Genomic DNA, 481,500 nt, shown 5'->3' with positions numbered 1-481,500 from the left:
CAATTAGACCTTTCAAAAAAATAATAATAAAACGTTTCTGGCATGAAAATTAAGCGATTTACAAAAAAATGTCGGTACCTGCTTTTCTCTACGAAAAAATCAGTGAAAACAACCCCCTAACTACCTTCCTAATTCAAAATTGGTCTTCACCTTTCTGTAGTTCCTTTTATATTTATAATGTCAATACACTCAAGGAGCTTAACCTATTTATAATCACTAATTTTGGAAAAATTAAAGTTTAAAGAAAAATTGATTTTTTGCAATTTGGTATTTTTCACCTTTTACTTCAAAATATCTCCGAAAATACTGAAGATATGAAAAAAATTATAAACTACTAAATTGTAGCTTTTTTAATGACTAAAGGTACCCTGTGTATAGATTTTCATTACAGTAAATAGTTAGCCAGATATAGCTGTTTAAAACCTCTAATTACCAACAAACACCTTATTCGATCCCTTTAAACCCGTCCCAATTACTGAGAGGGTAGTATAAAGGGAACTACAGAAAGGTGAAGACCAATTTTGAATTAGGAAGGTAGTTAGGGGGTTGTTTTCACTGATTTTTTCGTAAAGAAAAGCAGGTCCCGACATTTTTTTTATTATAAGTCGCTGAATTTTCATGCTAGAAACTTTTTGTTATTTTTTTTTTGAAAGATCTAATTGTATACTTGAAAAAAAATATTTTAAGTTTTCCTCGAAAATGCAAATTTTTCCCATTATTTGGCTTTGAATATTTCAAATTATGCATTGGACGAAAAAAGCTAACCTTTAACATGCCGTATCTAGGTTTGTATTGGTCTTAAAGATATTATAGGAAAAGAATTTGGTTTGTGTTACTAAAAGATACAATTTTGATATCTACAGTTTTTTTGATTAAATGCATATTTTTCGAGATATTCTCAAAAAAACCTCTAAAAAAGTCGATTTTTTCTTCGAAAAACTGTTATTTTCAAGCGCAAATAACTCGAAAAATATTAGTTTTACGAAGAAAATGTAAAAGCATTTTTTTCTTAGAATCATGTTTTATATCTAATTACATGGTTAAAATGTAATAAAAAATTCCACCCCCGAAATGGGGTCCAAGGTTTTAGCGTATGATAGCGGCATGATATAGAAAATGATCATTGGACTATTTCCTACCTTCTGTGAAAATTTCAAGTAAATCCATGCTGGACGAAAAAATTGCGAGCCAAAATGCTTCATTTCCTCCATCGACTATTGGGGCCGACCGACGGCTCTATCCCGTCATACAGCTGACCGACTATATTAACTTTTATTTATATTTAATTTAGAATGTGTTGTCCGATTTTCAGCCTTAGTAAATGGAAATAATTACCTTCGTAGGAAAGCAACTTTGATACCCTCTCAGTAACCCCTGTTCTACGTTTCGCTTGACCGACCGCAGTATGTTTCTCTACACACTCACAGTAATCAACTGTGAAAAATCTAGCTTTAGTAAATTCAAATAGATTTTTCAGCGCTGCCTCTTGGTCTATAATATGTTTCATTATTTTACAGAAATATTATAGAACGCAGTTCAGCGCTGGACCGTTTTGTTGATGAATACAACGTAGAGCCTCCAAGATATTCCGAGTTAAGTAGAAGAAGACGAAGCAGTGATCTTTATTTAGAACCTACCAGTTCTGGATTGTCCAATCGACAGACTCTGTTGGAAACAGATTTTGATGAAGATATACAGACCAAAGTAAAGGTGTTAGATGAAGGTGTGGATGAAGTGGATAGTTGTAAGTATGGTATAGAGTTCATATTAACTTTAAATTGCATATATGAAAAAAATCGACAATAATTAACTAATACTATGGTTTTAACTATTTATGGTAATTGATTATTTTAAAACTAACTATTTGATGGTAGTTGATCCCAATTATCATCTTCTTCTTAATTTAGATAAGTTCTGTTCATTTTTATAACTCAGTCTTGGGGCTAAGATGTGCATCGCTAGTACCATTGTTTTAACGGTCTCCCAGGTGGCCTCGGTGTATTGGGTTTTTCACAGACCTTGCATTTTTTATCTAACCCATCTTAGGATATCCAGGACGCCGAATTGTTCTTTTATAAACTCATTCCTTTTTCGGCCCTCATAATATAACTAGCAGTGGACCTCAGCTTTCTTATTTTGCTTGTACTTAGAAGCTTCTTGGTTGTAGCTGTTTCCACTATGGAATCCACAATATAGATCATCACAATAACAGTCAGATCAGTACCGTTGATTCTGTAAAATTTCTTGGTATTTTTTTAGACAGCAACCTCAAATGGTCCCTTCATATCGATTCGTTAAGTAAGAAACTCGCCTCAGCTTGCTATGCAATACGATCTGTCTCAAAGGAACTCAATTTAGCATCTTCTAAAATAACATATTTTTCGTTGTTCGAGTCTCATCTTCGATATGGTCTTCCTTTTTGGGGTTCTAGTACAGCTGCTCAATTTGATGTCATTTTTAGATTGCAAAAAAGAGCAATAAGATATTTGTTTGGCCTCAGAAGATCTACACATTGCAGAAGTTACTTCAGAGATCACGAAATTTTAACACTTCCATCTTTATATATTCTAGAAACGGTTTGTTTAATTCGTAAACACCTTCATGTCTTTCCATCAAGGCCCAATCATCTTTACTCCACCAGAAATTCAATCTTTTATATTTATTTACCGATTCCATCCACTGAGTTAGTAAAGAAATCTATATTATATTCCGCAAAGAAACTGTACAATCATCTTCCGTTACAACTTAAATCTGCAACATCTTTCCCTAAATTCCGTAAAATGACAAAAGCCTATCTATCCAAAAGACCATATTATTCAATAGAAGAATTTATTAATGAATAACTAAGAAAATTGGGTTCCATGCGCAGTAGCATAAACTTGTCAGTTCCTTATGATGTACCTATTTTATTTTATTTGTTGTATGTTCAATTTGCAATTTATATATATATTGCAATAAATTGTTTTTGTCTTGGCTTTTATATCTTATACTGTACATTATTGACGATTTATCTAATTTTAGTAAATTGTAGTTGTTATTTGTTATTTATATTATGTTTTTCTTTTGACTGTATGTAAGCTTTGTCCATAAAATTGTAAAAATTTTCAGTGACAATAAAGCATATTTCTATTCTATTCTATTCTATCACTGCAAAAAATGAAAAAAATTGAATTCTATTAGTGAGGGAGGCTACCTTTTAATTTATTTATCCCGTCCATAAGTGGAAACTTTGATGCGCACCGTCGACGCATGTGCGTCACTAAAACGTGACGGCATAGTGTTCATACGTTTTATTTTAGGTTCTACTATTTAAGTTTAGGCTTTTATCGTGTCTAAAATGACTAGCAAATTTCACCTACACCGGCTGTTAGTGTAATAGCGCGCGAATTCAGTCTCATTCGGCTACGCCAGCCGCTACGTTGACTATTTTTTACTCGGAATGCAAAATACTCTTTGTTTATAACACTTCTGTTTAAACAATTTGTAATATTTTTTCTAGCTAAAAATTTTGTTGAAAACTTTGACTTTTCTTATAAAAGATTGGTTAATTTCAGCTCTTAATGTTGTTAATTAATGTAACAGTGATTTTTTTAAAAGGGGCCATCTCAGCCCCCCAGGGTGGTAGGGTTTTTAATTTTTTTTAAGTTGTGTATTTTAATCAGCTTTCCGTATTTTTTATTGCCATTTAATTTGATCTAATTTCCACGGAATTATTGTAATTGTTTATAAGCTTAAAAAGTGCTATTTATTAACAAATAATTTTGAGTACATAAATGTAACTTTTTTTTTAATTTTTTTCATAGGCTATTAGTATACATCTTATCGAAGGAAATAAGCTCCAGATCATTGAAATTCATTCAGCCAAATTAACTGGACCAGCCTTCAGAAATTAGCTCGTTTTTCAAAAAATTTTATAAATAAATTCAATTTTGCAAAAACTATTTATAGCCCAGTAAATGAACGGGAAATTCGGCGATACCGTGTAATTTTCAGGGGCAACTCCGAATTGCATGAAAATTTGGATTTAGGTTCTACTTACCCTCCACTTCAAAGTTGAAATTGTGCCATTGGTTGCTTTTACTTGGAGGGTGACAGACACCCCTTCTCGGGGGTGAAAAAACATACGTGCAAGATAAGACTGGAAATGGAAAAATTGACTGATTTTAAGCAACTTTTGTTCTATAGAGTTTTTTACGTAAGTCAATACTTTTCGTGTTATTTGCCATTGAAAATGTTGATTTTTCGACAAAAAATCTACGTTTTCAGACGGTTTTTCGCAAATAACTCAAAAAGTAAATATTTTATCAAAAGAAATAATTTTAGCAAAAGTGTAGCTTATAAAAAACCCAAAAAAATGGTGTATCAGCAAAGCCTATCAATCAAATAAAAACAAAGTTGTAGCTCATGAAAAATACGTTCTTATTCGTCTAATTCCAAATCGAATAGTTCAAGGTGAAATCACCGAAAAATTAAGCACTTTTCGGGAAACCCCCATTTAAACTTTTTTAAAGTATTTATAAAAAGCTTTGTTTTAAGTATTAACAAAAGTTTTAGCATTAAAAATAAGCGAGTTACGCTCAAAATAAAGTTGGCCCTCTTTTTTTTTGGTAAAAAATCATGAAAATCTCGCCGTGTTTAGCTCCCCAAATGAAATTAATCGCTACCGCTTTACAAACAATTTACTTACCTATTTATTTTTTATATGATCTGTCAGTCTCACCGGTTTAAAGTGTTTATTTTTGAAAGGGTTATAATTAAGAAAGCTTGAATGGGTCACTAATCACGAGTGTATGCAAATTTTGAACAGCCATATCTTAACCAATTTTTTTCTTACAGAGAAACAAAATAAAACTATCATATTTATAATAGCAAAACCTACATTTTTTTACCCTTTAAGATTTTTCATATCACTCACACTTTTTAAGTTATTTTGAAAAAATGAAATTTTTCAAAAATTTTTAGTTTTTTGTTTACTATAAAACCAAATGTTTAAGAATAAGCACTTCAAACCAATCAAACTTACAGATCATATAAACAATACACATACAGTTAAAATAGATGGTAAAGCCAAACGATTAATTTCATTTAGGGTGCTAAATAGAGGGAGGTTTCACGATTTTTTTTTACCAAAAAAAGGGGCCAACTTTTTTTTCAGTGTAACTTGTTTATTTTTGATGCTGTAAACTTTTGTAAAAAACAAATAATAAGCTTTTCTTCGATACTTTAAAAATGTTAATAAGGTTCTCCCGAAAAACGCTTCTTTCTTCGGTGATTTGGCGTTGAATTATTCGATTTGGAATTACACAAATAAGAACGTATTTTTCATGAGCTACAACTTTGCTTCTACTCAATTTGTAGACTTTACTGGTACACCATTTTTTTCGTTTTTTTATAGGCTACGCTTTTGCTAAATATGTTTTTTTCGATAAAATATTTACTTTTCGAATTATTTGGGAAAAACGGTCTGAAAACGTAGTTGTTTTGTCGAAAAATCAACATTTTAAATCGTGAATAACTCGAAAAGTATTGACTTACGTAAAAAACTTTATGGAACAAAAGTTGCTTAAAATAAGTCAATTTATTCATTTCCGGCCTTATTTTAAACACGCGTTTTTCACCCCCGAGAAGGGGTAAATGTCACCCCCCAAGTAAAAGCAACCAACGGCACAAATTCAACTTTGAAGTATAGGGTAAGCAGAACCTAAATCCAAATTTTCATGTAATTCGGAGTTGCCCCTGGAAATTACACTCCAAAACGGTCATTTATTGGGCTATTAATAGATCTGTACCATTTTTTGCACACCATTCAAACACCGTAATACCTTCAAGTTTAGATACACTTTAAAAAATTTTAATTAGTGATAAAATTGTTATTAACAATATCCAAATACAGCGATTTTGTCGTCCGTTTTGCAATAACTTTTTTGTTTATTAACCGATTTTCATTCAGCGTATCTCATTTGATGTATCTTTTTTGTCTGAAAAAGTTACCTGTGAACGTCAAATCTCTAAATAAAAAAGTTTTCAAGTTATGAGCAAAAAATTAAGTTTGACGTTTTGTTGTTAATTTAAAAATTGTTTCACTAAAAAATGTATGAATCCCAAGATGGTAGTCTTTTTGTATTATCTCATTCTACACATTTCAACTGTCAAACCCTGTCCTTTCAGATATGTCGAAAAAAGGCTAATTTTTTACTAACTTTATTGACCTATATGAGCAGGTGCGTTGGTTTTGTAGTAATTTCCAGTCACTTCTGACAACTGAACTTCCCAAAAAAGAAATTACTAACGTCAGTTTGAGTGGTTGTCAAATAGCGAATAGTTTTCAGTTTTTACTTTTTGCTAAAAAAAAACCTTATAAAACCTAATTTAATTTGAAAACAGTTGTTACTTTTTGTTAATTTTTTATTTATCGCTGATAAGAAGTCGAGGTCCGGTGGGTTAAACAGCCTCGGCTTCTTTTCGCAGCGAATATCTCTTGTGACTTTTTTGTTTGACGTTTGATTTTTTGGAAGAAAATTTGAAATAGACAAATCTGTGACTATCGTTCGCGGTGATAAGAGTTTTTGCCGCAAGTTTCTCCAAAATTAACAGAACTTTCCTCTGCACGTGCCTCTGGTAAGTTAAGCGTTGTTTCCAACTATTGTTTTTGCTTTTGATCGATTTTGTATTTGCTTTTGATTGATTCAGATTTTGACTTTAGTTTAATTTTATTGGATTTTTGCTACTGTTGGACTTGTAGTTTCTTATTATGGGTGACACCGGGGGGACCTCTCCCCCCCCCCCCCCCCCCCGACATTCCACCTAATAAAGGCGGTACAACGACAAATGATAATATGACAAAAACACCAACAATTAAATACTCGCAGTATGATAATGGTCCATTTCTTGTTGACTTGGAGTCCACTGATAAAGTGGGATTCAACATTGGTAAAGTCAACAACATAAAAATAGCTAGGGACCTCTTTAACTTGAGCTCAACAGATCTAAAAGGGATTAAAAATAAAGGTCTAAACAGGGTATGTATTGAATTCATAAATACCACATCTGCTAACCAATTTGTAGATAATAAGACACTTATAGAAAAGGGCTATAAAATTTTCATACCATACAACTTTGTTACGTGTAAAGGCATTGTACGACAGATAGATTAGATGTACGACATTAAAGAAGATGAGCTACTGAAATGCTGCAAAGCATATCAGGGTGTAGAAATACTAAATGCTAGACGTCTCACCAGAAAGGCTATTCAGAAAGACAATGTATCATATGAACCGACAGCTACAGTGCTCCTTACCTTTAGAGGGGTCAGACTACCACTATCCATATAATTTTATGGACTAGAAAGACTAGTTAATGTATATGTGCCCCCAGTAACACAATGTTACAAGTGCCTTCGCTATGGCCATACGAGAAATAATTGCAAAAGTGAAGAAAAATGCTTTAACTGTGGAGAGGAAAAGCACTCGGAAGAAACACAAAATTTTACATGCGTTACAAAGTGCTTTTACTGTAAACAAGAACATAGGTCTATATGGCATATGGCATTTGAAAACATAGCATATTATGATGCAAACGAAATAGGGAAAAAGCAATATAAAGTAAAAGGAGAGTACTATATTAATAAAGCTGAATTTCCACTTGTACGGAGAAACAAAACACTGGCAGATAATCCAGAGGTATATACTGAACCCTCAGAAAGAAGAACCCAACATTTTACAGTCAATACAACTAAAAGAACTTACCAACAAGCCTTGACTAACAACCCAAATAAAAAAAGAATAATCCAAAAGGGTTATGACAGAAAAGCTCATGAAGAATGTCTAAACTTCCCCAATGGATAGCCAACAAGCCAGAAATCTTCACAGCCTATAACTTTCAGTCCACATTATGAATCTAACACACATCAGCCTATTAGTGCACTTAAAAGTTCTAACAAAATTTCATTAACTCAAGAGGAGGAAATGAAACAAATTATCAATTATCTTTCAAACACATCTGAAAATAATAGAAATACAATAAGAAATTTCCTTGGGCAAAACATCAGCCCAGGACCATCTTCAATGGGCCTGGCTGACTTATCTGACAACTAAAAACACAATAATGCACAAATTTAAAATAATACAATGGAATCTACGAAGCATCAATTCTAATAGAACAAATTTAATGAACTTAGCACAGGAAAATCCAGATGTACTTTTACTAAATGAGACCTGGTTCAAAAAAACACTAAACAATTTACACTTAAATCTTATAAAATTATTCGAGCTGATCGGGACGACGGCTATAGAGGAGTGGCAATGGCCATTAGAAATAATATTTTACATGATAGTGTCAAAATTGTTAGTACACAAAATATCCAATACATAATTGTTAAAATAGGTGAAATATATATAACAACAGTTTGCAGTGTACAGCAATTCTGATATTCATGTAAATCATGAACTGCTGTCTGACATATATAATAACTCACCATCAAATAAAACCATTATAATGGGAGATAATGCACACCATCCTATTTGGGACAAATGCCCAACCAACAGAGGTGGGAAAATGATTTCTGAATTCATAATGGACAATGACATGGTGATCATGAACGACGGATCCCCAACTCTCCTTCAAAATCCCAATAATCACTTGAGTGCAGTAGACTTAACAATAATAAATAGTGATCTAGCCTTAAAAACAACATGGTACACCCTTTCAGACTGCGGTAATAGCAATCACTTTCCTACAGTCCTAGAAGTGAACATGAAAAACAACAGCTTTCCAAACATCCATCTCGGCACTTACAAAACAAGAAATTTTAATAAAGTAAACTGGGAACTATTTTACAACAACGTAGCGAATCAACTTGAGGCGCAGGACGTAGTCACCTACAATGTTTGGAGTAATATTATCAACAAGGCAGCTGAAAATGCTATACCATATAAAAACTGTGGGACAACTCAGAATGGAAAAACTGTGGGACGAGGAATGTGCAGAATGGATAAGAGAAAGAAAAGACTCTATAGAAAAATTCAATAATGCCCCAACCCTAGAAAACTACATTAATGTAAAAAGAATAACAGCACAAACAAGGAAGAGGCTTAACAACAAGAAAAAAGAAAAATTCAAAACTTTTTGTGCATCACTAAATAGAGTAACCAACAGCAACAGTAGTTACGTCTGGCAAAAAATTAAAAAATTCTCAAATACAAATAATAAAACAAAATGTCAAAATTATACAGACCATTTCAAGCAAGACATTTTAAATAAAATGTCTTCAGTGGACATTGACCCAAACTTCGAAATATTGGAAATAAATGAAGATAACACCAGTCCCCCTTTCAACATTCATAAATTTAATTGGGCCATAAACAATAAAAAATCATCAGCCCCAGGTATGGATGACATATCCTATCTAATGATTAAAAACCTTCCTTTTAGAATGAAGCATTTACTAATAAACATATTAAAAGGTGGGCAGCTGCCACAGGATTGGAAAAACTTCAACATCATACCAATCTTAAAGCCACATAAACAACCCACGTCACCTGAGAGTTTTAGACCAATTATACTCTCCTCGTGCGTAGCTAAAACTATGGAAATCATCATCAAAAATCGTTTGGACCACACTCTTGAAAACAAAAACCTTTTCAACAAAAGCCAAACAGGTTTTCGTAAAGGGAAAGGAATAAATGACAACATTGCATACTTGTTAACTTATGTATATAATGCCTTTACACTATCAGAATCAGTAATACCAGTTTTCCTGGATATAAAATCAGCATACGATAATGTCAATATTTACAAATTATATCAGAATATGAACAACATTCAAATTCCTATAGACCTGAACAATGTAATTCACAAATTAATTCAAAATAGACTGATATATACCAGAGGCAATGATGGATCTTTCATTGGACCAATAACTGCAACCAAGGGCCTTCCACAAGGTTCACCCTTAAGCACAATTCTATTTAACATATATATAGCTGATTTGTTTAATACTCCCTTGGGGAGATGTAAAATAATGGGATATGCAGATGACCTAGTTATATTCATAAAAGGCGTAAATGTAAATTCCTAATAGGTCATGGATTATCCCTTTCACTGGAAAAGTGTGAGGCAATATGATTCACAAAGGGATACAGGAGAAACACCCCACCTGTTATCCAAATTAATGGACATCAAATTAATTATAAACCACAAGTGAAATGGGGTGTTGGGGTGTTTTATAGAGGTAGTACCTTTTATGAGAACGGCCACATCGAGCGTAATATACGGGAGATGGTTCGAAGTAACTGGTCCTCATAAGACATCCAACTGTCACTTATGGCTCCACGTGCCACACCCTGGGCAACTGCATTGGTCTGTAGGCTAAACTAAGTGAGGGTAACCACCGAGTGATTGCCGGTATAAGCAATCTCCACTTACTAACCAACAGCTTCGGGTGGATGAGCTAGTAAGTGTTAGGGCACTCTTTTGTCCTGAGACTGAGAAATCGGTCTCGAAGGCGGATGAACCCTACAGAATGGTCAACGGCATAAGGATGCAGAAGGCAACGGGGAACCACTGCATTAAGGACTCATAGAGTACCCCTAGTAGTAATCATCATGGTGGACATGCAAAGGAGAAGTACTGATCATGGACATCGGATACCAAGATCCGGCAGAGGAAGACAAATAGATAAGTACAAGGCTTCCTCGGTCGTAAACCTGCGAAACCCTTGTAATAAGAAAAAGACAACCATAAAAATTGCTACGTGGAATGTGAGGAGCTTATTCTCTTCGGGAAAATTAGATAACGCCGTGTTGGAAATGGATCGTTTGGGTATAGACATATTAGGCATAAGCGATACACAATGGCCAGGAAATGGCAAATGCCCCACAACTAATCATGGTATGTTTTATTATGCCGGAAGTGACACCACAACCCATCGATACGGAGTTGGAGTCATCATCTCAAAAAAATGGAAAGATGCTGTAGCAAATTTGACTCCATTCTCAGAGCACGTGATGTTAATACAACTGAAAGATAAGCAGAACATAATAAACATCATACAAGTGTACGCTCCTACAGCAGACAAAGACGAAGAGGAAATAGAACAATTCTATAATAACTTAGAAGAGGTGATGAGAACAACAAAGAGACAACACATTAACATAGTAATGGGCGATCTGAACGCCAAGGTAGGTCAGGGTAAAGTTAGAGAAAATGTCGGTGAATACGGCTTAGGTAATAGAAATGAAAGGGGTGATCGTTTAGTTCAGTTTTGTCAAAGCGAAGATTTAATAATAACTAATACATTCTTTAAATTACCCCCAAGGAGACTGTATACGTGGACGTCACCTCAACACACACAAGAAAAAGTAATCAGAAACCAAATAGATTACATAATGGTGACAAAAAGATACCGTAATGCCGTGAAATCTACTAAAACTTACCCTGGAACTGATATCGGTTCGGATCATAATCCAGTAGTATCTGTGTTAGAAGCTAGACCAAAGAAAATGAGAAAAACCATCATCCCAACGTTAGACTTAAGTCAGCTTAAAAGTGAACACCGACGACAAACAGTGCGCGAAGAAATCAACACCGACCTCAGTGTAGCAGAAAACCAAATCCGCAGAACAGACAACATAGATGAAAAACTGAAGTATATAAACACTATAATAAGAACTACGGGAAAGAAACACCTAACCAAATCTCCAAAGAAACATAAGGTGTGGATGACACCAGACATACTAGAACTAATGGATGAAAGACGCAAATTGAAGAATAATTCAGAAAAATACAGAGAGGTTGATAAGAACATAAAGCAAATAATAAAGAAGGCCAAAGAATCATGGATTAAAGAACAATGTGTAGAAATGGAAGACTATGAAAGAAAGTACGACACATTCAATATACACAAAAAAGTAAAAGAACTTACAGGAACCCAAAGAAGACGTCAAATAAGTTTGCTTAAGGACAAAGACGGAAATATTATTGTAGACTTAACAGAAAAAATTAATAGATGGAGTGAATACATAAGAGAATTGTTTGAGGACAACAGAAATAACATTGACAAGGTAAATGGTGAAACGGGACCTGAAATCCTAAAATATGAAGTAGAAATGTCACTTAGAAATTCCAAAACTGGAAAGGCAAATGGACCCGATGAGGTTCCTACTGAATTACTAAAGCTCTTGAATGATAAATCAATAGGTATAATATTGCACTTATTTAACACAGTATACAATACTGGTATTATACCTCAAGAGTGGCTGCTGTCTACATTCGTTACACTGCCAAAGAAATCCAATGCAAAAGAATGTTCAGAACATCGAACAATATCTTTAATGAGCCATCTACTAAAGATATTTCTAAAAATCATCCACAACCGAGTTTATCAAAAGTTGGAGTCAGATATTAGTAATACACAGATGGGGTCCAGAAAAGGACTAGGTACTCGAGAAGCTCTCTTCGGTTTGAATGTTCTTACACAAAGATGCCTAGACGTTAATCAAGAAGTACATGCATGTTTTATCGATTTTGAAAAAGCGTTTGACAGAGTACGCCACGATAGGCTAAGAGACATTCTTGAAAGAAAAGACATAGATAATAAAGATCTGCGAATAATTCTCAACTTATATTGGAATCAGAAAGCTAACATCAAAATAGAAAACGAGATATCAAAAGCAATAGAAATACGTAGAGGAGTAAGACAGGGATGCATTTTGTCACGACTGCTATTTAATGTATATAGTGAAAGCATCTGTCGGGAAGCACTTTTGCAAGCAAATGAAGGAATCGTAATCAATGGAGAGGTTGTAAATAATATTCGATACGCAGACGACACTGTACTAGTTGCAAGAACAGTAGAAGAATTACAACGATTACTTACAAACATAAATATTGCTTGCAACAATTATGGCATAAACATTAATATCAAAAAAACCAAGTATATGATCTTCAGTAAAATCATGACACAACCAGCACATATTAGTATAAACGGCATTCAAATTGAAAAAGTATCAAGTTATAAATACTTGGACTATAACGAAACTATGTTATAACTATGTTATATAACTATGTTATGTAACTATAACTATGTTATACTATAAACGAAACTGGAGACCAAAACAATGAAATAAAAAGACGTATCGAAATTGCCAGGGCCACCTTCATAAAGATGAGAAAATTCTTCTGCAACAGAGATATAAGCATCCCTCTACGATTAAGAATGCTAAGTGGCTACGTATTTAACACGCTATTATACGGTGTAGAGGCCTGGACTCTCAAACAGAACAACATAAAAAATATTGAAAGTTTCGAGATGTGGTGCTACCGTCGAATGCTGAAGATAAGTTGGGTTGATAGAATCACAAATCTTGAAGTAATACGAAGGATAGGAAGAGACCCAGAAATTTTATTAACGATAAAACGAAGAAAACTCGAGTATTTGGGTCACCTGATGAGAGGTCATAAATACGCATTACTTCAAAATATAATGCAAGGAAAAATAGAAGGAAAACGGAATCCAGGCCGTAGAAGAATGTCGTGGATGCGGAATTTGAGAGAGTGGTTTGGCTGCACCACTAATGAACTTTTTAGGTCAACTGTAAACAAAGTCAGGGTAGCCTTGATGATTTCCAATCTCCGATAGGAGTGGCACAAGAAGAAGAAGAAGACAAGTGAAATACCTTGGGATAACATTCCAGCAACACCTCAAATGGGATACACACATAACAAATAATATCATAAAAGCAAAAAAATCTCTCAATGTACTAAGAGCCATAAGCAGAGTATGGTGGGGAGCTGACCCGTGCATCCTTTTGATGGCATTTCAGGGACTTGTGAGATCCCACTTAGACTTCGGTGGACTCTTTATAAAACCAGCCAATAAATCAATCCTAAATAAACTGGATTCAATCTTTTTTGAAGGTGTTAGAATAGCTCTTGGAACTCCACATGCAGCACTATTAGCAGAGGCAAACTTACTAGAACCAGAACAAAGAAGGAAACTATTAACCATAGGGTTCTTGAAGAAAATAATATGTATTAGAAACTACCCTCTAACCAAATTAATCTCAAATACCAAAAGAATATTAATAAATAGACCAGCCTTTTGGAGAGACGACAATACGCCCTATTTGATAGCAGGTTTGGCTGAATTCATGCCATATCTCAAGGACATTTATAAGTCAAACAACTTCCCTTGTTATGAAGTCCCTTATAACACACTGTGTAGTATAGTGAAGACAGTCCCATTAAATCTAAAACAAATGATCCCATTATCAAAGAACAATTTTTTATAAACACAGAAAAATATAAAGCAACCCATACCTTTATATTCACTGATGCATCGAAGAAAGATCTTACAACAGGGTTTGGAGTCAGTATACCAAATATCAACATCAAATACAGCTCAAAGTTACCAAATCACCTCTCCATATGTAAGGCGGAGATTATAGGAATCTTTGAGGCAATTAAATTAGCACTTAGAAAAAACTTATTCAGAATAATGATTTTTTCGGATTCCAGCAGTGCAATTGAAAAAATCAGCAGTTGTTCAGTCAAAAATATATCAGTGTTTTGGCCTATTGAAACAAAAAGACTTATAGTTCATGCAACTGAAAATGGCTTTGACATCAGATTAGCATGGATACCAGGACATTCAAATATCCCGGGTAACGAAGAAGCTGACACCCTAGCTAATATAGGAAGAAATTTGAACATACCAATAGTCATGCCCCTCGATGTCCAAGACATATATACTGACATTAAATCTAAATTGTATGATGATTTCAGAAATAAATGGAACAACCTAATCAGAATCAAAGACTATCAATACCGAAAAGTACAACCTACGCTTCCTAAAAATAAATGGTTTGCTATTCTTCCATTCATAGATCGAAGACACATCACTACAGTTATTAGGTTACGTATAGGGCACTGGGGCACTGTCTAACAAAACAAAACTTGCATAGGATGAACCTGACTATTGCGAATGTGGGAAAATAGAAAATCTTAATCACATATTTTTTGAATGCCCTATTAACTCCATTCCAAACTGGGATATCTACAATTTTTTCGCCAATAAAGGACTTCCCACCCCGATAACAATATATTCAATTTTACATAACGTAGATGAAGAATCAATCAGAGCAATTATGAGGTTTCTTAGCATAAACAGAATAAAATTATAATGCTCAACTAGCTCCAACTTATTTATAATTCATGCTTATTACTAATAGATTATGTTTGTTATTGTACCTTGTACAAAAAGTAAATATTTAGTCAACATTATCACCATAGCCAATGTACTTCAAAAAATCAAGAAGTAGACATATTCGGTGGGCCCGACATGGTCATGAGCCAGTCAACGTCGTGACCGCCAACCTGATCGAGCTGGCCAAATTGCATAAAGCAAGGCCAATAACCAAGCAAGCAAGCAATTACTAACGGCAGTGTCAAAGTGAATCTCGATAGAGCGAATTCAGTATATTATAATTATTCTCACTTTACTTCCTATGCTCTTGTGCTTGTTGGTTACTTTACATTCTATGCTCTTGTCACGTAGGTATCCAAATATCATTGCTTATCTGTTAGGCTGTGCTTTGACCTCCGTCCTTGAGGTTTCTGCTACTGGTAATGTTGACTCCTAGCTATTTGAAGTTCATAACTTGCTCAACATTTTGATTGTTTGCCGCTAGTTTACACCTCTTAGATTCTATGTTAATCGTGAGTGACCGTGTCTTCCCAATAGCTATACTATAACCATATTAAATTGTTCTCCAATTTTTCGGAAACTTTAGTAGGCAATCGTTTTAGGTTATCTTCACACTTCGATATAAATACTATGTTATCATAAAAGCAGCTTATTTTCATTTCTTTGTTTAACACCTGTATTCGCTTCTTGCTGTTTTAACACCAATGTTCAATCACAAATTAGTCCCTTAATTTGTAATCTCACATTAATCCTAACTTCCTATTTTTTATAGTTTCACTGTGTATAATTGTGAAAGACATAGAATAATAGTTTAATTATGAGTTTATTCAAGTTCCTGTAGAATTGAATAAATTGCCAAATTCTGTTGCAATAACGTTCTCGTTTAAATTATATTTGTGCAAACATCAAGGTTCAAAGGTGTTTGTTACCATGCAAAGATAATATTACCTTTTGATGAGTTATAAATTATTTTTGAGTATTATAAATTATGGTTCCAGACTCTTTAGAGCCGCAGTCTATTTTGAAATTTTACCTAACCAACAACTGCAGTGCGTAAGTCATTACGTGTAATAGTTATCTGTAGCTGTCAATAAAACCATTTTTACTCCTCGACTTAAAATAATTATTCCCAATCGTCGATCGAGAAGAAACATACATAGGGTAATTGAATCAATTCGAAATTTATATTTTAGTATTGTTCATTTGGTCCTTCGACAAAACATCAAAAGGGAGTTGCTTTAGGGTTTCCAGTACTGTTTCAAACTCTACTGAATCAAAAGCCTTAACTTAACCAGTCTAAACTTATTAGTTCCTAATAGCTTAGTCAATGAACGTGAAATACGGCGAAACCGTGTAATTTTCAGGGTCAACTCCGAATTGCATGAAAATTTGGCTTTAGTTTCTACTTACCTTCTACTTCAAAGTTGAACTTTTGTCGTTGGTTGCTTTTACTTAGGGGGGGACTTCTCTGGGGTGAAAAAACGCGCGATTAAAAGTCCGGAAATGGATAAACTGACTAATTTTAAGCAACTTTCGTTCTATACAGATTTTTAAAGTAAATCAATACTTTTTGAGTTATTTGCGATTGAAAATGTTTATTTTTCTACAAAAAAACCACGTTGTTAGGCGGTTTTTCGCAAATAACTCAAAACCAATGTTCAATCACAAACCGAATCACGTACCGAAAAAAACATTCTTAGCAAAAATGTATCATAGAAAAAAACTAAAAAAGTTGTTTATTTGTGATGTCTATTAGACCCAACAAAAGCAAATTTGTAGCTCATGAAAAATGCGTTTTTATTATCGTCAAATTCCAAATCGAATATTTCAATGTCAAATAACCAAAAAACGAAACACTTTTCGGGAAAACCCCATTAAAGCTTTCTAAAGTGGGTAAAAAAAGCTTTATTTTAATTTTTATAAAAGTTTCTAGCATTAAAACTAAGCGAATTACGCTCAAAATAAAGTTGGTCCCCTTTTTTTGGTAAAAAAATTCGTGCTCTCCTCCTACCGCTTTACAAAACAAATTACTTTACTTATGTATTTTTTATATGATCTGTAAGTTTCACCGGTTTAAAGTGCTTGTTTTTGAAAAGGGCTTGAAAATTAAAATCTTTGATCTTTAATAACTCAAAAAGAATTTATTTATTTTAATAACTTTATCAATGTAAGTAATTCATTTTAAGGGGATGAGCACAAAAATTGAAAGTATATCAATTCGAAAGCTCATAAATAGCTCGTAATTCTGCCGCAAAGATCGATTCAATATACCTATTTTTAAGCAGTGGGGAGGGGGGGGGGCTCAGCCACTAAAATTTTAAATTCCTGCCCTGTGTAACAAGCTTAAAATTTTTATTTGCGGAATATGGAAGCTCATAAATCAGCGCTATTTGTTTTTTAATTTATTATTTATTTTAATTTTTATAAAAGTTTCTAGCATTAAAACTAAGCGAATTACGCTCAAAATAAAGTTGGTCCCCTTTTATTAATAGTAACACATAAAACAATATTGAAATATTATTCTATATCCCATCAGATTGAAAACAGTGGGAACCTTCTCTGGTAACAACCTCCGAGGCTTCTAAAAAATTCAAGCTATACGGATGCCAAGACTATATGAAGATAAGGGAATTTTACAATATATAATTCACATCTCATCTGCTCAGCGTGGTAAAAGCTCCAACGAGAAGGTTTCCTACGTACTCCAAATAGAGTAAATAAAATTTCGACGAGGGGCAAAAAACTCCCGAAACCGATATAGACGCTTGCTGCACTCTCTGATTGAACTAGAATATAATACAGCTGCGTTTTCGGGTTGCAACTAAATTTTACAGCTTTTATCACGCTGAGCAGATGAGATGTGAATTATATATTGTAAAATTCCCTCATCTTCCTATAGTCTTCCCATCCGTATGGCTTGTATTTCTTAGAAGCCTCGGAGGTTGTTACCAAAGAAGGTTCCCACTGTTTTCAATCTGATGGGATGTAAAATAGTATTTTAATATTGTTTAATGTGTTATTAGATTGAAAAGTTAGTACTTTTCTTAGCGGATGACGCTAGGGCATCCCAGCCATTTTGTACAAGAATTCATCTGTACTCATTAGATATCTTTTAAAAACACCCTTTAATTATCTACGCTAATTTCTTTCGGTTATTTAAATGTCATCATAAACAATTCCAACCTTCTTTCGTTACATAAACATTGTTGACCTAGATCGTGAGATGTAATTATACATACAGCCACTATAAACACTTTTCAGGGTCGACGCTGACTTTGCACTTTTAAATATATTTATACAACCAAAACATAATAAGGGAATCCTCATTACACATTCCACATTCGTCATTCTATTTTATTAGATGTAAGATTATTCACATTAAAAGATAGTGTCATCTACACTCCGCGAGACGACGTTACGTAGGTTGCTACCATCTTGTACTCATGCGAGTATAATAAAACAGTTTCAACAGTGAAACGACTATTAATCATTCCACCCCTCGGATAAGGGTTAACCACCCTTACCGGGAGAAGATAGCCCTAGTAATCCTGGACTATTATATGGCGATCCAAGACCAGGGAAGAAAGACTGGAAAGACGTCACAGGACTGGTAAACGAGAAATGGAGAAAAACGTCAATGTTCTGGTGCCTCGACCACCCTAGAATACAGTGTGGTATGTAGAAAGGATGGAGACAGCAGGCCTGACATGGAGCTAAATGGACAATGGTATGGAGATGGAACATCGTGGGACAATGGACAATGCCAGGGAACGTGGATCGAGAACTTTTGGTGATACGAACACAAACGTTTAAAGTGGTGAGTCTATATTTTGTTCTTATGGTATTTCCACGATATTTCTTAACAAATGAATGATATAGCAGTAATGTAAGGTATATTTCTAGTATTTTTATCTATTTATTTTTAATTATCTTTATGGGTATTATTGGAATTTTTTTTAACACATATTAAAGTTATTCACATGGCATATTACCATTATTATTTGAGGTATATATTATTTATATTATTTATTACGAGGGTACATTTTTGCAATTTTTTTTATGATTTTAATATTTGCTATCGTAAATATACACTATCAATATAAATATACGATATAAATATATAACAAATATACGCTATATGCATAATACATTTACATTATTATTCTAACTACTTATTTACAAGGGTTAATATAACGTTATTTATTTTTGAACTATTATTTATTATTATTGCAATTTTTTTTTACATATTTTTACCATATATTGACGTATTATTTTATCTCGTTATTTTTTACTATATATCTATATACCACATATCTATATACACCGTAAGACTATCGAATTTATATTTTCGCTAAGAAGTGCAGGAACTGAGGATAGAAAATTATGTATAAATGAGTAGCAACAAAGTTACTTGGGAAGATTTTGTCAAAATAGTTGAGGAACTTGCACAAGAAGTAGGAAGACAGAGCAGAAGGGTCTTAAAGAAAAAAGTACCGAAATCTAAGGACATACAGGAAGAAGTAACGACACAGCTAATTAAATCCTATAACAAGTTCACGCACTTAACTAAGAAAAACTGGGAAGCACTTTCGGACAAACAGAGGGAAGCGTGCAACAAATATTTTGGAAAAATCAGAGACAAAGTTATACGCTCATTTCAAGCAGTAAATGTAAGAACAGTGGTTCCAAATTCAATACATCAACCAATCGACGAGGAAGTTGAAGAGGAACAAAGCGACGAGGAAGTAGAAGAAGGAAAAAGCGACGAGGAAGTAGAAGAAGAAATAATTAACGACGAAATAAAAGAGGAAAAAGGTGACATAAAACAAGATATAACAATATTAAACATGGCTCTGACAATCAATGAATTTTTGAATATCGCAAGCAAGATATTGCCCAACGAGTTCGATGGAAGCGCAGGGAAATTACAACCATTTTTGGACGCATTAGAACTACTTGGAAAATTGGCAGAAGGTCATGAAGACACAGCTGTAACGCTAATAAAAACACGACTTACCAATAAGGCTAGGAACTTAATAACCACGGAAGATACGATTCCACGGATAGCTGAAGCACTGAAGAAAGAACTAAGAGGTGATAATCCGAAGAATTTAATAGCCAAATTAGCCAAGAAAAGGCAAGGGCATAGAGATGCAGCAGTGTACGCATCTGAAGTGGAAGAGTTAGCAGAACAATTAAAAGTAGCATACATAGCGGAAGGAATGCCACTGGAGTTAGCGAAGAAATATACGACGGAAACAGTAGTAACAACAATGAAACGAAACGTTAATGCAGAGAAAGCTAAGCTAATACTGGAAGCAGGTAACTTTACATCACCGCAGGAAGTAGTATCTAAATTTTTATCGATCGATACGACTGAAGAAAATGCACAAGGAAGAGTCTTAAATTATAGGACAAACTACGAGAATAGGAGAGGACAGCAGCAATACAGAAGAGGATACCATAACAAATATGACAGAGGAAGAAGAAATAACTTCGGACAACGGAACTAAGGAGAAGCAACGGACAATCAACGAAATTATTCGAACAGAAGATACAGACAATTTAACAATCAAACATACAGAGGAAACCAGAGAGGAGGACGTAACAGGAACGTAAGGTTACTAGAGATAGAGGACAGTCAAGAAGAACAAGAAAACCAGCAGTTGGGGTTTTGAATGAACAAGAAGTTGGAAGCACACAGGCAGAAATAAAATATAACATTTACAACTTCGACCTGAACCTAACGAACTTTGTACGAATGAAAACAGGAATCCTTGAAAACACAAGCACCTTTATCATAGACACAGGAGCTGATATTTCAATACTAAAATGTTCACAAGATTTTATGAAGAAACAGGTGAAATCAAACACAAAGGCGAAAATAAAAGGAGTCACTAAAGGAGAGTTGCAAACAATGGGAGAAGTTGAGACAACACTAGAAGTAAAAGGAACTCGATTCGAACACATCTTTCAATTGGTAGAACCTAACTTTCCAATTCCAACAGACGGAATCGTTGGGAGAGACTTTATTTCTAACTTTCAATGTATACTGGACTACGCAAACCTTAAAATGCACATTAAAGAGGACAACGATTGTTAGATTAGTACGAAAATTCTGGATAATATAGATAATGACACCATAATAATACCACCCCGATGTGAAATTTACAGAATAGTCAAAATTTTTCAAACGCTAAGGAACGACAGGATAGTGGAGCAACAAGAAATACAACCAGGAATATTCATAGCAAGAGCAATTATTTCAAGTAATAATCCATACATCAAAATTTTGAACACAACATACGAAACAGTAAATGTAGAGGCAAGCACAATCAGGACGTTGGACATTAAACTATTCAATATATATAGACTAGTCAACGACAGCAAGGATAGGAAAAAAGAATTACGAGAATCACTGAAATTAGACATACCAGAATATATACGAGATAACTTAGTATCGTTATGCGAAGAATATGCAGACATATTCGCCCTAAGGCATGATATGTTAACCTGTAACAATTTCTACGAACAGAAACTAAGAGTTAAAGACCAAACTCCGGTATATATCAAGAATTATAGGACACCTCATGCGCAAACAGAGGAATTAAATCGACAAGTACAAAAACTAAGAGACCAAGGAATCATAGAACCATCTACATCCGAGTACAACAGCCCAGTAGTACTGGTACCGAAAAAAGCTATAGATGGAGGAAATGCATGGAGATTATGCATAGATTTTAGACAATTGAACAAGAAGATAGTTACAGACAAATTCCCATTGCCAAGAATAGATTCGATATTAGATCAACTAGGAAGAGCAAAATGGTTTTCAGTTATAGACTTAATGTCAGGTTTTCATCAAATACTATTAGAAAAGTCATCGAGAAAATACACATCGTTTAGCATGGAAAACGGAGCATTTCAATTTACCAGATTACCTTTTGGATTAAATGTAAGCCCGAATAGCTTTTCAAGAATGATGTCAATAGCATTTTCAGGATTAACACCAGACAAAGCATTTCTTTACATGGACGATATCGTAGTAATTGGAATATCCGAAAAACATCACCTAGACAACCTGAAAAAGACATTTGAGACATGTCGAAAATTCAATTTGAAACTTAACCCAGGAAAATGTCAATTTTTTAGAAGGGAAGTAACATATTTAGGACATGATCTTTCTCAAGAGGGAGTATCACCCGACAAAGCGAAGTATGCAGCAATTGAACAATACCCGACACCTAAGACAGCGGAAGAAACAAAGAGATTTGTAGCATTTTGCAACTATTATAGACGTTTTATTAAAAATTTTGCGGAAATATGCAGACCACTCAACAGATTATCGAGGAAAGGAGTAGAATTTTTTTGGTCTGAGGAGTGTGAAAAAGCATTCAAAAAGCTTAAAGCATCTCTGACGAAACCACCAATTTTAAAATATCCTGATTTCAACAAACAGTTTATCCTAACAACAGACGCATCCAATGAGAGTTGTTCAGCAATCCTAAGTCAAGATTACAACGGAATAGACCTACCTATAGCATATGCATCAAGAAGTTTTAGTAAAGGAGAATGTAATAAACCTATAATCGTTAAGGAATTACTAGCGATTCATTGGGGAATTAATTATTTTAAATGGAGCACCAACATTCAAAGTAAAAACAGACCATAAACCTTTGACACACCTATTTGCAATGAAAGAACCAACCTCAAAACTCACGAGGATCAGATTAGACCTAGAAGAATATGACTTCGAAATAGAGTATATAACAGGGAAAAGTAACTACGCAGACAGCCTTTCAAGAATAACATTGCATCAACTAAAGAACCTATACATAGACAACACCCATATACTAGCTATAACAAGAGCTCAAGCAAGAGAAAAGGAGAAGGAAGCAAGACAAACAAAGGCTGAAAGTGAACTCGCACTACAGCCAGAAGCCACCAAACAGACAGTAAGGAAGGTACTAAATAATTTAGAGGCGCATAGACTACCAATTTTGTCCTTTGGAGCAGAACTAATCTCACCAAGACTGAGCATTAGGGCCAAAAACAAAATAAAATGCAGCAAAAGCATAGCCACAGGATTGGATCATTTCGATTTAAACCAAGCGTTGGCACAGCTTGATAAGCTGGCGGTAGAGAATGCAGTACGTAAAGTAAAGATATACGTAAATGATATTATTTTTAAATTGTGCACAATTGATGAATTTATTAAAGAAGGAAATAAAAAATTGAAGAATATAGAAATATACATATGTGAAGTACCAGAAACAATAAAAGATGACAAAGAAAAACACAGATTAATAGAAGAATACCATAATCACCCGATGTTCGGAGGACACGTAGGGAATAATAGACTAATAAAGAAGCTAAAGGCAAGATTCCGATGGAAAAATTTGGAAAAAGACGTAAGAAAATACGTTAAACAATGCCACAAATGTCAAATTAACAAACCGAAAAGAACACATGTCGAAGAGTTCGTGATATCGGACACATCTTCCAAACCATGGGACATAGTATACATAGATACAATAGGTCCATTCACTAGAAGTAATGAAGGTAATAGATACTGTATCACAATGTTGTGTGAACTGACAAAATACGCGGTCAGCATACCAGTGTGCAATAAAGAAGCAGAGACAATAGCAAGAGGAATCTTTGATCATTTCATACCAACATACGGACTCATGAAGCAAATAAGAACAGACCAAGGCACAGAGTATAAGAACGAAGTAATGAAGGAATTAACAAAGCTATTAAAAATAGAGCACAACTTTTCAAGGGCATACCACCCACAGTCCATTGGAAGTTGCGAAAAACTACACAGAACGTTGAACGAGTATGTAAGAGCATTCATAGACGAAGACAGAGAAAATTGGGATGTGTGTTGCAGAATGTTCACATACTGCTACAATACAACCCCTAACGCGTATCATGGATACACACCGTTCGAACTGTTATATGGCAGGAAGGTTAACCTACCGGAAGACCTTACACAGGAGATTCAACCATGTTACAATATAGATGCCTACTACAATGAGTTACGATACAAACTACAAAGCGCACACGAGAGAGCCAGAACCTTCTTATTAAAACACAAAAAAGAGCGGCAAGAAAAGAATAAGCTCAAAGCAACACCTCAAAACTTTAAAATAGGAGACCTAGTCCTGGTAAAAAGGGAAGAGAATGGTAAATTTGATAGTCTTTATGTAGGTCCTTTCGCAATAACAGAAGTAAATAACGTTAATTGTAAAATCAGAATAGAAAACAATAAAATCAAGGAAATACATGAGAATAGATTATATGCTTACAATCCGAAAACACAGTGAGTGACAAGTGTGATGAAACAATGTTGTTAAACGAACATTTTTATTTTTATTTATGTATTTACGTAGTTTTAGGAAGTTTGTATATAAAATAAATTTTTTGTATTGATTACAACACAGTATGGGTTGGTAGCACTACTTGCAAAATTTTCTGCCCGTAGTCAGAAAATTCTTAGGAGGGAAAGGTGTACAAGAATTCATCTGTACTCATTAGATATCTTTTAAAAACACCCTTTAATTATCTACGCTAATTTCTTTCGGTTATTTAAATGTCATCATAAACAATTCCAACCTTCTTTCGTTACATAAACATTGTTGACCTAGATCGTGAGGTGTAATTATACATACAGCCACTATAAACACTTTTCAGGGTCGACGCTGACTTTGCACTTTTAAATATATTTATACAACCAAAACGTAATAAGGGAATCCTCATTACACATTCCACATTCGTCATTCTATTTTATTAGATGTAAGATTATTCACATTAAAAGATAGTGTCATCTACACTCCGCGAGACGACGTTACGTAGGTTGCTACCAGCTTGTACTCATGCGAGTATAATAAAACAACTTCAACAGTGAAACGACTATTAATCATTCCACCCCTCGGATAAGGGTTAACCACCCTTACCGGGAGAAGATAGCCCTAGTAATCCTGGACTATTATAATTTCGTTCGTTGCAATCTGAGACTGCACGCGTCGGAGTATCCCGATTCAGTCAGAGAGAAGAGCATATGTGTCTACTGACGAGGGTCAAAAAAGTCCCGAAATCGGTATAGACGCTTGCTGCACTCTCTGATTAAACTAGAATATAATGCTCCTACGTTTTCGAGTTGCAACGAACTTGAAAATAATGTTTATATATTTTTAATGATTCCTTTTTATTTACAGATGCTTCTCCAACTTATCCTACATTAAGAAAAACCTCATTAGCTGATGGTACGAAGCATCCTCTGTACCGCGGCACCGAGATTTCAGATTACTCTGAACCAGATTTCAACATTTCTAGAATTATAAATGTGAAAGGTTTAGAAGACGACGATTTGGCAGGGAAATTAGTAGCCACTGTCTGGTGGTTCGCATTTTTGTTAGCTCGCATATTAACTATAACAGTTTTTGCTTATTTTTATTTAAAGGAAACCATATATATCCTTACCATCCATGTTATTTTGATTATCACGATTCTGGTGTATGACGTAAAGTCAGACGACGTTAAAAGAGCTAAAGCAGTTTTCTTCCTTTTTATAGGACTTATATTTATTTTCTGCATTATAGAATTCAAAATTAAGTTTAAAAAAGCCACAAAAATCTTTTACGGATTTTTCGCGTTGATTTTCTTTGAGAATATGGGCATGTGTTTGGCGTGGTATGTGGGACAGGTCGAGTCTTTGGAAAATGATTTTTGGTTTAGATATGTATTTTACATTATTATTGCTTGCTCGGTTTTAAGTTTTTCTACAATGGTTTTCTATTTTGCTCTCAACAAACCTCCGAGTGTGGTAGTGGCTACAACAATGAAACCATAGCAATTTTTGTTAAATCTGACCTTCCGTTGAGTGACATCATCATCATTAATAGCGTTACAACTCTTCGTGAGTCTTTGCCGCGTTTACTATTGCCTTCCATGTTTGTCGGTTATGTGCCACTAGTTCCCATTGTCGCACTCTCATTTTCTCCATATCTTCTTTGACTGCATCTTTCCACCTTTTTCTAGTCCGTCCTACAGACCTTGTTCCATCTGGCCTTTCCCAGAACACATTATTTATAAGGTTACGATTGTCGTTACTGCGTATCACATGCCCTGCCCATCCGAGTCCATTGGCCTTTATATATCAGACTAGATTTTCCTTTCCGAATAGAGACTATAACTCGTTGTCTACCTATTGTATCTGCGCCTCCATTCGTTTTTCACGCTCGCGCTGTCTCTGCAAGGGCCATATATCATTCGAAGAATTTTAGGTTCCCACACTAGCAATTTATTTACTTCTCTTTTTGTTAGCATCCATGTTTCGCTTCCATACGCGACTGCTGGTCGTATTATAGTCTTATCCCTAATAGCACACGACGTCCTCTGGACGTCCAAAATAGGTCCATTTTTGGTCCTAACGTCCATGGACTAAAAACGGACGTCCGACGTTGGACGTCCTTCGGTGGACTAAATATGTACGTTCTTCGGACGTCCGTTGTTGGACGTCCTTCGGGTGGAATAAATATGAACGTCCTTTGGACGAAATATGGACGTTTTCTGATCGTCCATATTGGACATATATGAATTACGGGATCAAATAGCAAAATAATTTAATAAAATATTAACTTAATTATGTTAATAAAATGGTTTAAATCGAAAAGATAATCATATTTAATTCAAAATTGTACAGTTTAATATCCAAAACATGTTTTTGTTTTTTTGTAAAGTGTGAAAATCTTATTTGTAAATTATTTGTTACAATGTTTCATTATTCTAGTTACCAAGATAACATAAGTTTGCTAATTATGTAATTCTAATAAGCAAAAATATAATTTTTATCAATGTATCCGTACTACAGATGAATCTTGAGAGCATCTTTTTGAAGTTGAAGATACGTGCCCAAAATAGGTCCAGTTTTAGTCCTAATGTCTATGGACTATAAATGGATGTCCTTCGGTGGACTAAATATGTACGTCCTTCGGGTGGAATAAATATGAACGTCCTTTGGACGTCCGTACTGGAAGAAATATGGACGTTTTCTGGACGTCTGAAAATCGCCCCCACTACCTGGTTTCTTTGTTCAAAAAACTAAAACGATAGGCGATAGATTTTCGATTCACCGATATCAGTTCGAAGTTCGAGAGCTGATCTCTCAGTCGTTGTCGTCGTTAGGGCTCCCGCCTAGTGTTTTCTTCATCAACCACTTATTTTCATAATTTAAGAAATTATATTATATTTATACGAATTGTATAATATTATAAATATACTACATATTATTATGTAAAGAAATGAAGACGCTGTTTCACAGCATAACACAGCGTCCGGTCGCCTCATCGGGCCATTTAGAGCATCAATGCATAGGTCCATCCAATGGATTATAATGTGCCCCTATGACATAGGCGCATAACATTTTAATCAACTACGCTGAGGATTCCTATTCCTGGAGTTTTTCTGAAGTGCCGAAGCAGTCCATGTTCCTGATTCCTCGACCGGATGAGGAGTTTTGGAAGTAATCAACCCCATACAGCTCATGGAGTTTTCCGGGGTAGCCAGTCACTTTCTGGTAACTGAACGCCGAAGCAGAAGCATTCAGCTACCACCGTCTGGACATAGCCTATGGTAAACATTTTAAACAGTAAGATTTTTAATTTTTGTGTTGTGTTGTCGAAACCTTATTTCAATAAACAAAAAATTTCTTTACAATTTTATCATATAGGTATATATTTGCATTTTAGCACATTTTTTGATTATTGGATACTTTTTTATACCTCATGTATATTTTCTATCCAATTTTATATATATTTTTTTGATAATTTACGATCTACGCAGTTTCGTTGAATTTTTAATTTAGTTCGATATTATTATACATCTCACAATATGTTTTTCCTGTTTTCTGTATACAATACCCATCGGTATTAACTGTTATTTATGTAGGTATAGAAATTTGCGAGAGGGTCGTCTTATTTCTGTACTTAACTCGGAGGTATAGTAAATTAGGTACCATTGTTTAAACAATACTATTTTAAACAATGTAAGTACATTATGTCGACAGTGTTGTTTTGAATACGTTTTAATCCAATTATTTTCTTAGTTGGATTATTCAAATTTTTTATATATTTATTATCATTTAAATAAGGACACATTGTCTTTCAAACAATAATTGAAATATGTCAGATTTTTATAGCATTCAAACTACCTACTCTATTGCACAGTTACTCGAAATATTCGAATTTTTACATAGTTTTCAGTAAATCACTGTTCATTTGGTCATTAGATATAAATACAGGGCGGTTACTTCAGATGATTTGTTACAGTAGCAATATCAATAGCTTTAGGTACTATTTGAAGCATTAAATGCAAAACGTTACATTGTTTAAACAAATGTGTACTTTATTGTATTAATTTATTATTTTATTTTTATTTATAATTTTATATAGATAGTAATAGGTAATAATAATTGTATATTATGTAGGTATTTCTTTAATGCTGCATTCATGTATAATTTTGAAAGTTTGTTTGTCCCGTTTGTTATTAATAAATAAATATCAATAAATTAATATATTATAATGTAATTTAATGTAATTTGTAATAAAAGTTCCTTTAACATTTTTTTTTATTTCCCAAAATTAAAAATACATTCTTTATTGAAGTCCACCGAAGGTATTTTTTGGACGTCCGATGAACGTCCAAATAACGTCCTCTCAGGACGTTAGATGGACGTTCGGCAGCACGACATTGGACCAAACTGGGACGTCCTATGAAGGTACACCTATGAAGGGACACCGAACGTCCGAGGGGACGTTCGGTGGACGTCCATTGGACGTTTGGCAACGTGGCATTTGGACTAAACTAGGACGTCCGATTAAGGTCCAATTTACGTCCGATTAAGGTCCAATTTACGTCCCCTCGGACCTTAGATGGACGTCCAACGGACGTTCGGTAGCGCGACATTTGGACCAAAATAGGACGTATAAAGGATGTTCCTCGGACGAAAACGGACGTCCTTAAAGTCCGTGAAGGACGTCCATTGGATGTCCATGTGCTATTAGGGATATATCTGAATTTTTGCACCTCGTGAAAGAAGTTTTGACTTCGTTAGATGTTGTATTGTAAAGATGGATCTATTTCCTGCCATTATTTGCGTTTCAACTTCCCGCTCTATTTTGTTGTCATTTGTGATTGTTGCTCCTAAATACACTCCGGTGAGTGAATGTCCAAGCAGTTTCCAAACTGTTAATCTAAAAATATTTACCAAATGTCCATCTAAAGATTCATTTAAACATAAAAAATCCACGAGGAAAAATGTTTTTAATCCTGTGGTTGGCTGTATACCACATATTACAAAAAAAAACAAGTAAAATCCTTTATAAAAGGTATATTTGTTAAAATTTACTAAAAAGGGTTACATCACAATTTGTTTGTAATGTAACTGTGGTGTTAAATATCACAGTTTGTGATGTAGCCCTTTTTAGGGAATTTTAACAAATAAGTATACCTTTTATAAAGGATTTTACTTGTTTTTTTTTTAATTAAAAACATTTTTACTTTTGCCCCAAAATTCTAAAAACATAAAGATAAAACATAACATGTACAATTTTTATTACTTTTAATATTGTTTTAATAAATAACTTTTACTGTTAAATATGTAGTTTTATTAAAAAAGTAGGTTAACTAATAATAATAATACACTATTAATAATAGTGTTAATGTGGTGGCGAAGCTTAATCATCTTTTGTACATGGATGATTTGAAATTAATGGCTTCCACTCGAAACCAACTAGATCAGATGCTAAAAACTGTAGAATCATTTTCTAATGATATTAGTATGCACTTTGGACTAGACAAGTGCCGTATTTTAAATATAGTTAGAGGACAGGGTGCAGCCCGGAGGATTCGATATGCAAAATGGCCAGAACATCGAGGCCATGGGTGAACACGACATGTACCTACCTATAAATATCTCGGAGTAAAGCAAGCGCGGAAAATTGACCATAAGCAAATGAAAACTGATATAATTACTGAGTTAATACGAAGGGTAAAACAGCTGCTTCGTTCACACCTTAACAGTAAAAATTTGTTTAAGGTAATAAACACTTACGCATGTTCCGCGCTTAGCTATTCATTTGGCATTATTAAGTGGACAAAAGCAGACATAGAGAATCTTCAGCGAAAAGTAAGAACCCACCTCAAAGGCACAAAAACACCATCCTCGAAGTGCAGTAGAAAGAACGACATTACCACGGAATTTAGGAGGAAGTGATGGATATAGGTGAGCAATTAGATAAACAAGTTGCTAATTTAAGAACTTATTTTCAGATGCAGGCGAAACCTGGATTGGTAAACCTCTGCACGGGAGACACCCCAATGAGGTCAGCCAAGACTATGTCGACAATACAACGTCGAACTATTGATTGTCAACGGGGAAGATGTTCCCTGAAACAGAAGGTTCATTACTGGCCATTCAGGATCAGGTTATACCAACCAAATATTACCTGAACTATAGGTATCGTCAAAGATCCTCAGGTCCAAAACGGCAAATGCCGATATGGATGTCTTGCCCAAGAAACCATTTAACATCTTACAGGGGATACATTTGCTGCAACTGAATACAAGGAACGACATGACTCAGCAGGAAAGATCCTTCATCAAGAGATAGCTATCAAACTGGGACTTCTCGAAACGAACCATCTCCCATATTATCAATACGTTCCTCGCTTGAGAATGACAACTACAAACTATACTGGGACCACACTGTGCTCACAGACCAAACAGAGGCGCAAAATAGACCAATCTCGTATTAGTTAATAAATTAAGAGGCCACATCAGCACGTCATCAATATTAATTCAGGGGATAGTATTACACCCTTTTTCCAAAGTTCTGCGAAACTTTGTCAAGAGTGTGTCGGCAGTATTTGACACTATCTAAGATGAAGGCTCAATATTGAGACAATATACTTGTTCCGTTGGTGGTTTACGGACACAAATTAAATGAAATTAAAATAAGTGTAAAACAACGAACAATAATATATTTATTGATTTTTGGTAAAAAAGGCGTGCTTATATCTCGTAAGAGGCGGGTTTGTTATTCTTTGCGGGACGAGGGTTTGTGTCAGACTGCCTGTGGATGAACTAAAACCATTAGTTTTACATTTCTGTGGTTTTTAAAGAAGTTGATTTATTGACATAAAGAGGCTGGCCCTTTATCGCCCCGTAATCTATTATGGAATTTGCGTTTCCCATACATAAACTGAACAGGCCATCAACATCTAGTGCTTTAAAAGCTGAGAAGGCATTTTATCTGAATACCGATATATTTCGTTTCTTAAAATTTAACAGGCCCTTTATGCATATGGTTTGTGAATTTTAAATGGGACGTATTATTTCATTTTGAAAAAGTTATTAAAATTAGCAAAATAGTAATTGAAACTTGTCGCAAAAATTTCAATATACAGGGAGTTGTTTCAAGTTCACAATTACTTAATATTTTTTTGTTAATCCAGACCTGGATTTTTCTTGTCATTAGTAATTGGGTCGGTCCAATGTGGTAAATAAGTATTGATTATTTTTAAAATGAGTATTTATTCATTAACTTTAATAATTTATAACTAAAAGTTAATAATATCTGCTTTTTTAATGTCAGAGTTCTTAAAAAATTAAATATAATTTCAAAATGAAAGTTATAAAATTGTCTGGCTGAAAAATAGAAGCAAACCATTAAACTTACTTTTTTGTGCTCTTTTCAAATATGCAAACAGATTTTCAAAATTTGAATATACAGGGGGTTGTTTTAAGGTCACAATTACTTTATAATTTTTTGTTAATCCGGACCTGGATTTTTCTTATGGTTAGTATGTCAGTCGTTTGGGTTTTGAATGAGACATATGTGTACCAAATATCAAAAAAATATACAGGGTGATTCTAAAGTTATGGCTTAGGAAAGAAATGGGTAAAATCGATAAAACACGTTGTAACTCGGTTATAAAAGTCGGTATCGCAAAAAATGTAGTATATCTAGAACCGGCTCGGTGACCTCTGTTCGCTATTAAAGTATTTCCGTTTCCCAATGAAACACCCTGTATACTCGCATTAGAATTCGAAATATGTTTACGTAAAATATACTTACCTATAAAACTCACAATTAATATTAATCTATTTTTCAAATTATACTTCACTAATTTCACTTAGTTCAATTGCACAAAAATATAAAATTAATTATAAACAAGCACTACTTTCCTATGGACCAACACTAAGGAATTCCAATATCTTAGAAAATAATACACTACTGCACTGAACAGATATCGATACAACTGTGGGAGCACGCCAAATAGAATTATATTTTAGTGACGTCACGTTAACAAGCAACCGTCGATTCTCCCATTGTGAAATTCTATTTTGTGACGTCAGCAAAATAGAATTCTAACATGAAGTAAAAACCACTTCTATGTAATTGGTATATTTATTAAAATTTAAAAATCCCAATGGATTGAATAAAATGTGTCCAATTCAGAACGTTTTCAGACCTATCGGTCCATCATCAGTGAGTTTGAATACTTGCTAAATAGCCCCAGAACCAAACAATGGTTGAATTTATAATTCGATTTACATTATTTCAAAGTAATATTGAACAGGCTAAACGCCGATGTTACAAGTTATAACCTCCGGGAACATAGGAACTTCCCTTTTAGTTCAAAATAGAATTCTATTTTAGTGACGTAACGTTGCCTAGCAACCGTCGATTCTCCCATTATGAAATTCGATTTTGTGACGTCAGCAAAATAGAATTCTATTTGACGTGCTCTTGGCCCTGGGCCCAGATAAAGGAACAGATAAGAAAATCGTGCTATTACACTTAGAAAACCGACGGAGGTTTGTCAAAATGACAGTAACTATTTCTCTATGTTGCCTAATCAATTATTAGTTATAATAAGTTCGATTTCTTGTTATAATCAATTTTAGTAGTTCCAATGTGACACAAACTCTAAGCAAGGGAAAAAAAGTTTATTTGAAAAAAGCGTATTTTTTTGTTCTTCTTAGTGGCGGTACAGGCTCGTTTTTGTAATATTTTATTTAATTATAGAGTGATTTCCACGTACTAACATATTTCTCAAATTGGTCTCTGTACCGCCATTCTTTACTACCTATATTGAGAATATGTGTGCCAAATATCTCGACAAAATATTCAAAATTAAAGCTGCAATCTTAGAACGCGTTTTTCGTTTTGATGACGCGCTGATGTAGCCTCTTAACGAGACAAACAACACTCATTGATGTGGCGATACCTAATAACAATAATCTACGTATTAAATTTACTGAAAAGATCGCCAACTACTGAGATCCAGAGATTCAAATACGAAGACAACGAAGTGTGACACTGTGACCAGATAAAACATGCACAAAAAAGTACGTAATAATAATAATATCGTATGGCATTTTTGCCGGGAAGATCCTTTCGGACAGGTTCCGGCGCCACTATATCTTTAAACCTGTTTAAAGTAGCTAGTGTCAATGCACACTGGTCCAGGGGGACCGGCTGCTCAACGTACCCTCCAAAGCACGGTGAACGGCTCATATAATTTTTAGAAATGAAAATGTTGATAGTGCCGACATTCGAACTCGTGCGCTCTGGCTTATGAAGCCATATCTTGCCGCTGAGTTACGGCCGTTCTCAGAGCTCAAAAAGAAAGCGATGTACCCCTTTAAAAATGATAACACTAGCACTATGCTGATATGGGTACAAATGATTAAACACTAACAGTTACAAAAATACACAAAAAATTAATAACATTTATTAAAGAACTATTTACATAAACTTTGCTACGACGCAGGTTGTAGATCTTTCAAATATACTGAGTGTTTTTCTAAAATATCAGAAACCGGTTCTGGTCTGTTGTATTCGTCATCAAATTCGTGGCCAAGAGCCCAGAGGGATTCCAAATTGTAATGAGCTCTTGCTTTTTCAGAAAAAATGTGAAGTGCTATGTTACCTGTAATATAAATAATAGTATTGGAACAAGCATCATGTCGCATATTATTAGTGAGAATGTCATTTCAGAAAGTTAAAAAGATGAAAACAAAAGTGGACCATGAGAAATACATGGGCAACAATTTATACATGTGATGTAACATTGGCTCCGTGGGAAAATACAGTTTAAGCCAATATTGGGCCACGTGGGAAGAACGCTTAGAGCAGTATTTTTGTGCAAACTATATCGGAAGAGAATAAAAAGGTATCAGTTTTGTTAATGTTAATAGGCGAACAAGCATATAAAAGGGATATTTGTGATCCGATAAAACCAAACTTATCCAGAATATTGTGATATCCTAAGAGATCAGCTCACAAGAAGAATGTATGTGTTTAAAGAGAGGACTGATTTTATGAAATGAGACAGGCAGAAAATTAGGTTATTCGACAGTGGTATACCAGAATAAAAAACCAAGCTAGTAACTGCAAAGTTAATATATTAAATGATGTACTTAAAGACAAATAATACAGTATAACAGGACTAAGAAGGGCCCTATATTAGATAGGCTTTGTGAAGAGGAACGAGGAACATTCAATAAATTTTGAGGCCCTGGTGGAGCTAGCGTTAAAGAAGGAAGCAACGCTAAATCAATCGTATGCAATACAAGTACATAGAGTTGAGGGAGTGAAAAGAAGACCTGAAGGCCAGTTTAAGCAGGTTTCAAAAATCTACGTATCTTATTCGAAAAACCAGAGGTGACAATTGTATAACTTACAACGTAACAGACGACGATGAACATTGTATCTTTAGATGCAATGCGTTTGCATCGGAACAGCACAGAATGCGATCAAAACTAGGAGAGATATTTCCTGACAACTTGATACGTGTTGCTACGGAAAGCAAAGAGAATTTTGAATTCCTCATAGACCAAATAACAAAAATCATGAAGATAAAGTCCATGATAGAGAAAGAAATTGAGACAAGATGAGAGAGATTTGAATCAATTCACCTTTTTTTGCTGATTATACGCTCTGAGTTTCGCTGGTGTCGCTAATTAGTGGACTAATAATAGGCTATTGATTATGTATTTTAGAAAGGAACTACAACGTTAACGGGGTTTTATTGTTTTATATAGTCAATGGACCTCTAAATATGAAAAACCCGCGGAGTGCTACCATTTAAAGGGGTGCGTTTTTGAGAAAGGGGTGAATTAGTCCCTGGGCACAGGGCGAATTAGGGTGAGTTATATGCACTTTTGGTACAAACACGTCTACAGGAAAATTGTTCCAGGTTAAATTAGCTATCGAAACATCATATTTTAAAGTCAAAAATATTTTTTTTACAAAAATATATTCAAAAGAAAAGCAAGAAAAAACACGAAAGATAGCAATTTTATTTTTTGCCACATAACTTTTTTCCACGGGGATATACGTCATAGAAAAAAACTTCCGTCTCTCCTCTTTAAAATGACGTTTAGTAAAAGTTTCCATGCTTTATAGTTTCCAAAATATGATTTTTCAAATTTCACCAATCACAGCGATTTTGACCCATTATCCCTGTTACTTCTCAAACATTATTCTGTAACTTTTTTCTGCGTAGCTTTAGGTATATGCAATGTTACATTTAATAGGAAGAAAAGTGAATTACCTTTAAAATGGTGTATCGTAGAAGGCTTTATAATTATTTTTAAGCAAGATATGGTTGTTCAAAGTTTTATACTTTTAATGATTTTTGATATATTTTACGATTATTTTTAAATTTTTCATTATAACTTTTTTATTGTGTATTTAGGTATATATATTGTACAATAAAAAAGAAAGTTTATTTTATTTACTTTAAAATGGTGTATTGCAAACAAAATTGTAGAACTATTTTTAGACAAGATATGCTTTTTCAAAATGTGACATATACACATGCAATAGGTCCCACTAAGTTGAACCCATATGCAAAACTTTCTTATTATTAATTTTATGAAAAAAAATTATTCTTTATAAAATGCTCGGCATAGTCTTAAACCTAAGATGCAATCATCAGATATAAAATGTTATCAATAGTGTACGAGGTATGTTAAAAAATATGAATTTCGCTCAAGAGTAAAGTACCTTTTCACAATATTGAAAAGTGTTATTGAGAAAAGTTATTTGGAATTAAAAATTATGTTATAATATGCAATTACATTCTTCTAATTAAAAAAATAAATAAAATTCAAATTTTCTCAAATTACAGATACCCTTGGATATCTTGTTTAAAAATAGTCCTAGAATTTTTTGCAATACACCATTTTGAAGTAAAGAAAATAAGATTTTTTTTATTTAACAATGTATATACCTAAATGTACAAGAGAAAAAGTCATAATGAGAAATTTAAAAAATATTCATTAAATATCAGAAATCTTTATAAGTATAAAACCTTGAAAAAGCATAACTTGCTTCAAAAGAGCCATATAACCTTATACATTAGACCATTTTAAAGGTAAATGATTTCTGTTTCTACTAAATGTACCATTGCATATTGCATATACCTAGAAATGCGTAGAAAGAAGTTACAGAACAATGTTTGCGAAATAATGGGGGAAATGGACCTAAAATGCTGTGAGCGGCAAACTTTGAAAAATCCTCTTTCGGAAACTATAAATCATAGAGACTTTCACCAAATTTTATTTTAAAGAGGAAGAATGGAAGTTATTTTTCGCTGAAGTAATGCCTATACCTATATATCTGTAGAAAAAAGTTATGGGGCAAAAAACAAAATTGCTTTCTTTCGTGTTTTTTTCTTGCTTTTTCTTTTGAATATATTTTTGTAAAAAAAATATTTTTCACTTTAAAATGTGATATTTCGATAGTAAATTTAACCTGGAACAATTTTTGTGTAGACGTGTTCGAACCAAAAGTGCATAAACTCACCCTAATTCACCCTTTGCCTATGGACTAATTCGCCCCTTTCTCAAAAACGCACCCATTTAAATGGTAGCACTCCGCGGTTTTTTTTTATTTAGAGGTTCGTTGACCATATGACATAATAAAATCCCGTTAAGGTTGTAGGTCCTTTTAGCTCTCTTATTTTGAACATAATCAATAGCCTATAATGAAACTTTCGCCGGAAATTTTTTAATTTATTTAATTTTTATCGCGTAATATTTACAACGCAAAAAAATAATTAAATTGTAATCGATTTTTTTAAGATTTTGTTAATCATTTTGACGTTCTATTGATAAAATATTAATTTCTTACTTCGGATACTTTCACAACTATCGTGTAGATGGCGCTAAGATTAATAGATTAATTTATAATTACATATTACGGAATATTAAAAAAACTTAGATTCAGTATTTAAAACGTAAGTATATTTAAGGTAAAAATATATACCACAGCTTTGACCAACTAATATTTTTTCTAATTAATGTTTTTAATTTCAATTTTAAATTAATCACTTTGACATTTATGTCAAATTTCCAGGAAAGGTTCCCTGATTTGTCACTACTGGCGCTCACGAACTTTTAAATATCCCCTCTACGTACGAGCTCACAGCGTATAGGTTGATATTACTGACATTAATATTTTCGGAGAATTGATATTGTTATATCACAAAGACGAATAACATTTAAACTCCATTGTTATTTCTCATATATTTCTTTCCCCCGGTTCCTTACCGTTCCTAGGTAAGAACGGCCAATCTAGACTGCACAAGGCACTCCGAAGTTTGGTTCGCTAACTGAAAACGTACGGGGGTGTCTTGACGGGGTCTACCCCAAAATCCCGACAGCCAAAATCCCGACAGCCACAATCCCGACGGCCAAAATCCCGACACGCCAGAATCCCGACAGGCCAGAATCCCGACACGTTTGATAAGTTTCTTTTTAACATATAAAATTACATTTATTCTTGTTTTTTGTTTATGGTCATGTCTTTTTTATTTTCTGTTACTAAACAAAAGTATTTACCATTTAATATGAACTAATTTTCTAAATAAAATTTCTACCATGGGTATATGAATTAACTTAGTTTTTTTTCCCAATATATAGTCCAATAATACATGCATAATCGAATCCTGAATTCAAGTTTACTTTCATATAATAGATATTATCGTAACACTTATAGGTCTGGATCCCGCGTATGAAAAAAAAAGTTGATTAATAGCAAGCTGAAAATTTGTTAATGGCTTAAGGGTGTCTAGTCGGATAAACTTTGATATATGGGAACACTGGAACAGGGGCAGTTTTAATTGTGGAACAGGTTAAAAATTTGGAACGGTCAGACCACGAAAACGGCACATTTATTTTGTCCGACAGAACAGACTTAAACTCTCCGATCAGAGATTAAACTCTCATGCAAAAATCAGACTGCTATTTATCACCTGTCATAATTCCTGTCATTTGACATATTCTACATGTTCCACTCATTAAAACGCCCATTTGGTGATAAATAGCAGTCAGATTTTTGCATGAGAGTTTAATCTCTGTTCGGAGAGTTTAAGTCTGTTCTGTCGGACAAAATACATGTGCCGTTTTCGTGGTCTGACCGTTCCAAATTTTTAATTTTTAACCTGTTCCACAATTAAAACTTCCCCTGTTCTAGTGTTCCCATATATCAAAGTTTGTCCGACTAGACACCCTTAAGAGGATCGGTACGTTTTTTCGGCTGCAATGCTATTCAAATGGGGATTAATTTTTTTCGAATCCTGAGAAAACTAATAAGTATTTTTAAAAAATTTAAACGCAGAATGAAAGATTACGTTATTAGCGAGGGCCGAAAGTCCCTGAGAACTTCTATAATGTCTATTTTAATAAGTTATAGGGGTGAAAAACTAAGAGAAAATTTAGTGTTATTTTTAATTTCAAATATCTCATTCAAAATAAACTTTTTATTTATTCTAAGGGACTTTCGGCCCTCGGTAATAATTTAGTCTTTAATTCTGCGTTTAGATTTTTCAAAAATATTTATTGGTTTTTTCAGGATTCGAAAAAATGAACACAATGTCCGTGGTAATATTATCCAAATCTATCTTTGTCATACAACGTACTTAGTCGAATAGAATATTGTCAGTCAAACACTGACAATCAGTGACAATTTTAAATAATTATTTGACATGAATCGGGAATATTGTTAGTTGTTGATCAAATAATATTGATATAGGTATAATATAATGTATTTTTGATAAATAATTGATTTAAGAGGTGAACTTTATAAAAAGTTATTTATTGTGTATTATAATATACATTCTGTGATCCAAGTATTTTGTTGTTAAAGATGTTCAAAATTGTAAGCGTTCCATAGTAACAATATATTTTAAAAAAATCACTTTAACACTTTTCCTGTTTTCTCGATTGAGTATTAGTTTTTGTTGTAGCTACATATAAATTATTACAATCACTGAATACATAGCTAGTGAAAAAATTATCACATTTATTAACTGAATTAATAATTTGCAATTATACAAAAAATAACAGTTATACAAGAACATTCAAAAGCCCTCTCTTTAAGCTAGTTATGACATTGTCAAGTAGAATGACATTCTAGTAATATGTACATATCCATACCAGTGTGAATTTTACTACACGTAATTTGCCATGTAAAGACAGAAAAGGTAGGGATAGCCGTAAAATATTTGCGAATTATGTACCCATAGCCTTAAGTTATTAACAAATTTTCAGCTTGCTATTAATCAACTTTTTTTTCATACGCGGGATCCAGACCTATTACAAATTTCCATTTCAGTAAGTATAGCTTTTATATTATAAAATGGAGTGTTTAATAATTTTTTCTTTTAAAATACATAATAATTAGTACCCGTACTTGTTAGTAAGTAGTAATTAATTTTTCAATTTCAATACTCTATAATATGATTTGGTATTGCATTTGAAAAGAAAACAATAAATATTCAAAATGTAGTGGTCGGAATTTTTGCTTATGCGAGGATTGTTGCATGTCGGGATTTTGGCCTGTCGGGATTTTGGCGTGTCGGGATTCTAGCATGTCGGTGTTTTGGCCGTCGGGATTTTGGCCGTCGGGATTTTGGCTGTCGGGATTTTGGCTGTCGGGATTTTGGGCGCCACCGGTCTTGACGAACATGGGTGGTTTTAGTTGGTAGGGAAGGTGACAGGAGGCATCCGTTTGCAACATCTCCCTACCCAGGGCGAAAATGGACTCGGATGCTTTCCTCTACTCTGAATCCAACACACGCCGAGTATGGTACGCCGTTTGGAACATTTCCACCCACATAAAAAAAATATGGCCAAGCAAGCTCAGCCAATAGGTCAAGCTACACGGACTATTGTGAAATAATAAACTAACAAAAGACAATGCAAGAATTTATAAAACAATAATAGTAAGTGTTGAGTTGAACGGCGCCGAACTCTGGAAAATAAACCAAATAGACAAATCAAACATTAAGGCCATGGAAATGAACTATTGGAGACAATGTTGCCGGCTCACTAGACTTGATAGGGTGAGAAACGACGATATTAGGAGAGAAATAGAAATTGATCTAGATATAATAGACACAATCAAAGCCAAAAGACTTAACTGGTATGGACACCTGGTATGGAGAATGTCTGAAAATAGATGGCAAAAAAATAGAAAAATAGACTCCGCCCACTAGAAGAAAACGAGGTAGACCAAGACGATCCTGGAGAGAAGATGTCGAAGATGCAATGATCGCCAAAGATCTAAAAACTGAAGATTGCTTCGACAGAAAACTCTGGAAATTAGGATGCGGTAACCGGAGCCAGCTGTAGAAGACTAGCCTATTATTATTATTAGAGGTCAAAGAACGGATGTTACTAAGAACAGAAATGGACTTCTGGAGAAGAGCAGCAGGCAAATAAAGAAGAGATCGAATACCACATGAGAGAATACGAGAAATAATGGAAGTCACATACAATAAATACACAGGAAGTTCTAAAAACTCTCGAAAAGCTGAAGAACATCAACAAAATTGTAAATCACAATAAAATACCGAAAGAATGGGAACGAGCGAATTAATTCTATTATTCAAAAAAGGAGATAAAAACAACTGGAAAACTACAGAGGTATAAAGCTAAATACTACCCTAAAACTTAGAACTAAAATTTTACAGGAACTACTTAATGAATCAGAGGATAAGTTTAGCAGATGAACAACAAGGCTTTCGTACTTGACGATAGTGTACAAATGGAATATTCGCCATAAAGCAAATTACTGAGAAAGCACTAGAGTATACCTAATAGACCAGGATTTCTGTGTCAGATTGACTTGGAGAAAGCATTTGACAGAGTAAGACTCTAAAACTGGAATATTTCAGTCTCATCGATCACCAATATTTGAAACAAAAACCCAACTTGAGAACAAGAAGAACCAGACCCAATATTCTAATGAGAAGAGGGGTGGAAAAGATAAATTTAGGAAAAATGGCAACAAAAAACTTGAATCAAATAATGAAATAACAGAAGTCAAAACAAGATAAGCAAGCAGTAAGTTGAATGAAAGTAAAAGAATGGAATTAGGAAAATGAACAAAACTTTTCTTCTTTTTTAAGACATTGACTTACCTAAATCCAAAGCCAGCCAATCCCTTGAATCTTCACCTTCAACCTTTGGTAGTAAATCAGATTCTCTTCTTTTTTGCTTAAACACTTTCTTAATAAACTGTGCTATGGCTTGCATATGCCTTACAGATTTACCATTAACTATACAAATATAATCTACATAGTTTATTTCTTTTGGTACACTAACAACGAAAATGTTTTGTGCTTGTTCACGTTTTAAAACTTCTACCAAGTCTTCTATATCATAAACACCAGTTTTACCACCTGTAATAACAAAACATAACTTAATAACTGTTATTTTATATTCCTTATTATAACAAACTTAAGTTCAAAACAAATACATTTATTCAATATACAAACTACAAACTGCACCAAAATGGTAGGTAGGTTGGTAGGCATAACCCTGCGAGACAAAATAAAAACATAAGAGATCAGGAGAACAACCAATGTGACTAACGTCATTGAAAGAATAGCCAGACTAAAATGGAGATGTGTAGGACACATAGCCAGAATGACAGATGGGCGATGGACAAAGAGGTTATTGGAATTGAGACCAGAGAAGCATCGGCCTACCACCTACACGATGGATTAACAATTTAAGAAGGCTAAATGAAAACCGAATGAGAGCAGCCCAAGATCAGAGCCGGTCCGAGGGCCGTGCGAGTCGTGCGCCCTCTCAGGGCGCCAAGGGTTTGGGGCGAATTTCCCCCCTCCCCAAAAAAAAATTAAAATACTATAAATTATTTAAATTATGCCAATTTTTTAAGCCAATTATTCATTCATTTATAATGAATTAGTAATATTTCAGAAAGCCTTATATGTAGTATAGTCCGTTCTTTAACGGTAAAATATTGCAAAACCTCTAAATTTTAAAGAACAGCTTGGATTGACATGAAATTTGGCATACACATAGCTAACAAGTCAAACAAAAAAAGTGATATTGTGCCAATATGTGCTTTTGCCCTGGGGGTGGTTTTCAACCCCCTTTTGGGGGTGAAAAAATGTTCGTCCAAAGAAAGTCAGGAAATGGATAAATTGGCTAATTTTAAGTAACTTTTATTCTATAGAGTTTTTTCACTAAGTCAATACTTTTTGAGTTATTTGGCAGGGAATATGTTCATTTTTTCAACAAAATAATCACGCTTTTAGACGGTTTTTCGCAAATAACTCAAATAGTAAGTATTTTGTCGAAAAAGTATTCGCAGCAAAAATATAGCCTGTAAAAAATTAAAAAAAAATGTTGTATATATCACGTCTCTACACCTAGAAGAAGCAGAGTTATAGCTAATGAAAAATAGGTTCATATTCGTCAAATTCCAAATGGAATACTTTAACGTGAAATAACCAAAAATGAAGCACATTTCGGGTAAAACTCATTACAACTTATTTAAAGCGTTTAAAAAAAGCTTCATTTTTGTTCTATAAAAAAAATTTCTAGCATCAAAATTAAACAAGTTACGCTCAAAATAAAGTTAGTCCCTTTTGGTTTTGGTAAAAAAATCGAGAAAATCACCCCCTAATTAGTATCTGAAATGAACTTAATCGTTACGACTTCACGAGTTTCTTGACTCGTGTATATATTGTTTATATGATCTGTAAGTTTCATCGGTTCAAAGTCCTTATTATTGAAAGGGCTGTAGTTAAAAGGGGTTGAACGAGTCAATGATCACGAATGTATGCAAATTTAGAAACACTAAATCTTAATCAATTTTTGTCTAACAGAAAAACAAAAAATACATGATATTCAGAAAAGCAAATCTGACTTTTTTTGTTTTTCGAGATTTTTGGTATCTCTAACAATTTTTAAGTTATTTTGAAAAAAAGCATATTTTTCAAAATTTAAATTTTTAAAAATTTTACTTTGAAACCAAATTTTTTCAAAAATAAGCACTTTGAATCGATGAAACTTACAGATCATATAAACACAACATAAGTAAAATAATTTGTGGAGCGGTAACGATTAATTTCATTTAAGTTGCTAATTAGGGGGTGGTCTTCCCGATTTTTTTTTTGCAATAACAAAAGGGACCAACTTTATTTTGAGCGTAACTTGCTTAAATTTAATGCTAGAAACTTTTTGTAAAAACAGAAATAAAGCTTTTTTAAACACTTTAAAAAAGTTATAATAGGTTTTCCCCAAAAAGTGCTTAATTTTTTTGCTATTTCACGTCGAATTATTCTATTTGAAATTTGGTGAATATAAATCTATTTTTCATTGGCTATAACTCTGGTTCTGCGAGATCCAGAGACCTAACGCATACACCATTTTTTTTTTACTTTTTTATAGGCTATATTTTTGCTGATAACGTTTTTTTCGACAAAATACTTACTTTTTGAGTTATTTGCGAAAAACCGTCTAAAAATGTGGTTATTTTGTTGAAAAATGAACATATTCACTCGCAAATAATTCAAAAAGTGTTGACTTGGCGAAAAAGCTCTATAGAACAAAAGTTACTTAAAATTAGTCAGTTAACCCATTTCCAGACTTATTTTGGACATATATTTTTTCACCCCCAGGGCAAAAGCACACATCGGCACAATATCACTTTTTTTCTTTGACATGTAAGCTATACGTATGCCACATTTCATGTAAATCCAAGCGGTTGTTTAAAATTTAGAGCAAAAACCGTGAAAGAATGGACTAATAGTCTAGTCGCAACATAGGAGGTCCCGTGGACACTATTAGTTCGCCGCGATTTGATGGTGGTAATATAGGTTTTTTGGGTCGCTGAATCCAATGGAAGTGGTCTGGAAGCCCAAATGTGGTAGGTTTAATTGTTATTAACAAATTATGGTAAAATTAGGTGTTTTTCAGGAATTATTAGAAGCCCTGTAAATAAATTGATAGTGTTGAGGTCTTATCTGGTGTATTTTTGGTCGCTGAATCGAATATGCGACTAGTCGCGATTACTCAAAATATGTTCTTATTTTGTTAATAACAAAATAATAGTATATTCGCCGAAAAGCTCGAAATGCGCTATCTACAGCAAGTTTGTAGTCTTTTTCATAGTATTTGTATACGCTAAATCGATTGTCACTAGTTGTGATAGCTTAAACCACGTTCCGACTTTGTTATTAATAACAAACATTATTGCAAAAATAACGGTTTATAGTACGTTCACTCACGGTTTTTGCTGTAAATTTTAAAAATCCACTTGGATTGACATGAAATTTGACATGCATACTAATATGTCAAACAATTTCACCCCTTTTCGGGGGTGTAAAAAGAAACCTTTAAAATAAGTCCGGAAGTGGATAAACTGATTAATTCTAAGCAACTTTTGTTTTAGACAGTTTTTTCACTAAGTCCATACTTTTCGAGTTATTTGGTTGTTTTGTTGAAAAATGAACATATTCACTCGCAAATAACTCGAAAAGTATTGACTTAGTGACAAAACTATATAGAACAAACGTTGCTTAGAATTAATCAGTTTATCCAATTCCGGACTTATTTTAAAGGTTTCTTCTTTCACCCCCGAAACGGGGTGAAACTCACCCCCATTGTAAAAGCACACTTCGGCACCATAGAGTTATATATTAGCATAGAGAGAGTGTCATTCAGAGCGAAGTGACGACACCATCTTTTTTATTTTGATTAGCGCTGTTTCACTCTTACGCATAGTAAAACTGTGACAGTTGTCCTCCCCTTCCGTACCTATACTCACACTTAATGTCATCTTAGTTTCTCGATACAATGTGTTAGAAAGAGATGCCGCAAACCAGTCCATGAGATCTTGTCGTCAGGAAGCGCGGAAGGTAGGCTCACTCTATGTTAATATATACCTCTATGATCGGCACAGGGTGCGTTCGGACGACGATAGCGGCTGGCGGTCAGCAGAAATCGGCTGAGTGGTTGTATCCAGCCGTGATAGGGAAAGCTTAGTAAATCACTCAGCGGCTGGCTTCCAGCGGTGACGTCTGACAGCTACTGCTGGCTCAGCTGTCCAGCCGCTGTGGTCGTCCGAACGCACCCATCACTCGTTTTGTTTGACATGTTAGCTACGTGCATGCCAAATTTCATGTCATTACAAGTGGTTTTTTTTTAATTTAGAGCAAGAACCGTGAGTAAACGTACTATAAACCGTTATTTTTACAATAATTTATTAATAACAAAGTTGGTACGTGGTTTAAGCTATCACGACTATTGTTTGTTTTTTAACCAAGAGGAGTGATTCAAATTTACCGCGCCGTAATGCTTGTTTATAATTGGTCCAACCGCAGGCAAGTTTACTCCACTGTTATTAAATTTTGACACTAATGACATTTATGAAATTTTTGCACTTCTGTCATTTTATAGGTTAATTAAATATATCGGCGATTTTTTGTGTTTTCTGTATTATTCCTTTGATTTTTAGATTTTTAGTCTACTTTTATATAAAAACAGTTGTTTTTAGAACTCTTTAGCGATGTGTTAGTATAATATAATAAGTATGGATTATCATCGAAAGCTGATGATCAACGAAAAAAGAAGATGAATGTGGTGACTCTTCTAGTAACTTTCTTGGGTGTGAATCTGTCTTTTTAGTTTACTCCTCTTGGTTAAAAAATCAACTATAGTGACAATCGATTTAGAGTATAAAAATACTATGAAAAAGACTACAAACTTGCTGTAGATAACGCATTTCAAGCTTTTCGGCGAATAAACAATGATTTTGTTATTAACAAAATAAGAACACATTTTGAGTAATCTCGATTAGTCGTATTCGATTCAGCGACAAAAAATTACATCAGAGAAGACCTTAACAGTATCAATTAATTTATAGAGCTTCTAATAATTCCTGAAAAACATCTAATTTTACAATAATTTGTTAATAACAATTAAACGCACATTTGGGCTTCCAGACCACTTCCACTGGATTCAGCGACCCAAAAAACCTATAATACCACCATCAAATCGCGGCGAACTAAAAGTGTCCACGGGACCCCCTATGTTGCGACTAGACTATTAGTAAGTTTTAATTTTATTATAGACAAATAATTTCCATGTTCAGAATCATCCAGGAGGTCTATAATTTCTTCGCAGGATCACCACATCGTTGGGATGTTCTGAAACAACACATAACAAACTTGACCCTGAAACCTTTGAGTGAGACTAGATGGGAGAGTCGAATTAATGTGGTTGTGCCACTGAGATATCAGCTTAGGGAAGTCTATGACGCGCTTTTTGAATGTAGGCAAGACCAAAAAAGGCTAGACGCATATGAAAGGAATACAGCTACAAGTTTGGCCAAAAAGTTGAAAGATTTCCGGCAGGGTTGGCAGGTTTAAACCAAGATGCTTAAAACCTTGGTTTAAACCAAAACCTTTAAGAACCTTTAAGAAAAAAACCAGTTAGTATTTGAAGTTTTTACTACAGCTGCCGCAAATGAAGAAAATTAAGATAAATAATTTCTATTTTTTTACTTTTGAACTTAGTTATTTTGAATATTATAACGTTTGATGAGGTTTTTTTTTGTTATATTAATTTTTTTGTGTGTGTAAATAAAAATAAAAGTTATCTTAATCATTATTTTCATTGTTTATTAGTTAATTTTATAAAATAATTTATTCATTTTTAAAGTTTTTAGACTTTATTATACTTTGTATTAAAAAAACCTGGTTTAAACCAAATAAACCTGGTTTAAACCAAAAAACCTGGTTTTTTCGAAAAAAACCTTGGTTTTTGCCAACCCGGATTTCCGGTTCATCTGCTACTTAGTAATGTGGCATATGATTTTATTTAAGATAAACCTCATAAGCAAGAAACTTCAAGAGGTTGACATGGACATAGGAAGCTCTTTTGCTTTGATTTCTTCAACAAAGCAATTTTTTCAAGAAACAAGGAGTTATGCAGGATTCAACAAAATATTAGTTGATTGCAGGGAAGTGGCCGAAATGATTGAAGCTGACCCACCATTCCCTAAAGAAAGTGAACTGCGGCCAAGAAAAAAGAAGAAAATGATTTCTTATGAATCAGGTGATTAAACAGTTCTTGATCCTGAGATCGTGTTCAAAACTAAATTCTTCTACACAGTCTTGGATCAGTGTAGTGTATCTCTTCTCTAGGAGACAGATTTGAGCAGCTTCAAAACTATCACCAACTGTTTGGGTTTCTACATCCAAAGACCACAAGTGATGACAAAACCTTATTAAAATGCTGCAAGGACTTACATATTGCTCTCACTGATGGCCAGCACAGTGACATTGATGGTCTTTAACTATATTCTGAATTGAAACTTGTGAACAGCATGATTCAGAATGTCGAAAAAGAAGACAAAGGCAAAATCAAAGGCCCAGTTGACATGTTGAGCTACTTAGCAGACAACGGATTTGTGGAGAACTTTCCTAACCTGTGTCTAGCATTGCGAATCCTTCTGATGGTGCATTCACAACGAGGCGCCGAGCCTCGCTCCCTAGTATTGCTCATACTGCTCCTACCATATTATTATCGATCGCCAGATGCATTAATTTAAATGTGAGCGTTCACGAAAATGAAGGGTACAACACTTTGCTCTAGGCTAGGATACATGGAGACGGTCTTCGATATGAACGCAGCCTTACTCTCCCAGTGTCTGTCACGAGTGGAGAAAGAAGTTTCTCCAAGTTGAAAATAGTAAAAAATTATCTGAGGTCTTCCATGTCGCAAGACAGATTGGTGTGACTAGCTTTGATGTCAATTGAGTTTGCAATAGTCGAGAATATTGATGTTAATGCAATTGTAAATGAGTTTGCCCAGAGAAAATCTAGGAAAGTTAACTTTGTTCAACTTAGCCTATAACATAAAAACACAATGTCATGTCTCATTGCCTTACAAGACCTACCACTTTATGTCCAAAGCTCAACATTGTTATTTTCAAGTTTAAATTATTTTTAAGTTCAATTCTTATTAATTTAAAACTATTTTTTCATTATTACGTTTAATAAATAACCATAGTCATTAAATTTGTATATCTATTTTCGAAACTGTATTCAGGACTTGTAAATAAAATCTAATTGTATAACTTCTCAACTTAAGTTTAAATAAAACATGTTGTATACTACCTTACTTTTACAACCATGATTTTCCTATAAAGTTGAACTTTTGAAAACCAATTGATTCCTCGGGTGGGGGAGGGGGGGGGGGGCGCCACAATAGTAATTCGCACGGGTGAAATATTACTCACGGGCTGCCTCTGCCCAAGATAGATGGAGTTGGAAACAGGAGGAAGAGGCCTATGTTCAGAAGTCGACTTTTGAGGCTGGATGATGAGACACCTACTAACTTGCCCTATGAAAACTATCGCTATTGCTCTATAGGTGTATTGCACACATTAAAAAGACCCGTGTTCATTTAAAAATAAAATCAAGTATTTTATTGTATTTTAATTGTAAGGACAGTACTTGCCATGTAATTTTAGAAAAGGCTGCATCAAGCAGTATGACAGCTTGTCAAAATGCGCATTATTATGTGTTCGAAGTGATTATGATTCTCTAAGTGATTTTAGCCAAGATTAGAAAGTAATAGTGAGAATGAAACACATTCAGTTATCTATAATCAAGTGAGGTATTCAAATATGTGGCTTATCCCCTATTATTGTTGAGTAACAGTATTGAGGCCTAAATATATTCTTTTAAATGTTCATTAACGTCATGTTAATATAGTTCCTAAAGGTAAGAAGGTTACCTTCTTAAAGAAGGTAACAGGGCCATCTGTTACGCTTCAACTGTCTCGACTAAAATACTAGCCTGGTGCGAGCTAGCCTTTAGGTCTTAAATTGTCTACGTAAATTTACTGGAATGTCACACGGCTACAAACCGTTTCTCAATTGATTCAAATAAATAACATTAATAATATTCCCTTACGTTCTAGATTTAACCCCACATATCTATCTACTTCCTGTTCTTCCTCTTCTAAGAGTTGTGAGTACTTTAATTTTTCTTCATATACATCTAAAATTATTTCAGCGTCTGCATCAGAAAATACATCGTATTTTGAACTCATATTTCCTAAAACAGCTTTTGGTTTTGTTGTGGTTTTTTTATCAGCATTTGAAGCATCTTGATTCGATTTGAATCTTACAGTAGAGACTAATGGGCGGTATATTTTGACAAATTTGGGTTTACTAATTGCTAATATATATCGAAAATTAGAAATCATATTTCATGTTCTAAGTAAAAAAAATTTAAATATTTTTAAAAAATTTAAACATAACCTTATTTTCCGCATTGACAGTTCGTTGATTCCTCTCTTTCCTTGTCTAAGGGTTCGCATCATCATTTATTTTATGTACTTGAGGTACTGAGTTGTTCAGCCACAATTGGGAATCAGTCTAAGGTCAAATTTACACGTATCAAGTAAAAGCTTAAGCACTGACAAATTGACAAATAAGTACATAATTAATTGGTCCTAGCCGACAAGAAATGGAAAACCAATGAGGGACAAATCGAGTAACCCATTCACACGACATCGACATGGCAAGTATACACAAGTGACGATTATTCGCCAAGTACACGAATCGTGTGAGTCCGGCTTATGAAATGAAGCTGACGTCTGGTCTGAAGCTGATGCTATCTTCACATTGATCTCAGATCTGGACTGGATCACTGAATCTGCGTGTGTGTGTTTTCACTGTTTTTTTGTATTTTATTTTATAAATATTGGGTTGGGGTTGTATGTTGTATTTATATTTTCAATTTTCACAATTAAAACACGTGAAAAATGAGTAAATATTGTTGTACAGTTTGCAACGTTTTTTTTTCGTTAAAAAAAAATTTAGCCAGGCATTTTAAAAGTAAACACCCAGAAGATGAAGTCAAAAAATATTACTGTGAAATTTGTGACTATTCGGCAACGCGAAAGGATAATCTATTTTCACATAAAACTCACAAGCACCGTCCTAATTTTGAAGAAGTGAATTTATCCGAAATCAGTAATAAGAAGTCACGTAAATCAATGGATTCATCTGAAATCAGTAGCCTGAAATCTCGTAAATCAGTAATCGCGTGTGCAATGTGTGACCACAGGAGTACGAAGCAAACTTTTATGCTTGAACATTATAAGTTGCAGCATGATATTACTTTGGCTGAAAAAGAGAGCTTAACATTTTCAAGAGAAGATGAGTTTTTGGACTGGAAGTTAAGTGTTGAGAATAGTGATAAAAATAATTTTGTACTTAAGAGAGGGAAAACAAGGGCTGCTGATGGTAAGACAAAATCAACATTTCACTGTTTTCGCGATGGGTATTTTAAAAGTAGAGGTTCTAACGTTCGCCGTGAAAAAATGTCTGGTAGTAATAAAATAAATGGACATTGTCCAGCCAAAATGGAGGTAATTACTCTTCCGACTGGTGAGGTAAAAGTAGAGTTTTTTAAAACGCATGTGGGCCACCAAAATGAAGTCAAACGTATGAGATTATCCAAAGGAGAAAGAGATGAAGTTGCAAAAAATATTGCATCAAAAATTCCTTTTGAAAACATTTTAGATAATCTCAGGGCAACTCTCTCAAATGATGAAGTGCAACGACGAGATCTCATTACGCTAAAAGATATGCATAATATAGCTAGAGATTATAATTTGAAAGCCGAAAGAAAGGTAAAACCCAAGATATCTTCAGAAAACCCAAGAAGAAAACGTCATAAAGTTTTTTTAAAATTAGATGTTAGTGAAGATGAAAGAGAACACAATGATTTATTTACTCATGAACAAGAAGAATGGGTTCCACAAGATATAATTTTGAGTGATATGCAAAATGAGGAAATGGTTCCAGGTATCGACTTTAATAGAAAAAAAGACTTGATCATGAATCACTTTCTTAGTCTCTTACATGAAGCTAATTCTGAAGATGATCTAGAATTGATCAGTAAAATGATAGAGCAAACTCAAGCAACAATGCATGCTCAAAATTCTGTGCAACATAATTCAATGTTTTAGAGCCGCCAACAAAAAGAATAAAGTTTGAACACTAGAGGTGACTTGTCTACAAAAAAAAACAAATCACTTCTATAGTAGTACCAAGTACTCAAAAGAAGAAGAAATTGAAGCGTTTATTTGAAAAACAATACTTGTCCAATAATTAAAATTTTGGCAAATCAAGAAAAACTTCCCAGACATCTGTTGTTTTTCTAGAACTATCCAAATATTCTATTTAGTTTACTCCGGACATTAGAGATTTTTACACAACTGAATGTGTCAGATGGATAAACTACTATTCTATGATAGGAATACATAAAGTCGAATTTGAGAAAAATGGACATGTGTTGTTTTTCAAATAAACGCTTCAATTACACTGCAATTATTATGCAATAATAAAACCCTTGTTTGTGCACTCTGAAAATGTTGAGCCTTCAGCAAACCTTTCATTATTATTATAATATATCTGTATGCCTGAGGTAAAGGGCACTATGCCACAAAGGACACCGCACACATCTTATGGAAAATATAATGACACTTAAATTCAATAAAATTTATACGAATAGATTTGTTTTAAATTAACGGTCAATTCTTATCATTGCGCCAACTCTGTATTTTCAATAATAAGAGCAGAAATTGATATAAATAAATCTTAAATCAAATGGGTACGCACATAAGTTAGAGAGAGAGAAAATATTTTAAAATACTCAAATTATCGGTACTCAAATAGCACCCAGAGCAATAGTGATTATAACTGACACTTTTATTGACTCCAAAAATGTGATTTCGATAAACTTTAATTGCAATTTGCGCCGTAATTAATCATAATTAAGCGTTAGCGCAATGATAAGAATTGACCATTAATTTAAAACAAATCCATTCATATAAATTTGAGTGACATTATATTTTCAATAAGATGTGTGCGGTGTCCTTTGTAATTTTACAGGAGAAGTGTTTTAAGTTTATTTTTGTGTTTCTTTATTCACAGGATGTATGTTAATACACATTATGTCACAATCCCTCGTCTAATTTATTCTTCAGAGTATTAACTTTCAAAATTGTATTATTTAAAACACATATTGTGGTAATAAACTTGATTTATTTATAATAAAAAAAAATTAAAACAATGTAGTGGACATAGTGCTGTTTACCTCTTCAAGATCTTTTGGGTCATGGTACTAGATGTTTACTAAAAATGCATTATGCAACGTTAAACTTTAATTTGTTTCTCTTTCATGACAAACATTACAGGGTAAAGTGTAATACTTTACCCTGCTTGTTTAATACTGGATTTATAAAGCAATATACACAGAGGTATAGGGTTTCATGTCCACATGCTGCCCTCTGCCTCTAAACAAAATGTGACATGATACTTTTTATATAGTGCTTATCTTTAAAAATATAAAAACCTTATCTTGTAAAAGGTATATTTAAAATCCCTGAAAAGAGCTCTATCACAACAAAACGTTTTCGGAATCAATTTTCCATCATCAGTGTTATCACCTCTTTGTTATTTTATAAAGTAGGACATAGTGCTCTATACCTCTGTGTGGAGAATTAAAAGCGCATTATAACTGCAGTATAATCCCAATATTGATAAAAATGGACATAGTGCCCTTTACCTCCGGCATACAGATATATTAACATAAAATAAGTATGTTTCACAGAGTGGAATAGGCCTATAGGGGATACCACTATAAAAAAGCGCGCCAATTATCTACTTCTGTTAAGTGGTGTGGAAATGATAACTTCTTTTTAATAAATCTCTAGGGTGTCATTTTTCCTACTGAATGGAACAGTTCATATATTAAACCACTATTAAAATTTGGTGATCCATCACTTATTTCGAATTATAGATGTATTGCTACTCTAAGTGCTATTCCTAAAATTTTTGAGAGTACATATTGTGTGTGATCATTTGAGCAGGGAGTTATCTGGTGTGATTACTACTAAACAGCATGGTTTTTATTGGGGTAGACTGCAACTAATCTGTTGATTTTTACTGAATATATTTCTTCAGCTTTTGAAAAGGGTTACCAAATCGACACAATCTATACAGATCTCACTAAGGCCTTTGTTCGGGTTGCATCACGGTTTGTTACAGCAAAAGTTATGTTCATTAGGAATCAACGGCAGTCTTCTTAACTTGCTTGTTTCGTGTTTTTCTCATTGCTGTTATAGGGTGAAATTGAGAGGTACTACGTCTGATGAATATCTAGCTCTATCCGGTGTGCCACAGGGTTCCCACCTGGGACTTTTACTCTTCATCTTATTTATAAATAATGTAGTTCAATGTATTAAAGACTGTGAAAGACTAATTTATGCTGATGATATTAAATTGTTTCAAATAATTGAGAAGCTATCTGACTGTGTTCAATTGCAGAATGCATTAACAAATGCACAAATCTTATCACAAATTAAATTTGAATCCCTCTAAATGTAATGTGGTATCTTTTTGCAAAACTTTTCATAAAATTGATTTTTCTTATATGTATGTTACTCAGCACTCATATACAAAAAGTATCTAGTTATAAAGATTTTGGTGTTATATTTCAGTGTGATTTATCTTTTGGTAAGCATGTAGAATATATCTCTGCTAAAGCACTAAAACAGCTTGGACTTGTTAAAAGACACTCATCTGATTTTAATGACTTGCAGACACCAAAGTTGCTGTTTAATTCTCTAGTTAGGTCACATCTAGAGTACTGTTCTGTTTTTTGGTCACCTTACACTTTGGTTCATACAGAAATTCTGGAGAGAGTTCAGCCTAGGTTCCTCATGTATTATTCTTTCAAGGTCTCCATTCCTTATTCTTACACAGGTATGCTTTTGTTAACCGGTTACTGTTCTTTGTCTTTTCGTAGAGAGATATTAGATTTTCTGTTTGTGTTTAAACTTTTTAAAAACTTAATGCATTGTCCTGAACTTCTTCAAGAGTTAACGATTTATGTTTCACCTAGATGTCTTAGAGCTCATTCCAAGCACAGCGAACCAATAGGGAACTTGCATAAAATTTTAAATTCGAAAAAAATGTTATAAATCACAACAGAACATAATTTAAAACATGTATCAAAGATAAAAAAGTTGTTTTTGTGTTCCGTTTGGTCCCAAAGGTGATTCTAACTAAGTTAAAATTATTGCAGCTAGCAAAAATCGCGTCGTGACATCATAAGGTTGTGTGTTTACATTCTGCACCAACAAAGTAAACAAAATTGTATATAATTTTGAATTAGACATGATAAACATCAGTAGAAAATACGTTTGATCGTTTGAACTATTTTAAAAACATAGAAAACTTGTACTTTTACAAAATGGCACTAAACAACAGTGTTTTCTTTTATTTTCCATAGTAAACCTTCTTTCCTTTCCTTCAAAAACTGTATCAAACTCCAATCTCAACAAACTGGTATACAGTAGGAAAAATGAAAGAATACCCATGAACGAACATATAAACACGCTGTATTTTCCTGTCGCCGTGTCACACAAAAAATTGGCCAGCGCAAGTACATGTAATAATGATTATTACATGTACTTGGGCTGGGTAATTTTCTTTGTGACACGGTGACAGAAAAATACAGCGTGTTTCATATGTTCGTTCATGGGTATTATTTCATTTTTTCGACTGTATATTATTACAATAACATACAATAAATGTCATTAGAATATAATTTTTCCCTTATTCCGCAGTGATGAGCTGGCAAATACCCAAGTAGGTAGAGGCCAATAAACTAAAGAAGAATATGCCTAAATATAACCATAAAGTATAACTATCTGACGTCACGGGTCGTTTGAACTATTTTAAATCACAGAAGCTTTAAATTTGTACTTCTAAGTTATTATGAGTTTTTGAAGCGTGAAATTTTGTAAATCTCATTTTTAAACAAAACTGAAAATTATTATGTAATAAAAAATGTATAAGTTCCCTATTATGGATCTGGTATTGTCTTAGTCAGATTGCTTAGGATCACTAGCAGCTTACTAGCAAGGTGTAATGTAGATATTTTTAATTCATCCTTATATCAAGTAAGGATAGCAGTTAGGAGGTTATAATGTCCTTACAGTCGGAAAAATGAAAGAATACCCATGATCGAACATATAAAACACGCTGTATTTTCCTGTCACCGTGTCACAAAGAAAATTGTCCAGTGCAAGTACATATAACAATAACTATTACATGTACTTGCGCTGGCCAATTTTTTGTGTGACACGGTGACAGGAAAATACAGCGTCTTTTATATGTTCGTTCATGGGTATTCTTTCATTTTTCCTACTGTAGGTATGATTGTTTGTGTAATTTGTATTGGTATTATATTTTGTATTGATAATTTGTATTTATTGGTCTCTTTATTGTAATTTGTATTTTAATGTATTGTTTTTTTTTGTAAATGGTTGTAGCTGTAAATAAATAAATCTTTCCCTAGGCGCTTTCCCATCTTGAACTGCTTTTTCGTAGCAGCCTTTGCAATGTTTTCTTGCGGAAACGGCTTTCCTTTCTTTCTTTACCAAGTTATGGCGTACCTAAGTGTTTTATTGAAAATTTCATGGCAAGTATTCCCAATATCACCAATTTTATTCAGTTATCGGATTATCTTGTGGAGACTTATATAAGTGAAGATGCTATATTTCCTTCAAAAGTATGGACTTCCAATTCATCTGCCTTACATCTTACCATTAACCCTTGTGAATCATTTCATTCCCATCTTTCTGGCAGTTTCTACTATCCCCATCCAAATATAAACGTATTTATCTCTACTCTTCTGTTATTCCAAACAAATATTTATATTAAACTACAAAGTATTGACAAGCGGCCGATTACTAAAAAGAAGGCAGTTGGAGCTGCGCAAAAATATATTGAAAATCAGATTACAAAACTTTCTACAAACGACATTACCGAGTATGAATTTGCAAAAAGAGCAGCATTTCGTTACCATCCATTAAAATAATTTTATTTTGTTATATTTAACCCATTTCAAAAGTTTATAATTGTATGATGTAGGTATTAATCATTGTACATTTAGTATTTCTATTGTAATGTATATTATGTAACATTTATTGTAATATAGCTATTTTTTGCAAAAACAATGATTTTTTTATATCTGTATATGTAACTTAACCATCATTTTGAAACATTACAATCAGAAAATAAAGGTGTAATCTTTTAGACTTGAAATAAACACATGAAAAATCTGAAATTTGCTTTTAAATTATCAGTAGTAATTGCACAAGAGCTCTAAAATTATTGAATTTTTCCCGAGTGACACTTTAACAGTTATAATTTCACGAGTCGAAGGCGAGTGAAATTATGTCTAAAGTGTCACGAGGGCAAAAATTCTATATTAATTTTAGAGATCGAGTGCAATTTGTTGCGATTATTTCATGAATCAAACTGTTCAAAACCAAAATTTTATTGTAATTTATTTATGTAAGTACAAATTAGTACAATTAAACAAACAGTTGTTATAAATATTAATTTGACGGTTGAAAGTCATCACTTATAATTTTTAAAACATTAATTGTCATTAATGTCACTGAATGTATTTTTTCGTAGCAACGAAAGGCATCTGACGTAATATACTTGACGACGGGAAATTATCAAAAATTATCAATTTAGATTTTTGTAGCTTTCTATTGGTCAGAAGCTCCTATGAATGAAATAATCAGATGAATTTACCACTTTGACTTTTGTAGACGTCAAATACAGTCACCTAAAAAATAGCTCCTGAAAATTGCTATTCAAATAGTGAAATAATACATTTTGGGCTTGTAAAACTCGATCTATTACATCCTTAATAAATAGTTTTTCATTCTCAGTGACCAAGAAAAACCTAAAAGTTAATTGTATTTGAATCTATTTTACCCCATTTGGGGTTTCCGTTTGGAGACGTCATTTGGAAGTGATAAAGTGTTTAATTATTAAAAACTTTAAAATTTAATATGGACTATGCGGGGAGACCTCCAGATATTAACAGGATGGATGAAGATGATAATATAGAGAAAATTTACATCAATATAAATAACACATATGACGGTAACTCAAAAAATAATGGAGAAACTGTAAGTAATAAATTTTCTGATAATTCTATAGACAATGTAAGAGAACATTTCCTATATCAGAGCAGTGATGTAGGTCCTTTTCATACATGTATATAGAAAATAATACTCCGAACTTTAAAGGTCAGCTTAATGCTATCAAAATTGGTGACATTATACTCTCTAATTTTTCGAATTTAGATAACAAAATTACTAGTATTGACTCAATAGGCAAGAATAGAATTAGAATAAAATTTAAAGATTATCAATCAGCCAATTTGTTAATCAATCAAAAAGCTTGCTCATTATTTACAAACAACAATTTAGATGTTTACATTCCGAAGTTTATACTCCATAGACAGGGTATAATTAGGGACATAGATATAGAATTTTCAGAAGAATATATCAAAAATAAAATTAAACAATACGATATGCACTGTAAGTTCGAAGTAGTTTCGGTTAGGAGAATAAATAGAAAGGCAGAAAAACATATCGAAGATAAAACAATAATAGACAAAGTTCCAACAAAATCATGTATTGTTAATTTTAAAGCACAAACTCTTCCGAAATATATCACAATTAATAAAGTGATTAAAGACGTTGAACCCTTTGTTCAAAAAGTTTTACTATGTTTCTCTTGCCTTCGTTTTGGACATCTTGGGTCTCAATGTAAAGCACGTCCCAGGTGCAATAAATGTCATGATTTCCATAGTACAAAAGATTGCACAGTAAATGAATATACTCCAACTTGTTTCAGCTGTCAAGGTAATCATTTGACTACACACCTAAGTGCATGTCCTGAATTCTCTAGACAGAAACAAATTAAGAATACTGTGTCATCATTAAATCTAAATTTCTTTGATGCATGTAAAAAAATTCCGAAAGTTTCATATGCCAATATTGCTGCCAGAAATAGTAGCTCTTTCTTGCCAATAAATTCTAATCAGAATGAGCAATCCTACCAAGTAATTCCAAATCAATCTGCTTCATCCGCAAAGAAATTCTCCTCACAAATGTTCTTCAGCAGTAATAATCCAGAAAAAAACAAATTTTAAGCGACACCGTCCAAGTTCTCCCAATCCTTTGGAATCAGCTAGAAAAGAAATAATTTCTTAAGAACATATTCCTAGACAAAAAGGTGGTATCTATAATACATCTAAATATACAGAGCATACAAATACAACAAACTTGCAGACACAAGGAGACCATCACAATTAAATAATGTAATTTTAGAATTGGTTCTTAATATAATTAGTTCATTAAAACTTATTCAAAATTTAGACAAAACAAAAACAGAGATTATGCAATAAATTAATAAATATTTAAGTACGGCATCGATCTCGCAAGAAGACTTACTATTTCAAACATCATGTCAGACACAACTAACCCTATAAATTTTTTACAATGGAACTGTCGCTCAGCAGTTTCTAATAAACCAAATTTAGAAGCCTTACTTATTCAAAAAATGTATATGTGGCCATGTTATCAGAAACATGGTTTAAACCAGGAACATTTTATAACTTCTCAGGTTATAATTGCTTTAGATCTGATCGCCCGATGGGTACGGAGGCTCAGCAATTTTAATTAAAAATAAAATAATTACAGAAGAGGTAAAGGCCCTAGCCGGGTAAGATGATGAAAAGTGCCCCCAACTCGATTCGAATTCCATATAGGTCACCGTTTAGCATATATAGTGAAACTAACTTTCTGAAATTTTTAGCCCCCTAGGTGGTCATGTGACCCACCTAGAGCCTAATTAGTCTTTTTAAGTTTTTATTTTTTATCTCAGCCGCATCGAGAACTAGTGAAAAACTTTAAATAAAAAAGTTGTAAGCTTTAAAAAGTTCTGTCCGAAAAAATTTTTTCTTTTAATTTTTGGTGGGAAATTTAAATTTTAGAACGATTTTAAAATTTTAAATGAGTATAAAAAAATAACTAAGACATCCGTTTTCACGAAAAAAATATATAACGTGTATTTTTGCATAATATTTCACCCTGAATTTTTTCAAATTTTTAAAATTGGTGAAACGCACCTTTAAAAATAAAAAACCGCATTTTTTTGGTTTTTTTTTTTTTCGTTTTTTGATACAATTTTATACATTTTTTTCAAAAAAGGTAATACCGTCACTAGAATAGGTAAAAAACTGAAAAATAATTGGGGTTTGCTTAATAAAAATTTTTTGTAATCCCATCCCTTTTCAATATACAGGGCGTTGAAGAAAACAAAATTTTACACATTTTTTACGATTTTGCCGAAACTACTGGCAACATTGTAATAAAATTTGGCGAGTTTTAAGAGGTAGTTGTTGTGCATCTTTTGACATACAATTTAGAATTTTATATTTATCATTGGCGCGTATACGGGTAATAGTCTGAACTTTTTAAAGAAAAAATATAGTACGCCACTGACATATTTCAAATTAACAATCCTTTTTGAATTCCTCGTTTAATTTGTGACAAAAAATTTATCTTCCTATTTTTTCATACGACGCGCCATTTTTATTCAAAAAATAAAACATCTTAACCCTTACAAAGTATTCGAACTTCTATTAGTAGTTTCTACATCTACATACGTAAACTCGTACGTCCATTATAAAAACTAATTCGAATACTTTGGAAGCGTTAAGATATTTTATTTTTTGCAGCAAAACGGCGCCTCGTATGAAAAAATGATAAGATAGTTTTTTTATCGCAAATTGAATGAGGAATTTAAAAATGATTGTTAATTTGAAATATGTCAGTGGCGCACTATCTTTTTTTCTTTAAAAAGTTCAGACCATTACCCCTAAGCGCACCAATGATGAATATCAAATACTTAATTGTATGTCAAAACATGCACAATAACTACCTCTTAAAACCCGCCAAGTTTTATTACAATGTTGCCAGTAGTTTCGGCAAAATCGTAAAAAATGTGTAAAATTTTGTTTTCTTCAACGCCCTGTATCTTGAAAATGGATGGTGTTACAAAAAAATTTTATTAAGCAAACCCCAATTCCTTTTAAATTTTTTACCTGCTCCAGTGACGGTGTTACTTTTTTGAAAAATATGTATAAAATTGTATCAAAAAACGAAAAAAAAAACCGAAAAAATGCGGTTTTTTATTTTTGAAGGTGCGTTTCACCAATTTTAAAAATTTGAAAAAATTCAGGGTGAAATATTATGCAAAAATACACGTTATATATTTTTTTCGTGAAAACGAATGTCTTAGTTATTTTTTATACTCATTTAAAATCGTTCTGAAATTTAAATTTCCCGCCAAAAATTAAAAAAAAAATTTTCGGATAGAACTTTTTAAAGCTTACAACTTTTTTATTTAAAGTTTTTCGCTAGTTCTCGTTGCGGCTGAGATAAAAAATAAAAACATAAAAAGCCTAATTAGGCTCTAGGTGGGTCACATGACCACCTAGGGGGCTAAAAATTTCAGAAAGTTAGTTTCACTATATATGCTAAACGGTGACCTATATGGAATTCGAATCGAGTTGGGGGCACTTTTCATCATCTTACCCGGCTAGGCCCTTTATTAGATTATTTCATTCATAGGAGATTTTGACCAATAGAAAGCTACAGAAATTTGAATTAAATCGATAATTTTTGATAATCTCCCGTCGTTAAATATATTACGTCAGATGCCCTTCGTTGCTACGAAAAAATACATTCAGTGACATTAATGACAATTAATGTTTTAAAAATTATAAAAGTGATGACTTTCAATCGTCAAATATTTATAAAAACTGTGTGTTTAATGGTACTTACATAAATAAATTACAATACAATTTTGGTTTTGAACAGTTTTATTCATGAAATAATCACAACAAATTGCACTCGACCTCTGAAATTAATATAGAATTTTTGCTCTCGTGACACTTTGACATAATTTCACTCACCTTCGGCTCGTGAAATTAAAACTGTCCAAAGTGTCACTCGGGAAAAATTCAATATTTCAGAGCTCTTGTGCAATTACTACTGATAATTTATATTTAATTTATTAGATTTCTTCTTAGATTTATTATCTATAATTTATCTTCTAATAAATTATAAATTTTACTTATTGGGACCGTGCAAGTTCGGCAAAGCGACCCCTATTTCTACGCTCTGTACTATTATTCGGACTTTTAATTATATTGGCCAATTATATTAGTCCTGGTTACTGGATAATTGTCAAGGCCATAGTCCAAAAAAATAATAAGAAGAAAAAATAAGATTCAGGCTATGTTATGACAACATCAACAATTGTATGTAGTAAATAAAATTAGTTATTAAAATGCAGTACTGCAAGCAAAATACAATTAATTAAATTTACCTTTATATAATAATTGCATATCATATCAATATTGTGGAGCAATATATAATTTTTCTGCTTCATTGACAGAAGGTATGAAATATACGTCAATTTGACAATTTCAATTGACAATATGAATTATTTAAGATAGTTGCAATATTTCTCCGCGACTCGCGCAGGGTCGTTTCTCGTTTCCCTTTCCAAGTACTTGCACACCGCGAATACTTGCATGGCTGTTAAACTTTCGTGTAGCAAGAAACCTATACATATAATATCCATATACAAAGAACCAGGTAATAGAGTAACGGTTGAAGAATGGGTCAATTTTTTTCAACACATTCCTTCTCCATTCATCATTCGAGGGGACTTCAATGTTCACAATATGGCATGGGGTTGCGAAACTAATGATACTCACGGTAAATTTTTATTAGACGCGATAGATTCCGTAATCTACTATACTTAAATGATGGTTCTCCAACTCTTGCACTAAGTTCCAGCCCATCAGCAATCGACATAACAATATGTACCCAGGACATTGTATCTAAATTAACTTGTTCTGTTATTCAAGATCCACATGGTTCTGATCATCGCCTTGGAAGACTCAGAACGAGCAATACAACCTGGTGACAATACACACCAAAGATGGAATTTACATAAAGTAGATTGGAATCTGTATTCATCGAACTTTTATTCGGAAAAACAACCACAAACTTATGAAGAATTAGTTACCGACATAAACCGATGCGCAACCATTTCAATTCCAAAATCATACAACAATAACAAATATCCTACAAACAAACTACCAAAACCATGGTGGGATAATAACTGCGAATCAGCTGCAAATAACCGCAAAACAGCATATAGACGTTATAAAACAAATCCTAATCTTCACAATCTAATTGAATACAAAAAAATTGATGCCTTAGCAAAGAAAACTTTTAAAATTAGAAAAAAACAAACTTGAATAAACTACTGTGAAAGCTTAAACTCCAACACTCCAATCAGCGACGTCTGGAAGAAAGTAAATCCCTACAAAAACCGAAAGCAGTCCAATAAACTTCCGATAAACACCGAAGCTGCATGGATAGAAGAGTTCCACTTTAAGATTTCACCTCCTTGGGTTCCAAGTCAAATAAATGAAGCTACAGTTACCGTACCCAGAGAAAACTTCAATCTAGAGAAACCATTTGAATTATGGGAATTAAATAATGGACTTAAACAAAATAATAGTTCATCTCCAGGGATGGACTGTATATCATATTCTATGCTATATTTTGTGCCTACAGAATACACATTATTATTACTACAAATTTTTAACACTAAATGGCAAAACAAAAATTTAATTCCCGAAGCATGGAAGGACTATATTGTATTACCTATAAAAAAGCCAGGAAAGCCAGTTAACAAAGTTTAGTCTTACAGACCTATATCTTTAAGTTCCTGTATACTAAAAACTCTAGAAAGATTAATCAAAAATCGGCTTGAATACTGGCTTGAGTCCGAAGATATCCTCCCCAAATCTCAGTACGGCTTCCGAAAATCCAGGTCTACACAAGATGCTCTCACTTCCCTAGTCTCTTCTTTACAGGTCAATTTTACAAATCAGGCGTCGACAGCTGCAGCATTTATAGATGTAACTTCAGCGTTTGATAACATACATTTAGATATTCTTTATAAAAAATTAGTAGATCTTGGAATTCCAGTTAAAATTTCAAATTTCATTGTATGCTTGTACAATAATAGATGGACTGACTTAAAAATAAACGAGAAACTTTTACCACCAAGGTTAACGAATATAGGTATACCACAGGGTAGTATTTTAAGTCCACTTCTCTTTTCATTGTACAATATAGATTTAGAACAGATAGTACCTCCACACTCTAATATATTACAATTTGCAGATGATGTGTTGTACACCTCCCATTCTTCCCTAGACATTTGTAGGCGTCAACTTGAATTTACATTAGATTGTGTAAAAATGATTACCATTCTCTAGGCTTATCCATATCAACCACAAAGACTGAAATTTGTTTTTTCTCAAACACCAAATTCCTCAAGGCACCTTCAAATTAGGTAAAATAGAATTTCCGATCAAAAATTGTGTTAAAAATATCTTGGGACGTATTTGGATTGTAAATTGTTATGGAAGGATCAAATTCATTATATTAAAGAAATCAGAAAATTCTATGAATCTCCTTAGAACTTTTTGTAGAACCGGTTGGGGAGCTGACCCGAATATTTCATTGCTATTCTATCGCTCAATGATTCGACCAATTTTTGACTATAGTTGTCATTTATATGGGTCTGCGTCAACAGGATATCTTAATAAAGTTGAAATCCAAAGGAATAAATGTTTGAGACTTTGTCTTGGTTACTTAAAATCTACTCCTATTACTATTATTGAAATTGAAGCTAAGGAACCACCACTTACTCTACGCAGACAGTTCTGTACAGATAAATTTGTAGCTAGAGCTATCTCAAAAAACGTCAGCTACTTAAGAACTATTCGTAACTTGAATATATTAGATTTAAGCCACAAATATTGGTGTACTAAAAAAACCCCCATATGTTGAAAGCTACAGGAAATTGACAATGTATGAAGACCAAATGTACAAAAATAAAATACCTCCAATTTACACTAAACCTCCTGAAACTCTCTTTTCCAAGGTAATACAAACATATTACATGGATTCAAACCTTCCAGGCAGTATTATCAACAAAATAATTAAAGACAGGTGGCCTATGTTTCAATATATTTTTACTGACGGCTCCAAAATTCAAAATAAAACCGGATATCCAATATATCACTGGAATTCTGAATACAAAAAATCATGCCGATTGTCTAATGAAGCTTTAATATATACTGCCGAATTATTAGCTTTATTACATGCGTTAAAATATATAGCTTCTATTGGTATGGGGAGTTATATCATTTTCACCGATTGTAGAAGCATTGTGGACAAACTCGCTTATACCCCATCGACAACAAACCTAAACCACATTGAGATAGAAATTAAGAGTCTATAATATTACGATATTACTTCCTCGGGCAGTTCAATTTTTATTTGTAGGGTTAGAGGACATTCTGGAATATTAGGAAATGAAGAAGTCGACAAATTAGATAAATCTGCAGCTTTAACCAAACGAAACATAAACAACATATACCAGTAACCGATATTAATAATATCAGTAAAAACAATTGCAAAAAAAATTGGCAACGTTTGTACAACCTAAGTACAACGGGAATAAATTTTAGAAATTGCCAACCACTAATTTCCAATGAGAGATGGTTTAAAAATGAGTCCAATAGGTTATTTATAAAAACATTAAATAGCATAAGATCAAATCACGCACTAACCCCAGCATACAAACACAGCATAGTTATCAGTGATAAACCATATTGCGCCTGTGGTGGAATTAGAGATCTACAGCACCTCATATTGGAGTGTGGACAGTACAGACAAAATATTAAAATATTGTATGAAGAGTTAGTTGATCTAAATTACTCTTTACCTATTAATTTAAATGAAATTATTTTTTCAAATAATAAGCAGACGTTAAAATGTCTTTACAAATATATAACGTCCTGTAAATTTAAATTTTAAATAGGCTTAGGTAATAAAATTAAAAATAATTGTAAACATATCACACAAAATTGAAAAATGTATCCATGAATATTATAACACACTGTAAATTTAGATTATAAGTAGGCTTAGATGATTAAATTAATTGTTATTGTAATACCATACAAAAAACAAATAGTCTGGCTAATTGGCTAAGCCAAAGCCATTATAAAATAAAAAAAATAATTTATCATTACTAAACATCTAAATATTGAATTTACAATTACTTCATAAAACCAAGCTCTTGTAGAGTTATACTTGATGGAAATAATATTTATAACAAATATTAATCAAACACTATAATATTGTTTCAATTATTTTATTAAGAGATTTCAATTTTTGTTATTTTTTATAGGTACATATTACATATAGTACACAAACCAAGAACCATTCGCTCACAAATTTATTTCTTAAATGTTTTGTTTAAAATTAACGTAAACATTTTTTTTGTCATTTTAATACGTCACTATATAATTTTTCCCATTTTCCGAATTTGTTTTTGTTTTTAACATAAAGTAAAGCAGCTATTTTGTTTAAACCTTTTAAAAAATCTCAAAATTTTGCTAAAAGTTATCTCTCTCGGTCGTCACAGGCTGTTCTTGTTGTAGATATCCTGAATGTTTGAAAAATGGAGGAGATACACATGCCTTTCGTAAGCTGATTTTCCAAACCTGGAAAGAAAATAAATTACCAACCTCCTGGAAGCAGAGTGTTATCATTCGATACACAAAAAGGGTGATAAGATGGATTGCACACACTACAGAGGTATAAGAGAAATGTTGGGAATGCAGCAAGACATTACACCAGCTTTTTATAGATTTTAAGCAGGCATATAATATAGTCTGGGCTGATTATCGGAGACTAGGCCATTTTTGGGAAAAGTTATTTACCAGCAATTTTATTGCTGGAATCGAAACTTATGATTATATATATATTAATAATATAGGTATGCAAAATCTGCAGATAGTGTGCTACTTTTTTTATTAACAAAATGGCGCCCCCAAATCGCGTTTTTTAGATTTTTGCTCCATAACTCCGAACATTTGAACTTTACACCAAAAACACCCTAATAAAAATTCACCAAAACTAAATTCTGCATAAAGACATGTTTTTCCCGATCTGCTCCGACGAAAATTTTCCTCGGAAAATGCGGGTTTTCCCAACAAAAGCTTTAAATTTCAAATAAAGTTTTAGATAAGTAATTATCTACCAATAATTAAATAACTCGGTGACATAAAAGCTTTCTTGGGTTAGATTATAGTTCCAGAAGCCGGTGAAAATTAAACTAATATTTTAGCAACAATTCAATTGTTAATTAATAATTTACGGTCGCAATAATAACCAAAATAATTATGATACACTGATCAAACTTTGAAATCTTATAAAGATGAGATGCCTATTTAATATTTTGTCGACAAAATATAAATTTTTAATTTTTTTGAATAATCTTTAAATGTTTAAAAATAAATAGTTATAAACAAATTAACGTTTCTCAGAAAGTTTTTATTATATTCTAATTTTAAAAAATAGGTAAAATGCGCATTTCAAAGATCTTGAAAATGAATGCTTTAAAACTTTTTTGCAACTATTTGCAAAAAAGTTATGAAACAGCAAAGTAAACATACGATTCCTACGGTTTTTATGTTTTTTAATTCTTTCAAAGCGTAAAAGTGAGTTTAAAGTACAAGCTAATTACTTACTTACTGACTAAAAATATCGATTATTAGATTAATATTTATATTTTAATTAAAGATAATAAGCCGTAATTGTGTGGCTGGTTGAAAACTGGGCTTCAGATCCAGTTTCTATGCAGTTTCATTTGCTGTAGTAATAGCATCATTAAATTTGATATCTGTCCGAAACTCTAGCAATAATTGTTTTATCTGTTGTAAAATATTTACTAAGGCCAGCTGCATATTCATTGCTTTTGATTGAAAAATTTTGCTGACGAAGTTAACTTTCATCAGAACTTTATACCATAGTGGTGTGTAGACTGAACAACTGATCCTACGAATGTAAATGTTGATATTTTATCTCCTAAACATCGAGCTTGATAATTTCAATCACCTTTTTGCTAGTGCCCTATATCACATAAAGCATAATCAATATCTGACAAATTTTTTTATAATGGCTTTAAAGAATCAATTCTGCTGGACCAGCGTGTATTAGATAAATGCTTTAAAACCAGACTTACAAAGTGTTGTTTTATGATATCCTAACGTTTGGTAGAAGTTGAAAAAAATGGGTAAGTGTTATTTTGATCCGCCTAAAAATTTTGTGAAAAGTCTAGTGGCGCCCCTTAATTGCTGGCGCCTGTGTGCGCCACACACATTGCACACGTGGACGGTGCGGTACTGGGCCAATGGCTCATCATAGTCCCTCTAAGCGTTCTACTAGGTGTTCTGTGATTATTAATTCTTATAAGGTGACCTCTATATATTCTTATAAGGTGAGAGTTCTCTGTAATATTGGTATTGGTAACTCGTGGTTGAACCTTATTCTCCATAGACAATTGCCGGAAATGTGCTCCAGTATCCTCCTTGATATCTTTTTTTCAAAAGTATTGATAAGAATAAAATAAGAAGAGAAAATTTCATTTTTATTCAGTTGCAATGCGAAGGCAAAACAATCTTATCTTTCAATTAGAATACGGAGCTCAGTCCAGCCCTCTGAATCGACGATTTTCGACTCTTGTTGAAGCCTCATCGTAGAGAACGTAGGCCTGCTACTCTATACTCCAATTGACCAACACCGAGAGTTTATCCTCCACACCGCAACTGACGTGAGTGGACTAGGTGACGTAAATGGATTAGTATTGATAAGGTTTACTGTCTTTTAAGTCATGATTCATGTTTCTACACCATTTGCTGCTATTGCCCGTATGATGGTTTTGTATATATTTTAAACTTTACTTCCCTGTGGATGTCTTTGCATAGAACATTCGTTGCATAGAAGCTCTTTACTGGAATCAAGCATCTTTACTGGAGTCAAGGTGAATAACGAAACAACGCAAAGCTCAAAAAATTCTCAAAGGTGTAAGACAGGGATGCATGCTCGCCCCACTACTGTTAAATTTATATTCAGAAAGTATCTTCTAGGAAGCTCTTGAAGAATGCCAAAGCGGCATCAAAGTAAATGTTACCTTGGTCAATAATATACGGTATATGGGTGACTTGGTCTTAATAGCGGACAATACAAAAGACCTCCAAAACCTTCTTTAAAATTGGAGAACATAGCAAGAACATGGGACTTAGAATTAACATAAAAAGGACGAAGTTCGTTATAATCAGCCGTCCATTATGTCAACATTAAAATGCAAGAGCAGCATATAACAATTAAGATGTAGAGCGCGTAAGAAAATTTAATTACCTGGGAGGTAATGGAGGATGTGAAAATTTGATGTCGGGTATGGAAATTAAATGTCGGGTGAAAGGGCCAGAAGCGCATTCATAAAATTCAGAAAATGAATTAGCTAGAGGATTTGAGATGTGGATTTATCGATGAATGCTTAAAGTGCCCTGAAGGTACGCATTAAAAATGAAGAAATCCTAAGAAGAATTGGTACAGAACGACAACTGATACATATGCACAATTAAAGAGAGAAAAACGGTGTACATGTGGTACGTAATTAGAAACGAAAGATACCAATATCTGCAAACCTTAATAATTGAAGAAGATAATGAAGGAAGAAGTGGAGTGGGCAGGAAGAAAATATCTTATTTATTTTTTTTTGTAATTTACACGCGCGAAAGTAGACTAATACAGTACCGTAGCTAAAATTTTTACTTAAGACGACGACCATCGCGCGACGTGCACTAGTTAATAAATACAATTATGTATTATAACCCGTCCACGGCTCTGTATCAAGCCTACTTTCGCGCTAAAAGTTACAAAAAAAAAACATTTTTAATCTTGGATTAAAATATAACCATTGAACTAATGTTTGGTATTTCTTGAGAGTAATTAGTTTGTACCATAAACTCACTTTTAAGCTTTGAAACAATTAAAACAAATTTTAAACAACGGAGTAATCATATGTTTATTTTGCTGTTTCATAACTTTTTTGCAAATGGTTGGAAAAAAATTTTAAAGCATTCATTTTCAAGACCTTTGAAATACGCATATTAAGTATTTTTTTAAATTATAATATAATAAACAATTTCTGAGAAATGGTAATTTGTTTATAACTATTTTTTTTAACATTTAAAGATTATGCAAAAAAATGAAAAATTTATATTTTGTCGACAAAATAGTAAATAGGCATCACATCTTTATAATCTTTCTAAGTTTGATCAATGTCTCATGATTATTTTGGTTGTTATTGCGACTGTAAATTGTTAATTAACAATTGAATTGTTGCTAAAATATTCGTTTAATTTTCACAGGCTTCTGCAGTTATAATCTATACCAAGAAAGCTTTTATTTCACCAAGTTATTTAATTATTGATAAATAATTACTTACCCAAAAAATGTATTTGAAAATTCGAGATTTTGTTGGGAAAACCCACATTTTCCGAGGAAAATTTTCGTTGGAGCAAATCGAGAAAACCATGCCTCTATGTAGAATTAAATTGGGGTGAATTTTTATTTGAGTGTTTTTGGTGTAAAGTTAAAATCTTCGGAGTTATAGACCAATAATTGAAAAAAACACGATTTGGGGGCGCCATTTTGTTAATAAAAAAAGTAGCACACTATCTCCGGACTTTGCATACCTATATTATTAATCTATAGGATCATAATATTCGATTCCAGCAATAAAATTGCAGGTAAATAACCTTTCTTTGTACGTTACTAATTAGACCAGCGTATTATAACTATTTTTTTTTTAATTTAAAGATTATGCAAAAAAACGAATAATTTATATTTTGTCGATAAAATATTAAATAACCATCTCATCTTTATAATCATAATAAGTCTGATCAATGTATCATGATTATTTTGGTTATTATTGCGATCGTAATCGTAAATTGTTAATTAACAATTGAATTGATGCTAAAATATTCGTTTAATTTTCACCGGCTTCTGGAATTACAATCTATACCAAGAAAGCTTTGATGTCACTAAGTTATTTAATTATTGATTAATAATTACTTACCTAAAACTTTATTTGAAAATTGGAGATTTTGTTGGGAAAATCCGCATTTTCCGAGGAAAATTTTTGTCGGAGCAAATCGGGAAAAACAAATTTCTATGCAGAATTTAATTGCGGTGAATTTGTAAATTGAATTTGGGTGTTTTTGTTGTAAAGTTAAAATCTTCGGAGTTATAGAGCAATAATTGAAAAAAATACGATTTGTCGGCGCCATTTTGTTTATAAAAAAAGTAGCACACTATCTGCGGACTTTGCATACCTATATTATTAATATATAGGATCTTATAATTCGATTCCAGCAATAAAATTGCTGGTAAATAACTTTTCCATGAATTTTGCTAATTAGCCCAGAGTAAATCGTATAATACGAGTGGAACTGTGGAATTCCATGGTAGAACTAGGAATACCAAAGAAATTAATAAATATCACAAAAGCATATGTAGAGGGAGTTATGAGTGCTGTAAGAATTGAAATAAAACAGTCGACATTCTTTACAATCAAGGGTGGTCTCAAACAGGGAAATACCTTATGGTAGGGGAGCCCAAGCGGGGATTTTTGCAGTTACTCGAGCGCGTCAGATTAGCATATGGGAGAAACCTGGTACCCTGCAGATGAACCTCTACCATATATTGGCTCTTAACACAGGGGAGTTCGTTAAGGGGGGCCCGAAAAAAAAATCTATCCTTAAAAATACTCGAAATTGTCAGATTAAGATAAGGTAAGTTAAGTACATGCAAAAGAGTGTATATTTCAAAAATCTGACGATTTGAGCAGGGGGTAAGGAAATGGGTGAGTCCCAAAGTTTCACAAGAAATAAGCGAATATGTCGCGAAATAAATGACAGATCGGAAAACTAAAAAATATGTGCTCAATATATTTTAAAAATCTATCGAATGATACCAAACACGACTTCCCAAGGAGAGGGGTGGGGGGTAAATTTAATATTTTAAATACGAATCCCGCGATATTTCGCGAAATGAACATCAGATCGAAAAACAGTAAAATACACTTATTCGATACTTTTAAAAAATCTATCGAATGGCACCAAACACGACTCCCCAAGGAGGTGGGGTGGGGGGTTACTTTAAAATCTTAAATGGAAGCCCCCATTTTTTATTGCAGATTTGGATTCCTTACGTAAAAATAAGTAACTTTTATTCGAAACATTTTTTCGAATTATGGATAGATGGCGTTATAATCGGAAAAAACGATTATTGGAAATGGAAAATTAAATTAAAAAATGGCAAGCGCCCACTAAAATGGAAAATTTTACTTAACTTTTTTTGGTTTTAGGACCTACTCTTCACAACCCAATAGGTCCCCATAACGCTCGAGTGACTGCACATTTAGCATACTTTGCTCCCCTACCATTATTATCCTCACTTCCCTTCAGTATCGCTTTAGAGCGTATTGTGAGGAAAACGAGCACAGAAACACTCCTCGCATTATATTACATTATCCTCACATTATATACCTATTACAAAAGTGCTTCGCAATATACTGGCTTTCAGCGATTACATATATAGATATAGTAGGAAATACAACGATAAGTGTCAAGGAAGACTTTCATTAGACTGAGAAATGCCGCAAAACAATTGGGCCTCCGAATAAACGAGGATAAAACAAAATATATAGCTACAATATGAACGGAACAGCGAGACAGAATAGGGCAAAACGTTACAATGGATCAGAACAACTTTGAAAGGAAAGGGTTCATCAGTTTAAACCTTTGGGAGCTACGATCACATCTGACAATAACATTACTCATAAACAGAGATTAACAACAAAATACAAAGTGCCAATCGTTGTTGGTTTACGTTACAAAAAATAATGAAATAAGAATGTATCCAGCTGTACGAAAATAAGAATCTACCATTCTGTAATAAGACCTAAATGATGTATGCCTGTGAAACATGGATAATAACAAAATAAAATGATAACTGCTTAAAAATCGCAGAAAGAAGAATTCTTAGAGGAATATATGGACCAACCAAGAATTGAAAAAATTATATAACCAACCAGATATAGTTAAAATATGTCAAGAGACAAGAGCATCGTGTGGCCACATTCTCAACATTTTACAAAAATGTATTACATTTCCAAGCTGTAATCTACGATAAAATTAAGACAGCCAATTTGTCGGTAAAAAAGTGACCAAAAAACAAAAGAAAATAAAGACATTATAAAAACCCAATTCAGCAATACCGTGACCTCAAAATATCTTGCTATACCTACTACATTTTGTTTTATTTAAAAAGAAAACTAAATTAATATTGTTCTGGAAAATATATAACTTTGCATGTTTCTACAATAATTTACAATGTACATTCTAATTACCTATAATCCCCCTGAAGAGAAGAACGACCACAAGTTAATCGTTTTATTGTTTAGCTCCACAACTGCCACCCCAGGGGGTGTCCCGTTTGTCTATTGGCTCGATAACAGGTGAACAGAATTTTTGATCTGGGCTTTCTGCACGTAAACGTTACGTGCCGAAAGACATTTTTGAGATAGGGATAGCCACCTGAAATTTACCGTTATGATTTTAGAGGAATGGCGTTAACCCAACTACCTAAGGTAGGTATTAGATTTAATTAATGGTTTCGAATTCACTTGTAGAAAGTTTCAAGTTGGTGGGGTTAGGTAGTATAAAAGTTATGGCCGGTGTACATTTGTTTAAAAATGTTTGTCACGGTGATTTAAAAATGGTTGTCATTAAAAGTTGCGAGTTGGCGCGTATTGAAATTATTTGTTTTGGCAAAAAAAAAATCGGGAAAGTCACCCCCTAATTAGCAACTTAAATGAAATTTATCGTTACTGCTATACAAGTTGCTTTACTTTTGTTGTGTTTATATGATCTGTAAGTTTCATCGATTCAAAGTGCTTATTTCTGAAAAAAATTGGTTTTAAAGTAAAATTTCAGAAATTTTTAATTTTGAAAAAAATGCTTTTTTTCAAAATAACTTATTAAAGATACACCATACACGAGTAAAGCAACTTGTGAAGTGATAACTATTAAGTTTATTCGAGATGCTAATTAGGAGGTGATTTTCCCGATTTTTTACAAAAAAAAGACACCAACTTTATTTTTTTTACAAAATCAATGGGAAAATCCCAGTAGCTGGCTGTATACCATAATTAAAAATCATACAGAAGTAAAAACTTCGTTTGCACAATGGTATAAAAAGTTTATTAAAAAACTATTAAAAAGTCATCCGAAAAGATTCGCAAAACGTTTTCGATCTAGATCAGATCATCTTCAGTGTGTTCTGCTTAGTACATGAAACTAGCAACCTTATAAAATTGGTAACATCGAGAAATATGATTTACATAGGTAAAAAACTATCGCCATTTTGTACGACTATTTTTATGCTGTTTTTGAATAAAGTTAAATTTAAGTATTTATAGTCAAATAGTCATTTTAATAATTATAAATAAATGTTATAAAAACAAAAATAATGTTATCGTTTATCGTTAGGCTTAATATAATAAAATAGGATATATTTATATTATGACAGCGTTTTGTGTTAATACAACGCATGCGTAATCCATGAAATCATCTGAACTGGGTTCTGAAATCTTTGAACGGCCAATTCCAGCGTTCAAGTTTAAACTGCCATCGGTTTAACGTGAATTGAGAAAGACGATTTTGACTTTAAACTGACGTTCACTAAAAGTTCAGGTTAAACTCGATATGAGAAATTGGCCCTAAATTTGTTAGGAGTGCTCAAATGGCAACATATGGTTCCCCGCTCGATAAGAACGTGTGGTTCTTGCCAATTCAATGAATGCAAGACTGATTTTTGGGGGTGGAATTTCCTTGAAAGTAAGTACGGATTTGGTGTCTACGTGGAGGTTCTTTAAATAGCGAGAGATTTAAATTAGCACAGATTTTCTTTCTTTGAACACTCTGTTCCTTTCGACCTAGATATAGGAAATAATTTCATCTTTGTGGTATGATAAGATATGGCCAGACGTATCCCATGTCGAAAGTTAAAACAAATATAAATAGTAAAACCGTCTAGTTTCTTTGTTATTAAAGATATCAGATAAACTAAAAAAATAAAATGTTCACAAAAAATGAGACTACAACATAATTTCGATATATATCGCCCTTTGTACCTTTTCCTCTCTTCAGGGTGTCTCAAACTCTTGTTTCAAGTAAAACGCATGTTAAAGTATAAAACAGTATACTTATTCGTTTTTAAAGATATCAGGGACATTCAAAGAACAAAATGTTCACAAAACATAAGACTACGACACGATTTTGATGCATACTCACACTTCTTCTACCTTGTCCTCCCTACAGTGTGTCTCAAACTTAACATAAAAAAACCATTTCTTTTCTTCCACCTGGTATAAGTACAAAAAAGAAGTTTGACTAAACCTTTGCCCAACTGTGTACATACCAAAGAGAAATCTAAAATAATAAAAAAATTAGCGGAATCCGTTAATCTATTCATGAAAAAATCAACTATGAAAATGAGCATAATTTTAGATGATGCATAACGCATAACTTTTGCAACTATGCATATTTTGTGGACTTTCTTTACATTTTCGGATATAACTGCATCGGTGGGTCGTCCAGTACGTGTTTCATTCAATGTAGATATAAGTACAGCTATTACGAAATTCACAGAGCCAAAATTTGACGGAGTCTGAAAGAGCATTAGTCCCATAATATTTATCCACCTTTTCTTTAGTTTCCAAAAGTCAAATTTCAAAAGTGGCGTTAAAAATTCAAAACACATCCTGGAGACACTTTTGATGGTTTGTCTTAACAAAAACTTACTATTCCCACTCCAGAAGTATTAGTAGATGATCCGATAAGTAACCTACTTCGTCGATTAGGGCGCTGCGATCTCCAAAAAACATTATTTCTAGAAAGTCATATTTTTTAGGTATACATGTCAAATTTTAGCGCGATGAAGCCATTATAAAAAAATTGGCTGCATTATAGTACAGTGATGGGCGCGCTAATAACCGCCAATATAACGTAAAATATGGAAAACATAATACATTGTGAACTAAAAAGAGATGAAACTTGTAGAGGTGGAAATTATCGATATAAACGTATAAATTAACATTACATTACATAGTTTCCCACCTTGGCAGGACAGTCTGTGACAGGAGTATTTTATAAAATTCTCCTATCACAGTGACAGTTGCCATACTCCTCCGATATATCTAAAGGTGAGAAACTATGTAATTTATAAGTTTATATCGATAATTTCCACCTCTACTAGTTTCATCTCTTTTTAGTACACAATGTATTATGTTTTCTGAAATGTTTAGTACAAAAACACTTATGAGCCCAAAACAAATCTTTAATAGGGAACTTGCATAAATTTTTAAATATTAAAATTATATTAAAAAACACAAGGTAACATGATCTTAAAACGCTAGCATGTAAAAAAAAACAACTATTTTTAACCCATACGTTTATTACGAGGCTTTCAAAATGCTATGAAATTCAAATTTCTTAGGAGGCGCTTGAACGTGCTTCTATTGGTCTGACGTCACGGACCACGGTCAACCGGGCTATGAGTCGAAAACAACGCGATTAGATTATTACGAGAATTGTATATTACATTTTAATCGCATTTAATTGGAAATTACCAGGTATTATTTGTATTCTTGTATAGTTCTACAATCAATTGTATAGTTTCAAAGTGAAATTTATAAATCTTTAGAAATTGCTACTTTTCTAAAGGGTTTAAAACGCATAAGTACTTATTACTCATGAGGGTTTTTCAAAACAAAGAGATTAGGTTATTCTGAGGATTTAATCGTCTTTAATAACTGAAATGCTAAGGGTAAGTTTAATTTAATTGAACTAACTTGGGGATTAAAAATACAAGATCTTAAATATTTACTAATTAATGGAACAGATTTTGCAAAAATATTCTCAAAGCATTTCTTTCGCTTATGGCGAAATCATCTCCAAGAGACATAAATGTGTGTCCTGTTCTTATTTTTTTTAGAGTTAAAAATAGATGCATTGTTTGTGTTTTATTTCCATTAACTGAAACGTATACAATCTAGGTCTGTATTGAAACTTCATCACTGTACAATTCAGAGACACACTTTTCAATTGTTTTGCTTCCTCTTCTTTCGCATCTTCATCGCAAGATACAGAATCACTTTCATTGTACCAATAGTCATCACTACCACTATATTCACTACTATCTTCAAATACAGAACTTCCTGATTCACTTTTTATATCTTCAAATAATGTTAAGTCATTTATAGATGAAGTTCCTGCATCCTTATTATGTATTTGCAATGGTGACAACTCAACTGTAACACTCCTTTGAAATTTACACTGAATACCTTTATTGAGATACCGTTTTTGAGGTAAAGCTGATTGGTTTATTAAGTTATTGAATTAAGTTTGTGAAATTAGGATCACTTATCATCATTGTCCTCTAGAACAGACTTAGATGTAGAAGCGGTATCTTCAAGAAGTTGTCGTTTAGGTAACCCTTTTAAGGGCTGCTTCCGTCACAGGCTGAGAAAAAGCTCGTTTTCTATCTAGATAAATTTTTTATTACATTTTCCATCTTTTGCGTTATATTGGCGGTTATTAGCGCGTCCATCACTGTACTATAATGCAGCCAATTTTTTTATAATGGCTTCATCGCGCTAAAATTTGACATGTATGCCTAAAAAAGGTTATGACTTTCTAGAAATAATGTTTTTTGGAGATCGCAGCGCCCTAATCGACGAAGTAGGTTACTTATCGGACCACCAGATATCGTCATTTAAGAAACATATTGATGACGTCATATTTTTGACATCGATAAATAAACAAAATTATATCACTATGTGTGTGGCAAACCAGAACAATAAATTGACATGTTCGAGTATTTTCAATAAAACCTAAAGACTACCAAATTATTAGGGTCAGTACATACTTGTTTATTTTACAGTCGCCATTTTAAAACAACGCGAGTAAATTGCACAAAAATCTGGGTACACAATAACATACCGAGTGTCACAAAAACTTTTAATTGAGGGAACACTTGCTATTATGTAAAATTATCACAACTGATTCCAATTCAACCTGTAACATAAAAAATTAGATACAGCGAGGACGTTTAGGTTGGAATAAATTCATTTTCTCGAGAATGGGTGCTTTTTGCAGAGAAATCACGAAACAGATCGATTTTTATTTTTAAATTATGATTTTTGGCATATACATCATACTAGTGACGTCATCCATCTGGGCGTGATGACGTAATCATTGATTATTTTAAACGACAGTAGGGGTCGTGTGATAGCTCATTTGAAAAATTATTTAATTCTCTATTCAGTAGTATAAACGGTAACATAACTATTTATACAGGGTGTCCAAAAATTTTTTTTAATTAAATTAATTGAGACAAAAATAAGAATGTATGTAATTCATTTAATTCAAAATACATTTTAGTGCTGTCAGAAAACAGAAAGAAATGTTTATTTGACAAATAAATACTGTTTTTCGCTTAAATTCAATGTTAAAGCTGCCACCCACCTGTCTCTTAGCAGTTTGTGTAGATACCTGTTATATTACTGAATACAGAAGTGAATACCCTTTCAAATGAGCTACATAATACATGACTCCTATTTTCATTAAAAAAAAATAATCGATTACGTCATCACTCTCAGCTGGATGACGTCACTAGTATGATACATATGCCAAAACATAATTAAAAAATAAAAATCGACCTATTTCGGGATTTATCCTCGAGAAAATGAATTTATTCTAACCTAAACGTCTCACTGTATACAAAAAAAGGTCAGAAATAAAAATTCCAAAAATAATTTCTATTTTTTATTTAATTTATTTATATGACTCCACTACAAGACATACATTGAAAAAAAGAAGAAAATAAAAAAACACTAGATTTTTATTTACACTCTTCACACCGTATTTAAAAAATGAATGCCTACATATTTATATATATACACATTGCGAATTGAACAGCATAAAGTTAAAAATATCGTTTTTCTTTCTAATATTGGCAGCAATGTAACTGCAATTCTAGGAGGATTGTTTCAATATAAAAAGTAGAGAAACTGCTTCAACAAGAGTTCTACTTGAAAGTGTTACTTATTAATAATTATCGTAAACTATACATCAAAAATGTAATATTTCTGTTATTAATACGTATGTTATATACATTGTTTTGACGAATTTGGTATTATTTTAGCGAAAATCGCTAAAAACATCCAAAATCATTAATGACGTATATCAGTCTTAAATTTTGTAAGTGAAAGTAAAAAAAACAATACGGAACTTTACTCAACTGTCTAGTGAGTTAGTAATTATTGTGCAAAAAATAAAACGGCAAAATTTTGTAGTTATTTATAGGCTAGTAATTACAAATGGAAAGTTTTTAAACTACATTAATGAAAATTCATAAGGAAAAATTTCCTGTAGCTGGCTGTATACCATTAATTACAAAAAATTGAAGAAAAATCTGCTGTGTAAAAGGTATATTTATTTTAAAACTCCGATAAAGGGCTACAATTACAAAACAGAACGTTTTCGCTCTAAAGAGAGCATCATCAGTGTTCTTTGCAAGCTCTACATGCTAAGCCACCAAAAATACATGGGTTAAAACCCTTTAAATGTCGCCTAAAAGTCTTACATTGAAATGTTGTATACTAAAACCTGGCGATAGATGAAAAATATAAAGATACCCTAAGGCATTATATGACTATTCCACGAAGCGCGTGGGTGATTGAGTCGATTTCTCTGCCGTCACAAAGAGAAAGGTGAAAGCCTTTAAAATAAATATATACCTTTTACACAGAAGATTTTTCTTCAATTTTTTTATTAATGAAAATCTCGGTCTATTGACTTTCCTCCTCATGGAGTATTGGGCACTATTTAGTTTCTTAGCCGAAAGTGAAAGATGGCTGATGGGCTGGATTAGCACAAATTATTAATTAACAAAATTTAGAATAACGAAAATACACTTCCATTATTCACGGTTATTTATCTTATGTTGTATGTTTTCGACAATGAATGTCAAAATATCCTCGAGCTAATTGAATCGACTATAATATCCTGTCTATCATTACATACGTAACTTTGTTTATAAAAAAAGGTATCTATAAGAAGAATAATGAGAATTCCGATTAAAAATGGACATAAATATCCCAACTTTTCTCTAAAATGTCTAAAAGTGGTTCTAATTTAGTTTAAATTTATTAAAATTTAGCGTACACCGTTTTATTATATACATATATGATTGCATGCTGCTCTTGCATAACTTCGAGGAGGTAAGGTTAATTAATAACTACAATAAAGAAAAACTAAATCAATTAAATTTACAATGTTTTATATTCAAATGAAGCAAACCTTTCAGTATTTTAAAGAGAAAAGTTAAATAAATAAGAAATTTCGGGACATAAAAATACCTTATATTATGTTACTTAACACTTTGGCTCCCATGCGACGCAAATGGGAATCTCGTGGAAGTAGGGACCCTTTTTTAAACATTATGGCAGTCAACGCGTCAAAAGACTGTAGACTGCTTTCCTTAATAGTTATCACCCTAGTACTACAGTTACACTTCTGCAAAATGAGAACGCTTCTTGGGTATTCAGGTATAAAATTACCTAACAAGATTTTCTGACGAAAAGTATACACAGCTAATACTAGATTATTTGTCTACATATTCATCGAAAGAGTCACTAACACATTTTTATCCAGATACATTCATTTAACCTACATAATTTTGATTTCGTCTTAATATATGACGTGTCTACGTTCATAATATGGCAACGTAATAACGCCAAATCGAGAAATATGATTTCCGATAACCTATAATGTAAATACATAAAATGGTTTAGTGACGCATTCTTTAGAAGCGCCCTCAAAACACATTCGAGCCTCAAAAATAATCAGACTTTGAATAAAAAGAAACACCCCAATGACTGAGTTTTTGTGCTTAAAGTATCCTAGTTTAATAACAATTAGCAATTAGCCCATGATATATGTATTTGAAAAAACCGTAAGAAACTTAGATGGATTGGTTGCTTATGTTATGATACGATAGACTAAAACATTTTAAAGAATATGACATGTACTCATATACAGTAATATGCATTAATATTAAGTTGCACCTATTAATTACCAATGGGAACTTCACACAGTAAATCGACTGGTAAGAATATTGATTGTTATGGGTATTAATATTTCTAATCGTAAATGTTAATGTAAAATAAAAGACAGATGGTCAATTTCGAATCGATTCGACCTAAAGGTCGGTGTATATTATCATGCACGTAGCGTTTCCAGCACTTAACATTTAAGGTTGGTGCATATTATCATGCACGTAGCGATTCCAGTACGTAGCGTTTAGTTTCCCAAAAATACGATTTAATGATTTTAAATAGAACAATTCACACTGTCGGGCACGTATCGTATCAGACACCTTAAGTTTCCGTTCAGTATATTCGCAAAAGACAAACGAGTCTGAACCTATTTTTACGGATAATTAATTAATTATTTCTCTAAAGTCCAGTATTCTCCTACCTTTTTCCATTCTTTTAGCTTTGTATGTACTACAAACCGTCTTTTTACTAGAGATCTGCTTTCGTCATCGTCCAGGGTAGTTTGTCGGATATCCGACCGTTCATCGGATAGTTTATGTTGCCTTTTGTATAACAATCGTCATAATCACATATTAATTGTGAGATCATTGTAGCCACTTTGAAAGGAGCCGTGCTAGAAATAAAAATCTTCCCAGATTTGAACATTTTTATACCTCGTTTTTAAACTAGAAGGAATAATTCAAATTTACCGCGCCGTAATGCTAGTTTGTAATTTGTTCAACTGTAGGCAAGTTTACTCCACTGTTATCAAATTTTGACACTAATGACATTTATAAAATTTTGACACTATTGGCATTTCATAGGTTAATAAGTTATATCAGCAATTTTTTGTATTTTCTGCGCTATTCCTTTAATTTCTAGAATTTTAGTCCGTTTTTATATAAAAAACAGTTGTTTTTAGCACTCTTTAGCGACGTATTAGGATAATATAATGAGCCGTGCTAGAAATAAAAATCTTCCCAGATTTGAACATTTTTATACCTCGTTTTTAAACTAGAAGGAATAATTCAAATTTACCGCGCCGTAATGCTAGTTTGTAATTTGTTCAACTATAGGCAAGTTTACTCCACTGTTATCAAATTTTGACACTAATGACATTTATAAAATTTTGACACTATTGGCATTTCATAGGTTAATAAGCTATATCAGCAATTTTTTGTATTTTCTGCGCTATTCCTTTAATTTCTAGAATTTTAGTCTGTTTTTATATAAAAAACAGTTGTTTTTAGCACTCTTTAGCGACGTATTAGTATAATATAATATTTATGGATTACCGTCAAAGGCTGATATTATCAACCAAAAAAATGTATTTGGTGATATTTCTAGTGACTTTCTTGGGTGTGAATCTGTCTTTTTAGTTTACTCCTCTTGGTTTAAAAACAAATACTTAGTACAATATAATTATGGATTACTGTCGAAGGTCTACATGATCAACCAAAATGAACCAGATGAATCTGGTGATTTTTCTAGTGACATTACTGGGTGTGAATCTGTCTTTTGAGTTTACTCCTCCTAGTTTAAAAACAGGGTATAGTAACAATGTTTAATTATTAATTTAATAAAGAACACGTTGGGCTGACGGCAGCATACTTAAACCAAAAAAATAACAGACTATCTAATCATAACATAAATGATACACGCGAACAAAAAACCTTGTTCCCATATAAAAATTACACTACAATGTCTTCATTCCTTAGGTTGAATATTTACCAATTTGTGCATATTCAATGATACAGCCATTGCAGTCTTTTTATTCCAAATATATTGTCGGGACACTAAGAAAAATACGATTTCTATCAATTTTGTACTCACCAAACAAACATGTTTAGTTGTCTTTGGTATTTATTACTAACATATTCTATAAATTCTCAAAAATTTAACCATTATCAGACTTCAATCTTCAATCCCTCATTCAAGCTAGAAATTGCTGCAGGAATATTCCATATTTACACAAGTTTTTAATAGAAGATTGATCAAACTATTTGAAAGTTTATTGTGAATAAGAAACGACAGTTTGACAGATGACTTGCGACGCCTCATACGACAATTTGAAATGGGCGAGGCTAGAAAGGCTATCAATACGAAATTGTTTACTTTTACTTAACGAGGAAGTCAAAAACCAGTGCCTTTCATTTATATACGATTCATTGTAAAACCAGAAATTATTCAAGAAGCTATTGTGATTTAAAAAAGTCTAGAATGTCTCAAGAAAAATGAGGATGACGTGGAGATCTGATTATACTTAGACGCCTCTAAATCACTAAAGCAGATCAAGATTTTGTATCGTATTTATGAATTTTTGAGCAATAGTCATACATTATCACTGGGATTAAATTGACTATCAATTAGATTAACACTTTAAAGCAAATATTTTGATAGAATTACTATGCACGAGATTTCCCTTTCCCCAGATCATATTTTGCTTAGTGCCGCTGTCAGACCGTTCCCTGATTGGGTAGTTCCATAACAATACTTGTCAATCGTTAAGCCTACTAAAATTTTCAGTAATTATTATCTAAATATTGTTAATCATTAAAATGGGAATACATGATTTTTATTTATCTCAAGCGTAATTATGTAACAATCATAAGTTTTTAATGACAAATATACACCACAAAATCACTTTAGAAGTGTTCAAAGAACGTTGTATCACAGTTCACCAAATACCCACAAAACTGTACAACATCTTGACGACTAGGCCCAATAAGCTGTATCCTACAGACGTTTTACTGTACATGTTAAAAAAAATATCACTTAAACTTATTCCGAAGTAAAAATAATATCAGAAATTCCAGAATTAAGAAGAAAACGAAAATATCTGGTATCTCATCCACTTAATGATCATCGGTATATATTAATGCACCTAAATTTAACATATATACTCGCTGCAACAATTAAATTAACTATACATTATGTATAAAGTACCGGATCTTTCCATTTTCTTCAAGTACAACCCTCAAAATTGGGCAACGAAAAGAACTTTCAGACCCACCTGAACACCCAAATAAACATTCTTTCTGTCAGCTTCTGTCGTTAGAATACAGCTTATCTATCGCCATGTCTAATGGTTCAAGCACTAACCAATCCAATCCACGAAAATTATAAAACAAAAATAAATTACGAATTGTTCTCACTCTCCCTTTGCGCGTTTTCGGCCTCCATTTTTTGCCTGGCGGCCGCAGCGGCTGCAGATCGACTAGCACTAGAACGTAGATTCTTCTTCGCGATCACGGATTCATGATCTATCGGTAGTTCCCCCGATTTACGTTTGCCTCGTGTTCGCTTTGCGTTCTTCTTCGGAGGCGTTTCGGACTCCTCTGAGGTTTCAGGTTTGGACTGATCTTCCTTGTGTGAAGTCTCAGCAGGCTCAGGGGGAACCTAAAACAATTAATTTAGCGTTTAAAAGAACAAATACCCTAATCACAAAAAGCATAATTTTTGAAATAGAAAAAAAGTTTTTTAAACTAATTGTTAATTTTTAGCAGAATGTTATAATACTCGTCTATCGTCTTCTTTAGGTGTCTACAAACCCATAACATTTCAAGTTGAAGCGTGTTTTTGCAGAAAAAAAAACAGTAAACAAATCGTTGTTAAAAGAGAATATTTATTTTGGACAGGGCCCCGTAACTGGGCGTGCAACGCGTGCGACGCACGCGGGCGCAACCCCAAAAGGGCGCCTGGCAAATAAAAAATATTTATTTTAAATGAGATAATGATTTTTTATACAATTTTGATTTCAATTTTTTCATGAACATCTAGAGAAATCTCAAAAAGCAAATATTGTGTTATTACTGAAAAAATAATTCAGATTTTATTTTATATTTGGTGTTAATAATTACTACTATTATTTTATTTTTAAAACAATATAATATCCGAATACCTATTTTACAGTATCCGTAAATGTTAGAATTAATGTCTTCTGAAGTAAAAAATAATATTTTGCGTATGGTGCATAGTTCCAAATATTATTCAATAATTATGGTTTGTATCCCAGATTAAGTTCATACAAAGCAAGCAAGCTTAAGTTTGCGTTATGTAGTATTGAACGATAATTCTAAAAACAGTTGAAATACAAGAGAGTTTTTTAGCTTTTCACTTAATCTTCAAGTTTCAAATATCTGTGGCAAAAAGTTTATCTAATGCCATCCCCTCTTTGTGAACACACACACACACACACACACACACCTAATATTTGACACTACAGGGGAAGGACTATTTAATTTTGTAGTTGAACTAAGTATTACAAAATTCAAATTTAAGGGCATAGGCGCAAAATTTCGCGCCAATGTGTTTTAAATGTATTCATTTTTTTTTTCAATTCCTGAGAAAGTTTAAACGCAGAATAAAATATTGCATTATTACCGAAGGCCCAAAGTCCCTGAAAACTTTAATGTTTATTTTAATAAATTACAGGGGTGAAAAAAGAGAAAATTTAGTGTGATTTTTAATTTCAAATATATCATTCAAAAGAAACTTTTTTGTTCCACGCACTGCACACAGCTTAAAAGTAGTTAATTATGCTGCTGAAGTGTCAAATGAAATATGTAGTAAACTTTTTTAATATTGTACAAGAACTTTACGTATTTTTCTCTACCTCCACAAATAGATGGGATATAAAGCTACATGGTCCTGAGTTAAATCTAAAACCCCTAAGTGATACAAAATGGTCAAGTAGAATAGAAGCTATAAAGCCATTCAATTTTCATATAACTAAAATTTCTGAGAATGTTATAGATATAGCAGATAATAATACCTCACAGAAAATAGACAGTATTAGAATAATTGATCAAGTTCTTAGTTCATTCAATAGTAGATCTGATATGATGCCTGGTTATGATAATTTTATGGTTTTTTAGTGATATTTTTACATTAATTGACGATGACATTTTAAAAAACTTTCTTGATCTTCAACAAAAGCTAACTGATCCAGTAAAAACGGAGGCGAATATTGATGCAACTGATTTATTTAGTGAGATAAAAGCTTTAAAATTATTTTCATTACCTGACTCATCAAATCCTCTTAACAATCTTCAATATATATATTTTTGAAAATATCTAACTGCATCTTTACCAAATATCACTATTTCATTAAGAATCCTTCTCACTTTAACTGTGTCTGTTGCTTCTCTTAGAGATCATTTTCAAAATTAAAGTTAATTAAAAATTATTTGAGATCTACTATGGTAGGGGAAGATTATCTGGTTTGGCCATATTAGCTATATAGCAAGAGCTCGTCAATAAAATTGACTTTGAAGATATAAAAGAATTTGCTGCAGTCAAATCTAGGGAAAGATCCATTTAATTCAATTTAGATTTTAACGTATCGTTTTCTACATTTAACTAATATATTAATGTTTTGAAATGAAACATAAGCTGTATTTCATAATATTCTAATGTCTTATTTGATTTTTGCCATCATCAGCATCAGTACAAAATTTGAAAATAAAAAATTATAGATTTATTTCAAATTTTCACGTGGATATAGTAGCATAAAAAGGAATGAATCCCTCTAATTGGCTGTATACCACAATAAAAATTACGTAAGAAGTAAAAATCTTCCTCTGTAGGTGGTATATAATTTTATTAAAAAAATAATTATACTTCTTAAGTAATGGATATAGTAGATTTAAAGGGTGCTAAAATATGTGCCGCACGCGGGCGCCGCTCAGCCTTGCGGGGGCCCTGATTGGACATTTGTGTTCAAGGGTTTGATCTGTGCACTATATCTGCTTGAGCCTTCAATGAGAAGGTGCGTTCTTACAAAAAAATGAGTAATATAACGTCAGAACAAGCAGCCAGAATTGTAAGTTTAATTGGAGATGGACGATCGCAATTTCTTGCTGATGTTGAGGAAATCCACCAATCCTTTGTTTCAAGTACTTAAAAAAGGTATAGAGAAAGTGGAGGGCACACAAAAGACCAGTTCCAGGACTTCCCAGGTGCACGAACACAACAGATGAACGTTATTTACATCTGTAGACTTTGCTTACACACCATATTACAGCTAGACAACTGCGAAATGACCTCTCCACAGCCTGTGGCCTGTAATGTTTGGTTCGTAAAGTACCAATTCGGTTAAAAACAGATTAAGGGAATTTGGAATCAGAGCCAGAAAGCCTGTTACTGCTCCACTGTTAACGAGTGCACACCGTATAGCACATTTAAGTTTTGCACCAGAACATGTAGATTTGGATATTAATGACTGGACTAATATTCTTTTTACTGATGAGCTAAGATTTGCACTTTGTGTATCCGACAGTGCAAAGTGTCTGTCGGATCCATAAAGTTCAAATCTGGACTCATCAATAGGCCGGGCCGCAAAATTAAAAAAAAATTTTTTTTGGTCGATTTTTTTTTAATTTCCCTACAAGGCTAGTTAAAAAAAGTTGAAACTAGTATTTATATATTCGTATACCAAATTTGCGCCAGTTTAAAAAATAAATAACCGGGAAGATTTTTTTTTATTTTTGAGGCTAGTGAAAAATTGTTAGTAAACTACTTTATTATTCTGCAAAATAAATAGTCCATATAATATATGGTAAGTTCGACCGGCCCCTTTATATATATATTATCAAATTCCCTTCTACCTATTGGTGTCGGGATTACAATAATAACTTAGATATTGTGTACAAATTTACGCCACTGTCTTCTATTTTGTGCCAATACTTTTGCTTCTTTCCAGGATTTGCCTCTCTTTTGTAGAACTTTTCCAATAGCTTGGTCCCATGTTTCTCTTGGTCTTCCTATCTTCCTCTTGATATTTACTTTCGCTTCCCAAATCATTTTTACCGGTCTTCTATCGTGTAGTCTTTGTAAATGTCCCCACCAGCTGATTTGTCTTTTTTCTATGAATTCTAAGATTGATTCCACCTCCAGATCCTTCCTTATCTGCTCATTTCTTACCCTGTCAAGTCTTGTAACTCCTCTCGCTCTTCTTAGGTACTTCATTTCCGTCGCTTGTACTCTGCTCTTCTGCCTCTCTGTTAATGTCCACGATTCACAACCGAAGGTGAGTATGGGTCTATATATTGCCTTAAAAACTTTCATTTTTGTACTTTGCGCTATTTCCTTTTTTCCTATAAAAGTTGTGTTCATTGCATAATATGAATTTATTGCTTTCTCTATACGTTTATCGATTTCTAAACCTTGTTGACCTGAATCTTCAATTTTTACACCCAGGTATTCGAAGCATTCAACTTGTTGTATATGTATACCATTGATCTGTATACTCACGTTTTCTTTAGTTTCTGCTACTACCATCACTTTTGTTTTTGTTAGGTTTAGTTTCATGCCACTTTCTTCTAATATTTCACTCCATGTTTGTAGGTTTTCTTGTAGGTCCTTTTCTTTTGTTGCCATTATAACGATGTCATCTGCAAAAGCACACTCTGATATTTCGATCGGTTGTAAGTTTTTGTATCCTACAAATAGGTGTTTTGTTCTCTGACTACATTTTTTAATTATTTCGTCCATAAACAACGTAAACAATGTTGGACTTAGTCCTCCTCCCTATCTTAGACCATCTTTTGTTATAAAATTTTCTGACTTCAGGTTTCTAGTTATAACACAATTCGTCGTATTTTTATATAGACATTCAATATTTTTCCTTAGTTTGGTTGCTATTCCTCTTTGTTCTAGGAGCGACCATACTTTTTGCCGAGGAACAAGATCAAACGCTTTTTGTAAGTCGATAAACGCAAAATATGCTTTTCCTCTTCTGAGTTTCGTTTTCTCAATGATCTGTTTAATAGTGAAGATGTGATCTTGCACACTTCTTCCTTTTCTAAAGCCACTTTGAGTTTCTGCTAATGTTGTATCGATTATCTTTGTCAGCTTTTCTTGTAATATTTGTTCGTACAGTTTCATCGCCGAGCATAAGAGCATTATGCCTCTATAGTTTTTGCATTCTTTTTTATCTCCAGATTTAAATATGGGTAGTATCAACGAGATCTTCCATTCTTCTGGTATTCTTTCAGCTTTCCATATCTTGTTTATTAATTGTAATAATATGTGTTGTCCTTGTACTCCCATATATTTGAGCATCTCAGTTGTTATTTTATCATGCCCTGGTGACTTTCCATTTTTCATTTTTGCCAATCCTTGTGTAAATTCTTCCCATGTTATTGCAGTGTCTTGCGTTTCTTCTATGGTTTCTCCGGTATTTGTCACGTTAATGGTATAATGTGGTGTTTCATTTTCAGTTGATAATAGTTCTTGAAAATACCTTTTCCATCTTTCCATTATTTCTTCTTCCTGTGTCAAAATGTTTCCTGTTTCGTCTCTAATTGTCAATTGAACTGTATTTTTTCCCCTTCTTAATGTTTTCATGGTCTTATAAAACAGCTTTTGTTTACTTTTACTATCTGATTCTAGTTTATCCCCGAATTGTTTCCAACTTTCTTCTTTTGCATCTTTTATCATATTTTTTACTATTTTTCGTTGTTCTTTATATTTTTCATACGTTTCAGTTGTTTTGTTTGATAGGTATATTTTCCATCGTCTTTTCTTTTCCTTTGTTTCTGATTTAATTTGTTCATTCCACCACGATGTCTGTTTCCTGTTGCTAGTTGTTCTACTTACGCCGCATGCCTCCTTGGATGCCTCAATAATAATTTCTTTTATACTATTCCATAACTGATCCACATCTGCATCTCTCATTATTAATAGCCTTTTTTCAATTTCTCGATTTATTATTTCTTCATATTTAGTTCTCACATTTTCTTCTGTCAACTTGTAAGATCTTATTGATTCAAATTCTACTTTTCTTTCTTTATTTATTTTCTGCTCCTCGTTCTTCATAATTTGGTGTTTAATTTTTGTTACCACCAGATAGTGATCACTATTGATTTCTGCACCTCTTCGTACTTTGGTGTCGGTAATGTTTGCCCTATAGTCTTTTTCCACTATTACATAATCGATTATTGATTTTTCTCCTCTGCTTATAACTTCCCGTGTGTATTTGTGGATATTTTTATGTTCGAAGACTGTGTTTGTTATTATTAGATTATGTAGTTGACAGTATTCAATCAATCTCTTGCCGTTATTGTTCCTCGTATCTTCCCCATGTGTACCTATTACTGTGTTATATTTGCTGTGTTAACTCTGCTGTTGAAGTCTCCAGCAATTAATATTCTTCCTTTGCATTCTTCTGTAATTCTCGTCAGTTCATCCCAAAATTTATCTTTTATTGCTGAATTGTCGTCTTCGCTTGGTCCGTATACGGCTAATATTATCCAGTTTTCTCCGTTTATGCCTGTTAGTTCTACTTTTAATATTCTTTCGTTAATTGCCTCCCACGTGTTTACACTATTTATTAGCTTTTCATGTATTATGCATCCTATTCCGGCTGCAGCTCTTTGTTTATTGTCCACTCCGCTATATATCATCAAATGACCTTTATTAAGTTTAATTTCGCCTTTGCCTTTTTTCTTTGTTTCCGATACTGTTAGTATATCTAGTTGTGCTTGTTCAAATTCCTCTATTAAATCCTGTTCTTTTCCGTAAATACTTCGAATATTCCATGTTCCAATTTTCCATGTGCTCGCTCTTCCTTTTATCATATTTCGTTTTCCTTTCCTTATGCTGGTCGTCTCCATGTTTCCATCCTGTATATGTTCCACTAGTTTTTTGAATTATCATGAAGAGTATTCGTACTTTCAATCGTATTTTTCTTTTTATTCCATATAAATTTTTCGCCATTTATAATTAATTTCTGGTACCCAATTACTACCTTTTTGTTCTGGTTTCTTTTATCTTTTGCTATTTCTTGTAGGCTTTTCTGGATTTTGTTCTCTTGTTCTGTTAAATCATGGCGTATAAATATTTTTTGGCCTTTGACGTGTCTTAGTTTGTGTTTATTTTTCATTACATCTGCTTTTTCTCGATTGTTCAGTTTTAGTACGCACATTGTTTCGTTTATTTTTTTCAATTTTTTCGCTTTAATAACAACTTGTAGCTTGTTTTCGACAAATTTTTCTATTTCTTCTTGCGCTTCTTCTTCATTGTCCCGTATTTTAAATCCACTTATAATTATGTTATTTTTCTTCTTGTATTTTTCGATGTTTTCGACTTTTTCTTCCAATTTTTCCAAATTTTCAACTTTCATCTTCAGTTCGTTAATTTCTTTCTTTAATTCTATATTTTCTTCTCTGAAAATTTTCAGTGTTTTTTTATATTCTTGAAAATCATTTTTAATTTCTTTCAGATCTTTGCGCATTTCCGACGTCAAATTTGTTATTAAATTTTTGATTTCGTCCCAGTCGCTCATCCTTATGTGGTTTGTATCACTCTGTATAAATATATCTGTGTGTGTATAACAATGTATTGTTGTTGTAAATAATCGAACGCTGACAGAGCGCAAAGCTACCCAACCCAATTCAACCTTGCGAAGGTCAAGAAGCTTATCCCTGTCAGCTTTTTCTGTTGTTTGTTTATCTTTCTTTATAACACTGTTTCACACAAATACGTATAAAGAATTATCTATTTATTTTATGCTAATTACAATCTAATGTTACCTGTAATTGTCTCAGTGAATGTAGTGTGGATGACTGAACTCGTACCGGCCCAATGTATGAACTTTGATACGGAGCGATCACACACACATGTACACACTATCACGGTTCAACCTAGACCCGTTCGACCGGCCCCTTTATTAAAATTAAATATTCTGTATCACTGGTGCGGACGTCCGTCGCTTCCTCAAACTGGGAAACAAGTTAAAACTAGTTGGAGTGCGCCAATTCTAATCAAGCGAGGCAAACTGTATCTCGTATCAGTTGATAGCCGATCATCAGAGTGTCACCACACGTGTTATACAACACCGTTAAGTGTTATAGGATGTGACGATCACGAGTCTCACCACAGGTGTTATACAACACCGTTAAATGTTATAGGATGTGACGGTACAAATGTAAATACGGGCTGGAAAGGTGGAGTCATTCGGATTATAGAAACGCGAGCAAATAAACCATTACAGTGGAGTGTATGCCTGTTGCACGCAAATGAACTTCCCTTACATTTGTTGCAAAAATTAGATGGTTACACAAAAGGACCCTATTCATATTCTGGGCCTATTGGATCCCTTCTTGCCAATTGCGAAAAAATGTCTGTTGTTAAATTTAAACCCATAGAAGCTGTCCTGCCTGTTGTAAACGAAAATGGTCTAAGTACAGATCAACAGTATTTGTACAAACTATCTAAAGCAATTGGAGATGGAATATGTTCTCAAAGTTTGGCAGAGAGAAGTCCAGCGAAGATGGCACACTCACGTTGGTTAACGACAGCTAACCGCATTCTAGAGTTTATGTAGCTACATCTGATCCTTGTGAAAGCTTAAAGATTTTATCTGAGTTTGTAATAAAAGTATATTCTCGTATGTGGTTTGAGATAAAAACACAGCCAAGATTGGAATATGGAGCCAGGCATATATGGAAATGAATGCTTTTCCGAATAATGTGTCATTGATTATCAATAAGTTATTCAAGACAATGCTTATTTCGTGCACCCGGAAAACGTTCTAATTTCTATGTTAATAGACTCACGTCAACATATTAGAGAGGTTGCTGTCAGCATAATTTTAAAATGTAGGAAAGCTGGCATTAAAAATCGTATTTTCAAAGTACCTCAAATCAATTTCGATGCAGAAGATTACATAGATCTCATAGACTGGATGAATAATACTATAACACAATCTCCTCTAACACAGCATTTGACCGGCAAGGAATTGTGGGATATGGTGAAACAAGTTCCAAATTTTGGCCATTTTCCTTGCCATACTCAAGCGGTGGAGAGATGTGTTAAAATAATTACAAATGCGTCAATAAAAGTGTGTGGTGAAGAATCTAGAGATGGTTACATCCGAGCTAAACTTGATGCCAGAAAGAATTTGCTGATATTTGAAAGTAAATGTCAATAATATGCTTCAAAAAGTGAGTAAGTAAAACATAATATACATTTAATTCTGAGCAAAGGAGGGTGGGTGGGTCGAACTCGCCGTGCAGCTATGTCCTCGTGGTGAGTTCTGGGTTGAATGAATATACGGAATAATGTTAAATATTTGCAAAATATTTCATTGCAAAGAACCTTTCGTGCCGAATATTGATTCAAGCGAAGAGTTACACTATTCACAGCACATAAAAATTGTAAATATGAATTTTTTACCTCGCTTATATTTTTAGTCCTGAGGGCCGGTTAAATTTTTTTAGATCAAGATGAAAATTTTTTTACGAGATAATAGCATCGATATTAATATTTTAGACATTAACCCGCCCCAAAAATAAAGCAAAAAAAAAATTTTTTTAGGCCCCCGGGGGCCCGGTCAAAAATAATTTAATTCGGCCCATATTTGGTACATAGTATTAGGACGACCATATACAACTTTTTTTTACTAGCCCGTTTAAAGTTTCTCAAAAAAATTTGTTTTGCCCTTTTTCGGCCCGGCCTACTCATCAATAAAAAGAGTATTAGCTAGTCGTTAATATCCCAAGTCTAACAGAACTCATTCTAAAAGATCATTATTTCGCAGTTGTCTAGCTGTAACATGATGTGTACGTAAAGTCTGCAGATGTTAATAACGTTCACCTGTGGGGTCCGTGCATGTGGGACGTCCTGGTCTTCTTGTGTATCGTCCACTTGCTCTATACCTGGATTGGTGGATTTCCATAACATCAACAAGATATTAACCCACAATTTGGGCTGCTTGTTCTGATGTTATATTACTCATTTTTTGTAAGAACGCACCTTCTCATTGAAATCTCAAGCAGACATAGTGCACATATCAAATTCTCGAACACAACTGTCCAAAATAAATATTCTCCTTTAGTAAAATTTTGTTTACTTTTTTCGGCAAAACCACGCTTCAACTTGAAATATTATGGGTTTGTACACACCTAAAGGAGATGATAGGCGAGTATTATACCATTCTTCTAAAAATTAAAAATTATTTTTAAAATTTTTTCTATTTCAAAAATTATGCGACACTTTTTGTGATTGGTGTAGATTAAGAAACAATTGTCTTCCTGTTCATAAAGAAATAGGTATAAATTCACTCCATGCAATGATACTAATGAGAACAAACATAATAGTGTGTGGGAAATAAATATAGACAGCGTTTTCACGACAGGTGTCTTATAATGAGACGAGACTAGTATTTCTTACAGTCTCTTTTACACATCATCGGTCGTTCAAAACGGATTTGAACTAAAGGCTACAGCAAGATAAGATGGTAAAATCTGCGTTCGACTGGATTCCTATTTGGGATTGGGCACTCGAAAGTACATACTTAAAAACACCCTTAGCCAAACAAAAATATTCAATTGGGCGGTTAATGTGCTTAAAATATGAAAAAAAAATCAGCGAAAAATGCAGTTTTTTCTAATTTAGATCGTTCTTTATCCACATGCAGTTGAAGTTATGTGCTAAAAACATGGAAAAGTACATATATTAAAAAAGGCGTTTGTCGTATTTTCAGCATTTTTTTATTTGAAAGCGGCGAACTTGATCCCGGTATTAGAAATAACAAAAAATTGTATCAAAAATCCTTATTTATTGACATACAGTTGAGTTTATACGCTACAAACAAGGAAAAAAAACAAAAATATTATCGCCATTCACAAGAACGGAAAAAATAAACGAAAGATAATTACATATTTAGAGGTTTGCCAAAAATTACCTAAATAAAATACCATTTCTTTAAACAATCAAATATTTTCCTAGGCTCATTTTTGATCCAAAAAATCTAAAAAGAATGTGTGGACATCAAAATGTATGTTCATAATTTTCAGATTTTTTAAAGCAAAGAATTGTCCAGGAGTTCTTTTTCCAAAAAAAACACATTTTTTGCGAAAAAAACCTCTTGGGAAGCTAAAAATTTGGCTAAGGCTTTTTAAGGGCATATTTTACCATCTAATCCCGTTATAGCCTTTCGAAAAGTTGAATGAAAATAAATAAACATATGGTTTAAAAAATAAAATGAGATGAAATAAGCTGACATGTTTTCACCTACAATTCACTACATGCAATGATACCAATAAGAACAAACATAATAATATGTGGAAATTAAATAAACATAGACAGCTTATATAAAAAAAAAAGATTCAATCAATACAGGAAGTAGGTCAACGATTTTTCGAAACGGATTTGCACCAATTTCTTTATGACTGGCCACAAAATTACAAAATGTGGTACGAGAAAATATAACAGCGGAAGAATTATACCAGCAACTTAAAAAATACATTCATGATGCTGCAAGTGAAGCTTTGGGGTATAAAGATAAACATGAAACAAAAAATCAAGAATGGTGGTCGGAGAATATGCAAACGTTAGTAAACAAGATATTGAAGATATATATATACAGCATTAAATCGAGATGTAAACAGAGCAGTAGTGAAAAGTAAAAAATGAGATGTGGGACCGAAGATGTGCAGAAGTGGATTGGTATATGGGTGGAACAAGAGTAGGAACAAGAGGGAATGAAAGGAAAAATCTAACAAAGTTAATAGATCTGAAACAGTGGAAACACCAATATGAGGTCTGTCTTACTAACAGAAGATATATGTAAATTCCAAGAGATCGAAATGGAAGAATTATCTGAACATACACAAATAGTTGAGATAATAACCAGAGAGTTAAGCGAGGCCCTCAAAAGATTGAAAAACGGTAAAGCAGCAGGACCTGGAGACATCCCAATTGAGTTGGTAAAGTAAGGACTAACAATATTACATGAGATGTTGGTTCAACTATTTAATAAATTATGCTTAAAAGGACAAAATATCCCTGATGATTGGAATGTTAGATACATCAGCTCAATATACAAGAAAGGGGATAAACGCATATGTTGTAATAATAGGGGAATAACTGTTACCAGCTCAGTGGGGAGGTTGTATTGTATGGTCGAATAAATAAAATTAGAATACGAAGACATGGAAGAACAAAATGGATTTCGTGCAGGAATATCGTGCACTGATAATATATTCGTTCTGCAGCAGGTAATAGAAAAACGGAACGGAAAGGCATACGATACGGTACCTTTGAAATAGCTATTTGTATAACAAGGAAGGAAAGTGCTACTTTTCCTCCCGATAATGAAGTTTACTGCCCGACGCGTAGCGGAGGGCAGTAATCATTCAAGGGAGGAAAAGGCACTTTACTCCCATGACATACATATGGTTTTTCCACCTTCCTCAAATTAATAGCAAGTCATTTTTCCTTAATTTATTTATGTAACTAACCAACAAAATTTATTAAAACTAAAACTAACAAGTAGGTACAATATAACTGTCAACTGTCAAATATAAGTCAAATAATTAATAGGTTTGTTCTAGCATCAGTTTCAAAGGGTTTGAAACCATCAGCGAATAGTGGACCAGCGCGAGTAGAGGGGATAGCACTGGTGACTGTATTATGTTCTCTTACTGACCAACTGTTTGCTGACGGTTTCTGACTAGTTTCACTGTTTGCTAGAACAAACCTATAGTAAACATTGTTAAATCAAAATACCAATTTACTGTTTTTTACCATTCTGCAAAATACAGTGTGTTTTATAAATAAACGTTAAAATGTAATACTTACGTAACAGAAAATAGATATTGTACTATATTGTAATAGGGCGTCAATAAGTTATATTTTATGAATGAAATACCATGACGTCACTTTTACTTTTCCTCCCTAGGGAGGAAAAGTACAACTTTGCTCAATCAGGTCCGGAAAAGTATACACTCGGTAAAGGTAGGTGGAAAAAACTGTTTCAAACATTGACGAAAGTAGGTCTCGGTAGAGAGTATGTGGATGCTATCGGAAATATATACAAAAATGCAAGAACTGTCGTTAAAGAAGGAAACTTTATATCTGAATCATTTCCAATAACAAAGGGGCTTAAACACGGATGTTGTCTGTCTCCGACCTATTTAAAATATATATTCAATCATCACTAGAGCAGTGGAGGAAACAAGTATCCTCCAAGTATATAAACAACTTTGTTTTTCGCAGATGATCAGGTATTCGTAGCGATTGATGAGGAATGCATGGACTACATGTTTAGAAAACTAAAGAAAGAATATGAAAAATGGCGCCTCAATATGAATATGTCAAAGACAGAGTATCTTAAAATAGGGGATGATGAAGAGGACCCAGAGTTGGAAATTAGAACCACAAAACATGTAAAGAATATAAATATCTCGGATCTATAATATCTAAAGAAGGCAGTACCAAGAGACATCGAAAACAGAACGCAGCAGGGCAAAAAAGCGGTAAACATTCTAAGCTTTCTACTATGGTCTAAAGATATAACGCTGGTACCTATGATTAATGTGATTTCTAATACATTTCCAGTGAAAATAATAACTCTTTGATAAGTGTTGGCGATACAATTTTTTTGTATATGCGTGTCCGCGAAGATTATAACTCCCAAACTATTTATAACTAAAAGATTTAGTTCATAATAGATGCCGACGAAAACAATTATTTCCCTTTCTGTTTCTGTTTCTGCCGACGAAAACAATTATTTCTGAGAACTTTTTAGTACAGTAGAGGCAGAGCGTCGATTATTCGAACGTCGATCAACCGAACTCCCGACTCCCGCGCCCCGCACTCCAGTACCCAGCAAGCGTTAGTAATTAACGCTTAAAATATCTTCAATAATTTTCTTCAATACTGTATCCAAAAATATGCAAAGACTGCACTTTTCTGTTTAATTGCTATTTGTCATTATCAAGATATAAATAAATATGTAGGTATATAAATATGGCTTTTATTCACTTGTGGATAAATATGTATGACTATATCAATATAGTTCGATTATCCGAACAAATCGGTTTTCCGAACACCCATGTCCCCCAATTAGTTCGGATAATCGACGCTCTACTGTAATTATAATTTTGGTGGACCCACAAACAGAAATGATGTTTTTTGCTGTTACTCCTCAAAAAATAAATTTTTTCGTTAACACTTTATTAGGGATTATAATTTTCACAATCATCTGATCGAAAATAATATTTTTCGCGGCGTTCATTGAAAGTTCTATTCTTAACGGCATTTTTCGGAGTTATACTTTTCGTAGGCGGCGGCGATAAGACAATAAAACGAAATTGACAATCTATCGAACCTTGGTAGAGCCTATTGTGACTCATTTGGCAGGTCACAAAAAATGATTGAAAAATAATAGACGTAGTAGAAATGGATTACCTAAAGGTACATATCCATACGTTGGTGCTCCGTGTAGCTGCTCAAATGGATACGGCATGCGCTCGCAAACCGGTTGAATCGAAAAGGGTGAGCAGCGAGCACCAACGTATCCACTACGTGGAGCTGCTACACGGAGCACCCAAGTATGGATACGTACCTTTAGGAGAGCGTGTGGTAGATCACATCAGGAATGAAGATATTAGGAGGAGGACAATTACTGTATATTTTCAGTGTAGATAGAATTGAAATGAGACAACTAGTGTGGTATGGTCACGTGAAACGAATGAATGAAGATAGATGGCCAAAGAAAACTTTAAATTACATACCACAAAAAAGAAGAAGGGGAAGGCCTTCTTCTTTGCTGGTTGAGGTTGCCTGGGAAGAAAATGTACGGCACATAATGAGAGATCGAGCCATCAAAGAAGACGAATGGATGGACAGAAAACTATGGGGGTCGAAATGCGAGAAGCGGTAGAGATAGAATGCAAATGAACAAAAGATATGGTTTAAAAATAGAATGAGATGAAATGAGGTGAGATGTTCTTACCTACCTTATGCCCAGTCGGTTCAGGTTCAGGTTCCTGTTGGAGATCCATAGCTCGAGGCTCTGGTGATTTCTCCACATGCTCCGCTTTCTGTGGACTCACCGAAGCTTTCACAACCGTTGAAGGCGTTAGAAGCGCCTCAATGTCCACTCCTTCCTGATCGTTTGGTATCGTCGGAGGAACCGGAACGGGAACAGGAGGTGGAGCTATAGACGTTGGTACTACCATCGTGGGTGTGACACTGGGCGTCGACATGGGGGTAGGCGTTGACGTTGGCGTCGGTGGGGTCGGAAGAGGGGTAGGCGTTCGCGACTTGTCAGTCGCTTCTCTGGCCTTCTTGGCTGGAGGATGCTCTGGCTGTTGCAAAAATGAAACTTAGTATATTGTACACTATTTAAAACGTAAGAACAATAATTCTAAGATTAACATGATAGTATCAAACAATAAATCGTTACAGATGCTCCTGAGAGAAGTTTATAAAGAGTCATAACAGCAGCATACATATTGACGACTCACTTTTGTTTTATTAAAACAAGCACTCTATTATAAGTCAAAGGAAACGGACTATTGCTACTGTACTCCCGCTCATACTTCGGGGTGATAACTACAGTATGGCTCGCCCAGCTTGCCAATTCATGAAGTATAGGTTCACACAATGGTTCCAAATGCTGAAAACGTGGTCATAATGTGAAAACAAAGTCCCCATCTAGGGATTTTCATGTTTACAGTTGTTTTTTCATACTGTCGTAGATTCGTAATACGCAGATATAAGGATCAGGCTGGATGTATTCAGGTTCATAGCTTAGGAACAAGAGTACCATGTCCAAGGTTATTTTGGTCGGCAGAGAAAGTGAAAAAGAACGCGTATATTGAAAACGCTGTAAAACGTTTTGTAGTTTATCAATTTTATCGCTGTAAGCAGATTTTTCTTTTTTAAGTATGTAGTAATGTAATATGTACGTTAAATTAAGATTTAGTAACAATAAATGCCCTAAATTTGTTAATGCATAAATAGTGAAAATATACTTGAAATAATCAACATTTTGTAAAGATACATTCAAAATTCTGCATAATTCTGCGACTCATATTTATTAATCCTTAAATATATAGTAAGAAGATACAGAATCACTTTGGTTTAGCTGCCTATGACTGCCCATGCATTGCTGATAGTTGTTTGAATACAAATGTGGGAAATGGCGCATATTACATGATTCTGGCGATTGTTGAGTATGTATGGATGGTTGTACAATTTTTTTTGTTATGGCATGGACTTTATGTCAATCAGCCAGTCACAACATGACTCCTATATCAAGAAGATTAAATATTTCAAGACCGTAAGTCCATAAAATATCAATAACGAAGAAAAATTAGTTCAATAGCTGTTGAGAGGTAATTTATGTACTGAAATAAAGAGATGGTACTAAGCTAAGGTAAGCTAATTATAGCCTCCTTTTAACATCATAGGTGTGTTCAAAAACGATTTACAAAAAATTAATACCAATAACAATAAGATAAGAATAATAAAATAAGAATAATAATAAATAAACAAGACAAGGTGAGGTCCTCAAAGTTCCATAGCAAGTTTTTTCGTTGTTTTTATCTTCCGCGGCTCCCTACTCAATTCGAAAGCCGCCTTGCTAGGGACTGTCCAAGTTGCTCACCATATTTTCTCTATATGTATACATACATACACATATACTTTTAATACTTGAACTACAAAATTATTGTACTTCATAAAGAAAATGTATCGGTAATCAGCAATTTCAAAAATCCCTTATAATATAAAATTTTAAATAAATAGGCATTTAAAATAAAACTTTTTAATTTCTTTCAGCCATATTGGATCGGCCATTTTGTTTTTCAAAACAAAATTAATGTTATATTTGTAATCAGCGACCTTAAACTACGAAATTTGACAAAAAAATTTGCGTTTTGATTGATATTTTCAATTTCTTTCCGCCATTGTGTTTTTCAGAAAAGATAATGTCAGTTTCGTATTCAGCGATGCCAAAAAGTCTTTCGTACGAAAGTAATTCCGAAATGTATAAACAATATACGCTTTTAAAGGTTCATGACCATGACCACGTTTTCGGCATTTGGAACCACTGTGCGTCAGGCTCCACGTGCAGAATCTCAATGTTAATGTGAATTATATTTAACTCACTGGTGCCTGGGTCAAACAAGGTTAAATACAACTCGCGTGGCGTTCAATGTGTTAAGGGAACAAAACCCTAATAAAATTTTTATAGGGTGCAGAAATTTCACGGTTATTTTTTTTTAAATGTTCCTACCACAAGAATGCCACATGTCCATTTTCAATAAAAAATCTATAATAGTTTTCGATATATTGAAAAAAAAAACGATTTTCATTTTGTAACTTCAAAGGGTTGTAACTTTTTTTGTGTGAACATGTGTAAGGTAAGTTGGTGAAATCGAACTATTTTTGGTCCCAGAATATGTGATGTAAACTATGACCTGCCTTTTTGTTACACCCCGTATACCTTTCTACAAAATTATGTAATACTAACCTCTACTTCTGGTATACTGAGCTTTTCCACCATTTCCGATTCTCTGTGTCTCTTAGTAGAAGCCCCAGATGTAGACGTAAGGAACTTATTCTGCTCTTCACTCATGGCTTTCGCCATCAGCTCGATATTCGTCCGGCTGAAGTGTTCTAATGCCTCCTTCATCTGCTGCTCGTGAGATTTCTTGGTAGTCTGACTCACTTGAGCTTCCAAAAGCTTCGTAAAGTCAGATAAGTTTGGCAACGCAGTCTTTTTCTCTTTTATGGAACTCGAGAAGTCAGTTGGTAACATTCCCCGCAAGTTTTCCAATGCTTTTCGTTTGTCTTCTTTCTTGTCGGTTTTCGTTTGCTTAAGGGTGATATCTAGATTGTTGGCTGCTTTGGAAATGCTTTCCAAGATTTGGGTATCGGGTGGCAAGAGTAGCTGTTGAAGGTGTGCGTCTCTACTTGACGATCTTGGCCTACTTTGAGCGCTTTGGCCTGAAAGGAATTTGTTATAAATATCAGAGATGTAGACGTATCTTGGCTTGGTTTTATTAAAGAAATGCTTTGAAAGAAACACTTACCTGAAGATGTAGTAGTTGTTGCAGATGGTGGTCTTGATGTCGGCATTTTATTCAACTTCGAACTACTGTTGGGCGAAGCTGCGGGGTTCATATTGCCATTCAATAATCCACATTGTTGTGCTATCGTGTCATAGGCAGCGGACATACCCGGTTGTAACGTGAAGGGGTTTAGGCCGCCTAAGCCGAGAGGCGTATACAGTAAGCTTGGATTCGGAAAGAAAAATGGGAATGGATTGGTAGTAGCCGCTAGATTAGAGGTAGATTGAGATTTGTTAGAGTTATGAGCGTCTTGGGGTTTACTAGATTTACTAGAACTGCTGCTTGACTTTGACATGTTCTTTGACGTATCTGGAGCAGCGGCTGCTGCCGCAAGAGCGGATGGATCCATGGCTCCTAAGCCAGGTAGACCCAAGCCTGCTAAGTTTGCGAATAGATTCATATTAGTGAGATTTCCCAAACCCCCCATCGAGCCTAATGCTCCCATATTGGGCAATCCGGCAAATGGCATCAGTAACGGATTGGTTTTGGGATCAAATTGCCCTAGACCAGATAGACCTGTCAATAAATTGGAGTTAAGGCCTGCTAAAGTTGAAGTACCCAACGATGGGAAAGACATGCTAGACGGTAATGATGTTGTCAAGTTGGCAGAACTGACGCTGGATGTGGATCCTGTAGGACTTGATAACAAAGGTGGACGTCCAGGTACGTTGCTTTTAGATTTACTGCCACTACCGCTGCCGCTGCTGTTACTTGGTTGACCTAAAAACAAACGGTGCATTGTAATTTCTACATTTCCCCAAATAATAAAATAATTTATTAGACAGAGACATACCTGGTAACCTTTTTTGTAGATCGTGACTCAAATTACCACGTTCTTTCACCAATTCGGACCATTTTGGATCTATATCATACATAGGATTCTCCATAAGCCATTGCCCTAACCTCTTTAAAGTTGGAGCCTTCGGTCCTGTTAACTTTTTCCCAGTCACTCGATGAATAACTGCCACATTCTCATCCCCTGTCAATTTCTTCCAGTCCAAGAGTGTAGGATCTACTCTTGGCCTTCTTCTTCTAGCAGCTAAATAGTCAGCAGATAAAGGTTGTTCCGCCAAAGCAGCGTTTTGTTCTGCCAACCATTTGTTGACTTTGGCTTCGTGGGAATAAGAATTAACTTTTGAACTGAAGTCCGATACTTTACCTGTTGAGAAAGGAGAATATTATTTTGATAATTCAATTTTAAAAACTCTACTGTTACATACATATATAGAGTGGGCCAAAGAAAACAGTCCACCTCGATTTTTGATCTAAAGGGACACATTTTTACAGTACATATATCTGTCATTTGTCAACCCCCTCCCTTCCAGTTCCCCCATCCCTTATTTTAAAGTAGGGGAATAGGGGTCGTGTGCTAGCTCATTTGAAAGGTTATTCAATTCTCTATTAAGTAATATAAACATTAACATAATTATTTATACAGGGTGTCAAAAAAAATTTAATCAAATTAATTGACACAAAAAGAAGAATGTATGTAATTTATTTAATTCAAAATACATTCTACTGCTGTCACAAAACAAAAAAAAAATATTTTTTGATAAATTAACTTTGCTTTTCGCTTAAATTCAATGTTCAAGATGCCACCCATCTGCCTCTTGGTAGGTTGAATATTGAATTTAAGCGACAAACAATGTTTATTTATCAAATAAACATTCTTTTCTGTTTGCTGTCAGCAGTAGAATGTATTTTGAGTTAAATAAATTACATACATTCTTCTTTTTGTGTCAATTAATTTAATTCAAAATAATTTTTCTTGGACACCCTGTATAAATAATAATTGTCAATGTTAATATTACTGAATAAAGAATTGAATAACCTTTCAAATGAGCTAGCACACGGCCCCTATTCCCTATTTAAAAATAAGGATTGAGAGAAGTGGAAGGGAGGGGGTTGACAAATGTATGTACCGTAAAAATGTGTCCCACTTAGATCAAAAATCGACCTGTTTCGTCATTTTCTTAAAATCTAATAAGTACTGCTAAATATCGAGGTGGACTGTTTTCTTTGGCACGCCCTGTCATATTAACATTGAGCTTGCTAATTTTATGTCGTGCAATAAGACACCAGGTGGCGTTTTAATGTTTGAAGGTACATTATTTCATATTGACAAACGCCCAGTTTCACCAACGTGATTTAGGTGAAAATTTGATCTTAAAAAATAAATTTTACTGAAGTCAGTTAAGTTTCGTCCACCAACTAAAAATATTTACTTAAAAGCACAATTATTTTTGCTTAAACTTAGTCACCTACTTTGACGACTTAGCAAAAACATTGCGTTGCTTTGACATTTTAACTACAACTGCGGTAAACATTATCAACGGTCAAGCAGGAGCGGGCGCACGGTTCTTAGACATTTACTACGGTTGCCTACTCCGACTGTGGTGGGGAGACTTAAATGTTCGACTTACGTCGCAAGAGTACACAAGCCCATTTTTAAATTTGTTGCGGTAATGATCTTCGATATTCGAATGTGTGTGTATATTATTGTGCTATTATAGGTTTGTTCCAATACAATGAAAACCGTCATGTAACGATTATGCTCCTGCGCGCAGTAAACAAAATAATACGTTCCATGGGTTATTTTGCCTACTGCGCAGGAGCGTGATCGTTACATGACGGTTTTTTGTTGTGTTGGAACAAACATTATTTATCTTATATATATCCTAGTTTACTTTATATTTTTGTATCTGAAATTTTGGTGTTATTCCCCGCAAAAACTTATTTTGAATTATCCATGAAAAGTTATTTATTATAGTTGTATATCGTACCTATTGGGAGCTTAAATTATTATTATTAGCCTATTATGTATTAACGTAATAATAATGTTGATTAAATTTTAGAATGCCAGGTACAGGCTGTAGTGTGGCCAAATTTATTACCTATTATTTACATTCTTACAATAAATTATACAAGTAATTCTAATTCACATAATCCTAGCTGACCTCAAAGGACGGTACGTATTCAATAGTTAATCCAGTGTAATCCAGTGAAATTCAGTATAACCGACAAATTTTCAGTGTAGAATGGAGATCGAAGTCCTAGATTTCCGTAAAACTTGCATTAACCGTTGGATAAACGTGTACAACCGGTCTTGATCGCTTTTATGTACCAAACCACAAAAAAAATTAGCAGTTTCCATAATTAAGTATTATAATCCACCAAACATCTTTATTTCATAACTATCTTTACTATTTTCCATACATCAAACACATAAAAATACCGATTAATCATATTACGGTTGGTTAATCATTGGTTAGTCAAAGTAGGCAACCGTAAAAAATGTCTAAGAACCGTGGAGTGGGCGTAGATTTAAGTTGGATTTATAGTTTGACGTAGCGTAGACGTAGACGCAACGGAGACGCACTGGAAAAGATCAACACCGAATTTTGTGTACTCGTGTTTATAGATGAACGCAAGCGCCTGACGGAACGTAAGAGAAACGTAACGTAACATAAGAGATGACCAACTTTCATCTTTTACAGTGCGTTTCTTCCGTCTGGCCAATCATAAGGCAGAATTTTGTTCTGTCACTCAAAGTGGACCCGCCCCGCCCCCTCATTCCTTGTGTTGTGTAAAAAGTTGATTGTCAACATATTCGAATTTTGTTAATTATTTGTTAATACAATGGATGTTAAGTTATTAATTTAATAAAAATATGTCATAGAGTCATTTCAATATTTCAGATAAATATGAGTTGTTTATTAGCCTAATTCGTGGTTATCCACACATATTATACGATAGGTAAATCCAATAAACATTTAAAGACCAGGAAATGAAACAAAATAGTTGGAAATCCCACGGCATGCGGCACCAAAGAGCATACTTTCGTTTATTTCCTAATCCATGTAACACACAAAACAGATAAATATTATAATTAATAATAGTATAAGTATAAATAAATAAACACAAAGTTTGTTTACTGTTCGTATAATTTATAGGCTATGTTGTTGAATTAGAATTAAGTCATTGTTTACTCTTTCTACTCATGCGCAAAAATTCCGCTACGTCGATCTATAAATTGACATAATATTTTCTTCCGTCTCCAGTCCGTTTCTTACGTCTACGTTGCGTCTACGTCTACGCTACGTCAAACTATAAATCCAACTTTAATCTCATGTCATCAGTGATGGATCGTAGCGACAGGTTACATCTATGTCTGTTTTCGCGTCGCCCTTAATAATGCTGCTGCAGTTGTAAAATAATCATCAGGAAAAAACCAAATCCAGACCACCGCCTAAACATCCGAAAAGGTACATTACTTATGAGGGAAATAAAACTGTTTTTAGTTTAAAAATTTTGTCACATAAAATATTTCCTTAGGGGTTCTTAGGCGTCGACTGGCAATTTTATCCCCTTTTTTGCATTTCTGTCATTTTTGCAATAGAGTTTACGTGTTTATTCCTATGTCCTTTATGTTATATCACCACTTTCATGTTTCTTCTCTTTTTCAACTGATTTTGTATTTTCTATATTCTTGGTTTATTTTAAAAAGATCTAAATCATGATGTCCACCTAATGTTTTGTCATATAAAAAGAGAATTGTGCCCTAGAATGCGTTTTTAAAATACTACCTGTTTGAGCGATGTATTTAAAAAAATCTTGTGCAAAATTGGCACTATAGACTGTTTTTAAACCAAGAGGAGTAATGATTAATATAGTAATAATAAAACCGCGTCGTAATGATTGTTTGTAATTGGTCCAACCTCAGGCAAGTTTACTCCACTGTTATCAAATTTTGACACGCATAGCGACGTATTAGTATAATATTTATGGATTACCGTCAAAGGTCGATATGATCGACCAAAAAAGAAGATGTATTTGGTTATATTTCTAGTAACTTTCTTGGATGTGAATCTGTCTTGTTAGTTTACTCCTCTTGGTTTAAAAACAAAGCTTAGATGATGGAATGAACAAGAATTATCATTACATATTTGTAAAAAAAGTTGATTCAAACAGTTTTACTCACATTTTCAAAGTAAAGAAAGGGCTCAATGAAACTATTACCACATTATAAGTAACTAAAATATTATAAAAACGTTGCAAATTATAATAAAATAACCCGTGTTGAGCTGCCCCCCCCCCCATTTGCAAAAATTAAAAAAACAAATAGCCCTGATTTATGAGCTTTCATATTCCGCAAACTAAAAATTTTGAGCTCGTTCCCCTGAGCAGGAATTTGATACTTAAGTGGGGGGGCTGAGTCAGCCCCCCCACTACTTAAAAATATGAATATTGAATCGGTTTTTGCGGCAGAATTACGAGCTATTTATGAGCTCTTGAAATTATATAGTTTCGATTTTTGAGCTCATCCCCTTCACCCCCAAACAACCCTTAGTTGATTTAACTTAAGAGAAAAATGCTGAGAAAACTTAAAATATATCGTATTGAGGATATAATTCCTATAGCTTATATACTCTTTCGATTATTGAGCTACAGCCCCTTCGCAAGAAACCCACCCTATCTTCCCGGCTTAAGAGAAAGTTGTACTTAAAATGCATTAAATTAATTATTTGGCGACTACATATCATTTCATAATTTATAAGTTCCCAAATTACGCGCATTTAGATCAGTAAATTGCAATTTATTTTGTATAGTGCAGTCACTGAAGGTAAAAATTAACGATTACCTTCAATTTCGGTGAACCTTCATCGATTTTCACGAAAATTGGTCAGTGGTTATAGGATACCTCAAGAAACTAAGGTGACATGGTACCACCTTGGGCTTTTACCCTGAGGGTGGATACCGCCCCTTCTCGGGGGTGAAAATTATTTTATAAAAAATAACTGCACAAATATATAAAAGAACAAATTATAAGCAAAATTTATTATATAAAGTTATTAAAATAAGTCAATACTTTTTAAGTTATTAAAGATCAAAGATTTTTTAAAGCGGTTTTTCGTAAATCACTGAAAAACTAAGTTTTTACAAAAAAGTTAATAGTAGTTTAATTCGCATAGCTTATATTCTAAGAATAAACGCTTAAATCACCCGCCTTTCGATTATTGAGCTACAACCCCTTCGCAAGAAAACCATCCCATATTCCCTGCTTAAGAGAGAGTTGTACTTAAAATAATTTAAATTAATTATTTGGCGACTACATATCGTTTAATAATTTATGAGCTCGGAAAATATACGCATCTCAATTATTGAATTGCCATCTTCTTTGTATAGTGCAGTCACTGAAGGTAAAAATCAACTATGACCTTCGATTTCGGTAAATCGCCATTCATTTTCACGAAAATTGGTGAGCTAATAGAGGATACCTCAAGAAACAAAATTAATAATAACAACTTAGCCGGGGGTATAAGTCAACCCTTCTCGGGGGTGAAAATTACTTTATTAAAAATAACCCCACAAATCAAGAGAGGGAAAAATTCTAAGCAAAATTTGTTATATAAAGGTATTAAAATAAATCAATACTTTTTGAGTTATTAAAGATCAAATATTTTAATTTTTGTGAAAGAAAATACATGCTTTAAAGCGATCTTTCATAAATAACTTAACCTTCCGATGACCAACCTTTTTTTGTTACACGGATGACCAAGGGGGGGGGGAATGACCCCAGGTCAAAAATGTCAAAAATGACAATTACCAAAAAAATAAACTTTTTTTTTAATTTTTAATTTTTTTTTGGCATGGACTTTATGTCATTCAGCCAGTCACAACATGAGTATTAGTGTCATGTGTAGTGTGTATGTTGAGTAAGTGTCTTGTTACTTTGCAAAGTAGACGTCATTAGCGTAAAACTACTTGTAATTACACATAATAGACGCTATTTTACTAAACATCAACTTCAGAATATACTTTTTATTCGTAAAATATAGGGAATTTTTTTATTTCAAAATATGAGGATATGTAGAATGATATTAAAGTCAAACAAAAAAATAATGAGTTAAAAATTAAAAATACTTTTGAATTTATTAAAGAAAAACATACGCTGGGGTCACAATTTCCCCCGCTTGGTCATCCGAAGGTTAAAAACTGTAAGTTTTTACAAAAAAGTGTTCATCACTAAAATTGAAGCTAATAAAAAATATAATAAATTGCTGACTTCAAAAACCCTTTAATGTAAATTTAAAGTAAGTTATAGGTAATTAGATGTATAGTTTTTTCTGCAACTATTCAAATCTAAGGATTCATGCTTAAATAACGGGAAAGAGATGCATTTTATAACACTTACTAAATACTTGTCAAAGTACTTAGAAATACCTATCAAATGAGCTCCAGAAAAAGTTGATAGCATCAAAATGTATACTCCAAAAATTTTTACAAAAAATGAATTTTTTTTAATCACTCTGTTAATTTTTATGATATCAGGCACATCCAACTAAGGTAATTTCAAGAGCTCTAAAACTGTATTACATTTAGACCCGATACTTTATGTCTCGATTAACAGCCGGTTAGTTCACCGGGGTTTAATCGTGACCTCTTTAGGGTCTCTTGCGTTTTAATAAATGCAATTATAAGTATTATTATTATCCAGATTTAGCCATACGGCTCACACTCCCTCTAAGGGGAAAATTGACTCATCCCAGATACCTACGGTATCAAAAGGATTGAGCTCTGGTGGGACTCTTTCCGTGTTATCGAGCCCTAGGTGACTTGGTATGCAGGTGTATCTCCCAAAAATTTTCGTACACATCTGGCCGTTGCGAGTAGTACTGCTTTCTGCATGGTCTTATAAAGATGTTCATTAAGACCCAGCTTTTTTATGCTTTCGAGGAGGGTCTTCGGAATGACTCCAGTAGTAGACATAATAATCGGTATCGTCTGCGTACTTTGCATTCTCCATTGTCTCCGTATTTGAATTTCCAGATCTCTGTACTTGGCGATCTTTTCAGTAAATTTAGTACGTAGATTGTTGTTGTTAGGAATCGCCACATCAATGAGGGTTGTTTGTCTGGTTAATTTATTGACTAATACGAGATCTGGTCTATTATGCGCCACTGTTTGGTCTGTGAGCACAGTGCGGTCCCAGTATAGCTTGTAGTTGCCATCCTCAAGCATACTCTCAGGGACGTATTGATAATATGGGAGATGGTCGGTTTGGAGAAGTCCCAGCTTGATAGCTATCTCCTGTTGAAGGATTTTTCCCACTGCGTCATGCCGTTCCTTGTACTCAGTTGCAGCAAATGCCTGGCAGCCCCCTGTAAGATGTTGGATGGTTTCTTGGGCTTGACATCCATATCGGCATCTGTCGTTTTGAACATGAGGGTCTTTGATGATATATTTCAGGTAATTTCTGGTTGGTATAACCTGATCCTGAATGGCCAGTAATGAACCCTCCGTTTCAGGGAACATCTTTCCTGATGTCAACCAGTAGTTCGACGCTATATTGTCGACATAATCTTGGCTGACCTCATTGGGATGTCGCCCGTGCAGAGGTTTACCCATCCAGGCGCGCACTTTTTCGTCCTTAGTAAGGTGGTTTATGCGAAGTTCTGCTTCCCTCAGTTTTATCGGTGTTGTGTCATCTACTGCGCAGATAGCGCGATGTAGAGTAGATGTTTCAGCCTGCATCTGAAAATAAGATCTTAAATTAGCAATTTGTTTGTCTAATTGCTCACCTATATCCATAAGTCCTCTTCCTCCTAAATTCCGTGGTAATGTCGTTCTTTCTACTGCACTTTTTGGATGGTGTTTTTGTGCCTTTGTGAGGTGCGTTCTTACTTTTCGCTGAAGATTTTCTATGTCCGTTTTTGTCCACTTAACAATGCCGAATGAATAGCTAAGCGCAGAACATGCGTAGGTGTTTAGTGCCTTAAACAAATTTCTACTATTAAGGTGTGAGCGAAGCAGCTGTTTTACCCTTCGTATAAACTCAGTAGTTATCTCTGTTTTCATTTGTTTATGGTCAATTCTCCGCGCTTGCTTTACTCCAAGATATTTATACATATCGTTTTCACCCATGGCCTCGATGTTCTGGCCATTTTGCATATCGAATCCTCCGGGCTGTACTTTTCCTCTGACTATATTTAAAATACGGCACTTGTCTAGTCCGAAGTGCATGCTAATATCATTAGAAAAAGTTTCTACAGTTTTTAGCATCTCATCGAGTTGGTTTCGAGTGGAAGCCAATAATTTCAAATCATCCATATACAATAAATGATTAAGCTTCGCCACCACATTGTTGTTATTTTTGATGCTAAAACCTGCGTCTGTGGAGTTCAATAGCTGAGATAATGGGTTCATAGCTAGACAGAACCACAGTGGACTCAACGAATCTCCTTGAAACAGGCCCCGGCTGATTGCGATATTTTCAGTTTCGATGTTATTTTCACGTATTTGTAGGTGAATTCTAGTCTTCCACTCCGTAATTATATGCTCCAAAAAGGTGACTATATTATCATCGACTTTATATATTCTCAATATATCGATAAGCCATTCATGCGGCACTGAATCAAAGGCCTTCTTATAATCAATGAAGGCAGTAAAAAGATTCCTCTTTTTGGAATATGCCTGGTTAGAAATGACTGAGTCGATGATGAGTTGCTCTTTGCAACCCATGGAACCCTTAGCGCATCCTTTCTGTTGAGGCTCTATGATATTGTTCAGAGCACAGTGTTGGTAGATACGTCGGGCTACACAGGATGTGACCAATTTGTACAAAGTTGGAAGACAAGTAATTGGGCGGTACTTGGCTGGATCTTGAGTGTTATTTTGATCTTTCGGAATTAAATAAGTGGTTCCCTGAGTTAGGAATGATGGTATATCCTGCGGATTAGAAATAACATGATTAATTAGTGTTGATAAGCATTCATGAACACTCCAAAACTTCTTGAGCCAAAAGTTTTGAACTCCGTCTGGTCCAGGAGATTTCCAGTTGTGAAGCTCTTTGATGGTATTTGAGACTTCTTCAGTAGTGAAGGGTTCGTAAAGGGTGGTAATGTAGTGTTGGCAGTTTTGTGTCGTTTCTTCTATCCATCCAGCATTGTTGTTAAGAGCAGCTGGCGTGGAAAGTTGATTTCCCCAAAACTCATGAATTTCTTCTTGGCTTGGGTAAGTCTTATCAACACGTTCTACAGTGGAATTGAGTTTTCGATAGAACGCCTTTTCAGAACTTTCAAAAAGAGCATTGTCGCTTTTGCGGTTGTTACTAACTTTGTACCTCCTTAGTCGTCCTGAATAAACGGAGAGCTTTTGTTTTAATGTGTCCAGACACTGATGGGCTGTGTTGTTTTCTGGATCATATCTTGAGTGTCTTGCGGTAGTCAGCATTATATCTTCAGCTCTTCTGATGACTTTTCTACTTGTTACACCTCGTATGTATTCTGTGACTATACCAATATCCTTACGTAATAATTCGATCTTTCCGAGCAGTCTTTTTTCCCAGGGTGCAATTCTGTTACCAGTTCTTTCGTTATTAGTAACCCGTCGTGTTCTGATCTTAACGCCCATTACATTAGCAATTGCTGTTGCTGCACAGTAGATTAGCATATGCAAATATTCCAACGTGTGAGCTTCTACGACATAGTTGGGTAGGACTTCAGTGTTCACAATTTGTAACAGCGCACCTAGTTTCTTACAAGAGTTTATTCGTGGTAGCGGTGGTCTGCTAAGTGGGTTTGTTCCATTAAACTCTTGTACGGCACGAGCCATTTCGTTTGCTAGACTATCGCGCAACTCGTTGTTTTCCTGCTGTGTATTATCAGGTTGAGTTTCTGGCATGGGAATCTCAGGAGTCTGCTCATCGAGGATTTCATTAGGGACTTGATCTAAAACTTGTTCTTGGTTATTAATCTCCCGTTCGACTTCGCTTTTGATCGAATTGCGTCTAGTCTCTGGGATAAGGTTGTTCCTTATGATTACCCGGTATTGATCTGATACTCTTTGCTCCGATACTTGAATATCTGGGTACGTCCTGCAAAATTCGGCATACAGCTGTTGTCGGTAGCCGATTGTTTCTTGACCGAGGTTTGTCACCTTGTAATAGAAGCGCAAAATGTTTTCATTAATGGACACAGTCCATTTCATGCGCTGCCTCGGTCGTCCCGCTTGAGTGAGCGCCGGCTGATGATCCAGCGCAGCACCTTCGGCGGGTGGAGCTCTTGTTGTTGTTTTTATGTTGTTGTTTTTGTTTTTTATCTTGTTGTTTTTGTTATTATTATTATTATTATTATTATTATTTACAATCATAATACTTGTAATTGCATTTATTACAACGCAAGAGACCCTAAAGAGGTCCCGATTAAACTCCGGGTAACTAACCGGCTGTCAACCGAGACATAAAGTACCGGCTTAATCTTTTAAATACTTTATTTTTTAGGATAATAGGTTAACCTTCGGATGACCAAGCGGGGGAAATTGTGACCCCAGCGTATGTTTTTCTTTAATAAATTCAAAAGTATTTTTAATTTTTAACTCAGTTTTTTTTTATTTGACTTTAATATCATTCTAGATATCCTCATATTTTGAAATAAAAAAAATTCCCTATATTTTACGAATAAAAAATAGATTCTGAAGTTGATTTTTAGTAAAATAGCGTCTATTATGTGTAATTACAAGTAGTTTTACCCTAATAACGTCGACTTTGCAAAGTAACAAGACACTTACTCAACATACACACTACACATGACACTAATACTTATGTTGTGACTGGCTGAATGACATAAAGCCCATAACAAAAAAAAATTAAAATTAAAAAAAAAACTTTCCTTTTTGTTAATTGTCATTTTTGACATTTTTGACCTGGGGTCATTTTTCCCCCCTTGGTCATCCGTGTAACAAAAAAAGGTTGGTCATCGGAAGGTTAAAGAGCTCCAGTTACATTGTTCTTGTAGTAAAATTTGGGCTTAAACTTTTCTATCTTCGTTATTTTGATTCACACATAAATCAAAAGACAAGTAAAATCTTTGCTAATAAAAAAAAGCCCAAATTTCGTTATCTATCATTTTTTACGTCAATCGAGTATTGTTGGAGTTATTATTTTAAATGTGATCTAAAAAATAAGGTATTTGAAAGATTAAATGTAATACAGTTTTATAGCTCTATACTTTAAGTATAAATTTTGATGCTATCAACTTTTTCTGGAGCTCATTTTTGATAGGTACCTATTTCTAAGTACTTTGACAAGTATTTAATACCTAAGTGTTATAAGATGCATCTCTTTCCCGTTATTTAAGCTTGAATCCTTAGATTTGAACAGTCGCTGAAAAAAATATACATTTAATTACCAATAACTTACTTTAAAACATTAAAGGGTTTTTCAAGTAAGCAATTTATTATATTATTAGCTTCAATTTTATTGATGAAAACTTTTTTGCAAAAATTTAATTGTAAAAACTTACAGTTTTTTAGTTATTTATGAAAAATCGCTTTAAAGCATGCATTTTCTTTCACAAAAATTAAAATATTTGATCTTTAATAACTCAAAAGTAACAAATTTTGCTTAGAATTTGCCCCTCTCTCGATTTGTGGGGTTATTTTTAATAAAGTAATTTTCACCCCCGAGAAGGGGTGACATATACCCCAGGCTAAAACCGCAAGTTGCTATTGTCAATTCGTGAAAATGAATGGAGATTTACCGAAATCGAAGGTCATAATTGATTTTTACCTTCAGTGCCTGCACTATAGAAAGAAAATGGCAATTCAATAATTGAGATGCTTATATTTTGCGAGCTCATAAATTATTAAACGATATGTAGTCGCCAAATAATTAATTTAAATTATTTTAAGTACAACTCTCTCTTAAGCCGGGAATATGGGATGGTTTTCTTGCGAAGGGGTTGTAGCTCTATAATCGAAAGACGCGTGATTTAAGAGTTTATTCTTAGAATATAAGCTATACGAATTAAACTACTATTAACTTTTTTGTAAAAACTTAGTTTTTCAGTGATTTACGAAAAACCGCTTCAAAACATGCATGTTTTTCACGAATAATTAAAATCTTTGATCTTTAATAACTTAAAAAGTATTGACTTATTTTAATAACTTTATATAATAAATTTTGCTTTTAATTTGTTCTTTTATTGATTTGTGCAGTTATTTTTTATAAAATAATTTTCACCCTCGAGAAGGGGCGGTATCCACCCTCAGGGTAAAGGCGCAAGGTGGTACCATGTCACCTTTGTTTCTTGAGGTATCCTCTAACACTCTAACCACTGACCAATTTTCGTGAAAATCGATGAAGGTTCACCGAAATTGAAGGTAATCGTTGATTTTTACCTTCAGTGACTGCACTATACAAAAAAAAAAAAATTGCAATTTACTGATCTAAATGAGCGTAATTTGGGAGCTTATAAATTATTAAATGATATGTAGTCGCCAAATAATTAATTTAATGCATTTTAAGTACAACTTTCTCTTAAGCCGGGAAGATAGGGTGGTTTTCTTGCCAAGGGGTTGTAGCTCAATAATCGAAATGCACGTGATTTAATAGTTTATTCTTAGAGTATATAAGCTATAGGAATTATATCCGCAATACGATATATTTTAAGTTTTCTCAGCATTTTTCTTTTAAGTTAAATTATGGTAATCAACCAATTAAGGGTTGTTTGGGGGGTGAAGGGGATAAGCTCAAAAATCGAAACTATATAATTTCAAGAGCTCATAAATAGCTCGTAATTCTGCCGCAAAAACCGATTCAATATTCCTATTTTTGAGTAGTGGGGGGGGGGGCTGACTCGGCCCCCCACTAAAGTATTAAATTCCTGCTCAGTGGAACGAGCTCATAAATAGCTCATAAATCAGGGCTATTTGTTTTTTAATTTTTGCAAGTGGGGGGGGGGGGCAGCTCAACACGGGTAATAAAATAATAAAGAAGCTGATACTTTATGATCAAAGATCCAAATATACATTAATAAGCAATCTACAGAAAATCTTTCTACTCATTCACCTACTTGTGTTAATTAGCAAGACAAGATTAAATTACCGATATCGGCTATCATCGCTTCATAACTCTTCCTCTGCTGTTGTTGCTGTTGTTCTTGTTGTTTCTTCAACAACATATTTTGTTCTTCAGCTTGAGCCAAAAACGACGAGAAGGAGTCTTTGCCTGCTGTCGATTTTAAAATGATTTTAAAATGATTATACGTGTAGTGGATGGTAAATTATTATAGAATAATGTCCATATGAAGGTTTTGTCGTATCTTCGAATCAAAGTGTTCGATTCTTGTATCCTTCCCGTTCTCACTTACGGAGCTCAAAACTGAACATTCACAAAAATGAACATGGATAAGTTTAGAAAAAGAGCCATGGAACGACAGATGCTTGGTATCTCACTCATAGATCGGCAAACAAACGAAGCAACCCGGAACAAAACAAAAGTAAGGGACATCGTGGAACAATCAGGTAAATTAAAATGGAAATTGGCTGGACACAACGAACGTCTCAAAAATGGTAGATGAAGCAAAAAAGTTGGAAACTGGCGACCGTACGAAACGAAGTGACCAAGAAAAAGACTTGAAATGCGCTGGAGCGACATCAAAAGAGTCGCAGAATGTGGAAACTCCTCACACCCAACAGGGTTGAATATCAAGAAATGGGAGAGGCCTTTATTCGATAATTCGAATAGAAAAAAGGCTATAAAAAATGTCCATATGAGTACAAAATGTTGCGTAACTCACAGAAATCACGCAGAACATAATTGGATATCTCCCGTCATGTAATATAATCATAAAATCTAGCAAATCATATTTTTTAACAAATTGAAGAGTCTCAGATGCAGAATTCACCATTAAAAATGGTAAATAGTTATTTAAATCTGAGACTTTTCGTGTTGAAAGTTCTTTCTGGTACATCCTTAATCTGCGACTTTAACAATTTATAAGACCGCAGACGACAAATATAGAAAACAAAAAGGATTCCTTGCAATCACATTCTGTTTTCATTCGTCTAGGAAAAGGACAGAAGAGGAACTTTCTAGTACTCAAATCTGAGTAAAGATAGAAAAGTAAAAGATGGTTTTGCTTGTTTTTGATTCAGACGGATGCACAATCGCCGGACAGCTGTTTCCACCGTTTCAGGCTTTTTCAACAGCGCTAGCGTGCACTCCTCTGAATCGAAAAACTGCTCAACCATCAATTTAAGGGAATTTGAAAGATCATTCAAGTTCCCATTGGGACGCGATCCAGCGACATCTCTTAACAAATTGAAAAGTCTCAGATTTAAATAACTATTTACCATTTTTAATGGTGAATTCTGCATCTGAGACTCTTCAATTTGTTAAGAGATGTCGCTGGATCGCGTCCCAATGGGAATTTGAATGATCTTTCAAATTCCCCTTAAATCGATGGTTGAGCAGTTTTTCAATTCAGAGGAGTGCACGCTAGCGCTGTTGAAAAAGCCTGAAACGGTGGAAACAGCTGTCCGGCGATTGTGCATCCCTCTGAATCAAAAACAAGCAAAACCATCTTTTACATATTTTTTAAGTTTGTAATGAAACTGGTGTAAAGGGCCTAGCCGGGTAAGATGGTGAAAAGTGCCCCCAACTCGATTTAAATTCCATATAGGCCACTTCTTAGCCCATATAGAGGAACTCACTTTCTGAAATTTTTAGCCCCCTAGGTGGTCACGTGACCCCCTAGAGCCTAATTAGGCTTTTTATGTTTTTATTTTTTATCTCAACCGCATCAAGAGCTAGCCAAAAAATTTATTTAAAAAAGTTGTAAGTTTCAAAAAGATCTATACGAAATTTTTTTTTATTTTTTTGGCGGGAAATTCGAATTTTTAGAACAATTTTAAACTTTTAAATAACTCTGAAAAAAAAAAACTAAGACACTCGTTTTTACGAAAATCAATTATAATGTGTATTTTTGCACAATATTTCACCCTGAATTTTTTCAGATTTTTAAAATTGGTGAAACGTACCTTTAAAAATAAAAAACCGCATTTTTTCGGTTTTTTTTTTCGTTTTTTGATACAATTTTATACATATTTTTCAAAAAAGGTAACACCGTCACTAAAATAGGTAAAAAACTGAAAAATAATTGGGGTTTGCTGAATAAAAATTTTTCGTAACGCCATCCATTTTCAAGATACAGGGCGTTGAAGAAAACAAAATTTTACACATTTTTTACGATTTTGCTGAAACTACTGGCAACATTGTAATAAAACTTGGCGGGTTTTAAGAGGTAGTTATTTTGCATGTTTTGACATACAATTAAGGATTTGATATTCATCATTGGCGCGCATAGGGGTAATGGTCTGAACTTTTTAAAGAATAAAGATAGTACGCCACTGACATATTTCAAATTAACAATCTTTTTTGAATTCCTCGTTGAATTTGTGACAAAAAATCTATCTTCTTATTTTTTCATACGATGCGCCATTTTTATTCAAAAAATAAAAGATCTTAACCCTTACAAATTATTCGAACTTCTAGTAGTTTCTACATCTACATAAACTCGTACATCCATTATAAAAATTAATTCGAATACTTTGGAAGCGTTAAGATATTTTATTTTTTGCAACAAAACGGCGCGTCGTATGAAAAAATGAGAAAATATATTTTTTATTGCAAATTGAACGAGGAATTCAAAAATCATTGTTAATTTGAAATATGTCAGTGGCGTACTATCTTTCTTTCTTTGAAAAGTTCAGACCATTACCCCTATGCGCGCCAATGATGAATATCAAATCCATAATTGTATGTCAAAACATTCACAATAGCTACCTCTTAAAACCCGTCAAGTTTTATTACAATGTTGTCAGTAGTTTCGGCAAAATCGTAAAAAATGTGTAAAATTTTGTTTTCTTCAACGCCCTGTATCTTGAAAATGGATGGCGTTACAAAAAATTTTTATTAAGCAAACCCCAATTAGTTTTCAGTTTTTTACCTATTCTAGTGACGGTGTTACATTTTTTGAAAAATATGTATAAAATTGTATCAAAAAACGAAAAAATACGATTTTTTATTTTTAAAGGTACGTTTCACCAATTTTAAAAATCTGAAAAAATTCAGGGTGAAACATTGTGCAAAAATACACATTATAATTGATTTTCGTAAAAACGAGTGTCTTAGTTTTTTTTTCAGAATTATTTAAAAGTTTAAAATTGTTCTAAAAATTCGAATTTCCCGCCAAAAAATTAAAATATTTTTTTTTCATATAGGTCTTTTTGAAACTTACAACTTTGTTAAATAAAGTATTTGGCTAGCTCTTGATGCGGCTGAGATAAAAAATAAAAACATAAAAAGTCTAATTAAGCTCTAGGGGGGTCACATGACCACCTAGGGGGCTAAAAATTTCAGAAAGCGAGTTCCTCTATATGTGCTAAAAAGTGGCCTATATGGAATTTAAATTGAGTTGGGGGCACTTTTCACCATCTTACCCGGCTAGGCCCTTTATCGTGGTTGATAATAAGGCAAAAGGGGGACAGAGGGAAAGAGACCAAACAGACAACTTACTGAAATTACACATAAGTATCCTGCGAGAAAGATGAGAGTTCAAAATTTAGCCATTTTTCTATTATAGTTATATGTAGTAATTATAATGTACACCAAAGAACTATAAGTCCAATAATAAATTAAAGTGCATAGAAATCTGCTCAATTTAAACTTTTGATTTGAACTATATTTTTTTTTCGGAAACTACACACACCGGCAAAATTAAAGGAACACCTTAAAAATCGGGCATGTTTGATGTCTCGAATCTCCTAAATAAGTTGTCCGATTTGAGTGATTTTTTTAATATGTTGTAGCCTTATTATTTAAGAATATCGGTGTAATAATATTGTTGCTAGACGGGTAAATGTCATTTTATACCGGGTGTAACAATCATACTGTGGTTTTTCCTTAAAGTTCGAAACACCCTATGGAATATTCTAGCCTATATAAAATATTGAAATTAAAACTCAATTGTAGCTTTAGGCTTTTTTAACATTTTCTTTTTTGATTCATTTGCTTATGTTGAATAATAAAAAAGTTAGGTACTTTAACAAATATCCATGTCCTTCATCAATACAGGCAGTGGTGTCATGGCAAAATTAGCAGTGCCGGAACACACTGCTAATTTTTGTTTACAAAACCTAAATTCTCTATTTATTTTTTTTTTCTTTTCTTAACCAGTGCCGGCACGGCGTTCCCCCACCATGACACCACTGAATACAGGGTGTTTCTAAATAAGTGCGACAAACTTTAAGGGGTAATTCTGTATGAAAAATAATGACGGTTTACTTGATAAACAAATGTCCGCCAATGCTTCGTTTCAGAGATACGAGATCTTGAATTTATTCTTGCAAACTGACGATTTATTTATTGCTCTAAAACCGGTTGAGATATACAAATGAAATTTGGCAGGTTTTAAGAGGCATTTATTGCGCATTTTTTGGCATACAATTAAGAATTTTATATTCACCATTGGCGTGCATATGGGTATAAACATTTTAGATATATCCCGTATGAACGCCAATGGTGAATATAAAATTCTTAATTGTATGTAAAAAATGCGCAATAACTACGTCTTAAAAGCTACCAAATTTCATTTACATAAAAGCTTGTCAGCTTGTAAGAAAAACTTCAACGTCCCGTATCTCGAAAACGAAGCGTTTGCGGACATATGTTTATCAAGAAAACTGTCAGTATTTTCTCATGCAGAATTACCCCTTAAAGTTTGTCGCACTTATTTAGAAACACCATGTATTGATGAAGAACATGGCTAGTTGGTAAAGTACCTAACTTTTTTATTATCCAACATAAGCAAATCAATCAAATAAGAAAATGTTACGAAAGCTTAAGGCTACAATAGTGTTAATTTCAATATTTTATATAGGCTAGAATATTCCACAGGGCGTTCCGAACTTTAAGGAAAAATCACAGTATGATTGTTACACCCGGTATAAAATGACATTTACCTGTCTAGCAACAATATTATTACACTGATATTCTTAAATAATAAGGCTACAACATATCAAAAAAATCACTCAAATCAGACAACTAGTTTAGGAGATTCGAGATATCAAACATGTCCCATTTTTAAGGTGTTCCTTTAATTTTGCCGGTGTGTGTATCACTCGGATCAAAATCAGGGATATATTGTTTGAAAGATTATTTCATTAATAGAGATTTTGACCAATAGAAACCTACTAAAATACAAGTTGCAGTGATATATTTTATTTTGATCATTTTCCGTCGTCAAGTAGCGTGACAGACGTCTTTCGTCGCTACGCAAAAATAAACAGCATCAGTGACATCAATGACAATTCATGTTTTACAACATGTCAAAGAGAACACCATGAGTAGGTTTAGTAAATATTCAGGCGAAGAAATCAATAAAATATTAGTTAAAATGATTTAAAAATACAGTTTTATTCATGAAATAATCTTACCGAATTACACTGAGCTCTTAAAAATTACGGATTCCCTCCCCTTCGTGACGGGAAATTAAAACTGTCAAATTGTCACTCGGAATAAAAATCGGTAATTTTGGTGCTCTTGTGTAATTACAAGTGATAATTTAATATGCTTTAATATGAATATACATAACAATTTATTTCCCCTTCTTATGTGTAACATTGTAAAATTAATGCATCAAGCAAATTAACTTTTTTTTACTGCTACACAAAAAGGGTATTTGACAATTAAAAATTCAACAATGTTTTAATAATGGGTATGACCTCATCATGCATTAATATCTTCTCTCATACGACTAGGCATAGATCTATTTAAGCTCGCTATTGTTTCTTGTGGGTTATCAAGCCACTCTTCTTCCACTGTGACAATAAGCTCTAAAAAAATTCTTTGTTTTAGCTCATCCCATAAATGTTCTATTGGATTGAGGTCTGAACTGCACTCTGTCCATTCCATCACCCGAAAACCGACTTCGGTAATGTAATCTTGCATAATTCTTGAGGTATGCGTCCTTGCATTGTCCTGTATAAAAATAAATTCGTTTCCAATGTAGTCGACGTAAAGTGCTAAAACTCCTCGATGTATCTAGCATCCGTTAAACCTCTTCGGCCGTGAAGACGATTAAGCAGACAGCGCACTGAATCGGCATAGAGATCGGCTCGGCTAAAGGCGGAGATAGATATCCGCGCCACGAACTATCCGCGCCGTGTGAGCGCCGCGCGTTCGTGGCGCGGTTAATGTTTGTTAAAATTTTTCATTTTGACGAACCTTCCGCAATCCAGAGGAAACTTACGAACCTTTAGTAATTGTAGATAATTATGTATTAAATGTGGGTGCCTACATTGGATCCGTTTTTCTCCGATCAGATCAGATCCGATATCGGCCGACGTCGGGAGTAGCTTCTCCTATTCTCATCGAGAAGTGTTTGGTTTCATTCCGATTGGTTGCAAGTTGAGTTGCAAGTTGGTTGCAAGTTTGTTGCAAGTTGGTTGTAAGTTAATTGCAAGTTGGGGGTTGCAAGCTAACATGTTTAAATATATTCAATGTCATCATCTCCTTAACACATCTTCATCGGAACTCATTGTCGGTGGTCGGAAGTTAACGGAACCAATGTAGGCACCCTCGCCGGAAAATCGGTCTATATCGGATCTGATCTGATCGGAGAAATAAGGATCCAATATAGGTGCCGCCTATCGGATCGGATTGGATCTGATCTGATCGGAGAAAAACGGATCCAATGTAGGTGCGGCCTAAGACCAAATGTTTACCTTGTCAAAATCGTAAAAATTCTCGAATTTTAAGGGATTGTTTCAGTCCTGAAAATTTTAGGGACCACCTTTTCGCTTTCCGGTGACACAATTATAATATATCTGCTTGTTCCAACTGCGTTGCTTCACCAGAAACAAAGTTAAATTTTTAATTTATGAATGTTTTTCTTATATTGATAACGATTTCCAAAGTGAAAGTCGAAACGTCAAGTAAGCTTGATTTCAAACTCGAATTGTGGCTTATGCCCAAATAAAATAGTAAATCTAATTTTGTATTTCTCACGCCGATAAGAAGACAACAATGAAATGACCTTTTTTACATTGGTCCGCATGTATATTTTCTATTTCAGCTTCTATTTCCCTTCAGATATCGGCTTTAAGTTGTTTTTTTAAATGGTCCTTTGTTGAGGATCCCACAACACGGTAAACATCAATAAGTTTGATATTTCCTTCCGACCACTCCATTACTAACAAATATTCAACTTAGGCGCCCCAAAACCAACAAACCCGTCCAAATACGTATTGCGAACCATCAAAGCATTTGTTGAAAAGCCGTCAGAAGTTAGATCGTGGTGCGCCGTGTGCGAGCCGTTTGTGTGCCACTTGAAAACACGTACTAATCTAACAAACATGCTGCGCGCGAGAGGCTCTCACACTGAGCGGAGCGCATATGTATACCCGCCTTATGAGCAATCGGCAGATTTTGCGATACATGGGAATAAATGAGCCACCGCGCACCGCCTAAGAACGTTCGACTGTCGAACGTTCTTAGGCGGTCTGCGGTGGCTTATTTATTTCCATGTATAGCAAAATCTGTCGATTACTCTTAGCCGAGCCGATCGCTCTATGCCGATTCAGTGCGCGGCCTGCTTTACCCATACGATTGAAAAGGTCGGTTCGTGCCCCCACAGAAATTGGACACCAGATCATGCAGGAACCACATAAGGACTACGCTCTTCAATGCAGCATTCTGCAAATCTCTCTCCTCGTCTTTGGTACACTTTCCTTCTTTGGTCGCTACCATAGAGACATACTCTGGTCTCAACTGAGAACAGAACAGATCCTCATTGTTCCAACATCCAGTTCAGTTGATCCCGTGCAAAACGCAGGCGTGCTTGACAGTGAGCTACAGTAAGTTTTTGACCAATTGCAGATACTCGAGGAGTCAGATTATTCTCTCTCAGTGTTCGTCTTACTGTCCACTGACTAATAATTACTCTTCTTACTTCATGGAGCTGTTGTTGCGCTTGAACGGCATTTAAGTGTCGATTTTTTTTACAAAAAATTTCTTATTATCGTTATAAACATCGAATAAACACTTTTCTATCGGTTGCTACGCATATAAATACGAAGCAATCCAAGACAAATTTATGCTCATATTAAAGCCTATTAAATTATCAGTAGTGATACTCCGAGGACATTGATAATTGTGCGAAAAAATTTAATAACAGATTTCAAAAGCTTGTTGCTTGGAAACAGAGCGACGCTGTAGGCGGAGGTCTGTTGCCAATATGCAACAAGCTTGAAAAAATTGTTATTACATTTTTGAGGATTTATCAATGTTCAAGGGTTATTCGGAAGAAAATTTTTTGCTTTTTTGGAAATAAATAAAAACACAAAATTATTTATTTAAAGGTACAATTCTGGACGTCGGAGGCAAACTACACTATGTCATTTCGAGCAAGTGTGTTTAGAGTGTGTTTGCAAAGTTTAGAGCACTTAGGATGTTAATCTGGTATTATCCCATTAGTTGAAAGACAATATGAATATGACTATATTTTAATGATAATATATAACCAATTTTTATAATTCAACTAATAAAATAAGTGGATTAAAGAAACTTATTCAAAAAAACACCATATCGACATCATAGTGTAGTTTACCTCCACACGTTTACCTCCGAGGTCCAGAATTAGTAAATGAACAATTCGAAAAAGTAAACGAAGACCTAGAGGTGTTAGTTTCAATAGAAGACCTAGAGGTGTTAGTTTCAATAACTGACGACGATGTATTTTCACGCATGCTGTTAATAATTAGGTTGTGATGTTTTTGGTCAATATTTAAGTAAGGTTTTATGGAGTTAGCATTGTTGTGGCATGCAATCTGTATGATCTGCTGCTTTTTAACCCCATTTTTGCAGATTGAGTGAGATAATTTCGATCTGTTTGAGTGATTTGTAATTTTTCTCTCTTGAGTATTTAAGCCAATTGCTTGTGCAGATGATTTTGTCCAGTTTTGAATTGTATTTTCCCTATAGGCCAGTGATCGTTTTCCGATTACCAGTGACATGACGATGGTAGAATTTTCGTTGCAGCCCTTCAGGAGTTTTTGCATCGCACAAATCGATCATTTTGGTTACTTCTGTCAACCTTAATGCTTGTTGAAATACAACACTTTTAAACGGCTCAATTATAACATTCATTTCCTTAAAATACGTTCCCTGTAAAAGCTTACTTGTTACATTTCACATAGTTTTGACCGTAGCTTCTTTAAACTGCGTACCATCTTTTCTTCTCATATTCACGGCCCAATCTTTTAAAATTGACGCCAATTCTTCTACCGTTCGGCTAATTCATAATTTGTAAAACTGCAAAATTCCATAAAAGCTTTCCAAACAAATTTCTTACTGTACACAGTATTTCTGGGTGTACTTGACTCGATAATTTCGTTTATCTTCTCATCATTATCGCAACCAAATCATGACATGTTGAATTTATATTAATTTATGTGAAACGTCAAAACTGACATTCATGGGTATCTGTAGCAACGAAGTGAAAACAGCCCATGGGATCTGTTATCAGTGTAATGTTTTTTTTTTGTGAATTTGATGGCCTTGGCCGAGCCAATTAGCCAGACATTTTGTTATTTTAAAAACAAACAAATTTGATTTTTCAATCAAATGTAATGTTGTTGTAATTGGTTATTTTTATTCACATGACCTTAAATACACTGATGAGCGTGCTAATAACCGGCAAAATAACGCAAAAGATGGAAAATACATTATATTGCGAAACAAAAAGAGATGAAACTAGTGGAGGTGGAAATTTTCGTTATTAACGTAAAAATTAACATTACATTACATAGTTTCCCACCTTTAGACGTATCAGAAGAGTATGACAACTGTCATTGTGACAGTAGAATTTTATAAAATACTCCTGCCACAGACGTCTAAAGGTGGGAAACTATGTAATGTAATATTAATTTATACGTTTATAACGATAATTTCCACCTCCACTAGTTTCATCTCTTTTTGTTTCGTAATGTATTATGTTTTCCATCTTTAGCGTTATTTTGCCGGTTATTAGCGTGCTCATCACTGTATATAAATTTCATTGGATTAATTTCTAAGTAAGCAAAAAATTTTCTTCCAAATATGTAGTATAATATCCTTTTTTTGATGCAAGTAATTAGTTTCAGAAATAAATATAGTTCAAGTCAAAAGTTTAAAGTATGGCGATTTCTATGCACGCAAGTTTAGTTCATACTATAAATTTTGATAAATGTAAGCAAAAAACACCATAAACTGATAAAATCTTTTGTAGTCCACAGTGCGTGAATTTCAATAAGAATAACATGAAATCCCCTTACCGATATCAGCAATCATCGCCTCGTAACTCTTCCGTTGTTGCTGTTGCTGTTGTTGCTGCTGTTTCTTCAACAGCAAATTCTGTTGCTCGGCTTGTGCCAGGAACGTGGAGAAACTGTCTTTTCCTGCAGTAGATAGAGACGGCAGAATATTCTGCGAGAGAGAGCTGCTGCGACTAGATGGAGCTGTAGAAGGAACAGAAGTTACGGTAATGGTGAAAGGTTTTTGAGAGGGATTATGTGCGGTGCTTACGGGAGCTGAGGTAGGAGTTACGGTAACACTCGGAGCAACCGGTTGCTTTTTGGGTGGTTCGGGAGTGAATAGGGATTGTTCCTTGGCGGCCGAAAGGCCCAGGACGATTTCGTCGAGTTTTTTGCGTTTCTTTTCCTTGCCGATCACTGGTTCTGGTTCAGGCTGGAACAACCAATAGACATTTTATATGCGATTCAAAAACGTATCAGATAGGTTAGTTTACATTTTAAAGAACTAGCCCAGTAAATGACCGTTTTGGAGTGTAATTTTCATGGTCAACTTCGAATTGCATGAAAACTTGGATTTAGGCTCTACTTACCCTCCACTTCAAAGTTGAACTTGTGCCATTGGTTGCTTTTAGTTGGGGGGTGACAGTCACCTCTTCTCGGTGGTGAAAAAACGCATGTTTACAGTAAGTCCCGAAATGTATAGACTGACTATAGTTTATTTTTTAACCAAGAGGAGTAAACTAAAAAGACAGATTCACACCCAAGAAAGTCACTAGAAAAGTCACCAAAATTTTTTGTTGATCGTCTTCTTCTTTTTTGTTGATCATGTCGACCCTCAAGGGTAATCCATCAATATTATATTATATTAATACGTCGCTAAAGAGTTCTAAAAACAATTGCTTTTTATATAAAAGTAGACTAAAAATCTGAAAATTAAAGGAATAATACAGAAAACACAAAAAATCGCCTTAATTAACCTATGAAATGCCAAAGGTGTCAAAATTTGATAAATGTCATTAGTGTCAAAGTTTTATAACAGTGGAGTAAACTTGCCTGCGGTTGGACCAATTACAACAAGTATTACAGCGCGGTAAATTTGAATCACTCCTCTTGATTTAAAAACAAACCATAATTACATATAAGCAACTTTCGATATACATATAGAGTTTTTTAAGTGTCAATACTTTCCGAGTTATTTGCGGTTGAAAATGTTTATTTTTCGTAAAAAAAACACGTTTTCAGGCGGTTTTTCGCAAATAACTCAAAAGTAAATATCGAAAAATATCATTCTTATCAAAAATGTAGCTTATAAAAAAACGAAAAAAAAAATGGTGTATAAATGAAGTCTATTAACCCAGTAAAATCGAAGTTGAAGCTCATGAAAAATATGTTCCTATTGTCAAATTCAAAATCGAAAATTTCAACGTGAAATAACCAAAAAATTAAGCAATTTTCGGAAATTAAGTGTTTAAAAAAGCATTATTTTTATTTTTTTTTTATAAAATGTTCTAGCATTAGAACTAAATAGGAAAAGCCATAAAGCACTAAAATCTGCCTTACCTCCGAAAAAAAACGACCAAACGGATCTTAATAATTCTCTTTGAATTCGATTTGTGAATGCGCCAGGAAACTTTGTGGCCCATAGCCATGAGATAATATTTTGAAAAACTGCATTTGTGCATACAAAAATGGCTTCTTAAAGTGAATCTCAAACAGACAATAAAAAATTCAGAACTAGTCAATTATCAGAGGAAATGAGTTCAATTTTGTTACTCGGGGGTTTTTGGCGTCGCTGAAAACGAATATGACGTCGAAAGTGATCTCCAGAGTACCTGGTGCCCAGGGTACCTTCTGCTTACCTCGTCTTCTCGAATTTTCGGCAAATTCATTAAAAAATTATTACTTGAGAGTTTTTGGGTCGCTGAAAATGTGTTTTTTTTGTCGAAAAATAAACATTTTCAATCGCAAATAACTCGAAAAGTCCCGACTTTTAAAAAACTCTATAGAGCGAAAGTTGCTTACAATTAGTCAATTTCCGGACTTAATTTAAGCGTGCATTTTTTCACTCCCGAGAAGGGGTGACCGTCACCCCAAGTAAAAGCAACCAATGGCATAAGTTGAACTTTGAAGTGGAGGGTAAGTATAACCTAAATCCAAATTTTCATGCAATTCGGAGTTGACCCTGAAAATTACACGGTATCGCCGTATTTCGCGTTCCTTTACTGGGCTAAACATGAATGCCAGTACAGAGTGGGCCAAAGAAAACAGTTCATCTCGATATTTGGCAGTATTTATTAGATTTTAAGGAAATGAAGAAACAGGTCGATTTTTGATCTAAGAAGGACACATCTTTACGGTACATACACCTGCCATTTTTCAACCCCCTCCCTTCTCCCACCCATTATTTTTAAATAGGGAATAGGGGTCGTGTGCTAGCTCATTTGAAAGGTTATTCAATTCTCTATTCAGTAATGTTAATATTGACAATTATTATTTATACACAGGGTGTCCAAGAAAAATTATTTTGAATTAAATTAATTGATACAAAAAGAAGAATGTATGTAATTTATTTAACTCAAAATAGATGCTACTGCTGACAGAAAACATAAAAAATTGTTTATTTGACAAATAAACATTGTTTGTTGCTTAAATTCAATATTCAACCTACCAAGAGACAGATGGGTGGCAGCTTGAAATTAAGCGAAAAAGAATGTTTATTAATCAAGAAATATTTTTTTGTTCTGTGACAGCAGTAGAATGTATTTTGAATTAAATAAATTACATAAATTCTTCTTTTTGTGTCAAATAATTTAATTAAAATATTTTTTTCTTGGACACCCTGTATAAATAATTATGTTAATGTTGATATTACTAAATAGATAGTTGAATAACCTTTCAAATGAGCTAGCACACGACCCCTATTCCCTATTTAAAAATAAGGGGTGGGGAAGTGGAAGAGAGGGCGTTGACAAATGACAGATGTAAGTACCTTAAAAATGTGTCCCCCTTAGATCAAAAATCGGCCTGTTTCGTCATTTCCTTAAAATCTAATCCTCCTCCTCTATCTGTTCTCCTTCGTAAGGATGTAGTGGCGTCATGTAAGTCGTTTGACTATTTCTGTCCAGTTCTCTCCTGTGCGTGTTGTTTTGCTTCGGAGAATGAGTAACCAGTCATATCCTTTATTTGGCCCGACCATCGTAATGGAGATCTTCCTCTGGATCTTCTTCCCTCTACGTTGCCTTCAACTATCATTCGTTCCATGCCTTCTCTTCTTCTAGTTATATGTCCAAAATATCTCAGTATATTTTGGTTGATAGTTGTGCTGCTAAATATCGAGGTGGACTGTTTTCTTTGGCCCACTTTGTATATAGCAGTTGCACTGTCTATAATTTTTTTTACATCTTGTTTAGTTTGTATTATTTTGTATTAATTAGTAAGTATACTATTCAATGAGCATGTAATGATGGCTATTACTCACGATGATGAAGTTTGCGAAACGAGCCGTAGGCGAGTCTCGTAATTCATCAGAGTGAAGCCATTACATGCAAGTAGAATACTATACTTTTTCTACGACCTTTTTTTATTTTAATTAGTAAAGCAACATAATTATCAACTACTCGAGATTAAAATTATAATTTACAAAAATAAATTTTGTTTACCACTAGTACACGGCTGAATAATTGGTTGCTTACTATTAATTAGCAATGCTGTCTTAATTGTGTATTGTAAAAGACACAACAAGAAAGTCAATTCAAATTATTTTCATTTCCGAAAAATTATAAGTATTTTGTACCTACTGTCATTGTAATAAATAGGAAATGGCTATTACCGGTGCGTGGACGTATTTTTAAAAAGTTATAATGCACATTTATTTAACTATATATAATATAATAATAATACTAACTATCTATATTATGTTAAGAATATATAACACAAGATAACTTTATAAAACAGACACAATATAAGTTTTAAATTCCAATAAACACACCAAATACGCTAATGTCACTGTCATTGAAAATGGTAAACGTCAAAATTCATATTAGTAAACAAGGTATAAAAGTAAAAAAATATGTATACTTAGTCCAGAAAGCCACTGCGCATCCGCTAGGAAAAATATTCCGATTCGGATTTTTTGCACAATCTTACTCAAAAAGGACCCCTTATAACAAATTTGCATGTTGCCAGGACCAAAAGTGGGTCAAAAACTTTTTAAACGTTTTTTTTTTGTTTTTTTCCTAAAATTATTTTTTTTTGCATCGAACGAAGTTTTTTAGGTTTTTTGGATCATTCCAAACAGAAAAGGTCTTTAGTGGCATTTCTCTAAAGTTGATAGTTTTTGACATATAAGCGATTAAAAATTGAAAAATTGCGAAATCGGCCATTTTTAACCCTCATAAACTATGTGAAAAACTGAAAATTTTAATGTTGCCAAGGTAGGTAGATATTCTTTAAATATCGGTTGATGAAATCCCGAAGAGATTTTTGCAATACAATATTCAAAACTCCTTTGTTTTTTAATTGCTAATCAAGCGTGCGCGACACTATTTTCCACCGACAGTATGGTGCAAATGAAAGGAATAAATTCGTTATTTCGTAAACCGGCGACTTTAAGGAAAAAACCCGAAACAGATCAATTTCTATTTTTAAGTTATGATATTGTGGCATATGTATATGGTATACTAGTGACGTCATCCATCGGGGCGTGATGACGTAATCGATGATTTTTTTAAATAAGAATAGGGGTCGTGTGCTAGCTCATTTGAAAGGTTCTTCAATTCTTTATTCAGTAATATAAACATTTATATAATTATTTATACAGGGTGTCCTTCTACTTCTTTTTTATCAAATAATTTAATTTAATAAAAAATTTTTGGACACCCTGTATAAATAATTATGTAAATGTTTACATTACTGAATAGAGAATTGAAGAGCCTTTCAAATGAGCTACCACACGACCCCTATTCCCATTTAAACAAATCATCGATTACGTCATCACGCTCTGACGGATGACGTCACTAGTATACCATATATGCCACAACATCATAACTTAAAAATAAAAATTGACCTGTTTCGGGTTTTTTTCCAAAGTCGCCGGTTTACGAAATAACGAATTTATTCCTTTCATTTGCACCATACTGTATACAAATGCAACGGCGGAAAATAGTGTCGCGCACGCGTGATTAGAACTTAAAAAACAAAGAAGTTTTGAATACTGTATTGCAAAAAAACTCTTCGGGATTTCATCAATCGATGTTTAAAGAATATACCTACCTTTGGCAACATTCAAATTTTAAGTTTTTCATATAGTTTTTGAAGGTTAAAAATGGCCGATTTCGCAATTTTTCAATTTTTAATCGCTTATATGTCAAAAACTATCAACTTTAGAGAAAAGTTACTGAAGACCTTTTCTATTTGGAATGATCCAAAAACCCTAAAAAAAACGTTGTTCCATGCAAAAAAAATTTTAGGAAATAAACAAAAAAAAAACGTTTAAAAAATTTTTGATCCACTTTTGGTCCTGGCAACATGCAAATTTGTTAAAAGTAGTCCATTTTGAGTGAGATTGTGCAAAAAATCCGAATCAGAATATTTTTCCTATCGGATGCGCAGTGGGTTTCTGGACTAACTAACAACTAACGTATTGTTACAGTTAAAAATCCTTTAAAAAATTCTTCAAGTTAATTATTGATATACATTACAATAATTATTGTATCTAACAATAAAACACTGAAAACGTTTGTTTTCTATACTTCCACAAAATTTATTATAACTAAGTGACTACAGCTGTTTCGGCAGAGTGCCTTTCTCAAGTGATATAGTTTACAATGTGTTTGCCTTTTTAAGTCTTCAACTGAAGAGGTTGAGGAGTGGGGAGCTGTTTGTCTCGAGTTGATCATTCAGAATTATATCTGTATTTTTCAGTTTATTAATTTCCATAGATTCTAAAAAAGATAGCTTAAGGCCTTTATTTTGAATATGCAGAATTTGAAACTCTTCATTGAAAGAATGATTATGATTATGATCTAGAAGGTGAAGTGCGTATGTAGAAGTGTCTGTTTTTCTATTGTTGAATGCCCTTTTGTGTTCTGCTATCCGTTTGTCAAAAGTTCTGCCAGTTTGACCGATGTACGTTTTCGGACAGTCACCACAAGTTAGTTTGTACACACCACTCTGTAGTTGCTTTCTCTTTCGGCTTTTATTGTTCTTAATATATTTGCTTAAGTTGTTGTTAGTTCTGAAAGCTGCTGTTATTCCTTTCTTTTTTATGTATCTGGCTATTTTTGTTGTTATCTTTCTTGCCAGTATATGTGAGAGAGCAGAAGGTACTGGGTTCTTTCTGTGGTGGTGGATACACTAATTTCAGGGCTTTCTTATGGAGTTTTTGGTTTAAAATTTTGTTAACTGTGTGTTCGTTATAGCCGTTGTTTACTGCTATTTGTTTAATGATGTTTAGTTCTATCTGGAAGTTATTTTTTGTCATGGGAATTTCTGTCAGTCTATGTATCATGCTATGGTAGGCTGCTAATTTGTGTTGTGTAGGATGGGATGATGAATTGTGTATAGTTGTGTCAGTATGGGTAGGTTTATGATATACGGAGAACTCATGTTTGTTGTGTATTCTGGAAATCGTTACATCTAGAAAGTTTATGGAGTTGTTCTGTTCTGTTTCTATTGTAAACTCAATATTATTATGAAGTGAATTAATATATATAGAAATTGGTCAAGCTGTCTGTTAGTTCCTGTAAAGCATACTAGTATATCATCCACGTATCTCCACCAATATAAGAACTGTTTAAATACGGCATGTTTAGAAATTGTTGTTTCAAGTTGGTTCATAAATATATCTGATAGCAATGGGCTTAGAGGATTACCCATAATAAGTCCTGCACTGTTGTTTGTGTATATTTGATTATTGAATTCAAAATAGTCTTGATTTATGCAAATTTCAAGAAGGTGTAAAATTTCAGATGCAATGATCGGATTTGTACTATTATGGTCTAAAAGATTCTTAACTAAAACAAAAGTTTCTGTAGGAGGAACACTAGGAAAAAGATTGTTTACGTCAAATGAAATTAGTCTGGAGTTGTTGGGCAATTGAAAATGTTGTATTTTATTAACTAGTTCTAGTGTATTTTTTACGGTGAATTTAGGTGAAAGTTTAGTGTATTCTGTAATAAGTATCTGACAGTTTTTTTGAAAGTTTATATGACGGAGATGTATAAAAAGAAACTACAGGTCTTATTGGGTGGTCAGGTTTGTGTAGTTTAATAAAAGAGTATAATTTAGGAGGTTGTGGGTTCATAATGTTAAGGTATTTCTGTTCTGTTGGATTTAGTATTGATTTTGAATTTTCAATGGCTAGTTTAATTTGTTTTCGGTATTTTTCTGTGGGGTCTTTGTTTAGTTTTGTACTGTTTTGGTTAGTTAAAAATTCTATTGTTTTGTTATTATAGTCTCGTTTGTCAATAGCAATAGTAGTGTTACCTTTGTCTGCTTTTGTAAATATTATGTCATGTTTTATTGATTTATTTTTAATTGAAACGGCTATTTGGTTTTCTTTGAAACAGCAATTATTAGTTTCACTACATACATCGGTAATAGATTTTGCAATGATGCTTTTTTCTATGTTTTTGGCAGTTTTGTTTAACGCTACTTCACATTCTACACCTAAATATTCTAAATTTTTTTGATTATTATGTTGAGGCAAGTTGTGTTTGAATCCTTTCTCTAAAAGTTCTATTTCACTATTATTGAATTTAGTATCTGTTAAGTTTATAAATCTATTGAAAAAACTATGATTTCAAAAATTTTTTGTATGAGTATTGAGTTTTTTACTATTTCAAATTAGATTATTTAGTTTTTTACATTGTGTATTAAATTTTTTGTCTATTATATTATCTACTTCAGTTCTTACTTTAGAATCTAGGATGTCAAATTCTATATTATCTAATCTATAATGTAATTCTGAATGACATACCTTAAGATACACAGCTATAATATCTCGTTTTCTGTATTGGGTGCTCCTATCCCGTTTCAGCCATCTGCTATGGCAGCGGCACTGCGGTTGTTGGTTTTTAACTTTATGTATTTCGGGAACACGTTGTTTTTCACGCACATGTTTAGAAACCAGATATTTTGTGTTGTTACTCTACGCTTTAAAAGCAATCTTGAAAACAATATGGTCAATACCCTGTATTGGCTTCCTGTAAATAATTGATGGATTCGACCGTTACTTGATGGAAGTTCATTTTATCTAACAATAAAACACTGAAAACATTTGTTTTCTATACTTCCACAAAATTTATTATAACCAAGTGACTACAGCTGTTTCAGCAGAGTGCCTTTCTCAAGTGATATAGTTTACAATGTGTTTGCCTTTTTAAGTCTTCAACTGAAGAGGTTGAGGAGTGGGGAGCTGTTTTTCTCGAGTTGGTCATTCAGAATTATATCAGTATTTTTCAGTTTATTAATTTCCATAGATTTTAAAAAAGATAGCTTAAGGCCTTTATTTTGAATATGCAGAATTTGAAACTCTTCATTGAAAGAATGATTATGATCTAGAAGGTGAAGTGCGTATGTAGAAGTGTCTGTTTTTCTATTGTTGAATGCCCTTTTGTGTTCTGCTATTCATTTGTCAAAAGTTCTGCCAGTTTGACCGATGTACGTTTTCGCACAGTCACCACAAGTTAGTTTGTACACACCACTCTGTAGTTGCTTTCTCTTTCGGCTCTACAAACTAACTTGTGGTGACTGTCCGAAAACGTACATCGGTCAAACTGGCAGAACTTTTGACAAACGGATAGCAGAACACAAAAGGGCATTCAACAATAGAAAAACAGACACTTCTACATACGCACTTAACCTTCTAGATCATAATCATTCTTTCAATGAAGAGTTTCAAATTCTGCATATTCAAAATAAAGGCCTTAAGCTATCTTTTTTAGAATCTATGGAAATTAATAAACTGAAAAATACAGATATAATTCTGAATGACCAACTCGAGACAAACAGCTCCCCACTCCTCAACCTCTTCAGTTGAAGACTTAAAAAGGCAAACACATTTTAAATATATATCACTTGAGAAAGGCACTCTGCCGAAACAGCTGTAGTCACTTAGTTATAATAAATTTTGTGGAAGTATAGAAAACAAACGTTTTCAGTGTTTTATTGTTAGATAAAATGAACTTCCATCAAGTAAGGGTCGAATCCATCAATTATTTACAGGAAGCTAATACAGGGCTATTGACCATATTGTTTTCAAGATTGCTTTTAAAGCGTAGAGTAACAACACAAAATATCTGGTTTCTAAACATGTGCGTGAAAAACAACGTGTTCCCGAAATACATAAAAGTTAAAAACCAACATCCGCAGTGCCGCTGCCATAGCAGGTATCCACCAGGGTCAAACCAGATGGCTGAAACGGGATAGGAGCACCCAATACAGAAAACGAGATATTATAGCTGTGTATCTTAAGGTATGTCATTCAGAATTACATTAGAGATTAGATAATATAGAATTTGACATCCTAGATTCTAAAGTAAGAACTGAAGTAGACAATATAATAGACAAAAAATTTAATACACAATGTAAAAAACTAAATAATCTAATTTGCAATAGTAAAAAACTCAATACTCATACAAAAATTTTTTCAAATCATAGTTTTTTCAATAGATTTATAAACTTAACAGATACTAAATTCAATAATAGTGAAATAGAACTTTTAGAGAAAGGATTCAAACACAACTTGCCTCAACATAATAATCAAAAAAATTTAGAATATTTAGGTGTAGAATGTGAAGTAGCGTTAAACAAAACTGCCAAAAACATAGAAAAAAGCATCATTGCAAAATCTATTACCGATGTATGTAGTGAAACTAATAATTGCTGTTTCAAAGAAAACCAAATAGCCGTTTCAATTAAAAATAAATCAATAAAACACTACTATTGCTATTGACAGACGAGACTATAATAACAAAACAATAGAATTTTTAACTAACCAAAACAGTACAAAACTAAACAAAGACCCCACAGAAAAAAAACCGAAAACAAATTAAACTAGCCATTGAAAATTCAAAATCAATACTAAATCCAACAGAACAGAAATACCTTAACATTATGAACCCACAACCTCCTAAATTATACTCTTTTATTAAACTACACAAACCTGACCACCCAATAAGACCTGTATTTCTTTTTATACAGCTCCGTCATATAAACTTTCAAAAAAACTGTCAGATATTATTACAGAATACACTAAATTTTCACCTAAATTCACCGTAAAAAATACACTAGAACTAGTTAATAAAATACAACATTTTCAATTGCCCAACAACTCCAGACTAATTTCATTTGACGTAAACAATCTTTTTCCTAGTGTTCCTCCTACAGAAACTTTTGTTTTAGTTAAGAATCTTTTAGACCATAATAGTACAAATCCAATCATTGCATCTGAAATTTTACACCTTCTTGAAATTTGCATAAATCAAGACTATTTTGAATTTAATAATCAAATATACACAAACAACAGTGCAGGACTTATTATGGGTAATCCTCTAAGCCCATTGCTATCAGATATATTTATGAACCAACTTGAAACAACAATTTCTAAACATCCCGTATTTAAACAGTTCTTATATTGGTGGAGATACGTGGATGATATACTAATATGCTTTACAGGAACTAACAGACAACTTGACCAATTTCTATCATATATTAATTCACTTCATAATAATATTGAGTTTACAATAGAAACAGAACAGAATAACTCCATAAACTTTCTAGATGTAACGATTTCCAGAATACACAACAAACATGAGTTCTCCGTATATCATAAACCTACCCATACTGACACAACTATACACAATTCATCATCCCATCCTACACAACACAAATTAGCAGCCTACCTTAGCATGATACATAGACTGACAGAAATTCCCATGACAAAAAATAACTTCCAGATAGAACTAAACATCATTAAACAAATAGCAGTAAACAACGGCTATAACGAACAAACAGTTAACAAAATTTTAAACCAAAAACTCCATAAGAAAGCCCTGAAATTAGTGTATCCACCACCACAGAAAGAACCCAGTACCTTCTGCTCTCTCACATATACTGGCAAGAAAGATAACAACAAAAATAGCCAGATACATAAAAAAGAAAGGAATAACACCAGCTTTCAAAACTAACAACAACTTAAGCAAATATATTAAGAACAATAAAAGCCGAAAGAGAAAGCAACTACAGTGTGGTGTGTACAAACTAACTTGTGGTGACTGTCCGAAAACGTACATCGGTCAAACTGGCAGAACTTTTGACAAACGGATAGCAGAACACAAAAGGGCATTCAACAATAGAAAAACAGACACTTCTACATACGCACTTCACCTTCTAGATCATAATCATTCTTTCAATGAAGAGTTTCAAATTCTGCATATTCAAAATAAAGGCCTTAAACTATCTTTTTTAGAATCTATGGAAATTAATAAACTGAAAAATACAGATATAATTCTGAATGACCAACTCTAGACAAACAGCTCCCCACTCCTCAACCTCTTCAGTTGAAGACTTAAAAAGGCAAACACATTGTAAACTATATCACTTGAGAAAGGCACTCTGCCGAAACAGCTGTAGTCACTTAGTTATAATAAATTTTGTGGAAGTATAGAAAACAAACGTTTTCAGTGTTTTATTGTTAGATAAAATGAAGTTCCATCAAGTAACGGTCGAATCCATCAATAACTATTGTGTTAAATAAACAAATTTAAGTAAGTAATTTTATTTGCAGTTTATATACGACTAAAAGTGACATTCGCCAGTTAAACCTAACTTCAGCCTGTGAGTAATGACCCGTGAGTAACTTCAGCCCGTGAGTAATGAACTATTACTCACGAGTAAAGTAATGGGTGTTATTTTCTATTCAAAAATAGCGAATAATGAGCAAATTATTAAACGGTCATAGAAAAACTTGTTTTTCAATATGAACTACTTACACAATTTTTTCTTTTCATCAACTTAGACAATGTATCGTCCAATTTATTTCCAGCTTTCGATTGTGATGCCAACGCCGATGATTTTTTGACGGAGAAATCTTGTACTTCATTTTGCATATCCAGCGAAGGAGACGACTTTTCAACAGGTTTAGGAATGCTGAAAAAAAATTTATAACTTGTGGTATATGTGTATAACATAAGCGTCTTGACAAAAGTATATACATGAAAAGCACAATTTAGTATCGGAGAGGAAATGCAATAGAGCGAGAATTACTAATATGTACAAGTTTCATAATTCGACATGAACATTTATTCCTATGAAAGAACTATAGTTTTTCACAATATTTTTTATTATACAGTAGAACCCCGTAAATCCGAACCCCGCAAATCCGAACTTTCGGCAAATCCGAACCAACGGAAAGTGAAAAAAATTTAAAAATTCAAGACACAAACTTAAAAACATGTTTATTATACAGAGTAAAGCCAGAAAATTGGACAATGTAGGATTACTAGGACTTTAACATTTAAAATTTCTTAAAAATAAATATTATACTTTAATATATAGGTTTATAAAGTGTTTATAAAGGTTAAACACAAACTTACTTTGGTTCGCTCGTAGTCAACTTGAGTCCAAAAATATTGTCCACACTCTTGCGAGAACGTTTGGCTACTCAAAATCACAATGAACGCTTTGAACTACTAGTTAAGGCTAACTTTCGGATAATCCGAACTTTTCGGAATCCGAACAGGCTGTCCCCCCAATTAATTCGGATTTTCGGGGTTCTACTGTATATTTATTGAAGCTCTATCCATAAAATCATGAATTAATGTAAAAAAACAGATCTCGCAGCTAAGAAACAAACATCAAAACCTTTCGAATTACAATGTGGAAAGTAGTTTTGTTATTCGTCTGTTGTTTTATTAATTGTAAATTCGAATATTAAGCATATAAAATTAAAATATAATACTTGCCTTGAACTCAAATCGATGGGCGTAAGAGTACTGCTCGTTCCTGGAATGACAGTGGTCTGTCCGATGGTTTTAGCCACAGGCGGATGGTACTGCAGATCGTACGGCATCTTCAACGTGGTCATACTGACCCTAGGCGCTTGCTGATGAGCTGGAGGTGGTTGTAGGTTAGTTTGCTGCTGTACCGGAGTCGACCTTCTAGATTCTTCCGAGTCCTCGTTATCCCACGTCATTCCATGTTTGGCAGGTAACGGATTCGTCATGTGACTACTGTTCAACAAAGCGTGCAATTTCGCCCTTTCTGTCTCGACGTCAATAGCTATATGTCTTTTACGTTTCTTGTTGGCAGCGAATCTGTCTGTAGCACTAACGGAGATAATTTCTGTGTCTCCGATGGACATTGGTGTAGAAGTTTCTCGTTTGGGAGGTTCGCTAGGCAATTCGTGGATTGGAATATCGAATTCGTTACCGATACCAGTGGCGTATGCCGAAAATGATTTAGTAACGGGCCATTCTTTTGTTTCTATGGCGTAAATAATGTGCTGCAACCTGACCTGAATCGCATATTCTTTAGGCCACTTAACAGCGTTGTTAAACAATTGTGCTACTGTTGTTTCACTAAAGTCTAACGCCCCCACTGCTGGTTTTTCTCTTAGTACAAATGTGTCCACTTGTGACAGCCTCGAAAGTGGTTGAATTACTTCCAGATCAGGAAACATAGCTTTTAGTTCTGCTGCTTGTTTTGAACATAAATCAGCTTCGGCTTCGGCCAATTTTTTAAGTGCCTCTTTATTTTCTTTCTTCTCTTCTTTCGGTTTTGAAAGATCTTCACCTTCAGGTTCATTTTCTGCTTTCTCCTTCTCACTTTCCGTTGACTCATTTACCTCTACTGCTTTTTTCTCTTCAGTGACTGTTTCGGTTTTCTCAAGAACTTCTTTCTGCTCTTCCTCTACCTCTGGTTTCACTTCTTTACTTTCCTCCTCGTTAACTTGTTCTTTCACTGCTTCTTTCTCGCATTTTTCACCCTTAACGATAGTCAAATTCACTTTACTGTCTTCTTCGGGTTTCTTTTCCGCCGGTTCTTTTTTAGGTACGACCTTTTCTATTTTAAGAGTTCCTTCCCCCTTTTCTAGTTTTACGAGTATTTCGTCTTTGTCAAATTTGAGAATGTCTTCGTGACTTTCTAATTTTATGGCTTCCTTATTGTCAGTATTGTCAGATCGGACCTTTTTGCGTAAAACTTCATGAAAAGAGAGATCAGGATCGTTCAGAAGGTAGTAGTCGGTTCTTCCTAAACCATGTCTAGAAAAAAGATTTATTAGAACAAATAGAAGTAAGTTTTTAATATGTTCAATTGATTGATCAATACATTCAATAGGATTTTTCCATAGGGTTGGTAAAAATATTTTGGTAAAAATAAATATAAAATAATCATATTGATAGTTACTCACTTGGCGACCCCCAACAAGAGATCCTTGTCGTGTTTGCCGGCAATCCACCATTCAGGCATATCAGCCGAAGTAATGCACACCCTCAATCTTTCGTCGAGTTTAGGATGGGTTAAAATTTCTTCTCTGATCCTCGACAACAGCTCCAGCCTTTCCAATGTCCTTCGTGCCTTTTCTTCTGAGATATGTTCGATGGTATTGTCATAGTTGCTGTCTTCTATGTTCATGCCTGTCTGCTTCTTGCACATCATAACGAAATGTTTGTAATATTCAGTAAGTTCTTCGTCTGATTTTTTTTCCAATTTCGCTAGTTGCTTGAATTTGATCCAATCGTAAGATTTCTTCTTTCTATATAAAAATAAAGAAATGTTTTATGCACCAAATATGAATCCAAAGTATGAAATATATGATACGCTGATTCTTAGTTGTTCTTATGAAAGATGAAAATAACATGCCTTGGGGGGGGGGGGGGGGGTCGAAATGGTGCATCTCTTTCGCACTCACCATTGTAGGCCGCCTAATATCCGCTTAGTTATAAAATAATGACAAAAATTTCTTCAGAATCTTGTAGGGGAGGGGTCTTAAAACTTTGATTTGGTCACTTTCTGACTTTCATGTTCATAATTTTTAACCGAGTTATTAAGCATTGGAAATGGTCATTTTCACATTTTTTAAATTTTAAATCACGTATAACTCGACAACAATCAATTTTAGAGAAAAACCGCAAGAAACCTTTTTTGCTTATATTGACCAAGTCTAAGGAATCTAAAAAAAATTGTCCAAAGTAAAACAATTGATTTTTTGAATTTGGTACCTCCTAGCTCCTGTGGATTTGTATACAGACCTCTTTTTGAGTAAGTTTGTGCAAAAAAATCGACTCAGAATAATTTACCTAGCGGGGAGACCATACAGCTTGGACTAGAAAAAATGGTAGTATCGTCTACATTTGTCAAAAACACCCATATTGCTAAGTTCTTTTTAGAAGCTGAACCTCTGTATCGACAAAATGTCTTCCAGATCACAAAATGAAAAGATCTATGAGGCTTAACGACCACTTTGAAATACACAGTCGAGCATAAAATTAGGGCCACCCCGTAATGTGCATTTATTTAATTTTTTTAACTAGTTTCGGCTGTAACATAGTTTACTAATGAATTGCTTGACAAAAAAAAATGTTTTTGATGTTTTGATAAGCGCTTGAGATAAAAAAGGGCCCCTTACCTTAAATTCTAAAAACCGTTATCAGTATAGTTTTTGTTTGTGTGGTTATAACGTCAATTGTAAATTGTTTATGTAGTGTTATTATTCACATCACAATTATTAAAAAACGACAAATAAAATTCTTAATAAATAATGCCGCCCTAAAATAATTCAGCCCTATAAAGCTGCTATTATGCCCAAAAATAAAGAAAACTAATAATCATTACAATAGTGGAAAATAGCTGTCAATCCTGACAAAACACAGGCCGTTATGTACCAAAAAAGAAGAGGCAGACCAAATGAGGTACTATCCCTATTTGATACCCAAATTGAATGGTCAAATCAAGCCAAATACCTAGGCGTAATGTTGGACAAAAGGCTGACCTTTACAGAACACGTAAAACAAACGGTCAACAAAGCTAAAGCCCTTAGGAGTCAACTGTCATCGCTAATAGGTCGAAAGAGTAAACTGAGATTTAAGACAAAGATTAGGATGGCAAATTGTATAATTTTGCCAACTCTAACATACGCCTCAGCCGCATGGGGGCACACGTGTAAAACCAATAAGAAAAAAATACAAACCATCCAAAACCACATGATCAGGGAAGCTCTGAATATACCTACATATGTCCCATTAAGATATGTATTTGGACATACGCAACAAAAGAAAGTCCTGAGAATGATAGACGAAAGAGCACATGAAATATTTAACAATATCAGACACCATCCTAGCAGATTATTAAGAGAATTGACTAACTACGACGAAAACCAAAGAACGGTACATAGACGGCCTAGACAGCAGTTAGCTGGATATAGAGGAAACCCTTAAGAATGAAAAATTGAGATAACCACAGAATATCGAAACACAAATGTCGCCCTTCAGGCACTAAGTACCCTTCAGGTAGGTCAAATGGACCATAGCCGCGGAATGTGAGCATCAAGGTCACGTACCGACAGACGTGGGCTTGATGGCCACACCTTTCGGGCGCTCAGCCGTCGAGGAGAACAAAATTTATTTTGCCAATTCGCCGGCTGAGTGACCGAGCACACACGGTCTGGACAGCAAGACACCGATTTAGATTGGTGCCTTGATGTCCGGAACACATTTTTTTAGGACTCAAGTCCAAAGTAAAGTAAAAAATTAACTTAGTCATTAATAGGGAGAAAAGCTCTTCTAGCTACCCCTAAAACCAGGTGGCTTAACCACATGAAGTAATACAAAGGGTGTCCCATTACCCAGGGCATCCAAAGTAACATTAAGATCAACGCCTCCCCATTCGGTATGTCCTTCGATGGGGAGGGGTGGAGGTATAGCTTGGGGGTCAGATAGGTACCACTCCATTACGGGGTGTGACCGGTTTGATCTTCGGACATGTGGGTTCCACTTTTCCATTGGAACACACATGTTCCCCGGGGCTGGGGTTGATACGAGCATGTGTGTGTGTGTGTACAAAACTAATAAAAATTATAAAAATTATAAAGTTACAATTAAGAACACAACAATACCGTTCTAAAATAGTTCAGTCCTTTAAAGATAATAAAGAACAATCAAGTCGATTTTTAAAAATGTTAACAGTTCTTAAGAAGTATTTTTGTGAAAAATAATTGTATTTTTGTTAATTTTGTGAAAAACTTGCTTTCCATCTAAATTTACCTTCTTATATTAACCAACCGTAAGGGTAGTATACATAGACAAAATATACTTATTTCATCAGTCAAATAATCTTGAAAAACCTGCATAATCCTGCATAATATGCACAATATTATATTATAATATTCACGCAACATGCCAAGGTCATCTCGAAAACTTTTATGCTTAATTAAAAGGGTTGTTAATAAGAAAGAATTAAGATCTAAATACTTCATATTAGGGATAAAAGAAAATTGTGAATAAACAAGATCATTCAGAATTTAACAAATTTAATTTTTATTCATATCTATTTTTTTTTTAAATATCTTCTTCCCTTTGTCATGACACAGTGTACATATATGTCTTGAGCCACTAAGTCCTCATTTTAGTAGATACTTTTAGACAATTACATTATTCGACAATTACATTATTATTATTATTATTATATTTGTACAGACTAAGGTACAATTTCTATACATCAATTTTTCAATTATCCTTGTAAAATTAATTTGAACAATTTTCATTCATTTGTAATGTCAGCTGTCATATGTCAACACTGGACAGATGAAACATTTAAAATCCAACATCCAATCAATCACTGTCAGTCAGTCGGCAGCTCGCATCATTTAAAAATGGTTGGGTGATACCTTCACCATGACCAAATTTTATGTTTGTAACGTCTCAGTGATTGTTTTTACTGTTTTACAAGTACTTTCAAACAAATTTTCATCATCCGGAGTTGCACAGATGACCAAATTTTTCAAATTCCTTAATGAGATGCAAACACATACAAACCGAAGTAGCCGGTACTTTTTATACCTTGACGTAAGTTAAAAAAACTTTGTTTGCTTATTAGTTTAACTTTTTATTGTAGCATTAGCTCTGAAGATGACTTTTTAGTCGAAAGCGCTTAGCTAAGGAAATAAATACATTTGCACACTTTAATATACTTCTTTCGCTTCCTTTGTTTAATAATTGTTGAGTTTTTAAGTATATAAGGACAATATTACTATAAATACGTATTTGGGTCCTATATGAAGGCAGTAATGACTTGCGAAGTGTGTTTTCGTAGCTGTAATATATAGGTTAGTTTAACAATTAAAAATGTAGTTTTGTATGTTATAATACTGAAATATTTTTTAGATGAGTAACATTTGTAGCATAGCTATATGTAAAAGCAACTCCAAAATTCCTGAACCAGGTGGAAACAAATTAATGTTTTTTTTTACATTTCCCAAATACCTTAACATTATCAAAAAATGGATAATAAAATGTTGCCATAAAGATAAATGGACCTCTAAACATAAGAAAATATGTAGCAAATACTTCCTCGTGTCTGAATATGTTAATATTATGTTATGTGTTTTTTTAACCAAATAATAAATTATTTATATTATTCGTTCTTTTGTTGTTGCATGCGACTAAAAATGATAAAATTCTATGAAAAACATAATAGTAAGTACCTATATATTAGTATTTTTGCTTTTAAACTTTTTCTTCTATTTTTTTTTTGGATTATTGTGCGAATTAAACTGTTTTCTCCATTTAAAATACACACAAGTGTTAAATCAATTCTCGTTTTTTGTCAGCAGACGATTGATTTTTAAGGGAAAAATTGATATAATTACCAATACAAGAACCACCTTAATATACCTATACCCAAGAAAATCCCAAAATATATTGCAAAACCTAAGTTTTTGAACCTTTTATTAGCATTGAAACTTGTGACAATTTTAAAATTGTCGCACGGATGACGTATTCCCGCCTTTAAAAAGCGAGCATTTGATTGGTCTACAGTTACGAGACAACCTATGCAACAATCTATTAACCTTGGCACGAGTCCGCTAAGTTCTGTAGTAGAGGCAATAATTGTTGCGGCGACCCAATGGCAGGTAGAATTGCTAAACATGTATGAACATATGTACGACCTTTCGATACGTGCGACTACATATGTTTATACAGGTTTAGCAATTCTACCTGTCACCACACCACATCGACGCCATTGTCACGTTAGTGAGCGTCTTGCCTTCAAGGATGGCTACGGTCAGCGCAAAACTGCGAGAAACGTTGATAGTTGATGGAAGTCGCTCAAGTGTGCAACAAGTATGGCGACGGTACGAAGATTCGGTCTGAGTACTCGAAGATCTGTTTCAGGTCGAAGCAGAATTACATCTAATAGAGATAACCGCTTTGTAGTTTTTAGTGTTTTGAGGAACCGAAGAAATCAGTTTCCCTTCGAAATCATCTGCAAGAAGTGAGAAATGTTGACGTAAGTGAATGGACAGTTAGAAAGCGACATTATGCTGCTGGTTTATCTTCTAGAACTAGAGTAACTAATTTAAGAATGTTTGTGTAGTACTATTTGTTTTGAACCAATCGATTCTTCCGCCTTCCTGTTGGGTAAGTTTTCTGACTGAGGTGGGCGTTGTCACCACATGTTGGATTTTTTCATATCTAATTTTTATTATATTGTATTGTATGTTGCAAAGAAGCATCCAAAAGGGGTTTAGAAATAAATCAAAACAAAACAAAATACCTAATATGCTCAAGAAAAAACCCAGTTAATATGATAAACTTAAATATCGGTGAATATGCATTTGAAAAGGTAGAACATTTTAAATATCTTGGAGTCTCAGTTAATGGAACTAATGATAGAAGTATCGAAATTAATGAAAGAATCCAGGCAGGAAACAGAACCTACTGGAAATACAGTACCTTCCTAAAAGATAAGAAGCTTACTCAGAATACAAAACTGAAAATTTACAAAGCAGCAATTAGACCACTAATCACATATGGTGCTGAAGTAATGGGTCTGACACAGAAAGAGGAAGAAAGATTGAGGATCCTAGAAAGGAAAATAATTCGGAGGATAGCAGGACCACTAAACTTAGGTAATAATGAATTTAGAAAACTCATGAACCACGAAGTAAGAGAACTTCTGAAAGGAGAAGACATCGTCAGATTTATCAAGGCACAGAGACTCAGATGGATGGGACATATAGAAAGGAGGAATCCAGAAGCCGTTATCAAGAAAATTGCTAAATGGAGACCTGTATCAGGCAGACCACGAGGAAGGCCCAAAACTAGATGGGAGGACCAGATAGTGGAGGACCTTAAGAAGATGGGAGTCAGAATGGGTAACCAGAAGCAAAAACAGGAACGAATGGAGGAAAATTGTAGAAGATGCCAAGTCACACAACCAATTGTAAAACGAAAATGTTAATGCGGATTGATCACCGCGACAAACGAATCGGAAGAGCCCAAAGAGGGCGGCAATCACTCCGCTAGGAGTGTATATGCCATGATGATGATGATGATATTTATGTCAGTTCTAAGTTGTTGTGTTCCTATATTAGTTGATGATGGCTCGCGTTGGGCCGAAACGTGTCCTGTTTTAAGATTGAATTTTTAATAAAAAATTTTTGTGGTACATTCTTAGAGTCTAGTACATACTTTGTTACCCCTAGACCACATTTGTGAACTATGGATACTTCTCTTCATGAAACAGTAATAATTTTTAAAATAAATTCAAATTACGGAGTGTCTATAATTTTATGCTCGGTAGTGTATATTATATCTGAGAACAATCAAGAGTGGTCGACATAAGTTTTGACAGGAAAAATTTGGTTTAGTACACGATATCACACAGATGCCGTTATTTGTAAGCTTATTCATAAATATCGAGGACTCTATATACGTAACAAAAATTCTGAACTATAGTAGTGCCCAATTCATCATTAGAAAAATCTGAAGTAAGATGGAACTGTTGCAAGATTTTGCTCGAGCTGCAGCTCAAAATTTGCTGACACATTACGAAACAGAATGGATATTTTTTACTTCGTATTATACGGGTGTTTTATTAATAGTTCTTTTTTCTACGCAATAGACAAATCGTTAAGGCTATGGGTACATAATTCGCAAATATTTTACGTGTATCCCTACTTTTTCTGTCTTTACACGGCAAATTACGTGTAGTAAAATTCACACTGGTGTGGATATGTAAACATTACTAGAATGTCATTCTACTTGAAAATGTCATAATTAATTTAAAGAGATGGCTTTTGAATGTTCTTGGATAACTGTTATTTTTATAATTGCAAATTATTAATTCAGTTAATAAATGTGATAATTTTTTCACTAACTATGTTTTCAGTGATTGTAATAATTTATTTGTACAACAAAAACTAATAATCAATCGAGAAAAGAGGAAAAGCGTTAAAGTGATTTTTTAATAATATGTTGTTATTTTGGAACGCTTACAATTTTGAACATCTCTAACAACAAAATACTTGGATCACAGGATATATCTGATGTATTCTCTGCTTGGATCTTCCACAAATAATACACAATAAATAACTTTTTATTAAGTTCACGTCTTAAATCAATTATTTATCAAATACACTATATATCAATAATATTTAATCAATTTCTCAAAATATTCCCGATGCAATGTCAAATATTTAAAATTGTCACTGATTGTCAGTGTCTGATTGACAATATATGCTGACAATATTATATTCGGTTGAGTGCGTTGTAAGACAAAGACAGATTTGGAAAATATTACCACGGCATTGTGTTCATTTTTTTCAAATCCTGAAAAAACCAATAAATATTTTTGAAAAATTTAAACGCAGAATGAAAGACTAAATTATTACCGAGGGCCGAAAGTCCCTTAGAATAAATAAAAAGTTTATTTTGAATGAGATATTTGAAATTAAAAATCACACTAAATTTTCTCTTAGTTTTTTCACCCCTGTAACTTATTAAAATAAACATTATAGAAGTTCTCAGGGACTTTCGGCCCTCGCTAATAACGTAGTCTTTCATTCTGCGTTTAAATTTTTCAAAAATACTTATTAGTTTTCTCAGGATTTGAAAAAAATGAATCCCCATTTGAATAGCATTGCAGCCGAAAATACGTACCGATCCTCTTAATGCTATTTGTTATTGCTTTCTTTCGCAGTGTATTCGAGCTGCCTATCTGAACAAATAAAGGGGATGAAGGTGAAAAAATACAGCAGAAAAATTTCAAACCCTGAACAACTAGTGACTAGCGGCAATGTACTCCAAAGCGGCGTATCCATTTCGCTGGCATTTTCGTTGTCGTGCCGCGGAAAGTGGATACCAGACTGTTACGCGCGGTAAAGCGGACACTGCCGCGGTCGAACGATGTTCGGGATGAGCCAAATTTTGTCGGTCTTTTGAACCGCGGCAAAGGATGTTTAGGTAGGAGTCGCGGAAGAAGACGCATCTACTGGTTAAATAACAATTCGAGAGCTTGTAGACCTGGATCCCGCGTAAGAAAAAAAAGTTGATTAATAGCAAGCTGAAAATTTGTTAATAGCTTAACGGTGTCTAGTCGGACAAACATTGATGCACGGGAACACTGAAACAGGGGAAATTTTAATGGTGGAGCATGATAAACGTGTCGTCCTGACAAGTTTATGATGGTGAAAAATAGCAAGTTGTTTTTAAGTTTATTCAATAGCCAACGTTATATAATATATGAAAAAACGTTTGTCCGACAAAAAGGTTGGGCATTTTAACGAGTCCGACACGTAGAACATGTCACATCACAGGAACTATGTTGGTGATGAATAGCAGTCTGATTTTTGCATGAGAGTTTAATGAAAGGTTAAAAAAGCAATTGGAAGTTCTGTCGGACAAAATGAATGGGAAATTTTCCTAGTCGGACATTCTAAACATGTAAGATATAGACAAAAATGTTGGTGATAAATAGCAAGCTAATTTTGATTTGTTTATGTACAAATTATATTTTGTAACGCAAAAAGTTATATGTCGGACAAAAAGTTTGGGCAAATCGAAGGAAATAAATAAAAAACATTTTTTCAGAATGACTTAGTCACATATTGATAAAGCTATTTTAGTTGTATATTATTATTTATATTCACATATTTGCATGTGTATATATATAAATACATGCACACTCCAAAAACAGTGAGGTAAGTATCAATGCATGTATATATTGCAAAATAATTATTTTTTTGGGTGGAGTTTGTTCTAGATATTCTCAAAATGACAATAAAAAATGTCAAAGAACATGTGAAAGCAATATCTTAGGGTTTTCTAATTAGGCGCATCAGAAAGTACGGAAAATTTCCTACACAAAAAAGGTTGTATACATTTTTTTCCATACTCAAATCTTAACCCTGTAAACGACATTGAAAAATGTGAAGAGTCTAAAACTTCGGTGCTTATAAGAATAGACGTAAATATGACACATTATGCTTAGAAGTATGTATTAGAAGGCTGCATTTGTCAGTGTGACACTTTGTGCTATACAAAGTAGTATTTGAAAGTACATGGTCTCTGAGTTTCTGTTTGCCACGTGTGTTGGAAATTAAAATTTATATTAACTATGGAGTGTTTTTGTGTCTATTTTTGAGTGTCAACAGTTTAAATTTTAAGTCGCCAAATCAAAAGTGAAACCATTCAACGGAACATTTTTGAGTAATTTTCGAACATTTTACAAAGTTAGTAAAATACTTGGTCATCAATTCAATGAGGTTCAGTTGCCAGATAATTGTGAAAGTTCTATTGAATATCATTCTTCGTGCTATAATGCTTTGCTTGATTGAAAAAGAGTACCTAAATAAATTATTACTAAAATTGTATAACGTAATTTTTCTCAACTTTCTACAAATGAAATAATAATGTAATTAATATGTCACATGGCAAGAAATAATTTGCTGCCAAAATAAATCGATTAGTTTAAATTTGAAGTTACGATTGCAATTTATTATGAATTATTGTCAAAAGTGACAGTTTTTCTTAAATGGAAATGTATTCATAGACATAAGGGTAGACAGGGAATATAGTGCAAAAAGTCGATAGGTGGTCTATCTATCTCTTTTAACCAAGCGATCCAGCGCATGTGGCAGACAAAGATAGCTAGACCACTCAATCCATAATACAATTTGCCTGATCTACTATAAATGTATTACAGTGAGGTATCTAAATGATGTTGAGATAAATCGAAAGATATCGATTGTAATTGATTGCAGGTACTTTTGACATAGAATAATCACCCCTTATTGAAATTTCAAAAATTATTTTTTTAAATTGTCCGACTACAAAATCTACCCCTAATTTTTTTCCGACAACAGTCATTCTTGGTAAGGAATAATTTACTTAATTAAATTTCGTCTTTGTCGGAAAGCTATTTATCACCAGCATTTTTCTCTATATCTTACCTGTTTAGAATGTCCGACTACGAAAACTTCCCATTAATTTTGTCGGACAGAACTTCCAATTGCTTTTTTAACCTTTCATTAAACTCTCATGCAAAAATCAGACTGCTATTCATCACCAACATAATTCCTGTGATGTGACATGTTCTACGTGTCGGACTCGTTAAAATGCGCAAAATTTTTGTCGGACAAACATTTTCGCATATATTACATAACGTTGGCTACCGAATAAACTTAAAAACAACTTGCTATTTTTCACAATCAAAAACTTGTCAGGACGACACGTTTATCATGCTCCACAATTAAAACTTCCCCTGTTCCAGTGTTCCCGTGCATCAAAGTTTGTCCGACTAGACACCGTTGTGCTATTGACAAATTTTCAGCTTGCTATTAATCAACTTTTCTTTCTTACGCGGGATCCAGGTCTATTGGTTTAACTGCACGAAAGTGCGATTAGCCACGATGGTTGTCGACATTCTTAGAGGAGATGTCATATGAGAAGAAGAAAATATGTTTGTTGTTACTACCGTGCGAAGTGTAGACGAGTCTGGGATAAGTTTAGTTTACTGTCGACTAGAAGACTAAATATAGTGAGTTAATTTGTCTGTATACGATCATGGATAATGGCAATTGCTGTAAATTAATTCAACTTTAGGACAGTAAAGAGTTGCTATTTTTACGTTTTTGTTTTTGAAAAGTTCGTGAATTAGAATAAAAGAATGATTAACTAAATTAACTACCTGTACGTTTGTACAGTGCTACCTGTACGTTTGTACGAGATGCCTCGAAGTGCTCGCGGCAAAAGTTGATTTAAAATAAAAGCATGAGGGTGCTCCGCGCGAGCCAAATGCCAAGTTTGCCTCGCGAAAGGATATGCGTACTAGCTTAATATGACAACTGAATATAAAGAATTTGAGTATAGTTTACCTATAATATATGACTCCATACGACGACACAACTCTGAAGAAATCTGCTTCTTCCCTCTTCGTCCAACGTTTCCCAATGGTTAATTTTTCTCTTTCTTTCATAGGATCTCGCATGGTATCAACGGTTTGTTTGCCCTGTCGCTCCATCTTCTGAAAGTGTGAGTATCAAATTCTTGGCAATTTATTTTTGGTTGTTAGTAAAAACAAAAAAAAACAAAACATATTAACGAATTTGTTTTTTCATTTGGGTAATGCATTTAGTATATACCAGATGATTCTATATACAATTTGAGATATTTGACGTATACAGGGTGTCTAGAAACTCAGATAATTTTAAGTCATTTTAACCCAATTTATCTAGTCCCAAATTCCTTCCTATGGGAGCTAGAGCTCTTTGAAGATAACGTAATTAGTTTTTTTAAGTATGTACCTCCAGAACGATTCTATTTAGAAAAACGAAAATTGGTAAGCACATTTATCTTCCAGAGATAAATCGATTTCATCCATTGCGAATTTCTAGTACCGGTAATAGGCGTCCGTTTGGGTAAGGCAACGGCTATTTATCGCATAACTTTTTTGTTTTTAACTTTTAAGCATTTTTGATACTTGGTTATTAAATTGTGAGGTATTCTAGTACGAAAAGGTTCTCTTGATTTAAGTAGGTAAGACACACCGTTTTCTAGAAAAATTTAAAAACTTTTAGTTTTGAATTTGAAAAAAAAAATAAAAAAAATAAAAAAAAAACTGTGTATTTTACCAACTTAACCCGGGAGCCGTCGCGCTCACTTTTGTCACGTAAGTAGTCGCGCGTAGAGAAAAAATCTCACAATACAAATTTAAGTACGAATTTAAAACAAATTTCTATTCTATAATATTTTTATTTACTTGTTATTTTAAAAATATCTATTTCTAACAATTTTAAAGCTAATTGGTTCTCACCAACGCCATAAATTCCACAAAAAAAAATTAAAAAATTAAAACAAATTTTCACACATTACTACGATCCTCCTTGAGGCACTTATGAGTGGAAAGCAATGTTGCAAAATGTTTCATCAAGTTCCAGTTTTCGTTTTTCTAAATGTTTTTTTTGAATTTTTTTTGGAAATTCAAAAAATGAAAAATTTTCAAATCGATTTTTCTAGAAAACAGTGTGGCCTACCGACTTAAAGTAAGAGTACCTTTTAGTATTTAGTACCAGAGTACCTCACAATTTAATAATCCAGTGTCAAAAATGCTTAAAAGTTAAAGACATAAAACTTATGCGATAAAATAACCGTTGCCCTACTCAAAACGGACGCCTATAACCGGTACTTTAAATTCGCAATAGATGGAATCGATTTATCTCTGGAAGATAAATACGAGTACCAATTTTCGTTTTTCTTAATAGAAGCGATCTGGAGGTATTTAAGAAAAACTAATTACAAGACGCCATCTTCAAAGAGCTCTAGCTCCATTAGGAAGCATTTTCAGACTAGATGAATTGGGTCAAAATGTTTTAAAATGTTTTGGAATCTCCTGTCTTCGTTTGTCGGTAGAGTTTCTGGACAACCTGTGTATTCTATACAATATATTTAAAAAAAAAATGAATTGTTCTAAAAATATTTGTTACGATAATTCTCTGACAATTACATAGTTTAACAAGTGTCTGTAAAAGAAGTGTCTGTTTATAAAAGAAGAAAGTAAGTTTTCCGTAAGCTAACTTTTTCCTATTTCCCAGACTTGGGGTCAGTTTTTTTCGTCTGATTCCAAACCACAAGAAATGGTTCAGTAATCCCAGTAATTAGACGGTGAATCCAGAGTAATCTGGGTTTAATCTTGTGGTTCATTTCGATTACCTTCTTTGATTCTATTATCTATCTTTCTATATTCACTACCACAATCAATTTTGTTTTACTAGCCCTGCATTAACTTTTTACCACTACTTTCACTTGGTCAAACATCTTACATCGAATATTCACACATATTCACACAATGTTAGAAAATTACACAACCAGTTATAACTTCTCGTAACTTTAATCATTATTTAATATGGTAGAAACGTCTGTCCCAACAAAATGAAATAAATTACCATTTAACATATTATAATGATAAATATATTTATAAAATAAATATATTTATGTATAAATAAAACGTTACATGTATAAATATAACATCACAATTTTTATTCCTTCAGACGAACAATAAAACCAGCACGGATTCGTTGGCTATCTTTTTTTGCCACTTTCCCTACCCCTCAATAACTTGCCCAAACGCTTGCTAATCAATGCCAGCTAAGTCCTTCCATCCCAACATTTTCCTATTAGCAAAATTGAGCAAGAAGGTATGATAGTGAAGACTTTAAAAATCGTTCCTAGTAGCGGCATGTAAGTACACAATTTTATACATGATATATTCGATACCACTATATATACGCATTATGTATGTGTGAACACGTGTATACTTTATACAGTAAGCTCCACGCTACTAGATACATGGGTAGGTACTAACTGCTATGCTTATGGGCTAATCCAGTCCGTTCTCAGATGTGACTTTCACCCCTATTCAAAATATGTAATTGTTTTTCCATACAAAAAATACATCAATTAATAGTATAACACCAAGAATATTACAATATGTACTTTAAAACTTTTACAACTTTAACAAAATGACAACTATAAACGTCAAATACAGCTGATCTATTATTTGTCAACTTTATAGTTAATATTCAGTTTCTACTTCCGAGGTTCAGATTTATATCTATTAAAAAAGATCCTTTTGGACTACATCACAACGTTTTCGGAATGACAATTCAACCATCATTGCTGCTTACAAGGTATATAGTATATAATTATAACAATGTAAGATTATAACAAGTTTACGCCATTTAAAGGGTTTTCCACCCAGATATTTTTAGTTGCTCAACCATGTATACCTGGTAAGCAGCACTGATGATGGAATTCTCATTCCGAAAACGTTCTGTGATGTAGCCCTAAGGGGTCTCTTTTAACATAAATATACTTTTTATAAAAGATTTTTAATTATTTTTTATCAAAATGGGTTTCTATGCAAAATACAGTGAATGTTGCTATATACCTAGCCTAATTATTGAGCATTTTTTATTTACCACACTGTATTAATGTTTGTGTTAAAACAAACTATATTAGATATATGTAAATTTCAAAATTCAAATTAAAAAACTAAGTTGTAAAATAAAGCAACAATGTGGGAAGGAGATCCTTACCAACATTTTTTAATTATTTCACAAACGATGGTAACAAGTTAGGTTGAAAAGGTATATTAAATATAAACATAAATTGACTCATTGCAAACATTATAATGTACTTGGAAGCATAATTCTTTAGATATTATTATATAGATAAGAGTGCAACAACAAACTCAACCACGAAATTGATAGTTTTTTTTCGCTCGCGTTTTTTGTTTCTTCCAAAAACATTATGGAAGAACACTTATCAACTAACAAGTAAAGTATTTAACAAAAACTATCGCTATGGAACAAACAAACACAACATTGTTAAAACAAAGAGAACTATCTATCAAACAAATTCTTACCTCAAAATGCCGATCGCTTAGGCCAGACCCCGAATTTGAAACGTTCTACAGAAAAAAAATATAATTAGACTGACTTTTATAGTATTCACCCTTTACACCTTTTAGCAAGTTTATTATGTTTTAGTTTTTAATCCTGGTTGTTAAACACGCATATTCCAATAATATTCCAAGTAAGTAAAGCCTTATCCTCGAGATCGTTGTGAATAGAAGAGATTCGCCTCGGAATTTAGACGAACATCATTATTTATCGCTAAGCATTTTTGAAGTTTTAAAACAAAATATGCGCATCTATCCGGCAAATTAGGCGAATAAGATATTAATTCATCTATAAATTTTGTCCAATACAATTTGTGGACGGGTGTGCCATGCAGATTGCACTTCCTTCATTACTAGATGACGAACAGTTTTCCTTTAATTTCGGTCTATAATAATAATAATAATAGTGCTACATTTTTGCCGGGGAGATCCTTTTGAAATATTGTTTTAGCCCATTTTTGAAAAATGTGAAAACGTTGAATTATCCACGTCCGTCTGTAAACACAACTCCTCCATCATTATACCAGGTAGAATGATAAATGAGGTGTCGAATGAAAGCTTATAACCCAAGGATGTTACTAAAGGTAAGAAATTTGACCTACGAGTTCCGGTTTTAGAAATGCAGCCGGAAGTAGTGTTTTAAAGTAACCGGAATAGTACAAACGATATACACATATTATTCGACGTGCCTCACAGTGATCCAAAATCCCGAAAAGATGGCCAAAATATGAAAGCGATTTTTGATTTGCATGGAATTGGGCATCCAGGGGTTTTTGAGGTCGCTAATAACGAATCCGAAGTCTAAACTTTCAAAAAACCAAATGGCGGGTTTATGGATTGTAAATATATTTTTTTCTACGAGCGTGCAAAAATGTCTACTTTCGCGCACGCATTATAGTTTAGTAAGCTTCACTTTTCCGCACGCGTGTTACTTTTCCGCACGCGGTTTTTACTTTTCCGCACGCGGTTTTTACTTTTCCGTACGCGTGTTAATTTAGATATGTTAATATGGCCGTAAAGTAATTATAATACATGCAATAAACTAATATTTAGATATTATTTACCGATTTATTTTAAATATATCTTATTGTGTTCCTGTTTTAATTAAATTAACGCGACAATTCGATGAAATAAAATTATTTTGACATAATATTCGAAAGTCAAATCGGTAGACAATAACAGTCGTTTTGAATCATCGTCATGAAAACCAAGATCGTCGTCATGCTAACTAATTATATTGAAAGTTTGGTTTTGACAACCTTGTCAAAGAATTAATTTGTGTATGTATTTTCACATTAATTAAATGAATTGATTAAGATTTGGTAATTTTTTAAAGACTCTTAGAAAAAATATTGTTCCTAACTCTTCCAGAAAGTCTCTTTTCCGCACTCGACTGCTTGCCGAACTCCCGCTTCGCGTCGTTCGGCAAACTGCAGTCGCGTGCGGAAAAGAATGACTTTCTGCACTTGTTAGGAAAATAACTATAATAACATCGAAATTTGATATCCCAGGGTTTTTGAGGTTGCTGATTACTTGATTACGAAAATCAAAATTTCAAAAAACAAAACGGCGGATGCAATCTGCCAATTTTTTATTCCAACGTTAAATTCGATTATTGACCATATGAAAGTGAAACCTAATTTTTACTTTATATTTTAACAATACTGTTACTCTGGGCTAATTAGCAAAATACAAGGAAAAATTATTTACCAGCAATTTTATTGCTGGAATCGAATTTTATGATCCTATATATTAATAAAATAGGTATACCAAGTCCTTACTTGCAAAATACTTTTTTTTATAAACAAATGGCGCCCGAAAATCGTGTTTTTCTTTCAATTTTTGCTCTATAACTCAAGATTTTAACTTTACACCAAAAACACCCAAATAAAAATTCACCGTAATTAAATTCTGTATTGAGCCATGTTCTTCCCGATTTACTTCGACGAAAATTTTCTTCGGAAAATGCGGGTTTTTTAAAACAAAATCTTTAATTTTCAACTAAAATTTTAGGTTAGTAATTATTTATCGATAATTAAATAACTTGGTGATATACAAGCTCTTTTGGTATAGATTATATTTCCAGATGGAAATTGTATGAACAGTTTAGCAACAATTAAATTGTTAATTCAAAATTTAGGGTCGCTATAATAACCACCATAGTTATGATGCATAAGAATAACTATGATTTTTGTATAAAAAGGCACTATACCAATCTAATGTACTTTACAGAATTGAAATTGGACTATTTAAGCAGCCTCAGGAATATTTTAAAATTATAAACAATTTTTTGGCTTATAAACAAATATAATATCGGAAATATTACATTAAGAGGAAACAGTAGCGATCAACAGGTAGCGAAAACGCGTTCCAAGATTGCGGCTGTAATTTTGAATATTTTTTCGAGATATTTGGCACACGTATTCGTAATATAATAAAGAATGGCGGTACAGAGCCCAATTTGAAAAATATATTAATATGTGGAAATTATTCTGTAATTAAATACAATATTAAAAAAACGAGCCTGTACCGCCATTAAAAAGAACAAAAAAATACACTTTCTTCAAATAGACTTTTTTATCCGATGCCTAGATTTTGTGTCATTTTGGAACTACTAAAATTTTTTATTTCATTAGTAGTTCCAAAATGACACAAAATCTAGGCATCGGATAAAAAAGTTTATTTGAAGAAAGTGTATTTTTTTGTTCTTCTTAATGGTGGTACAGGCTCGTTTTTTTTTAATATTGTATTTAATTACAGAGTAATTTCCACATATTAATATATTTTTTAAATTGGGCTCTGTACCGCCATTCTTTATTATATTACGAATACGTGTGCCAAATATCTCGAAAAAATATTCAAAATTATAGCCGCAATCTTGGAACGCGTTTTGGCTACCTGTTGATCGCTACTGTATCACCTTAAATTATGAAAACGGTATTGAAAAGAACGCGGCAGGACGCTTCTTTTAAAAGAAAAAACGTTTAATTGCGATGAGTGGTTCCTGAGATACAACCGGTCAAAGTTGACCGGCATGTACGGCGAAGATATAAATAGTAGGATGGTAATTTTCGGACCATCACCTTTTTATTTCGTTCCTCTTTCTCCACACAAATTGTCATATCCTTAAAAGACTCATAACATATATTATAATAATAAAAACTATCGGTATTACGAGGGAAAAAGACAAAAAATACCAAAATTTCAATTAAAAATCAGGTTGGAGAAAATGGAATATCAAAGTTCTGGTAGGGGAGCCCAAGCGGGGATTTTTGCAGTTACTCGAGCGCGTCCGATTATTACATTGGTAACATTAAACCTTGTACCCAGAAAATTTACCTCTACTATATATTGGCTCTTAATGCAGGGGAGTTCGTTAAAGGGGGGCCGAAAAAAAATCTATCCTTAGAAAAACTCGAAATCGTCAGATTAAGATAAGGTAAGTTAAGTACATACATGCAAAATAGTGTATATTTAAAAAATCTCACGATTTGAGCGGGGTGTAAGGAAATGGGTGAGTCCCAAAGTTTCACAAGAAAAAAAGCGAATATTTCGCGAAATGAATGACAGATCGAAAAACTAAAAAATACGTGCTCAATATTTTTAAAAAATCTATCGGATGATACCAAACACGACTTCCCACGGAGAGGGGTGGGGGTAAATTTAAAATTTTAAATACGAATCCGGCGATATTTCACGAAATGAACATCAGATCGAAAAACTGAAAAATACACTTATTCAATATTTTTGAAAAATCTATCGAATGGCACCAAACACGACTCCCCACGGAGGTGGGGTGGGGGTTACTTTAAAATCTTAAATAGGAGCCCCCATTTTTTATTGCAGATTTGGATTTCTTACGTAAAAGTAGGTAACTTTTATTCAAGACTTTTTTTGGTTTATGGATAGATGACGCTATTGACGCTGATTGTTGGAAATGGAAAAATAAATTAAAAATAGAAAGTCCCCACTAAAATGAAAAACTTGTAACTTTTTTTGGTTTCAGGACCTACTCTTCACAACCCAATAGGTCCACATAACGCTCGAGTGACTGCACATTTAGCATACTTTGCTCCCCTACCATTCAAAATCGGTATACGTTAAAAAATGCATTTTCTCGGCTTCCCATGGAGCAATTTTCTTAATCTTTTTTTTTTTGTTCCCAAGTAACTCGAGTAGGGCCATCTAACTACCGCATTATTAAATGTCAAAGTTGCTTTTGTTTTATTATAATAAATTTATTTATTTATTTTAACCAAAATTTTTAATTTTTTTAAACGAAGATTGTTTTAATAATAATTATACAGCTCGCAAATGAGAATATTTGTATTTTAAACGTTAAAACGTACACTTGTGGTAAGTTTATCTAAAACAAGTCTACAACTGGAAAAAATATGTAGTTTTATTTTCTTATAAATAAATTAATTTATTATAACAAAACAAAAGCAACTTTGACATTTATTAATGCGTTAGTTAGATGGCTCTACTCGAGTTACTTGGGAACAAAAAAAAGATGAAGAAAATTGCTCCATGGGAAGCAGATAAAATGCATTTTTTAACGATTACCGATTTTGAACTTTGAGATTCCATTTTCTCCAACCTGATTTTTTATTGAAATTTTGGTATTTTTCACTCGTAATACCGATAGTTTTTATTATTATAATATATGTTATGAGTCTTTTAAAGATATGAAAATTTGTGTAGAGAAAGAGGACCGAAATAAAAAGGTCCATCCTACTATTTATATATTCGCCATACATGCCGGTCAACTTTGACCGGTTGTATCTCAGGAACCACTCAACGAAATTAAACGTTTTTTCTTTTGAAAGAAGCGTCCTGCCGCGTTCTTTCCAAGACAGTTTCATAATTTAATTTAATATTTCCTGATATATTTTATTTGGTTAGAAGCCAAAAAGTTGTTTATAATTTTAAAATATTCCTGAGGCCGCTTAAATAGTCCAATTTCAATTCTGTAAACTACATTAGATAGGTATAGTGTCTTTTTATACAAAAATCATAGTTATTCTTATGCATCATAATTATTGTGGTTATTATGGCGACCGTAAATTTTCAATTAGCAATTTAATTGTTACTAAACTGTTCATTCAATTTCCATCGGCTTCTGGAAATATAATCTATACCAAAAGAGCTTTTATATCACCAAGTTATTTAATTATTGATAAATAATTACTAAAAATTCTATATAGAATCTACGACTTGGTCTGGAATAAACTGGTGTTTGATTGGCCTATGGAGGAGCGGTACGGCAAGGGATAAGGGCTTGCGGTTTGGTGATACTCCTCCATAGATCCCTACCGAAGGGTGTTGACGCCTAAAAACGGTATATATAAATAATTATTAACCTAAAATTTTAGATGAAAATTAAAGATTTTGTTGGAAAAACCCGCATTTTCCGAGGAAAATTTTCGTGGAAGTAAATCGGAAAAAACATGTCTCTATGCAGAATTTAATTATGGTGAATTTTTATTTGAGTGTTTTTGGTGTAAATTTAAAATCTTTGGAGTTATAGAGCAAAAATTAAAAAAAAAACACGATTTTCGGGCGCCATTTTGTTTATAAAAAAAGTAGCACACTATCTGCGGACTTTGCATACCTATATTATTAATATAGAATCATAAGATTCGATTCCAGCAATCAAATTGCTGGTAAATAACTTTTCCCAAAAATGGCCTATTCTCCGATAAACTGCCCAGACTATGTACCTGACTCTTTGATCTACGATCCTGCAATGACTAAAGATCTACAGGCATAACAACTACCTGAATGCTACGGCATGATCTGTTTACTCGGAGTTGTTAACAATTTATATTAAAACTCATCGCGCAGAGCGCTTGTACAAAAAATTCTCTCAAAACCAAAGGGGCAGATAGTGGCAGCTATTTTTTTAAAAATATATACTTTATTACTTAACTTCAACTTAAAATCTACATATAACACATATACAAATATTTTGTTATTATAGGCTTTTATTATAAATGACTCCACGAATAACCTCCATTTTGTAGAATTGAATTTGCGCACTTCATTATGGAGATACACGCTAAAGACTGTGCGTATAAAATATTTGTTATTCTTAACTGCGCGTATGTTAAGTACGAAGGTCAACTTTAAACTGAACTAGTAATTCAGGTATAGGAGATATAGTTCTAGGGTGGGCAACACTAAATAGGGAATTTAATTCTCTTTTAGAAAATGTAGATAATAATATTCTCGAAAAGTCGATGTTTTTTTACTTTTGGCCAGCTTTTCGGGATTTTGGACCACTGTGGCACCTTAGCAAGACGAGAACAAAAATATATACTTCCGGTTTCATGACTGTCCGTCCGTCTGCAAATAAACTCCTCCGTGATTAATACAAATATAATGACAAATGATGTGTCGAATGAAAGCTTATAACTCAAGAATTTTATTAAATAAGAGAAATTTGACCTCAGGCTTCCGGTTTTACAGTTGCAACCGGAAGTACCATTTTAAAGTCACCGAAATAGTATAAACGATATATTATTCGAAACGCCTTAGCAAGATGAGAACAAATGTCAACTTTTGGTTTTTATATCTTATAACTTACTTACAAGTTCTAACCGGAAGTGATACATTATAGTCGCAGAAATATTGAAAAGTCTAGCTTGAACGTTCAAGTTTCGGTTTTGAAATCATTTCCGTTTAAACAATTATTATAACCGAAAGTTTAGTAAAAATAACTCAAAATTATTGAAATCGTATATCAATCGACACAAAGTTACACAAAGAGTTCAAATATCGAATTACGGTTCTACTTTCGATCACTTTGGGTGAAAACCTGACTTATTTAAGTCCAATTACTTGTAAAACATTTTGAGTGAATTCAATAGGAATTTATTAAGTTTGAATTCATTTATAAAATGTTTCATATCAATATCAATAAAAATGTTTTTCAACTGAACTATTTTCAGGGTCTGACCTAAAGACGGCAGTGATCTTTGTACTTACCAATAAGTAAAGGGCCAGCTGCTGTAGATCCCATCCCTGGAGGCCTAGAGCGGCTGCGTCTCTTGGATCGAACTGCTGGGACACCTGCGCCAGCGCGGCCAAGGGGGAGGACAGAGCAGTATCTATCTGGGGGGTCTGTACAAGTGCAATCTCTCACTACTAACTACCCGACACAGCCATAACGCTCATGCGTGTGCACAAGAGATGGATGGGTACAGGGTAGATAGATTTGATGATGAATGATTAAGAAATGAGTAAGTAAGAATGTTCTTTTGGCTTGCATGTAATTGTTAAGGTCTCGGGAATTATTTTAAATATATTTTACTAACAATATTATTCTTAGTTAGTAACTACACAATTTTTTAAATTATGTGAGATAGTTCAGTCCAAAGTTTGCCATACTTATTTGGACAACAGGTTTAGGAAATTCTAAACACCAAAAATGACCCATTTTTAAGGTGGTGCTTTAATTTCTTGGAGAAGAGTATAAAAATTAACATAATAGTCCAAAATTGGATAAAAAGTACATTTTATGACATAATCCAACGAAATTTTGAACATCCTTACTTGTCACGTCAAGAAAAATATATTAAATAGATAATAACGTATAAACAATGTAGGTATAGATGACAAAATCTACATATAAAAGTTACAATCAAGCGCCAAGCACATGTACGTCAGGTATGAGAACTAAAAGGGGGGTAACAGGGTTGCCACTTCTTCGTGTCAAAAACGAGATAACGTGAATTGTTTACCGAAGGTAAAAATTGTCAATATTATTTTAATGTACTTCAGACAAAATTTGGGAGAATAAATAGTTCCTTCTGATACCTCCTGATACTCAACACAAATTGGGTAAAAGTTTTTGCAGTAACTTTTACATTAAACGGAAATTTTTTTGGTTTGCTGATTTGGAATATTCCATAATAGGCTAGAACAATTCCTCCTCCAATATACCTCAATTAAACGCTCACATCAAACTTACTTTTAAAGTTACCAATGACTTAAATAATTTTGCAGGCACTTGGTCTCGGCTTATTCTATAGTTAATTGTATTGTAGCTATTACGCTCTCCTCTAGACAATGTGATTTTACAAGCGGCATTCTCCAATAAGGTGATAACTTCGTAAATGAATGATCCGCAGAAGAGATTCTTTCCTCCTATGAATTTTTTCACATTTTTATATTTTCCTGTTCGTTATAATTAGATGAACTGAACTTTTTGAGTTCTGCGAAAAACATACTGAAGAGGGATGTAATATTTCTGTAGAAGGAAATAACCTGATTTCAAACCCCGTCTCAGTCTGATATGCAGCTGAAGACAGTAGTCTGTCTTTTTATACTGTGTCATATTGGGTTGCACAACATGTAAGTCTAAAATTTTTTACGGAAGAAAATGTTGGTATGAACCAAGAGATATCGTGGAAAACGAAACTCAACCAGCGTCGCTCAGGCAACAATTAAATAGTTGATACAATTGCTCAGTTTCTTGCGGCAGATATTCAACTGAATATAGCAGAAATTCAATCAATCTGGGAAGTAGGCTATGATAGTGTCCAATCTAGATAGGATAAAATTTCAGTTTCGATCTTCGAAAACGCCGAGAAAACATATTTTATAAAAGACAGGAATATTGGAGGGAGAGTAGAAGAACGACATAAACAGAAAATAATTCGTCAAAAAATCAAAAAAAAAAATTGCAAGCGTCTTTATTCGCTACGTGCAGTCAGTGAGGGTATTTCGCTCCGAATTCCATCCTACTGCATGAAGTTACTTGATATTTTCATTGTAAGTAGGAAATAGCTCAAGAAACAAAGTCTACCCTTTGCCGATGTGCGCTTTTATCTTGGGGGTGGTTCCCACCCCTTCTCGGGGGTGGAAAATTTGTTGGTCAAAATAACCACGGAAGTGGCTAGAGAACCTAATTGTTTTGAAACCTTAATACTTTTTGAGTTATTCTTGAGTTATTGAATACTCGAGTTGTTGAAAATTTGCCATTTTCATTGAAAAATGACACCTTTTCGGAGGGTTTTTTGCGAATACCTTAAAAATTGTATATCTAACGAAAAAACTATATACCCCATTTTTGTAGCTTATGAAAAATCAAAGCGACTCATTTCTTGATAAATCTAAAAATATATGGTAGGTGAAAAGATTTTTTTTAGTGCATGCTCAAATCGGTGTATTCAACTTAAGAAATAACAGAGTAATGGTCGATTTTAGGGATATAATGCTACAAATACCTTTTGAAGTGCTTGAAAAGGCCTTTAAAACGAACACTGTTAAATGTCAATTACATTCAAACTAAGCGAGATATGGTGCAAAAAAAATTGATGATTAATATATTTTAAAGAAAAATGAGAAGTATATTGAACCCTTCATCTACTAGAATTTAAATGCATCGTTTTCCTTCTACAATACCTTTTATTATAGTGTTATTACTATGTTCAAAAAGTTGGACGGGTTTAAAATGAATGGTTTTTGAAAAAAAAAATAAGTTCAAATTATAGAGCGCATTTTTAAATTTTCTTAAAAATCTTCCTTTTTCTCCATGTAACTCAAAAATGATAAGAGATACAGTACATAAATGTAGGGTTTTTTCAGATAACAATTTTGTTTTGTCTTTCATTACTGTAGGTCTTTATCATTTTCGAGTTACATGGAGAAAAGGAAGATTTTTAAGAACATTTAAAAATGCGCTCTATAATTTGATCATATTTTTTTTCAAAAACCATGCACTTTAAACCCGTCCAACTTTTTGAACATAGAAATAATACTATAATAAAAGGTATTGTAGAAGTAATACGATGCCTTTAAATCTGGTGGATGAGGGGTTAAATATACTTCGCAATTTATCTTAAAATAAATTGGTCATCAATTTTTTTGCACCATATCTCAGTTAGTTTGAATGTAATCGACATTTAACAGTGCTCGTTTTAAATTTCTTTTCAAGCACTAGAAAGATATTGGCAGCATTATACCCATTGCTGTTATTTTATGTTGAACACACTGATTTGAGCATGCACCAAAAAAAATCTCTTTTCACCTACCATATCTCTTTTTGTATTATAACTGGAAGATTTATGAAGAAACGAATCTCTTGGATTTTTCAAAAGCTACAAAAATGTTTTATATAGTTTTTTTCGTTAGATGCATAATTTTTAAGGTATCTGCAAAAAACCGTCAGAAAAGGTGACATTTTTCAATGAAAATGGCAAATTTTTAACAAAGATTAACTCAAAAAGTATCCGAGTTTTCAAAAAAATATATAGAACAGTTTTTGCTTAGAATTAGGTTCTCTAGCCACTTCAGGGGTTATTTTGACCAAAAATTTTTTCACCCTCGACAAGGGGTGGGAACCAACCCCAATGTAAAAGCGATCAGGAGATAACTATTCCCAAAATTTCATTGAAATCCATGAAATCGGATATTATTCGGAGGTAATATCCCGCTTTTGCTCTCATTGACTGGGGTATATATTTTATCATACGTGGCAACTCTGTTCTAAAACATCAAGTAACTGAAGTAATAACAATGAAAAACAGTTAAATTTTGGTTGATGAAATAAATATTTGCATAGAAAACACAAAATTACCTTCGATTTCGAGGCAGCCAACTTCTGTTCCTCTTTGCGGCAGTTTCTTTGGTACGACGTGATCACTCTCCTTAACCTTGTATTGAGATCAGTTATAGAAGGCCAATTTTTATCATCGCCCTCTTCTCCCACCCGATCTTCGCTATCGAGCGGTTGGGTTTCTGAAGAAGCCGAAGGACCAGGAGATGGTTCCGCAATTTCAGAGTTAGCTTCGGAAGCGTCTCTGTTTTTAGACTTGAAGCTGGATTCTTCTGTAGTATCGTCGTCTTCGGCGTCATCTTCGTTGCTGGAGTAAAAAACAAGTTTTAGACGTTTAGTAGCGGTAAAGAGGGGGTTTTTAAATCATTTTTGGAAAAGAAGGTACGTAAATACGGTCGATTTTAAAATAAGTTATCATAAATGTTACTTATTCGATATCTGAATGTCGAAGTTCTCTTAAATAACTTTTTTTAAATATTATTTTAGTCTTAAGATCAGAATCTAGGTCAACCTTCATCCATCTGCCTTCCGGATGAAACATTTTATTTATTAAATTTGCATGGGTTGCCCATCAAAATCTTGTCATAGTTATCCTTAAGGGGGGAGGTTGAATTAAATAGGCATATTCAATACAATTCATACAAAATTCAAAAAAAAATACAAAGAAAATATTGAAAAATAAGCCAACGGTGGCCAATTTTTAAAGACATCTCAAAAAACAATGAATTTTACGGTGGACATCAAAACTCATCATTGGATGATGTTAAACAAAAAACTCAAAAAAAGATTTTATTAACTTATGAGTTTCTCGAGGTAACGCTATCGAGTTTTTTTAATTTTATCAATTTTTGACTTTTTGGTATCATTCAGAACTATTCAGAAGTCAAAACAACGATTTTTTTGCAAAAAGGGTGAAATCGACATATTTATTATTGTTAAACAAAAATAAGCATAAAACAAAAAATATCTCTACAGCGTTATCTCAACAAATGTCTAAAGAAAATACATTCCAGGTGGATCGGTCAAGTAGTTTTTGATTTACGATGTCTACCGTCTTTGAAAAAAGCAGTTTTAAGAAAAACGCGTTTAAAGTTTTGTCAACTTTTATTTTCAATTTATTTTTTGTCTGTCAAATCGTAAAGTGATGCACACCGGAATATGTTTTTGAATCGAAGAGTAATTTACAAAAGGGAATAGGAGCAGCTGTTGACCGTTGTTCACTAGGTTCAAGCGCGCCGGCGCGAACCTGCTGCAAAGCGAGTCGAAGGTAGGGATATTCAACACTATCTTCCTACCTTCGACTCGCTTTGCAGCAGGTTCGCGCCAGCGTACTTGAGTGTAGTGAGAAACGTTCAACAGCCGTTCCCGTCATTTTTTGTAAATTACTTCGCGATTTAAAAACATATTCCGGTGTGCATCACTTTACGATTTGACAGACAAAAAATTAATTTAAAATAAAAGTTGACAAAACTTTTACGCGTTTTTCTCAAAACTGCTTTTTTCAAAGGCGGTAGACATTGTAACTCATAAACTACACGACCGATCCACCTGAAATTTTGTATAAATATTCTTTAGACCATTCGTGAGGTACGCCGTCGAGATGTCTTGTTTTATGCTTATTTTTTGTTTAACAATAATAAATATGTTGATTTTCGCTCAAAATTTTTTGCAAAAAATTCACTGTTTTGACTTCTGAAAGATACCAAAAAGTCAAAAATCGATTGAATAAAAAAAATCGACAGCGTTACCTCGAGAAACTAATAAGCTAATAAAATCTGTTTAAGTGTTTTGTTTATCATGATCAAATGATGAGTTCGGATGCCCAGTGCAAAATTCATTGTTTTTTGAGGTGGCCTTAAAAAATTTCCTCCGTTGGTTTACTTTTCAATATTTTTCCTTGATTTTTTTTTTTAAATTCTATGAATTGTACTGAATATGCTTATTTAATTTAAAAAATAAAATAATTCTACCATACTTTAAAAAAATTCACAAAAATGTGCTTGAAATTAATTAATTTCAAACCCTACGGCCCCCCTTAATGATAGCTATGAGAAGATTTTGACAAGCAACCCATGCAAGTAATAGTTGTCTATGTATGAAATTTAATAAAAAAATGCTTTATCAGGAAAGAAGATGGGCGAAGGTCGACCTATTAGATTCGGATCCCGTACTATTTAGAGTTCACATCACTTATGCCTGGTTGCACTAACAGATATTAAGCTTAAGACGTACCTTAAGCTTAAGTATAAAGGTAAATCCTTATGCTGGTGCCACACTAGTGTCTAATGCCGTTAATTATCGCATTACTGACATATTTCTAATGCAAATAATGCGATAATTAACGGTATTAGATGCTAGTGTGGCCCCAATATTAAAGTATAAGCTGAGCTTAGCTAATCTGAAGCTTAAGATCTGTTGGTGCAATGAGGCATAAGAGTTCTAATATAAAAACTGTAATTTGTGATAAATTTCGTGAAATGATTAATTTCTCTTTGAATCGTAAGTCCATTGTTTAAAAAATATAGATATTTAATTGATCACATTCAAATGTTTTTATTTTTAATAATATATTATATAAACAAATAAATAATGACCAAAATGGTAAAATAATTTAGTATTGGCACTGAGTTTTACGGATTTTTACCGTTCGTTGACTTATCTATTAAGGTAACATAACCCTACGTGTATTAGTGATCTTGAGAAAGCATATGACGGCTTTTCAACGAAGCCTTATCCTTTAATGTTATCTTATGTAACAAACTTTAAAATCACGTCAATTTGATCGATTCTAACCTTCAGTTTTTCCAAAATTGTTACTGCCTAAACAAAACTTACCTTTTCTTCGAAAATCAGGATTAAAACGTGTCATGCAGTATAGGACGTTAGGAAAAGATATGTAAATATTATATGGGGCAAGCTAACAATGGCGTATGAAAAACCAAAAATAAGTTGAAATGATTCTACACGATTATTCATCATGGAAAGTTGCTTTGAGAATTTTATTCCAAATTTTAATTTAAATCTGTTTAAATAATAAAAAATAAAATAAAAGAAAAACCTAATTTTATATAACAAAAATACAAAAAAGTATATTCAAGTCTTTCACAAGAGTGCAAACAATATATATCACTTAAGTGAAATTTACTAAAAAAATGTCCTCTTGGTAAAAGGTATATTAGTTTAAAAAGCCCTAAAGGACTACAAACATATAAACAAAACGTTTTCGCTCTGTAACAAGAGCATCATCAGTGTTACAAGAACATGGTGAGCCAACCAAAAAATACAAAGGCAGGTGTTGCCTGCCACCTCTTATAACATAATGACCTAGTTACCTTTTGACCCACTTACCACGTGTGGGAGTCATATGTTGCCCTAGGGCCGTATCCTTAGGAATTTTATCCATCCTTTGGATTTTTCGATGTGCTCATTTATACAGCGTGTCTAGTTAAGTTGGAAACATATGGGAAACTTTTTTATTATTAATTTTACGAACAAAAATTATTCTTCATAAAAAGTTCTGCATGTTCTAAAACCTAAGATTCAATCATTAGATATCAAATTTTATCAATATTATACGAGGTATGTCAAAAAATTTGAATTTCGTTCAAGGGTAAAGTACCTCTATTTCTCTGAATATCGAAAATTCTTATTATGGAAAGTTGTTTGGAATTAAAAACTAAGATCAAATATGCAATTACATGCTTCTAATTAAAAAAAATATTTTACAAATTTTTCTCAAATTTATGAATACCCAATCGTTTCTATTTATTACAAATATGATACTTAACTCTTTTATTATTCATTTTACGAAAAAAAATTATTCTTCATAAAAAGCTCTGCATGGTCTAAAAACTAACATACAACCATGATATATCAACATTTTTTTAAATTTTATACGAGGTGTGTCAAAAAATATGAATTTTGCTCATGAGTATAGTATGTACCTTTATATTTCACAATATTTCAAATAGAAGGATGTAATTTCATATTGAAACATTGTTTTTAATTCTAAACAACTTTTTGTAATAACAATTTTCAATATTGTGACAAATAAAGGTACTTTACTCCTGAGTGAAATTAATATTTTTTGACATACCTCGTATAAAATTAATAAAATGTGATATCTGATGATTGCATCTTAGGGCTTAAGACATACAGAGATTTTTATAAGGAATACCTTTTTTTCGTAGAAGTAATAATAAAATAGTTATCTTATGTGTAATAAATAAAAACGAAGTTAGTATCCATAAATTTGAGAAAAGTTTGGAAAATATTTTTTTTTTCAATTAGAAGCATATAAATGCATATTTGATCTTAGTTTTTAATTCCAAACAACTTTTCATAATAAGAATTTTCGATATTCAGAGAAATAAATGTACCCTTGAACGAAATTCATATTTTTTGACATACCTCGTATAATATTGATAAAATTTGATATTTAATGATTGAATCTTAGGTTTTAGAGCACGCAGAACTTTTTATAAAGAATAACTTTTTTTCATAAAATTAATAATAAAAAAGTTCCCCATATGTTTCCAACTTAAGTAGACACGCTGTATAAGAATTTTGTCTGTTTTTTAAATTTTGTATTTTTTGGTTGGCTCACCATGTTCTTGTAACAGTGATGATGCTCTTGTTACAGAGCGAAAACGTTTTGTTTATATGTTTGTAGCCCTTTGGGGCTTTTTAAACTAATATACCTTTTACCAAGAGAAATTTTTTTATTAAATTTCACTTGTAATGAATGGTATACAGCCAACTACAGGAAGTTCTTCCTTGTGGATATTTATATATCACTTACAATTAGAAGAAAAAGAAATAACGGAAAAACCTGAACTGAGACAATGTTGTGTATTATCCCCATTATTGTTTAATACTGTACAATTTAAAAGGTAAGTAGTACGTTCATTAAAGGTAAAATATTGCAAAACCTCTAAATTTTAAAGAACCGCTTGGATTGACATGAAATTTGGCATACACATAGCTAACAAGTAAAAGAAAAAAGTGATATTGTGATCACCCCCTTTTGGGGGTGAAAAATATATGTTCGAAATAAGTCCGGAAATGGATAAAATGACTAATTCTAAGCAACTTTTGTTATATAAAGTATTTTCACCAAGTTAATACTTTTCGAGTTATTTGCGAGTGAATACGTTAATTTTTCTGCAAAATAACCACGTTTTCAAACTGTTTTTCGCAAATAACTCAAAAAGTATCTGGTCGAAAAAAAATTCTTATCAAAAATATAGCACGTGAAAAAGTGAAAAACATGGTGTATATAGTAGGTCACTACACCTAGTAGAAGCAGAGTTATAGCTAATGAAAAATAGGTTCATATTCGTCAAATTCCAAATCGAATATTTAACGTACCAAGACCAAAAAACGAAGCACTTTTTTGGGGAAAACTCATTTTAACTTTTTTAAAGTGTTTAAAAAATGCTTATTTTTGTTTCTAAAAAAATTTTTTAGCATCAAAAGTAAATAGTCCTGTCGCCAGGGGGGGTACAACGGCCTTCTTAATTCAGATGGACTTACCCAAGTTTTTTTTATGTACTTTGGCCCGTAGAATACGAATTTTTTGGGTAACAGTTGATCCGGATGTCGCTAAGATTGTTATAAACAAAGAAGTTGAGGAATTACATGACAGCGATTTCTCGCAAAACAAAACATTTTTTTGTATTTTTTGGGTCATTCTAACCAAAAAATGTTCCTACAAGTTTTTTCGTAGGATGCATAGTTTTCGAGATAAACGCGGCTGAACTTTCAAAAAATCGAAAAATTACAATTTTTGAACCCGAATAACCTTTGAATAAAAAATAAAATAGCAATTCTGCTTACCAGCTTTAAAAGTTTGAGTCAAATTATATCTGTTTTGAATATTTGCATTGCTACAAATTTATTTTTTGATTGTTAAAAAAAGCTATAAACACATAGTGTTTCCCGTGCCTAATACATGCGTTTTAATGCATGGTACGTAGAAATAGCCCCGCTTGCACTCTTATCTCCTCTACCTACTCGTTTGATTTTAAATGAGAAATCATTGAAAACATCACTCAAGCACTAGGTGTTTATAGCTTTGTTTTAACAATAAAATAATAAATTTTTAGCAATACAAATAATTAAAACCGATATAATTTGACTTGAACTTTCAAATGCGGTAAGCAGAATTGCTATTTTATTTTTTAATCAAAAATTATTCGGGTTCAAAAATTGCAATTTTTCGATTTTTTGAAAGTTCAACCCCGTTTATCTCGAAAACTATGCATCCTACGAAAAAAATTGTAGGAACATTTTTTGGTTAGAATGGCCCAAAAAATACAAAAAAATGTTTTGTTTTGCGAGAAATCGCTGTTATGTGATTCCTCAACTTCTTGGTTTATAACAATCTTATCGACATCCGGATCAACTGTTACCCAAAAAATTTGTGTTCTACAAGTCAAAATACATAAAAAAAACTTGGGTAAGTCCATCTGAATACAGGAGGCCGTTGTACCCCCCCTGGCGACAGGACTAAAACAAGTTACGCTCAAAATAAAGTTGGTCCTTTTTTTTGGTAAGAAAACGGGAAAATCACCCCCTAATTAGCATTTCAAATGAACTTAATTGTTACCACTTCACAAGTTTTTTACTCGCGTATGTATTGATCATATGATCTGTAAGTTTCATCGGTTCAAAATCCTTATTTGAAAGAGCTGTAGTTAAAAGGTCTTGAATGAGTCACTTATCACGAGTGTATGCAAGTTTAGAAACACCGAATCTTAACCAATTTTTGTCTTACAGAAAAACAAAAAAAAAAAATACAAAATATTCAGAAAAGTAAAGCCGACTTTTCTTATTGTTGAAGATTTTTGGTATCTCTAACAATTTTTAAGTTATTTTGAGAAAAAGCATTTTTTCAAAATTAAAATGTTTAAAATTTTTACTAAAAACCAATTTTTTTCAAAAATAAGCACTTTGAATCGATGAAACTTACAGATCATATAAATACAACATAAGTAAAGTAACTTGTGAAGCGGTAACGATTAATTTCATTTAAGTTGCTAATTGGGGGGCGATCTTCCTATTTTTTTCTGCCAAAACAAAAGGGACCAACTTTATTTTGAACGTACAGTGGGTGATCATATTATTAGAGCCACCTCAGAAAATTTTACTTTTGTTTAATAATGGTATGTAAGTTTTTTCTTTATACGGTCCACGTTGCCTTTGAAACTTAAGAAATGGATATGTTTCTGTTGGAGTGATTAGTATTGAATATTAGTTTTTATTTCTGCTATTTTCCTTGGTGGGATGTCTTTGGATTTCCCATGATGTTCTGGTACAACTAGTGTAAAGAACGTGAAATATAGTATAGGACTGTCAGAATATCATTAGAGAGCAATGGAAACTCAAGTTTATTATAACTCTAAACACCAAGAATACAAAATAATAGGCACACGAGTTGCAAGCTAGGCTGGGCAGCACTGACCAACAATGGCATCTAAGTCACGCATTGCCACATATGCGTGATGCCACTATTGTCAGACTATTTATTGCACTTTCATAAAGTGTAACAAGACAGCCAAATGGAAACAAATGCATTAATATATATGATACAGCTCAATTATATACCCTTCCTCTAAAACATTGAATTTTACTAGGTGGCTCTAATAATATGATCACCCACTGTAACTTGCTTACATTTGATGCTAAAAATTTTTTTTTATAAAAACAGAAATAAATTCTGTTCGAAATGGACGATGCAATCAAAGAAATTAACTGGGGAGGAGGTTAAAAGTAACTTTTAAAATCGCGATATCTCAGGAATGGTAACTCTTAGGAAAAAACTGTAAGGACTATTTTTGTAGAGAATGTTAAGATCTACAACTTTGGTTTGATATTTTTTTTTTTATAAAACTTACCGTTTTCTAGAAAAATCCAAAAAATCTCAAATTTTGACCTTTCGACCCCGAATAACTTTTGTTGCACACATGGGATCGATGGGGACTTTTAAAACTTTATTTATTATGGTATACCCTAGCTCTCCACCAAAATTTGGCCCGCCGGCAATTTTTGTTATTTGCTAACTATTTTGATGTCTAAGTTAACCGGATTATTAAGGACGCTGAAATCAGGATACCTCTTCTATAGCATTGGCTCCTAAACCGAATCAGTTGGAGGAGTCAGTTTTTTCATTCATAAAAAAATAAGAAGAACGTAGTCGATATAAAAAGTGTGTCTACAATAGTTACCTATGTAACCCTAAAGCTCAACAACAAGTATAAACTGAAAATTATCCAGGCATACGCTCCAACAACACAACATCCAGACGAAGAAGTTAAAGACTTTTATGATGATATATCTGTAGCTCTAAAAGACACACCCACAAAATTTAAAATCTTGTGTGGGGATTTTAATGCAAAATTAGGCCTTAAAAAAGACGAAGTAGAGACATCACTAGGAAATTTTGAATCTCTAACAGCCTGCAAACAGTTTTTTTTTTTGTTAAAAATACATAGAGAGACAGCAAGCGAAAATACTGAAAAACGTGCAGTAACAGATATCAACAAGAAAGTGTCAAAAACAATCAGAAGAAAAGACCTAAGGAAGTTTAAAACTCAAGGCATCAGGAAAACCATAGAAGAAAACAACAGTTGAAAGTTTTACGAAGGAAATTGAACAATGGAAAATGGGAAATACATACATTAACAAATAAAAAGGGCGAAATAACATCAAACAGAGAGAATATTTACTAAATATTGTGGAAAATTTTTATTTGGAACTATATGGAAGCCAAAGGCAAAATCAAAATAATCTGAGGGAAGCGGTTTTAAAGAAAATAATAAACCAAGCGTCTGATATACTAGCAGAGATAACCACTAGCGAAATCCATCAAGCACTAATAAAAATGAAAAATGGAAAAGCACCAGGTGAAGATGGAGTCGTAATAGAGGCCATTAAAAACGGAGGCCACATTCTTATAGGTAAAATAAAAAATCTCTTCAATTTATGCGTTCATCAAAAGTCCATACCTGAAAAATGGAAAAACGCAGTAACAATAATTTTGCATAAGAAGCGAGATAAACCAGACTCATACAAACTCTTTACAAAAGTAGTGAGATGAAGAGTCGAAAAGAAGCTAGATTTTTACCAGCCAAAAGAACAAGCTGGATTTCGCACAAACTTTGGAACAAACGACCATCTGCAGGCAGTAAAGTTACTAATTGAAAAGTCAATAGAATATAACAAACCGCTTGTCCTAGCATTCGTGGATTTTCATAAAGCCTTTGACACGATAGAGCTGGATAGCATTTTAGAAGTTCTAAATGAATGCCGCATTGACTATCTTTATAGTACACTCATCTATAATATTTATAAAGAGGCAACAATGAGTGTTAAGATACATGATAAAACCAAACAAATAAGCATAGAACGTGGTGTAAGACAAAGCGACACACTCTCCCCAAAACGATTCATAACTGTTCTTGAATATGCTTTTAAGATGCTCAACTGGGTTGAGCATCAAGTGATTAGAATATGTGAGAAAAGTACAATCATCTTCGTTTTGCAGATGACATAATCCTTATTGATGACCTAGGAGATGTAAAGGAAATGCTAAATGAGTTAGACGCTATCTGCTACAAAATAGGCCTGAAAATGAACTTTACTAAAATTAAATTTATGACTAATCTGATTCCTAGCCGCCAGCTGATTATACCATTATACCGTGAACAAGAAGTAGAACTAGTGGAAAAGTACATTTACTTAGGTCATGAAATTAGAATTGGCAGAGATAACCAAACATGCGAAATAAGAAGAAGATATAACTCTTGCGTGGGGAGCCTGCGGAGGGCTGAAAGACATATTTTGGAGCAGTATACCGATTAGTTTAAAAAGACAAGTGTTTGATCAATGTGTGCTACCGGTCTAACCAAGGCAACAGCGTCGAAAATTAGGGTTGCTCAAAGGCGTATGGAAAGATCCCAGTTTGCGTAGCCCTACGGAATAAAATAAGAAATGAAGATCTCAGACAAACAACCCGTATCACATAGTTATAGAACCTGTCACCTGTCACCAAGCTCAATGGAATGGAGACCAAGAGAAATAAACGCAGTAGATGAAGACCGCCTACACGATGGACGGATGATATCAGGCGGATTAGTAAAAACTGGTAACAATCAGCACAAAACCGTGAAATATGGAAATAATTGGGACAAAGTTTTAGAGATCGCACGGCTTATTCAAGTAAACAGACAAAATTTTAAGTATCTACTGTAATTGCCTTTATGTTTTCTAAAGATCTATTTACCACTTAAATATGGACCTTCTTTTAACATGACGGGAATATTTAACAATTTGTTTTTAGACGTTTCAGGTTTTCTGCGCCATAATTTGGATAACTTTTATTTAATAATAGCCATCGTAATGTACTATTTTAACTTCGGCGGATATAATATAAAAGCTAAACTTTTTAATTATGGTATTTAGGAATAAAGAATATGACATGAAAAAATTCAGTATTTTGTAAAATATCCAGTCGGTGATCCATTTGAAATAAAGTTCATCATATTTCCAGAAAAACGGAAAATCTGTCAATAATGTTAATACCACCATAAGATTGACCACATTACAAACCAAAAGAACAGTTTTTTAAATTGATGAGATAATTGTGACGTTGCATACTTAAAATCACTCTATAAAGGGTGTAACAAAAAGGCAGGTCCTAAATTAAATCACATATTCTGGGACTAAAAATAGCTCGATTGAATCTAACTTACCTTAGTACAAATGTGCACATAAAAAAGTTACAACACTGTGAAATTACAAAATGAAAATCGATGTTTTGCAATGTAGAAACTATTATTTTTTATTCAAAAGGGACATTATGGCAGAAACATCTTAAAAAAAAATAACAGTGAAATCTGTGCATCCCATAAAAATTTTATGGAGGTTTTGTTCCCTTTAACACCCCCCCCCCCCCGCTCCCACACATTTGTAATAAGTTAGGTTCAATCTATTTTTGGTCATAGAATAAATATGTAATTTAATTCATGACATGCCTTTTTGTTACACCCTGTATTTTAAGGATGGACCGCCACAATTATTTTAAAAATGTAAATAGACCAGGCTGTATCGTCGCCTCCGTTAGGTAAATGATTCCGATTCGATTTTTTTGCACCAACTTACTCAAAAAGAGGTCCTTATAAAAAATCAACATGGTGCCGGGAGGTGCCGCGGTCGAAAAATTGTTTAAACAATAATTTTGTTAAACAAATTACAAAAACAATTTTTTCACTTCGTACAAATATTTTTTATATCATTTGGGTAATTCAAAACAAAAAAGATCTTTTGTGATTTTTCTCTAAAATTGATGATTGTCGAGCTATACGCGATTTAAAATTTGTAAAATGCGAAAATAACCATTTTCAAGGCTTTAACTCGGTTAAAAGTTAATATGTATTATGAGAGTCAGAAATCACATTAAAGTTTAAGCCCTAATTTTTGTCATTATTTTATTACTAAGCTTTTATTTTTAATTGTTAACAATGAGCACTAAGAGCGTATTAAGGCGGCCGTCAATGTGAGATGCACCATTGGACGACTGGAATGGTGAATCTCTTTCGCACTCACCATTGACGGCCGCCTAATACGAGCTTAGCGCCCATTGTTCATAATTAAAAATAACCGGTTAGTAATACAATAATGACACAAATTTCTTCTGGATCGTGTAGGGGGGGACTTTAAACTTTGATTTTTTCACTTAACTGAGTTATTAAGCCTTGAAATGGCTATTTTCGCGTTTTTCAAATTCTAAATCGCGTATAATTAGACAACAATAAATTTAAGAGAAAAATCACAAGAGACTTTTTTGCTCAGAATGATCCAAATGATCCAAAAAATTATTCGAAGTAAAAAAATTATTTTTGTGAATTTGTTTAAAAAAAAATTGTTTTGAACAATTTTCCGACCGCGACACCTCCCAGCACCCTGTGGATTTATTATAAGGACCTCTCTTTGAATAAGTTTGTGCAGAAAAATCGAATCGGAATAAAATACCTAACGGGGGCTCTGCATGGTCTAAAACCTAAGATGCAGCATTCAGATATAAAATTTTATCAATTTTATACGAGGTATGTCAAAAAATACGAATTTTGTTTTAAAGTACCTGTATATATTTCACAATATCGAAAATTGTCGAAAATTTGTTGAAAATGGAAAGTTATATCCTTCTAATTGAAAAAAGCAAATTTTCCCAAATTACAGAAACCCAACATAATTTTTATTTCATATAAATATGATAACTCCTCCGTTCATTTTTTTTATTTAGAAAGATGTAAGTGCATAATATTAAAACGTAGATTTTAATTACAAATAACTTTTCATAATAACAATTTTCAATATTGTGAAATAATAAAGGTACTTTACTCTTAAGCAAAATACATATTTTTTACATACCTCGTTTAAAATTGATAAAATTTGACATCTGATGGTTGCATCTTAGCGTTTTAGACCAGGGCAACTTTGAAACTTCTATTCGAGTTATCAATAAAAATATTTTTTAAGACGGCCGATCTTAGTGTAGTATTTACACTATTGTCAGACTTTCAGTTTAAGGGGTTATCCTAGTGTAAAAGTACGAAATTAATACTTTTTTGGGAATTTCTAAAATAAAAAGCACTGTACCAATTGTTTCTAAAATTTGCATGAGCATTTATTATAAAAAGAAGTGCATTCAAGACAATTTTCATAAAAAAATATTAAAAAGTAAACGACTTATCCGCCATCTACTGGCACCGTGAAAATAAAAACATGGCTCCACTGCTGCAGTGATTAGGACTACAAGAGATCCTGAAACATAAAATTTCAAAGTCATTATTGAAATATTAGTTATTTTCTATACCATCAACTAGGATTTTTGAAAAATATTAAAATTTGGAAAAATGACGAAGTGTTGAAAAAAAATTTTAAAATTAGCTAAAATATTTTCAGTTTCAAAAACCGCCAAATTGACATTTTTTATCCGATCAAGAAACCCCTAGTTGATGGTATAGAAAATATCTTATATTTCAATAATAACTTTGAAATTTTATGTTTCAGGGTCTCTATTAGTCGCAATCACTGCAGCAGTGGAGCTATGTTTTTATTTTCAAGACGTCAGTAGATGGCGCACAATTCGTTTACTTTTCAATATTTTTTATGAAAACTATTTTACATGTACTTCTTGTTATAATAAATGGTCATGCAAATTTTCAAAACAATTGGTACAGTACTTTTTATTTTAGAAATTCCCAAAAAAAGTATATGAATTTCCAACTTTTACACTAGGATAGCCCCTTAAGGTAGCAGGACGAAAAAGCAACACAGCTATTATCAGGAGCTAGGACAATACTTTTTGAAAACCCCAGCCACGGGCTAATTTTTGATTAAAAATGGACACATTTGTCTGCTATGTTTGATTATTTATCTTTGAAGTCACCAGGGTAAGAATCACCGCAACCTTTTTTAACGCTGTAATGGGGGTCAAATAAGATATCGGAATTCCATGCGTTCGAATAAATAAAACTATTGAAAAATATTTTTAATTTAGGAACTCCATCTTTGATAACACTGCCAACATTGTAAATACACTCACCGGCACAAAATTCAACCACCAAACATTTTTGTATAACGTTATTATTTGTCCAACGATTTTCAAAAGTCTTGCATCAGTTTGTAAATACATGTATTGATATTGTTTGTTATTATTCCGGTAACAGAAAAAATTGTTTACATAGCATTATACGGAGCTAAATGCATTATTCGCCGTCAACCTAGGCCTGCAGAAAATTTGGTACAGTTATGGCTCTGATAGATAGGGTCTGGATCCCGCGTATGAAAAAAAAGTTGATTAATAGCAAGCTGAAAATTTGTTAATAGCTTAAGGGTGTCTAGTCGGATAAACTTAGATATATGGGAACACTGGAACAGGGGCAGTTTTAATTGTGGAACAGGTTAAAAATTTGGAACGGTCACACCACGAAAACGGCACATTTATTTTGTCCGACAGAACAGACTTAAACTCTTCGAACAGAGATTAAACTCTCATGCAAAAATCAGACTGCTATTTATCACCAAATGGGCGTTTTAATGAGTGGACAGAATATGTCAAATGACAGGAATTATGACAGGTGATAAATAGCAGTCTGATTTTTGGATGAGAGTTAAATCTTAGTTCGGAGAGTTTAAGTCTGTTCTGTCGGACAAAATAAATGTGCCGTTTTCGTGGTGTGACTGTTCCAAATTTTTAACCTGTTCCACAATTAAAACTGCCCCTGTTCCAGTGTTCCCATATATCAAAGTTTATCCGACTAGACACCCTTAAGCTATTAACAAATTTTCAGCTTGCTATTAATCAACTTTTTTTTCATACGCGGGATCCAGACCATTCCCCAAGCAAGGGTAACACATCTTATTTATTCGAAGCCAGGCTGCGAGCAGTCGTTATAGAATAGAATAGAAATATGCTTTATTGTCATGGAAAATTGTATGATTTTATCGACAAAGCTTATAAAAAGTCAAGAAAACAAAACAATAACAATTCAATTTAATAAACTTATATAAATCGTCAATATAATAAAACATAATAATCATAATGAAGTAAAACAGAAACAATCAATTGCAAAATTTAAAAATTTAAATAAATTGCAAATTGCATAGTCTACCTAGTAACTAATAAGTTTAAAAGCTGCTGCATATGACACCCAAATATAGATAAAAAAATAATAAAAATTCTACTTGTGCAAAGGGTATTGTAATTTCTTAGTTATTGATTAAGAAAATCTTCTACTCAATAATATGGTCTTTCAGATAGGTAGGCTTTTGTCATTTTACGGAATTTGGGGAAAGATGCTGCAGATTTAAGTTGTAGAGGGAGATGGTTGTAAAGTTTTTTTGCGGAATATAATATAGATCTTTACTAACTCAGAGGATAGGGTCGGTAAGTAGACGTCAAAGGTAGAATTTCTCGTGAAGTAGACATGATTAGGTCGTGGTGGAAAGACATGTAGATGTTTACGAATTAAGCAAACAGTTTCTAAAATATACAAAGATGGAAAGGTTAAAATTCCGTGATCTTTGAAGTAACTTCTGCAATGTGTTGTTCTTCTGAGGTCAAATAGATGTCTTATTGCTCTTTTTTGTAATTTGAAAATAACAGCGAATTGGGCAGCTCAATTGTTGCTGCGAGAGGTGGACATACCCGCTATTGAATTGTTTTGTTGTTCATCTTGTTTTTAGTTCGTAATTTTAGTGCATTTTATATTTTTAATTAAATAAACCTTCAAAACAGTGTTTTTATTTACAGATTTTACAAGAAAAGAGATAGTCGGATAATTAAACAAACAAAATTTTGGGGATGCCTCCTAGATAATATAAAAGGTATGAAACAAAATCAGCCCTTCAATTTTTCCACAGAATTTTTTAAAGTTAGGAGAAAATACAACGCTTCCATTGACCTCCGTATAATGCTATCTAAGCAAAAAAATTTGTTACCGGAATAATAACAAACGAGATCATGAGATCAATACATATGTACATACAAACTGATGCAATAATCTTGAAAATCGGAGTACAAATAATAAAGTTATAAATTGTCAAACTTGATAAAAAAATTTTAGTGGCGGAATTTTGTGCCGGTACTCATAAAAATACTTTATGTAGTGCATAAAATACTATTTAATAGTGTAAGTGTAGGCGTGTGCCTAAAAGACCATATGTTTCAAAAAGACTATCCAATACACCAGGTACCCTTATACCGTTAGAGCAAATTAAGACGTTGCCCACGTAACATCTTTCTCAAAAATCTGTCCCGGATTTTAGTCGGCGAACACAGTGGAGGCAATTTCCGCTTACGGTTAAACCGCGCGGACTCGCTTTTAAACGTTTTCAAAATGAATGCACGTCTTTAAATGTACACGAACATAGTCAAAGCAGGTTCGCGCGAGCCAACCGCTTTAACCCGCCTGGCCGCTTTTACTAGAATGAGAATTTAGTTTTTTCCGCGCGGTTTTAATGTTTACTCGAATGAGAATTTAGTTTATTCCCTCTTTTTGTCGCGAGAGTTCGGTGATTTTACAATGAATATGTAAATATGTATTTATGTAAATTACATCAGTTTTTAGTTAAACGATACTCCACTTTCTCCAAAATATAATTAAAGTCTCTTGAGTCATTCTCATATACTGGAAGAATCGTTCATTATCTTCTTTTAATTTTTGAACTAGATGATGATATTCTCCATAAATTAATCTTTCTCGATTAATAGGATGTATACCAACTCTCTTTTCAGTTTAGTCAAAACAGAATCTAAAGCAATTATATCGTCATCGGAAGACGACATTTTGCTACAAGTAGTAGACGCAACTGACAAATTTGAACGATCTCTCTCGTTTTTTCCCGTCTTCACTGTGTTACCATACCCGCGCGGTTTGCCCGTGAGCGGAAACCGCTTCCACTATGTGTGCCGCCTTACTGTATCTACACGGCTATGGGCTATTCCACGAATATACGCCTGTCTTGGATTATCGCGACAACGAGTATTTTAGTGTGCAACATAAGAAGTGCGAAAATAAATGGCTCTAATAATTGTTCCAATAAACAACAACGTATTTTGCAATTTACTTTCGTTCTTCATAATTTGCACAGTAAAATATTCGTTGTCGCGATAATCCAAGACAGGCGTATGTTCGTGGAACAGGGTATACATCGCTTTTGGTAGCTTTTAGACCCAATGTTGCCACGTCTCCACATCTGTAAACCCAGGATCTTCGTGCCACTGAGTTTGATAGACAATAGTGCATATAGATATTTCAAAGACTTTCAGAAAGTAATGTTGTATATTAGTTATAGTAGGTATTTTGTTTCTCTTTATGATCACATTTGTTGGATCTATTTGTTTATATTGTTTTGTTTCACTTTATTTCCTAGTTTGTTTACTCTATGTATTTTTGTATTTCTCTCTCTTCAATAAAAGTACCTTTGGATAGCTTTTTGAATTGGTAGTGTGTAAGACATTCCTAAATTACAGGTAAAAGTCTCATATATTTTGCAAGCAGCAACCTATATTTTACATCTCTCTCTCTCATATTAGGACATTCTTCATGTTTATCCTATTGCGGTAGATATTATTTTTATCTATATCATATACAAGAGTTTTTAAATTCGGTGCAATACTTACGCGAATATCGGATAATAGAATTATTTTTTTATCCGGTTAATACTATGTTATCATGTTCAAATAAATAACCGTTTCTAATTTGGAGTAAAATTGAATATGACTTTTATCGCTGTTAGTTACATCAAGTTCTCAATGCTTATTTTTCGTATAATTCTTTCTTTAGTAATTGTGTAGTAGATTCTTAATAAAGAAAAGAAAACAAATACAACTTAAACGTAAGTAGTATTATTTACCTATATTCTTTTTCTCATAGGCATCTTTCAGTGCGTCACAGTTTTTCGATTTCTTTCTAACGCATTAAATTGAAAAAAGGCACGTCTGTGATTACAGACATTTATAACATTTATTCTAGTTGTCGATAGGTGGCGCTATAATCGAAAAAAATTATTTACGAATTATATAATATATCTACGAATATAATCTGTACAATTATAAGACTATACAAATCAAAGAAAATACCATTTTATAAATGCAATAAACACAATTGATTTGTTTTTGTGCCAAATTGCAAAAAAAATGTGACAACTGTCAGATTTAACTAAAATGTCATGTTAGAATAAATGTTATAAATGTATATTATCACGGACACCTTTTTCTTCTATCATTTGTGACGCACTGAAAAATGCTCATGAAAAGGACCATACCAAAGTTTAAAATATACTAATAGGGAGGATAGGCAGCATCGAAGGGGTTCTTCGATCATCAGATTTGTCTTCACTGGATGTTTTGTGTGGGAACACCTAAAAAGTAAAATCTATAGAATACCACCCGGATCTTTAGAAGATTTACATCCACGAATTGTCAAGCCTACGATCCACTGCGCAAATGCTACGGAATATGGAAGAACTTTTCCTAAACCTTAATCATGTATGGATGTCGGAAATAAGTCTTCTACTTCTTCATGTGCTATCTCCGCGACGGAGATCGGCAATCATCATAGCTATTCGGACTTTGGAGACGGCTGCTCTAAAAAGTTCATTTGATGTACATACATCCATACCATTCTCTCAGGTTGTGCAGTCACGATATACTGCATCTCCCTATACTTCTTTTTCCTTAAATCTTTCCCTGCATAACGAGTTGTAGCAAGTTGTATCTCACTCCACGTGTAAGATGTCCGAGATATACCAATTTTCTTGTTTTGATTGTATTTAAGACTTCCATTTCTTTATTCATCTTTCTCTGAACCTCTTGGTTTGTTACGTGTTCTGTCCATGATATTTTTAGAATTCTTCTATACACCCACAACTCAAATGATTCCAGTTTTTTCATTGATGCAGCAAGGTCCACGAAAATAAGTAACCAGCTAAAATTATTAATTTTAAAATTAATTTTATTTCTAATAAATCAAATAAAGCAATTGATCGAATTTAAAAATTGAAAGACTAATCTATGGGAAATTGTGAAACGATATCTTATTTGACCCCCATTGACATTAAAAATTCTCATTCTGGGGTGATTCTTATTCTCGCTTAGGAGTGAAAGTAAAATAATCGAAAATACCTAAAAAATGTGTTCCCCTTTAATCAAAAATTGACCTGTCACTAGGTCTTTCAAAAATGTTGTAGTTACATACTGATAATGGCTGTTTCGTTTTCGTCCAGCCTCCCTCTATACATGATATTTAACAAATATTACAATAAAAATAAATTATAATACTTAATTTATACTAATATATAAGAGTCATTCTTAATAAGTTGGTGATTTTACCACTATGTTTTAAAATAATTAAGATTCATTAAATGTTTTTTTTTCGTAATATAATTGAGATATAGCCACTTGTTAAAGAAATGCTTGAGGTCAAGCTAAATATAAAGTATTTTTCCCGTAAATTCAAAAATTGAATAGTCCACGGATATGATGTGACCACGGAATTGACAAAGTATTTTTAATTCTGATGTCCATCTACGTAGGGTACATAAAATATGTGCATTATTTAATTTTATATTAAGTTAGCAATAAACTAAGTTAAACCTTTCATTTTTATTTTAATAAGATATAATGTTACTTGTAAAATAACTCACGTCCGTGGAAATCAAGAATTTACGGACATGACGAAAAACACGCTACTAACAATCTATATAAATCACATTTTTGAGGTTAGAAAATGTTTTCACCGTGGAATATAATCAGCTTTGTATATTTTAGTTAGTGTGGTCCTGTTTTAAGTAAAATATATTGTTACTTGTAAAATAAATTACTTCCGTGGATATTCTGCTGCGTCCGTGGAAAACAAGAATCCACGGACGTGACGAAAAAAAAATTACTAACAATTAGAAAATGTTTTGACTGTGGAATATAATCAGCTCTGTATATTTTAGTTACAGTGTGATCCTAAAATCTAAATCTAAGATTACTCTTACTTTTTTAAGTGTCCACAGATGTGAGAAAAGCTTTTATTTCACCAAACAAATTACTCTTTATACGCAAAATGTGTGTTGAATTAACTTCACTGATGGCTTTAACAATTTGCTTGAGTTTACTTGCCTCAGCATCTGGTAAACATTTGTTGTAATTTTTAATGTATTAAGTAGGTCCACGGACATGACAAATATTTTGGCTGCAAGCTTTAAGCTTTTAACCTATATCAATTAATAGCTGATCCAATTAATTTAATTTTATATCTAGAACAGATAATAGAACATAAAAACAAATCGTTTATCTACAATTTGTTTTGCTATTTCTAATATGTCTAAAAACAGACTTTAAATACTATTCACTACAGATGTGAATGGCCACGAACGTGATAACTCACGTTCCGTGGACAAGATAAAAACGCAAAAAATAAAGCTTTTTAAAAATATATGGATTGTAACGCTTTTAAAACAATGCAAATTTACCAATACAAAAAAAGTTGAAAGAAAAAGCAATTTTTAAAATAGTAAAAAGTAGTTGTGACCTACTTTCTTCCAATTTCATAAGAACGACCCATAAATATACTTCTTATACATTACTATTATTTTAAAGAATTTATATACAGTATGGTGCAAATGAAAGGAATAAATTCTTATTTTGTAAACCGGCGACTTTAAGAAAAAATCCCGAAACAGGTCAATTTGTATCTTTAAATTATGATATTTTGGAATATATGTATAGCATACTAGTGATGTCATCCGTCTTGACGTGATGTCGAAATCGATGATTATTTTTAAATGAAAGCATGTGTCGTGTGTTAGCTCATTTGAAAGGTTATTCAATTCTCTATTCAGTAATATAAACATTTACATAATTATTTATAGTGTCCAAAAAAAAATTTTAATTTAAATTATTTGACAAAAAAAGAAGAATGTATGTAATTTATTTAATTCAAAATACATTTTACTGTTGTCACAAATCAGAAAAAAAAATGTTTATTTCACAAATAAACATTGCTTTTCGCTTAAATTAAATGTTAAAACTTCCAAGAAGCAGGTGGCTGGCGGGAGCTGGCTTGAATATTGAATTTAATCGAAAAGCAATGTTTATTTGTGAACTAAACAATCTGGTAACAGTAAAATGTAATCTGAATTAAATATATTACATACATTCTTCTTTTTTTACAAATAATTTAAATTAAATAATTTTTCTGGACACCCTGTATAAATAATTATGTAAATATTTAAATAAATAAATATATAATTGAATAATCTTTCAAATGAGCTAGCACACGACCCCTATTCCTATTTAAAAAAATCATCGATTACGTCATCACGCCCAGATGGATGATTCACTAGTTCGACAGATATGCCAAAATATCATAATTTAAAAATAAAAATCGATGTTTCGGGATTTTTCCTTAAAGTCGCCGGTTTACGAAATAACGAATTTATTTTTTCCTTTCATTTGCACCACACTATATTTAACAACACTATATTATTTAAAATATTAATCTTAATGCTTAACTTTACTAATACAAGTTTATTAGTCCATATTGTGCATTCAGTATATCCATATAGACATCAGTCGATTTTTAAAAAGAAATCGTCATTTTTATCGCTATACTAAAGCTAAACATCTATGGTTAGCTGTTTTTATCACCACAAGATGAACAAACACCAAATTGATGATTTTACGACAAAAGCCAAAAGAGCATAAAAAATAAAATAAAAACATGGTCCAACCCTTTCTAAATACCAAAATCTACCATTACCAAAAATCGTCAAAGCAACTTATCCAAGTTCAGGTTAGTAAGGAGTACACAAAAAAATGATATTAAATTAAAAATAATACTAAACAGCAATATACTTAATAAAAACAAAATGGCGTTTCATGAGCAGATCACACAAATAAAATTCATCGAGATATCAATCACAAAAATTTTGTTGTAAATAATTCAATGCTACTTTAAAATAACTGTTAATATAAATTTACCAGATTACCAGATGTAGATTACCAGATTTGCGTATTTCTTGTATTAAAATATACAACTCGATGAGCTTCCTTTCAAGATGTCAAACTACATAAATGAATCAATCCTCTAATAGTCCATTGAAATGTTACATTTTTTAGGCCTCAGCTTGCATTTGTTACAGGACGCAATTTTATTTTTTGAATGTGTAAAAGGGTTTTCGCGCCGTATCTCGTAAACTAGCTACCCTACAGAATATTTAATCATACATAAAATGTAGCAAGTTAAATTTCCTACAATTTTATTTCTATAACTTTTTATCTTCAAGCGACCAACAGAAAAGTTATAACTATATTAATTAAAAGTTCTAAAGTTATAATTATATCTAAATAAACATAAATAAGTGAAAATTTTGTAACAAGTTTCCTTTTTTTCAAGGTTAACTTTTATCGTCAACCGTCACTTTAGCCATTCATTATTGTGCTCATTTGCGGCAGTAAAGTAACACTTTATTGTACTGAAAGAAGAATTTTACTTTACCTGCCGCGATTATTCCAATTAACCGGGATTGAATGGAAATGGTCGATGGCAGTAATCGATTATTTATTTGAGTGAACTTCAAATTTATTTACTTTAATTATTAAAAATACTGTAACTGTCATACAAAATTTTTATTACGTCTAAAATTAAAAAAATTCTTAATGGTATTAATGTAAATAATGCGTGAAATTGTGTTTTTGTTAATTCGATTATAGGACGGTGATAGATATTTAGTGATAATTTGTCCGTAGATATATTTATTTAGATTTTCTACGATCATCAAGAGAAAAGCAACTGCGCAAGGCTATACAGTTCATAAACAATGACGTAACTATTAACAGTATTTTTGGTATTATTTTAAGTATTAAAATTAGTTTCATATTTAAATAAAAATACAGTAATTAAACTATTTAAGATATATTTATTTCGTTGAAATCATAATAATAGAAGTATAACTTCTTAAGTGCGTATAAAGTACACACTCTTTTTTCATTAGATGGATGTAATTAAGTAAGTATTAATTAAGGGTTAATGTTTTTTATGATTGACGATAAAAAATGTTATGCACCACGTTAGTAAAGACTCTTTATCGAACTCGTCTGTTACTCGCCTCACTCGCTATAATAAAAACAAAACGTTAGACTTACTTTTCTATCTACATAACTGAATAAAAAATATTATTTTTCTATCCATACAATTTATTATGACCTTAACCAGATTTAGACATACGGCTCACACTCCCTCTAAGGGGAAAAGTGACTCATCCCAGATACCTACGGTATCAAAAGGATTAAGCTCTGGTGGGACTCTTTCCGTGTTCTCGAGCCCTAGGTGACTTGGTATGCAGGTGTATCTCCCAAAAATTTTCGTACACATCTGGCCGTTGCGAGTAGTACAGCTTTCTGCATGGTCTTGTAAGTAAAGATGTTGGTTTAGCCTTTCTATGCTTTCGAAGAGGTTTTTCGGAATGACTCCAGTAGTAGACATAATAATAGGTATCGTCTGGGTACTTTGCATTCTCCATTGTCTTCGTATTTGAATGTCCAGATCTCTGTACTTCCAGATACTCTGGCGATCTCATCAGTAAATTTACTACGTAGATTATTGTTGTTAGGTATCGCCACATCAATTAGTGTTGTTTGTCTTGTTAATTTATTAGCTAGTACGAGATCTGGTCTATTATGTGCCACTGTTTGGTCTGTGAGCACAGTGAGGTCTCAGTATAGCTCGAGTTGCCATCCTCAAGCATACTCTCAGGGACGTACTGATAATATGGGAGAGGGTCCGTTTGGAGAAGTCCCAGCTTGATAGCTATCTCTTGATGAAGGATTTTTCCCACTGCGTCATGCCGTTCCTTGTATTCAGTTGCAGCAAATGTCTGGTAAGATGTTGAATGGTTTGACATCCATATCGGCATCTGTCGTTTTGAACCTGAGGATCTTTGACGATACATTTCAGGTAATTTCTGGTTGGTATAACCTGATCCTGAATGGCCAGTAATGAACCCTCCGTTTCAGGGAACATCTGTCCTGATATCAACCAATAGTTCGACGCTGCTTTGTCGACATAGTCTTGGCCGACCTCATTGGGATGTCGCCCGTGCAGAGATTTACCCATCCAGGTGCGAATTTTTTCGTCTTTAGTGAGGTGGTTTATGCGCATTTCTGGTTCTCTCAGTTTGATCGGTGTTATGTCATCTACTGCGCAAATAGCGCGATGTAGAGTAGATGTCTCAGCTTGCATCTGAAAATAAGTTCTTAAATTAGCAATATGTTTATCTAATTGCTCACCTATATCCATATCCTGTGAGCGGCCGTGGAGTAACGGCATAATCGCTGGCCTCATACGCCAGTGCACGTGGGTTCGAGCCCTGCCAAAGACAAACCATTTTCATTTCCAGTAATGACACGAGCCGTCTCACCGTGCCTCGGAGAGTACGTTAAGCCGTCGGTCCCCCTGGGCTAGTGTACATCGGCACTAGTTACTTAAAACAGGGTTAAAGATGTAAATGGCGCCGGAACTGTCCGAAAGGATCTCCCCGGCAAAAATGCCATACGATATTATTATTATTATTATACATATATCCATAAGTCCTCTTCCTCCTAGATTCCGTGGTAATGTCGTTCTTTCTACTGCATTTTTAGGATGGTGTTTTTGGGCCTTTGCGAGATGTATTCTTACTTTTCGCTGAAGATTCTTTATGTCCGGTTTTGTCCACTTAACAATGCCAAACGAATAGCTAAGGGCGGAACCCATAGCCTCGATGTCCTGGCCATTTTGCATATCGAATCCTCCGGGCTGTAATTTTCCTCTGACTATATTTAAAACACGGCACTTGTCTAGTCCGAAGTGCATACTAATGTCATTTGAAAAGGATTCTTCAGTTCTTAGCATCTCATCTAGTTGGTTTCGCCACCACATTGTTGTTATTTTTGATGCTAAAACCTGCGTCAGTGGAGTTCAATAGCTGAGATTGTGGGTTCATAGCTAGACAGAACCACAGTGGACTTAACGAATCTCCTTGGAACAGGCACCGGCTAATTGCGATATTTTCGGTCTCGAGGTTATTTTCACCAGGTATTTGAAGGTGAATTCTAGTCTTCCACTCCGTCATTATATGCTTTAAAAAGGTCACTATATTATCATCGACTTTATATATTCTGAATATTATCCATAAGCCATTCATGCTGCACTGAATCAAAGGCCTTCTTCTAATCAATGAAGGCAGTAAATAGGTTCCTCTTTTTGGAATATGCATGATTAGAAATGACTGGGAGTCGATGGTAAGTTGTTCCTTGCAACCCATGGAACCCTTAGCGCATCCTTTCTGTTGAGGCACTATGATATTGTTCAGAGCACAGTGTTGGTAGATACGCCGGGCTACACAGGATGTGACCAATTTATACAAAGTTGGAAGACAAGTAATAAGGAACTTGCACTAAAAAATTTTTTTGCATAAAATTGTTAATTTATGTTTTAAAATGTTATATTTAAAATATTACGTCTTAACAATGAATAGTGTACGTACAACATCTGATCAAAATTCCGCGCCTAAAATTTCCGTTTCAAACAACTTCAAAAGCGAGAGCTGGGGTCTGACGTCATAGGCCACTCGTATCGTTTGCCCGTTCGGTAGGCTACTGCATTTAATGCAGTTTGCCCATAGATAAATAATATAGTTGAAATATCTTGTTTTACTCTGTGGCAAAAAGGATTTTTTCTGTGACGGGCAAAATATTAACATTTTATCTCTGTTGACATGTATCAAAAAGTTCTTTTTTATGAAATTACTTTTGTCGTTTCTTGTGTTGAAGAACAAAGAAGAAACAAGTAACTTAAAAATAAACAACACTTTTAGTAATAAAAGTAAGAGTAACTAAAAGTATTGGTGCTACTATAGTATGCGGTCTACAGTCGGGTTTCTACTATAGCTTGCGGTCTACCGAGGGATGCGGTATAAGTATAAGCTGAGATGATAAAGATATTAACTTGTAAAATTACAATAATGATTCTTCTTATTTATGCGTATTATTAACTTTGTAAAGAAGGATTTTGTTGGCTATGTACACGTTCTATCGGTACGTCTGCTAATCACCATAATCTTTTCTCAGAAGGCTTTGAACACAATAATGAAAGGCTCCAGTAGGTACTAATAAACATTACAATAAAATATAATCTTTATTATATTGCAAATTACACCGTAATCTTTTCCAGGATATACGAAATCCTTCGATTAGAGGTAGGTAGATCAAACCCACGGGGTAAACCGTGTACTATAATAGTATAATATAGTGGTACCAAACTATTGTTATAAACGGTTTAAGCATGCTTAACCTGTTTCGGCATTTCCTTAAAATCTAAAAATTACTGCCAAATATCGAGGTGGAGTGTTTTCTTTGGCCCACTCTGTAAGAGTGTATTGAAAAAGGTCTGTCACAGTTATTGTTTTTTATGGTCCAGGCTGCGAGTCAAGATCTGAATCAATATCCGAGAAATTCATATCAATTTTTGTGGTATAATGTCAGTTAGCGTTGGCGTCATTGTCGGTAATAAGTGAGAAGAGATTAATGCATCTTTTTGTCACTGTTTTAGCGAATCGTTTGTATCTGTGTTTCCAGAGAATCGTCTTTATTTCCGTCATATAAAGAGACGTAAAAACGTTCGCCAACAAGACTGAATAAAGATGGCTGGACTTTCTCACTGACAAATAATTTTTTCCAAAGGTTTCATACAAATTAAACAACCACTCATGATGCACGCTTAAAAAAAGTCAAAATGCTAACCTATCACAAAAATATAAATTTTACCCACAAGACTCTCAATAGTATTATCGATAAAACTCAAAATACTTTTAACAATTTTTAATACGACTGCACGTGGCAAAATAGGGTCTAGGACGTTTCATCGCCGCCGTTTCGATGCCGCCAGTTCGATGCCGATGCCGGCCGATTCATCGCCAGTCAATTAATCGCTATCTGATATATTTCCGAATTTTCGACAGTTACAATTATTAGTTATTTTTAGTATTAATTAGGAATTCTAGGAAATGCAAGATATGCAGGCGATGAAATGGACTGGCGATGAACTGGCGGCATCGAAACGGCCGGCGATGAACCGGCGGCATCGAAACGTCCCATTCCGGGCAAAATATGTAGCCCAACTGTAAGAATAAGTAGATGGGAACCGATTGATGTGCCATCTAGGATAGACTAGGATAATAATAACAGTAATAGCAGGCATTGTTCGGTCCGGTTCGGAAGAAGAGTGACGTAACTGCAAATGTTGTCAATTTCTGTTAATTGCGTAATTAACTTCTAAAATACTATGTATAGATGATACAAAAACGACAGAACTGTAGTATGTGTGAGCCACTTACGGTAGTTGCGTCGTTATTGAAATACGCGCATGTTTCCTTGTTGCGCATATGTGACCTTGTTTCATATGCATAATGACGCAACTGTAGATAGGGTTGAAAATGGGGGGAGGGGGAGATTAGATTAAGATAATGAAATTGAAACCAATAGTGATGAAAATAAGAGCCATCGTTGTAAGAATAAACGCCATATCGACGCTCCGATTACTCTTTATTTAATCCCTATTTTATATATTTAAAAATCGTTTTTTTTTGCTCTTCTGACGAATTTTGCTTTTTGCAATGGCGTCATTCTTCTTCCGGACCGGCGATTGTCCTCAAACAACTACATATGCCTTTTCTACATGCTTAGTGTTCTAAGTTTTGTAGTGGGGAGATAGGTCAAAAATAGTTTAATAATAGCATAGGAATGTTACGATCATAATAAATTTTATGAATAAAAAATATATATATAGAAAAGTAAGCCTAACGCTTTGTTTTTATCGTATCCCTATGAGCATTAGAGAATCTAGTTAAGTTTGGAGAGCTATAAAACCTAGATAAATGAATAAAATTCAAAAACTTTATAGTGGAAATTGTTCGTTGAAAAACCCTCTACAAAATTACTGTGATGTCATTTTATTGTACAATAAACTGAAAAAAAGTTATAACCTCCAAAAGTGAACTTGTTACAAAATTTTCACTTATTTTTGGTTATAACTTTTCTATTGGCCACTTGACAATAAAAAGTAATAAAAATAAAAATGTAGGAAATTAACTTTTTTTACTACATTTTATGTTTGATTAAATTTTCTGTAGGGTTGCTAGTTTATGAGATACAGCGCGAAAACTCTGCATCCCTTTTTTCAAGATGGCGGCAGGGGGACAACGGTGGCGACCCCACAAACTTTAACTTATACTCCTACTGACCCCCCCCCCACATATTAAAAAAATAAAATTGCGTCTTCTAAAAAATTCAACCCTAAATGTAACATTTCAATGGACTATAACTCTAAAATAATGTTTTTTAATTTTTTGTTTATCAAAGAATTCAAGAAATTTACTGAATATTTTTTAAAAGGGAAGACACCACAATTAACTAATGTGTAATAATGTAATAAAAATTACATTTTTATTTTGTGTTTGGCGCTTTAATTTCTAATTCGAAAATTGTTATAAAAAAAATCTGAAATAAAAATGGATTTTTTTTATTTTTTTTTTTTTGGTAATTTTGACATTTAGGTATAGTGAATGTCTTCAAAAATGGAAGTAACTTTAAAACAGTTTCTTACTATGTTAAAAGAGAAAGTTATATTACGAATTCTGTGCCACCCTGTAAACAAAATATATACAATAAAAAAGGAACCAATTTAAAAAAAAAATATATTAAAAACTATTTGTCAATGAACGACTAATTCTTAGCGATTTTGGTTACCTATACAGGGTGTTTCATTGGGAAAGTAACATACGTTAACTGTAGAAAGATGACACTTAGGCCGTCTCAAAAATGCCATACTTAATGGGTTTTACTTAATTAATAACAAAGATACTGGGTGTTTTATCTATTTTGCCATTTTCTTATTTGGTTCATAACTTTTTAACCACACTGTATATTTATTTTATATTTGGCACGCAAATATCCTTTAAGGTGTACAATAAATTCATTTATTTACAATTGTAAAAAATCCAGGCCCGGATTAAAAAATATTGAAAAAATGTTTCGACCCCAAAACACCCTGTACATTAATTTTTTTTTAAATGGACTTTTCAGTTAAAAAGAGGATACAAAACTAAATTTAGTGGTATACTTTGAATTTTCGGCAAAATGTTTTTTCTTGTCAAATTTTGAATTTGAATTCTGAAATTATGTGAATTGCGAGAGCTCTCAAGTAGAAAAAAAATTTAAATAAAACGTACAACTTGTTAACCGCACTGTATATTGATTTTATATTTAAGACGCAAATATTCTTTTAGGTGTCCAATCAATTAATTTATTTACAATTATAAAAAAATCCAGGTCCGGATTAAAAAATATTGTAAAAATGTTCCGACCCAAAAAATCACCCTGTATATTAAACTTTTTTAAAATGGATTTCTCAATTGAAAAGAGGATGAAAAACTAAATTTAGTAGTATACTTTTAATTTTCGGCAAAATGAGTTTTCTGGTCAAATTTTGAATTTGAATTCTGAAATTATGTCAATAGCGAGAGCTCTAAATAAAAAAATTAAAATGCCACTTAATTTTAATTAATACCATTACTTAATCTAAATTGGTAAAATGTTAACATTTCAGTATCTTTTTATTATGTGTAACAAATAATTTATAGCGAATATTCATCTTTAAATAATGAATAAATAATAGAGAGTTGATAAAGAATACATCACTTTAATCAACAAGTATCTAAACAATTATAACAAAACAGCGAACATTTGCAGCATAATAACTATTCAAAACTAAAGTACTTATTCAAAATTGCCACCATCAAAAATTATTGTTATGTGTCAAAATGTTAATATTTTACCAATTTAGATTAAATAATGGTATTAATTAGAATTAAGTCATATTTTATTTTTTTTTTACTTTGAGCTTTGCAATTCACCGAATTTCAGAATTCAAATTCAAAATTTTACCAGAAAAATCATTTTGCCGAAAATTCAAAGTATACCACTAAGGGCCTAGCCGGGTAAGATGGTGAAAAGTGCTCCCAACTCAATTTAAATTCCATATAGGCCACTTTTTAGCACATATAGAGGAACTCACTTTCTGAAATTTTTAGCCCCCTAGGTGATCACGTGACCCCCCTAGAGCCTAATTAGGCTTTTTATGTTTTTATTTTTTCTCTCAGCCGCATCAAGAGCTAGCCAAAAACTTTATTTAAAAAAGTTGTAAGTTTCAAAAAGATCTAGATGAAAAATTTTTTTTTATATTTTTTTGGCGGGAAATTCGAATTTTTAGAACAATTTTAAACTTTTAAATACCTCTGAAAAAAAACTAAGACACTCGTTTTTACGAAAATTAATTATAATGTGTATTTTTGAACAATCTTTCACCCTTAATTTTTTCAGATTTTTAAAATTGGTGAAACGTACCTTTAAAAATAAAAAACCGCATTTTTTCGGTTTTTTTTTCGTTTTTTGATACAATTTTATACATATTTTTCAAAAAATTTAACACCGTCACTAGAATAGGTAAAAAACTGAAAAATAATTGGGGTTTGCTTAATAAAAATTTTTTGTAACGATATCCATTTTCAAGATACAGGGCGTTGAAGAAAACAAAATTTTACATATTTTTTACGATTTTGCCGAAACTACTGGCAACATTGTAATAAAACTTGGCGGGTTTTAAGAGGTAGTTATTGTGCATGTTTTGGCATACAACTAAGGATTTGATATTCATCATTGGCGCGCACAGGGGTAATGGTCTGAACTTTTCAAAGAAAAAAAGATAGTACGCCACTGACATATTTCAAATTAACAATCATTTTTGAATTCCTCGTTCAATTTTCAATAAAAAATCTATCTTCTCATTTTTTCATACGACGGCGCCGTTTTGCTGCAAAAAATAAAATATCTTAACGCTTCCAAAGTATTCGAATTAATTTTGATAATAATGGATGTACGAGTTTATTATGTAGATGTAGAAAGTACTAGAAGTTCGAATACTTTGTAAGGGTTAAGATCTTTTATTTTTTGAATAAAAATGGCGCGTCGGATGAAAAAATAAGAAGATACATTTTTTGTCACAAATTGAACGAGAAATTCAAAAACCATTGTTAATTTGAAATATGTCAGTGGCGTACTATATTCTTTAAAAAGTTCAGACCATTACCCCTATGCGCGCCAATGATGAATATCAAATCCTTAATTGTATGTCAAAACATGCACAATAACTACCTCTTAAATCCCGCCAAGTTTTATTACAATGTTGCCAGTAGTTTCAGCAAAATTGTAAAAAATGTGTAAAATTTTGTTTTCTTCAACGCCCTGTATCTTGAAAATCGATGGCGTTACAAAAAATTTTTAGTAAGCAAACCCCAATTATTTTTCAGTTTTTACCTATTCTAGTGACAGTGTTACCTTTTTTGAAAAATATGTATAAAATTGTATCAAAAAACGAAAAAAAAAACCGAAAAACGCGGTTTTTTATTTTTAAAGGTACGTTTCACCAATTTTAAAAATCTGAAAAAATTCAGCGTGAAAGATTGTGCAAAAATACACATTATAATTGATTTTCGTAAAAACGAGTGTCTTAGTTTTTTTTTCAGAGTTCTTTAAAAGTTTAAAATTGTTCTAAAAATTCGAATTTCCCGCCAAAAAAATAAAAAAAAAATTTTTTCATATAGATCTTTTTGAAACTTACAACTTTTTTAAATAAAGTTTTTGGCTAGCTCTTGATGCGGCTGAGATAAAAAATAAAAACATAAAATGCCTAATTAGGCTCTAGGGGGTCACGTGAACACCTAGGGGGCTAAAAATTTTAGAAAGTGAGTTCCTCTATATGTGCTAAAAAGTGGCCTATATGGAATTTAAATCGAGCTGGGGGCACTTTTCACCATCTTACCCGGCTAGGCCCTTTAGTTTTTCATCCTCTTTTCAAGTGCAAAATCTATTTAAAAAAAAATTAATATACAGGGTGTTTTTTGGGTCGGCAAAGATTTATACAATATTTTTTAATCCGGACCTGGATTTTTTATAATTGTATATAAATTAATTGATTGGACACCTAAAAGAGTACTCGCGTGTTAAATACAAAATAAATATACAGTGCGGTTGACAAGAAGTTGTAAGCTGTATTTCAATTTTTTTCTACTTAGATCTCTCGCAATTCACATAATTCCAGAATTCAAATTCAAAATTTTACCAGAAAAATCATTTTGCCGAAAATTCAAAATATACCACTAAATTTAGTTTTCATCCTCTTTTCAACTGAAAAATCCATTTAAAAAAAATTAGTGTACAGGGTGTTGTTTTGGGGTCGGAATATGTTTCCAATATTTTTTTCTCCGGACCTGGATTTTTCACAATTGTAAATAAATTAATTGATTGTACACCTTAAATAATATTTGCGTACAAATATAAAATAAATATACAGTGAGGTTAAAAAGTTATGAACCAAATAAGAAAATGGCAAAATAGATAAAACACCCAGTATCTTTGTTATTAATTAAGTAAGACCCATTAAGTATGGCATTTTTGAGACCGCCTGTCATCTTTCTACAGTTAACGTATGTTACTTTCCCAATGAAACACCCTGTATAGGCCATGACATTGGTTAAGATTTTTACGTAAAAGTGACACTACCAAGTTCGAATTTAAAACAATATACAGTGATGAGCGCGCTAATAACCGGCAAAATGCAAAAGATGGAAAGCATATTAAAAAGTGAGATAAAAAGAAATGAAACTAGTGAAGGTGGGAGATTTAGCGATAAAAACCTATAAACTTACATTATATTTATAGTTTACCACCTTTAGACGTATCAGAGCAGTATGTCAACTAAAACTGTCACTGTCACAGCGGCAGTTGCCAAACTCATCCGATACGTCTAAAGGTGGGAAACAATAAATATAATGTAAATTTATAGGTTTTTATCGCTAAATCTCCCACCTCCACTAGTTTCATTTCTTTTTATCTCACAACTTAATGTGTCTTCCATCTTTTGCGTTATTTTGCCGGTTATTAGCGCGATCATCACTCTACAGTATGGCCCCTAAAACCCTAAAAAGGACTTTAGATGTATACTGAATAAAATTGTTTGATAACTGAATATTTGTTCATTGTAACAAATGTAGGATACTACACTTGTTTGGATATCTTTGATAACAACACTTAATAATACCGACATAAACACATTGGATCTAATAACAATCTTACAAATTAAAACGATGATGTAAGTGACTAACCATATAGAGTGTGGCAAGGCCAAATGAAGAGTACAGGGGAAAACAAGGAATGTCACAGTTTATACATATTCTGGATACAAATTCATAGAAAATGTACATAGACTGACCTTTCTGGTAATTGTCCTGAATCGACAGGCTAGTCGATAGTCCTCAGTCTTTGCTACCACATGGAGAGAAAAGCCAAAATTCATGAAACATTGGCATTGCTTGTTTTTCCCCTGTACTCTTCAAATGGAATAAATTCATTATCTCGTGAATGAGCGATTTTGGAAATAAATCCAGAAACAGGTAGATTTTTATTTTTAAATGGTTTTTTTGGTATATATGTTACAGTTCAAGTTGATTATCCCGTTGGAGTTGACTTTTCCTAGTTCGAGACTCAAACGGCTGGTTTTAGTAAAAGTTGATTATGAATATAAAATGAAGATTTTTATTCAACATTTACTAGTAAAAGTAGACTCCAACTAGTTAAAGTATACTCTTCCCAATGCCATTTAGTAAAAGTTGATTCACACAAACAACCGATTCTAGAAATTAAATGTTACTGTATATTATGCTCAAATCGTGATATTTATAGTCCAGCCTGTATCGCCGCCCCCGTTAGGTAAATTATTCCAGTTCGATTTTTTTGCACAAACTTATTCAAAAAGAGGTCCTTATAACGAATCCACAGGGTGTCAGGGGGTAACGTAATCGAAAAATTGTTTAAACAATTTTTTTTAAACAAATTCACGAAAAAAAAATTCAATTCGGACTTTTTTTTACATCATTTGGGTCATTCGGAGCAAAAGAGGTATTTTGTGATTTTTCTGTAAAATTTATTGTTCTCGAGTTATTCTCGATTTAAAATTTGAAAAATGCGAAAATGACCATTTTCAAGGCTTAATAACTCAGTTAAAAATTATTATTATGAAAGTCAGAAAGTCACCAAATCAAATTTTAACGATCCCCCTACAAGGTACTGAAGAAATATTTGTCATTATTGTATTACTAAGCTGTTATTTTTTATTATTAACAATGAGCGCTAGGAGCGTATTGAGGCGGCTGTCAATGTGAGTGCGACTTAGATGCACCATTGGACGGTCGGAATGGAGGATCTTACTCGCACTCACATTGACGGCCGCTTCAATACGCTTTTAGCGCTCATTGTTGATAATTAAAAATAACAGCTTAGTAATAAAATAATGACAAAAATTTCTTCAGGAACAGTTTTTAATCGAGTTATTAAGCCTTAAAAATGGTCATTTCGCATTTTTCAAATTTTAAATCGCGTATAACTCGAAAACTATCAATTTTAGAGAAAAATCACAAGGTACCTTTTTTGCTCCGAATGACCAAAATAATCTAAAAAATTGTCCGGAGTGAAATACTTAGTTATTTATAAAACAGTTCGTGAAGTATGTTTTTTGCGCACGCACGCGATGTTTAGAGCACGAGCGGGCCGAGTGCTATACATCGCTTAAGTGCGCAAAAAGTACTTCACGCACAGTTTCATACCATATTTTATCTAGCAAAAAACAAATAAAAAAACTGCAGTTCTTCGTCACTGGAATACATTTCTATTTTACAATTTTTTAGAACTTTGACATTTAAAAATTCAAACTTCTGTCAAACCACAAAATTGTCAAAAATTTTTTTGGTATTTTATTGCTCACATGTCATCACCATGACAAGGCGAAAGATAAGGATATTTGATTATATGAAAGTGTGCTAAAAACAGTGCGAAAAAGTAAATCCCATTTAAAATACATTATTACTTCAGGCACACTTTAAACCCTTCATGTACTGCTATCTATATTTACAATTTTCACACAATAAAAACTTATACATAATATGAGGTAGAGTAGATAAGAATTATTTTTGTGAATTTGGTTAACAAAAATTGGTTAAACAATTTTTCGACCGAGGTACCGCCTGACACTGTGTATTTGTTATAAGGATGTATTTGTTTGAGTAAGTTTGTTCAAAAAAATCGAATCAGAATAATTTACTTAACGGGGGCGACGTTTACAGCCTGGACGAATAAGTAGTTGAAACGGTCAAAACAAATAGACGCACACTCATCAAAAATGCACGTGAGATTATACTCGTATAAATTGTATAATCTACTTTTACTAACAAGGGTTAGGAAGAGTCAACTTCAACTAGTAAAAGTTGATTTAAATTTTTCAAATCAACTTTTACTGCTCGTTTCAGTTGGAGTTGACTCGAACTAGGAAAAGTCAACTCTAACTGAGAATCAACTTGAACTGTAACATATATATCATACTAGTGACGACCTCCGTGATGACGTAATCGCTGTTTTTTTTTAAACGAGAATATTGGTCGTGTACTCATTTGAAAGGTAATTCAATTCTCTATTCAGTAATATAAACATTAACATAATTATTTATACAGGATGTCCAAAAATATTTTTTTACTGCTGTCAGAAATACATTTTACTGCAGAAATCAGAAATAAAATGTTTATTTGAGAAATAAATATTGCTTTTCGCTTAAATTGAATATTCAAACTGCGAAGATGGAGGTGGGTGGCAGCTTGAACATTTAATTTAAGCGAAAGGCAAGGATTATTTGTCAACTAAAAATGTTTTTCTGACAGCAGTAAAATATAAATTTTGAATTATAAATTACACACATTCTTCATTTTGCGTCTAATCAATTTAATATAAAAATTTTTTGGACAGCCTGTATAAATACTTATTTTAATGTTTATATTACTGAATAGTGCATATTACCCCTATTCTACTTCGTCCTTCGACGTCACTAGTATGATATATGTATATGTCAAAAAATCTTAATCCAAAAATAGACTTATTTCGGATTTATTTCCAAAATCGCACATTTACAAATTAATGGATTTTATTCAATTTGGCATTTACTTAAAATAGGGGAGGGAGAGTCAAATTAATTTTTTATTAATAATTCTTTAAAACATCGAAAATTTTGAAAATATTTTCGAAAGTTAATAAAAGAAGATGACTTTTTTGTAATTGGCAATATTTTATGAATTAAAGGTCTTGGGCCCACAATTAAAAAAAAAATATTACCTCCCTCATGAGCCCTTTTAATTCAGTTATTCATGTCTAGTCGGACAACTTTTCTAGTACGGAAAATTTTCGGGAGGGGGCTTTTCGTAAATATAGAGGTTTCTATATTTTGGTGCGTCCGGCAACTGAAGTACCCTTAGGCTAAGGCTCCACGGGCGACAAATTTACGCTAGCAGTAGCTGTAAAACGAACTAAGGTTCCGCGGAACGGAATAGAAATAGCCGAACTGTACCGACTACAGGACTTGTGCGTAGTCGGTTCAGTTCGGCTATTCCTGTTCCGTTCCGCGGAACCTTAAGTTCGTTTTACGGCTACTGGCTAGCGTAAATTTGTCGCCCGTGGAGCCTTAGCCTTAAAAATTTATCGGACAATATTACCAGTAAAGGGCCTAGCCGGGTAAGATGATGAAAAGTGCCCCCAACTCGATAGCATATATAGTGAAACTAACTTTCTGAAATTTTTAGCCCTCTAGGTGGTCATGTGACCCACCTAGAGCCTAATTAGGGTTTTTAGATTTTTATTTTTTATCCCAGCCGCATTGAGAACTAGCGAAAAACTTTAAATAAAAAAAAAGTTGTAAGCTTTAAAAAGTTCTGTTCGAATTTTTTTTTAATTTTTGGCGGGAAATTTAAATTTTAGAACGATTTTAAAATTTTAATTGAGTAATAAAAATAACTAAGACATTCGTTTTCACGAAAAAAATATATAACGTGTATTTTTATAATATTTCACCCTGAATTTTTTCAAATTTTTAAAATTGGTGAAACGCACCTTTAAAAATAAAAAACCGCATTTTTTCTTTTTTTTTTTTTTCGTTTTTTGATACAATTTTATACATATTTTTCAAAAAAGGTAACACCGTCACTAGATATTTAAAAAACTGAAAAATAATTGGGGTTTGCTTAATAAAAATTTTTGTAATGCCATCCATTTTCAAGATACAGGGCGTTGAAGAAAACAAAATTTTACACATTTTTACGATTTTGCCGAAACTACTGGCAACATTGTAATCAAATTTGGCGAGTTTTAAGAGGTTGTTGTGCATTTTTTGACATGCAATTAAGAATTTTATATTTATCATTGGCGCGCATAGCGGTAATGGTCTGAGCTTTTTAAAGAAAAAAGATAGTACGCCACTGACATATTTCAAATTTACAATCATTTTTGAATTCCTCGTTCAATTTGTGACAAAAAATATATCTTCCTATTTTTCATACGACGCGCCATTTTTATTTAAAAAAATAAAACATCTTAACCCTTACAAAGTATTCGAACTTCTATGAAATAAAATACTACTATTAGTAGTTTCTACATCTACATAAATTCGTACATCCATTATAAAAACTAATTCGAATACTTTGGAAGCGTAAGATATTTTATTTTTTGCAGCAAAACGGCAAAAATGAGAAGATAGTTTTTTTTATCGCAAACTGAACGAGGAATTAAAAAATGATTGTTAATTTGAAATATGTCAGTGGTGTACTATCTTTTTTCTTTGAAAAGTTCAGACCATTGCCCCTAAGCGCGCCAATGATGAAATTCAAATCCTTAATTGTACGTCAAAACATAGACAATAACTACCTCTTAAAACCCGCCAAGTTTTATTACAATGTTGCCAGTAGTTTCGGCAAAATCGTAAAAAATGTGTAAAATTTTGTTTTTTTCAACGCCCTGTATCTTAAAAATGGATTTCGTTATAAAAAATTTTTATTAAGCAAACCCCAATTATTTTTCAGTTTTTTACCTACTGCAGTGACGGTGTTACCCTTTTTGAAAAATATGTATAAAATTGTATCAAAAACGGAAAAAAATACCGAAAAAATGCGGATTTTATTTTTAAAGGTGCGTTTCACCAATTTTAAAAATTTGAAAAAATTCAGGGTGAAACATTATGCAAAAATACACGTTATATATTTTTTTCGTGAAAACGAATGTCTTAGTTATCTTTTTATACTCATTTAAAATTTTAAAATCGTTGTAAAACTTAAATTTTTCGCCAAAAATTAAAAAAAAAAAATTTCGGACAGAACTTTTTAAAGCTTACAACTTTTTTATTTAAAGTTTTTCGCAGTTCTCGATGCGGCTGGGATAAAAAATAAAAACATAAAAACCCTAATTAGGCTCTAGGTGGGTCACATGACCCCCTAGGGGGCTAAAAATTTCAGAAAGTTAGTTTCACTATATATGCTAAACGGTGACCTATATGGAATTCGAATCGAGTTGGGGGGCACTTTTCATCATCTTGAACGGCTAGGCCCTTTGAAATATTTTTATCAAACAATCCTGCAAAAATTAGCTGTGTGGGTATCACTTTTAAGGCGCGTGCGTGTGGATATATATTTAAAATGCGTGTGCCTCCTATGGGGGCGCACTATGGAGTCATAATTTTTTTTTCAGGATTATTTAGAAACCTCTATATTTACGTAACTCCCCCCTCCGAAAACTTTCCATATTAGAAAAGTTGTCCGACTCGACATGAATAACTGAATAAAAAAGGTATTTTTTTTTTAAATTTTGGGCCAAGGTCTACTGCCGTACAGAAAACATTATGATATCTTTATTATGTTTTTATATGGCAACTATGAAATCCAACTTGGGAATATTATTATTTACTCAATTGGCATAAACCACACTTTAAGTGGTAGTCACGATTTGATAAAAATGGTTTATTACTAATTAGAAACTAACATTTACAAAGCTTCATAAAAATATATTCCAAATTGTTGTAAAAAAACTCACAAATACATTGATTTTAAATTCGCCGTACAAATGTATTAATATTAAAAAAAAGATTAGCTATAGTTGAACATCTTTACAGTAAAACCCATTTATCTGCAACCACGACGAGAAGACACGGTGATTCTATGAATTTATTTTGGTAGATAGTAATTGTTTGGTAACGAAAATGTCTGTCAGCTGGCACGACTCCGGGTCTTTTAGACAAGAAAAGATAAAATATGACAGTAGATGGAAAAACCCTACAACTTATATGTCAAATACACTGCAGTGCAAAAAAATCGATCGACTAAAAATTTGGTCATTTTTGATGTTTTAAATTTCCTAAACCTGTTGTCCGATTTAAGTGATTTTTTACCACGTTATAGCCTTATCCATTGACAATATCGATGTAATAATATTGTTGCTAGACTGTCATTGTATACCGGGTGAACGAATTAAACTGTGTTTTTTTCTCAAAGTTCGCATCACCCTGTGGACTATTCTAGCATTTATAAAATACTGAAATTAAAACCCAACTATAGCCTCAGGTTTTCTTAAAATTTTGTCTTTCGATTCATTCGCTTATGTTGAATAATAAAAAAGTTAGGTACTTTAACAACTGGCCATGTTCGTCATTAGTACAGGGTGTTTCTAAATAAGTGCGACAAACTCTTTAAGGGGTAATTTTACATGAGAAAATAATGACAATTTGTTTTATAATCATATGTCCGCAAATGCTTCGTTTCTGAGATACGGGATGTTCATTTTTTTTTCAAACTGACGATTTATTTATTGCTTTAAAACCAGTTGAGATATGCAGATCAAATTCGGTGGGTTTTAAAACTTAGGTTATTGCACTTTTTTGAGATACAATTAAAAATTTAATATTCACCAGCGGCGCCCAAACGGGTATTGTAACCGATAATATTACCCGTACGCACGCCAATGGTGAATATAAAATTCATAATTGTATGTCAAAAAATGTGCAATAACTACGTCTTAAAACCCACCAAATTTGATTTGCACATCTGAACTGGTTTTAAAGCAATAAGTAAATCATCAGTTTGTAAAAATAAATTGAACATCCCGTATCTCGGAAACGAAGCGTTTGCGGGCATATGATTATAAAGCAAATTGTCATTATTTTCTCATGTACAATAACCCCTTCAAGTTTTGCGCAAATATTTTAGAAACACCCTGTACTGATGACGAACATGGCCAGTTGTTAAAGTACCTAACTTTTTTATTATTGAATATAAGCGAATGAATCGAAAGACAAAATATTAAGAAAGCCTGAGGCTATAGTTGGGTTTTAATTTCAGTATTTTATAAATGCCAGAATAGTCCACAGGGTGATGCGAACTTTGAGAAAAAAACACAGTTTGATTCATACAGCCGGGATACAATGATAGTTTGACTGTCTAGCAACAATATTATTACAGAGATATTGTCAATGAATAAGGCTATAACGTGGTAAAAAATCACTTAAATCGGACAACAGGTTTAGAAAATTGGAAACATCAAAAATGACCAAATTTTTAGTGGATCGATTTTTTTGCACCGCAGTGTTTATCTCCGTACTTTACATCCATAATGGCCTAGTGGTTAGAATACCTGGCTCTAGGCTTTCACCCAGGCGAGTCGGGTTCGATTCCCAGCGTCGAAAATCTTTTTTGTTTTTAAAATTGACATTTTAATTAAAAAAATAATTGTTTATTATAATTGTGGTTTGTAAAACCACGTTTTTATTATTTATACGACACAATATCAAAAAGTAAAAAAAAAACAATTACTTTTCAAAACCAAATGTCAATTTTAAAAACAAAAAGGATTTCCGCCGCCCGGAATAGAATCCGACTCGCCTGGGTGAAAGCCAGGAGCCAGTTATTCTAACCACTAGACCATTATGGATGTAAGGCACGGAGATAAATATTTGACACATAAGTTGTAGGGTTTTTTCATCTACTTTCATATTTTATCTTTTCTTGTCTAAAAGCTGCGGTTTAGGGCCAGCTGACACATCATTTGTTAATAAGCTTTGGAACAACTGACTGTATAAAATAAATCAGCCATGATAAAATGCTCCGGTCAAACTTGACGCTACCTCCCGGACTGAGACGTTCGTCTATGCGGTACAGGTTTCAGTTAAATCTGTTATACTATAATTTACTACAACTGAATCAATTATTAGGTAAATAACGAGCGTGTATTGGCCATTCCAATGATCATTTTGATTTGACCAAAAGACCTCGCTTCTATCTGCTGAACATTTTGAATTTCTGTAGACCTAGGCTTCGGTGTTTTCTCAATCTATATGAGCTATAAAAGTGTCATAAAATAAAAATTTATATTCTGAAAAAAAAAATTGTTATTTATGTGATCTGCTCGAAGAGAAGAAAGTGGACTTCTAAGAGTGGAGAGAGAGAGAGAGACACAGTAGAGAGGACTACTTACAGTGCGGGCGTTTGGGGTTGCGCGTTATTTGTAGCCATCTGAAGGTCACGGTCGGAGGGCGGTCCGCAACGAGACAGGAAGCATAAGGTAGGGTCAGCACGCATCTCCGTATAATTTTCATAGCCGTGCTTCCAAGTGCCAATGAGCAGAGACTTGTCGCATTCAGCATCCCACCACACGCTAGGTAATTGCTCCGTTACAGGAGGATATATCGGCAGGGCACTGTGGATTATTTCATATGCCAATTGTAAAATTTTGATTTTCTTTTAATTTCGAGTTTTTTTGTTTGCCAATCAACGCTCGAGCACATCTTCGAAAGATACCTTGTCTCTGCGTCCAATTTCGTTTTGATGATTATGTAATTCTACTTTAGGTCTACATCTAATATACAAAATACTTTTATCTTCATTTACAAATACGTTTTTCTAGTTCTACTTTTTTTGTTGGGACGAAACATCAAAATATGGAGATCAAAGTTGCAAGAAAAACTTACAATTATTTCATTATACAGTATTTGGAAATCGTCTTTCAGAACATAGGAACTTTCAATGCAATAAGTTAGATTCTTGATTCGCTATTATTAAACAGTGTAAATTTCAAGACAACATCGCGATGTTTCGTATTTAATTCATCTGTTCGACTACCTACACTGAACTGAGATCTCTGATTTGCAATTAACCAGTGTAAATTTCAATATAACGTAGCGATGTTTTAAAATTAATTATTTGTTCGACTGCAATCCCTTTACCGCTGGCTATCACACCTTCGCAAGCAAACGATGCAATACGATGGGGCACCTCAGTTCAGTGCAGTCGAACAAATGAATTAAATATGAAACATCGCGACGTTGCCTTGAAATTTACATTGGTTAATTGCAAATCAAGAATTTAACTTATTGCATTGAAAGGTCCTATGTTCCGAAAAAAGATTTCCAATACTGTATGTATCAACGAATTATTTAAAATTTTGTGGACAGAGTATGCTATCAACGAAGAAGTATTGAGAATAGAATAACAAGACTAATAACAGTATTATTTTTGATCCAGATGTTGCTAGTTCCATAGAGATAATCTACACCAAAAATAACATTGCAACGTAAAATGCATCGTAAACAAGGACCTGGAAAAAAACAACATTGTGGCTGCTCAATATCCAAGACTAGGTGGATTTTCCAACGTAGCTTACTTACTTCGGCAGTCAAAAAAAAATGACAGACTCAGGTGATTGAATATTAAATGTAACGCAATAAATTGGAAAAATGAAATAAAAAGACACTCTTACTAAACCGAGTTCATATAATATTGTAAGCTTAGTGAGAGGCATAGGACAAGGATTGAAGTCGCTTCAAACTAATAAGAAAAGTAGTAGCGAATGAAGTACATAATGAATCTTGTGAGTTTTGTATAGTTTCTCGGCTAGGCATATAAATATGGATATAACTGTTATTTGAAATGAGTCAGCAACAAAAGTAAGAAACATTTGCAAAAGAAACAAGCATCAGCAAGATCAAAAATATTCTGGAATAGCACAATAAACTAAACATTGCAAAAGTGGAAATGGTAGAGTAGATGACATAATGAAGGTGGAAGAGAACTATATTTCTGATATGACAATATACCAGCACATTTTTGAAAACAACAAACCAGGAAAGAATGGTGGTGGAAAAGCAGGCAAGCTAGCGCCAAAAGAGATCCTTAAGTGCGATAAATAGATGCATGTTAGAAGAACTTTATAATCGATACTATGCGATCTTTTCCACATAAGATATAAGTGATATTCATCAGTCATATCGAAAAACAGTGTAACACCATGAAATTCTTCAGAGAACTTGAAAAGAACACTACCCGGCGTAAGCTACGGGAAACACCTAGGTTTTATTAGCCTTCCCGGCATACGTGACTTTTCATGGTACAGGAATATGTAGACCAGAAGCAATTAAACAAAGTAGCCTCAGTTATCAGGAAGCTATGAAACTGGATTTCATTACAGGCCATACTTAGCAAAACATACAAAATACATACAAAGGATAGATCTTGGCTCGACAGCAGGCGCTAAAACCGATAGCCACGAACATAGATGTAGGCTATAAAAAGAAGATCTTTCAGGTTGCATTTGTGAAAGGTACACGGGGTTAAAGAAATCGATTTCCAGTAGTATAAAACACCATTAAAAAATATAATGCAAAGACAAATGGTAAGGATCAACAGAGATCATCCACCCGTTAGGTAGATACCAGGTCCTAGTTAAGAGCACAAAATAAAGATAACTTAAAAGTTGCTATATACTGTTTCTATGTGGAAATATGATCTAACGCGTAAAACAAAAAGTGAGGAAAGAAGCATCTGACAGAAACATATGACAACGTTTATGAAAGCCATCAGCTTAGTATGAGAAGAGGAACCTGAGAATAAATTGTAAATGTACAACTGACCAAAAAGGCAAAAAAAATACATCTTGATATATAATTACTACTTAGCATCACGAAGCATCTGGTCAAACTGATCCAAAGCGTACGAACACACCGAAGACATTGTGAGATTAGAAAATATCTATTTCTCACAATGTAAAATCGGAATAGATACAAGACAGGTCTGAATATTATCCCCGAGGCTAAACTTATATAGTTGGTATTATGAGACTGCTTTTAGATCAATCAGAAGGAGGCACTTCAACAAGTGAAGTTAGGGTGTCTAACCTAGACTTCACTGACCGTACATTGTTTATCGTTCAAAGCGAAGAGGAGTTTAGCAAATAAACAAGACTAGGGTAAAGATGGCAACGGAACCAACAGTTTTATACAGTGCTGGTCAAAAGTCCGGTCCCACTCGTATCTTTTGAACGGTTATACTTATAATAGTGAAATTTGGAGAGAGGAAATAAACGGACGTAGGCTTTTCAACTGACGTAATAGTGACACATGACGTTACAGCACCACTGTGACAGATTATTTTAAATAGGGCCTTAGGCACGTGATACCTAGTTTGAAAGGTATTGAAAATACCTAATCAGTCATACCAATTTTGTTTGAGTTTAAGTTCATTTTGATGAATAAATTAAATAAATACTAAAATTGTTGTTTCACATTTAATAAATAAAGATTCAAACGCTCGCATATGGTTACTTAAAAAAAGTTGACGTTGATGTAAAAATAGTTCAATAATTGAAAAACGTCAACTTTTTGACAACTACCAGAGGCGGACGTTTGAATATTTATTAATTAAATGCGAAACTACAATTTTAGCATTTAATTTATTCATCAAAATTAGCTTAAACTCAAATAAAATTAGTATGATTGAATACGTATTTTCAATACCTTTCAAACGAGATATCACTTGCCATAAGGTCATATTTCAAATTATCGGTTACAGTGGCGCTGTAACGTCAACAGTCACCTGTTATGACTAGTTGAGAAGCATAAGTCCGTTTATTTCCTCCCTCCAAATTTCACTACATATAAGTATAAGCGTTCAAAAGATAAGATAGGGGGAGCGGACTTTCGACTAGCACTGTCGATAGTGCCGCCAATAACGAAAGGAATAATTATTATTGTGAATTATTGTCAAGGAATTCAAATATATGGGAGCAGTGATATCAGCTAAAAACAGTTCTGAAAAAGATGTAGCAGCTATCATGTCAGGAAATAGAGCGTATTACTCTCTAGCGACGCCTACTTCAGAATTGTACTGAAAGCAAAGGGTACTGAATACAACCTTCTGGGAAAGGCCTGACGGCAGATCAGTTGGTTGCCCAAGAAAAAGATGCAAGGATGCAGTAACGAGTGATCTAGTAAGATGGGGGTGCAACAATGGGATATTATTGCGCTAAACCGGCAAGAGTGGAGGAAAATAGTAAACGCGGCCAAGACACACTCAAGTTGTAGAGCTAATAAAAAGAAAGAAAAGAATGAATGTACAATAAGGTGAATATTCTAGTTGAAAAAATCAAGAATTCACTTCATAATGTAGTCTGAAGAGACTATCCTAGTGTAAAACTACGAAATTCATATACTTTTTTGGGAATTTTTAAAATAAAAAGTACTGTACCAGTTGTTTTAAAAATTTGCATGAGGATTTATTATAAAAAGGAGTATATGTAAAAAAAATTTCATAAAAAAATATTTAAAATTAAGCGATTTTGCTGGCACCGTGAAAAAAAACAGCTCCACTGCTGCAGTGATTGGGACTAATAGAGACCCTGAAATATAAAATTTCAAAGTGATTATTGAAATATAAGTTATTTTCTATACCATCAACTAGGAGTTTTGAAAAATATTAATATATTGAAAAATGACGATTTTTTTTAAATTAGCTAAAAAATTCTGTTTTAAAAACCGCCAAATTGACATTTTTTATCCAGTCAAAAAACCCCAAGTTGATGGTGTAGAAAATAACTTATATTTCAATAATCACTTTCAAATTTTATATTTCATGATCTCTTAGTCCCAATCACTGCAGCAGTGGAGCTGTTTTTATAGTAATATTTTTTTACATTTACTTATTTTTATATTAAATGCTCATGCAAATTTTCAAAACACCTGGTACCTACAATACTTTTTATTTTAATTTCGTTTACACGTTTACCTACAATTACACTAGGATAGCCCTTAATATTTCTTCGAGATCGGGAACTGCACTAAAGACTATATCTATCATTCTCAATAATGATTTCAAAATAATTCAATTTTATTTACAAAGTCGAACTATCCATAATATATTTTTGCCTTCATCTTCTTTTCTTCTTTAAGTTACCTCTTCTGATTTCTAATGCATTTCTATTATTTTCAGAAAGCAAAATGAGTTTTTTGCGTAGAACTAGAAAAACTGTTATAAACAAAAAAGTGACTATAAATAAATTTAAAAAGCATGTTAAATTATTTGCGCAATATAATATATTTTCTACTACTTTCATCAACAAAACGAAAATTCATAAGACTGCAATCGACAAGGACTTTTCTTTGTGCTTCTTGGATGGTTGGAGCTTTTGCCGGACTCCTAATGACCTTGGCATCTTATTTATGACTTTAAAGCTAAACAATTCGTCACTTTTTGACTTGGACAAATAACACAAGAATTAAAAAAAAAACCTTAAAGTCCTCCAAAATAAAAACCTAAATAAATTTTTAATCAAATATTAGTTTTCGTTCGAACTAATGTATATATAGAGGTGTTACGTTGCTAAACATAAAACTACTAATTTCAAGCTAAGAAACTAAAAATGCATCAGTCTGCTTCGAAAGCTGTATAAAGTATAAAGCAAATTCATGGCTCCTAAAGAGACATCTAAACGATTCGAAAAAAACTATTTTCGGCTAACAATTGTTTAAATAATGGATTATTCACCAAAAGGATGCAAATTCCAGCAGTCAGTTTAAGACAATGTGACATAAATTACCAAAAGTAGTCTCTAAAGACACAGAGAGGCCTGTAAACTTGTCCTAACATCGATTCAGATAAAACATGCGTAACATAGTCCACTGAAATATTCTCAACTGCTCAAAATTGGCAGAGAAGACGAAAACCTTTTGCCCCTTTTGTTTTCGACGGGAAAAAATGCCGAGAAATCCGGAAAATAGAGATTGTCCGCAATTTTCTCGAAAACTACAATAGCTAGCGGAAAAATAATTAAACAATCGTGTTTATTGAAAAATTATACATAAAAATGGATGTTTAAATATTAAAAAATAGATAATAGGGTGTCCCAAAAGTGGCGGGACAGTCGAATATTTGACGAAATATACATTGGATCAAAAAACTGAAAAATACGTGTTCAATATGTTTCAAAAATCTATCGAATTGATACCCCCCACTCTACCCCCAGGAGGTGGGATGGGAAGTAACTTTAAAATCTTAAATAGGAATCCCCATTTTTTATTACTGACTTGGATTCCTTACGTAAAAATAAGTAACTTTTATTCGAGACTTTTTTTGAATTGTGGGTAGATGGCGCAATATTCGGAAAAAACGATTTATCCTGATACACTAAGTAAATTATACAAACGGTCTAATATCTCAAGAAATACACTTCCAAATGAAAAACCAAAAAAACATGTGTTATTTTTCAAAAACCTATCGAATAACACTAAACACGAGCCCCCACTCTATCCCCCCGCTATTTATTGCAGATATGGATTCCTCATGAAAAAATAAGGATTATTTATTCGAATCATCTATCAACAAATCTAAAAATGTCTCGAATAAACGTTACTTACTTTTTTATGAGGTATTCAATTCAAACACATGTTTTTTGGGTTTTCACTTGGAAGTGTAGTTCTCGAGATATTAGACCGTTTCTATAATTTATCTAGTATATCAGGATAAATAGTTTTTCCGATTATAGCGCCATCTATCCACAATTCGAAAAAATGTCTCGAATAAATCTTACTTATTTTTGCGTAAGCAATCCGAATCTGCAATAAAAAATGTGGGTTTCTATTTAAGATTTTAAAGTTATCCCCACCCCACCTCCTGGGTGTGGAGAGGGGTGTCATGTTTGTTGTCATTCGATAGATTTTTGAAAAATATTGAAAACGTATTTCAGTTTTTTGATCCGATGTATATTTCGCGATATATTCGACCGTCCCGCTACTCTTGGCCCGTCCCGCTACACCCTAAATAATTCTTACTATAATTATTTATTTTTTTAATACATATAAACTATCTTTATGTAAAATCGTCCTATAAACACGATGGTTTAATTATTTTTCCGCTAGCTATTGTAGTTTTCGAGAAAGTTATGAACAATCTCTATTTTCAAAACAATAACTAATTTCAGATTCGGATTCCTGAGTGTCGAAAACAAAAGGTGCAAAAGGTTTTCGTCTTCTCTGCCAATTTCGAGTAGTTGAGAATATTTCAGTGAACTAAATAGTTTCTCTTTAAGAAATTAGCTTTTGGTATTTACGAATAATAGTCAACGATATGACTTGAATACGATTATCATTCTAGTTATAACAGACTAGTTGTTAAAGGGATGCTGAGAATATTTTTTATCGAATTTTTGTCTATAATTCGAATTTTGGCATATAATTAGATTTCTTTTAGATGGATCTTTTGATTTTCTACCGTCATACATCAGTCCCTTCAGTCCAATCGTAAATTACAATTCAAAACAACAGGTGGCAGGTGAAAAATCATGGATAAATGCATCTATTTAAATCTGTACCGAACAACTTATTTTCAATTCAATACATAGATAGTTTCGAACTTAATTCATTTTCGAAAAATTTCACAGTTGTCTTACTGGTTCATTCAGGTGTTATGTCATCCATCTTGTTACAGCATGTTTGTTAATATCGCCAATTGATCACACTTGAGATTTCCCCTTCCGATCTTGTATTCCAATTTTCCAGTACAAATAAATCGTATTCAGTTCATATAATTGGGTATACATAGGTAAATGAGTATAAAGATTGATACCGCATTGAAGAGAACCGTTTTGAATATACTTGAAATGAACGAAGGTTCAGACGCCATTCTTTGGATAATTTATATAAAATTGATATGAAACGACGTTTAGAATAATTTATAATTTCCTTTTGTTCAAAGTGTGTGGATACCCAATAGAAAATAATGGGTAAACCTAAAGGTTTTCTAGTACAATACATTGTAGGTCTAATGACATAATATCTCTATTTGTAAAATTTACCATATTCAACCTGGTTATTAAAAAAGTCTCGATGTTGAGACCGTGTGTTGAATATATATTTTTTATACGTATTAAATAATGGACAAACCTAAAGGTTTTCTAGTACATTACATTGTAGGTCTAATTACATATCTCCATTTGTAGAATTTACCATATTCAACCTTGTTATTAAAATTCTGGTATGTTGAATACGTATTTTTTTATATTGATTATAACCTATACACAAGAAATAAGTCTAGTCAGGCAGATGATAGTGAAATAGTTAAAAAGAAAGAAAATAGGGAACTTGCACTTTTTTTTGTTACATAATAATGTTCAGTTTTGTATAAAAATGAGATTTCCAAAATTTCACGCTTCAAAAACTCATAATAACTTAGAAGTACAAATATAAAGTCTTCGGTATCTTAAAATAGGTCAAACGGCCCGTGACGTCACTCAGTTTAACTAAATGGTTCCGTTTATGGTTATAATTAGGTAATTCTTCTTCTTCTTTAGTTTATTGGTCTCCACCTATTTTGGTATACCTCGTCGCGAAATAAAGGAAAAATATTTATATTCTATTAACATTTATCGTATGTCGTTGTAATAATATATACCAGTTTGTTGACATTGGAGTTCGATATAGTTATTGAAGGAAAGGAAAGAAAGTTTACTACGTAAAATAAAACCATTTTGTAAAAGTACAGTTTTCTATGAATAGTTCAAACGATCAAAACACTTGTAACGTCAAATAAATGTATTTTCTACTGACGTTTATAACGTCTATTTAAAATTCTGTTTACTTTGTTGGAAAAATGTAAATGTACAAACGAATGACGTCACGACGCGTTTTAGGCCACCTGTTTTAATTTGAATTTTTAATCGCCTTTGGGGCCAAACGAAAGAACTACAAACATTTTTTATCTTTGATACATGTTTTAAATTATGTTCTGTTGTGATTTATAACATTTTTTTCGAATTTAAAAATTTATGTAAGTTCCCTATTTTTTTAATAATCATACACACACTTGGATATTCATATGCCATAATTTCATCATCATCATCATCATCACACAGCCAAATTTGTCCACTGTCGGACATAGGCCTCCTCAAGATGTCTCCACCCTTCTCTGTCCTGGGCAGCTGCAATCCAGTTTGTCGCTATTCTCTTAATATCGTCGGTCCATCTGGTAGGTGGCCTTCCACGACTTCGTTTGTCCGCCCTTGGCCGCCACTCAAGATCTTCCTTGTCCATCTTTTGTCTCTCTGCCTTGCGACGTGTCCTGACCATTTCCACTTCAACTTTGTAATACGCTGTATGATGTCTTCCACTCCAGTTCTTCGCCGTAACCCATCATTTCGTATTCTGTCTCTCAAAGTTAGGCCAAGCATGGATCTTTCCATTTTTCGTTGTGCTACTTGTAATTTTCTTATTGATGTTTTAGTCAATCTCAGTGTTTCAGCTCCATAAGTAAGCACCGGAAGTAGGCACTGGTTAAATGCTTTTCTTTTTAGCTTTATTGGGATGTTTTCCTTGAACACGTCTCTTAGTTTGCCATACGCTGCCCATCCTAAAGCTATTCTTCTAGATAATTCGCATGTTTGGTTGTCTCTACTTATTTGTATTTCGTGGCCCAGATAGATGTATTTGTGAACGGTTTGGATATGGCAGTTTTCTAGTGTCAGTGGTCCACTAGGTACTAAATTGGTCATCATTTTAGTTTTCCCAAAGTTTATTTCCAACCCTACTTTTTGAGAAACTCGTTGTAGTTCTTGCAGCATTTCGTGGGCTTCCTTTAAGTCGTCGGTTATTAAAACTATATCATCTGCAAATCGTAGGTGGTTCAGCCTTTCGCCGTCGACATTCAAGCCTCTGTTTTCCCACTCTAACATCTGGAATGCATGCTGCATTACGGCATTGAATAGTTTTGGTGACATATTGTCTCCTTGTCTAACTCCCCTTTTTAGTTTTATTTTTTGAGTTTGGGTATAGAGGTTTATTGCTGTTGTGGCATTTGCATAAATATATGTTGAATAATGTTGTAATATCGGTAGTCGATTCTACAATCTCTCAAAGCTCTTAAGATGGCTACCATTTCGATTGTGTCAAAGGCTTTTTTGTAGTCAACAAATACTAGAACTAGTGGCCGGTAGTGTTGAAATAATGTACATTATTTCATGGTTTGCCATTAATTGCCTTCTATGCTATTTCTCCACTCTACATTTTCATTTCTTCATTTCATACTAATATCTTCACTAATACCACAGTATATAGAGGTTCCACAGTAAAACTACTCCTCTGTCGGCGCTTTGATCTCAAGAAGTAATACCGGCAATATGCAATTGGTAATTCACCAGTGGTGGATACGGGTTTTCCCTGTTAAAATCCGTACGTTTCTATGCGACTAACAATGCGAGAGTGGGGCAAAAGCGACTAAAAACATTGCGCGGCCGCCATGCGCGACTACAGATTTTACTTCCAATTTTTCGGAGAGTGGTTCTACTGTCCCTCTTTATACTGTGCTAATACTATTATAAGATTTTTTAAATCTTCGTCCCTTAGTGATGCATGTTTAACTTTTAATTTCTGGTAGTCTGCTTGTTATTCTGTTCTTATATTTAGCCCGTTTTTGCGTGATCTTGTAACAGTATCTTCGTCAAAAACTATTTTCCACTGCCTTTGTTCGTTTCTGCACCTACTTATTTCCTGTCCTCACTTCGGTGCCGTAAGTCTTTTTAACAATGTTACTTTTTATCAATATCTTAATTAGGCATACCTGTGTTTCTTCTTTTTTTGTGTTTTTATTTGATAATAATGGATTTAAATGGCGCCCTCTAGCTATCTTCTGCAATGACTTTTTCTGTCGTCGTTATTCTTGAATTAATGTTACTCCCAAGTATGTCTAGTCTTCTGTAGTTCACGTTTCTATCCTCAAAGTTCATGTTGAAATCTCGTTCTGAATAATGTAGCGCTATACACTTTGTTTTCTCAGTATTCATTTGGAGGCTCCGTTTATTTAGTTCTTTTATTAATATTCTAATCTATATAAATAAAAAAGAATGTTTGTGACCAACCTAAGTGAAAAGAGGGGTTGCCCCTCACAATACCTTTTTTTTTTATTTTTTGAGCAAACTATTTTTTCTTAAAAATAAAATAAAAATTTTTATTTTTAATTCAGTTGCAATGCGAAGGCAAAACAATCTTACTTTTCAATTAGAATACGGAGCGCAGTCCAGTCCCTTGAATCGCGATTTTCGGCTCTTATTGGAGCCTCATCGGAAAGAACGTAGGCTTGTTCTCCATATCCCAATTGATCCGTACTGAGAGGTTTTCCCACCCATTGCAACTGAAGTGAAAATATTAGGTGACTAGCGTCATCTGGCAATTAAAAGATGAAGTTTTCGATCCTAATAGCATTATTAATAATATTTAGAAAATATTAAAATATTACTAAAAGATTTTTAAATCGAAAACTTATTGGTCCATTTCCTTGGTAACACCTCCAAGGCTTCTAAAATTTACAAGCCAAATGGATGCTGAATCGAAGAAGACAAGAGGGAATTCAAAAAACTTACAATTCACGACCCCGTCTGTTCAGCTGGTAAATTCCAACAGAAAATGGACCTAGTTACTCGAAGGAGTAAAGACCAATATAAAAATAAAATAAAAATTTTATTTTTAATTCAGTTGCAATGCGAAGGCAAAACAATCTTACTTTTCAATTAGAATACGGAGCGCAGTCCAGTCCCTTGAATCGCGATTTTCGGCTCTTATTGGAGCCTCATCGGAAAGAACGTAGGCTTGTTCTCCATATCCCAATTGATCCGTACTGAGAGGTTTTCCCACCCATTGCAACTGAAGTAAAAATATTAGGTGACTAGCGTCATCTGGCAACAATAATGATAATGGCAATAATAATAATAATATTTTCACTTCAGTTGCAATGAGTGGGAAAACCTCTCAGTACGGATCAATTGGGATATGGAGAACAAGCCTACGTTCTTTCCGATGGGGCTCCAATAAGAGCCGAAAATCGCGATTCAAGGGACTGGACTGCGCTCCGTATTCTAATTGAAAAGTAAGATTGTTTTGCCTTCGCATTGCAACTGCATTAAAAATAAAAATTTTATTTTATTTTTATATTGGTCTTTACTCCTTCGAGTAACTAGGTCCATTTTCTGTTGGAATTTACCAGCTGAACAGACGGGGTCGTGAATTGTAAGTTTTTTGAATTCCCTCTTGTCTTCTTCGCTTCAGCATCCATTTGGCTTGCAAATTTTAGAAGCCTTGGAGGTGTTACCAAGGAAATGGACCAATAAGTTTTCGATTTAAAAATCTTTTAGTAATATTTTAATATTTTCTAAATATTATTAATAATGCTATTAGGATCGAAAACTTCATCTTTTAATTGCCAGATGACGCTAGTCACCTAATATTTTCACTTCAGTTGCAATGGGTGGGAAAATCTCTCAGTACGGATCAAATGGGATATGGAGAACAAGCCTACGTTCTTTCCGATGAGGCTCCAATAAGAGCCGAAAATCGCGATTCAAGGGACTGGGCTGCGCTCCGTATTTTAATTGAAAAGTAAGATTGTTTTGCCTTCGCATTGCAACTGAATTAAAAATAAAATTTTTATTTTATTTTTATATTGGTCTTTACTCCTTCGAGTAACTAGGTCCATTTTCTGTTGGAATTTACCAGCTGAACAGACTGGGTCGTGAATTGTAAGTTTTTTGAATTCCCTCTTGTCTTCTTCGCTTCAGCATCCATTTGGCTTGCAAATTTTAGAAGCCTTGGAGGTGTTACCAAGGAAATGGACCAATAAGTTTTCGATTTAAAAATCTTTTAGTAATATTTTAATATTTTCTAAATATTATTAATAATGCTATTAGGATCGAAAACTTCATCTATTTTTTCTTAATTTTATATGATGTGGAACTAAAAAATACATACAACCCTAAATTTTCGCATTCTATCACCAACCGTTATTTCTTAATAGCCATCTAAATATTTACCTCTTCTATATAAATAAATGAATGTTTGTGTGTATGTCCTTTATAGAATAGTAAACTATGCATTTGATCATGTAATGACCTTTAGCCAAGTTGTTGTGCATGAACCCGCGAATGTTTCTAATCTGGTACAACCAACATAAGTGATCGTTTTTTACGCCCGCACCACAAAAAAATATTGTTTATCAGAAAAGATAAAATTGATTGAACTTTGTATACATGCTTTTTGTTTTCTTATAATTTTTAGTTATATACCTTTTAAACATTATTTAGTTCTAAGGCGGTACGAAGTTCGACGGGTCAGCTAGTCAAATATACAGGATGTTCCCGAAAATACTGAGTTCCTTTAAGGTATGGATATAATACACAATGTAGAACAAAAAAGTCCTATAACATTTTTTTCTAAAATTAAGTTTCCAAAAAAAATTACATTGTTCTCCATATAAGTGAACTTTCATTTTCATAAAATTAAATAATCTGGCATCGTTGTACAAGAACTTGGTTGTGACTTTGGAAATTTAACATAATGGAAGCCCTTGTTTATTTACTATTTGAGGTATGATTTTAAGGTTGTTGACACCAGAAATGTAGGTACCTACTTGCAAAATAATTGTTTCTTGCTTTAATAATGTGGCATTTGCTATTATCTGAATTAATGAAGGCGTTGGATTAGGGATCTAAGTTTTACATAATTACTTAAGAAGTAACTATGGTTTAATTCCTAAAATGCAATTAACCCCTTAATGTACGCGCTCGACTCTGACACGAGCGTGCCTTACTGGTAATTTTGTACACGCTCGACTCTGACAGGAGCAACCATTAAATTTTAATCTTTCAATTTTTCAAGCACTTGCGAAGTTGGTATTTGTATAAAAGCGTATAAATATCTAAATAGAGGTAAAATCTTTCATAAAAAATCAATGGGAAAATCCCAATAGTTGGCTGTATACCATAGTTTAAAAAACCAATACAGAAGTAAAAACTTCGAGATGTATTCTGGTATAAAATCGTTTATTTAAAACTATAAAATGTCATCGATTGCAGAACGTTTTCGTTCTAAACAGAACATCTTCAGTGCCTAGAATGAAGTATTTCCACGTTAGTTTAAAGCAAAAGGTTAAAAATGTGACTGTTAAAATGAAAAATGTGGGAATACTTACATCCTGCCGAGTATTTTGAAACTAGCACACTGTAAATAGTGTTAACATCATCATATATGGTTTACATAATGTAATATGTTAAAATGTTATGACTACAAGTCGATGTTAATGGATAAAGTGGAACACATGCTAAAAGGGTGCCATGGTTCCCTGCTCGAAGATACTAGGTACTTGCCAATTCAATGGGCACAGACCAACTGAGAAATTATGAAGTGGATATACAATTTGACAAGGGTGACATGACATGACAAGATAAAGCCAATTTTTGGTTAAAGTTTCATTTGATTTTGGATTTTTTAATAAAATGCGAAGGTTTGTCTGCAAAAATAATTTAAATTATTTGAATAATAAAATCTACTGTAAAGTTTAAATTAGCAACTCTCTATTCCAGAATGCTCTCTATTCCTATTGCACTTCTGCTGATCTCTTTAGAGCAGCGGTGTCGAAAGTGCGAATTGCCGTGATGGTTGCCAACCTTCTTAGAGGAGATGGCACATGAAGAAGAAGAAGATTCCAGAATAACTTATAGATTCATTAAATTTAATGCAGATATATTACGTGGTTTAAGTTGTGACGTCATCGGATGTGAAATGACGAGATGAAAGTTGAGTTTGTTGAAACAAGGAAATACACTACATAATAAGATAATTAGACTTGCGTGGAAAAACAAAGCTAAACAAGCCGAGAAAACCAGAATTTAAGAGTATTTTTATGTGATGAAATGTTGGTTGCCTAACAAGGCAAGCAGGCAACAGGTTGAAGGTAAACGGTAGAATATTGCGAGAAAACAGTATATATACAAAAGGTGGCTATTTATTGTGTTAAATTTATTATTATACTATTGTAATGAATAATTATGTCTGTTAAAAGTTGGAAAATAGTTGTTAACAAAATTAAATAACTATAGATTACTGTTAGTGAGGTAGATATATGTGTGAAGGATATGATTGTATATAGTATTGTGAAATGAATGAAAGTATGTAATAATATAATAAAATTAAACTATGTGACATAAAGTCTAATTCATCTTTATGTAGTTTTGAAAGGACTGAATGAATTGGAAGTAATGTATCTTGATAGTCTACCAACGTAGAATAGTGAATAAAATAATTAGAATGAGAGCTACCAATATTGGTATTATTATTACATACTTTCATTCATTTCACAATACTATATACAATCATATCCTTCACACATATATCTACCTCACTAACAGTAATCTATAGTTATTTAATTTTGTTAACAACTATTTTCCAACTTTTAACAGACATAATTATTCATTACAATAGTATAATAATAAATTTAACACAATAAATAGCCACCTTTTGTATATATACTGTTTTCTCGCAATATTCTACCGTTTACCTTCAACCTGTTGCCTGCTTGCCTTGTTAGGCAACCAACATTTCATCACATAAAAATACTCTTAAATTCTGGTTTTCTCGGCTTGTTTAGCTTTGTTTTTCCACGCAAGTCTAATTATCTTATTATGTAGTGTATTTCCTTGTTTCAACAAACTCAACTTTCATCTCGTCATTTCACATCCGATGACGTCACAACTTAAACCACGTAATATATCTGCATTAAATTTAATGAATCTATAAGTTATTCTGGAATAGAGAGTTGCTAATTTAAACTTTACAGTAGATTTTATTATTCAAATAATTTAAATTATTTTTGCAGACAAACCTTCGCATTTTATTAAAAAATCCAAAATCAAATGAAACTTTAACCAAAAATTGGCTTTATCTTGTCATGTCATGTCACCCTTGTCAAATTGTATATCCACTTCATAATTTCTCAGTTGGTCTGTGCCCATTGAATTGGCAAGTACCTAGTATCTTCGAGCAGGGAACCATGGCACCCTTTTAGCATGTGTTCCACTTTATCCATTAACATCGACTTGTAGTCATAACATTTTAACATATTACATTATGTAAACCATATATGATGATGTTAACACTATTTACAGTGTGCTAGTTTCAAAATACTCGGCAGGATGTAAGTATTCCCACATTTTTCATTTTAACAGTCACATTTTTAACCTTTTGCTTTAAACTAACGTGGAAATACTTCATTCTAGGCACTGAAGATGTTCTGTTTAGAACGAAAACGTTCTGCAATCGATGACATTTTATAGTTTTAAATAAACGATTTTATACCAGAATACATCTCGAAGTTTTTACTTCTGTATTGGTTTTTTGTAAAATCTTTCCTACATTTCTTCTTCTTCTTTTACATCTATACCTTTTTTATTGCAAAGACTGTCGTCACTTTAAAATGATATTTATTTATCTAATAACTTGCAGTCGGAACCATTGACAACTGGTACATTGAGTTTTGTCGAATTGTTAAAAATCTGTTTTTATTCGAAGCGTTAGTGTACTAAACAGCGGTACATAGATACCTTTTTTTATTGCCCGGCCAGTGTTAGACATTGTAAAATGAGATTTATTTTCTAATAACTTGCAGTCCGAATCATTGACAATAGGAATTGAATTTTGTAGAATTTTCGGTATTTTGTTTTTATACAAAGCGTTAGTGCATTTGAAGCAGTCTTAAGTGAATCGTGTTTTTTTATTCTTAGAACTATTTTATGCCTTATATATAGAGATTTTATATAGATTATTTGAACATATTATGAAGAAAATATAATTTATTAACTCGCCTCATCCCCAGGTAAAGTAAAGGTGCTACGACACTACAAATACTTTTTTCAATTTAATTATACATAAAGAGAACATTTTCATTTTAAAAAAATGCGATCATTTTTTGACCCAAACTTTAAAATTAATGTGTACATTAAGGGGTTAATGCTCCTAAGAATTTTTGGTTTTCATCTTTTTGTTACAAAGAATTTCGTTTTTTTGACTTCCGAGTGACACCAAGAACCCAAAAATCGTTAAAAATAAAAAAACTCGACAGCGTTCTCGTCTCGAGAAACTCATAAGCTAATAAAATCTTTTTGAATTTTTTGGTTCACATGATCCAGTGACGAGTTCTGATGTCCATCGCAAAATCCATTTTTTTAAGGTGTGTAAAAATTTGCCACCGTTGGCTTATTTTTCAATATTTTTCCTTGAAATTTGTTTTCAATATTCTTTGAATTGTACTTAATAAGCTTATTTAATTTAAAAATAAAATAAACGTACCATAGTTTAAAAAAAATCACAAAAATCAATTTCGAACTATACCCCCATGTTTGAAAATCAAACAAAACAAATTCTTGTTTTGTTTGATGTTGAGGATGAACACAGGGTGTAGTGTAAATAATGTAAATTCTAAAGGCATCCGTTTGGTTGATATTTATATGATTTATTACTTTACTACCAGATACAACTGTAAACATAAAAAGAAGTCTATTATTTTTGAATTGTGACTGTCTATCTTTAGATTTTTGTATTGCACATAGTTGCCAGATTTCAATTTGCATACCATGTATTTTGATTTTTTGGTCAAACGGTTGAATTTAGAAAAAAATGTTAGAAGACTTTTTTGCTCTGCATGGTGCTTTCTACCTATACTTTAAGGAACGCACTATTTTCGGGGATATCCTGTATAACATCGTCAATATTATCAACAAGGACAATTTGGTTGGCTGCAAATGAAAGCGTTTTAATATACTCCCATTTTACTACATTTCTTGTACTAATGTATGTACAAGAACTAACTGGAATTATTACACTTGAGTTTAGATGAATCTTCAAGAGGATTAGACGATTTTACAATTAAGGGATCCATTTAGTAAGAAAAATAATTCTAAAGCAACTAAAACGTTGTGCAGAAGTGGGCGGCGGACAAAATTTTGATTATTAGCTATTAAGCAAAAACTAATATTTTTAGCTACATAATATGCAGGTTTTTTTAATATTCCAGTCGCAGGCAGAGTTATTTTTCAGTGAAGACAAAAGCCGTAATTTAATTAAGCAGTTTTTAGGTATTTCACTAATCTTTTATTATTATTTAGGCTAATCTAGCTACCTAGTTTTTTGTTTTTTTATATACTGGTTTATTCTATCCTGATTTTACTTCATAATTCTCTTATAATTTGTTATAACGTTAAACATGCATAAATTTTAAGAAATATATTTGTTTATATTAACAATGGTCTCACGTTTTGATAATAAGAAAAATAAAATGACCATAAACAAAAAATTGCCCATTTCTACCTTATTATATGACAGGTAGATACATTTAATTTATTTTTCTTTGTTGTTAGTATGTACCTTATCAATGGATTTTTTAGCACAAATTAAATACAAGTTTATATTTAACAATTTTTTTGTTTTCTAGCAGGTTAAATCTACATTCATTTGGACCAAGAACAAGCTACTGAAATTGTGTTCACTTATAGGAGGGTTGTTTATTTAAGTGCATTCTATACACGAGTTTCACATGCGAATAAATCAATTGCCAAAACATTTGTTCAGTAGGAAATATAGTAGAAGCAAAATGTCGTTTTTGCTTAACAGTTTTTTTTTTAGTCAAAAATCGCTGACTAGACAATTGACTTTTGATTTTTAGAACTGTAAAGAAATAATTAGTTGTAAAGTCGGAAGTGTGCCGAAGATGCGAAATTTCACGTTTCAGTGGTCAAAAGTTTCTATGTGCTGTTATGGGAACTTGCATTGCCCTGATACAGAATGAATCGACGTGTATTATTTTTCGAATTTCTGAGAAAACTTCCGGTAAATAAATCGTTGTATACCACTTCGAAGTTACAATCCTACGTTATTTTACAGAAATTATTTCTCGAAGACGACCCCTTGATTGTTTAGTTAGTGGAGAAGACGATACAACTTTGAACTTTATAGAATAATATAAGGAACCAGATATTCTAAAAGCCCGATCAAAGAACACACAATTTTTCGAAAACCTCCAATAAAATAAAATAAGGATGAAAATTTGGGAACAGGTAATTGAAATTGTCTGTGCTAATGTAAGTAAAAGTTTACAATTCTACATCCCGTCCATTTTCCAAAAATTGAGAAATACGGGGTGAAAACTATTTTCTCGGAGGTGAAAAAATATACATACAAAATAAGTCCGGAATTGGATAAAATGACTTATTCTAAGCAATTTTTGTTTAATAGAGTTTTTTTCCCAAGTCAATACTTTTCGAGCTATTTGCGAGTGAATATGTTCATTTTTAACAAAAAAAAAACATGATTTTGGACGGTTTTTGGCAAATAACTCAAAAAGTAAGTATCTTATCGAAAAAAATATTCTTAGCAAAAATATAGCTTATAAAAAGTGAAAAAAAAATGGTGTATGCATGAAGTCTATAAACCAAGTAGAAGCAAAGTTGTAGCTAATGAAAAGTAGTTTCTTCTTCGTCAAATTCCAAATCGAATATTTCAACGTGAAATAACCAAAAAAACGGAGCACTTTTCGGGGAAAACTCATTTTAACTTTTTTAAAGTGTTTATTTTTAGATGATGTATAAGTTTCATTGGTTCAACGTGCACATTTTTGAAAAACATTGGTTTTAAAATAAACACTTTTTTTGAATTTTGTAAAAAATTCTTATTTTTTTTTTCAAAATAACTTAAAAATTATTAGTAATACCAAAAATCTCAAAGAGTAATAAAATGTACGTTTTGCTTTTCTGAATATTTTGGATTTTTTGTTTACTTGTTAGACAAAAATTGGTTATGCTATGGCTGTTCAAAATTGGCATAAACTCGTGATTAGTTACTCGTTCAAGCCATTTTAACTCCAGCCTTTTCAAAAATAAGCACTTTAAACCGATGAAACTTACAGATCATATAAGAAGAATACATAAGAAAAGTAACTTGTGAAGCGGTAACGATTAAATTTATTTGGGATGCTAATTAGAGGGTGATTTCGGGTTCTTTTTCCAAAAAATAAAAGGGGCCAACAATATTTTAAGCGTAACTCACTTACTTTTAATGTTACGAGTTTTTCCCGAAAAGTGCTCCGTTTTTTGGTTATTTCACGTTGAAATATTCGATTTGGAATTTGACGAAGAAGAACCTACTTTTCATTAGCTACAAATTTGCTTTTACTTGGTCTATAGACTTCATGCATACACCATTTTTTTCACTTTTTTCGATAAGATACTTACTTTTTGAGTTATTTGCCAAAAACCGTCCAAAATCATGTTTTTTTTTTTGTTAAGAATGAACATATTCACTCGCAAATAACTCGAAAAGTATTGACTTAGGGAAAAGACTTTATAGAACAAAGTTGCTTAGAATTAGTCATTTTATCCAATTCCGGACTTATTTTGAATGTACATTTTTCACCCCCGAGAAGGGGTATTCCCCTCCATTTTTGTAAAATGGAGGGGATGTAGAATTGTAAACTTTTTCTTATACAATAATAGACAATTTCAACTACCTATTCTCAAATTTTCATCCTTCCTTTATTTTTTTGGGTCAGATTGTTCTTTGACCGGGCTATTAACCCTTTCATTGCCGGCGAAACTTGTACTTAACGCGTCCAGGGTGCTTAACGTGTACTTAACACGGTTTTTTGCTGCATATTGTTTTTCCTTTGACTCTGAATGATGTTTATTCATCTTCTAGTTTTTTTTCTATCTCTGTTCGTAGCCTTTTTTTCTATTATTCTTTTATAAAGTTTAAACAATACTTATGATAGCCTCATATCTCTATAATTTCCCCACATAGCTTTTCCTTTCTTGTGTATTGAGATGAGTAAGTTGCCTTCCCATTCTCTCAGCATTTTATTTGTTCTTCATGCTTCTCTCATTATTTCCAGCAAACATTTCTTCCCTGCTCTCCCTATTCACCTTATCATTTCGGGATCTATTTTATCTGCTCCACTGGCCTTTCCTAATTTTATTCTACTTAATGCTTTTAATTCTTAAGTTCGTATTTATTCCATTTGATTTTTGGTTTGCTGGTGTCTATTCTATGGTTCTCTCTGTCTCTGTTTCTTCCTCGTCCACATAGTTCTCTTCATCACATTTTTTCCATACCATTAATATTTCTGTTATCTCGCTGTATTTGGTTAGGCTTGTCCCTAATACGCATGAGTTCTTGCACCCTGAGCTTAATTTTTTCCATCCTTATTGGATGGAATAAAATGTTCTTTCTGTTTTCTTCCTCTCCGCCATTTTGAAATTTTATTAGTTTCTTTCTGGTGTTTCCTTTTCATTTGTTTATTTTTATTGTTATTCAGCTCTGTACCAGTTTGCTATTTCATCTCTGTCTTCTGTTACGAGTTACATGTTATAGTGCTTGCTAGATAAACGAGTCATTCTACTAAAAGGTTTGTCTGGCAGAATCTAATCATTTCAATTTCATTATCATCTTTTCCCCATCCAGTACCTTTGTTTTCATATCACCCTATCCTTGCGTTCTAATTTCATATTAAAACTATTCTTTCACATTTTCCGTCTGTGGTATTCAGTAAGTTGTCCTAATATTTCTATTTCTTTCTCCCATTTTTCCTCTGTTACTATTATTCCTACTCCTATCGCTCTATGGTATTTGTCCACTCCGGAATAATGTGTAGTAATTTTATTTTTACTTATTCTTAGTTAGGTAGTTATTTTTGCTTATTCTTTACCACATTTTTTTTTTGTTTTGCTAAATCATTTGAATTTTATATTCTTCCCCTTTTCATATTTCTTAATTTTTCGTTTACTTTATTCCATCCCCAGTACTCCCCATTTATTGTGACTTTATTCCATTTTTACTTTTTTTCCCTTTTATTTTTTTATCTGTAGCAAGTTTTTATCGTACCAATTTTTGTTTCTGACGTTTTTAGTTTATACTTGTTTTTCATGACTGCTTGTTTGTCTTCACCGTTGTTGAATTGTTTGGGATTTTTTTATTACAATAATGCTTTTGATATATGCTTCATTTTTTGTTTCATTTTTCAGGCCGCTCAAAACAATTATACTACTACTTCAGGAAACTAGTTGTCCTGTTTTTTTTTTATTTATCGGTCCATTCCTTTTTCTGATTTATTTGCGTTAGTTCTACTTTTATACTTTTCCAACTTTTTCAATTTCATTGCATATGATTTTTGGTCCTGCCATATTTCTTTCGTCTAATCTTTTATTTCTGCTTTCATATCTTGCATCAGCTATTTTGTCGAATTTTTCATGGTGTATTAGTGGGTCCTCCATGAATTCTATTATTGTTTTAGAATATCTCGTAGCTTTGAATTATTCTTTTTCTATTCTGATACTCCGAATCATCATCTGAATATATGGATTTTCACGTGACAAGCAGTTTAAAATTAAGTTTATATTATATTTCAGGGGTGGCCAAGCTCCTTGAGAATCCGAGCCATTTTTCAAAATTTGAAACTTTTCGCGAGCCGCAATTAAAAAATTATTTATAAAGTGTAAAAAAAAGGTATTTAATTTTTCTTCTCACCGTTTGGATTTCACGAATTTTGAAGTGAAATAAGATGGTTTACATTGTTGTTTCAATTATGCAAATAATTCTACAAGCAGCCTTGACTAATTCAGGATCCTTCGATTCTTCAGTATTCTTCCATCTTTTTCCGGGAGGGTCTACTGATCTTCTACCGTCTCTCAAAAAACCCTGTCTTTAACACTCTGTCTTCGTCTGATCTTACCACATGACCTGCCCATCGTATCTTAGCTTTTATATATCTGACGATGTTTACAGTACCATACACAGTCACCACTTCAGCTTTGCAGCGCCTTCTCCACTCTCCTGTCAATCCACCTCTTTGACGGCCAAATATCATTCTGAGAACTTTCCTTTCAAATACCAGCAGCTTATTTATTTTTCGCTGTTGTAGAATCCATGTTTAACTTCCATGTAACAATTGGGTGAATAATTGACATGTACAGTCTTAATTTAGATTGTTTTTTTAGAAGCTTAGATCTTAATAATGATGATAGGGAGTACAATGCTCTATTCCACGCAGCTATCTTTGCTTAGACCTCTTTTTATATGTGGTTGTTTTCTGTGATTACCGCCACTAGATATTTAAACTCTTTTACTACTTCGAAGTTGTAGTCATTAATAGTTATGTTCTGCCTAACTCATTGCATAACTCTTGGTCTTGGCTTTTTAGGTACTACATATTTATTTACAGCATATATTTCGTCTTCTCTTCATTTATTCGAAGGCCCTGACTACCTGTTTCTTCCCCCAGTTTTTTTTTGGCATGGGCTGTCGCCTCTCAGCCAGTCACAATAAGTATATTTTACAATCTATGTAAATACATTTCAAAAATATAAAACAAAACAAAAATAAGAAAGATGAGGAAACGTTACCGTAAAGGTGGTTGTTAATATTGCAATTATTGTATTCAGGAGTTAAGGTAGGAATAAGACAGGGTCACTTGCTTCTTCTCGTCTAGGGACCCTTCAAGACATTTCGTTTAGACATCACTAGACTAGGTCGCGGATAGGAGGTAAATACCTTCCCCCAGTTGTGAAAACACCTCTCGCGTCTCTTGTAAAATGACCGATTACACCTAGATCATCATATTTTATTTATTACATATTCTAAAGCCAAATTGAATGGCAACAGTGATAAGGGGTCTCCTTGTCTAAGTCCTGATGTTACACTTAATCTTTTATATTTGTTGTAAGTAATTTAAGGCATTCTGAAACACAAAAATTAAAAGTAATTCAGGTACATTTATTGAAAGCCACAAATAATCCTTCAAAGAGCCACATGCGGCTCGCTAGCCACAGTTTGGCCACCCCTGTTATATTTCTTTAAAATAAATAATAAAATAATATTGTCTTTAAACCGACTATATTATATTGGGTACTTATATATGTATACTTCTTCTTTACGTGCCATCTCCGCGACGAAGGTTGGCAATCATCACGGCTATTCTGATCTTAGATGCTGCTGCTCTGAATAGTTCAGTTGATGTGCATCCGTACCATTCCCGTAAGTTACGCAACCATGAGATACTTCTCCTTCCTACACTTGTCTTGCCCTGGATTTTCCCTTGTATAATTAATTGAAGTATGTTGTATCTCTCATTACGCATAACATGCCCCAGGTATTGCAGCTTTCGTGTCTTGATGGTTTCCAATATTTCCATTCTTTTGGTGACTCTTCTCATGACTTCGTTGTTTGTTACATGCTCGGTCCATGATATCTTCAGGATTCTTCTATACACCCACAGTTCAAATGCTTCCAACTTTTTAGTAGTCGACGCGGTGTCCATGCTTCTATCCCGTAAAGCAGAGCCAAGAAAATATAACACCTTGCCAGCCTAACTCTCAAGTCTAATTTCAGTTCTCTTGCACAAAGTACTTTTCTCATTTTATTGAAGTTATAAACATATTGTATATTATAAATATATTGAAGTTTAAAGTATATACTACTCTTTCAATGGATCTGAAATTAACCAACTTTTCCCCTAACAACTGTTTCAGATTGTTGTGACTGTCAAATACTTACTTTTCTTTTTTAAAACATGTATATTCCTTTGCCTTTACAAATAAATTTTTGGGACATACTGTATATAAATCAAGAAAAAAAAATTCTTTTAGTTTTTACCAATTGTCTGTTTTGACCAAAATTCGTGTACATACTTTACTTTTTTCAAAATCTAACTTTAGAAGATCAGACACTATTATTAAAATTTTCTCTTCTTTAGGACTGTTCTGAACCCTAAAAGACCTACATTGTATTGTACCATATAGAACTTACTTTATGACGAACGAGATAAACTCCCTCTCTATTATCATCGATCCGAAGTTAAGACTTTTGGAGAAACTACTTTCACGTAAGTAGAAGAAGGGGAAGTGAAGCTTCCAAAAAAGATGCGAAGATCATTTTGGAGTCCATACTAAATAAAATAAAAATAATGCTTTTGTCAATCGTTTTCGTAGCATTATTTTTCACGTTTCTTTTTCGTTCTAAAAGATAATTTGGTTTCAAGTGCCATACCGTCACTTCTCAGTGTTTCGGGGTTGGGAACCAATTCATTGGATTTTTATTAGTGTTAATAACAAAATGAATGGTTAAAAATAAAGCAATGAAGCTGTGACATGTGAAATGTAAAAAGATACAAACATAACCTCACTCGTTTTGACATCCAGTTTTGAGAAAATCTTTAAAAATAACATGATACACAATAAATACGTGCATATAAAGATATAGACCAGGCAATTCAACAAACAAATTGTAAACTACTAGTGTAAATTATAAAAAGCTTTTTTTATTTATGTATTTTGATCAAATATGTATTTAGTAATTCAATATATCATAAAACATAAAAAACACTATTAAATGCAAATCTTAGTTTTCAGATTTTTAAATCTATAAACAGTTCAAATAATATTTATAAATTGTGGCTTAATCCCATATAAACATATTTAATAGTTTTATAACATTTAGAAACCACAATTATTATTGGTGACTATAGTTTAACGCTAGTTTGGCTCTCAGTAGCTTAAAACAGGAACATTAGTAAACCACAAGAAGAAATTAATGATAGGCAAAACAAAGCAATCATGAAATAGAACACAATATGAGTAAAACAAAAGATATCAATTTTATTGTGAAGACTACATAAAAATACATTACCCACTATTAAAAAAAAGGAGTAAACAGACTGATTGACCGTAAAACTAGGATCAGTCATGCTACATTCACGCTAAATGAAGAATATAGCTCTGGGTACCTGCCAAACAATTTTATGTGTATCAATTTCAATCAATATCTAGGTACTTCCCAAATCAGTTATACGTCTATAGGTAGCTTTAATATAACTTGTATCTGTCTTCGTATTTCTCAAATAGAACATGAATCTTTAGATACTGTGTGGATTCTCAGTACATGATGTCTATGAATATATCGTCACCCTAATTAGCAAAACTCGTAACTCCATTTTTATTCTATTTGTGAATATATGCGCCATCTGTTTGGTAAATTAATTTATCTGTCTTTTGACCAAATGCTGTAACTCCATCTAAATGTAGAAATTAAATATAAGCGAAAAAGTAAACCTTGTAACTCCGGATCAGCCTTTGACTTAAGAAAACCACGTAACTCCAATATATGTTTTATAATGCTTGTGTGCTTTTAACCTCGTAACTCCAAATTAATATTGGTTTAATTGGGACAAACCTCGTAACTCCACAAAATTTTAGTAAATTTTAAAAATTATTCTCCACAATCAGATATATTATTTTATTTTAAAATGTTCGATTAATTTTGACAGAATCGCAAAATTTATTCCAAATTCAAATTTTTGCGTCTCCTGAACAATTTCGTCGTTTTGGAGTTTTGCTAATTAGGATGACGATATCGCAAATCAAATAAGTCACTAAATACTTCCTAAACCTAAATCAACCATAGATCCCTAGGTGCTTCCCATATCACTCACATGTCTACAAAGTGCTTTTTAAAACAGTAAAATATCACTTGTATTTTCAAAATTAGCCATGAATCTGTAACTATTCACGAAATTAGGCATATCTCTCTGGGGACTCACTCAAAATATATACATTTATACATATTTATTAACTTACTGATACATTTCTAGGTACTTTACAAATCAATTATTCGTTTGTTTCTAGATGTCACCACATATTTCCCAAATAGTTTTTAGATCCTTCTTTTACTTATATCTTTAGGTCCTTCTCAAAACAGCCAAATAGTACAAGTATTTTTTAAATTAGTCATGATACTTGAAACTAGTTGTTTTCAAACCACTAGATATTTCCTTAATCTCTTTTATTCCTCTAGGTACCTCTAAATTCACTCTCTTTAGTCTTAAGGCCCTTCCAAAATCTCTCATATGTCTATAGGTGCTTCCCAAATAAGTTATACAATTAAAAACCCCTCGTATGCCTCTAGATATTTTCCAAATACCACAAAACATTTAGGTACTTCTTAACGCGTTGCCTGCCATACGCCTTTCTCAAAAAGTCTCATAGGGCACCACATCACTAAAGACACATATGAGGCGCTCCACTAAAAAATAATGAAAAATTAGAAAAAATACATAGTTTTTATTTTTGCCATACAAAAGTGAAACAAAAACAGGAAAATATAAATTTATGAAGTATGAATATTTTTAAAGCAGTCCATGCACATATCCGACATATCGGGTTGAACAGGACAAACACAGCAACAAGTCATTACTTTTTTCACCTTCTTTCTGACTTCCTTTCTTTCTAGAGAACCAACCAAATTCCTGTAAAAAGACTGGCAAATACGACGAATTTTTTTGTGTATACCAGATTTTCTTCTATTACCACCATACTTGGTTTTATTTTAGGTTCCTTTCTGACAAGCCACGTCAGTGACAATTGGGTGACGATTTTAAATAAACAAAAGTAATGTTTTTTATCATGCAATCATTTTTTGCTGAAAACATGATAATAAGTTTGTTCTAGCATCAGTTTCAAACGGTTTGAAACCATCAGTGAATAGTGGACCAGCGCGAGTAGAAGGGATAGCACTGGTGACTGTATTATGTTCTCTCACTGACCAACTGTTTGCTGACGGTTTCTGACTAGTTTGACTGTTTGCTAGAAAAAAAAACCTAATATAGGCGTAAAAACATTTTCATATATCTTCTTTTTTTTGGTGTGGCCTCCCACGAACTTTATTAGGAAATGGATGTGGCCCTCAGTGAAATAACGTTGTAACTCATATATGACAGACATGGCCTACAGCAAAAAGTTTCTGTTAGTCAATTTTGATTTGCGTGGCAATGTGTTAAATCTCTATAGATATTTTCAAAATCAGCTGCAGTCTCCAAATACTCAGGAAATAAATAATATCACTGGATACCTCCCAAGTCACTATGAGTGTATATAGATACTTCTCAAATCACTCTCACGCTAAAGTACTTCCCAAATATATGTACCATCGTTTCTCTAGATGCCTTTAAAAGGCCACACATACCTCGTAAGTATTTTAAAATGAACGAGTTAAAAAACTTCACCATTTAACTGAAATGTATTTGTAATTATCTGAATAAATTCTTAAAACATATTTTTGTATAATTTGCTTTTTTATATTTGTAATTTCATGTAAGATACCTATATTATTTGCATTTATTCAAATGTAGCTGAATAAAAAAATATAAATTTTATTTGTCAGAATTTTAATGAAGCATATCATATTATATTCGAATAAGTGAAAACGCATTATTTTCACTAGTAGTATACAGTCGTTTTGCTTGGTCTAAATATACAAAATAAAGAGGTAACCGCGTTTGTTTGTCGGGTGGTGGTGGCAAAAGAGTCAGGCGATGTACTTTGAAACATTAACCAATGTAAAAAAATTTCTGTTTGAATTCGGCAATTCAACTAAGCAGCTAGCATGACTTCGAAGCAGAATCATGCATGTAACTGTTAAAAAAGTCAAAAAGCGGGGGCTCCCAACGATTTAAAAAACGATTAAGGCCAAAATTACAGGAAACCATGTCAACTTTAGTGAAAAATGATCTTATGCTCGTCAATTATATATCATAAAATAAGAAAAGCGTATTTGATTATAAAATATACAAAAATTGATGAGTTAAACCATTAATATTTGTAATATGAAAAACGACCCCTAACATGTTGATTCTGGTCATAGTTTGTGACAATTTCTTTTTAATAATAAATAATAATAAGTATTTTCTTTCAATTTTGTTAAACTTTTTGGCAGTGGTTTCGGTGTTGACACCTTTTTCTGAAATGAACTATTTAAAAATGTGTTTTATCACAGAATAAATATATATTATGTCGTTGTGCGTATTTTTTAAAATTTTTAACGTATTTATTGACAGTATTCTCAATCAAATAAACTTTACCAAAGTCAATCAAAATGCTATTTAATTGAATCATTTTTACCAATAACCCAAAAAAAAAAACAAAAAATTGGTAAATATAAACAGTATTTTTGGATTGTAATGAAGTATGATACTAAGACAATCCAAATATACTGTCCTAGTGCCCAAAAATTTAAAAACACATACCCCAAAATATATATTTAAACAAATTGTTTAGAATTCAGTATCAAAAAATGCATAAACATTTGTAGTAAAGGTCAACTAAAGTAATGTACAGTCGGAAAAATGAAAGAATACCCATGAACGATCACATCAATCACATATTATTCAGATTATTAATAATCTATCTCTCTCGTTTGTTATTTATGAAAAAAAAAAACAGCAAATACAAAATATGTGATTGATGTGATCGTTCATGGGTATTCTTTCATTTTTCCGACTATAATTGATGTAGAACTTTTCATAGCTCTTCAACATAAAAATTCTTGCGAGTTCGAATTCACAGCACAATAACAACATTTAAGGAGCAAATAGAATATACAAATTTGAGACAGAACACACATGAAAAATAGTCTTATATGATTAACTATTTTTAATGGGAAATAAGCCACAATTTTACTAAAAAAATGATTTTATTAACGTTTCGACGTCCAAATCGGATGCCGTTGTCAAAATACAAAAAATATTAATAAATTAAACAAAAATGTTGTTGCTTAGTAAAAAATTCTTCTAATAATTTATTTAATCTGACTCATTTATATCGGTAATTCAGACATATATTATACATTTTAAGGGATAAGACTTTAAAATGATATTGCCAATATTTATGAGTTGCGTTCCTGGGACGACTTTACTGAAAGATAGTTCATTCGATTACATGAAATCAAATCCAAATCAAGAATATCCGCCCCAAAAAAATCATAGCATGTGATCTGTCTTTAAAAAGACAACCACATGCAACAGTGACAGTAAAATTCTCGCGTTAGACATTCCATAGTAAATCACGAGGGAAAACCAGGAAAAAACCTCGTGATACCATCTCGACATCAAGATAGTATCAATAATTATATTAATCTTAAGACCTAATACTTACGATGTCGAGATAGTATCACGAGGTTTTTTCCTGGTTTTCCCTCGTGATTTACTATGCAATCTCTAACGCGAGAATTTTTACTGTTACCGTTGCATGTGGTTGTCTTTTTAAAGACAGTTCACATTTCATGTTATGATTTTTTTGTGACGGATATTCTTGAGTTGAGGTTGATTTCATGTAATCGAATGAACTATCTTTCAGTAAAGTCGTCCCAGGAACGCAACTCATAAATATTGGCAATATCATTTTAAAGTCTTCTACTTTAAAATGTATAATAAATGTCTGAATTGCCGATATAAATGAGTAAGATCTAATAAATTATTAGAATTTTTTACTAAGCAACAACATTTTTGTTTATTTTATTAATGTTTTGTACTTTGACAACGGCATCCGATTTCTTAGTAAAATTGTGGCTTATTTCGCATTAAAAATAGTTTATTACAAAAATGCCACAAGAAAATAGCTTCAGAACAACAGCATTATATGAATAAGAAGAACGAGTATAGAATAAAAATGTGCCAATAAATACATTGGATCGTGGGTAATTCAGAGCTGGTGGACCGAAAAACATTCTTACCAAGTTCTCAACTATTGCCAGTCGGAGATTGCAAATGTGCCTCTCCAGCACTCCACATAGGACAAAATTATGGGCAAAACTCAAAACTTATTCGTTAACCCATTCGCTGCCTATCGAAGAGGACGGAACTCGGCTGGGAGCCATTCTGTTAAATGGAACCTGACTGAAGTAAACATATCACTCGCTGGCGCGTGAACGGCAGCGAATGGGTTAAAAGGAAAATGTCCTATAATATTGGACAGGTGTGAACAAGATAACCAAATAAACAACAGCGGATAATGAAATATAGAAACTATATTAACCGTATATTTTTCGACTGAACAATAAACACACATACATAATAATACACTTGCGATCATAAGAACCGGTCACTCGATGAATTATTCAAGTTAGATGTCTCGAATTTTCTAAACCTGTTGTCTGATTTGAGTGATTTTTTTAGTATGTTACAGCCTTATTCTTTATCAATATCGCTATAATAATATTGTTGCTAGACAGGTAAATTGTCATTGTATACCGGGTGTAACAATCATACTGTGTTTATTCCTCAAAGTTCGGAACACCCTGTAGAATGTTTTAGCATAGATAAAATATTGAAATTAAGACTCAATGGCAGAATTAGGCTTTCTTAACATTTTCTTTTTTGATTTATTTGTGTATGTTGGATAATAAAAGAGTTAGTTGTTCTTCATCAATACAGGGTGTATCTAAATAAGTTCGACAAACTTTAAGGGATAATAATTATGCATGAAAAATAATGACCATTTGCTTTATAAGCGCATGACCGCAAATTCTTCGGTTTCGAGATACGGGATGTTGAATTTTTTCTTACAAACTGACGATTTATTTATTGTTCTAAAACCGGTTGAGATAGGCAAATGAAATTTGGTAGGTGTTGAGAGGAATTTATGCCGCATTTTTTGACATACAATTAAGAATTTTATATTCACCATTGTCGTGCATACATGATGTAGATATCTAAAATGTTTATATCCGTATGCACACCAATGGTGAATATATAATTATTAATTGTATATCAAAAAATGCACAATAAGTGTCCCTTAAAACGTACCAAATTTAATTTGCATATCTGTACGAGTTTTAGAGTCAGTGGCGTAACTAACGCCAATACAACCATGCGGTGGATTGGGGCGCAGGCCTTAGGGGGGAGCAAAAAACTGATATTCTGGAAAAATTTTAGCAAAAAAATATGCTGAAGCAAAACTCCCTGTAGCTTCCCGAAAATATAAAATGTAAAAAAAATATTAGTGTTATTTTATTCCGTTCACTCACTTCCGTTCAGTCACAATAGAATGTTGGTGACTCTTTTGTTTACTATTATCGTTATCTTATCTCCTCGGCGCGACGATGCACATCTGTGTTTATGGCTTTCTTATCACAACTGCTTTTGTTTATTTATCGTTGTTAGCTACAAAGATATTCAGGTAAAATATTTTAGTATTATTTTAGTAACTAGGACAACGTGTCCCTGTCATGTGTCAGTCCTTGTTGTTAGATCGTACGGTTCAGTAGCTTTATTTGTTACATAAAAATGCAAAACAAATTTTGTCGGTGTATTTGTTATACAATTGAAATAAGTGGACCGTTTATTTGTGCGCTTTAGTGGATTTAGTGTGAACAAAATGAACGGAAATAAATGAAAAAGACCTAGTGCTGCCGAGTTCCGAAAAAGGAAAAAACAAGAAGATGAAAAAGTGAAAAAACTACCAAAGATTGACATGTTTTTTAAAAAAACAGGATTTTGCCGATACTTCTAAAAGTCAATCAGGTGACTGTAAGAATGCATCATCTAGTAAAATTAATCAAAGTTTGAGAAACGGAACATAAACATTATATTGTTGCTTGCGATATCATGTATACTAAGGGCACTGAATAAATAAAAAATGTTGAGTGAAGTAAGTAGTGTATATTTTATCGTCCTAAAAAGTACATTAATTAATTGTAAGTATATAATGTGATCCTTACTTCAGTTATATTATTGGTATTTGGAAATGTTCAGCAACTTAGGAGCTATCCTAGTGTAAAAGTACGAAATTCATATAAGTACTTTTTTTGGGAATTTCTAATATAAAAAGTACTGTGCCAATTGTTTTGAAAATTGGCATAAGCATGTACTATAAAAATAAGTAAAACAATTTTCATTAAAAAATATTAAAAATTAAACGATTTATGCGCCAGATACTGGCACCGTAAAAATAAAAAACATAAGTTATAAAATTTGGGAAAATGACGAAGTGTTGAATTTTTTTTTAAATTAGCTAAAACATTTGCAATTTCAGAAACCGCCAAATTGACATTTTTTATTCGATCAAATACCCCTAGTTGATGTTATAGAAAATAACTTATATTTCAAATTTCATGTTTCAGCGTCTCTATTACTCCCAATCACTGCAGCAGTGGAGCTGTTTTTATTTTCACGGTGCAATGCTCATGCAAATTTTCAAAACAGTTGGTACAGTTCTTTTTATTTTAGAAATTAAAAAAACGTATGTAAATGTCGTACTTTTACACTAGGATAGCCCCTTAATTTTACTTTCAATTAATTTTTTGAATAATAACTTTTTAATAATTAACTTTAAAATTACTGTTATATTTCTTTATATAATCTTTCTCTGGAGAAATGTCGTTATTTTCGTTGGAGGTTGGGGGGGGGGGGGGGGGTGAGAATATGTCTGGGAATAGGGGCGCACGAGGAATACTTGCATTGGGGTGCAGGTCAGACTAGTTACGCCACTACTTAGAGCAATAAATAAATCGTCAGTTTGTAAGAAAAACTTCAACATCCCGTGTCTCGGACACGAAGCATTTGCGAACATATGATTATAAAACAAACTGTCAGTTTTTCATGCAGAATAATTACCCCTTAAAGTTTGTCGCACTTATTTAGAAACACCCTGTATTGATGAAGAACATGGCTAGTTATTAACGTGCCTAACTTTTTTATTATCCGAAAACAATAAATCAAAAAAGAAAATGTTAAGAAAGCCTAAGGCTACAATTGAGTTTTAATCTCAATATTTTATCTATGCTAAAACATTCCACACGGTGTTCCTAACTTTGAGGAATAAACACAGTATGATTGTTACACCTGGTATACAATGACAATTTACCTGTCTAGCAACAATATTATTATACGCTGTGAGCTCGTACGTAGAGGGGATATTTATAAATTCCCGAGCGCCAGTAGTGGCAAAATCTGTAAACGGTTACTGGAAATTTGACATAAATGTCAAAGTGATTAATTTAAAATTAAAATATTAATTATAAAAAATATTAGTTGGTCAAAGCTGTGGTATATATTTTTACCTTAAATATACTTACGTTTTAAATACTGAATTTACGTTTTTTTAATGTTCCGTAATATGTAATTATAAATTAATCTAGCGCCATCTACACGATAATTGTGAAAGTATCCGAAGTAAGAAATTAATATTTCATCAATAGAACGTCAAAATGATTAACAAAATCTTAAAAAAATCTGTTATAATTTAATTACTTTTTAGCGTTGCAAATATTAAGCGATAACAATTAAATAATAAATTTAAAAATTACCAGTGAAAGTTGAATTAGTAATCCGCCAGGAGCGACACCAGCGAAGCTCAGAGCGTATACCGATATTGCTAAAGAATAAGGGTATAACATACTAAAAAAATCACTTAAATCGGACAACAGGTTTAGAAAATGCGAGACATCTAACTTGAATAATTCATCGAGTGACCGGCTTTTTATGATGGCAAGTGTATACACACCATGCTCAATCGGAAAATCACCAGACAGCCGCACCACACGTGGCGCGTGATACAGTGAGATTTGTACTGCGACTACTGCACTCTCCAATACTAAATCGTAACACCATTGTGCCCAAGAGATGTATAGTATAGGGAAAAGTTATTCAGAGAATCAAATGTATGTACACTACTCGCAAGAAAATAACGCACCACCTTAAAAATGGGTCATTTTTTTGATGTCTCGAATTTCCTAAACCTGTTGTCCGATTTAATTGATTGTTTTAATATGTTATATCTTTATTCTTTAACAATATCGCTGTAATAAAACTGTTGCTGGACAGGTACATTGTTACTCAACTTACGTGCATAGAAATCGGCTCACTTACAATTTGATCATTTTTATGTCTCATATTTCCTAAACCTGTTGGCCGATTTAAGTGATTTTTTGAACATGTTGTAGCCTGATTCTTTAAAAATACCACTGGAATAATGTTGTTGCTAAACAGGTAAATTTTCATTGTATACCGGGTGTACCAATTAAACTGTGTTTTTTCTCTAAGTTCGCATCACCCTGTGGAATATTCTAGCACTTATAAAATACATACTGAAATTAAAACCCAACTATAGCCTCAGGTTTTCTTAACATGTTTTTTTATTCATTCGTTTATGTTGGGTAATGAAAAAGTTAGGTACTTTAACAACTAGACATGTTCTTCATCAATACACGGTGTTTTTAATTAAATAAGTGCGACAAACTTTAAGGGGTAATTATGCATGAAAAAATAATGACAGTTGGCTTTATAAACGTATGTCCGCAAATGTTTCGTTTCCGAGATACGGGATGTTGAATTTTTTCTTACAAACTGACGATTTATTTATTGCTTTAAAACCAGTTGAGATATGCCAATGAAATTTGGTAGGTTTTAAGAGATAGTTATTGCGGATTTTTTGATATAAAATTAAGAATTTTATATTAACCATTAGCGTGCATGCGGGTAATATGATCGGTCATATTACACGTATGCTCGCTAATAGTGAATATTAAATGCTTAATTGTATGTCAAAAATGTGCAATAACTACGTCTTAAATCCCACCAAATATCATTGGCATATCGCAGCCGGTTTTAAAGCAATAAAATAAATCGTCAGTTTGTAAGAAAAAATTCAACATCCCGTACCTCGGAAACGAAACATTTGCGGACATACGTTTATAAAGCCAACTGTCATTATTTTTTCATGCAGAATAATTATCCCTTAAAGTTTGTCGCACTTATTTAGATACACCGTGTGTTAATGAAGAACATGTGTAGTTGTTAAAGTACCTAACTTTTTTATTATCCAACATAAACGAATGAATCAAAAAACAGAATGTTAAGAAATCCTGGGGCTACAGTGGGGTTTTAATTTCAGTATTTTATAAATGCTAAAATATTCCACAGGGTGATGCAAACTTTGAGAAAAAAACAGTTTGATTGGTACATCCGGTATACAACGAAAATTTACCTGCTTAGCAACAATATTTCTTATACCGCATTTATACTCAGTCCTCTTGGACAGGGAAGTGGGCAGCGTGAATGTGTAAATAGCTCACTCGCGCTGCTGCTCGTCATGCTACATTGCACCTACATACCCAAAGAGTCGGTTTTTGTGGCGGAAGTCAAAAGAGAGGCAGCGCGAATACGAGTGGGTATTTACATTCAGCTACTCTCTCTCTCTCACTTGCCGCCGGCAAATCGGCAAGTGAGTAAGGGAGCAAGACGATGCTGTTGTCACATTCCTTTCTTCTGAGTCGTTCGGTAATGAGTTGTGAGGACATTGGCGAGGAACTGATGTGAACTCACTCGCGTCGATATCATATTTCGGGCAATATTTCCGTCAACGGCAGCAGCAGTGGCAATAGCTGAGTATAAATCCGGCATTAAATCGGCCAACAGGTTTAGGAAATATGAGACATCAAAAATTACCAAATTTTTAAGTGGGCCGATTTCTACGTACGTATGTTTATATACCGGGTGTACCAATCAAACTGTGGTTTTTTTCTCAAAGTTCACCACACCCTGTGGAATATTCTAGCATTTATAAAATTCTGAAATTAAAACCCAACCATAGCCTCAGATTTTCTTAACAGTCTGTTTTTTGATTCAATCGCTTATGTTGGATAATTGGATAAAAGTAAGGTACTTTTAAGGTATTGTAAGGTACAATAACTAGCCATGTTTTTCATCAATACAAGGTGTGACTGGCTAATTAACTATGCGCCAAGGCCATTAAAAAAGTGTGCGATAAACTTTGAAGGTCAATTCTACATGAGAAAGAAATGACAGTTTGCTTTATAAACTTATGTCCACAAATGCTTCGTTTCCGAGATACGAGGTGTTGAAATTTTTCTTACAAACTGATGATTTATTTATTGCTCTGAAACCAGTTGAGATATGCAAATTAAATTTTGTGGTTTTTAAGACGTAGGTGTTGCGCATTTTTTGACATACAATTAAGAATTTTATATTCACCATTGGCGTGCATACGGGTAATAGAACCTGATAACCTGTGCATACGGGTCGATTACCCGTATGCACGCCAATGGTGAATAAAAAATTCTTAATTGCATGTCAAAAATGCGCAATAACTACCTCTTAAAACTTACCAAATTTCATTTGCATATCTCAACCGGTTTTAGAGCAATAAATAAATCGTCTGCTTGTAAGAAAAATTTCAACGCTCCGTATCTCGGAAACGAAACATTTGCGGATGCGGACATATATGTTTATAAAGCAAACTGCCATTATTTTTTTCATGCAGAATTACCCCTTAAAGTTTGTCGCACTAATTTAGAAAGACCCTTTATTGATGAAGAACATGGTTAGTTGTTAAAGTACCTAACTTCTTTATTATCCAACATAAGCGAATGAATAAAAAAAATGTTAAAAAACCCCGAGGCTATAGTTGGGTTTTAATTACAGTATTTTATAAATGCTAGAATAGAATATTCCACAGGGTGTGGTGAACTTTGAGAAAAAATACAGTTTGATTGGTACACCCGGTATACAATGACAATTTACCTGTCCAGCAACAATATTATTACAGCGATATTGAAGAATAAAGCTATAACATATTAAAAAAATCACTTAAATCGGACAACAGTTTAAGGAAATTCTAGACATAAAAAATGACCCATTTTTAAGATGGTGCGTTAATTTCTTGGAGCAGTGTAGAAACAAAGTAAACAAAAGCTGGCCCAGAAAGTAATACCTCTTCTATTTTACAAATGGAGATATAAAGGGAACGAGTAGACTAAATTAATCCCGTTCTAAGAGGAGCCCTCAGTGCTGCTAGTACTATCATTGTTTTTTGTTGACTACATAATATGTTAGACTCCACGGCGATACCAATGGACAAATACACTCCAAAGTAAAAAAATGATTCAATTAATAGATCATCTAATCGATACATCTAAAACACTTAAGCAATTTCTTATTTTATCATATATATAAAGTTTAGTACAATAACATAAAAATTAGCAAAAACATTTAAAGAAAAAAGGTTTTCCTGAACATTGACGTTTGTTAAATAACAAAAACCTTACCTTAGTTTAAATAAAATCACGAGAAAAACAGCTTCAATATAATGGATTTGAGAATATATCAAAATAAATGTGACAGTTAATAGAACAAAACATAAAACACAAACGAGGAAAAAGGACTTACCTCGCATGAACTCCGTCGGCTATTTGCTGGACGAGATCTCCGATTATTTCGTGCTTTATGTAGTAAAGCATTCTCACACGAAGCAGTACTCTGTAATTGATATCAAAGGTAAATATCTGCAGGTTTAATAAACAATCAGTAAGATTTTGTGATTGGGATCAGTATCGTTTGAGAATAGGTTCGTTTTCATTGAATACCTACGTATTCTCTAAATTAGCATGTAAGTCATCATGTTGATAGGTTTTGAAAACCTGCTCAAAAAATGGGATAATCAAATAGCAATGTTGTTACAATTAAAATATCGTCATGTTCGAATAATTATTCGAACATGATAAAACTATTAAAATATTTTTAATTTATTTTTAATTTAATAAAACTATTAAAATAAGTTCTTAACTCCATTTTTGAATTGCAACACTGCCAACAATGTAAATCTGTAAGGACAAAAGTGTTTAGTGTTTAATGTGTGTGTCTCAAAAGACATATGAAGAGTACAGGGGGAAAACGAGGAATGTCACATTTTATACATATTGAGATAAACACCAATAAAGGTTTAATTCTTATGATATCTAAAAACTACTTGATTCTTAGCAGAATTCTAGCAATTCTTATTCTATAATCTTAATATAATATTCTTCGTCTGCTATAACTTTTCCCATGCGTCACGATTCATTTTCAAACAAATTAAGTCAAAACATAAAGTGAAACGAACGTCGATGTGTATGCATTTTGTATACTGTATACTATATACTACACACATCGGCGTACGTTTCACTTTTGTTTTGACTTAATTTGTTTGAAAATGAATCGTGACGCATGGGAAAAGTTATAGCGGACGAACAATATTAATCTTTATTAACTTATTAATTTAATAATGCATCAAAAAATTGCTAAAATTCCTTATTTTGGTTCAGTGGTGTGCGGACAATCCTGGCTCTTCCTCTGGATACAAATTCTTAGAAAATTTATAAAGACTGATCTTTCTGGTTATCGTCCTGAATAGATAGGCTAGTCGATAGTACTCAGTTTTTGCTACCAAATGGCGAGAAAAGCAAAAATTCATGAAAAAGTGACATTCCTTGTTTTTCCCCTGTACTCTTCATACGTTTCGGAAAAGTCTTTCTCTTCGGGACCTCAAGTGCCACCCCACTTCCCTCTAGGCACCATGTACCAGGGCAACTCGCTCTTTTAGGGGCAATGCGATTTGAGTCGACATCCCAGCAACACTCCCGTTGCTCGTAGCGCTTAAAAGTGTGAGTAAAGCAGTGTGAGTTAAAAAAAGAAGTCTTAACCTTGTTGTGCTTCAGTATTACTTTAATTAAAAGTGCAATAAATCACAAGTATAGTGCCCTTTGTGTACTGAGGTGTTAACAAGCTTGCTTCGTTTTTTAGCTGGTATCTGTAAAAACCCACAGTTGTCACATCACCTCCACAGCCGGGATCGTGATACCCGTGCATTTGGTCATAGACAATAGTGTGCACACGCATAGACATTTCGAAAGACTGTAAGTAACATTGTAGTAATTGTAGAATTTGTCTGTCTTTACTATCTAGGTTTTGGTAGATATATTAGTCTTATATTGTTGTTTGTTTCTCTTTATATCCTAGTTTGTCTGTTTTTTTGCTCTATGTTGTATCTCTCTCTTCAATAAATTGTTTAGAATCCTTTGTAAAAGCTCTTTTTGAACCATAGTTGTAGAAACCCTCTTTATTACAGGCAATAGCCTCACATTCTTTTACAACCAGCACCTATAGTTTGTACAGTAAAACCAATTTGTCTGCAACCGTGAGGAGGACAGACGTTCGTTTATGCGGTGAAAGTGACCTTGAGGGTTTTTCTTAACTCTGCTTACCTATACATCTCTCTTTTTTTAGGACGTACTTTATGAACGTCCTATTGTCATGTTGTGATAGTATTATTATTTCAACACGTCAAATACAGCTATTTATGGCTTTTAAAATACTTTTTTTGTATATGCCAGGAAACAGATACATCATCTCGAAGGTTTGATTATGGTTGCTTTAAATTGAGTAAAACATTACGCGGAAGTAATACATCATTATTCACAACATAATCAGGGTGTATCACAAAATTTAAAGTAAAACTTCCAAGCTATACATTACAGCAGTTCTGTTTTTTGAATATGCAGATAGTCCCACTACATAAAACATTTAGTACTTTAACCCGGGAGCAGTCGCGCCGTTAGAAAAAATCTAACATTTTATCCTTTTTCGTGATAACTTGATGAAAAATTTTGCAGCATAACTTTCCACTCGTAAGTGCCTCGAGGAAGGGTGAAGGATTTTTTCTTCCTCTTCTTCTTTTGTGGAATTTATGGCTTTGGTGAGAACCAATTAGCTTTAATAATTGTTAAAAATAATATTTCTAACATAACAAGTAAATAAAAATACTATAAAATAAAAATTTGTTGTAAATTCGTATTGTTAGATAAAATCTAACGCGCGACCGATTACGTGACAGAAAAGAGCGCGACTGTTCCCGAGTTAAGCTTAAAGTGAGATAGTTCCCGGTATTTGGCTGTGTACCATGGTAGTTAAAAAACTTTTACGTTGAAGTGAAAACTTCTGTTGTAATTGGTATATGCTTAGTTAAAAGTAAATCAAAAAAACAAATGGATAATAATAGTTAATTTCTGTTCAGAACGAACGGTTTCAGACTTCAGTTCATGTTCAGTGAACTTTGAAGTACTTGCGCTAATAACCTCATCACTAAGCAGTGAGTGGGTTTAAATTGAAAATTAAACACCTAAAAGTATTAAAATAAACGACATAATGTCAATGCAAACCTTCAGCCAACTAGCAAAAGTTAGCTTGTCTTAGACCCGTTTCGATTTCAAACTTATCTGATGTACTGCTGCCAATTCTAATATGTGTACACAAATTCTACACACACAGCTGGCTAATCCTGCCAGCTTTCTGTGTTCTCCCTTTTCCACCATTACCTTCCACAATGTATCCCTGTTTACAGTCATACGCTTGTTTAAAATTTGCAAATCTTGTTGTATCCCAACTCTTTTCTAAAATTTGACGCACGATTTTTGACCCTTCGCTTCGTTATCGAACGTATTCGTTTCGTATACGAAGCGTATACGTTCGATAACAAAGCGAAGGGTCAAAAATCGAGGCCCTGTCTATTGTTGACCTTCTCGATCGGAAGCTACACTGGTAATCACCTATTATTTCTTCTACATACAAAATTAATCTTCACACTAATTCACATAACTTTGTAGGTTGTATGAATTAATGATATTCGTCTATAATTCTTACATAGATGTTTATCTCCCTTTCTGTGGACGGGTACTACGTGCTTTCCCGCCATTCTATCTGCATTTCTTATCTTTGCTATATTTCATTTCAGGCGCTCAAAGCAACAGTGGCCTAACACATACCCCACAATTTTGAAATCATTTGTCTTTTGAAATCATTTGTCGGAAGTTTATATTTATTCATTTCAAAACAAGAGAACCTAGGAAGGTATCAACTCAATACAGTTTTCATTTAATTTAAAATAAATATTCAAATGTATTCGATTACATATTTTTTGACGATTGTATTCTGGAAAAAGTATAAAGTTTTTCTAAAAGATGAAACAATGAATGAAATTTGAAAAACTTACTTATTCGCATGTCTTCCCAAATGCTTTTTATAATTACTTTCCAAAAATATATCCCCATCATATTTCTCGTGCTTGCTCCAATGATTAGGGTCCGTTATAGCAGGATGTCGAAGGTCTTTCGTTAAGATGCCCTTGTCCTTCTTTTTATGCTTGTTTCGGATTCCCCTGGGCACTGGATCTTTCAAGCCGTGGTGGTTTTTGGAAATTTTCTGTTCGCCATTTTCCGATGGTGCTATCAAATCCCAAATGAAGCTACGGATTTTTTCGTCTCCTCGGTAGAAACGCAAGCAATACAATAGCTAAAAAATATTATTTATTATTCACTAATTTTAGTTAGTAATTTTGGAAAACAAACAAAAAACATACAATAGCCAAGGTAACAATTGAAGGGCTTGGGGGAAAAAGGTAACAAGCCACATAAATCTAAAAAATTAGATTTCCTCTAAAAGATACCTGCAAGTGTGCAACGAAACTGCTGATCAATTATTTCAGCTATTGATAAAGAGATGGCGCGGCGCCTCTATACGCGAATTTCTTTCTTAACAATTGCCAAAATTCAGAACTTTTTGGTTAGAAAAGGAACATGCCACAGGCGATTTTCAAGATGGATGACTATAAATTACGCCGAGCTAAAAGAAAAGTTGATTTTGAGAGTAGTAGTGGAAGTGAATTCTCTGATTTTGATTCAGATGACGATCTGAATGATAAAGATTACAATGTTACTGAAAGGGACTGTTCAACAGAAGGAGTTACACATATATTGGTAAGTTTATTTCTATGCGGCTTATTCCCTTTTTTAGCAAAAGATTTTGTTATTTTTAAGCTTAATATAAAATTTCATATTTTACCTATGTATCGAAATATGTATTGTTGCCTTTACGTACAATACGTCTACATAACGCAGTAATGTTGTGTAACTACGATGTGTACTGCGTTATATCTCCGGCTGCAGTATTTTTGTTCATATGCCTAGCAGAATTTCTACGAAAAATGTGTGTGGCTTATTACCTTATTGCAAAAAATTATATATCTTTTTTTTTTCAGGACGAAAATGAGTCCAACGATCCCTCGGATCAGAAACAAGATATTTCTAGAGGTTATCTAAGTTTTCCAGAAAATTCAACGCCCTCACGCTGGAGAAAAGTTCATTCTAAGAAAAGGGACCGGGAGAAAACAAGAAGAAATCTGGGCCATGGGTACAAAACATTCCAAAGGACTGAAATGGAACCTAAAGCTATTGGAGAACCATGTAAATGCAAACACAAATGTAGAACAAGCCTGATGGGGAAAGAAGAAGAAATTTTTCATGCATTTTGGAATCTGGGGACTCGACAGCAACAAAATAACTACTTATTTGGTAGAATAAAATGCATTCCCCAAAAAAAAAGTTACCCAAAAAAAATCAAACGCCAAACATCTTGTAGAAGTGTATCATTTAAATATTATATAAAGATTAATGCCACCGACAAAGAAGTATGCAAATCTGAATTTTTGGCAGTTCATGGTCTCCAGCAGTCAAAAAAACGGATATATAATATCTGTTGCCAAATAAAGGAAGGAAAGTCTACTCCAAAAACTGATAAGCGAGGAAAACATACGAACAGAAAAAACAAAATATCTGAAGAGAGAATTCTGTCCATCCATCGACATATTCAAGCAATACCCAAATATTCCAGCCATTACAGCAGGCAAGATAACCCCAACCGCACTTACATTAATCACGATTTGTCCATATCATCTTTATATACAGATTATTATATACCTTGGTGCAATGCCAAACATATTGTCCCAGTGAAAGAAAATTATTACAGAAGAGTTTTTTTGCTCGCAATATAGGATTTAAACTGCCAAAAACGGATACATGCCAAACATGCGATTCATACAATGTCTCGCTCGAATCAAATAAAGAAAATGCTGAAGAATGTCAACAAATTAAGTTAAAGTTAGAGTTGCATCAAAGAAGGGCTGAGGCGATGCAACAGGACTTGATAAGAGTCTGCACATGCCAAATTAACAGATGAAAAGGAAGTAATTTCATTTGATTGACAACAGGCATTGCCAGTGCCGAATTTGACTGTGGGAAAAGCATTTTATTTGAGAAAGGCATGGATGTACAATTTGGGCATCCATAACTGCAACAGAGAGCAGGGGTACATGTTCACTTGGACCGAAAATGTGACAAAGAGGGGTAGTGATGAAATTGCCAGTGCACTACTGAAATATATCGAAATGTTCCTAACAAATACTGACAATAAAGAGCTTATCATTTACACCGAAACTGTGGGGGTCAAAATAAAAACTGGGCTCTGATGTCAGTATATATGCAACTAGTCAGAGAGAAACAGTTTTTGGCTATCGAACATCGTTTTCTTGTAAGTGGGCATACGCGCTTACCCTCAGATCGTGATTTCGCCCTAATTGAGAAGAAAAAGAAATTTACGGCACAAATCTATCATCCCAATCAATGGTGCGACGTTATAAGAAAAGCAAAAAAAACCAATCCATTTGAAGTTATCAAGATGCAACAAAAAGGTTTTGTTTCCTTTGACGAGCTGCAAAGGCAAACTAACAAAAAACAGATGACAGACGAAAAAGAACCTTTACGTTTTAGTCAAGTTAGATGTTTTAGATTTGAGGCGGATAAACCCAACACAATGCTTGTGAAACACTTTTTAAATGAAGAGTTTAAATCGGTCAATATTGGTAAGCGAGGAGTAAAAGATGGAAATCGAATAAATCTAAGAGATCTTCCTCCAAAATATACCACACCTGTACCTCTTAACGAAAATAAGCTAAAAAATTTAAGGGAACTCATGCTTTATATTCCTTTAGTTTATCACGACTTTTACGTTGAGCTGGGCGTTCGACAACAGTCAACAGACCTCGCAGAAGATCCGGAAACGGAGAATTTTGACTTGGACGAGTAAAATAGAAACATCGTCTTAGATAACAAAATCTTACAACAATGTTTTTGTAAAAAAGGAGTAAGCCACGTTGCTCAAGAAAAATATTTTTTCTCTTTAAATATTTTTTCTCTTTTAGTTAAGAGTTCCGTTTGTTTTTTTTTGTTTTTAAATTGCTTATATTCAGAATAAAGCTTCATTTAAAAAAATATTGTTGTGTTATAATAAAAACTCTGATTTAAGGATTTGATTGAAAGTTTCAAACTAGGTTTTCTCCATTTTCTACTTTTGTGGCTTGTTACCGTTTTCCCACAAGCCCTTCAATTAGTACATTCACTCACGGTAAAATATTGCAAAACCTACGATACCAGATATATGAAAATCCGATCCGTACTTATGGGACAAAATCCTATATAAACAAATATATAAAAGTCTCCCCTGTGAATAAAGGGAGGTAAGTAATGGACTCAATATACACAAAGAACAGTGAGAAAAGAAAGAGTCAAATATCAAGGAAGAAATTGACGTTAAATGATGATACAATTAATAGACAATGGACTAAAAAAATACTAGGAAGAAAAGTAATTTTGAACAGTTAACCATTATTCGCGCGTACATGCAGAATTACACAAACTACTTGCATATTTCGATCTCTCCCTCCGAAGGTCATAAGTATACAGGGTGTCCAGAAACTCTACCGACAAACGAAGACAGGAGTTTCTTCAAATAATTTAAGACAATTTTGCTCAACTCACCTAGTTCGAAAATGCTTCCTAAGGGAGCTAGAGCTCTTTGAAAATGGCATCTTGTAATTAGTCTTTCTCAAATACCTCCAGAACGCTCCAATTTAGAAAAACGAAAATCAGTGCGTATATTTATCTTCCAGATATAAATCGATTTCATCCATTGCGAGTTTCTAGTATTGATCATAGGCGTACGTTTTGGGTAGGGCAACGGTTATTTTATCACATAACTTTTTTGTCTTTTAACTTTTAAGCATTTGCATAACAAAAAATAACCGTTGACCTACCCAAAACGGACGCATACGACCCGTACTAGAAATTCGCAATTAATGAAATCGCACTTGCGGCCCTAGGCCAAATTACCTCGAGCGGCCCTCTATAACTTCACGATTATGCAATTAAAGCATAAGTAGTATGATAGAATTGATTCAAAAAATGACATAACCCAGACATCCAAAGTGAAAGTTATCCTCCAACACCAAATTTTTCTATATGGTCCATATAATATTCAGAAAAAAGTCACACCTTTTTGAGCATCGGGTTGGGGGGGGGGGGGGGGAGAAGTCGGTAAATTCGTAGTTTTTTACGTTTTTCGTCAATATTTCTAAAACTATGAAGTTTAGCATGAACAACCTTCTATACAAAAATATTCTACAATAAATTTGAAATAAAAAAGGCCCTATATATAATCCTTCTAAAATGAACGGTTCCAAAGTTACGGAGGTAGTATAGTATAATTGGTACAAAAAAGGCCTAACCCAGACATTAAAATTAAAAGTTTTCCTCCAACACCAAATTGTTCTATATGGTCCACATATTGTTCAGTAAAAAGTTACACCATTTTGAGCGTCCGGTTTGGGGGGGAGATGGGGGAGAAGTCGGTAAATTAGTAGTTTCTTTACGTTTTTCGTCAATATTTCTAAAACTATGTTTAAGCGTAAACAATGTTCTATACAAAAACGTTCTGCATAAAATTTAAAACAAAAATGGTCCTATCGAATTATGGGGTTAATTTTAATAAAATAATTTTCACCCCCGAGAAGGGGCGGCATCCACCCCCAGGGTAAAAGCGCAAGTTGGCACCATGTCACCTTTGTTCCTTGAGATATCCTCTAGCCACTCACCAATTTTCATGCAAATCGATGGAGGTTCAACGAAATCGGAGGTAATAGCTCTATCCACCTTCAGTAACTCCACTAGTACAGTGGAACCCCGATAAGTCGGCCCCCGATATCCCGGAACTCCGGCTAACCCGGACCGATTTTTATCAGACAAATATTGTAACAATAAAAATGTATGTAATATAATATTGGAGAGATAATGGGTATTTGTGTAATTTGAACTAATATACCATAGTAAAAATGACTCATGGCACACCACATTCATTGTCGTGTTATCGAAAACAACAGGCACCTGTAGTATCCTTTATTTATTTGAAACTGTCTTAGCATTGTTTAGAAAAGACTATTCAAATTCTTTTTTTGACAATGGTCTTAGTCATCACTGTTATTAAATAACATAACATCAGAGACGGTATTGTGTGTAGTAAAGTCGTATTGTTCGCTTCCGTTCTGTAATCGTTCGTAAATCTATTCAGATTTTGTGTTTGTGTGTTTTTTGTCTATAAGGGCAACAAAACGTAAAAATGCATTAAGTAGAATAATTGATAAAGGCGAATCTTGCAGCATTATATGGTGTCGGTACATCTACAGTATCGGATTGGAAGAAAAATAGAACTAAAATCGAAGAATTTTTTTTTCAAAATGATAACAAAAGATAGTTTGGACAATCGGTGCAAAGCTAATAAAGCTAAGAATGAGACTCTTGACGACGCTTTGTATGTGTGGTTTTGTGTGGAATGCGAACGTGGTTTACCAGTGTCTGTGTGACAATTATAACGGAGTTTATCTGTGAGCATACCATATTTTATTAATTTTTACCATTTTCTCCGGCTAACCCGGATTTTCGATAACCCGGATCGGCCGCGGTCCCGATTAATCCGAGTTAACGGGGTTCCACTGTACCAGTTTTCGGATTTCTAAATAGTTTTTTTTTAAATATTTTTTTTTTATTAAAAAAAGAAAAATTTTCAAATCCATTTTTCTAGAAAACGGTGTATTCTGTCGACTTAAAGCAAGAGTACCTTTTAGTTGTAAAATACCTCAAAATTTAATAATCCAGAGTCAAAAATGCTTAAAAATTAAAGATAAAAAAGTTATGCGATAAAATAACTGTTGCCCTACCTAAAACGGACACCTTAGATTTATCTCTGGAAGATAAATATGTGTGCTAATTTTTGTTTTTCTCAATAGAGTTCTGGAGTTATTTAAGAAAAACTAATTACAAGACGCCATCTTCAAAGAGCTCTAGCTCCCTTAGGAAGCATTTTCATACTAGGTTAACTGGATTCAAATATCTTAAAATTATCTGAGGAATCTCCTGTCTTCGTTTGTCGGTAGAGTTTCTGGACACCCTGTAGATATTTTACATTTTGATATACGAGTTTTTAATGTTGTTCTGAAGCTATTTTCTTATAACACCTTAATGTAATTTACTATTTTTGTTGGGAATAAGCCACCAATATACTTAAAAATAATTTTATTAGACGTTTCGATTTCCAATTCGGAAATTGAATTTTGAAAACGATTTCCGAAGTGTAAATAGAAACGTCAAAAAAAGTATTTTAAAATAAAATTGTGGCTTATTCCCAACAAAAATTGTAAATTGACGTATAATTTCTTAGAACTTAAAAAACTCATACAAATGTCTCTGATGTAGACGCTAATATCGCTGAAAAATTATATACTAACTTAAACACATTTTCCTGATAATACATGAAAAAGTACTTACGATTACTCGAGCACAGTCCTCGATATCCGATTCCTTCCAGCCCTTCCTCAATTGGGAATGCATAAGGATCTCCTGCCATCTTCCCCATCCAAAAGTGAGCAGACCTCTTTCTACCATGAAACATTCCCTCCTAGCCCAACTGCCGTACACAATATCTCCTCTGGGTTCTCCTTCTCTTGGAATATAATCGTCGGGTCTGTATTTTCTCTTCCTCAGTTTCTTCTTTGTTCTCAAACCTGCACCAAGACCTTCATTTTCGGGATCTGAGTCAGACGAGCTTTCCAATTCAGACATATCGATAGCACTTTCATCGTGGCCATATCGTTTTATCTGAGTTCTTCGTCTTGGTTCGGATATAACCAAGTCTTCATTTTCGTCTTTTTCCGTCGTGTCGATCTCTGCTTTTTTGGCCCATTTGTTCCAAAAATCGGGATCGTCTATCGCTATATCAGATCTATTGGCGCTAGAGGCAAAACTTGCTTTAGAGAATGTCGAGCCCTTTTCAGATTCCATCGTGATTACTTGTGTTCTTCTAGCCAAAATAACATCTATGTCTTCCTCGCAGAATTTGTCACCATCATCTTCGTCAAGCAATGCACCGTACGCACCTTTCTTTAACAAATCTTCGATTTCTTTTTTACTTAATTGCCTATTACCAGCATCTTTGCCGCCTTGTGACGTATTCATACTTTGCAGAATAGCTTTATCCAGTCCCAACTTCAACGAAGCCTTGTCAAACATTTCTCTTTCGTATGTATTTCTACACAAGAGCCTGTAGATTTTTACCATCTTTTGTTGACCGATACGATGGCATCTTGCTTGAGCTTGCAAATCGTTCTGAGGATTCCAGTCGCTGTCGTAAATTATAACAGTATCGGCCGCAGTTAAATTGATACCAAGACCACCAGCCTTAGTACACAAAAGAAACACGAATCGATCAGAATCTGGTCGTGAAAATCGATCAATAGCAGCTTGTCTTAAGTTACCTCTGATTCTACCGTCTATTCTTTCAAACGGATACTTTTTAAACATTAGATAGTCCTCCAATATATCCAGACATTTAACCATTTGACTGAAGATCAGAACTCTATGCCCGTTTGCCTTTAGTTTCGGTAACAACTTATCTATCAATACCATTTTTCCGCTGGATTGTATGAGTGCTTTATAATATGCATCATTATCTTCGCCATGTTGATTTTTATAGTCATATTGGATCTGTTCTTCGGCTCCATTCAACAAATATGGATGAATACAACATTTCCTCAGTTCCATCATTGTGTTCATTAAATTTGGTATATTAGCATGCGTAGTGCCTTTGGACAAAAATGAAAAATTTCTCTCCAATATACCTCTATAATATTTCTTCTGGATATTCGTTAGTTCTACTTCTACAACAGTTTCTTCTTTAGGAGCAAGAGATTTTTCTACGTCCTCTTTTAATCGTCTCAACATCATCGGTTTAAGAAGACATTGCAACTTTTGAACTTCTTGTTCGCTTTTCAGTTGACCAAATTCTTGGACAAAAGTTTCGTTATTGCTGAACTGTGTCGGTTCAAGGAAGTTCAACAATGAAAACAATTCGTTTACGTTATTTTGTAAAGGTGTACCAGATAGCAGCACTCTATGTTCCAATGTTAACTGTCTTAATCCTTCTAGTAGCTTACAATTTCGATTTTTCAGCCTATGAGCTTCGTCAATTACACATATTCTCCAATTAAAACCTTTCAAATCAGCAAAATCAGTAACAATAATTTCAAAAGTCGTAATAAGGATGTTAAATTTAGTAATATCTTTGATAAATTGTCCCTTTTCGTTTTTATAATACATTTCATATTCTTGTAGCATATTTCTACTCGTCGCCGAACCGTGATATACGATTACGTTCAAATCAGTCCAACCCTCGATTTCCCTTTGCCAATTCGGTATAGTGGAAAGAGGAGCAATTACTAAGAATGGACCTCTAACGCCCCATTCCCACACCGAGTGCAAAAACGTCAAACTTTGAATGGTCTTACCCAAACCCATCTCATCTGCTAGTATGGAGTTCCTACAATTAAACCAAGAGAACAGAAGCCAGTTAAGTCCTTCCAATTGATACTCTCTTAAACTGTTTCCACTTTTATAAATGGGAGATTTTTCCAACTTGGTCCACTGCTCTGGAGAAGGTCTCTTTTTGATTTTCCAAGTATCTTTAGGCGGTATTTTACTGAACTTTTCATACTGCTGAATTTTTATGGGATCTACGTCTTCTTCCAATTCCCAAGTACAATCTTCATACTGCAGTGCCCTCCATTTGACTAAATAATGTTTCACAATTTCGCCTGTCGTAGCATCGGTGTGTTCTGAAAGATCTAAAACCCTATCAACCTCTACATAATCAGGATTAAATGGTTCATCTTCTAAGTTTTCAAATATGTTCATCTGTTGCGCTTGTTTTTGTCTGTATCTCTTAATTTTATTCGCGATTCTTCGATCACCTTTAAACAACTCATCTTCTGTTTTCCATTCGCAATGCAAATATGAGAAGTTTCTGTATTTAACATAATATTCTTCAACTTCCTCCATTTCTTCTTCATCGTCATCGTCGTGCTTTACAATTGTTGACGGTTCTGGAGGTTTAGGCTTTGGTTCGGCTTCTTCATCCGATAATTCTGCCCTTTCTTTCTTCTCTTCGTCATTTTTCTCGCCTTCTTTAATCTCCTTTTTAGGTTGTTCAACAGGCACTTCTTTTTTCTTTTTGCGTTGAGTCATTCTAGCGCTTAACACGTACTGAACAACCATAGAATCTTCTTCAGTAGGATTAACATACACATAATTCATTTGATTTTTAGAATCGGCATTGCTAGTAGATGGAGTACCGTCCTCATTAGTCGGAGTAGGTGGTCGCGGAATTTCCTGGATTTCCTGAATTTCCTTCGCAGCTGCTGTAGCTGCAGCCGCCGCCGCTGTAGCTGCAGCAGCCGCCGCTGGAGTCGTAGCTATAGGTGGTGTAGCTGGTACTATAGCTTTTCGAGTTCTAGTAGGAGTAGGAGGTGCATCATCATCAGAAAATCTTAACATTACATCATCTATGTACTTTTTACGCTGAGTGTTTCTTGCAGATCTACGTTTAGAAGAACTCTCACCATCGTCTGGTGGTGATGGTGGAGGAGTTGAGATCATATCCTCATTTTCTCCATCAGATTCTGGGACGATTGTACCTCTACGTTTGCGACCTGCTCCGGCACTTCGTTTAGGTCGTTTATTGGAAACTGGTTTTGCTTTTGCCGCTTGAGGTCTAGGTTTTTTGGTTCTTTTTGGCAATTCGACAATTTCTGGACTCGGTTCGTCATCGAAATTATATTCGTCTTTTTTATCGTCATTTTCATTTGAAATACTGCCCTCGGCCGGAGTTTGGGAATCAGCCTGCATTTCTTCAGGTTTATCGGTAGTCGTTGTATCTGAAGGAACAGAACTTTCGGGTAAAGCTTGTGAATCTGGATCATCTATTTTCGCTTCAAAAGGTATGACAGCTTCGGCTTCAGCTTCAGATGTTTTTAAAGTCTGGCTAGGAGTAGATGCAGATACTTCTTCAAGACTTTCTGAAGATTTATTAAATGATTCATCAGTAGCACTTTCCTCGGACTCACCGGGTTTCTTTTTTCTGACATATTTTCGTTTAACCCGAGGTTCCTTTGGATCCTTTGGCTCTCTCTTTTTCCTTTCTTTTGGAACTTTGGGTTCTTTCGGCGATTTTGGTGCCTTTAGTTCTTTCCCTTCCTTCAGTTCTTTGGGTTTAGGAATTCGCGGCTTTCTTCCCTTCTTTTTCGGTTCAATATCAGTATCTGTTCCTATGTCTGTAAATTCTGACATTTCATTAGAAGGTATACTCAGACCAGCTCCAGGTGTCACAAAATCTTCCGACACTGGTAATTGTTGAGGTGATTGCGTTATCATAGGCATTACAGTATTAATTGGAGTAACAACTTGATTTGGTTCTATAAGTTTATCTCCCTTTTTAGCACGAGGTTTTCTCGGCTTTGGGGGTCCTTTACCTCGTCCTCTACCTGTTGTACTTGATACTTGAGGACTGTCAATCATTTGCGAATTGAACATTGGACTTTGAAGAATACACTGAGCACCACCGTTGCACTGGTCATTTGCCTCGTGTTGGCTTAAGAGATTAAGTCTTTCTTGGAGAAAAGTAATTTTTTCTTGGTGTTCCGCTCCTGGAGGCATACAGTACATTTCTTGTAGCTGTTGTTGCAAAGCGGCACGTTCTTGGTGATGACTGATTGGCGTCTGATAGCCAGGCATTCCTGGTCCAACTAACATGCTATCTATATTTCCCATCATTCCCGGATGCCCGGCCATACCCATAGACATTCCAGGATGTGTCATTTGAATTCCGTGTGGTGTCATTCTAGGCGGTATGTTCCTATTCGGACCGATCGGTATTCCGTTTGGACTCATCATCTGATTGTTCTGGTCGAACAATCCCGGCTTACTCGCAGGAGGTATATTTGGAATATTTCCGTGGGATGGCATATTAGTAGTTGGTAATTGGTGAGATATTTGAGCGTGTTGGGGCATCGGTGGAGGTGTCTGGATACCTTGAGAAGCAGAAACTATTGGAATTGTCGGTTGAGCAGGTGGTGGAGATTGTATACCTTGTATAGTCGTTTGGTTGCTAATAATTGGCTGAGTTACTACGTTATTCGGATTATTTAATGGATTTACGTTATTTTGAATTGGCATAGTGATCTGTGGAGAAGGTTGAGTAGTGATATTCTGTGCTCCAAGCAAACTATTCTGATTGGACACAGGCGTATTAACGGATATCACACTAGACACACTTTGATTTAAAATACTGGGCATGGTTGACTGATTCGTTAGATTTGATTGGTTTAATATGCTGGATTGTGTTGGTATACTTGGTAAATTCGGAATACTTGGTTTATTCTGTATACTTGGCTGGATTGGTACATTAGGTTGACTTTGTGTACTCGGCATAGTTTGAGTAGTTGTGTTGTCACTCTCTGAAACATTCATTGTATTTTGCACTGAGATGGGACTTTCTACAGCAACAATGCTGGGTATGTTGTTTGAGGTGGAAATACTTTGTTGTAAAGTACTCAGAGTCTGTACATTAGGTGGATTAGGAGCTATATTTTGTGTAGAAACATTGACAGGTGGCGGACTAGACAAACTGTTATTACTACTAAGATTTTGTTCAATAATCCCAGGTTGATTCTGTGGAGAAAGTTGTTGATTTTGACTTTGAATACTATTGAGATGTTGCGATATTTTTGGCAACATCTGTGAGGTCATCATTTGATTGGATTGTATACTTGGAATTAATGTATTAGCCGGTTCCCTGTTTGTACTTTGCACCAAAGAATGTGATTGAGTCGGCGATGGAGTAGAGACGTTGTAATTAACGCTGTATGATGAACGGTTGTCTCTTTGACTACTTGGCGCACTAGAAGGCAATGGCATAGAGCTCTGACTATTTGAGATAGGTGACTGCAGCCTAGGCGAACGTATTGAACTATGATCAGACTTATTAGATTCTGGTAAAGATTCTTGAGATACTGAGTTGTCTTGACTAAATATCGAGGCATTAGATTGTACTAGATCGTCCATCTTGTTACTTTTTGGGGTGCCGGGTTGACTAGGATACCCCGTCATGCTTGAAACACAATTAAAGTCTGTGAAATTATTATTACTACTTTGACTTGGGGTTTGCTGCTGAGATGTGGAACTTGTATTACTTAATTCGTCAATTTGTTTCACAGATTCACTATTAGAAGGAAGACTAGTGTCTTGAGTGTTTGTTATATTATCATCCGTAGTAGATGTAGGTGTTGGAGTGGGAGGATGAGATGATACGGAAGGTACCGATGTCGGTACGATGGCTTCTGAATTTGTCGTACTACTAGGCATTTTATCAGGTATGCTTGTAGTAGGAGATTGAACAGATGTAAATTCATTGTGACTACTAACAGGAACGCTTTGCGAAACCGAAGATTCTTTCTCCCTCACTTGCATTTCCATTAAATTTGTACTGCTAGAGTTACTAATATCACTTCTCAATTCGTCAGTAGAAAATCCTACGTTTATATTAGGTCCCGGAGGCATTTGGGTATTTGGCATACCAGAAGGTGGTAGAGATTGTGTAGGAGGAATTGACTGACTTGTTGGTATTGGATTTTGATCCATCATATTCATAGAACCATTTAAACTAGACAAATGTGACACTTGTCGTGACTGAACTGGTGGCCACGGCTCATTTATGGGATTTCTCATACTCATAGCTGGACTTAAAGGATTTTGTGGACCTGGTGGAGGACCTAATGAACTTCTTGATTGATAAGAAGGGTATTCTGATGAATTTGTGCTAGAGGGTGGCATAACCATCTGCTCGAGAGCTTGTAAGGTACTTTGCTGTGAATAAGTAGACAAAGGTGCTGGCGAAGGAGCTGAAACTTTAGGAGCTATGCTGACTGTCGGTCTAGGACTCAGTGTATTTTGTTGCATAGGCGGCGGATGAGGTGACATATTCGGTTTGGCTGGTGACATATTAGGTCTTGGCGACATTTGAGAAGTAGGTGCAGGTCTTGGAGACATTTGAGATCTTGGGGACATCTGAGGAGATAACTGAGGAAATGGTGCTCGATATTGAGGGCTAACATTTCCCATTGGACCTGCCGAGTGTTTTGATTGAAATTGCTGTTGGCTAGGCGGAACTTCCATAGGTCGCTGCATGGACTGCATTGTTTGGTGACTTTGGTTATATCCGATATTACTAGGATGTGCCATGGGGTTAGGTGGCTGAGATTGTTGCTGGGGTGTAGGATGGCTCTGTGGCGGCGTGTGACCTACAGAGAGAGGCGATTGGCCCATGTGACCGGCGGAAGGTGCTGCATGGGTTAAATTTTGATTATGACTCATTTGAGCATACTGCTGCGTCTGAGAAACTGTCGCCATATCCATCTGATGATGTGGCTGCGGATACTGATGATGATGCGGTAAGCGTTGGTGCATATATCCAGCATAACCCTGACTGGCTGCTGAAGTCGGATATCCAGATGTCGCTTGTGGATAATGAGGCGTATGTCGTTGCATTTGGTAAGTGGTTTGATGTGGCTGCTGCATCATCGGATGCTGACCAGACGGAAACTGCTGTTTCGGTTCTTGTTGATGCGGATAACCTGACATCGACTGCTGCCTATATTGACTCATCTGACTATATCTGTGCATACTAGGATAACCGGCCGCTGCCGCCGCAGCATTATGACTCCATCCTGCAGCAGCTGCTGCTTGCATATTGCTTGTATCACTCATACCACTTACCTGAAAATACAAAATGCAAAAAACTCAGTAACACATTTTTATATCAAAGTACTTAACTTTAAGAATGTACTACAAAATTTATTAAAAAGTTACATATTAAAATCTTTGGTGGACGCGTTTCAGCCCAACACGAGCCATTATCAGCAAAGTGCAGGAAAATACATCAAAAACTGACCTATAATATAAATATAATTGAATAAGATATGAAAAAAACTCAACATGTTGGAACAACTCCCACCTAAGGTGTAGCCGGTCAGCCGGTAAAGTGTCAAAGTACTGTCAAAGATGACATACAGTGCAATAGAACGAAGTGTCAATGAAGGTGGCACAATTTGTAACTAGATAATCACAAAGAGGAAAGGAAAAGAAGAAGCAGTTAAATGTCATAAAAATATGAGAAGTAACCGAAAGAAACAAACCAAAAAGATTATATTAATGACCGAAGGGGATGGAGCTAAAGAGGAAATGAATTAAAAAAATAAGAAAAGCAATACAAAGTGGTCGAGACCAAACAATGTGTTAGTAGGGCAGTCGTACAAATTCAATTAGAACAAAACATATCAGGGTAGCACCATCTATATCATCATCATCATCAGATTCTCTCAATCCACTGCTGGACATAGGCCTCCCCTGTTTGTCTCCAAAGTGTTCTATCTTGTGCTTTTTGTATCCAGTTTTTTGTTGTCTTTCGTAAGTCGTCTTGCCATCGTATTGGTGGTCTTCCTTTGCTAAGTTTATCGGCTCTTGGTCTCCATTCAACTAGTTTGCAAGTCCATCTTCCATCCTTCATTCTGGCAACCATCTATATAGGTATAATAAAACGTTCATTATTGAACTGCTTAGTGGCAATTATGAAGATGGCGAGATGGAGGATCCCATGCTTCAAATTAATGAAGATGATCGGCAATCACTCCCCACCGAAGAAGAAATTGGAGAAGCCATCTTAACACTTAAAAATAACAAAGCCCCCGGTTCGGATAATCTCCCTGCTGAACTCTTCAAAAACGGCGGCGACACCCTCTTGAAACATATGCATAAACTGATAACTGCAATTTGGCAACAGAAAGAAACACCCACAGACTGGAAGTTGGGTGTACTGTGTCCTCTACACAAAAAGGGAGACATGATGGTATGTGATAATTATAGAGGCATCACTCTACTCAATATGGCATATAAAGTGTTGTCCAACGTATTGTACAAAACACTTCTTCCCTACGTTGAAGAAATAGTAGGAGGATATCAGTGCGGTTTCCGTCCTAATAAATCAACAACGGACCAGATATTTACAGTGAGGCAGATCCTTGAAAAAATCCTAGAGTTCGGCGTCGACACCCACCACATATTAGTGGACTTCAAAGCCGCATACGACTCAGTTAATAGAGGTAAACTTCTACTTGCTGTGGTAGAATTTAAAATACCGCTTCATCTTGTCCAATTAACTGAACTTATGCTCACAGGAGAAGAGAGAGTGGTAAAGATCCAGAACGATTTCTCAAGACCCTTCCATTGCAAAAATGGACTAAGACAGGGTGATGGACTATCGTGTCTCTTATTTAACGTGGCATTAGAAAAAATAATTCGAGAGTCCCAAATTAATAGGAATGGTACTATCTTTAACAAATCAGTACAAATTGTCGGATATGCAGATGACATATACATCATAGGTAGATCTAAAGAATCTCTGACTGAAGCATTTCAGTCGTTAAGAGCATCTGCACAGAGAATGGGCCTAAATATAAATGTTCAAAAGACCAAATATATGTGTTGCACTAGGTCAAGCAACCCGACACCTACAAGAATAATAACTGACGACCTAGAACTGGAAGGTGTCGACACCTTCATATACTTAGGCTCGCTGCTAACTAAAGATAACAATGTCAGTGAAGAAATTAAAAGAAGAATAGTGCTCGCCAATAAGTGCTACTATGGCTTAAGAAAACAAATGGCCTCAAAAATACCTAGAAAAATTAAATTGACTGTCTACAAAACACTAATAAGACTAGTGCTAACATATGGCTCAGAAACTTGGTCACTTACTCAGAATGACCAAGAACTGCTCAAACGTTTTGAGCGAAAAATTCTAAGACAAATATATGGTGGCATAAAAGAACAAGGTTTGTGGCGCAGGCGTTACAATGAGTTGTATAGAAATTTTGGAGAACCTGACGTTGTACAATTCATTAAGGTAGTACGCCTTAGATGGATAGGTCATGTAATCAGGCGAGAGGAAGATGCCATAGTCAGAAAAGTTTTTGACCGAAGAGGGCCGATAGGACAAAGAGCAAGAGGAAGACTGAGACTTAGGTACCAAGACAACATAGAAACTGATTTAAAATCTATTGGAATTAGAGCATGGAGAAGAGTTGCCAGAGACAGGGGCGAATGGAGGATTGTTCTGAAGAAGGCTTTGGCTCATAAAGATCTCTAACGCCACTGATGATGATGAAATCGTTTATTTAGATATCAGTTATAACAGTTAAGAGTTGTAAATATGAAAGTATAAAAACTACCATGTTTAATAAAAAAGAATACAAGACCGAAATATCACGTGACTCATCCCGAGGTGTTTATAGTAAATTATTACTTTTAAGAGGAAACAGTAGCTATCAACAGGTAGCGAAAAAGCGTTCCAAGATTGCGGCTGTAATTTTGAATATTTTTTCGATCTATTTGGTACACATATTCGTAATATAATAAAGAATGGCGGTACAGAGCCCAATTTGAAAAATATATTAATATGTGGAAATTACTCTGTAATTAAATACAATATTAAAAAAACGAGCCTGTACCGCGATTAAGAAGAACAAAAAATACACTTTCTTCAAATAAACTTTTTTATCCGATGCCTAGATTTTGTGTCATTTTGGAACTACGAATGAAATAAAAAATTTTAGTAAGTACATAGTTCCAAAATGACACAAAATCTAGGAATCGGATAAAAAAGTTTATTTGAAGAAAGTGTATTTTTTTGTTCTTCTTAATGGCGGTACAGGCTCGTTTTTTTTTAAATTTTATTTAGGTACAGAGTAATTTCCATAATATTAATATATTTTTCAAATTGGGCTCTGTACCGCCATTCTTTATTATATTACGAATACGTGTGCAAAATATCTCGAAAAAATATTCAAAATTACAGCCGCAATCTTGGAACGCGTTTTTGCTACCTGTTGATCGCTACTGTTTCCCCTTAATATATATAATGGGACGGGTCACGTGATATTGCAATTTTGTATTCTTTTTTTTTTTAAATGTGGTGGTTTTTTACTTTTATATTATTATGTAAACAACTCTGAACTGTTATATAACTGATGTCTAAATAAATGTTTTATGATTTATAGATGGTACTACCCTGATATGTTTTGTTCGAATTGAATTTGTACAACTGTCCTACTAACACATTGTTTGGTCTTGACCAGTTGTTACTTATCCAAAAAATAGGTATTGCTCTTCTTTATTATTTTTTTAAGTCATGTCTTGTTCAACTCTATCCCCTTCGTTCATTAATATAATCTTTTCCGTTTATCTGTTTCTTTTGGTTAATTCCCATATTTTTATGACATTTAACTGCTTCTTCTTTTCCTTTCTTCTTTGTGATTATCTAGTTACAAATTGTGCCACCTTCATTGACACTTCGTTCTATGGAACTCTATGTCATCTTTGACACTTCACCGGCTGACCAGCTACACCTGAGTTGTTCGCAAGGTGGTTCCTCCCGACGAACATGTATCTATAAATTCTTACACATCAAACCACCATCGATTGAAAGATACTATATTTTAAAATCGTTTAAGAAACGTTATTTTAAATGTTTGTGTATGTACAATATATCTAATTCAATTATATATTGTAGGTAAGCTTTTGATGTACATATTTGCCTGTACTTTGCTGATGATGGCTCGTGTTGGGCCGACAAGCGTCCAAGAAAGATTTTAATATTTAACTTTTTAATAAATTTTGTGGTACATTCTTAGAGTTGAGTACTTTGTTACCTCTAGACCAGATTTGTGAACTATGGATACTTTCTTTTATGACATTTTAATATACTTAATAGTTAAAAAAAACATTTTTGTCGAAATTTTACTACTGGAAGGAAATGTTCAATAAAAACACAACTTACCTGGACATCAGGCATAGAGTACATGTTATCAGTCTGATACGGATACTGCGCAGATGCAGCTCCACTAGGCGGCCTCACTGCCATCTGTCTTTGATGTTGATAAGCAGCGCCTGGGGGCGGTCCCATTGGCCTGTCAGTGCCGTAACCTTGGGCGTACATGCTCTGCGCGTTCGGGTCCATGTGGTTGAAATCAGGTCCACCAAAAGTTGCCAATTTTTGAAGTGGCGTCTCTTGTGAATAAATAGGTTGTTGTTGAGCTGGAAATATAAAAAAATAATGGTATAAATATTAAACAAAGAATATTGGCAATATATTCAATTTTGGTTTTTTAATACTTCTACTGGTTTTAATACTTAATAAGTAGAAGAATGCTGGAATTAAATCAAAAACTGTATCCAACAAGCTGCGGAAGGGTCTATTGGCAAAAGAAAAACAAACCACCAGCGCAATAAGAAGCAACAAACCATGGTTTTGTCAAGAAGTCAAGGAACTCACAGAACAAAAAAGAAAATGCTATCTGTGTTACAAAAGCACCGGAACGCAGGAACAACGCGCCATCTATATAGAAACCAGAAACAGAATAAATTCGCGAATAAAAGCAATAAAAAGAGAGCATTGGATCAAGTTCACAAGTGACATGGATCACGACATCTATGGCACATAGAGGATATTTTGGAAAATTCTACAAAACAGAAAAAAATCGTAAATGAATTTGTACAGACAACGGAGGTAGCGACTGAGACATAGAAAAAATTTTCAGATAACTCTACAAAGGTGAAGAAGCCAATGACGAACACGATTACAAAACAGAAGACAGGTATATCACTAAAGAAATTGAAGTAGGAGCGAGAGTAAAGATCTTAAAGAATAGACGATCGCCAGGTACTGATGGAATACCGTAAAAACTGCTGAAATACGGCGGTCAGAAACTCACTTATTGTCTCACAACATTGTTTAACAAAATGTTAGACAGCAGAGATACCACAAGATTGGCACACCAGTATCACAATACCGATTTTTAAGAAAGGGCAAAGATCATGTCTGGACAACTACAGAGGAATATCTTAAATACGACAATGAAGTTATTCACATGCATACTCAAGGATAAATTAAATCACAGATAAAGAACAGAAAAAAACAGCATGAAACAAGTGAAAGTCGATAGAATATATCAAACCCGCATATATTTGCTTCATATACCTAACGAGAGCATTTGACAGAGTCAGAATTAGCGATATCTTACAGAAAATGAAGCAAAACAGGATACCGGCAAACATTGCTGAAGTCATAAGACAAATGAACAATAACAACACGACAATAAACAAACGACACCACTAGGGCCAATATAACAACATCAGGGGGAATCAGACAGGGAGACAGCCTCAGCCCATTTCTATTCAATATGCTAATGGATGAAATAATAGAAGATGTGGAATCGCTACAACTAGGATACAGACTCGGTCACAGTAGAATCAGTAGAGTGTGCTATGCAGATGATGCAGCCCTGAGTGCAGAGGATAAGGATGATATACAAAGACAACTTTATCGATTCCACCAAGCATGTCGACGACTCAACATGAACATATCCGCGCAGAAAACAAAAATGCATTACCATTGCGAAAGATCCAATTAGATGAAAGCTCGTAGTAGAGGGGAAACCCATAGAACAGCTAAACCAGTTCAAATATCTAGGTGTATACTTATCAAGTTATCATGACTCAGCCAGAGACCTAAGAGGACAAATAAACAAGGCCGCAGTCATGTCCGGATGTTTGAGAGATGTGGTCTGGAATAACTCATACCTGAGAATGGACAGCAAAGTTAGAATTTATAAAACTTGCATCAGACCCGTTATGACCTATGGTATTGAATCAAGAGAAGACACCAATAAAACCAAAAGCATGCTACGGACAGCCGTAATGAAGACACTAAGAGCAATAGCAGGGAAGACAAGAAGGGCTAGAATACGAAACATCATCAGGGAACAATGTGGCGTGCAAGATATAGTAAAATGGGGTAGGCAAAGACGAAGAGAATGGTTGTCATGTAAAAAGAATGCAGCAGCAAATACTACCAAGAATTGCGCTAAAAGGAAAACCAGCTGGCAAGCGTCCACCGGGGAGACCACCAAAAAGATGGAGAGATAGCTGGCAGTCTACCTCTTAAGAAATACTTCAGCGTCGGAATTAACAGATCGACAGGTCTACAACAAGTATAAGAAGAAGAAGGTTTTTTAATAATAACACCTAATACTGGAAGCTCTCGGATCAAGAAACACAGTTTTATGGTTACCTGTAGGATAGGCATTAGTTGCATTTCTCGGAGCACCAGTCACCGGTGCCGGGTCGAAACCACTACCCCCAGCACCTCCACCCCCTGCAGCTCCACCAAGTTCTGGTAGGCCTTCCAACATTCCGGTACCATCTTCCCCGAACAAGTCGTATGAGTCCATCGCTTTAGGCGGCACATATCTTCGTTTCGTATTTATTGCTCATCTCACTACAGCATCTCTGAAACAATGGATAAAATAGTAAATTAACGAAATAGAAAAAGGTTAAGCGGCAAAATATGGTTTAGAATACTGATAGTTTTGTCATGGAAGAAAATTCATTTCATCTTGGCTTTTTCGCCTTACTTCATGATGTTTAATTAAATACTTAAATAAATCATTAATTAATAATATTATTGATATTTGGTTTTTAACGACCATCTGCAGAGAGTAAAGTTACTAATTGAAAAATAGAATATAAGAAGCCCCTAGCATTCGTGGATTTTCATAAAGCATTTGACACGCTAGAGCTGGATAGCATTTTAAAAGCTCTAAATGAATGCCGCATTAATATCGTTATAGTACACTCATCTATATTTATAAAGAGGCAACAATGAGTGTTAAGATACATGATAAAACCAAACAAATAAACATAGAACGCGGCGTACGACAAGGCGACACACTCTAGCCAAAATTATTCATAACTAGTGTTGCCAGGTCCGATTTGTTTTTAATCGGTACATAAGCAAAAACAAATCGGGATCTAGGGTTGTAGATCGGGACAAATAAACAACAATAGCCCGGCAAATGACCGTTTTGAAGTATAATTTTCAGAGTCAACTCCGAATTGCATGAAAATCTGGTTTTAGGTTCTACTTACTGTCTACTTCAAAGTTGACCTTGTACCGTTGGTTGCTTTTACTTGGAGGGTGACAGTACAGTTACCCCTTCTCGGGGGTAAAAAAAAGCGCGTTTAAAGTAAGCCTCAAAAATGGATCAACTGACTAACTTTAAAAAACTTTTGTTCTATATAATTTTTAAACTAAGTCAATAGTTTCGAGTGATTTTATCTAAAAAAATATTCTTAGCAAAAAGGTAGCTTTAAAAAAGCAAAAAAATTTGTATGTTCAGAAAGTCTATAGAACCAGTAAAAGCAAAGTTGTAGCTTATCAAAAATACGTTCTTATTCGTCAAATTCCAAATCGAATTTTTCAACTTGAAACAACCAAACAATTAAGCAATTTTCGAACAAAATTTTTTTAAAACTTTTTAAAGTGTTTAAAAAAATCTTTAGTTTTGTTTTATATAAAAGTCTCTAGCATTAAAACTAAGCGAGTTACGCTCAAAATAAAGTTGGCTCTTTTTTTTGGTAAAAAAAGATCGTGAAAATCTCCCCGTATTTAGCACCGTAAATAAAATTATTCGTTACCGCTTTACCATTTACTTTATATGTGTATTGTTAACACGATCTGTAAGGTTTACCGGTTGGGAGTGCTAAGGTTTAAAAAAAATTGGTTTTATAGTAAAAAAAATTTCCTAAACTATTGGAAAATGCCCTTTTTTTCAGAATAACTTTTAGGGACACTAAAAATCTCAAGGAGTAAAAAGTAGGTAGGTTTTGCTTTTATGAATATGATAGATTCATTTTGTTTTCTGTTAGACAAAAATTGGTTCAAATATGGCTGTTCATATTTTGCATATACTCGTGATTAGTGACTCGTTCAGGCCCTTTCAATCATGTAAAAAATACATAAGTATAGTAAATCGTTTGTAAAGCGGTAACGATTAATTTCATTTGGGGTGCTAAGTAGGAGGAGATTTTCACGATTTTATTACCTAAAAAAAGGAGTCAACTTGATTTTGAGCATAACTCTCTTAGTTTTGATGCTAGAAACTTTTTAAAACATAAAAATAAAGCTTTATTATGAAAAAATTGTTATTGGTTTTTCCAGAAAAGTGCTTCATTTCTTGGTTATTTCAGGTTAAAATATTGGATTTGGAATTTGACGAATAAAAACGTATTTTTCATGACCTACAACTTTGCATTTGCTGGGTCTAGACTTTTCGAGTTCACAATTTTTTTCATTTTTTTATATTATGCTACATTTTTGCTAAGAATATTTTTTTCGATCAAATACTTACTTTTTGATTTATTTGTGAAAATCGCCTGAAAACGTGATTTTTTTGTCGAAAAATGAAACATTTTCAATCGTAAATAACTCGAAAAGGATTAACTAAGTTAAAATTCTATAGAACTAAAATTGCTCAGAATTAGTCAATTTATCCATCTCCGGACTTATTTTAAACGCTCAGTTTTTCACCCCCAAGAAGGGGCGACTGTCACCTCCCGATTAAAAGCAACCAACGGCACAAGTCGTCCAAATTTTCATGCAATTCGGAGCTGATCCTGAAAATTACACGGTATTGCCGTATTTCCACTTCATTTACTGGACTACAAGGTGTTTCTATAATCTGTATTTTTAATCCTACATAATAATAATCAGACGAAATTACAAAAAAAATCGTAGATTAAGTCAATTATTTATTTTTTATTAAAATTATATTTTTCATTCGATTTTGCCGCTTTTTGGAGTGGCTTGTTTTTATAACATAGTTATAAAATTCACTGCAAGTCCTCCTGAAATTGGTTTTCGTGGGTGAAAATCGGGACATTTAGTGTCCCGATCAGGTACAAATCGGTACGCGTCCCCAGACCCCTGAAAATCGGGACGTCCCGCGCAAATCGGGACACCTGGTAACGCTATTCATAACTGTTCTGGAATATGCCTTAAAGATGCTCAACTGGGATAACAAAGGGATCACAATAGATGGAGAAAAGTGAAACCATCTTCGTTTTCAAGTAGAACTAGTGGAAACGTACATTTACTTAGGTCATGAAATTAGAATTGGTAGAGATAACCAAACGTGCGAAATAAAAAGAAGATTGACTCTTGCTTGGGCAGCCTACGGAGCGTTGAGACATATTTAGGAGCAGTATACCATCAGTTTAAAAGGACAAGTGTTTGATCAATGTGTGCTACCGGTAATGACATATACAGCAGAGACACTGACTCTAACCAAAACAACAGCTCCTAAAATGAGGGTTGCTTAAAGGCTCATCATGGAAAGATCCAAGATTTTTGCAAAGCCAAGGTAGATACCGAATAGTTAACCGAATCTCAAGGAGCTGGTAAATATGTTAACAAGTTTTGGCTTAATTACAGAGCGATCGCATCAGTTATTGGTTATTGCCTAAAGGTTGCTGCATATTATCATGCACGTAGCGTTTCCAGAAAGCAGCGGTTAGTTTCCGAAAAATATGATGTTAGTGAACGTAAACGTAAGGTGTCTGATACGATACTTTCCAGACAGTTTGAATTGTTCATATTTAAAATCATTAAATCATATTTTTCGAAAACTAAACGCTACGTGCATGATAATATGCAGAGACCTACTTTACAGCCAGTGAAGGGATGCACACGGGATGTCCCGTCCGCACATTGTTCCGCAGGACGGGACGGAACAGAGATTTTTCTACGGAACTCGACTCGTGGCAGGATTGGCGCTTTGTCACACGGGACGTTCCACATGTCACACAAAGAATGCACTTTTATTATTATCGGAATCATTTGTTAATAGGAAACAGTAGCGATCAACAGGTAGCGAAAACGCGTTCCAAGATTGCGGCTGTAATTTTGAATATTCTTTCGAGATATTTGGCACACGTATTCGTAATATAATAAAGAATGGCGGTACAGAGCCCAATTTGAAAAATATATTAATATGTGGAAATTATACAATATTGAAAAAACGAGCCTGTACCGCCATTAAGAAGAACAAAAAATACACTTTCTTCAAATAAACTTTTTTATCCGATGCCTAGATTTTAGGTCATTCTGGAACTACTAAAATTTTTTATTTCATTAGTAGTTCTAAAATGACACACTTTTTACATTATTTAAAAAAAAGCATTTTTTCAAAATTTTTAGAATTTTTTTTACTATAATAGTTATTTATGATATAAGGGTTAAAAGTACACGTTTAAGGCACGCATGTGAAAGTTTGCAGAATGAGCGATAGCGAGTTCTGCAATTCAAAAAATAAGTACTTAGAACTGGTCAAACTTACAGATCGTATAAACAATACACATTAGGCCGGGCCGAAATTTTTTTTTTAATTTTTCTACACGGCTAGTTGCCAAAAGTTGGGACTAGTATTTATATAATCGTATACCAAATTTGGGCCCGTTTAAAAAATATTTAGCCGGGCCCCCATGGCCCTTAAAAATTTTTTTTGGGTCGAAATTTTTTTTAATTCTTGTACAAGGCTAGTTGCTAAAAGTTGTAACTACTATTTATATAATCCTATACCAAATTTGGGACGATTTAGAAAGTAATTAACCGGGCCCCCGGGCCTTTAAAGAATTTTTATATTGTTAAAAAAATGTTTGGGGCTATTAAAAAAGCTTCTGTCGTCATATTAAATTATTAAGCAAAAGAAAGATACTACAGTAGACAGGAAAAATACTTAAGCTTTTAAATGCCGTTTTAGAAGATCTAAACTAAATCTTCAAAGATAATACAGTGCTAGTCATCGACAAAAATAAAATTCCGAGAGGAGTTAAGGGAAACAGACGGCAACTCCAGCATGGGAATAAAAATTTAAACAAGTCAATATTGAAAGGCTACACTTTGATGAAAGGAAAGATCAAACCATGGTATTCGGAAAGGCGAGACGAATTATGAGAACTAAAGACCATATAGCTTTAATTGAAGGACCCCGTAGTTTATATTTTGGGTACTTGGATCTTAGCCAGTCTCATGTCATAGATATTGTCGAAGGAATATTAGACTACTTACAAAGCCATAATATAGATCAAAGCAAATTAGGTGTTATGGGATGTGATGGTTCAAATGTAAATACGGGACTGGAAGGTGGAATCATACGAATTATAGAAAGGCGAGTAAATAAACCAGTACAGTGGAATGTATGCCCGTTGCACGCTAATGAACTTCCCTTGCGATATTTGCTGCAAAAACTAGATGACCACACAAAAGGTCTCTATTCATATTCTGAGCCAATTGAATCCCTTCTTCCCAATTACGAAAACATGCCTGTTATTAAATTTAACACCATAGAAGCTGTAAATGAAAATGATCCAAGTTCAGATCAATAGTATTTGTCCAAACTATCCTAAGCAATAATTGGAGATGGAATATGTTCTCAAAGTTTGGCAGAGGAAAGTCCAGGGAAGATGGCACAAACACGTTGGTTCACGACAGCTAACCGCATTCTTAGAGTGTATGTAGCTACAACTGATCCTTGAGAAAGCTTAAAGATTTTAGCTGAGTTTGTAATACAAGTATATTCACGTATGAGGTTTGAGATAAAAACACAGCCAAAATTGGAATATGGTGCCAGGCATCTATGGAAATCAATGCAGCCCTAGAGAGATTTTCCGAATAATGTCTCATCAATTTATCAATAAAGTTATTTAAGACAATACTTACTTTGCGCACCCGGAAATCATTCAAATTTGTATGTTAACAGATTAACGTCAGCGTATTAGGGAGGATACTCTCAGAAGGATTTTAAAATGTAGGAAGGCCGATATAAAAATTGTGCATTCATAGTACCCCAAATCCCTAAATCAATTTTGATGCAGAAGATTACATAGATCTCATAGACTGGATGACTAGTACTGTAACAGATCCTCCTCTAATATAGCATTTAGCAGACGAAGAATAATGGTGGGACATGGTGAAACAAGTTCCAAAGTTTGACAATTTTCCTTGCCTTACTTAAGCGGTGGAGAGGTGTGTGAAGATAATTACTGATGCATCAATAAAAGTGTGTGGTGAAGAATCTAGAGATGGTTATATTCGAGCTAAACTTGATGCCAGAAAGAATTAGGCAATATTTGAAAGTAAATGTCGACACTATGCTTCAAGGAATGAGTAAGTAAAAATGTTGAGCAAAGGAGGGAAGGCGAGTGAAACTCAACGTGCAGCAACCTCATCGTGGTGAGTTCTGGGTTAAATGAATATACGAAATAATGTTAAATATGTGCATAATAGTTCAATATAAAAACATTTTGTGCCGAATATTGATTCAAGCAAAAAGCTGCACAGTTCACAGCGCAAAAATAGTAAATAAATATGTATTGGTTACCCCTCTTTTATATTTTTGATCCTGGGGGCCGGTTAAATATTTTTAGATCATGATGAAAATTTTTTAACAAGATAGTCGCATTGATATTAATATCTTACACACTAGCCCGCCCCAAAAATAAAGCAAAAAAAAATAATTTTTTTAGGCCCTCGGGGGCCCGGCCAAAAATAATTTAATTCGGCCTATGTTTGGTACACAGTATTAGGACTACCATACACAACTTTTTTTTACTAGCCCGTTTAAAATTTCCCAAAAAAAATTTTTTGCCCTTTTTCGGCCCGGCCTAATACACATACATAGTAAAGCGGTAATGATTAAATAGTGAGATTTTCACGATTTTTTTACCAGTAAAAAAGGGGCCAACTTTATTTTCAGCGTAACTGGTTTAGTTTGGATGTTAAAAGAAGCTTTCATAAAAATTAAAAATGATTTTTTTTAGTAGACACTAAAAAATTTAAACAAGTTACATATTTCCGAAAATTGCTTATTTTTTGGTTATTTCACGACGAAATAATTATTCGATTTGGAATTTGAAGAATAAGAATGTACTTTTCATGAGCATACAACTTTGTTTTTACTGGATTCACAGACTTCATTAACACACCATTTTTTTCAGTTTTTTTTTATAAGCTACATTTTTGCTAATGTTTTTTTCGATAAAATATTTACTTTTTGAATTATTTTGCGAAAAACCGCCTGAAAACGTGTTTTTTTTTGCAATATTAAACATTTTCAATCGCAAATAACTCGAAAAGTATTATCTTACTTAAAACCTCTATAGTACGAAATTTGCTCAGACTAAGTCAATTTATCCATTTCCGAACTCACTTTTAACCCCCGAGAAGGGGTGAGTGTCACCCCATAAGTAAAAGCAACCAACGGCACAAGTTCAACTTTGAAGTGGAGAGTAAAGTGAACATAAATCCAAATTTTCATGAAATTCGGAGTTGACTTGACTGAAAATTACATCCAAAACGTCCATTAACTGGGCTAGGATCGAAATTAACATAAACTCATAAGGGGGCTTGACGAATACCCATTCTCATCACACGTTTACAGCAACCTCCCCGACGAAAGAACCGCAAATAATCGGCTCGACACGCGTGTCGACTTTTTATGTTGTTAACAGCTGGTGTAGTTTATTTTTGCATAAATTTAAATAGTTCCTATCGAATACTTAGCAAGGTTCATATTAAATCGAGGATTTTTATTTATGGAATCTAGAATACTAAAAAAACAAATATCTATCCCGTTGCAAGAATATGGATTACTATTATTATTCTTAGCTTTTATTATTATACAAGTATGTACTACTCCAAGGTACTAACGCACTACCTTAAAAATGGGTCATCTTTGATGTTTCGAATTTCCTAAACCTGTTGTTCGATTTAAGTGATTTTTTTAAATATGGTATAGCCTTATTCTTTAACAATATCGTTGTAACAATATTGTTGCTAGACACGTAAATTTTCATTGTATACCGGGTGTACCAATCAAACTGTGTTTTTTTCTCAAAGTTCTTAAATTAAAACCCAACTATAGCCTCATAGTCTGTCAATTACAAAAAACAAGGGTTATCCGATCTAATCTTGTTCTGACTATAATTAATTAATAATTAAAAAATGACATTTTTTTATAAATTAAAAAAAAATTACCCGGACATATATTATTTCAGATTTTTTAGGTCTAAACAAAAAAGGTCTTTTGTAATTTTTATCTAAAGTTGATCGTTTTCTAGTTATAAACAATTTAAAACTGAAAAAAGAACGAAAGATGACGATTTTCAAGGCTCAAAAACATAAGTATAAAATATCATTTTTGAAATTACGAAGTACCTACCTAAATTCAAGCTCAAACCTTACTCTATCAGTTCTTGATAAGTCTTTTGGACTTATTTCATTTTAAAACATTGTTTTTTAGTTGTTAATGCCCGTCTCCCCATAAGAAACCTTCCTCATTAACAATTAAAAAAATATGTTTTAGAATAAAACATGAGAAAAATACAAAAGACCTTTTTTGTTTAGAATGATCCAAAAAATCTGAAATAATATCTGGCCGTGTCGAAAATTTTATTTTAAAATTCATAAAAAAATATAATTTTTTAATTATTAATTAATTATAGTTAGAACAAGATCAGATCGGGCAACCCTTGTTTTTTTATAATTGTTAACATGCTAAATTACATATCCAATAATTTTTATCCATTAAACAGATCGGTGCAAATCGACCTTATATCGGATCCTATACTATCAGGTTTTCTTAACAATCTGTTTTTTGATTTTCGTTTATGTTGGATAATAGGCATTTTAACAACTAACCATGTACTTCATCGATACAGGGCGTTTCTAAGTGCGACAAAGTTTAAGGGGTAATTCTTTATGAAAAAATAATGACAGTTTGCTTTATAAACATGAAGGTTCAGGGGGAAGAACGATGAACGTCTACCTGGAAGAATTTTCGGTAAAATGAGAAACCAAGTTAAATATTCATTGTCTTTTCCCTTGCGTCCAATCTTGTGACGTGCTTTTAAGACGATTCTCATCGTTATTTCCCCTTGGCTATTTACAGGTTTATAGTATTCTTTCTAAGCTAACAGATTGCATAAAAATCGCAAAATGACCAAAATTGACATTCATCATTCGTCATTTCCCTCTGATCCTTCACATATGTCCGCAAATGCTTCGTTTCCGAGATACTGGATGGTGAAATTTTTCTTAGAAACTGACGATTTATTTATTGCTCTAAAACCGGTTAAGATATGCAATTGAAATTTGGTAGTTTTTAGAAGGTAGTTATTGCGCAATTTTGGACATAGGTACAATAAAGTTAGATTTATAGTTTGACGTAGCGTAGACGTAACATAGACGCACTGGAAAAGTTCAACACCGAATTTTGTGTACTCTTGTTTATAAATGAACGTAAGCGCAGGACGGGACGTAAGAGAAACGTAACGGAACGGAAGAGATGACCAACTTTCATCTTTTACAGTGCGTTTCTTACGTCTGGCCAATCATAAGAAGGAACTTTGTTCTGTCACTCAAAGTGGACCCGCCCCCTCATACCTTTTGTAAAGTTGTTTGTCAACATATTCGAATTTTGTTAATTATTTGTCACAATGGATGTTATTATTCAATGGATGTTATTAATTTAATAAAAATATATCATAGTATATATAACACCGGTTTATAGCGTCCTGCGCCTTCCGGTTCCTATTCTCCAGCCGCGTCGATCTGTCCAATCTCCTGGTCGTAGATCTCTCTCAGACATGGCTTTCTGGATTCCACTTATCCAGGTTGTTTTCGGTCTGCCCCTTTTCCTTCTTTCCGGGGGTTGCCATCTCATTATTAGCTTTGGGAGTCGATGTTCCTCCATTCTTTGTACATGGCCATACCAACAAAGTTGTTTTTGTCTTCTTCAATTATGTTTGTTTTTCTATTCATAATATCTCGCACCCGTTCATTTGTTATATGTGAGAGTCTGGAGATGCAGGCCGATCTTCGCCAGAAGTCCATTTCCAGTGCGAGCAACCTCTGTTCTGTTCGCTTACTCAGTTGCCAAGTTTCACATCCATATAGTACCACGCTTTTAAAGATGCTATTATAAAGCTGTGTTTTCTTTTCTTTTGATATGGTTTTTGACCAAAGTAGTGAGTTCAAAGCTCCTATTACCTTCTTTCCTCTATTTTGAATGCTGTCCTTCCACTTTGTTGGATTCTCGTTCCAAGGTATACATAATCAGAGCTTGGCTCGATAACCATATCATCCTCTAGTTGTAACTCACTTTGCTGTCCTCCTATACACATATATTTGGTTTTCTTTATATTAACGTATAGGCCCCATTTTTTGTCTTCTCGAAACAGCCGGTTTGTCATAAATATTAGATCATCTTTATCCTGGGCAATCACCACCTGATCGTCAGCAAAATGCAGTGTGTATAGTGTTGAGTCGTCGTTTAGCTGTATCCCCATTCCAGAACACGATTTCCGCCACTTATTCAAGACCTCATTTATATAGATTTTAAACAGTGTTGGCGATAAGCTGCATCCCTGTCCTAGTCCCTTATTCACCATGAAGCTATTGGATAATCTGCTATTGATTTTTATGTTTGCTTGGATATTGTTATAGAATTGTTGCACTGCTTTTATTAAAGTTATATTAATTGGGGATTTTTCCAGGACTTGCCATAATTTACAAAGTGGTACGGTATCATATGCCTTAGTTAGATCGACGAATAGTAGATGTATTTCTCTGTCTCTGGCTACTTTTTTTTCGTCGAGTTGGTTGATCGTGAAGATGTGGTCGATACAGGATGTGCTCGGAATCCTGCTTGTCGTTCGATCTCTAAAGGTGCATATTCATTTTCTATTAGAGTTTTTAGAGTTTTCCCTTATACTCTGCTAAATGTGCTGGTTACAGTAATACAACGATAATTCTGGCAGTCTTCCTTGTTACCCTTTTTGTGTATTGGGGCTATCCATCCTGTTTTTCAATTTTCTGGTATGTTTTCTCCATTTGTGTAGTTGTTGAAAATTATGGTTTTTAGTTTGATCAATTTTGCAGTTCCATTTTTTATAAGTTCCGCTGGGATTCCTTCTGGACCACATGCTTTTTTATTTTTTGGTGATTTAATCATTCTCTCAACGAATTCGTCATTTAATTCTACGACTTGACCATTTAAATTGTAGTGTTTTGGTGATGTATTTATGTATTCCTGTCTATTTTCTTGAAGTTCTTCTTTGTAGTGGGTTTTCCATTTCTTTAAATCAATCATTTGAAGGATTGTATTATTTCTGTTTTCATTTCTTAGATTTCGAATGAACCTCCAAGCTTCTGAGGATCTGCTTCCATCTAGATGGCATTCCACTTCCCTACATCTCTGTTCCCAGGTATTGTTCTCATTTTTTGTTAACATTTTTTTTATATTTGATTAATTCTTGGCGGTAATGGGTTTTATCGTATCCGTTTTGTGATTTTAACCATTTATGATATTTCTGTTGTTTTATTTTTCCTGTTATTTGTTATCTCCTCCATGCCTAATGCTTCACTGGCTGCTTCCTTAATCGCAAGTGTTATTTTGTCGTATATTATATTGGTGCTACATGTCAGGTCAATTTGATCAAGTTTTTGATCCAGTCTGTATAGGAACCTGGTGCTGTCGTCATATAGCCCAGTTAGTTTGTATTTGGGTTCTTTGATTATTTCTTCTCTTTCCTCTTTCGATGTTTCATTTATTGCATATTCTGATTTTTGTTTTATTATAATATAGTCTATAATCGATCGTAGTTGTCTTGTCTCTTGAAGCCAAGTGAATTTAGGTATGTCTTTGTGGGGATAGAAGCCGTTTAAAATTTTTAGGTTAAATTGTTGACATAGACTAATGAGCCTTTCTCCATTATCATTCGTTACTTCCTCCCCGTAGTTTCCTAGAATTAGGTGGTCCTTCTGTCTTCCTATTCTTGCATTCAGGTCGCCCATCATTAATATCTCCCTTTGATCTCCGATTTTAGAAATCGTGTCTTCAAGCTCTTGTTTGAATGCGTCTTTTTCGTTTATTAATGTATCTTCGGTAGGGGCATATATACCTATTACTGTGGTTCTGTGTCCATGGATGTTTAAGTTGACAGTCAGAATTCTCTCGTTTATTGCTTCCCAATTTGTTATTTTATTTTTATATCTCTTATCGATAAGGATTGATACTCCTTTGACAGCTCTTTGATGTTTTTGTACGCCACTGAAGATGCGGATAAAATTATCAATTTCTTCTATACCTTTACCTTTTCTTTTTGTTTCGGTAAGAACGGATACTGATATCTTGTGTTGTCTCATTCCTTTGATCACGTCTTCAATTTTTCCTTTTAATCCTTGGGCGTTCCATGTACCATAATTCATTGTCCATTTTCGTTGCGGATGTCGTCGTGGTTTTTTCAGGTCCGGGTTCCGAGGCTGGGTTTTCGGATATATCATAATGTAGTTTCAATATTTCAGATAAATATGAGTTGTTTATTAGCCTGCTAATTCGGGGTTGTCCACACATATACGATAAGTAAATCCAATGAACATTTTAAAGACCAGGAAATGAAACAACATAGTTGGAAATTTCAAGACACCAAGGAGCATACCTTCGTTTATTTCCTGATCTATTGTAACACACAAAACGGATAAAAATATTATAATAAATAAATAATATAAATAAATAAACACCAAATTTTGTTTAAGGTTTGGATAATTTTTAGGCTATGTTGTTAAATTAAGTTGTCACTGTTTCTACTCATGATCAAAAATTCCGCTGCGTTAATTTATAAATTGACAAAATATTTTCTTACGTCTGCAGTCCGTTTCTTACATTTAGAGCCATGCGGAGAATACGGATAAGGATACGAATTCCAACTACAAAACTTTATTGTTACATGCAGAAGTAAGACGGTTGGCAAAGTTTAAGAAGATTAATGTTATTAAATGACGAAATCGATATATTTTTAACCGAACGACAATGTGAACTTACTGCTTTTTTCATGGGGTCGCCAGGAAACTCGCAATTATAAATGGGACCGTAAATGAAAAAAATTAAGAAGCCCTGCCATAGACGATAAATATGTCTGGATTACTTGTAAAATACCTACAACTGTATGTCATTTGTCGACTATGTCAAAAAATGTCTTGATTCCCGTAACGTTATAATATACGTTATATTATATTCTTCTGGATATGCGTACAATGCATCGTGTACTTATTTGTCACTATTTTTTGGTACATACTTATTTTGTTTAAATATTTGTTTAGAAATTTTAACCTTTGACTGTACCAAACTTAAACTTAACCATGTTAAAGACGTTTGACCTTAAATGAGAACGTGTACAATTTGTACAACCTTGAATTAATTATCTTAAAAATAATAATCGCGGTATTTTTATAAACAATTTGGCAATTTATTTTGTGATACACAAATATTCGGGATTATTGGTGACAGGGTGCAAGAAATAGCCGAGTATTCAGCCATATTTTTAGTCAGGGTGATTCAAAGTTAAAGCGTCTTTGAGAAGCGTGGCTTCTTTTTACACGAAAAATGAAGTATGAGAAGCTTTTAGACTTTCTCAGTAGCCCCAATTTCATTGTAATAAAATACAAACAAACTTCTTGTGAGAATTCTCTAATGGCGACAATGGCAGTGGTAAAGGGTTATGCGAAACGGCTTTGAAACCTAGTAAGCATTTTTTACTGCGGTAAATGCTCTCAATAATTGTTGTAGGCACTTTCGAGTTACTACGTATATAGTATAAAGGGACGATTCCGAACAAGACCGCAAACTGCAAACCGCAGCGACATGCCTACTGGTTCTTATGGTTTCTTATGGTATGTCGAATAGAGCGGCACTGTCGCCGCCGCACGCAGAACGTCACCACCGCAGACCGCAGTACTGCACCAGAACCAGAGCGACAACACGTATTTTTGCTGTTTCCAAATTGGCTGAAAAGTGAAAAGGATTGAATTTCTTTTGAAAATGAGTATTTCAAATGAATAAGAAGAGCAATTAATTAATTGTGTACACGGTAGACAGAGACCGGTATGCCTATACGCAAGCTAGCTAAGGAGTGACGTCACGTGCGAAGCAAAGTTTCTATTACAACAGTAACGCTTGCCCTGTTAGTCGGTTAATATTAAAAATGTAAGCATGAACATTTGGTACTTTATTTTATATGGTGTGTAGTTTACAATTTTTAACATTTTTTGGGGTATAGGTTTTCTGATTAATGAAAAATAAAACAACTATTTTCGACATTTTGCCGCTACATAAAGTGTGTATATTCATATTAATGTAGGAATATAATATTGTTTTTTCAATTAATAAGCATGTAAATGAATTCTACTTTATACATATTTCGATGGTCGGATTTATTACTGGAATATTTCGAAAATCGTGTATTTTGAACCAAGTAGGTAGAATGGTTAAATATTAAAAACACTTTACGAATTACTTAACTAACGTTTACAATAATTAGAGGTTACAAAATATCTTCAAACTTTCATTTGCATTTTCCAACATTAGCTTACTTTACAATGTTCCAATAATCAGAGGTGTAACCAGGATGATCCTAAGGGGGGGTTACAACTACTTGATGGTTTCTGGGGATATGGAATAGTAATGGTGTTAAGCGTATAGAACTCAAAGTACATTTAAATGAGGGGGTTATAACCACCAAATCTCCCCCCTGGTTACGCCTATGCCAATATTGAATCCGGCCTACAATTTATAATGAAGATTTATTGCACATTTATTGAATACCTATTTTTATACATTACTTATTAAAATTTATTTCTTAGAGTTAACAAACTTTGATATTTTTTTGTTGAGTTTTCTTTGATAGTTATTCAAACTAATCTTTCTGTTCATTTCTCTTAATCTTATATATGTATATATACGTATCCTACTGAGGCATAAAAGTACCTCAAATGGTATCGTGATATTCACAAGTTGAGCCAATGTTTTCTGTGGCAGCTCTTGAAAGATTTTAGTTTTTTTTTGACACAGAGCTTCCATGGATTGTACAAAACAGTGATTCCATTTTTAGTGCAGCTTCCCACAATTCTTCGTTTGGGTACTTAAGAGAACCTCTTGAAACTGTCTGTAGCCAACCTGGTTCCATATTTTGTAGGGTTTCGTAAACTATATTTATGCTTGAATTTGTATGCCACAAAACCAGCAACATACTTCAAAGAGTCCCGATGAATTTTTTCTTTCGCCTCATAATTTTCTGCGACTTTCAAAATGTCATCGTCAGTTATATGATCCTCCTTCAAGTAGTGAGCTTTGAAGTATTTTGTCCTCTTCAGATTGAGATTTTTTCGAACCTTCAGTTTTTTCTCTCAAATTAGACAGCACTTTTTGTGTCAAGAAAATATCTTCCGATGCCGAAATATCCCTTGGCAATTGAGGACTTTCTATTGAGCTGTTACTTACGCAAGATTCAGTAGTTTCAATAGTATTGCGACATCCTGTAAAGATCGCCGCTGAATTTTTTCCTAAAATATACCACCTTAATCTAAATTTAAAATCTATTGGCGAAGATTGATCGTTTGCACCACCCGTTTCTCGAATATAAGAAAAAAAGTTCTCTAGCACATCCTGATTCAGCTTCGATGTAAAAATATAGTCGACGTTGTATTTTGCTTGTAGGTAAGGAAGTAACTCTTTCAGAGATCTATTAGTAAGCAATATCCCTTTTTGAAATGGAATAAGTCCTTTATGTTGTCATCTTGGCGCCGACTTGCAACCACCCATTGCTTTACAAACTCTTCATTTTGAGGAAATCGAAAGTATTTTATGTCTGATCCTCTCGTCAATCGATTATAATTCTTACAATTAGCTACGGCACAACCCGGCATGTCTTTGTTAATACATAAAAACTTAACAAAACAGACTTAAATAATAGAAAAAGATCGAAACGAGAGACTTTGTAAAAACAGTTCATCGACCGTACGATACACAAATAGATCAACCGGGACACTGGTGGTTCCTACATCTGGAACCTGCATTGTTGCTTCGTAGGTGACATCATGCGCGTCGGGGTACACATTTTGATTTATTTACGAGCATACCGGTCTCTGTCTACCGTGATTGTGTAGCAAAATATTCAGTTATTTACGACGCAACTTCCTTCAAATTGTCTTTTAAATAGAGACCTAGTTGACTTCCTTTTTTTTATAATGCAAAAGTAAAAGATCGTCGTCATCTTCTTCTTCCATCAAAAGATATACATAACATTAATTCATCGTTGTTTTGCGTCTGACATCCTACTTATACGACTTTTAATATTATACTATTATAAATTCCCATCGTGCAATGCTGTTGTCGCTATTATGTATATGCAGTGCAGTTCTGCTCTGGAATTGGTCTGACCGTAGACGACACTGTCGCTGCAGTCTGCGGTCTGGAGCCACTTTCGGAATCGTACCTTTATTCGCACATAAATTCGGCGCTGACTCCGAAAACCAGCGTGCACCTTGGACGCACCCTTACCATACTTTTCCACTTTTGTCAAATATTGTCCACCCAAGAGCGGTATGAATAGCCGTGTCATTTGCATGCACAAGGTCTAGGCTCCAACTGAGAGCAGATAAATAGATCGGCTACACTTTGCAGCAAGCCACATTCATATTCGTAACCAATTCAGCAGGAAAAATATTATCTACTGCTCCACAAGTTAGTGATACACTTTTGCACTTTGACTTTTATAAATAGAGACTTCTCCATAGGATAAGCAAGGTCGCTACCAGATAAGATTTCTTCCCGAGACTCTAGATTCTAGATGTTAAGACGTGTTAATGGATCTTGTAGATGGATTGGTCTCACCAAAAAGCTTTTCCTTGGTCTAAGTTATAGTTCATGAAGTGAATGTCACGATTTTTTCCTTTGTTCCACATCACTAGCAATGCCTATTCTGATATCAGGGGCTGCGATACGATTAAATTGAACATTTGTAAAGTAAAAAAATTGCATGTATGTACATGACTAATAATTGTTCGAGACTTGTAGTAGAGGATACGATATAAGGTCGATCTGCACCGATCTGTTTAATGGATAAAAATGATTGGATATGTAATTTAACATGTTAACAATTACAAAAAACAAGGGTTGCCCGATCTAATTTTGTTCTAACTATAATTAAAAAATTACTTTTTTTTATAAATTAAAAAAAAAAATTCGACCCGGGCAGATATTATTTCAGATTTTTTGGATCATTCTAAACAAAAAAGATATTTTGTAATTTTTCTCTAAAGTTGATCGTTTTTAAATTATAAAGAATTTAAAACTGAAAAAAGAAAGAAAGATGACGATTTCAAGGCTCAAAAACACAAGTAAAAAAATATCATTTTTGTAATCATCAAGTACATAAATTCAAGTTCAAACCTTATACTATCAGTTCTTGATAAGTCTTTTGGACTTATTTCATTATGAAACATTGTTTTTTAGTTGTTAATTCAAGTTCAAACCATTTTCTATCTAAAATATTTTTTATTCTAAAATATACACTCACCGGCACAAAAATTCCGCCACCCAAAATTTTTGATTAAGTTTGACAATTTATAACTTTAGTATTTGTGCTCCGATTTTCAAGATTCTTGCACCAGTTTGTAGGTACATGTATTGATATCGTTTGGTATTCATTCGGTAACAAAAAAAAAATAAAGCACTCATGGGAGTGCCGACAGAAGTGAAAACTTCTTATAGTATATAAATTACGAGCTCAATGCTTTTTTCCCATCCAAAAAGAAGTGCTATAGCTATATTATATACGCGTTGCGTACGTTCTATGCTACTTATGTCTACATACACATAATATATATAAGTACGAAATTTAGCTCGGCAAAGTGATGACGGTCGCAAAGTCAATACTTTTTCCCATCTAAAACGTGCACAACGTCCCTAAAGAAGTTTTCATTTCAAAAATTTATTTCGCCAAAGCGATGACGGTCGCTAATCAACACTTTTTCCCCATCTAAAAAGTGTATAAAGTCCCTAAAAAAGTTTTCGCTTCAAAAATTTATTTCGTCGAAGCAATGACGGTCGCGATAACGGTCGCTAATTCAATACTTTTTCTCCATCTAAAAAGGGCACAACGTTCCTAAAGAAGTTTTCACTTCAAAAATTTATTTTGCCGAAGCGATGACGGTCGCTAATTCAATACTTTTTCCTCATCTAAAGAGGGCACAACGTCCCTAAAGAAGTTTTCACTTCAACAATTTATTTCGTCGAAGCATTGATGATCGCTAATTTAATACTTTTTTCTCGTCTAAAAAGGGCACAACGTCCCTAAAGAAATTTTTAATTAAAAAATTATTTCGCTGATCAATGGCGGTCGCGATGACGGCCGCTAATTCAATACTTTTTCCCCATCTAAAAAGGACACAACGTCCCTAAAGAAGTTTTCACTTCAAAAATTTATTTTCGTCGAAGCAATGACGGTTACGATGACGGTCGCTAATTCAATACTTTTTCCCCATCTAAAAAGGGAAAAACGTCCCTAAAGAAGTTTTCACTTCAAAACATTATTTCGTCGAATCAATGGCGGTCGCGATGACGGTCGATAATTCAATATTTTTCCCCAACTAAAATGGGCACAACGTTTCTACAGAAGTTTTCACTTCAAAAATTGATTTTGCCGAAGCGATGACAGTCGCGAACTCAACACTTTTTCCCCATCTAAAAAGTGCATAACGTCCCTAAAGAAGTTTTCACTTCAAAAATTTATTTTGTCGAAGCAATAACGGTCGCCAATTTAATACTTTTTCCCCACCTAAAAAGTGCACGACGTCCCTATCTAAAAAATGCACAACGTCCCTAAAAAACTTTTCACTTCATAAATTTATTTCGCCAAGGCGATGACGGTCGCTAATTTAATACTTTTTCTCATCTAAAAAGTGCACAACGTCCCTAAAGAAGTTTTCACTTCAATAACATTACTATTATTATACGTACATTATAATAATATACGTACAAAATTTATTTCCTCGAAGCGGTGACGGTCTCGAAATCAATCCTTTTTCCCATCCCAAAATAGATTTTACATTTATTTTAAATTTAAATACTTCTACACAATTTATATATACATACACATAATAAATATACGTACAAAATTTATTTCGCCGAAGAGATGACGGTCGCGAAATAAATCATTTTTCCTCCATCCAAAAATAGGTTTTACATTTATTTTAAATTTAAATACTTCTATACAATTTATGTAGATACAAGATAGCCGAAGTTATAGAGGTGCAGATGCAAATTCTGATCACTTTTTGGTCAAAGTCAAAATGGAGCAAATAATTCCCACAATCCCTCTAGTTGCACAAAAATGAAAAGATATAACGGTGCACTACTTCAGATTGAAGAGGTTAAGAAAAAATTCAAGCAGAAAATTGAACAGAAAATAGAAAGCCAGACAACAGTAGATGATATAGAAAGCAGATGGGTACAGCTAAGGGGAAACATTCAAGAGACAGCCGACTTAGTATTACTAAGAAAAAGACAAAGTAAACAAACAGACTGGTACGATGAAGATTGTAAGAAAGCAATTAGGGACCGAAATAAAGCCAGAATAAACAGCATAATGAGAAATAATGAAGAAAGTAAACAAGCCTATGCTGAAAAAAGACGGGAAGCAAAGAAGATCTGTAGAAGAAAGAAACGGTTAAATCTAGAGCAGAAATTAGACCGAATTGAAGAAGATTTTTTAAATAAACAAGTCAGGAATTTCTACCAAGAAATAAAACGCGACCGAACCCAGTACAAAACCGCATCAAGATATTATAAAGATGAAGAGGGAAATCTGATAGGTGGAATACATGAAATATTAAGAAGATGGGCCAATTATTTCCAGAATATATTATGCACAGACGATCAAGACGAAATAGAGCAAATGCAACTACCACATGAAGAAGAAAGAGACCCAAATGTGAATGAAGAAGTACCTACCAAGGAAGAAATTATAGATATCATAGAAAACTTAAAAAACAACAAAGCACCGGGAGAAAACGGTATCATTGCAGAGTTTTTAAAAGATGGTGGCGAAGGGCTTCAAGAAGAAATCACCGAGTTAATAGAGAGTTATTGCCACCGGCAAATAAAGGATCCTTTATTACAGGATACTTTAATAAAGGACAAATACAGGACGGGTCTAAAAGAGTGGTATTGCAAACGCAGTTAAAGAATCTTCTATTTTGACAACTGACATGAAATATTTTTGTAAATATAAAAATAACCTATAAAATTCCATTTGTCGATATAAATTAAAATAAGATAATTGAAGAGTAAAACGTTAAATTTAATTATTTTGTCATTTAAAGATGTTTAGAGAACAACATAATATATCCCATAATACTCATCGTTCAATAATATGGAAGTGCAATAAATTGGAAATACTATTTTAGGAGTTTTTAAATACTTTTGCATTATGGGTATATGTAATGGGGAATTTCTGGAGAATATATTATTAGGGAATAGTGGATATCCATTCCTCAACTACAACTACCGAATGACACCATTCCAGAATTTTCAGACAGAAGTTGTGTTTTTATAATCCATCACAAATCCCTTCAAGAATTGTTATTGAAAGAACATTTGGTATTGTGAAGAGATTTCCCATTTTACCATATGTAATGAGATGCAGCTTGTTCAGTTTTACATATTGCAGTAGTACATAATAGAGAAAACGTTGAAATACTGGCAAATGAGTGTGCTGTTGATATTGATATAGAAGCTGTGGCAGTACATTTTCAACCAGGAGCTAATCTAATGCGACTAAATTGTGTGTGTGTTTGTTTAAAATTATTGTTCGACATTTAAAGCTAGCGCTTAAACTAATTTTATTTTTATTGGACTGCAGTTTGTTAATAAATTTATAAATAAATATAAATATTATATTGGTGACTGATTTTAAGTATTTTATGATCATTAGCAGGTTTTAAATAATAAATTTATAAATATATACATACATGCTATTGGCGTTTGATCTTTTATCCATTTGGCCCTCTCTTTCTTTCTTTTCACCTCTGGATAACTAGTTATCAGGAAGTTTATCTGACAGATTAGATACTAATAGATATCTGACAGAGAAAAACTTCCCGTTAACTAGTTATCCGGAGCTGAAAAGACAGATACTAAGGATACTGTTATATAAACTTCCCAATAATTAGTTATCTGAAAATGAAAAGACCTCTAATCTGTCAGATAAACTTCCCGATATACAAAAAGATAATAGAAGAATTAAGCTTTATTCTGGTTTTTATTAATTTTTTTGGCAATGTTTAAATAAACAAATACTGATGGCATGAAATGGATCACGAACAAGGAGGAATGAAGAAGGAATTGGAGATTGTGTTTACCATTAAACGCATAAAACTGCAGTATCTGGGACACATATGATAAATCAGCACCGTTACTCCCTGCTGCAGTACATATTGCAAGGTACAGTCAAAGGTAAGCGAAGACCTGGTAGAGGGAGAATATCAATGGAACTGTTTCGAATCGCAGCTAGCAAGGTTACGATTGCTATATGATTTCCAACATTCGAAACGGATAAGAACCAAAAGAAGAAGATGGCATGAAAATGAAAGTGTATTAATACTTTTGATTAAAAACTTTATAGATTCTTATCTATAAAAGATTAAATTTTCAAAAATAAATACTTGAACCTTTGTTTTATTTTGTTAACCTGTTGTTATATATCTGTTGAATAGAACTCTATTTTGAATCTAGAATTTTAATAAATCCTAACTTTCATTAAAATTTATTGATCTTATATCTTCAATCTCTTATATCTTCAATAAATATTTATTTCTATAGAAAAATGTAAAATATATTGAGTTTAATAAATGAGTTACTGATATTTTAAGTCTGATCATTGTAATTAGTAACAATTTAAAATTATTTAGGTAATATTCCTTTTTACAACTTCTTGTAATAACTCAAGCTTCAATAAAATGTTCTTTTCTATATTCGTTTGGGTCAAAACATCAATAATCTATATCTCAGAATATTACTTAGAGTTGTTTTTAATAAATAAAACCCAACATACAACTTTAATGATGAAAGTTTAATCAAATATCAATCCCACAATACATAAATTATCAATACAAAGAAGCGACAAGATAAATTCAAAATACAAGTGAAGTTAGACCTTTCTTCACATTTTTGACACGTTATGTCAAAATAAAGGAACTTTTATTAAAATAAAGGTGTCCTCTAATTTTCCTTAAATACAGGCGGCCTGTATTTTATTAAAAGACAAAAATAAAAGACGCAATACTGCGCATGCTTATATGTCAAAATAAAGGATCTTTTATTACAGGTCGACTTAAAAGACGTTGGCAATAACTCTCTAATATGCGAAGTGTGGATCAAAGAAAATATACCCAATCAGTGGAAAGAAGCTATCCTATGTCCTGTACATAAAAAAGGAGACGTTACAGATTGTAGAAATTACAGGGGAATAGCTCTACAAGATACAGTATATAAGATTCTGGCCATATTAATTAGAAATAAAATTAAAACAAAAGTGGAAAATTGTCTAGGTGAATATCAAGCGGGTTTTAGAGCACAAAGATCGGTAATAGACCAAATTTTTGCAATGAAACAAATTTTATCTAGCTCATATGAATTCAAGACTGAATGAATTCATATTAGAAGACTAACTCCATACGCAGAGGAAATAATAGGCGACTACCAAAGTGGATTCAGACCGGGAAGGTCGACTATAGACCAGATCTTCGTCCTACGCCAGGTGTTGGAAAAAAACTGGGAATTCAACCGCGATGTACACCAAATCTTCGTGGACTTCAAACAAGCTTACGATTCTGTTAGCAGAGAAGCATTGTGGGAGACTATGGTAGAAATGGGAGTACCTGCAAAACTGGTACGATTAGCAAAGGTGAGCACGGAGAACGCTTCCGCACGAATCAGAATTGGCAGCACCACGTCGGAGGAATTTCTCATTGACACCGGACTTAGACAAGGAGATCCTCTCGCCCCCCTGCTGTTTAACTTCGCACTGGAACATGCAGTAAGGAAAGCTCAGCCACAACTGACAAACGGATTTGCCGCCCAAGGATCAAAAATACTATTAGCCTTTGCGGATGACGTGGACACAATTGCACAATCCACCAGAGATGCAAAAGAAGTTTTCACCCTATTCGAGAACGGAGCCAAGGAAGTTGGTCTTAAGGTCAACGAGGACAAGACCAAGTACATGGTGGTTACGAAGAACCCAAGACCAAGGGTTAGACAAAACGTAACAATTAATGAATACAATTTTGAAGTCGTCAAAGAATTTAAGTACCTGGGAGCGATCATAACATCTGAAAACAACTATGAAAAGGACGTGGCAGCCAGGATTATTGCAGGAAACAGGGCATATTACTCATTAAGGACCCTACTTAAATCAAAAATACTCTCAAGACCAGCAAAAATAAGAGTATATAAGACAATAATTCGTCCCACAATAACGTATGGAAGCGAAACATGGACTCTGAATCAGCGGGAAACAACAAAATTACTGGTACTTGAAAGAAAGATACTGCGGACTATCTATGGGCCTTGCAGAGAAGAGACAACAGGAGAATGGAGAAGAAGACACAATGATGAACTCCAGACAATATACGGAGATGAAAACATAGTACGCTACATTAAATCAAACAGAATACGATGGGCGGGTCACGTACTAAGATCAAGTGACGAAAGACTTCTAAACGCCACATTCTGGGAAAGGCCCGATGGAAAAAGGTCAGTTGGTCGCCCAAGAAAGAGATGGAAGGACGCAGTAGCCAGCGATCTACGCAAAATGGGAGTACAGCAATGGGAAATAGCTGCTCAGGACCGACAACAATGGAGGGAAATAGTAAACGCGGCCAAGACTCACATAGAGTTGTAGAGCCAAATGATGATGATGATGATGATCATATGAATTCAACCTAGCATTAAATATGTTATTTATTGATTTTAAACAGGCATACGATACCATAAAAAGAAGTAAAGTATATGAAACACTAGAATATTTTGAATTTCCACCAAAAATAGTAAGATTGACTAAATGCATACTTAGTGACACTAAAAGTAAAGTTATGATAGAAGGACGGGTTTCGGATAGCTTTATCACCAATAGAGGCCTGCGACAAGGTGACCCGTTATCAACAGATTTCTTCAATTTAATTTTAGAGAAGATTATACGAGAATGCAATATCTATACTAAAGGCACAGTTTATCATCACAGGCATCAATGTGTAGCATACGCAGATGATATTACCTTAATAACAAGGAGACCTGCAGAATTAAGAGAAATCTTCAATAGACTAGAAAGAACAGCCAAGGAATATGGTTTAGAAATAAACGAAGAGAAAACGAAATATATGGTGATGAAGGGAAATGAAAATCATCTGGGACAGTCCTTTAAGATACAAAGCCCAAGTAAAGAATATAACTTCGAAATTGTCGGCCAATTCGATTACTTGGGAGTAACACTAACAAATAGGAACGAAGAGAACCAAGAAATAGCAAAAAGAATGGCGAAAGGTAGTAAGAGTGATGGAAGTCTAAATAAGATACTGAGGTCGAAGATAATATCCAGAAAAGCAAAAAAACGAATATATACAACAGTTATCCGACCTACGGTACTCTATGCTAGCGAGACCTGGACATTAAATAAAGATATGGAAGTAAAATTAGATAGATGGGAACGAAAGATCCTCAGAAGGATATATGGAGGTTTAAAAGAGGGGAATATCTGGCGAAGAAGAACGAATGAAGAAATAATGCAAATATATGGACAACCAAAAATAACAACACTCGCCAAAATTCAAAGATTAAGATGGCTTGGGCATATAGCAAGAATGGAAGAAGGAAGAGTTCCCAATCAACTAATAAACACGGAGGCTGGTACAAAAAGAAAAAGAGGACGCCCCCGAAGAAGATGGTTGGAGTCTGCAAAAGAAGATCTGAAGTCGCTGAGGGTACAAGATTGGAAAAACCTAGCACAAGACAGAAAGAAATGGAAGAAAACAATTGAAGCCTTGGGCCCCTAAGGCCTGTTGAGCTGAACTATATATATACAATTTATGTATACATACACATAATATAGATACGTACAAAATTTATTTCGTCGAAGAGATGACGGTCACGATGACGGTTGAGAAATAAATCCTTTGTCCCCATCCTAAAATAGGTTTTACATTTATTTTAAATTTAAGTACTTCTATATAAATTATATATACATACACATAATATACCTATATATGTATAAAATTTACTTCGCTGAAGCGATGACGGTCTCGATGATGGTCGCGAAATCAATCCTTTTTATCCATCGTAAAATAGGTTTTACATTTATTTTAAATTTAAATACCTCTACACAATTTATATATACATACACATAATATATAGCATAAGCGATAACGGTCGCAATGACGGTCGATATGACGGTCGCGAATTCAATGCTTTTTCCCCTATCCAAAAATTTCCAAAATATCCTAAAGAAGTTTTCACTTCAAAAACAAAACCTTAGTGATACCTCCAGGATAATACAAAAGGAGTATGAAACAAAATCAGCATTCCAATTTTTCCACAGAATTTTTTAAAGTTAGGAGAAAAAACAACGCTTCTATTTCCCTCCGTATAATGATAATGCCATCTAAGCAAACATTTTTTGTTACCGGAATAATAACAAACGACATCAATACATGTACCTACAAACTGATGCAAGAATCTTGAAAATCGGATTACAAATAATAAAGCAATAGATTATAGAGTGTCAAACTTAATCAAAAATTTTGGGTGGCGGAATTTTGTGCCGGTGAGTGTATTTTTTTAATTGTTAATAAGGAAGGTTTCTTATGGGGAGACGGGCATTAACAACTAAAAAACAATGTTTCAGAATGAAATAAGTCCAAAAGACTTATCAATAATTGATAGAATAAGGTTTGGACTTGAATTTAGGTATACAGTAGAACCCCGATTATCCGTGTGCGGATTATCCGGGCTGCGGATCATCCGTGCTATGATTTTCTATTACTTAAATTGCATTTTGAGGTTTTATCAAAATAGCGTCACTGTAAATCACTCGACGGAAACTCTATACGCGGAGAGGAACCTCATAATGAAAGATTTATTTTTTCTGTTGTTTTTTTTTATGGTAGGGTTATATGTATGGATATACGTGCATATGTATTACAACAAGAAATAAATGTTCGGATTATCTGTGCTTTTCAATTATCCGTGCCAACGTCCGGTCCCGAGGAGCACGGATAATCGGGGTTCTACTGTATTTCGAATTTTCAAAAATGATATTTTATATTTTAAATTGTTTACAGGGTGTTTCATTGGGAAACGGAAATACTTTAATGGTGAATAGAGGTCACCGAGCCGGTTCTAGATATACTACATTTTTTGCCCTACCGACTTTTATAACCAAGTTACAGGGTGTTTTATCGACTTTGCCCATTTCTTTCCTAATCCATAACTATAGAACCACCCTGTATATTTTTTTGATATTTGGTACGCATATGTCTCATTCAAAACCCAAACGACCGAGACATACTAACCGTAAGAAAATCCAGGTCCGGATTAACAAAAAATTATAAAGTAATTGTGACCTTAAAACAACACCCTGTATATTCAAATTTTGAAAATCTGTTTGCATATTTGAAAAGAGCACAAAAAAGTAAGTTTAATGGTTCGCTTCAATTTTTCGGCCAGACAATTTTATAACTTTAATTTTGAAATTATGTATATTGAATTGTTTAGGAACTCTGACATTAAAAAGCAGATATTATTAACGTTTAGTTATAAATTATTAAAGTTAATGAACAAATACTCTCCTAATGACAAGAAAAATCCAGGTCCGGATTAACAAAAAAATATAAAGTATCCCCATCTAGTCGTCTAATAAATATATTATGTAAAAATGTGTTATTGTTATACATATTATTGAAAATGTATAATGAATCAATTACAGTATTGAAAATGAAGTTGCCCATCAGATAGATACAATGTATCGTATGTATGTATAGTGCACGAAGAAAATTGTTCATCTCATAGAATACCTAATACTATGTAATAATGTAGTAGTTTATTAATGTTCTTTCTATTTTATTTTATACCAATAAAGATGAAAAATGTAAGTTGTCCTAAACAGTGCATGAATACACTAATAGCCCAGTAAATGACTGTTTTGGAGTATAATTATCAGCGTCACGACGTATTTGCCATTGCAATTTGGATTTAGATTCTACTTATCCTCTACTTCAAAGTTGGTGTTGTGCCGTTGGTTGCTTTTACTTGGGGGGTGAAACCCCCCGGGGTGAAGTTACCTCGGGGTGAAAAATATACGTTTACAATAAGTCCGGAAATGGATAAATTGACTAATTATGAGCAGATTTTGTTCTATAGAGCTTCTTTATCTAAGTCGATTCTTTTCAAGTGACTTGCGAGTGCAAATGTTTATTTTTTAACAAAAAACCAAGTATTTAGGCGGTTTTTCGCAAATAACTCAAAAAATAAGTATTTCATCGAATTAAATATTATCGAAAAATTATCGAAAAAATATTTTTAGCAAAAATGTAGCTTATAAAAAACAAAAAAAAAAAAATGGTGTACCTATTCATGAACTCTATCGACACAGTAAAGGGAAAGTTGTAGCTCATGAAAATATTCGTTCCCACTTTTCGGGGAAAACTCATTGAAACTTTTTTTAATGTTTAAAAATGAGCTTTATTTCTATTTTTTATAGCAAGCTTCTAGCATCAAAACTAAGCGAGTTACGCTCAAGTTAGAGGGGGGCTCAGAGAGCCCCACCTCGAGAATTTACAATAATATAAATTTAAAATTTGCTGTTCGAATGTTTTTGTTTTAAACACATATCTCGCTTCCTACGAGAAAAATGTTTTTATCTTTGTGCTGAACGGTAGTGAAGGTTGTGCTGTACGAGGTAAAGTGTACCCCGAAAATCGGTCTTAGATCCGCCCTGTATTAGTGATACGAAAAATCTCAAAGAGTAAAGAAATGTAGGTTTTGCTCTTTTATAATTATCTTGGTTTTATTTTGTTTTTCTGGAAAACAAAAATTGTTTAAGATATGGCTGCTCACAATTTGCATACACTCGTAATTAGTGATTCGTTAGAGCCCTTTCAAATAAAACCCATTCAAAAATAAGCACTTTGATCCGGTGAAACTTACAGGTCATTTAAAATTTAAGATAAGTAATTTTTAAATCTGCAATAATTAGTTTCATATTTGAGGTGCTAAATAGGGGGAGATTTTCACAATTTATGTTTACCAAAAAAAGACTTTAACTGTATTTTGAGCGTACCTAACTCGCTTAGTTTTGATGATAGAAATTTTTATAAAAAGTAAAAATACCTAAAACTTATTTTAAACACTAAAAAATTTTAATGAGTTTTCCCCGAAAAGTGCTCCATTTTTTGGTTATTTCATGTTGAAAGACTCGATTTGGAATTTGACAAATAAGAACAATTCTTCGAGTTATATGCGGAAACCCGCCTGAAAACGTGGTTTTTTGTTGAACAATGTTGAACATTTTCACTCGTAAATAACTCGAAAAGTAGTATTGACTGGACCACTTCGGTGATGACATATGGAATATAGTAATTTTTCAAGGGGCCCCATTTCCAATTCTGCGGTGGAGCCCCGACAGATTTTGTCACGCCACTGTGTATATACATTGTAAATCCCAAATCATGATTTCCAAAGTTTATTAATAGTAAATTATGATTCGGGAGTGCTCCTAGTACATAGCATTTAACGTGTCTTGGTTTTGTTTATTTCTACTACATCTTGATTGTAAATTTAGTATAGAAGATAAATAGGCATGCCAGATTTCGTTTTTCTAAATAGAAGCGTTCTGGAGGTATGTATTAAAAAAAACTAATTACGCCATCTTAAAAGAGCTCTATACCAGAGGTTCTCAATCTGTGGTACACTTCGCGTCAAAAAAAACTGGTACAACTCTTATAACCGAAAATCGTGTTTTTTAAGTTGTGTAAGTTGATCTTGTCACAAGTGTTATTCTAATTTCTAGGGCAACGTTGCCAGTTCAACGAAAATATTATATCAAACTAGGTAAAAACGGGGCTGAGCGACAGACCGCATTTTTTAATATATGTACTACTAAAAACTAAAACAATTGTAATTTTCCGTCATCTCAATTAAGTATCCATACATTGATTCGTGTTTTAGTATAATTTATGAAAATATTTCAATTCAAAAATAATGATAGATAATAAATCTTGACATGACTTTAAATCATTATGTTTAATGTCAAATCGAGAGGTGTGATTGGTTTTTCGTAAATTATAGGAGAAAACTGCATTAAGTTGTGTAGAATAAATAAAACACACTGGAAAAATGAAAAATTTAATTTGAAATTAATACAAAATGAATAACTTTTACAGTGAACAAGTATGGAATTTAAATATATGTATTACAATTCGAAATATACATTTTAAACGTTATTTTTTTGTATTTAGATTTAGTGCAATTCCGTTATCTGTGATGGCAACAACGAAGTGATTCACGAACAATAATTGTCAGTCTGAACACAGGTTTACATTGGGAAAAAAAGTGTACCAGTTTTATATGACGCGAAGTGTAACATGTACCACTGGTGGTACACAAAACACAGAAAAAATTAAAATAGTAGTACTTAGTAAGTATTGATAATACAATTTAAAAATATAGGTGGTACCAAAAATAATAAAAATAACTGTAGGTGGTACATCACTCAAAAAGGTTGAGAACCGCTGCTCTATACTAAATTTACATTCAAGATGCAGTAGAAATAAACAAACCAAGACACGTTAAATGCTACTAGGAGCACTACCGAATCATAATTTACAATGTATAAACTATGGAAATCGTGATTTGGGATTTACAATGTACATATTATATGTTACAGTTAAAGTTGATTCTCAGTTAGAGTTGACTCCAACTAGTTGGAGTCAACTCCAACTGAAACGAGCAGTAAAAGTTGATTTTAAAAATTTAAATCAACTTTTACTAGTTGGCGTTGACTCTTCCTGGATCGATTCAGTAAATGTTGATTATACGAGAATCTCAAGTGCATTTTTGATGAGTGTGCGTTTCTTTGTTTTGGCCGTTTCAACTACTTATTAGTATAGTCTGTAACGTCGCCCCCGTTAGGTAAATTATTCTGATTCGATTTTTTGCACAAACTTACTCAAAGAAATACATCCGTATAACAATCCTTATAACAAATACACAGGGTGTCACGCGGTACCTCGGTCGAAAAATTGTTTAACCAATTTCAATAAAGTCAGTCAGTAAAGTGACTCTGTATCGAACGAGTCTGATATTACGAGCAGAGGAACAGACGCGTTCGATAAAGAGTATTGAGATGGTGCGTACAAAATTGTATCGTCAATCATAAAAAACATTAACACTTACTTACAACTTTGAGGAAATTTTTTAAATTTTAGACGAAATAAAAAATTCGTATGCCAGTAATGACAGATGAATTTTGCATGAGGGCCGGTTTTGAGTTTTGATGTTTAATCGATAGTTATCAATATTGTATACCTACCTAATTACTAAATCTGTAAAGTTTTGATTTATTTTGTATGAATATAATTGCGAAACACTACAGAATTTTACTTTTTGACATAAATTTTATTAATAATAAGATAAATTTTGTACAATATTTTTAATAATTAAAGTAAATAAATTTTAATTTCACTCAAATAAATAATCGATTGCTGCCATTGACCACTTACATTCAATCTCGGTTAATTTGATTAATTATCGCGGCAGGTAAAGTAACATTCTTCTTTCAATACAACAAAGTGTTACTTTACTGCCGAAAATGAGGGCAAATGAGTACAATAATGAATGATTTTAGTGAAGTTTGGCGATAAACAATGATTTTAAACAAATTCGCAAAAATACATAATTTTTTCACTTCGTACAAATTTTTTTTAAATCCGTTGGGCCTTTTTTTCTCTAAAATTGACTGTTGTCGAGTTATTAGGGACTTAAAATTTGAAAAACGCCAAAATAACCATTTTCAAGGTTTAATAACTCGGTTAAAGATAATTATTGTGAAAGTCGAGCGAGCGGCCGTGGAATAACGGCATAATCGCTGGCCTCATACGCCAGTGCACGTGGGTTCGAGCCCTACCAAAGACAAACCATTTTCATTTCCAATAATGACACGGGCTGTCTCACCGTGCCTCGGAGAGCACGTGAAGCCGTCGGTCCCCCTGGGCTAGTGTACATCGACACTAGTTACTTGAAACAGGGTTAAAGATGTAATTGGCGCCGGAACTGTCCGAAAGGCAAAAATGCCATACGATATTATATATTATGAAAGTCAGAAACTAAAAAAAATCAAAGATTAAAACTACCTCTATAAGATCCTGAAGAAATTTTTGTCATTATTTCATTAATAAGATATTATTTTTAATTATCAACAATGAGCACTAACCGTGTATTGAGGCGGCCGTCGATGTGAGTGCGAGTGAGATTCACCATTGGACGGCTGGAATGGCGCATCTCTTTAGCACTCACCATTGACGGCCGCCTAATACGCACTTAGCGCTCATTGTTAATAATTAAAAATAAAGCTTAGTAATAAAATAGTGACAAAAATTTCTGCTGGATCTTGTAGAGGGGGCTATAAACTTTGATTTGGTCACTTTCTGACTTTCATAATAATGGATTTTAACCGAGCTATTTTCGCATTTTTCAAATTTTAAATCGCGTATTACTCGACAACAATCAATTTTAGAGAAAAATCACAAAATACCTTTTTTTGCTCAGAATAAACCAAATGATCTAAAAAAAATTGTTCGAAGTGAAAAAATTATTTTTGTGAATTTGTCTAAAAAAATTGTTTAAACAATTTATCGATCAAGGTACTGCCTGGCACCCAGTAGATTTGTTATAAGGACCTCTTTTTGAGTAAGTTTGTGCAAAAAATTCGAATCGGAGTAATTTACCTAACGGGGGCGACGATACAGCCTAGACTAATTTGAACATATTCAGTAACATTTAATTTCTAGAATCGCCTGTTTGTGTGAATCAGAATCAACTTTTACTAAATGGCATTGGGAAGAGTATACTTTTCCTAGTTGGAGTCTACTTTTACTAGTAAATGTTGAATATAAATCTTCATTTTATATTTATAATCAACTTTTACTGAAACCAGCCGTTAGAGTTGACTCCAACTAGTTGGAGTCAACACTGGATAATCAACTTGAACTGTAACATATACATTTTAAATTATGATTCGGGAGTGCTCCTAGTAGCATTTAACGTGTCTTCGTTTGTTTATTTCTACTGCATCTTGATTGTAAATTTAGTATAACATTTTCTGACTAAGTTAATTGAGTTAAATTATCTTAAAATCATCTGAAAAATCTCAGGTTTTCATTTGTCGATAGAATTTCTAAACACCTTGTATAATCGTAATAACCCATTCGAAGAAGTAGGCACAACATGTATTACATTCGTTTGAGGACGTAAATATATGAATATAAATACGATATGCTGATTAGTAGCTGTAACAAGCTATGCTGTTTCCAAGAAATGGAAAATTTCATAGCCCAAGAGTTGCAAATACAAATAAAACTAAGAAGTGCAAAAAAAATAGGAGAAACAGTATGCGCAATAGAAACAGAAGCCCTCACGGATAAAATGGAAATCCTAAACAAGAAACGTAAACTAAAACAGCATAAAGATCGTATCTATATAAACAACGATTGGACATCCAAAGAAAAAGAAATACAAAAGGAAATAACTAAAATAGCAAAGGACGAAAGAAGCAAAGGTAAGCAAACGAAAATCGGCTACAAAAAATTAATAGTGAATGGCAAAATCTAGATATGGGACGAAGAGAGAGAACAGCTGATAGAAAATTCAAAAAACTAATAAACGAAGAACAGCGACTGAAATATGACATTGACATGGCAAAAAAAAACTCGGAAATGCAAACGGTTAACGAAAACAAAATAACGCACACAAAATAAAGAAATAATCTCAATAAGAAGAAAAGAACAAAACCCATTAGAATGGGATCTTGGAATATTAGAACCATGCTGGCAGTAGGTAAGATGCAAGAAATAGCTCTTGAAATGAAAAAATACCAACTAGAAATCCTAGCCCTACAGGAAATACGACGGAAGAAAGAAGGAAAAATTGAGAAGAAAAACTTAAGCATGTATTATTCGGGAGAAAACAAACAGGGAACGAATGGTACGGCATTTATGGTGAACAAAAAAATGAGGGAAAAAGTGATACAATTCAAAGCAGTTAATGAAAGGATATCTTACATAAGAAAATAAACAAGCCAACATCTCGATAGTCAATTGCTATGCACCCACCGAAGAAGCAAACCAAGAAGATAAAGCAGAATTATACGACATCCTGGAAGAAACCTGTGAAAATATTCCGAGGAATGACATATTAATAATATTGGGTGATTTTAATGCAAAGATCGGAAAGGAGGACTATAATCGTAATGTAGCTGGCAAAGAAACCATTCATGAAACTACGAATGATAATGGAGGAGAAATCTGCAACCTAGCAGTAGCAACAAACACATATATAGTTAGTACTGGGCATAAACATAAAAAAGAACACAAAATAACATGGATGATACCAGGAAGAATGGATGGAAACCAAATAAATCATACTCTAATTTCGAAAAAGTGGACACAAATAGTACAAGACGTAAGGTCATATAGAGGGGCAAATGGAGGCACTGACCACATATTGTTGATAGCAAAACTTAAGATGAAAATAATCAAAGCAAATAATCATAAGGAAGGAAAAAGGAGGAAATGGAATATAGCCAATCTGAAAACGCAAGAAACAAAGCAACAATATACAGAACAACTGGAACAGAAATTGGGTCAGTAAGAGCATAGAGAAATAGAAGGAGAATGGAAAAACATAAAGAACAGCATAACAGAGACAGCAGAAAAAATAATAGGATTCCAAAAAACAAAGAATCGAAAGAATGGTTTGATGAGGAATGTCACCAAAAAAGTCAACTGAAGCACCTCGCAAGAATCAAATGGCTACAAACTGCCGAACAGGAACAACTGGACCAATATAGAAAAGAAAAACAAGAAGCATTGAAACTCTATAGAAGAAAGAACAACACATGGATCTTTGAACAAATGCAAGAATTAGAAACGAATAATAAAGACAACAAGAAATTGTTCGAATAGATAAAACAACAATACAGTACCAAAAAATCTGTCACAAAAATAAACAAAAAAGATTGGGAAAAACATTTCACGGACCTATACAAAAACGACAATAAGGCATATTCAGAGGATGAGGATATAAGAGATAACAGAGATGAAGAGGAAGGCGCACCTACTTATCAGGAACTCATGGAGGTATTAAAACAACTAAAAGTAAACAAAACGCCAGGGCCAGATGAAATCAACAACGAACTGATCATCAACGGAGGAGAGGAGCTCACGAAGCGAATGCACAAGTTAATGGTTACAATTTGGAAGGACGAAAGCATACCAATAGAATGGAAAACGGACACATCGCACCAATCTTTAAGAAAGGAGATCCAACTAAGTGCTGCAACTACAGACCAATTATGCTACTAAATACAACGTATAAGATATTGACCACAATTATAAGAAACCGACTAGAAATATCATAATTCAATACACAGAAAAAATTATAGGACCATACCAACAGGGTTTTAGAAAAGGAAGATCAACAATAGATGCAATACACGTACTTACACAAACAATTGAAAAAAGCTATGAACATGACATAGAATTACACATACTATTCATCGACTTCTAACAGGCCTTCGACAGCATATACAGACAACAATTATTAAAATAAATGAAAAAAATGGAGATAACGGCAAAATTAATAAGACTATCTAGAATGACAATAAAAGACTTAACAGCAAAAGTTAAAACAAATGAGGGCGATACAAATGACATCAAAATAGAACTTGAAGTAAGACAAGGAGACAGTCTGTCAACGACAAACGACACTATTTAATATCGCTCTAGAAGGAGTAATTAGTGACAGAGTGCTGAAAAAGACAATCATTCAAAGCTCAACACAGATCATAGGATATGCAGATGACCTGGGACTGGTAGCACGAGATAAGAAAAGACCAGGACCACTTTTAACCCTGGTAAGAGAAGCAAAGACGAGAGGATTAATAATCAATCAGAATAAAACAAAATACGAGTATCTTATAAGCAAACGAGACAATGTAAACAGAATAACAGAAATAAAGATAGGTGAAAATACATTCCAGAGAGTAGATTGCTTCAAATACCTGGGGATGATGGTGGACGGCAAAAACGGAAGGAATATAGAGATAAACGAAAGAATTAAAGCAGGTAATAGAGTATATTGGAAATATCACCAATTACTCAAGGACAAAAACCTGAGCAAAAAACAAAATCAAAAATATACACAGCAGCAATCAGATCAGTGATAGCCTATGGAGCAGAAGTAATGTGCCTTACGAAAAAAGTCGAAGAAAAGTTAAGAATAATTGAGAGAAAAATTATGAGAAGAATACATGGCCCAGTAAAGACAGAAACAGGGGAATATAGAAAGCTGATGAACCATGAAATAATAAATATAAATAAAGGAGAAGATATAGTAAAATTCATTAAAGCACAAAGGCTCAGATAGTTTGGGCACACACAAAGAAGAGGGGTAGAAGAACTGATCAGGAAGATAATGAACTGGAAACCAGTAAAAAATAGACCAAGAGGAAGACCAAAAATATCAACTGCTAGACGATATATCAAAGATGAAAATTGCAAACTGGAGAGAAAAGATTCAGGACCGGAGGGAGTGGAAGAAGATAGTAGAGAAGGCAAAAAAACATCACAACCTATGAACTACGACCTAAAGGAAAAGCGGACTAATTTACCGCGTGAAATGGATTAAAAGAGATATTTAAAGGATATTTGAGCGAACTATACTCTAACAAGCGTGAACGGTCCATATAATAATTCCAGGTATGTACCTGTATAAATTACCCTTCTTGAAGTTGGTGTAAAAGGTATTCATCATTTATGTATTGTCTTTTGGAAGGATTATTAGAGAAAATCCAAATAAATTTTGAAAAAATGGCTGAAATCGCTGAAATTCTTGTAACAGATTTCGTAATGAGTGAACATGGGTGTAAGTTATTGGTGGTAAATGATTTTAAATTTCACTTAAAGAAAGTCCTAAAAAGTGGAAAACATTTATGGTACTTTTCTGCATCTGGTTGCCAGGCAACCTGTTATACCGACGGTTAGTTTTTTTAAATATTTTGAGTAGTAACTATGTTGGTTATCAACAATTTGATGTCAAAAATGCACATTTTGCCATTTTTTGTCTACCAGTAAGAAGAAAAACATTCAAAACAAAATTTAAGATAACCGCATTATAGAGCATGTAAAACAATTTAAACAAGGTTTTATAAATTTCGCTATACTTAATTGTTGCTTATAAAACTATAAATTAAGTCAGTTTAACGTTAAGGTTATGGGTACATAATTCGCAAATATTTTACGTGTATCCCTACTTTTTCTGTCTTTACACGGCAAATTACGCGTAGTAAAATTCACACTGGTATGGATATGTAAACATTACTAGAATGTCATTCTACTTGAAAATGTCATTATTAATTTCAAGAGATGGGTTTTGAATGTTCTTGGATAACTGTTATTTTGATAATTGGAAATTATTAATTCAGTCAATAAATTTGATAATTTTTTCACTAACTATGTATTCAGTGATTGTAATAATTTATTTGTACAACAAAGACTAATACTCAATCGAGAAAAGAGGAAAAGTGTTAAAGTGATTTTTTAATAATATATTGTTATGGAACGCTTACAATTTTGAACATCTTTAACAACAAAATACTTGGATCACAGAATATATTATCCTGATGTATTCTCTGCTTGGATCTTCCACAAATAATACAAAATAAATAACTTTTTATTAAGTTCACGTCTTAAATCAATTATTTATCAAATACACTATATTTCAATAATATTTAATCAATAACTCAACATATTCCCGAAATGTCAAATATTTAAAATTGTCACTGATTGTCAGTGTCTGACTGACAATATATGCTGACAATATTATATTCGGCTGAGTGCGTTGTAAGACAAAGATAGATTTGGAAAATATTACCACGGCATTGTGTTTATTTTTTTCGAATCCTGAAAAAACCAATAAATATTTTTGAAAAATTTAAACGCAGAATGAAAGACTAAATTATTACCGAGGGCTGAAAGTCCCTTAGAATAAATAAAAAGTTTATTTTGAATGATATATTTGAAATTAAAAATCACACTAAATTTTCTCTTAGTTTTTCACCCCTGTAACTTATTAAAATAAACATTATAGAAGTTCTCAGGGACTTTCGGCCCTCGCTAATAACGTGATCTTTCATTCTGCGTTTAAATTTTTCAAAAATACTTATTAGTTTTCTCAGGATTCGAAAAAAAATGAATCCCCATTTGAATTGCATTGCAGCCGAAAATACGTACCGATCCTCTTAATTTAACTTATGTAAAAATACAACTTATATCTCGATTTTACGTGAAATAGCTCAAAGCAATGAGTAAAAATACACGGTTTTTATGACACTCAGTGTAACTACGTAACAATTGTTTTAGTTTCTATATGGCCGGAATAACAAAATTTATGTAAATCTGACCAATTTTTTTTCAATTTAATTATTTATGGACAATTTAAATGAAAAATAGCCGATTTTAAGAATTTTCGTCTATAAGTTACAATATTTTACCAAAAAAACTGAAAAAAGAACCGGTTAGTTTATTGAAATAGCCTTAAAATGAGTTGAAGTAAAATAGAATTGGAGCTTTGTTTATCAATAAACATTAATGAAAAGTATACATTTGCGATAAGCTCTGTGTTGGCTTAATCCGTTACTATTCAAATTTATTTCTTACGTTTTAAGCTACCTGAGGTACCCCTAAACCCTAAAAATGTCATCAAAACGACGATTTTGAAGCTCTTCCGACTGGATTAAAGAAGCTATTATCGATTCAAACAAAGGTTGTGTATTTTTAATTCTAAATTTCAACTATTTAATTAAAAATAAAGTGTTTCAGTTGATAATTCAAAGTTGCTACACCCACCGCTTTCCCAGGCAGAATAAGAACCCTGCTATTGCATAAGTATATAGATTTTGAAAAACCATTAAAAAAGTATTCCAAAGTTTTTTCGATATGCCGTCTAGTCTCGAGATATTTGACAATCGCCTTTCTGGACAGAGCCCTTAAATAATGTAAATATTCTTTATTCTTATTCAAGCTAGACATAAGCCGAGTGAGAGAGCTGACCGTGAAATTCATTTGCGATGTTTCCAAATTTACCGGATCTCGGATTGTCTGCAAAATATATATTTAGCATATACACAACGGATCGCGCGCGCTGCCCTCTACAGCGGATTTAGTGGAACCACTGCAATATAAAATTCACCAAAAGGGGTGCAAAATGAGGTCCAGACAAAAATCGATTTCCTTGTACCCCAACCATTGTTACATCGAGATGTCACTATATACACGTGAATACAAGGTGAGATCCAAAATCGGATCTCGCCTTGCAAAACGGATCTCATCTTTTATAGCTTATGATACAAACGGATCTCGCCTTGATATGAAGACATATATATATATATATATATATATATATATATATATATATATATATATATATATTTAGAATAAGTTGAAGAGGGCGGAACACATTTCTAAGAACTGGTGTTTGGATCTTTGATTCTATTCGAAAAATTTTTCCCAACCCGAAATGGTGGATGTGTGAATTGTTCGTAAGGGGATTTTTCCACATTCTCTATTTCATCTGTTTGATATATATATATATATATATATATATATATATTCAAGGACACTGCTTGTCCTTATCACATACAGTGAGGACGTTTGAGTTGGAATAAATTCATTATCTCGAGAAGGGGCAAATTTGGAAAGAAATCTCGAGACAAGTCGATTTTTATTTTTAAATTATGACTTTTTGGCATATATATATATATATATATATATATATATATATATATATCATACTAGTGACGTCATCCATCTGGGCGTGATGACGAATCGCTGATTTTTTAAATGAGAGTATGGGTCGTGTGACAGCTCATTTGAAAGATTATTTAATTCTCTATTCAGTAATATAAACGTTAACGTAATTACATGGTGATTGATTAGTGGGGCAAAGCTCAATAGATCCGCTATAGTAATAGATAGCAATAAAAGTTAGTAACAAAAATTTTAGCCACCTTTGAGTTTCACATTACAAAATTAGTTAGAATGTTACAGGGAGTTCGATAACACAGTGGCAGACCAAACTGATGTTTTCTTAAATAGAACACCCTATATTTTATTTTAAATTCGAAATCCTGTTAACTTCTCCATCACAAAAATATAAAGGTTTGTTATGTTATACAGGGTATTTACAAAGTTATAACCAATTTTATATGAAAATCGTAATGAGTTCAACTCCCAGTATAAATAAAAATAATCAAAACAGCAATGGTTTATTAATGCCATATTTTTTAACGTATTGTCAAAATTTTCAAGAATGGTCGATATTGCTAATTTTCTTTATATGAAATACAGGGTGAGTCAAAACGAAAGTACATTATTTTCTCAGTCATTTTAAATAGAACACCCTGCATTTTATATCACTATTGAAAATTACCATTACTGTACATACTTTAATTTTTAGATAACATTTTCGAGATATTTTCATTTTTCAATGGACCAGTAGCGTGGCCACCCAAATCACCAGAATTTAATAAACTGGACTGATTTTTTGGGGTTACGTTAATAATGAAGTTTATAAAATACCTCCTACAACAAGGGATAAGATGAAAAATATAATACAAAGTGTATTTCGATGTGATAATTTACATATGCTTCGTAGAGTAAACAGCTCATTCAATGATCGTTTTTAGGCGTGCATAAATGTGTTAAGAGAGGTAATTTTGAACACCTTATGTAATTAAATATTAAAAAATTTTTATTAAAAGTAGCTTTTAATTTTTTCAAACATGTTTTTTTGCAAAATGTATTACTGATAAATTATTTTTCGTTCTTTGTTACATTGTTACATTTACATACAAAAGTAGTGTTTAATTGTCTTCAAAAAATGTTGTATTTTGTGTTTGTGTGTTTTTTGTAAAATTTATTACTAATTTTCTTTCTTTATTTGTTGCATTTACATAAAAAAGTAGTTTTTAATTGTTTCAAAAATGTTGCATGTTGTGGTTGTGTTTTTTTCTGTAAAATAGATTACTAATAAATTATTTTTATTTCTTTATTTGCTACATTGTTACATTGATTAGATTGTTGATAATCACTAATCGTCAAATGTCAAGTCAGTCATGGCTTACTTAAAATTTAGATTAATTTAGACACTTAAAATAATTTGCTCTGAAAAATGAAAATATCTCGAAAACTAATAAATTTGGACATAGGGAATATTATATAAAAATTAAAGTACAGTAATGTTACTTTTCAATAATGATATAAAATAAAGGGTGTTCCATTTAACATTACTGAGAAAATAATGTACTTGCATTTTGACTCGCCCTGTATTTTTGATATAAAGAAAATTAGCAATGTCAATATTTCTTGAAAATTTTGACAATAAATAAAAAAATATGGCATGAATAAACCATTGCTGTTGTGCTTATTTTTATTTATACAGGGAGTTGAACTTGTTACGATTTTCATACAAAATTGGTTATAATTTTGTAAATACCCTGTATAACATAACAGACCTTTATATTTTTGTGATGAAGAAGTTAACAGGATTTCCATAAGTTTGGTCTGCCACTGTGTTATTGAACACCCTGTAACATTCTAACTACTTTTGTAATGTCAAGATCAAAGGTGGCTAAAATTTTTGTTATTAAGTTTATTGCTATCTATTACTATAGCGAATCTATCGAGCTTTACCCCACTAATCAATCACCATGTATTTACACAGGGTGTCCAAAAAATGTTTGTTTTAATTAAATTAATTGAGACGAAAAGAAGATTGTATGTAATTCATTTATTTCAAAATACATTTCAGTGCTGTCAGAAAACAGAAAGAAATATTTATTTGACAAATAAACATTGCTTTTCGCTTAAATTCAAGGTTAAAACTGGCACCCACCTGTCTCTTAGAAGTTTTTTTTTTGAGAAATAAACATTATTACCGGTTTTTTTGACAGCAGTAAAATGTATTCTGAATTAAATAAATTGCTTACATTCTTCTTTTTGTGTAAATTATTTTAATAAAAAAATATTTTTGTACACCCTGTATAAATAAGTATGTTAATGTTTATATTACTAAATAGAGAATTAAATACCCGTTCGAATGAGCTATCACACAACCCCTACTCTTATTAAAAAAAATCATGGATTACGTAATCACGCCCAAATGGATGACGTCACTAATATAATATATATTATGCCAAAAACTCATAATTTAAAAATGAAAATCGACCTGTCTCAGGATTTCTCTCCAAATTCTCCCATTCTCGAATTAATGAATTTATTCCAACTCAAATGTCCTCACTGTATATTATTTTTTAAACGAAAAAACCAAAGACTATTATTATGAGTACACTAAAAGAGTATATTATTATGTTACAGTGTGTTAACGTACAATAGACTTATGTATCTCTGAAAATAATCGGATTCAAATCTCAAAATTTACACTTTTGTGCCACTGTTTGTTATACTGAATAAAACTTGCAACACACTAATTTATACAGTGAGAACGTTTCGGTTGGAATAAATTCATTTTCTCGAGAATGGGCCATTTTGGAAAGAAATCCCGAAGCAGGTTGATTTTTGTTTTTAAATTACGATTTTTGGCATATACAGTGTGTCTGCGTAACTTGGAACTATATGGGAAACTTTTTTAATATCAATTTTACGAAAAAAATTATTCTTCATAAAGTGCTCTACATAGTCTAAAACCTAAGATATCAAATGTTATCAATAATATACGAGGTATGTCCAAAAATATGAATTTCGCTCAAAAGTAAAGTGCCTTTATATTTCACAATATCAAAAATTGTTATTAAGAAAAGTTATTTGGAATTAAAAATTATGTTATAATATGCCATTATATTCTTATATTCATAAAGTTGTTTGTAAATAAAAATTGTGCATTTACACTCTTCTAATTGAAATTTTTTTTTTAATTTTCCTCAAATTACGGATACCCCCAACATCATTTTTATTTAAGATAACTCCGTTATTATAAATTTTGCGACAAAATGTTATTCTTTATAAAAATGTCTGAATAGTCAAAAAACTAAGATGCAATCATAAGATATCAATTTTTTTCAATTTTATACGAGGTATGTCAAAAATATGAATTTCGCTCAAGACTAAAATACCTTTATATGTAGTTCACAATATTTCAACTAGAAGAATGCAATTGCATACTGAAACATACTTTTTAATTCTTTTTTTAAACATCCTTTATTTATTGAAATCTGTTTCTACAATTAAAAAAAAAACAATAATCAATAGGTTTATCACATTAACATAGTGGAAATCCATCCAGTGATGAAAATCCTTTGCGATACAATTCTGATAAAAATATCTGAGATATAAATAACAATTTACAAAGACATATTTTACGAACATATAAAAAAACGTCAATAGTTAAAATACACACACATTAAATTATATAATCTACGTTTCAGTAATTACAGGTACAGAAAGGTCTAATGGGTCACGGCGCGCCGCGGCGTTTTATTTTTCCTCTCCTCGGTCGCTTAAGTATGTCTTGCGCAAGCTTATTTGGATGCTTCAGTAGTCTATTTTTGTAGGTTCCACTGAGTGAGACAACGGTGTCTTTAATGTTTTGGATCTGAAGGTCTCGATGTATAACATAATTAGGCACATCACATACCACGGTGCATTGGTAATATGTCTCAAGACTTTTGATTGGAAACGCTGAAGTTTCAGTAGATGGGAATTAGATGCTGTACTCCATATCTGAATACCGTAAGTCCAAACTGGCTTTAGGATAGATTTATACAATAATAATTTATTGTATAGACTTAATTTGGATTAATGTTTTTTTTTTAGTTTTAGTAATAGTTTTTAATTCTGAACAATTTTTTATAACAAATTTCAATATTGTGAAAAATAAAGGTACCTACTATTCAGCAAAATTCATATTTTTGACATACCTCGTATAGAATTGTCAAAATTTAATATCTTATCGTTTTATCTTAGTTGTTAGACTATGAAGAACGTTTTATAAAGAATAACTTTTTTTCGTAAAATTAATAATAACGGAGCTATCATAAATAAAAATGATGTTGGGTGCCCGTGATTTGAGGAAAATTAAAAAAAAAAAATTTTCAATTAGAAGAGTGTAAATGCAGATTATAACATAATTTTTAATTACAAACAACTTTTCTCAATGACAATTTTCGATATTGTGAAATATAAAGGCACTTTACTCTTGAGCGAAATTCATATTTTTGACATACCTCGTATGCTGTTGATAAAATTTGATATCTGATGATTGCGTTTTAGGTTTTAGACTATGCAGAGCACTTTATAAAGAATAACTTTTTTTCGTAAAATTGATATTAAAAAAGTTTCCCATATGGTTCCAAGTTACACAGACACACTGTAGATCATACTAGTGACGTCATCCATCTGGACGTGATGATGTAATCGATGATTTAATTCTGTATTCAGTAATATCAACGTTAACATAATTATTTATACGGAGTGTCAAAAAAATTTTTTAAGTAAATTAGTTGAAACAAAAAGAAGAATGTATGTAATTCATTAAATTCAAAATATATTTTAGTGTGCCAGAAAACAGAAAGAAATGTTTATTTGACAAAAACATTGTTTTTCGCTTAAATGCAATGTTAAAGCTGCCACCCACCTGTCTCTTAACAGTTTGGACATTGAATTTAAGCGAAAAGCGATGATTATTTGTGAAATAAACACATTTACTTAACATTTTTACTTGCTTTCTAACAGCAGTGAAATGTACATATTTTGAATTAAATAAATTGCTTACATTCTTCTTTTTGTGTCAATCAATTTAATAAAAAAAATTTTTTTTTGGACATTATGCATAAATAATTATGTTAATATTTATATTATTGAATGGAGAATTGAATACGAATACCCTTTCAAATGAGATAACACACGACTCCTATTCTCATTTAAAAAAATCATCGATTACGTCATCATGCCCAAATTGATGACGTCACTAATATGATAAACATGCCAAAAAATCATAATTCAAAAATAAAAATCGACCTGTTTTGGGATTTAGTATCTCCAAAATCGCCCATTTTCGAGAAAATGAATTTATTCCAACTTAAATTCACTGTATACAGGGTGTAACAAAAATACAGGTCATAAATTAAATCACATATTCTGGGACCAAAAATAGATCGATTGAACCTAACTTACCTTAGTACAAATCTGCACATAAAAAAAGTTACAGCCCTTTGAAGTTACAAAATGAAAATAGATATAGATTCCACGTATAGAAAACTCTTCGAGATTTCTTATTAAAAATTGACATGTGGTATTCTTATGGCAGAAGCATCGTAAAAAAATAACAGTGAAATTTGTACTTTTCTTCTTAAGGTGCCGAGACCGCTTGTCGATCGTTGGCTCTCATGTTGCCCAGCATATTATAGGCCTTGGGCCCGCATATACAATTATTATTTATGACCACACCGTTGAAACTTTTTGTACTTGTTATTTTTGTGGAGTCGGACAAATTTTGAGCTTGGCGCATTATGGTAGTGGGGCGTTTGTCTGTCAAGCGGTGACGAAGTTGTCAATTTTATGCAAGAAAAAAATTTATTACCACATTGGTCATTCTATTTTAATCAATGGATTTTATCATATAAACAACGAAAACAATTTTGTCGGACAAAAATATTGGGGCATATGACGCGTCGGACACGCTAAATATGTCAAATTTATGAAAATAATAAATTTATTACCACATGGATAATTTTAACGGTATCTACCATAAAACATTTTTACAATAATGTGGTAACCTTGTCGGACAATTTTCACGGGGCATATGCGCAGTCGGACGCGCCGAAGATGTCAATTTCCTGAAATTTTTTTATTTACAACCATTTTTCCGACAACATTAGAAGGTTATAAGTAATTATATTCTTAATCAAAAAATCAAAGTGTCGGACAAAAATATTGGGGCAACTCGACAGTCGGACAAAAAATTTAATTTTTATTAGTACTTTCAAATTATGCTGGGTTCGTGCATCCCTTATCTTTACAACCATTTTTCCGACAAAAGTAGTAGGTTACAAGTAATTATATTCTTAAACAAAAAATGTAATTGTCTGACAAAAATGTTGAGGCAAACGAACAGAAAACTTAATTCTTTTAGGCTATCGACGAGGAGGTATTATCAAAAAAAAAATTTAAAACAGTGTTTCTCGGTTACTTTTGAATCGATTTAGCTGAACATTGGTACACACACTAAGTAAAGCATTTAAAAGGGTATGACGTAGATCGGAACCCAAAATTTTCTTAAAAAATTTTCCGACAAGAGGGAAAATTTTAGAAAAATTGTGATCTGATAATTTGTGTATACTCCTTGAACAACGACAAACATCGTTCTGTATTTTTTCTCGAATTAAAAAAATTTTTCAGCACATTGTATCAGGTTATAAGTAGTTATATTCCAAATCAAAAAATCTAAGTGCCCGACATAAATAGTGGGGCACCTCCAAAGTCGGACAAAAAATTTAATTTTTATTAATAAACTATACTTTTAAATTATGCTGGGTTCGTGTATCCCTTATTTTTACAACCATTTTTCCGACAAAGGTAGTAAGCTACAAGTAATTATATTCTTAAACAAAAAATGTAATTGTTTGACAAAAATCTTGGGGCAAACGAACAGAAAACTTAATTCTTTTAGGCTATCGACGAGAAAGTAATATCAAAAAATTTTAAAAGAGTTATCTCGGTTATTTTTGAATCGATTTAGCTCAAAATTGGTACACACACTAAGTAAAATATTTAAAAGGGTATGACGTAGAGCTGTACCCAAAATTTTCTTAAAAAATTTTCCGACAGGAGGGAAAATTTTAGAAAAATTGTGATCTGATATTTGCTTACATACTCCTTGAACAACGACAAACATCGTTCTGTAGTTTTTTTTTTCAATTAAAAAAAATTGCCGACACAAGTATCAGGTTATAAGTAGTTATATTCCAAATCAAAAAATCTAAGGGTCCGACAAAAATATTGGGTCAAATCCAAAGTCGGACAAAAAATTTAATTTTTATTAATAAACTGTCTTTTAAACAATACTGGGTTCGTGCAACCCTTACCTTTAAAACCATTTTTCCGACAACATTAGTAGGTTATAACTAATTATATTCTTAATCAAAAAATCAAAGTGTCGGACAAAAATATTGGGGCAACTCGACAGTCGGACAAAAAATTTAATTTTTATTAGTAAAGTATACTTTCAAATTATGCTGGGTTCGTGCATCCCTTATCTTTACAACCATTTTTCCGACAAAAGTAGTAGGTTACAAATAATTATATCCTTAAACAAAAAATGTAATTGTCTGACAAAAATGTTGGGGCAAACGAACAGAAAACTTATTTCTTTTAGGCTATCGACGAGGAGGTATTATCAAAAAAAAAATTTAAAACAGTGTTTCTCGGTTACTTTTGAATCGATTTAGCTGAAAATTAGTACACACGATAAGTAAAGCATTTAAAAGGGTACGACGTAGATCGGAACCCAAAATTTTCTTAAAAAATTTTCCGACAAGAGGGATAATTTTAGAAAAATTGTGATCTGATAATTTGTGTACATACTCCTTGAACAACGACAAACATCGTTCTGTATTTTTTTCTCGAATTAAAAAAAATGTCAGCACATGTATCAGGTTATAAGTAGTTATATTCCAAATCAAAAAATCTAAGTGCCCGACATAAATAGTGGGGCACATCCAAAGTCGGACAAAAAATTTAATTTTTATTAATAAACTATACTTTTAAATTATTCTGGGTTCGTGCATCCCTTATCTTTACAACCATTTTTCCGACAAAAGTAGTAGGATACAAGTAATTATACTCTTAAACAAAAAATTTAATTGTCTGACGAAAATGTTGGGGCAAACGAACAGGAAACTTAATTCTTTTAGGCTATGGACGAGGAGGTATTATCCAAAAATATTTTAAAACAGTTTTTCTCGGTTATTTTTGAATCGATTTAGCTGAAAATTGGTATACACACTAAGTAAAACATTTAAAAGGGTATGCCGTAGAGCTGTACCCAAAATTTTCCCAAAAAAATTTCGGACAAGAGGGAAAATTTTAGAAAAATTGTGATCTGATATTTGCGTACATACTCCTTGAACAACGACAAATATCTTTCTGTAGTTTTTTTTCTCGAAATAAAAAAAAAATGTCCGACACAAGTATCAGGTTATAAGTAGTTATATTCCAAATCAAAAAATCTAAGTGTCCGACAAAAATATTGGGGCAAATCCAAAGTCAGACAAAAAATTTAATTTTTATTGATAAACTATACTTTTAAATTATGCTGGGTAAGTGTATCCCTTATCTTTACAACCATTTTTCCGACAAAGGTAGTAAGTTACAAGTAATTATATTCTTAAACAAAAAATGTAATTGGTTGACAAAAATCTTGGGGCAAACGAACAGAAAACTTACTAACTTACTACTTTGTAACTTACTACTTTGTCGGAAAAAAGGTTGTAAATATAAGCGATGCACGAACCCAGCATGATTTAAAAGTATAGTTTATTAAATGTAGTAATGAAACACAGACTTACTCACAATCATTTATTATAGTTATTAATATTTATTATAGTTTATTAATAAACATTAAATTTTTTATCCGACTTTGGATTTGCCCCAATATTTTTGTCGGACACTTAGATTTTTTGATTTGGAATATAACTACTTATAACCTGATACTTGTGTCGGAAATTTTTTTTTGCAAGAAAAAAAACTACAGAACGATGTTTGTCGTTGTTCAAGGAGTCTGTAAGCAAATATCAGATCACAATTTTTCTAAAATTTTCCCTCTTGTCGGAAAATTTTTTAAGAAAATTTTGGGTACAGCTCTACGTCATACCCTTTTAAATCTTTTACTTAATGTGTGTACCAATTTTGAGCTAAATCGATTCAAAAATAACCGAGAAAACTCTTTTAAAATTTTTTGATATTACTTTCTCGTCGATAGCCTAAAAGAATTAAGTTTTCTGTTCGTTTGCCCCAAGATTTTTGTCAAACAATTACATTTTTTGTTTAAGAATATAATTACTTGTAACTTACTACCTTTGTCGGAAAAATGGTTGTAAAGATAAGGGATACACGAACCCAGCATAATTTAAAAGTATGGTTTATCAATAAAAATTAAATTTTTTATCCGACTTTGGATTTGCCCCAATATTTTTGTCGGACACTTAGATTTTTTTATTTGGAATATAACTACTTATAACCTGATACTTGTGTCGGAAATTTTTTTTATTTCGAGAAAAAAAACTACAGAACGATATTTGTCGTTGTTCAAGGAGTATGTACGCAAATATCAGATCACAATTTTTCTAAAATTTTCCCTCTTGTCCGAAATTTTTTTGCGAAAATTTTGGGTACAACTCTACGTCATACCCTTTTAAATGTTTTACTTAGTGTGTGTACCAATTTTCAGCTAAATCGATTCAAAAATAACCGAGAAAACTGTTTTAAAATGTTTTTGGAAAATACCTCCTCGTCCATAGCCTAAAAGAATTAAGTTTCCTGTTCGTTTGCCCCAACATTTTTGTCAGACAATTAAATTTTTTGTTTAAGAGTATAATTACTTGTATCCTTCTACTTTTGTCGGAAAAATGGTTGTAAAGATAAGGGATGCACGAACCCAGAATAGTTTAAAAGTATATTAATAAAAATTAAATTTTTTGTCCGACTTTGGATGTGCCCCACTATTTAGGTCGGGCACTTACATTTTGTTGATTTGGAATATAACTACTTATAACCTGATACATGTGCTGAAATTTTTTTTTAATTCGAGAAAAAAATACAGAACGATGTTTGTCGTTGTTCAAGGAGTATGTACAAAAATTATCAGATCACAATTTTTCTAAAATTTTCCTTCTTGTCGGAAAATTTTTTAAGACAATTTTGGGTTCCGATCTACGTCATACCCTTTTAAATGCTTTACTTAGCGTGTGTACCAATTTTCAGCTAAATCGATTCAAAAGTAACCGAGAAACACTGTTTTAAATTTTTTTTTGATAATACCTCCTCGTCGATAGCCTAAAAGAATTAAGTTTTCTGTTCGTTTGCCCCAACATTTTTGTCAGACAATTACATTTTTTGTTTAAGAATATAATTACTTGTAACCTACTACATTTGTCGGAAAAATGGTTGTAAAGATAAGGGATGCACGAACCCAGCATAATTTGAAAGTATACTTTTTCTACAACCACTATTCAAAGTGCACTTTTCTGCACGGTTTTATGTTAGCAAACTTGATATTTTCTCACAGTATAAGATATTTGGCATTAGTGTGCAGAAAAGTGACGTTTCTGTGCCGCAAAGTTCTTTTCTGCACAGTTGACTACCTCATTCTGAGTAACGTTATATTCTGTTTACATCCGTGGACTACCGCATTCTGAGTAACGTTATATTCTGTTTACATCCGTGGTTAAACTTTAGACAAATACATAACCTATAAGACAATTATTATATTTAACTATAGCATAGAAACTAAATTATGGATGTTACAACTGTTTTATTTTACAATTTTATTCTTATTAAACATTTTATAATTATCAAATAACCAATAAGGATTTAGCAACCTGTGCAAGAGACGTCGAATGAAGTAGGTTTTGTGTAAATCCGTGACTGCATAATAATATAATGTCAATAATGTGTAATAATTGTTTAAATTTAAACAAATTAAGGCAGTGCATTAATTTTTTAACTGATTTCTGTGCAATTTATTTAGGTATAAGGAATTTAAATTGATTAGTAGGTATTAATTAAATACAGTTTAAAATTGATCACATAGGTACCTATTATAATTAATCGTCGTTTGGAAATTGTGATTTTTATTTTTAGGACAAACTGTGCTTGTAGAAAAAGTATAGTGTGAAACACGTGCAGAAAGGTAATTTCTCACTCGTTTGAATTGCGGCACTCGCTTGCGCTCGTACCGCAACTTTTCAAACTCGTGAGAAATTAGTACCTTTCTGCACTTGTTGCACAATATACTATTACTAATAAAAATTAAATTTTTTGTCCGACTGTCGAGTTGCCCCAATATTTTTGTCCGACACTTTGATTTTTTGATAGAATATAATTACTTATAACCTACTAATGTTGTCGGAAAAATGGTTTTAAAGGTAAGGGTTGCACGAACCCAGTATTGTTTAAAAGACAGTTTATTAATAAAAATTAAATTTTTTGTCCGACTTTGGATTTGGCCCAATATTTTTGTCGGACACTTAGATTTTTTGATTTAGAATATAACTACTTATAACCTGATACTTGTGTCGGAAATTTGTTTTAATTGGAAAAAAAAAACTACAGAACGATGTTTGTCGTTGTTCAAGGAGTATGTAAGCAAATATCAGATCACAATTTTGCAAAAAATTATATTGCCTCGCAGACTTAAAATGCGTTTATCTCGAAAACGGTTGAGTTTAACGAGATGAATATAGTAACCTTTTTTAAGTATAAATGTTAAGAGAATAAAAGTGTTGATTCAAAAGGTATGTAGAGTGAGAAATAAAACAATTGATCCTATTAAATGAGCGCTGAAAGGCGTATGTGGCGCCCTCTGGATAATATATCATTTTTGGTGGCAAATTTAGATTTATTGTCCCGAAAAACCCCTGCTTACCGAATTTCGTGTTATTATCCCATGCCTGTTAGGAAATATTCAAGAATAAATAAAATAAAAGTTTAACTTTATCACCTTGTATTTCGGTTATTATCAACTTTCGTACGAAGGTAAGTTAGCTTATATCGACCTATTTTAACCTCAGGAATCTAAGGTTAAGCTATGACCCATTCTTTACCAAACACCCTGTATATGTAAACCCTGGACCAAAATTAATCAACCACCTTAAAAATGGGTTATTTTTGATGGTTTGTATTTTATAAACCTCTTGTCCGATTTAAGTGATTTTTTCGTAACATTAGCGCCTTATTCTTTAGCAATATCCCTGTAGTAATATTGTCGGTACACACATAATTTTTATTGCAAAGCTAGTGTATGAATCAAACTGTGTTTTTTCTCAAAGTTCGCATCACCCCGTGGAATATTCTAGCATCTATAAAATACTAAAATTAAAACCTAACTATAGCCTCATTCCTTCTCAACATTCAGTTTTTTCATTCATTCGTTTATGTTGGATAATAAAAAAGTTAAGGACTTTAAAAACTAGCCATGTTTTTCATAGACAAAGTGTGTTTTTAAATAAGTATGGCAATAAGGAGTAATTGTGCATGACAAAATAAAGTCAGTTTGCTTTACGAGAAAAACGTATGTCCACAAATGCATCGTTTCCGAGATAGGGGGTGTTGAAGTTTTTCTGACAAACTGACGATTTATTTATTGCTTTAAAACCAGTTGAGATATGCAAATGAAATTTGGTGGGTTTTAAGAGGTAGTTATTGCACATTTTTTAACTACAGTTAAGAATTTAATATTCACCATTGGCGCGCATACGGGTAATATGAGCCGAAAAATACGTAATTTAATATGAGGTCAAAAATGTATAAAAATTAATTTTTTTTAAATTGTACCAAAACGCCCCATTATTTTTGTCTGACAAGTGGGTCCAATATGCATTACACATGTAAAAAAACAGTACAAAATAAAAATAACATCTGTGGTAATAAATAAAAAATTTTCAGGAAATTGACATCTTCGGCGCGTCCGACTGCGCATATGCCCCGTGAAAATTGTCCGACAAGGTTACCACATTATTGTAAAAAGGTTTTATGGTAGATACCGTTAAAATTATCCATGTGGTAATAAATTTATTATTTTCATAAATTTTAAGTTATTTTTTGGGTGTAACTACAATGATATTATGCTAAAAATGATGGTGTATCGCATATTTAAAATGCGTTTATCTCGAAAACGGTTGAGTTTAGGAAGATGAAAGAAGTATACCTTTTTTAAGTAAAACTAATAGGAAAATAAAAATTTTAATGTCAAAATTATACAGAGTGAGGGATAAAAAAAATTGAACGTAATAAATGAGTGCTGAAAGGCATATGTGGCGCCCTCTGGGCAATGCATAATTTTTGGTAAGGAATTTAGATTTCTCGACTCAAGAAACCCTTAGATATAAAATTTCATGTTGTTATCTCATACCTATCAGGAAATATTCAATAATAAATAAAAAAAAAGTTTGATTTTGACACCCTGTATCTCGGCTATTATAAACTTTGTACTAAGGTAAGTTAGCTTAAATCGGCCTATTTTAACCTCAGGAACCTGAGGTTAAGCTATGGCCCATTCTTTACCAAACACCCTGTATGCATAAAAATTACTTTTTCTTTTAATTGTACCAAAACGCCCCATTATTTTTGTCCGACAAGTGATCCAATATGCGTTACACATGTAAAAGAACAGTACAAAATAAAAATGACATCTGTGGTAATAAATAAAAAATTTTCAGGAAATTGACATATTCGGCGCGTCCGACTGCGCATATGCCCCGTGAAAATTGTCCGACAAGGTTACCACATTATTGTAAAAAGGTTTTATGATAGATACCGTTAAAATTATCGATGTGGTAATAAATTTATTATTTTCATAAATTTGACATATTTAGCGTGTCCGACGCGTCATATGCCCCAATATTTTTGTCCGACAAAATTGTTTTCGTTGTTTATATGATAAAATCCATTGATTAAAATAGAATGACCAATGTGGTAATAAATTTTTTTCTTGCATAAAATTGACAACTTCGTCACCGCTTGACAGACAAACGCCCCACTACCATAATGCGCCAAGCTCAAAATTTGTCCGACTCCACCCAAATAACAAGTACAAAAAGTTTCAACGGTGTGGTCATAAATAATAATTGTATATGCGGGCCCAAGGCCTATTAACAATCATTGTCTTATTTACAGCCGCACCAAAATAGTTCAGTGCTAGTTTTCCCAAACCATTGGCGTAGGTTTTTAAGCCAAGAAGTTGTACGGCGGCCCACACTTCTTTTTCCCATTATTTTACCTTGCATGACAAGGTGAAGTATGTCATATTTTTCTGGGTGACGCATTATATGACCAAAGTATTCCAATTTGCGCCTTTTAACCGTGTTCACTACTTCGCAACTTTTATTCAAACGTTGCAAAACCCTTTCGTTTGTGACTCTTTCTACCCAACTGATCTTCAGGATACGGCGGTAGACCCACATTTCAAATGCTTCTAGGTTTTTTAAAAGCGATTCTGTCAGTGTCCATGCTTCGACCCCGTAAAGTAGTACTGGGAATATATAACATCGGACCATTCTTATGCGAAGTTCCAAATTTAGATCATGACTGCACAGGATTTTCTTAAATTTCATAAGACTTGTTCTTGCTTTGGCAATTCTACTTTTTATTTCTGTACTAGGGTTCCAGCTTTCATTAATATGAGTACCCAGATATACAAGATTACTTACTCGTTCAATTGAGTCATTACCGATTGTTACGTTATAGTTATTATTATTTACGGCTGCCTGTTTACTAATAACCATAAACTTTGTTTTTCTTGCGTTGAGTTTGAGTCCATATATCGCGCAGAATGCCACCATTCGGTTCAATAACGCTTGAAGATGTTCAATTGATCCAGTCAGCAACAAGGTGTCATTTGCGTATCTGATATTGTTCATAAGCATACCATTAATGAGTATTCCCTCTTTTGCGTTTTCCAACACTTCATTTAAGATTGTTTCAGCGTAAAGATTAAACAACATTGGTGACAATATACAGCCTTGTCGAACTCCGCGCTTGATTTTTACTTCTTCAGAGCACTGATTCGCAACCCTAATACATGCAGCCTGGCCCCAATACAAATTTGCGATTATTCTAATGTCCCTACCGTCCAGACCGGTAGTTTTGAGAATATGTACACCCCATAAAAATTTTATGGGGTTTTGTTCCCTTAAATCCCCCTAAACTTTTGTGTACGTTCCAATTAAATTATTTTTGTGGTACCATTAGAAACACAATGTTTTTAAAACTTTTTTGCCTTTTAGTATTTTTTACGATAAGCCAGTTTTTATCGAGATGCGGCTTATTTTTTAATGTTTACATAAACATTTTATGGGGTTTTGTTCCTTTGAACCCCCCAAATGTTTGTGTACGTTCCAATTAAACTATTATTGCGGTACCATTAGTTAAACACAGTGTTTTTAAACCTTTTTTGCCCCTTAGAATTTTTTTGATAAGGCACCTTTTATCGAGATGTGGCTTCTTTATATGGTTCAAAATATACCTAAAAATGTAAATTATAAATGAATCGGTGAGTGAAAGAATAGTACATCTCCAAAATTGTAATTTTAAGAAAATTAAAAAAAAACCATTTAAACAAAAATATAGTGGTTTTTTGATATTTTCATACATTGTAAAGTTGTAGCTTTTGTGCTTATTTATTAAATGGCCAACTAAAATTTATTAAAATAAACTCCAGAAAAAAGATATTTGCAAAAATATATCGTGTACATGTACTGTTCTTTCACTCAATTACAAAAAAACACAATTCTGAAACTACATTTATTGGTTTTGTTTAGAAATATTTATTAACAATGCATGGAATGCAAGATTGATAACCTTTGACTGTCAATCACTAATAGTGGAGTCAATGAAGGTTTTCACCTCCGATATCGTTGAACCTTCATCGATTTTTATGAAAATTGGTGAGTAGTTAGAGGATACCTGAAGGAACAAAGGTGACATGATGCCAACTTGCGCTTTTACCCTGGGGGTGGATGCCACCCCTTCTCGGGGGTGAAAATTATTTCATTAAAAATAATACCATAAATCGATAAAGGGGCAAATTCTAAACAAAATTTGTTATATAAAGTTATTAATATAAATCAATACTTTTTGAGTTATTAAAGATCAAAGATTTTATTTTTTCGTAAAAAAATGCATGTTTTAAAGATGTTTTTCACGTGTAACTTAAAAACTATAAGCTTTTACAAAAAAGTTATTATTACCAAAATTAAATATAATAAAAATTTGAATACACTTCTCATTTAAAGAACTACACTAATGTTAATTCAAAGTAAGTTATGGGTAATTGAAGGTATATTTTTTTCGACGAGTACGCAAATCTAAGTATTTAACCTTAAATAACGGGAAAACGATGCATTTTATAAAATATACCTACTAAACACTTGTCAAAGTACTTTGGAATACCTATCAAATGAGCTCCATAAGACGTTAAATAGCATCATTTTTTGGAAAAAGTTAAAAATAAAACATCGTCATTTCCACATAAATTAAAATTTATAGAAATTCTTAAAACAGTTTCTTTATAATAGCATAAGTAATGATTTCAACAATTTTAACTGGTTTAGAATGCATATTTTTGAAAAAAAGATGTAATTTAAAAAAATCAGAATTTTTCAGATTATCGTAATTTTCATTTTCTTTTAATAATAACTCCAAAAATACTCAATATACGAAAAAAATGATATATAACAAAATTTTAGTTGTTTCCGTATCAAATATTTTATTTGTCTTACTATTTCTGTAGGGTACAAAATAACCGAGATAGAAACGTTTTAAGCTTAAATTTTGCCTGCGAGAACCATGTAAGCGGGCAATTTAACCTTTTATTTTTAAAAAAGTAAGCGGTTTAGAAAATTAAATTTAACGTGATTTAAAGGCCTTTAGTTTCAGCTTTCAAATAGTTTTTAGGCGAATCTTATGTCTCAAAATTAACGGAGTTATTAAAAAATAACAATAACATTTTTTGGAAAAATTTTTAAAAGATAAATTTTGAAAAATTTCTGTAGCATAAATTTTAATGCTGTCAACTTGTTCGTGGGCTCATCTGATAGATATTTTTAAATACTTTGACAAATGTTTAATAAGTTTGTGTTATAAAATGCATAATTTTCCCGTTATTTAAGCTTTAATACTTAGATATGGGTAGTCGCCGAGAGAAATATACATTCAATTACCTATAACTCACTTTTAGTTAACACTAAAAGGTTTTTCTAGTAAGGAATTTATTTAATTTTTTTGTTATTTTTCTTTTTTTTAATATTTATCTTCAATTTTGGCAATAATAACTTTTTTGTAAAAACTTATAGGTTTTGAATTATTTATAAAAAATCGGTTAAAAACGTGCATTTTTCTCAGGAAAAATTAAAATCTCTAATCTTTAATAACTCAAAAAGTTATAATTAATTTCAATAACTTTATATAACAAATTTTGCTTAGAGTTAGTCCCTCTACCGAATTATGGGGTTATTTTTAATAAAATAATTTTCACCCCCGAGAAGGGGTGGCATCCACCCCCATGGTAAAAGCGCAAGTTGGAACCATGTCACCTTTGTTCCTTGAGATATCCTCTAACCACTCCCCAATTTTCATCCAAATCGATGGAGGTTCAACGAAATCGGAGGTAATAGTTCATATCCATCTTCAGTGACTCCACTATAAATGAATCCTGATTACAAGTGGCGAGCGACGACGTAATGCCATTGAGTGAAATAACAATATAAGCAGCGAAAGAACAGTATAAGATTTGTACGTATACGGTTCTTTCACTCATCTACCAAATTGCCCTGTCGATATTGAATCGCAGAGAGTTGTGTTTATACTTTTTTTTGCCCAGTGATGCATTAACCTATTAAACGTATTTTGGCTATCTCAGTTCAAAATGTCGTTTTTGGCGTTTATATTGTTCTTTCACTTACTAATTCAAATAAATTTTCATAATATTACCAGGTCTCTATAGTCGTACTTAATTAAATACAAGTATGTGGTGGATTTGACAAAAAATACTGAAAATAGCTCGATAAAAACTGGCTTTTCGAAAAAGTACTAAGAGGCAAAAAAGTTTTAAAAACATCGTGTTTAACCAATGGTACCACAATAATAATTTGATTGGAACGTACACAAAAGTTTGGGGGGGGGGGGTTAAGGGAACAAAACCCCCATAAAAATTTTATGGGGTGCACAAATTTCACTATATTTTTATTTTTAAGATGTTCTTGCCATAAGAATGCCTTATGTCCATTTTCAATAAAAAATCTTTAGTAGTTTATATTGGAAAAAATCGATTTTAATTTTGTTAACTTCAATCGAACTACATTTGTATTTTTGGTCCTAGAATGTGATTTAATTTATGTCCTGTATTTTTGTTACACCCTGTATATATCAACAGGGCATACAGTGTGTTAGTAAATAAGTATGACAAATTTTTTAGGGGTCTCTTCTCTTCTTCTTAACTCAGGCGAGACTCGTTAGTCTCTGGCACTTGGTCATAAGACCTTTGTACCAAACCCTGTTCTTCTCCTTAAACTTTAATAAGTCCTGTGGCCTCAACGAAGGCCAACAGTTTTCTTATTGAGTTTAAGATCTCTTCTGGTTCAAACCTCATTTGACCAGTGAAGTTCTGCCTTACATCACCTAGCACACTGCAATAGCATAGTATGTGTATGGCAGTTTCTTCTTCCATTTCGCACTTTCTGCACCATGGTTCATTCACCTTACCTAGTTTGTATAGGTGATTTCTTAAACGACAATGTCCAGTCACCATTTCAGTGACCGTTTTGATCTCTCGTTTATTGAGATTCATCAAACTGTTCGAGAGTTTTTTATCAATATTCTTGATTATTTTTTTAGTCTGGATTTGCGCTCGAGTGGTTCTCCATTTATTTTGATGATTCTTTATCAGCCATTTCTGAACCTCGTTTTTCATAGCATCTTTAGTGATGCCACAGAAAGGTTCTGGGCCTTCAAAAGTTTTTCTCGAGCCTTGTTTCGCTAACATATCTGCTCGTTCGTTCCCATGCACCCCTTCATGACCCGGCACCCATATTAAAGACACTTTGTTGTCTTTTGCCAGGTTATTGAGGAGATCTTTGCAGTTTCTCACCAGTTTTGATTTGGTGAGAGGGTTCTTTACAGCCAGAATAGCCGATTGGCTATCTGTGTAAATGTTGATTCTCTTAGCTTTAGGGTCCTCATAAATTATTTCGTCAATGCAGGCCACCAAAACAAAAACTTCAGCCTGGAACACCGTTGTATGTTGACCTAGGCTGTAAGATTTATTATAGTTACATGTTTGCCCAAAGACTCCTGATCCAGTACCATGGGCAGTTTTATATCCATCAGTGAACCATATTAAGTCTCCATTAATGTTTGGGACTTTTTGTTCTCTAGATGGTATAATTATGTTAATCTTCTCAGTGAAGATTAGTTCTGGTGTCATCATATCCAAGTTCATCATAAAGATGTATTCCTCAAGTATAGTCCCAGTAATGTTTGTGTGGCTATTCAATACATAATTTGGCCTCCAAGTATTGTTTGCTTTGAGCCTCAGGATGGTCATAAAGGCTACCGCCGAAATATACAATTCCAGCGGAGGGAGACCTGTGATAGCCTCTAATGAAGCCGTTCCTGTACTATTCAAGGCTCCTGTTATATTTAGAAGCGCTTGTCTTTGTAGGGTGGTGAGAGTGGTCACACAAGATTGCAAAGCCGTCTTTCTCCACCAGAGTACTGACCCATAAGTAACTGTCGGTCGTATCACTGATGTGTACAACCTACATATCACCTTTGGTTTCAATCCCCAGGTTTTACCTACAACTCGTCTGCAGTTCCAGAAGAGTCGCTTAGCCCTATTGGTTATATTGGTAATATGAGTATTCCAATTGAGTTTCGAATCCAGGGTTACCCCTAGATACTTAACCTCATTGGTTCTTTCCAGTACCTCTCCAAATAATTTCAGCTCACTCAGTCCAGTAAGCTTCCTCTTATTTGTAAAGGCTACCAGTTTAGTTTTAGAAGGGTTCACGGAGAGGTTCTCTTTCAGACACCAGTTCTCTATGTAGTGAAGGGCATATCGCATCTGATACGCAACAGTGCTGGGAAATTTTCCCCTAGTTACTATCACGATATCATCTGCGAAACCCTGGACCCAGATTCCTTGGGCGCTTAGCCCATGAATCAGATCATCGACAACTATGTTCTGTGGATATCTGTGGATATTATTCTGCTCTGAAGCATCTGAATAATCCACTTGCATGTTGTGTTGTTGATTTTCTTCCTCACCAGTGCGCTTTGTATAGACTCGATTGAGGTATTATCAAATGCACCTTCTATATCTAAAAATGCAGCAAGGGCGACTTCTTTCTGATGCAGACTCCTTTCGAGTTCCGACACTAGATTGTGCAGGGCGGCTTCACCTGATTTCCCTGCCTGATACGCCCATTGCCGTTGGTGCAGTGGATTTTCATTTAAATTGTTTTTCTTGATGTGTTCGTTCAAGATTTTTTCCATGGTTTTTAACATGAATGAGGTCAGACTTATAGGCCTGTAGGATTTTGCTAAGGTGTAATCTGTTTTTCCTGGTTTGGGAATAAACGCCACCCTTGCCCTTCTCCAAGCTTTGGGAATGTATCCCAGAGCATGGCTAGCTCTAAATATTGTGATCAGGGGACCCATGATTATTTCCAGACCCTCCTGGAGAAGCTTAGGAAATATACCATCCGGTCCCGCAGTTTTATAAGGTTCAAAAGTTTCAATAGCCCATCTGACCTTGTGAGAACCAAAGATCTCGTCAGAGGTCAGCCAGTCCCTTTTGGTTGGGCTATTGTTTGCTTGATGATTGTTATCAGCAGTCAATTGCGTCGACCCTGGAAAGTGAACACTTAAAAGATGCTCTACAGCCTCCTTCTCTGTGTCCGTATACTTCCCATTGGGCAATTTCATTGACTTGGGTTTGTTAATGTTATCTCTTTTGAGGATTCTGTTAACCCTGGCGCTTTCAGGTACACTTTCAATGTTTTCACAGAATTCTCTCCAGGATCTTTCCTTAGCGGATTGGATTTTCTTATTATAGGTTTTCAGTTTAGCCTTATATGCTTCCCAATCACCTGATTTCTTCGCCCTATTGAAGAGCCGTCTTGTTTCTCTTTTGAGATCAGACAGCTCCTTATTCCACCAAGTTACTTGCCTGGGAGGGTAACTTTCTTTTAACGGGCAGTTTTCCTCAGTTTTTAGGGGTAATTTTACATGCCAAAATAATGACAGTTTTCTCTATAAACGTATGTCCGCAAATGCTTCGTTTACGAGATACGGGGTGTTGAAATTTTTATTTCAAACTGCCAATTTATGTATTGCTCTAGCGAGTAAGTATGTAGTGCTCTAGGTGGGTTTTAAGAGGTAGTTATTGCGCATTGTTTGGCATACAATTAATAATTTTGTATTAATCATTAGCGACCCTACGGGTAATGGTCTGAAAAATACGCCCCAAGATGTTTTTTTTTGCATACAAACGGCGCCTCATATGCAAAAAGGCAAGAAAAACTTTTTATCGTAAATTGAACGAGAAATTCAAAAATGATTTTTAATTTGAAATATCTCATTGGCGTACTATTTTTTCTTTAACCCGGCACCTGCCACGTAGGGTGCTACCAGCACCCCATAACATATTTTTATCAAATATTTGGTATTTCAAGTTTGGTAACCGAGCTGTGCGTCATAGTAGCTTTCTATAATATTATATAGCATATATGTGTTAGTGTTTGAAGTGGTTATTTAGTGTTATTCTGAACTTATATCTCTAAAGTCGAATTGTGGTGTCATCATCAGGCACTTTAAGTTTTAATTTTTTTTTTGTATTTTTGATAAACAGGTCAAATTTACATTTTTTATTGAAATAACTCATTTAAATTATTAATATAGACTCTATACTCCCTAAATCTTAATTTTTTTAGATATTTTACTTGACTTCATTTATTATGGCTTGGTACTTGCCAATTTGCTTATAACACCTTTTTCATTTTATTTTTTAACTTTTATAACATATTAGTGGCTAATAAGTTAATAAAACATGTTTATTTATATGCTTGTGTTACTCAACACATTATTTTGTTTTTTAAACAAGTAGATCACAGAAAATTTTTAAGGGGTGCTGTGAGCACCCCACGTGGCAGTTGGCGCCTTGCAAAGCCACGTGGCAGGTGCCGGGTTAAAGAATTCAGACGATTACCTGTATGCGCGCCAATGATGAATACAAAATTCATAGTTGTATGTCAAAAAATGCTCAATAACTACCTATTAAACCCACCAAATTTCATTTTCGTAACTCAACCGGTCTTAGAGCAACAAATAAATTGGCAGTTTGAAATAAAAATTTCAACACCCCTTATCGCGGAAATGAAGCATTTGCGGACATACGCTTATAAAGCAAACTGTTATTATTTTTTCATGTAGAATTACCCCTTAAAGTTTGTCATACTTAATTACTGACCTGTATATAAAATATTTTTAGACATGTACCTAATCAGGTACAATTTTATTATGGTTAAGATCACATTTTCAGAGATATATCTAATGAGCGGTCTACATGAAGCACCCTGTATAGAATTATAACTCTATGAGTATAATTATTAATTCAAGTGGTCTGTGCAATTAAAGTGTGATTAATTTCCGACAATACTTATTATCTGAAACACAAGCTTATGTTTTTGGTAATGGTAATAGAAGCAGTAGCAACTGATATTTATTAGACCACAACGGTACATTAACAATGTACAAAAAGATTATGTATTGTATAGTTGCATATATTAAAGAAAAAGTTTTTCTGATATTCAAGATATGAGAATGCGTATTGAGAATTCAGATTTGGCTAGAGACTAGATGAACGAAATTCCTATAAGGACTGTTACAAAAAGATAATATCACAATTGATCTGAGTGTTACTCATACAAGAAATTTCCAAATGGGGGTTTTATCCCTTTAACTTTTCATTTTTAAATAAATTCTATAGCAGATGAGCTATAAAAAAGGCTTATTTCTCGAAAGACTGACCATGGGCGGTGAATGGCTAATGTTGGTCTTACTTTATGTTTTTGATGGTGCTGAAAACGAAAATGAAATTTATTTTGAATTTTAGGTGGGAGAACATTGTCAAAATCTCAATTTTACACTAAAAATAAAAAATGAAATCAAGTTTTTCTTAAAATTAAAAGTTGCACCTTTTTTTTTCTATAAAACAGTTCGATCTAAAACACCCCATAAAACTTATTTGAACTCTATATTTTAACATAAACGTGATTAAAAAGCTAAATTTCAAATTTTGTCACTTAATTCTTGTGATTTAACTTTGCAATTCACGAATCTGCATCTTTTATTTTAAAAAATTCATAACTTTTACAAGAATAAGACTAAAAGCTTACAACAGGTCTCATAGTTTTCACAAGGATGAGAAATATTATATGCTATAAAAATTTCAGAAAAGAATATTAAAATCGAACAGAGTTGTAGTGAGTTAAAAACGTGATTTCATTTTTTTTATTTTCAGAGTAAAATTGCGATTTTGACAATGTTCCCCCACATAAAATTCAAACTAAATTCTCATTTTCATTTTCAGCACTATCAAAACCATAAAGTTAGCCCAAAATTAGCCATCTACCACTCAGTCAGTGGTTAGTATCTCGAAAAATAAGCGTTATTTTGGGGCTGTATAACGTCGATATTAAAAATTGCACCATTTTTTCTATAAAATATTTTGATCTAAAACTTTCCAGAAAACTTTGTACTCCACATTTTAACATAAACGTGATTAAAAAGCTAAATTTCAGATTTCGTCACTCAACTTTTTGCGATTAAACTTTGCAATTCAAGAATCTGCACTTCTTACTTTAAAAAATTCATATCTCTTATTATAATAAGACAGAAAGTTTGAAACAGGTCCCATTGTCTTCAAAAAGGTGAGAAATACGTATATGTTACCGGCCAAACCCGAATTCAGGACACACTAGTTTGCGCGTTAGGATAAACTAGTATGGCCTAGCATGGGCGCCCATGTCCAGATTTTGCACATTACATTCTGTACACTATAGATCAGTGGTTCCCAACCTTTTTCCCATGATCGCCCCCTTAGACAGGTTTCACCGGTTGTGAATACTATAATCGCCCCCCTCCCCAATTAAATTGAAACAAAAAATTATTCAGTACAATATTGATTTATTTTTACATTTCGTAAAATGATACATGGTAAGTCATCATTCAATCTTCGCTTGTCCACTGCTGGATATAGATCTTTCTCATAATTTTCCCTCTATTTCGATCTTGTGCCTCTTGCATTTTGTCCACGTGTTGGTGAACATGGTTAGTAATAATTGTTAATTTCTCCCTTGGGCCTGGTGATACTCACATAATTTCTTTATGTCTGGCTCAATGTTGGTTAATAGCTATGTACCTCAAATCCCTTCCAAGGTGGAGGCAATATGTTTGAAGATCGTCAGAATAACCAGATGATGATTTCTGGGGAATTTGGTCAGACCTCCTCTATGTATATTTTCTTCAAAAATAGATGGTTTGTCAATTAATGCTCCGACTACTCCCTTCGCTTTGGCCATATTTATGTTCTTCCTTTGTAATTCCAGATTCGTTCCATTTAATTTTTCAGAAATATCTGATAGTTAAGCGATGCCATTTCGCTTCTCTTGTAGTGCTGTACTCAGTGTGGGGTCAGTAGTTATCAGAAATTCGATAATAGTATCCATGAGACTGCAGAACCGCCGTAAGCGATTCCCTTTCGAAAGCCAGCGGACTTCCGTATGTAGTACTGCAGTAGCAATGTATTAATTATCTCATCATTTTCTTTACAGAGTGTCAAAGTGTACGAAATATTCCATCATTCTTTGGTTTTGCTTTAATTTTATTTACCTCATCTATGACAAGACCAATATTTACATATGAAGCACAGACATGGACCTTCACGAAGGAAAATATGGAAAGAATGGCCAATACTCAAAGGGCAATGGAAAGAAAGATGCTGGGTATCAAGATAAGTGACAAAAATAAAAATACATGGATCAGAAATAAAACCAAAGTGAAAGATCTAAACAAACATGCAGCTACTCTCTAGTTAAAAACATGATAAAACAACAGACAAAAAGACGGAAGATGGAATGAAGCGACAATCCACTGGAAACCTTGGGACCGTAAAAGAGGAAAGGGCAGACCACAGATGAGATGGTCTGCCCAGAACCAAAAATGACCCAAAAAGATACGTTGGGACCAGATGGACAGGATTAGCACTGAACGAAGAAGAGTGGAAAAATAAGGGGGAGGCCTACGTTCAACTTTGGACAAATGAAGGGCAAAAGATAGATAGATGACAAAACGACCACAATTTTGGCCGTACACTTTTTGTTGGAGTCAGATCGGCAGGGTCGGTATCTACTCTCATCATTCTGATCCCACTTCTATCCCTTTCTCTTTTTTTTGCGGATGTTCGCCCAATACGAAAGCTCGATAAAAGGAAAATGCAGAATTAATTATAATGTATTACTTACCTATAGAATTAAATTGTATCATGATTCATAGCCCTCTGTTACTAGACGAGATGTTTGTGTTATTATTACCTGCATTGGTGTACATTTAATTACTTTTTATTATCCTATGGATATCCGATCGAAAGTATTGTTTTTTCTTCTCTATTACCCATTTCTCTTTTCCCAGATGCTAATCGCCCCCTTTTCTCTATTGCCCCCCATATCGCCCCCTTCGCTCTATCGCCCCCAAGGGGGCGATCGCCCCCCGGTTGGGAATCACTGCTATAGATAACAATACATAGTTTAAAGCACCCGAAAAGCTAGGGGGGGCCACGGCCCCCCCCCGCCCATGCCAAACTAGTTTATCCTGATATAAGTATCGTTCGCGGTAACGATTCCGTGCTTGTCCAGGACAACTTCGCATGCGCACTTTAAAAAAGAGAACGCTCTTTTTTAAAGTGCGCATGCGAAGTTGTCCTGGACAAGTACGGAATCGTTACCGCGAACGATACTATTAATACACACACTTCAGGCCAAACTAGTTAGGCCATTGATTATAAACCACCCACTAGATAGCTCACCTCGTGGCAACCGAAAGACGTATCAACAACTAGATGGCGCTACTCGAAAACCGTATCGAGATTTCTCATTCTCTCTCTGACTTGCGAGGAGGTAGGAGTGGGTAGGAGTAGTGTCAGGACCGAACTTACCCTATAGGTGTATTATCTGTGACAAGTGTTGTGACAAGTTATAGCGGAATTTTATAAAAAAAAGGACTCACATTTTAGATAAAATGGCCTCTGTAACGCATAAGTGTGTTTACGCGGGATGTTTTGAAAGAAACGATGGAACAAATAATAATATATCTTTTTTTAAATTTCCCCTGAAAGACGTAGAGCGCACAAAAATTTGCCAAAAAAACTGGGGGAATATTGTATTGATATTATATTGATGGATATCAGTGACCTGAAACAGAGGGTAATTTGCCAGCATCATTTTGCAGTGGAACATATTTACCAAAGTGGCCAAAGAAAGTTATTAAGGAAAAATGTTGTTCCTCTAAAATTTGCACAGTTAACAACTGATTTAGTAGGTGAGTACTCAACTTTGGAAATATTTTTATGTTTGCCTAATGCGCTTTGTCAATGAGAATAATAATGCGCTTTGTCAATGAGAATAATACTAATAAAATATATTTTATATAAAATCAGTTGATATTGAGTGATTTATATATTTTTTATACAATTAAATCAAAAGAGATTTTTTTTAAATATGAATGCGTTGTTAGTATCACTCCACAAATAATGGAGATGCTTGTTTTGCTTTAATTAAAATTACACATACATAAGGCCGATGCCACATTATGCGTTTTCACCGGATGCGTTTCCGCCGCATCCGGTGAAAACGCATAGTGTGACAGATCGATCCGGTTGCGTTGGAAACGGATGCGTTTTGAGCCATCGGTACGCGCTTACAAACTGCACCAGACTAAACGCATAGTGTGACAGGTCGGTCCGGTTGCGTTGGAAACGGATGCGTTTTCACCGCATCCGGTCAAAACGCATAATGTGGCATTTGCCTAAGAGATCAAGTAGTAGTCTCAGTGATATTTCCAGTTTTGAAATTATTTTGCCCATAAAACTTGAAACTGAATTGACTGAGAAGGTAAAAAAATTGGAGTATCAAGTAAATGCTTTAAAGAAGTGCCGTCAGAAGAACAATCAGCGTTGTAGAAGAACAACAAAAAACAGAAAATCAGCAACCAAATTCATGATACAGGTACTGTTAGAAAATAAAAGCAAATACGTGTACACTTTTGTTAATATGCAGTTTTCACACAAAACTCATTCTTAATGAAAAGGATTTAGCTCTGGCCATTTATTATAAGTCTCCTAGTTGTTACACATTTTTAATTAGATCTCTTAACTTTATATTACCTTCAGTAAAAACAATTCAAACTTGATTGCGTGTCATAAAACTAAGAACTGGTTTAAACACTTCCTTAATTGACAGGTTGAAGAAAAAAGCAGAGACAATGGATGAGTGGGAAAAAATTTGTGTGTTAATGTTTGATGAAATTTCTTTGAAAAAACAATTGGAGTACAATAAATTAGATGACATTATAGAAGGGTTTCAAGATTTAGGTGCTTTAGGAAGAACAAACAAACTTGCCAACACAGGTCTGGTTTTCATGATGCGCGGCTGGCTACATAACTGGAAGATTCCGATTTGTTATTTTGTTACAGGTGGTCCAATACATAGCGACAACTTAAAAAACATTGTAGTTGAAGTTGTTTCAAAATTACAAAATATTGGGTATATACCAAAAGTGTTGTGTGATCAAGTATCTAATAATAGAGCTTTATTTAAGCTGTTAGGCGCATGTAAGGATCAGCCTGCAATAGAAATAGGAAATCAGAGGATTTTCACTGTGTTCGATACACCCCACTTATTAAAAAGTCCAAGAAATAATTTTCTTAACAAAAAGTTGACGTTGTTTGCCGATTCTAAATAAATATCGTGGCAAGATATTGAATACACATACAACATCGATAGAACCAGTGTGAGAGCACGATGCATGGCGAAAATAACAAACGTTCATATAAACCCTAATAATTTTCAAAAAATGCGCGTAAAATTAACAGCACAAATTTTTCCCAACTCAATTGCCTCAGCAATATCAACAGCAATAGCTGTAGGGCAGTTACACGCCAAAAAGGCTCCTCATACTGCCGAATTTTTGAAAATTATAAATAATATTGTTGATGGTCTTAACAGCAAATGTTGTAGTGATAGTAATCCAAACAGAAAGCCAATGTCAACTTTAAGCAAGTCAACTGAAAACTTAAAAAGAGGTAAGTTTTTGAAAATCAGAAAGAGAGAAATAATATTCACTGTCTACACGGCTTTCAGTGGACCATTTTGTCAGTTTTATGTTTGTGGGAACTTCAAAAATATAATGTGTCATATCTTTTAACATCTTTTCTGAACCAAGATCCTCTAGAAATTTTTTTCTCTATTGTGCGCCATCGGGGTGGTTACAATCCAACACCTAGTGTTAGTCAGTTTAGAATTGCCATTAAGCATAACACAAATATTAAACTAAAAATTGCTTTAGACCAGCGTTTCCCAAACTTATTTTTTTGTGGCCCGGTTATTTTTGTCTTTATCTTTCCTGGCCCACTATTTTTTTTTGCCTACCCTGGTGTGAGTGTACAAGAAAACGTATTGAAATATTTAATAGTTTTATATAATTTAATAAAGAATAATTGGCTCAAACAAAAATGTAATAAAACAAAATAAAAATCAAATACTTTATTAATGAAGTATGCAGTTGTTTCCGTTAACTAAAAATTTCACGTTTGGAAGAAAAGATGTAAATTTTATCCTCACGTCTGGTTTGACTTCCAAACGGTTCCTATATTAATTTTTGAGGAAAACCAGTGTTGACAACCCTGCCTCACACTTATAGGTCGTAACAAAATCAATTAGAAACTTTATCGCTTTTTCTGTTAAAACTGGGTACTCCTGGTGGCAAGACAGTCAAAAATCTATCAGTGTTATTTTGTCAAATATGTCTTTGAGTGCCATATCACTTGATAGTTTAATTACTGACTCAATATCTAAATTCGGAAGTCCTGCCTTGGATTCTACGCCCATTGTAAATGGATTCCTTATCCATGCGATGGCGAGGCGACCCGGCATTTTGCTTTCGTGGCCCCGTACCGGGTCGCGACCCACCATTTGGGAAACGCTGCTTTAGACAATGGAAATTGTGAAATAGCACAAACTGATAATTTAGATTTAACCCACGAAGTAACCAGCGCACAGTGGGGCAGGAGAGCTAAAAAGTTGGCTTAAAATGAAAATACTAAATGCAGTATTTTCTGTCGCATTAATTTTAATTAAATAGTACACAATCCTGCGTATGATTTGGCATCATTTTTTCCCATTAAATCCCCCTCCACCAGTTGCGACGCGCCGCAAAGGGCGCATGGTCCCGTGTTAACAATGCATAGGCCGCGATAACGTGATTCGACTTACGTTTGATCCACTTATTTCAAGTCAAAAGTTAATTTACTAGTAAAATTGGCTACGGATATTTGATCTTCAGGAAAGTGACAATATTATTACAGATGTGATATAGTAATTAAGTAAATATAGTCTCTTATATGTTGTTTAAAATTACCTATACAAAATATCAAAATATGCATTTTTCAAAAAGAGCAAGTGATTTGTTAGTGTTCTCAGACTGAACCAACTTTAATTTTGTTTTATTTTGAAAGCTTGAGTATTATTCTTTAAAAAGTCATTTTAACTTTTTGCTCATATTTGCTCCTTTTTTCATAATTTTATTTTTTGTGAGGTTATGTTCACCTAATTAAATTCAATAACACTCTATTCTAATTTTTCGTTATTTGCATAATTCAAGCATAATAATTCAAGAAAGTGTAGTAGATCCAAACAAATTAAGATGTATTCCACTTTTTGTTGATTAGTAGTGATCCACTGATCACAAGTAAAAGAAACATAAAAAGAAAGAAATTAGAACACCTGGCAGTGGAAGCACTGCATATTAGTGCATAATATATTATGTTCAAATCTCTGAATGTGCAAGATGTTGACGTCACATCTGATGATCCTGATGATGATCTGTAGTTTAAGTTTTTCAGTATTTTACCTACAAAATTTTATGTTATTCTTATAAATATGCGGTAAATGGTTTTAAAGAACAATTTGATTAAGCAATTTTTCAAAAATAATGTTAACACAATTGTTTTGAGATATAAATAATATTACATAACAAATCTACATAAAAACAAGTAAATTAGACTGTAGATTTATTTTAAATTAAAACAAATATCATTTAAATCAATATCGGTAGTAGCTACGGACATGCAGCTTTGAAAATTTTGAGCAAAACATTTTTTGAACAAGCCATCCTTCAAGGAAAAATATTTGTAAAGCGAGACTCAGGAAGAAGAAGAATATCCTGGTTAAAGAACTTCAGAACCTGCTTTAACACAACATCTGTGCAGCTTTTCCGCGCTGCTGCAGATAAAATAAAGATTGCCATGATGATCGCCAACATTCGTCACGGATAGGCATATTGAGAAGAAGAAGAAAACATTGAAAAAACATCGTTTTTGTTTATGTACACACAACTTATAATATTTGAAAAAAAAATTGGCCATAATATATCGACAATGATTTAATGCCAACTTATGTTGTCTCTTGCCCCACTGTGCAGCGTCGAAATATCTGACGAGTCCATTGAAACCCAAACAGTTCATGTAGAAAAATCTTTAGACAAGCAAAAGGAAAATAGTGACAACCAAATTTTAAGCACGGCAAATTCCAGCAAATCTAGCATAACAAATTTAGAAACGTGTGCTGTTATGTCGCTGGTTATATTGACTATAAGATTATAAAGAATTTGAATTGTATTAAATGCCAGGAAGATTTGCTAAAAAACAATAAAATTCTATTACAGAAACACGAATTAATGTTACTTTTCAGAGATTATGGAGCAAACGAAGAAATAAAGTTTCTTCAGAGACCATCAGATTTGTTTGTTACTATTACTACAATATTGTTAGAAAAGTTTCACGAGGCTTTTAATTTATTTAAAGTAGATAATGCAGTTTTTGAAAAAATTGGAACCTATGTGACTAAGCATATTTTATTAACTACTAATTGGCTTGAAAGCTGTGAAGACCATAAAAGAAAAATTATAAAATTCTTGGTAAAAATCAAACTTTTAAAAACATGTCAAATGTCAGTGGTATAACGTTAATGAAAGCAAACAAAAAACTAAAAGGGAAAAGATTCACAGAAAATTACTTATTTTCGATAAAAGTAAAGGTAAACAAACTTCAAAATGCAAAAATTCGACAAATAAACAGCAAAAAATTCAACAGACTGACAGCCACAAAAGTAAACAAACCAGAAACGTCACAAATTGTACTTAAAATAAATATGAAAACGTCTTTTTTTCTACCTATATCTTTGATATAGGTATGTAATTCTAAACTATCAATGTACTGAGTCTAGTGCGTTCATAAAAATAACACGTGTTTTAACTTAATAACAGGCGGTAGCTGGTTTGTCTTTAGTTTCATGCGTGGAAGAGAATGATGCTAGATCAAAAGTATGTGTTTTATCTCGCCAGGTATTAATGACGCACGGGTAAATAATCGTGGACAACTGTATGTTAAACTACACTATTAGCTTTAGTTTCTATATACAGTAGATATTAACAAGTATTTTATAATATGAGGAAAACAATATCAGTATGTCTTAAAACCTTGGAATCATATGGAAAACTTTTTTATTCAGTTTAGGGAAAAATGTATTATTGATAAAAACTTGCATGTCCTAAAACTCAAAATGAAAGAATCAGATGTCAAATATTATGAGTCGTATACCAAGTTTGTTAAAAAATATTAATTCTTCTCAAGAGTAATATACCTTAATTTTTAAAGCACTTTCGTATAAATATGAACGTGGTTTTTAATTGTTCTCGACTTTTAATAATAAAATGTTTCGATATTGTCAATAATGAAAGTACTTCTTGAGAACAAGAAATAATAAATATCTTTTTTTCCTAAAATATGATCTAATTAGTGATGTTTTAAACTTTCTAATCCTGTTCGTTTATCAGCTTTTACCTATTGTTCCTAGGCAGATGGCCCTCAACTGTTTATATGTTGGAAATTCCCTGTCATTTTATCAAGATATGTGTATACCTTTCACGCCAATCCAATGGATTCTTTAAAATTCGGAGGTTTTGCAATATTTTACCTTGAGTGAATGGGTTAGATCTGGAAAGAAATTCTGTATATCAACTTCAAATATTTTGAAGTTGATAGCTGCATAGCTTCACTGAGGAGGCATGAGAATGCTGAAATAGCTATATGGAGATGGTGGTCCAACTCTGAATCGAATATAAACAAAAATCTGCATTTATCTTTTCAAATATTTTATTTCGCATTAGTTCTAAAAATTAATTTCTTTTACAAATTGCAAAAAATAATTTACATGTGAATTATCACTGCTAATTTTATTATGTATTTTCTATTTTGTTGTTTTTTTGTGGTGTATTAATAAATTAAATAATTTTTAAGAAATCTCTTCACTATTTTTATTAATCAATTTTTAGCGTTTTATCTGAAGTAAAATCGGAATTCCAAAATAGAGATTACAATCGCGTTAAAATTATTTGTGAAAATGCTGATTACTACCCTTATATCGTTGTCTATTACGCCAACCAAGCAACTCAAATTTATTTTTCAATCTTGGCAAAAATTTCAATAAATGTCGCCACCGTCCAACCAGTTAGTACTTAGACTTGAGGGGCAAAGAGGTGTAAGTGAGCGGAGTTTAACATTGAATTCGGTTTTACCTTAAGGTGAGGTATCTATGTGTAGTTATTAATCAATGGTTAGGCCTAGGCCAAACTAGTTTATCCTGAAGTGTATGTTTTTAAATCAGGATAAACCAGTTTAGCCTAGTCGAAAGTAATTGATTACAGATTGGTTGCTGATTTAAGCAAGAAACCCATTATGAACGGCCGGCACGGCACAGCCCGGCCCGGCACAGGACAGTCCAAATTCATTTGTATAGTTTTAAATGCAACGTAACCCATTATGAGCGGCCGGCTCGGCCCGGCACAGGCCAGCACGCAAACGGAACGGCCAAAATTCTCCGAGGAGAATAAAATCCGTTGAAGTCGAACGGCCTGAACGGCCAGTTGGCGCCAGTGCGTCATAATTGTTGGTAATAAGCAGATATATTGTTGATTTTTTAATTGAAAGCGCGTTGTTTCTTTTGACATAAAATAATATGGAAGAACTTTTCATTGAGAGTGTCAGAGAATACCCATTTTTGTATGATGCATCGGACTCAAGTTATCATGATAGTAAGAAAAAGGACAATACATGGGTACAAATATCCGAAAATTTTGATCAATGGACAGGTACGTACATTATCTTTTAACCATGAATTCATTTTTTTAACATGATGCATATTCATTAAAATTGTGTAGTTTATGTCTTTTAAAAACTTTTATTTTACGATAGCTTTTAAAATATATGATCATTTTTCCGGTGCCGTGCCGTGCCGGCCGTTACAAATGGGTTTTTGGACGTGCCGGCCTGTGCTGTGCCGTGCCGGGCGTTCATAATGGGTTTCTTGCTTTAAACGTAAGAGTTGTAAGACTTTTAAGTATTTAGGGTAAATGGTAAACCGAGATGGCACTTGTATGAAAGATATAGAAATAAAAATAGTACGGGGAAAACAAGCCACGAAAGCACTCCATGGAGTGATATGGAAGAACACTAACTAAAGAAAACAAAAAGGTTTCAGGGCATAGTGCTGAATATTACCGTTGATTGATGTACCTATTAATATTTCAATCAACGATATTACCCTACAAGAGCGGAAGAATGGCCAGTGGCAACAATAATACGAAATAAAATACGAACAGTTGAATTGGAGTTTATGAGGTGTCGACAAATCACCAGGTAGAATATAATAAGGACAGAGGAAATATGAAACAGAATAGAAGTAGAATGCTCAATTAGAAAAAAGTTGTGGTAATAGTAAAAGTAGAGGCTTGAAATTTTACGGCCACGTACAAAGAATGCCGGAGCACAGGTGACCGAAAAGATTACTGGACTGGGACTCGCGGGGAGGAAGACGGAGAGGAAGACCTGCTGTGAGATGGAAAACTCACATAGGAAATGTTATGATAGATAGACCTCAGAGATGGCGACTGTGAGAATAGAGTGGTATGGAAGACGAAAACGGCAAACTCATAATGGGAAAAAGAAGAAGAAAGTAATTCAGCTGACTAGTACGGCTTAAAAGCGATAATAAATTGAAAAAATACTTTGTTCTTGGAAAAATAATCATTTTTATTAAAATTATAATTATTCGTAACAAACAAACAATAATAACAATAATAGTTATATTCGCGGTCGGACGGACAGACAGCCTAGGTCAAATTTCTCACCTTGGCTTATAAGCTTTCATTTGACACCTCATTTGTCATTCTACCTGGTATAATGATGGAGGAGTTGAGTGCACGCACAGACAGACAGACGGGCGTGGATAATTCAACGTTTTCACATTTTCTCAAAATTGGTGAAAACAATATTAATTCGTACTCGATTTTATTCGTAAGTGTATCTTTTCTTTTAATTTTTGGAGAAAACCTGGAGAATATAATATTGATTTATAGCATGTATCAATATCTTCATTCGATGTATATTGATGTATATATGATACAATGTATTATAATCGATGTATAATTTTTGATGAATATTAAAACCACATTTTTTCTACGAGAATTTCGATATAGACCAGGGCATTTAGCACTAAAAACACCGCAATAAATCGATTTTTAAGTACTTGAAGACTTCCAACCTTTTGCATTGTGTTCAGGATGATGCAAGGCGTCATATCATTGCAAATAAATCATAATTGCATTAAAGTGCACAACATGCATCCAAAGGTGCATAAACATGTCAAAATCAGTATATTAATGGGCAGATTTTGATATTAGATGACCATTTGGGGTCACTGAACACGAATACGAAATCAGAACCGACCTCCGATGCACCTGGAGCCCTGGAGGGGTACTGCTAAGGCTGTGGTCTCTTACTGCTAAGCCAGATTTTGCATACAGCCTTTGTCAGTCACCGGCAACTTCACGTAGTCAATACAAAACATAGGCCATGATTATCAATAAACACCGTAGGTCGTGTTCAGCTGTGGTCAGCAATAAATGCCGTAGGTTGGGTACAGCGTTTGTCGATCGACGCATCGCCGGCAGCAACCAGTGATGCCACAACTACCGATTTTTCGGCAGATCTACCGAATACCTGCAAAATCTATCTAATTCTCTCTTTTCTACCGAAAAATCAAAATTATTATAAAATTTTTTAGCAGATAGATTTGGCAATGGTGTTTAGTCAATTTTCAAGAATTCTTGAATTGCTTTCACTAACTTGTGACACATGTTCAGCAGATACGGGTAAAAATTTTATGACCACTTTTGTCCTTTTATATTATGTTTTTGGGGCTTATTTTCATATAGAAGATAATTCCAAACTAAAAATAGTATTTATATACAGGAGAAACTTATTTTGCGCCTTTAACTTTATTATTTATACTGAAATCTTGGTATTTCGAGGTAGATAGAACATTAAAAAATTTTCTCGGTATCAATTATTGCTTCAATATCTGACTTTGCTTTGTTTTTAAACGATTATAAAGTGTAAAAAATCTTTTTTTGCCTATAAAACGTTCCTTGTAGATTTTAGAGAAAAATGTTTCAAATAAATATTGTAGATCTTAATAATTTCTAATTTGAAATACATAAACAATTGATCGAGATAATTGCAAAAAACCCTTATTTTTGTAGAAACTTATAAATATTAATAACTTAACTGTTATTTATTATAACACAAATAACTTGTTTAAACAATTATACAGCTTTCAAATGAGAATATGTATTTGTATTTTGAACGTTAAAAGGTACACGTGTGGTAAGTTTTTTTTAAAAGGTCTACAACAGGAAAAAATATGCAGTTTTATTTTATTATAAATTAATTCTTTATAACTTTTATAACAAAACTAAAGCATCAAGAAAATTGCTCTATACCTAGAAAGCAGAGAAAATACTTTTTTAACGTATTGGTACCGATTTTGAACTTTAAATGATTTTTATGATGAATGGTGATTATTAATCATTATATGATGATGAATGCAGTTTATTTTTGAATACTCATACCTAAAGTATCACTTTTTTGCAATGAGATAGCAAAAGAAGCAAAAAATAAAACCCACGAAAAGAGGATTTCTACCGAAAAATTAGGAGCAATCTACCGAAATTTTGTTTAAAACCTGTGGCAACGCTGGCAGCAACATTCCGATCGTTTTCGTTATGTTATCAGTCAAGTGCGATATTTCAACTTAAGTAACTCGTCTTGTTCCGTTTTACTTTCGTTTTAATGTCGATTCTCACTATACCTTCCGTTTACTTTCCATATCCGTGGCATTCCGTTTCCATAAAATATTATTAAATACAAATCATATAGTATATGCCCACTTTCCGTTCCGTTTACCTACCATTCCCGAAGATTTGCGTTCAGTATCGGCAAAGTATTTTTTCTACGAGCGTGCAAAAATGTCTACTTTCGCGCACGCATTTTAGTTTATAAAGTTTTACTTTTCCGCACGCGTGTTACTTTTCCGCACGCGTTTCACTTTTCCGCACGCGTGTTAATTTAGATATGTTAATATGGCCTTAAAGTAATTATAATACATGCAATAAACTAATATTTAGATATCTAGATATCATTTACTAATTTATTTCAAATATATCTTATTGTGTTCATGTTTTAATTAAATTAACGCGATTATTTCATTCATAGGAGATTCTGACCAATAGAAAGCTACAGACATGCAAATTAAGGTGATAATTTTTGATAATCTCCCGTCGTTAAGCATATTACGTCAGATGCCCTTCGTTGCTACGAAAAAATAGATTCAGTGACATTAATGACAAATGTTTTAAAAATTATAAAGTGATGACTTTCAACCGTCAAATACATATTTATAACAACTGTGTGTTTAATTTCACTAATTGGTACTTACATATATAAATTACAATAAAATTTTGGTTTTGAACAGTTTTATTCATGAAATAATCGCAACAAATTGCACTCGAACTCTAAAATTAATATAGAATTTTTGCCCTCGTGACACTTTCGACATAATTTCACTCGCCTTCGGCTCGTGAAATTAAAACTGCCAAAGTGACACTCGGGAAAAATTCAATAATTTTAGAGCTCTTGTGCAATTACTACTGATAATTCGATGAAATAAAATAATTTTGACATAATATTCGAAAGTCAAATCAGTAGACAATAAGTGGTTTTGAATCGTCGTCATGGAAACCAAGATCGTCGTCATGCTAACCAATTATGCTGAAACTCTGGTTTTGACAACCTTGTCAAAGAATTAATTTGTGTATGTATTTTCATATTAATTAAATTAATTGTTTAAGATTTGGTCATTTTTTAAAGACTCGCAGAAAAAATATTGTTCCTAACGCTTGCAGAAAGTCTCTTTTCCGCACTCGACTGCTTGCCGAACTCCCGCTTCGCGTCGTTCGGCAAACTGCAGTCGCGTGCGGAAAAGTGTGACTTTCTGCACTTGTTAGGAAAATAACTATTTCGGCGACGCATCGGGTACCGTATGGATACTGTGAATATTGCTATTACCTTGCGGTTCAATCACGTATTTTTTTTTCTGCGACAAGGTGTGACTTTTGTCGGGTAGGGTATGGATAGGGGGGGGGGAATATTGTTTACAAGTAAACTTACAACCGCCGCGGTTGTAAGTTTACTAGGGGAGGAATGAGACCGCCAGTCAATCGCTCTCATGTGTAGGATACAAACGTCGGCTAACCGCGGCGTCAACCGCTGGCAAACCGCCTACATGAAAACAAGCCCGAAGTTGTTGAGATAAATAATATGAACGACAAAAAATTTATAGAACTTGTCTGACAAGCCTTTATAATTTTGAAAATAAAAATACAGTGATAATACATTTAAACACAACATTATTTTGGGCGGCTGTTGCCAAGGAATTAAAATATTTTCTTCATTCAATATCTTCTTATTCCTCTTTATAAGCAATTCTGCTTGTTCATTGGCGGATTGATAACCTCTATGGAAGATTGTCACTCAATTTTTTGCTTAGTCGGCCGATACCTCTTCTACCGATTAGTGATTTATTTCTTGCTATTTTGACCACACGTGTCTCTCTATTCTGTTATATGGTTGTTCCATTCTTTTTTTTTTCTATTTACTGTCTATTCATGTATACATTGCACGTTACATTTTCTTCTAAGTAATGTCTTTACTCCTCTTTAGATCTCTCAGCATATTTCCTGTAATTCTTCTCAGTACTCTCATCTCTAGTAGTCTCGTTTTAAGTAGTCTTTGTGTTGTAGCTGTATCCGGTCTTGTTTCTGATGCATAATATGTCATTGTTGGTCGCACTGGATTTATAAATTCTTGACTGCATTTCAGTGTTAATATGTCGGTTTCGCCATATAGTGTTATTAAGACATCCTACTAGCCTAGTTGCATTTTGTAATTGATTTCTCACTTCTTTGTCCAGGTCTCCGTAGCTTGACAATGTAGTATCAAAGTATTTTATTTCCATTATAGTCCAGGGTAACAAGGATTTTCTCGTGACACTCAAAGATCTAGGTAGCTGACTACTTTTTTAGTTATTGTAGACCTATAGGAAGAAAACCTAACTGTTTCCTGCCTAGAGTTCGCGTCCGTTTTTTAATTATTAACAATTTAGTGCAAAAATCGCGATTTTTTTCGATTTTTTGCACTTCATTCAAAAACTAAATAGTTGACATAAAATTACAAAATTTAGTTTTTTAGAACATTGAAAAACCTATAAAATGCCGATTTTTGAAAGTTAAAATGGTTATTTGTTAATAACTTTTACTAAACCTACCTTAAAACTTTGTTTCACCCAAATTTGGATATTGGGGTACTTAACAAACCCTCAAAATTTGAGACTGATCCATTAATTAGTTTAAGAGTTATTCTATTTGTTTATTCCAGAGACCTTTATTTTGCAATAAGACAGAAAATAATGAAGATAGAGCAATTCTGAGTATGCCAAATGAAAGTAGAAGAGTGATAGTATCAAAATGTATTAAAAAAAGATAAAAAAAATTATTAACATAGTCAGAAATCCTAATGCCAAATTTTTAAAATTTTGTAGTCTATAAACATTTAGAATAACTTTAAAAATGTTGTCTGTAGAAACAATATTTTTATATATTCAAAAGATACTATTTTAACACGAATTTTCAAATAAAATAATCCTGGGCTCATTTGAGACAAAGTTAGCCATATGTTTTTTTTAATTCACAGCTAATTTGTTTATAATAATTAAGGAATGTCATTAATGCCACTTTAAAGAAGGGGATTTGTATTTTTTCTTAAAAAAATTGCACAAAAATTATACCTTCACAGCACCCTCTATTGCTGTATCTCCGGATCAACACAATGGATTTTGATCTTTCTTTTTTAATTGGTTTGTAATTTTTACGTATATTACAAATATGCAATTTGTTTATAAATTTATTAATTAATAAACAGTCTAATTTGTTTAAACAATTCTTGAAAAAATATTTTTTTTTACAAATCTATTTTTTAATCATAGTATCATTAATGATCACAGAAAAAGTTAAAGTACACTTTAATAAATAAATGATTTTTATTAGATAATTATTTATTGAAGATAATTTATTTATTAAAGTATTCCTTAACTTTTTCTATAATTAATAGGGATAGTATGATTAAAATCATGGATTTTTGGAAAAAAATTATTTTTTCAAAAATTGTTTAAACAAATTAGACTGTTTATTAATTAATAAATGTCTAGACAAATTACATACAGTAGGAAAAATGAAAGAATACCCATGAACGAACATATAAAACACGCTGTATTTTCCTGTCACCGTGTCACACAAAAAATTGGCCAGCGCAAGTACATGTAATAATTATTGTTACATGTACTTGCACTGGACAATTTTCTTTGTGGCACGGTGACAGGATAATACAGCGTGTTTTATATGTTCGTTCATGGGTATTCTTTCATTTTTCCGACTGTATTTGTAATGTACAGAAAAATTACATACAAATTAAAAAAAGAACGATCAAAATATATTCAGTAGATCCCGAGATATAGAAAATGATATACCCTATTCCACGAACATACGCCTGTTTTGGATTACTTCGGCAACGAATATTTTACTGTGCAAAATAAGAAGAACAAAAGTAAATTGCAAATTACATTATTGTTTATTGGAATAATTATTACCGCCATTTACTTTCGTACTTCTTATGTTGCACAGTAAAATATTTGTTGTCGAAGTAATCCAAAACAGGCGTATGTTTGTGGAATTACCCATAGTAGTTTTAAGTTGCTTTGTTTAGTTTTTGAACTCGTGCATTTGTCGGCTCCCAGCTCCCCCTTCACTTACCACGACTAGTCACCAGTTTAAATACATTTTTAAAAATTCGTGTAAAATACCAGCTTTTCTAATATGTAAAATGACTTTTTCTATAGACCATATTTTTTAAGTTATTCTAAATGTTTTTAAACTACAAAGTTTCACAAATTTGGAATTAGGATTTTTGACTATATTAGATAATCTTTTTATCGTTTTTTAGTACATTTTAATAGTATCAGTTTTCTGCTTTCATTTGACATACTCAGAATTGCCCTATCTTCATTATTTTCTGTCTTATGTTATTGCAAAATAAAGGTCTCTGGGATAAACAATTAGAATAACTCTTAAACTGATTAATGGATCGGTCTCAAATTTTGAGGGTTTGTTAAGTACCCCAATACCGAACTTCTGGTGAAACACTAAAGTTCTAAGGTAGTTTTAGTAAAAGTTATTAACAAATAACGATTTTCGCTAATTTTGCAGTTTGCGTAGCAACAAATTAATTTTTTAACTTTCAAAAATCGGCATTTTGAAGGTTTTTTAATGTTCTAAAAAATTAAATTTTGTAATTTTATGTCAACTATATTTAGCTTTTGAATGGGGTGCAAAATATCGAAAAAATCGCGATTTTTGCACTAAATTGTTAATAATTAAAAAACGGACCCGAACTCTAGGCAGGAAACAGGTAGGTTTTCATCCTATAGGTATACAATAACTAAAAAAGTAGTCAGCTACCTGGATCTTTGAGTGTCCCGAACATGGTCTATTTCTAGCTTATTACCCTGGTCTATTACTTGTTCAATACTGATTGGTTCTTTACTGATTACTATTGTTTTAGTTTTCATCATTTTAGTTTTCTCAGAAAACTAAAACAATAGAAATCAGTGAAGAACCAATCAGATGTAAAGTAGAAATTGATGGTATGAGTATTGAACAAGTAATGGCAGTAAAATACCTTGGAATTACATTGTCAAGACACAGAGACCCGGACAAAGAAGTGAGAAATATAAAGAAGTATAAAGCCAGTGTAAGACCAATAATGACATATGCATCAGAAACAAAACCCGATACAGCCACAATGCAAAGACTACTGGAAACGGCAGAGATGAGAGTACTGAGAAGAATTACAAGAAATATGCTGAGAGATCGAAAGAGGAGTGAAGACATTAAAAGACAATATAACGTACAATGTATAAACGAATGGACAGTAAATAGAAAGAAGAATGGAATAACCACATAACCAGAATGGGGAGACACATGTGGTCAAAATAGCAAGAGATAAATCACCAATCGGTAGAAGAAGTATCAGCCTACCGAGCAAAAGATGGAGCGACAACCTTCCATAGAGGTATCAATCCGCCAATGAACAAGCAGAATAGCTTATAAAGAGAAGGAAGAAGATCATTGTTTCAATCCAATATCATATTAAATTTTCTTCAGTCCACGTTTTATCACACCGGAAAAAAATACGAATATTGCTGTCAAAAACTTGAGAGAGTGGATATGACATGCGGTGAACTAGATGAGATCAGTTTCACAGACAAAAAGGGGAAAGCAATATGGCGGAACAACTCTTTGATAGTATATTCTGTTCTATATAAAATTATATTATATTATAAGTATAAAATTATAATATAATTAATAAGTTTAATAATTAATTAATAACATATTATATTCCATATATAACATATAAAAACCTGCCCGCTGCTATATTGCTTTATCATAGTGTCAAATCAAGTGGTCCCATTTAATAAATACAAAAGCATCGTTTATGCCATATCCACTCCCTCCCACATCACTGTATAAATGTTACCAAACTGGAACAAAATACAATATTTAAACGGCGGCGGAAAGTAAATGCGACGCTAAACGGAACGTATAGTGAGAATCGAATTTTAATGGGAGGTATATGGAATGGGTATGGAAAGTAAACGGGAGGTTATAGTGAGAATCGACCCTTTGCTCATTTCGCTAGGGCGGCTAGGGTAATATTATGGTCCGAGAGCTGTTAGACATCTTTGGGTAGGTATTTTAGGCAATCTGAAAGTTCTTCAGTAACTCTTCCATGATAGCCTAATACAAAAATGCCGGTCGGGCTGGAAGGTAGCGTTTTCTCCAAAAATACCCCCCAAAGTTAAAAAAACGGTAAAAAGTGTTATTAAAAAAATATCTTTGAGGTGACCTTAAAGTAAATTTAAATATAAACAAAATAAACAAGCCAGGCGATTTACGAGGGATTGTATCTCTGCAAGATGCTTACATGGGCGCCCCAGGATTCAAGGGATTGCATCTGAATATATACATACATACGATGAACCAGTATAAAAAATAATACAACTATACATGTATAGCTACAGTCCGCCTAATTTACTTACCGTTGCACGTCATTATCTACGCCAGAGATCTAAGTTGACATAGTTGCCAAAGTATAAAAAAAGCCTGAATCCATTTTAAATCAAATAGATCACCTAATTATTGTAAACGTGGAATGTAAATAAGTAAAAACTTAAGAAATAGAGAACAAGAATTAAGTTATAATCTTTTAAGATTTGCAGTGCAAGCGTTTTTGGACTGCATTGTTAATAATTAAAAAACGGCTCCAAACTGTTGGCATGAAGCCCATAGGTTTCTTTGTATATGTCTACAATGACAACTAAAAAAGTTGTCAGATACCTCGATTATTCTAAGTCGTGATAAAATTAGGTGAAATTTATATTTTTATTGTAGAGGATCTTTTTATAGTAAAGTAAATAATAAAAACAGTAAATATAATAAAACAGATACTTATAGTAAAGAATATAAACAAATATGAAGTGTCATCACCGCAACTGTCAAATAAATGTTACCAATATATTCTAAAATGTCACCTTCGTTCTATTACAGTTACAGTGTGTTCCGAACAAACGTGCTTCATAAAAACGCAAATTAAATGAAACATATTATTGTATATTTCTTTAGGTTAACATTAATAGAAATCTTCAAATATTATTTCTACGCGTATATAATAAAATATGTCTAGTGGCTGTAAGTCCCGTGTACTCAGCAAAAGGATTCTAAAAAAGAACACAGCTACCGCCTAAATATTTCGTGTTGGTATCATGCGACGTCACAGGCTATGACGCGGTTGACATGCAACGGTTAGTAAATTAGATGAAGTATATGTATGTACTTTCTTTTCTTTCTTTCCGGACAGGGGGTTGCAATTGCTATTTTGACAGGGTATTTTTTTTAATTAAAAATACAAATTCTAAATAAAAAGGACAGGATTTTTGGTGAGATTTTTTACCTGCCAGGTGATCAAAAAAATACGCGTGCATGTGAATGAAAACCGCTATAGGTAAGCTGCAGTGAGAGAGAGAGTGTATTGTCGATAGCTGTTTGCATCCTCGTTCGCAGCGAAATCATTCGCTGGAGCAAAATCATGTGAACTGACGATACCCATGTTGTTGTGGCTCAAAATGTTGGAGTAATTATTATATATTTTAGATTTCTTATATATCTTTTTATTAGTTAAAAGAAGATAATACGTACTCTATAAAAAATTTTGCAAATATGATAGAAAAAGATAAATTTATTATTATAAATAATAAGTACAAAAGTATAAAAATATAAATTAAATTAATTCTGTGTCTGAATCTTGTACTTCTTCAAACTCTTCATCTGAGCTAAAACATTCATTTTCTTCTTCTTTTTCGTCGGACACCACTCGTTACTCGGATTCTTCTATATGATCTGAAAATAGTTACATGGGTTTACTGAATTATTTAAACATTAATTAATTATGTTGCTACATATTCTCTGTCCCTTTATATGGAGTCGAAACCTGACAATCACGGACGCAACAGAAAAAAGACTTGCCACTTTTGAGATGTGATGTTATCGTAGAATGTGAAAAATGTCATGGACACAACACTTAACCAACACGGAACCATTAAGAAAGATGAAAAAGGAATACTTAACACTATGAAGAAAAGAGAAATCGGCTACTTTGATCACATACTAAAAAATAAAAAACATGAGTTGGTGCCATCAGTTATACAAGGGAAAGTGGAAGAAAAAAAGAGAGCTGGGAAGACGACGCATATCCTGGTTGAAAATTTTAAAGTAGTGGAGTGTAAAAACAAAAATAGAACTTTTCAGAACCGTTACAGACAGAACAAAACGGGCTGTGATGATCGCCTTTGTCCTGAAAGGATGAGGCACACGAAGAAAAAGAAGATTTAATTAATTCAATAAACACATATAACTATATATAGATCATATAGAGAAATCCGAGTCTCGAAGGGAGTTCGATGAAAAAGAAGAAGAAAATGAGTATTTTAGCTCAGATGAAGACTTTGAAGAAGAAGTACAAGATTCGGATACAGAATTAATTCAATTTATATTGTTATACTTTTATACGTATAGGTATATTTGTAATACTAAATTTCTTTTTCTATCATATTGGCAAATTTTATTTTGTAGTTCATAGTATCTTCTTTTAATTAATAAAAGGATATTATCTGAGAAATGTAAAATATATAATAAATACTCTAACATTTTGAGGCACAACAACATGGGTATCGTCAACTCACGTGATTTTGCTAAAGTGAATGGAATCGCTGTGAACAAGAAAGCAAACAGCTATCGAAAATACTTTATTTTTCACACTACAGCTTACCTATATTGCTTTCATTTTGATGCAGACGTATTTTTTTGATCGCCTGGCAGCTGACAGGTAGAAAATCTCACAAAAAAAGATGTCTTTTTTAGAATTATATTTTATTTTAATATTAAAAAAATACCCTATCAAAATAGCAATTGTACCCCTTCTCCAGAAAGAAAGGTAGCTTACATGTATAGTTGTATATTTTATACTGGTTGATAGTATGTATAGATTCAGATGCAATCCCCTGAATTTCAGATGCACCCCCTGACAATAATAACTTCTTAGCTGGTTGAAAACTTACTTGCGGGACATGTCTTTATGTGTGAAACTAAATGGTTTCACTTCTAATGAATATTTTCCACTCTCAGGTGTGCCTCAGGGGTCACACTTGGGACCTTTATTGTTTGCAGTTTTTATTGACAATGCTATTAAATCACTGACTGACTGCGAAGTGTTGGCATATGCCAATGACATAAAGTTGTTGTTCTGTTCGGGATTACTCTGATTGTGCTAGGCTACAGAAATATCTTGACTTATTTGCGAATTGGTGTGACAATAACAGATTAGTCATTAATCTTGACAAGTGTCAGGTTATCCAGTTTCATCAATCAGTGGAAATGGTAGATTTTGATTACAATTTGGATGGTTTTTTGATTGAGAGAGTCACTAGTGTCAAGGATCTTGGTGTCATTTTTCAGAGAGACTTATCCTTCAATTTGCATATTGGTTATATAGGTTATTTTGCTATAGGTTATTTTTTTTTTGTTTTAACATCTGACACCTCATTTTTAAATAATTTTAAGAGCATTTCGTTGGTTCTCTCTTCCGTATGTACTTCCTTGACATTTTAAAAATGGCAAGACCTGTAACCTTACCATAAAAAAAATTGATTTCCATTTACTTCACATTGTTTCCATTTACCTCTAACAGGTGTTTTCATTTACCCCATGCTCAAGATTTAAGGGGGTAATTGTGAACACTTATGGTACTGACTTCTTGTAGTAAATAACATTCAAATTAACATTGTAGGCAATATAAATATTCTTGTAGTAGCTATAAATTATATAAACACTATACGTACCTAATATAGAGATAAAATTTTTAAAATATTGGCAGTGTTCTAAATCGATTTGTGTTTAAAAACAATCAAATTTAAATTGCACAGAATGGACATTCACTTGGTTTGTAAACAAATGAATAACATACCACACAATAAGCAAAGATGGAATTGTAATTCTGTGTATGTGATATTGTTGCAATATTTCATTTCTAGCGGTACGGAGTACTGTTTCCAATCACCCCTGTTTCCAATTACCCTGACTGACCCTATTATTTTTTTGGGGAATTGCCCACAATATTACATACTTTATTCACATTCCATTTTCCACTCTGGAAATAATTTTGAAAATGTATTTCAGACGGTAATAAAAACATCAATAAAATATATAAGTGATTTTAATTATAATTTTTGTGGTTTATTTCAAGATAAAATATCGACCCCTGCAAAAAATAACGTAACCAGCCTTTATGATATTCTTCAGAAATGATAAAAAAAATACCAATTTCTTTGAGTTCTTTGTTTATATGCAAGATGTGACATTTTTTAGTACAAGAAGTAATTATATAAATGTTGAACTCCTGTTTTCGAATAAAGTCTACTCTTTTCGATTAGAGGATAGGTTTTTGAACTGTGGCAGTTACAGTTTTGGATATAGATATAAAGTTCGTCGGATAATCTTGTAACTGCATTATCTACTTCAGCCAGTGAGCGAATAAAATTGTAACAACAGTAGTTTTTGAAATATGATAATTATTTGTACATTGTATCTGTAGCTATTATGTTATTCTACAAATAATTCAAATATTTTTACAGTTACGGTATAACTCCATTATGGTATACGCCAAAAATGTTAGTTACAACGTTATTCTATGTAGGGGTCGAAGTAGTCAATATAACAAGTCAGAAGGAAATAACTTCAGTTCTATACGGGTCTAGGACGTTTCATCGCCGCCGTTTCGATGCCGATGCCGGCCGATTCATCGCCAGTCAATTAATCGCTATCTGATATATTTCCGAATTTTCGACAGTTACAATTATTAGTTATTTTTAGTATTAATTAGGAATTCTAGGAAATGCGAGATATGACGGCGATGAAATGGACTGGCGATGAACCGGCGGCATCGAAACGGCCGGCGATGAACCGGCGGCATCGAAACGTCCCATTCCGTTCTATACTCAGTCCAAGCTTTCCACTGGGTTTTCATTTGACTAAAACATCTTAACACATTCACTGCCACTTATATTCAGTCACTTCTGTATGGAGATAATACGAAAATAACTTAATTTAATTACACAGGTTGTGGAACCTGACTTAAGTAGCACAAAACGCATTTTGACATCAGTGGCAGCAAATGTGTTAAAATCAATTTTCTGTTTTCTATTTTCATGATGAAGAGGATATTGAGATTTAGAGAATTTAGAAAATTTAAGAAACATCCCTCTTGGCTCCAGATAACAATGTTTCATCAAATGTAAGGATCTTTTGCTTTAATTTCTCACAAGAAATAATTACTAGGCTCAACAGACTTCCTGTTTTGAGGTATAAAGGTAAAAAAACCTAAAAAAATAAAATTGTAGAGACAAGTAAACAAAAGTGAGAAACATTAATGAACAAGAGTGGTGAAACTGCAGATCTTTTAACTCTTTGCAGCAGGAGATTTTATAGATTTTCTAGACCCTTGCGGCACGGAAACATTCAATTGCACATGTAAAATGATCTCACTTTTCAAGAAACAACTGATGACCATTTGGTGATAACTAAATGGTGTGAATTTTACCAATTAATGATTATACTTAATAGGGACCACTGATTAAGTACCTAATACAAACCTCTTGCATAGGTATAAAAAGAGTTAACAAACATCACTGGAAATTCATCAAGAAAACAACAGAGAATAATGAATTATACAGGAACCAGAATGTGACATTCCCTTGTCAATATTAGACTGATTTTTATAAAAAAAAATCCATCCTAAATTTATACTAGAATTAAACACGACAGCTGCTGTCATAAGAGAACTACTTAAGACACAGGGTTGGCAGGTTTAAATCCACATGCTTGAAACCTTGGTTTAAACCAACTGGTTATTTAAGAAAAAACCTCCGAAACAGGTTGGGTACAGCAAAAGCCTCCAAACTGGAGTATTTGTTTAAATATTTTAATACAGCTGCCGCAAATGAAGAAAACAAAGATACAGAAGATCTTCCCAAACGTGCGTCAGAGATTTTCGAATTCGCTCTAATGCATTACAGTTGGAAGTGACAGAAAAAAATGTACCTCTGTGATTATTATACATTAAACTTAGAAAATTATGTATTCCTTGACAGGTATTTTCATATTAAAACAACTTATACTTAAAAATGTATAATTGGTTGGCAATTACAAAACTCCAAATAGATAATCAATCAATGATGCAAATAGAGATAATTTGACACAGAAGTAATCAATTGTGACAGTATTTTCACAAATCATATGGTAAAATGACAATTATTTATTTATTTATTATTTATTTACGGACCGAAGTCCATTAGTACATGATACAATTAAATTAAAATGTCACACAAATTAGAAAAATAAGATCTAGTAGGTACAAAATTGGTAAATACATAACAAACAATAATAAAGAATAAAATTACTTGCTCTCATTTAACAATTGAGAGCTAGAACATTTTGAAATTGACAAATACAACTTATCCTAGAAGAAAGACAATAACAGTAGTTGACAAATCAGTCTTGAAATTAGAACATTAAGTTAAGTATAAATGTAATTGTGTGGAAAACGCAGTAAAGTCGTTCACAAAGAAATCAATTTGCGGAGATAATGTGTTTGCTAATTTAATAGTTTTAGAGAGATAGGAACTTGAACCATAATTTGTGCGGTTAATGACCTCGTGGAAGGTGGTCACAGAACGGGTGGTTCTTGAAGGTACATGTAGACCAATTTTATTTTAAAGTGGGATACAGAATTTATGACCATGAATTAAGTTATATAAGAAGCAAAGATCTTTATGTTGACGACGACTCTGTAATGAGTCAAGTCGAATAATTTGCAGTAAAGACTCATAACTTTGACCAGTGAGATGCATCTTATAAGCATAATAACGAAGAATTTACGCTGAACTTGTTTGATTTTATTAATATGACATTATAATTTCTAGGGTAGTATTTTTCGGGGACATAAATATAAATATTTTATTTCATTGGTATACTCGGACATTGTATAGTGAAATTTGATTTTATATTTATTTATTTTAACATTAAAATATTTTAAATATTAATATTCTGGCACAAACCTTTTTGTATAAATATTATTATGCTTTTTCTCATGAGGATCTTTCAGTGTGTCACAGTTTGTCGATTTCTTTCTAACGCATTAAATTGTATGTGACAGAAAAAAACGCAGGTCTCTGACATTTATAACATTTATTCTAGTTGTCAATAGATGGCACTATAATCGAAAATAAAATAATTTGCTAATTATATAATAATATATCTACGAATATAATCTGAACAATTTAAAAGACTATACAAATCAAAGAAAATGCCATTTTATAAATGCAATAAACACAATTGATTTGTTTTTATGCCAAATTGCAAATAAAATTTTACAACAACTGTCAGATTTAACTAAAATGTCATGTCGTTAAAATGTATATTATCTCGGACGTACCTTTTTTTCCATCATTTGTGACGCATTGAAAAATGCTCATGAAAAGAAGCATATAAATATTCTGACAACTGTCAAACTAAAACATCATGTAACGATTTGCTACATTTTTAAAATCCTAGGACTCAAAATTAATGGCGCACTGAAAAAAGGGTTTGGTATCATATGTAAATAAATTCTATTTTTGTATTTTCGAACTTAGTTATTTTATTTATTTATTTATCAACGGGCAATCACCCAATTAAAATACAGTGTAAACATTAATCACAAGAGATTTATAACCTAACCTAAAGTAAATTTAAAAATTTTAATCATACAAACTAGGAACATTAAATAAATAACAAACATTAACAAAAAATGTACAAAACACAAGGATATCAAGTTATCACATACAGTTTTTAAGCTGAGCTTTAAATTCATTTGGAAAACTATAACAATCTAAAGCCTCCGAATATTGGTTAGCAAACTTAGGTGTTCTGGACATGAAGGAGTTGTGTCCGTAGTTAGTGCGATGGGGTCTAATGTAAAAAGGTTGATTTAGCCTCGTTTGTCTACTGGGAACATAGAGGCTAATTTTCTCCGATAGTTGAGGACCAAAATTATTGCGAGTGTAGTATATTATAAAACATTGTGAGATCCTTATGCATGCGTCGGATTTGGAGAGAGGATTTTGAACATTTAAAGATGTTTTTTTTGTTATATTAATTTTTGTGTGTCAATAAAAATATAAGTTGTCTTACCGTAAAGTGAGGCTACTTTGTGACACATGTGGTTACTTTGTGACAGTGGCCTCTAAAGTTAAACTTATTAACTTGGCCGAGCCATTAGAAATGCTGGAATAATTAAAATGTTTTATCTCAATAATAGACTATGTGCACTATCTAGGGAACAATAACCAAAGTTCCTAGTGCAACTTCGCTTGTCATGTCACAGCTGATTTGATCATCCTCAAAACAGGTAATTTTAGGTTGGCATGAAAATTTTGATTTTTGAAGAAAAATTTTTAGAAGATATTTCTACCAAAGTAAATTTATATTTTAACACAATATGTTACCTCCATTTAACATTAAAATGTCTGTAAAAAATGTACGGGTGTTTCTTTGTACCACAGTTAGAATTCCATATAAATATCGCAGAAAAACTTACGTGTCACACCCATGGGGCGACTTTGTGACAACTTTTTTTGACATTTTCTTGATTTCTATAACATAGCACATTCTAGTTTTCACTGAACATAGAGCAAAGATTGAGCTTTCAGGTGATATTTTTAAAATGAAAGTGTATGTACTATATCATCACAAAATCTACACAAGTGTCACAAAGTAGCCTCACTTTACGGATAATCATTTTTTCAATATTTATTACTATCATTTTATAAAATAATATATTCATTATTTTTAAAGTATTTAGACTTTCTACCAAATAAACCTGGTTTAAACTAAAAAACCTGTTATTTTTTTGGTTTTTTGCAAAAAACCTTGGATTTTGCCAACAGTGATTAGACATCAAGCTGTCATGAATTTATGTTAACCTGAACACTAAAGACAACAGCAACTTTTTTAGTAAATGTTATTTTTTTAAAACTACCTATAATAAAACACATCATTATCATAAGAATTTTTAAGAAATAAATCATTTTTTTCTTAATTTCTTCAACTAAAAATACGAGGTCACAATTTTAAAATTTCCATTTATACATTTCTTAAGACATAATTTAACAAAACATTCTTAATTAATCAGAAATAAGGTGTGTCACATGCACTTGCAGTGAGATAAAAGACATAAATATACTATTTCATTCATTTTTCTATTTATTTTGTCTCTCCAATCTTACAACAGAAATTTATCCTACATGACATGCATTTACCTACCGATGTTGAGTGGAAATATTTTTTTAATGTCGAAATCGTCTTCCTTGATCTAGAGAGGATTAAAACCAAAGGGGAAAAGCTATACGCTTATGTCTCCTAAAAAACCATGAGCTGTACAACTTTTCACCCCTGGGTCCAATCACCGATGAGCGAGCAGCGCCGAGACAAAGACAGACACACAGAAATCGAAACGAATTAATTAAAAAAAGAATTATCATAATATCCGCTATCCGCAGCTCAGCAGCAGTACCAACAAACAACTAGCTAATTAAAATCAATATATTCGACCTAAAAATATAATGTACGTTCACGAAATTCGAAATTATATCTAATTCGAGGTATAATAGCAACAACCTCCATGCCTGTATTGGTTAATTAATTGCAAGATGCACAGCAATTATAAAAATTGATTAGTAGTAGTCGAAATCGAGGCTATGTATTGGAGAAAAAACGGATGACAAAAAGTATTGTAACACTCTTAAATGTTCGTTATTATTTTTTACAGCGTGAGACCATGATTGATAAGAAATCTGTACGAGTGACGGGTGAGTTATCAATCTAGCCGGCATAGAGAACAATGAACCTTCCGAAGTTACGATACGACCGCCATTTAGAGATGTCCACCGCTTGGGTTCTGAATTAGCGACATTGCGGTGTCTATCAAAGCAAAGGTCAACAGTGTGACCATTGTTTTACCCAAAATAAATGCTTTTAAGAAACTGCATGCTCACCTGAGGTCTTTTTCGGTTTCTTTTATTCTCAATTACAATTTAGAACACACATACAGGCAGTTACACTATCCATAATGAGTAAAAAGAGACTACTTAATTGGTTAGAATAATACGATTCGGAATTTAGTTGTCGAAACACAACCAATCAGGTGATATCTTGTGAAGAAATGTTGATTTTCGAAGAACCAATAGCGATTTAGAATCGACATTATTCACCCAAAACATCCAGATCTTTTAGCAATATGTTTTTTAAGACCCATATAGAGATCTTACATTACCAAAAAGCACATGCTGCGATCTCAAAATCACGTTGCAACGGAAAACAACTTACCATGAACACCGTTGATATTGTGTGTATCAGTCAGGCACTGCTGCAAATCCAAAATCCGATTTTCACTTTTACACTGTTTCCACACTTTCCCGAACTATTTAATGGCAGTAATTATAATTGATTCGACTTTCGGTAACTTATTTTTACGTCTACGACTGATTATATACATGAAACTAATTAGATTTTGTGTACAAACTGCTCACAGATATAAGACTCCATTTTATCATTACGCTTGTGATGTTGATTGATTGACTGGCGCGCCCTCTTTCGTGTGTCATTACCCGCGAACATTTGAATATCGGATCGCCCATTGTTCCAGATGTCTATTGATATTTAGGAAGTCGATTATTTTTACCATTATTTTGTGTAACATTTCAATTTGCGTTGTATTTTCTAAATTTGATAAGCAACCAATACTGTATAATACAATAATGTATTCTATAATACATAGGTCTATTTTATTTATAATTTGTACTATCGACACCTATCGAGTTCAACGATTGGAGTGGCGTGCGGTGTTCATTTTGGAAGGGCTATGAAATAAATAATAGTACATATTGGCAGTAGAAGTAGAATCTTACTAATCCGGCACTACCAAACCCAGAGTGTGCCGGATTATTGGAAAGTTCGGATTATATATATATATATATATATATATATATATATATATATATATATATATATATATATATATATATATATATATATATGTTATATATATATATATATATATATATATATATCATCAACCTTGTTTTATATATATATATATATATATATATATATATATATATATATATATATATATATATATATATATATATATATATATATATATACAATAGCACTAAAGGCCTTAGAGGCCCATGGCTTGAAAAGTTTGTTTTTTTTTTCTTTCTTCATTTTCACGTTTCTTTATGTGCTGAGCTCTTCTCTGGCTTGATATGTGATTTTCCTCCATTCCTTCCTGTCACTCATTTTTCTTTTTTGGCCCTCTAGCCCCATTCTTTCCAAATCTTTTTCGACGTCTTGCTTCCATCTATTTTTCGGCCTTCCTCTTCTCTTTCTTGAAGTTATAGTGTAGTTTAGTACCTTCTTTGGAGTCCTCGTGTTTGGCATCCTTTCAATGTGACCTCGCCATCTAAGTCTCTGAGCCTTTATCACTCCTATTATATTAGGTTGGTTGTATAATTGTTTTAACTCATCATTTGATCTTCTTATCCATAAACCGTCCCTTATTTTTCCTCCATATATCTTCCTTAGTATTTTCCTTTCCCAGATCTCCAGTAGATTTTGTTTATTTTTTGTCATTGTCCATGTCTCACTGCAGTATGTTACTATTGGCTGTATAGTTGTTTTGTATAGCTGTACTTTTGCCCTTCTTGATAGAAACTTGCTTTTCAACATTACATTAAGCGCATGTACACTTCTATTGCCTGCCATTATTCTAGCTTGTATTTCTTCTTTAATGATAGGTTTACGTGATATTATTGCCCCTAGGTATGTAAATCTTTCTACCATTTCGAATTCGTATGATGTTCCTTCTTCTACTTCTACTTTAAACTTTTGACCATTCCTAAACTGACCATCTGTCCACTCCATACATTTTGTTTTAGTTGAATTTATATATAGTCCCATTTTCTTCGCTGCTTTTACTATTCTCTGTACCATCTCCTGTAGCTCTTTTTTTCCTCTTGCCAGTAACACCACATCATCCGCAAACGCCAAAACTTGGTGTCTTCTTTGATATATGAGTCCTTCTCTATTGATTTTTGCTTCTCGCATTATTTTTTCTAGGCATAAGTTGAAGAGTAAAGATGACAGAGGATCGCCCTGTCTTAATCCTTCGTTTACTATAAATTTTTCTGATGATTGATTGTTTATTTTGACTCTGTTTTCTGTATTCTCCAGAGTGAGATGTATCATGTTACGTAGCTTTCTGCTAACTCCCAATTCCTCAAGCGCCTCTTTTAATTTCTTCCTCTTTATTCTATCGTATGCTTGTTGGAAGTCGATGAATAGTGCTATCGTTGGTAGGTTGTGTTCATAGCTTTCTGCTTGTAATTCTCTGATTACGAATACTTGGTCCGTTGTGCTTCTCCCTCTTCTAAATCCGCACTGATATTCGCCTATTATATTTTCAGCTTCTTTTTCAAGTTTGTCTTTTATTGATTTTCCTAGGATTTTGTATACGGTATTTAGTAAAGCTATTCCTCTGTAATTACTGCATTCTGTTTTGTCGCCTTTTTTATGTAATGGGCAGATAATTGCTTCCTTCCAGTCCTCTGGTATTCGTTCTTTTAACCATATATCTTTTATGATTTTGTGTATCCAATCATTCAGCAATTTTCCACCATATTTCATCATCTCTGCTGTTATGTTATCGCTTCCAGGGCATTTGTTGTTTTTAAGATTTCTAATTATTTCCTCGATTTGTTCTTTGCTCGGTGGATTATTTTCTATGTCTTCTAACTGTTCATTTTCTGTCTCTGCTTCTATGGATTCATTTTGGTTTGGCTTATTCTTGCCATTTAGTAATTCGTCAAAATACTCTTTCCATCTCTCTACTATTTCTGCTTCGCCGCTTATATTATCTCCAGCTTTGTTTTTAACGAATATGGGTTTTTGCTGGTATCCTCTTTTCTCGTTTCTGGCACCTTGATACAGGTTTTTTATTTCTTTATTTCTGTAGTTCTCTTCTATTTCTTTTAGCTTATTATCTAAGTGTTTTCTCTTCTTTTCTCTCAACAACCTCTTTACTTTTTGTCTTTGTTCTATATATCTATCATGCGTCTCTGTTGTTTCTTTCTTGATCATTTCCATCCTTAATGATTGTCTTAGTTCTATTTCTTTTTGGCATTCTATGTCGAACCACTCCTTCCTCTTTTTAATCTCTTGTTTATTACATTCTTTTGCTGCTTTGTTCATTATTTGCTTTATGATTTCCCAGTTGTTCTCCGTTTGTTCTTCTATTTGTATCTTTTTTAGTTCCCTTTCCATTGTTTCTCTGTATGTTTCTTGCTCTTTTTTTGTTGCAAACCGAATTGGTTTATTTATACATTTCTTTTCTTTTATTTTGTTTTTGTTTTCAGGTATCAGTTGCTTCATTTTGATACCCACCATGTAATGGTCGGAGTCGGCATCTGGTCCTCTGTATGTTCTAATCTTCTTTATACATTGCTGCTCTTCTTTTTCGATCAGCACGTGATCTATTTGGTTGTTGGTCTTTCTATCTGGCGATATCCATGTTTCCTTGTGTATTTCTTTTCTTTCGAAATATGTGCTCATTATGATCATATTTTTTTTCTCTTGCAAAATCTATGAGGAACTGTCCGTTTTCATTAGTTTCATTGTGTTTACTATGTTTTCCTATTGTCGGTCTAAATACTTCTTCCTTCCCTATTTTGGCATTTGCGTCGCCTAAAATAATTTTCATGTCGTATCTGGGTATACTTTCGATTGTTCTATTTAGTTCACTGTAAAAAGATTCTTTGACATCATTATCTTTCTCTTCAGATGGTGCGTGAATATTTATGAGAGTGATTTTTTGGTATTTTCCCTTGATCCTGATACTACATATTCGATCTGATATTGGTTTGAATTCTACTATTGCTTCCTTTAGTTCTTTTCGTAGCATAAAACCTGTGCCTATGTTCTATTCTTTCCGCCGCTATTAAAAAACACTGTATCTTCTATTTCTAATATATCATTTCCCAGCTGTTTCGTCTCCTGCAAGGCTACTATGTCAAATTGGAACTTTTCGATTTCTCTCGCTAGATGTTTAAGTTTACCTTCTCTATATGTGCCTCTTACATTCCATGTTCCTAAAAGTAAGTGTTCTTTTCGACATGTTCTCTTGTGTTTTTGTCCGGTTTTCATTTTTTTTCTCTTTTGTCCTTTTTTTGAATTATCGTTATCCTTTTTCTGTACTTGTGTCGTCATCGTTATTCCCATGGTACAATTGTCTGCTAGTTTTTTGATGTTGTTTTGATCATTTTTCCTTCTTTGTCGTTCCACTTCCATTCGTTGTTGTTTACCCATATTTTTTTTACTCCAATCTTGACTTCATTTCCTTTGTTTCTTTCTTCCTGAGCAATGTTTCTAATTGTTTTCTGTATTTCTCGTTCTCTTATGGTTGCATCTTCGTTAATATATACCTTCAGCCCTCTTATTTCTTTTAACTTATACTTTTTTTCCATTATTTTTCTTTTTTCTTCTTGGTTTTCTAATTCAATGAGGCATGTTTTTTCTCCTAGCTTGTGAGCATTCCTTATTTTAACCTCTACTCCTAAGTGTTGTTTGATGAAATTGTTAGTTGTTTCTTTTAACCCTGCTTGTTCATATGTGTCTATCCTTAGACCGTTCATGACTACGTTATTTATTCGTCGGTGTTTTTCCATAACTTCCATGTGGTTTGTTATTTCTCTGAGTTCCTCCTTGATTTCTATATTCTCTTGTGTTAGTTCCGCATTTTCTTTTCTCAGCGCTCTGTTTTCTATAATGAGCTTTTCTATTGCTTCCTTGCTTTCTTTTTGATTTCTTTTTATTTCCTTAATGTCATCGGTGAGGTGTCTCACCATTATTAATAATTGATCAATTTTTGTTTCTTCATTTCTTTTCTCTTGATTTTTTGTTGGTGTTCTCGAGAACTTTTTGCTCTTGCTAAAAATATCATCTTCCTCGTTATCCATATATCTGTCCTTCCTTTTTGACCCTCCTTCTGACTGTGTGTCATCACTGTCTAAAGTTTCCAGATACCTTTCCATTTTCCGGCGCCAAACACTGTCTTCCACCTCAAAAGTGCAGAGAAGACAGCGTTTACCGTATTTATTTTGTATATTTGTTATCGGTTGTTATTTTCTGTGGTTACCTGGAAAATCTACTCACAACGGCAACGTCGCAATTTCATCGGCCAGAGTTTCGTGTCTACGTTTTGTTGTTAAACAGGCTTAACAATTTTAGCGATCTTACTTTTTGTATGTCCTTGGTTCTATTTTGATGTTATTTCACCGATTTTAATGTTTTTAATTATCACTAACCTTAACTTAATGTCTTATATTGTTCACTGGATACTTTTAATAACTTATTTCCCGTTGCAACTCTCTAAAATTGAGTTTATTGCAGACGGTAAATACAATATTTGTTTTCGTTTTGACTGCCGTGTTGCCAATCATGAAAGTTCGGATTACTGAATTTTAAACAAAAATTCATAACAACTAAAATAAAGCATTTTATAAAGAGTGCAGGTATGACGTATGCAATTATTTTGTTCATGTTGTACACGTTTTTTGTAACTGTAACATATCTCACATGGGGTACAAAGGAGTAGTGATGCGCAATACAAGGTGTCGCTTGCTGATAACACCTCTAGCCACTCCTACTCAATTCCTATCCTCACCTCCAAGAAGTGTGACTTATACACAAGGGTGGACCCTGGTAAACCTGGTAAACCCTACCGGAGATTGGGTAATTAACCCCAGTGGAAAGTAGGGTCAGGGCCGACGAGGAAGAGAGAAATGGCCCTCCGAAAAGGGAGTTGGGCGTAGGGCTAACAACCCTATCCTAGAAAACACACATGTTACGAACGTTCAAGGAAAGAAAACCGGACTGATCAAACGACGATGACTGCGCGAGAAAAAGGTACACGATTTAAGAATTGCGACATGGAACATCCGATCCCTATACAGGCCGGGAGCCCTCCAAAATCTGCTCGGTGAACTGAATAGATATAACATAGATATAACAGCTCTACAGGAAATGAGATGGACCGGGATTGGCACCATCGACAAGAGACACCACATTATATTCTATAGTTGCGACTCTAAAGACCCCGCACTAGGTACTGGCTTTATTGTAAATAAAAAGGTTAAACACCTCGTAAGAGACTTTCGTGCTATGAACCCTAGAATGTGTATCCTGAGACTAAGGGGAACTCTTTTTAACTATAGCATTTTAAATGTGCATGCCCCTACAGAGGAAAAAGAAGACGATGTAAAAGAAAAATTCTATGAAGTGCTAGAAGCTGCATACCATTCATGCCCAAAGAATGACATCAAAATTATTTATGGTGATCTCAACGCAAAAATAGGAAAAGAGCCACAATACCTACCAACGATAGGTAAGCACAGCCTCCATGAAGTATCCAATGACAATGGCATCAGACTAATAAATCTAACAACTTCCCTTAACATGGTCATTGCCAGCACATGCTTCCAGCGAAAAAATATTCATAAGGCATGCAGGGAGCGAATTTCTACAAACTATTTGTATGTATTAGTAAAGTAATGCGTAGGTATACCGATAAGCTATTATGAATATGTAGGTACTATAAATATTTACAAAAAACAACGATTACACTATCCGAGAACAAATATATATATATATATATATATATATATATATATATATATATATATATATATATATAAAGAAAAAAGAAGTACTTTGTTGACTTGTTTGGATAAAACAATTTTGAGTTTCGGTGGGTTGGAGTCAATAAAAGGGCTACTAGAAGAATATTTTTTAATTACTCAAGCTTTCGAATGTGTTTACATTCATTTTCAAGAGCTAAAAAGTAACTGATAAAGTGGAACAAAGATCATGTAAAAATACAACTTACCAGATAAATCTAGATTGGTAATTAAACTTGCTTACATAAATAAATACAAATAAGAGAAAAAATGTTAATAAACATCAAATGAATTCTTCCCAGACTGAATATTATAAAATAACTGCCAAAAGATTTAAATTTGTTGAATTTTGAATTTGAAATATAGATATTAAAATGAATTTTCAAAATTTTTAAGTCAATGTCAGTGAAAAAGTATGTCAAACATCGACAAGTAGCTAAAATTGGGATATATTTAACTATATTACTGACATGATAATTTATTAAAAAAAAGAAGATGTAAATAAGTAGAAGAAAAGAAAAAAAAATTAAAAATTATTTTCGTAGTTTACAGAAGCACAAACGAATGTAACAGGATACGAAAAAAAAAATTTTATATGTTATGGTGCTATGAATAAATTATAAAGAAATTATGTAGTTATAAATTTTACTTAAATTCTGAATTTCTGATCTTTTATTTAAACTATGATCACTTCTGCTTATAGATACCATTTCTAAAAAAGTCCTTTTGAATTTATTATCTTCATTGCACAAAATTTGAATGTTGTCAAAGTCCATTACATGGTCTTTTTTAATCACATGTTCTGCCAAAGCACATGACGGTTTTTTTATTCTGCAATCGCTTTTGTGAGAAATAACGCGATTGGACAAATTCCTCCCAGTCTCGCCAATATATACAGCCTCACATTGAGTACAATTAATTCTGTATACTACATTAATTTTCTCTAATTTATCTATGGGATATTTTGTCTTAGAATACAGAGATGAAATAGTTTTGATGTTTTTCGTTGTTATTTTTATATTGTCAATGGCCTTTAAAATTTTAGTTAACTTAGGTGTTAATGATGGTATGTAGGGGAGTGAATGATAATAGATGACTTGATTAACAGAAGCAGAGTTTTGAGATCTCACAACAGATGGTGTCAGATTATTAACATGAACCATGTTGGAAAAAAGCATCCTGTGTAGCATGTGTGGAGGATAAGAGTTCTCAATCAAAATAGTTTTTAATACTAGAAGATCTTCTTGCAGGTAATCTGGATGAGATAGTCTTGTGTAGTAGTAGCCCTTTTATTGACTCCAACCCACCGAAACTCAAAATTGTTATATATATATATATATATATATATATATATATATATATATATATATATATATATATATATATTGTAACAAAAACGAGCGTTCGGTTATTTATTTACGACTTTATTATTTATTTATACAAGTTTACTTTACAAACTTTAGCTTAAGACTAAAAACTATTTACAAATATGCCCGTATTTATACCCAGTTGTTATTCTGGAACAATCGACGCCCATCTCTAGCTATCAGCGTGTTCCGCCTACGAGTCGTACGTTCGAGAAGTTCCTCCTCCTTTCCGCCGAGGCCTAGATCATTCGATGACGTCATTCTCGAGGTGTTTACTGTTATACGGCGGTCGGCCAAGATTTCTCTTTTGTTACACTGCTCCCCTCTTAAGATCTGAGCGTCCCGATCAGCAACTCTAGATGAAGGCCCAGGATGGCGGAATCTACACGACTCTCCAGCTCTGCATACACCCTTCAAGAAGAAATAGCAGTCTACTGTCTTTGAAGGGTATGACATCTTCGGGTTCATGCAACACACAGTAATTCGTACGCCAGTTTCTCTGAAGATCACTTCAAGCATGCTTCTCACAATCTTCCAATCCAGATTTTCTACTGTATGGCCTATTTTTGGTATAGCCAAATCTTTGATGTCATAATTACACACGGTTTTCTTCAAATTAGTTAGAGCACGCCATATGTTCTCGTAGCTTGGCGTGTCCGTGTAAGACTTCCTGGTCACCATATACAGCAAAGATCGAGGACCATCTTCCAATCGCAGTACTCTTCCAATTTTAGGGTGCTGATGTCTTAACTCGTCCAGGCGGCCGAACTTTCTATTGAATACGAACGAGATTCCTTTAGTCATCTCGAGGTCTTGGGCAACACAGTGGGCTAGAGAGACGTTTTCTGGAACACCAAACAGATCTTGCTGAACTTCTGTGGTCACGCCGAATCTAGCACTCTTTCTCGCTGCGTAATTTGACATAAATTGATTAAAACTTGGCTGTGCGGCGTCTTTCATCTCCTGTTGGAGGACTCGGGCTTCTTCTGTTTCATTTGAGCCAGCATATGGTGCAAGACGATTTATGTGAATAACTTTTGGTTTACCGTTTGGCAACTTCTTAATTCTGTATATTACGTCATTTATTTTCTTCTTAACTTCATACGAACCTTCCCATTGTCTTTGCAGTTTAGGACACAAGCCGCGACGACGTTGTGGATTATAAAGCCAGACAAGATCACCTACTTCGAAGCTTTCATTCTTGCATCGAGAATCATATTGATCTTTCATTCTGTCACTGGCTATCTGGATGTGTTGTCGGGCAAATTCATGAATGTTGTTCATTCGTAACTTCAGGCGGTCGACGTATTCTTCGCCTGCAACATGTTCATCGGAAGGTCTGCAGCCAAACTCTAGGTCGCAGGGCAAACGAACTTCACGACCCAACATCAGGCAGGTTGGTGTTTGACCTGTAGTTTCATTTACGGCCGAGCAGTAGGCCATCAGGAATAAATGAATGTGTTGGTCCCAATCTCGCTGATTTTCAGATACAACTTTGGACAAGTGTTTACCCATCGTTCGGTTCATCCTCTCGACCATCCCATCTGATTGAGGATGCAGGGGTGTTGTTCTGGTCTTATTGACACCAATCAATTTACAAACGTTTTGGAAAAGAGCTGACTCAAAGTTTCGCCCTTGGTCGGAGTGGATCTCCAAGGGAACACCAAATCGGCTGAAGAATTCTTTAACAAATACCTCTGCAACGGTAGCAGCTTCTTGATTTGGTAATGCATAGGCCTCGGTCCATTTCGTAAAATAATCCATGGCTACCAGGATGTATTTATTTCCAGCATCAGTTTCTGGAAATGGACCTGCAATGTCGATTGGTACTCTTTCCATAGGACTGCCAACATTATACTGTCTCATGGGTGCTCTCTTTTTACCAACTGGACCATTACCGGATGCACACAGTTCACATTTCTGGCACCATCTTCTTACATCATCTTTACAGTTCACCCAATAGAACCGTTCTCGAACCTTTTGCAGAGTCTTCGTAATACTAAAGTGTCCACCTGATGTACCGTCATGCAACTGACGCAATACTTCTGACACTTTACTTTTAGGTACAATCAACTGAAGCTTCGATTCTGTACCATCATCGTTCTCAAAGGTTCTGTACAGAAGATCATCTTTTAGTACCAGGCAAATCCATTGGCTCCAGTAGGCCTTGACTTCTGGACTATATGCACTAATGTTCTGCCAACTAGGTCTCTCACCTTGCCGCATCCAATCCAATACTCTTTTTATACATGGATCATCCTCCTGGGCGTCTTGTAACTGTTGGGGCTGCCACTGCTCATTAATTACGGTGGTTCGTCTCACGGGGCAAAATCGATCCTCTAATTTGGCACAGTGATTACAATTTGCACTGCATGGTCGTCTCGAAAGGGCATCAGCATTTGAATGAACTCTTCCGGCCCTGTGTTCTATATCGTAATCATATTCTTGTAATCGTTCTAACCATCTTGCCATCTGGCCCTCTGGATTACGGAATTGTATGAGCCATTTTAGAGCAGCGTGATCGGTGCGAAGAAGAAACTTTCTGCCATACAAGTATTTATGGAAATGTTCGCAAGCCTTCACTACACCCAGCAGTTCTCTTCTGGTAACGCAATAGTTTCTTTCTGGTTTCGACAGGACTTTGCTGAAATAAGCGATGACTTTTTCCTGTCCATCCTGGATTTGGGAGAGAACAGCTCCTATAGCACTGTTGCTAGCATCGGTATCCAAAACAAATTTTCCTGCCTGTCCCGGGTAGCTTAATATCGGTGCACTGATCAGAGCCATTTGTAGTTGTTCGAAAGATTTTTGGCACTCTTCACTCCATGTATATTCTTTGCCCTCCTCCGTCAACTTTGTTAGGGGCTTGAGATATTGGCAAATCCTTTGAGAAATCGTCGGTAATATGTACATAAACCAAGGAAACTTCTAATTTCATGTTTATCTTTTGGTACTGGCCAATCTTTAATTGCTTCAATCTTTTCAGGATCAGCTGTTACACCATTACTCGATACAATATGTCCTAGGTACTTAACTTCTCGTCGAAACATGTGACATTTCTTCGGACTTAACTTCAAGTTCGCTGCCCTCAATCGTTGAAAGACTTCTATTAGATTCTTGGCATGTTCATCAAAGGACCTTCCAACCACGATTACATCATCTAAGTAAACCAGGCATGTTTTCCATGTTAGACCTCTTAAAACTGCCTCCATTAATCTTTCAAATGTGGCAGGGGCATTACATAAACCAAACGGCATAGCCGTAAACTGCCAAAGCCCTGATCCTATCGAAAATGCGGTTTTCTCCCGATTGGCTGGCTCCATGTCTACTTGCCAATATCCACTTTTTAAATCGAGTGTGGAAAACCAACGAGAACCGGAGAGAGTATCCAATGTATCGTCTATTCTGGGCAAAGGATAACTATCTTTTTTTGTTACCGCATTGAGCTGGCGGTAGTCGATACAAAACGTGTTGAACCATCTTTCTTCTTTACCAGAACTACTGGTGATATCCATGGACTGTTCGATGGTTCAATTACCCCTTGTTTGTCCATATCCTTGATAATCTCTTCGGCTTCATCTCTTTTCGCAAATGGAAGTCGTCTAGGCCGTTGTCTGATTGGCTGAGCGTCTCCAGTATTTATTTTATGCGTTACTATGCTTGTTTTGCCTTTATCCTTCTTATCAATAGCAAAAACATCTTGATACTCTATCAGCATAGACCTCACTTTTTCCGTTCGTTTATAATCAAGATCTTGGCATCTTTCAATGATCATCTCAACAAGGTCTTTTGGATACTTTGACTTCGATGATTTCTTATTGGTATTCATAGAGCAAATTGAAGCCACGGGGACACACTGTCCGATCAAAGCTCCTCTACTTAACTTGATAGCAGTTTCCCTTAAATTCATAACTCTTACAGGGATGACATCTCGAACTTTTACCAAAGTTTTCGCCGTTAGGAACCCGATATTATCCACATCTTCGACCATCCTTAAACTTCTCTCTCGGCAGTGTCCATCAAGCATGGTCATCAGAATTTTCTCACTATTACCGGGTATGATTACGTCGCATGTAGTTAGTAAGCGGATGGCATCTTCTTTGTCGTCGTGAAAGGGCAACTCTTCACCATTGATCCTGAGAACTCCATTTTGAACATCCAATATTGCCCCCACTTTTCTTAGTACGTCCATCCCCAATATGAACTCGTCGGAGATCTCGGCAATTAATACTTGATGTTCAGCTGTGGTCTGGCCAATGGATATTGACATATTAGCCTCGCCATATGTATTAATTAGCTCACCAGTCGCCGTTCTAAGCTTTACTGTTGCAGGTGATAACTTATGGTGGCCTCGTACTACGTCTGGACGTGCGATAGTTCTCGTTGCACCTGTATCCACCAAAAACGATCTACATCTATTATTGATACGACCTTCGATGTATAGGTTGTGGATTGCACCGGAGGACGTAAGGTTGACAGTTACTATGGGGGCTCTAGTTCTCGAGGTCGGCAGTTGCCCCTTGGTGTCGACCCGCTCTAGTTTTCCGACGGCTGTACGATCTTCTTGCAATTACGACGAATGTGGCCTACGTCGCCGCAATTCCAACATCTAGGCTCGCGTCTCTTTGGCATCTCGGTACGAACTACTCTCCGTATCATTTCCTCCAGAGGTTCATCGTTGTGTTCGTCACTTTCTTCAATGGTTCTTACTCTATGACTTCGTGAAGTTTGACTAGCCGTTTCGTGCTCCAATGCAATAGCAAGTGCTTCATCTAAAACTTTCGGTCTTGCTAGTCGTAAGGCTTTCTGTAGTTCACTCTCTTTCAACCCATTGATGAAGGTATCTACGGCAATTTCTTCTAAAATACTGTCTGGCGCCTCCGGATAAGCCAACCGCACCACACGAGCAACATCTGCTTCAAATTCTTGCACATTCTCACTTGTTCGTTGACTTCTACTTCGCAGTTGTGCTTTGTATACTTGTTGTAGATGAGCATCTCCATAGCGTTTTTCTAGACGAGTGAACAAGGTCTGGTAACATTTTTCTTGACCCTTCGGAATTGACCTTAAGATATCTGCAGCATCACCTCGTAAAGCAGCAGTCAATGAAACAGCCTTTTCTTGTTCGGTCCAATGATTGGCGGTCGCAATAGCTTCGAATTGTCTAAGGTATATGGACCAAGAGGACTTTCCATCAAATGGTGGTAATTTGAATCTCATATTATGCGACATTTCGTCTCTCGGTAGTTCATCTTTTACTACAGGATCTAAACATACTGCATGAACTGACGGTTGCACTTTTGTATCGGTTATCATGCTCTCTAATTCTTTGATCTTCTCTTCTACGGCCAAAACTACTGCATTAACTGAAGGTAGGACTTTCGTATTGGTTACCATAGTCTCTAGTTGTTTGATCTTCTCTTCTAACATTTCTTTACTGTCGTCTACGCTTTTTTGTATCTTATCGAATGTTCTAGAAACCTCTTCAAATTTCTCGTCGTTCTGTCTACAAACGTCTTTAATTACTTGAGAAACACTTTCAAATTTCTCGTTGCTCTGTCTACAAACTTCTTTAATTACTTGAGAAGTCTCGTCGATCTTTTGAGAAATGGTTTCGAATTTCTCATTATTTATCTTAGAAGTATCATCGATCGTTTCAGAAACAGTTTTTAATTTCGATAAGATTGCTTGTTCTGCTGACTGGAAGTGGAACGTCTTTGGGTCTTCTCCGTTCTTCGTGAGGACATCCTCGAGTCGTGCTTGTAGGACTATCTTCAGCCCACTGCTGTCCAGATCCCGTTCCTCTAGCTGTTCACGGAGCTGTTTTACTGTAAGTTCTTGTAGCAACATCTTTGGTGGACACACACGTACTTTCCAAAATGTCTTTTAAAAGTCTTTCCGAATACCGAACAATCAACTCACTTTAACTATTCCCGACGAATAAAGTCCAAAAGTCTTTTAAAGTCTTTCCGAATACCGAACAATTAACGCACTCCGGTTATTCCCGACGAATAAAGTTCAAAAGTCTTTTAAAGTCTCTCTGTAATTCACTTATTTATATCGCACTAACTTTACCCCACACCTGACACCAACTGTAACAAAAACGAGCGTTCGGGTATTTATTTACGACTTTATTATTTATTTATACAAGTTTACTTTACAAACTTTAGCTTAAGACTAAAAACTATTTACAAATATGCCCGTATTTATACCCAGTTGTTATTCTGGAACAATCGACGCCCATCTCTAGCTATCAGCGTGTTCCGCCTACGAGTCGTACGTTCGAGAAGTTCCTCCTCCTTTCCGCCGAGGCCTAGATCATTCGATGACGTCATTCTCGAGGTGTTTACTGTTATACGGCGGTCGGCCAAGATTTCTCTTTTGTTACAGTATATATATATATATATATATATATATATATATATATATATATATATATATGTATGTATATATGTAGTTCAGTTTAAGAGGAAAGACGCAAAATATCGCCTGTCAAAATTTTCAATGAGTTTTAAATGTATTCATTTTTTTTTTCGAATCCTGAGAAAACGAAGTATTTTTGAAAAATTTAAATACAGAATGAAAGATTACGTTATTACCGTGGGCCGAAAGTCCCTTAGAATAAATAAAAAGTTTCTTTTGAATGAAATATTTGCAATTAAAAATCACACTAATTGTTCTTTTATTTTCACCCCTGTAACTTACTAAAATAAACATTATAGACGTTTTCAAGGACTTTCGGCCCCATGCCCCGCAGCCACGCGCACTCTAGTAAAAAAATGTAATCGTACCTATTTAGTTTCCTTCCAATTTTACAGAGGCGCTGATGTCGGCATCGTGATTGGTGGAACATGACTTTTGACAAATCTGGTACTGACTAGATTTTGTACGGGATTTTCGAGAGGACGCGTGTGTTTTGTAGTTTGTTTGTGTCACCATAAAAAGATATTCAGTCGTGTTTTTTGATATTTTTGTTATTTTGTAATCGAGAACCTTTTTAAAGGTAAATTTTTCTGATTGTAGGTACCTACTGTTTATCCAACAGTTTTAAAATACACATTTTATTTCGCGTTCTGTTGTTAGGTCTAATGGCCTATCAGCTGTTGTGTGCAGACGGTGGAAAAATTCAACAAGTAAACATATATATTTAATTCAAATTAAATACTCATATTTCTATGTAAAATGTCACATTATTGTATAAATAAATAATTAAGAAACAAGAGTTGTTTGTGTTTTACCTTTATTGTCCACTTGAATAAAATATTAAATATTGGAAGTACCGTATGGAGGCTATGATGCACCTAGCATGGAGGCTAGATTACGCTACCCTTCCTATCCAATCAACAACAAGAACGTTTAAAATTTCACACCTATCATGTCGAAGCTACAGACCACTTATGTGGAGGCCAGATTTGTAGTATCCTTCCAATTATCCAGGTGCTGAAGGCTGAAATACGTGACATATTTTTTGAAGGGTAAGATCGCATTCTACCCAATCACACAACACTTTTATGTTCGGCCCTCAGTAATAATAGACTAAGAGCCGCTATAGGTGAAATTTCTTAATCACTTTAGGCACGACGGGACCCTATAACTTAAATAGTAGAACCTAAAATAAAACGTTTGAGTACTGTGTCGTCACTTTTCAGTGGCACATGCGTCTACAGTGGCGCATCAAACTTTCCACTAATGGACGGGATACATAAATTAAAAAATACCCTCCCTCATTACCAGAATTTAATTTTTTTCATTTTTTTAAGTTCTATGTGATTAAGATATAAGATTCATGGTAATTTTAACCCACCACCCCCTTCTCCTTGCCCGCACCATCAAAAACTGGATTTTTAGATTTTATTTTTTTTTTGGTGGGATGCGATCAATTCTAAAATTCCAAAAAATTCACAAGCATAGTTAAGGTTTTTATAAAACACGTCTATTTTTTATAGACCTGTAGGTTGAGTGTACATAACCTCAAAAAATTATTAAAATTTTTTTTTGGAAAAAAGTATATAACTTTTTTTTGGGGATAGCTGCAGATCTAATTTTTTCTTAGTCTTATGTATTTTATCAAGCATGATTTTTTTCATATTTTTCTGTAACGCCGGTCACTTTCAAAAATCCAAAAAAACTGTTTTTAAGGGGGTTTTGGGGGGTTTGATCGTGTTTTTCTGATTTTTAAATATTCTAAAGGACTCAGTTATTTTAAGTTACATATAGCCTATAAAAATAAAATTGATTTGATATATTATGAAGTCTATAAAATAGGGAAAATCCCCTAAAACCCCCCAAAAACAGTTTTTCGGATTTTTGAAGGTGGGGAGCCTTGCGGAAAAATCTGAAAAAAATTAAAAATATAGTTTTTGATAAAACACACGAGATTAAGAAAAAATTAGACCTGAAGCTATTCCTTAAAAAAAGTTATACGCTTTTTTGAAAAAAAAAATTTCTTTTAATTTTTTGAGGTATGTACACTCTACCTATGGGTCTAAAAAAAATAGGCATGTTTTATATAAGCTTCAGCTATACGTGTGAATTTTTTGAAATTTTAAAATTGATTGCATCTCGCAAAAAAAATAAAAACTAAAATTGAAGTTTTTGATGGTGGGGGCAGGAGGAAGGGGGTGGTGGGTTAAAATTACGCTGAATCGTATGTGTTAATCACATAGAACTTAAAAAAATAAAAAAAATTTAAAAATAATAAATGATGGTTTTGCTTGTTTTCGATTCAGAGGGTTGCACACCAGCTAGACAGGCACTGTTTCTACCCTTTCAGGCGTCATCAGTAGCTTTCGATAGTGTGCCCACCTCTGAACCGAAAAACAGCTCCACCATCATTTTAAAGGGAATCTGAAAAATAATTCAAATTTCCTATCAGACGCGATACAGCGACATCTACTAACAAATTGAAGAATCTCAGATGCAGAATCCACCAATTTAATAAGAATTAAAATGGTAGATAGTATTTTAAAACTGAGATTTTTCGTGTTTGAAAGTTCTTACTGGTACATCCTTAATCTGCGACTTTTTCAATTAATAAGACAGCAGACGACGAATATAGAAAACGAAAGGGAAACGATCACATTTCGCTTTCATTCGTCTAGGAAAAACGGACAGCAGAGGAACTTTCAGTACTCAAATCCGAGTAAAGGAAATAAAAATAATAAATGATGGTTTTGCTTGTTTTCGATTCACAGGGTTGCACACCAGCTAGACAGGCACTGTTTCTACCCTTTCAGGCGTCATCAATAGCTTTCGATAGTGTGCCCACCTCTGAACCGAAAAACAGCTCCACCATCATTTTAAAGGGAATCTGAAAAATAATTCAAATTTCCTATCAGACGCGATACAGCGACATCTACTAACAAATTGAAGAATCTCAGATGCAGAATCCACCAATTTAATAAGAATTAAAATGGTAGATAGTATTTTAAAACTGAGATTTTTCGTGTTTGAAAGTTCTTACTGGTACATCCTTAATCTGCGACTTTTTCAATTAATAAGACAGCAGACGACGAATATAGAAAACGAAAGGGAAACGATCACATTTCGCTTTCATTCGTCTAGGAAAAACGGACAGCAGAGGAACTTTCAGTACTCAAATCCGAGTAAAGGAAATAAAAATAATAAATGATGGTTTTGCTTGTTTTCGATTCAGAGGGTTGCACATCAGCTAGACAGGCACTGTTTCTACCCTTTCAGGCGTCATCAGTAGCTTTCGATAGTGTGCCCACCTCTGAACCGAAAAACAGCTCCACCATCATTTTAAAGGGAATCTGAAAAAGATTTTTTTTGTATCGCGTCTGATAGGAAATTTGAATTATTTTTCAGATTCCCTTTAAAATGATGGTGGAGCTGTTTTTCGGTTCAGAGGTGGGCACACTATCGAAAGCTACTGATGACGCCTGAAAGGGTAGAAACAGTGCCTGTCTAGCTGGTGTGCAACCCTCTGAATCGAAAACAAGCAAAACCATCATTTATTATTTTTATTTCCTTTACTCGGATTTGAGTACTGAAAGTTCCTCTGCTGTCCGTTTTTCCTAGACGAATGAAAGCGAAATGTGATCGTTTCCCTTTCGTTTTCTATATTCGTCGTCTGCTGTCTTATTAATTGAAAAAGTCGCAGATTAAGGATGTACCAGTAAGAACTTTCAAACACGAAAAATCTCAGTTTTAAAATACTATCTACCATTTTAATTCTTATTAAATTGGTGGATTCTGCATCTGAGATTCTTCAATTTGTTAAAAAAATTTAATTCTGTTAGTAAGGGAGGGTAACTTTTAATTTATTTATTCCGTCCATAAGTGGAAAGTTTGATGCGCCACTGTCGACGCATGTGCCGCTGAAAAGTGACGGCACAGTGTTCAAACGTTTTCTTTTAGGTTCTACTATTTAAGTTATAGGGTCCCATCGTGCCTAAAATGATTAAGAAATTTCACCTATAGCGGCTCTTAGTCTATAATGTAATCATTCATTCTGCGTTCAAATTTTTCAAAAACATTTATTAGTTTTCTCAGGATTCGAAAAAAATGAAAACATTTAAAACACATTGAAAATTTTGACAGCCGACATTTTGCGCCTTTTCCCTTAATAAGAGGAATAAGGATTCGTACACTTATGGGATCAACTCCTATTTTTATATTTACCTACGATTGGTAAATTTTTAATTTTACAAGATAATAAAATATTACTAATATTTCTGGTAATTTCGGTATTGTCAAAAATATTTTTCGGTACCTACTGGCGCCTTTTCGAATACGTCACCGGGGCACCGCCCCCCTTCGCTCTTATGGACGGCGCGGCACTGGGAACGACTTTACAAGAGAAATGTACCAAAGGAGCCTAGCACAGGAGATACAGCTGAAACAAATAGACGACATCGAAGATATAAACGCGAGCTGGGAGAAAATTAAAAACAACATTGAAGAGGCCGCAACAGAAGCTTTAGGAAAAAGCAAAGTAAAGTCATACTGAACAAAAGAAAAAACAACAATACCTACACCATGGTTCAGAAAAGAAATAAAACAGAAATGTAAAGTGAAACGAGAGGCCTACATGAAGTATAAAACATCAAATACTCCAGAATCCAGAGACACCTATAGAAGAATACGAAATGAAACAAAGCAGTTGGTACGAAAAACAAATATGGAGATTCATGTAGACTTAGGCAAATATGCAAATTGCATATTTTGCATAAAATATGCAAAAATATCAAATTTTGCATATTTTTTTATATGAGTGCATATAAAGAGCATAGATATAGTTTGAAATTTTGATTGTAACTGGAGAAAAGGCAGGCGGCTTGAGAGTGAAGTGTTTAGTGCTTTCTTGAGAATATTCAACCGCCTTGTCTTCTCTGGGTTTGTTAAATGGACTGTATTATTGGGAGTTTCTTTTAGTACGTAAAGATAAGAGTAACACAATATAAAGTTTTATTTCTTTACGTACTATGGGTAACAGGAACAGGTATGGGTGACAATATCGAATATGTTGATACACTAATTTTGAATTATTTTCGCAATCGCTGTGACAAATTTTGGTTTTTCTAAGTATTATTTGAGATTCGTAGGGAAAGGAGATTTTTCAGTGACTTTTCTAATGACAGACGTTTTTCTTATCTTTTCTTTTTGTTAATAAATAAACTCATTAGCAACGCAGAACTCGATCTTTTACGTTAATAAATTCACGTCACACAATAAAATATATAAAACGTGAAGAAAGTTTTTATTGGACGAACACTTTGAAATTTACAGGGTTGAAAACAAATCAGTTTTCAACCAGTAACTATACATATCTTTTTATAATCATGTAACAAGTAGCTTGGAAATCTCAATATTTTATTTTATTTTATTTTATAATCTCTTGGTATTCAAACTAATAAAAGATTTATAGGCTTATACATAGTTTTGTCACGTTTTGTCCTTGACACAAGGGTTCAAAATCTGCCAGTTTATATCTCTAGGTAAAAATTTTTATTTTGACATTTCACTTTTGTTGTAAAATAAGGCGTGCACCCGTGTTTTTATTATAGGGCTTTTCATTCACAGTCATTTGTTTCGAGCTTCTGACACATGTCGTAGGTATAATCCGTGTATATTAATATTATACACAGATTATACAACATATGACAGAAGCTCGAAACAAATGAAAATCGATGAAAAGCCCTGTTGTGAATAATTATTGTGCTTTGAAAATGCCGAAAATAAACAGTTCAGTGTCATTCATAAAGTCAAACCACACTGTGCGTCAAAAAGAAACGGGCGGCCCACAAAATTGTTTATTTTTGATGCCTCGAATTTCCTAAACCTGGTGTCCGATTCAAGTGTTTTTTTTTTAATATTTTATAGCTTTCTTCTTTATCAATATCGTTGTAATAATGTTGTTGCTAAACAGATAAATTTTCATTGTATACCGGGTGGACCAGTCAAACTGTGTTTATCCTCAAATACACAACACCCTGTGGAATATTGTAGCATTTATAAAATACTGAAATTAAAACCCAACTATAGCCTCAGGTTTTCTAACATTCTTTTTTTCTTCATTCGTTTATGTTGGATAATAAAAAAAGTTAGGGTATTTTAACAACTAGCTTCAGAAAACTATTACCCAATCAGAATCCTCCAAATTATCATTGTGTCAAAACGTTAAAAGTAATACGTGTTGGAAAGAAAATTTTCCAAAAATTTAAAGCAACCATGGGAAAAACAGTGGTTACCAGGTTCTTTCTGAAGTGGTTCAAGTATTAGCTGGGACATTTTCCGAACCACTTAATTTAGAACCAACTATTATTGTTTTCACCCAATTTTGAAAAAATATGAAAATTTTGAATTATCCACGTCCATCTGTCCGTCCGTCTGTCTGTCTGTGATCACAACTTCTCCGTCAATATACCAGCTAGAATGACAAATGAGATGTCAAATGAAAGGTTATAATCCAAGGATGGTACTAAAGGTGAGCTATTTGACCTAGGCTGTCTGTCCGTCGGTCCGTTCTACCGCGAATATAACTTCTCCGTCATTATACTAGGTAGAATGACAAATGAGGTGTCAAATGAACGCTTATAATCCAATGATGGTACTAAAGGTGATAAACTTGACTTAGGCTGTCTGTCCATCTATCCATCCGACCGCAAATATAACTACTCCGTCGTTATACCAGGTAGAAAGCTTTTAATCCCAGGATGGTACTAAATGTGCGAAATTTGACCTAGGACTTCCGGTTTTAGAAATGCGACCAGAAGTACTGTTTTAAAGTCACCGGAATAGCACACGTGATATATTATTCGACGCTACTTCGCAAGAAGAGAACAAATATATACTTCCGGTTTCATGACTGTCTGTTCATCTGTCTTTCCAACCGCGAATGCAACTCCTCCATTATTAAAACAGATAGAATGACAAATGAGGTGTCGAATGAAAGCTTATAACCCAAGGATGGTATTAAAGATGAGAAATTTGACATCGGACTTCCGGTTTTAGAGTTGAAACCTTATCAACTGTTCTAAAGTCAGCGAAATAGTATAAGCGATATATCATTCGACGTGCCTTAGCAAGATGAAAACAAATTTTTTATTGTGGTTTTTATATCATTTCCGCTTAAAAAGCTAGAATATTGAGAAGTAGGATGGGAGACGAAATTGATATGTATTGCTTGGGATAACGAAGGCAACACCTACTCCTCTCTCACACTTTGGTGCGTCTGTAAAGATTTTGTAATAATACTCGTAAATCTCTTTTTTGAATCAAATCTAGATGGTGCTGGATCTCTGCATGGCTATTAATATGTTTGTCAAATTGGGTTAGCCCAGTATTTATATTAGGAGTATTAATTAACCAAGGTGAGCCTCACCTGGTGAGGGGTTTTTAATATTGATTGGAAGAATATTTGGGAATTCGACGTCGAGACATGTCAGGTAACACCGTACTCGCTAGTAGTAAGGTTTGTGTTTAGTACTATTGGTAAAGAGATTTATATATTGTTTTCACCCAATTTTGAAAAATTGTGAAAATTTGAATTATTCGCTCCCGTCTGTCTGTCTGTCACCACAACTCCCCCGTCAATATACCAGCTAGAATGACAAATGAGGTGTCAAATGAAAATGAAAGCTTATAATCCAAGGATGGATTAAAGGTGAGATATTTGACCTAGGCTGTCTGCCCGTCGGTCCGTCCTACCGCAAATATAACTACTCCGTCATTATACCAGGTAAAATGACAAATGAGGTGTTAAATGAAAGCTTATAATCCAAAGATGGTACTAAATGTGAGAAATTTGATCTAGGCTGTCTGTCCGTCTGTCCGTCCGACCGAGAATATAACTCCTCCGTCATTTTACCAGGTAGAATGACAAATGAGGTGTCAAATGAAAGGTTATAATCCAAGGATGGTACTAAAGGTGAGCTAATTGACCTAGGCTGTCTGTCCGTCGGTCCGTCCTACCGCGAATATAACTTCTCCGTCATTATACTAGGTAGAATGACAAATGAGGTGTCAAATGAAAGCTTATAATCCAAGGATGGTACTAAAGGTGATAAATTTGACTTCGACTGTCTGTCCATCTATCCGTCCTACCGCAAATATAACTACTCCGTCATTATACCAGGCAGAATAACAATTGAGGTGTCGAATGAAAGCTTATAATCCCAGGATGGTACTAAATGTGCGAAATTTGACCTAGGACTTCCGGTTTTAGAAATGCGACCAGAAGTACTGTTTTAAAGTCACCGGAATAGTACACGTGATATATCATTCGACACTACTTCGCAAGAAGAGAACAAATATATACTTCCGGGTTCATGAATGTCTGTTCATCTGTCTTTCCGTCCGCGAATACTATTGTGCTTTGAAAATGCCGAAAATAAACAGTTCAGTGTCATTCATAAAGTCAAACCACACTGTGCGTCAAAAAGAAACGGGCGGCCCACAAAATTGTTCATTTTTGATGCCTCGAATTTCCTAAACCTGGTGTCCGATTCAAGTGTTTTTTTTTAAATATTTTATAGCTTTCTTCTTTATCAATATCGTTGTAATAATGTTGTTGCTAAACAGATAAATTTTCATTGTATACCGGGTGGACCAGTCAAACTGTGTTTATCCTCAAATACACAACACCCTGTGGAATATTGTAGCATTTATAAAATACTGAAATTAAAACCCAACTATAGCCTCAGGTTTTCTAACATTCTTTTTTTCTTCATTCGTTTATGTTGGATAATAAAAAAAGTTAGGGTATTTTAACAACTAGCTTCAGAAAACTATTACCCAATCAGAATCCTCCAAATTATCATTGTGTCAAAACGTTAAAAGTAATACGTGTTGGAAAGAAAATTTTCCAAAAATTTAAAGCAACCATGGGAAAAACAGTGGTTATACCAGGTTCTTTCTGAAGTGGTTCAAGTATTAGCTGGGACATTTTCCGAACCACTTAATTTAGAACCAACTATTATTGTTTTCACCCAATTTTGAAAAAATATGAAAACTTTGAATTATCCACGTCCATCTGTCCGTCCGTCTGTCTGTCTGTGATCACAACTTCTCCGTCAATATACCAGCTAGAATGACAAATGAGATGTCAAATGAAAGGTTATAATCCAAGGATGGTACTAAAGGTGAGATATTTGACCTAGAATGTCTGTCCGTCGGTCCGTCCGACCGCGAATATAACTTCTCCGTCATTATACCAAGGTAGAATGACAAATAAGGTGTCAAATGAAGGCTTATAATCCAAGGATGGTACTAAATGTGAGAAATTTGATCTAGGCTGTCTGTCCGTCTGTCCGTCCGACCGAGAATATAACTCCTCCGTCATTTTACCAGGTAGAATGACAAATGAGGTGTCAAATGAAAGCTTATAATCCAAGGATGGTACTAAATGTACGAAATTTGACCTAGGACTTCCGGTTTTAGAAATGCGACCAGAAGTACTGTTTTAAAGTCACCGGAATAGTACACGTGATATATCATTCGACGCTACTTCGCAAGAAGAGAACAAATATATACTTCCGGGTTCATGACTGTCTGTTCATCTGTCTTTCCGTCCGCGAATACAACTCCTTCATTATTAATACAGATAGAATGACAAATGAGGTGTCGGTGTCGATCGAAAGCTTATAACCCAAGGATGGTATTAGAGATAAGAAATTTGACATCGAACTTCCGGTTTTAGAGTTGCAACCGTATGAACTGTTCTAAAGTTACCGAAATAGTATAAGCGATCAGGGGTGGGCACAGTGCGGCCCGCGGGACGCATGCGGCCCTTTAAACATTTTTTTTCGGCCCGCGAAAAAAGCATAGAGTTACATATTAGCATAGAGAGAGTGTCATTCAGAGCGAAGTGACGACACCATCTTTTTTATTTGGATTAGTGCTGTTTCACTCTTACGCATAGTAAAGCTGCTACAGTTGTCCTCCTCTTCCGTGCCTATCTTCACACTGAATGTCATCATAGATTTTCGATACAATGTGTTAGAAAGAGATGCAGCAAACCAGTCCATGAGATCTTGTCGTCAAGAAGCGCGGAAGATAGGCTCCCTCTATGTTAATATATACCTCTATGGAAAAAAGTGAATTATTTTCACTTTTTTGCAAAAAATGGTGAAAATCAACATATTTATTATTGTTTAACAAAAAATAAGCATAAAACAAAAATATCTTGACAGCATTAACTCAAGGAATGTCTAAAGAAAATATATAAAAAATTCCAGGTGAGTTGGTCAAGTAGTTTTTGACTTACAATGTCTACAGCCTGAAAAAAGCGGTTTTGAGAAAAACGCGTTTAAAGTATTGTTAACTTTTATTTTGAATTTCTTTTTTGTCTGTCAAATGGTAAAGTGATGCACACCGAAATATGTTTTTAAATCGCGGAGTAATTTACAAAAGAAAATAAGAACAGCTGTTGACCGTTTCTCACTACGCTCAAGCGCGTTGGCACGAACTTGCTATAAAACGAGTCGAAGGAAGGGAGGTAGGGAGATAGTGTTAAATAGCCCCAGCTTCGACTTTCGACTCGATTTGCAGCAGGCAACGGGCTTCGGGCGTTCGAACGTAGTGAACAACGGTCAACAGCTGTTTTATTTTCTTTTGTAAATTACTCCGCGATTCCAAAAGATATTCCGGTGTGCATCATTTTACGATTTGAAAGACAAAAAGAAATTGAAAATAATAGTTGACAATACTTTAAACGCGTTTTCCTCAAAAATCCTTTTTTCAAATGCTGTAGACATTGTAACTCAAAAACTACTTGACCCAAAAAGAACCTACCTGGAATTTTGTATATATTTTCTTTAGACATTCCTTGAGGTAAAGCAGCTGTCGAAATATTTTTTGTTGTTTGCTTATTTTTTGTTTAACAATAATAAATATTTTCACCCTTTTTACAAAAAAATTCGTTGGTTTGACTTCTGAGTAGAGATGCATCAAGTCAAACTAGTTTGATTTTATTCAACAAACTTGACTTGACTTGAAAATCAAAATTTTTTTTGTAAAAAAAGTTTGACTTGACTTGATTTCGATATCTTTAGGTTTGACTTGAAATCAAACTTCTTCAAACAGTTTGAAGTTTGAATATCATATTGACAACGTGTTTATTTCCAATTCTAATTGAGAGCGTACGGATTTTGTTGTGACTTATTTTAAGAGGCCTGAATCTGTATTCTGCTACTCCGCAAATTAGTTTATAGTTCATATTTAGACGTCCATGTTTGGCTTGTTTATTACGTTCGTTTTGAAGTGTGTGGCTTTGGGAGATCATATCTGAATTTGGATATTTTTCGGTTCAGAATAAGTACCAGAACAAATTGAGTCTGATATTAAAGGTATTCCCACTGCAAAAATTTAGAGAAACAATCTGTAGTCGAAGCAGTATTAATTAAGAAAAATAAATATACTGATTTATTTGATGTTGCGGCAGGTGCGGCATACATACTTCTATTATGTAAAAATAAAGAACAGCGTTATAAAATCACAAACATTGAACTAATTCTTTGAAAGGAAAGCGTTATGCATAACTCGACCAAGCGCCATTTCTTTAAAATCGAGATAACAGCGGATTCTGGTGACACATAGCTAAACCTATCTTGAAAAAATCCCTGTTATTGTCACTTTAACGGTTACTAAGAAAAACAAAAATAAACCAAGCGACATTCTGTCTATTAAGGGTTTTTAGTTTTGCATAAACAAGACTATATTCATAACTGCCATTCATAACTGCCATAGGTATATCCATAACTGCCATTCATAACAGCAGTGGCGGCTGGTCAAAGGAGGCAAGGGAGGCTTAGCTTCCCCATAAATTGTTTACACGCGCTTCACTGTTTTGTTTACTTTGCTATTTTGCTTCGCGTTAGAGATATCGGAAAAAGTTATTTGAACAAGTTATTCCAAAAAATATTCTAACCCCACATACCAAATTTCATCACAAAATTCGCACTTTTAGTTTGTTCATTATTTGTATTCAGGATCCTAAAATCGCAGAGGAGGCTGCTGGCCGGAAAATCTCACTTGCTAATGCTCCGCGAAGTCCAGCAGCGTCTAAGCATGGTAGTTTAAGGAGACCCGGTCTCCTTAAGCGCTGGTTTCCTCGAAAGCGGCACCGACAAACATCGATCATAGCACTGCGATGAATTACGTCAGATTACGGTGAAAAATTCAAGGTTCTTCACTGCGGCAATGGAATGTGCAAGCTCAGCAAGCGGTGGGTTCCAACGCATCCTTGGAAACCAACGCTATTATTTTGCATGGTACAGTTTTTATTGATGTCATTCATCGCAGTGTTACGATCGCAGGTTGTCGGCACCTCTTTCGAGGAAACCAGCGCTTTAGAGCTGCATTATCGCTTAACGCACACGCTGTCCGGAGATTGGGCAAGGGCGGCTAATCGGCCAGCAGCATCCTCTGCGATTTTAGGATCCTGACTACAAATAATGAAAAAACTAAAAGTGCGAATTTTGTGATGAAATTTGGTATGTGGGATTAGAATAATATTTGGAACAACTTGTTCAAATAACTTTTTCCAATATCTGTAATGCAAAACAAAATATCGGAAATTTACCATGTTTTTGAATTCGCAGTAGGCCGCTTTTAGAATTAAAAAAATTCAGTTGAGTATCTTAAAAAATGTGAACCTTCAACCTGAATAGACTGCAAAACTTCAAAACTGTATTTATTTTGAAACGCATATCTACTTACAGAGATAGAATTGTTAACAAATAAGCGACACAAACTTTGGTATAACACTTTTACAATTTGACTAACTATTTTTAAAATGATATGTTATCATGAAATTGTGCCAGTGGCGGTCTGTTGCAGGGGGGTCTGGGGGGTGCAGCCCCCCAGCCGGAAAGGGGGTCCGGAAAATTTTTAAAAATATGGCAAGATTTTGAGAGTTTTAAAGGCATTTTATTCATTTGAACAGTTGATGGACCTAATATGGACTGACTGTCACTTAGTGGTTGTGACGAACGGAGAAAAAGGAAAATCACTTATTATTATTACAATTAGTATGAGTGGAAACAGTTTTACACTATAATTAAAAATAAAAAAGCTAGCCTCTAAAGCTTGTTGTAAATATTGTTCGGCTAACTTACAAATAAAATATTCAAAATATATTTTGTATTCTTGTGATTGTATCAAAAACCAATTTAGAACTATTGAAAACAACTCAAAGTCTAATAGAGAAGGTTTGTGGGTGATAGTATTTTTCAATGGCAAGCCTCTGAAGCAAGTCTCATCTTTCTCAACCTTTGACGATTTAGGTGGTTTTACTTTATCACGAACAAACGTCAAACTTCAGAGCTTAGTTTTACGCTTGAATTGAAAGAGCTCAAAACACATTTTACCTTCTAAAATGTTAAAATTTACAATAAATATACAATACAAATTAGTCTATTAGAATGGAAAAAAGGAACGTCTGACTGAAGAAGATTTGTTCTATTCTCTGTGATTTATACAGTGTTGCCACTGCCACTGTGACTTCAACGACAACATTACAGAAACGTCACTGTACCGTATTTGATGTTACGTTATATCAAAACTAACCGTAGGCTATTAAAATAATCTGTCTACGGACGTTTTCACACTGTTAGATATTATTTTGTCCAATAATAGCAATGCATTAGTTCGATCTCACACTTCGGATTAATATCTATATTAACTTATCAATTTTTCAGAAAACTAAGGTTTCTGGGGGGGGGGGGCGATCGCCCCCGTCGCCCCCCCCCCCTTGAGACCGCCACTGAATTGTGCATTATGTTGATATTATAAAATGTAAATAAAAAATGGTCAAAAAATGGGGCCTTCAATTAGATTTTTTTGGCGAATTTTTTTGGTAGTGCAAATTTGTCTAGTAGACCAGTAAGGATCTGCGAAAAAACGTCTATTTTTGGATGTGAGAGGTGGCATTCGGATTTTTGCAGATAAAGTTAGGTGAACACCTTCAGTAATAATATTTGACTTATGCTCCTTCTCAAATATGCCCGGAACATTAATAAAAAAAAATTAAAATATTTAAAAATTTCGAAAAACATCGATTTTTTTCTGCTTTCTTTGCTTATAACTTTAAAGCGATTCGTTTTGGAACAAACTCGTAGAGAAATAAAATTAAGATAATTGAATTCTGTATGATATACGACTGGTAAAAAATGTCTTATAAGGTATTACCTTTTCTGCAATATAGCAATAAATACAAAATAAGGGGGCAAAATAAGTCTGTTGTTATTCAATATTTTTTAACCACTTTGGTGCATGGCACTTAGAACCTTAGTAATTCGCTTAGGAAATTCTTTGTAACATACTTAAATCGTGTACCAAATTTCATTAAAATCGACCTAATAAATTTCTCATAACAAATTTGCAATCTAAATGTTTTTAAAAAAGTTCAAATTTTTTAAAATCTTTATGAACAAAAAGTAGACCATTTAGAAGTTGGCTAATTTTTTTACATATAAAGAGGTGCTCTACCTATCTAATACACTTTACAGAATTAAAATCGGATTATTTAAGGGACCTCAGCAATGTTTTAAATTTATAAACAATTTTTGGCTTATAAACAGCAAATACAGTGGTACCTCGATATACGAGCGTCCTAATATACGAGTGTTTTGAGATACGAGCCGCCGAGCGAGCGAAGTTTTGCTTTGAGATGAGAGCAAAATTTGAGATACGATACAAGCAACCGCTTTTTATTAAAATTTATGGCTCTTTTTGACTAAATAGCTACTTCTAACTTGAAGGAGCTGATAAAGGGTATAATGCCAACTAAGGGCCTTACAATAATTTCTAAGCTCCGGACCTCTCTTCATGAAAAGATGGAGAAACTAATGATGGTGTGGGTGACAGAGAAAGCATCAAGGAGGAATACACAAAGCATCGTATGTGAGAAGGCAGGAGCGATTTATGAAAAGGAAGAAGAAACAAACCTCTTTAAGACAGTTTTTTAAACGAGCTGCAGATGAAATTGAGCAAAGTGTGATGAAAAAAGCGAAGACCACTGACGAAAATTAAGCGCTTCCGTAAGCACCTCACTTTTTCTTATGTTTTTTACAGAATATGTATGTATTTTTTGTTATTTATAAATAAATGTTTCTTTTTGTAAAAACATTTTTCTTATTTAAAAACACTTATAAACAAACTAAAGTGATTTTTTTGGGACTGGAACGGATTAATGACATTTCGGTTAATTTCAATGGGGAAAATTGCTTTGACATACGAGCAATTTGACATACGAGCAAGGTTACGGAACGAATTACCCTCGTATGTCGAGGTACCACTGTAATTAAAACCGGTATAATTTGACTTAAACTTTCAAATGCTGTCACCAGAATTGCTACATATTTTATTTTTTAATCAAACTTTATTCGCGTTCAAAAATTGCAATTTCTCGACTTTTTTAAAGTTCCACCGCGTTTATCTCGAAAACTATGTATCCTACGAAAAAACTTGTAAGAACATTTTTTGCTTAGAATTACCCAAGAAATACAAAAAAAATGTTTTATTTTGCGAAAAATCGATGTTATGTAAATATGTAATTAAGTTCTTTGTTTATAACAATATTATCGACAAAACTTGGGTAAGTCCATCTAAAAAAAGGAGCCCGTAGCACCCCCTCCTGGCCACAGCACTAGTTTGTTTATAAGCCAAAAAATTGTTTATAACTTTAAAACATTGCTGGAGCTGCTTAAATAATCCTATTTCAATTCGGTAAAGTGCATTAGATAGGTGGAGTACTTCTTTATAAATGTAAAAAAACTGACACATCTTTATATGTTCTAGTTTTTGTTGTGCAAGATTTTAAAAATTTTTAATTTAAAAAAAAAAGTTTAGATTGCAAAATTATTATGCAAAATCTAGTAAGTCAATTTTAATGAAATTTGAATCATTGAATATGGACAGGCTTGTTTTGCCCCCTTATTTTATATTGATTGCTATTTTGAAGCAAGGGTGATAAATTAAGACATTTTTAACCAATCGCTTCTGATAGAAAATTTAATTATCTTTGTTTTATTCCTATACGACTTTGTTCTAAAATGAATAGTTTTAAGTTATAAGCAAAAAAATTAGAAAAAAAAACGAAATTTTTTGAAATTATTCAATATTTTATTTTTTTTATTAATGTTCCGGGCATATTTGAGAAGGAGCATTATATCAATTATTATTAACGAAGTTATCACCTAACTTTATCCGCAAAAATCTGAATGCCACCTCTCACATCCACCTAAAAACAGATCCTTACGGGTCTATAGATATTTTACAGTTAGGTATACGCTCTGAACTTCGCTGGTGTCGCTCCTAGCGGACTACTAATTCAACTTTTACTGGTAATTTTTAAATTTATTATTTTATTGTTATTGCTTAATATTTACAACGCAAAAAAGTAATTAAATTGTAATCGATTTTTTTAAGATTTTGCTAATCATTTTGACGTTCTATTGATAAAATATGAATTTCTTACTTCGGGTACTTTCACAATTATCGTGTAGATGGCGCTAAGATTAATTTATAATTACATATTACGGAACATTAAAAAAACTTAAATTCAGTATTTAAAACGTAAGTATATTTAAGGTAAAAATATATATCACAGCTTTGACCAACTAATGTTTTTTAAAATTAATGTTTTTAATTTTAATTTTAAATTAATCACTTTGACATTTATGTCAAATTTCCGGTAAACGTTTACAGACTTGCCACTACTGGCGCTCGCGAATTTGTAAATATCCCCTCTACGTACGAGCTCACAGCGTATAACCTCCCCTATTGTAAAAATCACGAGCCCACTGCATAACAGTTTCGCCGACTAATCGCCGACTTTGGTCTGTTTATGCTAAACTAAGCGTTTGGCCAGAATAACAGTTTTGTCCCCATTAATGTACACATTAATTTTGAAGTTTCCGTCAAAAAAGGATGGAATTTTTTTAAAGTGAAAATGTTGTGTTTGTATATAATTAAATTAAAAAATACAAATAATCTATATAAAATCTTTATATTATGTCTAACGTGCTATGTACTAAGAATATAGTATAAGTCATAAAATGGACCTTTCGGGATTCTTCTATATTTTGAATTTTAAATGTTTATTAATCATTTCTGTACTAAGAGTATAAATCAATAGCCTGTTTTTCATGTATAAATATTGATTTTATTCCAACAGTACAACTTTTAATTTCAAAAGTCTGCTTTGTAAGGTACAGGTCAACTTATACTGTCTGTTAGTACCTTCTGCTTTCACTTACGCAGCTTTACCTATACAACGCTTTATTATACTTTTAGTACACACCACATGTTATGAGATTCTGGGGCGTTTGTAAATTTGACCATAAAATTTCAAGGAATTAACATGCTTCAATAGGGGTTGGTACGAAAACAGATTTTTGAGGTTCTTTGTTTTCTTCCTTTTTAACTTTCCTAAACCTTTTTTTATGACTTTCGTTCTGTCGTTGAAGACGGTGCCGGTGTTTATTGTCATCGGTTATAAAAGCAGAAAATTATAAAAATAGCTAGATCCCTTTTAAACCAAACACTGTTCATTTAGTATTTTGTTATATTTAATTTTGTTGTGCGTGCTTAAAATAGTTTACTGTGAAAGTGTCAGTGTTCTATTGTAGGTACATGATTTTTAAAAATGAGTAGAGGGAAACAAATACTAAAATTATTGGAACTAAAGTGTGATTTATATGGCACTCAATGTATTATTACATTTCTTATCTTAATTGGCAACTGACATGTGTATCTCAACAAAAAAGTATATAAATAAATAAAAATATAAATAAAATACAGGATCCTTTGTAAAAGTTATATTTAAAAGACCCTAATAATGGTTACATCACAAAACAAAACGTTTTCGGATTAACAAGTAATCCATCATCAGTGTTAAGCCAATAACATGCATGCCTGAGCCACCAAAAAGTTATGGGTAAAAACCCTTTAAAAGGTATAGTTGACACTCAATTTTCAATATGTGAGGTTCATCCCTCTCATATCACGTCCACGTGGGTTAGAGTCCTGTGTTGCCCTGGGTAATATCCAGGAATATTTGCAACATCCAGCTATTTTAAACATAACAGTAGTATAATATAAGATCTTATACCTTTTAAAGGGTTTTTACCCATAACTTTTTGGTGGCTCACGCATGCATGTTATTGGCTTAACACTAATGATGGATTACTTGTTAATCCGAAAACGTTTTGTTTTGTGATGTAACCCTTATTAGAGTCTTTTAAATATACCTTTTACGAAGGATCCTGTATTTTTTGTGATTTATGGTATACAGCCAGCTACAGGAATTTTATTTTCCTCATGGATTGTTAAAAAAGTATATCTACGAAATAAATTATTTTTCAAACTCTTTCAAACTAGTTTGACAAACGGTTTGAATTTTCAAACCTGTACGATTGACCAGTTTGACTTGACTTGAATTATTTGTCAGAAGGATTGACTTGAGTTTGACTTGAAATTAAGTCAAACTCAAGTCAAGTTCAAACATTCAAGTCAAACTTGTGCAACTCTACTTCTGAGTGGTATCAAAATTGGATAAAACCAAATAATCTTAACAGCGTTACCTCGAGAAACTCATAAGCTAATAAAACCTTTTTAAATTTTTTATTTGCCCTGATTCAATGATGAGTTCTGATGTCCACCGCAAAATCCATTATATTTTGAGGTGTCTTTTAAAAATTTGCCACCGTTGGCTTATTTTGAATATTTTTCCTTGAATTTTTTCTTCAATAATCTATGAATTGTGCTGAATATGCCAATTTAATTTAAAAGTAAAATAATTCTACCATATTTTCAAAAAAATATGTTTGGAATATTGATTTCAACCCCTTAGGCCCCCCTTTAAGGATAGCTATGACACGATTTTGATAGGCAACCCATAGTAGAAATATTTATCTGTGTATGAAATTTACTAAAAAAAATGTTTCATCCAGCAAGCAGATGGGTACATTTTGACCTCTTATTCGGATCTTAGACTAATAGATAATACAGCTATTAACACTTTCGCAGCGGGTGATTTTTGCGCAAATTTTCAAAATAACGCGGCAATTTTGTCGGCTCTCTCAACGAAATCCATGAAATTTCAACAGATAGAAACGATATTTTTGAAGTAGTCAGAAACTGTTTGGAAATTTTTAAACTAACTCGTAATCACCTAGTAAGTGTAACACCTGATGGAGCAGCAAAAAGAGGAGCAAATATTGTAAACTTAAAGATTACGTTCATGAAGAATCTCCAGAATATATGATTATTTTGTCACTGCATAATCCATCAGCAGGTATTCAAATCAGCAGGTGCAAAAATGTTTTGCAAGTAAACATCGTCATTTCAACTATAGCTAATATTTTTGGCTTTATTCGTTCAAGAGGAATAAATCATCGTGCATTCATAGCATTTTTTGAAGAGTTATAGAAACAGAACATACTGATGTCTTATACCACAATTATATTGGATGGTTAAGTTTAGAAAAGGTTCTTAGTATGCTTAATATGCTGTGAATTAGGGGAGGAAATTGCTTTATTTTTAGAAATGAAAAACTGCGACAAATTTACTAAATTTATAAGTTTTGAACTCAAAATGAAACTCAAACTATTCATTGATCATACAAAAAAGAAAGAATTCGTAAAGATTCGAATATTTCGATCATTAAAATCATTAAATAATGTACCATTAAATAAGTTTAAAATCTATGAAGAGAAACTTTGTAATTTGCTGACGGAATTTGACAATTGTTTCAAAGATTTTGAAGATATATTTTTCATTACCACTTCTAAGAAATCATTTTTCAATTCAAATGGATTCGCTACCAGTCTACATTCAACCAGAAAATAAACCACAATTTAAGTTTGAAATTAAAAATTTATTTGACGTTTCGATTTCCACTTCGGAAATCGTTATAAAAATAAAAACATACAAAACGATTCAAAAACATATTTAGGTGTTCATCACTTTACGATTTGACAGACAAAAAAGAAATTGAAAATAAAACTTGTCAAAACTTTAAACGCGTTTTTCTCAAAACTGCTTTTTTCAAAGGCGGTTGACATTGCAACTCAAAAGCTACTTGATAGATCCACCTGAAATTTTTATAGATTTTTTTAGACATTTCGTGAGGTAATGCTGTCGAGATATTTTTTCTTTAACAATAGTAAATAAGTTTGTTTTGCACCCCTTTTTTACAAAAAATGTTCCTATTTTGACTTCTGAGTGATATCAAAAACTCAAAAATCATTAAAACTAAAAAAACTTGACAGCGTTACCTCGATAAACTTATAAGCTAATAAAATATTTTTGATTTTTTTTTTAGTCTACTGCAAAATCCTTTTTTTTTGAGGTGTCTGTAAAAATTTGCCACCGTTAACTTATTTTTCAATATTTAGTCTTGAAATTTTTTTGAATATTCTTTGAATTGTACCGAATATGTTTATTTAATTTAAAAATAAAATAATTCTACCATAGTTTCAAACAAAATTCACAAAAATGTGCTTGAAATGTTGATGTCAAACCATATCCTCCCCCCTTAAACAAAATTAGTAAAGAGTTAAAAATTCGAACATGTTAAGGTAAAAAAATATTGCGGCCCTCGATAATAGACCAAAAACATTTTGTGGCCCTTACTAAAAAAAGTTTGCCCACCGCTGCGATATATCATTCGACGTGCCTTAGCAAGATGAGAACAAATTTTGGTTTTGGTTTTTATATCATTTCAGCTTAAAAAGTTCTAACCAGAAGTGCCGTTATAGTCGCAGAAAGAGTACACGTAACATGTAACACAACAATCAAATCGTATTGAAAAGTTGAGTTTTAATCTTTAGTTCCTGTTTTAAAGTCATTTCTGTTTAAACAATGATGGCCCAAAGTTTAGTCAAAATGACTCAAAATTAGTAAAAATCGATCGACGCAAAGTTACACGTATCGTTCAAATATCGACTTCGAGTTCTACTTTCGATTACTTTGGGTGAAAACCTAGGACTTACGAAGGCCCATTACTTGTAAATTTGAAAAATGCCCCAACTACATCAGTATTAGCTGGGACATTTTCCGAACCACTTAATTTAGAACCAACTATTATCGTAAATTTGAAAAATGCCCCAGTTACATCAGTTGATGTCGAAAGAAGTTTTTCTATGTACTCAGATGGAAGCCATAATTTTTTATTAGAAAATTTTGAACAGCATTTGATAATTTGTTGTTTCCACAATAATTCAAAATAGGTACTCTTTTTCTCATGATCATCTTTCAGTGCGTCACAGTTTTTCGATTTCTTTCTAACGCATTAAATTGTATATGACAGAAAAAAAGACACGTCGAGTATTCTTTGGTAATTATTCTAGTTCGGTGATTATTCTAGTTGTCGATAGATGGCGCCATAATAAAAAAAGTAATTTTTTTTAATTAGATAATAATATTACAAATATAATCTGTATAATTTATAAGACTATACAAATTAAAGAAAATACCATTTTATAAATGCAAGAAACACATTTGATTTGGTTTTATTCCAAATTGAAAATAAAATGTGACAACTGTCAGATTTAACTAAAATGTCATGTTAGAATAAATATCATAAATGTGTATATATCACGGACCTACCCTTTTTCCTATCATTTGTTACGCACTGAAAAATGATCATGAAAAGGACAATATATATCATTTTTCTACAACCGTGTTAAAAATGCAATTTTTAGCACTACATAGGAGCGTTAAAAATGCTACTTTAAAGCACTGTGCTTTAAAATTTTTAAGGCACTGCAGTTAAAAGTGAATTGCCAAATTGTGAAACGTCAAAATATTTATTAACATTAATATTAATAGGCCGTTTCAAGTTTCAAGACTTTGACGTTTATGACACTAATATGAAAGCTGGGAGGCAACCCACGGTTCTTAGACATTACTAATACTTCTTAGACATTACTAATAAAGTCTAATAACCGTGGAGGCAACCATTGAAATTATTTATATTTGTACCGCATTGAGTTTCTCGAGTTTTTTACGTTAAATAGTTTTTTTATAAAACAGTTATTGTTGTTATAAAACAGTGGTTTATATAATTGTTTTTATATAATTGGACAAGGCGGAAACGGCGGGTTCGTTGGGAAAAATATTCCCATGAGATATTTTTGCATAATCACATTCGTGAGACATCCCAGAATAAGGTTCAAGAAGTCGCCCACGTGAAAAGTGGTCCAATTTTTTTTAACATTTTTTTTTAATCAAATTGCAAAAATTAATATTTTTGGCCCGGACTATTTTTTTTAGGTTTTATGGACTATTCTGGACAAAAATGCTGTCTTATAATTTTTCTCTAAAGTTGATCTTTTTCGAGTTATAAGCAATTTAAAATTTGAAAAACGCGAAAATGGCCATTTTTAAGACTTAATAACTCGGTTAAAAATTATTATGAAAGTCTGAAAGTGACTCAATCAAAGTTTAAAGTCGCCGCTACATGATCCTGAAGAAATCTGTGTCATTAATTTACTACTAAGCTGTTACTTTTAATCAGGAGCGTCATTTGAAATTTTGTTTGGGGGGGGGGGGCAAGCACTATATATATTATACATTATATATGATGTTATGATGAATATTGATGTATTTTTTGTAAATTTCAGTCATTTTTTAGGGCCAGGGGGGGGCAAATGCCCCCCCTGCTTTTAATTAATAACAATGAGCGGTTAGATCGTATTGACGCCGCTGTAAATGTGAGTGCGATTAAGATGCGCAATTGGACTGCTAGAATGGCTTCTCTCTCGCACTCAGAATTTACAGCGGCCGCACAAGTGCATGGCGCTTATTATTATTACTTAAAAATAACAAGCTTAGTAATAAAATAATGACAAAAATTTCTTCAGGATCTTGTAGGAGGGCTTTAAACTTTGATTTAGTCATATATTGACTTTCATAATAATAACTTTTAACCGAGTTATTAAGCCTTGAAAATCGCCATTTTTCGTTTTTTTCAATTTTAAATTGCTTATAAGTCGAAAACGATCAACTTTAGAGAACAATTATAAGAGACCTTTTTGTCCAGAATGGTCCAAAAAATTAAAGAAAAAATTGTTCGGGCCAAAAATATTGATTCTTTCAATTTGATTAAAAAAAAATTGTTAAAAAAAAATTGGCCCACTTTTCACGTGGGCGACTTCTTGAACCTTATTCTTGGATATCTCACGAATGTTATTATGCAAAAAAATCTCATGGGAAGATTTTTCCCTTCAAACCCGCCGTTTTCGCCTGGTCTAAATAGTTTAATCGTTGTATAATAGTTTTTTATAGTTGTATTTTCCGAACATTTTGCTGTTGACTTCGTGTAGCTTCTAGCTGTAGAAGTACTTTAACGACTGTATTTAGTTTTAAGCAGTGAATAAATAAACATAAGTGAATATTTTCAAAAGCTGGTGGTATATAGATCCATTTTCCCTCAAGGGGTATGAGTTAACACACAGTAGAAAAACATTTTCAAGGGTAACTAACAACATAATGGACATAGGTACTTACATGGACATAGTTTTTTTTTTGTATTTAGAGCTTAGTAATAGTTTTTACACAGGTCAACAGATGAAGGCATTCAAGAGTTTAAATTCTTACAAATATTTTGAGGTAGGATTTGTATATAATTGTGGAGCTATAAGAATAAATAATTTCATCATAGTGGTTGGCAATGTACGTTTAAATTTTATTAGCTCTAATAATGCATTGTTCACCTCAGATATCTTCAAAAATGGCCTTTTTAAAGAATTTGTACCTGCAGTGAAAAAATTTCAAGAGAAGAAACTGGGAATCTACCGGAAGAGATGAAATGTTTTTTGATTTTAGACAATGCTCCTGCTCATCCCTCTGAAAATATTCTATGATCAAAACATGGCAACTTTAGTTGTATGTTTTTGCCAAAAAATGCATCGCTTATTCAACCCATGGATCAGGAAATAATTTTAGCCACAAAACGAATATATCGCAGAAAGTTTTTAGATGAAGTAATTGTATGATGAAGATAACGCAGAAGATACAAGAGGGCAGCATACTTTGCAAAACTTAACTGTTACAATTTGAAATCAACAATTTGTTAAGTTTGCTACAGCATGGAAAGACAAATATTAAAAGGGGTTACATAGGAGGTCTTGCGGGTAAAAAAGTGACTTTTTAAAAAAACTATATCTTCAAACTAAAAATTATTTTTATTTATAATTGGAACATGTAAAAGTATAGTACTCTCAAAAAAATTTCAGCCAAAAATATTCATTTTTGTAGAGTTGACTGCAATTTTTCGACAACAGCCCTTTTTTGTGGTGAGCAGCATAACAAGTTCAGCCTCATCTGAAATCAAAAAGTTTCTTGTAGTTTATACCTCTGGCTAGTGAATGAACGAAGGATTTTTTTATTAGATGAGGTCGTTTTTGTTTTATAAAAAAAACTACTTTAAAAATGGTCATTTTTGAAAAAAAAAATGGGAAAAATTGGGGTCGAAAATGTGTTTAAACTTATGTAAAATCTTCAAATATCATTTTTTTTTTAATTCCTTCGTTCATTCACTAGCCAGAGGTATAAACTATAAGAAACTTTTTGATTTCAGATGAGACTGGACTTAGTTATGCTGCCCACCGCAAAAAATTAAACTCTACAAAACAACTCTACAAAAATGAATATTTTTGGCTGAAACTTTTTTTGAGACTACCTTAAGTACTATACTTTTACATGTTACAATTATAAATAAGAATAAATTTTAGTTTTTGAGATATAATTTTTTTAAAAAGTCACTTTTTTACCCACAAGACCTATGTAACCCCTTAAAAAAATGTTTGGAAGAATTTGTTTGATGGCCAAGATGCATACATATATTTAGAAGGAAAGTTCCTGATTTCTGTAGTATAATACATAATAATACCGAAGAGGAAGTAACCCTAAGCGCCAGACTCCACTTGCGATTTGTAGTCGTGAAGATTGAACACATTCTTTCAAATAGAAGTCAATCCATGATTATTTAGTCACAAATGGATTTACTTATATTTGAAGCAATGTGTTCAATCTTACTGACTACAAATCGCAAGCGGAGTCCGTCGCTAATAACATCAAAACATTTCATGTATGTTCGTAGAAGGTACACACAGGACATTGAAAAAATTCTTGGAATATCCCCAAAAACACAAGAACGTTCCCTGAACATCCCAGGAAAATCCTGTGTCAGCATTTTAAACATTACCTGAATGTCTTATTGGAACATTCCATGAATGTCCACGAATGTTCTTTGGACATTCAAAATATATTTTTTAGACATTCCCTGGATATACCAGAAATATATCCTTGCTGATGTGACAATACCTCCTATCTGTTTTTTCATGAGTTTGTAAGAGAGATGGAAAAACATGTTTTAAGGTCACCTCCTGTTTTCATATGTAAGTTTTGACTTGTTTTGTAGTACATAGATAGTTTAATTTACTACAAAACAAGTCAAAAAATATCATATGAAAACAGGAGGTGACCCTAAGACAAGTTTTTAGTCTCTCTTACAAAACTCATGAAAAAACAGATAGGATGTATTGTTACATCACTGACGATATGTGGCCATACCAAATAATACATCCTTGATAATATAAACATTTTTATTGAACAAAATCTTTTCATACATTTTTTAAATGTATTTTACTGATATTCCTATATATTTAAAAAAAAATGGGTCACATTTGCTTTGTAAACCTTTCTTTTGCCTTTCGTAGCCACATATTCCGTTTCCTTCCTGGTTTTTTGTAGACCACTTCTCTCAGCAGATTCTAAAAAAATTAAAATAAATGGTAATTTTTCTATCCTTTACAATTAACAATCAGAAGAAATATTTACAGGAAATAATATGAATAAATAATAATATTTTGTATTTTGACAATGACGTCAGATGTGAAAGTCAAAAGGTTAATAAAATTATTTTTTCAAGTTAAATTGTGGCTTATTTCCCAATTAGAATAGTTAATTACAAAATGCCTCAAATAACTAGCTTCAGAACAATAAATAATTCGATTGTTATTCATTCACCAATATTATTTCTCATTATCTCGTCGTTTACGTAGCACAAGCACAGATACAAAAAACAAAGAATAAAGAAAATTGAAAACACGATTTTATAAATCCTTACATAATTATAATAAATGATGGTTTTGCTTGTTTTCGATTCAGAGGGTTGCACACCCGCTGGACAGGCTGTTTCTACCATTTCAGGCGTCCTCAGCAGCGTTCGTTAGCGTGCACTCCTCTGGACCGAAAAACAGCTCTACCATCATTTTAAAGGGAATCTGAAAAATAATTCAAATTTCCCATCAGACGCGATACAGCGACATCTACTAACAAATTGAAGAATCTCAGATGCAGAATAATTTAATAAGAATTAAAAATGGTAAATAGTATTTTAAAATTGAGATTTTTCGTGTTGAAAGTTCTTACTGGTACATCCTTAATCTGCGACTTTTTCAATTAATAAGGCAGCAGACGACGAATATAGAAAACGAAAGGGAAACGATCACATTTCGCTTTCATTCGTCTAGGAAAAACGGACAGCAGAGGAACTTTCAGTACTCAAATCCGAGTAAAGGAAATAAAAATAATAAATGATGGTTTTGCTTGTTTTCGATCCAGAGGGTTGCACACCAGCTAGACGGGCTGTTTCTACCATTTCAGGCGTCCTCAGTAGCTTTCGTTAGTGTGCCTACCTCTGGACCGAAAAACAGCTCTACCATCATTTTAAAGGGAATCATTTTTTTGTGGAATTTATGGTTTTGGTGGGAACTAAAAAGCATGTTTTAAATTAGTCTATCTACCCAAATAAAAATAAAACGTTACCTGGAATTACGAGCGTAATTAATCTGCTCGACGTCTAACTCTATTTCTGGGTTTTCATTTTCATTTTGAGTAGGATTAGTAAATATTGTTTCCTGACCAAGACCAACTAAGTACATCTATTGATGTTTCACCAACTTCACTAGGCTGCTGTTTTAATTCACCAGTGGTCACAAAAAATGATGAAATTTTTGGTAATTTTTGTTTTTGCTCGGATTTTTGAGCACGTAACTTTCGTTTTTGTGCACCACTTTTATATTCCCTCTTAGAACTCATTCTGTCTCCTGCAGATATATTACAATGACAGCGTTATTAAAAATAGTGGAGTCAACGGAATTTTTGCCCACCGAAAATATCAAACAAGATAAAACTTTTTATACTTTCATTAAAAAACGTACTATAATTAATAAACAGCATATCAAAAAGTTCTACTCCAAAAGTGGATGCATAATTTTTTATTAAACAAATTAACTGCGAAATTAGTTTTTTTAATATACACGAAAATATGAATTTTAGAAAAAACTGACTCATCCAGTGAAAATTCACAAAAAAATTACAAAACAAAAAAATTAAAGGTTTTTCTAAAATTACATCTACAGCTTCTATATTTTCTTATTTATAACGCTCGAGTCACCCTTCCCACAAACATTGGCAGTGGCGCACTGTATGGCAGCGTTCGTCGTAGCGAGCAGGTGAGTTAATTTAACATTACTTTTTAAAATTAGAAAATCTACGGTTTCGTTTTGATTTAAATTTGCGTCTCCTGCCGAATCGAGTCGACATTGTTCCTTTCATTACTTTTTAACTAATTAATCAAATTAAATTTTACAAATTGGTAATGAAAGAAGAACGTTAACGATAACTTATAATTATATCTATCACAAAGAAAAAAAATTATGTGCATAAGTACAGTGTGGGTGTAAAATGTGGTACTAATACAATTTTACCTATATAAATCTGAAACTTACACAAATTATTTTTTAAACATCGTACTAAACCATGTTTTATTAAAAAAATATATCAAAACTGTTCAAATAATACAACGTCTCAAAAAATGTAATTTTTGAAAACTTCGTAGTTTTACAGAATAACTACCACTTTTAACTGGATATTACTTAAATGTAAACGCCTATATTACAATTATTGTATTGGTGTTTTTTAAAGCCTAAGGTGTAATCTTTAAAATGTAATTATTTTATTTTGAAAATGAAATAAACAACTTATTTTGTTGTTTTCTGTACAACTTACCTACAATACATTTAATAACCAGCTTTAAAAATAGTAAATGTTAAAACAATTCTTTCTTGATTTCTTATACAGTGTGTTTGCTTAGCTTGGAACCTATGGGAAACTTTTTTATTATCTATATTACGAAAAAAAGTTATTCTTCATAAAATGCTGTGCATGGTATAAAACCTAAGTTGCAATAATGAGATATTAAATTTTATTGATTTTATACGAGATATATCAAAAAATATTTTCGACTAGAATATTTTTGTTTTGCAACGAAATTGAAAATTGTTATTCATTTTTTTTTTCAAAAAATATTAATTTCGCTCAATAGTACCTATACTACCTTTATATTTTACAATATTGAAAAATTTTATTATAAAAAGTTGTTCGCAATTAAAAACTTTGTTTAAATATGCAATTATATCATTCCAGTTGAAATATTGTGAATTATAAAGGTACTTGACTCTTGACTCTTAAAGAGAAATTCATATTTTTCGACATACCTCGTATAAAGTTGGTAAAATGTGATATATTACGATTGAATCTTCGTTTTGAGATAATGCCGAGATTTTTATAAAGAATCTGATAAATAATTTTTTCGTAAAATTAAAAAATTAATAATAAAACAGTTCCTCGTATAAAGTTGATAAGCTTTGATATCTGATGGTTTATCTGGCTTATTTTGTATCTCAGATTTAAGACCATTTAGAGTATTTCATAAAGAATAACTTTTTTCGTAAAATTGATAATAAAAATGTTTCCATATGGTTCGAAGCCACGCAGACATACTGTATAAGTGCTCAAAAAAAATTTATTTTGAATTTTCAAATTGTAATGTCTGACAGGGCCGTAACTACCATTGGGGCAACCGGGGCAATGCCTCGGGGCCCCGGCGAAGTGGGCCCCGCGATTGTAATCGCGTTATACTGCCTATAGGCAATAAAACGCGATTAAAAACTTACATTATAGCCGAAGAACAGAAAAGATGTTATTATATTGATGGTAAATATTTTTGCAAAATATTTAGCTTAAAATAATGTGATTTCAAATTTTTTTTGTGTTGGTCAACTAAAATAGCAATATGTAGGTAGGTACAGGAAACTTCAGTCATGGAGTACATTAAAATGCGTTTTTAAGTGGTTAAATATCAATTTTCCCGGATTCCTTCTGCTGGGTGATTAACCCCAGACCCCTCGGTAGGGGGCGCCCAGATCACATTTGTCCCGGGGCCCTTAACATCGTACTTATGGCCCTGATTTAATGTTATATTCGAATTCAGCATAATCAAAAAGCAAATAGAAACATTTTTGAACAAAGTAAAACGATGAATTCACCGATATCTTTTAAAATTATTTAATATAAAACAGTTTTATTGTTTAAAGAATTAATAAACAATTAGAGGCATCTGTGACTAGAACTTTTCACTTTAAGATAAGATATATAAACTAACAAAAATGTTTTAGAAAAATATAAGCTTGTTTGATTTTTTCCGAAACCGAAACAATGCAAGTTTTTCTACATTGACTCCCCTAAAGCGTAAGTGTTATAATTTCCTTATCTTACCGTTTATCTGTTGAGAGATTGTCTAATGATTACACAAGAAAAGTAGTTAATAATAATTATTAAATAAATGAGTAACAAACTGATGCAACTATAACCGTAAACAACACAAACATAAATAACATTCAATGCAAACAACCAATATGAGATTACTGGCGATAATATTGTATCGAAATACTAAAAGTAGGTAAAGAACAGAGAGAAACAAAACCCATTTTTAGATTTAAAAATATTGTTCTTAAATTCGGCAAATTGCAATTCTAATATCTTTCAATAGTCACGTACAAAGCATTATATTATAGTTTATTGTCGCTGCCATAAAATTTAGGTAGGCCGGAAGGAATTAAGTTTCTAGATATTATGAGATGATTCACTTGGCAAATACGTCTAGTAGTTAGAAATTTTTACGTTTTTAAATTTAAACAGACAACGTAAAATAATGTAACAATAACAGATTTTAACGTAATATCAGATGACAAGATGGGGCCCTTAAGCGATTTAGGCCCCCCGCAAGCTTCATGCTGCGGGGCCCTCTGTTACGCCCCTGTACCACACCCCCATCGAGTTATCAAAGAATCCTAGTTACCAGTTGTGGTATTGATACTTAAGATTTGCTTTATTATATTTATTGTTTTCTATATCTGATGGTTTTATTTATTTACATTGAATATTAATTTGTTTTGCTGTATAATCCACTTACCAATAATTATGTGATATAATTGACTTAAAGTGAATTCAAAAATTGTTTGTAATTGGGCGACAATGTCAACTTAGATTTCTGATGTAGATAATGACGTGCAATGGTATCTATATTGTACGGACTGTATTATTAATTATAGATTAAGCATATTACCTGTGTGACATAAGCTATTGGAACAGCAGTCTCTCAAACGAACAGATGGAAGTGAAGTTCTGTCAATATCTTTTCCTAAAAAATGTTTTGAACGTACTTAATACACTATTTTTGTTAGGTTTCCATACTCCTCTATTAACAAATCTAATCCATACTTCACAACTTTCAGAAGCTTTTGGAAACCTAAGAATACAAATATATGATTATAATTCGACCAAGATTGTGCTGCAGTTAATAAATTTCTAGGTGTTTGAGTCCTTATTTCGAAAAAGTCTGTATTATAACTGTAGTATTTCCATGAAAAGATTCTTTAAAATGTCTCTATCAGGCCAGAACACAAAAATTTTTTAACCTAAGGCACATTATATACAAAGCATTTTTGAAATAAGTTGATACCGAGTAGGGTGAAATACCAAACCTATATCCCAAATCTTTGTAATCTAAGTTTAAGCTTAGTTTAGCTAAAGTAAGCAATACTTGATCACTTGGTGACAAAAAAGACATCATCATTCTCTTTGCCTTATCCCTATGCGGGGTCGGCTTCCCTAATTGCATTTCTCCACACAATTCTATCTTGGGCCATATCAATGTTAATCCCCTTTACCAACATGTCCTGCCTTATCGTCTCCCCCCAGGTCTTCTTTGGTCTTCCTCTCCTACTCCTTCCAGGAATCTGCACTTCAGCTATTCTTCGTATTGGGTGGTTAACGTCTCGACGTTGAACATGACCAAACCATCTTAACCTATACTCTCTCATTTTGGCATCAATTGGTGCCACACCTAGACTTCCCCTAATATACTCATTTCTAATTTTATCCTTCTTTGTCACTCCACTCATCCATCTAAGCATTCTCATTTCCGCCACATGCATTCGCTGTTCCTCTTTCTTTTTCACTGCCCAACATTCAGTTCCGTACATCATAGCTGGTCTGATGGCTGTTTTATAGAATTTTACCTTCAGCTTCATTGGAATTTTTCTGTCACATAACACACCACTCGCTTCTTTCCACTTCATCCATCCAGCCCTAATTCTACTGCATGCATCTCCATCTATTTCTCCATTACTCTGTAATACCGATCCTAGGTACTTAAAACTATTGCTTTTTACAATCATTTCACCATCCAAAGATACCATTTTATTTGTAGTAGCTCCATCTTTAAATGAACAGTCCAAATACTCTGTTTTTGTCCTACTAAGTTTTAAACCTTTTTCCTCCAGAGCTTGTCTCCACTGTTCCAGTTTTTGTTCTAAGTCTCTTTCACTATTTCCTACTAACACGACATCATCAGCATACATTAAGCACCATGGAATGTTACCCTGTATTTTCGCTGTTATCTGGTCCAAAACTAATGAGAATAAATACGGACTAAGCACAGAACCTTGATGCAATCCTACTTTCACATGAAATTTATCAGTCTCTCCCACACCTATCCTAACACTAGTCGTTACTCCCTCATACATATCCCTCACAATCGTTACATATGCACCAGGGACTCCTTTCTTATTGAGTGCCCACCACAGAATCTCTCGAGGAACTCTATCATATGCTTTCTCAAGATCAATGAATACCATATGAGCGTTTGTTTCTTTACTCCTGTATTTTTCCATCAACTGCCTTATAATGAAAATTGCATCTGTTGTTGATCTACCCTGCATAAAGCCAAATTGATTCTCGGATATTTCGGTCTCTTTACGTATCCGTCTATCAATTACTCTTTCCCATATTTTCATGGTGTGGCTAAGCAGTTTTATAGCCCTGTAGTTTGTACATTGTTGTATATCTCCCTTGTTTTTGTAAACAGGTAGCAGTATACTGCTTCTCCATTCGTCTGGCATTTGTCCAACTACCATAATTCTATTAAATAGACCTGCTAGCCACCTTGTTCCTGTCTCTCCCAATGCTCTCCATACTTCCCCAGGAATATCATCTGGTCCTACCGCTTTTCCTTTCTTTATTTTTTGAAGCGCTTGAGCCACTTCCTCGTTGGTTATTTTGGTGACCATTGCTGCTACTGTTTCCGTTGACTCTACAGGCTGTCTGTCAAATTCTTCATTTAATAAGCTGTCAAAGTACTTTCTCCATCTCTTTTTGACATCTCTTTCGTGAACTAGTATTTTATTATTTTCATCTCGGATACATCTAATCTGATTAAAATCTTTTGCTTTTTTTGCTCTCTGTTTGGCTATTTTATATATCTTCGTTTCGCCTTCCCTGGTGTCAAGTTGATCGTATAGGTTTGAATACGCTTCTGCTTTAGCTTTTACTACTGCTACTTTCGCTTCCTTTTTGGCGACCATATAGTTTTGAAGATCTGTGTCCGATCTGGTTTCTTGCCACTTTTTATATGATTTTCTCTTCTCTTTTATTTTTCCTTGTACTTCATTTGACCACCACCAAGTCTCTTTATCCTCAAACTTCTTTCCTGACGTTTTCCCAAGTATTTCAATAGCCGTCTCTCTAATAATATTGGCCATTTTTCTCCAAATTGTGTTAGGGCTTCCTTTCATGTTCCAACATATTTTTTCTACTATTCTTTCCCTGAATAGACCTTCCTTCTCATCTTTTAGCATCCACCATTTGATTTTTTGTGGTCCTTTCCGATATTTTTGTTTAGTTTCGCTTTTTACTTCGATGTCCAGAACAAGCAGCTTATGTTGTTGGCTTACTGTCTCACTATTACCTTGCAGTCCTTGCATTCACGTATGTCTTCACTTGGTGACAAAACAGTATTTTGATGGTATACTTAATTCGCTCTGCTGAGATTAACTTTGACACATTCGGAATAGGAAACATACAACACAAAAATTCCTACCTCACACTATTAACTGCTCAAATCAACCTAATCTTTCATTAAAAAAAAAGAAGAATTATTAGAAATAGTGGGAGTGTGTACTAATCTCATCAAATTTTGTGAAGTTTATTTATACAAAATATTTTTAATTTGTACAATAAATAATTTTCGCATTTGGTTTGAATACATTATAATGCTGTAAATAAATAATTAATGATTGGCATAAGATTTATGTTATTTATGTCTGTTTACTATTAATAATATTGGCTAAGAGCAGGTATGTTCGGTTATGTAGTAATTTCTAGTCCGCCTAGCAACTGAACTTTCCAAAAAAGAAATTACAGTTGTGTCTCAGAAAAGTGAATCGACTCTATTTGATAAATGGTGTAATATACTTTAAAGCTATTTTAAAAACATTGTAATTTGCTAAACCAGTATAATTTTTAGTTTTGGCATCATCATTTTCTATAATTTCACAAGATAAAGCCAGTTTCTTAAGCTGATATTTAAAATCCTGTGTTAATGTTAATCACATAAACTGTATTTGTTAATTTTTCCATTGTAATATCTGTTTGACAGTTTTGATTATTTGGCAAAATCTTGTCTTCTAGTCTACTACTAGCTTCTATACCAAATAACTGATATCTACCACTAACTATCCACTGTTTCTAAATCTAATAAACTAACAGTAACCTATCATTAAGGTGATACAGTAGCGATCAACAGGTGGCAACAAACGCGGTCCAATATTGCGAAAGTTCTGCGAACTTTCAAAAGTGAGGCAACACTGCGTCGGTAATCCGACACTGACAGTGACGTTTATACTATCAAAAACAATCATTTTTATACACATAGGCGCGAAATGTTGCCAAGTCAGTGACGTTCGATTTCTTGTTACAAAAAAATCGATTTTTAGTAGTTCCAAGATTACACAAAATCTAGGCATGGGATAAAAAAGTTTATTTGAAGAAAGTATATTTTTTTGTCTTTCTTAATGGCGGTACATGCTCCTTTTTTCAATATTTTATTTCGTTTAGAGTAATTTCCACATACTAACATATTTCTGAAATTGGGCTCTGTACCGCCATTCTTTATTATATTACGAATATGCGTGCCAAATATCTCGACAAAATATTCAAAATTAGAGCCGCAATCTTGGAACGCGTTTGTTGCTACCTGTTGATCGCTACTGTTTCCTCTTAATGAAAAATGTGTAAAATCATAGACCTACCTCATAGTCCTGTCGCCAGGGGGGGGGGGTACAACGGCCTCCTTAATTCAGATGGACTTACCCAAGTTTTTTTTATATATTTTGACCCGTAGAATACGAATTTTTTGGGTAACAGTTGATCCGGATGTCGATAAGATTGTTATAGACAAAGAACTTGAGGAATTACATAACAGCGATTTCTCGCAAAACAAAACATCTTTTTGTATTTTTTGGGTCATTTTAAGCAAAAAATATTCCTACAAGTTTTTTCGTAGAATGCATAGTTTTCGAGATAACCGCGGTTGAACTTTCAAAAAATCGAAAAATTGCAATTTATAAACCCGAATAACTTTTGATTAAAAAATAAAGTAGCAATTCTGCTTACCGCATTTGAAAGTTTAAGTCAAATTATATCGGTTTTGATTATTTGCATTGCTAAAAATTAATTTTTTTATTGTTAAACTAATCTATAAACACATAGTGTTTCCCGTGCCTAATACATACGCTTTAACGCATGCTACGTAGAAATTGCCTCGCTTGCACTTGTAGCTACTCTACCTACTCGTTCGATTTTAAATGAGAAATCATAGAAAACATCACTCACATACTAGGTGTTTATAGCTTTGTTTAACAATAAAATAATAAATTTTTAGCAATGCAAATAATCAAAACCGATATAATTTGACTTAAACTTTCAAATGCGGTAAGGAGAATTGCTACTTTATTTTTTAATCAAAAGTTACTAGGGTTCAAAAATTACAATTTTTTGATTTTTTGAAAGTTCAACCGCGGTTATCTCGAAAACTATGCATTCTACGAAAAAACTTGTAGGAATATTTTTTGCTTAAAATGACCCAAAAAATACAAAAAGATGTTTTGTTTTGCGAGAAATCGCTGTTATGTAATTCCTCAAGTTTTTTGTCTATAACAATCTTATCGACATCCGGATCAACTGTTACCCAAAAAATTCGTATTCTGCGGGTCAAAATATATAAAAAAAACTTGGGTAAGTCCATCTGAATTAAGGAGGCCGTTGTACCCCCCTGGCGACAGGACTATCACGGTTACTAGACTTTATTACGGTTGTCTTGTCCGACGGTGGTGGGGAGACTTATATTTTTGACTTTACGTCACACAGGGGCGTAACAGAGGGCCCCGCAGCATGAAGCTTGCGGGGGGGCCCCAATCGCTTAAGGGCCCCATCTTGTCATCTGATATTATGTAAAAATCTGTTATTCTTATATTATTTTTACGTTGTCTGTTTAAATTTAAAAACGTAAAAATTTCTAACTATAGTATTTTTACTACAAAAGCGATATTACGTAGGTCAAAATTTTTGACGTAAATGAACTGTCAAAACATTAGAATGTGACTTTTCATTATTATAATGAAAAGTCACATTCTAATGTTTTGACAGTTCTCTTACGTCAAAAATTTTGACCTACGTAATATCGCTTTTGTAGTAAAAATACTATAGACGTATTTGCCAAGTGAATCATCTCATAATATCTAGAAACTTAATCCCTTCCGGCCTACCGAAATTTTATGGCAGCGACAATAAACTATATAATGCTTTGTACGTGACTATTGAAAGATATTAGAATTGCAATTTGCCGAATTTAAGAACAATATTTTTAAATCTAAATGGGTTTTCTTTCTCTCTGTTCTTTACCTACTTTTAGTATTTCGATACAATATTATCGCCAGTAATTTCATATTGGTTGTTTGCATTGAATGTTATTTATGTTTGTGTTGTTTTACGGTTATAGTTGCATCAACAGATAAACGGTAAGATAAGGAAATTGCATAGTTGCATAGTTACATTGCATTGCAATGTAGAAAAACTTGCATAGTTTCGGTTTCGGAAAAAATCAAACAAGCTTATATTTTTCTAAAACATTTTTTGTTAGTTTATATATCTCATCTTAAAGTGAAAAGTTCTACTCACAGATGCTTCTAATTGTTTATTAATTCTTTAAACAATAAAACTGTTTTATATTAAATAATTTTAAAAGATATCGGTGAATTCATCATTTTACTTTGTTCAAAAATGTTTCTATTTGCTTTTTGATTATGCTGAATTCGAATATGTCATTAAATCAGGGCCATAAGTAAGATGTTGGGGGCCCCGAAGCAAACGTGATCTGGGACCCCCTACCGGGGGGTCTGGGGTTAATCACCCAGCAGAAGGAGTCCGGGAAAATTGATTTTTAACCACTTGAAAACGCATTTTAATGTACTCCATGACTGAAGTTTCCTGTACCTACCTACATATTGATATTTTAGTTGACCAACACAAAAAAAATTTGAAATCACATTATTTTAAGCTAAATATTTACCATCAATATAACATCTTTTCTGTTTTCATAAAAAATATACTACATATAATGTTACTTACATTCTTCGGCTATAATGTAGGTTTTTAATCGCGTTATATTGCCTATAGGCAGTATAACGCGATTACAATCGCGGGGCCCCCTTTCCGGGGGCCCCGAGGCACTGCCCCGGTTGCCCCAATGGTAGTTACGGCCCTGTCAGATATTACAATTTGAAAATTCAAAATAAATTTTTTTGAGCACTTATACAGTATGTCTGCGTGGCTTCGAACCATATGGGAAACATTTTTATTATCAATTTTACGAAAAAAGTTATTCTTCATGAAATGCTCTGAATGGTCTTAAATCTGATATACAGAATAAGCCAGATAAACCATCAGATATCAAAGCTTATCAATTTTATACGAGGTAAGTCAAAAAATAGGAATTTAACTCAAGGATAAAGTACTTTTATATTTAACAATATACGATTTTAATTTTAATATGTAATTACATCCTTGTAAATAAAAAATTAATTTTTCCAAATATTTCTCAAATTACCGATAACCAACATATCATTTTATTACAATTATAATAACTATTTTATTATTAATGTTTTAATTTTACGAAAAAATTCTTTATAAAATTCTTATCAGATTGTTTATAAAAAGCTCTGCATTATCTCAAAACGAAGATTCAATCGTAATATATCACATTTTACCAACTTTATACGAGGTATGTCGAAAAATATGAATTTCTCTCTAAGAGTTAAGTACCTTTATAATTCACAATATTTCAACTGGAATGATATAATTGCATATTTAAACATAGTTTTTAATTGCGAACAACTTTTTATAATAAAAGTTTTCAATATTGTAAAATATAAAGGTGGTATAGGTACTATTGAGCGAAATTAATATTTTTTTATATACCTCGTATAAAATCAATAAAATTTAATATCTGATTATTGCAACTAAGGTTTTATACCATGCAGAGCATTTTATGAAGAATAACTTTTTTTCGTAATATAGATATGTAATAAAAAAAGTTTCCCATAGATTCCATGCTACGCAAACACACTGTATAAGAAATCAAGAAAGAATTGTTTTAACATTTACTATTTTTAAAGCTGGTTATTAAATGTATTGTAGGTAAGTTGTACAGAAAACAGCAAAAGAAGTTGTTTATTTGGAATGGGTCTGTATACCAATAAAGATGAGAAATGTAAGTTGTTATGAATAGTGAATGATAACGCTAACACAAAAAAGTTTTTGTTAAATAAGTCGTATTTAGTAATAGGTCTGGATCCCGCGTATGAAAAAAAAGTTGATTAATAGCAAGCTGAAAATTTGTTAATAGCTTAAGGGTGTCTAGTCGGACAAACTTTGATATATGGGAACACTGGAACAGGGGAAGTTTTAATTGTGGAACAGGTTAAAAATTTGGAACGGTCAGACCACGAAAACGGCACATGTATTTTGTCCGACAGAACAGACTTAAACTCTCCGAACCTCCGAACAGAGATTAAACTCTCATGCAAAAATCAGACTGCTATTTATCACCAAATGGCCGTTTTAATGAGTGGAACAAGTAGAATATGTCAAATGACAGGAATTATGACAGGTGATAAATAGCAGTCTGATTTTTGCATGAGAGTTTAAGTCTGTTCTGTCGGACAAAATAAATGTGCCGTTTTCGTGGTGTGACCGTTCCAAATTTTTAACCTGTTCCACAATTAAAACTGCCCCTGTTACAGTGTTCCCATGTATCAAAGTTTATCCGACTAGAGACCCTTAAACTATTCACAAATTTTCAGCTTGCTATTAATCAACTTTTTTTCATACGCGGGATCCAGACCTATAACTGTTTAACGCGGAAGCAGTCGCGCTCACTTCTGTCACGTAAGCAGTCGCGCATAGAACAAAATCTAACAATACGAATTTAAAACAAATTTCAATTTTATAAAATTTTTGTGGGCCGGCGTAGCGAAGTGGTAGTGTGCTTGGCTCGCGTGCCGGTGGTCCGGAGTTCAAATCTTACCGCCAGCAAGAACAACTAGACATTTTTAAAATGTTTATAGGCCCCATGTCGACTCAGCCTGAACAAAATGAGTACCTTGGGTAAAACCAGGGGTAATAATAGGCGGTCGAAGCGTAACACTGGCCCTGTTACCTTCCTTGTATACCGTAGGCCCTAGATATAGCAGACTACCCTGCTATACTCCCAAAGCCACAGCGGTATAAAACGGGAGACTATTATTATTTAATATTTTTATTTGCTTGTTATGTTAAAAATATCTATTTCTAAAAATTTTAAAACTAATTGGTTCCCACCAAAGCCATAAATTCCACAAAAAAAATAAAAATTAAATTAAAAAAAATTAAAAAAAAATCCTACGCATTACTACAATCTTCTTCGAGGCACTTACAAGTGGAAAGTTATGTTGCAAAATTTTTCAATAAGTTATCACGGAAAATGATAAAAAGTTGGATTTTTTCTAACGGCGCGACTGCTCCCGGGTTAAAAGGGGCCCCATTTCAAATTCTGCGGGGGGGCCCCGACGGATTATGTTACGCCACTGACGTCACAAGATATATTCCCATATTTTTAAATTATTTTCGATCATTGAATGTGTGTTATTGTGTATATATGTGTATTATTTGTGTTATTATGAAATAATAAGACAAATAGTACACATTTTATCTTATACCGGGTGGTGAATCGTAAAAACGGCCATAGAAAACTCAATGTAAAATTCTGAATTGTTGAATTCCTGCTTCCCTAATTATTCTACATCAAAAGTCATGAGAGAATACTTGTAGAGAATTAAAATCTGTATTAAAATCAAAAGTTAAAATTGTTCTACGATTTAAATGCATTCCAAAATTTTGAAAAATATGATACATTTGCCATAATAGGTATGCGTGTAAAAGTAAGGCCACACGTTACTATTTAACTGACAGTGCTCACACCATTGACTGAATAAAAAAATCTTTATTATTAATCCTTTCTCCGCAACTGAGTGTGATATTTAATTTCAAATATTTCATTCAATAGAATCTGCTTGTTTATTCTAATAGGCTTTCCGTCCTCGGTAATAATGTAATCTTGCATCCTGCGTTTAAATTTTTCTAAAATACTTGGTTTTCTCAGGATTCGAAAAAAATCATATTACGTTTCAAATGGCAGTAAACTCTCGTGACGTAATCTCACCCTTAATGTTCATTGGTTAGTCGATTTAGGCAACCGGGACCTACCTAGTATTTCTTGTAGAATATAAGAGAGTCCAGTGCCTTATAAATCATTTCAATAGGAATAAAAAAATGTAGAAAAATATTGACTATGCCGATGCCTGCCCTGGAGGATGACATAAGGGATACGAGCGCGATGTTTATAATATAGGAATAAGATGTTTACATTAACAGCATTAACAGCCGATGCCGAAAATGGGTTAAGCTAATTAAAAAGCATCATTAGATATTTAGTCCTGTCGCCAGTGGGGGTACAACGGCCTCCTTAATTCAGATGGACTTACCCAAGTTTTTTTATGTATTTTGACCCGTAGAACACGAATTTTTTGGGTAACAGTCGATCCGGATGTCGATAAGATTGTTATAAACAAAGAACTTGAGGAATCATATAACAGCGATTTTTCGCAAAACAAAATATGTTTTTGTATTTTTTGGGCCATTCTAAGCAAAAAATGATTTTACAAGTTTTTTCGTAGGATGCATAGTTTTCGACATAAACGCGGTTGAACTTTCAAAAAATCGAAAAATTGCAATTTTTGAACCCGAATAAATTTTGGTTGAAAAATAAAATAGGAATTCTGCTTATCGCATTTGAAAGTTCAAGTCAATTTCTATCGGTTTTGATTACTTTCATTGCTAAAAATTAATTATTTTATTGTTAAACAAAGCTATAAACACATAGTGATTGAATGATGTTTTCAATGCATTTCTCATTTGAAATCGAACGAGTACATAGGCGCGCATACATACAATCTCTACGTAGATTAAGTACATTAAAACGCATGCATTGGGGACGGGAAACACTGTGTATTAATGGCTTTGTTTAACAAATAAAAACTTAATTTTTAGCAATGCAAATAATCAAAACCGATATAATTTGACTTGAACTTTTCAAATGCAGTAAGCAGAATTGCTATTTTATTTTTTAATCAAAAGTTATTCGGGTTCAAAAATTGCAATTTTACGGTTTTTTGAAAGTTCAACCGCGTTTATGTCGAAAACTATGCATCCTACGAAAAAACTTGTAAAATCATTTTTTGCTTAGAATGGCCCAAAAAATACAAAAAAATGTTTTGTTTTGCGAAAAATCGCTGCTATGTAATTCCTCAAGTTCTTTGTTTATAACAATCTTATCGACATCCGGATCAACTGTTACCCAAAAAATTCGTGTTCTACGGGTCAAAATACATAAACAAAACTTGGGTAAGTCCATCTGAATTAAGGAGGCCGTTATACCCCCCCTGGCGACAGGACTACTAGAAGCAATAGTTTGCGATCAAGATTTGTAAAAAATGTAGAATGGTAAGGCAGAGGGACCTGGTGTTATACGTTTGGAGGTTTGGAGGCTTTAGGCGATGAAGGGGGTTAACATTTTGTGGCAAATGGGGAGGATATAATATGAGGAAGAAAAGATGATCAATGTATGGAGAAAGAGAGATGTGATGCTATCATCATATAAATATAAAGGGTACATTCATCACCCATAAATGGCCCAAAAAATACAAAAAAATGTTTTGTTTTGCGAAAAATGGCTGTTATGTGATTCCTCAAGTTCTTTGTTTATAACAATCTTATCGACATCCGGATCGACTGTTACCCAAAAAATTCGTGTTCTACGGGTCAAAATACATAAAAAAAAACTTGGGTAAGTCCATCTGAATTAAGGAGGCCGTTGTACCCCCCTGGCGACAGGACTAATTGGTATTTCATGACATTCAGATCGGTGTACCTTTTTGTAGAATAAATGTGTTTAATTCAGAATTTGCCTTCAATTTATTTACCAAAAAGCAGCCGTGGGATCTGCCTATGTGCTTTACTTTAACAAGTGTTATATTAATCGTTACCTATTTAGTGCTTTTATGTATGTTTTTACGTAAACGTTCACCGAATTTGCTTTAAATACGACGCGTAAATCACATTTAATATAGGGTGAATCTTCTGGGTGTTGGTTGACAATAGGAATAGGGCTTTTCATCGATTGTCATTTGTTTCGAGCTTCTGTCATGTGTCACATAATATTAATATATCTACGCCATACGTCTTTGGTTTGTATCATTGTTATATACGCTGTGAGCTCGTACGTAGAGGGGATATTTACAAATTCGCGAACGCCAGTAGTGACAAGTTTGTAAACGTTTACTGGAAATTTGACATAAATGTCAAAGTGATTAATTTAAAATTAAAATTAAAAACATTAATTATAAACAATATTAGTTGGTCAAAGCTGTGGTATATATTTTTACCTTAAATATACTTACGTTTTAAATACTGAATTTAAGTTTTTTTAATGTTCCGTAATATCTAATTATAAATAATCTATTATAATCTTAGCGCCATCTACACGATTATTGTCAAAGTATCCGAAGTAAGAAATTGATATTTTATCAATAGAACGACAAAATGATTAGAAAAATCTTTAAAAAATCAATTACAATTTAATTACTTTTTTGCGTTGTAAATATTAAGCGATAACAATTAAATAATAAATTTAAAAATTACCGGTAAAAGTTGAATTAGTAACCGCTAGGAGGAGCAACACCAGCGAAGCTCAGAGCCAATACCAATAACGTATGACGTAGATATATTAATATTGTGTGACACATGACAGAAGCTCGAAACAAATGACTGTAAATGAAAAGCCCTATTCGCCCCGAGCGTTAACAAAGTGTCAAAGCAAAATCGACCGACCTGCTCATGGTGGCGGTTTTTTGAAATTTTACCAGGACGCTTTGTGTATGTTTAAATGAGACATTTAAAAAAATGCCGTGTCACACTAGTGATATTATGTATTAGTATAAACAGAAAATAAAAACGCACTTAATCTGATATAAATTCTTCACTTTCCAATATTGATTATCAGTTTGATTTTGTATTCATAACCTCACTATCGCAGTTTATGTCAATAAATCTTTATTAACGAAAAAGAAAATATTTTTGTTGCACTATAAATTACAGTATAAATTAATAACTAATGAATTCTAACAATTGTATTTGGTTATTATCACTACAAAATAAAATATTCAAGTTTAACAAAATAATCCAATAAGACTCAATGTTAAAACGTCCTTACAAAATCTTACAGCGTGTCACGTGATTGTAAGTAGAGGGGAGACGCACGGAGCCAATATACTCACAGATCATCTACCTCCTCTAGATGTTTCACGATAACGCTTTGGTTAAATATGAAAAACAGCGCTCCATGCCGCTTGTATCGGAACTAATGCAAGCGGGAATTTCAAAATGTAATTTTGGTGGGAAGAAAATGTTAGGTTAAAATATTTGTATAGTTGAAAAAAAAAATAATTTGGTTTTAAAATATGCAAATTATTTTTAATTTCAAATATACAAAATACCATTTGAGAAAAAATAAGACATGACAACGTATTTTTATTTATTTATTTAATACCAGCAAAACCACTTTGTATATATTTTTTTACAAATCGTATCTTTACAAATGAAATTATTAATAGTTATCTTCCAAATTGAGTTCCAAATACTTCTACAAAAGGGTATCTCAAATGATTGAAACATATGTGTGCATCTCTACTTGTTGAAGGACTTTCAACTAAAACAAAAAATTAATATAATTGATTTGATAATAACCATATTCATTTCACGTAAAATAATTTTTATTAATTATATATTTTCAGTAGGGGTTAGTTACTTGGTGTTACATTCGTTTGCTTCCTTTCCCTACACCACTATATGTGTTACTTGTTCTCTAATAACAAATACTTGTTGAACTCACCATGCAAATGTAAGCTAGGAATTTGATCTTCCTAGGGATCTTCAAATCACATTCGTTTTGTTTCAAAAACTGTATTTGAATCAATTTTATCTAAATCAGGATTTTTTATTATTGCTAACAATCAGATAAACATTTACTAACATAAAGAAAGATAAAGGCATACGGCATACTGACAATGATGACAATTGACAAATTATAATGACACTCAGACTCAGTGATATAGAAGAAATCTTCACTCCAGGTGCATGGCGACATCTCAAAAAACGTATCATTACTAAAAATGACATTTAGTTTAGGATGACCTTGAGATACCTGCGTGAAACATCTAAAGACAGTTAAGTGATCTGTGTATATACTTGTAACAATAGGACTGGCTTGTGGCACTGGTGTTAACAGGAATTAAACATTAAACTGTATGTATTATAAAATAGTTTATTTAATAGACATTAAAATATTTATCGGGATATACAAGCTATTCAAAGTGTAGTTAAAAGCCTTATATTTCGAGATTTGAATTGGAAATAGACTAAAATATCTACAGGGAGATATAAACTATTCAACGTATAATAATATATTTATATACCCGTGTTGAGCTGGCCCCCCCACTTGCAAAAATTAAAAAACAAATAGCCCTGATTTATGAGCTATTTATGAGCTTTCATATTCCGCAAACTAAAAATTTGAGCTCGTTCCAGTGAGCAGGAATTTAATATTTTAGTGGGGGGCTGAGTCAGTCCCCCCCCCACTACTTAAAAATAGGAATATTGAATCGGTTTTTGCGGCAGAATTACGAGCTATTTATGAGCTTTTGAAATTATATAGTTTCGATTTTTGAGCTCATCCCCTTCACCCCCAAACAACCCTTTAATTGGTTTAACTTAAGAGAAAAATGCTGAGAAAACTTAAAATATATCGTATTGCGGATATAATTCCTATAGCTTATATACTCTAAGAATAAACTATTAAATCACGTGCATTTCGATTATTGAGCTACAATCCCTTCGCAAGAAAACCACCCTATCTTCCCGGCTTAAGAGAAAGTTGTACTTAAAATGCATTAAATTAATTATTTGGCGACTACATATCATTTAATAATTTATAAGCTTCCAAATTACGCGCATTTAGATCAGTAAATTGCAATTTATTTTGTATAGTGCAGTCACTGAAGGTAAAAATCAACGATTACCTTCAATTTCGGTCAACCTTCATCGATTTTCACGAAAATTGGTCAGTGGTTAGAGGATACGTCAAGAAACAAAGGTGACATAGTACCACCTTGCACCTTTACCCTGAGGGTGGATACCGGCCCTTCCCGGGGGTGAAAATTATTTTATAAAAAATAACTGCACAAATCAATAAAAGAACAAATTAAGAGCAAAATTTATTATATAAAGTTATTAAAATAAGTCAATACTTTTTAATTTATTAAAGATCAAAGATTTTAATTATTCGTGAAAAAAATGCATGTTTTGAAGCGGTTTTTCGTAAATCACTGAAAAACTGTAAGGTTTTACAAAAAAGTTAATAGTAGTTTAATTGGTATAGCTTATATTCTAAGAATAAACTCTTAAATCACGCGCCTTTCGATTATAGAGCTACAACTCCTTCGCAAGAAAACCATCCCATATATTCCCGGCTTAAGAGAGAGTTGTACTTAAAATAATTTAAATTAATTATTTGGCGACTACATATCGTTTAATAACTTATGAGCTCGCAAAATATACGCATCTCAATTATTGAATTGCCATTTTCTTTCTATAGTGCAGTCACGGAAGGTAAAAATCAACTATGACCTTCGATTTAGGTAAATCTCCATTCATTTTCACGAATTGACAATAACAACTTGATGTTTTAGCCTGTGGTATATGTCACCCCTTCTTGGGGGTAAAAATTACTTTATTAAAAATAACCCCACAAATCGAGAGAGGGACAAATTGTAAGCAAAATTTGTTATATAATGTTATTAAAATAAATCAATACTTTTTGAAAAAAACTTATACAGAAGTAAAAAACTTCGAGATGTAGTATTCTGGTAGAAAATCGTTTATTTAAAAACTATCTAAAATGTCATGGATTGCAAAACGTTTTCGTTCTAATACAGAACATCTTCAGTGCATTCTGCCGAGTAGTTTGAAACTAGCACACTGTATATAGTGGTAATCCCATAATATATGGTTTACATAATATAATTTGGTAAAATTTTATGACTACAAGTCGATGTTGATAGATATAATGGAACACATGCTAAAAGGGCACCATGCTTCCCTGCTCGAAGATGCTAGGTACTTGCCAATTCAATGGGCACAGACCAACACAAAAATTAAAATATTTGATCTTTAATAACTCAAAAAGTATTGATTTATTTTAATAACATTATATAACAAATTTTGCTTAGAATTTGTCCCTCTCTTGATTTGTGGGGTTATTTTTAATAAAGTAATTTTCACCCCCGAGAAGGGGTGACATACCCCCGGCTAAGTTGTTATTGCTAATTTTCTTTCTTGACGTATCCTCTATCCGCTCACCAATTTTCGTGAAAATGAATGGAGATTTAGCGAAATCGAAGGTCATAGTTTATTTTTACCTTCAGTGACTGCACTATAGAAATAAAATGGCAATTTAATAATTGAGATGCGTATATTTTGCGAGCTCATAAATTATTAAACGGTATCTAGTCGCCAAATAATTAATTTAAATTATTTTAAGTACAACTCTCTCTTAAGCCGGGAATATGGGAAGATTTTCTTGCGAAGGGGTTGTAGCTCAATAATCGAAAGGCGCGTGATTTAAGAGTTTATTCTTAGAATTCTATACGAATTAAACTACTATTAACTTTTTTGTAAAAACTTACAGTTTTTCAGTGATTTACGAAAAACCGCTTCAAAACATGCATTTTTTTCACGAATAATTAAAATTTTTGGTCTTTAATAACTTAAAAAGTATTGACTTATTTTGATAACTTTATATAATAAATTTTGCTTATAATTTGTTCTTTTATAGATTTGTGCAGTTATTTTTTTATAAAATAATTTTCACCCCTGAGAAGGGGCGGTATCCACACTCAGGGTAAAGGCGCAAGGTGGTACCATGTCACCTTTGTTTCTTGAGGTATCCTCTAACCACTGACCAATTTTCATGAAAATCGATGAAGGTTCACCGAAATTGAAGGTAATCGTTGATTTTTACCTTCAGTGACTGTACTATACAAAATAAATTACAATTTACTGATCTAAATGCACGTAATTTGGTAGCTTATAAATTATTAAATGGTATGTAGTCGCCAAATAATTAATTTAATGCATTTTAAGTACAACTGTCTCTTAAGCCGAGAAGATAGGGTGGTTTTCTGGCGAAGGGGTTGTAGCTCAATAATCAAAATGCACGTGATTTAATAGTTTATTCTTAGAGTATATAAGCTATAGGAATTATATCCGTAATACGATATATTTTAAGTTTTCTCAGCATTTTTCTCTTAAGTTAAATCAATTAAAGGGTTGTTTGGGGGTGAAGGGGAGAGCTCAAAAATCGAAACTATATAATTTCAAGAGCTCATAAATAGCTCGTAATTCTGACGCAAAAACCGATTCAATATTCCTATTTTTAAGTAGTGGGGGTGGCTGAGTCAGCCCCCCCCCACTAAAGTATTAAATTCCTGCTCAGTGGAACGAGCTCAAAATTTTTAGTTTGCGGAATATGAAAGCTCATAAATAGCTCATAAATCAGGGCTATTTGTTTTTTAATTTTTGGAAGTGGGGGGGGGGGGGGCAGCTCAACACGGGTGATTTATATTTCGCGATTTAAATTTGAGATATAATATAGAACTATAGATTAAAATGTTTATAAGGATATATTTATATAATATATAAGCTAATCAACGTATAGTAGGATATACAAGCTATTCAAAGTGTAGTTAATAGCCTTATATTTCGAGATTTGAATTGGAAATAGACTAAATTATCTACAGGGAGATATAAACTATTCAACGTATAGTAATAGATTTATATTTTGCGATTTGAGTTGGAAATAGATTAAAATAGTTATAGGGATATATTATTAGCTTTTAAAGTATAGTTAATAGCCTTATATTTCGAGATTTGAATATGAAATAGATTAAAATATCTACAGGGAGATATAAACTATTCAACGTATAGTAATAGATTTATATTTCGCGATTTAAATTTGAGCTATAATATAGAGCTATAGATTAAAATATTTATAAGGATATATTTATATAATATAAAGCTAATCAATGTATAGTATTAAGCTTATATTACCTTATTTAAGTTCGATAAACTGTTCAGCGTGTAGCAACAGACTTCTCTTTAAGTATCTTCACAATTTTATTATATAAAAAAAATAATGGGTCGAAGAAAAAGATTCAGATCAAGCTCAAGTTCAACATCAGAAGCTAGCAGTAGTAGTAACGACTATGACTACAAAAGAAAAAGAAAAGATAATCGACATCATAAAAGTTCTAAGACTACCGGTTCAAAAGACACGAATATCGTTCAGATAGCATCCTCAAGTGAAAGAGTCTCGCACACTACCTCACTATCCGAAACGTATGCTAGTGATAGAGTAGATCGACTAGAGTCACTAGTACAAAAACTAATCCGGCATCAGTCACGGCTCAACGATTCAACTATTAATAAAACATTTATAAAACCGGACTGCATCCCTGAATTTTTTCCGGGCAATCCTAATCTAAGTTCCAAGAAGTGGATAGAAAAAATAGAACAGTTAGCATCCATTAATAGCTGGAACGAAGCTACGATTGTATTCCAAATGCAAAGTAGATTGAGTGGATTGGCAAAAAAATGGTACAACAATCTGAATACCTATCAACTTAGTTGGGGTGAGTGGAAAGAGCTTATTGTAAGAACATTTCCAGAGCACCAGGATTTTGCGGGACTCTTGAAAAAAATGATAGACAGATGCAAGGTACCCACTGAAACGTTGGAACGCTATTACTTCGAAAAGATGGAATTTATTAGTGCATGCGAAATAACTGGGAAAAAGGCCATCTCGTGCATAGTTGATGGTATTAAAGATCCTACCATACAAGCGGGAGCGCGAGCAGGGAGATACGATACTCCTGATGCACTATACGGCGAATATTTATCAGCACTGCGATCTGAGGTAGCAGCGTCTCCATCGACCGTGGGCAAATGAACAAAAATTTTCAGAATCGTCTTTATAAAAAGAAAGATAGCAGGTATCCAGGAAAATTCAATAGAAAGTATGACCCAACGTGCTAAAACTGCAAAGAGAAAGGTCATTTTGCAAACAAGTGTAAAAAACCCAAGGTCGAGTTCACAAAATGTAAACGTTTGGGACACTTGGAAAAAGATTGCCGAAGAAAATCTTTCCAAACTCATGTTATTGAACAAGAAGTTGATAAAACTTACAACGACGCGTACTTTTTTAATTGTACCGTTAACGGAAAAGAAACAAAAGCCTATGTTGACTCTGGATGTGGTGCAGTTCTTATCTGTCAAACTGATTGTTATGAACTAGGGTTAAAGTCTAAACCGAGTACGACCACAATTACCGGATATGGAGGTAATAAAATCCAAGCTATCGGCGAGACTGAAATGACCATCAAAATTGACGAAGCGGAAGGAATCGTCAATGCAGTAGTTGTACCAGATTATGTCCAACAAATACCCTTAATGATAGGCCAAAGCTTTTTGAATCAACCTCAAGTTCTTATGGTGGTTACAGGAAAGAAAATTCGATTGCTATCCAAAGATGGTGATATTGCAATGTCCCTTTCCATTCAGCCAAGAAAAATACCACTGTGGGCAAAAGAAAGCACTGTCATACCACCAAGAACAGTTGCATTGGTAAACGTTAGTTCCAGAGGAGTGACTGACGACAGTTTGTATGTTCAGGGGGGAATGAGGCCTATTCCCGGAAAATAATACTATATTGAATAATGTGTAACAAATGGTGCAAATGGCATGGTTTCCATAGTCAATGAGTCACGACATCCACTTGAGGTAAGTGAAACTCAAATTCTAGCTAGAGGTGTCGATTGTTTTAAAGATAAAAGTATTTCTTCTGAGATTAGCGTAATGACCTGTTCTTTACACAATTCTTCTGTTTTCCAAAAATGATGTGTTATATAATTCAAATTTATCTGAGGAGCAAGCAGTAAAGCTCCTTGCTTTACTGAATCAATTTAGGTACTGTTTTGCCCAAAACACGAGTGAATTGGGTAAAACAGATATTCTTAAAATGCAAATCCATCTTACTGATGATCGTCCTGTCGTGTATCGTCCTTATCGTTTGTCTTACAATGAACGAAAAGTTGTACAGACTATCGTAGATGATTTACAGGCTAACGGAATAATTCAAGACTCTAGTTCACCATATTCAAGTCCGATTCTATTAGTCAAAAAGAAAAATGGAGAAAACCGAATGTGTGTAGATTATCGTGCATTGAATTCGAAGACTGTTAAGGATCGATTTCCACTTCCACGTGCAGACGAGTTCTTAGAAAAATTAAAAGATTGTATGTTTTTCACAAGTTTGGATTTGGCAAGTGGATATCACCAGATTCCAATGGAGGAGTCATCAATTCCAAAAACTGCCTTCGTCACACCAGATGGCCATTATGAATATCTACGATTGCCATTTGGATTTGCTAATGCACCGGCAGTCTTTCAACGAACTATAAACAAGGTTCTTGGCAACCTCCGACATGGTAATGCACTTGCTTACATGGACGACGTTCTACTACCATCTAAAAACTTTGAGGAAGGTTTGGAGATTTTGCGAAACGTACTTGAAGCTCTAAAAGGCGCAGGATTGACATTGCGTCTGTCGAAGTGTCAATTCTTTATGGAGAGAATAGACTATTTGGGACATGAAATCAGCTCTGATGGAATACAACCTGGTAATCGAAAAACAGAAGCAATTGAACGATTTCCAGAACCTATTGATGTCCACACTACACGCCAATTTTTAGGTTTGTCGAGTTACTTCAGAAAATATATAAAGGACTTTGCTACGATTGCAAGACCTTTGACACTTCTCACGAAAAAAGATGTCAAATTTGTATGGGGTGACGAACAACGTGCAGCTTTCGAAACCCTCAAGAATAAATTGACTTCGAAACCTGTCCTTGCTGTTTACAATCCTGAGTTAGAAACTGAAGTACATACAGATGCTTCAAAGTGGGGCATTGGAGGGATTTTACTTCAGAAACAAACAAACGTTACCATAAGACCCGTTATGTATTTTTCAAGGCAGACCACAAGGGAAGAACAAAAATATCATTCTTATGAGTTAGAAACCATGGCGGTAGTAAATTCATTAAAACATTTTAGAATTTATCTCATCGGAATCCATTTTAAGGTGGTCACAGATTGTAATGCAGTACGGACAACATTGACCAAGAGAGATATAATTCCTAGAATTGGAAGATGGTGGTTAACAATTCAAGAATTTACTTTCGACATTGAATACCGTCCAGGTACGAAAATGCCACATGCGGACGCCCTAAGTAGAAATCCTGTCGCAAAAATTCCAGAGACGGTTCCACTGACGGTTGAGATAAACCTTGTAAACATCGATCAAGAAGATTGGATCTTACATGCCCAACTTAAAGATGAAAGATGCAACACTATCATAGATCTGCTGTCGAAATCTCCATCAGATAAGGAAGAAAAAGATATCCATCAAAACTACTGCATTGTAAACAATCGACTATACCGAAAAACTTCAGAAGGTAAAAGGTGGGTTGTTCCAAGGCAAGCCCGCAGGCAAGTAGTTTTGCATTATCATGATGGAACTGGTCACATGTCAGTAGAAAAGACTATTTCGACAATATCTCAATTATACTGGTTCTCAGGTATGAGAAGATATGTTAAGAAATACATTGGATGTTGTCTGGAATGCTTATATAATAAGGAACCTGGTGGAAAAAAACCTGGATTTTTGCACTCTATTGAGAAGGTTGCAGTACCTTTTGATACACTGCATATAGATCATCTAGGTCCATTTGTAAAGTCAAAACGAAGAAACTCTTATCTCATTGTTATCGTCGATGCTTTCACTAAGTTCGTCTTTATGAAGGCTGTTCAGTCCACCAAAGTTACCCCGGTGATTACTTTTTTGAAAAGTGCAATTGAAAACTTTGGTGTACCAAGAAGAATAATAAGCGATAGAGGTTCTTGTTATACGTCCCAACGATTCAAGGATTATTGTACATCATTTAATATAAAACATGTTCTGAATTCCACTGCTATTCCTCGAGCAAACGGACAAGTGGAAAGGTATAATCGTACAATAATAGCTTCTTTATCATCCTGCACTGAAGACGAAACTACTTGGGATGAATTCGTTCCAAAGATACGATGGAGATTGAATTCAACGAAGAATTCAACCACGGGAAAAACGCCCTACGAGGTAATGTTCGGTTACCAACCAAGAGGTATAGACGATGCTGTACTGGCCAACGAAGTGTCATTACAGGAGGCAGACCGGCGCGATCTGTCGAAAGTACGTGCAGACGTCAAACGAATGACTGATGCAAAACAGGTCAAACAAAAGCAAACGTTTGACAAAAAGTGATGTAAAAGTCATGACTATAAGGAGGGAGATCAGGTATTAGTTCGAACTACGATGCCCAATAATAAGGGACAGAGTCGCAAATTACTCCCAAAGTATTCTGGTCCTTATATCGTTAAAAAGGTTTCAGATCATGATCGTTATGTAATCGAGGATCCTCAAGGTTCCATGAGATCCCAAAAGAAATATGAAGGTGTGACATCGATCGATAAGATGAAACCTTTCAATATTGATGTCAGCTCTGAATCCGAAGAAGATTTGGATCCTAACGAAACGGATCTTTAAGATACCTGGCACAAGAGTTCTAACGAGATGAACTTATAAGAGTCCTAGTGCAACGGATCTCTAAGATAACTGGTCACAAGAGTTCTAACGAAACCACCTCACAAGAGTTCTTACGAAACGAACTCACAATAGTTCTAACGAAACGAACTTTAAGAGTCCTAACGAAACGGATCTCTAAGATAACTGGTCACAAGAGTTCTAAAGAAACGAACTTATAAGAGTCCTAACGAAATGGATCTCTAAGATGGTTGGCCACAAAGTTCTAGGAAACGAGCTCTTATACCATGGCTCTTCCAACCCAAGGTAAGGGGTTTGGAGAGGGTAAGTTCTAACGAAACGAACTTATAAGAGCTGTTATCTTACTATAGGTACCTATTGCATGAAATTTACTAACTGTAGATGTAGTTCTTAAGTTAAGTTACTATTTCAGGTCCAAATTAAGATGAACTGGCTGTATGACTCCTGTTAATAGATTTAATGTAAAATTATTAGATAGTAATGTTTAGTATTAATTTAATATGCCATTGTAAATATGGCGTGTGCCTTGTTTATTTCATAAGTCGTGACTTTGAAGTTAACATGATTCATTCTGATCTAGGTGCATCAGTGGCATGGAATCCACGGGGACGTGGATAAGGGAAGCGTGACCGACTGTAGAAAAATATTGGCTATGCCGATGCCTGCCCTGGAGGATGACATAAGGGATACGAACGCGATGTTTATAATATAGGAATAAGATGTTTACATTAACAGCATTAACAGCCGATGCCGAAAATGAGTTAAGCTAATTAAAAAGCATCATTAGATATTGGTATTTCATGATATTCAGATCGGTGTACCTTTTTGTAGAATAAATGTGTTTAATTCAGAATTTACCTTCAATTTATTTAACAAAAAGGAACTTTTCTTGTATTTCTTTTCTATTAATTCTCCTTTGATACTGCTCCATTTTAGATTTTGGGGAACTCATTTCATTGTGTTTATACCCCATATTTATTGAAGGAACCCAATCTGGATTGTTATTATCAGTTAAGTCGGCTGGTTTTAATTAGAATGTTAACATCTTCAAAAATCGTTAATGTTGTAACTTACCAGATATAAAATGATTACAGGAGACAGGAGAATTTTCATTTCGCTAGTAAAACCTTTACATTGTATTGCATTTAACCACTGTTGTTGTCTCTCAGATGATAACTTATTTATTAGTTCAGTTTTGTGCTTAGAATGTAGCACTGATGGTAAGTGGTAAAAGTTAACTTTATCACGATTACTTTGCATTTCACACTTCAAAACACAACACCAATGAGGCATATTATCTTTCTAAATTAATACTTCCAGAGAAAATATTAAATTAATCTTTGTACAACACAAAATTACAAAGAAACACAACTAAAATGATCTAAAATCAGTGAACTGTCAACACGGATGGAATGGCCCCATCCCATTCAAATAGTGAAGTGAGATGAAGTGAGATTGCCAATTGCCACCAACATACAAGAGAGAGGTCCTAGAGAGAGACAGAGAATGGGCAGGAAAATTTGACAGGCTGTGTAATTTGAGTTGCCTATATAAACTTAAATCGGGGAAATGAACCTCACATTTTTTTAACTTTGTATATATTATTTAACTAGGGCTGATAGGCAGTATTTAAAAATTAAGTTAAGTTAATAAAGTTAAAAAAATATGAGGTCCATTTCCCCGATTTAAGTTGATATAGGCAACTCAAATTACACGGCCTGTCAAATTTTCCTGCCCATTCTCTGTCTCTCTCTCTTGTTATCGTGACCGCATTAATTTCCTTCGTGCCATCCGTGTTGACAGTTCATTGTTTCCATCTTGATTGTGACAATTTTTTTTTTGTAGTTTGGTGGATTGGTTGTTTGTTGTTCTTACGGTCCTGCACACGGTTATTAGACTTTATTACGGTTGTTTTGTCCTACGGTGGTGGGGAGACTTATATTTTTGACTTTACGTCACAAGAGTTTACCTTCCCATATTTTTAAATGATTTTAGATCATTGAATGTGTGTTATTGTGTATATATGTGTATTATTTGTGTTATGATGAAATAATTAGACAAATATTATTATGAAATAATTAGACAAATAGTACACATATTATCTTATACCGGGTGGTGAATCGTAAAAAGGGCCATAGGAAACTCCATGTAAAATTCTGAATTGTTGAATTCCTGCTTCCCTAATAATTTTACATCAAAAGTCATGAGAGAATACTTGTAGAGAATTAAAATCTGTATTAAAATCAAAAGTTAAAATTGTTCTACGATTTAAATGCATTCCAAAATTTTGAAAAATATGATACATTTGCCACAATAGGAATGCGTGTAAAAGTAAGGCCACACGTTACTATTTAACTGACAGTGCTCACACCATTGACTGAATAAAAAAATCTTTATTATTAATCCTTTCTCCGCAACTGAGGGTATCTTATCAACTGTATTGTTTTTAAACAATAGATGATAAAATAAAAATATTAACAGTTCAAAAATGTGAACATTATTGCATTGTGTGTGGCCTAAGTCTGGGCTGAAAACTAAAATGTATTACATTTTTACAAAATTTTGGAATATGTTTAATTACGTAGACCAATTTTAACAGTTATTTCCAATACAGATTTCAATCCTCTACAAATAGTTTCTAATGTCTTTTGATGTACAATAATTATTAGGGAAGCTGGAATTCAACAGTTCAGAATTTTACATTGAGTTAATGCAAAATTTTGACGCATATCAAAATTCTCAATGTGTTTTAATAGGGCTTTTCATCGACTGTCATTTGTTTCGAGCTTCTGTCATGTGTCACATAATATTAATATATCTACATCATACGTTATTGATATATACCAATGATACAAACCAAAGACGTATGGCGTAGATATATTAATATTATGTGAAACATGACAGAAGCTCGAAACAAATGACTGTGAATGAAAAGCCCTATTGTATTCATTTTTTTCGAATCCTGAGAAAACTAATACATATTTTTGAAAAATTTACACTCAGAATGAAAGACTACATTATTACCGAGGGCTGAAAGTCCCTGAAAACTTCTATAATGTTTATTTTAATAAGTTACAGGGCTGAAAATAAAAGAGAAGTGTGATATTTAATTTCAAATATTTCATTCAATAGAATCTGCTTGTTTATTCTAAGGAGCTTTCCGCGCTCGGTAATAATATAATCTTGCATCCTGCGTTTAAATTTTTCTAAAATACTTGGTTTTCTCAGGATTCGAAAAAAATCATATTACGATTTAAATGACAGTAAACTCTCGTGACGTAATCTCACCCTTACTGTTCATTGGTTAGCCGATTTAGGCAACCGTAGTAATGTCTAAGAACCGTGGGTCCTGCTATGGTCCTGCAGTTCTGGCTCTGGCTGTCGCTTGTCTTGTCGGTAATGTCAAATGTCACTATTCAACCAATGTTGCCATATTTCAAAATCTTTTAAATAAAAATGTAAATTTACTAATAACCACACTATTCAGCATAAAGCCTGATTTATCTTGGGACGGGGTAAAACAATAGACGGCGCACGTCCCCGTTATCGCCCCGATCCATTATACGATAAACTAGAAAATGCTTTTTCCACCTACCTCTACCGAAAGTATACTTTTCCGGACCTGATTGTAGGGAGCAAAGTTGTACTTTTCCTCCCTAGGGAGGAAAAGTAAAAGTGACGTCATGGTATTTCATTCATGAAATATAACTTATTGACGCCCTGTACAATATCTATTTTCTATTACGTAAGTATCTATACATTTTAACATTTATTTAAAAACACCCTGTATTTTGCAGAATGGTAAAAAACAGTAAATTGTTATTCTGATTTAACAATGTTTACATTAATAACACTAGTCAACAAATAAACAAAAAAAAGTTGCGACTGATGTTAAAATGGCTGTACCGGGGAGTTTAGAGCGTCCTGAATGCGAATTCAAACACCAAAATGTTCCACCACCACCACGTATACATTTTGGGTTAACTTTTTCTCAAAGTGCCGCCCATTTCTGCGTAGGCGTCCACAGCACATTGTCTGGTCAGGTGAAATGTTAGATTTGGAGTTATAGAATGCATCAAATATTGCTGTTTATTATAAAAATTCTTATATACTATATACACATAAGTTCAGAACTAGAAACAAAAACTATTGGCTCCGTGCATCTCCCCTCTACGTACAGTCACGTGATACGCTGTCAGATTTTGTAAGGACGTTTTAACATTGAGTCTTATGGGATTATTTTGTTAAACTTGAATATTTTATTTTGTAGTGGTAATAACCGAATATAATTGTTAGAATTCATTAGTTATTAATTTATACAGTAATTTATAGTGCAACAAAATATTTTCTTTTTCGTTAATAAATATTTATTGACATAAACTGCGATAGTGAGGTTATGCATACAAAATCAAACTGATAATCAATATTGGAAAGTGAAGAATTTATAGTGCGTTTTTATTTTCTGTTTATATTAATACATAATATCACTAGCGTGACACGACATTTTTTTAAATGTCTCATTTAAACATACACAAAGCGTCCTTATAAAATCTCAAAAAACCGCCACCATGAGCAGGTCGGTCGATTTTGCTTTGACACTTTGTTAACGCTCGGAGCGAATAGTAACTCTTTTGTATACTAACAATCAGTGTCGGTTTATCCACTGGGCGCTTGGGGCGGGCGCCCAGGGGCCCGGGCCCGGAGGGGCCCGTTCCTTTTAATTTAAGTCGCTAAATAATTTACATATTCTTTGAAAAAAATCTCATACGCAGATACGCCAATACACTGCAAACGCCTTTGTTCTATTGTTACATCTCTTCACGCCTATACACAGTGCCGTAGCCTAGCCCCACAGTGGCCCCGTATCAGTGTTTGTGGCGGGGCCCTTTTCCGAAAACTACAGAAAGTTGTCAGATTTCGCCATGTCATTGATTAAAAACTACCCAGGTAGTGGGTAAAAACTGTGTAGGTTATTAATCAATGGCCATGTCTCGAATTGTATCCAAAATAATCGCACAAACGGAGGTTTTTTAGTTTCTAATAATTTCATTTTGAAGTGTGGGGCTTAAATAATAATTTATCTCACTTTTCGGCTTTAAAATAAGTTCTTTTAAAATAGGAACAAAATAAGTCCTTTTAAAATAGTTAAACGAAAGACAAAAATAGATAAATCTAATGTTTAGATAAAGAATAGATTATTCTCGAAAATGCCAATACCCAAACAATTGGTACACACTCTTTCAAACATTCAAAAGTAAAACGATTACAAAAATTGCAATTTGGCATTATACAGTGACCTCTAAGGCTAGCACTCCACTTACGATTTGTAGTCACAGCGACAAAAAAAAATCGCTGTCGCAGAAAATCTAGAGTCTAGAAAATTGGTCGCTGTTTTCAGCAAGGATGTAACATCAGCTTTTAGATGTTTTTTAATCTAGAGATAAAGAAGAAGTCAAGATGCCAATTAATACTTTATGCGAGAAACATAAAAATGATGTTGATGAAACCAAAGAGAACTTGCATAATGAAATTACCCATTTTGTAACGTTATGTCAAAATTTGAATAAACATCATACAATTTAAGAAAAATTTGATTGTTCCAGGATGTAAAAGCAACTTTTCCCAATATTTTAACTTTACTGCAAAAATTTATTTGACGATACCAATTTCTAATGCGTCAGGCGAGCGGTCTTTTTCGGCTTTAAAAAGAATAAAAACATATTTAAGGTCAAATTTGGGCCAAGAAAACCTAGACGCATTATCACTATTGTATATAAAGAATGAAGAACTGGAGAAACTGAATTGTGATAATATTATATGGCAGTTTGCGAATGCCAAGTCAAGAAAAAAAGTGATCTAATTTTTGCCTTTGTGTATTTTTTAGAATGTTTTTTTGCTTGTCATGTGTTGTTTTGTGGAACTTTCTGTGTTTTATTTATGTTTTAAATGTATTTTTTGGATTATTTTTTAGGTTTGCTATTTTTCTTGCTTGTTAAAATTTTTTTTATGGATTTTACAATAAACCTTTATAGTTAATGCATGTGTTTTCTTGTTAAAAAACTGACAACGAATAGCAATGAAGGGGCCCCTAAACCTCCAGCGCCCAGGGCCCGAAGTTGGGTTAAACCGGCACTGCTAACAATTATCCCATAACACTATTTGGATTAACACAAACACACATTTTATCCTGCATAGTAAAAAACGAAGATAGCTCCTGGTTACGGTTCCTAAATATTATAAGTTGTACTGGCTAGTAAATTCCATTTAAAAAGATCCATTACTGTAATCTAGAACCTAAGGATTAAGCATGTCCTTTGGACAAGTGAAGGTCTGGAACTAAATCATGTAATTCGGCTTGTTGGATGCAAAGGTGCTATTTCGTCGCTTTCGGGAAAATAAGAATTATTATTTTCTGATACATCATCAGATTCACTTTTATCACCATACATTTCCAAATATTTCTCCCAATTTGCCGAGGTCCTGGAACTGGTAAATCTTCTCCATGAAAAACTGGTTATATTGCTGAGGTAATATCTGGATATTCAATTTTATGCTTGCTCTTCCTTGAAAACCCAGGCACTTTTGTCATGCAGGAGTATTGTTCAAGCAATCTATATAGTGTAATAGGTAAGATTTGTAGCTTTGGGTAGATCTTCTTTAAGCTATTAGGCCGGCAGCTGGTTTTTTCTGGTAATTAAATATGTAGTTAAAAATATTTATTTATACTTAGGTAAATACCGTTAAAGCAGGACATAACATCGTATGTGGTAAAATTAATTTTATCAATTTTTTAATTACATTTAACCTCACAGGGACCCTACCTCTTACCGCATGCTTGCATTAATAACTGATGTAGAATAGCTTTTATAATTAATCTTGTTATTGTTAGAATTATTGATACTGAAAGAACTTTATAAAACACAGTTAGATCTAAAATTACTTTAGGTATACAGTTCAAAACTTTTAAAATTCAGCACAAAATGGAAGCATGTCCCCGTTCTTTTTTATTTATTAAAAATACAAAACCTAAAAATATTTTTTTAACCGAGTCTTTTCCCCAAGCAACCAAGTGACGTCATATAACGTCGAGAAAACGTCAGTTTTTGTTGAATATATACACGTGTTTGAAAATTACGTCATATAGACGTCTTTTGTAGGTGATTTTAAATACGTAAGATTAATGACGTTCAAATACCTTTAAAAAACGTTTTCACTTCAGACAGTTTAAGTCTGACGTCACAAAATTGAGAGGAGCTTGTTTGTATTACTCCAAACAATTTCGTTACATAATGTTCATAAGAAATTTCTCATTTATTGTTTAGATACGTGGTTTGTGTCTTGTGTGATAAAATAAGACTTTTCATTTAGATATTTAGTTGAAGAAACGTGTTAATTAAGAGATTTGTATTCGTTTTTGCTCAGTGAGTTAGTTTAATGCAGTATTCTTCTTGACAACTGTTTGAGGTTATGTTTATTTTCTGTTAATGAACTAGTTATGTGTTATCATAATGCGAGGGCTGGTACAATCATGCAGAATCAATGTTAGATTGCTTCTAATGCACATAAGCGATCTTAAACAAATGGTAGTACATCTTCGACACATGGGACGTAGACCTATAGGTTTCATGTTACCTATTTTTTATACTACCTATTTTGAAACATCTGAAAGAGGTCACTTTTTGAAAGTATTAAGGGCGTGATTTTACCGACGTATAAAAGTCGTCACCTTTTAGACGTTTTAAAATCGTCAGTCACAATTATGACGTCAAATCGATGAGACAAATACACGTGATTTTCAACGTCGGTACTACGTCATAGAAACACGTCAATTGGTCATTTTTATGACGTGTTATCTACGTTATAAAAACGTCATTTGGTTGCCTGGGTCATTACTACACTTACTACTACACTTACACTTACTACACTTATTCTTGGAAAATGAATTGCACAACACAACAATTCAAATACTGATAGGTACACTTAACTCATTTTCTCCTTCTTCCGTATTTTCTTCGTCACTATCATCGCCCAATTCAATAATAAATTTATTTCCACCATTAATGTGGAAGTGCCCAATCTTATAATATTCTTCCACTTTGATCACTTTGGCGATTCTTCTCTGCCAGTCTACTTTGGTAATATTGGCTACTTCTTTTTTAATTATCTCAATTACCTATCTCAATTTTTGTCAAATTTAGGAAATGTATTTGAACGCCTTATACTTGGTTTGAATTGTCCCCAAATTAACTCAATAGGATTGAAAACACAAAAATAGGGGGGAAGTCTCAATATAGTGATAACAATATAGTGATAATCATGCTTTTCGGCAATACTCTCTAGAGCAGCGGTTCTCAACCTTTTTGTCTCAGCGACGCACTAACGTACTCCTTACAGATTCGCGACACCCTTATATGTACAAATTTTTGCTAGTGGTAGGTAAGTACAGATGAATATATTAGGAAACAATTACGGATTTTCACTTTATTGACTGGTATAACGTGGGATATACCTAATAGTTAAAAAAATGGTTGAATGCATGATTGGTATATTATAACAAGTAAAAAAATATAAATAAAAATATCGTATTCGTAAATCTCGCGACACACCTGATACGTTCTTCCGGCACACCAGTGTGTCGCGACACGGTGGTTGAGAACCGCTGCTCTAGAGCGTATAATTTTCTAAATTGCTTCGTATGTAGAACTTCAATACCTGTTGTTTTTTTGTTTAAAAATCTTCGAAATACAAATCATTTTCCATTAAAAAATTTTGCAGGTCAGCTTTCTTTGAAGATGTATTTGGTATTTTGGTGAGCTGTCGGGAATGATAGGAAGCGTTGTCAAGCACTATTACGCTGTTTTTCTCCAAGTTTGGGATCAGCGAGTTTTCAAACCAATCTTCAAAAATGTCAGCTTCCATATTCTTGTGGTAGTCAACGTTACAATCTTCCACTTTCTTCCCACATAATTTTAAAGCATTCGGAACCCATCCCTCACTTCCTCCGCAATGTACAATAATTAGCCGCGAGCTTTTATTTGCAGGCATTTCTGATATGCACATGCTTGAACCATCTGTCCATCCTTTCTTTACTGTATCGTGGGTATCATACCAAGTTTCATCTAAATAATAAATTCCCCTATTTTCTTGCCTATATTTAGTAATTTCTTCTAGGTACATATTACGTCTGTTGACTATTCTTTGGCTTTCCATAATTATTGCTTGACGTTTATTTTTTTTTAATTTAAAGCCCATTTTTTTATCCAGTTTTGAAGAGTTTTCTCAGAGCAGTTCATATTTCGACCGGTTGTTTCCAATTTCTTTCTTATTATTTCTATTGTAGGTATTTCATTGCTTTTGTAGCAGTCGTATATTGTGGTTTTCAATAGTTTTACAAGTGAAGGATTTAAAGGTCTTGAAAATTTGTAGTCACATCGTTTCTTGCGATGATAGGGTTCATTTTTAACTATTTTATATACAGTAGAAAGTGGAATTTCTGTTAAACCAGAGGTGGCTTGTGCCAATAGTGTTTCATCGAAGCCGAATTTCGTACGTAGATTTTTGTATACATTCAAACGTACTTGCTGTGTTTCAGCATTTAAATGCATTCGAATCTTCTTTACGGGCACTTTTTTTTTTAGTAATTACATTCACGCTAGCACTGGCAATTTCTACAATATCAGCCCCAGCTAACAGTGTTCGTATATATAACGTCAAACAAACGTCAACATTTTGGGAGAAGTTACGTCAAAAGTTACATCAAATTTTACCTAAAATATACGTATAAAAGTCACAGCGATGTTACGTAACAATTTTACGTTATTTCTACGTAACCTTTTTAACGTCACCAAAAAGGTCACTTTTTAGGAGAATTTTCGGTATAAATGATATTTATAAATAGGACTTAAAATTATTGTGTAAATAAAACCACATACATGATGCTGACACATTTATTAAATATTTGAAATAAACATTTATTATATATTTGACTTTTATATGAGAGAAAGAGACAAAATTATTAATAGCTACTTGATTACAATACATAAACATACCCTTGAAGTAATCTTCATTCGCAAACTGCACACTTTCATATAAGAACTAGGCTGCTTCCCCATTTTTAGAAGATATTTCCGTACATTTCGTTTTTCAACTAAACTGCAGGGTTGCCAGATGATTTTTTTTTAATTCCCTAGAATTTTTGCCAAAATTTCCCTAGATTTCCCTAACAACTTGACGACCATTTTTACCCTAGAATTCCCTATATATTTTCAATAGGTCTATTCGCGGAGCACATCCTACGCATGCGCATTACAAAACTGGGCGTTGGATAGGTCGAATTCTTCCCTGTGAACAGCAAATGCGCAGGCGTGCTCCCTCTGGGTAAGTTCAGGATGTGCTCTGCGAATAGACCGAGTATTTTTGTATATATGTTACGAGCAAACCCCCGAAATTGGGCAATCCTGGCATTGTACGGAAAATATTGTACACTTCTAGCATTGTACTTCCAAACCGTACAATAATCGAAATGGTCAAAATTAAAAATGATCGAAACGCTGATCGATTCAAATCGATTATTATTGACAAGCGACACAACAAATCAAAAATCGAACATTTATGGTTATCTAATATTTTTATATTTTCTATTTATTTATTAGAGTTGTTCTTTTTCGACTCAAATGTGATAAAATGCTGTGTCCAACTAAATTATAAATAATAATAGTCCAACTATAGAAATTTATTCCAGCATCTCGAAGTTTTATGATAACAAAATTGTTTATACCATACTAATGGTAGAACCCAATCCCAGATAAATTTCTTCGTGGATTTTATATATGGACAATAATAATAATTTCATCCTACAACCGAGAAACGAGTAACCCTGATAAATTATGGATTTATAACATAACCTTATTGATGTTTGTTTGCCTTTAATAACAAATGGGGAATAATCGTAAAAATTGATCTGAATCGATATCTCATATTCAATCGATATCTCAATCTGTCATATTCTTGTCTCCACTTCTAAACTTTGATGCATCGCTGTGATTCCCCGAATTCCCGAATCGCAATTATCGTAATCTGTAATATTCTCTTCACTTCTAAACTTTGACGTATCGCTGTGATTCCCCGAATTTCCGAAGAATACGATTTCCATGCAGATAATATATGCAATTTTGTAAAGTTTATAAAATCCAACAATTTTTTTAAAATCATCTTACGAATATTAAGAATTCCCTAGATTTGTCATAGAATTGAATAAAATTCCCTTTTTCCCTAAGCTGGCTCAAAATTCCCTAGGTTTAGGGAAAATTCCCTAGGTCTGGTAACCCTGCTAAACTGTCATTGAATAGAATTCTATTTTGTTTATCCGATTTAGGGAAAGAATGAAACGATAAATTACTAGTAGGTACGCTTTATCCAAGAATAACATTGAGGCACACAACAATAAGTAATAATTCGATTTTTTTGACATAACTCCATAAAAACAAACACGATTTTAATCGTTTTAATCACGGAAATGTAAGGTTAGGTATTAATGAAAGGTTCGAAATAAATACGCGTGGCGCTGCAATCTCAAACGAGATCTTATACGTGTCTATACCTACCAAAAAGCCACGTGTTAGAGACGAATAAATTCATACGCATTAAAACCTACCAAAGAGCCACGTTTCAGAAACGAATAAATTCATACGTATAATATACGTACAGTGGAACCCCGATAAGTCGGCCCCCGATAACCCGGAAGTCCGGCTAACCCGGACCGATTTTTATCAGACAAACATTTCAACAATAAAAATGTATTGCTGTTACAAAATCTCGTAAACCTAATTCATTCATTTGGTGACGTCAATATACGAACGAAACGATTGATGAATCCGACATTACTGAAAATATCAGGGCCAGGGTGCAGATGGGACCCTGTCGCGCAATTCGCAGCAAATAAAATAGTCGTATGTTTTTGGCTTCATTTTATTTCGTTTATACATACGCATTTTCAAGGTTCACGAGGTTTTGTACCAACTCTATGTAATATAATATTTGAGAGATAATGGAACCGGATTGAACTACATATAACATAGTAAAAATGACTCATGGTACACCACATTCATTGTCGAAAACAACATGCACCTGTATTATCCTTTATTTTTTTGAAACTGTCTGTGTTAGCATTGTTTAGAAAAGACTATTAAAATTCTTTTTTTAACAATGGTCTTAGTCATCACTTTTATTAAATAACATAACATCAGAGACGGTATTATGTGTAGTAAAGTCGTATTATTGTTCGCTTCCGTTTTGTAATCGTTCGTAAATTTATTCAGATTTTGTGTTTGTGTGTCTTTTGTCTATAAGGGCAACAAAACGTAAAAATGTTGTAGTGACAATGGAAAAGAAACTAGAAGCATTAAGTAGAATTGATAAAGGTAAATCTTGCAGCATTATATTATGGTGTCGGTACATCTACAGTATCGGATTGGAAGAAAAATAGAACTAAAATCGAAGAATTTTTTTTTTCAAAATGATAACAAAATACAGTTTAATCGGTGCAAAGCTAATAAAGCTAAGAATGAGACTTTTGACGACGCTTTGTATGTGTGGTTTTGTGTGGAATGCGAACGTGGTTTACCAGTGTCTGTGTGACAATTATAACGGAGTTTATCTGTAAGCATACCATATTTTATTAATTTTTACCATTTTCTCCGGCTAACCCGGATTTTCGATAACCCGGATCGGCCGCGGTCCCAATTAATCCGAGTTAACGGGGTTCCACTGTATTAAAATTTCGTATCAGTAACGTCATTTTTTGATAGATGTTACGTAACAATACAAAAAACCTAAATTTAACGTTAATGTAACGTTATCTTGCTAGCTGGGGCGTTATCGTACGCGATATTTACAATATCCTACGTTCGCGACATCACTATTCACATTAATTAAATTACAATAATCAACACTTTACACTCTCCAAACGAAATACTAAACCAATATTCAAAATAATTACAGCAAACAAAACACTCGAATCACTACACTGCTACCGAACTAAAACTACTATCGTTTTGCACGAAACTTGTGAATCTATGGGAGGTCTGGGCGTAAAAACACAGATGCGTTCAAAGGGCCGCTTCTTAAACGTTTGACCTAATATATTTATTTGAAGAATATCATATTTCACCGGCTTAAAGCTATTCCACAATATGTTTTACTTGGACAATAACAGTCGTTAAAACGGTTTAAAACTATATACTATATAAGTTTAAATGTCTACGTTTACTGATTAAGGATTACCTTTGGTTTATTCTTTATTTAAATGTTAATGTGTTATTCGTAGACATTAGATATACAAGTGTTGCCAAATTGTGCACAATTTTTAGTAAAAACGTTAATTTGAAAAGATCACGCCCAAAGATATTACAAATGACTGTTAAAAAAAATTAGTAAAATACTCACAACTTAAAAATCATAATTCATTTTTTTTTTTTAAAATCATAACTCAAAAATCTTACGTGTTAGGAATTTTTTACCATCATAATCATATTCAGAGAGCAAAAATTAACAAAAAACAGCATTTTTCATTCGAGTCGCAAATTGGTTGTAAACTAGTGTAATTTGACTTATATTTGACAGTTGACAGTTATATTGTACCTACTTGTTAGTTTTAGTTCTAATAAATTTTGTTGGTTACTTACATAAATAAATTAAGTAAAAATGACTTGTTATTTGAGGAAGGTGGAAAAACCATTTATGTATAACATGGGAGTAAAGTTCCCTTTCCTCCCTTGAATGATTACTGCCCTCCGCTACGCGTCGGGCAGTAAACTTCATTCTCGGGAGGAAAACTTTCCTCCCTTGTTATACAAATAGCTATTCCATATCAGATGATTCTTCAACGTGTCCCGGAAGATAGCCGTGTCGTTCACGTCCCCGTCGTAATAAATTGAGCTTAAGACCTGCCCTGCTAAGAAAGAACCCCGTATCTCCAAAATTTTCAAAATTGAGATTTTTGCACCATATGAATAATTAAACTAAAAGGGGTAGTTCCCTGGGTTGGCTGTACACCATATAGTTAAAACCTCGTAACATGAAGTAAAACCACTTCTATGTAAAAGGTATATTTCATAAAATTTTAAAAATCTCAATGGATTATGTAAAATAGGTTCATTCAGAATGTTTTCTGACCTATCAGTCCATCATCAGTGAATTCGTGAATACTTGCTAACTAGCCACAGAACCAAACAATGGTTGTACTTAAAATTCCCCGTACACGCCAAAAATGACTATTATGCTTGGTATAAACCTGGCATTTAACGCTTCATAGTAAAAACCTATACAGGGTGAGTCATGAGGAACTGTACATACTCCTACCTCGTATAGAGGCTCCTATGGGGAATAACAAATGACCATTAAAAAGTGTCTTCTCCCATTGTTTAATAATATACAGGGCGAGTTTCGCATTTTGACAGAAATTTGTATTCGTCATAATTTTTGAACGGTCACATAGATGTGTCTCTTATTTTGGTCAATCGTTACACTATTATCACCCAATCAACTGATTTAGTCAAACTAGAAAAAAATCAGGTCCGGCTTTAAAAAATTAGTTCGTTTGGGTCTTAGAAAAAATTTCACCCTATATACGCTTTTTGAAAACTCTAATATAAATTTTACAAATTAGACAAATATACAATTAAAATGGCATATTTATTTTTTCCCCACACGATTACTTAATTTTTTATAAAACAATCAAATTTGACTATGAATTAAAAGTTTGGTAAAATGAACCATAGATTTAAAAAAAAATAACTTTTATTACAAAAATTAATTTTTTTTAAACAAATATTTAATTTATGTTACCATCCAATCTACTGATTTATTTAAACTAGAAAAAAATCAGGTCCGGCTTTAAAAAATTAGTTCGTTTGGGTCTTAGAAAAAATTTCACCCTGTATACGCTTTTTGAAAACTCTGATATGAATTTTACAAATCAGATAAATAGGCAATTAAAATGGCTTATTTATTTTTTCCCCACACGATTATTTAATTTTTTATAAAAAAATCAAATTTGACTATGAATAATTATTAAAAGTTTGGTAAAGTAACCATAGATTTAACAAAATTAACTTTTATTACAAAAATTAATTTTTTTTAACAAATATTTAATTTATGTTACCACCCAATCAACTGATTTATTCAAACTAGAAGAAAAAAACAGGCCCGGATTTAAAAAAATAGTTCGTTTTGGTCTTAGAAAAAATTTCACCCTGTATAAGCTTTTTGAAAACTCTAATATGAGTTTTACAAATTAGACAAATAGGCAATTAAAATGACATATTTATTTTTTCCCCACACCATTAGTTAATTTTTTATTAAAAAATCAAATTTGTCAAAATCGGAATTTTAACCTAAAAATGAAAAAAAAAAAAAAAATGAAATCACGGTAACTCGCTACAACTCTGTTCCATTTTAATATTTTTTTTTCTGAAATTTTTACAGCACGTATCTCTTACCATTGTGAAGACTATTACAATTATTGTTGTAGACTTTCAGTCTTCTTCTAGTAAAAGTTATGAATTTTTAAAAATAAAAGGTGAAGATTCGTGAATTGCAAAGTTAAATCGCAAAAATTAAGTGAAAACATTTAAAATTTATCTATTTGATCACGTCTATGTTAAACTATAGAGTCCAAAGAGAAGTGTATGGGGAGTTTTAGATCTAGACGTGTTATAGAAAAAAAAAATGGTGAAACTTTTAATTTTAAGAAAAACGTTGTTTAATTTTTTTTATTTTTATGGTAAAATTGCGATTTTGACAAATTTGATTTTTTAATAAAAAATTAAGTAATCGTGTGGGGAAAAAATAAATAGGCCATTTTAATTGCCTATTTGTCTAATTTGTAAAATTCATATTAGAGTTTTCAAAAAGCGTATACAGGGTGAAATTTTTTCTAAGACCAAAACGAACTAATTTTTTAAAGCCGGACCTGATTTTTTTCTAGTTTGACTAAATCAGTTGATTAGGTGGTAATAGTGTAACGATTGACCAAAATAAGAGATACATCGATGTGACCGTTCAAAAATTATGACGAATACAAATTTCTGTCAAAATGCGAAACTCGCCCTGTATATTATTAAACAATGGGAGCAGACACTTTTTAATGGTCATTTGTTATTCCCCATAGGGACCTCTATACGAGGTAGGAGTATGTACAGTTCCTCATGACTCACCCTGTATAAACCTATATAAATCCAATAAACGATCGTATAATAAAAATAACCCTAAACGCTAAACCAGTCAAAATGCACATTATACAGGTATATATGCCAACATCCGAAGCGACAGAAGATATAGTAGAAGAAACATACCATCTGACACATGAAACCATCTCTAATATACCTAAGAAAAAACCAATGATGATAATAGGAGATTGGAACGCAAAAATAGGAAGAACGAAAGTAGACGAACATTTGAAAGGAACGATAGGTGAGCATGGTGTACAAGAATTCATCTGTACTCATTAGATATCTTTTAAAAACACCCTTTAATTATCTACGCTAATTTCTTTCGGTTATTTAAATGTCATCATAAACAATTCCAACCTTCTTTCGTTACATAAACATTGTTGACCTAGATCGTGAGGTGTAATTATACATACAGCCACTATAAACACTTTTCAGGGTCGACGCTGACTTTGCACTTTTAAATATATTTATACAACCAAAACATAATAAGGGAATCCTCATTACACATTCCACATTCGTCATTCTATTTTATTAGATGTAAGATTATTCACATTAAAAGATAGTGTCATCTACACTCCGCGAGACGACGTTACGTAGGTTGCTACCAGCTTGTACTCATGCGAGTATAATAAAACAACTTCAACAGTGAAACGACTATTAATCATTCCACCCCTCGGATAAGGGTTAACCACCCTTACCGGGAGAAGATAGCCCTAGTAATCCTGGACTATCATATGGCGATCCAGACCAGACGAGACCTGATGGATCAAGGATGGGAGGAAAGTCATCAAAAGACGAAGTCCAAGAAAATGGAGTGGTGAACAGCAATTTCATCGTCAAAAACAAAGACGTTAAGCTGGACACAGAGGTAAAGGTACTTCTTTATATCATCACGACGGTTCTGATCATGAGACTGGCATGGTCACTATGGAAAGCCCACCGCAGGAGCCTCAAGAGAAACATTCATCGAGGATTGGCGAGATCTACAGCGAACATAGACGTTTAAAGTGGTGAGTCTATATTTTGTTCTTATGGTATTTCCACGATATTTCTTAACAAATGAATGATATAGCAGTAATGTAAGGTATATTTCTAGTATTTTTATCTATTTATTTTTAATTATCTTTATGGGTATTATTGGAATTTTTTTAACACATATTAAAGTTATTCACATGGCATATTACCATTATTATTTGAGGTATATATTATTTATATTATTTATTACGAGGGTACATTTTTGCAATTTTTTTTTATGATTTTAATATTTGCTATCGTAAATATACACTATCAATATAAATATACGATATAAATATATAACAAATATACGCTATATGCATGATACATTTACATTATTATTCTAACTACTTATTTACAAGGGTTAATATAACGTTATTTATTTTTGAACTATTATTTATTATTATTGCAATTTTTTTTACATATTTTTACCATATATTGACGTATTATTTTATCTCGTTATTTTTTACTATATATCTATATACCACTGTCAAGTCCTTTGTACTTAAAGGACGTAAGTATTTGTAATGAAATAATACTCGATGTAAAATACTTTATTTTAAAGAATTATGCACATGGTTTCCATTTTCTATCGCAGTATTAAGTATGTGACCGCTGTCGTTCAGATGACAGTAGTACCAACCTACATTCATGGTTAAGGGAGTTTTACACGAACATAACACCTCCTCCCTTGACCATGAATTACAAAAGTTAACTAGAAGTAAAAGTACTTACAAATTCAGTCTGGTAACAGGTTTCCTTACTCTAGTGGAACGCCTTAAAATGGGTTCCTCAGTTTCAGTTTGAGCCCCAGGTACACTATTCGAACTTTCCATATTGTTTGAAATTTCGGATTCATCAGTAATCACTTCGGTAGGTGGTGGTGAGACACTGTGCTCTGGAATTGATGCCTCCCTCGGAATCAAATTGTGAGTAATGGTATCCGGAATGTAACATGTTGGATTATTTTGAGATGGAGTATATTCCCCAATTTGCCGTATTTGGTCTACATGACGTTTCCATGTTCTACCATCATCTAACTGAATTAAATAATGCAATAACCCTAATCTGAGTACAATAATGCCAAATTGCCATTTAGAATGAAAATAATCCCTCACGGAAACCCTAGTTCCTATATCAAAGTTTCTTAGACTCATATCAGTATAGGTAACTCTATCACTACATGAAGGTTTAAGTAAATCTAATCTATTCCTTATTTGTCTTCCTAACATAAGTTCTGAGGGACTTTTACCTGTAACTGTATGTGGGCTTCTGCGGTATTGCATAAGTAGCTTACATAATTCAAACTCCCTGTCATTTCCCTCACTTCGCATAGCCCTTAAACATTTTTTTAGTATTTGGACATATCTCTCTCCCTGTCCATTAGTTGCAGGATGGTAGGGTGCAGTAAATTTTTGTGTAATTCCATTATCTTTCATAAAAGTTCTAAACTCATGAGAGTCAAATTGTCTACCATTGTCTGTAACAAAAACTTTAGGAATACCAAAAGTTGTAAAAATTTTTCGGCAAATTTCAATAGTAGTTTTTGTAGTAGTATTTTTTGTAAAATGAATTTCAGGCCATTTACTGAAGGAATCTACCAATATAAAATAATAACCTCCATTGAAAGGTCCAGCGTAATCAGCATGCACTCGTTCAAAACAAAATTTTGGTGGCTCCCATATATGAGAATTATCTTTAATTGGGTTGTTCTTGTGCTTATTGCACTCTAAACAATTTTTACAAAGTGACTCAATATCCTGGTCTATGTGAGGCCACCAGCAATAACTACGAGCTAAAGATTTCATTCTAACTATTCCAAAATGTGCAGTATGTAATTCTGTCAAAATTTTATTTCTCAATTTAGTAGGTATAACTACTCTTTGTCCTCTCATAATAACATCAGATTGTAATGAAAATTCAGCTTGATTTATATTGAAGCTAAATCGTTTATCAACAGGTTTTCCTGTTTTTAACCCAACAAGTAATTTTTTTAAGGTATGATCATTTTTTGTATGAAAAGCTAGATCTCTAATATTTGTAGGCAAAGTTTCAATTTGATTTATTTCAAAAATATCTGGCTCATCATGTGTGAAATTTTGTTCTGATTTTATAGGTAGACGTGAAAGTGCGTCAGCATTGAGATGAGAATCTGTATTTTTGTAACGAATGTCATAATTCAAACCTTGTAAGAAAATTGCATAATGTTGCATTCTTGTTGCACTTAAAACTGGTAGGCTTTTATCAGGTGCAAAAATTTGAACTAACGGTTTATGATCAGTGAGCAAAGTAAATTTCCTAGCACATAAATAATTGTAAAATTTTTTTACTCCAAAAATTATGCTGTAAGCTTCTTTGTCTATTTGTGAGTACCTTTGCTGTGTAGTAGTAAGAGTTTGAGAAGCAAACTGTAAGGGTCTCTCTGTACCATCTGAAAAGATATGTGAAAGTACTGCACCTACCCCATAGGGTGATGCATCAGTTGCTAGGACTAATGGTAAATTTGGGTCATAGTGACATAAAACATTTCTAGAACAAATGAGTTTTTTTTGCTTTGTCAAACGCAGTTTGACAAGTATTCGACCATTTAAAATTGACATTCTTTTTAAGTAAATTATTTAATGGTTGTAAAATTGTAGAAGTATCTTTTAAAAAACGTCTGTAATAATTAATTAGGCCACAGAAACTCCGAACTTGAGTTCTGTTTGTAGGTATTGGAGCATTTGCAATTGCAGTTACCTTATCTGCACTAGTAGACACACCCGTTTTACTCATCTTATATCCACAGTAGTCAATCTCGTCTTTGAAAAATTCGCTTTTATCCAAATTTATATGTAAATTATGTTCAGATAATTTCTTTAAAACTTGTTCAAGTCTTTGTAAATGTAAGGTATTATTTGGAGCTGTAATTCTTATATCATCCTGAAATATTGAAATACCATCTATTCCTTGTAGCATTTGCTCCATTAAATGTTGCCATTTGGCAGGAGCACTAGCAATTCCAAACATTAATCGATTTGGTTGAAATAAACCTTTATGGGTGTTTAATGTAAGTAAATGTTTCATTTCATCTTTTATTGGCAAGTGTAAGTAAGCTTTCGTAATATCTATTTTTGTATATTTGTCCCCACCTGCTAATTGGGAAAGTAGGTCATCTGGTGTAGGTAAAGGGTATTCATCCACTTCAATGCAAGGGTTTAATGTGATTTTAAAATCACCACAAATGCGTATGTCCCCATTTTGTTTAACTACAGGAACAATAGGAGTTGCCCAGTCCGAAAATGCTACTTTCTTTAAGACTCCCTGATTTACTAAGGACTCTAATTCTGCCTCAACTTTAGGGCGTAATGCAAAAGCTACAGGACGGGCCTTACAAAATTTTGCTTTAGTACCAGGTTTTAGATAAATTTCAGCCTCTAACCCTTTTATTTCACCAACTGACTTTTCAAATAAATGTTTATATTTATCTAACAAAGTTGCAATTTCAAAATTTTCATGTAGAATTGTATTTACCTGATGTAAATTGATTTCCAGAGCATGTATCCACTCTCGACCAACCAGTGAGTAGCCATCACCATCCACCACATACAACTTTAGAGTGTGCTTTAATTCCTGGTGCTCAACCTCCACTGAAACTAAACCTAAAACATTCAAATTATTTTTGCAGTATGTAGTTAATTTAACATCCGATTTTTGTAATTGTAATGCAGGAAAATATTTTTCAAATATATTTTTATTTATGATTGTAACAGCAGCGCCAGAATCAATTTCAAAATTTAAAATATTACCATTCACTTTTAAATTTATAAAAAATTTATCTTTGCAATTTCCAGCATTTACTTCTAAGACCTCTTGAGCAGAGTTTACTGAATTTACTTGCCTGTGTGAATTTTGTTGTGCCTTTAAACAAACTTTTTGAATGTGTCCGACGTTTTTACAAAAGTTACAGATTAAATGCTTTTTATTACATTTATCTGCTAAATGCGAGGTGTCTCCGCATCTATAACAAGCCCTATTACGGTTATTTGACATTGTAAAAGTATTATTAGGAGAGCTACTATGATTATTTACTGTATTATTATCATTAAATTTACTAGTGTTTGTATTTTTATGAAAACTTTTTGCTTTCGCATTTAAAACATTTATACTAGCCTGATTGTAATTATTGTTGTGAGAAAATTGATTACTATCCTTTTCTGAAGTTTCCATGCTTGCTGCAATTTCTACGGCTCGGTCCAAGTCCAATCCCTTTGTTTCTAATAGTCTGGCTTGAATCCTCTTTGACTGTAAACCAAAAACAAACTGATTTCGTATAGCACTTTTTAAATATGTGGAAAAGTTGCAGTTTATGGCAAGTTTCTGTAGAGAATGTAGGTATTCTTGTATACTTTCGCCTTCTGCTTGTCTTTTTGATTGAAACCTAAATATTTCAGCAATTTCAAGTGGTGCAGGGTTGTAAAAATTATCCATTAACTTAACTGTATCCTCATATGACTTGTCTTCAGGGACCTCTGGAGCTAGTTTATCGCACAGTGTATCGTATGCTTCCGACCCCATGTAATGTAGTAAATAGGGCAATTTCATTTCCTCTGGAATTTTAAAAACTTTGTATGCTCCTTCCAGCCGTTTTACCCACCTGGACCATTTTGTAGCTGTCTGGTTAAAAGGTTCAACGGAAAACTGGAATGTAGAAACTTGTGTAGACATTACTGGAGCTGTAGCAGGTGCAACTATCGCAGTTGTAGTCGAGGAACTCGTGTTTGTACCGGCTGTAGTTGGAACGTTGTAGTTGATGTAGTGTCTGTAATATTTGTATCCATTATCCTCGTCGCCAAATGTCAAGTCCTTTGTACTTAAAGGACGTAAGTATTTGTAATGAAATAATACTCGATGTAAAATACTTTATTTTAAAGAATTATGCACATGGTTTCCATTTTCTATCGCAGTATTAAGTATGTGACCGCTGTCGTTCAGATGACAGTAGTACCAACCTACATTCATGGTTAAGGGAGTTTTACACGAACATAACAACCACATATCTATATACACCGTAAGACTATCGAATTTATATTTTCGCTAAGAAGTGCAGGAACTGAGGATAGAAAATTATGTATAAATGAGTAGCAACAAAGTTACTTGGGAAGATTTTGTCAAAATAGTTGAGCAACTTGCACAAGAAGTAGGAAGACAGAGCAGAAGGGTCTTAAAGAAAAAAGTACCGAAATCTAAGGACATACAGGAAGAAGTAACGACACAGCTAATTAAATCCTATAACAAGTTCACGCACTTAACTAAGAAAAACTGGGAAGCACTTTCGGACAAACAGAGGGAAGCGTACAACAAATATTTTGGAAAAATCAGAGACAAAGTTATACGCTCATTTCAAGCAGTAAATGTAAGAACAGTGGTTCCAAATTCAATACATCAACCAATCGACGAGGAAGTTGAAGAGGAACAAAGCGACGAGGAAGTAGAAGAAGGAAAAAGCGACGAGGAAGTAGAAGAAGAAATAATTAACGACGAAATAGAAGAGGAAAAAGGTGACATAAAACAAGATATAACAATATTAAACATGGCTCTGACAATCAATGAATTTTTGAATATCGCAAGCAAGATATTGCCCAACGAGTTCGATGGAAGCGCAGGGAAATTACAACCATTTTTGGACGCATTAGAACTACTTGGAAAATTGGCAGAAGGTCATGAAGACACAGCTGTAACGCTAATAAAAACACGACTTACCAATAAGGCTAGGAACTTAATAACCACGGAAGATACGATTCCACGGATAGCTGAAGCACTGAAGAAAGAACTAAGAGGTGATAATCCGAAGAATTTAATAGCCAAATTAGCCAAGAAAAGGCAAGGGCATAGAGATGCAGCAGTGTACGCATCTGAAGTGGAAGAGTTAGCAGAACAATTAAAAGTAGCATACATAGCGGAAGGAATGCCACTGGAGTTAGCGAAGAAATATACGACGGAAACGGTAGTAACAACAATGAAACGAAACGTTAATGCAGAGAAAGCTAAGCTAATACTGGAAGCAGGTAACTTTACATCACCGCAGGAAGTAGTATCTAAATTTTTATCGATCGATACGACTGAAGAAAATGCACAAGGAAGAGTCTTAAATTATAGGAAAAACTACGAGAATAGGAGAGGACAGCAGCAATACAGAAGAGGATACCATAACAAATATGACAGAGGAAGAAGAAATAACTTCGGACAACGGAACGAAGGAGAAGCAACGGACAATCAACGAAATTATTCGAACAGAAGATACAGACAATTTAACAATCAAACATACAGAGGAAACCAGAGAGGAGGACGTAACAGGAACGTAAGGTTACTAGAGATAGAGGACAGTCAAGAAGAACAAGAAAACCAGCAGTTGGGGTTTTGAATGAACAAGAAGTTGGAAGCACACAGGCAGAAATAAAATATAACATTTACAACTTCGACCTGAACCTAACGAACTTTGTACGAATGAAAACAGGAATCCTTGAAAACACAAGCACCTTTATCATAGACACAGGAGCTGATATTTCAATACTAAAATGTTCACAAGATTTTATGAAGAAACAGGTGAAACCAAACACAAAGGCGAAAATAAAAGGAGTCACTAAAGGAGAGTTGCAAACAATGGGAGAAGTTGAGACAACACTAGAAGTAAAAGGAACTCGATTCGAACACATCTTTCAATTGCTAGAACCTAACTTTCCAATTCCAACAGACGGAATCATTGGGAGAGACTTTATTTCTAACTTTCAATGTATACTGGACTACGAAAACCTTAAAATGCACATTAAAGAGGACAACGATTGTTACATTAGTACGAAAATTCTGGATAATATAGATAATGACACCATAATAATACCACCCCGATGTGAAATTTACAGAATAGTCAAAATTTTTCAAACGCTAAGGAACGACAGGATAGTGGAGCAACAAGAAATACAACCAGGAATATTCATAGCAAGAGCAATTATTTCAAGTAATAATCCATACATCAAAATTTTGAACACAACATACGAAACAGTAAATGTAGAGGCAAGCACAATCAGGACGTTGGACATTAAACTATTCAATATATATAGACTAGTCAACGACAGCAAGGATAGGAAAAAAGAATTACGAGAATCACTGAAATTAGACATACCAGAATATATACGAGATAACTTAGTATCGTTATGCGAAGAATATGCAGACATATTCGCCCTAAGGCATGATATGTTAACCTGTAACAATTTCTACGAACAGAAACTAAGAGTTAAAGACCAAACTCCGGTATATATCAAGAATTATAGGACACCTCATGCGCAAACAGAGGAATTAAATCGACAAGTACAAAAACTAAGAGACCAAGGAATCATAGAACCATCTACATCCGAGTACAACAGCCCAGTAGTACTGGTACCGAAAAAAGCTATAGATGGAGGAAAAGCATGGAGATTATGCATAGATTTTAGACAATTGAACAAGAAGATAGTTACAGACAAATTCCCATTACCAAGAATAGATTCGATATTAGATCAACTAGGAAGAGCAAAATGGTTTTCAGTTATAGACTTAATGTCAAGTTTTCATCAAATACCATTAGAAAAGTCATCGAGAAAATACACATCGTTTAGCACGGAAAACGGAGCATTTCAATTTACCAGATTACCTTTTGGATTAAATGTAAGCCCGAATAGCTTTTCAAGAATGATGTCAATAGCATTTTCAGGATTAACACCAGACAAAACATTTCTTTACATGGACGATATCGTAGTAATTGGAATATCCGAAAAACATCACCTAGACAACCTGAAAAAGACATTTGAGACATGTCGAAAATTCAATTTAAAACTTAACCCAGGAAAATGTCAATTTTTTAGGAGGGAAGTAACATATTTAGGACATGATCTTTCTCAAGAGGGAGTATCACCCGACAAAGCGAAGTATGCAGCAATTGAACAATATCCGACACCTAAGACAGCGGAAGAAACAAAGAGATTTGTAGCATTTTGCAACTATTATAGACGTTTTATTAAAAATTTTGCGGAAATATGCAGACCACTCAACAGATTATCGAGGAAAGGAGTAGAATTTTTTTGGTCTGAGGAGTGTGAAAAAGCATTCAAAAAGCTTAAAGCATCTCTGACGAAACCACCAATTTTAAAATATCCTGATTTCAACAAACAGTTTATCCTAACAACAGATGCATCCAATGAGAGTTGTTCAGCAATCCTAAGTCAAGATTACAACGGAATAGACCTACCTATAGCATATGCATCAAGAAGTTTTAGTAAAGGAGAATGTAATAAACCTATAATCGTTAAGGAATTACTAGCGATTCATTGGGGAATGAATTATTTTAAATGTTATCTATATGGAGCACCAACATTCAAAGTAAAAACAGACCATAAACCTTTGACACACCTATTTGAAATGAAAGAACCAACCTCAAAATTCACGAGGATCAGATTAGACCTAGAAGAATATGACTTCGAAATAGAGTATATAACAGGGAAAAGTAACTACGCAGACAGCCTTTCAAGAATAACATTGCATCAACTAAAGAACCTATACATAGACAACACCCATATACTAGCTATAACAAGAGCTCAAGCAAGAGAAAAGGAGAAGGAAGCAAGACAAACAAAGGCTGAAAGTGAACTCGCACTACAGCCAGAAGCCACCAAACAGACAGTAAGGAAGGTACTAAATAATTTAGAGGCGCATAGACTACCAATTTTGTCCTTTGGAGCAGAACTAATCTCACCAAGACTGAGCATTAGGGCCAAAAACAAAATAAAATGCAGCAAAAGCATAGCCACAGGATTGGATCATTTCGATTTAAACCAAGCGTTGGCACAGCTTGATAAGCTGGCGGTAGAGAATGCAGTACGTAAAGTAAAGATATACGTAAATGATATTATTTTTAAATTGTGCACAATTGATGAATTTATTAAAGAAGGAAATAAAAAATTGAAGAATATAGAAATATACATATGTGAAGTACCAGAAACAATAAAAGATGACAAAGAAAAACACAGATTAATAGAAGAATACCATAATCACCCGATGTTCGGAGGACACGTAGGGAATAATAGACTAATAAAGAAGCTAAAGGCAAGATTCCGATGGAAAAATTTGGAAAAAGACGTAAGAAAATACGTTAAACAATGCCACAAATGTCAAATTAACAAACCGAAAAGAACACATGTCGAAGAGTTCGTGATATCGGACACATCTTCCAAACCATGGGACATAGTATACATAGATACAATAGGTCCATTCACTAGAAGTAATGAAGGTAATAGATACTGTATCACAATGTTGTGTGAACTGACAAAATACGCGGTCAGCATACCAGTGTGCAATAAAGAAGCAGAGACAATAGCAAGAGGAATCTTTGATCATTTCATACCAACATACGGACTCATGAAGCAAATAAGAACAGACCAAGGCACAGAGTATAAGAACGAAGTAATGCAGGAATTAACAAAGCTATTAAAAATAGAGCACAACTTTTCAACGGCATACCACCCACAGTCCATTGGAAGTTGCGAAAAACTACACAGAACGTTGAACGAGTACGTAAGAGCATTCATAGACGAAGACAGAGAAAATTGGGATGTGTGTTGCAGAATGTTCACATACTGCTACAATACAACCCCTAACGCGTATCATGGATACACACCGTTCGAACTGCTATATGGCAGGAAGGTTAACCTACCGGAAGACCTTACACAGGAGATTCAACCATGTTACAATATAGATGCCTACTACAATGAGTTACGATACAAACTACAAAGCGCACACGAGAGAGCCAGAACCTTCTTATTAAAACACAAAAAAGAGCGGCAAGAAAAGAATAAGCTCAAAGCAACACCTCAAAACTTTAAAATAGGAGACCTAGTCCTGGTAAAAAGGGAAGAGAATGGTAAGTTTGATAGTCTTTATGTAGGTCCTTTCACAATAACAGAAGTAAATAACGTTAATTGTAAAATCAGAATAGAAAACAATAAAATCAAGGAAATACATAAGAATAGATTATATGCTTACAATCCGAAAACACAGTGAGTGACAAGTGTGATGAAACAATGTTGTTAAACGAACATTTTTATTTTTATTTATGTATTTACGTAGTTTTAGGAAGTTTGTATATAAAATAAATTTTTTTGTATTGATTACAACACAGTATGGGTTGGTAGCACTACTTGCAAAATTTTCTGCCCGTAGTCAGAAAATTCTTAGGAGGGAAAGGTGTACAAGAATTCATCTGTACTCATTAGATATCTTTTAAAAACACCCTTTAATTATCTACGCTAATTTCTTTCGGTTATTTAAATGTCATCATAAACAATTCCAACCTTCTTTCGTTACATAAACATTGTTGACCTAGATCGTGAGGTGTAATTATACATACAGCCACTATAAACACTTTTCAGGGTCGACGCTGACTTTGCACTTTTAAATATATTTATACAACCAAAACATAATAAGGGAATCCTCATTACACATTCCACATTCGTCATTCTATTTTATTAGATGTAAGATTATTCACATTAAAAGATAGTGTCATCTACACTCCGCGAGACGACGTTACGTAGGTTGCTACCAGCTTGTACTCATGCGAGTATAATAAAACAACTTCAACAGTGAAACGACTATTAATCATTCCACCCCTCGGATAAGGGTTAACCACCCTTACCGGGAGAAGATAGCCCTAGTAATCCTGGACTATCATAATGGCTTAGGCGAGCGAAATGACAGAGGTGAACGGCTCCTTCAATTTGCCATCGATATATGGATCTCAGTATAGTAAACACAATGTCTAAACATCATCCGCGAAGATTATCAACGTGGTCTTCGCCTGGAGGACGATACAAGAACCAAATAGATTATATTCTTATCACTAAACGATGGAGGAGCTCTGTAACCAATGTGAAGACAAAACCAGCTACAGACTGTGGCTCGGACCATAAAATGCCACAAGCAGAATTTCGCATTAAGTTGCAAAGTAAAACAATTGTAAACAAAAGACAAAAATTGGTTCCAAAACACCCGGAAAAGTTTAGAGAGGCACTAGCAAAAGCTGACCTATCAGCGACTACCGGAGATCCTGACAAAACGTGGGAATATACAAAGAAGTTGATCACCGAAGCCATCAACAATACAAACCCCAAAGAAAAAATAGATAGGAAAAAACATTGGATGACTGAAGAAACTCTCAACCTTGTTGAAGAAAGACGAAAACTTAGAAACGGCACGTCAAATTCAATACAAAAAGAAATAGAGATAAGCACCATAAATACAACTATAAAACACTTGTGCAGAAGGGACAAAAATAATTATATAAAAAGCATATGTGAACAACTAGAGGAACATGCTGACCGCCAAGAATCTAGAGAACTTTTCTCAAAAGTCAAATATCTAGCGAGAGAATTCAAACCACAGACACATATCATCAAAGATAATAGTGGAAATACCATAACAAACCCAGACGGTATCGCAGAGGTGTGGAAACAATATTGTGAAATACTATTCTCTAACAACGACCCAGACCATAATACAGAAAAAAGAAGTTATGAAAAAGAACCTCAAATATTGAAATCAGAAATAGAGTCGGCAATAAAAAAGCTAAAATGTAGAAAAGCACAAGGAGAGGATGGAATAACAGCTGAAATACTCAAAGAAATGGGAGAATTAGGGACGGAAGTAATGCTTAAAATTTGCAATGAGATCTGGAATACCGGAAAGTGGCCAAATGACTGGGGTAAACTCACGTTTATTCCCATATAAAAAAAAGGTTCTCCGACAGATTGCAGTAATTACCGTACAGTAGCGTTGATATCTCACGCGAGCAAAGTACTTCTAACAATAATCAATAAAAGATTAAAATCCATTCTCTTACCGCAAATTCCCCAAGAACAATGCGGATTCGTCCTAGGTAGGGGAACAAGAGAAGACATTCTTAATATTCGTCAAATTATCGAAAAATCTCGTGAGTTTAACATAGAAACATATTTGTGCTTTGTTGACTACTCCAAGGCCTTCGATAACGTAAAATGGGATAAAATGTGGCACATACTTAGAGAAATGGGTACGCCAGAACATCTAATCTATCTATTACAAGCACTTTATGTAAATAACACCGCTAATGTAAGAGTTAATAATGTGGTTTCGAAAAACTTCAAATTAAAATCTGGAGTACGGCAGGGATGTATACTATTCCCCATTCTATTCAATATATATAGTGAACACATTATGCGTCAAGTTTTTGAGGAATGGCAAGGTGGAGCAACGATAGGAGGAGGAAAAATAAAAAACCTACGCTATCTGATGACACTGTTATATTGGCGTCTTCACCAGAAGAACTGGAAGAAATTATGAATAGGCTAGGAACGGTGAGTACGGAATATGATTTGAAAATAAATATACAGAAAACCAAAGTAATGATCATCGATAGAATCAGAAACAACCAACCGGACATAAGATACTTGACAGGTTACGAAGTGGTCAGACAATTTAATTACTTAGGCTCCGTTATTACTAACAGTGGAGGATGCGAAGACGAGATTCGTAGGCGCATCATAATGGCCAGATCGGCAACAGTCAAACTCACAAAAATATGGAAGAATACTGACATTACAAAAAACACAAAATTACGCCTTGTCCAAGCGTTAATATTTCCTATCGCCACCTACGCTTCAGAGACTTGGACCATCAAAAAAGCAGATTCAAAACGTATAATGGCATTTGAAATGTGGGTCTACCGGAGAATGTTGCGCATACCATGGACCGCACATCGCACAAATAATTCAATATTAGCCGAACTTAACATAAAAACTAGACTCAGCACAACTATCAACCAAAATATACTGAGATATTTTGGACATATAACTAGAAGAAGAGAAGGCATGGAACGAATGATAGTTGAAGGCAACGTACAGGGCACAAGATCCAGAGGAAGATCTCCATTACGATGGTCGGATCAAATAAAGGACATGACTGGTTACTCATTCTCCGAAGCAAAACAACACGCACAGGAGAGAGAGAACTGAACAAAGAAAAAATAGTCAAACGACTTACATGACGCCACTACATCCTTACGAAGGAGAACAGATAGAGGAGGAGGAGTAAAAACCTGATATATGCTCAGCAGATACGGGTTTTTAACGTAGGATAAAACGATATGCCAGATTTTGAAGTGAAAACTTCTTCAGGGACGTTGTGCGATTTTTGGATAGGGGAAAAAGCATTGAATTCGCGACCGTCATCTATAGGGACGTTGTGCGATTTTTGGATAGGGGAAAAGCATTGAATTGGCGACCGTCATCGCTTATGCTATATATTATGTGTATGTATATATAAATTGTGCAGAGGTTTTTAAATTTAAAACAAATGTAAAACCTATTTTAGGATGGGGAAAAAGGATTGATTTCGCAACCATCATAGCGACCATCGCTTATGCGAAATAAATTTTGTACATATATAGGTATATTATTTGCATGTATATATAAATTGTATAGAAGTATTTAAATTTAAAATAAATGTAAAACCTATTTTAGGATGGGGAATATATATTTATTAAGTGTATGTAGATGTATAAACATTGTGTAGAAGTATTTAAATTTAAAATAAATGTAAACTCTATTTTGGGATGGAAAAAAAGATTGATTTCACGACCGTTATCGCGACCGTCATCGCTTCGACGAAATAAATATTGTCATTGCCGACCGTCATTGCTTCGAGGAAATAATTTTTTGAAGTGAAAACTTCTTTAGGGACGTTGTGCCCTTTTTAGATGAAAAAAAAGTATTGAATTATCGACCGTCATTGCTTCCACGAAATAAATATTTTTTGAAGCGAAAACTTTAGGGACGTTATACACTTTTTAGATTGGAAAAAAGTTTTGAATTAGCGACCGTCATCGCTTCGGCGAAATAAATTTTTGAAATGAAAACTTCCTTAGGGACGTTGTGCACTTTTTGGATGGGGAAGAAGTATTGAATTAGCAACCGTTATTGCTTCGACGAAATAAACTTTTGAAGTGAAAACTTTTTTAGGACGTTGTGTACTTTTTAGATGGGGAAGAAGTATGAAATTAGCGACCATCATTGTTTGACGAAATAAATTTTTAAAGTGTAAACTTCTTTAGGGACGTTGTGCACTTTTTAAATAGGAAAAAATTATTGAGTTTGCGACCGTCATCACTTTGCCGAACTAAATTTCGTACGTATATTATGTGTATGTATACATAAATAGCATATTTACTATTTAGTGTATGGCTATATCACAGTTTTTGTATATAAATAAAGATAATAATACATTATAAATAATAATTAATTTTTATAAACGAAAATTTAGTTGAAATTTGTTTTCTGTGTGCGTTTCTTGCATTGCGATTAGATCAACATCGATATCCTTTAATAGTCTGTAGAGTATTATTGACATTTTGCTCTACTTATACCTTCTATTATTTAATTGGCGATATATAGTATATATTATACCTTAGATATATTATATAAATAGCATAGAACGTAAGCAACGCGTATACAGGGTGCTTCATCTTATTCGCCTCGGTCTCTGTACGGAAAACCACTGGATATTTAAAAAAAATTTCTTCGCAGAAATATACAGGGCCTTTAATACTACAACCTAAAAATAATGTGAATTATACAGGGTGTTCCAAAAAAGAGTGGTATATCAAAGTTATATTTTTTCTTACGGAATGCCCTATATCTGATGACATTATTAAATTGACCTTAAAAAATAAGCTATACTTTCATAAGGGTTCCCTATACCTAAATACAGGGTGTTTTGATTTATTTCGATTTTTATAAAAATGTAAGGTTTTAGAAAAAAATAAATATCTACGAATCTAAGAAGCAGTAACAAATTCTTTCTTGGATTTTAATAATAGACTATTTAGCATACTTAAACAGATGCTTATTGCAACAAAATTTCTTACAGGGTGGTCAAAATATGAGATTGTTATATTAACAAATTCAAGCTGTAATAACTTACTTATTTTAAATGGAACACCCTGTATCTTACTAGTCTATCGCGTAGAAAATTTAATTAGCTTTCAATTTGTATTAGGGTTTCCTATACCTATCTTTTTACAGGGTGGTCAAAATATTAGATTGTTCTATTAACAAATTCAAGCTGTAATAACTTACTTATTTTAAATATAACACCCTATATCTTACTAGTCTATCGCGCAGAAAATATACTTAGATTTCAATTCTTATTAGGGTTTCCTATACCTATCTTTTTACAGGGTGGTCAAAATATTAGATTGTTCTATTAGCAAATTCAAGCTGTAATAACTTATTTATTTAAAATGGAACACCCTGTATCATACTAGTCTATCGCGTAGAAAATTTACTTAGCTTTCAATTCTTATTAGGGTTTCCTATACCTATCTTTTTACAGGGTGGTCAAAATATTAGATTGTTCTATTAACAAATTCAAGCTGTAATAACTTACTTATTTTAAATGCAACACACTGTATCTTACTAGTCTATCGCGTAGAAAATTTACTTAGCTTTCAATTCTTATTAGGGTTTCCTATACCTATCTCCCTTCATTTTTTAAATATTTAAAGATTTCCTAATTTGTAAGCTTTAAAAATTAGAATTAAGTACCTATGTCGTGTTTATGTACAACACATCACCAACACCGGCAATATACTTAGACAAGATACTGTCATTAATAAAATGGTCATTGTTATCATGTAATCACACAGAGTGTTATATTATTTTAGTTGATTTTGGCCTACATGTGACATTGAATAATATGTTTATATTAAACTGCAAACCCTATATTAGATGCCGTATTCTGGAAGATATTTAAATTATATTTCATTCCGTATAAATATTTTCCATATCTTAACCCAACGGTTATTAAGTAAATTTAAGAACACCACTTTTTGTTTGAATCTTTGAATCGCAATTACAAACAATTAAATGCAATGGCTACTTTGACGAAAACGAGCCTATTGTACAAAAATATGTAAAAATGGGTAGGTATTTACAGAATAACATGGAATTTATATTTACAGAATAACATGTGTATTGAGAATATTTACATGAAATTGTAGAGATTTTAAATATCTTCCATTATAAAGAATAGAATATCGAGTATGTCATTTAAAATAAGAACACTCTGTGTGATTAAATGATAATAATGTGAATTTTATTAATGAAACTATCTTGACTAAGATATTTAAGTATATTGGCGGTGTTGGTGATGTGTTGTACATAACCACGACATAGGTATTTAATTCTAATTTTTAAAGCTTACAAATTAGGAAATCTTTAAATATTTAAAAAATGAAGGGAGATAGGTATAGGAAACCCTAATAAGAATTGAAAGCTAAGTAAATTTTATACGCGATAGACTAGTAAGATACAGGGTGTTCCATTTAAAATAAGTAAGTTATTACAGCTTGAATTTGTTAATAGAACAATCTAATATTTTGACCACCCTGTAAAAAATAGGTATAGGAAACCCTAATACAAATTGAAAGCTAAGTAAATTTTCTACGCGATAGACCAGTAAGATACAGGGTGTTTCATTTAAAATAAGTAAGTTATTACAGCTTGAATTTGTTAATAGAACAATCTCATATTTTGACCACCCTGTAAGAAATTTTGTTGCAATAAGCATCTCTTTAAGTATGCTAAATAGTCTGTTATTAAGATCCAAGAAATAATTTGTTACTGCTTCTTAGATTCGTAAATATTTATTTTTTTCTAAAACCTTACATTTTTATAAAAATCGAAATAAATCAAAACACCCTGTATTTAGGTATAGGGAACCCTTATGAAAGTATAGCTTATTTTTTAAGGTTAATTCAATAATGCCATCAGATATAGGGCATTCCATAAGAAAAAATATTACTTTGATATACCACTCTTTATTGGAGCACCCTGTATAATTCACATAATTTTTAGATTGTAGTATTAAAGGCCGTGTATATTTCTGTGAAGAAATTTTTTTAAAATATCAATTGGTTTTCCGTACAGAGACCGAGGCGAATAAGATGAACCACCCTGTATAATATAGGTATAGTTAGTTATGAAAAAATATATATAATTTTTGGATAGGGAAAAGCATTGAGCTCGTAATTTATATACTATAATAAGTTTTCACTTCTGTCGGCACTCCCATGAGTGCTTTAATTTTTTTTTAAGGAACAGATGTTGACTTTTGCTTATTTTTACAAAATAAAATTAATTTTTTTTGTTTTATACTTATATTTAGAAACTTTGTGTTATAATGAACAATAAATAATGTAAATAACTCAAACCGACTTTAATTTTTCCCTGTGCATCAATTTACAAAAAATATAATATCTACAATTTCAATTTAATGGAGTTACACCACTTTTACAATGAAGTGATTTATACATGTGTAGCTCATCTATCTCATAGCTACAACAACGACCAAAGCACTGTAATTACATATCGCGATACTCCGTAAGTACATCCCCCGTTTGGCCATTAGTTTGTCGCTCATCTGACCTCAGGTTAAGACTTTACTCCAGTGTGCACCTTCAAATGCGTTTTCAAACCACTTTTTTGACTAAACTTTTTCAAACAAATTTCACACGCGTACGGTTTTTCTTCAGTGTGTACTTTCAAATGTCTTTTCAAATTACTTGTTTTACCAAACTGCTTAAAACAAACTTCACACTTGTAAGGCGTTAAACCAGTGTGAATTTTTGTATGTTCATACAATGACAACCTCAGTCTGAACTGCTTGAAACAAATTTGACACTGGTAAGGCATTTCTCCAGTGTGGATATTGGTATGTTCATTCAAAGAAGGCTTATGTCTGAACTGCTTAAAACAGATTTCACACTTGTAAGGCTTTTCTCCAGTGTGCACTCTCAAGTGTGTTTTCAAACTGCTTTTTTGACTGAACTGCCTCAAACAAATTTCACACTTGTAATGTTTTTCTTCAGAGTGTACTCTTAAATGTGTTTTCAAACTTCTTGTGCGATTAAACTGTTTAAAACAAATGTCACACTTGTACGGTGTTTCTAAAGTGTGATTTTCCGTATGTTCATCCAAAGAAAACTTATGTTTAAACTGCTTAAGACAAAGTTCACACTGATAAGCCTTGTCTTCACTGTGTACTTTCAAATGTGTTTTCAAATGAATTGTTTGACTAAACTGCTTAAAACAAATTTCACACTTATAAGGTTTCTCTTTAGTGTGAACTTTCAAATGGTTTTTTAAATTACTGGTATTACTAAACTGTTTAAAACAAATTTTACACTTGTAAGGTTTTTCTAAAGTGTGCACTCTCATATGTTTTTTCAGATTGCTTGTGGTAGTAATTTTTTTTAAAACAAATTTCACAATTGTAAGGTTTTTTTCTGTCCTCGACTTTCATATTTTTATGTAATATGTTTCCTTCAGCGTGTTGACCAGTATATTTTCCTTGATGATATGAACTCAACGTTTCCATAATTTTCACTTTATTTTCCTCTTGGGGACAACCTAAAATACAAAACCAACTATAAACATTTTACTGAAACGGAAAATGATTGCTGAAATCTCTATAGCAAATATACAAAATAAAGTAGACTATAGATGGATCCACGCCCAGCAAGTTAGCAGAACAAAGTCAGCAGAACACGTTTATCATTATATCATAATTAAGTGTAAATAAAATGCAAATTTAATGTTCCAAGAAAAAATTTATTGCTCTTTTTTTTAAGTTATGGCATGTTCTGCCAACTAGTTTTCAAGCAGAAAGTAGTTCAAACAGTAGTTCAAAAATTGATAAATCATTTATAATTGATTACCAGAGTATTCACGGAATTAAATGCAAATTTAATGTTCCAAGAAAAAAATTATTGCTCTTTTTTTTAAGTTATCGCATGTTCTGCCAACTTGATTTGAAGCTAGCAGAACAGTAGTTCAAAATTGAGAAACCATTTATAATTGAATACCAGAGTATTCACGGAATTAAATGCATTTAATTGTTTAATTAATAAATAAATTTAATGTTCCAAGGAAAAAATTTATTGCTATTTTTTTAAAAAAGGTACCTATCGCATGTTCTGCCAACTTGATTTGAAGCTAGCAGAACAGTAGTTCAAAATTGAGAAACCATTTATAATTGAATACCAGAGTATTCACTGAATTAAATGCAAATTTAATGTTCCAAGAAAAAAATTATTGTTTTTTTAAGTTATCGCACGTTCTGTGAACTTGATTTCAAACTAGCTACTGAAATTATTTTGAAGTTGTTGTTCAAAATGAGAGGACCGGGAAGGCCGAAATTAATCTTAACAAAGTCATTGAGGTATTATAAAAATACAAAAGTGAAATAGTGTTACCGGGTGATAAAGTTGTAACGCATATACACGATGTCTGGGAAAAGGTATCGCAAGAGCTGGAAAGGAAAAAAAAGCCAAAATCCTACATTCATACGTGTGCAAAACAACACATATTTCGTGTAGGATTTGTTGTATGATAAAGAAAAACGCACGAAGACATACGAACATATTTACAAAAATACGCATGTACGAGTACCTACCGAAGATAATGATTCTTCCAGTCATGGATGAAACAGTAAGACATGTAACAATATAAACATCGTGAGGTAGGTACTAAGGTTGGAGCCGGGTGCGTGGGAACATGAAATATCTGAGCAATAAATATTTTCTTGGGACATTAAATTTGCATTTAATTCAGAGAATACTCTGGTATTCAATTGTTTGATGATTTATCAATTTTTAACTACTGTTCTGCTAGCTTCAAATGAAGTTGGCACAACATGCGATAACTTAAAAAAAAAGAGCAATCATTTTTTTCTTCGAACATTAAACTTGCATTTAATTCAGTGAATACTCCGGTATTCAATTATAAACGGTTTATCAATTTTTGAACTACTGTTCTGCTAGCTTCAAATCAAGTTAGCAGAACATGCGATAACTTTTTTAAAAGAAGCGTAATAAATTTTTTCTTGTTAATTAAATCTAACAACGACTGTTGTTAGATTGAAAACTAGTTGGAAGAACATGTCATAACTTAAAAAAAAGCAATAATTTTTTCTTCGAACATTAAATTTGCATTTAATTCAGTGAATACTCCGGTATTCAATTATAAACGGTTTATCAATTTTTTAACTACTGTTCTGCTAGCTTCAAATCAAGTTAGCAGAACATGCGATAACTTTTTTAAAGAAAGAGTAATAAATTTTTTCTTGGAATATTAAATTTGCATTTAATTCAGAGAATACTCTGGTATCCATTTATTTGATAATTTATCACTTTTTTAACTACTGTTCTGCTAGCTTGAAATCAAGTTGACAGAACAGGCGATTACTTTTTTAATCGAAGCGTAATAGATTTTTTCTTGGAATATTAATTTTGCATTTAATTCAGAGAATACTCTGGTATCCATTTATTTGATGATTTATCAATTTTTTAACTATTGTTCTGCTAGCTTGAAATCAAGTTGACAGAACATGCGATAACTTTTTTAAAGGAAGAGCAATAAATTTTTTCTTGGAATATTAAATTTGCATTTAATTCAGAGAATACTCTGGTATCCATTTATTTGATGATTTATCAATTTTTTAACTACTGTTCTGGTAGCTTGAAATCAAGTTGGCAGAACATGCGATAGCTTTTTTAAAAGAAGCGCAATAATTTTTTTCTTGGAATATTAAATTTGCATTTAATTTAGGGAATACTCTGGTATCCATTTATTTGATGATTTATCACTTTTTTAACTACTGTTCTGCTAGCTTGAAATCAAGTTGACAGAACAGGCGATTACTTTTTTAATCGAAGAGTAATAATTTTTTTCTTGGAATATTAAATTTGCATTTAATTCAGAGAATACTCTGGTATCCATTTATGATTTATCAATTTTTTAACTACTGTTCTGCTAGCTTTAAATCAAGTTGACAGATTATGCGATAACTTTTTTAAAGGAAGAACAATAAATTTTTTCTTGCAATATTAACTTTGCGTTTAATTCAGAGCATACTCTATCCATTTATTTGATGATTTACGAATTTTAAAACTACTGTTCTGCTAGCTTGAAATCAAGTTGGTAGAACATGCGATAACTTTTTTAACAGAAGAGCAATAATTTTTTTTAATATTAAATTTGCATTTAATTCCGAGAATACTCTGGATTTATCAATTTTTGAACTACTGTTCTGCTAGCTTGAAATCAACTTGAAAAATCGTGATAACTTAAAAAAAGAGCAATAAATTTTTTCTTGGAACATTAAATTTGCATTTAATTCAGTGAATACCCTGGTATTCAATTATAAACGGTTTATCAATTTTTTAACCACTGTTCTGCTAGCTTGAAATCAAGTTGACAGAAAATGCGATAACTTTTTCATGATAACTTCTTGGAACATTAAATTTGCATTTAATCTAGACTTAATTATGGTACAATAATAACTGTGTTCTGCTAACTTGATTGACGTGATAGATCCCGAGCTAAGATCACGAAATAAAAAGGTAACACAAACACAATTGCAATAGAAACTGGAGACTATTGGAGTGGTATATAGCACACTATTCAGTAAAGACCTAGAGAAATGGGAGGACGAAGTCATGAAAGATATATAACTTTTGTGAGGAACTGCAGGGACTTATGAATCAAAGAGCTCTAAGTAAGAGTCGTAAATATTCCACCAGGAAGGAAATACCTCGATGATGATGAATAAATAAAGTAAAATTATAGCCAAAGTTGACATTTCTAAGTTTAAATATAAAAATAAACGGTTTCGTTTTGATTCAAATTGTGTCTCTGGTCATCCCCTTACACGTGTTTCTAGGTTTACCCGTTATCAAAGAGGCTTTGCAAGAAGACCGATTTGAATCAAAATGCACCGACCATGATACCATAAATAACAAGATAATATATTCGTATTTTCGTAATCATTCGTAATATCCGATTAGTTTGAATTGTTCGCGGTTGTAAACTAAGGGCCGGTACTTTATGTCCCGGTTAAACCTCGGTTGGCTAATTACGTCATCGAAGATACTATCTCGTTATTTATAGTATCATGGCATGGCACCGACTGCTCGGTATAAATAATTAAACATTTATATCGGAGTATGGTTAGAACGACCTCTAACGGGGAAAGATGAAACGAGTGTCGATAACGATTCAAGTAAACTGTTTACCCGTTTAAACTGAGACGCGTTGGTGGAATATTTTCCTAAGCGTCGCCCGTTTGGTAGTTTCATACCTGGGTAAACAGTTTACTTGAATCTTTATCGACACTCATTCGATATTCCCCATTAGAGGTCGTTCTAACCATACTCCGGTATAAATATTTAATTATTTATACTGAGCAGTCGCACAGTGGTCCAAAAACCCGAAAAGATGGCCAAAATATGAAAGCGTTTTTTGATTTGCATGAAATTAGGCATCCAGGGGTTTTTGAGGTCGCCAATTACAAATCCGAAGTCTAAATTGCAAAAAAATGGCGGGTGGAATATGGCGGGTTTATGTATTTTACATATATCGCAGCTTCGCAAGAACGTACGCTTAAGTCAAAAAAGACTATTTTAGAGGAGAGGCATTTTAAAATTGTATGGATATGATTATGACCATAACTCCGAATAAGTTGTTACTTTAAAGAAATTACCTATACAATTTTGTTAGAAATATATCTAAATACAAACTGTGATAACTAGATAAATTTATAAAGTGTTTTTGTTAACCCCTTTTACATTTTAGATGATTTTAGTCTTTTTTCCTCAGAAACATTTACTTCAACTTTGTTAAAACGCTTACCTAACTAAAAAGGGTCCTTATTTTAGAGAGAATTTTCACAAAAACTAATCATAAGTATAAGACCGGTCGTCCTTGGCGAGAAGTAAATACACAAATTGCTTCACATTCTGCGCTATTCTGCGGCGTAACTAACTTGGGTCTGTATTCATACGAAAATGTTAAGTATTTAACTAATTTCGCGCCAAACAAATATAGACACTTGGTGCCACGTCTTAGCGACTATTATTATTAACGTCATACTGTTATTTTTAGTAGATCTGCATTAATAAGTCAATTTCGTCAAATTTTGACTTAAGCCTGCGGCGACGTAGGCTTAAGTAAAAAAAGACGATTTTAGAGGAGAGGCATTTTAAAATTTTATGGATATGATTATGAGCATAACTCCGAATACGTTGTTACTTACGGCGTAACTAACTTGGGTCAAAGTAACAAAATCGAAGTAGTCGGGGCTGGGGAATCCCATGAACCACTAGCTAGGGTGTTTACAGTGTCAGTATTTATTGTTTTGGTGCCATATTAACGTGCAAATATTTAGAATGGTGTTCATTTAAGCAGAGAAGAACAAGTTGAGGGAACTGAGTTTATAGATAATTTAGCAACTTTAAAATATGGTGATGACTCGGCTGAAATAATGGCAGATTTGGCACTTTATCGGTCTAAGGAGGGATTTTTTGGAAAACCATACGTTGTAAAATAAATTGAAAAACTAGACCCAATCGTATGGTGGAAAGGTACATGTTTCGGAACAAAATGAACTAAAATAGCAGTTGATATATTAAGCATGCCTTCATCCAGTGCAGCGACTGAAAGAAGTTACAGTTCTTATGGTTTTTTATCCACTGCTCTAAAAGAAACCGGCTTACTGCTGAACTCTGTATGAGTGAGTTGGCGACTCATGAAAAACAAAATCCCACAACTTCTCATCAGTACATTGAACGCAGAATGTAGATGACCATGACCAATGAGCTAATGATGGAAATAGATTCTGAATCTAAGGCCTCATCTTTTTCACGTTAGATCACCACATCCATTATTTGCTGTTAAGAAGAAAATTTCATTTTTTTATCAAATAAATTTTGTGGTTTCTGTTTTTGTATTTTTTTATATATAAAGAATACTGTTGTTTCATCTCATAATTTTGTATATAATTTCGTGATTTTTAATACCCTATTACATCTTTAACTTTTCCAACACTAAGTTAACTATTCAATTCAATCTTGTTGTCAAACTTTTTGACAATTATTGTAATGGAAAAATTGTAATTTAATTCAATTGTTCAGTTCAGTTTATTCCTGAAATTATAGAACAGTCCCTTTGTTTTGTTTTTCTATATGGTCCACCAATGTAGATTTTCCCATGTGTTTGTTTTGGGAGCGGTAATTTATAATAAGGTGTGGAGAAGATGAACTGAATCGAAGTCAGCTGCGGAACGATTTAGAATTGATGAATTGATCGCGACGTTTGTAATCGCGCACTGAGTGGCTACTTCCAACTTCAGTTTGAAGACCAGTCGATGTATAGTCCAGGGCGCATCATGTTGAGAGGTGACTCATATTTTTTTGCAGAAATTACCTGAAAATAACTCATATAATAATATTTGAGTTATCCTCCCACTCAAAAAGGTCCGGAACATTGTTTAAATAATCAAAATGCCAAAAAATGAAGGAAAAATTCGATTTTTTTCTTCGTTTTTTGACTATAACTTTAAAACTATTAATTTCCGAGAAAAGTTGCACTAACATAAAAGTTGCGTAATTAAATTTCCTACAAGATAGCATTGGTCAAAAATTTTAAAAATTGTCAACCTCCTTGCAAAATAGCAATAATTGCGAAAAAACATAAAAAAAAACAAGTATTTGCATTTTACTTTTTTCAACCATTTATGTCACACTTAAGCCCTTCATATTTCATCCAGAAAAACTGTATTACATATATAATAAAATAATACTGTAAATCTCATTAAGATCAGTTTAAAAGGTTGTGCAATCCAGCTTTCGTAAAAAAAATGCATTTTTTTTCAAAATGTTGCAGGATTGAAAGTAAAACAATTATTTTTACATATAGAGGAACACTGTACCTTTCATTTTCATTGAATTTTTCTGCTTATAAACAAATAAAATACCTTTTAAACAAAGTTGAGGGCCATTTACAACAAAGTTCAAATTCAAATTCAAATTTATTCAAAAATATGTGTGTACAACATTTTACATTTAGATCTTATATTATTATTAGTATCGACTGACTCAGCACCATGCCTAGGCAAGAGTTGCCTGTTTTGCACTGTACTATGTCAATCGAAACTGTATCAATTGTACATAAAAGTAGTATTAAGGTTGGAACTAAGAAGTAACATACCTAACTATCGAAGAGATAATGCAACAGAACAAGACGGACGGTAAACCTCTCTAGCTGCTGAATACTTTGGTAATTATAATACCAATATACACCCAAATTCTACTCTGATTATGCTGTCGTTCATACATTAAGACATTGCGTCCAAAAATAATTGTAAGTGGGTTTTTAGATAGGTTTTTATGTATTTTTTAAATTTAAATAATTTAGGTTCTTGTTTGATATGTATAGGAATTATGTTATAAAATTTAGGTCCAAAGAACATTAGGGATCTTTGTGTTACTGATTTTTTGAACTGCTGAATACTAATATCCATATTTGTTACTGATCGAGTTAATCGGTTGCTTTGAAATTTAAATTTTTTTTTAGTTTATATAAACATTTAAAACACATTTGTAGATGTAGAGGGATTTAACACTAAATATCTCGGATTCATCATATAATTTTTTTGTTGGATGCAGTTTTCTTTTTTTAAAAATTATTTTTAATAGAGTATTTTGAACTGTTTCTAAAATGTTAAGAGTTTTGTTAAACGCGCCACCCCATGCTACAATACAATATCTTAAGACTGATTCTGCAAGCGAGTTATAAACCATGATTAATTTTTTCCTGGGTAGAATATCTCTTAAGATATAAAATTTATGCATTAGAGCCCTTATTCGTTTACTGACATGAGTGATATGGTCTGACCAACGTAAATGTTGATCTATGAAGACACCTAAATACTTTATAGAGAAAACTTTTTCTATTGAAGAACAGTCACAATTTTCTCCTTGACATTTTGCGTTATGCAATTTTATATGAAAATTTGTAGGTTGGTCAACAAATTGTTGGGCTAAAGGCGATATATTTTGTTTTATTAATATTTAATGTCAGTTTGTTAAATTTTAGGCATAAGTTTTGCTGTTTTAGGTTCATTTCAGAGCTGGTTTTAACCTCCTCCCATGTTTTCCCCATAAATAATATTGCTGCCATCGGCATAACAAACAATGTGGCCGTTGAAACTATTAATTCTTGTGATATTGTTCAGATAAATATTAAATAAAAGTGGTTCTAATACTGTTCCTTGTGGTACTCCGAATTTTATTGTAGTTTCAGAACTCAATTCTGGGCCAATTTTTACTCGTTGAGCTCTTTCCGACAAATAATCTGCTATTAGATTTAGTGCAATTCCCCTAACCCCATAATTACTTAGTTTATCTAAGAGAATTTTATGAGAGACCGTGTCAAACGCCTTAGCTAAATCAAGGAAAACCACTACGCATTTCAATGATTCATCCACAGCTCCTATCACTTTCTCCAGTAGGTCAACTACAGCCCTTTCTGTACTTGATTTTTTTACAAAACCAAATTGCTTATCTGAAATAACCTTATTTATATGAAAAAATTCAAGCAACCTTTCTTTTAGGGCCATTTCAAATATTTTAGCAAAATTATTTATTAAAGAAATGGGCCTATAGTTGTTCAGTTTACTCGAATTTTCGGATTTAAAAATGGGGGTGACTGTAGATTCTTTCCATTGTAGTGGTATTTTACCACTTTGAAAACACAAATTTATAATATGAGTTAAAGGCTGTGAGATTAGATCATGGATATTTTTTATTGTTTTAGCATACAATTTATCTGGTCCAGGAGCACAGTTATTTTTTAACTTTGATATTAGTAGGTATTGTTACTTCATTTTTAGTTACTGGTTTTAAGAATAAGCTAGATTCAACCTTATCATTAGCAATAAAATTATCAGGTATACTTGTCACCGGTATTCTATTTGCCATATCAGCACCAATATTAGAAAAGAAATTATTAAACATATCTGCTTTTTCTTTGTTATTACTTACAGTTATATTGTCATTAACAATTGATATGTGTTCAATGTTTTTAGATTTTTGATTCCGACCAGAGATCATTTATAATATTCCACATTTTTTTTGTGTTTCCACCAGCTTCATGAATTTTATTTTGATAAAAGTCATTCTTGGTTTTTTTTAGTAGACTATTAAGTTTGTTTCTATAATTTTTATATTCAGCATTAAGTGCTGGTGAAAATTATTTTAATAATTTCTTTTTAAGAAAATCTCGTCGTTTGATTGACGATACCAGCCCCACCGTTATCCAGGGTTTTATTTTTGATATTTTTTTATTCATACTTTTTACCTCCGTAGAGGTTTGTATGTAATTATTTAAGTTATTTATAAACGTATCATATGCAACTTGAGAATCTATTTTTATATAAATATCATTCCAATGTTCATTTTTTTAGAAGCTGTTGTAGTTTTCCGATATTAAGGTTTTTAATTATGACTGGAGATTCAGGTGTAGGGTTTTTTTTAGTTTGATTATTTACCAAAACGGCTGGAGTGAAGTGATCAGTCATGTCAGTGTGAAAAACGAACGGATCAATACTAATTTGCTGTTTTAGATTAGCTTGTGTTTCTATAAATATATGATCAATGATTGATTTTGTATTTATTGTTACTCTCGTTGGCTTGTTTATATAGGAAACAAAACCATTAGAATTTAATATATTCAAATAGGTAACTGTTTGTATAAACTTCATCTCTTTTTTTTTAAATCAATATTAATATCACCTGCAAATATTTCAATATTTTGTTTTTGTATTGTTCCAAAATATTCACCCAAATCCCCTAATATCAAATAACTTTGATATTAGTAGGTATTGGAGTTGAGTTGAAGCAAGCGAGGAGGTTGCACGTATTTTATGTGACTCGGCGGTAAACAACTCGGATTCGGGCTTTACCACGAAAACCATTTAGATATGTGATGTAAATTGATTTAAAAGTGATTTAGGATTGATTTAGGATTATTTAGTGTTGTGAATGTTGTTTGTGTACAAAGGACACAGAAGGATTTTGATTTAACATTTTGCGAGCGGTAAGTGATTTTTTAATTAGTAATGGTTTTATAAATTTGACCTAGTTGAAATCGGTGTCAAATTCCTCGTGCATAAACAATTTGAATTAAACCTTTACTGTAAATAGCAAATTGATTGCAAAACATATATTTATTTTATAAATAAAAACAAACAACATTCAGATAGAAATAGGAATACCAGTAAAATACAGTCAAACAATTAATTATAATAGTAATTGAAATTAAGATGACTGACAGCGGCAGCGACACTTATTTATCAGAGGATGGTAAAAGGAAAGGAAATGAATTTGACGGAATCTTTAGTAAGAGCAGAAAAGTATATCGATCTCCCGATACAAAGAATGCTGGAGGTAGAGAGAATGAAATTACGGAACTGATGAAAACGTTAATAACTGATAATAAAAAGAAAGATAAGGAACTAGAGGATATAAAAAACATGGTAGGTGAGTTGGTAGGAGAAATGAAAGAACTCAAAAAAGAGAATAGCGAGTACAAAGAAAAGATTAAACAAATAATTCAAGAAAATGAAAATTTAAAAAAGGAAATGATGAGTATGAAACAAAAAATGGATAAATTAGAGCTAACTTTAGAAATCTGCCAAAAAGAAAGAAAGAAAAATAATTTAATAATGAAGGGTTTGCCAATAAGTACGTCTGATATGGAACAGCTTAAGAATGAAATAGGAAACTTTTTAAATAAAGAGCTGCGAATAATGGCAGAGTTAAATAAGGTACAAAAGATCAACGACAATATGTGCATTATTGAGTTTAGTAATTTTGAAGACAAACTAAGAGTACTAAAAGCAAAAAGTAATCTTAGAAGTTATAGACAACACCGCGTATACATTGAATGCGATTTAACACTTAAAGAGATTGATATGCAGAAAAATCTTGACATATAGCAGCAAAAGAAAAGGCAAATGGCAAAAGAATAAAAATGGGTTATGGTTTTATCGTTATTGAAGACACCAAATGGAGATGGAACCATAGTACGAATAATATAGAAATAGTCAGAGATAATGTAGCAGCAACTGGTTTAAAAAACTACTAGTTAATGCAAATTCGAGGATGGATATGGATACGAACATGGCACAGATTATGGACATGAGAGAATATAACAAAATCGATGCGAGTCTTGACAAAAATATGCAAAAACTAAACCATAAAAATACAGACAATGAAAGAACTATGAATGCAAAAAATGAAAAACAAAATAAGTATTGGAAAATTGGGTTGTGGAATATACAAAGTCTAAATGGTAAAGAAGAGGAACTTATTGATGAGTTTGAAAACACAAAAATGGATTTTTTAGCATTAACTGAAACAAAGAGAAAAGGTAGTGGATGTATTAAAATGAGAAATGAGCACTACATGATTTTTAGAGGTGTTAATGAGTCAGAACGTGCGAGGGCAGGAGTTGCCCTAATGGTTCACAGAAATGAGCATAAAAATATCACTAGATGGAAAAATATTTCGGAAAGACTCCTTAGAATAGATATGAGTAAAAACGAGAAGACAACAATTATTGTTGGGTATGGACCATCGGAAAATGAAGCCAAGGAACTCAAAGATAGCTTCTGGGAACAATTGCAGGACGAAATGGACCAAATAAATCATAAGGTCATAATAGTAGGCGATTTTAATGGGCGAGTGGGGTCAAGCAATGAATATGACTACCCTATAGGACCATATGGAGAAATGGTCAGGAATAATAATGGACAAAGAGTCATCGAGTTTTGCATCATGAATGATATGCAAGTTAGTAACACATTTTTTCAACACAAGGAGATTCATAAATACACACGAGTGATGGATTCGCGGAACGAAAAATCCGTTATTGACCTAGTATTAGTACAGAACAGATACAAAAATGAAATAGCGGACGTGCGTGTTAAAAGAGGCTATGAGATCAGCTCGGATCATTTTCTCGTTGAAACTAAAGTAAAGACAAGGAGAGAACAGGCATTTAATATTAAAAATGAAGAAAATCGCTACGAACAACCAAGTATTAAAGTATACAAACTTCAGTCTGAAAATATTAGGAAAGAATACTGTCGTAAATTAAATGAAGAAATACGAAAAACAAATTGGAAAAATGAGGAGGATATAGAAATATTATGGAACATTTTTAAGGAGCTGGTGTACGCAACTGGGAGTAAAGTATGTGGGGTAACGAAAGGAAGATATCTGAAAGGTACAGCTTGGTGGAATAATGACATAAAATTGGAAGTTTCGAAGAAGAAAAAATTGTGGAAAAAGTATATAAGCAATAAAAGTGAAAGTAATTATCAAGAATATAAGGAACAGAGAATACTGGTTAAAAATAAAATTAAAGAAGCTAAGAATCGACAATGGGAAGAATTTGGAAATAAAATGGAAAGTGATAGTAAGGGGAATGCGAAGTTGCTTTATAGGACTTTAAAAAATCTAAGACAAAAAAAATCAAACGGATTAACAGGTTTAGAGGACAAAGATGGTAACATATTATTAAAAAATGAAGAGATTACCGAAAGATGGCGAGAACATTTTATGGAGTTATTAATGGGAGACAACAACGAAATAGAGAATGACAGGGAGGAGTACAATTTAAATGAACAACAAGATGATGATGACATAACATACGAAGAATACAGGGAAGCAATTTTAAAATTAAAAAATGGCAAGGCTGCAGGACACGATAATATTAAGGCTGAGCTAATTAAATATATGGAAGGAGAAGGATTACAATTACTATGGAAGATCATAAGGAGCTGTTGGCGTACCGGATGCATACCTAGAGATTGGACGCTTGCAACTATTCTACCATTACACAAAAAAGGCGATAAACATAAGTGTTCTAACTATAGAGGAATATCATTGTTGGTAGTTGCTAGTAAAATCTACGAAATAATACTAGAGAAAAAGCTTTGAGAAAAGATCGAGACCACACTGGATGACAGCCAATGCGGCTTTAGGCCAGGGCGAGGTACAACCGATCTCATATTCACGGTGAGACAGTTATCAGAAAAAGCCCTAGAGCATAACAGTAAGTTGTATCTCTGTTTTGTGGACTTGGAAAAAGCATTTGATCGGGCGCCACGTAACAAGATCTGGGAAATATTAAACCGTAGAAATGTGAAACCGAAGTTAATCCAAGCAATAAAGAGTATATATAAATGTACACGTAATAATGTAAGAACGAACAATTGCTCATCTCTTGAATTCTACACAAGGACAGGTGTAAGACAAGGTGGTGTTCTGAGTCCTTTGTTATTTATCACTCTAATGGACGAAATTGCAAAAGAATGCAGGGGTAAGGTAAAAAGAACTAGGGTTGGGGTGTATAAACTTCAACAAGTTTGCGTGTCAGAGTTGATATATGCCGATGACCTGGTTATTGTGGCAAAATCAGAAAAAGACTTGCAAGTAAATGTGAATGTTTGGAATGAAGCCTTTAAGAAATTTGGGATGAGAATAAATATTGAAAAAACAGAAGCTTTAGTAATATCGAAAACACAAGAAAATATAAATGTTAAGTTGAATAATGAGACCATTACACAAGTTGAGGACTTCAAGTATCTAGGATCAACAATGAATGGGCAAGGAAATATAGAACCAGAAATAAACAGCAGGGTAATGAGTGCAACAAAATTATACTATGCACTAAATAAAAGTTTTATTAGGAAGAAAGAAGTAAGCCTGAAAACAAAAATGAAAGTATTTCAAACCGTATACGAGCCGGTGCTACTCTACGGTAGTGAAACGTGGACAGTGAACGACAACATCCGTAGTAAAATCCAAGCATGCGAAATGCGATATTTACGTGCGGTATCCGGGGTGACCAGACGTGATCGTATAAGAAATGAAGACATACGTGAAAGGTGCGGTGTTGGAAGGACCTTAGACAGACTTGAAACGAAACAGTTATCGTGGTTCGGACATATGGCGAGAATGAGTGAAGGTAGAACTGTAAAGAGGGTATGGAAAGCGGCATCTGACAACAAACGAAGAAGAGGCAGGCCAGCAAAAACGTGGAATGCAAATATTGGAAAGGCTTGCGGAAAAAGAAATATTGGGTGGAGAGAAGCAGAAAGACTAGCTACCGACCGAAAGGGATGGAGACGTCTCATTTCTCCACTTACCTCGACACCGTAAGGTACAAGAGGACGGCTTAAGTAAGTAAGTAAGTAAGTAAATTAGTAGGTATTGTTACTTCATTTTTAGTTACTGGTTTTAAGAATAAGCTAGATTCAACCTTATCATTAGCAATAAAATTATCAGGTATACTTGTCACCGGTATTCTATTTGCCATATCAGCACCAATATTAGAAAAGAAATTATTAAACATATCTGCTTTTTCTTTGTTATTACTTACAGTTATATTGTCATTAACAATTGATATGTGTTCAATGTTTTTAGATTTTTGATTCCGACCAGAGATCATTTATAATATTCCACATTTTTTTTGTGTTTCCACCAGCTTCATGAATTTTATTTTGATAAAAGTCATTCTTGGTTTTTTTTAGTAGACTATTAAGTTTGTTTCTATAATTTTTATATTCAGCATTAAGTGCTGGTGAAAATTATTTTAATAATTTCTTTTTAAGAAAATCTCGTCGTTTGATTGACGATACCAGCCCCACCGTTATCCAGGGTTTTATTTTTGATATTTTTTTATTCATACTTTTTACCTCCGTAGAGGTTTGTATGTAATTATTTAAGTTATTTATAAACGTATCATATGCAACTTGACAATCTATTTTGTTTATATAAATATCATTCCAATGTTCATTTTTTTAGAAGCTGTTGTAGTTTTCCGATATTAAGGTTTTTAATTATGACTGGAGATTCAGGTGTAGGGTTTTTTTTAGTTTGATTATTTACTAAAACGGCTGGAGTGAAGTGATCAGTCATGTCAGTGTGAAAAACGAACGGATCAATACTAATTTGCTGTTTTAGATTAGCTTGTGTTTCTATAAATATATGATCAATGATTGATTTTGTATTTATTGTTACTCTCGTTGGCTTGTTATATAGGAAACAAAACCATTAGAATTTAATATATTCAAATAACTGTTTGTATAAACTTCATCTCTTTTTTTTTAAATCAATATTAATATCACCTGCAAATATTTCAATATTTTGTTTTTGTATTGTTCCAAAATATTCACCCAAATCCCCTAAAAATTGTTTAATATCTGTTGATGGAAGCCTATAAAAAGCCGTTATACCTATTTTGCAAATTGTATTAGATAATTTTTTACTAGAGAAGGTAACCCTTAAAAATTTACTTTCATTGATGGGTAATATATTTACCGAGGCACCTAAATTATTCCTAATATAAACAACAACACCATCACATTTATTAGCTAATGATTCATTATAATGAATAGTAAAACCTGGTATTATATAGTTACTAAGATCAGTTATTTCTCTAGTTTCTGACAAAATTATAACATCGAACATGTTTTTGGACACTTCAATGTACACTAGAAGTTCCTGAAAATTTTTTTGTATACTTCTTATATTAAAGTGAACGATGCCCAAAGAGTATCTATCGCCGTCAGTCCTGTTCTGCATGCTATCCTCAAAATTGTTAAACACCATTGTGTTTATCTCATTATCTAAATTATCCAAATAATCAATCATCATTCAGATTTCTACGTCTGAACTCCCGAAATAACAAAAAGAGAATAAAAGAAAAATTATCTTACAAGTGCTAAACTGGTTACTGCAATTATGTAGTACGTGAGAGAAAAGTATATAAAATAAAATCAACACAAAAGCAGTTAATACTGAACCGATAGAACACTTCATTCTGGTTCATATTTTGTAGAAATAAGTAGATAAGAACAAAAAATATAAAAATATAAAAAGAAATAAAAACAATAAATTACCACAACCTAATTGAATCAAAATAAATACCTGAACAATATGCAGAGATAACTAATTAACTTATTTTTCAAATTCGTCTTTATTTCTTGCAATCATCACTTTACCGTCCTTAGTAATATGAAGTTTACCATTATCAGACCAAACATTTGTTAAACCAAATTTTTCTATAGCGTGGTTCAGCATCTTGACTCTTAAGGGGGTTAAATCTTCACGTATAACTATACCAGTGCCTTTCAATAACTTTTTTTTCCATAAATAAGTTTTTTAGTAGTAAAATAGTTTAATTTTAAGAAAATGCCTCTAACTTTATTCTGTTGCATCTTACCAATTCTATAGCACGACACAATGTCGTTATCTGACAGGGTAATAGACATTTTTTTGCTGAGTATATTTATAATTTCTTCGGACGTATTTTCTTGAGGTTTCTCTTTCATATCAAATATTCTCAGGCTAGTTGCTCGCATGGATTGGTCTATCTGGTCCATTTTCATTTCCATTTTGCTTTCTACTAAATCGGCGTTGGTAAATTTATCTTCCAATTTCAGCATTTTGTTTTCAAAGTTTTCAATTTTCAATTCATATATTCGCTTCAACTCCGCCACTGATTCCTCAATCGTTTTTAGTTTCTGTTCAATTGTGTTTATAACTGACTGAGAAACTTGCTTTGAAATATCACTGATAAGAGTATCGCTTTTTATACACTTACTAATAGCTGAATTTACAGCTTGTTCTATTTCTTCTCGGATTTCTCTGGTAATCACCATTGTTTTTGTTTAAATCTTTCACTCACTAATAATATACGATGTGTTACTTAGTCTTTCAAATTTTAAATAATTAATTTGCTGCGGTTACCACTTTATTTTTAAATTTATCGGGAGCTCAAACAATTAGCGACTATTCAGAACCAACCATGAATGTACTAATGTACAAAAGTATAAACAATAGGTGAATTTTTCTCGTGCTAAAATGTTTGTCATTTGAAGCTCCTTCTATGTACAAACTTTCATGTTTGAAAATCACAAACACATTAAAAAAATTAATAATCATATTCCGGACCAGTAAAAAATACTAATTATTGAGCTGAGAAAAAAAAATGAAATCTTACTTTCAAAATGGAAACATAAAAAAATTGCATTGTCTTGGGTTCTAGCGAAGCGATTTTTATCATTTTTTTAAACTGATGTAAGTCAAAGCGAAAATCACAAATAACGTATTGATAAATTTTAATTTTTAGTACATTTCGATATAAATAAATTTGTTTATTGCAAAATAAAAACACATACTCTGTCCTTTGAGATAATACTTGTGTTAGCAAAAACTTTCTTTGTTCATATATTTTAACTTTTACCTGTTGCTTTTAAAAAATAACTACACCTATAAACTTACTATTTTCTCTGTTCTCAAAACAATAAAAACTAAAACAGCAACTTAACAAGTATTAACAACAACACATATCTGTTTGTCCACAGCCGCAATATTCGATAATTTTTGACAGGTCATTGGAATGCCCAATCAGGGCAAACGTCTGCTGTCCTGCGCGTAGCACCAAAAATTATTGTTCATTTAAAAAAATTCCTGACGTCGTACTAATTAACCGATTTATATTTTGCAAATTGCAAAAGAAAGGTACCATGTTCTTCTATATGTCAAAAAAATTTCAACTTGCTATCTGTTTTATTTTCAGTTCTGCAACATTTTGAAAACATGCATATTTTTGCGAAAGCTGGATTGCAAAATCTATTGAACCGATCTTAATGAAACTTACACTATTGTTTTATTATGCCATATGCCATAAAGTTTTTCTGGGTGAAATATGAAGGTCCTAAGTGTAGCATAAATGGTCGAAAAAAGTGAAATGCGAATACTCGTTTTTTATGTTTTTTCGCAATTATTGCTGTTTTGCAACAAGGGTAACAATTTTTAACCAATTTTATCTTGTAGGAAATTTAATTAGGCAACTATTATGTCGGTGCAACGTTTCTCGGAAATGAATACTTTTAAAGTTGTAATAAAAAAAACGAAAAAAAAAATCGAATTTTTCCTTCATTTTTTGACATTTTGATTTTTTAAACGATGTTCCGGACCTTTTTGAATGGGAGGATAACTCAATTATTATTATACGAGTTATTTCCATGCAATTTCTGTAAAAAAAATTTAGTCACCTCTCAACATTCATCTCAAAACAGATGTGCCCTTGACTAGTATGTGTGTGTAAAGTGTAAATATTTAATAACTTGATTTCGAATTGAGGAATCGCGCACAGTCATGTACTATGTACTGAATGATTGATTCTTGTATTATACTAACATTGTTACCGTGTTTTGAAATTAGTAAATACATTTCTTTACAGATAACCACCAACGGGGCTTTCTTCGCAACGGATTTAGCAATGATTAGAATATTATTTATATTTTGTTATTTTATTTTGGACTGGGATAAACGAATATATTTTTATTTTAAACAAACCTATGTGTTGAGTCTGTTGTCCGAAAGAACTACCCATTACAATCTCATCCTTTCCCTTACAAAGGTGTTACCCTAGTGTGTAATCTCAAATGTATTTTTAAACTACCTGCTTGATTAAACTGTTTAAAACAAATTTCACATACGGCTGTTCTCCAGAGTGCACTCTTAAATGTTTTTTAAATTACACGTTTGATTAAACTGTTGTTTAAAACAAAGGCTATAGCGGGATAAGATGGTCAAAAATGCCCCCGCACCGATCAGCGCCGCTACTTATGTTTTCGCTAAAGGATATAAAATTATGCCTTCATGCAAATTTTTATCTTCCCAGAGGTCCTAAAACCTCTTAAATTGAGAAAAGAAGAATTTTTAGGTTTTATTTTTTTGTAAGCGCAATTTTAATTTAAAAAATCTGAAAAAATTCAAGAGGATGTATATTTTGAATACAAAACAGCCTGATTTTTTTCAGATTTTTATAATGAAAAATGAGCCCAAGAAAATTTTTTGAAATTTTCAAAAATTTTTTAGGTTATGTAAATATGATTTGGCCAACTTTGAAATAGTAGTTTTTTATGTCTTTTTTGTCGTTATTTTGAATGGCAGAGGCAGAATTTTTAATATCTGAGCGGAAAGAACGAAAAAATTGAAAAAACCGTTTTTGGCTGTCTCGAGATGCATCTCGGGACAGCCAATTTTAGGATTTAGGATCCTGACTACAACAACAGAAAAAACGCTAAAAGTGTGAATTTTGTCATAACATTTGTTATGTGGGCTTATAATAATATTTGGAACAGCTTTTCCAAATAACTTTTTTCGATATCTCTAACGCGAAGCAAATCGAATCGCATATCGAAAATTCACCCTGTTTGTGGATTCGCAGTACACCGCGTTTAAAATTTAAATTTCAGTTGACTATTTTAAAAATTATGAACCATCAACCTGTATGACTGTGCCAAATTTCAAATCTGTATATATTTTGATAGCCGAAATATAGGGGTGTCTTCATCTTAAATGCGACACACTGTATATTGTCAATTTGATAATTTATTGCAACTAATATAGTCGTATTTTTTATACCTAGATTCAAAATATACAAACGAAATACTGACTAATTCACTAATTTTATCATAAAAAGTTCAAATTGATTGCATTGAAGTATTGAACCAATAGGGAACTTGCATAAATTTTTAAATTCGAAAAAATGTTATAAATCACAACAGAACATAATTTAAAACATGTATCAAAGATAAAAAATTTTTGTAGGTCTTTCGTTTGGCCCCCAAAGGCTATTAAAAATTCAAATTAAAACAGGTGGCCTAAAACGCGTCGTGACGTCATTCGTTTGTACATTTACATTTTTCAACAAAGTAAACAGAATTTTAAATTAGACGTTATAAACGTCAGTAGAAAATACATTTATTTGACGTTACAAGTGTTAACTTCTGATAAAAATTTTTGTTCAAATTCAATGCACAAAACTGCCACTAACATCGCCGGCGAAAAGTGTCAAATCCCCTTTACTCATC

General features: G+C 33.3%; 3 protein-coding genes and 1 long non-coding RNA gene across 16 annotated transcripts in view; 2 read left to right on the top strand and 2 right to left on the bottom strand.

The window, feature by feature from the left end:
- LOC126890633 (uncharacterized) overlaps positions 1–29,864 on the top strand; it is a 72,697-nt gene extending 42,833 nt beyond the window's left edge. The window contains exons 4-5 of the mRNA XM_050659719.1: positions 1,518–1,744; positions 25,426–29,864. Of these exons, the coding sequence (XP_050515676.1) occupies positions 1,518–1,744; positions 25,426–26,060 (862 nt within the window). The 3' untranslated portion in view covers positions 26,061–29,864. The remainder of the gene's footprint in view (positions 1–1,517; positions 1,745–25,425) is intronic.
- A 4,128-nt stretch (positions 29,865–33,992) lies between these two features.
- LOC114339290 (uncharacterized protein K12H4.2) lies at positions 33,993–49,890 on the bottom strand. The gene is made up of 3 exons (XM_028289914.2): positions 49,528–49,890; positions 41,710–41,970; positions 33,993–34,206 (listed from the first exon to the last, which is right to left on the bottom strand). The coding sequence occupies exons 1-3, from the start codon at positions 49,820–49,822 to the stop codon at positions 34,037–34,039; spliced, it is 726 nt and encodes a 241-aa protein (XP_028145715.1). The 5' UTR covers positions 49,823–49,890; the 3' UTR covers positions 33,993–34,036.
- Positions 46,060–82,378, top strand: LOC126889807 (uncharacterized). The gene is made up of 2 exons (XR_007700180.1): positions 46,060–46,230; positions 82,067–82,378. It is a non-coding gene; the product is annotated as an uncharacterized LOC126889807 (long non-coding RNA).
- Positions 78,402–359,700, bottom strand: LOC114339291 (chromodomain-helicase-DNA-binding protein 7). 13 transcript variants are annotated; one of them, XM_050658452.1, is made up of 21 exons: positions 359,445–359,700; positions 267,795–268,012; positions 265,503–265,759; positions 254,051–261,385; positions 247,555–247,853; positions 243,918–244,007; positions 206,260–206,481; positions 165,243–165,528; positions 161,648–161,782; positions 154,622–154,666; positions 151,074–151,222; positions 140,109–140,453; positions 138,661–139,959; positions 137,689–137,845; positions 125,717–126,128; positions 115,446–115,571; positions 102,354–102,719; positions 101,522–102,280; positions 100,960–101,435; positions 98,438–98,788; positions 78,402–84,086 (listed from the first exon to the last, which is right to left on the bottom strand). In XM_050658452.1, the coding sequence occupies exons 2-21, from the start codon at positions 267,952–267,954 to the stop codon at positions 83,826–83,828; spliced, it is 13,530 nt and encodes a 4,509-aa protein (XP_050514409.1). In that variant the 5' UTR covers positions 267,955–268,012; positions 359,445–359,700; the 3' UTR covers positions 78,402–83,825. The 13 variants fall into 13 exon arrangements, with proteins under 13 accessions (XP_050514409.1, XP_050514412.1, XP_050514411.1 ...); XM_050658455.1 differs by having other exon boundaries at positions 115,446–115,568; XM_050658454.1 differs by having other exon boundaries at positions 151,074–151,219.
- Positions 359,701–481,500: the final 121,800 nt, after the last annotated feature.

Source organism: Diabrotica virgifera, chromosome 8, assembly GCF_917563875.1.
Source record: "Diabrotica virgifera virgifera chromosome 8, PGI_DIABVI_V3a".
NCBI lineage: Eukaryota > Metazoa > Arthropoda > Insecta > Coleoptera > Chrysomelidae > Diabrotica > Diabrotica virgifera.
The sequence above is the reverse complement of the archived record's forward strand: the minus strand, read 5'-3'. Positions and strand labels throughout refer to the sequence as shown.

Bases quoted from the DNA above. Each gene is read 5' to 3' on its own strand.
- LOC114339290 (XM_028289914.2), bottom strand. From the start codon at position 49,822: ATGATTTCTAATTTTCGATATATATTAGCAATTAGTAAACCCAAATTT. The intron at 41,971-49,527 runs GTAAGGGAATAT...TTGTTATTACAG, and splicing joins TGTGGGGTTAAATCTAGAAC to GTGGTAAAACTGGTGTTTAT. The intron at 34,207-41,709 runs GTAAGTCAATGT...TTTATATTACAG, and splicing joins TTGGCTGGCTTTGGATTTAG to GTAACATAGCACTTCACATT.
- LOC114339291 (XM_050658452.1), bottom strand. From the start codon at position 267,954: ATGGACTCATACGACTTGTTCGGGGAAGATGGTACCGGAATGTTGGAA. The intron at 265,760-267,794 runs GTAACCATAAAA...TTATATTTCCAG, and splicing joins AACTAATGCCTATCCTACAG to CTCAACAACAACCTATTTAT. The intron at 261,386-265,502 runs GTAAGTTGTGTT...TTGTATTTTCAG, and splicing joins ACTCTATGCCTGATGTCCAG to GTAAGTGGTATGAGTGATAC.